Source organism: Gopherus evgoodei, chromosome 3, assembly GCF_007399415.2.
Source record: "Gopherus evgoodei ecotype Sinaloan lineage chromosome 3, rGopEvg1_v1.p, whole genome shotgun sequence".
Taxonomy (NCBI): Eukaryota; Metazoa; Chordata; order Testudines; family Testudinidae; genus Gopherus; species Gopherus evgoodei.
The window spans coordinates 186,134,984-186,700,071 of NC_044324.1; the positions used below are offsets into that span (position 1 = coordinate 186,134,984).

The window sequence follows — 565,088 nt, forward strand, 5'->3', positions numbered from 1 at the left end:
ACAACGATATCTGAATTCACATCTCACACAGTCATCCAGATTTGCATAGCAACAGCCACAGTGAAGTAGATAGACTTCACTCTGCCCTAAGTTTGTCAGCTTTTGTTTACTCTTTTCTGTGGGGATTTTTTGCTTTGCATTTTGTTGCTGTTACAGTATTTTGTCTTCACTCATTGGGGAGTCTTGTGGTCTTCAGATTTGAGAAAAAATAATGAACAAAAAGGATTTTTTTCTTCCACTGTTCCATTTCGCAAACAAAACGGAAGATTTCCCGCTCTCCTGCCCTCCACCAACTACAGAAAGGTCCACAAATGCTCTGTTCACATTGTGAAGCAAATAATCCAGTAAACTCTTATTTTTCTAGATGAATCGTGAATGGCCAGTAGTTTTCTCTCTTCAGGTAACATTTCCAAAATCAGCCCAAGCAGCTTCCAGTAAAAAATGTAAGCTCAGAATAAATGTGTGTGTGTGCGCGTATGTATGTATATAGTATAGAGACAGTTTGATTTTATCTTTCCGCCCGTCATTTGTAATAGTCTTTTCCTTATAGATACTGGCCTTTTTCCATTAGAAATCAGAGTGCTACTTTCCCTCCTTTAGTTTATTGCTGACACTTCAAATTAACATGACCCCTCTAGTTTCCTTTCTTCTTTATGCATCCATGTGAAAATGAGCCCTGCTATGGGAATGTTTTTAAATGGACTGTGGGCCAGCGGAGGGAGCATCCGAGTAGCTGGTAGCGCCTGCATTATTATTTATATTGCAGTAGCACCCAGAGGCCACTGAGAGATGTACTGATTCAGCAAATCATTCAGAGGTCCCAGCCCAAACCTGTCCCTGAGTGTCTCCATCCACTTTCTGGGCTTCACCAACCAGGTGCAGTCCCTATGAGCATGGTTTGCAGCATCCACTGCGGGTGGATTTCCACGTCTTGGGAATCCAATAACCAAGCAGTGAATCCAGCTCTAAAACAGAGATTGCCAAAAACTAATTTGATCCCAGAGAACTCTACCATCAAAGCTACAGGAAGAGTCCAAAGCAGGGACTGCAGCTAGATGGGAGAGTGGTGGTTCTAATGCTGAAGCTAGCAGTTGAAAGCACAGCTCCCGTAAATCAAGCCAAGTCCATTTTAACTGCAATATTTGAAGTTATTTTACTCAGCAGCAGAGGAGCACAGAATGATGCAAAGTAATTCACCTTGCAGCTGAAAATAAATTAAACCAGATACTGCAAAAAAGGCTAATTAACTGTTTCCTGTGTTTTTGGATAGAACTCCACACAAAAAAATGCACAGAGTGCTCAAATTACTTGGAGGGCCTGACAAATAAATGAAACAAAACCCTATAACATTTGGAGCAAAGTCTGAGAGTCTGCCATTAAGCCATCTTCCATGACACAGAAGCTGGTATTGCAGCAAGCACGTGCCACAGTATATGACATTACACACATGGAACTGCCTGCAGTACTGAAGTACAATAGATCAGGAACACTGTCAAGGTTGATAGTCCTAAAATTAGACCTACTCACTTTGCTTTGGTTGGCAGACAAGTGTGTCGCGCTGTCCCTCCTCCTTCCTGGGAGTAACACACTGAAACTGGCAAGAATCTTGTTCTCTTTAAATACCCTCCCGGCTCTGTGAACAAAACAGAGGGACAGTGCAGCTTGCATAGGCATGTCCAGATCTAGTGCATTGTCCAGCTGAATTGGGCTCACCGCACTTCGCAGGCTTCAATTTGAAAAGCTGATGGACATTTCAGGAACAAGACACGTGCGTATTTATCAAGGATATTAAATATATCTCCTTCGACAATGTGCAGTAGGGTGTTTATCTCCACAGTGCCCAACGGGATACACAGCTCATTTTGTGTCATTTACACCAATACAAGCCAGGTGTAAAATGCTACTATTCTGATTTACTAGCATTTTACAGCCACTTTTGCTCTGGTGTAAATGGCTACATAAAGTGCAGGGCAGTGGAGACTCCCTGAAGTAGAATCACTGCACAGGCATAACACAGCTACTTTTTAAATCTCAATGATTTGTAGTTTGGGTTTTGTTGTTTTAAAGAAAAATGCCTAAAGCCTAGCCCTCATAATCGTGTAATAACCTGCACAATTCAGTAAACAAAGGGACTTGATTTAACTTCAAGCTTCGAAGGGGTCATTATAAACAAAGAGTGAGTTACACACAAGAACGTGATTTTCAGTTTCCCTTTAATTGCAGGAGCACAGAAGAACACCAGAAGCTGGGAAAGCTGTATTCATTTAGTGCCTCCCCACTGCTATTACATTCAAACGGCCAAGTGGAGTCTCTTCTTTAAAATGTGTAGGTAAATGTGTGCTTTGGGCTGAGATCTTTTGCTAGTGTTATGGCCCAGAGTGAATTTTGGCAAGGAGTTCTGAATGCTGGCAGGCCCTTAGTTGACGCTTAAATTGGAGATAGCCCCGAAGCAAAAATCAAATACATACAACTCTGAACTTTGGGGTGTTTGAAATCTGCACCTGATCCAAATTTTGCAACTTGAGCCCATTTCATGGTAAATCCATGGAACACAGACATGAGTTCAAGAACCTCTCTCCTCTTTCCTGCTCTGCTGTTGTCCACTATTAAAGATTGATGTTTATGTTTTCTGTATTCTCCAGCTAGGGTGACCAGACAGTAAATGTGAAAGATCAGGACAGGGGGTGGGAGGTAATAGGAGCCTATACAAGAAAAAGACCAAAAAACCAGGACCGTCCCTATAAAATCAGGGTGACCAGATGTCCTATCTCCAACCCTCCCTGAGATGTCTCCAGTTTACAGCCTTTGGGATTCACTGGATTAGCTGAGAAAAAATGTAAGTCTTGAGGGACTCCATGAAGAAAAAGAGCTTGTGAGGATTATTAATAGACAGGTAGGTTTCAGAGTAGCAGCCATGTTAGTCTGTATCCACAAAAAGAAAAAGGAGTACTTGTGGCACCTTAGAGACTAACAAATTTATTTGAGCATAATTTGTAGACAGGTAATCATTTCACATGTACTATCTAGGACACTTCGAGCATGTCAGACTCAATTTTCATTTACATCAAGGCCCTTTTACATACTACTTGTATAGCACTGCTGTATGCTAGTGAAGCGATTCAATATTCCACTCCAGAGACAGCTGCATTTATATGGTAGATGAACTGATATACAATTACCATATGGCCTGATCCTGCAGCATAGGAATAAAGGTACAGGTACTTTTTATATATGGCTCAAGCCTGCAAATTTATAGATGTAAATCGCTCATCGACTTCTACCTAACGAGTCTAGATATGAACACCAAGCTCAGACTCAGTAGAGTTATGGTAGGAGAATTACTTTTTCAAAGAGCTTGTAGAAGACGTTATATTAGTGTCAGATTTTATGAATCATCATGATCTTAATGGTAACTGACAGCCTAATTATTATCCCACACCAGTTAATATCCACTGATTTAATTAGCATTGCTCCTGATTTACAGTGGTGCGTAAACAGAATCAGATGCTCAGTCTATTTTATAGATGAACAAGTATTCAAAATCCTACCAGTCACTTTTTTTTTTTGTTTAAATTCAGTTTGCTGTGGGACTTGCACCATTTTAAGGCAAATTCACTGCCACTGGGAAAGGATAAATCTGCTGGCCTGGCTGTAAATAGAGCCTAAACACCAAGAACCCAGCCAGTTCTTACTGGGAGGATCGCAAAGAAAATGTGATCTCTTTGTCTTTCACGGTATTTGTTTAACTAAACAAAGTTTACAGAGGTTGTAGAGAATTATTTTGCAGGGAATTTGAGCTCAGGAGCTCCTTCATCTCATCAAGACCCTCTCCTCCCCTGAGCACAAGTAGTGCTTATAAAATACCAGAAAGTATCTCTTGAATAACCGGTTTCTGAACATTAGCACATGGAAAATATTTACCAAATGGAAACTGCTTTGTTATAGAAAATTGCTAGTGTCCTTTGTGGTGCCTTACCAACGTATCTGTTCTAAGTGGACTCCACTGTATAACAAGAAATATTGCTTTTGCTAGTATTCGTTGCATGGATCGTAGCTCAATATCCTTCTACTTGTATTTATTTATTTGTGCTGATTTATTTTGGCTTTTTTAAGAGAGGCATGAAGCATGTGTGTTTTAAATACCATACCATGACCCCACTATTAGTTCTTATGTAGTGCAACTAGATCCTTGCATTGTTAACAGTTTAATTTAGTTTCCCCTGGGGAGGATATGCCAGAGGTTCATCCATACCCCTCTCAGAGGCTCAAGAGTCTGTCAGAACATGTATTCACTGTAGCAGAAATCAGGCAGGATCTCTGCCCTGAAGCAGAGCAGCTATAGGGATAATACTGTTTCCCTTATTCTAACAAAAATCCTTGTTCAGTGTTAGAAGAAAGCAACTCTTTCCGCTAGCCATTACCAGTCACAGAAGAAAGGCAGCCCCTGAGTGTGTGCATTTATTCCCCCCCTCCCTCAATGTCTCTTCATTGTCCAAATCTGTCAATATTGCTTCCTGAGTCAAAGAGGTCATTGCAGATGGATATGGTGCTGTTTCTTCCCCCTCTGCCCAAGATATGTATCTTTACAGCTCCCACTCCTGCCACTCCACTGCCCTTGTAAAAAGATACTACAGTATTCTAGAGATGAACTGTTGTCTAGTGGATAGAGTCACAGAATTGCACTCAGGGCTCCTGGCTTTTAGTCCCAGCTGTCACTGACTAGCTGTGTAATCCTGGACAAGTTGCTTCACATCTTTCTGTTCCCCAGCTATCGAATGGGAATAAATTGATAACTTAGCATTCACTCTGCCTAAATAATACAGTACTTCACTAACTGACGGGGGGATGAGGTGAGGTCTAAGACTTGAAAAGCACCTTGAGAATGGAAAAACATTAATATAAATTGCACACAATGGAGTTTTGAACAGTAACAACACTGAAGCGTTTGGAGCTGTTCCATACACACGTGGTCCCAGTTTTGAATTGCATACATGGCCACATGTTGTGCTGCTATTGGAGGCTTGGGACAGTTTAACATGCCCTACTGCCTTCGAGGAGCAGTGGGCGCTGTCTGGAGTTCTTGGCTTGGTGTCCCCATCAGGCTCTCTTCTTTTGACCCTCTGACCGCACTCCTGTCCCTGTTCTTTTATTAGTTGTCCCCCAAAATCAGTGGGGTTCTGAGGTCCTGTAGATCCTCCCCTTAGGCTGGAGGGGGATCTGTTAGCAATGGGCGGGCGGAGTTCCCAGAAGCCCAATAGGTAAAACAAGCTCTCTTGGTCTAACACAGAGCTTCCTGAAGCACCTTGGGTGAGTCTGGGACAAGCCTGTTCCACCTTCCCCAGAAAGCAGGGGAATTCTCTCCCAGACCTTCACTCCAGTAACCAACCATGGCAATGTTAATCTTTGTTTACATTGATAAACAATAAAGCTTAAGTGCTATGAAATGTATGAAGATAGACTCACTTTGTTTGCTGGTCTCTCACTCACAGCTCCTGTGGACTAGATCCATTTGCCCCCGTTAATAGTAAGAGGGTGTGTTAAGACATAAAACATAGCTTGGCAGCTTCCTCAGCCCTCCCCACACACATACCCAACATTTGATCTTAAAGTAAAAAAGGGCAAAAATGTACAGCGGTTAAAACACAAAGACAAGAAATTCATCTGATGGCAGGCAGGCTGGTCTGTCAACCAAGTGACAACGTAAGGCCAAAATTTTCTCTTCCTCTGGTTGCAGAGGCGCACACACAGGTTGATTTTTTAATTGCCCCAGAAATATTGGTGTGTTATCAAGAAGTTGACAGGATACCCTATAGCCAACAATCCTGCATCAGCCCAGTGAAAAGTGGGAAAAAGATGGCCTAATAGCATTAGTTCCCTCTGGCCTCCAATAAAAGTAATAAACATTTACCCAGAATGAAAAGAGGGTATTCTTGGATTTAAGAAAAAAAAAAAAGGAAGGAACAAATACAAAGTCTCCATGAGAGAGGGAGAGAAAACACATGGTGCATGCTACTTATCTACCAGCAGCTGCCAGTTAGGACTAATTCACAGGGAACGGGCGACACTTTTATCTTAAAAGATGCAGTCCATTAAAAACAGTTGCAATGCTACATCTGTCACATAAAGACCTTTTCTCTCTCTAATTTCTATGAATAACTTCCAATATTTATACTACTTCCCATCAAAAAATTAGACAAAAAGAAATGACTATGCTAGGAAAGATTTACGGTTTTGTTAGGTTTTTTGTTTTGTTTTTGTTTTGTTTTAAGTTTAAAAAATGGTTTCTACCAGTCTGGATTTTCACCCAGTGTGGAGAAGGCAAACTGTCCTAGCTGAAACAATTAAACATGGCTTGTTTTAAAATGGGTTCTTAGCACAGTCTGTCTTGTAATTGAGAGAGATCCTAAGCAGGAGACAAAGGAAACCAAGCTCAGTATTTCAATTTTTCCTATATGTAAGCTGCCAAAATGAATTGTCAGTCAGTGGTATAAAATGTACAGAAAGACCTAGCTAGTTGTATGTTTCTGCTAACGCTACAGAAAGAGAGCTTTGCAGTGGGGAGGGGAACTGAGCATTTGCAACACAAAGTGTTATACCTAAATCTTGTGAGTTTGACCTATACAGGGCTGCCACGGAGGGTGGGGGGGGCAAGTGGGGCAATTTTCCCCAGGCCCAGCAGGGGCCCCTACAAGAATATTGCAACTTTTCTTTATGGAAGGGGCCCCCGAAATTGCTCTGCCCCAGGCCCCCTGAATCCTCTGGGCGGCCCTGGACCTATACAGTCCAAAATTTTTCCTCTTCTTTCTGTCCTCTTCCTTTCCATGGATACCATCAACCTCAACCCCAGCAGAAAGATCACAAAGCTATTGTTGAATTGTTTTCATGGGTGGTCAGGACCGAGAGTTTTGTCTACTGGTGAGAGCATCACACTGAGAATTAGTGATTCTGGCTTTTGTTCCCAACTCTGTCACTTACTCATGTTAACTTGGGCAAGTAAACTCTGCGCCTCAGGTTCCCCATTTTCAAAATGGGAATAATAATTATCTTATCCTTACAGTCTTATATGAGTGTTGTGGGACTTAGGGTAAAATTTTCAAAAGCATCTAAATGACTTAGGAACCTACTTCCCATTTTCAGAAGCGCCAGTCACATAGAAGCCCACAGGACCACACAGAAGTTTTTGGGGGCCCAGGGCAAAATCTGCAGCTGAGGCCCCCTCAATCTCTCAAAAAATATTACTGCTGAGAGGAGGCCGGGGGGTAGCCGTGCTGAAGAGTGAACCCACCCCAAACCCCACCCCCCCCAGCAGCAGCTCCTGTCCCACAGAACTGAGCCTGGATCCCCACTCTGGGCATTGCAATACAGTGTGCAGGGCAGCCAGGCCAAACCTGAGCGGCAGATATCATAGGCCAGGGGAGGCTAAGCCTGCCCTAACCCAGACTGTGGCATGCCCTCACTCCACCTCTCCCTTGAAGCCAGCGGCCCGGGGCAGCAGGGCCGGTACTTGGGCCAGTGGTACATGAGTGGAGCCAGAGGGCCAGGGTGGAGTTCCTCAGATGAATAGTGTTTGTAAAGGTCTTTGAGATACACAGATCCTAATCAGTACAGAAGGTCTCTGATAATATTTGTCTGTCGTTTTTAAAAAAAAAGAACGTGGGCCACCCCATGCTGAATATACAGAAATCCAATATAGCATTCCCAAACAGGCCATTGTAAGCAAGAACTAAACTATTCTAATCACAGGCAACAGTAGAAAAAGTAGAACAATAGATTTCATTATCCTTCCAGAAGGAGACTTGCTGCCGTTTATTAAAATACAACTTAAACACCTTTCAAAAACTTTTCATGATCTTGCTGACAAAATAAAAGATGTTCCAGTTAAACACGCAACCAAACAACACACACATTAACTACATTTGATCTGTGCTACCATCATTTTAAACTAACCAAAATCCCTAAGGAGGGAGAAAAAGAACGAATGAACGAAAGAAAGAAATGGCCGAAAAAAAAAACATTAAAGTAGACCAGGCCATTAGAGCATTCTGTTCTTTTAAGGACTTTAAAGAAATCCATTGTCTATTCCACTTGACATTACAGGCTCTTGTTTGCTGCAATAGCTATTCAGTTTCCCCAGTGATTTGTGATCAGGAAAGAATTTAAACAAACAAAAAGTGAGTCTGCAGGAGTCAGGGGGAAATTGAGGGTTAAAAATGCAGAAGACAAAAAACCCCAAACCCCCACATGCACACATAACCCAGAGAGGATTACATCAGTTCTCCTCCCAGTTTTATTTAAAACAGACATGTCAGCAGTTTCAGGTCTGTGATTAGTGGAAAATATGATTGTAGCTTCAATGGAGTGCAACTGCATTTAAAAAAAATTCCTTCTTCAGTGCAGCAGAGCTTGGCTGCTGATGTGGTGGAAGTGGCAGGTTTGTATGAAATCCTAACGCTTTAGTTTACAGGACGGTCCATTAAAAGAAAGTCAGTGTGTGAGCAGCATAGCTATTTTTGCTCTTTGGCACCACTTAGGTACCTACCCACCCTGCTTCAGCAGACAGGATGATGCAAAATCAGTATGGCATAACTGAAATGCCCAGCCAGCTAAAGGATAATTGACTCATTAATCAAACTCTTCTTTTAGAAGCAATTATTTACACTGAAAATATCTCAGCTTTGACTAGAGCAGGGGTTCTCAAACTGGGGGGTCAGGACCTCTCAGGGGGTCGCGAGATTATTACATGGGGGGGGTGGCGAGCTGTCAGCCTCCACCCCAAACCGCACTTTGCATCCAGCATTTATAATGGTGTTAAATATATAAAAAAGTGTTTTTCATTTATAAGGGTTGAGGGGGTTGCACTCAGAGGCTTGCTATTTGAAAGGGGTCACCAGTACAGAAGTTTGAGAACCACTCGACTATAGGAACAAGGGCAGTGTAAAACCTTCATTGCACAACCAAAACTCTACCTGATTTCAGATTTAACTCAAAAACTGAACTAGCTGGGTTTCCTTCAAACTCTTTTTTCAGGCCTGCAAACCCTTCAGCAAAGCCAGAACCAAAACCCTCTCTAGGTAGACGTGACTCTATTGAAGCCCAAGTGTTGCTGGTTCATTTTGGGTTCGATCAAAGTTTGTTGTGAAAAGTCACATGATGTTTATTACATGGCAGATCCTCTGGGTCCTTGATTGGATGAGCCTACCTCACGTGATGCCATGCGGCTAGCCATCCTGCTATTTGTGGTCTGGTCTCCACACAGAAGGGCTGTGTTTAGCTGATCACGGTTTTGCCAACCCCCAGCATTCAAATAGGATGAGTCAGGCTCCCCCAAAAAAAAAAAAAATTCTGAGAGCATCTTAAATATCATGAAATGTTTAAAATAATAAATGTTGGGTTCTTTTGGTTTGTCAGCGGTGCTGACACATTTAGGAGTCACATTTTCCTATTTTTCTCCACAGTCAGGAGGCTAGAAACTTACATTTATTCTCAGGTCATAACCTGATTCCAGGAGCTGAGCTTTAAGAAAAACACCAAACATCACCAGACTTGTGACAATTGTGAGAGTTGGCAACCCAGAATTCTGCTTACAGACACACACACACAACACGTTTTGTAACTCTCTTTGCACTTAGGGCCACAGTCACCACCAATGTGAGTGCTGCTCCACTGAAGTGAATGGGAGTTTCACGCGGTAATGCCAGCAGGCAATCTGGCCCTAAATCATTATGGGCCGAATCTGACTCACTGCTGTGCAAGGTGACAAAGAGTCCTGTGGCACCTTATAGACCAACAGAAGTATTGGAGCATAAGCTTTTGTGGGTGAATTGGGTATTCACCCACAAAAGCTTATGCTCCAGTACTTCTGTTGGTCTGTAAGATGCCACAGGACTATTTGTTGCTTTTTACAGATCCAGGCTAACATGGCTACCCCTCTGATGCTGTGCAAGGAGCTTTGTCCCTTTATGCCCCAGTGCAGGGACCAGCACAGACAAGCCCAGAGGAGGCAGAACCTGACACTCATCTTCCAGCAGATCTCACTGGCATATAACACCCTCCCATAGAAGCACACAAGCTCCTTCTGTTATGGCGCCTCTTCTCACAGCCCCCAAGCGTGGCCTGGGCCCAACGGGCATAGTCTGGCTATAGATGTAAGTATAGAGTGAGGCTGGCAGAGAGTAGTGGAATTGAGGGAAGAGATTTTTATAGAGGATGGATTTGACCTTTGACAAAAATTCCACTAGTATTAGCTCTTTGGGAAAGGGACCGTCTCTTCCTGTATGTTTACTCAGCATCTTGCAGTGGAGCCTTGATCCTCATTGGGGCCTCTGGGCACTACCCTAATACAAATAATATTTCATCTCTCTGGGCAATGGGAATTACTTTATCATCATATTTTATTTTAAAAGCCAGAGGTCCCTCACTATTAGGTGACCCATGAACATACAATAGTAGCAGAGGCCCGGTTATATTGTTCTGCAGCATGTTCGGGGTGGCTACTATTTATGAGTGATCCATAACAACTGAACCAATAATAAACCGGGCCAGGAATAGCAAGGCAACCCCTCGTCCACAAATCTCCAACACATCGGGCACTCAGAGATTACAGGGGCAAGGCCAACACCAAAAATATCTGAACGAAAAAAACCTCAGTAAGTGGCAACATTTTCAATAGACTGGTGTTCAGCTTAGGGATCAGGGACACAGCACTATCTTCCTCACAATCCATCTCCTAACAAAACTGTCCTACCTACAAATACCATCCAGCAGCTGTATTAAAGAGGAATCAGAATTTAAAATCTGTAACTGAGGCGAAGGAGGAATCAGCTGCTGTGGCACTGGCGCAGAGTGGCTACTGCTGGGACTGCAGGTAACACTTTCAGAGCATCTAAGAGATTTAGGAGCCTCAATCTCAGGGTTCAAAGGAGCCTAATTCACTTTTGAAATGGGACTTAGGCTCTAAAATGCTTTTGAAGATTTTACCTTATGTAGCACTGAACCTTGTGGCACTGAAGGGACAGACAAGGGTATGACTCAGGATGGCATAAAACTTCCTGAGACACCCAGGAGAAAATGATTACTGTCCCATAGTGGAAGTCAGCCTTTGTGCCAAATCCCATGTCTACTGAATTAAGAGTTGGTGTTGGAATGTGCAGCCTTCAACTCCAGCAGATGATGTATGTGGACACTAGGGGAACAAGATGACTTTACTGGCCTCACTAAGGCCTGTTGGAGTTGGACATACGTAACCCCTTCCCAAAAGACATTGGGAGGATTAAAGTCAACTAGCTGCCCACTGGCTCCTGCAAGCCATCGGAGGCCTGGGAGTTGCAGGCCACTGGATTCCCCACCCAAGCACACCAGAAAGTAAGAGAGATTTGAGGAGAGTCTCTGCAAGTGGCTATTGGTCAAAACTATACAGATTTCAGCAGCTTCCATTTGCTGTTAGTTTTAGAGATCTGTCACATCCAAAATTCAAAGTGAAACTCAGTGGCAACAGACCAACATGAAATGACTGAATCCTTGATTTGTGCATGGCCTACTGATAAAAACCCTGGATTAGGAGCAAAGAGACTGGGTTCCAATCCCAGTTTTGAAATTGACAGGGGCAAGTCACTAGCTTTTCAAAAGTGAACTCTGATGTTGTGTGTCAGTTTTTCTGTGTTTCTCTTGGACTCAATTCTGATCTCTCAAACACCAGAGTCACTCCTCTGCCTTTTTATTTACACCTGTGTGAGATCAGAATCAGGTTCCTTGGTGGTTTATTTTATTTTTAAAGGAAAGCACCCAAATCTGTGGCTCCCTTTGAATATTTGGACAACCTCTCTGCCTCAGTTTCCCATCTGTACAAACAGGGAGATGATACTTAGCTGTTTCCAAGGATGTTGTGAAACTTAATAAATATTAGTGAAATGTTTTGGGCAGAAGCTACTGTGGAAATTCCAAGTATTTTAAATCCTCTGTGGCCTACTGTACACTTAGGAGTGTCTGAAATTCTCCCACTGTTCCTGTGGCACTGAGGCAGCCCCATTGGTACTAGGGATTGGTGGGAGCATGGAGCATTAGCAGTGATGGGCTTTTTAGCCACTCTGACATCTTACCTTCATCCAAGCACAGTGACAAAACACCAGCACTTCTGGGAGATTTGACTACACTGTCTGTGCCACAAGCATTAGCTATAGTGAGGAAATTGGGGGAGGAAAAAAAAAATCAGAGAACATGTTTGTAAAACAACAAAAATTGGCAGGCAGAAATTAAAATAGGGAAGGGTAGGCCCATAAAGTGCTTTTAAGTTAGACTTTGAAATTGACTAGGTTTCAAGTTGAGGGTATCCCTTTAAATACAACTAGATATAGTCATCGTCAAAACTAGATTCAACAACTGATGGAGCATATAAAACCTCAAGACAAGGGTGTTTTTTTTATGTACAAAAAAAAAAAGGCTTGGTTCTTTCACTACATTCAACACTAAAAGCTTTGATGAACATCAAGGGACAATTATCTGTAAAATAAAGACTTTTGTATATCGCTGGTTCCTCATTCTAAATAGTCTGAGAAGCAGAGGGAAAAAACACAATTCAGGCATCAACGCTGACTTAGCCAAAGGTCTCCATATTACAGATACACCACTGTTATATTTTATATAGCTTTAGGAAGCGTGGCAGTCATTTGACCTACCAAACAGCAAGCACGTTTGATGCAAGACCTAATTGTCACTTATGCTTTGTCACACCATTTAGCATCAATGATAGCCTGAACTCTTCAAGGAACTATGCTAATATCCTGATTTTGCTTTTGTCAGTACCAATGCAATCTACATTGAAACAAAGCTGTCAAAAACGTTTTGATGGTCTCTTTCCTGGACATGTGGTTTGTTCCCTGGTTGTCATGACAGCCTGCATTTTGGCTATAGAGACAACCATTCTGCCCCCCTACCCTAACTCTCAGGGGCCAGGCCTCATTTTAATCTCAGAGACACAATCTGATGCTTGGAGGCACCTCTCTAGGTTGCCAGTTCTGCCATCTTTACTCATGTTAAGTAGTATCTTACTCCACAAGTAGTCATATTAGTTCCAACCCAGAGTTCCTCTGTTCCAGTGCTGATTGCAGGAACACAGGACAAACGTGACTTTAAACCACTATCACATTCACCATATTCTGAAGCAGCTGGAGGCCTGCCTGTCCTCTCTCCAGCGTACATTAGAGCAATCTCAGGGCTGTTTCAGCTTATGCTCCGCTTCCCACAATCCCCTGTGGGTTCTAGGAAGCAGAAAGTGCTGTGACAGTGCACTCTTTCTACCCGTCCATTCTTCCCCAACACACAAGCTCCCTCCCAGCCAACCCCTGACAGGCCCAGGAGCAGAGCTGATATGGGGCCTGTCCCACACCTCTACACCAGTGGAGAAAGCCCCTTCAACAAAGGGTATTTCATAGGGCCCGTTCGCATTGACTCCATTTATTTCAATAGGGCTCCTTGTGGATGATACCACAATTCAATGTGAGTATAGGTGACAGAATCTGGCCTCAAGCATGGGCCTCCCCCTTCATAGATCCATGAATCAACTGACATTCTGCACCAACTATGCTCATAAGAAATGTTTCCTAACTGCTCTTACCCTTTGGCTTGAATTGTGCAAGCTGCAGGGCCAATGTGGTTTCCCAAGAGCTTTTTAAATGGAGCTTAGTCTGGTACTTTAAATGAATCGCTCTCTAAGTGTATTAAATATGAAACACTCCATTTATCCACACAGCCTTCATAGCCTGGGTAGAGGCAGTGAAAGCTTACTCCCATTGTGTCACTCATGTATCCCAAACAGCCAACTCTAAGGGTGAGAATGTAGTTGGGTATCCTCTCGATTTCCTTTCCTGAGCCCTGTTATTTAATGGCAAATGAGGAAGCCAGCCCTAAGTTTAAAGACAATACATTGTTCAACAGGGTTGTAGACAGAATGGTTACTGGTGGCTCAGGTTGAAGTCACCCTGCTTAAATTAAACAAAATAAAGTCACTTCCACAAATGGATTTTTTACATATTCAACAGATGTGATGTTTACACTTAAATTCTAGGCAGTGCTGCTTTATTAGGCTAGGAAGCATGTGTCAGAGTTTAAATGACGTTATACAATCTTCAAACCAAACAAAGCAGTTTTTTTCATTTTCCATAGAAATTGAAAACCTCAGTCATCCATTTATATAGAAATTGGCTGGACAGCTACTTAGCTTTTGAGGGGCTTTTTCCAGAGACCTTTTCCAAAAGGCAGTTACACTGAAATTCTGTCCGATAGTGTCACCAACTCTCACTTTTATCATGTGGCAGATATTTGGTGTTTTTATTAAAGCCCCAGCTCCTGGAGTTGTGTTATTTGAGACTATCAGCTATAAAAATAAAAAAACGCACACATTTACGATCTCCATGATTGCAGAAGAGCTAGAAGACACAAACCCTAAAGGCTCAAAAGCCAGTAGACAACCCAATTAAAAAAAAATTGTCTGAAATCATGAGATTCTTTCAGGCTGTTCTCAGTGGTGGCAGGTGACAGAACAAGGAGCCATGGTCTCAAGTTTCAGTGGGGGAGGTCTAGGTTGGATATCAGGAAACAGTATTTCACTAGGAGGGTGGTGAAGCACTGGAATGGGTTATCTAGGGAGGTGGTAGAATCTCCATCCTTAGAGGTTTTTAAGGCCCAGCTTGACAAAGCCCTGCCTGGGATGATTTAGTTGGTGTTGGCCCTGCTTTGAGCAGGGGGTTGGACTAGATGATCTTCTGAGGTCTCTTCCAACCCTAATCTTTATGATTCTATGTTTCAGCTCTTGGAATTGGCAATACCAAGCACTACCATGGGCTGAGAACAGTTTTGTTCAATCTACATCATAAAGCATGGTTGATACAATATTGCCAAGCCCAAAAGTCACGAGCCAGACCAAAACCAATACAACACAAAAGGCATTTGTAAGTAGTTTATATTGTGATAGTTTGGTGTGTCTTGGTTTTTGAACCCCCCTTGCCCACATCCAGTGAATGTGAATTAATGTTGTCAAACTCCCCCAAGTCGGAGTTTGGTGATTTTTGACCTCACTCTTGCAGGAACTCTTGCTGGCTACATGATGATGCAGAGCCTCCAGCTTCCCCCCAAAGCTCAACATTCCAATTAATTAATTCTGTGCTGTTTCCCTCCTCCTCTCCCTCCCTCCCCACCCTGCCTGTTCCCAGGGCCCCCCTGTAAATTCAGCTCCCTCATCTGCCTTTCTTCACCATTCACATGCACCCTCCCAAGTCTGGGGGTGCTACCAGAGTATCCTCTTCTCCCCTTGCCAGGCTGGGTATTGCAGGGATGAAGGAGCTAAAGAGGGTGCAGAGCTGCTGGACTCTTTCTACGTTCTCCTCCCCTCTTCTCCTTCTGAGAGTGGAGTGTCAGTTCCAAGGGGCAGGAGGAAGGAGAAGAGCTCAATCTGCTTCCTGCAGCAGCCACCATGATTGACTGCTCTTCCTCTGGAGGCAGGGAAGTGGGGAAAGCAGCCTATCAGACGGGGTTTCCTTTCCAGGCAATTCATAGTAGGCTGGAGGTTCTAACGTAATTGCCAGACTGGCTCTAGCCCCAGCCAAAGTCCTGTGACTCACAAAGAAATTGTGGGAGCTGACAGGACTGAAATACAGTCAGGCATCATATAGGTTGGCCTTCCCTGTGTGGATGAGACTAAAGTACACAATATGCAGCCAAGTTAACAATAAGAGGCACATCCAGACCTACAGAACAAACTTTTAAACCTAACCTTCACAAATTTTACTTTAAAATCAGTTTCATTTTTCCTTTTAAATATCCAAGTCAACAAAAAATAAAGCAACTGAATACAACATGCACAAATGCAACTAATTTACAGGCAATAAGTAGTTTGTCTCAGTAACTATTTTTGAAGATTAACATTTAATAGTCACTAGTAAATATAAATGTTCTTGGCAATTTATGTGCTGTGCCCCTGCAGGTGCACCACAGACAGCTGATAGGTAGGTGGGGCAATGATGTCCTTAAGACGCCTTTGAACACTTTCATGGGTGCTGGTACAGCCCCCACATGACTTAGCGCTACCCTTGAAGCTGCTCTAAGTTACAGCAGCCATGTCTGGGCAACCAGGGGGTTGCACTGCAAGCTAGAACTGCCCCCAGTCCTACAACAGAAGGTACTGTGAGACCGATCCTCCCTGCCCTATAACAGGAGCCTGTGTTGAGCTGACTATAGCAGCCCTATGCAGAGCCCACACAGAGGAAATTCTTAACTAGCTCCCTGAGGTGTTTCTAGCCCGTATTCTACTGCACTGGTGTACATGGGCTGTGGAGGGGAAGAATTCCACCAGTTACATGTGCAACGTGAGTGAGTTATTACTATTTGAAGAGTAACCTTTTTCCATTTTCTGGCTCGTACACATTTGCATGTGAGAGCATTTGATCAATCATAATTGAGACTCCATTACTGGAAAGGGCCCTGCTGCCTGTTCCCAGTGAAAACAATTATCAGGAGGTAGCTGTGTTACTCTGGATCCACAAACACAACAAGGAGTTCAGAGGCATCTTAAAAACTTTAAGGTGCCACCAGACCCCTTGTTGGATTAGTGAAGACAATGGAATGTCAAGTGGGTGTGAAGATGAATCCCTTAGCAGGGGCAGGCCATAACTGTGTTTATAGGTAGACACATGTATTCATATATCATCTGTTATATTTGTTATCTCACATCTCATTAGTCAGAGCTGATAGTATCTCTGATTATTAAGGTTATAATCCCATTTTAAGGTCTGGTTTTCAACTGCTTAAAAACTTTAACCATTTGGACTGAAGTTTCTCATACTAGGGGTCTACCTCAGGCTGAAATGTTTTGGAAAGTTTCAGCCAAAATAGTTCAGCTCTTTCAAAGAATGAGGATAAGGAAAAAGGTTTTGACCATTTTAGAAGTTTCTGTCCACCTTTCCTTTGAATAGCTCTAGCAACTATAGACTTTGGACCAAGGACTTTTAATTTGCAGAGTGGTGGCAGCTGTGTCAGGTATGTGAGTTTTGCTGTTCCTGCTAAAGCAGTGGTGGGCCTGTCAGGGTAATCCACTGGTGGCCCATGAGACAGTATTTGCATTACCTGTCCACAGCTCCCAGTGGCTGCGGTTCATCATTCCTGGCCAATAGGAGCTGCGGGAAGTGGTGGCCAGCACATCCCTGCAGCCCGCATTGCTTGCCACAGCTCCCATTGGCTAGGAATGGCAAACTCCAGCCACTGGGAGCTGCTGGTGGCTATGCCTGTGGATGGTCAGTGTAAACACTGTCTCGTGGCCCACCAGTAGATTACCCTGAAGGGCTGCATGCAGCCCGAAGGTTGCCCACTACTGTGGAGAAGTTTACCCAAATTTAGCAAAAAGTTATAAACCTTTAAAAACTGCACTTTGCACATACTCAGGAGACTTAGTTTTTAGCAGCTAAAGGTGTGGGGAGTCAAGAGGTTGGGGGAAAGAGATAAGGAGAGAGATGGGGCCACAGATTGAGTCTTCCTTCCCTGTCCTTTACAGCCTCATCCTTTCCCATTTTGTTTAGTGCCTCTGTAGCAGGATTGACTCACCACTGGTGGGCCCCTCAGGGCTTGGTGTTGCATAACTACTCTTTTCTCTTTAGCAGCCTGTGCTGATAGTTGCTCCACTCTCATGGTGGCCTGCCACACCTCAGGACTTAACCCTCCAGTCAGGTCACATCAAGGTCTCTCCCAGTCTAGAGAAACAAAAATCCAACAAATAATTCCAAGGCCTTGTGTCAGGACCTGGATTCCTTACCGCTAGTCTTTCCTCAGGCCCTTTCCCCAAACCCTTCCTGCAGTCACAACATGCAATACCTCCCACAACTTTACCCCACAGATACAGTTCCTCCCCTTTTGTGAGGGTCAGCCACAGGAGCATACCTGGAAGGCACAGAATTGAAGGATCTCCACTTTCTAGTGCCAAGAGGAAGATAGCAGAGGCCTCCCCTCTCTCCTTGCAGCCCATCAAATTGCAGTCCAAACATAGCTGGGGCTTTACTATGACTGCCTCTTGAACTTCACTACCTCCAGCTTGTTCCTACTCAGGACAACCCTCCTCTAGCCCCAGGTTTCACTGCTTCTAGCTCAGAGGGACCCATATCTAGCCCCAGGCTTCTTTCAGCTTTTAGCTCATCAAAGAAAACTACCTCTCATCCATATCTTCTCCCTCCCTAACCTTCTTTTCCCACTGCCCTCTGTTCCATCCTTTATGAACACCCAGTGCCTTCCCAGCTGGATTGGATCACCAATTATACCAAACAAACATCCCTGCAGATGCCACCCACTGGCCTAATTGGATTCAGGCTCCTGTTAACCCTTTCTCTGCCTGTGAAGGGTACACACCTCATCAAGCCTAAGTAAACCCTTCCCCCACAATTGTGGCACTAATATGACATTTGCAGCCATCACATTGGTCACACTGCTTGTGTGTTCTACCTCTTCCCCCACTGTTGCAAGCTGATTATAGCGTGTCAGGGCAAGGCGCATCCCCATTCTGTATTTGTATGGTATCTGACACAATAGGGCCCCAGTCTCAGTTGACCCTTAAACACTACTCTAATAAACATGATTAATAATAACATAGGATGGAGTGGTGCATTATCAGCCTGAGTTTGGGATAGCCACGTTACTCAATGATATGAAGCTCCCTTTTCTACCTGTGCAGGGTAGCAAGAATGTCAAAGTTCTGATATTTCTACAGATAGAAAAGCTCTCAGTAGCCCAGGACTGAATCTTCTCCAGCCTGGGTTTCAGCCTGGGGTAATCTGGGGAGAAATGTCCACATTTGGGGACAGAGAAGGAGGAAACATTTCTGGAGCAAGTAGATTTTTTTTTCTCCTCAGTGATGGGTCACATAAATGACACTGGTGATAGCACTTACTTTAGCTGCTGTGAAACAGCATGAGATTTTTGCACTGATCTGTAGTGAGAAGAAGATGTTTTTGCTGCAGAAAATAATGGCAACAGGAAGTGAGACCTACCCCTAGGCATGTGGAATGTGACTAATTAATCACCTCATAAAGAGGAAACTACATGTCATTGAAGTATATACACACACGCTTTTGGTGTCATTCTCCTACTTGTCTTGACTCCTATGTTGCTTTAATGTCCTAACCGCTTAATATAGGGAGAATTTTGTCCTATTTCAGAGGGCTCACACAAGGCCTTAAACCCAACTTAAAACTTTGACACTGAGCCTGAGAAGTGTGGGTTCATTCCCTGTGTTTGCTCCATCCTAACCTGCAGCATTTATAGTGCGGATGAGCTACCAGTTCTCTATACAGGTGCACAAGAGGTCCTCATATGCTGCAGTCACTCTGCCAACAGTGCATGAAAAATAGTTGTGTGAGGGACATTGCGAGCTTTGATCATGTGAACTGATTCTCCAAAGTAGACATACAAGCCACCAAGCAAGATCCCACCCATTCAACCCCACTGCTTTCACTTGGGTCGTAGGGAGGGTTGAGGAGGCTGGCATTTGACCCAGTGTATGTCACTCTGGTTTCCATACCACTTGACGTCCCTGTGCCCCTGCTTACACTAGTGCTTCCATGGGTAGAACTGCACCTATGCTAGACCAACACGGGAAAAGCACTACAGTAAACAAGGCCAACATATGCAGGCACCCTATATGGATGCACTACAAGGATGCCTTGCCACTATCCCACTGCAAGCAGCAAGCTAGTCACATATCCAAAGCTAAGAGTACATCCCCACTACCCGCTGGCTCGGCGGATAGCCATCGATCTATCGGGGATCAATTTATCACATCTTGTCTAGACGCAATAAATTGATCCCTGAACATGCTCCCCGTCGACTCTGGAGCTCCACCAGGGCGAGAGGCAGAAGCGGCGTCGACGAGGGAGCTGTGACCATTGATCCCGCGCTGTGAGGACGGGAGGTAAGTCAACCTCAGCTATGCTATTCTCGTAGCTGAAGTTGCGTATCTTACATCGACCCCCCCGTCCCACCCTCCAGTGTAGACCAGGCCTAAGCAGTGTCAGGTCAGGTCAGCATTTGGAGGAGAGATCTAGTAGAAAAATCCACCCTGCTGTGAGATGAGGCTGTGGTGAATCACTACATGGCCCATCCTTCCTCAGCAGGAATGGCCACAAGAGCAGGGCCAGGGACGTTGGATGGGCAGGGCTAGGGCTCTGCGGTGGCACCCAGCACTCTCTCTCTCTCTCTCTCTCAGGTGCTTAACTGTGCTCACGCGCTCAGGATCTAACTGATCGCCATGTGTGGGGTCAGGAAGGAATTTCCCCCATCAGCTTGGCAGTGAGCTTGGGGTTGTTTGCCTTCCTCTTCGCCATGGGTTGCAGGTCATTTACCAGGAATATCTGGCTAAATCTCCCTAAATAATTTCTCTTCCACTACAGGGGCCTCAGGCACTGGTGTCCCTTAGACCCACCTCTTCTCTGCCTGTGGCACATAACAGTCTAGTCTTGTGTAGGTTATACTACTTTGGTCTAATTTTGCTCTTGGGTGGTGGTGGTGGCCTGTGATACATAGGTCAGATTGGGTGAGCACTGTGCAGGCAGCTCCTTCTGCTCTTAATCTATGCCTGTATGCCCTTTCTTTCTAGGTCATTATGGAACCAGCAACTCAGCCGTGGGGGCTGGGGGCACTGTGCTGAGAAGGAGAATTGAAGCTCTTCGGGGCAGGGACTGTCTTTTTGTTCTGTTTGTACAGCACCTAGCACAAAGAGCTTCTCAGTGCTTTGGGAATACAAATAAATAATAACAACATGGTAGTCATGAAAGATCACACAATACTTTCACAAGAACAGGGGCGTTAACCCCACAATCCTGCCCAAATTCCATATATATTCCTTGAGAACTGAGGGAGGAGAAACATAGGTTAGTAAAATAGAAGCCCTGTAGTGGCTCTGCCTAGGTGTTCTGGCAGGGTGGGGTGGGAGAAGGGGAAGGCAAAGCACTGAAAAAAAAAAATCAGTATCCAGATAAAACTCTTTTCTCCTTTGGACTTGCTGCAATCCTTGACACAAGCTGCTTTGTGATGGTGAGAGACTTGGGGCACCCATGGATGGGGACAGCACGTCCGGGTCTTCGGCAGCAGGTCCCTCAGTCCCTCTCGATAGATCACAGCTTCTCCTCCCCTCCTCACTTCACTGCTTAGGGCAGCAAAAAAGCTGGAGCCGGCCCTGGGGAGAAGAGAGGTGAGGAGGCACCAAATGGGACACCAAACAGGAGGAGTCTTCAGGGATTAGCAATCCACTCACTGAGTAAAACTTAGGCCTTTCTGTGACTCAGTTTCCCCATCTATAAACTGGAGACAATGATACCCTCCTCTCTAAGGCACTTTGAGACTCATGGATAAAGCTCCCTCTGTAAATGCAGTATGATCTGTTAGTTAGGAAGTAACACACCTGCTGTTAGAGTCTTTTAGCTCCAGTCTCCTTTTGCCATCAAAGTGCACTTTCATGCAAGCCTCCTCACCTGCCAGGGATTGATATTTACCAGTTTGTTTGTCCTGAGTATGTTTCAAAACCTTCCCTGTCTACCTTCACCATCCCCACAACACCCAAAGCAGCTTGGGACTAATGGTACAGAAATCTATCTTCAATGATTATTTATACAATGGGTGGGTGATGGGGCTTAATACAAATTGATTCCCCTCCCACCCTCCTCATTAAGGATCAGATCCTGTCAGCCTCTCCCTTAGGGCTTGTCTACATGGGGAAATTGACTGACCCAGCTCATAATGAGATAACTATTCCACTATAGCTAGTCTGGTATAACTCCTCTGGGCAATACTCTGAGACATTCTATTCCAGAGTAAAAGTGACTTTGTTCTGGAATAATTTCTCCTTTTTAGAAGTCTCCCAGGGTGACTATCAAATATTAATTATGGAAGCTCTTTGAGGCAGAGTTTGTACAGTACCTTGTATACTGGGGTCCTGGTTCACGACTGGGGTTCCAAGGTGCTATCCAATAATAAATAAATATAAAGTATCCAGTTTTAGCCAGGAGAACCCAGCCTCTGTTAAATGTAGTCTCTGCCCAGTGGGTAGACAACAATACGCAACAGGGGGTGTGCGTCTCACCTGGCTGCACTGGACTGAAATAAAAACAATAAAAGAAAACATTTAAAAAAAATTGTCTTGGGATTTAGTAAACAAACAGTTGATTTTGCATCAAGGAGTTAATGCCAACACAACAGCTGGCCTTCAGAGGGGATTTACTAATATTGCAACTTGTAATTAACATAAGATCATCACTAAAAATTACCAGGCCAATTTGCTGTTAAATAGCTTCCTCCTGGGGACAGGTCCTTGATGGTGAAGGAAATTTTGCATTGTGTTGAGAGAGACAGACAATCTGGGCAAGAGCTGCGCTTCCCCAGGGGAGACCTGATCACCATAAGGGGCTTCCCTCTCGCACACATGCATACAGCAGAACCCATCCTCTCCCAAAGCCTATTCACAAACAGAAATCCTCTCTACTCACTGCCCCTGGAGAGGGAACTGGCCTTTTGTTCCCTTGCAGATTGAAATGCTACAATAAAGCTCAACATGTAAGCCCTTTGAAGGCTCATATTGAGGTCACTGGGGATGAATGGACGTGTATAAGAAGAACTGTGAATCAGTCAGGCTTCCCCCTCCGCCACCCCCCATTACTCTGTGAATGTGTGGAGGGGCTTCTTAAGAAAGAGAAGTACAAAAGAAAACAAGATACACTTCTTGGCCAGATTTTGTCCTCCACCACATGCACGCAGCTTCCTCGGTGTATGTTAGGGCAGAACGTCTCCCATCCAGTGGAATAAAGTGCCCTTGGCCCTTCTGTGGGGGGGGGGGGTGAGTGGCAGAAGCAGTGTATGCCCTGGACAGGGAAGCACACAGATTGCTCCCTCTTAGAGCCCTTGTGGGTGAAAGTTGCCTCAGCAAACACAGGGAGGAAGTAAGGACATCCATCTCTCCCCAGCATCTCTGCACTGGCCTACAGCATGGAACAAGCAGTTCAGGGGAAGTAGGCCACACTAGCTGAAATAATGGGGAAGCATGGGTGCACATCAGGGAGCTGGGCAAGGCACTGCGCCTCCTATAACATGATGCCTTCCATGGTTCTCTCCTCTGTGCTGGCCTGGGCCTTACTTGCTTAGGCTAAAATCCTTCACCTAAGGCACAGCCCCCCAAGTGACTGGGGGACTTTGAGCAGGGTGTGGGGAGGAATCTCCGACCCCTCAGGTAGTGCAGTTGCTCCATAGTTCAGTGGCAGGAAAGCATCTAATACCACCCACAAGACTGGAGGATGTACAGAGGGGCAGATGCTAGTCTACTTCCCCCTCTCCCTCCCACCACCATTTCTCCCACTCTTCTCTTGCATGAGGGAGCACAGAGTGTAACCCCCACAGAGCTCTGTGCCATGCAGGAGCCTTTCCAAATCCTGCCCCTTCCTCTGCATCCACTGCTCATGGGTAAGGCTATGATTTATTTGCGGGTATTTTTAGTAAAAGTCATGGACAGGTCATGGGCAAGAAACAAAAAATCATGGCCCATGATCTATCCATGACACGCTGTACCATAAATACCCCCTATTGAATCTTGGGGGGAGGGGGGCACTGCTGGGAGGAGGACCACAGCACCGGTGGCTGGGGGGGAGCCCCGGGGCCACCTGCTGCTCTGGGTGCCCCAGGACTGCAGCTCAGGTGGTCCCTGGGGCCAGCTGCCTGGGGCCACCAGAGCAGCTGCCAGTGCTGGCCCCAGTGCCGAGGCCGTTCCAGCAGCAGTTAGTGCGGTTGGCTGAGGGGCCGCCTAAGCGACTGGCTGCAGAGAAGCTCCAGGAGCAGCCAGTGTGACTAGCCCCAGGGCCACCTGAGCAGCCGGCCCCTGGGGCAGTCACACTGGCCACTGCAGAAATCACAGAGGTCACAGTTAGTCATGGAATCTGTGACTTCCATGCAGGGCCGGCTCCAGCTTTTTTGCCGCCCCAAGAGGAGAAGAAAAAAAAAAGAAACGGATTGAGCTGCCACCAAAGAGGAGAGGGAGTGAAGGACCCACTGCCGAATTGCAGCCAAAGACTGAAGCAGAGTAACTGAGCTGCCACCAAAGTGCTGCCGAAGACTGAAATGGACCGATTAAGCTGCCGCCGAAGTGCCGGCATAGAGGAAGCAAGGGACTGAAGGACCCGCCACCGAATTACCACCACAGACCCGGACATGCTGCCCCAACAATGGACGGACTGCCACCCCTTTCTATTGCCTGCCCCAGACACCTGATTCCTTCGCTGGTGCCTGGAGCTAGCCCTGCTTCTGCGACCTCCATGACAAAGACCAGAGGGGTAGCCGTGTTAGTCTGGATCTGTAAAAGCAGCAAAGAAACCTGTGGCACCTTATAGACTAACAGACGTTTTGGAGCATGAGCTCTCGGGGGTGAATACCCACTTCCTCAGATGCATGTAATGGGAATTTCCAGGGGCAGGTATATATATGCTAGCAAGCAAGATAGAGATAACGAGGTCAGTTCAATCAGGGAGGATGAGGCCCTGTTCTAGCAGTTGAGGTGTGAAAACCAAGAGAGAAGAAACTGGTTCTGTAATTGGCAAGCCATTCACAGTCTTTGTTCAGTCCTGAGCTGATGGTGTCAAATTTGCAGATGAACTGAAGCTCAGCAGTTTCTCTTTGAACTTTGGTCCTGAAGTTTTTTTGCTGCAGGATGGTCACCTTAAGGTCTGCTATAGTGTGGCCAGGGAGGTTGAAGTGCTCTCCTACAGGTTTTTGTATATTGCCATTCCTAATGTCTGATTTGTGTCCATTTATCCTTTTCCGTAGAGACTGTCCAGTTTGGCCGATGTACATAGCAGAGGGGCATTGCTGGCATATGATGGCGTATATTACATTGGTGGATGTGCAGGTGAATGAACCAGTGATGGTGTGGCTGATCTGGTTAGGTCCTGTGATGGTGTCGCTGGTGTAGATATGTGGGCAGAGTTGGCATCGAGGTTTGTTGCATGGATTGGTTCCTGAGCTAGAGTTATTATGGTGCGGTGTGCAGTTACTGGTGAGAATATGTTTCAGGTTGGCAGGTTGTCTGTGGGCAAGGACTGGCCTGCCACCCAAGGCCTGTGAAAGTGTGAGATCATTGTCCAGGATGGGTTGTAGATCCTTGATGATGCATTGGAGGGGTTTTAGCTGGGGACTGTATGTGATGGCCAGTGGAGTCCTGTTGGTTTCTTTCTTGGGTTTGTCTTGCAGTAGGAGGCTTCTGGGTACATGTCTGGCTCTGTTGATCTGTTTCCTTATTTCCTCGTGCAGGTATTGTAGTTTTGAGAATGCTTGGTAGAGATTTTGTAGGTGTTGGTCTCTGTCTGAGGGGTTAGAGCAGATGTGGTTGTACCTCAGTGCTTGGCTGTAGACAATGGATCGTGTGATGTGTCCGGGATGGAAGCTGGAGGCATGAAGGTAGGCATAGCGGTCGGTAGGTTTTCGATATAGGGTGGTGTTAATGTGACCATCACTTATTTGCACCGTGGTGTCAAGAAAGTGGATCTCCCGTGTAGATTGGTCCAGGCTGAGGTTGATGGTGGGGTGGAAGCTGTTGAAATCATGGTGGAATTTTTCCAGAGTCTCCTTCCCATGGGTCCAGATGATGAAGATGTCATCAATGTAGCGTAGGTAGAGAAGGGGCGTGAGTGGACGAGAGCTGAGGAAGCGTTGTTCCAGGTCGGCCATAAAGATATTGGCATATTGTGGGGCCATGCGGGTGCCCATAGCAGTGCCACTGATCTGGAGATATATATTGTCATCAAATTTGAAATAGTTGTGTGTAAGTATAAAGGCACAGAGCTCAGCAGCCAGTTGTGCTATGGCATCATCAGGGATAGTGTTCCTGACAGCTTGTATTCCATCTATGTGTGGGATGTTTGTGTAGAGAGCCTCTACATCTATGGTGGCTAGGATGGTGTTTTCTGGGAGGTGACCAATGCATTGTAGTTTCCTCAGGAAATCAGTGGTGTCACGGAGATAGCTGGGAGTGCTGGTGGCATAGGGTCTGAGTAGAGAGTCCATATATCCAGACAGTCCTTCAGTGAGAGTGCCAATGCCCGAGATGATGGGGCGTCCAGGATTTCCGGGTTTGTGGATCTTGGGTAGTAGATAGAATAACCCTGGTCGGGGCTCTAGGGGTATGTTGATTTCTTCTGGTGTTAGTGTAAGGAGTGTCCTGAGTAGATGCTGTAGTTTCTTAGTGTATTCCTCAGTGGGATCTGAGGGAAGTGGCTTGTAGAATTTGGTATTTCAAATTTGATGACAATATATATCTCCAGATCAGTGGCAAATAAGTGACGGTCACATTAACACCACCCTATATCGAAAACCTACCGACCGCTATGCCTACCTTCATGCCTCCAGCTTCCATCCCGGACACATCACACGATCCATAGTCTACAGCCAAGCAGTCAGGTACAACCGCATCTGCTCTAACCCCTCAGACAGAGACCAATACCTACAAAATCTCCACCAAGCATTCTCAAAACTACAATACCCGCACGAGGAAATAAGGAAACAGATCAACAGAGCCAGACGTGTACCCAGAAGCCTCCTACTGCAAGACAAACCCAAGAAAGAAACCAACAGGACTCCACTGGCCATCACATACAGTCCCCAGCTAAAACCCCTCCAAAGCATCATCAAGGATCTACAACCCATCCTGGACAATGATCTCACACTTTCACAGGCCTTGGGTGGCAGGCCAGTCCTTGCCCACAGACAACCTGCCAACCTGAAACATATTCTCACCAGTAACTGCACACCGCACCATAATAACTCTAGCTCAGGAACCAATCCATGCAACAAACCTCGATGCCAACTCTGCCCACATATCTACACCAGCGACACCATCACAGGACCTAACCAGATCAGCCACACCATCACTGGTTCATTCACCTGCACATCCACCAATGTAATATACGCCATCATATGCCAGCAATGCCCCTCTGCTATGTACATCGGCCAAACTGGACAGTCTCTACGGAAAAGGATAAATGGACACAAATCAGACATTAGGAATGGCAATATACAAAAACCTGTAGGAGAGCACTTCAACCTCCCTGGCCACACTATAGCAGACCTTAAGGTGACCATCCTGCAGCAAAAAAACTTCAGGACCAGACTTCAAAGAGAAACTGCTGAGCTTCAGTTCATCTGCAAATTTGACACCATCAGCTCAGGACTGAACAAAGACTGTGAATGGCTTGCCAATTACAGAACCAGTTTCTCCTCTCTTGGTTTTCACACCTCAACTGCTAGAACAGGGCCTCATCCTCCCTGATTGAACTGACCTCGTTATCTCTAGCTTGCTTGCTAGCATATATATACCTGCCCCTGGAAATTTCCATTACATGCATCTGAGGAAGTGGATATTCATCCCCGAGAGCTCATGCTCCAAAACGTCTGTTAGTCTATAAGGTGCCACAGGATTCTTTGCTACTTTTACATGACAAAGACGGAGCCCTACTCATGGGGATCTCCACACCGGCAGAGGAGGGGGCAGGATATGTCACTTGAATCTGAATGCTTCAGGGGAGTGCTGGACCCAGAAAGGGTTTTCTTCCCTTTCCAAGTGTTCAAAGTGGGTTGTACTGCTGAGTGACCCTGATATTCACTCTGCCACATTCCATTCAATTTAGTTTTCCAGGCCGCACTGAGCAGCAGCCCTGATCCAACAGCAATTCCGCCCACCAGGAGGAGGGAGTGCACTAAGAGGTCTTCTATCCTGCTGGATTTGGGATGATGCAGGATAAAGGCCTGCTGAGCGGCTACTGACTTCTGTTCCTGCAGGGGGCCATACACATAATGCTCAGGCTTTTCTCCCGCTAAGAGGGCATTAGATGGAGGCAAGAGAATAGGGGAACAGACTGGGCACCATGGAGGTCATGGAGAAACATCCTCAAGTCAGGCTTTCTTACCCAGCCTTGGTAGAGAGAACAGTGTTCTCCCAGGTAGTCTCTGCCTTATTCTTCCTGGAGCAGGTGTTTTAATGGCCCCTCCTTGGAGCACCTGACTTGCTATTAACTCCATTTGCACAGTTCAGTGTAAGGGTCTCTGCACTCTGCCCGCTGTGGGTAATAAATTACCATTAGCAATAAGGGCCTGAGACTGGCTCATTGAACTCAATGAGAAATTTGTCATTTACCTTTATGGGAGCAGGATCAAGCCCTAAATAAGTAATAAGAGTTCTGGTGGTATCCAAAACAATCGTATTTGCTAAGAAAAAGACCATCATTCCAAAGGACTAACTTTTTAAAGCAGTGACAAACAAATGGCTGAGGGTGGGGGTGGGGTTGGCTGACACAGAAAACAAATGAGACACGCTTTTGTATGTGAAGATCTTCAAGATTACAAAGAACAGGCTCTCTTGTGAGATTTCCAATGCTTCCTGCTTCCAAATCAGCAGAAATACCAGGTCACCTGCCTTTCTCATCATATATCCACTTCTGGCCAGACCTAGGAATTGGGGGACCAGACAGCAAGTGTGAAAAATCCAGACAGGGGGTGTGGGGTAATAGGAGCCTATATAAGAAAAAGCCCCAAATATTGGGACTGTCCCTATAAAATCGGGACATCTGGTCACCCTACCCAGGAAGGGCAGTGGCTATAGACAATTAACGATAATGAGAGAGAAATGTTGAGCAAACTCTTCTGAACCTCAAAAAAAGGTTAAATTAAGAATTCCGGGTGAATTTGGGGTTGGTTTGCATTTTATCTAAGCAGGTCCCTCTAATTTTAAGACTTCCTGCAGGTACTCAAAAAAAGCAGTGAACTGAGGAAGTAGATTGCAGAAGTAGGTGAACAGAATGCTGGTTTCCATGTTAAAATAATTAATGTAATAAAGTGGTGGCAAGCACAAGGAGTTAGGCCAAATCTTGCTCTAATTTGCACCATGTGCTAATCTGACTGAAGTTAATGAGGTGCAAAGGGTATAAATCAGGGCAGCATTTACCCAAAATATTTTTGAGTTAAGCCCCAAATGTTGAACTTTAGGGGTAAGCAACGAGCAGTACAGACTCAACATGCAAAAAACCCTCAAACTGATCCCGCTAAACAGTCCTTAACAGGTTGGGCAAACAAGTGATTCTTTTCATCCCATTTCAGAATGTCATGTCCTTGAAACTTACACAAGTCTGGGAAGACGGAATTCACCAGTAAACAAGGTCGTGGGAAACATACATTGCCATAACTTTGCAGGGACACAGCCCTGAATGGGCTCTTTCATTTTTAGCGTGTTTGGTAACTTAGGTTAAAGCGCATGCACTGAGTTATGAAAACTTGATTTTAATACGTAGAATATCTCCTGCACAGAGCAGCTAGATTCTCCCCTTCATGCTGATTCCAATAGTGTCAGAGAAAAAAAATATGCTAGTTACCCTAACTTGAGTAATACTGCTAGGTTCATTGGGAGTTTTCACTCTAATTTGAAACATCCCCATTAATGCTCCCTAAAGTAAACAGAGATATCATCAGAAGTGCAAGATGAGCTGGTATAGTTTGCAATTTTCAGTCTGGCTAAATGCAAATTTGGCAAAAAGCCAAGGGGCTTTGAAAAGTTTGTAGTAGAATAAATGGAATAGTGCCAGCCTAAAGCTGCAAGTGACAAGAAGTGAAAACTGTGTCTCATTTTCCTCTGATGCTGGTGTCACACCATTGTAATTGTTTTGAAGTCAGTGGAGTTACTCCCATTTACACAAAACCTATATAGCACTATAATGAATAATAATACTTGATGTGATCATTTGCATCCCTGACTTTAGAACTTTCCTTAACTTCCAATGTAAGACGCCAATCCTGCACTTGGATCTTTGTGAGCAGAGCCTAGCATCTTCACAGAGTGCTTGTGACTCTGTTCAGGGAAAAGACGGTTACTCACCTTTGTAACTGTTGTTCTTCGAGATGTGTTGCTCACATCCATTCCAGTTAGGTGTGCGCGCCGCGCGTGCACGTTCGTCGGAAACTTTTTACCCTAGCAACTCCAGTGGGCCGGCAGGTCGCCCCCTGGAGTGGCGCCGCCATGGCGCCCAATATATATCCCTGCCGGCCCGCCCGCTCCTCAGTTCCTTCTTGCCGGCTACTCCGACAGTGGGGAAGGAGGGCGGGTGTGGAATGGATGTGAGCAACACATCTCGAAGAACAACAGTTACAAAGGTGAGTAACCGTCTTTTCTTCTTCGAGTGATTGCTCACATCCATTCCAGTTAGGTGACTCCCAAGCCATACCTAGGCGGTGGGGTCGGAGTGAGAAGTCGCGGCACGGAGCACTGCAGTTCCGAAGGCCGCATCCTCCCTTGACTGCTGGACCAGGGCGTAGTGGGAAGCAAAGGTGTGGACCGATGACCAGGTCGCTGCCCGACAGATTTCCTGGATGGGCACACGGGCGAGGAAAGCCAGCGACGACGCCTGCGCCCTGGTAGAATGCGCAGTCACACGGCCCGTAGGGACATGGGCCAAGTCATAACAGGTCCTGATACAGGACGTAACCCAAGAGGATACCCTCTGGGAGGAGATAGGAAGCCCTTTCATACGGTCCGCTACCGCCACGAAAAGCTGGGGGGATTTTCGGAAGGGTTTGGTCCTCTCTATGTAGAACGCGAGAGCCCTACGGACATCCAGCGAGTGGAGCTGCTGCTCCCTGCCCGAAGAGTGAGGTTTCGGGAAAAAAACCGGGAGGAAAATCTCTTGGTTGACGTGGAAGGCTGAGACCACCTTGGGTAGAAAGGCAGGGTGTGGTCTCAGCTGCACCTTGTCTTTGTGGAAGACCGTATATGGGGGGTCTACCACAAGAGCTCGGAGCTCCGACACCCGTCTAGCTGAGGTGATAGCTACTAGAAAGGCAGTCTTCCAAGAGAGGTAAAGCAGGGAGCAAGTAGCTAACGGCTCAAAGGGGGGCCCCATGAGCCGGGACAACACCAGGTTAAGATCCCAGGTTGGAGCAGGGGGACGGACGTTAGGGAATAAACGTTCCAGCCCTTTAAGGAATCTCGACACCGTCAGGTGAGAAAAAACGGAGCGACCGTCCGCACCCGGGTGAAAGGTGGAGATAGCTACTAGGTGGACTCGCAACGACGATAAGGCCAGACCTTGCCCTTTGAGGGACCAAACATAGTCTAAGATTTCGGTTACCGAAACTTCCATAGGGCGGAGATTTCTCTCTACGCACCAAGAGGAGAAGCGTTTCCATTTCGCCGAATATGTGGCTCTTGTGGACGGTTTCCTGCTGCTCAAGAGCACCTCTCTCACAGGCGTGGAGCAGCGCAGCTCGGAACCAGTCAGCCACGCAGGAGCCACGCCGCCAGGTGCAGCGACTGCAGGTCTGGGTGACAGAGGGTCCCGTGGTCCTGGGTAATCAGGTCCGGATGAAGGGGCAGGGGAACTGGGCCGGCTACGGCCAAGTCCAGCAGCATCGTGTACCAGTGTTGCCTGGGCCATGCTGGGGCCACCATGATCACGAGAGCCCTGTCTCTGCGCACCTTCAGGAGGACCTTGTGGACCAGAGGGAACGGGGGAAACGCATAGTACAGGTGGGTCGACCACTGGATGAGGAAGGCATCCGCTATCGACCCCGGCTCCCTGCCCTGAAAGGAGCAGAACGCTTGGCACTTCCTGTTCCCCTTGGACGCGAAGAGGTCCACCCGGGGATAACCCCACCTCCGGAAAATGGAGAGAGCGACGTCCGGGCGAAGGGACCACTCGTGTGACAGGAAGGATCTGCTCAATCGATCCGCCAGCGTGTTCCGTACTCCAGGGAGGAAAGAAGCTCTGAGGTGAATGGAGTGGGCTACGCAAAAGTCCCAGAGTCGTATCGCCTCGAGGCACAGGGAGGAGGACCTGGTGCCGCCCTGCTTGTTGATATAGTACATGGTCGTCGTGTTGTCCGTGAACACGGCGACACAACGATCCTGAAGCTGATGACAGAACGCTTGACAAGCAAGGCGGACCGCTCTCAACTCCCGCATGTTGATGTGTAGCCCCACCTCCTCCTGGGACCACAGGCCCTGTGTCCGCAGGGTCCCTAGGTGGGCACCCCAGCCTAGATCTGAGGCATCCGTTGTCAGGGATACCGAGGGCTGAGAGGGGTGGAAGGGAAGACCCGCACATAATACGGACTGGTCTAGCCACCAGCCGAGAGAATCTAAGACCTTCTGGGGGATTGTGACTAGCATGTCTAACGGTTGCCTTGCCGGCCTGTAATGACTGATAAGCCACAGCTGGAGAGGCCTCATGCGGAGCCGAGCGTAGTCGGTTACAAAGGTGCAAGCCGCCATGTGGCCTAGCAGGGTTAGACATGTCCTCACTGACGTCAATGGGGCTGACCGCAAACGTTGAACGATCGCCACCATGGTCTGGAACCGTTGCAGAGGCAGCGAGGCCCTGCCCACAGTGGCGTCCAGGACGGCCCCGATAAATTCCACCTTCTGAGTGGGCCTCAGGGTGGACTTGTCTGCGTTTATCAAGAGGCCCAGACTTGCAAACATGCCGGTGATCACGCGGACATGGCTGTTGACTTGTTGTTCCGACGTGCCCCGAATCAACCAGTCGTCCAGATAAGGGAACACGTGGACACGGTTGCGCCGAAGATGCGCCACGATAACTGCCATGCACTTTGTAAACACCCTCGGGGCCGTGGACAGGCCAAATGGGAGGACTGCAAATTGATAATGAAGAGCCCCCACAACAAAGCGGAGAAAGCGTCTGTGGCGCGGCCAAATGGCAATGTGGAAATACGCGTCCTGCATGTCGAGGGCGGCATACCAGTCTCCCGGATCCAGGGATGGAATAATGGTCCCCAGGGATACCATGCGGAACTTCAACTTCACGAGGTATTTGTTGAGCTCTCGCAGGTCGAGGATAGGCCTGAGGCCCCCCTTGGCCTTGGGGATCAGAAAGTAGCGGGAATAAAACCCCTTGCCTTTCTCGTTTTCCGGAACCGCCTCTATAGCTCCTTTGCTGAGGAGCGTCTGCACCTCCTGCCGAAGGAATTGCTCGTGAGAGGGGTCCCTGAAGAGGGACGAGGAAGGAGGGCGGGAAGGAGGAAATGAAACAAACTGCAGGCGGTATCCCGTCTGCACCATGCTTAAGACCCAGCGGTCCGATGTTATTTGGGACCACGCCGGGAGGAAAAACGAAAGGCGGTTGGAAAACGGGGGGGAAGGATCCATAGGGGAAACTGTTACTGCGCCCTCGGGCGCACCTTCAAAATGAAGGCTTAGGTCCCGGCGGGGGTTTTGAGGAGCCTTGGTTTTGCCCCCCTTGGTTCCCCGACTGCCTGCGCCTTCCGTTCCTGCCGCGGCGCCTGTAAAGGTCCTGCCGCTGGCGGAACTGGGAAAACGGCCTGCGTTGTTGTTGCTGTTGCTGCGACCTAAAGGGTCTACGCTGCGTCACGGGGGTGTGCATCCCGAGGGACCGCATAATGACCCGGTTGTCTTTCAGACTCTTGAGTCTGGGGTCTGTCTTGTCAGAAAACAGGCCCTGGCCTTCGAAAGGAAGGTCCTGTATAGTATGTTGGAGCTCCGGCGGAAGGCCGGAAACCTGCAGCCAGGAGATGCGACGCATCGTAACTCCTGACGCGAGGGTACGGGCAGCCGAGTCCGCAGCGTCCAAGGAGGCTTGTAAGGCCGTGCGTGCGACCTTCTTGCCTTCGTCCAAGATGGCCGTAAACTCTTGGCGAGCATCCTGTGGCAGCAGCTCCTTAAATTTGTCCACTGCCACCCAGGAATTAAAGGCATATCTGCTCAGCAGGGCCTGCTGGTTGGAGACCCTGAGCTGCAGCGCCCCAGCCGAATACACCTTACGGCCAAGGAGGTCCATCCGCCTGGCTTCTCTGGATTTGGGGGCTGGAGCCTCCTGGCCGTGACGCTCCCTATCGTTCACTGATTGCACCACCAGTGAACCCGGAGTCGGGTGTACATGGAGATATTCGTATCCCCTAGAAGGGGCCATGTACTTCCTCTCGACGCCTTTCGCTGTCGGAGGGATGGAGGCCGGGGACTGCCAGATGGTGTTGGCGTTGGCCTGGATGGTCCGTATAAGGGCAGGGCGACCCTGGTGGGAGCATCAGAAGAGAGGATGGTTACAATTGGATCCTCTATCTCCGAGACCTCCTCTGCCTGCAGACTCAGATTTTGAGCCAATCGCCTGAGGAGGTCTTGGTGCGCCCTGAGATCCAGCGGGGGGGGACTGTTGGAGGAGGTAACCGCCACCGCCTCATCCGGGGAGGAGGATGAGGAGACCCCAGGCACGAGAGTGTCTAACTGAGGGTCTTCCTCAGCCCTCGCCTCTGCCTCAGGAGCCACAGCGGAGTCTTGCTGCTTGGACCCTTCCTCCCCTTCCGGGGAGGGAGGGGGGCGAGACAACGAGGCTTCAGGAGCCCTACGCTCCGCAGTCGCCGGCCTAGCAGGGAGCTGCTGGGGGCCCTGGGCCTGATGGTATGCCCAGGGTGTCCAGAATCCCCACTGTTGAGGGCCTTGGTCCTGCAGCGGCGGATCACCGAACAGCGCCGTCTGCCGGTCGGTGCCCAGCGCATACCCTCTGTCCGTCTGGGAGGATACGGACGGCTGTCTAGAGGGCCATGGAGGGGCCGACCCTGGATGGTAAGGGTCTGCGCGGGCCGGCACGGAGGATCGTCTCGGTGCCGGGGACCGGTGCCGGGAGTCATAACGGTGCCGGGATCTGGATCGGGACCGAGTTCTGTCGCGGTGCCGGGATCCTGATCGGTACCGGGCGCCGCTTCGGTGCCGGGACCTGCCACCGGCTCGGTGCCGGGAGGTCGACCGAGACCTGCCACCGGCTCGGTGCCGGGAGGTCGACCGGTGCGGCGAGTAGCGTCGGGACCTGTTCCTAGAATCGCGGTGCCGGTCTCGGCGACTGGAACCTGACCGCAATCGTCTCGATGTCGACCGGTGCCGCGAGTGCGACCGGTACCGCTGAGGGGAGCGGTGCCGGGACTGCGAGCGGCGGCGGGATCTGGAGCGCCCAAGACGTCGGGACCTGGATCGTGAACGAGATCTTCTGGGCGGTGCCGACATCATGGGCTTGCCTCTGGACACAACCCGCACCGGAGGTACCGGGGGTGGCAGCCGAGTGGGCTCAGTCAGGGCTATGAGGTCCCGAGCCGAGGCGAAGGTCTCCGGTGTGGATGGGACCAGTATCTCAACCCCAGATCTCATGGGGGAGCTCGGCGGTACCGGACTCGACGGACCCGCTGGGCCCGGAGTCGACGGTGCCGGCGGCGCCGCGGCCGATGTCGAGGCCGGGCGCTCTAGCCGGGTCTGCCTGGCCGGAGTATTGGACTTCGACGGCCTTGGTTCTGACTCCGGTGCCGGAGAGGGCCGGTGCCGGGGAGTCTTCTCAGTGCCGGTGCGATCCGGTGCCGGCGCCGAGATCACGGCCTGCGAAGCCGTCGGGTCAAGTGCCGCCTCCATGAGGAGAGTCCGGAGCCTTTGATCCCTCTCCTTCTTTGTCCTTGGCTTAAAAGCCTTACAGATGCGGCACTTGTCAGATCTGTGCGATTCCCCGAGGCACTTCAGGCACGCTTCGTGGGGATCGCTGGTAGGCATGGGCTTCTTGCAGGCCGCACACTGCTTGAATCCCGGCGAAACAGGCATGAGCCTGGCGCCGGGTGCCGGGAAGGGCTAAGCCCCCGGCGAAGAACTACTTAACAACTATTTAACTTAACTATCTACTTAACCAACTAATTAACAACTATAATGGACTAGAGATGAACGATAGATAAACGATAGAGAACTAGGAGAGCTAGGGACATGGAGGACAGCTATGCCGCGCTCCACAGTTCCAACGACCGACACGGCGGTAAGAAGGAACTGAGGAGCGGGCGGGCCGGCAGGGATATATATTGGGCGCCATGGCGGCGCCACTCCAGGGGGCGACCTGCCGGCCCACTGGAGTTGCTAGGGTAAAAAGTTTCCGACGAACGTGCACGCGCGGCGCGCACACCTAACTGGAATGGATGTGAGCAATCACTCGAAGAAGAACTTGTAGGACTGAGGCTTTGGAAAACACCATCTGCATACATTCTGTACATCCTTGCAGTGATTTTGTAAATAAAGAACACATTTAGATTGTAATACATTTCATGCTGCAAAAGGGGCTGACGCTTCTCGTCAGAGAGAGAGACAGAGAGAATGTTAGAGGTGATGAAAAGAAGTGACTGATATCATGGGCTTCAGGACAGCGTGGGCAGGTTCTGTGCTATCTTCCCCAATACACCTCTGGCATGAGCTGCAAAACCCCTTCTATTGACCGGTCCTGAGCCTCTCCTGGGCATAGTATGCTAAACAAGTCAAACTCTGACAGATACTACATGGTGGTTTTGGGATGTGCAGAGATGACCACTTGGGACATAGTTTTGAGACCAGCAAATCGTTTCACTCATGAACTAAGCCAAGTCTGACCTTAAAGTACCTTGAGGTGAAACTAGTTTATTGACCAAATGCAGAAACAAGTCCACTTTCATCACTCTTTGAAGACAGAGAAGAAATATTTCCTCAAAAGTGTTCAGAAGAAGTTGCACATGAAGTTGTTACTGTGTTGTCATCATCATCATGCTGACTGACATGCTACAGGATGCATTTTTACTCTAATCTCCAAACATCAGGATTCCTTAGGTTTACGTTTGCCTCAGTTGTTTTTAATTGGATGGTGGGTTCCATTCCAATTCAGCTGTTAAAGCTGTCAAATGTCTAACTGGAGCCTAAACAGGAAGTAAAGGGATAAAAATGGAGCAACATTTTGGAGCCTTTTCCAGGCTGTATTGGTTAACTTTTCCCAGAATGTCAAGACTGCAGAAGACATTAATAAATTTAGCACCAATATCCTGTCTGAACTGTTTATACTGCTCAGATAAAACCACATTAGGTGGAAAAACATTGATTTCCTTTCAGCATTTCAGACTGCAACAGCAAAAGTTTTGTTTATAAAAAAATCCAAATAGGCAAAAGAGCCCCAATCTGCTCAGTTGTAAATCCTGACTTATTGATAACAACTCTTGCTGTGTGGGGACAGAATGACCTTTTACATGGTGAACATTAAACTAATTCCTGTCGCTGATGATAATACCCCCCAAAATGAATCTTTAATGTTTGACAAATATATCAATATCAGCAAAGTTTCAGGAGTCTTCCTTCTTCCTCCTCCCCTGAAATCAATAGGTTATTCACCTTACTAAATGATTTATTTCTCTATTTATGGGAAGAATTTTTCATGAGATAGCTCAAAGAAACACGTTTTTGTTCCCAAGTCATTTTATATATAAGAGAGCCACTGGAGTTGGGGCAAGAGCAGCTGCCAGGCATCTGGCAGGTTTGTTAGTGTTGGCACACATGCTAGAGATCTGGCAGTTAGCTTTTGCATCTGTTAGTTTCAGAGAGAGCCATAGCTACATCAAAAGCCACTAAGGCATGTCCTGGTTATTTTTCATGGTGTCTGCATTGATCTAACACATTCTAGGTTCACAGCCCAGTTTAAAAAAAAAAAGTGTGAACGAAGAGAGCCACTGCCCTACTTTGGCTGCAGTGGCTGGGTAATAACTAGAAGAAAGCCACTAGCAAACCAGGATGTATATATATTAGATATACCGTATATAATATTCCTCAAGCTCCTGATGGTGCCACTAAAACGAATGTCAAGTCTGCATGTCCACTGTATTTGTAAGGGTCTGTAACCATTTGTTCCAGTCTGTAACTTAGAGACAGAAGGGTGGGGGGGGGGGTAAATGTAACTAATATTTTTTTTTAATTGGCTTTGGACAGAATTAATTTATACAAGTGTTTAATAAAAACATTAACAGTTATTGCTGCTGTTCAGCCTAATATTAAATGATGGCTACCAGTGTTAATTGAATCATAAATAAGAATGTGAATAATAATTTTAGAAATGCAAAACCTGATCCTGCAATGAGCACTAGCATATCTATAGGCCTCACACAAGTCCAGGACTCATTGCAGGACCATGGCTTTAGCCAGTAATATTTAATAATGGCCTTAAACTCCATGAAACATTTATTTTAGTGTTGCGTCAATAGGACCTTAATGCTAAAATGCATGACTGTTGCAAATCTTAGCAACTAGTACCTGTCTGTTTTAGCTATTGGGGATTCTGTGTTTCTTTTAATTGCTCACACAAACACCCTTAGATAAATAGTACTGTTTGTGTGTGCATCACGTACAAATAGAATATTCACCACATCCCCACTGTGTTCATGAGCTAAGGCTGACCAGATGAAAAATTGGTACTTCATAAACTGTTAGGGTTCTCCCAGGCCTCTGTGCACCACCTCTGCCTCAGATAGGCCTCTGTCATAAACGGATATTTAAGAGTTAATGGAACAGAAGGACTTCATATCTCTTTTGCCTGCAAAGGGTTAATAAGATCAGTAAGCCAGGCTGTCATCTGACCAGGGGACCAATCAGGGGACAGAATACTTTCAAATCTTGAGGGAGGGAAGTTTTTGTGTGTGTTGTTAGTTTTTGGTTGTTGTTCTCTCTGGGTTCTCAGAGGAACCAGATGTGCAACCAGGTTTCTCTCCAATCTCTCCGATACAGGCTCTTATAAGTTCAGAATAGTGAGTACTAAGTAGATAAAGCGAGTTAGGCTTATGTTTGTTTTCTTTATTTGCAAATGTGTATTTGGCTGGAAGGAGTTCAAATTTGTATTTTGCTGAAAGGATTTTAATTTGTACTTGTATACTTAGGCTGGGAGGGTATTCCCAGTGTCTATAGCTGAAAGACCCTGTAACATATTCCATCTTAAATTTACAAAGATAATTTTTACTGTTTTTTCCTTCTTTAATTAAAAGCTTTTCTTGTTTAAGAACCTGATTGTTTTTTTATTCTGGTGAGACCCCAGGGGACTGGGTCTGGATTCACCAGGGAATTGGTGGGGAGAAAGGAGGGAAGGGGGAGAGAGAGGTTAATTTCTCTCTGTGTTAGGATTACTTTCTCTCTCAGGGAGAGTCTGGGAGGGGAGAGAGAAGGAGGGGGGAAGGTGAATTTTCCTCTCTGTTTTAAGATTCAAGGAGTTTGAATCACAGTGATCTTCCAGGGTAACCCAGGGAGGGGAAGTCTGGGAGAGACAACAGTGAGGGAAAGGGTTTACTTTCCTTGTGTTAAGATCCAGACGGTCTGGGTCTTGGGGGTCCCCGGGCAAGATTTTGGGGGGACCAGAGTGTACCAGGCACTGGAATTCCTGGTTGGTGGCAGCGCTACAAGTACTAAGCTGGTAATTGAGCTTAGAGAAATTCATGCTGGTACCCCATCTTTTGGACGCTAAGGTTCAGAGTGGGAAATTATATCATGACAGCCTCATATAGGCTTTCTACACAGAGGTGACAGCCAGAAGACCTAGGTATTAGTCTCCACTCTGCCCTCTTCTTCCTGTGTAAATCTAGAGACACATTCAAAAGCGGCCTCTAGTTTGAGTGTTTCTGTTCTAGGGTGTCCTTCTCTAGAGCTTTACGGGCCAATGATTTCCATTAGAGCTGTGATGGGCAGCACCTGTGGAAATCAGGCCCCTGCTGAACAGTTCCAGATCTGTAAAACTGGGGTGTAAGGTGCTTTGATATTCACATATAAAAGGAGCCAAGTTTATTAGGATTGTTATTATAAACAGTAATATATCCTTACCCACCATCCTAAAGATTCTAAAATGCTCACCTTCACCCAGCAATGAAAGGCAGCCATCTCTGATGTTCGAGATGGATTTTAACATCCATTCTGCAGACTCCATGATATTTCACTACATTGTTGTTAATACTATATAACAGTTACTCAACGTTTGAGCTACACCCACAGAAGTCAATAGCATTTTTGCCATTGAGTTCAATGGAAGCAGGGTCAGGCTCTCCATTTTAACAAAGGACACGGAAAATGCTGTTGACTTTGTGGAGGGGAAAGGGAAGAATAATTTCTCCACTTGCAAGTAGATGCTGCATGGCTCCCGCTGAATTCAGTGAAAGATGTATGACCAGTTTTGAACATTTACTACTGAGAGAGTTAAGCCAACATCATCTAAGAAACCCAAGTTAAAGCTGAAACTCACTTGCTCTGTCTGCATTTCAGGGAACTGTATATGACATCTGAAAACCACCTACTATTCAAAGAACTCAACAATACTTAACTCTTGATTTCCTCGATTGGGATAGTTTAAACCAGATTGTTTAATTTTCTTTTCTCAGGATACTGAACGTCCCACCTAGAACCCTGAGGATCTCCCCCATTTTCCCTTCTTCATTACTCACCATCACAAGAGCCTTGTTTTATGGTGACCATCCTCACAGCCATGGGTTACAGCAGAGTGAGGTGTGATGTTTCTCCCCCATTCCAGAGGTTGAGACGGATGTCCCAGCTGTGCTCCTCATCCCTGCCTTTCATCCTGGGGGATCGTTCTCAATAACTTCCCTAACTCAAACCATTCAGGAAGTAATGGATTGTGCTACTAATAAACTGCTAGGCCAGCTATTTATACCAGGGCCTCACAGCTGCAGGGCCTTGTGGTTAAGCTAAGTAAAGGAAGGAGATTTTAACCTTAGAGATACATGGCTAGGATAAGTCTCAGCATCTCAGCTTTCAAAAGTGTGTCTGCAAAATTGAGCACATGCTCCTTTGCATTCATATGCCTCACCATTTAACGAGTAAGCTAGTGCAATTCTATGTGTCAGACAGGTAAATGATTGCCTGTCTAAAAACCTGTACCTAATTTGTGCGCACAGCTGCCCATTGGCACAGGTAAATGTGAGATCTGTCCACCCAAATGGGCACATTTTCAGAGTCCACTGTTGAAAAATTAGCTTTAAGTTATACCAATTTTTAGCAGCCTTTGTGTTTTCAGAGTCATGGCCCATTATACACTACTGTCAGTGGCAAAAACTATTTGGGAAGGGGTTCATTTACATTTTGCCTTTTTTTCTCTGTCCTTTCAGTGGCCTATAGTTAATCAAACCAACACCCCTTCATTCTGTTTCACAAATGGAATAAAGAAATAGACACTGTATATCCTCCCCTCTATTCTCTTGCAAATGGACCAGCAGCAGAATTCAAAAGTAGTGCACAGAGACTGCGAGCAAATTATGCATTTGGCTCATCTCAAAAGCCAAGGACACGCTCAAATGCCAGGTTTTCTTAAAAGCAAACTATCTCAACAGTAAAATGACAGTGACTGAGGGTATCGGGGGTGAGGGGTTTTTTTCTTTTCAAAAATAAAATCTATTCACTTGATTTTTTTAATTAGAAAAACTGACAAATATAAAACCAAAGGGGGGAAAGGAATGAATTTTAAAAAAAAATAATAACAAAGACACATTTATCTGCTAACGGGAAGTGGAAAAGAGCAGCTGTCCTTTAATGATCACCATCCACATGAAATTAATCCAGATCTTTATTACAAATGCAAACCAACAAAAATAAATTAAAACTCAAGTGAGCCTGGGAGCCCAGGTGGGGAAGGAATGAGCAGAGCTCAATTCATTCTCAGCATGTCTGGTCATCTCTGCAATAATAAGTACCTTTGTTTTCTACTATTACAATTATTCCCTCATCACCATTCCTGCAGATGAGATAGGATAGCCACTATCCCCATTCTGAATAATAGACACTTTAGGGCAGGCTGGTAAAGCAATAGCTCTAATTATTCATATGATACATGGAGACAAGTGGTCTGGAAGCTTCATTTTTGAATTAAAACTAATGTAATTTCCATGAAATGTGTGCATGTAGGGAACAATCCTGCAATTATCTAGTCTTTCCTCCTAATAGGCCTTTTCCACCACTGAGACTCATTCCTGTAGTTCTTCCAAGGCAAAACTCCCATTGAGTTCAAGGAGTTGTGCCTGAGAGATGATTGCAGCATCTGGTCCAGATTCTGCCCAGCCCTTTCACAGACAGTCCCTATGCTCAGGGGAGTACAAAGATGGCTTCCTCTCTACTCTCCTGAGAGTCCACAGAGGCCCCACCTTCCTCCAGCCCCCAAAATGAGTTAGGGCATACAGGGAACAGCAGCTCTACCCCATCTGGAAGATGTTCCCTTTGAGTTGCCAGAGAATTCAGGCAGAATGGGATTCCCTTGTGCTGAGTATTATACGCTGGCTAGCATATAAATACTGTATGTATCATATTAATAATATGCATTATCCTCTACATATATGTGTGTGTGTGTATACATATGTATTATTTATTAGTATGCATTAAGCACCAATAACATTAAGCACAAATATTGTAGCAGTGATGCAGCCAAAACTGGCCTATACCATAATCCTGTTCACTCCTTGCATTTACTGAAGTAAGCATTGGGCAACAGCAGATCGGAAACATGTCAAAATCAAGATACATTCATTCCACGTCTTAGTATAAGCTAGGGAGGTACCTTCACAGACCAGCACCTGGAATGTTAGTATCCAAAACAAAGATAAGGAAGGAACAAAACAACAAATTAGGGAACTGCAAGAAACTGATGGGTTGGATTTTACTGACGTGTGAAGAGGTGTAACTTGAGAAATCATCTTAACTAATACCAGCTGAAATGTGTAACTTGGGGAGTGCACATTCTGCATAAGGTAAAGGTAACATAACTGCATGGAATTGCTCGTCGCAGACTGGTGTTGCACAGAACATTTGTCCTGTACCGTATTAATAAACCTGACTGACAGTGCCTATTTGGTCTTTTGAGTGTATTTCATAACAAACTAAAGCGTGGTCAAGCAACTGACTATAGAATTAATCAGCACTGAAGACAGTGAAGCTCTCCATCATCCCATAACCTGGGCTGTGCCCAAGGCCCAATCTAACCCTCTGATTTAATGCTACACAGACACCTGGAGACAAACAAGTTCTCATAGGCTAGAGTGATTCAATCCTGCTTAACAAAGAAGCACAGGTCCTTTTGAATGCCATCCATGCAAGCCCAACACCAAGTTTTATTTTGTATTTTTTATATCTATGGTTTTATTTATTCACCCTGTGGTGAAAGAAGGTTACATGAATAGCTATCATGAAATTACAGACAAGTTGGATGAGACAATATATCTTATTGGACCAACTTCTATTGGTGAGAGAGACAAGCTTTCAAGCTACACCGAGCTCCTCCTCAGATGTGGGAAAGATAGTAAGAGTGTCAAAGCTAAATACAAGATCCAACAGCTAGTTTAGCATAAATAGTTAGCACATATTCAAATAGTCCCTTAGAATATATGCTAACTACTTTTTCCGTGACACTCAGTACCTTTCCCAGAGCTGCAGAAGAGCTCTTGTAGCTTGAAAGCTTGTCTCTCTCAGCAACAGAAGTTGGTCCAATAAGATATATTGGCTCACCCAACTTGTCTTTCTCATATCCTGGGACCAACCTGACTACAACAACACTGCATAGATCTATCATGAAATGACATTTACAAATATAAATCTGTAGCATATTTAAAAAGTACACTTGATATCTCAGTTCAAAATCAGCTGTTATGAGGAAAGGAAAAAAATAATCTATTTTCTGATTCTTGAAAAATTCCAGCACATAAATCCACTTGACCTCAGATACCTCGTTTCCTTGGGAGAAGTGGTAGGTAACTTGTCCCTATGGAAGACAGCCTTTCATTAAATTATTCCACATTCCATGCAGAAAGGTCATCTCTGTGGGCCAGTGATTTTTAATATACACTTTCTTTACAGGGATAATAGAAAAGTTATATATTTCCAAATAGTTTTTGTGAACTTTGTTCCTAAGACAAACTTTGGAATTCAAGCAAATTTCTTTCCAGAAGCTTTAAACTCTAGCACAGAGCCATAGTCTGTGAATGACATTTGGCATTCTTGGCCCACATGTTTTGCACTGGTACAGTGCGCACGCACGCACGCACACACTATAGATTTGTGAAGAAACGAATGGTACATAGACAATATACAGTTCTCTTAAATTATTGTGTATGCTGACAGTATCCATGTTTTCTAGTATTTCGTCCATTCTTATTTGTATTACAGTAGCATCTAGTGACCGTAACCAAAATCAGGGCTCCTTTATGCTAGGCACAAAACACAGAATAAGAGATAGTGCCTGCCCTGATGAACATGCAATCTAAACAGGCAAGGTAGACACAGCGTAGAAGCAAGTATCCCTATTTTACAGATGTGGTGCTGAGGCAGAGAGAGATTAAGGATTTGTCTCCATTTGGGAGATCAATGCCTTCACCTACAATGAAATCCTGTCTCTCTTTAACTCAATGGCAAAATCCTTATTGACTCCAACAGAGCCAGGATTTCACCCCTAAATCCTTAATGTAGACAAAACCTAAGTAATGCACCCAAGGTCCGGCAGTATATCTGTGGTAGCCTTAAGAGCTAAACCCAGATACCTGAATCCCAGTCCAATGTCTGAGCCACAGGCCCATCCTTCCCCTCTGGGGATAATGGATTTGATTAACGTGGATTAAAAGTCCCGTTGGTGGTGCTGCCCAGCTAATACCGTGCTGCACCCTGGAAGCAGCCAGCAGCAGGTCTGGTTCCTAGCCAGGGGGACCATGGGGCTCCACAGGCTGCTCCTGCCCTGAGCACTGGCTCCGCTCTCTCATTGGCCAGTTCCCAGCCAGTGGGCACTGAGGGCGGTGCTTGTGGGTGAAAGCTACACAGAGCCACTTGTGTGCCTCTGCCTATGACCCAGATATGCTGCTGGCTGCTTCCAGCGTGCAGCGCAGTCCACGGTGCCAGGACAGGCAGGAAGCCTGCCTTAGCACCTCCACTGCGCCACTGACTGGGATCTGCCCAAGGTAAGCCTGCGCCCCAACCCCCTGCACCAGCCCTGAGCCCCTCCAAACCTGGAGCCTGCTCCTGCACCCCAAACCCCTGATCCCCAGCCCCACCTCAGAGCCTGCATACTAAGCCCAGAGCCCTGACCCCCTCCTGCACCCGCACCCGAACCCACTGCCCCAGCACAGAGCCCCCTCACACATCCCAAACCCATCATCCCCAGCTCCATAGCATTGCGGGAATCCACAATTTTTTTCAACTAGGTCCCCACAAAAAACGTTTGAAAACCACTGCTCTGTATGTTGGATTTGTGCTATAAAATTTCCATAAGGTGTTTTCAGATTAGGCCAGAAAGTTAGATGATTTCCTGAGAATGGCAAATGAGGGTATGTCTACACTACGGGATTATTCCAATTTTACATAAACCAGTTTTGTAAAACAGATTGTATAAAGTTGAGTGCACGCGGCCACACTAAGCACGTTAATTTGGCGATGTGTGTCCATGTACCGAGGCTAGCGTCGATTTCCGGAGCGTTGCACTGTGGTTAGATATCCTGTAGCTATCCTATAGTTCCCACAGTCTCCCCTGCCCCTTGGAATTCTGGGTTGAGATCCCAGTGCCTGATGGGGAAAAAAGATTGTCGCGAGTGGTTCTGGGTACAGTCTCACCTCTCCCTCCGTGAAAGCAGCAGAAAACCATTTTGCGCCTTTTTTCCTGGGTGAATTGTGCAAACGCCATAGCACAGCAAGCATGGACCCTGCTCAGATCAAGACCGCAATCGTGGACGTTGTAAACACCTAGCGCATTCTCGTGCAGTCTATGCTGAACCAGGACCTGCAAAGCCAGGCAAGGAGGAGGCGGCTACGGCAGAGCAGCGACGAGAGTGATGAGAACATGGACACAGAATTCTCTCAAACCGCGGGCCCCTGCGCTTTGGAGATCCTGCTGGTAATGGGCAGGTTCTAGCCATTGAATGCCGATTTGGGGCCCGGGAAACAAGCACAGACTGGTGGGACCGCATAGTTTTGCAGGTTTGGGACGATTCCCAGTGGCTGTGAAACTTTTGCATCTGTAAGGGCACTTTCATGGAACTTTGTGACTTGCTTTCCCCTGCCCTGAAACGCCATAATACCAAGATGAGAGCAGCCCTCACAGTTGAGAAGCGAGTGGCAATAGTCCTCTGAAAGCTTGCAATGCCAGACAGCTACCAGTCAGTCGGGAATCAATTTGGAGTGGGAAAATCTACTGTGAGGGCTGCTGTGATGCAAGTAGCCAAAGCAATCATTAAGCTGCTGCTACAAAAGGTTGTGCCTCTGGGAAACGTGCAGGTCATAGTGGATGGCTTTGCTGCAATGGGATTCCCTAACTGGGGGGGGGGGCTATAGATGGAACCCATATTCCTATCCTGGCACTGGAACACCAGGGCACCCAGTACATAAACTGCAAAGGGTACTTTTCAATGGTGCTGCAAGCACTGGTGGATCACAAGCAACGTTTCACCAACATCCACGTGGGATGGCCAGGAAGGGTTCATGACGCTCGCGTCTTCAGGAACACTACTCTGTTTAAACAGCTGCAGCAAGGGAATTACTTCCCAGACCAGAAAATAACAGTTGGGGATGTTGAAATGCCTGTGGTTATCCTTGGGGACCCAGCCTACCCCTTGATGCCATGGCTCATGAAGCCATACACAGGCAGCCTGGACAGTAGTCAGGAGCTGTTCAACTACAGGCTGAGCAAATGTAGAATGGTAGTAGAATGTGCATTTGGCCATTTAAAGGCGCGCTGGCGCACATTACTGACTCGCTCAGACCTCAGCCAAACCAATGTCCCCTTTGTTATTGCTGCTTGCTGTGTGCTCCACAATCTGTGTGAGAATAAGGGGGAGACCTTTATGGCAGGGTGGGAGGCTGAGGCAAATCACCTGGCCGCTGATTATGCGCAGCCAGTTACCAGGACAATTGGAAGAGCACACCAGGAAGGGTGCGCATCAGGGAAGCTTTGAAAACAAGTTTCATCACGGGCCAGGGTATGGTGTGACTGTTGTGTTTGTTTCCCCTTGATGAACCCCCTCCTTGATTGACTCATTCCCTGTAAGCAACCCACCATCCCCCTTCAGTTACAGCTTGCTTAAGGAAATAAATATAGTTTAAAAATCATGTGTTCTTTATTAAAAAGTCATTATAAAAAGAGGGAGAGAACTGACAAGGTAGCCCGGGTGTGGTTTGGGAGGAGGATAGGAGGGAAGGAAAAGGCCACTAAAAATATTTCAAAATAATGACAGCCTTTTGGTTGGGCTGTCCACGGGGCTGGAGTGGGCGGGTGCACGAAGCCTTTCCCCATGCGTTCTTACACGTCTGGGTGAGGAAGATGTGGAACGTGGTGAGTGGTGAGGGTGGTTACACAGGGGCTGCACCGGCACTCTGTGACCCTGCTGCTGTTCCTGAAGCTCCACCAGACGTCAGAGGATATCAGTTTGATCACGCAGCAGCCCCAGTGTTGCATCCCACCACCGCATATCTTCCTGCCTACATCTCTGATCTTCCTGGCGCCACCTCTTATCTCGAGCGTCCCTCCTGTCCTCATGTTCACAGGCATCTTTCCTGTAATTTGATACCACGTCCTTCCACTCATTCAGATGAGCTCTTTCATTGCGGGTTACTTCCATGATTTCTGAGAACATTTCATCTCGTGTCTTTTTTTAACTCTGCCTTATCTGAGCTAGCCTTCAGGATGGAGTAGGGAGGCTTGAAAAATTTGCAGCTGCATGAGGGAGGTAAAAAAGGGAGAGAAGTATTTTAAAAGATACATTTTACAGAACAACGGTTATACTCTTTCACAGTGAACAACACTATTCACCTTAGATAGCACATGTGATTTCACTACAAGGTCGCATTTTGCATCTTAATATTGAGTGCTTGCGACTCTGGTGTTAGAGATCTCACAGACGCAGGTCCAAGCAGCAGAATTCAGCTTGCATGCGGCTATGGTAAGCCATTGTCTTTCAGCTTCTGCAGCCTTCATATACACAGTGCCCTCCTTTCCCAAATACCAAGCAAATCCCATTCAGTGCTGCTTCTTTCCTGTTAACATGCAGCAGCAGAAACCACTCCCCCATCCAATTCTCTGGGATGATAGCTTTACCCCTCCCCCGACCGCGTGGCTGGTATCATGGAGGATCACTGCTAAACACTCCCCTTCCCCCTCCCCCCACCGCACGGCTGGTAGCAGGGAAGATCCCTGCTAGCCAAACACGAAAAAGTTCAGTGCCATTCCCCGCCCTCCCCTCCCGCCGCTTGGCTACCTGCAAGGAAGGATTTCTTTTAAGCAACAGGCAAACAGCCCGGTAGGAATGGCCATCTCTGTCCCCTTAATTAAATTCCTGAATTTCAACCAGGTTACCATGAATGATATCACTCTCCTGAGGATAACACAGCGAGATAAAGAACGGAAGTTGCTTGAATGCCAGCAATCACCGGGATCATATGTAGCTAGGCTTTGTCATGAAATGATACCATGGTCAAGTGTCCTACCATGGTGGACGGAATAAGGCTGCCTTGCCCAGAAACCTTCTGCAAAGGCTTTTGGAGTACCTCCAGGAGAGCTTCATGGAGATGTCCCTGGAGGATTTCCACTCCATCCCCAGACATGTTCACAAACTTTTCCAATAACTGTACTGGCCGTGAATGCATCCCAAGTCCTCAGGGAAAATCAATCATTAAAAAACGCTTGCTTTTAAACCATGTTTTATATTTACAAAGGTACACTCACCAGAGGTCGCTTCCATGGCTTCATTGTCTGAGCTACTGGCTTGGGAGGGCTGGGAGGGTAATTCCGTCTGGGTGAGTAAAAGCTCCTGGCTGTTGGGGAGAATGGAGTGCTGTGTGCTCTCTGCAAGCTCGTCCTCCTCTTCCTCCTCCTCCTCATCTTCCCTGTCCACAGAATCCTCAGCCATGGCTGAAATTACCACCTCCACCTTGGAATCCATGGACAGGGGTGGGGTAGTGGTGGTGGACACCCCTAGAATTGCATGCAGCTCAGCATAGAAGCGGCATGTTTTCGGCCCTGCCCCAGACCTTCCGTTTGCTTCTTTGGTTTTCTGGTAGGCTTGTCTGAGCTCCTTAACTTTCACTCTGCACTGCACTGAGTCCCTGGTGTGGCCTTTCTCCATCATAGCCTTGGAAATTTTTTCAAATGTTTTTTCATTTCGTCTTTTGGAACGGAGTTCTATTAGCACAGACTCCTCTCCCCATATAGCGATCAGATCCAGTACCTCCCATGCGGTCCATGCTGGAGTTCTTTTTCGATTCTCAGGAGACTGCATTGTTACCTGTGCTGATGAGCTCTGCGTGGTCACCTGTGCTGATCACAGCTCCACGCTGGCCAAACAGGAAATGAAATTCAAAAGTTCGCGGGGCTTTTCCTGTCTACCTGGCCAGTGCATCCGAGTTCAGATTGCTGTCCAGAGTGGTCACAGTGGTGCACTGTGGGATACCGCCCAGAGGCCAATACCACACTATTGCGGCCACACTAACCCTAATCGATATGGTAATACCGATTTAGTGCTATTCCTCTCATCGGGGAGGATTACAGAAACCGGTTTAAAGAGCCCTTTATATCGATATAAAGGGCCTCATTGTGTGGACAGGTGCAGCATTAAATCGGTTTAACTCTGCTAAAATTAGTATAAACGCGTAGTGTAGACCAGGCCAGATTTGTTTTACCTTGGGTATGAACACTTGTGACAATCTGAAAACCTTTGTCTCCACAAAAGATGCAGAATTACTCTTCAAGTGACATATATCCCAGCTCTGATGCTCTGAGCTGAGCGGATGACTAAATGACCTTGCTCAATAGGATGGAATATGACATTCAGTTAATTAATTGGACTAGAATGGTTGACCCATCAGGGCATGAAAAAACAGGTTGATTCACCGTATGTAACTGGAATTATAACTTCTTACAATTCAATAAAATCACTTGTATTAAAAATATTTGTCCATAGCTACCCAGTTCTCTGCATAGAAAGCTTTAAAAAGATGATTTATATCAGAATTTAGATTCTGAGCAAAAGGGAATGTGACAGGATAGTCTTCCTTTAAGGGCAGTGGTGCCTAGTGGTGAGCCTACCCTGTCACATGACTTGCCCCTTAAAGTTTGAAAGGTGCAGTATATATATGAAGTCCTAGGAGTTACTGACAGAGAAAAGCAGTAACAGGATTAAGTGAGGCTTGGGAGAAAACCTTGTAACTATATCTTTAAAGGCCCAAGACCAAGAGTCTTGCAGAGAGGATGGGGCAAGACTCCCCTCTTACTCAACCAATCGGGGATGTGCTGGGACAAAGGGACCAGTATAATGCTTCCTCCCTCCTCATCACTTAGTAGACAGTAGCAGGAGGAGGCTGGTCAGTTGACCATCCATCCTCTTTTAGGATTAATTAGGAAAGGGGGCCAGCTGAGTGGGCAGCTGGCTACCTAACAACCAAGCTCTGAGAATCAGAGCTGGGCGGCTCCTGTTTAAGAAAAAAAATATGAAGCACAAGCCCAGCTCCAGGAAGGGGGACTGGGAGAATCTTCTGAACTGGGATGAGAGTTGACTGAACTCAAGAGGATGAGAGGCTCAAACCCAGAGAGAGGTGAAAGATGTTTTGGTAGAATTCAGTTGCCTTGGAATTTTGGGGTTCTACTGAGGGACCAGGGAGAAGCCCTGGGATCTGCAACTCTGCAGAAAAAGAGGGTGAGTCTCTGATTTAGCAGGACTTTGCTGCTAGCCCAGGGGCAGCTAAGGCAAAGGGACTCGGAAGAGGACAGCTAGGGGAAGCCAGCTGGGGCCTGACCTGTTACAGCTGGACTTGGCTACCCCAGAAGCAGACTCCGCACTTTTAAGTGAGCTGGCTGAAGGGCTAGGCCCCAGAAAAGACAGAAGGCTCATCACCCCATACCGACCCACAACGGGGTACTGGCTGATGAGTTGCTTCTGTGCCTGTCACAGGGGGGAAAAAATCAAAAATGAAAAATATTTTACTTTGAAATCAGAAAAGCTTTGGGTAGATCCTCAACAATGAGCTCAGGCCTGAAAAATGTTGAGATCAGCCATCAATAACTCTTTTCATAGGATGAGCTCCCTGAGGGTAGAATGATAATACCATGTTGGGTGGTAATCCGTAAGCAGCTGGACACAAATTGGGACTTGCCTCTTGTTTCCAGGCACTGCATATCAAATGTAACCCTATCTTACCCTGCTGTGTTAGCCCTTATTTTATTTCCAGAACTAGCTGCAAAACCCAGAAGACGGCTCCTGTTGTATGTACCCATTTGGTATTGGACTCTGGTTCCCACCACTATCACCACTTCCTCTGCGAGTCAGACCACACATGTCTACAACAACTCAGATGTCAGTGAGAAAGTTGCTCTTTATCCCAATGACAGCCAGTCACTGCAGTGAAGTTGCCACTTGAATCTCCATTTCTGACATCCAGGCTCTGTAGAGAGGTTCCTCTTGCCAGCTGGGTCAGAAGGCTTCTGGCTGTCTTCAGTATCAGTTACAAAAGCCATTCCAGGAATCAAGCAGCCTGCAAGATGTTTCCTAGAATGACTGGACCAGCACAACACCACACATTGACCTTTAAAGGCACATTTAAGTCAGTCTCAGAGCTTAGTCTCCCAAAAGAAGCACAATGGATATTAATCCCTGACTAGGGTCTCTATCACTATGTCTACGCGGCTGCCCTGTGCCAGCTGACTGAGGCTTAGGCTCAGAGATTATTTAATTGTGGTGTAGACATTGGGGTCTCCCTGGAGCCCAAGCTCTGGGACCCTCCCCTCTCAGGGGGTCCTGGACCCCAGGCTCCAATCTGAGCCCATGTGTCCACACCCTTCGCCTGAGCCCTGCAGGCCCAAGTTAGCTGGCACAGGCCTGCGGTGGGTGTTTAATTGCAGCATAGACATACCCAATGTGTTACAATGTTACTAGTAAACAAAATAAATAATAATGATCAAGTCAGACCTGCCAATATATGAGAAACTTCCAAAGAATACCAAGGTGCTCATGGTTCATGAGATAATTCAGTTAATGTGCCTTGAAAGAGGGAAAGAATCCAGCACTTGCCCTTACGCTCCCAGCTATTTTGTGCAATGTTTATAGGATTATGGGCATTGCCACCCCTGCCTGCATCTCTTATCTCAGCAGCCCCAGTGCTCCATCACTAATGCCAGCATCAATGCCCTGCTCATTTGCTTTTTCCATAACAGTCTTTTTATACCTTTTTCCAGGTGACCTCTATGCGAAGAGCCTCCCAGTTACATTACCCTAAAGCCACTACCCTCTCCTCCAAAAGCCTCATTTCTCCTGTGATGCCAATGAGATGACAAGTAAATATTTAATTGCAGCAGTTTCAAAATCCTAGTTATTCCCTCCTATGGGCTTTCCAAGGTAGTCTGTCTACTCTTTGACTTTTCAAATTTAAGCTTTCCAGGGTAGGGAGTAGGGACTCATCATTTTGTACCTTGTGTAAGGCTGACACTTACATGGTTAACCTGGTCTAAGTCATCAAGTGAACCAAGCAAACTTTCTGCTGGGACAGAGACTTTAATTCAACATCAAAACACACTCCAAAGAAACATCAAAGGCTGCTATACAGGAATGTCCAGACACAGTACAAGGAAATATTAAAGGCAGTGATATGGACCTGTCATTTTCATCCCTTAAAGATTTTCCTGCCTATGCACAGACAATGGATGTATCAGTCTTTTGGGTAGGGGTCTAACAAACTCCTCCTAATATAGCATAGCTCATCCCTTCACCCACTCTGAGTGCGATAACATGGCCGCTGTAGTCTTCTCACTCTGCTTTAAATCAGCGTGCATGTGTAAACAATAATGCAAAGTTTACGTGTAAATCCTCAGTGCATTATCACACATGTGCTCTGGTGTTTCATCCATATTTGAACATGTCTTGGAATTTTAAATACCTTTGAATCAAAGTTTGGGTTTTAGACGTTAATTTACATATATTTTGCTGCCCATTTAAAGCCTTACATCAAATACGATTCAATTAATATTAAAATAAGTTTCCACCAGCATTCCACAAAACATGTAGACATTTAAAAATAATGCCAAGGATTCCTACACACCTTCTCTAAACAAAACCTTTTTGATATATAAAGGATAGCAAGTAAAACAAGTACAGTCACATAGTTAACTACTAGGAAAAAAATAAGAGGTTGATCTTTTCCCCCTAGAATCGTGTTTGTGGCTATGGGAGTCTATTCTTTTCTGAAAATATAAGAGTAAAAGGGCAATTTGTTGCTGCTAAAAGAGACATCGTGCCAATGCCACTGTTAGGATAGGAGCAGCAGAAGTACATGTATAGGTTAGAATATTTCTCTCCATGGGTTTGTTTCTTCTTTGCTAATCAGATTTAAACATCCTAGAAAACCCCAGAGCACTAAAGAATTTTTGCAATAACTTGAAAGTGTGACCTTAGCAACAGCCTTGGAAGCAATGGGAGAAGCTCTGGTGAAAAACAGCTGAAAAATTCCTTTCAGACTCCAATCTGATGTCGTGCAGGAAACTTCAGCAGCAGTTTTTCTCCTTGGGAATGTTCTAGTTGCAGTCCCCCTTGTTTGGAGCTAGGTGGTATTGACTGTCACTGACTTTAATGCAACGTAAGTCAGGATAGAATTTGGTGCTCTGGGTTTAGAAAATAACTGAACTACTCATTCTGTTGGACTGTGGAAGAAGGCAGGAGAGGAGTGGGGACTCCGTTCCACATTGGGGTCACTCTTTTTGCATCTTGAAAAATAAAAATATCACAGATTTTTGAAAGACTTAAAGGAAACATACTAAATGATAATTGCAAACATTAGCATTCATTATGAATCAAGTAGAATTTCACTGCCAGTGAAATATCTACATTAATGTGGGCACCCTCTATTTAAATATATCTGCTAACTAAATAAATGAGTTATAACAGGGGTCGGCAATCTTTCAGAAGTGATGTGCCGAGTCTTCATTTATTTATGCTAATTTAAAGTTTCACGTGCCGGTAATACATTTTAACATTTTTAGAAGATCTCTTTCTATAAGTCTATAATATATAACTAAACTATTGTTGTATGTAAAGTAAATAAGGTTTTTAAAATGTTTAAGAAACTTCATTTAAAATTAAATTAAAATGCAGAGCCCCCTGGACTGGTGGTCAGGACCCGGGCAGGGTGAGTGCCACTGAAAATCAGCTCGCATGCCGCCTTCAGCACGCGTGCCATAGGTTGCCTACCCCAAGTCATAAGATATTCTTGGGGACCACAAAAGTGCCTGTTCAGGTTATTCCGACAAAAGGACAGAAAATCTGCGCATGGGGACCCTCCTATTCATCACTCTATCATTGCAAGAGGAAGAGTGAGGCTTTTTCCCCTGTGGAGTGGATGGGAAGTTCAGCATGCAGAATCCACTCATCACAGCTTTCTACTACTTCTACTACATAGCTCTGGTGCAGCTGTGCCCTACAGTTCTCTCTCAGCATAGTTTACACATCATGGATAGGGAGGAAACCCATCTTATTAATGTTGATTTAGGTCTTGTTTACATTGTGGATTTCCCCCAATTTCAGCCATCAGTAGGTAGCCACTGAGGTAGCTGCACCAGTACAAGCCCCTAGCATAAAAGAACTATGAATCTGGGGTAAGCTAATCATGGGAGATACTTGCTTTACCCCTTGTCATGGAATCACAGGGTCTGGTCTGTGCTCTATGTCTCCTGGGTGTGACCCTTACTGGAGGAAGCCAGAAACATGGAAGTGCTCTTCTAGATGTGGCAATTCTCCAAAAAGAGCCATATTTTTGTCATTTAATGTACCCAAACAACCTACACACACCTACATCATATATCATTTGAAAGCTTATTTTATGTACATGTAGGTGAAGTATGATGTGGAACTGTCAGTTGTAGCCATAAGCCTGTAGGTTAGGTGAAACACTGGTACCCCAAGTGAGAAAGTGTCATATCTTGCACAGTTCTAATAATACTGCAAAATGACTATGATGATGGTTTTTACTTTTTAAGTTAATTTCAACAGCTTAATGTGGTGGTTATTGGTCAAAGCTACCAAACAACATGTATTAAAATATTATTAGTTTTGCATGGGCAAGTTCTTTTTTCTTTTAGAAATGATGAAGCTATTTAGCATGTCACAAAAATGGCAAATATCTACGATTCGCAATATACTAACATAAAATGTTTTATATCACATATTGTTAATTGTCAAAGTATCTCACAAGTGATAACAGTCTTCTATATTTTCAGTTGAAATTTGCTGACTAGATCAGTCTCATACTGAAAGTTGTGCACCAGTAGCAGTCGAATGCATGCCAATAGTTTGTACTGCATAGTGGATAGATTTAAATGTAGGTGAATTCCCACTGTAATGTTTCTCCATTTGTAAGTTTTTGTACATTTGATGTAGCATCTAGGCTGCAGGTTTTAATTAGTAATTGTCAATGCATTCAGTACTGTCTTTGAAATATTTTAGAAACTAGCTTTTCAATACAGTGACACTTATGTGCAGGTCCGTATTTGTGTTAGAGATGACAATATACAGCTTCATATTATGAATATGCAAAAGCTATGAGAGAAAGAAATGGCCAAACAAGAAGTGGTGAAGACAAAGTCCAAAAACAAGTCCTTGTCTCTGCATTGGAAGAGGATGCAGACCTTGTTACAGTTCTTACCAACCCTGTCATCAACAATATGAAAACCCATTTGACACCGATTCACATACAGAGGTGTTTATCAACCTATCTACTGTACTGCATGGAACATCAGATGTACAAGAGGCTTTACTGAAAATAGCAGATGCTGATGAAGAACAAATGAAGAGATTTGTGAGAGGCGCATTTGATTCTGAAGGGACATGTAGCTTCTTCAGACCAGTCCAGAAATCTGACATAAAAACTTTTGCTGATATGATGAAGAAGACCTTGCCACTTGTAAAATTCCTCTGTGAATACACAGTTCAAAATGCACCTGAGAATGTAGGAGCACACCCAAGACAAACAAACACTCCTTCTTGCTGGAGGTTTTTCCAATGGTGAAGTAACAAAGTCCATCACCAGCAGAGGTGCTGAAGAAGCCCAAGACTTGTACAGTACTCAGGAGGAAGCAGACACAAGGGATGCTTCTTCTGCATGATGTCTGTGCTTTTGGGTCTCTTGGTGTCAAAGAAACCATAGTAATTAGGTCATCTGATACAGATGTTTTAGTCCTTGCTGTTCGCTACTTTCCAAAAATGGCACACACAGATAACATGTAGATTGAAACATGCACCATTACCAGTACAACTGACAAGTATTGCCTCATACCTGTATGTGTTATTTGTGATGTACTTACTCCTGATTTCTGCAACATACTGCCTGCTGTACATACAGTAACATAAATGTGGCTCTGTGGAAAAATCCGTGTTCAATGTTGTCAAAACAAAGGCAGCTTATGGCTTAAAGGATATTGCCAAATTGGGAGAGTGATGAACGAGCCACAATTTCTGCAGCAAGGAAACTGGTACCAGTGCAATATGACTACAGCGAGAAAGAAAAGGAGACTCACAGAGAACTGAATTGCTTGCTCCTCACTCTAGCCATCAAAAAGGACAAGTTATTGGTCAAACGCCTACCACATAAGGACAGTTTTGAAGAGCATGTCAAAATATCTTCTTGGCAAACAAAGATTTGGATGTCTTCACACACAGATAAACCGTTGCAACATGGAAGGAAAAATATAAATGATGAAAAGACAGTTACCTTTTCTATAAAGGTGTTCTTCAAGATGTTTTGCTCATGTTCATTCAACTTAGGTGTGCGTGACCTAGTAGGCGCAGGCAAACCTTGGCCATGGTCAGGAGAAACATGGAGACTTCCACGATGAGGTCCGTCGGTGCCCTGAATTTCTCCAGCAGCAGGAACTCAGGTTGAGTCGAGCACCGCTCCAATGACCTCTAGCTTCTGTACCGGAACTAACATAGATTTTTTGTCATTCTCCAACAGACAGAGGCGACGGCAGGGGGAGAACACCATCGCGACAGCCCTTCGGACCCGGGACCTGGCTCTGCCCTTGACTAGCCAGTTGTTGAGGTACTGGTAGATCTGGACACCCCAACATCTGAGGTAGGCAGCCACTACCAACATGCACTTAGTATCTGCGGTGCTATCGCTAGGCCAAATGGGAGGACTGCAAACTGATAGTGGTTGGGACCTACCATAAATCAGAGGAAGCGTCTCTGTTCCATGAAGATGGCGATGTGAAAGTACGCACCTTTCAGATCAAGGGTGGCGTACCAGTCTCCCGGATCCAGGGAGGGGGTGATAGAGGCCAGGGAGACCATGCGGAACTTCAGCTTTGCTAGCAAGCTGTTCAGGTCTTGCAAGTCCAGGATAGGTCGTAGACCACTCTTGGCCTTTGGGATTAAAATGTAACAGGAATAGAACCCTTGTTCCTGAACTCTGGAAGAATGATCTCTACCGCACCCGGGGCGGTTCTATTTTTTTTGCTGCCCCAAGCACAGCAGTCAGGTGGCCTTCGGTCTGCTGATAAGATGGTTACTCACCTTTGTAACTGTTGTTCTTTGAGATGTGTTGCTCATATCCATTCCAATTAGGTGTGCGCGTGCCGCGTGCACATTCGTCAGAAGATTTTTACCCTAGCAACACTCAGTGGGTCGGCTGGGTTGCCACCTGGAGTGGCGCCATTATAGCACCGGATATATACCCCTGCTGACCCAACGGCCCTTCAGTTCCTTCTTGCTGGCTATTCCGACAGACGGGAAGGAGGGCGGGTTTGGAATGGATATGAGCAACACATCTTGAAGAACAACAGTTACAAAGGTGAGTAACCGTCTTTTCTTCTTTGAGTGCTTGCTCATATCGATTCCAGTTAGGTGACTCCCAAGCATTACCTAGGCAGTGGGGTCGGAGTGAGATGTTGCAGAATGTAAAACTGCTGAGCCAAATGCTGCATCATCTCTGGACTGTTGCACCAATGCGTAATGTGACGCAAAGGTGTGAATCAATGACCAAATAGCTGCCCGACATATCTCCTGGATGGGAACATGGGCCAGGAAGGCGGCAGATGAAACTTGAGCCCGAGTAGAATGGGCAGTGGGGTGACTAGCTGGAACACGAGCCAAATCATAGCAGGCATGGATGCAAGACGTCATCCAAGATGAAATTCACTGGAAGGAACCGGCAGGCCCTTCATCCGGTCTGCCATTGCTACAAAGAGCTGAGGCAACTTTCAAAAGAATTTTGTTCCTTCGCTATAAAAGGCAAAAGCCCTGCGGATGTCTAGGGAGTGCAGCTGTTGTTCTCGATGTGTGCGGCTTCAGGAAGGAAGATGTCTTGATTAACATGAAAGGCAGACACCACCTTAAGGAGGAAGGCGGGGTGTGGTCGTAGCTGTACCTTGTCCTTATGAAACACGGTATATAGGGGGGCCGCTGTCAGGGCCTGAAGCTCGGATACTCGCCTTGCTGAAGTAATAGCGACAAGGAAGGCCGTCTTCCAGGAGAGGTACAGCAGCGAGCAGGTGGCTAGCGGTTCGAAAGGAGCACTCATAAGCTTGGCTAGAACCAGATTGAGGTCCCAGGTAGGGGTAGGGCATCTAACCTGAGGGTACAAATGTTCCAAGCCCTTGAGGAACCTCAAAACCATGGGGTGAGAGAAGACTGATTGCCCGTTTTCCCCTGGGTGGAAGGTGCAGATGGCTGCCAGATGCACTTCTATGGAAGAGACCGCTAGGCCGTGTTCTTTTAGGGACCAGAGGTAGTCCAGGACAGTAGGAACTGGTACCTGTGTGGGGAAAGTGTTATGTTGAGCGCACCAGCAGGAGAAATGCTTCCACTTGGCCAGATATGTCAACCTAGTGGAAGGCTTCCTACTGCCTAAGAATACCTGTTGGACCAAGACAGAGCAACATAACTCGGACCGGCTTAACCACGCAGCAACCATGTTGTGAGGTGAAGAGACTGTAGGTCTGGATGGTGAAGTCTGCCGAAGTCCTGAGTTACGAGATCCGGCCAGAGTGGTACAGGAATTGGGTCTGCCACTGAGAGGTCGAACAACATGGTGTACCCGTGCTGCCTCGGCCATGCTGGAGCGATCATGATCAGGTGGGTGCTGTCCCTGCGGAGCTTGGGGAGAGTCCTATGGACTAGCAGGAATGGTGGAAAGGTGTAGAGTGGACAGTTCGTCCACGGTATCAGGAATGCTTCTGAGAGGGAGCCAGGGGAGCGCCCCTGGAAGGAGCAGAACTCATGGCATTTCCTGTTCTTGCAAGAGGCGAAGACGTCTATGTGGGGAAAACTCCACTTCCGGAAAACAGAATGGATGACATCCGAACGAATCAACCACTCATGAGACAGGAATGATCTGCTGAGGTGATCCGCCAGAGTGTTCTGAACTCCTGGGAGAAAGGATGCTACCAGATTAACCTAGTGGGCTATGCAAAAGTCCCAGAGCTGAATGGCTTCCTGACAAAGGATGGAGGAGTGTGCTCCACCCTGCTTCTTTATGTAAAACATGGCCATTGTGTTGTCCATGAACACTGATACACAACGGTCTTGGAGATGCTCTCGAAACACCTGGCACGCTAGACAAACTGCCCTCAGCTCCCGCACATTGATATGTAAGGTTAGTTCTTGAGCTGACCAGAGACCTTGAGTGTGGAGGTGGGCACCCCAACCCAGAGATGACATGTCCGTGGTTAGGGCCATCGAAGGTTGTGGTGGGTGGAATAGCATCCCTGCACAAACTAGGGTGGGAGTCAGCCTCCAGGTTAGAGAGCCTAAAACATTCGGGGGAACAGTGAGTATCGAGTCCAGGCTGTCCCAGCCCGGCTGGTATGCTGAGGCAAGCCTGGTTTGAAATGGACGGAGGCATAGCCTGGCATGTTTGGTCACGAAGGTGCAGGCAGCCATGTGACCGAGTAGGCGGAGACAAGCGCGAGCCGATGTTGTTGAGAAGGTTTGGAGGCCTTGAATAATTGTAGCTATCACCTGAAAACGAGGCTGCGGCAGGCAGGGTCTGGCCAGAGTGGAGTCCAGAATCTCCCCGATTAAGTCTATTCTCTGCATGGGTATCAGAGTAGACTTCTCTATGTTGATCATCAGGCCTAGGCTCCTGAAGAGGTCTTTGACAATGTACAGGTGATGTCTCACTTGTGACTCGGAGGTCCCTCGAATGAGCTAATCATTGAGATACGGGTAAACGTGTACCCCACAATGCCGGTGGGAGGCGGCGACTAAGGCCATGCATTTTGTGAATACTCGTGGAGCCGTAGAAAGGCCAAATGGAAGGACAGTGAACTGAAAATGTTGATGGTTGACCACAAAACGGAGGTACTGTCTGTGTGGTGGGTAAATTGCGATGTGGAAATATGAGTCCTTCATACTGAAGGCGGCATACCAGTCTCCGGGATCCAAAGATGGGAAAATGATCCCCAGGAATACCATGCGGAACTTCAACTTTATCATGAATTTGTTGAGTCCTCGCAGGTCTAGGATTGGTCATAGACCTCCCTTTGCCTTGGAGTTTAGGAAGTATCGGGAATAAAACTCCTTGCCCTTCAGGTCTTTTGGTACTTCCTCTATGGCTCCAATGGTTAGGAGCGACTGGACCTCTTATAAGAGGAATTGCTCGTGAGGGGGGTCCCTGAAGAGGGACGAGAAGGGAGAGTGGGAAGGTGGGGTTGAAACAAACTGAAGGTGGTATCCCAACTCCACCATGTGCAGGACCCAACAATCCGAAGTTAGGTGGGACCACACAGGGAGGAAATGGGAGAGGCGGTTGTAAAAGGGAGGAGAAGGATCCAGGAAAATAACTGGTGGGCCGTCCTATCAAAAGTTCTGTTTGGGTCCTGCCGGTGATTTAGGGGGAGCCAGACTGCCTCCATTGATTCCCTTGGCCATGCCTTCTGCTGAAGTCCTGTCATGGCCTAGGCGGGGGGTAAGTATGGTGAGGCTGGGGCTGGAAGGTCCTGCGTTGGGTCACTGGTGTTTGCATCCCCAGCAAGCGCATTATTATGCAATTGCCCTTCAGACTTTGTAATCTGGGATCAGTCTTGTCTGAGAAGAGCCCCTGGCCTTCAAAGGGCAAGTCCTGAATAGTTGGTTGTAATTCAAGAGGAAGGCCTGATACCTGGAGCCAGGTGATACGCCTCATCGTCACTCCTGCTGCCAGACTCCTGGCCACAGAGTCCACTGCGTCAAGAGAAGCTTGGAGGGAGGTTCTCATCATCTTCTTACCCTCCTCAAGCAGGGCCACAAATTCCTGGCGGGACTCCTGAGAAAGAAGCCCCGTAAACTTCCCCAAGGACGTCCACGTGTTATAGTTATACCTACTTAGGAGGGCTTGCTGGTTTGCCACTCTGAGGGTATGTCTACATCTACAATTTTGCAGCGCTGGTTGTTACAGCTGTATTAGTACAGCTGTATAGGGCCAGCGCTGCAGAGTGGCCACACTTACAGCAACCAGCGCTGCAAGTGGTGTTAGATGTGGCCACACTGCAGCGCTGTTGGGCGGCTTCAAGGGGGGTTCGGGGAACGCGAGAGCAAACCGGGGAAGGAGACCAGCTTTGCCGCGGTTTGCTCTCGCATTCCCCAAACCCCCCTGCAAACCACAGGGAAGGAGACCTGCTTGCTCGGGGATTCGGGGAACGCGAGAGCAAACCGCAGGGAAGGAGACCTGCTTGCACGGGGGTTCGGGGAACGCGAGAGCAAACCGGGGAAGGAGACCAGCTTCGCCGCGGTTTGCTCTCGCGTTCCCCGAACCCCCCTGCAAACCGCAGGGAAGGAGACCTGCTTGCTCGGGGATTCGGGGAACGCGAGAGCAAACCACAGGGAAGGAGACCTGCTTGCACGGGGGTTCAGGGAACGCGAGAGAAAACTGCAGGGAAGGAGACCTGCTTGCTCGGGGGTTCGGGGAACGCGAGAGCAAACCGCAGGGAAGGAGACCTGCTTGCTCGGGGGTTCGGGGAACGCGAGAGCAAATCGGGGAAGGAGACCTGCTTGATTACCAGAGGCTTCCTCAGGTATGCTGGGATACCTGCTTATTCCACGGAGGTCAAGAAAAGGGCAGGTAAGTGTCTACACTTGATTACCAGCGCTGGATCACCAGCGCTGGATCCTCTACACCCGAGACAAAACGGGAGTACGGCCAGCGCTGCAAACAGGGAGTTGCAGCGCTGGTGATGCACTGCAGATGTGTACACCTCCTAAGTTGCAGCGCTGTAACCCCCTCACCAGCGCTGCAACTTTGTGATGTAGACAAGCCCTAAGTTGAAGGCCCTCAGCCGAATATATTTGCGGCCTAAGAGGTCCATGCGCCTAGCCTCCTTGGACTTGGGAACAGGAGCTTGCTGGCCATGACGCGCCCTCTCGTTTACCGATTGAACTACTAGGGAGCAAGGAGGTGGGTGTATGCAGAAATACTCGTACCCCTTGGAGGGTACCATGTATTTTCTCTCTACTCCCCTGGCTGCAGGGGGGATCGAGTCTGGGGATTGCCAAATGGTGTCTGCGTTTGCTTGAACAGTGCGGATAAACGGCAGGGCCGCTCTAGTAGGTGTGTTTACAGATAGGATGTCCACTACAGGGTCCTCTATTTCAGGGACCTCCTCCACCTGCAGATTCATATTCTGCGCCACCTGTCTCAAGAGGTCTTGATGTGCCCTTAGGTAATTGGGTGAGGGCCGGAGGAGGATGTTCCTGCCACAGCCTCGTCTGGTGAGGACGAAGAGGAGAGGCCAGGGACAAGAGGGTCCTGTGGGGGCTCCTGTTCTTGAGAAGTGGCGTCAGACTCAGGTGGGACCTGGGTGTCTGCAGGTGGTACTGAAGCCTCATCTGTACCCATGGGGGGAGGGGCGGCTTACAGTTGCCTCTGGTGTCCGGTGTTCTGATGGGGCAGACCGTGGTGCAACTGAGGGAACACTTTGGGCTTGGTGGTACGCCCACGATGTCCAGAAAGACCACTGATGGGGTCCTTGCTCGTGGCTCTGGCTCTCAGGAAACATATGGCTGGGGACATCCGAGTCAAGATCCTGTGGAGAGGAAATGCTACCAGCCTGTGATGACACCGAGGTGTGTCTCGACGGCCAAGGTGGTGCTGATAGACCCTGAGAGGGAGCCATGTCTCGGGTTGGTCTTTCCTGGGACGGCATCGGGGAGTGGTACCGGGAGCTGTAACGGTATCGCGAGGGAGACAGGGACCTATGACCGTAGCGGTGCCGGGAGGTCGACTGGGATCTCGAGTCCCTTCGCCTGGAGCGACTGTGAGACTCGCGGTGCCGTGAATGGTGCCGTGAGTTGGATTGGTACCGTGAGTATCTGGCAGGCGAATGGGATCGGCGGTGTGACCAAGATCGTCGGTGGGACCGAGATCTTAAACTATGCCTCTCGGCAGCTCCCACGGAGGGTGGCCTCAGCAAGGCAGGCTTGCCAATAGATTGGATGACCCACACCAGCGGTGCCAGGGGTTGAGGCAGCGTGGTCTCCGTCATCGCGATCAACTCCCGTGCCGTGGAGAAGGTCTCCGGTGTGGATGGGAGAGCGAGCTCGACCATGGCGTGAGCCGGGGAGCTTTCGGGCACCGGACTCAACGGCCCTTGCGGGACCGGAATCAACGGTGCCACACTCTGCGGTGCCGCACTCCGTGGTGCTGCACTCGGCGGTGCCGCAGCAGATGACGGTGCCAGGTGATCCGTCGTCGACGGGCGCTCCTTCTGTGACTGCGAGTGGTGCCAAAGCAGCTGGAGCACTGTGTTTCTTACTGTGTCGCAGGGATAGGGAGTGGTGCCGAGCAGACGTCGGTGCCGGCGAGGGTCGGTGCCATGGCTCCTTCGCGGTACCAGAGCTGTCCGGAGCCAAAGGAGCGCTCCTCAAAGATGCAGGCTGTTGAGCACTAGGTACCGACGTTGCAGGGCTAAGTGCTGCCTCCATGAGGAGCTGTTCAGTCGGAAGTCCCGCTCCTTCTTCGTCCTCGGTTTAAATGACTTATAGATGTGGCACTTTTCAGGAAGGTGGGATTCCCCTAGGCACTTGAGGCAGCAGTTGTGGGGATCCCCTATTGGCATCGGCTTTTGGCACGTCGAGCATGGTTTGAATCCCAGTGACCTGGGCATGAGCCCGGCACCGGGGTGGAGGAAAGGGGCTAATCCCCGATGCCCCCTCAACTATATACACTAACTATATATACACAACAACTAACATTAACTATAACTGTAAAAACTCAAACTATAAACACAATTAACAGTAAAGAACAACGAGTAAGCTAGGGAAGAGGAGATCAGCAAAGCCGCGCGCCACAGTTCCAATGACCGTCACGGACGGTAAGAAGGAACTGAGGGGCCGTTGGGTCAGCAGGGGTATATATCCGGTGCCATAACGGTGCCACTCCAGGGGGAAACCCAGCCAACCCACCAAGTGTTGCTGGGGTAAAAATCTTCTGACGAACATGCACGCTCGCACACACACCTAATTGGAATCGATATGAGCAAGCACTCGAAGAAGAACGTGGATTCGTCAGCGTTTCTGCGGGTGATCTGCTGGTCCTTCACCTTCGGTGTGCCCGCCGAATTGCCACTGAAGCCACAGGACTGGCAGACCTCCCACAAGCATGCTGGCAAAGGCTACCTGACTGCCACCCTCACAGCAATCCCCAGGCCTCCTCCCATGGCTTGCTGCCCCAGGCACACGCTTACTGCGCTGGTGCCTGGAGCCACCCTTGACCACACCTAGATGCAGTAACCCCTCTACCTCCTGCGTGAGAAGAGTTCCTGAACCCTAATAATCTATGATTCTATGATAAGAGGAAGGGGGAGGAAGGGTGGGAAGGAGGAGTAGAAAGCAAATGAAGGGTGTAACCCGGCGCCACCATACTGAGGACCCATCAGTCCGATATTATAGATGCCCATGCAAGGAGGAAAGGAGAAAGGCGGTTGGCAAGAAAAAGGGATTTATAAACACTTATAGAAAACTATATACAGTATAATACAGGAGATAATTAGTTCATACAAACGAGCGGCTACTAAAACAGCAACAGTTCCAGCATCATCACTGGCAGCAAGGAACTGAGGGTGGGGGGCACCGGTGGTGCCCTATATACCCGGCATGTGTGTGCCACTCCAGGGGGCACAGGAGATGATCCTCTATGGATACTGCTGAGGAAAAAACTTCCAGCACCAGTGCATGTGGCAAGCACACACACACCTAAGTTGAATGGACATGAGCAATCACTTGAAGAAGAACTACTTCCTGTATCCTTCTAGGGACCAATGGCACCTGGGTGTCTACAAGATCTTATTTATGGCTGTACCAGTAAGTGTTGCTGCATAATCAACTGTGTCTGTAGTAAGAACAATCTTCCCTGCACAGAACTGTGTACACAGCAAGACAATGAAGACTGTGGTAACCCATGGACTCTCTCGACAGAGATCATAATGATGAACAGGATGATGATGTTGACTAGAAATGTCACGGTTGCTATTACATTTCAATGACACATGTACAAATTTATTAGATTTTGTTTTATGCTCTAAGGTCACAAAGAAATCCGCATTTCTTTCTTGAAATAATACAGGGAGTCATTAAACTAACAGAAATGAATGACCATATTTCAAAGTGGTCATTTTAATGTGTTGATGGTGTCATTATTTATCCCCATTTATGTAGTAATAGCACCACTAGACAGCTCCACATCATACCTCATCTTAAAGTAGACATAAGAAGCTTTCAAATGATGTATGATATACATGCGTGTAGAGAAGGTATATTAAAATCGACCAAATTGGTGGAGTCTGTCACTCATCTAAAGGTTAAATGCCTATGGAGGAGTGTCCCCCTAAAACTGTTGAAGTGGATATGCTCATAAAGCAACATTATATAGTTAACGTTTATATTGTGCTTTTAATCTGTAGCTCTCAGGGTACATCTATACGGGGATAAAAGCCCAGGTCAGCTGACTCACAGCTAAAAATTGCTGTGTAGACGTTTGGGCCCAGGCTGGAGCCCGAACTCAGGGATCCTCCCCACTTACAGGGTCCTAGAGCCCAGGCTCCAGCCCAAGCCTGAACATTTATGTTGCAATTAAACACACATGCCCCTCGAAACTGAGACCCCCAAACCTGAGTCACCTGACTTGGGCCAGCTGCATGTTTTTAACTGCAGTGTAGACATACCCTCAAAGTACTTTACAAAGGTAGGTGCCCTCATTTAACAGCTGGGGAAAATGAGACACAGAAGAGAGGCAAAGGCTGCATTGTGTCACCCAGTGAATCAGCAGCACTGCTATGGCTGGAACCCTGGTCTCTTGGCTCCCTATCCACTGGACTACTCTGCTAAGAATCGGGATATATTTGGGTGTCCCAAGTGCAACCTCCCATCTTTAATCCAGAGCTGCAGCCCCAAGAAACCATATGCAAAGGACACAACATTCAATGCTCCATCTTGCTAGAGCTTATGTATGCTAGGGCCCCGATAATCTCCTCATACATTAAAAGCCACAGGAAGAAATTTAGCGTAAGGACTCCCTCAGACTTTTCCTCTGATGGGAGTAGGGTTTTTTCCCTCGCTCACCAAAAAGGGTGCAGTGCACACCCCAGGTTGATCCCAGAGAATCCACAGGCCAGGATCATTGATGTATAAGCTCTTTGCATGCACATCCACTCAGGACCACAGGTGGGCTTGTCTGATAGTGTGACATCCACACCTCTATTGGCCCCAAGGGGGATACAAGGAAAAGCTAATACAGTCTGAAGTTATATTATCTTTTCTGGATAGGATCTGCAGGTTAGAAAGGGGATGATGTGCATTTCCCCCATACAGCTCACCACTATGGTCTGCCCAGTCCCTGTCTCATTATTTCACTGAGCGCTACGGCAGAATTGGGTGGGGAGAACGGGAAAGCGCAAGAGACATCAGCGGCTAAGTCCCCATTCTACAGGGAATGATCGAGGATTCCCTCCCCATGCAAATCAGGGGACTCTGTGGCCCAAGGTCTGGTCCTCAGCTTCTTGACAAAGCGCTCACATGGCACAGTGAGACAAAGACTTGTCAGCCCTGAAGCACATCTTTCAAAGAGTGACAGCCTCTAAGCACAGGCAAAGATTCTTAGGAAACTACTGAAACTTCAGAAAGGAAAGGATGACAGACTCAGGGAATTAGCTTTAAAATATTAATTAAGGCCAATTTTCATGCTGATGTACTGCTTTTAATTAGAAGTCTCCCCTGTGTGTGACTCTTTCTCAGGCAGATGCTGCCTAAGGAGTTCAAAGATACCAAGGATACACTTTGGAATTACATCAATGTGTATACATAAAGGTACAGTTAACAGCTAAAAAGGATCAAATATGTTCTAATCATGTCTGAGTGGCACAGGTAAGAAGGGCCATTACACTTGGCACTAAGATCTTAAACATCTCAGAACAGACAAACCTGAAAAGAGTCATAGGTCCACTACAGAGGAGTGCACTAAAATTCAGATTCTTACCCAGGCCTTCCCCACCTGCAAAGCTGCACTGGATATCTCACAAGAGCAGGCTCTCACCAGATTTCCAGGGCCCCTTAATTTCAGCAAGATCAGAAATACTGCTGTGGTGTCCAGAAAGAACCCAGCCATGTTGGCACCCAGAGAACTAAAGCATCCTTTTGGAAAGAGCTAGCCAGACTTCCTCCAACTTCACCAAAGAAGTTAGTCTGAAAGTCTGTGGTCATCTCTCATTTCATGAGACCACTCACCCTCAGTATTGAATACACTGGTTTAATTAGGAAGAATGATATTTCATATTTATCAAATATTACAGTGCCGCCTTCCCTCACCTCCCTCCATAAACTGAGGGAATAATTCCCCACTACACTCCCTATGGGCGAACCCTGCACAACTTAACAGTTGGCTTAAGGTTGAAGTTGGACTTCAGCAATATACAGGCCTTATGTGGGCCCTCTGCATGAAGTGAATTTCACCCTATTTGCCAACTCTAATACTGACATGCACAGCTGCAAAAACAATGTAGAATTCACTTTCCCCTCTCTCTGCACCACCAGGATTCAAACACAAATGCAACAGCCCAAGTGTACTGCTGGTATTATGAAAGATTGACAGTTGAGTAGCAAGAAGAAAACCTTGTCATTAAAGACTCAAAACACTGCAGCAGATTACACACACACACACACACACACACACACACACACACACACACACACACCATTACTATATTCCAGGACCCGCTCCTGAGACATGCTGACCACTCACTGAGAATTAAAGCTACACTAAACATTTCACAGGATCAGGCCCCAAATGAATAGTTTAGTTCTCCTGAACATTCAAACTTGAAAGACAATTATTAATATCATTAACATCTTTCATTTCTTTTGTGAAATACAAGCAGCAATTAAAAAACTTAACCTTTTCTTGCAGTTACTTTTGTTAAACTCTGAAGTGGATTATTTTTGATATTGGACACTCTTTATGGCACCATGGCTGTGGAAGGGGAAGCTGTATATAATGGTCTTTACATTTTCCACTGCCTTTTCCTTTCTTGTGGCCAAACCAATAGTGCTAGTTACATGCTGTGGTTTCCAGCTTCCAGGATGCTCTCTCCCTTTGTTGCTCCAGGCACATTGACACAATCAAGAAATCTTGTGAACTGTCATGTTTTTGTTTTTGTCACATTAGAATTGGCAGACACTCTGCTCTCCTTCTAGTAATTCTGTGGTTATTTCCAACGTGCTTTGTTTTAGGGTACCTATTATTAGGACACTTACTGCTTTCCTTGCTTACAATCTGGATTTGTGTGTGTCCAATCATCAGTTTGATCCCCATGAATTCCACAATATTTAAACACTTGTTCTTTCCAGTTAGTTTTGGGTGCTGTAAGTTAGTAAAACGACATGCAACTACCAGTGGCGGACTAATGATTTTGCCACCCCTAGGCCCTGAAATAACTGCCGTCCCCAGCCCCATATGAAGTTTTTTTAGTTTTTTTACAAATTCTTTTGAACTAAAATTAATCTAAATATCATTAAAATAATTGAACCTTTACAGGTTTTATTATAAATAAAATTACAAGTACAGCCGACCCTCGCTTGAACACGTATCTGTATAGCGTGATTTCACTTGTAGTGCGGGACCGCGCATGGATCCAAAACTGAGAACCACTTAATTTCTTCTTTCTGGTCATATTATTAACGTTTAGGATTCCCACAAGTATGTTTACTAAATGGCGTTGAGCCGTCATTGGTGGTTTCAATACGCACCATGAGTGGTAGAATCGCAGTGTCATTGATACCATGATTACAAAAATGCTGCTATTATAAATTTGCCACCCCTGCAAATTTGCCGTCCTAGGCCGTATCCGCCTAGGCAATAATACACTGCTGGCAACGACAGCATTCCAGGTTATAAAACACTGTCTCTATAAAGCCATTAAAAAAAACAACCAGGCACTCACATCTCCAACAGTGAGAAACTAGAATTTCATATACTGTATTACTTCTTTGACTCATTCGTGAATGGGGACATCCCTGTTTAAGAGCACACTTCCAACACAGGAAAAGGTTTGACATGACTGGATCACCACATGTGGGACACACATTCCTTCTCTTATGGCTAAGGGAAAGACAGAAGATGAATCTACACTTTTGTGAGCATGAGCTTCTCAGGACTGGATTGAGCTAATTTTGGGCCCTCACACTTTGTATGATGGTGAGAACTATGTCAATTTAATAATAATTTATACTGCAGCTACCAAGGAGTCCTAGACAATTTACAATAAAACAGATTAAATAATTGATAGTCATCACAGGGCACAATCCTGGAAACATAAATAACCTACAAGGATAAGAGTTAAAATCAGTATAAAACCACAAGCAAAGTAGATGTGCTGTGCCAAAGGCTTTTGAGAGAAAAACTGTTCCTAACCTGTTTTACCTGAGGCTCTTCTAGGGGTTGTTCTCATAATCCTTCTTGTCACCAAAACTCAGGTCCTGTGGTGCTGACTGCCCAGCCACCGGGAGAAGTTCTCCTTCTAGTGGCTCTCTCGTTTGCAAACTGGGGGCAGAGGAAGTGCTGGCTGTTACATTCCCCCTTGTCTCCAATGACTAGAAAAATATTTTTAATTATCCAACACAGAACTGAGCAGGACCCTCTTCCTGGCTTGGGTATCTTAAAAAGTATGTTACAAAGTACATACAGCAGAGCCATGCTCTTGCAACACGAGAAAAATCCAGAAAAGTTGTGGGCATGGACCCATCTCCCTTCCCCATTGCACACAGCATCTCTTCTCCAAGAGCCCTGGTCTCTCTTAGGGAAAGATATACCTCTGCTGTGGTTCATGCTCTTTGATGGCACATGCACTAGATCCTGCTAAGACCTTTCAGGTTCAAAACATACACTGATAGTTGGAGGTGTAGGGACACCTTAAATACCATGCTCTTATTTACAGCAATGTGAATTTACAGATAATCTGCAACAAACCTCATCCCACCTAACACTTTTATTAACAATGAATCAGTTTTCAAAGATTTGTTACTGCACATTACTTAGCCTAGCGACTGCCAGTCTCCCCCAAACTCACACTGGGGCATCAAGTCATCCCAGCTCCATGGTGCAGAAGCTTTGTATTGCCTCAGTACATTTTGCTTCGATGCTGTGGTATTCCATCTCACTTTTGCAAGTGGTGATATTTACAAGTGGTTTAAATGCTTCCTTTCTAAAATATCTCATTATTACAATAAGGTATGCAACAGTGAATTGTACTCAGTTTTTTTTTTTTAAATTTATTTAGAAGTACAGCAAATTGTAAGGGCTGACATCCACCAACCCCACCAGAAATTGATCTTCTGGGATACTTTCTACTCACCCTAGCAGATTATCCTTCTCAGTGGTCCAGAAAAGATGCAGACATATAAAGCGCAATAGCCCTGCCAATGTGTCCTGGATGGGAAAGTTAGTTTCCTCAGGAATGTCTTTCTTGCCCTCCTTTTGGCCTTCAATTGCAAGAGAAAACTGAGGGGGACTGTTTACTGAGGTGTTGATGTCCTCCTCAATGGGGCTAGAGATCTCCTGTGTATCCTCCCTCTCCCCTAACATCTTCATGTGGTTGTTCATATGTGCAGGAGAAAAAAATGTTTTATTAGTGCAACCTTCTGTTGCCCTCAGTTGCATATACTGATAATATCCACGGTAGTGTAAAGGCTATAGGATTATTAGCCTTCAGATATGCATTCCAATATATATTTTTGCCAGTGGAAATATATCACACGAAATGAGATACCTGTTTGCGGTATTCATTTTTATAATGTGCTTGCAAAATACACAACTGTCATGCAGCACGCTGTTTGAATATTATTAGCCTGTGTGCTATGACTTCTAAATCTATTAAGATACCATTAAAAAAGCTCACTCACAAAAGAAAAAAGCACGAATTTGCTCTCTCTTTAACCACTTTGCTGCTAAACAATTTGTCGGGTAGATGCCTAGAGTGTTTTTTTTTAACGCAGCTGGATTTAGTGATATTTAAAGAGGTAGGCACAGCCAAAAGACATTTGAGAGGTAAGCATAAAGTGAGATAAACTCTGTAGTTTACCATACCAGGACTTGATGTTACATAACACTAGCACAGAAAGCCTCCCCAGCTGGAGTTCAGCACTGATGTCCCTTCAGGGACCAGGAAGTGGCCACCTTGTACCAGCACTGAGGTCCAGGGGCACAGGCTTTTCCAAGTAGCCATCCCTTCCCCAATCTTTCCAGGTGCCTTACCCAGAATGGAGTACAGCCAAACTGAATGCAAAACGTTCAGGTTCAATTTAACAGACTTGAATATAGATTGTTCCATGAGGCTCTCATTTCCCCTCCACCCAACACTATTTCATACACTAGGGAATTCCATTTGTGTGTGCATAAACAATCAGAACACAACACACTAGTGCCAGAGCATGCCTCTTACCATGACAGATATTTGTAGTTTCTGAACAAAGGAAGGCAAAGTGGCTTCATTGGAGAAGCAGCATAATAAACATCTTTGATTTTACAACTGTTTGTAACCATAACAAATGGGATCCATTACATTCCCACACGGAGGATGTGCACATCTTCAGGCAGAGCATACAGCCATTTAAGTTGCTATCCTGAGACATTAGTGAAGTGCAATTAAATGTGAACCTTCTGTATGTTTTCAATAAAAATGCACTTCTAGAATATGACCTACGTTTGCCTTGCAGTGACAAGGGTTTGCTTGGACAGAGCCTATGCACTAAACTAGGAGCTAGAAACTCCTGCATTACAATCCCAGCTCTGATACTGCACGGGGGACCTTTGGCATGTCACTTATTCCCAATTTACATTATGTTACCATCCAGGAATGTTGTGAGGATTAGTGTTTTCAGAACAACAGAAGTGCTAAATATTTCATATTAATACAAGAATTGTGTGACTGATCATCCATTTTCTTCGGTAGACATTCCAGTTGGGTGAGCAGAAGGGAAGCATGTATATGCACCTTGGAGGACCTGTGATATAAGATGAATAGAAGTGGAGAGTCATTCTCTGAGTTAAAAGAACTAACAAAAATTTCAGCATCTGAAAAATGTCCAGAGAATGCATGAAAGCCCAAGGACCCAGCTCTTTCATAGCACAAAAGAAAATTCGACAGCAGGTGTAACGTTAATTAAACGTAGGTTAAAAATACATTAAAAAGCCCAGGTTTTAATTTCACATTTTACTCTTCACTTGGGAATCAAGAAAGGCATTCTGGCAAAGCTGCTGGCAAGTTTTAGGATACTCCAGGGAAACAAGTTAAGAGAATTAGAAACTGGGACAGCAGAAACCTTCATTTAATCTGGGAGTTAACCTCGGTGCATTATGAAATCTGTGGTCAGTGTCTCTTGACCCAGCAGTCTACTGGGCCAACTCCCATTTATTTGCAACTGACCAGTTCAGCAAGAGGCAAAACAGCTTTGTTCCAAGAGTTGAACATAGACAATTTCAGGGCAGAGAGATGTACACACTGAAATCTAAAAGTAAACTAAGATTTCTGGTGAAATTAGGGAGTTGACTATGGACATATGGAAATACCGTACCCTCCCTCCTCCAACAAGAGCAACAAAAAATCAGAAGACTGGTAAAACAACAAATGTTTGGGTACAGTCCCATTTTTTTGCAACCCCCTCTCCATGTTCATTTAGTTGAGGAGCAGGTATAAGGTATAGACCTTTATAAGAGTCCTATTTCAGATTTGATAACGCAGCAAAACTCAAAAGATCCACATACTTCACCCTATTATCCATCCACAGAGGTTTCTGGAGCTTCCAGGTGCCAGTTCTACTCATCATCTTTTATCCAGGGGAGATAGACTATCCAGGTAACTAAAAATTAAGCTACAGACTTTTTTTTATTCATGGAAGAGTTAGAAGTGAGCTGAAATAAAGGACCTTTCTTGCAAACATGTGTAGAAAAACCTTAGGAATCAAAAAGGCCAGTTCCCAGCGCTTTCCTGCCCCGGAGGAAAATGGTTTCTATACCAGCAATCTGGTGAGTAAACTACAATGGATCTTATACTAGATTTTATGCACTGTTGAAGGCCAATCACAATACCAGTTACCAGGCCTCTTACTGTTATAGGCTCCCTTTAATTCTTTATCTTGAACAGTTTTCAGAATTGTGGGTATTTAAGTGAACACAATTGAGAAAAGGCCAAGGTAATAATCCAGTGGTACATGACTTCTGTGTTTAAATTTCAGTGCTTCTAGAGCTACCTCTCTATTTATATTATTAACCAAGGAGGAAAAACTGAGGGTTTAAATTATTCTGTAGTTCCTTCTCAAGTGCTGTAGGACTTAGAAATTATTCAACAAACGCTATCTATCCATCAGCAATACACAATTTATTGGGTAATTTTGCCTGCTTTCCACACAACTGTCTATGGTTAATCTTTACTTTTTCACCCCAAAAGGCTTCCATTACCACATTTATTGTGATCTAGTTTGAGAAGAAAGCTGAGATTACTTGTATTTGCATACTTCAGTCTCAAGAATAAATTTCTCCCTGACTACAGCATTTGTTCAACTGTTTCATGTTACTTCCAGCTAAGTAACCTTTCAAACATTCATAGAAATCAATACAGGCCAGAGATTGAGTTTACATAGCAATTTCTTTTTCTAATAAAGAAATTAATGTTTCCCGGTACATGATCTGGATTTTTAGAAAAATTACACAATTCCAATTGAACAGTCTACCATTTGCAATGTTACCTATCAGAATACATCACTATCTCCCTCTAAACTCTGTATTTCATCTTCTGAAAATATCTTTCCAGAACAGAGCTGTGATCTGGCTATTTTATTGTAGGCAAACTAGAGAAGGATAGTTTAGGGATATGCTAATATTTGACCATTGTTGTCATGTTATGTATTGTTCCTTTACCTTTTACTTGTAAACTTTGGAGCAGGGACTATTCCTATAGTGCACATTGCACTAAAATGATCAGATGTGGTTTACTTTTAGAACAATCTTGCACAATTTTATTTATTTGGGGACAGTAATACACTAGTTGGAAAATACCTTTTATGGCTTGATTTGTAAATTTCATATTTTTGCAAAGCTGTTTTATAGAAGAGTTTTGACAGTCATATTCTTTCCATTTGATTTGAGACTTATTTTTAAATAAATGAGCTCTTTTTAAATAAAAGCACTTTAGAACACACGCTCAAGGTTAGGGTGACTGATTTGCTGCCAATATGGAAATAGAGCTTTAAAAGTGAGTTACAGGAATTTTCCTAACATCAGAACAAAACCATCCCCCTCTCCCCACCAGAGAAAGTCACTACCTTAGCAAACAAACTAGCCATTCTTGTGTAACTGAGTATTGAAAAGTTAAAAAGAGGCATTCCAACACAACATCAGAAAAGCATATAGCTAAGTGTCTTCTTTAGCCTTCCCACTCCGCAACACAGGAAGAAGGAGGGGCTTATATCTCTGCTTATAGTTTTTCCAGTCTCCCACTGTTTAATATTTGTACCTTTAAATATAAAGATTTAAGAGTTCATTCTAACTGCTTGCCCAGTAGACTGTATAATTATACCACTGACTTCAAGGCCACTTCATAACTCCAGAAAAAAATAGTGTTGGGTGAGGTTGGGAAAACGAGTCTACCAAGAAATTTAAATAAATAAAAAGGAGGTGGAGAGAAATGGATAGGCCTCTGTGATCCATTTAGGGCTTCCCATATTTCTTCTTCCTGCCCACCACCTTCGAGGTCTTGCCTTAGACTCCAGCCTCATAGTGAATACAGCTACTCCTGTTGGAACTTGTCAATATGATTCTTTGGTCAGCCAAAGCTGCACTGTTAAACACAGAGTTCCCTACTCACCCTGCAGGGGTTACTCAAGAGCCGCATACAAGCTCACTAAATGAAAATTCTCTTAAAAGTCTTTGGGAGGTGGAATGAAAAGGGAACCTATACAATTTACAATACACAGTGCAAATCATTTAGCTTTAGTAGGTATGTTCAGACGTGGGATAAAGTATGCCTAAACAGGCCCAGCTTGCAAACTGAACTGAAATCTTTTAACTTTGGTTCAATATGAGGTTGTCAGAGCCACAAAATGATTTAAATCCCCCACCGCAGCAATTGTTAAAGAGATTGGAAATTTTATTGGGGAGGGGATAAAAGGAGTTATTTTTTCAAGAACATTAGTGTGGACAAAGAAAATGGGATAGTGGAAGATATGTACAATATGAACTAACCTAAGTTTGCATGCTGTCTCCTACATTTTGGAATATACTGAAGTCTGATTTGTGGTGGAAACTGCAAGCACTTTGCTTAAGTTACAGCATTTCAGCCTTCAGCTGAACTGGGAATGTTATCAGAAAGAAGCTGCTTCACTGTTTAAGCTTGAGTCATGGTATGTTAATAAAGGGCAATGGCTCTGGTTGTTGCATGCCACTGGAATGCATTATTCTGTATTGCACAATCCAGACATGCATCTTGAGTCCGTTTTAGTCTTCTCCTTAAACAGGTAGCACAGATCCATAACCTAAATCAACTAAGGGGAATCCTTAGTACACATAGGCCCTGGGGGTATGCAGAGGTCTCTAAGGGGTATGTTAAATTTATCTAGAGATTAGCCTAGTTTTACAACAGGTTACATAAAAAGAACATACAATTACTTGTTTGCACTGCTCTATATACACTGAAATAAGTACAATACTTATATTCCAATTGATTAATTTTATTATATGGTAAAAATGAGAATAAGTAATTGGTCAGTAATAGAGTGCTATGACACTTTTGTCTGATTTTGTAAACAAGTGGTTTTAAAGTGAGGTGAAACTTGGATTGGTCTTGCATACCCCAGACTCCTGGAAAGTAGTCTGGAAAGGTTGAGAGCCTATTTTAAGATTACATTTAAGTATGGAGAAGAAAAAGTTTGATAGATTTGGGAATCCCATATTGAATACATCATTTTATTAAGTTCATTACCATTTCAAAGACTGTTTCAACTAAAGGATAAAAGCATGCAAGGCTCAGTTCTAAAACTCCATTAAGCACAAGTAATGATAATAGCACTCCCATGTCAGATCACCAAGTCCCAGTAACAAATGAATTTCCCAGAGGAGGCCTGTTTCCTATTAATTCAAAACTACCTGCTAAAACCAAACCAAACCCACCACTGTACTGTCACACAGATTGCATTGGTTTGCCACAATTTACTGCAGGACAACAGGAAATTTCTGAATGGTCTGAGCAGCTTTGTGTTTCATCTAATTCTGAAATAAAAGCCACATAATTTTTGAGTTAACAGTGTAAGAGTCAATTTAAAGGCTAATAAGCAGTTGTGGAGGACATTAAGGGGAACATTAGTGTCTGTCTTTTAATGATTGCTGGGGATTTTTAATAAATAAACAAGAGTGGAAACTAGAGTATTTTGACATGCACTTCTGCAGAGATATAGCAAACTAGTAACTGTTCACCTCAGAGTATCTCTTACAGTGAGAAGGCCCTGCTTTCCCCACAAATACCAATAAATACAGCAATACACTACCCTTTTGCATACATTTTGTGAACTGTTTGCTTGCTTTTTCGGCAGCATTTTCAACACACAAAAATGCTTCAATTAACAGGAGTATAATTGTGTCTAATGTGTAACAGCCACTGCAAATTTTCAGAATTCATATCCCAACCAGGACACTCCAAACTGTACTTCTGTGACTCACAGCAAGATCCTACTTAATGAATAAAAGACTGTATAGTAGATATAAATATGGGCTGATAGAATACAGCCGCTTCAGCTAAGAGATTTAGCAATAAGTCTTCTTAGTTTAGAAAGAACAGTTAGAAGAAAGTGAAAAGTAAAATGAAATACACACTCACACACCTGTAACTATGCAGTTTTAATTTGACTGTTAGTTTAAAAAAAACAAAACAAGATTGCATTAGCTCAAGTAGACATCAGTAAACTAAGAAAAATTAGAAGCCTACTTTCAATATTTGGTAAAAATTTGCTCAAGGACTCCTGTTCCTTGCAGACAAAGTTTCTTCTGGAAAAAAAAATAAATTTTGAGCAAACAAACCAGAGCATAACCTAGAGAAATAGTTTTGCATCATCCTATCTACAGATTATTTTGAATGGTTATATATGTTTCATTTGAAAACAACAAGTCCGTACTAGGTTGATTATACAAACATATGGCACCAGTATTACATTCTACTTTGTATTTATAAAAATATTGTGACAGTTCAGAGATGCCATTATGTTAACATTTATTAGGCTGACAAAAGTATCATGATGTAGCACATATTGCAACAGGTTCCATAAAAAACCTTATTAATAAAATGCCATCTACATTAATGTATAATTTACAAGCCTCTGTATATTAAATTTACCCACAGCAATGCTAGATAGTCTTTAGCCGCTGGGTTTTGGGTGAATTCTGAAGAGTCAGATTAGCATTAAAACCAGTACATTCTGTGTTGGAATGAGGCTACAAGTCTATTCCTTTAAATGAGGAAGAGCATTTGGAACAAAGGCTTTAAAGAGAAAACAAAAAGACACAATTAAAGTTATTACCCAGATTACCATTTCCTACTTGTCCCATACAAACTTTAAAGACTAATGGCATATTAAATAACCTCCATAAACAAGTGTGCCTGATAAAAACAGTTTAACAAGCATTTAATAACTGATTTTCCATTTCAGCTGTTAAGGTACAAAAAGCAAAGGTCTGTTCCCCACCATCCTCCTAAGGAAGCCTGATATACTATATGATTTGCACTAGGTACTTTGGAACCTTCTGGAACATTGTTTATTAGTTTTGGCAGACTACCAATGATTTCTGCAGGAATGGAGCCATTTTGCTGTTCAAACCTGGTTAATCTGTAGCTAGACACATTTCTGATAGGGAAAAGTTAATAAAAAACCACCTTGCAGACATGGCTTTAATTGTTTGATTTTTTTTTTCCAAAAATTTTATTGGGAGAACTACAAAACATTTACAGTACAAAGTTTACAGTCTCACACTCAATTTGTAGTGAACTGACTCCCGAAAATATATTACAACTCAAGTTGACTTATCCTTTAGTTACATTCAAAACATACTTCTGTTAAAGTAGTCCAAATAGAGTACATAGTGCTTGATCTGTACCTATGTACAAACAAAACTAAAAGCTACTGCTCATTCATCCACCGTCCAGGAAAGTTTTGGAAAACTCCTGACTTTCTACACAAGGAAAAAAAATTACAAGTTTTGGAATTTAATTAAACAAGATATGTTCATGTACTGCATAAAGTTTCAGATCCAAAGGTGGCCTCCTTGCTTATAAAAAAAAAAAAAAAAAAGTGGCGAAACTTCTCATGTAGTTAAAACCCATCCCTACATTCAAATTATCTCAAGCATTAAGAAAAATACTTATTTGGTTGAGGAAGATTTAAGGCAAGCATGGACCCTTGAGAAGGCACTGTGAGACATAACACTGGGACCCCCAATTATTGCTACATACTTTGAGACTATATCACAGTGTGATTGGTGGTTAGGCAACAAAAATACTTTTTGGTTAATTTAAACACATTTGAATTAGGTTTGCCACTTTGAAGTCTGATTGCAAAGTAGTTTTGTTGGGGTTTTTTGTTTTGTTTTTTTACATGGACGGGCTACAACCATTTTACATTCTAAAAAACCCACAGAAATTCCTCACACTACTTCCACAGCATAGAGACCGATTTCTATAAAGAAACCATGCAATCTTTTAAATTTACGTAAACAAGGAAAGAAATTAATGAAATAAATATTACATACAATCTCTTAAATTAAGATTTTTACTCATTTACAATAAAATAACCAAGTGAAGTTACAAAAGGCATATATTACTGTGAAAAGAACACACTCCACATTTCGCCGATTAATAATGGCAATCATAATTTAAACATAATAAAAGAATATATATCTATTGCTTTTCATCATACCCGATAAATACAGTATGAACAAATTATCAATGTATACTTTTCACAAGATAATAAATAAGTTAAATAGTTTCATATTGAGTTGTGCAGTGACTCATGCAATCAACTCAAACAGCTAAAAAATTAAAAAAAAAATCAGCAGTTATTCTCCAACAATTACAAACTAGACTCAGTTGAGTGCTTCCAAATAAAACAACAAAAAATTGTTCTAAGCCAAACATCCACTAAGTGGTGGCAATGGAACCAACATTAAACTTTGGAATGGAAGTTTTAGCATTTGTTATAATATATATATATATAGATAGATTATATAAAAAAACCTAGAGGGTTGTTATCAAGGCATATTCTTGGCAGGATGTTGGATTTTTCTTTTAAAGGCTTATAGGTTTAGTACTGGTGTGGGTCTTTATTTGAAATTGGCTTGAAAGACAAACTACTTATTAAATCCTGTCTTTTTTGTATATAAAAATGTGGAGAGGCTTGAAATGCAGAGTTCATGCCCCTCTGGATTGTTTGTTGCTTGCTTTCTGGTGGTGTGGGTTTGTCTTGTTTCCCCCCCTCCCCATCTAATGCTTAAAAAAAAACCACACACAGATGGAATGGCTGCTGCTGGTGCATATTATAACTAGTCTCCAAACAAAACAAAAAAACAAAAACAAAAATCCCCTTCTTCCAAGGTCTCTCTATAAAAATAGGTTTGTTCTGTTCATGTCGCCATTTGCCCTTTTGCAAATTTATGTTTTGTTCATCTCTCGATATAAAAAGTTTTTTCTCTCCTCGCTTTTTAATTTACTTGCTCAGCAATTAAACAAAACCAAACCCAAGAGGATCATCGAAGGACTGTGCGAGCTTGGCTAGTTCTCAAGGCTGCGGTCTCTGCTCCCGGGGTTTATCCTGCCCCCTTCCGCGGGGTTCAGCCCCTCCTCTCCGCTCCCCTCTCTCCGGCCCGGCTCCCCCTAGTCGTCGGAGATGGAGAGGCGGCTGAAGATGGGCAGGCGCCGGCCGGAGTCCAGGCTGGGGGACTCGGAGCCGCTCAGGCTGCCGGAGCTGAGGGAGCCGCTCAGGTAGCTCTCGCGGTCGGAGAGCGAGTCCGGGGGGCTGGGCGGCGCGTCGAAGACGGGGGACTCGGAGAGGCGGCGCAGGGGCTGGAAGCTGAAGGGGGGCGAGGCGGGCGGCGGCGGGCAGCTCCCCCCGGGCGGCGGTGGCTGCTGCTGGCAGCGGTAAAAGGCGGCGGCAGCTACCGCGGCGGCGGCGGCGGCGGGGCTGGCGGCGAAGCTGGGGCTGTGGATGGCGAGCGGCGCGATGAGGCTGCCCAGCTCCTGGCCCGAGAAGGCGAAGGCGTTGTTGGCGCAGGGCGGCGAGAGCAGCTCGTCGCAGTAGGAGGCGGAGGCGGGCGGCGGCGGGGTGCGGGACCCGCCGGGGCTCTCGAGCAGCGCCGCCTCCAGGCGCCCGCCGGGCTGCTGCCCGCAGCCGTGCTGGTGGTGGGCGGAGAAGCCGGAGAAGCTCAGGCTGTGGTGCAGCTTGGGCCGCTCGCCAGCGCCGCGCTGGGGCCCGAACCCGCCGCCGCCCCCCAGCGGCGGGTCCCGGGGGGCGAAGGCGCGCAGGTCACCGGTGCTGCCGGCGGAGTGAGGCGGCGGCGGGGGCGGGTGCGGGTGGTGGTGCGGGGCGGCGGGCGCGGCCGTTCCCCCTCCGGGCGCGGGGCGGCGCTCGTCCGCGTTGTGGATGAAGTGGCAGCGCGGGCCGTAGGGGCAGAAGCCGATGGTGTGGAAGGTGCGGCACAGCTCGGTCTTGTACTTGGGGTGGCGCGTCAGGCTGCGCAGCTCGTGGAAGCCGTGCGCGAACTGGCACTTCTCGCCGTACTTGCAGGCGCCGCTCTCCTCGAAGGGCCGGCACAGCTCCGTCTTGTAGCGCGTGGAGTTGATGGGCGCCCCGCCGCCCCCCTTGCCCGCCTGCTGCTGCTGCAGCTGCTGCATCAGGTGCTGGCTGCGCTCGCCATTCTCGCTGAACGAGCGGTCCCGGAACTTGTTCTCCTTGTTGAGCAGCGCGGTGGGGCTGCTGCTCCCTCCGCCTCCGCCTCCCCCTCCGCCCGTGCCCGTCTCCTTCAGGCTGCCGAACGAGGAAGAGGAGGACGAGGACGACGAGCTGGAGCCCGAGGAGCTGGGGAACTTGGAGCTGTTGGCCAGCGCCTGCAGGTTGCTGGTCGAGTGCCTTCGCAGAAACCCCGGCGCGAAGCTGGAGCTGGGGGAGGTCACGGGGGTCCCCACCGCCTTCTTGTCCAGCATACTGCTCAGGTTGGTCAGGGCTTTTTCACTCTGAAAACAAGAGGGGGAAAGGAGGAGAAAGAGAGTTTGCAAAGTGACTCGGCCGGGCAGCAGTTCTGCAAGTTGCCAGCGCCGCCTGAGACTGCACGGGGGTAAAACGCCCCCTCGCAGCACATCTGCAGGGCGAGCGTGGGACAGCTTAATGTCTCCCCTGCAGCTTGAGAGCTATGCACTGAAACTCACTTCTCAGCAGTGTCTTTAACAAGGTGACACAGCTCTAGCTAAAGCTTCACCTTCACAGCGTAAGCTTAAGGACTTCCATTGCAAGAGTTCGAAGTTTTGGGGGAGATCTAGTACTGACTTCAGCACATTTAAAACTAAAAGCGTTAGAGACTTTAAAGCTCCCCACTGCAACACAACTCGAACTCTTGATAAACTTCCAGTCAACAAATCTATTGAGAACCCCGTGCCCAGAGAACTGCAGATCAGTTTGGGAGGGATGAACAACCAAGAAGGCAAACTGTCACAATTTAAATGTTAACTTGATTACAGAGCAAGTTACATGCAAAATGCAATCCACATGGAAAGCAGCAGCCCTCCCCCAACAACAAAAAAGAGTTAATTCCACTTGTTAAATAGTCACACAAAACTTGGAAAGAAAATATTCAAGTGCTCAGATTTGCTGAGAGCCATTTAAAACGTTCAAAGTGCTTGGCAGACAAAATGCAAACTCTTCCCCTACCTTGCACAAGAAGTCGATGTCGTAGAAGGCAGATAAAAGTGTCGTAGACATTTCGAGATCCTGTAGTGATCGGAAATACAGGAAGGACCGAAAGATCCCGCTTTCCTCGGAGGCTTTGGAAAAGCCACGACTAGATAGGAAAGGGCTGATTACTTGAGATCCGAAATGGTCCAATCACTTTCCGAGCAGGGGTGGGTTAGTGGGTGCCCGGCGAAGGCGGTAACGACTGCTGCAGCGAGCTGACTGCTGGAACTCTGCAAGCCTCTTCTCGGCACATATATAAACGCCGGACAGTGCAAGGGGCGGGACCCAGCCGGGCCCGCCGGGGTCTCCCAGCAACACCGCCCAGTCGTTCTCACCCAGCCCTGCCCCCTGCTCAGCAGCTCCGCTGCTTCTCATTGGGCGCCGCCAATTTCTTTCAGGGGCCTGGAGTGCAGGGAGGTGCTGTGGCGCTGAGCTGCAGAGAAAGCGCGGCGGGCGGGGTAGCCGTCGGCTGTACTGCTAACGTCATGCTCACTCGGGGTTGCGGTGAGCCATTGGCTACACGATTGTACTATACAGTCTTGTGACTCTGCTAGGCATGGGGTTATAGCGCGGAAAGTGTATAGAAAGCATTCTACAAGGCTTGCTCTACAATGCACTGTGAGTAGCAGGCAGTCCACTATACACAGGGTGCACTGTGTATACACTCATATTAGTTAACACTGTGCACATATTAGTTAAAGCTGCTACAGATTAGTGTAGAGAAAACATACAAGGCTTGCTACAGTTTGCACCGTATACATATGTATAGAAAGCATGGTCCTCCTATACATGGCGATTTGCTGTGGAAATGCAGAAGGCACTTATCGAATACACAGTGCATATAGATTTGTTACAAATACAAACTGCATAGAAAGCACTCAAAAGTAAGACTTGTTACAGAACGTACTACCTAGAAACCACGCTGACATGTAGGAGTTATTGACGGAAAAACACTCTGCAGACGAATATAGGAGGCTCTGGTCAGTTGATATTAAACTCCCGATTTTTTTTTTAAATGCCTCGGGAAAATCAGTCTCCCTTTTATTGCAAAAGACATTCACGCTACCATCTCCCTGACTAGGACTTTTCAACCAGCCCATGTCGGAAAGGGCTTTCCTCTCAGTTTAATATTCCTGGCGAGTAGGCTGGGAAGCTCAATAAAAAAGGAAGATGCATCCGAGTACCTCGGAGTGAAACGGGACATCTCTTCCTCCCTCCCCACCGAACGTCAACTTTTGCCACGTAATTGGTTTGAAACAAACTTTGGGTCCTTGCTTCGTGCACCCGCGTAACTAGCGGAGGGTCGCTAGGGTGTGTTACTTTGCAACACAAAGCGCGGGTGGCTAAAGGGATCGGGTTTTGGTGGCGGAGGGGGGAGAGGAGGGAAGAAAGAACCATTTGCCCTCTCGGCGGGCGGCTCCTGCACAGCAAAGGGCCTCTCGGTCCCGCGCCGCCTGCACCATGCGCCCGTCTCCTGGAGCTTTCCAATAAGGCCTAGTAGATCACAGAGACTTGGCAGCCGGTCAAGGTCTTGTGATACGATTAGCAAAGCCAATTTCTTCTCCTTTGACTTGGAGCCCCAACGCCCGTCCCTGGGCAGCAGCAGCGCAGGGCGGGAACGGCGACACAGGCGCTCGCAGCCTGGGCCGCTCGCTCGGTGCCCTTCCCCTGGCGGAGTGCGCGAGGGGGGGGGGCCGCCGCCCGGGGAAGTGCAGCCGAGCTGTGGCTGCAGAGCGGCCCCAGGCTCGAGCGCTGCTGGCTTGTGCACCAGGGAGGAAGGAAGCCAGTGCTAGGGGTGAGTGGCAAGGGACGGAACAGTACCATGCTGCACATCTCGGCCGGGGGAGGGGGGCACACGCACTGTCCGCATGGGTTCCTGGGCTACCCAAGATATACGCGCTCCTCAAGACAAATGAGCAGTGAGCTTGGCGCGGCCGGGAGGGGAAGAGTTAACCCTGGCGGGGCCCCTTGCTTTGCAGCACCCCTCCCCCTCCCAGGTCACAGCTCTTTAAGTTATCCCTTCGCCTGCAGCTCTCGTCTCAGCACCTCCTCCCTCCTAAAGAGCCCTTGTCTGGACGGTAGCTGGGACGGGGGGACGAAGTGGTGGTTAGAAGGAGTGAACGCCCAAAAAGGAAGCCCCCCCCCCCGAGAAACAGCGGATGTTTTTAACCACACTGTACACTGCAGGTAACCCCGCTTGCCCCTCCCCCCCGCAACATTCATAAATCTGGCCTGACTCCGACATCCAGGCTTGTATAAACACGTTCAACAGCACGATTCTGCATTCCCAATACTTGCGTTTGCTAACAGTTGGAACATATGCAAGGGGAAAATGGATGCTGGTGTAAAAGTTTCCCTGCATTTTATGGGTTACAAAAGCAGTGCAGACGTTTGATCCTCTTTCGGTTCTTTCTAAGCTGGGATGTCAAGCCCTGAAAATCCGAGGCTGCAAGTCTGCCCACGTCAGCAGGAAACCTGCACTTTGCAAAGAAATTTACCAAAGGAAAAGCAACTTCAGTGGCGTTTTATTGGGACATTTTGCGCCGGGTCTTCACACCAGTTTTTCGCAAAACGGCTCACGCCTCCATTTGGCTTCCTCCTCAGTGTGACTGTGTCCAGCCCCGCGGAGAAATGCCCTTCTGGGAGCGGCTGCAGTTTAGCAACGTCTCAGCGCAGCAGCACAGTCCCTCCTCCTGCAAAAGGGTGCGATATTTCACCCCATTGCTCAAGCTGTTAAAAGGTCACAGTTGCTAACAGCGTGTTAATAAATTATAAAGAACGAGAAACTCTAACGTGGGCCATTTACGTTTAAAAATAAGATACCCGAGAAGAAATTGGAGCCGAGGGGAAAAAAAGCACCAAATCAAATTCCTTTCTGTACCACAGTCCTTCATGGGACAAATCTCTAACACACCAAATGCACCTTTTAAACTAATCTACTTGGCAGCGCTTTCTAACTCGCGGTTGAGAAGCTGCGTTGCTAAATTGGAGGTGGACGTGACATGCTGACATTTAGTCTCGCGGTGGTTTTATGGTAATATGTCACCCTCTAGTGCCTCAACCCTGCGAAGGCAACCCAGTTAGAAGAGGCAACAATATTCTATTATGTTCACCGGTATCCAAACAAAACTTAAGTTTTCCTTTAATATTTTTCTGCAGTTCTGTGAAAACATTACAGTTGTGAGTGACTTACCACATAATGAGAAATGGGGAAAAATTTAAACTGGGATTAACATTATATATTTCCAATAATGTGTATTTTCTCCTTGCATTTGGTTTCACGCTAATGTGGTTAGTTCAAACGTCCTTCTCCTCCCCCTATTGAAAAACTAAACCGTGTAATAAGATTTGAAAACACCATCTTGGTGGCAGATCCTGCCCCTTAGTTACCAGTCTAAATACATAGATATTGCATGAAGATAATCATGCAAAAAACAGTGTATAATCAGCCTCTGAACAACAAATACATTGACTTAGATCAAATACATCACAGATAAGTACTCTCTACTAGACTTTGCTAATCCTGTTCCGCAGCTGCTGTTTAAGGTTTAAAGGTTTCTGATTTAGTAGTTATACAGTAACCCAAGTCACCAACAATATGTGGTGAAATGTATGCAAGATGATGTAAAATTATTTGCTCTCTATAAACTAAGAGATATTACTTAAAGTTACACGTTTAAAAACATGGATAAGGAAGATTAAGATTTAAAGTAATTTTGTTCACTGATTAACCATGTTCTGGAGGCTTACAAAGTTACTTATGTTCTGTTAATAAATCTTGTGGATATACTATACTGTGCTGTTAAAAGTTGTCTTACTCATTTTGATACCATTCAAACTACCAAGCTCCACACAAGAAGAGCAGCAGTGAAGGGTTTTTGAAATTCAGAGGGATTAATTTCTATTTGTATTATACCATAAAAAGTGAATAGCTACACCAGATGTTAAAAAAAAGTTGGAAAGGTGTGGAAAGTGACAGTTGCTAACTATTAGTGTTGAACAAATGTACTTATGAACAGCTGAGATAAAATGTATGCTATTAATCTAATGAACAAAACAGCTTTTTCATAAAATATATTTATGACGATTAATCTGGATTCTGTTTTTATCTATTAATAAATAGGATAAATTGAATACTGGTGAACTGTCCTTTCATTGTAAACCAAGTTTTCCTTTGCCTCATTGAAATCTCATGTTTCTTTATTATTGTAAGTTATTTACATGAGAAATGCTTAATCATGAAACTGCAGTTACAGAAAATATTTATGATAAAAAGTCACTGAAATAAAAGATAATATTCTGTTTTGGCTTTAATTTCAGCTTAGTGCTTATGCAGTGGAAAACAAATATATCAAACTGCTCTCTTCCACTTTTAACTCAAATAAAAATGTTTAATTGTGACAATCTAATGCATTTTTCAAAATATTTTTCAGAGCCTAGTTTAGCAGCCCATTCTAGTTATAACAGTATTATGAAAAATTAACAATGATACAACTAATACTTGCTAGAGAAATTCATTTTACACTAATTGAACTGGGCTTCAGGTTTACACTGAAGATTAAGCTATATACGTTAATGTGAAACTCAGGACTGTTTCACTAGTTCTTAGAAAATGTTGTATTATAGCGCCACCTACTGGGATACTAAGAATATAACAAAGTGTCTGAAGTACTGAGGTTCAGAAAACCTTGTATTGAAATGAACTATTAATTACTTTTCAGTAAGATTTCCAATTAACATGTACTAAAAGACATGAAGGGTGAAAGTGAAAATAAAGAATTACTGTTTGATCATAACCCCATCACTCCTGCAATGATAATTAGAAAAAAAATCAGTCTAAAGCAAGTTATATCTTTGTTTTGGTTACTGCATGCATGCTACACAGGTTTTAGCTCTTGATTAAATAATGCACTGAGTCTTTTAATTTTTTTTATTTGAACTTGTTATTATCTTGGAACCAAATTCAAGAATTCAGAAAGAGAAATCTACAAAGCACACATACATAAGAGAACTCCAGATCTCCTAAACCAGACAGTAATGTCAAAATAAAATTATTCTGATCACCATCAGAAGGCTGCTATCAGATTTGCTCTATTTTGTAAAGGCCTGATTCTGCTATCTTTACTCACACCTTACTTACAGAGTAAAGCATACTCTAAGTGAGGAAGTATGACCTCATACTTTTATTTTGAACATGGCGGTCTTCATTCTGGAAAGGGCTTCAAACCCAGCCTCTGGTTTGAAGGCAAAACTATTAGCACTCTGATACCTATTTTCTTTGCAGGAGCAATTAGGCAGCACTTACACATCTATTTGCACCTGCAAAAGAAGAAGTCACCTTTAAAAATCAGGCTCCTTTACTTCCCCCTGGTTAAAAATGGAATGAAGTTAAATGAAGTTAAAAACTCTGATTCAGGAATGGGCAAGCAAAGGAAGCCAATATATTTTTTTTAAGAACACTTTTTTAAAAAATCAATATAAAATAGTATCAACTTAATACTCTGAGTAAGTTAAGAATTGCTACATGCTGACAAAAGGAAAAACAAAGTCAAGAATTATGGCATTGGAGTAGAGGAGGAATAGCTTGTGGGATAAAACACACCAGATTTGCAGGTGGTCTGCACCTGGATGAATGGAAAATATTAAGGTTAGCTGCTTTGCGTCCTACAGTAGCTGCAATAAACTATGCTGGTCTGAATGAAATTAGTAAATATTCTCCTACAGCAAGTCTGACAAAGATTCAATGGACTCATGAAAAATGTGTTTTTAGCATGTACTATTAAAAAAATTTACTACAGTCATTAAACAAATATATCCCGTCCCAAACCTAGAGAGAATTCAACTCTTTGTTCACAATGTAGTAAAATTTATACAACCAGCACAGGACAAACTGCCGGTGTTTCATTTTTCAGGATTTTCTTTGTTCTTGCAAGCATCATCATCAAGTTCAAGCAAGGTTAATATCTTAAGGCAAGTTGATATTCTTTCGTTCTGAATGGCTAATCTTGTGAATTCCACAGTTCTGGAAAATTCTGGAGTTGGAGGTAGCTCTTTAAGATGCTGTGTAACAAGCTTCGCTTGATCAGATGCTCTTCTTGCCAATTGAAGGAATTCTCCTTGATCTGGCAAATTTAAGCGAGTGGCTGGTATGAGCAAGAACAGATGTTTACTAAGCTGTCTGACGTTAGTCAGCGTCTCTGCCCAAAAATTCACTTCCCCTTTATTAAACAGGTTGTCATCTTCCATCTCAATGAAAAGAAAAACAAGAAGGATCAGTGGTTTGATGATAAAGGGGAAATAATCAAATATTAAACAACATTAAGGAGAAATAATGCTGATATAAAATATTACCAAAACAGTTTATTTGCTGTTTTATGTGAGGGTAAGAATTCATATACGTATCTTCAATTTATTCAAAGATTTGGAAAGCAAAAAACAAAGTTTCCCAGGGTGCCAATGACATATCTCCAAAAATCAGGTGCTTATGATGTAACTTTTATTTTTGAAATAGTGGAAGTAAAAAAACAGCCTAAATATTAAAATGTGCGTGTTGAGGAGTGCAGAATTAGCTTGCCTTCCACTGTGTCACTGTCTTGTATTATACAGAGACCTCTGTAATCAGTATGGTAATTGGGTATATCATGGAGCTTTTGGACTAGATTAATTAATAAAGGAAAATTACATCTGTCAACAAAACAGTAGTAGAACATCAAAAAGACATACCTAAACCAAATGCTTAAGAAAAGTTTCATAAGACATTTGAACGGTCATTTTATCATATCAGTTGTCAGCCAGTGTTTCAAAGATGTAGCTGTTGCCACTACTACCAGTTTATAGTATTATATTCATATTTCTTGGCCTTTCAAAGGCAAGTTAGCACCTAACATACAATATTAAGTTCTGTAGGCCCAATCCTGCGAAGTCTTGTTTGTGCAAATAGTCCTACCTACCTACTGAAGTCAATGGTTTCAATGAGTGAGGATGATTCATGTGTGCAAGACTTCGGGCTTGTCTACATCAGAAAGTTGCAGCGCTGGTGAGGGAGTTACAGCGCTGCAACTTTGAAGGTGTACACATCTGCAGGGCATCACCAGCGCTGCAACTCCCTGTTTGCAGCGCTGGCCGTACTCCCGTTTTGTCTCGGGTGTAGAGGATCCAGCGCTGGTGATCCAGCGCTGGTAATCCAATGTAAACACTTACCAGCGCTTTTCTTGACCTCCGTGGAAGGAGGAAGCCTCTGGTAATCAAGCTGGTCTCCTTCCCCAGCTTGCTCTCGCGTTCCCGGAACCCCGAGCAAGCAGGTCTCCTTCCCTGCGGTTTGCAGGGGGGTTCGGGAACGCGAGAGCAAACCGGGAAAGGAGACCAGCTTCGCCGCGGTTTGCTCTCCCGTTCCCCGAGCAAGCAGGTCTCCTTCCCTGCGGTTTACAGGGGGTTCGGGAACGCGAGAGCAAACCGCGGCGAAGCTGGTCTCCTTTCCCGGTTTGCTCTCGCGTTCCCGGAACCCGAACAAGCAGGTCTCCTTCCCTGCGGTTTGCAGAGGGGTTCGGGAACGCGAGAGCAAACCGGGAAAGGAGACCAGCTTCGCCGCGGTTTGCTCTCTCGTTCCCCGAGCAAGCAGGTCTCCTTCCCTGCGGTTTGCAGGGGGTTCGGGAACGCGAGAGCAAACCGCGGCGAAGCTGGTCTCCTTTCCCGGTTTGCTCTCGCGTTCCCCGAACCCCGAGCAAGCAGGTCTCCTTCCCTGCGGTTTGCAGAGGGGTTCGGGAACGCGAGAGCAAACCGGGAAAGGAGACCAGCTTCGTCGCGGTTTGCTCTCCCGTTCCCCGAGCAAGCAGGTCTCCTTCCCTGCGGTTTGCAGGGGGTTCGGGAACGCGAGAGCAAACCGCGGCGAAGCTGGTCTCCTTTCCCGGTTTGCTCTCTCGTTCCCGGAACCCCGAACAAGCAGGTCTCCTTCCCTGCGGTTTGCAGGGGGGTTCGGGAACGCGAGAGCAAACCGCGGCGAAGCTGGTCTCCTTTCCCGGTTTGCTCTCTCGTTCCCCGAACCCCGAGCAAGCTGGTCTCCTTCCCTGCGGTTTGCAGAGGGGTTCCGGGAACGCGAGAGCAAACCGCGGCGAAGCTGGTCTCCTTTCCTGGTTTGAAGCCGCCCAACAGCGCTGCAGTGTGGCCACATCTAACACCACTTGCAGCGCTGGTTGCTGTAAGTGTGGCCACTCTGCAGCGCTGGCCCTATACAACTGTACTAATACAGCTGTAACAACCAGCGCTGCAAAATTGTAGATGTAGACATGGCCTTCAGTATTGAGCCCACAGAATATAACAAAATTTGAAAGCTCTGGAAAAACTAGTACAATAGCATGAAGCAAACCAATAGTAGCAGGAGTAATGGGCTTGGACTTCAGACATGCAGAACATCTAAAACAGGTATTAATGTCAATCAGTTGTATAGCTGATCAGCACCTCTGAAAATCAGGCCCTGCATCTTTGAAATGTTGAGTGACAACTGATATGTTAAAATAACCCAGGAAGTCCATTAAACTTTTTTTAAAAAGGGTATGGTTTAGGGTTGACATCAATGGGACTACTTATATGAGAATTGCAGGATCAGGCCCAATTTATTTATTTATTTTAAACAGACTGTTGTCACTGTGAATATTTTTAAAATTTAAGTCTGTTCCATCTCCAGAAATTAAATAGTTATTAGAATTACCAGTGTTGTAGTCTCCAAATCTTTTTTTTGCTCATCCTCTCCCAGCAGCCACTCCAGTAACACTGGGACACCAGCACTGGTTTGATTCCACTGCTGAAGCAGCTCACACAGTATGCCAAATGCTAAATCCAAGGCCATTGATGCATTTACTACACGAAAGGCAAACTCTATGGAGAGAAAACAGGAACATTAATGTAAATTGAGACCAAACATAATTTTACATTAACAGTGGCAATAAGTGAGCTCTCATATGAGTACCAAGGCTGAATTTATAAAAGCAAATTTAGAATGCTAATTTACAGTCACAAGTAGTTAGAACTATATGCTTAGCCAACTGTGAGGGTTGGGCTCTTTTCTTATTTCAGAATAATACATGAAACACCTATGACAATTACATTTAAAAATTACTGTTGTGCAGATAGTAACATTCAGTATTATGACAGGTTTTGGAGTAGCTGCCGTGTTAGTCTGTATCTGCAAAAAGAACAGGAGTACTTGTGGCACCTTAGAGACTAACACATTTCTTTGAGCATAAACTTTCGTGGGCTACAAATATAGACAAAACAACAAAGGTTAAAATAAACCCAAAAGCCAGAAAAATTCAGGCCGTTTACATAAGAGTTCAAGGCACCTTTGGCCAGAATTGGGTTAAACACAGGTCTTGCTAGCAGGATGCAAATATAGTTTCCCTGGACAGTGCAAAAATGGATCAACCACCATGCTATAAACTGTACCCATAAGCTCTTCTCTACACTGCGTTTCTTCCCTAGATTTCCAGCTGGTGCAAATTATGTTTTAATCACTGTGTTTGCTTGCTCTTGATGACTATGGTAAAAATGCCAGCAACCTTCTAGAGCTCTGTTTACAATAGAGTTCCCATTGTTGCTATCAGCAGTAGAGCTCACTAGTGGTAGCAACAGTGGGAAAATATAGGGGGGAAATCCTAGTACAGGCAAACTCTCTGTCTAGAGCATGATGTAAAATGGATTTTACAAGGTTCATCTATATTCACCAGAGAAAAGCTATTCATGCAAAGGGCTTATTTTTAAAGTAATGCTGTTCTCCAAGACACCTTTTTACTAGGACAAAGGAAGGTGGAATGATGTAATCACAGCTACCCAGAAAGTTAGTCACACTTGGAGGCTGGCACTGACTTCCTCTTTCTGAGGATTCATTTCATCTGATGAAGGAAAAGGATTGTTGAGATTAAAAATGAACAAAAATGCAGACAGAAAAAGACTAAACTGGAAGCAACTCCCTCTGAGCTGCAGCGAGGATCTCTATTGTGTATTTTCCACTTACTTTACAGCTGATTTTCAGATATGCAAATTGAACAACAGATCCACAAAGGAGTTTGACATCTGCACTAGGACTTGGCAAACACAAATGCAAAGGAAGGAAAGACCAATGGTCCATCTAGTCCAATATCATGTCTTCCTACAGTGGCTAGTGCCAAATGCTTCAGAGGAGTAAACAGAACAGGGCAATTTATTAAGTGATCCATTCTCCTGTCATCCAGTCCCAGCTTCCAGCAGTCAGAGGTTTAGGGACACCCAGAGCATCAGGTTGTGTCCCTGATCATTTTGGTCAATAGAATTGATGGACCAATCTACCATGTACTTATCCAATTCTCTGTGAAGGGAGAGTACAGTGATATGGGAAGGGGATGAAAGAGAGAACAGCAACTTCTCTGTCTTAAGAGTTTAGAAGAGGGTAAGCAGGAAGACGAGACATGCTGGCTGCTGCTTCCCACAGCTCCCATTGGCTGGGAACAGTGAACCATGGCCACTGGGAGCTGCGGGCGGCTGTGCCTGTGGACAGTCAATGTAAACAAACTGTCTCACGGCCCGTCAGCAGATTACCCTGATTAGGGTGACCAGATGTGCCAATTTTATAGGGAAAGTCCCGATATTTGGTTTGTTTGTTTTTTTATATGGGTTCCTATTACCTCCCACCCCCATCTCGATTTTTCACACTTGCTATCTGGTCACCCTAACCCCAGGACCAGTGCAACCTATTAGGCGACCTAGGCGGTCGCCTAGGGCGCTAGGATTTGGGGGGCGGCATTTTCTTCAGCAGCGACCACGGCAGCCAGATCTTCGGCCACCCCGGTCGCCGCCGGCATTTAGGCGGAAGAAGCTGGGGCAGGGTGGCATGGGGAGACATGCTGCAGGTGGTCAAGGGGGGTGGGGCGGCACGCAGGGGAACTCCCCGCCCCAGCTCACCCCTGCCCCGCCTCTTCCCTGAGCACTCCATGGCTGCCTCACTTCTCCCACCTCCCAGGCTTGCGGCGCCAATCAGCTTAGGCGCCGGAAGCCTGGGAGGTGGGAGAAGTGAAACATTGACAGCGTGCTCGGGGTGGAGGCGGAGCAGGGGTGAGCTGGGGCGCAGGAGGGTGCCTCAGGGCGGAGGGGGGATGGGAAGCTGCCGCAGGGGGAGCACCTCAGGTTGGAGGGGGGGGAGATGGCGCAGGGGGGCACCTCAGGGCAGGGGCTCGGGGACGGGGGAGGGCGCAAGGTGGAAGTTTCGCCTAGGGTGCAAAACATCCTTGCACTGGCCCTACCTAACCCTGATGGGCCATGTGCGGCCCGTGGGCCACAGGTTGCTCATCACTGCCTTACATATTGCAGACCACAAAATCTTGTCCACTCACTCCTTTAATAGACCTATAACCTCTGGTTGAGTTACTGAAGTCCTGAAATCATGATTTAAACTGAAGATTTCAAGTTGCAGAGATTCCATCATCTACTCTAGTTTAAACTTGCAAGTGAGCTGTTCCCCATGATGCAGAGGAAAGTGAAACTCCTCCAGGGTCTCTGCCAATCTGACCCAGGAGAAAATTCCTTCCCAACCCCAAATACAGAGGTCAGTTAGACCTTAAGCATTTTGTCAAGACCCAACTGTTAGAAAGAACCTGGGAAAGAATTCTCTATAGTAACTCAGAGCCCTCCCCATCTAGTGCTCCATCACTGGCCGCTAGGGATATTTGCTACTAGCAGTCGCATATCAGCTGTATACTGTTGTAGGCAGTCTCATCATACCATCCTCTCCATAAACTTATCAATTTTGTCTAATTTCAACCTAAACTTGCTAATGGCCAATTTATATCAATTTGTTCCTGTGGCAACATTGGCATTTAACTTAAATAACTCTTCTCCCCTCCTGGTATTTACCCCTCTGATGTATTTATAGAGAGTAATCATGTCTCCCCCTAGCCTGTGTTTGGTTAGGCTAAACAAGCCAAGCTCACTGAGTATCTTCTCATAAGGCAGCTTTTCCATTCCTCTGGTCATCCTAACAGCCCTTCTCTGCACCTGTTCCAGTTTGAATTCATCTTTCTTAAACATGGGAGACCAGAATGGCACACAGTATTCCAGACGAGATTTCACCAGTGCCTCATATAATGGTACTAACACATTTCTCTATCTTTACTGGATAAACCTCATCTGATGCACCCTAGGATTGTGTTAGCCTTTTTCATTGCTGGCTTATAATCATCCAGTGATCAACTAGTATACTCAGGCCTTTCTCCGTCTTTGTCGCTTCCAACTGAAAAATCTACAGCTTGTAACAAAAATTCTTGTTGTTAGTTCATAAGCATGTGACCTTGCACTTTGCACTATTCAGTTTCATCCCATTTCTATTACTCCGGTTTTCAAGGTTGTCCAGATCTCCTTGTATGATATTCCGGTCCTCCTCTGTATTGGCAATACCTCCCAACTTTGTGTCATCTGCAAATTTTAATTAGCACACTACCATTTTTTGTGCCAAAGTCAGTAATAAAAATCTTGAATAAGATTGGTTCCAAGACCAATCCTTGAGGAACTCCACTAGTAACCTCCCTCCAGCCTGACAATATGATCTGTTGTAATCTCCACTTTAGCCAGTTCCTTCTTACCTTTCAGTTCTCATATTAATCTCCATCTTCTCCAATTTAACTAATAATTTCCCATGTGGAACTGGTGCCACTCCTGCAGGTCTGTGCAGCTCATTGGCGATCACTGCCTTCAGCCTGAGGAACACTGCCTGGAGTCTGGGGACCTATGCTGGGTACTCTGGCAGGCAATCTGACCCACATCTGGGGGCTAGTGGTGCTGTTTGGGCAAGTGCTGACAGGGCGCCCCCTGCGGTGAGGAACAGTGCCACACTGATGGGGAACATTGAAAGGGTCCCAAGGCTGGTTTACCCCTTGAATGGGGCACTTCAGTGGCTGGCATGGGTGGCACTGGCAGGGACAGAATGTCTTTAGTGTCCTGAAAGGCCTCAGGCGTGGATAGCACCGCCAGGTGTCAAGTGCCTCTGCTGCTCCCCAGGGTGGTGGGCAGATCTTTTAGTGGGCCCAACCACTCAGTGGGAGTCAGAGCCTGGCCACCATCTGGAGGGGAAGACCTGCCCCTCACAGGTCTTTGCTCTTCTCCAGTCCTCTCCTTCCCTTTATGGGACACAGGAGATCGCCCCCTCTTGGCCTTTCTTTGCTTTTTAGTCGGTACCAGGGATGCGGATTGGTGCCGGTCTGAGGCCAGTGCCGGTGGTGCACTCCGCACTGAGGCTGCGGTGTTAGGAGCAGCGTTCTATCTGGTCGGCTCTGAGGCCGGCGCCAGGGACAACTCCATAAGGAGCGCTCGGAGACAGGGCCATCCCTAGGCATTTTGGTGCCCTACGCAACCACCCCACAGTTACAGCCCGCTCTGATCTGCTCCCCTGGCTCCCAGCCTTGGGAGGCAGAGGGGAACTGCCCCCCAGCACTCACTGGCGTAGCGGAGCAGGCTGGGGCCAAGTCGCTCTACTTACTGTGCAGTAAGTGCAGGCCCCACCCCTGCAGCAAACCTCAGGGGATTGGGGACGGAGCAGGGCGGGGACTTTGGGGAAGGGGTGGAGTGGGGGTGGGGGCGGGAAGAGGTGGACCAGGAGCAGGGGCCATGGGGAAGAGGCGGAGCAGGGCTGGAGCTGCATGCCGCTGCGCAGGGCACCAGGAAATGTAGTGCCCCAAATTTCCTGGTGCCCAACATAGCTGCTTACTGTGCATATGGGTAGGGACGGCCCTGCTCAGAGACAAATGTCCCACTCCTTTTTGGTCTGCAGTCTGAATCTCTTTCAAATGCGCATTTGACACTCACATGGGTTTCCCCTAAGCACTTCAGACAGCTTCTATGGGGACTGCTGATTGGCATGGATTTCTTGCAACAGTCACAAGGTTTGAAGCGTGGGGACTGGAGCATGCCCCATCCCTATGCTAAGTCCTGTTTGGGACTAACAAACTAACACTAAATCTACACTAAGGGAACTACAAAACGAATGAATTTCTAACAACTATATGCAGAAAGTTCACAACTAGGCACAGTTGAGAAGAGTAAGCTTGCTGATGCAAGGAGACGTTCCAGCACCGTCACTGGGGGTCAGAAGGAACTGAGGGTGGGGGGAGTCAGTGGCGCCCCTTATACGAGTGCATACGCATACCACTCCAGACAGCGCCAGAGCCAGTCCCCTACAGATACTTCTGGCCCTACTGTATGTGGCAAGCACACACACCTATACGGGAATGGATATGAGCAAGCACTTGAAGAACCAAGGTTGTCCCCTACAGCCAGTTCTTCTGTGAGGTCTTCACTACTCACCAATACCAAATCTAAAATGGCATCATCTCGATGACTATTTGGTGAAGAAATCTGTCAGCTATCACATCGAGGAAAATATGGGTCCTACTATTTTTAGTAGCACTTGTCCTCCAATCTCTATCTGGGAAGTTAAAGTCTCCCATAATCACACAATTCCTGGTAGTATTTATTTAATTAAAAACAGTAAAGAAGTCTCTATTCATATCCAAACCAGATCCTGGGGGTCAGTAGCATAGCCCAATCACTGATGTTGATCATTTCTTTTTGGGACTGACTATATGTCCAGCTGCATACATTGAATCAATCCACCCTTTCTTTACTCACTACCCCAAGATAGCATATGTTCTATTACTCTAATTAACTGAACGATTAACATTAATAATTACAGACACTGATGTACAGGAACTAGATTATTGAAGTATTTTTGCTGTTATTTTATCCATCACTCATCTGTATAATTTCTCATATTGAGATCACAGGTATACATAGCAACTTGAAAATCCGGCATGGAGTAGATCAATGACTAAATATGTGTAAAATGCTTTGAAGATGAATAGTACTACATAAGTGCAAAGTAAAAGGACAATAATTGATGTTATATGCATGCATAAAGAGGAAGGATACAACTTTCTTTATAGGTAACTTTAAAAGAATTTACAAAGTTTTCACTGAAGTATTTAATGTTTATAGGCAATAGACAAACATCACTGATTTCAATTAGCCTTATATTATATATTACTTGATCTTGTGTTCATAATTCAGAGTAATGTGAATGTAAAGTCCTAACGAAAGTGATTCAATGACCCAGTATTATAAGCCTCTCACATTGTAAACAATGTTGTTCAGAACCAGTTGTCTGTATCATTTAGATATTGTATACTTATCTAGTCATTCAACTTACTACTACTAACGAAAAATAGAATAGCAGGAACTGAATCTGAAGAGTCAGACTGCAAGAGGCTACTAATGAAGATAACAAACAATGTAAGCATTCCATAAAGGGCAGGATCTATAGGCTCATTCACTACAGAAGTGTTGAAATGATCACTTATCAGTTCTCAAAACTCTAGGACATGTATAAGTTACAACATGCAAAAATGTCAGTCATAAACAAGATTATTATCTCGTTAAATAAAGCCACTTCAGTGGTTGAAATACACAGAATGCTCCGTGCTTTAAACTAGTAGTTACAAGATAAAGCATAAGAATTAATAATACTGCTTAAAATGAAAAATAGAAGACAAAAATAAGGTATTAAATGTTTTTCTATGTTCAGGAAGTAAATTTTCATAAAGAGGGGGGAGGGGGATAAGTACTATAGTGGTTTGAGTTTTCTTTGTTAATCCACCCGAGGAAGAAACAGACCTCCCACATACACATTCATATACCACAAGTCCTTTGATCACGCCAGATGTGAACATTTCTCTTGGTAGCCTATTATGTATCCTCAAAATATACTCTTTTTAAACATTTGTATTATACTAAGAATTGAGGGGAAAAAAATCCAAACATTGAGTACAGTGGAATGAAGTATACATACCAAGAATGATAAAATACAAACAAAATAGAAAAGGCAGGGGACAGACTATGAGAACAAAGATTAAAAACTAGAGTTATGTGTCTATAAACTATTTCCTAACTGGTTTTACACGAGTAATTGTCAAACAATAATTTAGCTTTAGTTTGCAGAATAGTGCAAGTTATAGAAGAAAATTTGTCATTCAATGCAAATATAAATAGAACAAATTGGTTCAATATTTAGAGCTCAGTATAAAAATCCTGTTGGGGCTCACAAACAACAACATTGTGCTATCCAAGAGCAACAACAGGTTTTAGGAGAATGAAATTAAAGGAGGATTTTTAGGTAGATGGGATACAGTAAATCAAGCTGAAATTTAGCAAATTTTACTTTTTGTAAGAAGTGCCATGGGATCTAGATAGGTAGGTAATTACATGGTTATTATGCCATCCTAGTAACTCAGTGTCTCACAAATACCCTGTAAAGTAGGGTAATATTATCATCCTCATTTTACTGAAGCGACGATTGAATTAGTGAAGTTCACAGTGAAACTATGGCAAATCTGGGGACTGAATCCAGATATACTGAGTCTCATTTCAGTACCTTAAACACAACATGATACATGCCTCTCTTTTTAATGTATGACAGGTCAGGTTTTCAGTTTAACATCTCATCCCATAAATGGCAGCTTCAGCAGCACAGTGTCCCTAGTACCATGCTGGTGCATTGATTCACTATTCACACAAAGGAAATCACCAACTACAGACTGACTAGTAACACTTTTTGCAGCACCTCAAGTTTTCTTTGTACCTCTTCTCTATGTACTGAACAGGGCTAACCCTATTCTCATCATATAACCTGAAATCACAACTCAGTGTCGTATTGCTGCAGGTAGACATTTATCTAATATTTTGTGTGTGTACACATCACAAAATATGCAACGTCTTTAAGGGAAAGAAATTCCATTGACCTAGTGGGCTAGGGAAGAGAGTCCGGAAAGCTGGAGCACAGTTCTACAGCCATGCAATGTATACAGAGAACCTGCTTATATGAAGCTCTTTGACGGCTTTTCCAGATGAGGATATATGAAGAGAGATGGCAAATATGCACATTGATAAAATAGAGAAGAAAAATACCCACATTATAGAAAAAGCAGCAGGTAAAAACCCAAGAAGGTCCATAGCCCTGAGCTATTCTTCAGAGTCACTGCTTCAGCCTGACAGTCCTTTTGAAATTCTTTCTTGAGCCATAAGACACACAAAAATATATTTATCACAGAACTGTTTAAAACTCACTCTTCGAACATGAAAGAAAGAAAATCTTCTAGCTCTCACAGCAGCAGATAGATGTCCTAAGTATTAAAAATGTCTACCCTCTACATACCAGACTTGCTTTGAAAAGGTGTTTGTTAGGAAATAATTGCAGACAGCAGAAATTCTAGAGGGGATGAACTTAGGACATTTACCACTTGCCTTTATCACCTTTCACAAAGAAAACTGCACCTCAGTAGTCAGCAGAAAACCAATACTTCCCGAGTGCCGTTTGGCTGCTAAAAGTATTTATTAAAGAGAAACATGGAGAATCTCACAGGTTCTGAAAACAAGTAACACCTATTTTTTTATTCATCTATTTGTTCTAAATTTAGAAGAGAATAAGGATACAGGTTAATATGGTCTGCTTACTGAAATAAAGAAATAGCGGCAATATGAATATGGAGATTAACACAGTTTAAAAGACAAATACAATTAAAATTAAACATATACCTAAGAATTTGGTTATTGTGCTGTTCCATTTAAAGCTGCTCCTTTTTGCTTACTCCCAAATTCTGTGAGTGGGAAACCCTTCTTGCCAAACACAAACCGTGAATTGCATTTAAATTCAAAATTTTAATTAAAAAAATAATTCTGTATCTTGTGCTAAAAGACACCATTTCATTAAAAAGGATACTGTTTATTATATTGGTCATACATGGGGGCCCAACAAAAATATAGGAAACCAAGTTGCTACTTGAATGTTGGTTTATAAAATTAGCGACTAGTTTCCATCCCACAGCTCTGGGACCTTTGTGCTCTTTAGATGGAGCTAAGGGAATGGAAAGGAGACATTCCCCCCCTAGCTGGAAGTAATCCCCAGCAAGGTTTCAGTCAGACAGCTCTGATGACATTTGCAGCCCTCAGCATAGGGGATGTGTTGGAGCATGGATGGGAGTGTCAGGACCATGAGTGGAGCACAATACACTCTGTCAACCTCTGGCAGGTTCCATAGGGACCATATCCAGCCAGCAACCTGAAAGCAGCCCTTATGCTTAACCTTAACCTACTCTATGGCCAGATCTACAGTAGGAGTGCTTTACTGTTTTAAGCATATTGGTACACTGTGCCAGCAAAGTGCTTCTAATGTGGATCCAGCTTATACCGATAAAAGCCCAGGTGTGCCGATATAGCTTATCCCCTCCCCACACTTTTGGCTTCTCCCCGTCACAGCTGCATCCAGTGAAAGGGGCATAGTTGAAGATATGGCTCCAAGAAGAAGGAAAGCAAGTCCCAACTCTTCTGTGTCACCTACAAAAAATTGGTTAGCTAATAAAGCATAGTTTGAGGGGTAGTTATAGTTGAAGTGTTTGCATTTAATTTGTTTTCTTTACATTAAGGAGTATATCATTCTACATCTTGATTATATCCTTCTTTCCCATCCCGGAACACTGCTTGAATTCTTAGAGTGTAAGCTCCTTAGGCCAAGGACTATGTTTTCCTGTGTATATCTGTATACTGAGTTCCTAGAACATTGTGGGTGATGCTGCAAAACAAAAAGTTTAAACCTGAATTACTATCTGTGGTCCCGATCCTGCAAAGATTTAAGGATCTGCTTAGCTTTATACACTGTGAGTAGTTCCCTTGGCCTCAGTGGGATTACTCACAGTGACTAAAGTTAAGCATTTGTTAAAGTCTTTGCAGGGTCAGGGGGTTCATAAGGTCACAAATGATGTAATATTTTTAGAACATTTGTGACTATTAGCAGAAATATGAGAAGTGACAATTGAACCTGGGGACAGGGGCAGTACCTGAAAAGTACCTTTTATTCTTATTTTTTAATTGACTAAATTTCAAGGTGAGGGAGTCCCTTTCGTTTCAGGCTTCCAACAGCTATTTTTAATCCTTTACAACTTTTCTTAAGTGATAGCTATTCCATTTAAGGTCTTGATTTTTAAGAAAAGTACTTTTTAAAAGAAAAGTATGTGAATCAAAACCCTTAATAGGGTACCCTATATTATAAGTGCAAATACAATAAAATACATTTTAGGACAAGTTGATTTTACACCTCGACATAACGCTGTTCTTGGGAACCAAAAAATCTTACCGCATTATAGGTGAAACTGTGTTATATTGAACTTGCTTTGATCCACAAGAGTAAGCAGCCCTGCCCCCCCGGAGCACTGCTTTACTGCGTTATATCCGAATTCGTGTTATATTGGGTGGCGTTATATCGAGGTAGTGGTGTATTTTATATTAACCACCGATTAATTCTAGTTAAAGATTTGTATAAATAGGCATTTCACTTACTGCAAACTGCACAAAACAAACTAGGCTTTTAATACTCTAATTACACATGTAAAGGGTGGTGCTTAATAAATCAATAACTCTGTTTATGAGAACATGGAAAAGAGATCAAGTTAGATACCCAGCACCTGAGGAGGATACCTCAACCTCTTTATATTCAAATTTCCTAACTGTGCACATGAATAAAATAATGGAGGACATGATTTACCTAAGGTTATTAAAGCCTCAAGTTTTTAAGTAATCACTAGAGGTGGGATCGACAAAGGGACCTAAGTGTTGCAATGCTGAGTGTCACGGCACCTCACTTTTAGGCACCTAGAAAAATCACAGGAACAATACAGAGCCACAAAGCTGAGTGGGAAGAGATAGGCTCAAAAGCCAGCACACTAGGAGGGGAGCCATCTAAGCTAGCCAAAGAGTGATGCAGACAGCAGGGGCTGTGCGCTAAGCCCCAGCTTCTCTCTCCAGGATAGGTGCCTAGCCCAGGCTGCATGGAGGTGCCTCTCTCTTTTTCCTCTTTTAGCAATGCACAACCAGGCCCTATCTCTGTTTAGAAATCCACAAACGGGAAACCACCACTTAGGTGTTCAGACGCGTAAAGAGAGGCAGCAGTACACATAATAGAGAGGCTGAAACATAGGCACTTAATGAGTTTAGGTGCCTACTGGGCTTGGCAAGAGTTTTCTGGATCACTGTGGAACAAAACCTGGGACATTGGCACCTCAACCCTAGACTTAGGTGCCTAAGTCTGTGGTTTAGATGCCTAAGTACTTATACAGATCTGGGTTTAACTCCATGAAAGATGTGATTCTGTGCTCTTGACCCAGGCAAAACCCCTATTGCTTATGGGAGGAGAACAGAGTCAGGAACAATGTCTGTTGGTAGACTTTGTCTCTGAAGAAATACATTTTGCACCCAAAGGTACTTTCAAGTCTGTTTAGCGTAGAAGTTAAGGAAAATCTTCTAAAGGAGAACATCACCAATAAACCATATCTTCACCCACGTCAGCTCAACAAATGTATCAGGCAGTAAATTGAGGAAAAATTAAAACTAAAACAATGGAGATGAAAGAGGATGTTTTCTTGGATAGATGAATTCTCCTCAATAAATATTAATTACAACTAAGATCTTTTTACTAAATGTCACTTTACAGGAAACTTTATTTTGCGGAGGCTATGCCACTGCAATACAAAAAAAGAGGGTAAAGGAACTGAGGAGTAGCTAAGGTCTTCTCTACAATTGCAGTGATTTGTGCGCATTGCAGTAAAAGGCTGTGCCAACACCCATTGCTGTGTGCAGCTACACATCATTGTGAAGGGCTCTGGTAGTGTGGAGGCAGCAGGACAAGTCTCTGGCAGCAAGGAGCTGCTGGAGCCTTTCCCCACTGCCCTCCCTTTGCCAGAACCGTTCCCTGCTGTCTCTCTCAGGGCTGGGAAAGGCACCATCAGCGGGGCAGCATGGCACTACACTGTTCGTAGTATAGACATGGAAGGCAATAGCTGGGCTTGCAGAGAGCCTGTGTAGAGTATACACTCTAGGGTTCAGGCTTGTAGGGCGCTCTACTCTATTTGCCTGAGCCACGCCTCACCATCTACACTGCTGTATTTACCTGTGCTAGCGCCTCATGCAGTGCCCATACTTTACATGCCGCCACAAGTTTAGACCCACCCTCAATGTAAAAACTTTTTTCCCTTGGGATCTTCTGGTTCAATAAGTTCACTACCAAGCTTGGAGTAGAGAATGAAGTATTGTGAAAGAGAAAAAATGGCAGAATTCTAGAGCTCTGAAGCAGCCATATATATTGCTGTTTTTTCTTCCTGTGTGCGTTAAATAGCTGCGACTTAAAACAAAATTGTAAAGTGCTTGGTACTGGCCAGTTCCATTGCTGCCAAAACAAAAAATCCCAAATACAAAGACGAGTCATCATCCTGCCTTAGTGTGAAGGAAGCAAATAACTCCTCCCTTTGCCATCCCCATAATATCTTCAGGTATTTACCTGCCTTCAAAAGTAGACGCATTTGGAAATCTCCTTGGAATTAAATATATTTGGTGAAGTGCAAGGGGCAAATAGAGGGAGCTGAAAGGGGAAAAAATCATTCATGCTCCACTCCCTATGCCCTCTTGCTACTTTTCCTTTCCCTCAGCATCCACTGTCTTCTCACTTTTGTCCCTTGATTGCGCCCAAACAGCCATTATGCACCCACTATCCTAGTCTCTGATGTCTACCCTCCTCTACTCTCCCTTGGTTACTTCTGGACCTTTCTCTCTGAAGTTCAGCTTTAAGCCCTATGGAACGAAAGGCTACAATTAAGAAAAGGAAGACATAGGCTATAAAAAAATATTAGGAAAATCTTCCTGTCTGAAACAGCAGTGACTGGTGCACACTGCAGTGAGAGTACTGTTTGTACCACTGAGGCTATTACACTAACAGTCACCATCCACACTGCCACTACAATGGTGGAGACTGAGGTGGTAGAGGGCACACCATGGTGAGACTTGCTGAAGGAAAACTAATCTGAAAACTGTAGATGCAATGCTGGTGCACTGTGAGGAGCATTTCTGAATGTGGGTGAGAGGCTGTTGCATACATACTAGGGGGACCACATGAAGTTGTCTAGCTTCTTTAGTGCAAACAAGACCGTAGACCTTGGAATAGTCTTTGGAAACAGAAGGGGAAGCCTCATTATTTGAATAACATTTACAACATGGGCAGCGTGGCAGCTCAATGAAAGAGACTACACAAGTTTCCTTTCTGCTTCAATACTAGTATAATCAGGAAAAAAAATTTGAATCTTTAAACGTAATAAAGCAGAATACAGGCTTTCCTACAGTGTAATACTATAAGTGTCAAACACCACCAACTTTCAGAAAGTTGTCCATTACCATCATTAAACTCAGAAATGGTATTTATAATTATAGTTGATTTTAATTACATTTCATAGTTTATTAATGTCAAACTTCTTCTCAACATTTTGAATTTTCAGATTCCAGGGCTGAGCAAGTACAGTTGCCTTTTAAATATTCTCCCATATTTTTCAAGAACATCACAAATCACAAACACTGCATAATAGAACAGTACAGCTGATGCGACTAAATGAAGTATTATCAGCAAAAGGTCCTCAGCCAGTCTTTGAAGGATGAGCTGATTTTAATTAATTCCAACTGGTTCACTCTTCCATTGTAATTAATGGAACTGCATTCTGGATAAGTTCCTTTATCCAGATAAGGCCTAGTATTGTGTAATAACTCTATGAAGAACTTGTGTTAAAATGAAATGTGGGAATATGTGTTCTTATGGAATGTAATCCTCAGTGACTGGAAAAATAGTACAACTGGGAGGAAGGAGCAACATAAAGCTCTCAGACAAAAGCACTTCGTTGATTTGAAATAAGTACACCTCTTCCACGCCCCACCCTCTCCACCTTCCAAATAAATGCTGGATAAGGTAATCACAGGTTTCAGTCTGCTAGTACTCTGTCCCTTCCAATTATTCTGCTAAATGTTCTGAAATAGTAACTAAACTTTATTAACTTGGTGTTTTGGTACTTTTGTAAGACATACATATCATTGCTGCATATTTTTATACGTAAATACTGGTGCAACATTTGTACTTCAAGGTTTGTTTGCTATCTTGATCTTTGTTCTTGGTATACACTTACCACTCCTGGTGACAACTGCTAACACAATAAACTATTCATTATTGAACCATGAAATATGGCGTAATTTTGCTTTTTGGCAAATCTTCAATATGTAATTAATGAGATATTTGAACTACCCCAAGAATTCTTAAGTTGCAACATGCTTTGATCTTGATCTGTATTTTTCCCTGAACATTAATTTACATTGTTATGGCTTCTCTTTCCTCTTCAACTGGCTCACTTCTAAAGTATGGGACAATGCAGTTTCAGATTCATTGTGAGCTTTAGTTAAATTGAGCATGTCCGACTAGAGAAGACACTATCTAAATTACTATGCAACATCTGAACCATGAATGTCTGTGACTAACTGAATGCAGACACTTTGAGTACCAAGTACAATGGGAATTTTGGACTTCTGACTCAGTCTTGATGTCTCTTGAGGTGTTTTATAATTTTAATAATGCTAGGGACCATTTTTTTAAATAGAGGTGATTTGCTTTTGCATCTTACACTTGTTTTATTTTCCCCATTTAAAAAAAGGAAGACATTTTACATGAACTGATTATGATGATGTTTTCCTAGAAAATAAAATAAATCTGGTGCAGTAAACATTTAAATCAAATAGTTTCAGGCCTGCCTCAAAATAAAAATATTTTGCCGTACTATGCTGGTCCGTTCCCAAAAACTGCAAAATTTCTTTTCTAAATAGTTATTAGGGTGTAAAAGAGTATTATTTATTTATAGTACAGGCTATTCACTGTGCAAACACATGGTGAAAGCCTGATTAGCTTCCAGTATTCACAGACAAGACAAAGGGTGACAGAGAAGGATGCAAAATACAAGTACAGGAACGGTTGGAAAGCAACATGTTAGTTCTATATTTTTGTATGCATGTGCATACACACACAAAACTTTGTTTAAAACATTATTAAGGTTGCAAAGACAAGCATTCAAAAGTTAGGAAATGCCAGAATTAAGACTGCCCGTGGAACCTTAAATTGGCCCCTCTGTGTACATGCACTATGATGCATTCTTTAATTGTATGGTCACACACTATTTTTTACCCCAAGATTCCTTGTCCTAGACCCATTCTTCTTGCCTACTCAGTCCTTGTCTCCACTCCTGAAGCATCTCATCCCAGTCCCAGTCGACTTGCCCAGCCAGGCCTTGTGTCCCCTCCAGGCTCATTGGCCAAGCCCCAATTTCCCTCACAGCTCAGTACAGATCTCCTTACCAGCCCAGTTCCAATCTCCCCTCCCCCTAACTCCTTGTACCCAGTCTCTTTGCCCAGCCTAGTCCTAGATCTCTTCTCCTGGCTCCTCATCCAATCTCTCTCTTTCTCCCTGCCCACTGCCTCCCAGTCCCAGTCTGCCTGCCTGGTTTCCTCTTCCAAGCTTGGTCTGCTCCCATGTCCTCCTTGGCTCCTTCTCTGAGGGTATGTCTACATCTACAATTTTGCAGCGCTGGTTGTTACAGCTGTATTAGTATAGCTGTATAGGGCCAGCGCTGCAGAGTGGCCACACTTACAGCAACCAGCGCTGCAAGTGGTGTTAGATGTGGCCACACTGCAGCGCTGTTGGGCGGCTTCAAGGGGGGTTCGGGGAACGCGAAAGCAAACCACGGGGAAGGAGATCTGCTTGCAGGGGGATTCGGGGAACACTGGAGCAACCCGGGGAAGGAGACCTGCTTCCCCACGGTTTGCTCTCGCGTTCCCCGAACCCCCCTGCAAGCAGATCTCCTTCCCCGCGGTTTGCTCTCGCGTTCCCCGAACCCCCCTGCAAACCACGGGGAAGGAGACCCGCTTGGGGGGGGGATTCGGAGAACACCGGAGCAAACCGCGGGGAAGGAGACCTGCTTGATTACCAGAGAGGTATCCTCAGGTATGCTGGGATACCTGCTTATTCCACGGAGGTCAAGAAAAGCGCTGGTAAGTGTCTACACTTGATTACCAGCGCTGGATCACCAGCACTGGATCCTCTACACCCGAGACAAAACGGGAGTACAGCCAGTGCTGCAAACAGGGAGTTGCAGCGCTGGTGATGCCCTGCAGATGTGTACACCTCCTAAGTTGCAGCGCTGTAACCCCCTCACCAGTGCTGCAACTTTGTGATGTAGACAAGCCCTTAGTTTATTTTCTCAACACTCAGCACTCGAGCAGCTGAGATCAGCCATTAGAAGGACAATCATTCTGAGCCCCTGGGCTGGAACATGCTCATCACTGTGTGGATGATGCATGCATAATCTGGTCAGCAGTCAGAGCTCTGAGAGGCTGCAGCATGCCCAATGGGGACAGAATCTTCTGAGTTTTAAGCTGAAATCTCTAGCAAGTCTCTTCTGAGTATGTGTGAACTGCAATTTTTCAAATGCTTGAGATTTGGGGTGATTTCAAAAGGCACAACCCCTCAGCCCCGTCAAAAAAATTCATGCTGCAAAGCATGTGGGCACTAGAGCATTTTAAAGAAAAGATCTCAATTTTTTTTTTTAACACTGGCAAAACCATGTATTTTTGCCTAGCCTCATTCTTGGAAATGGGAACCATTTGGCTGAAATTTTCAAAAACATTCAGCATGAGGCAGACTTCCTGCATGGAAAATTTCTGTCCAAATGATTAAAGTTTGGCAAAGTGATAAGCAACTGAGAACAAGATCTTATCATGAGAAGTGTCAGCATGGGGGCCAGTGACCTTCAGAGAATGCAGCAAACATCTATTTTCCTGGGTATTTCTGGAGTGAGTGGGCTGAGGAATTGGGGAAGGTTAGATATGGGAGGTTATTTGTTGCAGGCTGTTTTATTTGAGCAATTTATATTTTGTGATTGAGAATTAGAATTAGATTAGATTATATTTTGTGATTGAGATTAGATTGGAAGTTATATTTTGGAATTTTATCCCTATTTTTGTATCTTTTAATATTCGCAGAAGTGATAACCACTTCTAAGAAACATGAAGAAAAACAAAAAACACAAAAACATCGGCTTTCTGATGAGGTTTACCAGACTGAGCTTTCTCCGCTTCTCAGAGTAGCAATAAAACATGTTTAGTAAACTAAGTATCAATTCAGAGGGCATTTTCTCAGAAATTTTGCAACTCCTGCATGATTTGTTGGGCTTAGGCTGTGTATGCCTTGTTTAACTACATCTGTATGCATGTGTACAGCACAATTTTTAATGCCTTTCAACAGTGTTTATGCTTCTGTTTGTTATGGAAGTTTACTTACTTGTGTCAAAGAGTAAGGATAATTCTGTGATTAAGGCACAGGCCTGGAAATCAGTCAATAAGAACTGCTGGGTGCTCAACACCTGAAAGTCAGGCCACTTATTGAGGTGCGTATGCTATGGATTTAAGAAGCTACCTTTAAACATCTATTTTTTAAATTGTGGCATTAGAGTCTAACAAGTCTGTTTTTGGAATGAGGGAGGGAAGGAGGTTTGGATTAATTTGATTTGTTTGGGTGTGAATTTATAACACTGCAAGTATAAGCCTAAAATATAATTGTGGTATTCAATGCAAAACTGAAATAGGCCTCTGTTGTGTGTCTGCACACGAGAGAGAATGAGAATGTAATTAACATACTAAATGAAAAAAAATGAATGGGGGTTTATTGGTGCTGGTAATAAGATATTGTAAGCCTAACCTCTCCTGTGATCTAGCCAAGTGTTTAAGTTAATTTAGACCTCCACTAAGTATTTCTGTTAACACTTTCATCTTACCATTGGGAATTATTTATAAAAAAAGTTTTCCACTGCCAGCATGACAAGGTGATTATTAACATAGAACAGATCATGCCAAGAGAACAAAATTAAAAACATGCAAAGGTGCCACCGCAGTGGTAGAGTAAGCAACTGCTATAAATAATTCTGGCCCTCAAAACAGTCTCAACATAGTCTTACTCTTTTAAGTATGATAACAATCAAAAGCACTTTACAAAAACTCAAACAACATCTTTAAAGTTAAGATTCTAGTCTTTTCTTGCCAAAGATTTTTTACTTGATTTCCTTATACATGAGAAATCAATTTGCTCAACAAAGTCAATTCTTGACTTTTCCTACAGTGAGAGCTCATTTGGAACTGATTACAGAAAAAAAGAAGTGTAGCTTAACACATTTCAGGGTTTGAAGTAAGAACCCCTTGTGTCCCATGACTGCTTTTAAAAAACGAATGAAAAATAACTAAATTTGGTGGGAAATCTATGGCACAGGAAATTAATAATCCAATAAAAAAATTTTATTCTAGTCTCTGGCCCAGGTGATATTATCTCCGTCATTACTAGTTGATGGCTGTTTGGTAGTCTAGTTCTTAATGGACAAGTATCCACATCCCTCCCTTTCACACATACACAAACATCAGAAATGACATCTTGCTTGCAGTCTCACTAGAGAGACCTAGGATTGAATGGACCTGCAGACTTTACTACCATCTCATTGTGAGTGAAAGGATCTTAAGGAATCACCTCAAGAAGGATGAAATTCACCAAGACCTTGATATAGCACTGTCATTGGGAGCCAAAAAATCTTACCACGTTATAGGTGAAACTGTGTTATATCGAACTTGCTTTGATCCACTGGAGTGCGCAGCCCCCCCCCCCAGAGCACTGCTTTACCGCGTTATATCCAAATTTGTGTTATATCAGGTGGCGTTATATCGAGATAGCGGTGTATATCTCTTCTATGGCTGTGAGATACCAAAGGTGCAGAAATAATTAATAAGAAACTTGTAAAGTTTTGGGGGTTTCCCAGGGTATCATTTGTTCTCACTTAGTATTCTAGCCTGTTTGTAGAACATTTAGAGAGAGAGATACACACAGTGTGTGTACTACTCTTACACGCGTACATTATTTAGTGCAAAACTGGCAAGTAAAGGCTTATTATACATCAAAGTGCATACCCACTTCGTCAGATGCACGTAGTGGAAATTTCCAGGGGCAGGTATATATATGCAAGCAAGCTAAAGATAATGAGGTTAGTTCAGTCAGGGAGGATGAGGCCCTGTTCTAGCAGTTGAGGTGTGAAAACCAAGGGAGGAGAAACTAGTTCTGTAGTTGGCAAGCCATTCACAGTCTTTGTTTAATCCTGAGCTGATGGTGTCAAATTTGCAGATGAACTGAAGCTCAGCAGTTTCTCTTTGAAGTCTAGTCCTGAAGTTTTTTTGTGCAAGATGGCCACCTTAAGGTCTGCTATAGTGTGGCCAGGGAGGTTGAAGTGTTCTCCTACAGGTTTTTGTATATTGCCATTCCTAATATCTGATTTGTGTCCATTTATCCTTTTCCGTAGAGACTGTCCAGTTTGGCCGATGTACATAGCAGAGGGGTATTGCTGGTATATGATGGCGTATATTACATTGGTGGACGTGCAGGTGAATGAACCGGTGATGGTGTGGCTGATCTGGTTAGGTCCTGTGATGGTGTCGCTGGTGTAGATATGTGGGCAGAGTTGGCATCGAGGTTTGTTGCATGGATTGGTTCCTGAGTTAGAGTTACTATGGTGCGGTGTGCAGTTACTGGTGAGAATATGTTTCAGGTTGGCAGGTTGTCTGTGGCGAGGACTGGCCTGCCACCCAAGGCCTGTGAAAGTGTGGGATCATTGTCCAGGATGGGTTGTAGATCCCTGATGATGCGTTAGAGGGGTTTTAGCTGGGGACTGTATGTGATGGCCAGTGGAGTCCTGTTGGTTTCTTTCTTGGGTTTGTCTTGCAGTAGGAGGCTTCTGGGTACACGTCTGGCCAGAAAGCTCATGCTCCAAAATGTCTGTTAGTCTATAAGGTCCCACAGGATTCTTTGCTGCTTTTACAGATCCAGACTAACATGGCTACCCCCCGATACTTGACATCAAAGTGCATAACATTTTAGGATAACTTGACTATGAAAGACAACTGGGCTAGATTCTCCACACTGCTTCATCCACTTTGCAACATTTAGGCAGTGCAGTGTGGGCAGGTTCTGACCCCTTATAAATCTTATGGTAGGGATATAAGTTAGAGTAGATAGAGCTCTGCTCTAATTTCTGTCAGGGCTGGGTGGCACAGGATTAGGGCTTTGTAACCAGCTATGTCCAAGCTCTGCTCTGACACTATGGAGAGTTGATCCCACTATAAACTAAAATGTTCTTTTTACATTATGTAAACTGCTTTATATGCCCTACAATATCCCTATTTGCAATTTTCCTCTCTTCTGGAAAAACGAGTAAACAGTGAGGTTGAAAAGGTTGCATATGATACAAAATGACTCAATATAGTTAAGTCCAAAGCAGACTGCAAAGCGTTACAAAGGGATCTCACAAAACTGGTGACTGGGCAACAAAATGGCAGATGAAATTCAAATGTTGATAGATGCAAAATAATGCATATTGGAAAACATAATCTCAACTATACATTCAAAATGATGGGGTCTAAATTAGCTTTTACCACTCAAGAAAGATCTTGGAGTCACTGTGGATAGTTCTCTGAAAACATCCGCTCAGGCAGACCAAGGCAAGGATTACATACTTCTGAACAAGAGGAAAAAAGAACTGGATTCTTTTGCTTCCTGGCTTCCCAGTAGATGGCACCACAATGATAACTCTCCAGAATGCCTCTTACAGGGAAGGATAAACCAGATGTACATACATTTCCCCTCTATTTTCATTACCATACACTATTCTTCACTGCCTGTTATAAACTGCTCTGTAGTGTTCCAACACACTGCTAAACAGCTGCCACATTTCAGCCAAGTTAGGAGGGAAACGTAGCAACTGTACTGAGGAAGGTGTGGGCTGAAGTGGCCGTGTTTATGGACAGTCCTTTATTTTGTAATTTTTCATTTACGCATATTGCACACGTACTGGAGAAGCTGAGATTATATAGTAACCTGGTATGGTTTGCAAAGAGTTCTTTGATCAATGTAGATGATAAGATCTATATAGAAATAAGACAATTACCACTGGCATTTGCTGTTCCTCTAAGCAGTCAGGAGAAAAAATTAACAGGAAAGAGCAACAAACTAAGATACAATTTCAATCCTTTATCAAAAGCAAAGTGCAACTGAGCAATAAGTCAGAAAGATGTCATTATGAGGACAAAGATTTTTTTTACACTCTACTTCCAAAATGACAAGACAATTACTGTGCATGCGGTCAGAAATCCCTCATTCACAAATTGCACAAGAATGTTCATCTTGACCTCCATGAAGTGGTCGTTCATTAACATTTTACCCAGGCACAGCGATTCTGAACTTCCCGGGCAACTTCCTGTGGATATAGCAGCCTTGCTTTAATCTGGCTTTGTAAATAAAGGTGAGGACCAGATGAGAGGGAGAAAATATCAGGACACATGGTGGGGGGGTTCCGCTGGCGGAGCAAAAAAAACCAAAACCGACCAACAACGACAAGAGTGCTGCCAGCAGAGCCAAAAAAAAAACAAAAAAAGAGGAATATCGGGACTAATTGCATCCCGACCAAAGATTGCGGGACAAACACCTAAGTATCGGGATGGTCCCGATTTTATCGGTATGTCTGGTCACCCTAAGTACTGGCAACAACTGAAAATAAAAACAAAGGTGTGAGCCACAAACTGCATATCTAATTATAAAAAAGGTTTTCTGAGCTAAAAATGTTTAAAGATGCACAAAAGTATTTATTAAATGTTAATCTGGTTCTATCCTCTCCAAACTTATTGAAAACATTTGAACATTGCTCATCAATGAGTTTTAGTCATTGTTCGACTATGGAAACAATCATATTACCACAAAAACAATGAAGAGTCCTTGTGGCACTTTAGAGACTAACAAATTACCACAGAAACCATAATTGGTAAAAGACTGCCAATTATTTACAAGTAATTCTGGATACTCTGAAGAATGGTTTTGATAAAAACAATACAAAATATTTTCTACAGCACATTAACAGCTACAAACAGCATAGCACATCGCCAAAAATATTACTATAAAGACGCAAGATATACTTATTAAGGCTAACTATGAAACAAATGAAAGAAATGGGCCAAATGCCACCACTGAATTTCCCCAGTACATTTACATACTTAATATTTCAGCAGTAGTACCCACTGCTTTCACCTCACAAATCTCTCTTGTTCTTGGTCTCTGTTTAGACACTAGTACACTGGACCAAAAGCCACCTAATTATGCCTTCCAGCCATGTTCAATCTTTCATAATTGCTACCACATGTCACTTCGTCGTCTGGAACAAACTTCTTAAGTGTAGGACTAACATCATCATCAGGTAAGCAAAATCTATTACAAATGTATTCCTTTGAATCTATGATGGGTTAAATCTGTCATCGGTGCTGCAATTTCTCCTTAAATTCCTAGTCTGCTCAAATACATAAATAAAAGCATTTATCATTACCAGCAGAAAAGGAAAATGAGTCATCACCTCAGTTTCACCTCTTCTTACACCTTGCAAATAGTATCCCTATGTATTTTAAAGATATTCACTCTAAACAACAGTCTAAACTTTTTTTTAAAATTGGAACATCCTCCTCATTAACTGCAAACACCATTCTTTTCATTCTTCTGCAAGCACAGGTGACATTAGTTCACCTTTGTGATGTTACTAGTGAACGTTCTTCCCTACTTCCATACTAAATATTTCCAGAATTCCTTACTACTCGTGCCCTCCTCCTTCAACAGGGAAATCTCTTTTCGAAGAGTTATATATATTTTATTCTTTTCAATAACTGTCCCCAAAATAATATTCTATCCTCTTTTGCCCACCTCTTGTCTTTTCTTTTACTACTGCAGTTTCAACAGTGGTGGCCTCTTCAGGTAGAAAAACAGGCTCTCACTTCAGGCCCACTATTCTCTCAGGCTGTGTTTACACTTAAAATGCTACAGCAGTGCAGCATTTTACCTCTCCAACGCGTCATCAGTGATCTACAACCCATCCTGGACAACGATCCCTCATTTTCACAGGCCTTGCGTGGCAGGCCAGTCCTCGCCCACAGACAACCCGCCAACCTGAAGCATATTCTCACCAGTAACTACACACCGCACCATAGTAACTCTAGCTCAGGAACCTATTCATGCAACAAACCTCAATGCCAACTCTGCCCACATATCTACACCAGCGACACCATCACAGGACCTAACCAGATCAGCTACACCATCCCAATGTAATATATGCCATCATATGCCAGCAATGCCCCTCTGCTATGTACGTCGGCCAAACTGGACAGTCTCTACGGAAAAGGATAAATGGACACAAATCAGATATTAGAAATGGCAATATCAAAAACCTGTAGGAGAACATTTCAATCTCCCCAGACACACAATAGCAGATTTAAAGGTAGCCATCCTGCAGCAAAAAAACTTCAGGACCAGACTTCAAAGAGAAACTGCTGAGCTTCAGTTTATCTGCAAATTTGACACCATCAGCTCAGGATTAAACAAAGACTGTGAATGGCTAGCCAACTACAAAAGCAGTTTCTCCTCCCTTGGTGTTCACACCTCAACTACTAGAAGATGGTCTTGTCCTCTCAGATTGAACTAATCTTGTTATCTCTAGCCTGATTCCTGCCTGCATATTTATATCTGCCTCTGGAAATTTCCACTACATGCATCCGACAAAGTGGGTATTCACCCATGAAAGCTCATGCTTCAATGTCTCTGTTACTCTATAAGGTGCCACAGGACTCTTTGCCACTTCAGTGTAGATGCTTGTGATGTTATTGACATGAACTGGGACCATACAGATCATTGTTGCAACCAAGGTCCTGTAGTGACACCAAATCTTTTATAAAGGAGGTGAAATAAGGTGTTTAAGACAAGGTTAAGATTTGCTAGTTATGATTATGCTGTCTATATGTGTGTATCATTTTGTAGTTGAAGTTATGAATACTGGCTCTATACTGTCTGTATTTCAAACTTATGCTATGCTTCGGGGTGACACCTCAGACAAGTTGATGTCAGCTCTGCCTAGCCTGCTTGATGGTCCATTAAGGACCATTAGCTATACAACTGACCCACTGAGAGAAGGCAGACACACCTTGTGACTCAACAAGGTATGCAGGGACACGCCTATGGACAGAACTCTGAAGTTTTTCCATGCCACGTGATGGACAGCTTATCTTGGGGACAAAGAAAGCAGAGACCACATGGCAAGAGAATATAAAAAGCAGCTGAAGCTCCTCCATCTTGTCTTCAATCCTCCTTCATACCTCTGGAGGGACTTTGCTACAAACGAAAGCTCTACACAAAGGCCTGATGACCCATCCCAGCTGTGGACGTACTCCAGAGACTTGATTTGAACTTGCCGTTTAGTCTATCACTGCTACAAGCCTGAACAAAGAACTTTGCTATTACTGTATGTAATTGATTCCATTTAACCAGTTCTAGCTCTCATCTGTATCTTCTTCCTTTTATGAATAAACCTTTAGATTTTAGATTCTAAAGGATTGGCAACAGCATGATTTGTGGGTAAGATCTGATTTGTATATTGACCTGGGTCTGGGGCTTGGTCCTTTGGGATTGGGAGAACGTTTTTTCTTTTACTGGGGCATTGGTTTTCATAACCATTTGTCCCCATAACGAGTGGCACTAGTGGTGATACTGGGAGTGTCTAAGGGAATTGCTTGTGTGACTTATGGTTAGCCAGTGGGGTAAAACCAAAGTTTTCTCTGTTTGGCTGGTTTGGTTTGCCTTGGTGTGCATAGAAACCCCAGCCTTGCACTGTAACTGCCCTGCTTTAAGCAATTTGTCTTGAATTGGCACTCTCAGTTGGGTCTCACCAGAACCAGCATCTTTACAGCTCACTATACTAACAGGAAGATTTTCCCACCACTGTAGGTAATCCACCTCCCTGAAAGGGAGTAGCTAGGTCAGCAGGAGAATTCTTCTGTCAATCTAACCTGACTACATCTGGGGTTAGGGCGTCATAGCTATAATTTAAATTTTTAGGGTAGACCAGTCCTCAATCTGCTGTTGTTTCTCTGCAGGGAATCTCTTTTTTACTACACTCTCAAGCATCACTAAAAATACTCATGCAGGTCTTTGACCCTTATTTGCCCTTATCCTCAACCTGTGTTATCTAAAGTACCCAAGAGAGATTTTAACACCTCAGTGTGTCTCTAAACATGCAAGTCCTGCACCAACATTGAAGAATTGTCTAACAAATTCTGCTGTTGAGTAACTCACTCCTACTTGGCCAGCATTTCCCATCAAATTCACATCACTGGGGGAGTTGCAAGAGACTATGTCTTACTCTGTCACTACAGCATCTATACGGAAAGTAGTGAAGATGAGTTATCTTTGGATGTATGCTTTATTTACTCTGCAACTGTGGTAATGAAAATATTGGGAAGTACTTTGAAATATCTAGATGTATGGTGAAGTATTGATATTTTATAGAGCTACAGCATCTAGATATTATTTTTTATTTCCTCATTTAGGCTGGTTTTTTTGTCCAGTTTAGCTTAAAACAAATTACATGAAGTGATGGTGCCCCCATAACTTCCCTTAGGAGGTAATTGATCTTTGTATTTTCTGGTATTTATAGAATCAGACTATTATATCTCTTATTCTTGCCTCTCTTCTAAGATAACAATCTCTGGCTCCCTCAATGTCCTCATATAAGACATGGAGGCAGGGACATGTTATGTTAGAACAATGGGTCCTCAATTTTGATTGCAGTCTTTAGGTGCTACTGTAATGGTGGGAAATTACAAATAATGCATACTGACATGTGAGCAATGGTATTTTAAAAGGCATAGACAGAACCACTGGAAACATGGTATTTGAAACAGTGGTGGACGAAAAGGTAGTGGTGTTGCAGGGTCAGCTGGAATAACTCTTATCTACTTCACTAACAACTAGAGCTGATTAGATTTCAGGCACTTGTCTTGAAATTCTTCATTGATCAGCAGTAGAGGACAGCTGGGTTGGAAGTTTTGCAATCACACCAGCCACTACTGATTTGCTGACATCACCTGTGGTGGTGGTGATGAATGCCAGGTCCATTGTGTAACACCAACATCACACAGACTCCATTATCTATTATCTCTCTTTGAAGTGATTTACTAGGTCCCTCCAAGGGTGTGTGTGTGTGTGTGTGAAAAACTTCGGCACAGATTTACGTTAGTTAAAGTAAAGTTTTCACAGGGAGGTGAGTGGACATGCACATTTCAGCAGGGTTTTTTCTTTCCTCTTCTCTTTCTATGTTAGTATACTTTCACCTGATTCTCTCTCCACTTTCTCCCATTCCTCACCTCAACTACAAGTTCTAGCACAAACACACGCAGCTACACCTCCCTGACTCCAATCTCTTTTACCATCTCTTTATACTGGTAATACCGATAAAAGTTGCTTCTCCTCTTCCATGTTAAACAGCACTTTGGCAATCCTTACGTCTTGAAGTCACCAGGGCCTGATGAAATACATCCTAGAATTCTTAAGAAGTTGACTGAGGAGATATCTGAGCCATTAGCGATTATCTTCAAAAAGTCATGGAAGATGGGAGAGAGTCCAGAGGACTGAAAAAGGGCAAATATAGTAGTGCAAATCTATCAAAACGGAAATAAGGACAACCCAGAGAATTACAGATCAGTCATCTTAACTTCTGTACTCAGAAAAATCATGGAGCAAATAATTAAGTAATCAATTTGCAAACACCTAGAGGATAATAAGGTGGTAAGTAACAGTCAGCATGGATTGGTCAAGAATAAATTGTGTCAAAACAACCTAATAGCTTTCTTTGACAGGGCAACAAGCCTAGTGGATGGGGGAAGTAGTAGATGTTGTATATCTTGACTTTAGTAAGGCTTTTGATACTATCTTGCATGACCTTCTCATAAACAAACTAGGGAAATACAACTTAGGGTATGTCTTCATTACCAACATTAAAGCACTGCTGTGGTACAAGCCCAGCGCTGTAAAAAAACCCACTCCCACGAGGGGAGTAGCTATCAGCACTGGAATCGCTCTTTAATATCTTTGTCAATGATCTGGATAATGACAGAGAGAATACACGTACAAAGTCTGCAGACAATACCAAGCTGGGAGGGGTTGCAAGTGCTTTGGAGGACAGAATTAAAATTCAAAATAATCTGGACAAACTGGAGCAATAGTCTGAAGAAAATAAGATGAAATTCAACAAGGACAAATTCAAAGTACTCCACTTAGGAAGGAATAATCATTTGCACATGTACAGAATGGGAAATGACTGCCTAGGAAGAAGTACTGCAGAAAGGGATATGGGGTAATAATGAATCACAAGCTAAATATGAATCAACAGTGTAACACTGTTGCAAAAAAAGAAAACATCATTCTGGGATGTATTAGGAGGAGTGTTGTAAGCAAGAAACAAGAAGTAATTCTTCTGCTCTGCTCTGTGCTGATAAGACCTAAACTGGAGTATTGTGTCCAGTTCTGGGCGCCACATTTCAGGAAAGATGTGAACAAGCTGGAGACAGTCCCAAGAAGACCAACAAAAATTATTAAAGGTTTAGAAAACATGACCTATGAGGGAAGATTGAAAAAATTGGGTTTGTTTAGTCTGGAGAAGAGAAGATGGAGAGGGAACATTATAACAGTTTTCAGGTACATAAAAAGTTGTTACAAAGAGGAGGGAGAAAAATGATTCTCCTGAAGCTCTGAGGACAGGAGAAGAAGCAATGGACTTAAATTGCCACAAGGGCAGGTTAGGTTGGACATGAGGAAAAACTTCCTGTCAGGGTGGTTAAGCACTGGAATAAATTGCCCAGGGAGGTTGTGGATTCTCCATCACTGGAGTTTTTTAAGAGCAGGTTAGACAAACACCTGTCAGGGATGGTCTAGATCAGACATGGGCAAACTACGGCCCGCGAGCCACATCAGGGGATGAGGAACAGGGACGGTAGGGAGTGGGAGTCCCGGGGGGGCCTATCAGGAGGGCAGTCAAGGGACAGGGAGTTGGGGGAGGGGAGTTGGATAAGGGGGTGGGATCCTGGGGGGGAAGTTAGGGGTGGGGGATCCCAGGAAGGGGTGGTCAGAGGATGAGGAGCAGAGGACGGTTGGATAGGAGGTGGGAGTCCCAGGGGGGCTGTCATGGGGCAGGGGTGTGGATAGGGGCCGGACCAGTCAGGGGACAGGGAGCAGGGGGGTTGGATAGGGGACAGGGGTGCCGGGAGGGGGCGTTCAGGGGACAAAGAGCAGGGGGGGTTGGAGGAGTTGGGAGTTCTGAGGGGGGCAGTCAGGGGGCGGAAAGTGGGAGGGAGCAGGGGCCAGGCTGTTTGGGGAGGCACAGCCTTCCCTACCCGGCCCTCCATACAGTTGTGCAACCCTGCCCACCCCTGGTCTAGATAATACTAAGTCCTGCCATGAGTGCAGGGCATGTGAAGTATGACCTCTTGAGGTCCCTTCCAGTCCTACGATTCTATGATCCAAACAATGAAATCAGCAACACTGCAGCAGCCCCCCAAAAAATCTCGTTTTCTTCATGCTTGCTTTTAGATCAAGCTGTAGTTTTAGTTTTTAATTTCCATTCCAGCTTCGTTACCTATGAAAACCCAAATTGTTGTATTTTTTAGAGAACAGCGCATTGTGCAACTTTTTGGGGGTAACGAGGAGAGTGAGGGCAGACTAGGAAGGTGATTCACAGGTAGAAAAGTTTTATAAAAACAGTTTGATTCAGTCAAAGAATTGAGATTTCCCACACATACATTTTCTGTGAATCTGCTGAAAATGATTTTCACTCAATTTTTTTCAGTACCACACTTTTTTTATTATATCCCGCACCCCGTTTACATTTTCTAATCACTATATGCAAAGTAAGGGTTACTTAAAGGCTGACAACCTGCAGGCAAACTTTAAGTTTGATGCAATAAAATAGAACTGAGATACTACAAGCCAGAACTAATCACATTACTAAACAAGGCTGATACTGTTACTGATATTTAGGGTGACCATACATCCTGTTTTGGCTGGGACAGTCCCTTTTTTAAGCCCCATCCCAGCCATCCCAACTTCTATAGCAAAACTGGGCATTGTCCCATTTGGTCTTGCCAACTGATCATGAAACTAAAGCGGAGTGAGGATGAATGTGCAGGGCGGGGAGCAGCAACGCCAGCCCCGTGCGGGAGGGAGAGCTCAGGAGAGTGGCTTGGGCCAGGCTGGCCCCATGTGGACAGGCAGCAGGGGGCCTCGGGCTGTCCCCTTGTGAGTGAGCAGCAGTGGGTGGCTTGGGCTACCCGGCCTGCAGGGGTATATGGGGGCCTTGGGCTGTCCCCATGTGGGTGGGCAGCAGGGGGGCTCAGGCCGGCCCCACGCGGGGGGGGGGGGGGGGGAGGAAGGGGGGGTTTGGGCTGGCCCCTGCAGTGTCCTGTTTTTCCTTTAGGAAATTATGGTCACCCTACTGATACTGTATTGAGCACCCTAATGATCTTCAGTGATGCATCCTGGGATAACAGCTTCCAAATCTTCTCTCTAGTACGGTGATTTCTATTCCTCAGTGAGCACTGCCAAGGAAGTGAGTAAGTCTTCAGTGGAACTAAATCAGTATGGCTGGGGGTGCTTCGTTCCTCCAGGCCAGCTCCACAGTGAAGCAACTAGTCTCATTTCCCTCTTACTCTCTCTGAATGTGAGTTTTCTGCTGAGGGCATGAGAGGGGGAAAATAGAGATGGACTGACGGCTTCAGAATAGCCTGATAAAATGTGAATTCAATAGAAAAACAACAAAAAGTCTAACACAGTCAGTAAATTTAACTAATTTGAAATAATTATTTTGCCCTGGGTGAAAGGTAAAACAATGTAGCCAAACCCTACTCGTTACTGAGACACTACAAATGCTGTAGTACTGCAATTGGTTTGACAGGTTTAAGCAAGATACAGCAAGAATGCAGTGACGCATACAAGACATTCACTCACTGAACTGTAAGTCCTGTGTCTGTCTTCATATAAACTTTAGATGAAGTCTTAGGGCTCTGCCCTCTAAGTTAAAACAAAACTTCCTTTACAATTTGGGGGAGTGGAGTGGAGAATTCGTCCTTGGCTTATCCCCTGCCTTTAACAACTACTACGATCAGCCCCTCTGTTAATAAGAGACGCCCTCAGATTTCCCTCAACTCTTATATACTGGCGCCTAGAAATGATAAGCAACACTTACATAGTGCATTACATTTTCAAAGTGCTGCACAAACATTAGCCACAGTGGTTAATCTTCGCCCTGGGGAGTCTATTTTTCTATGGTCTCATGATGAGAGAGAGAAAACAATAGAGAGAGAGAGAGAGAGTGTGTGTGTGCGTGTGTGCTGAAGAACCTCTGTTGGTGCTTCAAAGGTTGGGATATTAGTCATTTGCACCGAGTGACCACTTTTCCTAGATGACACAGAGAGACAGCAGGGAGCAGCACTGAAATCAGGAGAGATGGCTTTGAATTGCCCTGTGTCAAATGAGGACTTCTGGCACATTCATGTTATTTGTTGATACTTTCTTAATGGTAAAATATTGGAATTGTAGATTCAGATTAGGATTAAGAGGTCTACATTTTTGGCCTTCAGAACAAAAATTATTATAGGCCTGGGACAAAATTTTCAAACACAACTACATGACTCAGGAGCCCTGGTCCTGTTTTCAAAAGTGATATAAGCATTTAGGAGCCTAAAAATCCCATTTATTTTCAATGAAACTTAGGCTCCTACATACCTATACTACTTTTGAAAAAGCGATTTACGCTGCTAAATTACATAAGCCCGTCTAAAAAATTTAGCCTCATTTACAGCTCTACCCCCAAGTCTACAACAATGTAACTAAACCAATGTTAAATCAATCTAGTTAATCTGGTTCTAGGTCCTAATGTACGTGCACTTAAACAGGTCTTAAATTTACCAGTATTAGGGCTAATTTATTTCAGGGCAACTATATTAGAGGTTTGCAAACATTTAACCAGGACAATTATAAAATGATTTATTTAAACAGGTGAAATTTTTCTAATCTCAACAAGCCCACAGCCTCACTCAAGACATTTCTTCCTTCGTAAACAAAAGCCAAACTGAAAATGATACAGTAATAGATGCAGCTTTCATTCCAGCCTTGAATTACCTGAACATCTCAGGACATTCAGGAAAATGACCACGAGTAAAGGAAGGAAGGTCCCTGTTCTTTGATTTCAATCATCTTTCTTTTTAAGGAATAAGCTCTGGGATAAGCAATAGGGCTGTGAATGGGTCTAGACAGTACACGGCCATGAGTCATTAATTTAATTAGATTTCAAAGAAACTATTATACATTTACACTGAAAACCATACTTCTTGTGCCCTCCCTCATACTAACAGCAATAAAACAATCTCACAGAAGTTTACACCTCAATGCATGACAAAGCAATAACAAAGTCAGTATACATCCAATAACTTTAGTCATTGACTGGATTTGTAATGGAGAGGTCATTAGTAAGACCTTAACTACCTGACAAGCTTCCATTTTAGGCAAACAAAACAATAATTAATCTTGCTCTTAATTAGACAGTTTGGTTTCCATATGTCATGACTTTCTCAGAAAAATGGCAGCAGCCATCCGCATCTGAATCAATTTTTAGAACAAAATTAAAGCCAGCTTTTCAAAATAAATTAAAATATATATAAAATGAACTTCAGTTTACTGACAGTACTGGAAAGTAACACTAGTCTATAAAAAAGAAATGTGTTTTTTGGTTTAGCACAATCTCTCTCAGAAAAGATGCTCTTCTGTGCACTTTTCCTTCCAATCCACAAGAGGGACAAAAGTTTTATTTACACACCATTGTCATGTTGGTAACTGCTTTATATTATCCTTATTAATTTGTCTCTATTTCTGCCACTGCCATCTAAAAACTAACTCTGATATGCAGCTGCATGGATTAGCCAGCAGATGGAGCTGAGCATTGCAATCATCAAAAACCATGGAGCATAGCAGTGGTTTTCAATCTGTGATCCGTGAACTCCTCAGGCTACGCAGACTATGTCTAAGGGGTCTGCGAAAGGTGACTATGAATATAAAGTTTCAGGTCACAGAAAAGGCATTCCGTTTTTCTGATCAATCAAAAGTATGTGAATATCCCACCTACAGGTAAAACCCGGAAGTGTTGTCATTACCACAGAAGCCCACACCTTAGCACCCTTTCTCATACTGAGTCAAATGCCATGCTGAACACGAGCAACATTCATAGTTGAATTCTGTTTAGTCAGTTTTCAGTCTAAGACTTCTATGGTAGCGGTTTGTGGAGCACAGGCTGAATTTCCATAGGGGTCCGTACCTCCATTTGAAAATTTTCAAAGGTCCGCAAATGAAAAAAGGTTAAAAAACACTAGCGTATTGTACTAAATAATAATGCATTTGTCCTTCAAGGAGGTCATTTAACATATCAAAGAACTGTGTAAGGTTGTAGTTGTTATTGGGCATAAAACCATACTAAAACGTACAGTAAGATCATTTACCTCTGATCTCATTATTCTACAATCATAATGCATAGCCTAAAAGAGGTACATATGGTCTCACACCAGCCCACACTTGCCACACATGTGTGGGGTAACACAGACATCACTAATGTGGTAGAAATCATGGGAAAGTGCACCATAACTGCTATATGCACGTCCCAACCAACCAACCTCATAATTTGCTATTAATACATAGACTCAAATTTCAAATATCTCATCTGGTAGAAGCAGAGTCAAAGTTAAGATTAGCTCTATCTTGATACATGCAATCTAGATGGAGCTACTATAAGGTGAGTGCATAACAGTTGGAAAACTGTTCCCAGAGAGTAGTTATCAGTGGTTCACAGTCAAGCTGGAAGGGCATATTGAGTGGGTTCTTTCAAGGATCAGTTGTAGGTCCAATTCTGTTCAATATCTTCATCAATGATTTGGATAATGACAGAGAGAGTACACTCATAAAGTCTGCAGATGACTCCTGTCATAAACAGATAGCTAAGGTTAATGTCTCTTTCACCTGGAAAGGGTTAACAAACAACATCTGACCAGAGGACCAATCAGGAAACAAGACTTTTTCAAATCTGGGTGGAGGGAAGTTTTGAGTGTGAGTCCTTTGTTCTTGGTCTGTTCTCTTTCTGGGCTCTGAGAGTGACCACAGGAATCTCCAGGCTCTCTAATCTTCTGTCTCCAAGTTGTGAGTACAAAGGTAGAAAGACAATATAGGCTTTTATATTGTTTTTTTGTATTTGCAAATGTGTAGTCTGCTGGAAATAGTTTAAATTGTATTTTTTCTGGATAAGGCTGTTTATCCATTTTCTATAAGCTAAAAGACCCTGTATTGTTGACCATCTAAACTGCAGAGATAAACCTTTTACTTTTTCGTCCTTTTTATTAAAAGTTTTGCTTTTGAAGACCTGTTTTGTTTTTTTCCCCCTTGTTGAGGCTCGAGGGAATTGAGTCTGTACTTAACAGGAATAGAGAAGGGGGGGAAGGGTGGAATCCCTTTGTTTAGATTCACGGAGTTTGAATCTGTATATCTCTCCAGGAGCCCAGGGAGGGAACACCTGGAGGGAGGAGGGGGAAGGGAAATGGCTTATTCTCCTTTGTTGTGAGACTCAAGGAATCTGGGTCTTGGGGTCCCCTGGGAAGGTTTGGGGGGACCAGAGGGTATCAGGCCCTAAAAATTCCTGATTGGTGGCAGCGCTATCAGATCTATGCTGATAATTAAGCTTAGGGGAATTCATGCTAGTACCCATATTTTGGACACTAAGGACCAGATTTGGGAATTATACTTGACAACTCCAAGCTGGGAGGGGTTGCAAGTGCTTTGTAGGATAGGATTAAAATTCAAAATGATTTGGACAAACTGGAGAAATGGTCTGAAGTAAATAGGATGAAATTCAATAAGGACAAATACAATGTACTTCACTTAGGAAGGAACAATCAGTTGCACATGTACAAAATGGGAAATGACTGTCTAGTAAAGAGTGCTGCAGAAAGGGACCTGTAGGGTCATAGTGGATCAGAAGTTATATATGAATCAACAATGTAACACTGTTGCAAAAAAAGCAAACATCATTCTGGGATGTTGCAAGCAAGACACAAGAAGTAATTCTTCTGCTCTACTCCGCGCTGATTAGGCCTCAACTGGAGTATTGTGTCCAGTTCTGGGCGCCACATTTTAGGAAAGATGTGAACAAAATGGAGAAAATCCATAGAAGAGCAACAAAAATGATTAGAGATCCAGAAAAACATGACCTATGTGGGAAGATTGAAAAACTTGGGTTTGTTTAGTCCGGGGAAGAGAAGATGGAGAGCGGACAATATAAAAGTTTTCAAGTACATAAAAAGTTATTACAAGGAGGAGGGAGAAAAAATATTCTTCTTAATCTCTGTAGATAGGAGAAGCAGCAATGGGCTTAAATTGCAACACAGCTGGTTTAGGTTGGACATTAGGAAAAACTTCCTAACTGTAAGGGTGGTAAGCATGGGACTAAATTGCCTAGGGAGGTTGTGGAATCTCCATCATTGGAGATTTTTAAGAGCAGGTTGGACAAATACCTGTCAGGGATGGTCTAGATAATATTTAGTCCTGCCATGAATGCAGGGGACTGGACTAGATGAACTCCTGAGATCCCCTCAAGTCCTACAATTCTATAATTCTGCACAGAGGCACACACGCCCCACTACTGTACGCTTTGGTAGGGAAAAATGGGACCAGTTTGAATCTTATATGAAACTTCAGGAACAGTTATCATGCCACGAATAGCCTCATTGGATACATTACATTAATCAAACATTAAAGCAGAAGCTGTCCTGTTAAAAAGTTCCAGCACTGCCTCTTCAGGGGAGGCTTAAATATGTCCACAAAAAAATTAAACTCAGAGGAGGTTCTTGTGCAAAATGCTGGTACAAGTGATGTTCACAAAAAAAAAAGGTAGGGAGGGTGGTTGGCATGGCCAGCACCAAACACTCATATTTCTGACAATTAGAAAAAATAATAAAGAAGACGGATTTCAGCATGGTGACTTTTGTATAATCATGGCAGATAGGCACTGTATTCTAATAAATGGAAAATCCTGTTGACATTCTTTCCATTTAGGCTTCTATTGGCAAAATCACATCAATTATATGTCTTACAGGATCAGCAAGAAAAGCTAGACATTGCAGCTATATCAATCTCCAGAAGGCAGTATATAATAATACACCGGGTTTTAGGGCTGGAGCAAGGCTTGATGAACTAAACAAAACAGATGTCTCTTTAAACTGAAAATATAAGAAGCCGTAATCACTCACGTTAACTAGTGTTTTTGGAGAAGAAGAAAAATTACAAGGTTTAACAATAAGCTTTAAAAGCTTTCATTGCAGGACCTGCACAGCTTTCATTGCAGGACCTGAAAATCACAAAATGTATGATAACAGAATGCTTGCCACCCATTTTTCATTCTGATCTATACAGAAATTAAACTTTCACGCTCAATTACTTTCATTTCCATTGTAAGATATGATGGCAAAGAAACAGGATTAGTCAAAATAATGTAAGATACCATCCAAGTTCTATGGAATAATATTCAAGCTTAGTTAAAGCTAATAATAGTCTTTGAGCTTTTTTCTGTAAACTAATAAACATAGTACAAATGAGCAAACTGAGGCAGAGAGAACATAAGGGACCTGTGATGATTTGGGGAATCTAAATACAATTTATGAATTCTGGTTGCTATTATAAAGTAATTGCTGTATTATGAAATGTCTCTATATGTGTATCCATCAAGGTCAGGTAGGACCTAGCACATACCCAGCCCTAGGGATAGTGGCGAGTACTTAACTTTAGTGACTGTGCTTTAGTTACCAGACAACAGACATGCTAAGAAGGTTTGCTGGACCTGAGAGAAGATAGTTTCCATTTGTATGCAGGGGAAGCGGAAGAGAAGAGAGTGGAAAGTTAGGAGCAGCAAGACGAAGGGACAGAAGCAACAAAGGAGGAGTTTTAAAAAGAATCACAGAAGGAAGACTCAGACATAGACATAGGAAGCATGGGGCAGAAGAGGAGAAGGGGATGATGGATGGATGGCCCCATATGACTCTGACCCCAGCCCAACAAATGTTTTTGGATTGGTGAGGAAACTTCAGGGAGAAGGTATGTTGAAGCTACAGGAGGAGTCTGAGCAGTCAGCACTGGTCCAGGGGCTGAGCAGGGGGTTGCATGGTCACAGCTTTCAGAAGAAGGTGCCAGACCAAAGATTCACACTCTAAAAATGTGTCCAGAGGCCCTAACACAGCAGCAGGTGGATTCTCTGCAGCTTGAGGTCTTCAAACCACAATCTGAAGACTTCAATAACTCGGACATAGGTTAGGGGTTTGTTATAGAAGTGGACGGGTAGGGTTCTGTGGCCTGCTTTGTGCAGGAGGTCAGACTAGATGATCACATTGGTCTCTTCTGACCCTAAAGTCTATGAGTCTATGAGCAGTGGCTAGGCTCCATTCAGACTCTGTTTGCTTAAAATACCAGAGGTTCAGAAGCTGACAGGTTCAGCACCTGGCTCCCTTTACAGCAATCTGGGAAGTGATCACATGAGGGGGCTCTTCCCAGGGTCCCACCAATGAATCAGTAGCTAAGACAGGAATAGAGCACAGGAGCATTGTTTCCCAGTCCCCTGCCATCTCATGTTAGAATATTTTGGCTGCACTGCCCTGGGGTCTAAGCAGCCTCTTCCATTCCTTATCTCCAGTTATGATTTAATATAAATGGATCAGGATTTCCAAAATTACTGCTTATACCAGAGCCAGTCTGACTCATGACATGAAGAACCATCTCTAAATACTGTAGCAGTCTCTCCTAAAAAAACACATAACTATATCCACATTATACCAAGAAATGTAAAAACTAGAAAAAAAAGGGTGTTAAACCTCCATAATTAACCATTTTCTTCTACAGTATGTGATGTCACACTGTGATAAGAGATGTGAGAGTCACTTTACAATTATCAAGCATTAAAGCACTGTCTTTTGTGCTGAAAAGGGAAATATTTTCTTCTCTCAAATACCCAGTAATGTCCAAGTCAACAGAAAAATTACCAAACTGTACCTGTTTTGTTACAGATATTGCTTTGAGACTGGGCCACCCTTATGACATCAGCAGCTGTATCCCTTACTATCAGCTCTTCACTCTGCAACAGCAGAACTACGCATTTCCACATGGCGAGTGTACTGGAGAGACCTAAACATTTACAAAGAGGCAAGGCATTTAGAATTTTGCTTCTTACAGATAAATCAGAACAGTTACAGAAATATTTATTCTCACATCTAAAAATGACAAAATTTAGTGAAACGCACAAAAAAGGGGGTGAAGGGGAGAAAAGAGGAGGACTTGTGGCAACGTAGTCAAAATGCTGTTTGCTCTGTAATACTGAAGTCTGAACAGCCAGCCTATTTTTCCCACTTTTCTTCTCTTTTATCTCCTGTCATAAACAGATAGTAGGGTTTAATAGAACAGAAGTACTTCATATCTCTTTTGCCTGTAAAGGGTTAACAAAATCAGTGACCCTGGCTGTCACCTGACCAGAGGACCAATCAGGGGACGGGATACTTTCAAATCTTGAGGGAGGGAAGCTTTGTGTGTGCTGTTAGAATTTGGTTACTGTTCACTCTGGGTTCTCAGAGGGACCAGACGTGCAACCAGGTTTCTCTCCAATCTCTCCGATACAGGCTCTTATAAGTTCAGAATAGTGAGTACTAGGTAGATAAAGCGAGTTAGGCTTATGTTTGTTATCTTTATTTGCAAGTGTATATTTGGCTGGAAGGAGTTCAAATTTGTATTTTGCTGAAAGGATTTTAATTTGTACTTGTATACCTAGGCTGGGAGGGTATTCCCAGTGTCTATAGCTGAAAGACCCATTAAAATATTCCATCTTAAATTTACAAAGATAATTTTTACTGTTTTTTTTTTCTTTAATTAAAAGCTTTTCTTGTTTACGAACCTGTTTGTTTTTTTATTCTGGTGAGACCCCAGGGGACTGGGTCTGGATCTACCAGGGAATTGGTGGGGAGAAAGGAGGGAAGGGTGAGAGAGAGGTTAATTTTGTCTCTGTGTTAGGATTACTTTCTCTCTCATGGAGAGTCTGGGAGGGGGAAAGAGAAGGAGGGGGGAAGGTGGATTTTCCTCTCTGTTTTAAGATTCAAGGAGTTTGAATCACAGTTATCTTCCAGGGTAACCCAGGGAGGGGAAGCCTGGGAGAGGCAATGGTGCGGGAAAGGGTTTACTTTCCTTGTGTTAAGATCCAGAGGGTCTAGGTCTTGGGGGTCCCTGGGCAAGGTTTTGTGGGGACCAGAGTGTACCAGGCACTGGAATTCCTGGTAGGTGGCAGCGCTACAAGTATTAAGCTGGTAATTGAGCTTAGAGGAATTCATGCTGGTACTCATCTTTTGGATGCTAAGGTTCAGAGTGGGGAATTATACCATGACATCTCCCCTTAATGGTTGGCTCTGTCTAGTCCTAGGAGTAGGTAGCTGGTGAGAAGAAAGACCATCTTCAGGATCAAACCAATGCCGGGATACTCAGAGTCTTGAGTAACCACTAATGCTCTGACATTTCTGCAGTTCTTGTGAGTGTGGAATTCTTGCTGGGCATCAGAACAGTGCTGTTAATGTGGGTGAGGATCCAGCAGGTCCTTGAAGTAATGACTTTTGGCTGGAGGTTCTATCTGGAGGTGTCTGGGGAACAGCAGTATGTTGGGTTGACGCTAAGTGGCTGTATTAAGAAAGCTTGCTTGATGGTACTGCTCTCTGGTGCACCTCAGCTGAATTTATTGCTCAGGTTGTGAATGTCATTGATGATAAAGAGAATATACTGGGACTTCTCTTGAAAAAGTGACTAACTGCTGACCACACCATATCACAGATTACACTCTGGAGCTTGGGGAGCAACGCAGTGCTTGCTTAGGTTTATTTTTACCACATTGCTATAGGGGAAAGCACTTTCCTGTCAGGTTCTCCCTCAGAGGTTTATGTGATGGAGATTTAGGTGGAGAGTTAAGCCCACGTTATTGCTTGCACGTAGTGGAAGGTTCTTAGGTATTGTGTACCCAGTAGGGTTGCCAACACTCCTTTCGCCAAGAATCTCTCAGAATCAGGCTCTATCTCCCAGAGGCTGCTGAAGTCAAACCAGGAGACTTTAGGCCACTAAAAGTCAGGCAGCGCAGCAGGGCTAAGGCAGGCTCTGGCCCCGCGCCTCTCCCAGAAGTGGCCAGCACTTCCCTGCGGCCACTAGGGGAAGAAGAGGGCTCCATACGCTGCCCCCACCTGAAGCACCAACTCTGCAGCTCCCATTGGCTGGGAACTGTGGCCAATGGGAGGTGAAGGGGTGGTGCCTGCAGGCAGGGGCAGCGTGTGGCACCTCCTGGCCCCTCCCCCAGGGGTCACCAGGACATGCTGGCCATTTCCAGGAGAGTCGTGGGGCCAGAGCAGGCAGGGTGTCTGCCTTAGCCCCACTGGACCGCCAACCGGGAGCCGTCCAAGGTAAGCGCCGCCCAGCCAGAGCCTGCACCCCAACCCCGAGTCCCCTCCCTGTGCCAGCACCCCAAACATCCTCCTACACCCCAACACCTGCCCCAGCCCTGAGCCCCCTCCCACACCCAATCCCCCTCCCAGAGCCTGCAGCCTGCACCCCAACCCTCTGCCCCAGGCTCAGCTGCGAGCCCCCTCCCACACTCTGAACCTCTTGGTCCAGCCCAGAGCCCGCACCCCAAACCTCTGCCCCAGCCTGGTGAAAGTGAGTGAAGGTGGGGGAGAGTGAGCAATGGAGGAAGGAGGGATGGAGTGAGCGGGCCGGGCCTTGGAGAAAGGGCAGGGCCTCGGGGGAAGGGGTGAGGTAGGGTAAGGGTATTTGGGTTTGTGTGATTAGACAGGGAAACTGGCTATCATACTGTAGCATAATAATTATTCTACTATAGCTATTTCAGTATAGCTTCCCTCGCATACACACACTTGGAGACTCTATTTCAGAATAATAACTCCACTTTAATAAATCTAGAATCAAGGCACTTTTATTCTGGAATAGTTTCTACACAAGGGGTGGGAGGCGTTTACACTAGAACAGCTATAGTGGAATAATTATTCTGCTATAACTATGCCAGCCAATTTCTCTGTGTAAACAAGTTCTTACAGTGTTCTCAAAAGAGATGTGGCAAAACTGAAAATGGCCTCTCTGGAAAGGCTTCGTTTCTTGACTCCTCAGGCAACACTAAGCAAAGACAGAGAGGAGAGTCCAGATCATTCCCTTGAGTACTATGATCCTTTTCCCTCTAAGAAACATTTTCTTCTTGTATTTATTTCTCTGATTGGCTGAAGTTGTTTAGCATTAGCTTTTTTAAACTTCTATCTTAAAACATCAGACACTGAACAAATGGATAGTAGAATCAGGTATAAATTGCCAGCCTCTCCTTTACAGAGTTTTCACACAAGCACAGCTCCACAATCTTCAAGAGAGTAGCTCCTGATTTATACCTGTGTAACTGACAGCAGAATCAGGCCTTTTATTTGGTATTATTTTTCCGTGTGATACATTTAGTGTTTGTGAAAGATGCCAGACTGTCAGCTCTCTAGAAAACATGCAGGATGAACAGTCCCTCCTCCTATCTTAACTCAGGCCTTCTTTGGCCCTCTTCTTGGGGAGAAATGCTAGGTCAGACTGCCTACTCTTCAGGCCTTGCCCTCATTGATAAGACGATCAACCAGGGTGCCAATTAATGCCAATTTTGGTTTCAAGTGGGACACATCTGCCAAAAAAGGACTGGAATTACTGACTCATTTCACATTTTGATCACTGCTAACTGTAGCCCAGTTCAGACCAGTGACAGAGATGAAAACTTTAATATTCCAGTACCAGTCATTCAAACACCCCAGTCTCCCTCATTTTATATTAGTGATAAAATCTGTCTTATTACTGGCTCTAACTTTGGTTCCAGGAGTCAAGATTTCCAAATGTGATAATCTCAGGCACAGTACATAAATGCTGCATCTACCTGGTACCAAAGGATTAGCATGGATTTAGCCTAGCTAAATGCTATCAGTATCATTTAACAAACACGTTTCCAAACAAATAGTTTATTGTCTCATTTTTAGCTCATTCGACATCTCAGAAGACAAGATATGTCCATTTTATATATTAAGCAAAAATATCTTAATTTCTATTCTCACTTTCTTTCAAAATTAATTTACCTTGAAAGTCTGTGAGTCAATGCAAAGTTGGCATTACATCAAAGCTAAGCTTTCAAAGGCTCTGTATATGTTATCAAACATATGGAATACATATACTCTTCATATGTTCTTAATGGGTTGAGTAAGTTTGTTTATTATCTGATCAAACCCCACCATCCAGCTTTCACATCATTTTATTATGTTGTATATTATGTTAAAACAATTCAACAGCCAGAGTCTAAAAGTTTCCGGTTAGGCCAAGGGAAGAGATGACATATAACTAGCTAAGGCAGCAAAGAATCCTGTGGCACCTTACAGACTAACAGACGTTTTGGAGCATGAGCTTTCGTGGGTGAATACCCACTTCCTCAGATGCATCGTATTCACCCACGAAAGCTCATGCTCCAAAACGTCTGTTAGTCTATAAGGTGCCACAGGATTCTTTGCTGCTTTTACAGATCCAGACTAACACGGCTACCCTCTGATATATAACTAGCTAGGATACCCACACACTTCATGTTGAGGGTCCAAGCTGATCGTTTGAGAAGGTCAGAGTGGAATTTCTTTCCCTCACGTCCTATGTACATAACTGCACAGATGGCTAGACACATTATGGAAATTTCTCACTTTCATATGAACCACAAGCTACTGATCACTGGTGGAGGCTGCATGCTAGACCCACATTCTGCACCAGTATGGTAACACCTATGAACTTATAGGTAAATTAAGAAGTGAGATAAATAGCAGTGTAAGTAAATTAAATGCTGAGGGGCAGAAGGGTGGAGCTGTACCAGGAAAAACAACTAAAAGAAGGCTTTAAGAAGGTGTACAATAACATAGGGGGCTAGAGGGACAAAGGGAAAAAAACAGGAGTCAAGACACTGCCTGACTCACAGAAGTAGCAATGGGATATAGAGTGTCAACTAAGAATCATGTATTCAAATCCATTTCAGCAGCAAGTGAAAATAGCTACCATCTGAAGATTGCTTTGTGACTAGAGTAAAAGGAGTTGATGGTATAAGTCCAGTTCTAAGGACACCTGTGTTCATAGCACACAAAACTCATTGCCATGACAGTTGACAGCACTGCTGGAAATCTAAGCAGAAAAGCCAAAGAGAGTCTGGGCATGGAGATCAGATTCACCTCTCATCCACCTCACTTTGGTTTGTCTGTGAGAGAAAATTGGCAATGCTACTATTTATGCTGTGTCTGTTTTGTGTATCACTAAAGAATATTGATTTTCAGGACTGTCATTGTGGCACCTTTTTTGTAAACACTAACTTCATTCCCTCCTAACCATTTATTTATTTAAAGAACTTTGAAGCAAAGCCAGACCAATACAATCTTCACTGCATATCCCCGCCATCCTGTTGTAGACACAAGATCAGAGATGATAGCTTTTAGATGACAGACTAATGTGCAATGGATAAACAATATCTATTTTATATATCCTTAACTAGAGATGGGCAAAATTTTTTGGATGAAGAGTTTATTTATAGAAATATGCAGTTTGGGGTCATCCAAAATGATTTTAAAATTCACCAAATATTTTTGTCCCAATTTTTTTTTGGGAGGAGGGGCTATATTCACAAGGGGACTTAGGAGCCATTCACAAAACAGCCTCTGCCTTATAGCATTGTGATTATAGCACTCCCTGGAGACATGGGGGATCCAGGTTCAAGTCTAACAGGGAGTTTTGCAACGGAGTTCTCCAGGTGAAGGAGGAGCAAATACAGCATCTGTGGGGTAAGTGACTGCCTGTAGTGTGTGTGTGTGTGTTTGTGTTTGGGGGTTACTTGCTGTGTGCTGAGCTTGTGTTTGTCACTCTGTTTGTTTGTCTGGTGGTTTGAAGGACCGTGTGCTGTGGCTGGCAGTTGGAGGCCGTGAGCTTCAAAGGAAGGTTTGAAAGCTTGAAGCCTCTAGTAATTAGCTGAGCCTTAATTAGTAGGCGGGGCATAAACTCAGGCCAGGGCTTTATAAAGCTTTATAAAGCCGTGCACAAGCAATCAGGGAGTTTTGCAAGGGAGTTTGGAAGGGGAGTGGGAAGGGGGGGAGGTCCCTTGTTGGTCCTACCTGTTCCCCTGTAGTGCCCTTAAAACCTAAAATCCAAACCATATTCCAAAACTCCTTTCTTTAAACCACCCTTTCATTAACTAGGAGACAATGCAGGCAGAAGCCCAGCAGCAGCGTGGGGGCTATCCAGTTTATTGTGCTGAGTGTAGCATGTATGATTACCTGCCTTGTGGGCGGGTGGCGTATGTGTGCAGTCAGTGCAAGGAGCTCCTGGCCCTCAGAGACCACGTATGGACTTTGGAGGCCAGGGTGGCGGAACTGGAGGAGCTCAGAGAGGTATGTTGATGAGGCTTTCCGGGACACTGCAGAATTGTCTCACCTCCACTCAGACAGCCTCTGTGCTGTTGAGGAGGAAGGCAGGCCCAGTGAAGCAGAGCAGTCAATGGGAGCAGAGGGAAACCTTCCCATAGTTGGGACCCTCCTTCCAGATGGTGCTGGGATTGCCCCGCACTGAGGTTACCTTTCTGGGGGAGGGAACTCCAGTTGCTAGGAAAAGGCAGGTGTTAGTAATGGGAGATTCGATCATTAGAAACGTACATAGCTGGGTTTGTGATGACCGAGAGAGCCGTATGGTGACTTGCCTGCCTGGTGCGAAGGTTGCGGATCTCTCAAGGCATCTAGACAGACTTATGTATAGTGCTGGGGAGGAGCCGGTGGTCGTGGTACGTGTAGGTACCAATGACAAAGGGAAGGGTAGGAGAGATGTCCTGGAAGCCAAATTTAGGCTGCTAGGGAAGAGACTGAAATCCAGGACCTCTATGGTGGCATTCTCAGAAATGCTCGCAGTTCCACGAGCAGGGCCAGGTAGGCAGGAAGAACTTCAGAGTCTCAATGCGTGGATGAGACGATGGTGTAAAGAGGAGGGGTTTACGTTCATTAGGAACTGGGGAAACTTTTGGGATGGGGGGAGCCTATACAGGAGAGATGGGCTCCACCTAAACCAAAGGAACCAGACTGCTGGCACTAAACATTAAAAAGGTTGTAGAGCAGTTTTTAAACTAGGAGATGGGGGAAAGCCGACTGCTGCAGAGGAGTATGTGGATCAGACACAGACTTCTCTTAGGGGAGAGTCTGATGATAGGGAATCTCCAGGTTATAGTCAGGAACAGAGGACAGAGGAGGATAACGTAAGGGTCGGATCAGATGATAAACAGTCACATAAAAAAGAATCTGGCACATCAGAAAAGGGCAGACAAATAAACAGGGACAAGTTTTTAAAGTGCTTGTACACAAATGCTAGAAGTCTAAATAATAAGATGGGTGAACTAGAGTGCCTTGTGATAAAGGAGGATATTGATATAATAGGCATCACAGAAACCTGGTAGACTGAGAGCAATCAATGAGACACAATCATTTCGGGGTACAAAATATATCGGAAGGACAGAACAGGTCGTGCAGGGTGAGGAGTGGCACTATATGTGAAAGAAAATGTAGGTTCAAATGAAGTAAAAATCTTAAGCGAATCCACATGTTCCATAGAATCACTATGGATAGAAATTTCATGCTCTGATAAAAATATAACATTAGGGATCTATTATTTACCACCTGACCAGGACAGTAATAGTCATGATGAAATGCTAAGGGAAATTAGAGAGGCTATCATAATTAAGAACCCAATAATAGTGGGGGATTTCAATTATCCCAAGATTGGACTGGGAACATTTCACTTCAGGACGAAATGCAGAGATAAAATTTCTCAATACTTTAAATGACTGCTTCATGTAGCAGCTGGTACGGGAACCCATAAGGGGAGAGGCAACTCTAGATTTAATTCTGAGTGGAGCGCAGGAGCTGGTCCAAGAGGTAACTACAGCAGGACCGCTTGGAAATAGTGACCATAATACAATAGCATTCAACATCCCTGTGGGGGGAAGAATACCTCAACAGCCCAACGCTGTGGCATTTAATTTCAAAAGAGGGAACTATACAAAAATGAGGCGTTTAGTTAAACAAAAGTTAAAAGGTACAGTGACTAAAGTGAATTCCCTGCAAGTTGCATGGGCCCTTTTTAAAGACATAATAGAGGCCCAACTTCAATGTATACCCCAAATTAAGAAACACAGTAAAAAAACTAAAAAAGAACCACCGTGGCTTAACAACCATGTAAAAGAAGTTTGCAGATGATACTAAACTACTCAAGATAGTTAAGACCAAAGCAGATTGTGAAGAACTTCAAAAAGATCTCACAAAGCTAAGTGATTGGGCAACAAAATGGCAAATGAAATTTAATGTGGATAAATGTAAAGTAATGCACATTGGAAAAAATAACCCCAACTATACATACAATATGATGGGGGCTAATTTAGCTACAACGAGTCAGGAAAAAAATCTTGGACTCATCGTGGACAGTTCTCTGAAGATGTCCACGCAGTGCGCAGAGGCGGTCAAAAAAGCAAACGGGATATTAGGAATCATTAAAAAGGGCATAGAGAATAAGACCGAGAAAATATTATTGCCCTTATATAAATCCATGGTACGCCCACATCTCGAATACTGTGTACAGATGTGGTCTCCTCACCTCAAAAAAGATATTCTAGCACTAGAAAAGGCTCAGAAAAGGGCAACTAAAATGATTAGGGGTTTGGAGAGGGTCCCATATGAGGAAAGATTAAAGAGGCTAGGACTCTTCAGCTTGGAAAAGAGGAGACTAAGGGGGGATATGATAGAAGTATATAAAATCATGAGTGATGTGGAGAAAGTGGATAAGGAAAAGTTATTTACTTATTCCCATAATACAAGAACTAGGGGTCACCAAATGAAATTAATAGGTAGCAGGTTTAAAACAAATAAAAGGAAGTTCTTCTTCACACAGCACACAGTCAACTTGTGGAACTCCTTACCTGAGGAGGTTGCGAAGGGTGGGACTATAACAGTGTTTAAAAGGGAACTGGATAAATTCATGGTGGCTTAGTCCATAAATGGCTATTAGCCAGGAAGGGTAAAGAATGGTGTCCTTAGCCTCTGTTCATCAGAGGATGGAGATGGATGGCAGGAGAGAGATCACTTGATCATTGCCTGTTAGCTTCACTCCCTCTGGGGCACCTGGCATCGGCCACTGTCAGTAGGCAGATACTGGGCTAGATGGACCTTTGGTCTAACCCGGTATGGCAGTTCCTTTGTTCTTAAGTCACTATTCTGCCTGATTTGGAGTAAGGATTTGAACTTGTGTCTTCAATATTGCAGGAGACTACCCTAACCACTGGGCTTTGGGTAAGGCTATGTTTTAGTCACAAGTATTTTTAGTAAAAGTCATGGTTAGGTCATGGGCAGTATACAAAAATTAATGGCCTGTGACTAGTCCATGACTTTTACTAAAAATACCCGTGACTAAAACTAGCAGGGGGGAAGAGGGTGGCATTGCCAATGAGTGCCACGGGTACTAATGGAGGGTGCGGGCAGTGGCGTGCGAACCGGGACCCCCACTGGTGCTGGGGGAGGGGGTTGACGGGGCTGGCAGGCTCCCTACTTGGCTCCGCCCCTCCCCAGCAGCAGCAGAGTTTGGGTGTGAGAGGGGGTAAGGGCATGGGACAGGGTGAGGTGGGCTCTGGGCGGCGCTTACCTGGGGGGCTCCCTGGAAGCAGCGACATCCCCCTCGCTCAGCTGCTAGGCGGAGGTGTGGCCAAGCAGCTCTGCGTGTTGCCTCCACCCAGACCACAGCTTTGCAGCTCCCATTGGCTGGGAACCACAGCCAATGGAAGCTGAGTGGAAGTGCCTGTAGGCAGAGGCAGTGAGCAGAGCTGCCTGGCCACACCTCCGCCTGGCAGCTGAATGAGGGGGATGCTGCCGCTTCTGGGGAGCACCCCAGATAAGTGCCACCCAGAGTCCGCCTCACCCCATCCCATTCCCCAAACACCTAACCTCTCCCACACCCAAACTCTGCTGCAGGGGGTGGGGGTGGTGGCCCAAGACTGCCCCAGCAGTGGCCAGTGCACCTGGCAAAGGGGCTGCCTGAGCTGTCCCTGAGCCATGCGCACCAGCCGCTGCAGCAGTCACAGAGGTCATGGAATCCATGACTTGCGTGACAAACTCGCAGCCTTAGCTATGGGATATTGTGGGGTGGATCTCTCTCAATCTCTCCCATTGAAGCTGTTCCACTTTCCATGCTAAATATTCAGGGACTGGAGCAAGGGCTGGAACCTGGATGTCCCCTCTCCCTGGTAAACACCCTAATCAACATTCTAGAGAGTCATTCTCACTCTCTTCTCTCTTTCTACATGGTAACAACAATATTTTATAGGAGGAACCAAATATGTGGCAAAAGCAAAAATATTTTCAGTGATGTTCATGCATTAATTTGTGGGCTCAAAACTTTTCCAGCTACTTTAATACAACCAGATAAATAAAGTAGCAAAGGAATGGCTGACATTGCAGGCTTCTCCATGCTCACAGATTCCTAAAGTGAAATCCTGAGCCAATGAAGTCAATGGAAATCTTACCATTGACTTCAGTGGAGCCAGAACTCCACCCACAGATTTTGAGGTCAAAAGGGATTTCCTGATTAACACAGACCATAGAACTTCATCTAGTAATTCTTGCTTTGAATGCAATAACCTGTGTTTGAACTAGAGCACATTTTAAAAAAAGACATTCAATCCTGATATCAAAATTTCAAGTAATGGAAAATTCACATCTCTTTGTAAGGTGTACCAGTGGTTAACTAAATTTTCACAGTTTCAACTTTCAACCATTGCATCTTGTTATGTCTTTTTCTGCTACACTAAAGAGCCCTCTAGTAAATTATTGTTCCACATTAATTCAGTAAGATGAAACATGCCATCAGCTGTTCCAATATTGAAAGGGTCAATTTAAAGTGCATGATACCCTTTTAAGTCTTTCAAAATAACTGACTGATACGATTAAAACACATTCAATATATAAAATATCATGTACTGTTGAGTTTCATTTATTCCAGTCTTTAAAGTGTTCCATGAGAATATTGGTGCTTAATCCTAGAAATTTACTCACCAAGGATAAGTTTCTGATTGGTCAGGAAAAGTGGTGTAATATTTATGAGGACTTCTGCAGCTGCCAATCGTATAGCTGTTTGTTCCTCATCTCCACAACAAGAAGTTACTAACTGAATCCACTGTCTCATTTCAGATTCCATAACCTGAAAGCACAGAAATGCATGTGAGTATTCTACAGTACAATTTAGAGCAGATTCTGGATCACACTAAACTACGAACCGTTACATTAACTTTTTTCTAAAGCAGCAGCCAAAGTCCTCCCTGCCAACAATGAGCCATAGAATGCAAATCAAATAAAAAGAACTACTTAAATAGGTGCAAATCACTCATCATGCTTTAGTAATGAATATAAAATACTCCATATATAGGTAACAGTTTTAAGACTCCATGATTTACACTGATTATCATAGCAATTCTTGTCAGCATTGCTATAGGTTAGGTTGTGCCAACAGTTCCACTATAAACTTATTTTTTCAAGGTTCATCATACATTTTATTGTAACAATATATTCCATATTTAAACTTGGCAAACAATGTATCTCCTGTGAAGTGAGGTTTACACAGTTATTTTATATTTCAAAATCTGAAAAATGTACATTCTGCCATTTTTTAAGATAAGAGGATGCAAAAAAAAGAGTAGCAATTGTTTCAATTCTACTTTTTTTTTTTTAAATGAGATACTGCAGGCCATTATCACACAGTATAGACTACTTCTGCTGGGTATTCTGGTGAATTTTTGAAAAGTTTTCCATTTAGAAAAGCAATTACTGCACATGGAACATTTTTACAATGAAATACGTTCAATAAGTTTTAAAAATAACCCAAAATCTATATCTATCTATTTATCTGTACATGTATTTACACGCATGGACATCTGACAGACATTAATATCTCCAGTAACATTGTTCTTTATATACAGTATTAATGGATTTGCAAATTACCAATTCAAAATGGAAGTAAATCTTCAGGGTTAATAATGTGTATTTGTATAGTCTACAGTTTACAAATTTATAATATTTATAAGGGCAGATAACATTATGAGGACTTATTACCCCTCTCTAGTATTTTAAACACTAATCTTAAAAGGCAATTAAATCTGTATCTCTGTACATAGCTTCACCTGCTGTTCCTACAATGTGACTCAAGGTTTTAGTATACAGCAGGTGATACTGCATATGCTGGGGATGGAAAGGGCAGCAGTCAAAGCTTTGCATTTCCTTTTTTCCCTACGTCTGAGTCTCAATATTCATTTCCCAGAAATACAATACACTTGAGCTACGTGGATTATTACTGGATTCATATTATGGATATGCATGTTAATTATTTTTTTCTCTCCAAGGCAGAGTGACTATCAATGAGGACAATAAATTGACCTTAAAAGGTGAAATCAGAAGTCAGATGCACATTGAATCCATTAGCACTTAAAAGATGTGTTTTATATACTCAAATTCAACTTACTGAGAGACTGAAATATTAAAATGATGCTGATATGGCTTCCAGTTCATAATGTGGCAGTGTGTACAGAGGGAGAGACACACTAACATAACAAAGAACAACTAACACTACAGGTACAATTAAACCAAAAGGGTGTTAAAGGGATTTCTCTCCAAGAAAAACCATTCAAGCCTTCTATCACAATAAAACAAAATAACAAAACATTAAAAAGCAATATGCTTGGGATTGAGAAACAAATCTCTTTACCTCTTGGCAATTCTGTACAAGATGGGTGACCAACTTTGAGGCTAATTTGAGAGCAATACTTTGAATTTTAATGCTGTAAAAATAAGTTAAAGAACACATCATAAAAATACAGTACATTTTACCATCGCCTCACATCTAAAAACACTTGGTAATCACCACTGGCAGCAAATATTAAAATACCTTCTCACTTGCCTAACACATTATACACCGTTAGCTGCAGCCAGATTGAAACCCAACACAATCTAATCTGTTATGAATGTTCAGCACCTGAACACACATCCAGATGAGAAATAACATTTGTTTTTTTTGGTTTAGTCATGAGGATTTGTGTTTCATGAATATAAACCTCCCTGTATCATGACACGTCAGGTATTCGTCATGTTCAAATAGGGTTTTTAAAGGTTAGATTACAAACTGAGCACACAATGGTCTTTACAATTCTCAGTTTTTGCTGCATTTAAAGTTTATATGCAAATGGACATAAACTGTTCTTTTAACTTCCCTAGAATCAATTTTCTTCCTATTTAGCCACTTCCTTTAGAGTATACATAACACACACATATGCAGATCCCAAGTCAACATACAAAGACAGTAGTATTCTTTCATGCTCTTTCTAGTGATAAATGAAGCACAGACCTTTAAAGTTTTGTCTACGTCAACAGTTTTCTTCAAGAGTCCTATCATTGCTCTTCCACCATTTCTAGCGCTGGTGGAAGTGCTGATGTAGTTCAACTGCGTGAATTTTACCCACTAAGTCCTCTAATATGGTTAGATGGCACCATAGTTGAAATGCTGGCAGTGAGTCTTGACAATTGCTTTCACTATTGATTGCATTGGTAGAGTTGCCACAGTGAGAGTAGAATGATGGAAATTTAAGGGGAAAAAAGTTAGTGTAGGCATAAATGGAGGTTACTTACCTGTAACTGGGAGTTCTGTGAGATATGTAGTCCCCATCTGTATTCCACATGTGGCTTCACATGTCCGCCATGCACCCAAGTCCGGAAGTTCTAATAAGAAGTGTCCATTGGCCTGCACATGCACAGTAGATCTCCTTGTCCCAACCAAGGGCACAAGAGGCAGTGTGGGCCGATGCCTCTCCGATTCCTCTTCTGACCAAGAATCCAATAGGATCCAAAGGAGAAGGGATGGAGGGCAGATAGGGGAATACTGATAGGGACCACACATCTCAAAGAACTTCCAGTTACAAGTAAGTAACCTCCATTTCTTCTTCAAGTGCTGGTCCCTATGTGTATTCCACATGTGGGTGACTGACAAGCAGTGCTCAGACTGGAGTAAGAGGTGGGGGGAAGTTGGCAGCAAAGATGTTTGCAGTACTGCAGTTCCCACTGCTGAATCCTGGAGCACCATCCACATGTTCGCAAGACATTATACGCCAGTTCAGGCCTCTGCTGTGGATATTGCTTGACCTCATGATCTTTCTTCTATGGCAAGAAAAAGTCTTGGTGATTTTCTTATAGGTTTAGTCCTTTGCAGATAGAATGCCAGGGCACGTCGGAGATTGAGGAAAAGAAGTTTCTTCTCTTTAGCAAAAGTGTGGAGTTTTCGATAAGGGATAGATAATTGGATATTCTAGTTGACATGGAATTCAGAAATAACCTTGGAGAGGAACCTAGGATGGAGATGAAGGGATACCTTTTCCCTGTGAAAAAACATCTATAAAGAGTCTGCCATGAGAGCTCCCAATTCACTCATCCCTCCTTGCTGAAGTGATAGCAACTAAAAATTGTTGTATTATGCAGTGTGTTGTGGACGTCAGTCCCAAGATAATAGAGAGACAAGATGGGTGAGGTAATATCTTTTATTGGATCAACTGATGTTGGTGAGAGAGAAAAGCTTCTGAGCCACACAGCGCTCTTCTTCAGGTCTGGGAAAGGTACTCACAGCATCTGACCTATTAGTACTCATCCTCAAAGAAAACTTGCACAACTCTTTCAAAAGACAAACTTGGGAGACTCATAGACTCATAGACTCTAGGACTGGAAGGGACCTCGAGAGGTCATCGAGTCCAGTCCCCTGCCCTCATGGCAGGACCAAATACTGTCTAGACCATCCCTGATAGACATTTATCTAACCTACTCTTAAATATCTCCAGCGATGGAGATTCCACAACTTCCCTAGGCAATCTATTCCAGTGTTTAACTACCCTGACAGTTAGGAACTTTTTCCTAATGTCCAACCTAAATCTCCCTTGCTGCAGTTTAAGTCCATTGCTTCTTGTTCTACCATTGGAGGCCAAGGTGAACAAGTTTTCTCCCTCCTCCTGATGACACCCTTTTAGATACCTGAAAACTGCTGTCAGGTCCCCTCTCAGTCTTCTCTTTTCCAAACTAAACAAATCCAATTCCTTCAGCCTTCCTTCATAGGTCATGTTCTCAAGACCTTTAATCATTCTTGTTGCTCTTCTCTGGACCCTCTCCAATTTCTCCACATCTTTCTTGAAATGCGGTGCCCAGAACTGGACACAATACTCCAGTTGAGGCCTAACCAGCGCAGAGTAAAGCGGAAGAATGACTTCTCGTGTCTTGTTTACAACACACCTGTTAATGCATCCCAGAATCATGTTTGCTTTTTTTGCAACAGTATCACACTGTTCACTCATATTAAGCTTGTGGTCCACTATGACCCCTAGATCTCTTTCTGCCATACTCCTTCCTAGACAGTCTCTTCCCATTCTGTATGTATGAAACTGATTGTTCCTTCCTAAGTGGAGCACTTTGCATTTATCTTTATTGAACTTCATCCTGTTTACCTCAGACCATTTCTCCAATTTGTCCAGATCATTTTGAATTTTGACCCTGTCCTCCAGAGCAGTTGCAATCCCTCCCAGTTTGGTATCGTCCGCAAACTTAATAAGCGTACTTTCTATGCCAACATCTAAATCGTTGATGAAGATATTGAACAGAACCGGTCCCAGAACAGACCCCTGCGGAACCCCACTTGTTATACCTTTCCAGCAGGATTGGGAGCCATTAACAACTACTCTCTGAGTACGGTTATCCAGCCAGTTATGCACCCACCTTATAGTAGCCCCATCTAAATTGTACTTTCCTAGCTTATCTATAAGAATATCATGCGAAACTGTATCAAATGCCTTACTAAAGTCTAGGTATATCACATCCACCGCTTCTCCCTTATCCACAAGGCTCGTTATCCTATCAAAGAACGCTATCAGATTAGTTTGACATGATTTGTTCTTTACAAATCCATGCTGGCTATTCCCTATCACCTTACCACCTTCCAAGTGTTTGCAGATGATTTCTTTGATTACCTGCTCCATTATCTTCCCTGGCACAGAAGTTAAACTAACTGGTCTGTAGTTTCCTGGGTTGTTTTTATTTCCCTTTTTATAGATGGGCACTATATTTGCCCCCTTCCAGTCTTCTGGAATCTCCCCCGTCTCCCATGATTTCCCAAAGATAATAGCTAGAGGCTCAGATACCTCCTCTATTAACTCCTTGAGTATTCTAGGATGCATTTCATCAGGCCCTGGTGACTTGCAGGCATCTAACTTTTCTAAGTGATTTTTTACTTGCTCTTTCCTTATTTTCTCTTCTAAACCTACCCTCTTCCCTCTTACATTCCCTCTTACATACCCTCTTACATTCATTACTCTGCTAGACACTAAACATCATGAATTGAACAGAGACATTGGATTTTTGGCTTATTACAACAATCTTTAACCCACTAACTCACTCTTTTTGTCCAAGGGCTGTAGGGTGTTAATGGGTCACTCTACCTTGAATGTTCCCTTATAATATGTGCTAAGTGCTTCTGCTAAACAATCTGTTCCACATTACATTTTGCTGTGATGCTGAGAGTAGCTTTCCCAGACCTGAAAAAGAGCTCTGTGTGGCTCAAAAGCTTGTCCCTCTCACCAACAGAAGTTAGTCTAATAAAAGATATTACCTCACCCACCTTGTCTCTCTAGCAACTAAAAATGAAACTTTCATGGCCAGGTGAGACATGAAGCAAGTCACCAAGGGTTCAAACAGTGGTCTAGTGAGTGCTGACAGGACAAGATTGAAGTCCCATTGAAATATAGGTTTGACCACTGGTGGAATGGTCCTGATTAGGCCCCTCATGAATCTTACTGTAGCTGGGTGGTGAAAACAGAAAGTCTTCTGGTGCTAATTGCTGCAAGAATGACTTGCAGCTCACTAATGGAAAGGCCTGAGTTTTTAGAAACAGGAGATAACCTAAAACAACTGGAGTACGTGCAGTGCCTGGAGAAGGTTGATTATGTTGCATCCAGGTAGAAAAATGTCTCCATTTAGCTAGGTAGCAGGTCCCAGTTGAATATTTCCTACTTTGTGTAACGATAGCCTGATTAGGTGCCGAACAGGAGCGTTCTATTTCTGATGACAACAGGCTATGAGATGGCGGGAGTCCAGACTGGGATGTCTGATTCTGCCCCCACTTCTGAGTTAGGAGGTCCAGAAAGCAGCAGATTCTACTTGGGGGGAGGAGAATCTGATATTTTCAAGAGTTCTGGGCACCAAAGCTGCTTGGGCCAATTGGGAGCAAGGCAAATGACTCTGGCCCTGTCATACCAGATCTTTCTCAGGACCTTTGGTAATAGGAGAAAGGGAGGAAAGGCATAGTTGAGATTGTTTGTCCATGACAAAGCGTCACCCTGGGAGTTGTGACCCACAGCTCCTCAGGAGCAGTACGAGGGAAGCTTTCTGTTCATTTGGGATGCAAAGAAATCTCATTGAGATGTAGCCCACTGAATATTTCATTCACGACAGAGTCATGAATCTCTCACTTGTGGTCTGCAGAAAAGTGCCTGCTCACGTTATCTGCTTAAGAGTACTGAGCACCTGGGAGGAATGTGGCTACGATAGTGATGCCGTTTTTGATTCACCAGTTCCAAAGCCGAACTGCTTCCAGGCAAAGGGGAAGAGATTTTGCTCATTAGTTTATGCGAAAGATTGTGGTGATGTTGTCTGACAACACTTGGATATGGAGTGAACGTATATGTGGGGGAAAGGCTCTGCAAGCCAGGCAGACTGCCCTCAGTTCTACTATGCTGATGTGCAGTCTGGCCTCCCATGGGTACCTATACCTTGCGCAGTGTGATTGTTCAGGTGAGCACCTCAACCCAGAAGGGAAACATCTGTTACGATGGTGGCAGTGGCAGTGTTGAAGGGAATGCCCATTCTCACGCTCCCCAGGTTTGGCCATCACATGAAGGAGGTGATGACTCTGGCATGAACAGTCATACTAGAGTTGATGTGATCTTTGTCTAATGCGTAGATCAACTGAAATCAGGCATGTAGACATCGTAGATGAAGCCTGATGAATAGCATCACATAAGTGCATGAGGCCATATGGCAAAAAGCGAGGGCCACAATCTGACTGTAGTCCTTGGTCTAATCTGTGCTATCAAGCTGCTCATTAACTGAAACCATTCTGTGGGAAGGAAAACTCTTACAGAAACAAACAGAGACCAGTGTTACTCCAATGAAGTTTATCATCTGTGCGGGTGATAAAACGGACTTTTCTTTGTTTACGCAGATGCCCAGAGCTGCTAGAAGAGTAGAAACTTTGTAGACCTACCAAGAGCCAATCGTTCAGACATGGGAAAACTGTAACTCTGATGTCTCATAATGGGCTCCCACCAAAGAGAAAACCTTTGTAAATACACTGGCTGCTGTTGCTAGCCAAATGGAAGGACTCTGAATAAGACATGTTCTTGGCCCACCATAAACTGCAGGAACCTTCTGTGGGAGGGATAAATGACTGCATGAAAGCATGGATCCTTCATGTTGAGTGCCGCAAACCACATCCTCTCCTGTGAGGAGGGGGATTATCGATGCTGACATAACCATCCTGAATTTCAGCTTTCAAATAAACACGTTTAGTTGATGAAGGTCCAGAATGGGTCTCCATCCTCTGTCTTTTTGGGACATTAGGAAATACGGGGAATAGAACTCTCTCCCTTATATTGAGGTGAGATATGTTCTATTGCCCCTCATTGTAGGAGGAAGTTCATCTCTTGGTAAAGAGTCACCTAGAGAGAGTGGTTCCTGAAGGGGGACCAGGAAAGGGTTTTGTGAGAGCAGAAGGAGAGGAACTCAATGGAGTATTCTTGATGGATAATTTCCAAGAGTCAACTGTCGTGACAAGGAGATCTACTGCGCATGTGCAGGCTAATGGATACTGCTTGTTAGAATATCCGGACTCTGGTGCATGGCACCCATGGAATACACATATGGACCTGCACTCGAAGAAGAACCTAGTCAGGTTCTTCAACAGTTTCATTCAACAGTGGTAGCCATGCAACCTTGGTTTCAGGACATGTATTTAATTTAAGAGCTTTCTGCTTCAATTTCTCTATTTAAACTTTGACAACTTTTAAGCAATCTGCATATCCTGTAGCAAGCTAACAGGATCAGTATAATGAAAATATATAAACAGATGTGAAAAAAATTACAATTCTAAGAAGATATTATGAAATGACAGAGAGAAACAAATAATTACAGTGTTCGCCATTAAAAAGCTAGACTATTCAAGTAATTATTACACAGTGGTATCTGAGTTACCGGTTAACATGCCTATTCCTCTCTCAAGTCCTTTCTGAAACACTGCCTCTAAGAGTCCTAAAGGCTCTTGACTTTGAGACACATTTGCCCCACCCAAATTGGGTAATGTGCCAAAGACAATGCAGCTCAGCTGAATCCCCCATATCTAGACCATACAGTGCATCATGAAAGCATCTTACACGTTCTCAGAAGCTAACGAAAGGAAGAGAGCATCACAGTTTGTACCTACTCGTATGCCTTGTACCTACTCAACTGAAGGTGTGTATTTAAGTAGACCTCTACCCCGATATAACACAGTCCTCGGGAGCCAAAAAATCTTACAGCACTATAGGTGAAACCGTGTTATATCAAACTTGCTTTGATCTGCCAGAGTGCGCAGCGCAGCCCCCCCAGAGCACCGCCTTACTGCGTTATGTCCAAATTCCTGTTATATCGGGTTGCGTTATATCAGGGTAGAGGTGTATAAGAGATTCCAGTTCATTCAGAAAACATCTGAAAGTAGTATCTGCCTGATGGCCAGAATTTACCATTATAACTATACAGATAGATACATAAAACCAGGTGACCAATGTGAAAACACAGCAATAAAACTGAATGCCTTTGGGTTAATCCTTCTCTCTTTTAAAATTTCTTGAAGGCCTATTTTAGGTAATACAGTCATGAGCAATCCTGTCAATTCTTGCAATTCCAGTAAAAATCTTAAATCACCAGTATAGTTTCTTACAAACAATACTGTTGTAAACTACAGAATTTGATAGTCTCTAGGCAGATCCACAGATGTGAAACCGTAGAATAGAACCTTTTTAATCTACACAAATGAGTGAGAGACCCAGTGTGAATCAGAGTGCATTTAGGAGAAGTAATTGTACGTGACATGGTGTTCACTGATTACTATTTGGGAAGTGTCATATGATATACAGTGGCCTCACTACCTGACAGCTGCAGCATCTTGTTAATTCCCAATTGATTATTATTCACTCATTTATTGAATGTTCGCTTCCTGGTCTGGGACCGCTTTAGATAATTCAGAGCCAGATACACTTATTCAAAAATACAGCACACATGCTCCCTATCTCTCTGTAATAACCACTCACTTCTGTGAAACACCAATTTTGTAAACAGAAAGAAAATCTTTTTTTAATTTTATTTGTAGGTTTGGGGTTTACTGAAGTACTGAATTATTTCCTTCCACATTAAATATTTCTTCAATTCTGAAGAGACTTATTTAAAACTGCAAACAATGTATATTTTAATAGATTGGTAAAATGCAAAGATGGAGACTATACCTGTCAGAGGCACTTATGATATTCATAGCCCAGTTTAAGAACTCTTTTGGATTCATTTTTATAGAATCTTGTGTCCTTGGAAGCACGTTTCTGAGATCCATACAATGAAGAATTTCTAGGACCTGCATGTAGAATCCACAAACAAAATACTGGTAAGTAAAAAAACAGTGACGCCAGCTGTATATTTTTTTCTGTTTTATCAGCAACGAATTTATCACAATTATATTTTAGATGTATCAATCTATATCTAGTAACTGGGTGATGGGCTTCAAAACAATATTGTAGTTTATGTAAAAGATTCACTTCTAACAAATTGTTGACTTAATGTACAGGCACCAAACCACGGTGAAAAAATGCACGTTTCCCAGCAGGACTAGAAAAGTGATAAGGATATAAATATTAGACAGCGGAAGTTTTACTTTTAAGCAAGAAAATGGACTTCCAACTCTCTATTACCAAATCAAAGTAAAATTCCTCAGTAATATTAACAGAAAGAGACCCATGTTATACTGAATATAATACAAAAGAGTCATGCTCAAAAATACAGCAGGAGCACTTTTTGAAAAGAATTAGACACATTTACTGAAAACATTTCAAATCTTGAGAAAAATGAATGGCTCCTACCTTACAAAAACATTCTGGATGCTTTTCTTTCATAGCCATCCTAAGAAGAATCACCTCCAAATCAGAAAGTAAGGACAATGGACCCATCTTTTCCTCTGTAGCCTGCTTAGAATTTACCTGCTTCCACCACAGCAGCACTGCTTCCAACATTGGCAGACGCACTTCGTGAAAGTCAGATTGAAGCAAGTGCACTACCATTGAAGAAGAATTCATCATTTGCTCTGCAACAGGTGAACTACTGTTTGAGAAGTCAGGATCAGCAGCCACTGAGAGCACAGAGATTACAAGTTTGGTGATACTTTGAAGATACTGTGTGAATCCTGGTATCGCAGAGAAGTAGTAGATACCTGTCATCAGCTCAGAAGCTGAGATAACCTTACTTATTTCCTCCCAAAAGCCAAATAACTCTATTCCTGAAATAGAATGTCAATAAATAAATAAATAAAAATATAAATTGATATTATACGTGTATTCTTGACAACTAAAGGATTCTATGTAATTAAAAACCCTGAGGTTTGAAAAAATGGCCATCACATAAATGCAGATGCTAAAGTGAAAATGTTATTTTCCTTCTTTGCTTTGAAGTGATCTGATTTATAAAATTACTGTTACAGATGCCTTGTTATATGTATTTATGTTTTAAGACTAATAATTCAAAAAATAAAAGAAACATTTTTATAAACTGTCATAATATAGTATTAAACTCTCTCAACTGTACAGTATAAACCAATCATATAAATGAGAAAAAGTTTCAAGTTCAAGCGTTTTGGTTCCAAAACTGAAAAAGACCTCATATTTAGAGAGTCGGTGTCTCCAGATTGCTTCAGAGCTGTCCTCAACGGTATTTTAGACATGCAAAATTCCACTTGCCCCCTTGCTCAAGTAAGTAATAATTTTTGTCAGGGATATATAGTATGGTTCATGGTACAACAGGGTGAGCAGATTTTACACCTAGTCAGTAAGCTTTCATTATAACTTTGCAAGGCTGTAGGGACATCATAAGCTTATGGAGTAATTGCCCATAGATTTTGAGGGGAATTATTCTGACACCTCAGAAATGCAAGGCCAAACATCTACCGGGCTTACACTGCATGTTGCAGGAGGATAATGCCATTCCGGTATCTCTCTTCTTTTTCTACACATACCAGACACTTTTTCTGTATTTGGATGATTTCCGGCTTCCCTGTGTATGGTGGGAGACTGGATAATTTGGATCTATTCTTCATGTTTCAAATAATGTATTGGAAACCTTAAAACAGGAACTGCAGGCCCAGTTGGTAATATCTTTGCATATTTGCTTTGCCTTAGGATACCAACAATGCTCCATATTCTCTCCAAAATCATTCTCCACAAAAAGAAATACCTCTTATCTCAATATAGTGAAAATATTCTTGTTTTTATACCTTGGCATGAAGAAATTTTTCCAGTCTTTCATGGAAATATTTATTTTTCTGCTTAATTCTTTTTTTTGGCCAAACTCAAAACTTTTAACTAAACTCATAAACACATTAATTACCAAAGTAAATGTCTGTCTCTGTTATTAAAATACCAAACAAACAAAAACATTCTGCATAGTCCGAGTGATCAGCTGCTGCAAGAGGGAACAGGAACCACCCATGGCTGACTAAGCAGTGATGTTTGCAAGCAGCAAAGGGAGTTTTGTTGAGTCCTCCTTAACCCGGACGGTGGCAGATGCAACAAGGAGCCTCAAGAATGAAGGAGGAAGTACAAACAAGGTGCAAATGAGGTGACCCTCAGTACTTGACTGGGATGAGAAGGAACTGCCCCTCTCCCATAAGATATAAACATGGTTCCCATCATTGTAATATCTGAATACCTCAGAATCTTTTAATGTATTTACTATATATGGGGAAAACAGATACTACTTCACCCAAGGACATCTGATTTCTAAATGAAAAACACAAATTCTATAAAATATCTTGGGGAGGCTCCATGAAGTCATGGATATATTAACATCTCCCACAGCAATGCTGGTAGGTATTTTCCTCTCACTTGTGATCTACTCATATCTAGCCAGTCAGGAAGTGAAGAATCCTTTATTCATTTGAAATTGCAGAGGGAAATAAGGATGGCAGAATGGAATTACCAGAGCTAGTCAACATGATTAGAACTGGTTAGGACCCTGGATTTACAACTGAAATGAAACACATCAGCTCCAGCAGCACACTATCCCCTACCATCACTGCATCAGTATCAACTTGGAAGGAAGAATAGCACCTGCTGAATCACCAGTAGCACTTCCTGAAGCATTCAGGTGTTCCTTGGATAGCTCCCATTCAAGTCATTTTCAAGTCACTTCCTGCTTTGTTTATAAGATCATACAGATTTAAAGCTCAGGATTAAAGCTCAAGGTGGTGTGGCAATAAAGACAGAAAGAATGATTACAGTTTGAATACTGAGAGCTCAAAAATAGTACACTTTTACTCCACCCTGACCTATGAGGCCTTCCAAAACTGCCCTAGTCACACTGCTCTTCTGCCTATGCCTTAGTCCAATCTTGCCTATGGGTGTATCCAAACCTCAATGAGAGTGACCAACGCCTGAGGACTCCAGTGAAACCCAGCAGAGCCTGCGTGATGGTATTTTGAACATCAGCATTGTCTACCGTTAGGTGGAGCTTGGCTTGTGAGTAGATTTTAGGAGTACCTTTTTTGAATTAATTCAAACTCTGTCTTCTTGATTTGAGTATCACTGCGTGTCTCACTGAAAGATGCAGTGGACTCTAAGCATGCTTCAGACTTACGTGTTCTTACTGGTTTTATTCCTTACACAAAAGATATAGGGGAACAGGAGCTCAGAGAACAGTAACATCATTGTCTATCTATATCTACAGTTACTGAGGCACAGACAAGGCTAGAACTCCAGAGATTTATTCTTCCCCTTTGGAATCAGTCTAGGGATTGAATATTTCCATGGATGACCCATTGTCTGCTGTGTTGGACCATTAGAAATATCACAAGTCCCCTAGTTACACCAAGCCCCAGAGTCTTGACAATAGATGCAAGTATTCTGGGTAGAGAAGCAAACTCAGGGAAGATGTTCAAGGACCAAAAATCTACGCAGCATAAATTCCTTGGAAGAGATAAATGACATAATCTAATTGGGACAAATTATGCTATTTGCATACATCATCCATCAAGGATGGGAAACAAATTCAAGTCTAAATGTAGAAACAACTCAGACACTTTCCTGGGCAGACCGTCCCCTTGCCTCCCCCACCTGGAACATAGTAAGGGATCTCTGAGATGGGAGACTGGCTAATTAGCCAATCGTTTAACAACTTAGTAGTCACAGATATTCCAGTCTATATCATAGCTGGGAATGGATGCCCTACCTCACTCCTGGTCAACTATGCCTTTCCTTCACCACCACTGCTGAGAGTAGAAGGAAAGAGGAATGTGGAACTGCCCTCAGTTTTAGCAGGTCCAAACATGGTGCTCTCCTTAGTCAGTTCTGAAACACTACCACAGGAGGGTTCCCACAGCCACAACAGCAGCAAAGAGTATCTTGGTGGTAGTTGCACCCAAAAGTGGCAAGACTGGGGCTAGCTACCTGGTCTACTCTGAATGTGGATGCAGGACCTGGTGGCTTCTCTTCTCTCTACTGAAGGCCGGCTGCAGGCTCAGGCAGCCCTCATGGTATTGCTTATGTGATGGTCACATTTTCAAGTTTTTCTTTACAACCATAAGGACAACAAACATTTTTTATAAATGAAAGCTTAGATCCTAACATCACATGACCCGGGGCCCTAGTCACACTGCTCTTCTGCCTATGCCTTAGTCCAGTCTTGCCTATGGGTGTATCCAAACCTCAATGAGAGTGACCAACGCCTGAGGACTCCAGTGAAACCCAGCAGAGCTTGCATGATGATATTTTGAACATCAGCACTGTCTACTGTTAGGTGGAGCTTGGCTTGTGAGTAGATTTTAGAAGTACCTTTTTTGAATTAATTCAAACTCTGTTTATAACTAAAATAAGAGAACATTTTAGTTCCACTAGTCCTATCTAAAAGCCTATGGTGATGTCTTCACTGTACAGTAAACTCAAATTTTATATGCTTGAGTTAACTCCTCTTGAGTTAGCCTACCTCGAATGAGAGCAGCCACACTGTAAAATACCACTCCAGAGGTACAGTGATTGGATCAGCAGCTGATAAATTGTGCTAACATGAGCTGTAACCTGTACCCCCTGCACCACCACACGAGTTCAGAATGTATATATATTGATGGAACTCAAGTTAGAGGCAAGACTCGAGTTATAACTCATGTTAACTCTGCAGTGAAGACAAGCCTTATGCACGTTGAAATTAATGTTTAAAACTTAGCGTATTGTACTTTAATACAGATACTTTTGTTGCTCTATCTAGTCTCCTGTCTGATTTTTTTCACCTTTTGGAAGAAGCTGTCTATCTACTCCCAAACAATAATCTCCTATGATAACTTCATGTTCAAAGTTCACACACACAAAATGTGACCAGGCCCCCTCGGAGGCCCAGAGAGGCCTGGGCCACTTCCAGCTTTTGAGGTCCTAGCCATAATAAAAATAAAAAATGACGACACATGATCTTATCTTGTGCCATCAGAACTGATATCTTTTTATTAATCTTTATGAACATTTTAACTCTTTAATATGACAAAATCTATATCAGTTAACAAAAAAATGTCTTTTACCAAATCACATCTCTTATTCGCTTAAATTTGCATCTCTAAACTGAGAGAGTGTGTCACATTTTGGTCTGATAGGGATGCACATAAAAACAAGTAGTGAAATTTATCAAATGCCAAAAAATTAACCAATGTCTAAATTTGAGGCCCCCTTTGAGCTTGAGGCCCAGGCCAAATGGCCCTCCTGGCCCCCCCTCTGATTGACCCTGAATGTGACTTCTCTGTTCAACAACCAGAAGTGTTTCCACTTACTCTCACCTATCCCCTGGGGGGTGGAGAGCTATTTTCTACCCTTCTCCACTCCTACCTCCTAACTAGACAAAGGATAGGCACCTGCACTCTTACATTTTCTCTCCATGTTCGCCCCAGAATCCTCTCCTCCACCTTCTCCAATATTAACTGGTCTCCCACATATCCTTTCAGAGTCTCCAATCCATCACATTCTCCCTCTTATGCCACATTCCCCTGCAGCCCCCTCAAGTCTTCTCATTGCCCCCCCCAATTCCCTGCAACTGCCCTGAGTCTGTCTCCTATCCCCACTTCTCTGAGCCCACTCAGTCTGCCTCCTGCCCCCTCACTTTCCATTGCACCCTCCTCAGTCTGCCTCCTGTTCCAACACATATTTCCTTGTACTCTTCCCTTGTTCTGCCTCTTGCTTTTTACACACTCGTGATTCCTCACAGTTCCCCGTCCAATTCCCTAACACTACCCTGACTAGCATTCTCCTGTCCTCTGACCCTCACATGGTGACTAAGATGTCACCACTGTCCCTCATGGCAGCTGGTGTCAGCCCTATTTGCAGCAGTGGGAGATGGCAATCATTTTTGCTGGGAGCAGCCTTTCGTTCATTTGCAAAGGTGAGATAGACATGGTGGCCACCTTGTTGGAAGGCGACATGTGGCTTCAGTCATGTTGACAATAATGAGGGATGCTGGCCATTTTGGATGAGGGAAAAACTTCATAAGATTGAAGGCAGAAATCAGCAATTCACAAGAATCTTTATTAAAAAATCTGAATATTGTGAGACTTGTGATAAAACTGCAAGAGCTGGCATCAATAGTGCCCCCCTTTCTGATGCTTTGTCCCTCAGTTCTCTATGTGTAAAATGGGACTAAATATTTCCTTTCCTCATTAGGCTGTTTAGTAATGTTTGTGAGGTGCAATGATTAATGATGATGAGGCCCATGAATACCTAATTAGGCAAGTAGCCAGGTGAGACAGATTTTTCAAATTCTATGTGTATGCAGGGAAAAATCATCTTTTTGCCTAGAATACCAATCTTTTCCAGGACAAGGAGCTAACTTTATTAAACCAGAATATTGGGTAATCCAACCAAATTTCATGTTGATTTGCCTAACTGAAAGTCAGTGGGAGTAAAGTATCTAAAAGTCTGCACATTCTAAAAACATGTTTTAAATCTTTAGTCAAAAGAATGGCATTGACCATGTACCACATTAAATGCATCCGCACCCACAGTTTAGATAATTTATGACATAATGAACAGATGAAAATTGTTTTCAATTTGTCCAGATGGAATTTGTTAAATTTAACCTAATTAGACCAAATAATCAAAGCAGGCATTTGTAAGCCGCTAGTGGTCCCTCTCCCTCCACCCCCCGTTATAATTGTTTGGTCACATTTCTTAGAGATTTAGGTAAAGAAAGTTAAAATCTCATTAAAATAACTGACCTTATACTTATTCTTGTCACATTAATTATTCAAGTTGTAAGGAGTATAAAGTACTTTTAACTATTTTTCCTGGATTTTACCATTATTAATTTTTAAGTTAGCCTTTGGGAAAGCTTACTTTACTTAGCGTTTAGCTTCCTTTTAAGAGCAAGTTGTGTAAAATGAAAACAATCACATTCTCAGCCTTAGAATTATATATAATATCTACAAGTTTATCATTGAGACAAACTGTTTTGGAGATTCCAGCTTCATATTCACAAACTAGTTACTGTAAAATGTTTGGAGTTTTGATAATATATGGAAGCTAAAAAACGTTTATTACATTTGGCAGAAACTCAGGACAAGTACTATGCGTTCTAATTAGCAAAGAAAACCACAAATATATTTGACAAAGATAACACCACTGTAAAATATTTGTTCTAAGGATAGCATGGCCATGTGGCGTAAAACAAAAATAAAATGCCAGACAAATTTACTGATTGCGTTTTTTGTGTCTCACACATTCCAGATGCACTATGTTCTTGCAGTTGTACCTACTGACAAATATGAGCCCTTAAAGATACCTAAAAATAAGACAGATCTGTCCATTTTATTAGCTTATTTACTGCAGTGCATCATGGGACTGAGAATGCTAATTGGATACCAATCTGCACAATGCTTGTGAAACCTACAACACTTGATATAAGGAATAAAATGCTAAAAGTTGGCATGCAAGTCAGAATAGTTTTTCAATTTCAATAAAATGACTTTACCCGGATTACTGACCTGCTACGTTTTGGCATCAAAAGGAGTTGTCAACATAGGGTACAATTGTCAAAACACTCAGCATTAGTCTAACTTTACTCCCATTGACATTAATAAAAGCAGAGTTAGGCAAATGCTCGGAACTTCTGAAAATCCCACTCTTAAACTGTCAAAAATCTAAATATGGACATGAAATTCTAATGGCTTCATTCCATTAGGTTCACACCTTTGAGATCATACTCATGGTTTTCTCTCTCCTACTGAAGCAACAGTATTTTTGAAAAAAGTATATAATGCTACAGTACTTCTGAAGTCAAAAGGAGTTGCCTATGCATATCTGAGGACAGAACTGGGCCCAAAGAGGCTGGCAGTATATGCATAGTAGAAAAAAGTGTCTATTAAGGACTTATACATAGATTTTTCTTTCATCTTTTCTCTGGTAGCTTTGACTGGTTTCCTTTTCTTCTTTATTTATATATTCTTATTTGATTTATGGGAGAACAGTATGTTAAATAAACAAATATCTGCTTTTGCACACTACTTCTGTGCAAACTCTGCCATTTACTATTAGAGCTCATACTATAATTTTATATATATATTTGCTTTTTATGAATTGACAAGAGCTATTGGACTGTAGCAAGGGTAAATCACTGAATGGCACAAAAAAAGGAACATCTGTCTGAGGAGGAAAGGTTGTGTCTTGGAGGGTTTCCCACCTGTTATAGGAAGGATGTATGCGGTGTTGTAGCCATGTCGTAGCCTTGGGCTCCTGCCTTAAAAGGCTGAAAACAGCTCAGGGAGAGGGCCGTGGCAGGGAAGGAAAAGTGGGGATGATTGGGGAAAGCAGCCTCAGCTGGGGGCCATGCCCCAATCAGGCCGAGGCCGGCTTAATGAGGGCCCAGCTGGCCCTTATAAGAAGGCTGGGCCAGAAGCCAGAGACAGACTCTCTGTAGCTTTGAGAGGGAGGGACCTGGCTGCATGGAGCTGACAGAAGGTACCTGGAGTGTGGCAGGGCTGGGGGAAGGGCACAGGAGCTGGGGAGCTCCAGCCTGGAAACCCCGCAGGCTGCGGCCTAGTGGAAGGCCAATTAGGTACTGGGGTTGCAAGGGGCAGCCTACAGGTAGGTAGGGGCTTTTACACTGCAGTCTGCCCCAGTGAGCGGGGGCTAGATGGTGACCGGCAGTAGCCCACGACTGAGGCAAGGTGGGTATAGAGGGTTGCGGGTTCCCCGGGTGGGGAGACCCTGAGACTGAAGGAGCATTGCCAGGGGGCAGCACCCCAAAGACAAGGGACACCGGGTCCTGGGAGCGGCAGTGGGACACTGGCCTACAGAGGGAGCTCTGGAGGCTGGAAACGCTAATTCCCTGAGACGACTAGCAGGAGGCGCTGCAGTGGTGAGTCGCACACCATGACAGCTACTAACCAGATGGAGTTACCTGCCACTAAGGAATTAGAGAGCAGCAGCCCGGAACCCAGATGAGTGTGCTCTTTAGAGAAATCTGATAATAAAAAATATTGCACCTAAACAGATGGATAGTTCATCCAGTCTTGTACACTGTTTCTGGCAAAGGCCAATGCTGAATGTAATTGTGCAATAGTACAACATGAGCAGGAGTTCTTCTTGACTTCAGCTGGTGTTTTTTAGAATTTTCAAAAATAACTAGAAATACAAACCTGGCCCGATGTACATCCTGTAGCAAACTGGACCTAAATTTTGTGGCAAGGTCCCTGGGTTCTGTTGCATTCCATGGAAATTCTGCAGCAGGTTCAGATAAATAATATTTTTTCCCACTCTTACTTGTCAGTCAATTCTTCTATTAAGCCATAAAACGCAGCTCTACGTTGAACAGTGTAGTTGTGAAACTAGACCTATTCAACAGACCCTTTTATTGCCTGCATTCAGACTCTCGCTTGCCTCAGGGACACAAGACTCTACTACATTTTATTCCATTTAGAACTTGGAAGTCCACTCTCCCATTACTGTACTAGCTCTATGCTTTGGGATATTATTGAAAATACAAGTAATAATACCATGCAAAACAAGTAGAGTTAATGCAACATTAAAGTTGACAATCAAGCATTTAAAATTCAGGAAATGCTGACTGGAGTCAGGTCCTCACTTAAAAGTTTGCCAGCACAGCTATGTCAGTTAGGACTGCAAAAAAATCATTCCCCAATCAACAAACCTACACCAGCAAAAGCCAGTGTAGATGAAGTTATGCCAGCAAGACAGTCCTTTTGCCAAGATGGCCTATTATGTTTGGTAAACTTCTATTAGGAAACTTCTGTTAGGAAAGTCAGTATAGTTTACCACTACAGCTAATGAGTCTCAATGGCAATGAAAAAAATCAAGCAATGTCAAGATCGCACGTATCAGACAAACTTCTTATAAGGTGCGTAGTGAAACGACCACTTTCTTTTCTGCCTCCCTCCTTCAACTCCTATCAGCTTCCTCTTTACTTTCCACTACCTTTTACTAATAAGCTACCTGACTCTCAGAATTTCCTATCACCAATAATTCCCTGACTCCCCATCTCCCTAATCTCCTATGTTGTCCACTGCAGTGCTGTTCTTTTTGGAGGGAGAGTAATTGGCTATTCTCCAGCAGGATACACCTGTTACAAGTTACAAATTTCAAAGTTCCCAGGCTTTCCCAAGTCGGAGGAGCTCCAGAATGCATAATCCTCCCTCATTAAATTGGAAAAACCCTGGAACATGTCAGATTTGAAGACTGTGGCCAACACAGTCCATTGGATGTTTAACATAGACATAATGGTTTAAAGGTATGCAATACTATAAATGTGTTAGGTATTATTATGACCACTGAAGATAGGAACCAGCTCAGCAAAGAAGCTAAACCAGATGAAACCTTAAAATGGATTTCAACAAAGGCAGAAGAGGTCTTTTTGGAGCTACAGAGAAAGTGCTATATATCTGAATGATATAAAAAGTTTGGATTTGAACCAGTTTTCACTTTGTTTCAACTGTAGTTATAACCTATAAAAGCGAAAGGTAAAACATTTCTTGAAAATTTTCATTATCTTTGGGTCATGTGGTGTCTCAGGAGTCTTAGTGCTGAGATCCAAAAGCACACCAGAAGCTAGCGCTAAGCATCAAAACTTTGCATACTGCTTGAAGAGCATAAGGTCTTTCATACTAGGAAACAAATGAACAGTGGCCAGATGTCCTTTAAGAAGCTGATTACTGTATGATATTTGTTGTTACACATTCCAAACAAGTTTTTTGTGTACACAAACAGTACAGATTAAACTGTGCAAACTTATGATGCAAGTCTCTAATTTTAATAAAGGTTTCTGAGGAAGTGCATTCTGCAACACTCATGACCAAAGCAGTAAGGCAGAATATCTAGCCTTTTTAAGATGATAAATACTTCTGGACCTTATCTCAACATATATTTTTTGGGTTATAATCAATTTTTAGTTGAGCAAGATAGCTTTAGTTTCCACCACTGCTGCCTCTCCTCCCTTTCCTGCATCTTAAATTGCTTTGAATTTGTGTAGCAAATTCCACATGGTCTAAACTGGACTTTAACAGAGAGGTTTTATTTATTGAAGAGAACAAATCATTGACAGAAAGTAAATGTAAAATAGGAAAAGACTAGGCATGGTTGTACTCTGAAAATGTCTTTGTAATTGTAACCCCTTTGACAGGCACAATCAATTAGAAGTGGTCTGATTTTAACCAGTTGCAGACTCATTACACTGCATTCCAGTTTGTGTTGATGAAAATCAGTTTCAGTCTGTGGCCTGGAACTCATATACAGCACTTCCTGGGGCCTCTTATATAAACACACTAAGAAACAGTTTTATTTGGACTTGTCCATCCCCCTTTTATTTTACTGAAACAACTTTACAAATCAAGAATAAAATAGAACAGTTGTGGCCTATAACCAGAAACACACTCATTGGAGCAAGATGTTTAAACTATGAAGAATGTAAAACTTCAAATTGCAATGACTGCTTACAGTATTTCAGTATAAGACTTGAGACAACACTGCTTAGGCTACAGATTCTCTTTAATATACTATTAGAACACTTCTAGTTGTATATAACATAACAGAGTGCTCTTTCAGTCAATAAAAGCTACTTTATTTGAATGCATTTTCATAAAATATGTACTGTAGTAATGTAGTATTTTGAAATTATCATATGTGAACACAAATTTTAATGACTTTCCCAGTGGAGTACATATGAACAAAGATAAATAGGTATATACAATATCAGTTTGTTTAGGATCAAATATTTTCCCACAGCACAAAGCCCAAGTTTCAGGAGCTGCGAATAGGGAATGGAATCCTCTAACCCCCAGACATGGAGTGGAGACACTACCATTAGTACAGCCACAGCAATGCAAGAGAGTCTGTAATGAATCTGCTCCTCAAAAGAGGAGGGTTGGAAGGGAACAGATGAATTGACAGATGTGGACAGGTCAACAAAGACCTCTGATCTATGTGCAGCAGTTGTCAAAAAGCAGATAAGATATTAGGATGCATAAGGGATGAGATGGAAATTGATAAAAAATATGACAATGCCATTATACAAAACAATGAGATACCCTCACCTGGAATATTGTATATAATTTTGATCACTCAGTTTTAAAAAGGATTAGTGCAGAATTACAAGGGACTCAGAAGCAGGCAACAAGAATGATTAGGGGCTTGGAAAAATTCTCATATGAAGAGAGATTGAAAAGACTCGGATTGTTCACCTTAGAAAGAACTCAAATAGGAGGAAACATGATAAAAATATAGAAAATAGTGAATGGTCTTGAAGGCAGGTTTTGAATGTTTTGAGCATATCAGTATTCCAAGGACAGGACATTTAGACAGATAACAAGAAAATCTGGAGTTACAATAGTAAACATATTTTTAAATGTATTTTTAAAAAATGAGACTTTTGGAAGAGATATAAAACCTCATGTTTCAGGGCACAAGTCAAACTCTAATTATTGTGGATAGGAAGAAATTTTCCCTGGGGGCAGATTATATTAAAACTACTTTCTGCAACATTTCTGGTACCTTCGTTTGATGCATCAGATACTGGCCACTGTTTGTGACCGGATACCAGATTAGATGCAGCACTGGTCTGATCCAGGATGGGAATTTCAATGTTCCTATATAGGATCTACGTAATCGTGGAGCCACTAAGCCTGCAGCCCCATGGCACGGTGCAGGAGCAACCTCTTCATTGCACAGGATATATGAACCCTTTGCATTGGCCTCTGCCTCCTAACCTCCTCCCATGAAGTATGCCCCTTTGGGGGCTATTTTCTACAACCCCACTGCTATTACTTCAGATATTTCAGCTTGGTTAAGACCACATTCCCCACAGTTTCTCTTTTCGCTTGATCCTTCAGTAGAAGCATACATTTGGATTCAGCATCAGGCTATGCTGGATTTAATGTTGCCCAGAACTTGTGGGTCCCTGTTGGTGGAAAGCTCATTGGAGGGAGGGGGATATGAAGCAGTACCAGATAATTGCTGCTCTTGCTCTGCCTGGGTGCTTGAGCTTTCCAGTTCTGCCCCAAAACTTGAGTGGTGCTAGCCAAGTAGTCTGACTGGCAGCACGCCTAGGTAAGTTAAATCTATTCTTGCCTTGCAGAAACCCCTCAGCAAGAAAATATGTGAAACAAGTGAAATGTATTTGTTTTAATTCTGAGAGTGTCTCCCTCCAGAAGAGACCCTCTTTTAAAAAAAGGATTTGTCTCAATCAATTAAATGCAGCATTAAAATTAAACTACAAAACACTTATGTTATGGGTTTGAATTAAACCAACAAAACTGTCCTTAACTCACCTTTCTGTACCAGTGGCTAAGGACAGGATAATAATAAAGCACCATGTGAAGAACTGTTCAATATGTAGACACAGTAAGCTAATTATAGCTGCACAGAATTTATCCTTCCTCCAGTCACACTCCAGAGGCCTGGCCTTCTAATCGTGTTTCACTTTACTTCATCATTTATTGTGTTTTGTATGACCATATGTAATAAACAGATAGCTAAGGGTTAATGTTCTTTTACCTGTAAAGGGTTAACAAAGGGAACCAAACACCTGACCAGAGGACCAATCAGGAAACAAGACTTTTTCAAATCTGGGTGGAGGGAAGTTTTGGGTGTAAGTTCTTTGTTCTTTGTCTTGGTTTGGTGACCCTCTCGGCTCTGAGAGTGATCTTTCTATCTCCAGGCTTTCTAATCTTCTGTTTCCAAGTTGTAAGTACAAGGATAGTAAGACAATAGGTTTATATTGGGGGTTGGGTTTTTTTGTATTTACATGTGTGTAGTTGCTGGAATGTGTTAAATTGTATTCTTTTTGGATAAGGCTGTTTATTCATTTTTTCCTTTAAGCAATTGACCCTGTATATTGTTACCTTGATACAGAGACCATTTTATGTCCTTTTTCTTTCTTTTTATATAAAGCTTTCTTTTTAAGACCTGTTTAAGGGGTTTTCACTGGTTAAGGCTAAGAAACGAAGGGAGGGGGAAAATCTCTTTGTGTTAGATTTACTAAGCCTGACTTTGCATACCCTCTGGGTGAGGGGGAAGAGAGATTAGATCTCTCGGTACTTGTGTTTCAAGGACTTGAAGCAGGGAGTATCCTAGGGTCCCCAGGGTGGGGAAATCTGGGAGGAGGTAAAGAGGGGGAAGGGAAATGGTTTATTCCCCTTTGTTGTGAGACTCAAGGAATCTGGGTCTTGGGGTCCCCTGGGAAGGTTTGGGGGGACCAGAGGGTATCAGGCCCTAAAATTCCTGATTGGTGGCAGCGATATCAGATCCAAGCTGGTAATTAAGTTTGGAGGTTGCATGCTAGTTTCTCATGTTCTGAACTCTAAGGTTCAGATCTGAGTAGGACAGTTATGACACCATAAATAACATGCTAAGCAACAGTTTAATGCCTTTAATAGTTTTGATTGGTCCTTCATCCAAGAACTTCTCATTGACGATGTAAACAATCAAACTGCTGAATCTTTGGAGGTGTGACTTTCAGTAAAACTTCTCACCCTACTGCAGAAATGATCCCTATGAAGTTTTCCATACTCCCATGGAACTTACCCATTTTTTGGATTGGAGACACTATTCCATCTTTGAAATTTTGCATCAATAAAACAGAACTACTTAGAAAGCTTGAGCTACGTAGGGGATCAGAGTTTGACGTTTAAGCTTTTGATTAGAAGGAACATGAATGCTGAAAAGGCAGCACCTTTAACCCATGGCACGAAGGAACCCTCCTTCTCTTTAGCAGCCCCTGCCAGTACTGGTTTTCACAGATACCAATGGGTCATGAGTTTCTCCTCATCTGGACCCCTACACAAAGTGTCCAGATTTTTAAAAGTGCTCAGCACCAGCTGCTCCCACTGGTTTAACTAGTGCATCTATTCCCCCTAACCCTCACCCAGGATTAATACAGCACTGAAATTTCCTGCAGCAGATTTAGAAGTTGTATATAACAGTTGACTTGCCTTTTCTTCTAGATTTCCCAAGATAATCACTCAGCACAACAAGGACATCAAGATATGCAGCTCTGGTCACCAAACAAGGATTCTGCCTAGAAAAACAAATTGATGACAGAAAGTAAATTCCTTATAAAATTCCCACTCTGCTCAGACACTGAAATTGTAACACAGAATCATAGAGCCAGAAGGGACCCTTGAGAAGTCATCAAGTCCAGCCCCCTGTGTTGTGGCAGGACTAAGGCCTGGGGGGGGGGAAATCGATCCAATTTACGCAACTTCAGCTATGTGAATAACGTAGCTGAAGTCAATGTACTTAGATCGACTTACTATGGTGTTTTCACCGCAGTGAGTCGACTGCTGCTGCTCCCCTGTCGACTCTGCCTGTGACTCTCGCCAAGCTGGAGAACAGGAGTCGGGAGAGTGCTCGAGGATCAATTTATCACATCTAAACTAGATGTGATAAATCGATTCCTGCTGGATCGATAGCTGTCCGCGGATCTGTCCGGTAGTGAAGACATTCCCCAAGTAAACCTAGATCCCTGACAGATGTCTGTCCAACCTGTTTAAAAATCTTCCAATGACGGGGATTCCACAATCTCCCTTGGAAGCTTATTCCAAAGCTTAGCCATCCTTATAATTGGAAATTTTTTTCTAATATCTAACATAAATTTCCCTTGCCGCAGGTTAAGCCTTCATTCAAACATTCAGTGGACATGCAGAACAACTGATCACAGTCCTCTTTAATAACATCCCTTAACATATTTGAAAACTATTAGCAGGGCCCCCCTACAGTCTTCTTTTATCAAGGCTAAACATGCCCAATTTTTCTTAACCTTTCCTCACAGATCAGGTTTTCCACACCTTTCATAATTTTTGTTGATCTCCTCTGGACTCTGGAATTTGTCCACATCTTTCCTAAAATGTAGCTTGCAGAATTGTACACTCCTAGTAATACACTTCAGAATGATAACTTTTTTCACAGCTGCATCACATTTTTGACTCGTATTCAATTTGTGATGTACTATAACTCCCAGATCTTTCTCAGCAGTACTGCCACTTACCCTTTATTACCCATTTTGTAGGTGTGCATCTGATTTTAAATTCCTAAGTGAAGTGCTTTGCACTTGTCCTTACTGAATTTCATCTTGTTGAATTCAGACCAATTCTCCAATTTCTCAAGGTCTTTTTGAATTCTAATCCTGTCCTCCAAAGTGCTTGCAAACCTTCCTATCTTCATGTTGTCTGCAAATGCTATAAGCATACTCTTCACTCCATTATCAAAGTCATTACTGAAAATATTGACTGACACCTGCAAGACCCTACTAGATATGCGCTACTAGTTTGACACCAAACTACTGAGAACTACTCTTTGAGGGGGAGGGATAGCTCAGTGGTTTGAACGTTGGCCTACTAAACCCAGGGTTGTAAATTCAGTCCTTGAGGGGGTCAGTTAGGAAGCTAGGGCAAAAATCAGTACTTGGTCCTGCTAGTGAAGGCAGAGGGCTGGACTCAATGACCTTTCAAGGTCTCTTCCAGTTTTAGGAGATAGTTATATCCCCAATTTTTTTTGGGGGGGGTATGGTCCTTCTACAAGTTGTGAACCCACCTTATAGTAATTTCATCTAGACTGTATTTCCCTAGTTTGCTTATGAGAATGTCTCGTGGGAACGTCTCAAAAGCCTAGCTAAAAGCAAGATTACATCACATCTACTGCATCCCCCATCCACTAGGCCAGTAACCCTGTCAAAGAAGGAAACTAAGTTGATTTGACATGATTTGTTCTTGACAAATCCATTATGTCTATTACTTATAACCCTCAAGTGCTTACAAACAGATTGTTTAATAATTTGTTCCAGTATCTTCCCAGGTATCAAAGTTAGGCTGACACTGGTTTATAATTTCCCAGGTCCTCTTTGTTCTCCTTTCTAAATACAGGTACTATGTCTGCCCTTCTCCAGTCTTCTACGACCTCACCTGTCCTCCAGATGTTCTCAAAGATAATTGCTAAGGGTTCTGAAATTGCTTCAGCTAATTTCTTAAGTACCCTAGTGAAGACTGAGGTGTTTTGTTTCAGCCTTCTGGATGTCATTAGTTATTAATTTTCCTTCTCTGGTTAAGTAGAGGACTTACACTTCTCTTCATCTTTCTCTTCTTTCTCATGTATTTAAAGAACCTTCTCTTACTGACTTTTATGTCCTTTGCTAGGTATAACTCATTTTGTACCTCAGCCTTCCAAATTTTGTCCCTACATGCTGTTGCTACTTCTTTTGAACTCCTCCTTAGCAAATTGTCCATGTATCCATTTTTCGTAGGATTCCTTTTTGATTTTCAGGTCATTAAAGAGCTCCCAATGAAGCCATACTGGCATCTTACTATTCTTCCTGTCTTTCCTTTGCATCATGACAGTTTTCAGTTGTTACTGTATTACTGTAAACATAAAGAAACTAGCTGAGTCAAAAACTGGAACATCTTCAATTTATTGTCTAATTAGTACAGATCTATTGTTTGTACTAGACCGCATAGGCAAAAGAATAGGCCAATGACCCACAGATTTACATTCTGACTGAGTGACAGCTCTTCTAATGGAATTAAAAATGTCTCCCTCCACTCTTTGTCGCTTTTTACAGATCCAGACTAACACAGCTACCCCTCTGATACTCCTCCCATTATGTTCCCATCAGCAATAAAAGACAGTTACTCACCTTTGTAACTGTTGTTCTTCGAGATGTGTTGCTCATATCCATTCCAATTAGGTGTGTGCGCCGCGTGCACGTTCGTCGGAGACTTTTTACCCTAGCAACACTCGGTGGGCCGGCAGGTCGCCCCCTGGAGTGGCTCCGGTATGGCGCCTGATATATACCCCTGCCGGCCCATCCGCTCCTCAGTTCCTTCTTGTCGGCTACTCCGACAGTGGGGAAGGAGGGCGGGTGTGGAATGGATATGAGCAACACATCTCGAAGAACAACAGTTACAAGGGTGAGTAAACGTCTTTTCTCCTTTGAGTGCTTGCTCATATCCATTCCAATTAGGTGATTCCCAAGCCTTATTTAGGCGGTGGGGTCGGAGCGAGACGTTGCGGAATGTAAGACCGCTGAGCCGAAGGCGGTATTGTCTCTAGACTGTTGGACCAATGTGTAGTGTGATGCAAACGTATGGATGGAAGACCAGGTGGCCGCGCGGCAGATGTCCTGTATGGGAACATGGGCCAAGAACGCGGCAGATGAGGCTTGAGCCCGAGTAGAGTGGGCAGTGAGATGGCCCGCCTGAGCATGAGCCAAGTCATAGCAAGGCCGAATACACGATGTAACCCAAGATGCAATACGCTGAGAGGAGATTGCCATGCCCTTCATACGTTCCGCCACCGCCACGAATAGCTGAGGTGAGCGCCGGAAGGGCTTGGTCCTCTCGATGTAGAAGGCGAGAGCCCTTCGGACATCCAAAGTATGGAGCTGTTGCTCTCGTCGCGATGAATGCAGCTTTGGACAAAAGACTGGCAGGAAGATGTCCTGGTTAACGTGAAAGGCGGAGGCAACCTTAGGGAGGAATGCCGAGTGTGGTCGCAGCTGTACCTTGTCCTTATGGAACACAGTATATGGAGGATCCACAGTCAATGCACAAAGCTCTGAGACTCGTCTAGCCGAGGTGACAGCGACTAGGAAAGCTGTTTCCCAGGACAGGTGCAGCAGCGAGCATGTGGCCAAAGGCTCGAAAGGGGGCCCCATGAGCCTGGTTAAGACGAGGTCCAGGTCCCAGGTAGGGGTAGGCCGTTTGACCTGTGGGTATAGACGCTCCAAGCCCTTGAGGAATCTGGAAACTACAGGGTGGGAAAAAACGGAACTGCCAGCTTCCCCCGGATGGAAGGATATAGCCGCAAGATGTACTCACAGAGAGGAGATCGCCAACCCCTGCTGTTTGAGAGACCACACGTAGTCCAGAATAGCGGGGACTAATGCGGAATGTGGAGAATGGCCGTGCTGGTTACACCAGTGGCAGAAGCGCTTCCATTTTGCGAGGTATGTCGAGCGCGTGGAGGGCTTCCTGCGCCTGTACTGCGGCGTAACAGCGCAACTCTGACTGGTTTAACCAGACAGGAGCCATGCAGTCAGATGAAGGGACTGCAGGTCCGGATGGTGCATCCTGCCGAAGTCTTGTCCGGCCAGAGTGGCAGGGGAATTGGGTCTGCCAGGGACAGGTCGAGCAGCATGGTGTACCAGTGCTGCCTCGGCCAAGCCGGAGCGATCAGGATAAGGCGGGCTCTGTCCCTTCGGAGCTTGAGCAGGACTCGGTGGACGAGAGGGAATGGTGGAAAGGCGTAACAGAGGCGGCCCATCCACGGAATCAGGAACACATCCGACAGGGAGCCCGGAGAGCGACCCTGTAGGGAGCAGAACACCTGGCATTTCCTGTTCATTCTGGATGCAAACAAGTCTATGTAGGGAAAGCCCCATCTCTGGAAAATCGAATGGAGAATGTCCGGACGGATGGACCATTCGTGTGATAGGAAGGACCTGCTCAGGTGATCTGCAAGGGTGTTCCGTACCCCCGGGAGAAAGGAGACCGCTAGATGTATGGAGTGGGCTATGCAGAAGTCCCACAGCCGTATCGCTTCCTGACACAGAGGGGAGGACCGGGTCCCGCCCTGCTTGTTTATGTAATACATGGCCGTTGTGTTGTCCGTGAACACCACAACACAACGGCCGTGTAGATGGCGCTGAAACGCTTGGCATGCCAGCCAACCCGCTCTTAGCTCTCACACATTGATGTGGAGCGTTAGCTCCCAGGGTGACCAAAGGCCTTGGGTGCGCAGAAGCCCTAGGTGGGCGCCCCAGCCCAGCGAGGACGTGTCCATTGTTAGGGACATGGAGGGCTGGGGAGGATGAAACGGCAGGCCCGCACACACTCGGGATGACGTCTTCCACCAGTCAAGGGAGCCTAGAACATCCAGCAGAATTGTCAGGATTATGTCTATGGCGTCCCTGCCCGGCCGATAGATCGAAGCGACCCAGGTTTGCAGAGGGCGCATTTGCAGTCTGGCATGCCTTGTGATGAAAGTGCATGCAGCCAGGTGCCCCAGGAGAGCAAGGCAAGTACGAGCAGAAGTGGTTGGAAAGCTCTGAAGACTTTCGACAAGGGAGACTATGGCTTGGAACCGGTGCAGGGGCAAACTGGCTGTTGCAAGGTTGGAGTCCAGCATTGCCCCGATAAATTCTATCCTCTGTGTAGGCACCAGGGTGGACTTGTCCAAATTGATGATCAAGCCTAGACGCACAAACAGGTCCCTGATGATGGCGACATGGCTGATCACTTGTGCCTCCGAACTCCCTCGGATAAGCCAGTCGTCGAGGTAAGGGAAGACGTGTATTCGACGATGGCGCAGGGAAAGCAGCGACGACCGCCATACACTTCGTGAAGACCCGAGGGGCCGAGGAAAGACCAAAGGGAAGAACAGTAAACTGGCAGTGACCCTGATTTACCACAAAGCGCAGATACCTCCTGTGCGGGGGATAAATTGCAATGTGGAAATATGCGTTCTTCATGTTGAGAGCGGCGTACCAATCTCCGGGATCAAGGGAAGGAATGATGGTTCCTAGGGATACCATGCGGAACTTGAACTTTTTGATGAATTTGTTCAGTCCTCGCAGGTCCAGGATGGGCTGGAGGCCCCCTTTTGTCTTGGGGATTAAGAAATATCGGGAATAAAACCCCTTGCCCCTTAACTCCTCCGGTACCTCCTCTATAGCTCCGATCGAGAGGAGCTTGAGAACCTCCTGAAGGATGAGTTGCTCGTGAGAGGGGTCCCTGAAGAGGGACGGGGGGGGGGGGAGAAATAAACTGAAGACGGTATCCAAGCTCCACCGTACGTAGGACCCAACGATCTGAGGTCAGCTGGGACCACGCCAGAAGGAACGGGGAAAGGCGGTTGTAAAAGTGAAGAGGATCCAGGGAGGGAATTGGTACACTGCTCTCGGGCACACCCTCAAAGGTTTGCTTTGGGTCCCGGTGGTTATTTGGTGGGACCGGAACTGTTGCCCCCTTGAGGTCCAGACTGACGTCTGCGGGTAGTACGGCCTCGTCGTCGGGCAAGATCCTGTCTTGGCCGAGGCGGGGGGTAAGGGCGCTGAGGTTGGGAGCGGAAGGACCAGCTCTGAGTCTGGGGTGTGTGCATTCCCAGCGAATGCATAATAACCCGGTTGTCCTTAGACTCTGTAGTCTGGGGTCTGTCTTTTGCGAGAATAGACCTTGTCCATCAAATGGCGAGTCTTGAATGGTGTATTGTAGCTCAGGCGGTAGGCCGGACACTTGCAACCAAGATATGCGGCTGCAGAGTCGGCGGCATCTAAAGAGGCCTGTAGTGAGGTTCTCGCGACCCTCTTCCCTTCCTCTAGGAGAGCTGTAAACTCCTGACGGGAGTCCTGGGGAACCAACTCAGTAAACTTGCCGACAGCTTCCCAGGTGTTATAACTGTAGCGGCTTAAGAGGGCCTGTTGATTTGCCACACGGAGCTGAAGGCCTCCAGCAGAGTAGATTTTCCAGCCCAGCAAATCCATGCGCTGGGCCTCCCTAGATTTTGGCACGGGGGCTTGTTGGCCGTGGCACTCCCGTTCGTTGACGGACTGTACCACCAATGAGCAGGGGGTGGGGTTCACTTAGAGGTACTCATACCCCTTGGATGGCACCATGTATTTTCGTTCTACTCCCCTGGCTGTGGGTGGATGGAAGCCAGGGACTGCCAGATGGTGTCTGCTCTGGCTTGGATCGATTTGATGAAGGGGAGGGCCACCCTGGTCAGTGTTTCTGCCGATGATATGCTAACCACCAGATCCTCCACCTCAGGAACTTCCTCTACGTGAAGATTTATATTCTGGGCAACATGCTGCAGAAGATCCTGATGTGCTCGGAGATCAATTGGCGGGGGCCCCGATGATGATCTGCCCGCTACCGCCTCATCTGGGGAAGAGGAGGATGATAACCCAGGGATGAGTGGGTCTTGGACTGACGCCTCGTCCTGGGGGACCTCTGTCTCCGGAACATCATGCTGCTCAGGTGCATGTGCAGAGTCTTCCTCCGCACAAGCGGGGGGAGGTCTGCTAACTGTGGCCTCTGGTGCACGGTGCTCTGAGTGGCCAGAGCGTGCTGGGCCCGTTGGCTCGCCCTGGGCTTGGTGATAGGCCCAAGGTGTCCAAAAAGACCACTGAGGTGATCCATGGTCCGGGTGGGCCTGCGCATCTGAACCCCCGTAGGAGGAGCTGTCCGTGTGTGAGGAGGTGGACGGGTGACGCGATGGCCACGGAGAAGCTGGAGTTGATTGGGCCAAGTCTCTGCGCCCATAGAGCTCATCTCTGTGCGGTACTGGCAAACGGTACAGGGAACTGTGGCGGTATCGGGAGTGGGACCGAGACCTGCTACCAGCGCGGTGCCGGGAGGTCGACCGGTGCCTTATATCATCGTGCTGGGGTCGGCTGCGATAAGTACGTCGGTGCCACGATCTGGACCGGTGCTGAGAGTACCATGGCGACTGGGATATCAGGCGGTGCCACGAGTACGACCAGTTCAGTGGAGAACGGTATCGGGACTGCGAGTGGCGCCAGGATCGGGAGCGATGTCGAGGCCGAGAGTGATCGCGGGATCTGGATCGGGACCGACGGTGTTCAGTGGTGCCTGGTGAACGTGGTCGCACCATGGTGGGCCTGCCCAGTGACTGAATAACCTGCACCGGCGGTGCCGGGGGTTGGGGCAATTCGGGCTCTGTTAGAGCGATTAGGTCCTGCGCCACGGAGAAGGTCTCCGGCGTGGAGGGTGCGACGAGCTCAACCACAGCGCATGCTGGGGAGCTGGTATGCACCGGACTCAACGGCTCCTGTGAAGCTGGAATCGACGGTGTGGAGACAAGCGGTGCTGCGGCAGTTGACGGTGCCGGGCGATCCGTTTTGGAGATACGCTCCAACTGTGGTGTAGCTGTAGGTGCCGCTGGAGTCTTGTGCTTCTTGCTCCTCGGGGAAAGGGAGCGGTGCTGGCTGGAGGGTTGGGCCGGTGAAGGGTGGGGACGATGAGCCTTTATCGGTGCCAGGCGGTCCGGTGCAGAAAAGGCACTTGGTGCTGGTGCCGGAGTCGGTGCCGAGGATGGAGGAGTTAAAGCTGCCTCCATCAAAAGTTGTTTCAGGCGAATGTCCCGCTCTCTCTTTGTCCGGGGCTTGAACGCCTTGCAGATTCGGCACTTGTCCGCAAGGTGGGATTCGCCTAGGCACTTTAAACAGGAGTTGTGCGGATCTCCTGTTGGCATCAGCCGATGACAGGTCGCGCAAGGCTTGAAACGCGGTGAACCGGGCATGGGCCCCAGTACTGGGGGAGGAGAAGGGGCGAGCCCCGATCCTCTTTAACTATATACACTATACTATACAAATGAGCGAATCGCTAAGGAGGTGGAGAACAGCTAAACCGTGCTCTACTGTTCCAACGACCGACACGGGCGGTAAGAAGGAACTGAGGAGCGGATGGGCCAGCAGGGGTATATATCAGGTGCCATACCGGCGCCACTCCAGGGGGCGACCTGCCGGCCCACCGAGTGTTGCTAGGGTAAAAAGTCTCCGACGAACGTGCACGCAGTGCGCACACACCTAATTGGAATGGATATGAGCAAGCACTGGAAGAAGAAATTCTTATTACACATTTCTATATTATTTTAAAGTCGCTTATTTGGGAGAGTCAGATCACATAAGTGTCTCATTACTATGTCAATTGACAAATCTACTTATTTTGTTATTGTTATTTAATTAACTAAAAGAACAAAAACAAGAGTCTAGATTTTCTCTTCCCTGTCCCCCCAAAATCTTTTCCCTTTGAGTACATCAAGGGCAGCCTCTATCACAAATTAACTGCTACGTCTTTTGTTAGGCACAGCTACATTTCTGCTTTGGTTTAGAACATGTTATAATGAGTTTCTGAATTCAGAGTCTCTGTTTTGTGCACCCAAAATTTAATTTTGGGGGTTTCAGTTGTATAGCATCAGTCAACTGTAAACCACTTTCTGCTACACTTGATCAAACCACAAGTAATTAAAATCACCTGGACAATATGAAAGTTAATTCAGGCATATTTCTTTATTTTTCTCTGTATCACTATCACTGTAGGTTTCAGCCAGAATACCCTTTGCTAGGGCATAACTTATAGAATGAAAGAAACCCAGTAAAATACAAACATAAATGGACATTGTAGGAGAGACAAAAAACTGATCTCCCCTATGAAAACTGGCTCCCAGCTAGGGGTTCCTACCCTGCACAGGGCTCCAGCTGTTAGTCCTGGCCAGGGATGAGACTTCCTCTTTCCCTGCAGGAGCCACCCCCAGGGTGGGTCAGACCCATTTCCGAGAACCTCAGGAAGCTGCAATGGCTCTAGTTGTTACACTCCCCACCTCTCCTACATGGAGGCTGCAGCTCCAGCTGTCGCCCCCTGTACGGGGAAGCTGTGGCTCCAGGTGTCATCTCTTCACTTGGGTGGGAGACTGCCAGGAAAACCAGACATATGGTAACCCACCCTAACATACACTGTGACCCTCACTTCTGCGCTGCTGCTGGCAATGGCGCTGGGTTTAAAGCTGGGCGCCTGGCCAGAATCCTTCCTCTCTGGCTGCCCAGCTCTAAAGACAGAAGGGTGGCAATTCCACCACCCTCCTACAATAGCCTTGTGACCCCCACACTCTGACAGCCTTTTGGGTCGGGAACCCCTGGTTACAACACTGTGAAAATTCAGATGTAAACATCTGAAAATGTGAAACTGACTAATTTTAAAATCTCCTGGCTGTGAAATTGACCAAAATGGCCTGTGAATTTGGTAGGGCCTTACTAATACTCAGTGTTCAATATTTCATTTTAATTTTAGTTTCTGAAGTTTGTTTTGCACGCTTAATTTTAAGCTTTAAATTCACTCAAGGATTTAATTACAGTATATTTCAAGAAACAGTTTCAACTTTACAACTTCTTTAAAATTCTGGAAAAAAACACTGGAACATTTTTGCAAGTTTACAGAGAATATACACAACCATGACATGAAAATGAAAAATTTGCTTTAGGACAAAAGTTTTGCAGCTGTATTGGACTACAGAAGAGGCAGTTCGTCATGGCAATGGAAAACCCAGCTGTTGTAACACACCCCTGGAGAGGAAAACTTGGTTATAAACATATATAACCTAATACACATTTACCTTTCTGGCCTGTAACTTTTCCATGCTACATATATTATTCCTATGCAGTGACATAAGATATTATACATTTTTCAAAACTGTCAGCCAAATAAAAGAAGGAAAAATTCCTAGTCCTTTTTTTTTCTAGTAGAGCCAATGCGAATATTCAGGGGCTATTTTCCCCTTAAATTAATCTTCCCAGTCCAATAAAAAAGAGATATAAAGCCTCTTCTAAATGACTAGTAAGAGATGCAACAAGAAGTATGTGGTTGTCACCCTCTGTTCTATATTCCACTTGTATCATCATTATTGCAATAAACTCAAGCCTCTACCAGTTGAAGGACTCGAGTCTCAACATGTTTCGAAATCTGGGTCAGCTCTGAAAAGCCTGATATTTAAAAATAAAGATAGGTCCCAACTTCGGACTGTCATAGCTTAAGAACTGCAGCTTTGAAAATCAAGATACATTTCCTGCCTGTGGTAAGAATATCACGTGTTCCTCTTTAGTATGGATGTATGAATAGATAGATAGATAGATAGATAGATAGATAGAAAAATTGAGGTTTTGTTGACCCAAAAGTATTTGCAAATTTAACATGAAGTTGACAAATAATTTCAGCCCCACTTCCCTCCCCCCAAAGTAAGAAAAACAGTGGCAGTGACGACCTCCCTTCTAACTTTTAGTCCAGTGGTTAGGGCACCTGCCTGGAATGAAGAAGACCTGGAGTTCAATTCCACCCTCTACCTGACATGAAAATGGGATTTGAACTTAAGTCCCATACAGTGCACAAGAATGCCCTAGCCACTGGGCTCTAGGATACTCTACACCACATCTCTTCCCCGCACTCAAGCTATTTGGCTGTGTATAGATAATTAAATAGGGGATTTTGAATGGTCTCCCATCTCCAAGTTGAGTACCCAAACCACAAGGCTATAGAGTCAATCTCACACTCTCTCTCTCGCGCCCACTGACTCTTCTGCAATGACTGATACCCAAGTTCAAATTCCTTCTCTCACATCAGGCAGAGGAGGAATTGAACCTGGGTCTCCCACATCCCAGGTGAGTGCTCTGTCCACTGGGAGGCACTGACAGCATCCCTTTTTGTTAGAGGCATAATGATATTTTATTATAATTAGCTTTCTTTAAGAAAATAAACCCACAGAATGGAAAGACAGGTTTGAAATGGCCACATAAAACCCAAATGCTTTTAGTAACTACGTTTTAATTTTGGACACAACTCACCTAAAGAGAGTCCCAAACATGTTACACTTTATCAGATCATAAGTGATCCAAACACCGTAAATGCTGTGTTGTTCTATTCAGACATTCATTGGCAAGTCAATACAATGCTTTAAAGGCTCCTTCAGAAGATGCAGCAGTGTAAAGCCAGTATGATTTTCCAAGCTATATATTTATGAGTAGGTTTTACAATTTGTAATACAAGTACAGTCCATGTATACAAACTCATGAATAATTATACATATTTCACAACATGGATATTTTATCCAGGTGAGCCAGAAAAGTGAAATAGTTCAGAGAAACCAAAACACACTGCAGTGTTATAGTGCAAAGATCTGCCCCCAGCAAAGATGTATATCATTAAGAACAATGCCCAGAGGAAGCTATTATCATTTCAGTATGGCTATGCCTATTTTTAAAAGTTGTAAAAAAAATAGCTTCTACACACAGGGACTAAGCAAAGTCCAAATATTTACACAGTCAAGTTTCAGTTCTTGGCATTGTGTCAGTGTTCTCAATTTTCACACACTAGTTTGGCAGAAACTAGAAGCCTTTCAGAGACAGCATGCTCAATGCATGGGGAAAGAAAATGACTCAACAGTGAGCATCCAGAACACATTAAGAAACAAAGTGATGGGCTCAAAAGAAGTCCCATCCAGTTATCTGGAGAGAAGAGGACAATGGCTGGGAGACAGTTGAATTAAAATGGGGTGGATGGTGGGCATACAGAGTTCCAGCAGGACCACAGAAAATCTCATGGGAATTAAAACTGCTCTCAGACTCCCACTTTTTATACAATGTTTTGACTCAAAGCAAATGTTCAGTTTCTATTCTATGTCTCGGAAAGATATGACTGACATAACCTTTACGGAAAAAGTGAGAACAGCACCACAGCATCATAGAAGCTTGTGGGTACGGTATGTCTTTTGATTTAGAAATGGTGCATTATTAGCTTAGGGTTAGCCAAATGTTTGGTGTTGGCTTGTTTCAGTGCTTTGCACATGTGAGAAAAATTTCTAGCAATATATGCCAGTTGGACACAGCAATTCCACTATTGCTCTGGCTGTCACAAAACTCTCAGTGTTGAACTCAATGCTGAAACTGACTTTATATAACAGCACCCAATAGCTGGATGGCCTATCTTGAAATATTTCAGTTATGCGCAGCTTGTATAATTTAAAATCATGTCTCTCACAGATTTCTACAGAAACTGTGCTCTTACATTTTATTTTATTTTATTTTATTATTAATATAAAAATGTTTCACACCCTTTCCACTACAAAGGTAGTTAACTAAATATAATGGTGCTCTGGTAAATAAGCTTAGCAGAAATCTTGTCTCCAGCCAAATATCCTAGCAGTAGCTAGAATGTGAGTTTAAGCATTCAAAACAGCACTCCTTATTTTTGTCCACAGACAAATGGCCAAAATGTAGGTCACCTTCCTCTCCACCTGTATACACATCTACCCCGATATAACGCTGTCCTCAGGAGCCAAAAAATCTTACGGCATTATAGGTGAAACTGTGTTATATCAAACTTGCTTTGATCTGCTGGAGTACGCAGTCCCACTCCCCCGGAGCGGTACTTTACCGCGTTATATCCAAATTCGTGTTATATCGGGTCACGTTATATTGTGGTAGAGATGTATTTATGAAAAAAAAATACATTATGCATCCAGTTCAGATGACTAATCAAATCAAAATATGAAGAAAATAGGATGTTCATAAAAAATTACACAGGACTTTTATATCTGAGGGAGGAAAAATGTGGTTTCCTAAAAGTTCCATGTTGTGCCTTTGTGTCACTTCCTGCTTCTCCTAGGCAGAAGCAGTGCCAGGGTTTTTGGGGCCCTATGCGGGGGTCCTTCCGCGCTCCCGGTCTTCGGGGCACTTCGGCGGCAGGAAGAAGAGAAAAGAGACAGTGCCATAAACTGTTCCCACTGGCTCACCATGTAATTTCATAGATTTGGGGGCTTAGGATGACTGGAAGGAATGAAACAGGAAGTGTGAAGAAATAGTGAGGTTTGTATGAGGCCCTCAGCTGCATTATTTCATTCTGAAAGCACTAGCAACCTCAACTTTGACATTGTTTTCTGGCTGTGAAAGTGTTTACTGATGAATGAAATCTCATCTTTATAAGTGGAATTGAATTCTAGATCAGAGACTTGAAAGAAAAATCACAGACATCACCCTCCATACCGAACACAAACATCCACTAATGCTGGGTTAGACTTCAAATAAGACTTAACGGACTGGCCAATTTTATATCATTAAGGTTGAATAAATCACTGTAGTCTGAGACTTGGTGGTAGTTACATTTTTAATTCTTGTGTGTGAACATAAAATTAGGAAGAGTTGAAGTCACTGGCAAAAATAGGAACCTTTCATGAGTTCTTAGAATCCAGGGGAAAAAATTAAGAGAAAATGTTAATAAAACTAAATATTCCCTTTATCTTTATGTGCTCACATTCAGATTTCAATGAACAGGTCCAAAGTCAGCAGTTATATAGTAATATAATCATTGGGATAACAATAAGTGATTTGTTTAAAGCAAGAAACTGATTGGTATGTGAAGCAGGAAATGTATCCTTCACAAGATATGCCCCCCTTTGCGAATGTAAATCTGAATTGCCAGGTTTAGAATCTTAATGTGCAACTACATTTTGATCCAGCTGGCTTTGGAATGCATAATAATGTTGGAACCCCTTTGATTTTTGTTCTACCTTTACCTCCCCTAAGCAGTAGTGATTGTAGACCAGGTTTATACAAGATGAAATTAATCTTAGTCTCTCTCAGTTTGGAGCTCTGCAAATATTTTTTTAAACAGAGTTTGCTTCACCTTTTATAGTAAAGTCATGCTCAATATAAGGCAGTCATTGGCTGGCTTATTCTGGACTTCAAAAGCTGACACTAAATGAATAGGAATTTATTGGAAGAAACTAGCAGTATTTAGTCAACCACATTACATGTTCACTGGACCAGGTGCGTAATTGTATCAATAGTACCTGGCTTCATTACTGAAACTAGACATCTGTTGTATTACTACTTTATTTCTTTTTTTAAAGAAGATATGAATGAGTTAAAAGCCAGGTCATCCTCTTTGTTGTTTCTTTTGGAAGAGAGTAAAGAAATGGAAAACTCAATCCTTTGGCCTCATTTCTGTCAGAACAAGGAGGAAGGATTTGAACCAACGCATAATCTCTTCTCCACCTGTAATCTCCTCCACACAAAACTCAGCAGAAAAAAACCCTTAAATCCAATCTATACTCATTTGGGAAATGCAACCCTAGGTAGTATTCATCGCCATCCACACCATAGGGCTTTCCCTTCTCAAGCTATTAACGCTGAGACTATTTATGTAGCATCTCTATCAGTACTATCTTTTGTGGTCTCCACTCCTGATCTCCAATGAAACAATTCAAAGGAACTCTGCAAGAGGATATTCATGCAGTTTCCTGGTCATCATCCAGGAGTCCCTGTAAAAAAGTATAAACTCACCTTATATTAACAAATGTTTTCATTTCATATGTAAATAATGCACATAAGGGTTCCTGCATATAAAGATGAAAATGGTATGTATTCATTTATAATACATTAGTTTTGAACTTTTTTTCTCTCACTGAAATTATATATTTTCAAAATCAGCAATTTGCTTTACACTTGCTATTTTTGCTCACTGCGAAGTAACTGTTTAATAATTAGCAGAACAGGAACTATAACAGTACATTAATTCTGATATTTGCTAAATATCTAATTTAGTTAAAATTGAGTAAAAGTATTTTTTCTAATCAAACTCAGAGGACAAATATTTTGGCAATTTCATACACGAGTAGGTGGCCAATATCTATAAATAAAACAGCTGTGTGCATAAAATTTAAACTCAGCTTTCATGAGACTGTAAGTTTACTTGTAGATCTCAGTGATATTTTAAAAACTGGATAAAAGGTTTCAAATTGCTTTATAGGGTTTTGGAGGCTTGATTCTTATGGGTCAAATTACATATTAACTTAAAAAATGGAACCACTGGTGCCAAGATGGGCACAAAACCATTCTGAATAGCCATCTAATGTTATTATTGTAAACTCTGTGCTCCTTTCTGTTTCTTCATTGTTTGCTACTTTCACTTGTTACTTCTTGAGATCTGTTTCCAGAAATGAGAAGCCTTCAAAAATAAAACTATAAATTCCTCTAAGAAATCTTCTTTCTCCTCTTAAAGTGCAATAGGGTGATCAGATAGCAAGAATGAAAAATCGGGACAGAGTGTGTGTGGGGAGGGGGATGTAAATAGGCACCTATATAAGAAAAATCCCCAAATATCGGGACTGTCCCTATAAAATCAGGACATCTGGTCACCCTAAAGTGCAATCAGACATCCAATTTCCTCTTGAGGAGGGATAAATGTTTAAGGCAAAGATATTTTCCTTTTACTGAGTCCCTGGTATATGTTATTGATAATAGGATCAGTTAGGCTGGCCACAGGGACTCCTAGTGACCTACTCATCTTATATTAATTTCTCTCTGTTCCTGTGTGAACAACTGGTAGTTGATTAGAACTTCTTCAGTGCTGGCAAGGACAAAGGCCTTGAAACATTTTAGACAATCACCTCTCAATAGGTCAGATCAACAACCAAAGCTTATAAGAAGGCTGGAACATCTGTTCCTCAAGTCTTAGAGTGTGTTCTACAACATTTGTTTCTATCTCAGAAGAAAAAAACGAAGTGGCCTTATGAGGATGAGGAGACGTGCAGAGTGGCCGCCACCTGCCAATCCTCACATTCTTTAACTAGACACTACAAAATAGATGTGGCTTCTTCAGAGGCTGTGTTTGATTTCTGGGTTCTTCAAATTGCCATTTGCCATTACCTTTTCTCCTCCCTCCTTTCTGTTCCTTATCCCACCCCAACACAGACTCAGATGGGTAGCTGCTACTTCCCAACAGTCTGTGTATGAGAATAGACAATCTGAATTAACCACAAAGGTCGGCTCATAACAGGAGAATCCTCTGCTCTGGGTTTATTCCCACCCATGTTAATTGGGGGAGGTTAACGGTTTTCTATGTTAACTGTTTACAATGCGTTTGAACTCTGGAAGTTGCTGGTTGGAGGACTATGACACAGTTTCCAGGCTTATATAGGCAACCTCTATCCAGCAGCTGCTCTTATTGCATTAGTCATAGAATCACAGAATATCAGGGCTGGAAGGGACCTCAGGAGGTCATCTAGTCCAACCCCTTGCTCAAAGCAGGACCAATTCTCAACTAAATCAGTCAACTAAATCAGTCTGGTTAACCCCAACAATTGCTCTCAGACCAGAGTATTATTCTGTTACGAGAACACATGGCTATGGTAAATTTGCATAGTCTATTCCTATGCATATGCGAAATGCACAACACAAGTTTGTGCATTCTAAAGTAATAACTAACTACACAGGGTGTAAACACAGATTTGTTCCCAATATAATTCATTCAGACAGAGGCATAGAGTTTAATTCATTGTTCCTGCTTTATTCCCCTACCCTCAGTTTTAAAAGCTGACTAAGGAATTTGGCTTCTGAATGAAGTGAATATAAAACAGTGGCCAAAATTTTGCAGCCTACATAGAATTATTTTCCCTTTCCCCCCCGCATACTCTGTCAAATTAGCCCAAGATACACTTGAGTGGCTTCGGGAAGGGGAACCAGGTCTAGTTAGTCTCACACAGGCCTTTCTGAGAGGGGCGATACATAAATGCCTAGTGCAGAATTAGAATAATAATTAATCTTATGTCTCATTTGACCCAAGTCAGATTTTCATTTCTGCATTGATTCACTGAACTACCTAGTCCTCTCCTCAACCTTTAATAAAGAAGTAATTGTTACTGGAATTTTAAATATTTTTGGGAGTTGGAGAGATGTCCAAAATTCCTGGCACGAACACTTCCTACCTGCTTACACTTTAAGATAGCCTCGTAGAAAAACTGCACATACATTCTGCACAACAGAAATGTGTGTGAAAGACACTTTAAATTCCACTTTAAATTCAGTCAGGTTATAGAAGATAATTTGGTCTGCTGTAATCTCATTTAATCCCCAGCCCTTATTGATTTTTTAACCTATTTTCTCCCTCCTCCCGTCCCTTAAATGATAAACAAAATGGTTGTTATTCTAACAGTCTGGCTAAGATCCTGGATGCCACTGGCAAAACCTTTGTAAAAAATCCTGCATTACTTAACTTAGACAACCCTGCTGAACCAATCAGAGTTTTGCCTGTGGACTAAGTTGTGACCTAGTTCCAAGTATAGCTGCACTGGCACAGTTAAGTGACAAATTTGTTCTGTGCAAGTAAGGCACAATTTGACCTTTAAAAGGGTTGCTTTTGTTATTCTACGCATTTTAAGAGATACTCCAGCTCCTGCCTATAATATATTTGGATATTTTTTCTCCCTGAAGACTGGCATTAGGTCGCTAACAAAAAGATACATTTTATGCAGGAAAAGCAGATTTTAAAAAAATGGTAGAAATTTCAGGGAACTTTATTATTCTGAAATTAAAGATTATGGGGATGTGGCAGATTGGCAGCTGCTCTGTAATTTATGAATGGTTTTCTGCATGACTATGTTGATTTAACTCAATAGGTGTCTGTCTGGAAAACCAGGCAGGAAAGAAAAGAATAGCTTAAGATAAGCCACCTCTCAGCAAACACTTGAGAACTGTTAAGAGATAATGCCAGAACTAAAGCTCTCATGATTTTGCCTCCCCTCCAGCTAACCAGAAAAAGTATTTTGGACCAGGCCAGGAAAGGCCCATGAATACAGAAGAACAGAAGAACTGTTTGCCAGAAACTGGAAATGGACAACAGGGGATGGATCATTTGATGATTACCTGTTCTATTGATTCCCTTTGAAGCACCTGGCATTGGCCACTATCGAAAGACAGGATACTGGGCTAGATGGACGTTTGGTCTGACCCAATGTATGGCTGTACTTATGTTCTCTGGGAGGATTAAAAGGGATCCTCTTTCTAGGGCATATTTTTTGGGAGGAAACTAGTGTGAGACACATGGACCTGCTGCGAGCATCTGACGAAGTTAGGCCTACCTAGGTTATCATCAGGGGAAGATAAGTCCTTAGGCAAGACAGAGACGCATATAGACTAGTAGTTGTTTTTAAATCCTTTTTTTCTCTAATGCTCTGTTCCTACTGCTAAAATAAACAATACTTTGGTTTAAGAAGGCTGTCTGGTCACTATATTTACTACTGGGCACAAACTTGCAAAGCAAACAACTGCAGGTGCCCAAACTTGGTCAGACATACAGGGTAAGAATGAAGGATACACAGGGTACTGTAGCATAGGGCTGAGTCTAAAAGTGGGAGAACCACAGGATTCCATCCAGAAGAGGTAAAGGCACAAAGCCTGATACTTGAGATGGCGCACTCAGAGAGTCCAGAAAGGTGACAGAGGCTCCCTGTAACCATTACAGCGGACACTCCACATACCATACATTAGATTTGGCTTCAATTGTCAGTTGGCTTTTCACTTTTAAGAACAGAGCCAGTAAAAATTTGCAAATATTTCTGGCAAATTTTGGCAAGATTTTTACCCTCAAATGTTGAAAATATTTTAATAAAGTCTTAGATTTTAAGGCAAAAAGGGGCCATTAAATCACTTCACCTGACTTCGTGTATACCACAGAATTATATCCAATTACTCCTCTATTGAGTCCAGTAACTTGTTCGAGTAAAACATAGGCTGTGGAACAGGTGAGTCTTGCCCACATGCTCAGGGTTTAGCTGATTGCCATATTTGGGGTCGGGAAGCAATTTTCCTCCGGGGCAGATTGGCAGAGGCCCTGGAGGTTTTTCGCCTTCCCCTGCAGCATGGGGGCATGGGTCACTTGCTGGTGGATTCTCTGCAGCTTGAGGTCTTCAAACCACAATTTGAAGACTTCAATAACTCAGGCATAGGTTAGGGGTTTGTTATAAAAGTGGATGGGTAGGGTTCTGTGGCCTGCTTTGTGCAGGGGGTCGGACTAGATGATCACATTGGTCCCTTCTGACCCTAGAATCTATGAATCTATGAATTTCCTTGATACAGTCAATCTTATCATGAGCTTGGATATGGGAAAGAAATTGCATTGATGTCATTAGCTGACAATAAAATATTCCTGATGATCCTTTTACAGCTGTCAAAGCATAAGGAGGTTAAGTTGATGAATCTGCACAATCTAACAGAGTTGGCTACAGCCATTCTTGTGTTGCTCTGTTCTTATCATCCTGTCCAGAAACATCCACAAGTAGGGAGTGTGGCAGTTACTAAACATGCTCAGCAGTAGTTATGGAAGCTGTACAGAAAGTTTCCATTAAGGGCAAGCAGTCTTGCAGACCCCACACATATTCACTATCTAACAGTTGAGCCAATCAAAATGTTGGGAAGGGAAGCTTAAAGGCAGCCCTGTGGACTCAGCTTCTGATTGATGCAGGCCAAGAGATGGGCCTGCTCTGAGGGCTGAGTCCCAGTACCTGTACCACCTTGGATACAGATGAGTGTTACTCCAGCTGTACTTACTAGAGAAGTCCTCAGACGAATGTATGATCTGTTGCAATATATTTTATGGACTTACAGGGAGAGTGGGGAGTGGAACATTTGCTACTCCTAGAGGATAAGCCATTTACATTTGGCTATTAGCTAACTGCTAACAGTATATAAGAAACACCAGTCGATTTACTACCTAATAGCTTTGTTTAAAAGTTATTCATAAGCAGTCCAGACACTGTTCACAATTTTCTTGTATATTAAATGTTTGTTTAACAAAATTGAGTGGTACTCTTTCCCTGAAGCTGACTGGGAGATTTTATCAATATTACATACAGTGTTTTGAATACAATAGCCCTGAATGTTTAATGCTTTCTGCAAAGAGAGAACTCTGACTTCTGCTTCAGCAAGAGTTAAACTGAGGTGCAGGAAAGGGAGATGTTACAAAGCTGTACTTAATTTAGACAGTAGTTGGTACACAAATAGCAATTAAGCAGGGACTGCCACTTGGTATATTTACACAGGCAAACTAGAACTGTATTCTAACTGTGCTAGGCACTACAAAGTTCACCAACAAGGTAGCTTTTTAAATAGTAAAGACAGGACTTAACAGTGCAACTCACATTGGTTAAGCATGGTGTGTATCTTTCAAAAATGTTCAGCATGACAAAGACAATGGAGATTTCCATAATTTAGAGAAACAGAGGCTTTTCAATTTGCTGTATACTAAAAATTAAATTAAAAAAGGAAAGTTGCTTACCCTTTGTAACTGAAATTCTTTGAGATGTGTGGTCCCTATCTGTATTCCACTGTGGGCGAGCATACACTCCATGCACTTGAGACTGAAGAATTTTGTTAAGTAGCATCTGTTGGTCTGCACCTGTACCTTTCATCTTCTAATGTTCTATGCCAACAGTATAAGGCATGGTGCAGATGGACATGTCTCCAGTTCCTCCTCTTACCACAAATCAGAGATGATCCAAAGCAGAGAGACAGCTAGAATACAGATAGAGACCACACACTTTAAAGAACTTCAGTTACAAAGGGTAACTTTTCTTTCTTCTTTGAGTGCTGGTCCCTTTGTGTATTCCACATTCCATTGTGACAAATGAATGGGGAGGAGGCTCCCTTTTATGAACATCCAGCCAGTTAATAGCTGTTCTCTACTTGCTTTACCTGTAAAGGGTTAAAAAAGCCCATCAGTAAAAGGAAGGGCATGGGCACCTGACCACCCAACGGGAAGGCTAAAACTTTTTAAAATTGGGAAAAAACTTTCCCTTTGTCTGTCTGTCTGTTGTTCTCTGGAGAGAGGGGACAGAGCAAAAACAGAGCTGAAGCTATGCTGTAAAAAGCTGTGAACTAGGTATGAAAATCACCAGATCATACCTAAAAACTACTCAATTTGAAACCCCAGATATGTAAGTAGATCAGGAAATGTCTAGAAAGTCGCGATTAGGTTTATCTCTTTTATTTCTGTAAGGCTTGTGGACTCCTCTGTGCTAACCCCCACATGCTTTCGTTTTGCTTGTAAACATTAAGCTGGACCTCAAGAAAACCATTCTTGATGCTTGATTATTATATTTGCTCTTTCTAAATCTAGCAATAGCCTAAGTTTCTAAGTTGTTTTTAATAAAATTTACCTTTTTTAAGAACAGGATTGGGTTTTTGTGTCCTAACAGGTTTATGCATAGGTTGTTTTATTAGCTTGTGGGGGGGCCGGGCGGGGCGGAATGGCTTGAGGGTACCCCACAAGGAGGAATTCCCAAGTGCGCCTTCCTGGGTTAAAAGGGTTTTTTTTTTTGCACTTGGGTGGTGGCAGCATCTACCCATCCAAGGTCAGAGAGAAGCTGTAACCTTGGGAGTTTAATACAAGGTTAGAGTGGCTACTATTAATTTTTAGAATCCTTGCCGGCTCCCACCTTCTGCACTTGAAATGCCAGAGTGGGGAATCAGCCTTGACAGAGATTGACCAGGAATATTTAGAGAGGAGGAGGGCGTGAAGATGCAGGTAGTATGGCTGCTTATAGAACCACTTTCCCAAAGGATGCATCAGCAGAGGAAGCTTAGACCAAGGTGTAATGTCTCAAAAAGGCATGGATGGAACTTCATGTTCCTGTCTTCTAAATACCAAGCAGAGGTACTTCCTGAAGTGATGCTACTGATGCTGTCTGTGCTGTTCTATGGTGAACCTGTACTCCATGTGGCAGGGAAGGTACGCTAGCTCATAGCAAAGCTGGATACTTCCAGAGCTCTACTGCGAGATCCTCTGGGAGGAAACAGCTTATCCTCGAGTTTATTCCACTATAGCAACAAACAGCTTAGGTGACTTTCTGATCTGTTTTGTTCTCTATGGGTTAATTTCACATCAAAGGAATGAAATCTCTTCTCTTTGCTAGAGGTGTGGGGCTTCAGGAAGAGCACAGGCAAGTGGACAGTCTGGTTTATGTGAAATTCAGAAACTACTTTGGGTGAATTGCAAGCATAGTCACAGTGAGACTTTGTCTTTATGAAATATTGCAGAAGAGTCTGCCATTAGGGACTCCAGTTCACCTACCCATCTGGCCAAGGTGATGGCAACGATAAAGCCAAACTTCATAGACAGATGAAGCATTGAACAGGTAGCTAGGGGTTCAAAAGGTGGCTTGGCAAATGCTGAAAGGTCCCATTCAGGGACTGGTCTTATTACCTGTCAGAAAGTTCTACTTAAGCCCTTTAAGAACCTAGAGGTGATTGTATGTGAAAATACAAAATAGCCCTGAAGCAATCTCAGAATCATTAGCAATTATTTTCAAGAAATGGAGGACAGGTGAAGTCCCAGAGAACTGGAGAAGGGTAAATATAGCACTTGTCTTTAAAAAGGGAAACAAAGGGGACTCGGGAATTACAGATCAGTCAGACTAGCTTCGATACCTGGAAAGATACTGGAACAAATTTTTAAACAATTAATTTGTAAGCCCCTATAGGATAATAGGGTTATAAAGAATGGCCAGCATGGATTTGTCAAGAACAGATTATGCCAAATCAACCTTATTAAATTATTTGATAGAGTTCCTGGCCTAAAGGGTGGAGGGAAGCTGTAGATGTGATATATCTGGATTTTAGTAAGGCTTTTTACACAGTCCCACAGGACATTCTCAGAGCCAGCTCTAGGTTTTTTGCTGCCCCAAGCAAAAAAAATGTTGGCTGCCCCCCATCCCAGCCCTGGGTTCCCCGCCGTGCTGCCCGAGCCCTGGGTTCTCCCCGTCCCATCTACACCCCCTGCCGTCCCAGCGCTGGGCTTCCCCCTTTCCCCCTCCATCAGTGCCCTCCCCCCACCCCCCTGCCACCCCAGCCCTGGGCTCTCCCCCCCCACACCTGCAACCTCCTTCCACCGCAGCCCAGGGTCACTGGTAACTCGCTCCTGGGGCAGATCATTCAGCAGGAATTTTGGACATGCACAAAACACAAACAGGATTGGTTCCCATATGGTTACAAAGCTGCATTAAAGTGGAACAATTTTCAGCTTGTGTGATTGGAGGATATCTGGAAGCATATTATAAGACTGTCCTCCATAAATGAGGAAAAGTTGAGGTGCCTTTATTATTCTTTTGTTCCACTCTTTCTTTCTATGGGGAATTTGCCAATGCAATATCATTGTCTCCCTTTTAAACAAACAAACAAACAAACAAACAAAAAAAGCAATGGCTGTTGAAAATAGCAATTCCAGTCCTGAGAAGCATTTCTTGCTCAATTTTATCCTACAAAAATTTTTCTACAGCAAGTTACAGTGGATCTGTATATTTGATTTGGGAGAAATGAAATAACAGCTGCCCAAACTGAGCCTGAGCACTCCTGAATTTTGAGGTGTTCAAATCTGGAAGGCAGCTGCTGGGTGTGTGTGTGGTGTGTGTCTGTGGGGGCGGGGGGCTGTGGGCCCCTGGACATTCTCATAACCAAACTAGGGAAATCACGGTCTAGATAAATTTACTATATGGTGAGTGGCACAACTGGTTGAAAGACCATATTCGAAGAGTAGTTATCAATGGTTCACTGTCAAAGTGGTAGGGTGTCTCTAGTGGGGTCGCACAGGGGTCAGTCCTGGGTCCAGTACCATTCAAAACTTTTATTAATGACATAGATAATGGAGTGGAGAGTATGCTTTTAAAATTTGCAGATTACACTAAAATGTAAGAATTTGCAAGCACTTTGGAGGACAGGATTAGAATTCGAAAGGACCTTGACAAGTTGTTGAATTCAGACCAATTCTCCAAGATGAAATTCAATAAAGCAGTGGTCTCCAACCTTTTCACACCCAAGATCACTTTTTGAGGAAGGAAACAGATCCTGGGTAGGGGTTTCATATTTAGCGATGATGCTGTTCACCACTGACCTGTGTATTCTCACTTGTGGTTGGTGGCAAAGTATCTGCTGAGTCTGTCCGCTAGTGAATTTTGGGTTCCTGGGAGCTACATTGTTGATAGGGCATTGGGTTTTTGATATACCAGTTCCACAGACTGGACACTTCTTTACACAGAGGAATGGACCTCACTCCTCCCTATTTATGCAGAATATGGCTGTCACTGTCTGACATTATGAGAACATGGTGAGATTGGATTAACAGTAAAAATACCCTGCAAGATTCTTGACCTGCTGCTCTGAATGCCAGGAGATTTACATGCATTCTGGTTTCCCAGGGTGTCGAAGTGTCCTGTGAGACTCTCCATCCTAATAAAGAGGCTTCTGATTATTGTACGAGGGATAGAAAAGGATTGCCCATGCATACATGTGAAGGCTCTTTCCACCAAATCAGAGAAACCCTTATCTTGATTGGGATTTTCAATACAGTGTTCATGCTGTGTTTGCTCAGTATATGTACTGTTCAAAGCCAAGCCTGCAAGCAATGGAGGTGCAATCTGGATGTAACTACATGAAGCCACATGATCCAGTAGAGTAAGGCAAATAGAGAGTGATATGTGAAGGTTGTGCATAACCCAAAATCTGTCTATAGGGAGATAAGCCCTTGCTCGGAGTCTAAGGTCGCTTCTATGAAATCTAGTCTGTGTTGATGTCAGGATAGACTTTTGCACGTTCACAGAGATTCCCAGGGATGCTGGGAGATGGAGCACTGACAAGGTCAATGCAATGACTTCTGGACAAGTGCTGCCTATAAGAAGACAGTCATCTACATACAGGATGATGGAAGAACTGCCCGTCTGCATAGTGCTGCTACCATGGAAAACACTTTTATGAAGACTCTGGGTGCAGCTGCTAGGCCGAATCGGAGTACCCTGTATTGATAGTTGTCAGGATCGTCCACAAATCTGAGAAATCTTTCATGGAAAGGGTGAATATCCATATGAAAGTATTTGAAATAAAACCCATTCCTTGATGTTGAAGTACCACCTGCTCTGTTGCTCCCCACTAGAGGATGGATTTTACCTCCTGAAAGAGGATCTCATGAGAATGATCCCTGAAAAGCTTCAGGGAAGGGTGATCTGGTGGGGAGAGAAATTCAGTGCTATAGCCAGAATGGATGATATCCAGCATGCACTTGTCCATTGTTGCTGCTCTCCTGTAGTGGGAAAATTGTATCAAGCATCCACCAAAGCAGATCTCAGAATCGGGTGGAGATGGCATCAACACTGGTCTGCAGATTCTCATAGACTCATAGATTCATAGACTCTAGGACTGGAAGGGACCTCGAGAGGTCATCGAGTCCAGTCCCCTGCCCTCATGGCAGGACCAAATACTGTCTAGACTATCCCTAATAGACATTTATCTAACCTACTCTTAAATATCTCCAGAGATGGAGATTCCACAATCTCCCTAGGCAATTTATTCCAGTGTTTAACTACCCTGACAGTTAGGAACTTTTTCCTAATGTCCAACCTAAATCTCCCTTGCTGCAGTTAAAGCCCATTGCTTCTTGTTCTATCATTGGAGGCTAAAGTGAACAAGTTTCCTCCCTCCTCCTGATGACACCCTTTTAGATACCTGAAAACTGCTATCAGGTCCCCTCTCAGTCTTCTCTTTTCCAAACTAAACAAACCCAATTCCTTCAGCCTTCCTTCATAGGTCATGTTCTCAAGACCTTTAATCATTCTTGTTGCTCTTCTCTGGACCCTCTCCAATTTCTCCACATCTTTCTTGAAATGCGGTGCCCAGAACTGGACACAATACTCCAGTTGAGGCCTAACCAGCGCAGAGTAAAGCGGAAGAATGACTTCTCGTGTCTTGTTTACAACACACCTGTTAATGCATCCCAGAATCACGTTTGCTTTTTTTGCAACAGTATCACACTGTTGACTCATATTAAGCTTGTGGTCTACTATGACCCCTAGATCTCTTTCTGCCATACTCTTTCCTAGACAGTCTCTTCCCATTCTGTATGTGTGAAACTGATTGTTCCTTCCTAGGTGGAGCACTTTGCATTTATCTTTATTAAACTTCATCCTGTTTGTCTCAGACCATTTCTCCAATTTGTCCAGATCATTTTGAATTTTGACCCTGTCCTCCAAAGCAGTTGCAATCCCTCCCAGTTTGGTATCGTCCGCAAACTTAATAAGTGTACTTTCTATGCCAACATCTAAATCGTTGATGAAGATATTGAACAGAACCGGTCCCAAAACAGACCCCTGCGGAACCCCACTTGTTATACCTTTCCAGCAGGATTGGGAACCATTAATAACTACTCTCTGAGTACGGTTATCCAGCCAGTTATGCACCCACCTTATAGTAGCCCCATCTAATTTGTACTTTCCTAGTTTATCTATAAGAATATCATGCGAGACTGTATCAAATGCCTTACTAAAGTCTAGGTATATCACATCCACCGCTTCTCCCTTATCCACAAGGCTCGTTATCCTATCAAAGAACGCTATCAGATTAGTTTGACACGATTTGTTCTTTACAAATCCATGCTGGCTATTCCCTGTCACCTTACCACCTTCCAAGTGTTTGCAGATTATTTCTTTGATTACCTGCTCCATTATCTTTCCTGGCACAGAAGTTAAACTAACTGGTCTGTAGTTTCCTGGGTTGTTTTTATTTCCCTTTTTATAGATGGGCACTATATTTGCCCCCTTCCAGTCTTCTGGAATCTCCCCCGTCTCCCATGATTTCCCAAAGATAATAGCTAGAGGCTCAGATACCTCTTCTATTAACTCCTTGAGTATTCTAAGATGCATTTCATCAGGCCCTGGTGACTTGCAGGCATCTAATTTTTCTAAGTGATTTTTTACTTGCTCTTTTCATATTTTCTCTTCTAAACCTACCCTCTTCCCGTAAGCATTCACTATACTAGACATTCCTTCAGACTTCTCAGTGAAGACTGAAACAAAGAAGTCATTAAGCATCTCTGCCATTTCCAAGTCTCCCGTTACTGTTTCCCCCTCCTCATTGAGCAGTGGGCCTACCCTGTCCTTAGTCTTCCTCTTGCTTCTAATGTATTGATAAAAAGTCTTCTTGTTTCCCTTTATTCCCATAGCTAGTTTGAGTTCATTTTGTGCCTTTGCTTTTCTAATCTTGCCTCTGCATTCCTGTGTTATTTGCCTATATTCATCCTTCGTGATCTGACCTAGTTTCCATTTTTTATATGACGCCTTTTTATTTTGTAGGTCACGCAAGATCTCAAGGGTAAGCCAAGGTGGTCTTTTGCCACATTTTCTATCTTTCCTAACCATCGGAATAACTTGCTTTTGGATCCCCAGGATCTTGTCAAAAATATTTTTTGGTTGGGGCGAGACGCTGGGTAAAGGCCTAAGCTTGTAAGACAGTTTATATTATTTCCTCTTCGGGGATGACGTACATATTCCGAGGGAACAAAGGTTTGCCTGGAGTCTTTTAATGAATGCAAAGATTCATCTGTCTTCACAAGAACATAAGAACGGCCATACTGGGTCAGACCAAAGGTCCATCTAGCCCTATATCATGTCTTCTGACAGTAATCAATGCCAGGTGCTCCAGAGGGAACGAACAGAACAGGTAACCATCAAATGATCCATCCCGTTGCCCATTCCGAGCTTCTGGCAAAACAGAGGCTAGGGACACCATCCCTGCCCAATAGCCATTGATGGACCTATCCTCCATGAATTTATCTAGTTCTTTTTTTTCAAACCCTGTTATAGTCTTCTCAGTACCCAGATTGCTTTCATCAAAAGGCAGGTCTTGTCCAGTGTTCTACACCTTCCCTGTGAACACCAAGAGTGTAGCCAAGATTTCCAATGCATCACTATAGCAGTCACCATAGATCTCGATGCAATATCTGCAGCATCCACAGAAGCTTGTAATGAGGTTGTTGCCATCATCAATAAGAGCTTGAAATTGAGCCCTATCTTTCTGGTGTAACTTGTCTTTGAAGTCAAGGAACTTACTTAAAATAGTTCAAAAAACTTATTTGGCCAGGAGGCCTGGTAGTTAGAAATTGAAAATTGGAGGCCTCTGGAATTAAATACCTTTCTTCCCGTAAGATCCGAAAGCCTGGCTTGCCTATCTATAGGGGTGACCCTTTGATGCTGTTGCCTGGACCTTTCCGTGGCTGCTTGTATTACAAAAAAGATCTAGGCAGAGTGGGAGAACAAGAACTCAATTCCCTCAGCTCAAGTGAAGTACTGCTTTTCTTCTCTCTTGGGGGTTCAGGCACAGGTAGGTAACATATGCCATAAAGGTCTTACTGATTCCAGTAGGGCCTCATTCACTGAGAGTGCTACTCAGCTGGATCCAGTAGGCTGTAGGATATCCAGAAGCTTGTGTTGTGAGTCCTCGACCTCCTCTAAGAGGATCTGAAATTCTGCTATTCTATGAAGCAGCTCTTTGAATTGTCTGTGGTCATCCAGAGGAGATGGAGAGGCTGGAGGAACCACCTCATTAGGCAAGGAAGATGATATATCTGTCAGTATTGGTGGTATTGGCTGATCCTGATCATTGTCCTCCTCTTCAATAGGTTCAGGAAAGTCTGATTGGCCTCTTGGAGGGGAAGCATGGTAAGACTTCCTATTGGATAGCACAGACTCCCATTGGATAGCACAGTCCATTCCTATTAGATAGCACAGTCCCATTGCCCCCAGTTAGGTCACCATGAGGGGTCAAACATAGATTGTGGTAGATTCCAAGGCATTGGGTACCCTCAGTCCCCACAAGGGGGTCCTCACTTGGGCAGATAAGACTTGTATCAGGAGACTCTTGATCAGTGGTTCTCAAACTTTTGTACTGGTGACCCCTTTCACATAGCAAACCTCTGAGTGTAACCCCTCCCTTATAAATTAAAAACACTTTTTAATATATTTAACATCATTATAATGCTGGAGGCAAAGCAGGTTTTAGGGTGGAGGCTGACAGCTCACGACCCCTCCTATATAATAATCTCGCGACCCCCTGAGGGGTCCCGATCCCCAGTTTGAGAACCCTTGCTCTTGATCCTCTGTCTGGGTTGAACTCTTGATGGAGGGTAAGACAGTTCCACCAGTACATCCGACTCCCTTGATGAGGAGGAGGTCGTACTGGTACCGAGAAGCTGTGGCTAGTGGATGGGATGGAAGATGGGCTTCTCCCTGAGTCCAAGACGTCTACTGGTATTGGAATTTCCCTGGTGAGGATCAGTCCCAGCAACTGAGGAGACTGTGAATCCAGGAGGATGAAGTATCCAGAGGGTACTCTGGAGTGGTGTAAGATACTGGAGACTTTGAAGGATGCTTCTCGTTGCCTTGCCTCAGTATAAAGAGACTCTTGGTAATCGGTAGTTCCATATGGGGCTGTGATAGCACCACTTGTGAAGGAGTCTCCAACTGTATGGTCTTTGTGGGTACAGATGATTCATGGTCCGTTGTCTACTGGTGCTTTGTCTAAGATGGTACCATGGTTTGTGCTGATGACGGTGTGGGGATGGTACTGAAGGAGACTTGCTTTTATGTGCCTTCTGATCATGACCACTAGGCTTAGCGGACATAAGTCTTTGTGTCCTGAGTGCAAAGACTTGCCCAACCTAGACAGGGCTGGGGAGGGACTCCTTCTCTTAGTGATCTAGGAGGGGATCTGCTTTTATGCTTAATCTTGTGAGAAGACCCAGACAAATAAATGTTTCTTCATTCTAGCCATTCCCACTCTTGAGTCAAGACAGTGATTTAGGAGGTGCAATTCTTGATGGCTCAGGCCAATGTACGCTGTGGGGTGCCGTGGCTACCTGGCTCGGATCTGACTGAAGCCTCATGGCATGTTCCATCAGGTGCTTCCAAAATGTGCTTCTTGTGCCTGCCACATTTGTCTGAGGAAAGAGCGACAGATACTGCGCGTAGCAGAGAAATGAGCTTCTCTGAGGTAATAGAGGCAGCACAGATGGTCATTGCTGAGCACAAAAGTAGAGGGCAAGAGACACAGTTTTTGAAGCCCAGAAGCCTGGGCATTATCTAAGTCCTGTGATGGGGGAATTAGTTTGATCCCCATCCCAGAGAATCCTCCAACTGCTAGCTAAACTTGTAAAACTACTACTAACACTAACTATATATAAAACATTGTAATATTTATGTTGAAGAGGTCATTTTGGACAATGGAGATTCTGATTCAGGCCATGCAGCAGTAAGAAGGAACTGGAGCGGCATCAGTCCACTCTGCCCTGTATACTTTCATCCTGGAGCACAAGGAGAGCAACAGCACAGGTGTGGACCAATGGTCCCTCTAATTTTTTAAGTCCGTGTGAGGAATGAACTTTGTTATGTGCACCAATATGGAGGTGATGTGTGGTGAAGGTAGGGCCGAGGGGTTTGGAGTGTGGGAGGGGCCTCAGGGCTGGGGCAAAGGGTTGGAGTGCAGGCAGGGGTAAGGGCTCTGGCTGGGGGTGTGGGCTCTGGGGTGGGGACAGGGATGAGGGGAGTGGGGTGCAGGAGGGGACTCAGGGCTAGACTAGAGGGTAGGGGACTGGGGGATGAGGGCTCTGGCTGGGGGTGTGGGCTCTGGGGTGGGGCTGGGGATGAGGGGTTCAGGGTGTGGGAGGGGGCTCAAGGCTAGAGCAGAGGATTAGGTGCAGGGAGTGAGGGCTCCAGCTAAGAGTGAAGGCTCTGGGGTGGGGCCAGGGATGAGGGGTTTGGGATGAAGGTAGCCCTGGGGCTGTGGTGGAGAGAGAACTCCCTCCAGCCCTCTCTTGCTGCAGCAGCTCAGGGCTGGGTGAGAGGCACCTCTCCCTGGCCACAGCAGCTCTACCTCTCCCTCTCCCTGGCAGCTCGAGCAGGACTGGGCTGGGCTGGACCAGCTGAGGGACCCCTCTCCCCAGCAGCTCTGGTGGGGCTGGGCTGGGCCGCAGGAGGGGCTCCTCTCCTCTGCAGCTCTGGCAGGGCTGGGCCGGGGGAGGGGCGCCTCTCCCTGCCTGAGCAGCAAAGAATCCTATGGCACCTTATAGACTAACAGACGTTTTGGAGCATGAGCTTTCGTGGGTGAATACCCACTTCCTCACATGCATCTGAGGAAGTGGGTTTTCACTCACGAAAGCTCATGCTGCAATATATCTGTTAGTCTATAAGGTGCCACAGGATTCTTTGCTGCTTTTATAGATCCAGACTAACACGGCTACCCTCTGATACTTGTCTCCCTGCCTGCACAGCCCTTGACAGCTTGCTGCGCAGCTTACAGGGAACTTAGGTGTGGACCAATGAACACGACTTTAAGAATTCTCTGCTCTCAGGTGCATGGAGCCCATTTATACCCACAGTAGAGTACATACAAGGACCAAAACTTGGAAGAAATTTTTGCCCTCCTGATTGAGAAAGACAACCTTCATATTGTAAACTTCTGTCTTGTGGAGACATGAAAGACTGAAACAAAGCAGCAAAAGAGGTGTGAACCTCCTCCAGTGCTCATGATAAGGTGTTAACAATGAGGTGTTAATTATTAATTTTTAAACTTGAACACTAATGCTGTTAACCATGTAACAAGATGTTCACCTATTCAGCAAACACTACGGTCAACAGACTGACATATATATTAACAGCAATGCATTCGGAAATATCAAGTGTCACTGGCTAGATGAAATGTGCAGGCAACACAAACATGTAATTTTTGTTTGGTGCCTGGAAACTCAATATCAGCACACAAACACAACACATCAAGTGACGGTGTACAGATGTAGCTATTTACTGCCACGGTGGAACCTTCTTGGAGCAATTGCTAACAAGGTCCCTTTGCACGATATTCCCCATACATGAAAGCTGTTAACATTGCATGAGAGAATGTTGTTTCCCCAATATGAAAATTCTTCAGTGTGTTGGTTGCAGTTTGTGTGCCATTACCAGTATTTTGCTGCTGCTATCATACATTTTTTTTTCCTGGAAACACCATGGAACCTACTAGTGCTTCAGGAAAAGCTGCAAAAACTCTTCTTATTGTGACGCCACTGAGAGCTTACTGAGTTTTCAGTTCTCTCTTTTTTCAGTTAGATTTTTTTTTTTTATTAGAGATGTAGTGTTTTGAGTTGTCTTTGATGAATTGGACCAGATGGTGGGGTAGGTGTGTTTTGTCATGGCCTTGTTCTCTGTCAGGGCCAAAATTCTGTTGTATGTTTTTCATTCTCTTCAGGAGATGAATATGCAGTTCCCTTTGCTGACTTATAAAAATTCATGGAGGTCAAATTCATCCCAGGTGAAAATCCATTTACTTTTATACAGTTAACATCAGAGATTAATTTGGCACATAAATTTGATATGCTGCAAAATAATATTCTTATATATGCTGAGTACAAGAGAGGAGCTATGCCTAAGAACATAGTTATTGTACAGATTTTGTGCCTGCTGTGAATTTTGCACTATTGGATGAAACATTCTGGACAAGAAAGTTATACATGTATATTTTAATATGCGCTAGGTGTCTCAGACATAAAAGGGAAGAGCTTTTATTGCAGAAGCAGGAAAATGAAATGAGACAAAGGCAAATAAGTGGGGAGAGGTCAAAGTCGTACAGGACTTATAAAAATAATAAGGATCATGATCTTGATGCAGTGTAGGAGGGAGGGGCAACAGAGGATTTTGAAGAGGGGGATTACTTGGTCAGACAATGGCCAAGGAAGAAGATTTTAGCTAGGAACTGATACACTACTTTGTAGTGTGATGTGATGTACTGATGTGTAAGCAAAATTGAACATATACCATAGATGTTTACAAGAACTAAAAGACACTTAATTCTCCTCCTTTAAGAAGAACTAAGAAAACTAACTAAAGACACTTGGAGACTCTGCATCGCATAGCAAATTTCGGCAGTGAACATTTCACAAATCTTCCAACAGCAATATTCTGCCTTGCCAAAGGCCACAAGTGAAACAAGACAGATATTTCCATGGCTTCTATTTTACAAATTACCAGCTCCACATTGTACTTATAACTTTCTATATTTACAAAGTAGAAGGCACCGACTGCCCATAAGCTTAGCTCTTCAACAAGATTTTCACATTTTTGTTCTTTTCAAATATTCTGTGTTTCCGACACTAGGAGATATATAATGTTAATAAATGTTAAAGTAAAATAATATTTTGCTGTTTGTAGCATTTAAGAGAAAGGCATAACATAGCCTTTTTGAGAAAAAGAAAAAACTGCTGCAATGAACGAAGTGTAAGCTACAAGAACAAAATGGAAGAAAACTTTAAAAAAGATCATCTTAACAAATATTTTAAAAATAGGAAAGATAGAAAATAAGCATCAAATTCACTCAACCTGAAAAATAAAACCCCCTACTTTTAATATTTGTCCAAAAAGGGTAGTGATAAATATTTAGCTGTTTGAAAAGTATCATTTTTTAAAAAAAGCAAATAGAGGGAAAGACTAGAGGCCACAGCTTAAATGAGGTGAAATATCAGTGCCTTTCCTCCCTTGATGCCTTAGCAGCAAAGACCACAAAGAAAAAACTCCCACTAGGTTTGTTTTAATGATAGGCTGAAAATTTCAACTAAAAAGCCAAAAGTTTTCTGAGACACACTGGAAAAAAAATCAGCTTACTAGGGGAAATGAGGGGGGAAAGTCTGTTCCCTAAAGACATGCCTTTGCCCGAAAAAATAAAATTACAGTGCTACAGTATTTATGTAATAATGTCTCAGTCTCTTTTATGCTAATAAATTAAGTGTTTAGAAAAATAATACTGCTGTCTGCAGCCCCAAAAAGAAAAAAAAGGGACAGTCCTTCTGACAGCTAAGTATATCTGGAGCAGGAATTAGCTCATGCATCTAAGTGTTGTTGCTAGGTAATAGCACACTTTGGCCTCATAATTTTGAGACTCACACTTGTCATCCGGAATCATAAGAGTATGAGGCTCTCAAGAAGAACTGCTCCAGAGCACAGTATATTTTAACTCAAGTTACTAGGAACCATGCAGAAATGACAAATTAATTTTAATCAAATCAGAATGTGAAACTAGTGGCGATGATACAAGACTAAAGAATTTTTAAATTTATTTCACCATGATTTTTAGCTTTATTACCCATTGCAAATAAGTACCGGTTGCCACTAAAGATCAAGGTTGCCAAGCGTCACCACACTGTGGTATCTGAGATATTTACAGGTTTTTTTATACTTAGAATTAAAAAAAAAACAAACAGGTAATTCTTTGCTGTAGTCTGCTTCTCTCCCTTTCTAGGACATATATATGGGACTAGAGTTGTGCAGAGAAAGGTAATTCTGTTTCACGGAGGATTTCGATATTTTGAGATGACTTTTGTGCCAATTTTTTTGCTTAACTCTTCACTAAAAGGTTAATTGTGACCATAATTAATATTAACAAAAAGAGGGAAAGATCTGAGGGCAAAATAGGGAAAGAACAGCTTAAACAATATTTAGATAAATTACATGTATTTAAGTCTGCAGAACCTGATGAAATTCACCTTAGAGTACTTAAGGAACTAACCAAAGCAATAATGTCCAGAGCCGCAAACCTGTCAAATTTACAAATTGTTTCAAGTTGACCAAAACTGCATTACTGGTGAAAAAGCAAAACATTTTGCCCAGCTCTAATCATATGATATTACTGGAAACATTTGCAAAGAGCCTGTTACTGTTATTTTTAAATACTTGGGAGGTGCTGCAGTACTATGGTGACAGGGACCATATAAAGAACACAGATTAGATAGATTAATAGAGAGAAAAAGAGCCAGATCCTCACTAATTTACTGCAATGGAATGACACTTATTTTCCCCATCTGGCCAATTCTGTATGGCGTATTTATTCTCTGGAACTACCCTATATATGCTAATTGAAACCGAGTCAGCCATTAACAAGAATCCATATGCCTATTTGTTTTTCCATTTTCATCTTGCAGTAGTAACAATGACCTTGGTGCAGGACATTTCTTGGGGACTAATAAATAGCTATTGGGAGCTGCGCAGTCTGGTAATGCTAGGGCACCCAATTAAGCCTCAGGAAATGTCCTGAGAGGGAAAGGGGGTTACAGTAACAAGTTACTTGAGATGTCTGGACCCTATTGGTATTCCACTGTTGGTGCACCTGCAACTAGAAGGTTTTATACTAGCAGTGTCAATTGGTACTGGCCACTGATTTCCCAGTACTCAGTTTTGAACCACTTAATCCACTCCCTGCACTAGTGGCCAGTCTGGTAAATTTCCAGCACCGGCGGATTCTTTACTATTTGCTGGTATGCGTGGTCATTCCTAATATTTTTGCTAAAATCCCAAACTAAAATCTGTTGAGATTAACCACAGTCTGGCTGTGCTCCCGTGAGCATGAAGCAAGGCACTTTGCAAAAGACTGCTTTTGGTTGATGTCCACTGCAAGTGCATAATATTCTCCCAAGGTGTGTTCACAGCTCAGTGGTCAGAACGAAGTAGAAGAGTTAAATGCTGAATGCTGCACTACAAGAGGAATGTTGCTTCTGTTTCCCTGGAATTGATTGGTGATTCTTGGGAGAGAGAGGACAAAGGAACTTGACCCATGGGATTGCGGGATAATTCTGGCAGATGTCAGAGGGTTGAGAGGGGTTACATTTACACAGCAAAGTGATAGAGCTTGAGCCCTGGGCCTCAACTTGACTTGGATTCAAATCCTCCACTCTCACAAGGTTCTAGGACCCCGAGTCCAAGCCTGACAGATGTGTGTGTAGATGGAAGCAGGGTTGGGGTTCAACCCTGAATCTGAGCCCAGACTTATGCTGCAGTGTAGACACACCCAAAGAAACCTTATCCTTATGGAAGATTGTGTAGTGGGGAGTCCATCATAAGAGCTCTGAGCTCATCAACTCTCCTCCCGGAGATGATCACAGTGAGGAAGACCACTTTTATAGACAGATGAAGAAGGTAGAAGGAGGACAAGATATTCGCATCAGTTTCAGTACCAGACGAAAGCTTCTGATAAAAGTTTCAGAACCCTTAAAGTCATACTGTCAGTGAAGACGGAACAGTTCACCACCAGAGAATGGAAGGTGTTGATCGCTGCTAAATCCACATGCAGAGAGCTCAGAGATAGGCCCAACTTCTCTGGGGAAAGGCCGTAGTCCAAGCTGGTAGGGAACTCAGTCCTCTGGAGGTATCTCATGATGCTAGCACCAGACATACAATCTCTTCTACTTAGCTGCATAATGTTTTCTCACTGAGATTTTCCTACTATTATTGAGGATGGCTTTTAACCTTCCCTGAACATAACCTTTCTAAACTCATCATCCACTCAAATACCAGGCTGTTAGATGGAGAGATGCTGAGTTGGGATGGCTGGTCTTGCCTTTTTCCTTAGTCGGCAGATTCAGAAACAGCTGGATTTAGATGCATTGACATGCCACCAACCAAAATTGTTTCAGCCGTCAGGGTGCCACTAGGATTACTGATGGGTTGTTCTACTTGACTTTCCTCAGGGCTGAAGGTAAGAGAGATATGGGTGGGACGGCATATCTTAATGGCTCTCATCACTGAACTAGGGATGTATCCTCTTCAGAAATTGTGACCCTAAACTATTTAGGAACAGTAGGCTGGGCATTTCATGTTCATCTGGAAGATGAAGAGGACCCACAATGGGAATCCCCACTCCCAGAAGAGGTTCTGTGCTACTGAGTCAACGCAGTTCCCATTAGTGTTCCCTATGAAAATGCCTGCTGAGTCCGTCTGCCAAAGTGTTCAGTATTAGCAGGAGGGCACTGCTGACAGGGTTATCTGGTATTAGATATACCAGTTCCAGAGTTTGACTTTCCCATGTGAAAGCAGTGGACTCCACTCCTCCCTGTTTATGTAGTAAACTATGATCATATTACCTGACATGAGCCCAGGGCCCAGATGAAAGGAAGGAATTTTTTGCAGGCTTCGTCTACTGCTTGCAGTTTGAGATGATGTGCAGCTTGGATTCTTGTTGGGACCACAAATTTTGAGCCATATGATCATCCACATGTGCTCCCCACTCCAGTAGGGGGCCAACAAAAGTCACCATCTTTGCAGGTGAGAGGGTAAAAATGAAGGGAACGCCAATGCACACAGCTTCTTTGCTTTCCCAGTAGGTGAATGTCAGGCACTGAAGGGAGCAGACTTTTTTTGTCCAGGTTCCCTGCTCAGATTGCAGACTGTCCATAACAATGTCTGAAAGTGGACTATGTGGAGCCTTGCTAAAGAGTCATGTAGGTGAAGGCAGCTATGGGGCCTAGGACATCTTGTGGGATTTAACTATTGCCAGAGCCAGGAGATGAAATCCCTCCTCATGCGGAATCTGTCCACAGATAAGTATGTTTTCACTGAAATTTAGTCCAGAGTTGCTCTGATAAAGTCTGTAATTGGTGCTGGAACTGAAGTGGACTTTTCTGTTTACTTGAAGTCCTAAGGCAGTCCTTAACTGGAATCAGGTGTCCCTTATTGTCCTGAGGTAACCCCTTCTCTGCTAGTAGGAAAGAGCGACTTTAACATTCTGGGGCTAATATATCTGCCTTCTAGCACCCTCTTGCAGCCATCCAGCCTGGCTTTGTCAAAGGGTGCACACAGATTCAACAGTTTTTCACGAAACAGATTGTTGACCTTGACGAGGAGGTTCTCCACAGTAGCCTGAACTACTTTGGGAAACCCAAAGGGGTGAAATAATGAAGCCCATCTCATGATAACCACAGTCATGGAGCGGGAAACCATGTCTGCAGTATTAACTGAAGATTGGAGGGATGACCTGGCTATCAGTTTATCCTCATCAACGATGCCCTGAAATTGCTGTCTTAGTTCCTATGGAAGTTTGTTGGTGAACTCACACAATTTGTTGTAGTTAATAAAGTAATATTTAGGCATCAATGCAGGATAATTCACAATGTGAAACTGAAGGTTGGAGGAGAAGAAAAACTTTCTTCTGAAGAGGTCTAATTTTTTTAGCATTCTTGTTGGAGGGAACAGACCTAGATTGGTGGTCTGATTCATTCAGTGATGGCCTGAACCACCAGGAAGTTTGAGGCAGGGTGTAAAAACAAGTATTCCACTCCCTTAGACAGTACAAAGTAATTTTTATCTGTTCTCTTAGCAGTGGGGTCACTGGTGGCTGGGGTATATCAGACTATCTTGATCGGTTCCAGTATAGCTTTGTTGACTGACCCATGCTTGGGCCTGCAGCCAGGAAGATGTCCAGAAATTTTTGAGTGCAGTCCTGAACTTCCTCCAAGGGAATCTGGAGTGATTTTGCAATTCTCCCCAGGGAGTCCTAAAATTGTCTGTAGTCATTGGATGGCAATGGTGAAGACGGTGCTACCACGTTGTTTGGAGATGAGGATGAGCATGCCACAGGGTGACTGAGTGGGCCCAGCTGTTCACGTTGATTTTCCTCCTCAGAACACTCCCCAGGGGGTTGACGCTATTCTGTACAAGGTGACCTTAGTCTGAATTCCTGCTCAGATCCTTTGAAGTTGAGAAGTTAGATGTAAGGATCCCAAGAACCCCAATAGGCCCTGTGAGTGAGATTGTAAGGGTAAGGAAATGGTGTCCAAGGAGAGGATACCACAGCTCCCAAACCCGGTAATGTGGCCTGCAGGAGTGCAAGGGTGCCTACCAGTCTCTGGAACCTCTGTCAGAGCTAATATTGCATCTCAAAGCACACGGAGGAACCACTGTCTCAGTCTCTAGCCCAGTGGGCCTCCACCTTTCCAGACTACCGTACCCATTTCAGGACTCTGATTTGTCTCGCATACCACAACTTTCACCTCACTTAAAAATTACTTGCTTACAAAAATACAAAAGCATCACAACACACTATTACTGACAAATTGCTTACTTTCTCATTTTGTCTGTATTAAATTTTAGTCTGTACTGACTACGCTAGTGCTTTTTTTGTAGCCTGTTGTAAACCTAGGCAAATATCTAGATGAGTTCATGTAAGGAAGCTGTATGGAAGACCTCTGAGTATCCCTAGTTGAGAACCACTGTTCTAGCTCACCAGAGGAATACAAATCTTCAGATTCCACTGTGGAACTGTTGGTACCATACACTATGTAATGCCTTTGCTGGCAGATAAGACTGGCATACAGTGGGTATCTCCCTAAGGTAACTCCAGTTCTGAGAGTATCAGTGATTCCAGGTCAGAATACAGAGCCAGTTCCTCAAGAATAGTACACCCAGGTCTAAGACTTGGGGAGCGGGGTCTGACTCTTCATGGAGCCAACTATACTGACTTAGGTCCAGCAGTGCATGTTGATACTATTGAGCTCTTCTTCCCACTCTGGTGTGGTACCGTCAGTGCACCAGGTGATTGCTTCCTTCTCTCTCATGGCTAGTACCTTTGGAGTGCTCTTGGACCTCAATACCAGCAATTCGGATCATTGCTCCCCACAACCTCCTGACACACCTGTACAGAGTCTCATTAGTATACAGGAGGCAGTCCTTTGCTAAAAGTCTTGGGAGGAGATTTTTTCCGCTTTTTATGAGGGCATTTGTTCTTACCCTCTTCCTGTTGCCTGCTAGAATTCTTAGGCCTGGTCTCTAATGGTCCATAGCTAGGCAGCATCTGGCCAGGAGAGGCACCTTCAGCCAGTGTACAACATCACACAAGCCACGGTCTGACTGAGGCCTCATCAACTATTCCATCAGGTGTCTTTGGACCCAGAATTCACAGGATTTTTGGGTTCAACATGGAAAATAACAGCAACTAATGGGATTCTCCAAGGTAGGGTTGCTAACATTGTATTTAAAAACACAGGACAGACCTGAGATGTCCCCAATCTTGACTTGAACTTCTGGGGACAAGACACTTTCCCCTCATCCCCAAGTTTTCTAGAGTTTCTCTCTGATCAGCTCTGGATGTTGCAGAGAATCCAGGGCCCCAAGTGTTGGGCCAGCAGCTGCTGCAACTCCTGTTCAGGTTCTGCATGGACACCAGGAGCCAAGGTGGAGGTTGCAGTTGCTAGTCTTTGCCTGCTGCCGTGCTGCTTACCCTGCTGAGCATGTTGCCAGAGACTCTCAGAGAAGGGACACTACACCTGGGAGTGCTGAACCCCCTGCCAGACAGAGCCCCTTCTGACCCTGGCCCTTCAGTGCAGTTACAGGACACACAGCCCTGCTCACTTCCTCTGCCAGACAGAGCCTGTGCAGAGAAAGTAGATGGGGCTGTGCTCAAGGGCTGGAGTTAGCAGGGGGCCCTGTTCAGCAGGGGGCCAGTACTCATGGGCGCATATTCCACTCCCCTCCTGACACTGTTTTTCCTGCACAACACTGAAGGGCCAGGGTTGGGGGAATGAGTGGAAAGATGCAGCTATGGGTACTGGCCCCCTGCTATTTCAATATGGGATAAAAGGCATCCTGTACTGACTTAGTACGGGACAAACGATTTTCTGTTTAAATAAGGGACATCCTTCTAATACAGGACTGTTGGTAACCCTATTCCAAGGTGACCAACATGAGTCGGGAGTGAGGGGGTGTCACTCACTGGGAAGACACACCAGACTTGCACCTCGGGATCTAGTTTCAGCTATACTAAGAACTCCAAATGGTGGAAAGGTAATGAAGGGAGAAACACCCTGGTTCCCAGAGCACTATCTAAGCACTAAAACTAACTATCTAAAAGGTAAAACTATTTACAGAAAAACCTGACTGGAAGCAGGTCTGTTAGCAAAGCTGCTGACACCAAGGATTCCATCTCAGACCACAAGCAGTAGAGAGGAACTGGAGAGGTAGTCATTCTGGGCCTCTTCTTATGCCTTCTGTTCTGAGCACAACGGGGCACAGGCACGAACCAACAGGCACTGCTAGTGTAAAATCTTTCAGTCTCAAGTTCTCGGAGCACATGCTCACTTCCAGTGGAATACCACTTGGAGACAACCACTTGAGGAAGAAAAGTCTCCATTTTAGTGAAATCATTCCCTTTTCTTTTTAGGTTTAATACATGTACAAATAAATTGTGTTATCAAATGTTTCACAGATATTTTCTTTACTTCAGTTAGGTAAAAACAAATTTCACCCTGTTCATGGTGTCCTTTAAATAAAAAAAAAACCACAGATCAAGAGAGAATGAGCAAATAAATTATGGACAAAAACTTGTTTTGAAAAGTTTTAAACCAACACTGTATGATTTAACATAGTTTTCCAGAACTCTATATTCAAAATACACAGAAAAACATTATTCGTTTAAAAAAATACATATAAAGTTATCCCACTCTTATTCCTCCGGTCAAGTCTAAATAATCAGAGCTCTATTAATTTAAAAAAAAATCCAGGTTATATTAACACTGTAATTTACAATGTATGAATCAAGAAAGGAGTCTAGAGCAGATACAAAAAGGAAAACAGCCTAATGACGCAGGCTTACATTAATGCATATGGTCATTTTATGCGAGAGTGGCTTTTTATGTACAAGTGAAATAGAGGAAATATTGCAGTTTGGTCACACATCCAGATTAGGAAGCTGGATTTCTTAGTCTCAATGCTGCAGAGAATTCCTCTATCCGAAACCTACAAATATATTTTCTCCTGAAAGTCAGGAGACTAGCATATTTATTAATGTTATTCATTTACAAAATGGGCCCATTTCAAAGAGTCTATAGGAGCATCTAAACTGATTAAAAATACTATGCATATATAATTAAGATATATGCAAGGCCCATCTCTTCTGTCAGGGTAGGGTACGCTCTTGGTTTATTTTATGCAGGTATCTTTCTACTGACTTTGGTCAACATGATGTGTGTACAATTTATTAATATTTCACATGTGCTCAGAGAAACATTGTAATAACATGCTATTTTCTTTTTTGCTTTATGGTGGCATATTGGCCACCTCAACATTCTTCTACTGCAAACCTGAAGAAAGATGTCCAGAATTATCCTGTGTTGCTGATGTTTGGGTGGACACAGGTTGCAAAAGATCAAGCATTTGCATGCTGTGATACATTTTCTACATTCTTTGGTGAGAATGATCAGAGAAAATAAGAAAAGTATGGCCATGCTACTGACCATATTGTACATATTACTGTGACTTTATCATAATAGCCATGTTCATCCTTTCTTAAAAACTTTCTTGTTCTTTTTCTCCTGGTATAATCTAAATACAAGGATTGTTCACCCAATATTTGAGATGACTGTTTACATTTGGATTTCTGAAAAAAAACCCAGTCATGTGTGTGAGAAAAGCACATTAACGTTATTTTTCCTTTATTTTTTGGGGGGGATGGGAAAGGCCAAAAGAATAAATACTTTTTATGAATATAACTCAAATTTCTGAATATTTCTGCAGCACTTATGTCAACAGCCTTTCAAAAACAAACACACAGAAACAGCCCCCTCCAACCCTTCAGTGTATTTATTAGTAGTCTTTGATAACTTCTTGCATATATGGTCTTTGAACATACCTCTTGGCCAGCCACACTTTGGCTTTTATACAAGTGATGATGTCAACTAGCCCCTGCTGAAGGTCTGAATTAACCCGGTGTTTAGATTCCAAGTAGGACCCCAGCAAGTGAAAAACCTAAATCCAAAAAGAAAAAAAGTTGCAGACTGCTGTAAAAATATTTTTTGACTCCTCAGCTCCTAGCTTTCACCCTTCTTCAAAATAACCCAGTGGAAGAAAACCGCCACTAGCAAAATGACCCTCTACTATTCATGCAGAAAAGTGTGTTAGTTTTGGATAATGGCAAGTTACATCCTCAATCTACTTTTCTATTACATGCTCTTTTCACAATACAAAATAAAAAGATAATTATCCCATAATAACCTTATAACTAATGAAATATAGAAAACAACCTAATAACTGATTTCAAGAGCAAAACAATTTAAACATATTTCTTGACACCAGCAGTTTTGCATCTACTCAAAATGAGTCTATCAATCTAGAGGTGGCAGCAAATCCATGCATGCTTATTCTACAAATGGAAATTACTTAGAACTAGTTCCTCCTAATGAGACTTCTATCTTTTCATCAACCTAATCAGAACAAGAACAATCACTTTTTAAATTGTTTTAACCCTTTAAAATTAATGAAATAGTATGTGTACTAATGACATCTGTGTTAAACATTCCAGCTTTTATTTGAATCAATAGGTCATACATAAAAACTGTGTAAAAAATTGGTTTCATTTTTGGGAGTAATTATTCTAATTAACTGGTTATTATACTATCAACTGCATGTTTGTTTTACTTGGATTATAAAAAAGAGATAGACCCCAGTCCTGAAATGAGATGTGCACAGAGGAATCCCTAGAGCCAAAATGCCTCCTAATATCTCATTGCAAGTTCTGGGCCCAATGTTGCAACATTGTTCTGCCTATTAATAGACTTGTTCATAATATTAAAATCATAGAATATTAGGGTTGGAAGGGACCTTTGAAGTCATCTAGTCCAACTCCTGGCTCAGAGCAGGACCAATCCCCAGACAGATTTTTGTCCCAGATCCTTAAGTGGCCCCCTTAAGGATTGAACTCACAACTCTGGGTTTAGCAGGCCAATGCTCAAACCACTGAGCTAACCCTTCCCTTCAATGATACTTTTTACTGTATTTCTTTTCTTAGAATGTCAGCTGCTGTACTGATGTTATTACAGGAGGGACAAGTGTTGCATATTAACACCTGAGATAGTCCCAAACTATCCTTCCTGAAGCCCTCAAAACTTGGACCCTGACTACAGCTGCTGAAGTAAAAAAAAACAAATAAACAAATAAAAACCGCTGCCCTAATTCTCTATATTTATTGCAGGGCTCTCCTACCTACAGAAAAGCAGACCTGCAATGCCATCTTCCCCACTACCACTTCTAGGGAGTTACATACCAACAAACTACAAAAGCTTTCCATGCTGTCACCACTAACTTAATATTTATTGATTAAAAGCCACTGTAAAGTGATACAGTTTTGGAACACACAATAAGGCCATGTCTACACTTACCGGGGATTGATTACAGAGCACTCTCTGGTCGACTCCAGTACTCCACTGGAACAAGAGGAGTTAGGTAAGTCAATGGGAGAGTGTCTCCTGTCGACGCAGCATGGTGCAGACACCGCTATGTAACTTAGATCATCTTACCCTGGTAGTATAGACAAGGCCTAAGTTATAAACTGTGTAAACTTCAGTTTACAATTATTTTCCAACAATCAAATCTTCTAAATATCCTTCATTTTAAAAAAATCAACATAGCTCAAATGGCAACTTGATGACGAGTGTATAAACTCAGGCCTGGTCTACACTACGCGTTTAAACCGATTTAAGCAACGTTAAACCGATTTAACGCTGTACCTGTCCACACAACAAGGCCCTTTATATCGATATAAAGGACTCTTTAAACCGGTTTCTGTACTCCTCCCCGACGAGAGGAGTAGCGCTGAAATTGGTATTACCATATCGGATTAGGGTTAGCGTGGCCACAAATCGACAGTATTGGCCTCCAGGCGGTATCCCACAGTGCACCATTGTGACTGCTCTGGACAGCAATCCGAACTCAGATGCACTGGCCAGGTAAACAGGAAAAGCCCCACGAACTTTTGAATTTCATTTCCTGTTTGCCCAGCGTGGAGCTCTGATCAGTACGGGTCGCGATGCAGTCCCAAATCCAAAAAGAGTTCCAGCATAGGCCGTACGGGAGATACTGGATCTGATCGCTGTATGGGGAGACAAATTTGTTCTATCAAAGCTCCGCTACAGAAGATGAAATGCCAAAGCATTTGAAAAAATCTCCACGCTATGATAGACAGAGGCCACAGCACAGTGCTGTGTGACAAGCATAACGGAAAGCCAAAGAATCAAATGGACGCTCATGGAGGGAGAGAGGGAGGGGGTACTGTCCCCGCAGTCTCCGAAAAGCATTTGCATTCTTGGCTGTGCTCCCAATGCCTGTAGGGTCAACCACATTGTCTGGGATGTTTCAGGGTATATGTCGTCAATTTACACCCCCTCCTCCCCGTGAAAGAAAAGAGAAAAAAATCGTTTCTTGACTTTTTTATATGTCACCCTATGTCTACTGCATGCTGCTGGTAGACGCGGTGCTGCGGCAATGAATAGCAGCATCCTCTCCCCTGCCCTCCCCGGTGGCAGATGGTACAATATGACTGCTATCCATCATCATCATCAGCCCGTGAGTGCTCCTGGCTGGCCTCAGGTGAGTAAAAATAGGAATGACTCCTGGTCATTTCCAGTAGATGGTACAGAACGGCTGGTAACCATCCTCATCATAGCAACTGGGGGCTGAGTCCCATCAGCACCCCCCTTTCAAGTCTAAAGAAAAGATTCTGTACTGCCTGGACTACTACAGCAGCGGGATGCTGGACTCCTCTCCCCCTCACCGTTTAATGTCCTGTCTGGACTATCATAGCAGCTGGAGGCTGCCTCCCCCTCATTTTATCTCACTAGAAAGTCAGTGTTTCTTATTCCTGCATTCTTTATTACTTCATCACACAAATGGGGACACTGCGACGGTAGCCCAGAAAGGTTGGGGGAAAGGGGAATCAACGGGTGGGGTTGTTGCAGGGGCACCCTCCGTGAATGGCATGCAGCTCATCATTTCTGCGGGATCTGACACGGAGCGGTTCTCTGATACACTGGTTCTCTAGTACACTTGCCCCATATTCTAGGCAGGACTGACTCTATTTTTAGATAAACCATAAAGGAGGAATTGACTCGGGGAGTCATTCCCAGTTTTGTCTTTGCACCCCCGGCCGACCTCAGCTAAGGCCAGCCAGGAGCACCCATGACAGCAGCAGACAGTACAGAACGACTGATAACCGTTACCTCATCGCCAATTTACAATGGCACAGCAGACGGTACAGAACGACTGGTAACCATCTCTACTACCTTGCAATGGCAAATGAATGCTGCTGTGTAGCACTGCAGTACCGCCTCTGTCAGCAGCATCCAGTACACATACAGTGACAGTGACAAAAGGCAAAACAGGCTCCATGGTTGCCATGCTATGGCGTCTGCCAGGGCAATCCAGGGAAAAAGGGTGTGAAATGATTGTCTGCCGTTGCTTTCACGGAGGAAGGAATGAGTGACGACATTTACCCAGAATCACCCGCAACACTGTTTTTGCACCATCATGCATTGGGATCTCAACCCAGAATTCCAATGGGCGAGGGAGACTGCGGGAACTATGGGACAGCTACCAGATAGCTACCCACAGTGCAACGCTCCGGAAATCGAATCTAGCCTCGGTACATGGATGCACACAGCCGAATTAATGTGCTTAGTGTGGCCATGTGCACTTGACTTTATACAATGTGTTCTACAAAACCGGTTTATGGAAAATCAGAATAATCCCGTAGTGGAGACATACCCTCAGTGCCACATTTGCTCAGCTTAATCAGGGAAAAACAAACAAACATGTTTTTGTAACTCTGGGTAAGTTTCAGCCTTGCTTGTGAAAGTAAAGCTGCCTTCTTTCAATTGTGCCACCTATGCTGCATTGTCATTATATAAAATCTCTGGCTAGATCATTCTGAAATCAGGAGTTGCAATTTCCTCAGCAACAACTAGAGACCCAACTAGAGACCCAACAAACGTGGAATGATTTATAACTAAGAGAACCAAGGAACAAAAAGCCACACAAACCAAAACAAAAATTCTCTGTTTTGTTTTTTGAAAAGATAGCAAGTGGATCCCTAGTTAACTGACTAAACAATATAAAAATCATAAAAGAAGTATAAACATGAGTTAGTTTTTTGGGGGCAAAGGATTTATTTCTTCCATTATGATAAACGAACACATCTGTTTGAGCATAAAACCTTGGTGAAAACTACTTTAGGATCTGAAACTGGCTTTTGATGAGTCTAAGGGCTTGGCTACACTACAGAGTTGCAGCGCTGGTGAGGGGGTTACAGCACTGCAACTTAGGATGTGGCCACACTTGCAAAGCACGGCCAGTGCTGCAACTCCCTGGTTGCAGCGCTGGCTGTACACCCGGTCGAGCCTCGAGCGTAGGGGATCCAGCGCTGGTGATCCAGCGCTGGTCAGCAAGTGTGGACACCCACCAGCGCTTTTATTGACCTCCGTGGTATAAGGAGGTATCCCAGCATACCTTAGAAGCCTCTCTGGTAATCATGCACACTCCACTGCCCTGGGCTCAGCTGACCCCTCCTTTAAATGCCCCGGGAATTTTAAAAATCCCCTTCCTGTTTGCTCAGCCAGGTGTGGAGTGCAATCAATCATTCAATCAATCAGCGACCATGCCTCCACGCCCCAAACGAGCCCCAGCATGGAACAATTCAGAGCTGCAGGACCTCATTAGTGTTTGGGGAGAGGAGGCTGTGCAAGCACAGCTGCGCTCCAGAAGGAGAAATTATGATACCTATGGGCATGATACCTATGGGCAGATGTCCTTGCTGAGAAGGGGCCATGAACGGGATGCGTTGCAGTGCAGGGTCAAAATAAAAGAGCTGAGGAGTGCTTACTGCAAAGCCCGTGAGGGAAATCGCCGCTCAGGAGCTGCCCCCACAACCTGCCGTTTTTACAAGGAGCTGGATACCATACTTGGGTGTGACCCCACTGCCAATCCGAGGACCACGATGGAGAGTTCAGAGCAGGGAGAAGTGGGGGAGGCTGTAGAGGAAGCCGACAGTGAGGCTACTGGCGTGGAGGGAGACACCCCGGAGTCCCAGGAGGCATACAGCCAGGAGCTCTTCTCAAGCCAGGAGGAGGCTAGCCAGTCGCAGCAGCAGGAAGTTGCTGGTGAGGAAGAAACTGAGGAGCGTGCTCGGGGTAAGCAGATTTTTATGTTTTGGGAGAGGAGGGTTTGGGTTATGGCTGCCTGCATGCATGCCCAAACGTGGAATAGCCCATTGATTTGCTCTATCACGTCTCTGTAATCTGCTTCGGTAATCTCTTGAAAAGTTGCAGCCAGAGCGTGGGCAATTTGCTTTCTCAAGTTTATCAGGAAAGCCACCGTGGTCCTTGTCCCGGTCAGGATAACTCGTCCGATCCACTGTGCAGCGAGGGGTGGGGGGACCATGGCTGCACACAGGCAAGCTGCATAGGGGCCAGGGCGGAATCCACATTGCTGTAGAAGACCCTCCCCCTCTTCCCAGGTAACACGCAGCAGTGATATATCTGGCAGTAGGAAACCCTGTTGAGAATTTAGGGATACTTGAGTGCAGGGCGCCAGGTTCGCGGTCCCCCTCCCAGCCCTGCAGTGCGCTCCAGTCTCCCCCCACTTCCCAGCACGTAGCTAGCCCCGCGGTGCCCTCCGGTCTCCCCTCCCCCTTCCCAGCAGGCATCCAGTCCCGCGGTGCGCTCCGGTCTTCCCCCACCCCCCTCCCAGCAGGGATCCAGCCCCGCGGTGCGCTCCGGTGTTCCCCCACCCCCCTCCCAGCAGGGATCCAGCCCCGCGGTGCGCTCCGGTGTTCCCCCACTCCCCTCCCAGCAGGCATCCAGCCCCGCGGTGCGCTCCGGTCTCCCCTCCCCCTTCCCAGCAGGGATCCAGCCCCGTGGTGCGCTCCGGTGTTCCCCCACCCCACCAGCAGGCAGCCAGCACAGCTGTGCGTTTCCCCCCCTTCACCAGCAGGCTGGCATTAACGCGGAACACCCCCCCCCCGCCAGCAGCTCGCCACCTTCCTGTTCACTACTGTCCCCTGTGCAGGACACCAGCTACCTCCTGTACCCAGTGCAGATAAACCCCAGTGACCCATCGGTCAGTTCCCCCTCCCAGGTGCACTCGGGGCAGAAACACTCACCCCATTGCTCGCCATGACTTAGCTTCCCTGGCCTCTCTGTGTTATGTGAGGTATGTGGGAAGGATGCTACAAAAAGTCTAAAAACTCCTTCACTGTGTGATAATAAACAATGTAGCCTCTGTGTATTACATGGTTCTATCTTTGTTTTTTCTAGTGACCTTGACTAATGCAGCCGGATAACCGGCCTCACGTCGCTTGCAGAACTTGAGAAGAAATCCCAGAAAATCAAAAGAAGAATTGATCAAAGCAGTTATGAATCACTACAACAGAGAAAGTAGGAAGACACAGGAATGGAGAGAGAAAATGTATGAATGGAGAGAGAAAATGTATGACTGGAAGCAAACAGAAAGCAGGAGAAAGGAACTGGCTATCAAAAAAACCTCAAAGCAGATGATAAGCCTCCTGGCTCGCCAAACTGAGTCTTTCGAGTCTCTCGTAGCCATGCAGGCAGATATGTACCGTGGTAACCCACAGCCCTCCCAAAGCTCTCTTTCTTGTTCCCCAGTATTTGCACAAAACACCTTTCTCCAGCAGCCAGTTTCTTATTACCCCCAGCTGCCCCCAACACCTGTACGATCACCTACCAGCCCTGATAATTATAATTCTTACCCTGTGCACTCCACCCCCATTACCCTGCAGCATAGTAATCCTGAAGTGCAGCAGACATTGAACAGTAATCCAAACAGGACATATTCAAACCTCTGAATGTACAGTCCACCACCCTAACCCCCCTGGCCTTTTATGTACTGTATTTTGAATAAAGGATTTTATGGCTTTTACAATACGTTTTATTATTGCAGGAAGTGGTAAATATTGTACCCCAAGGTAGAACAAAGCACAGCAAAGGCACCAAACATTACTGTTGGCTCTCAGCATCAAATTGCTCCCTTAAAGCATTCCTAATCCTTGAAGCCCTTTCCTGGGCCTCCCTAGTAGCCCTGCTCTCTGGCTGTGCAAATTCATCCTCTAGGCGTCGAACCTCGGAGGTCCATTCCTCACTGAATCTTTCACCCTTCCCTTCACAAATATTATGGAGGGTACAGCACGCGGATATGACAGCGGAGATGCTGCTTTCCCCCAAATCTAGCTTCCCATAAAGACACCTCCAGCGAGCTTTCAAACGGCCAAAAGCACACTCCACAGTCATTCTGCACCGGCTCAGTCTGTAGTTGAACCGGTCCTTGCTCCTGTCAAGCTCCCCTGTATACGGTTTCATGAGCCATGGCATTAAGGGGTAAGTGGGGTCTCCAAGGATCACAGTGGCCATTTCGACGTCCCCTACTGTGATCTTGCGGTCTGGGAAAAAAGTCCCGGCCCTCAGCCTCCTGAACAGGGAACTGTTCCGAAAGATGCGTGCATCGTGCACCTTTGCAGGCCATCCTGAGTAAATATCAGTAAAACGCCCACGGTGATCCACAAGTGCTTGCAGAACCACGGAGAAATACCTCTTGCGATTAACGTATTCTGATGCCAGGTGGGGTGGTGACAGAATAGGAATATGCGTCCCATCTATTGCCCCTCCACAGTTAGGGAAACCCATTTCTGCAAAGCCATCTACAATGTCCTGCACGTTCCCAAGAGTCACAGTTCTTCTTAGCAGGGTGCAATTAATGGCTGTGCAAACTTGCATCAGCACCATTCCAACGGTCGACTTTCCCACTCCAAACTGGTTCGCCACCGATCGGTAGCTGTCTGGAGTTGCCAGCTTCCAGATTGCAATAGCCACCCGCTTCTCCACTGGCAGGGCAGCTCTCAATCTCGTGTCCCTGCGCTGCAGGGTAGGGGCGAGCTCAGCACACAGTGACATGAAAGTGGCTTTTCTCATCCTAAAGTTCTGCAGCCATTGCTCATCATCCCAGGCTTGCAGGACGATGTGATCCCACCACTGAGTGCTGGTTTCCCGAGCCCAAAGGCGCCGTTCCACGGTACTGAGCACGTCTGTTACTGCCACAAGCAATTGAGTGTCTTCAGCGTCAGGCGTTTCAATATCATCGTCTGACTCCTCACTGTCACTTTGTAGCTGAAGGAATAGCTCCACTGCCATGCGTGATGTGCTGGCAACATTCATCAGCAAGGTCCTCAGCAGCTCAGGCTCCATTTATAACAAAAATCTCAGAAACTGCGCTGCAGAATCACAATGCTGCCAAACTGCTCGGAATGTGTAGCAAAGCACCACGGGGCATTGGAACAGGAAGCGGAAAGACCCGCACACTTCCTTCCCCTTCCCACAAGCCACAGCGCCAAAATGGGATGAGGTGCTCTGTGGGATAGCTGCCCACAATGCACCACTCCCAACAGCGCTGCAAGTGCTGTGAATGTGGCCACACTGCAGTGCTGGTAGCTGTCAGTGTGGCCACACTGCAGCGCTGGGCCTACACAGCTGTACGAACACAGCTGTAACTACCAGCACTGCAAAACTGTAAGTGTAGCCATACCCTAAAACATTCAGTGAAAACTGTTGAGAGTTTAATTCCTCAAGACAAGTAAAAGTATTTTTAATTAGAAATTAAATATACATAGATGATCTTGTAGTGAGAAAAGATATTATCTTAGCTATAAAATGTTGGTCATGGAATGTACATGAGAAATTATCAACCAGAAGAGGATTTATGAAATGCAAAAATCATACTATATAATATTGTCACTGCAACAAACTGTATACATATCTGGAATAAGCAAAAAGGCTTGTGTAATCAACATCCTGAATTGTAATAAGATAATGACAATTCATGAATGGACATTCAGACATTTTCCATAAAGTAAGCAATAAACATTGCATCCAGTTTCTATATAATGTTATATCAATACAGCTGTAAAACTTTAGTTTCAGAAAATAAGTCACACATGCACGAAATCATCAAAATGTTTCATATTATAACAAATATTGATAAAGAATATTGTCACTCGTTATATATCCAGAAAACATAGGAGGAATAGATCACATGTTAATTGTAGAATTTAAATGAAAAATATTATCTGTCCAATATGTTTTCAGTTCCATATTCTAAACCAGACCACACTTTCTCCCTAGGAAGGATGAAAACGTACCATTGAGTCTGTTTCATTCTGGTATTTATTCCTTCAGATAAAATAAACGAACACATCTGAGCTCAGGAATATTCTGAAAATTGTTTCGGAGACTGAAGTATTATATCAACAACCAAGGGGTATGAACATGGAGGCTACGATCAGAGCAATATTTTCTGATAATGTTCAGAGCTGAATGATCCATGCAGCCACAAGAGGCATTTTAAGGACATTCTTTGAAAAATTCAAAGAGCTTTTTGCCCACTTTTTCCCTAAAGCTCCTAACAGCCGTTTAAGACACCAAATTAAAAAGTAAAAACTTGCCTCCATTTTAAACAACAACATAATCCATCACGAAATAGCATTTATTTTTATAGAAGTGTATCAACTCAAATATTCCTAATCAAAGAAGTCATCTCTTCCATTCTGGGATTCACTGCCTTTTGGGCATATGCTGTCATACCAAATTTTGGATTTCATAAGAAAACAAACAAAAAATAAACATATTTGAACAATGATGCAAAGTGGGAACTCCATTTAAATATATAGATTTTATATACATACTTTTTTTCTTAAATACAAAGTTACAAAACAGCAGCGAGTAAGAAAAGTTGGTACCAGGAGTGATGTTGAAGAGGAGATAAAGTCAACTGGCCTGTAGGTGTGGGAGTTTAGTGCTGAAGGTAGAGGGCACTGACTGCACAAGTAGGGAAACTGGCACCAATTGCATGCTTGGGGGATCTGTCCAGCCCCATAATGCTCAGATGTACTACAAAAAACCACAAGACTAGCATTGGGAGTGTTTCCTTCACAAACTCCTGTGACCTAAGTCTTTATGTCAATAACCCTGTGATTAAATTCCTACCATTCCCTATCTTATAGACTCATAGACTCATAGACTCCAGGACTGGAAGGGACGTCGAGAGGTCATCGAGTCCAGTCCCCTGCCCTCATGGCAGGACCAAATATTGTCTAGACCATCCCTAATAGACATTTATCTAACCTACTCTTAAATATCTCCAGAGATGGAGATTCCACAACTTCCCTAGGCAATCTATTCCAGTGTTTAACTACCTATCTTCTTGATAGGTGGATGAACTTACAACAATTAGGGTGACCAGATTTCCAAATTACACATGGTGCAGGGGATAAACCTGCAGGGGATGGGAGGTTAGGGAGTTTTGTCCAGGAATGTGGTTTTGGCAGTTGCAGCAGGAAGTATATGAAGCCAGTCCTTCCCTCTCTCTTGTCCTTTTTCCATGCCACTCAGTAAGTTAGATTCTGCTTGGGTGGTAGGTCTGGCTTGGGGACTTTTGCAGAGGGGCTCACTGGCTTGGTGGAAAGGGGTGGGCAAAGTGGCAACCTATAATAGCCCTTGTGGAAACATGATCCTTGAGGTGTCAGCTTGTAGAGATATTAAAGAAGGTACTAACAGTGATTCCCCTAAGTGACAGAGGGCCCCCCATAATTTGTCCCTCACACTTTAAAAATTCAAGTTTCACCAAGTACAAAAATCGTTTAGTTCTTCTGTTAAAACTTGTAAGCAACTGTCTGTAAAAACCATGGATTGTATCTGTCCTGTGAAAGATATTCTATTACTATGTAAAACTTACAAACAAGTTAATTGACTTTGTTCTTGAAGTGAACACTATGCTACAACCCCTGCTGTGAGCCTTAAGCTGTAATTGATACAATGTAAACAAACGTTAAGTGACTTTCACTTCACTGTAACAGCAACGGCTCCTAGGAACAGACCCCCACCCTCTGTGATTAAAGGGCCAGGAGTCTCAAATGAATTAGCACACACTCTGAAAGAGGTGGAGACAGTAAATTAAAATATGGTTAAGATATGGAATGTACGTTGATGAATGCTTGATGTACATGAATGGTTAGGGAGGTGCCAGCCTAGAAAGGGAGTATCCATCAGCTGGATAACCATATGGCTGGATAACCGTACTCAGAGAGTAGTTATTAATGGTTCCCAATCCTGCTGGAAACAAATAAGTGGGGTTCTGCAGGAGTTTGTTTTGGGACTGGCTCTGTTCAATATCTTCATCAACGACTTAGATATTGGCATAGAAAGTACGCTTATTAAGTTTGCAGATGATACCAAACTGGGAGGGATTGCAACTGCTTTCGAGGACAGGGTCATAATTCAAAATGATCTGGACAAATTGGAGAAATGGTCTGAGACAAACAGGATGAAGTTTAATAAAGACAAATGCAAAGTGCTCCACTTAGGAAGAAAAAATCAGTTTCACACATACAAAATGGGAAGAGACTATCTAGTAAGGAGTATGGCAGAAAGGGATGTAGGGGCTATAGTGGACCACAAGCTAAATATGAGTCAACAGTGTGATGCAGTTTCAAAAAAGGCAAATGTAATTCTGGGATGCATTAACAGGTGTGTTGTGAGCAAGACATGAGAAGTCATTCTTCCGCTCTACTCTGCGCTGGTTAGGCCTCAACTGGAGTATTGTGTTCAGTTCTGGGCACCGCATTTCAGGAAAGATGTGGAGAAATTGGAGAGGGTCCAGAGAAGGGCAACAAGAATGATTACAGGTCTTGAGAACATGACCTACGAAGGAAGGCTGAAAGAACTGGGTTTGTTTAGTTTGGAAAAGAGATGACTGAGAGGGGACATGATAGCAGTTTTCAGGTATCTAAAAGGATATCATCAGGAGGAGGGAGAAAACTTGTTCACCTTAGCCTCTAAGGATAGGACAAGAAGTAATGGGCTTAAACTGCAGCAAGGGAGGTTTAGGTTAGACATTAGGAAAAAGTTCCTGTCAGGGTGGTTAAACACTGGAATAAATTGCCTAGGGAGGTTGTAGAATCTCTATCTCTGGAGCTATTTAAGAGTAGGTTAGATAAATGTCTATCAGGGATGGTCTAGACAGTATTTGGTCCTGCCATCAGGGCAGGGGACTGGACTCGATGACCTCTCGAGGTCCCTTCCAGTCCTAGAATCTATGAATCTATGAATCAGTCGAAGAATGTGTCAAGTGGACCACCAGACAACCCCCGGAGGGTAAACTGGGATCCACCCGAACACCTGGAAGGATGAGAAACACAAACTTTGGACAGTGTGGAGCCACCAGGAATGTGCCATCTTTTGATTGAGTCAGCAACAGCAGGATGAAACAGCTCCCATAGACTAACATAGGAATTAATTCCTATAAGAATGGACTCCAAAGACTGAGGACTTTGAGTCTCTGGTTCTGCTGCCAACCTCCAGGAGCATCAGGTGCATCTGACTCAGACTCGGCTCCATTCCCATGACCAAGATACCTGGCCAGTAACTTGGCATGAGCAACTTCTAGGCTGGTAACTATAACACCTGTACAGAACTTGAATGAATGATTGTGTGAATGAATATATGTGTGTGTGTGTGTGTGTGTGTGTGTGTGTGTGTGTGTGTGTGTGTGTGTGTAAGGAATAAGTAGTTAAACAATGTTGTTTACTTTTACCTTTTGCTTTATTATTATATTTACAATAAATGTGGCATCTTTGCCTTACCCCTCTTAATAAGATCCTGCTGGTTTTTATTCTATTGGTATAACAAGTGCGATGGGGCAAGGCCAGATGGCTATAGTAAAGTACTGAGAAACAGGTATGTTAGCCCCAGGCTAAACAAATCCCTAGTACCCTGGTAACCAAATGGCAGTTGCTCCAGGTTAATCAAGACAGCTGGGGCCAATTAAGATCTTTCTAGAAGGCAGTGGAGATAGCTACTTTTATTAGAACTGCAGCCAATCAAGGCAGGCTAATCAGGGCACCTGGGTTTAAAAAGGACCTCACTCCAGTTAGGCAGAGAGGAGACAGAGGAGAAGGAGCGTGTGTGAGGAGCTGGGAGCAAGAGGGCAAGGAGCTGAGAGTGAGAGAGTGTGCTGCTGGAGGATTGAGGAGGACAAGCATTATCAGACACCAGGAGGAAGGCCCTGTGGTGAGGATAAAGAACGTGTTTGGAGGAGGCCATGGGGATGTAGACCAGGGAGTTGTAGCTGTCATGCAGCTGTTACAGGAGGCACTATAGACAGCTGCGATCCACAGGGCCCTGGGTAGGAGAGTAGAGGGCGGGCCCAGGCTCCCCCCCAAACCTCCCAACTCCTGATCAGACACAGGAGGAGCTGACCCAGACTGTGGGTTCCACAAGAGGCGAAGATCATTGAGGTGAGCAAATCCGCCAATAAGCGCAGGACCCACCAAGGTAGAGGAGGAACTTTGCCATACAAGCTTTCTGCCAAATTCACCAACTGCACTGGGTGACAGCTCCTTCAGTTGGTTGGGCGAAGGCAGTTCACAAATAAAGAAAGAAAACAAAGAAAACAGGTACAAAATGTGCTTTTAAAAAGAATACTCCCAAAACCAGGGTCCCAGTCAAAGGGCTTGTCCACATGAACATTTAGTTCCCTGCAAGCTGGGGTGTGTCTGTATGGACACTGTTAACGAGCACTAACAGTTCCTCGGCATGCTTTGATCTCTTGTTTGAAAGCGGAGAAGATCAAAGCACACTGAAGAACCGTTAATGCTGATCAGCTGAATTCACAGACACTTTGGCTACATCTAAGTGCTACAGTGGCACAGCTGCACCAATGCAGCTGCACCTATGCAGCTGCACTGCTGTAGTGCTTCTGGTGAAGACACTTCAAGCTGATAGGAGAGAGTTCTCCCATTGGATTAATTACTCCACTTCGATGAGAGGCGATAGCTATGTCAGCGGGAGAAGCTCTCCCACTGACATAGCACTGTCTACACCAGCACTTAGGTTGGTATAACTTACATCGCTCACAGGTTTGGATTATTCACAGCTCTGAGTGACATAAGTAAATTCTAGTGGAGACAAGGTCTTAGACTGTGTCTGCACTTACAGCAGTTAGGATTGCCAACTTTCTAATCGCACAACTTTCTAATCGCTGGGGCAGGGGCTTGGTGTGTGGGAGGGGGTATGGGCTCAGTGGTGGGCCAGAAATGAGAGGCTCAGGGTGCAGAAGGGGGCTCTGGGCTAATCCAGGTTGGGGTAGGGCCAGGGATGAGGAGTTTGGGGTCCAGGCTGGGGGGTGGAGCCGAGGGATTCAAAGTGTGGGAGAGGGCTCTGGGCAGAGGCAGGTGATTTGGGTGCAGAGGGAGCGCGGGCTCCGGGAGGGAGTTTGGGTACAAGATGTGCACACCTGTGTGTCCAGAAAACATGTACTTGTGTATGCAAAATGGGTATTTTTATCTGCTAGTGTCTACAGGTGCCTATTTGCATGTACAAATACTTGCGTTTCACACAAATAGTTCTGAAAACGTTGCCATTCATTGTTATGTTAATATTTTTCCCAAACAAATATCAACTGAGAATTAAACATCCAGTTATTTGTATTCTCTCTGTGCTGCCTCTAATACTGTGTTAGGTTTCCCAAACCACAAATAGCAGCCACCTGGCACTATCCACTACATTATAAATCCCACTATCCTGTCATTCACACACACAGGCTTTCATCATGTGTTATGGAGTGAAGAATGGAAACCTGATTAGGTCACAGAATTTGAGACCTGATAATCAAAAAGTCCAATGCATATCTTCACAAATGCTGAATTTTCTTCCTTTATAACTTTTCTGTATACATTGCTTACACATCACCAAGACTAATCCTTTGAATGAGAAGACTATACTGACCTATGCTTCCTTTAAGAGATCCATTATGCCACTACTGAATTACCGACAGACGTCACTGTTGAGTAACACAAGGCTCTATCTTTTGTGGTCTCAAAGAATGATAGACCAAATCAATTTTTCCTGCATTTCTTCCGGCCCACCAAGCTACCGCCACAATAATGAAACATTAAATATAAAGGAAAACAAAAAACATTCATGTACTTTGATTCATAAGAGCTACAAAGGTCTGAGACATTTGCTTTTTAAAGGTCTTTTTTCCTGCTGCAGGAAATTGATTTTTTGCAGTAGAAATCCAGATCTTGTTTATGCTGTTTTTCCTGGAAGGCAGAAGAACCAGTAGGACTAGGACAGAGAAAGTACCAAGACACTGGTACTTGAAATTTAAGAAGTGAATTAATTCTTATTCGGGCTATTTAAAGTTTTGTTTCTGTTGATGCCCATTTAACTCAAGCACGTGACCAACACTCAAAGGAAAAGTTTTCTTTTTGAAAGATTCATCAAGGCTGAGAAAGCTCTTGCCCCCATTTTCTGACTCTATGAGGAGACTGCCAACACGAAACACAGAAAGCAAGATTTCATAAGTGATATTCCCAATATATAGCCAACAAACCATAATCGGAATTTTTAAAAAACTTTGCTCAAAAACCCAAACGAATGAATCTCATTTAAACTTTATTTCAGGGGTAGGCAACCTATGGCATGTGTGCCATAGGCAGCACGTGAGCTGATTTTCAGTGGCACTCACACTGCCTGGGTCCTGGCCACTGGTCTGAGGGGCTCTGCATTTTAATTTAATTTTAAATGAAGCTTCTTAAACATTTAATAAACCTTATTTACATACAACAATAGTTTAGTTATATATTATAGACTTATAGAAAGAGACCTTCTAAAAATGTTAAAATGTATTACTGGCATGCGAAACCTTAAATTACAGTGAATAAACAAAGACTTGGCCCAGCACTTCTGAAAGGTTGCCAACCCCTGCCTTATCTATACATCACTGAAAAATTAAAAAGTACACAAACCCAATTCTTTACCTTTATATATCAGCTTTAAGAACATATTATGCTAACCTTCATATCTTTAAAAAGCTGAATGGATTCATCATTGGATTATACTTGTTTTAAGTTACATCAGTATAAAACAGACAAAAAACCTGATGAGTGTTGATGGATTTGTTTAATAAAATGTTAGCCACTTTTTGATCCCAAGATATATTTGTTGTGTTGCTGCATTGGTAGGTTAGTCAATTCTCAACACACAGTACTGCAAATGTAACGTAATTCTCTAGCAGCTGCAAAGTTAAATTATTGTGTCACATTATCTCTTTTTGAAAAAGAAACAAATTTACATTTTGTAATGCCAGTGTTAATCTTACAGAAGAAATTGTGGTTTTCAGATCTTTACAATAAATTTTGTGGTTTAACTGCAGGCATGAATGCTGAGAGAGCATGTTTTTGTTTAAAGAAAAAAAGGATGTTGATGATATTCTCCGTCTTTAACACGTAGCCACACACAAAGTCCCTTTTTAACGCATAATTTTTCAACAACACTTTTGCAAGTGATATAGTTATACATTTTTCAGTGAAATAGCAAGGTTAGACTTCTCTCCCCTCAAGCGGACCTAAAGCAATAAAAATTTCTGCTTGCATGCCCTTAGCTGTATTTGTATGAATTAAGTATTCAGTATAAATATTCACATTCCTAACTCTAAGGCTGAAACAATACTCTGACTGTTCTGCTCAGTGACTCTTGAAAAAAAGCAAACTGACATCACCCTATACTGTACATTCTCGGCATAGATCATTTATTTAACTCATGAAAAAATACAGATGTTTCACCAGCTGAAATAAAACACTGTGTAAATACCAAGCTTGGAAAAATGTGGCGCTGACTAAACTGTGGGGGTTGAAGCAACAAGAAGAGGAAAAAAAGGTGTTTGCAAAATGGCAGCAGTAAAACGACTGCACTTCGCCAAAGATGACAGAGTTGGAATGGGTCAGTCTCAATCTGTTGCCTGAAAATAAGAAAACAAATTCAGTTCTGTGAATGCACCACTCAAACAGAGAGATTTGGATTTTTATCTGGTAAAATACTACATTTTACCATACAGTAAATCTCACTGTGTTTAAGTTTCTCTCAAAAAAGCTTTATTTTGATCATTCTATCAGAATGGGAAAGTGGAAATTGGCAAAATGGCACAACAGCAAAAGTTGCCTTCTCTTAGAATGGATAAATACATTCAGGTTTACAATGAAAACAAAAATTATCTGCTTTGCTCCAGACAAAAACTGGAATTAAGAAAACTCTCCTTTCCAATAAAATGGAAGGAAGTCAGAAACAAAACAAATATACCCATTACAAGAATAATGGGGTAAAAAGTTAAAAAGGAATTTAGGAACAAACAGGCTACTGCAAGCAACAGAAGCAATTATTATTATTTAACATACATAACATGGCAGCACTGAACAACTCAAACCCCAGGTAAGCGACCCCTGGATCCAGCATCCTGCACCTCCTCCCCCGCCCAAACTCTCTCCCAGAGCTTGCGCACCACACTCCCTCCCACAATCCAACCCCCTGTTGACATTGTGCCAACCGGACTATAAACTGGAATTTCAATGAAGATCAGAAATGCTGGTTTATAGAGTTTTCGGGTTGGTGAAGTGCTGGATAAAACAACTTTTATTGTATATCTGTTTTAAAAACTTACTATGATCTGGTCATCTTCTGCTCTCACAGGGCCTGATTTTCCACTGGCCTAACCCTTGTGCAGCTGTTTCTTCTTTTCCAAAAAAGGTGTAAAAACACTATCAAATCAGAATTTTCCATTCATATGTATTACTGGTAGCATTTTACAACCAGAGTGCACAAGTACAAACGACTACAAAAAGTGCAAGAGAATGGAGAATTGGGACCATAATTTCTTAGGAATATACTGTTTAATCAAATCATTGTTCTACTCATCTGTACCCAGCCTCTCATGTATGGTCAATATACATCCTGCCATGAGGGTGAAAAAAACCTGTAATGCACCTGCAAAATTATACAGTGTTATAATGAAGACAGTGGAAATTTACTTTGGGATATCTCAGGGATCCATTTACACCCTGAAAGATGACTGAGGATGAGTTCTCCTGTAATTTTTTTTTTGAGGGGGAAATTAAACATTTTTATTCATGTTCTTATTTAAATATCAAAACACTGGAGAAATGAAGAACACTAAAATGTTTAAGTATGGCAAAAGAATAGAAAAGAATAGCTTGGGTGGGAAGAAGAGATGGGGCAAGGGCTCAAGGTACCAAGCAAAAAGGCCCCGTCCTCTTAATCATTATATTGTACAGTGCATAGCTACATATATTAATGTCCTCAGAAGTTTAACTAGTCCTGGTGAAGTACACGTCTTGACCTCCAGAGCTAATAAGCTCCATGCATACCCTGAAAGTCCTTCCTTTTGCCATGTTAGGTTCACCACTTTTTCTGGTTAAGAACAAGAATGGCCATACCAAGTCAGACCAAAGGTCCATCTAGCCCAGTATCCTGTCTTCTAACAGTGGCCAACGCCAGGTGCTTCAGAGGGAGTGAACAGAACAGGTAATCATCAAGGGATCCATCCCCTCTCATCCATTCCCAGCTTCTGGCAAACAGAGGCCATGGACACCAGACCTGCCCATCCATTTTAAGACGTTACAATTATTTTTCGGACACACACTGATCATAATACTCAATAAATTTATGTACTTATATATTATGACTGGTTGTATGCAATCTAATATCCCCAATACTGATAATTTTGTTTGTCTGTTAAATCAAGAGCACATCCCTCCTGAATATGTTGCATCAAGTTAATGCCTAGTTTAAGCAGGCAAATGTCACCAAAGCCTATGGAATTGCCCCCATGTACACTCGGTCTGAATTTGGACCATTAAGTGATTAGCAGCAGTGTAACATTTTATGATTAGATATTACTATGTGAGGAGCATGCATACATACCAACAGGATGATTTATATCAACAAAAATTAAACTAGTGTTTTTGGCATGAGCGTGAAACCTTTCACACAAAAGAGTTGTAGTTTAAATCACACAGCCAGTTATTAAGAACATTTGAGAAAAAGTTATAAAACTATGGTAATGGATCATTCACGTTTGAGAAAACTGCACAAAAGGTGCCTTTCTCCAAAGCCTATAACTTTGTAATGATGGCTTTATGACTAAGATATTTATTCACAATTTTTTAATCCTCATAGTGCAAACTGTGCTTAGATTTTCCTCTTTCAAATTTCTCTTTCTGTTCCCAAATGAATCAGTGGAGGTCTCCAAAGTTATAACTTAAGTGTTCCTACTGGAAATTCTACACTTCCTGCCTCTCGAAGAATTATCTTGATAAAATTATTTCATTCTTTTTATTTAAGGCAGATGGGAATTAACATACTTAAGATTTATTTGCATTTTGTTCATAGTTTCAACTTGATTTAATCTGTGTTTTATAACTTAAATTATGCAAATTTACTTTGTTTATTAATACATGAAACACTGGAGTTTTAATTATTTCTCTTTCAAATATCACTGTTGTAATAAATAAGATTTTGCTGGATAAAAAGAAAAGGAATAACTGACAAATTACAAGAAAACATGCCCCATTCATTGAGTTAAAAAGCTGGACAAAATATGGAATCCTAAATGTAATCAAGTAGTGGATAAAAATATAAAAACTAGTAACTTCTTTAAGTGAGCCAGCAAAACACAGCAACGAGTTTGAAAATGATGAACCTGCCACACGCAATAACAAAACCTTCTCAAATAATGCATACACTTTTCCCTTAAATTATGGAGGCACATAGTGGTGTCTTCATAATTGGTATGTTCTGAAAACAGGCTTACAGTAAAGCATAAATTCCTTCTCTTTTCTAAAAGGAGGTGGCCAACTGGTGCGAAATTTGACATGGGGTTAGTTTTAAGCCTCTTGAATTTTTATATACCGGTAGTTTCTGTTTGGTTTCCCTTCATATGTTTTTAATAGGAAGAGTTTAAATTTGGGCTCTGGCTGAAATATTTCCTTGGTCCTGCTGCCACTACTACTGTTGGGGTGTAGGAATAGTCTAGTAAAAGTAAGTATGTGTCCAGAAGTGCTATCCCAGGAGCAAGATATATTTCTTTTGCTTCCAGCTAGTGTCACTACCCCATATTCATTTTCTGGCACTGTCCTAATTCAACTTACTTTTTTTTTGTCTGTGCAATAGGCTTTTTTGTTTGCATGATATTGGTGACTTCTCTCTTAAATACATTGTTTATCTGTCTATATAAAACTAGATCTGGTCTTATGGATAGCTTTTTAGTGTTTCAAAAAGTTGGGATTTAGGATAATTTTTAGCCATTCACATTACAATGGAAACTTTATGCGTTGTGCACACAAACCAGATTGGTTATAATTGATGAGGGGAGGGGGAAAAGAGGACATAGAACCCAGACCTATTTGATGAGAGTTGCAAGGTCAGATGCATGAAAGCTTGACTGATAGATGAGCACACGGCCTGGTGCACACAAGCCAGACAGATAAATGGGGCTGTGTATATGTAAACCTGATCAACGAATAGGGCACATACAGCCTTGTCAGAAGCTACACTTTGTTGTAGGATATAGATTGACAGTAGAGATGTGTTTGTGTGGAGTTGCTCACAGATAAAATATTCTCTGTCAACAGCTGCACTAGTACGCCCTACAGATCTACCTCCTTGCCTTGTTATAGCCTCCACCCCTCAAAAGAATCTCATTAAAAAGAGAACTTAAAATCCCTAGAAGTGAATATATAAGAAGCTTCTTTTGGAAGCAGTTAGGATGCTACACACAGAACCACAAGGAAATGAAGTGCTGAGCCTCCTCTACTCCACCCCCAGGCCAATACCATCACCGCAATCAACGTACACCAGAGATTATGCACCACAGTCTTAACTCTGCAACCCTTAAGGATACTAGCCTTTCATCATCCTTTTTAAAAACCGGTTACCTACCTTTCCATAACTGTTGTTCTTCGAGATGTGTTGCTGAAGTCCATTCTACGTTAGGTGTGTGTGCACTGTGTGCCCTGTCACTGGAGATTTTTCCCCTCAGTGTTATCCATCTGTCTGGCTTTAGCGCCCTCTGTTGCTGCACGCTCATGCACCGGCCCCACACTCTCTCAATTCCTTCTTGCCAGTTAACACCAACAGAGGGGCAGGAAGGTGGGTCATGGAACGGACACAAGAAAAACATCTTGAAGAATAGTTTCGGAAAGGTTAGTAACTGTATTTTCTTCTTCAATTGCTTGCTCATGTCATTCCATTTTAGGTGACTCCCAAGCAGTACCTGAGGAGGTGAGTTCGGAGTTCATGGACATGTGGATTGCAACACTGCTCTATTAAACTTGGCATCATCCCAAGCCTGCTGGGTGCTGGTGTAGTGTGAGGAGAAAGTATGTACCAATGACTAGGTTTCTGCTCTGCAGATGTCTTGGATCGGGACCTGGGTCAGAAACACCACCAATGAGGCCTAGGCTCTCATCAAATGGGCAGTCTAGATAGCAGGAGGTGGGATGCCCACCTGCTCATAGCAGAAAGTGATCCAGGATGAAATTCTCTGGGCTGAAACCAGTAGATCTTTCATCCTATCCACAACTGCCACAAAGAACTGTGTGGATTTACAGACTGGCTTGGTTCTCTCAATATAGAAGGCCAGGGTGCATCTAACATTCAGCATATGGAGCTGCCACTCCTTCATATTCTTGTGTGTGTGGGGGGGGAAATCAGGTAGGAAAATAGCCTGATTATGATGAACTGCGTGACTATCTTTGGAAGGAGCAGTGGGTGGGGGTGCAGTTGAACCTTGTCCTTAAAGAACACTGTATATGGGGAATCTGACGTAAGGGCCCTGATTTCTGAGATCCTCCTGGCTGAGGTAATTGCTACTACAAAGGAAACTCTCTTCCAGGAGAGATACAACGGAGGGCACGATGCCAGAGGCTCGAAGGGAGAGCCTGGGAGTTTTGACAGGACCAGGTTTAGATCCCAAGGTGCTATAGGTTCGCAAATTTGAGTGTAAAGTCTCTCTAACTCTTTGAGGAAGCAAATGGACATTTCATGTGAGAAGAGCGACCTACTATCCACCAGAAGGTAGAAGGCTGAGATTGCCACTAGATGCATCTTGATCAATGAAATGGCTAGATTCTGATGTTTCAGGTGGAGCGGCATTCCAGCTCCAGGTGGAGGGGTGACTGAGTTGGTCAGGTGCCTCTCTGGGAAGGCCACACAGAGAAACGCTTCCACTTGGTCAGGTAAGTCGCTCTAGTAGACGGTTTCCAACTACTTAGTAAGACTTGGTGGACTTGTTCTGAACAGGCCTGCTCCATTGGATTCAACCCTGGAGCTTCCTTACAGGCAGGTGCCAGGCCCTGAGGTACAGGTGGAGCAAACAGCCATGATCTTGCGAGATCAGGTCCTGGAGGGGTGGGAGTGGCAGTAAGCAGATGCAGCAGCATGCTGAACCGGTGCTGTCATGGCCACACAGGGGCTATAAGGATAACCCTTGCTTTGTCTCACTTGACTTTCAGCAATACCTTGTGCACCAGAAGAATGGGAGGAAATGCATAGAACAGGAGCTCTGTCCACAGAAATAGGAAGGCATCTGAGAGAGATCCTGGGCTGTGACCTCATAGCAAGCAAAACTGCGGAGATTTCCTCTTCTGCTTGGTTGCGAACAGGCCTATGTGGGGAAACTCCCACCTCTGGAAGATGGATTTGGTCATTTCTGGGTGAAGAGATTGTGGTGAGAAGAGAAAGACGTGCTGAGGTAATCCGCCAGAGCGTTCTGGCCTCCTGGAAGGTGGGATGGTGGATGGAGTGTTTCACACAGAAGTTCCACAAGCACATGGTCTCCTGACACAGGGTAGACAAGGGCACTCCTCCCTGTCTGCTGATGTAAAACATGTTGTCCATGAGGACACTTACAACTTTGCCCATGATCTGGGATAGGAATACCAGGCATACTAAGTGGACCTCTCTGTGCGCTCTGACATTTATGTGCAAGGAGAGTTCTTCCTGGGACCACAGACCCTGAGTCCTGAGGTTCTCGAGGTGAGCATCCCAACCTAGATTGGAGACATCAGAAATTAGGGGTACTGAACATTGGGGGGTGACAAAGAGATTGCCCACACCATTGATAAAGGATCCTTCCACCAGTCAAGGGAAGCAAGGACCAGGGCAGGAACTATAAGCACCGAATCCAAGTGGTGATGGTTCAGAGTACACTGAGGCCAGCCAGGCTTGAAGGGGCCTGAGATGTAGTCTTGCATGCTGTACCACATATGTACAGCAGCCATGTGACCAAAAAGTTTGAGGCAAAAATGGGCTGTTGTAACTGGGTAGGCCTTGACCTTGGATATCGGAGCCGACATTGCCTGGAATTGAGACTCTGGGAGAAAGGTTCTGTCCTGGGTAGAATCAAGCACTGCCCTGATAAACTCTATCCTCTGGATAGGGATGAGAGCTGACTTTTGCTCGTTCATCAATAGGCCCAAGGCCCGAAAGGCAGCTTGGATCAGGTTGATGCTGGCTTTCACCTGCGTCTCGGACCAGCCCTTGATCAGCCAGTTGTTGAAATAAGGGTAGACATGAATGCCTCACCTTCTGAGGAAGGCCACCACCACAGCCAGGCATTTTATGAAAACCTGAGGGGCTGCCAAAAGGCCAAAGGGAAGGACAGTGAACTGGTAGTGAGTCTGGTTTACTATAAACCTGAGGAACCTTCTGTGGCCCCGGAAGATGGAGATGTGGAAATGGGCATCCTTGAAGTCGAAGGTGATGTACCAGCCCCTAGATCCAGCATGTGGATAAAGGAGATCTGGAAGTCCAAGAGGAACTTCAGTTTCGTGAGATAACTGTTGAAGCAACTGAGGTCTAGGATAGGTTGAAGACCCCCTTTGGCCTTCAGGATTAGGAAATAATGGGAGTAAAATCCTTTCCCTCTCACGTTCTCAGGCACCTCCTCCATACCCTCTACCCAAAGGAGGGTTTGCACCTTCTGGACTGGAGGTTGCTCATGAGAAGGGTTCCTGAAGAGGGACAGGGGGTAAGAGGGAGGGGTGAAAGAAAACTGAAGATGTAACCTTCCTCCACCGTACTCAGCACCCAATAGTCCGAGGTGATGAGGGACCATGCTGGGATGAAGTAAGAGAGTTGGTCTGAAAACAAAAGTAGGGCAAGAGCTGGCATAGGAACTGATATAACACCCGAGGGCACCCGTTCAAAAGTTCTGCTTGGGGTCTCCTGGGTAGCTGTGTGAACCGGGAAGCGAGGATGAGATGGAGAGCCGTGGTTGCATATGCCTGTAACCCTCGCTTTGTTCCTTAAACAGGTTGTGGTGAGGCAGAGCCAAAGAGCCAGTCAGCTCTTGAGGTCTGAAATGCTTCCTTGAAGGTGCCAAGGAGTAGAGGTCCAAGATTCGGAGGGTAGCCCTAGAATCTTTCAGACCATAAAGTTTTGAGTCCGTCTGCTCAGAGAAGAGGAAGGTTCCCTCAAAGGGAAGATCTTGGATGGATTGCTGCCCTGAGGATTGGAGCCAGGAGCACCTCCCCATGACCATGGCAAAAAGTCATCATTCTGTCTGCTGCATGCTCCCGTTGGTGCCAGTAGTTGGTCCATTGGGGCCTGTGGTACCAGGACAGTCATCAGGTCCCTGGCTCCTGCAAAGGCCTCCAGGATAGAAGGCATGATTATCCCATTGGCCCCACGATGTTATTCCCCCAAGTGCCAGTGGCCAGTCCTGCATCAGACTTAATGGCACCTGCAAACAGGGTGGAGTCAATGGTACTGCTTGTGAAGCGGGGGTAGAGGAGTGACCAGATGCAGGTCATATTCTGCTGCCCTCCCCTTGCTTGTCCTTTCACGGTTCTGGGGAGCGTTCCCTCTAGGACTGTTGTTTCTTTCTTGGTACCAGAGAAGGGAAATGATGCCGAGAAACCCATGTTACCAGAGGACTGCTCCACACCGAAGCCAAGGTGCTCAGTGCCAACTTCAACCTGCTTGGCTTCAATGCCAGTCTAAGTGCAGATTCCATTAGGACAGCCCTCAGTCTGGCCTCCCTAACCTTTTTTGTACAAGGCTTGAATTGACGGCAAATTTGGCAATGCTTTTGATATGTGGGCTTCCCCCAGACACTTCAGAGAGCTGTGGTGTGGGTCACTTACCAGCGTGGGCTTGCCACAGGAGGAGCAGGGTTTGAAGCCCAGAACTGGGGCATGCCCCTCTAAGCTAAAAGAGAGGGTCTAACGATATACACCACTACTATAACACACTATGAACACTAATACTAGAAAATAAAACAGAAGGTAACTAAAGAATAACAGAACCACTGGTAGAACACCTTGTCCAAACAAGACTGTGACTGTCACAGGTGGTAAGAAGGTACTTGGAGACTGTGGGGCTGGCCAGGGTGCACGAGTGTGTGGTAGCAGAGGGTGCTACAGGCAGCCTAATGGATACCACTGAGGGAAAAAGTCTCCAGCAGCGGTGCACGGGGTGCACACACCTAATGTGGAATGGACATGAGAAAGCACTCGAAAAAGAACCACCATTATAAACACAGTCCTTTACCTAACTACCCTCTCACAACACAACCAACCACTACACAAAACGTTGACAATTACTAGTGGTGGGGAAGTGACAATCAGGTAAAAGGGTACGTGCAAAAGTGCTCTTCTGTGAGTGAGTTATACGTATCTCTCTTGCTGCCAACTAGTGTCATATCCCATATGCGTTTGCTGGCACTATCCTAAGTTCACTTTTGTGTCTCTGTGTTATTAATGATGAGCTCTACATTTAGGGCCCAATTCTGCTCCCACTGAAGTTAAAAGGAATTCTGACATTCACTTTAACAGGAGCAGAAACAGGCCCTTAGACACCTCACACCCCTTGTGCCCACATTTTTTATGTCATATTTAAGTAACAACCATGTTCCAGAGACCACAGGCTATGTCCAAATAGGTTCCTGCATGCACAGATTTGTTCTAAACTGGGAGGTTTAGAATGAGGACAGATGTTAAAGGCAGGCTTCATGGAAGAGATAAACTATCCCACTGAAACAGGAGAGTTGAAGGGCAATGAGCAAGGTCAGTTACATAAGGGTATTTTGTCTAATCTGCATTTCCAAAGGTGAAGAGAGCTCACAAGTACCCACTACTTAATGAACCAGTAATTTTGTTGGTTTTGAAAAGAGCAACTTGTCCATTAACATAGTCTAAAAGTATTGTGATAGAAGTTGCAGTAATGATCAAAAGCCCATACTCCAATACTTCACCTCGTTTCCACCCAGCCAGTGCCAAAAGAGGTAACATTGCAGCTGAAAATGAACAGGTTTAAAAAAAGTGTCATTCAACTGAAGGAAAAAAAAATACTACAGCACATATGTGAACTAAGAACTAATCGTTTAAATTATACAAATGTTTATCCTTATTATGGAAACCTAATAAATTCACAGTTCCAAACACATATAGTACATCTTATCCAGAGCTATAAAATAAGTTCCAGTTCCTCACCTACTGATTTCATTTTATTTAAGATGCAAAGCAACAAGAGTGTCTCAGGTCTACAGACTGCAACACCACAAACATCTGTTCAAAGGGCTAGTCAATAGTCTGCAGCACACATTGTTGAAATGTAAATAGTTACTCCATCTTCTCCTCATGGTGTTATCTCTTGCTTATGCCCATGTAAATCTAAATTTTTTTCCCTTCTATTATTTTTCCCTCTATAAATCATGTAGGTCTAACCACCTGCCAAAGATTCCCTTTGTGTGGGAATCAGCTCCACTGTCCCACTTGTGCTTATTCCCTAGAATTTGCTACCTTTAATGGACACAGTTGTTCTTGTTTAACCTCATGTTGTTATCTACACATTTATTTTGTTCTAATTCCAAAACTGGTACCCATACTCTATAAAATCTGCTTGATCCTGGTATAAGACTATCTGTCAGTTTTTCCATTACAATGATTTGCCATACATGTTTCTCCATATTCATAGATTCTAAGGCCAGAAGGGACTATTTAGTCTGACCTCCTGTATAACACAGAGGCCATAGAAGTTTCCCAAAATAAATTCCTGGAGCTGATCTTTTAGAAAAACATCCAGTCTTGATTTAAAAGTGGCCAGCAATGGAGAATCCATCACGACCCTTGGTAAAGTGTTCCAATAGTTAATTACTCTCACCATTTAAAATGTATGCCTTATTTCCAGTTTGAATTTGTTAAACATTCTCTGCTAGACTGAAGAGCCCATTATTAAATATTTCTTCCCTGTGTAGGTACTTATAGACTGAGATCAAGTCACCCCTTAGCTTTCTCTTACTTAAGCCAAACAGATTGAGCTCCTTGAATCTATACTGTAAGGCACGTTTTCTAATACCTTAATCATTCTTGTGGCTCTTCTCAGAACTTTCTCCAATTTATCGACAGAATTCTTGAACTGTGGGCACCAGTACTGGACACAGTATTCCAGGAGTGGTCGCACCAGTGCCAAATACAGAGGTAAAACAACCTCTCCATTGCTACTCAAGAGTCCCCTGATTATGCATTCCAGGGTCGCATTAGCTATTTTAGCCACAATGTCACACTGGAAGCTAATGTTCAGCTGAATATCCATTCCGCCCCAAAATCTTTTTCATAGTCACTGCTACCCAAGATAGACTCCCCCATTCAGTAAGTATGGCCTACATTCTTTGTTCCTAGAGGCATGCATTTATATTTAGCTCTATCAAAATGTATATTGTTTGCTTGTTCCTAGTTTATCAAGTGACCCAATCATCCTGAATCAGTGACCTGTCCTTTCCATTATTTACCACTTCTCCATTTTTTGTGTCATCTGCCAACTTTATCAGAGATGATTTTATGTTTTCTTCCAGGTCATGATAATAAATGTTAAATAGTGTAGGCCCAAGAACCAATTCATGTTGGACCCCTCTGAAAACAGATCTGCTCAAGGACTATTCCCCATTTACAGTTACATTTCAGCCCTTACACAAAAACAAACTCTCATACGTGTAGTTGCTAGTAGTAATGGTGTTCTCAAAGGGTCTTCCTCTGGCTATATTAATAGCTCTTCTAGGCAAGCTGAAAACCATGGCATCTTTTTTCACTTCTGCCAAATTGTATTTATGGTACCAGGAAAAATGTTACAAAAACTGACCATTCTATAGTTTCATTAATGCATTTTCTTAATGCAGATAATACCCACAAGAATTTTACAGTGTCAAATTACTGGCCTCTTCAGACAGGAATGTGCAATATTCAACAATGTTCTCCATTTCAACAAAGTAAAAACGCTATAAGCATATCTGTTTAACATGTAAGGAAATGTAAAGAACAATGCAAAAAGCATGAATGCAACATTAACATTGTGCAGGTCACTGCTACAAAGTCAGTGTATACTCAGGACTACCAAAGCAAAAAGTTAAGACTGAACATGCAATATTAATTCACAATTACTTAACTTGGAAAGAATCCCAGTCATGCATCATGAAGGTGCCCTAGGAATGAACCAACACTAGGCACTGTACAATCACAGAACAAAAAATGATGGCCCCTGCCCTCCAAAAAACTTACACTTAGATCCCTTATAAATATGCATTACAATACATGACTATATTCAGCCCTGGAAGCCAACATAATCCTGGAAATAGGGCAACTTAGGCTAGAAAGGGTTGCGTTGGCATAAAGTACCCAGAACTCTCTTTCTAAAGTGGACACTACAGGTTGGGAAGAGGCTGTAGCTTATCAGCCTATTCCCATGAAGTCTCTGCTGGTGGGGTTCCTATGGAATCACAAGTTTAAAATACCTCTAGTGGAGGGTGGCAGTGCAAACACTGCATGCTTCCCCAGAAATGAATAACTCTGGGGGAAAAGTGTCCCCACAAACTCTTCCTGTGCAAATAGTGGGGCATCAAGCCCAGCCTTTAATCATGTGCTCACATACAATTTTTCAACCACAATCTTTTTAAAACAACCTTAATAAAAGATATTAGAAGCTAAAGACTGTATCTAACACAAGTGCGTCGGGGTAGAGTTAACATTACATTCAACGTTTTGCATTCCTTGACCTTTGAATGCTTAACTGTGCAAAGTTAAAGGTTATATTAATGTGTTTTTTTAACATAACTTACTAGAACTTTTTAAAGGGGGGGGGAAGGAAAACAGAAAGGTTCATAATTAATGCCAAACCCAAGGTGTACTTACCAATATCACTAGCAGACTGCACACTCAGATCAAGGGAGCTGCATGTGCTTCTGCTAGTTCTGAATTTAGCTTGCAGATTTAGCAGGTACAAGTTGGTGGTAGAAATGTATGTGTGTTTTGCAATGTGGAGGCAGTTATGCCTAGTGAATAGAGCAACAGGGGGAGACCTGGGTTCCAGTCCCAGCTCAGCCACTGGCCTGCTGTGTAGCCTGGGATAAGCTACTTTAACCTCCTTTGTGCTTCAGTTTTCCCATCTGTAAAATGGGATAGAGATACAATCATCTTTGTAAAGCACTTTGATATGTACAGTGAAAAGCACTATAAGAGCCAGGAATTATTATTTGTTTTTATTATTGCACTATATATTATTTATATTTCTGTAATATCTACAAGCCCCAATCACGGACCAGGATCCCAAAGAACAACAACAAAATATAGTATAATAATAAATGCATAGCCTTACAAAAGCTTAAGGCAAAGTAAGCACCTGACAATCCCTGATTACCACACCTCCATCCACATTCTTGTCCCTCCAAATTATATTATCTGGAAATTTTTGTACTGTAAACCCATACAAGGCCTTAAATCTTAAGCAGGTTAAACAGATACAAGGATAACCCTTGTTTCTTTAGTTGATACATAGTGAAAAAAACTATATATGCACATACACGTGGGTCTGTGTATATTATTTATTATTTGTATTACAGTAGCTCCTAGAGGCCCCAACTAAAACTGAGTCCCCATTATGCTAGACTCTATACAAAGAAACAGAAAAATCTCCTGCCCCTAAGCATTTATAATCTAAAAAAGAAAAAACAGACAAAGGGTGATAGAAAGGAAGTATTACAACTGGGGAATTGAGGCATAGAGAGATTAAGTGATTTGCCAAAGGTCACAGAGGAAGTCTGTGGCAGAGTAAGGATTTCAACTCAGATTTTTCAAGTCCCAGTTCAATGCCTTGCTCCACATACATATCTAACTGCAAAACACGCTACGTTTTAGTCTATTATATTTTTAAGTGAGTATCTTGCTTACTACTGAAAAAAGGTGGGAAAAATCTATTTTAGTAAAATGGATAAAAATATAAAATGCACCACAAGAAACACTTGGTGAAAACATCAAGTCAGTATTTCCTCAGTATTAATAACATATAAAAAAGTTTTAGACAATAGACTTTCCTGTCTGTTTCCCCTGGCACTGTGTACCTTTCAAAATTACAAAAACATGTTAATAGAAACAGAGATAATCCCTAATGAAATTTAAACCGTAGCAAATAAATGAATCACATTATAATAGCCATTGCTGAAACTCAGCAGATTTTCACCCTACGCATACAGACAAGGCTATTTATAAATGTTACTTCCCATCAGGCTCAGCATGATGTCAGCTTACAATAACAAGTTAATGTTAATGTTTTCCAGTAATTTTCGCAGTGCCATTTAACTGCAAGTGCCCAAGCCAAGGTAAACTTAAGGGCAATACGAGGGCTAACTGCATAATCAAAGAACAGGCTTAATGAATATGGCATTTATGCTTTGAAGTGAACACCAAGAAGTACAACTGCAATATATTATGCCGCTTTTCAGTCCCCACACTTCAATTTAGCTAACTATTTAAACACATCTGCCCAAAGCAGCTAAAACGTATTCTCACCACAAATCTCATCATCTAATGCATTTTTTCAGATAAAGGATCAGCCTATACAGATCATACTAGTTTGAAACTCTAAACGGTCAAGCATTCCTCTGCACTCTGAATTACATTGGAACTTTAAGTTGTAATAAATGAAATGTAAATAAAGTTCAATTTCATAAATGACTCTGTTTGTCTATCATCTAAGGATTTTACGCAGCTGCCATTACCATAATAGATGGCAGCTCTATAAAAGAGAGCTGGATAAATTCATTAATGGCATTAGCCAGGATGGGTAAGGAATGGTGTCCCTAGCCTCTGTTTGTCAGAGGGTGGAGATGGATGGCAGGAGAGAGATCACTTGATCATTGCCTGTTAGGTCCACTCCCTCTGGGGCACCTGGCACTGGCCACTGGGCTAGACGGACCTTTGGTCTGACCCGGTATGGCCATTCTTATGTTCTCCTTCCACGTAAATTCAATAGCAGTAGAGAAGTCTCTAGTGAACTTCATGGAGTCTTTGGAATGTGTCCTTTGGGGGGAGTTAAATCTGTGTTTTGGATAAGGTTTTTGTTTTTAATTTTTAAAGTTTTAATTAATTGCTCCACACTATGCCATGTAGGTGAGCTAGCAATACCTCATGGCTCACTATGTCAAAGTATGTGTGCATGGAGATCTTGCCTTAAGGAGGTAATTTAGTAGGGCCACTAGAGCTGTCTCTGCTATATCATGGCCTGAATCTTAGTTGGAGCCTGGTGGTAACTATTTGATTGGAGCCATGTTGTTGAAGCCTGGTGGTAACTATTTTTTCAATTTAGAAGGCTTACTGCACCTTACCTGCTTTTTAGAAGCTATAAAACTTACTAAAGTAACAAATGTACATCATGAATAGGGCCCTACCAAATTCATGGCCGTGAAAAATGCGTCACAGACCGTGAAATCTGGTCTCACCCATGAAATTTGGTCTTTTGTGTACTTTTCCCTATACTATAAGGTAAAAGTATAAAAAAGTACACAGCATTTCTCAAACTGGGGGTTGTGACCCAAAAGAGGGCCGCAAGGCTATTATAGGGGAGTGACAGTATTGCTACCCTTATTTCTTTGCTGCTCCTGACGCCAGCGCTGCTTTCAGAGCGAGGCACCCAGCCAGAAGCCACTGCTCTCCGGCTGCCCGGCTCTGAAGGCAGTGCAGAAGTAAGCGTGGCTTTGCTACCTTTTGGGATAAAAATACAAACAAGCTGAAAGAATGGATTGCTATATATAAGAGAAACAGAAATGCAATAAAATGGCCCACCATTTCTCTCTGAAGCATTAAGTCGAGAAGGGAGAATTGACAGTATCTTTCTTCTCAGGAGGAAGTAACAGCAATGAGTTGATTCAGAAGTTATTGGTCCGTCAAACTTTAACTCAGGAGGCACTGCATAGCTTTTGATAAACTGTATGTACAGTAGTTAACCAATAGCAATTTCATGGTCTCAAGAAAGCTTCCCAGTTTTTTTCCAAATCTAGTTAACTTATCATCAGTGCACTGTCAGTTTTGTTAGCTCTGCAATTCTTTAAGCATGAATCAACCAGCTGCAAACAGAGCCTCCATCTGTTTCTATTTTAAGATGATAAAGATCTCCTAGCAAGCTGAAGTTAAAGAAAAAAGCAGTCTAAATCTTTGTTACACAGGCTAAGGGTCAAACCTCTCAATATAGCACTAACTGGACACATTATGACTTTCACTTCAAGATCTGATGATAGACAGAGTCCCAACAGTTAACAGTGTTACAGCATGTCTAGAAACTATGCAATAATAGATCCCTCCTTTGTTTACAATACAACATAGACCATGCAAGAATAAAAGAAATTTATTATAGAATTCTTAGGTATGTGAGCTACACATTGCTAGACCAGTAGACTAATTTGCGCCACTATACAATTGGATTCCTAGATTACAAGACCTGACGTCCTAGAATAATCTGATTTTCTTTTTGCCCATAAAGAAGAGCTTTTTAAAGAAATCACTGGCTCATTTTAATTAGATAATTAAACTGGGGAACTGGGAAGACAGGTGGGACGGCTGACTTGAGAATGGGTCAGAATTTGAGCTGACCATGCCTACTATAGGCATATACATTGGAAAGATATGGAAAAGTAGTTATTGATAGCCAACGGGATTTATAGTAGCAAAGGCCAGTGCAAAGTGAGATGATAGAAAGTACACTTCAGTATAACGACTTGAGAAGGCATCCTGCTAACTTAGTAACAGCAATATCCTGGGCTAATAAATCTCTAGGAGGAGATGGTTTGTTACGACAAATGAACATGGAACAGCCCCAACTTTTTAGCACAGTACCAAAACATCTAATATTTCAAAATATTTTGAGGTATAATTAGAAGTGCTGCTCCTTGTGTCATATGGGTTAAAGAAGAAATTGAAATTAATATGTTTATCAATGTATCACAAATATCATCCAAAAATGTGTTTTTTTCCGCAAGAGTATCCAAACAGCACATACCTTAAATCTACTTGATGGCCAGCAAAAATGCACTATAGTCTCTACTTTCAGAATTTTAAAACCCTCATATTGAAGTGATAGAGGGCAAAGTAGGGATATGAAACATTTCTCAGTGCATCTGATGGATACCTTGTGGATCTATATGCTTCTCCTAATGCCATGCATTATCCACTGATGAACGGTAAAACATTTGTTTGGAGAGGAGAATAGGATTATGCTTTAAATTACTCAACTGTAACTCTGAAAACCATAGAAAGCTAATTTTGCACAGATCAGTTGAACAACTTCAAGATTTTGTGTTCTAACAGTTTTAAGAGCTAAGACAATACAAAGTGCTAGTTTAGCCTATGCTTGCCAAACGGAGTTGTTAAAACAGAAAGAGCATGCTGCTGCTATAACACTACACTGTGCATGCCTAATGAGGTTTAAAGCACTGGCAAAAATAACTACAGTCTTGAGTGTATTACACCATAATTTTGCAATATCTGCTCACTCTAGATTAGTGTTATGAAATGCAATGTTTTTAATTAAATATTTTAAACCAATTAAATTATTAAACAAAATTAATCACCTATCAGGTTTGGTTTTTTTTCAAATTACTGAATCAGTTTTTCATTATGAAGTAAAAACAGAGAGCAAATATAGTGGACATATCTAAGTGTACATCTACACTTATGGCAGCATCTAGAGTACAGACACTGCATGCCAACCTAACACAGATATAAATAGCAGTGTAGATGGAGAGGCACTGAATGCGCTTCATCCTTGAACCCTAGGGTATATGCCCTATACTCCCAAGCAGTGCATCCCATGCCTGCCCTGCTAATTTCTCTGCAGTGAAAGACTCTGGCAGAGAGGAGAGGTTCTGGTAAGGTGAAGGCAGCAGAGAAAGACTGCGGCAGCTCCCTGCTGCCAGAGCCTTTCCATGCTGCCTCCCCACTGTCAGAGCCTTTCACTGTCGTATGTATCTACACAACACAGTGAGCATGTACACAGCCTGTCTTTCACTGAACCACGTAGCTACACATACCCTACATGCAGCCACAAGGATAGAAAAGGCCTTAAATGAAACATCCCCTACTTATTCTGTCATTAATTATTTTTTTATTAGATTTACTGATTTGATATATGAATAACTCATGTCATCACAGACACCCTAAAGTACTGTCAGCTCAACAATTCCCCTACAGACTCCTCCAAAGGTAATTCAAAAGCTTTCTAAAATAGGGAACCCCTTGTTTTCATGTTACATGGCTCAAGATAAACTCATCTTCTAAACCAGCCCCATACTGCTACACAGTTAAACAATCTGGACTTTGCCCTTCTTAGAACTGTGTATATAAAACACAGTATGATAAGTAATATATTATTAGAAACAGTGTTCTGATTAAAAACAACGAGGAGTCCTTGTGGCACCTTAGAGACTAACAAATTTATTTGGATATAAGCTTTCATGGGCTATAACCCACTTCATCAGATGCATGTTTTTGCTCATATAGACTCACACAGCTACCCCTCTGAAACCAGCGTACTGACTGAGATTTTATGCCATCACGTAGGATATCATTATACAGAGAAGTTTCCAATGAAAAAATGTGTTGCTCTGTTAAAAAATGCTGGTGAACTTTTCTTTGAGAGACTCTAATACCCCCCATGCTTTGGAGCTTGGGTTTGAAATTTGTGTTAAGGATGTGCCTTTTGCTGTTCATGTGAAAAATCCACCAATACTTAGCTAAGTTACAAGTCACTGAAAAAAATCGCAGTTCATACATGATCAGGAAAGACTTCTTAAAACATTTGCAGCTCAAAACTCAGAAGATTCTGTCCACACAGAGCATGCTCCAGCTCAGGTTTGCAGGGAGCTGAACAAGACTTTCCATGAAATTCTAACTTTTGGCAGCTATAGGCCATGCCCATGTCCAGGCACTGGAACTAAGATCAGGGAGACTGCCTCTCCTGTACTCTCATTGATCCCCCTGCTGGGCCCAGGCAGCATGGAGAATTAATCTGCCTGGTTCAAAAGTAGAGAGGACAAGAGGTGGACCGATGGGTGGGGGAAACACACGAGACTGGGACGAGACTGAAACTCTCAGAGTGGTCAGGACACTGGAGAAAAGATTTTGCAAGGTGTCTGTTATTTTTCCATAAATCTGTACTTCTCTTGTGTTTTGTCTATAAGTAATGTGTTAGTGGTTTAGAAATTCGTTTGCAAAGTGTGTGTCCCCCTTGCTTTAACAGTAACGTAGTCTCGAAAGGGTGAGATGGTAATCCAGAGGGCCCTCAACTTTCATATACTATTTTTAATTATATGATCACATCCTATTTTTTCCACAGGACCCTATGTCATTTAGTAGAGAGAATGGACCAATTCTAGGCATAAATCAGTGTTATGTACTGAAGGAAACTATTGACTGTAGGACCTTTGCTTCATTCGTTGAAGAAGATGGAAGATGTGTAGTGAATGAATTAGGGGACTGCAAGCTGACAAAGGATAGGCTCACGTTTAAGGCAGTTGAATGCTGCTCTGAAAAACTGAGCGAGCATGCATTTGCTACTGGAGACAATTCGGAAGGTAGCACAAGTTTCAGAGCCTAAGCAGTTGGACTGCAAAGTACCATATCCCCCAAAAGGGGGTTACATATAGGATCTGCACCCCAAGAGTGTGCCCAAAAGCCAATAGCTTGAGACAATCACTGGACTCTGGTCAGACCCAGCCAAGAGCATATGGAAGACAGGGTTTGGAACTATGTCTGCAGCCTGATGAGTGTCCACATGAGGGAGCTCAGCCAGCGCTGTAACTGTTGCTCATTAAGTGAGCACCATCCATCCTGCACTGAATAAGGCAGATGTCCTGCGGAAAAAATAGTATGTGATCACATAATTAAAGACCATATCATTATGCATGCACACAAGGCAGAAAAGAACTACAATTGTACAGGCAACCTCAATATTGGTATTTCCTAACTTTTGACAGCTTGACTTTGCAGCCTTAATAATATTGTTTAACATAGTGTTTTTATGTGCAATATACATAAAGTTCAAACTTTCCGACATTTTCAGGCTACTGAATAATCTAAAATGACATCTGCAGAATAAAAATGAGAAATACTTTAAAATGATTTCTTTTATCAGCTATTTATATCAACCATCATTCCCTGGAATCAGAATCAGAAAGCATCTTTCTCTTAAAAAACCTGAACTACCATCAATGAAGTCTCTCCTTGTTCGAGGGAGAAAGCGATTTTGTTTCAGTCAGACATTGTTTGATGTAACTATACCAATACACACATACAGTGTGCTTCTTCTCTTTTCTTATTATATAGGTTGTATTAGTAAGGGGGGAAAGCACATATATGGTAATCTTGTTTTATAATTAACGTGTTTTAAACCACTGTATTTACTCAAATATCTAGGCAACTGAATGTGAGCTGTTTCCATGTCTGACAATAGCTCTTTTGGTCTTGAATACTGATCACTACCAGATGAAAAACAAAATACACAGCTTCATTTTGTTGTTCAAAAATCATTCTGACTCAAAGGAAGAGCATACTCTCCAGCTGATATCTTTTTATGGTACACAACGTAACGATTACATAGGTTTAGCACACCTTGGTTGGGGTGAATGCAAGACTGTCTTTATTTCCTGTTTACACTGATTCTTACTGCCCTGCTCTATGTCCCCTAGTGGTTACCCGAAACATTCACAACACCACCACACACACTAGCTCAAATGTTAAAATTCAGAGAAGCAAGAAGATAGAAGCCATCTGGGATGCATATAGTGATGTTAGCTTTGTATAAAAGTGACTGTTGATCTCTTTTCATTTTATTAATCTAGTTACGTATACTGCATTGTTTCACAAATAAAGAGAACAGATAAAAAGGGGAAAAATTGCTGAATATTTTTAACTGGGTGGTAATGATATAACAGATATTCAATTTGCTGTACAGCTGTTTCTTAGAGGGTTTTTTTTTTTTAATTTAGGCCTCATAATTTATAACTCTGCCACCTTGACAGATTTTTCTTTGAAGATTATCAAATCAAATCTCTAACATTATGAAATGCAATGAATACATACATTTAGACAGTGCAACCATCACGTTTAAATTAAACTTCAGTCCTATGTTGATGCATTCTGTAAATATACAGCTGCAAATGGACCATAACAATTATTTATTTTTCCCTCTCAAATAAATTTCTGCATGAAAAAAACCCTTTTCAATACCTAAAGCACTATTTACTAACTTGAAGGGAGAACATTCTTATATAGTCAGAGAAAGTAAACAACAAATGGATATCTGAAATTTTGTTTTAGTAAAACTTTAACCAAAACACCCCTTAACCTCTAGACAGTCTATAACTAGAAACTGTTTAGAAGTTATAGTCTGGGAAGGGGAAAAATTAAATGTGCAAAGAAACCATAGATATTATTTAAATCAACGTCAATGGGACTACAGGTGCTAAATCTTTGAAAGTCAGGTCATAAGTCAACAGGAATCAATGAAAACTGAATTCTTATGTGAATTCTGATGATGATACTGAGTGGTAGGGCAATTTTGAAATAGAGGAAGGCACTTTAAAGGACAAATATAATCATTTGTAAGATTTCCTGATGAGTCTCATCCTTTTACTCAACCCTTTCTGAAACAAAAGTAGACATACAGATATCGATTCTTCTACACTTCTACCTATATATGGAGAAAAATGCTTACACCATTTTTTAGGAAAATTTTACTAACACGATTATTTAAATTCTTTGCCATAATTTGGCCCCACCAATATTTCCCAGAGAATTTAAAGCCAAAGGATCATTATGATCATCTGATCTGCCACCCTCCTGCATAATTCTGGCCCTTATATTTCCATTAGTAACTCCTGCATTGTGCCTAATGCCTGGGTTTACTACATCAACATCTGGTCTCAGATGCAAGGGAACATCAAAAACATTATGAAAACAGAAAGGAAACCCCCTAATGAAAACAACAATGTTCTGGGGTAGCAAGTGACATCAAGGAAACAGGGACAACAGGACAGAGTGGGAGGACTGAGGGCATTCTGCACAGTGTAGAGACAGGGGAAAACCTCTGACAGCAGAATTCATGGGGGGTGTTTGGCAAACAGTAGATACTGTGGGAAGAAGGAAAGACAACAGGGGAGGCTTGGGGAACATCATGCCTTCAGATTCGCCTCTAGCTATGGGGGCAAGAAAGAGGTATGTTAGGGATATCTCTAACCTCCATCCCCTATCACCCTCTCAGTTTGCTCCCCACCAACAGAGGGGTAGGAAAGTTTGCAGATGAATCAGAACTACTCCAGACAGGTAAGTCTAAAGCAGACTAAGAAGAATTACAACAAAGACTGGAAACAAAGTGGCAGATGGAATTCAATGCTGATAAATGCAAAGTAATGCACAATAGCAGAGGTATGCGCAGGGATTTAAATGTGACTACTGGGGGGGGGCATGACTTTAAATACCATCCCCTCACCCAATGCCCTCAATGCCCCACTGCCTCCCCCACTCTCCCAGGCTCCAAACACTTATTGGAGGGTGTGGGCAAGGAAGGGGTGGGACTAAGCAGGCTTCCCAGGCTCCCCCTCGCAGAATTCTGCTCTGGGTGCCATCTAGTGGGGCTCAGCGAGAGCGCTAGTTGCAGTGCCCTTCCCGGGCACATCTCCATCTGCACTCAGCCTGACTTCCACTCTGAGAGGAAGGGGTGAGGAGGGGCTTGGGGGAGGGGCCGGTGCGGAAGCTGCAGATGATGGAGGAGATGATTATTGGGGGAGCTCCTCTGCCACCCACCGCCCTCTCCCTGCGCAAGAGATCTTGGCATCATCGTGGACATTTCTATTAAAACATCTGTTCAATATGCAGAGGCAGTCAAAAAAGTGAACAGAATGCTAGGAACCATTAGGAAAGGGACAGATAATAAGACAGAAAATAGCACTGCCACTGTATAAACCATAGCAAGCCCACACCTGAAATACTGCATGCAGTTCTGGTTGCCACATCACAAATTCATATATACGTTAGAATTGGAAAAAGTACAGGGAAAGGCAACAAAAATGATTAAGGATATGGAACAGTTTCCATGTGAGGAGAGATTAAAGAGAATGGGACAGTTTCACTTGGAAAAGAGAAGGGGGGATATGATAGAGGTCTATAAAATCATGTCTGGTGTGGAGAAAGTGAATAAGGAAGTGTTATTTATCCCTTCACATAACACATAACTCAGGGTCACCTGAAATTAATAGGCAGCAGGTTTAAAACAAATATAAGAAAGTATTTCTTCAGACAGCATAAAGTCAACCTGTAGAACTCATTGCCAGGAGATGTCATGCCCAAAACTACAAGTGGGTTTAGAAAAGAATTAGATAACTTCATGGAGGATAGGTCCAGAATGGCTATTAGCCAAGAAGGTCAGGGATGCAACCCCATGTTCCCAGAGGTTCCTAAACCTTTGACTGCCAGAAGCTGGGACTGGACAACAGGACATGGATTACTCAATAAATTGCCATGTTCTGATCATTCCCTGTGAAGACTCTGGTAATGGCCACTGTTAGAAGACAGAATACTGGGCTAGATGGACCACTGATCTGACCCAGTATGGCCATTCTTATGTTCTTAGTGCCATCTACCACATTTCAGACATGCCCTGTTTCAGAGGATGCAAGCTGCTCTGCAGAGAATTGAGTCCAATGAGAAACCTGAAGCTCATGTTTCTACTGACCCACTGGACCTACTAAAGACTCCAAACAGAGTTGGGGTCCCACTGTGCTAGAACAGAACAGAAGATAGTCCCTGCCCAAAAAGCTTACAATAAAAAACAACACAAACAGATATAAACAAATACAAACAAAAAAGCAACTTGCCAAAAGTACAGTACAACTTGTTTCTAGCTTCCTCCTCAACCTAATCAAACTTCTTCCCCCGCTAGTTTTTCCTTCTATATGACAAACCTGTTCCACAACCAACTTCCCTGCATCCAGCTGTCAAACTTCTACAAAGTCCTTGCTCAGCCTGAATGTCCCCCCCTCCTCACTCGCTCCATTTAGGAAAACCATCAACCTTATTTGGGACAGAAAAATAAAACAAAAGAACCACCAAATGTGTTTTAAGGGTTGCTCTCAGCCCACTCTCACACTCCACTTAGTCTGATAGATTTTTATAAGTAAAAAAAGTAAAAAACACTTTATTCAGAGTCAATAATCAAACAGCTGCATCCCACCTGCTCCCAGCAAATCCTTATACAATTGTTGCTACTTTAGAAATGCAGATATATAAAATAATTAAACAATCAATACAACACAGAAAGAAAGGACAGGGACAGCCAAAAGGCTAGCACGCGAAAGGACTGTGACTTGTATCACATAAAAAGACAGTGAGACTAGCAGTAAGGTGACCACAAAGCTGTTGGTTCAGGGAAGAAAAGAGGTATTAAATTAATTCTACTGGTTTCTTATTAAAAAGACTTTCCCTCCCTAGTCAAGTATCCTTTTATTTCATTCTGTTTTGTTCACTTGGCTCCATTTTATTACTTGTTGTTCCTTTTCTCCAATCTTGCTTATAATCTTCATTCTAGTGTTTGAGATTCTTAAATTTGGCCTTTGCTGTATTTAAACGTATCCTTTGACAATTAATTTACCCACTTTTTTGTATCTATTTGCCTCTCATCATTCTCTTCTCTCATCCATCACTTAGATGCTGGTTCTCCAACTCCTTGTCTCAAGTAACATTATGTTCTGTTTTTTCAAATAGAGTGAGAAAGTCCCCAGAGACCAAACATTGAGACGTTTCTTTGTTTTCTGAATGTAGTATGAATTTTAAAAGATGCTGGATATAATAAAAAGCTGTTTATATCAACCATCATTCCCTGGAATCAGAATCAGAAAGCATCTCTCTCTTAAAAACCTGAATTACTAACTAATTAAAAAAAAAGCCCTCATTGTTCATAAATATTTTTCCTGACTGTGACACTTAAACTACCAATCCATGATGTGTTATAAAGACATATATCTAGGATGTGTATCCAGGATTATCTTTCTTTTGGCTATGAACCTATTAAAGACATAGTTTTCAGATCAAAAGGAAGAAAAATACCTATATGTGGGTGGGATAGAAAACATGTTTTCATAGATGAAAAATGAACTCTGTAGGTTGTGAGATTAAATCCACCATACCACCTAGTAGGATATATCTTCAATACACTTTACAAGTTTCAACTTTTTCCTTCCCAAATGTAAAAACATCCTTCGTCTGTGACAGAATGATAGTGCTGCTTTTCTGACTAATCATGGAGGGACACTTAAAAACGATTCATAATATAAAACAGGTGCAAGAAATATGTACTTTAATGCATAACTGAACTCTTAAAAATAAGAGAAAAATTTAAGATTTCACTCAAGTTCAACCTAATCTTCAGGGAACCCAAATCAGCCAGGACTAAATCAAATTAACTGGCCAAAGCTCAAAATAGTTTCACGTTTGTAAAGATCTAAACGGAAAAAGAAGTACCTTGTGCCAACATAGTTTGCTTCTAATACCCACATTATTTAAGATTTTACAAATATTAGAATTTCCTTTTCATTAAACTATTAAGAGTTTACCATTGTGCTAACAATGGTGTTAATATAAATAATTAATACATTTAGCCACATTAATTTAAATAAAACTTTAGATGTTGAAAAACATAGCCTATTTCTTTATAAAATAGCTCCTGCTTTAAAGATAATTTACAAAAGGGCAAAGAGTCCTGTGGCACCTTATAGACTAACAGACGTTTTGGAGCATGAGCTGACGAAGTGCGTATTCATCCACGAAAGCTCATGCTCCAAAACGTCTGTTAGTCTATAAGGTGCCACAGGACTCTTTGCTGCTTTTACAGATCCAGACTAACACGGCTACCCCTCTGATACTTTATAAAAGGGCAACAGTATTGTTTGTTACATCCATGGTATATAAGTTAAAACTGTCTTTTAGGCCCTGAACCATCACAAAACGAATATTTTGCCACCTGCAAATTCACTGACTGTTTCAAATAAATCAGTACATTATATGAGGAGCAGCAGGGACTGCTATATTTAAGGTATTCAGCAATTCTTAACAGCATTCAGAGTAAAAATGGGTTACATAACACATCCACACAGTTAAAAAAAAAAATACAGAAAAGTGTACCATGAGCAAGACTCAACAGGATCATTTTTCTTGTGCATCTTGCAGTGTAGAAAAATATAGTGAATCTGGAGTTGGCACATGAATAAAGTTACTGAGCTGCCTGTTTGCACTCATGCAGTTACATTAATGCCCCAATCTTGCAAACACGTACATGCCCCCAATTGTTCTGCTACTTAACTTCAATGTGACAACTTGTAGTAGTAAAGTTAAGCAAATTATGTAACACCTTGTAGATAAGTGTACTACCCTGTGTTCCACTTTTTAAAAACTGTTTTATATAAAGGAACACAGTAAACTGTTATATAAAACTTACTACAGATAAAGGGCTGCTCTATACTGAAGCTGTACTTCGACCAGCGTTACGCTACATCAGTTACGTAACTGAAGTCGACGTAACTTAGGTGGACTTACAGTGGTGTCTACACTGCGCTGTGTTGAGGGGAGACTCTCTTCCACCAGCTTACCTTCCGCCTGTCGGGGAGGTGGACTACAAATGGCGATGGGAGAGTGCTCTGCCATCAACTTAGCTTTTCTTCACCAGACCCGCTAAATCGATATCGCTGCATCAATCACAGCACAGTCGATTTAGCTGTAAGTATAGATGAGCCCTAAATGTAACAAAATAATGGAAAATAGACTGGCAGATATAGGTCATCTAAGTCTGCAGCTGAGTTAATTTTGTAATTAGTTGTCTCATCCCAATTGACAAATCTCAGTCTGAAATGCATCTCAAGAAAGTAGTTCAGGGGTAGTCTATTTTTTGTAAAGGTCCAAATTTCTGGATCAAGAAAATATTCCAGAGAAAATAAAAAAACAATAAGAAGTTAATAAAAAGATTTTGGGGTCTGTTCAACGTTAAGATAAGTTCCTGTCTGCATCCTAAAAGACTTGCCCATACCGGTATTGCCCTGGCCTCTTCCTTTGTCAGTCAGTGTTAAAGGCATTCTGAACTATATGCATTTCCTCACCTTTTGGGGGCGAAGCCAGACTTTCAGGCACCTGCTCCCCTACTTGGTGTAAACTTTGCTTGTACCAATCAGAAATGAACACACACAGTTTTTGGGCCCCGTCCCCTATGACACTTCTATGATGTCATAGTGGGTATTTTAGGCTGGTCTGCCATGTGCAGGCAGAAGACGAGAAAGAAAAAGGAATCCTGTGTACCTTGTGCACACCCGTAACCGAGCCTGATCACCTCGAAGCCTCTCTCAGCTCACGTGTTTTAAGCAGAGTTTCTACGTTTGCCGGTCGTTTTGAGTTGGTTTGTATTTGTAAGTATTGGTTATTACTAAATGCTGCATCCATGTTTATAAATATTGTTTACTGCATCTTTGTTTATAAATATTGTTTGATAGTAAATACTTTAGCCATTGTATGTTTTAAGTTCCATTAACCCTATTAGCTAATCATACGCTGCTCCCCTACCCCTTGTAACTATCCCCAATAAAACTTTTAATTAATTAATTTTAGTTGTGTGCATGCCTGCAGTTTGCATCGTGACCCATACCCTCCTTGCATCCCTTACCTATACAGTCTATTGCCACGTGCAGCCTGGTAAATAACAGGTCTGCAATTTTCTTTCGCCCCTAAAAGTACATTGCAATCTACAATTTTTTGTAAAGGTCCAAATTTCTGGATCAAGAAAATATTCCAGAGAAAATAAAAAAACAATAAGAAGTCAATAAAAAGATTTTGGGGTCTGTTCAAAAGCATCTGGCAATCCAGATTTGGCTTGCAGTCCGCCTATTGACTACCCCTGATATAGTACACTAAATCAGGCCCCAAGTCAGTAGGTAAGGTCACTGAATTCAATTATAGTTTTTCATTAATTTCAGTAGGCTCTGAATCAGGCCCTAAATTATTGTAATAAATGTAGAGAAGAATTTAATTATATAAAAAGTCTTTATACAAAAATATTCTGGAACACTGTGCCAATGAAAATCTATTGCTAATATACAATAAAGAACAATTTTTACAAGTACAAGGTTTAAAATTTTTCTTTCATATTTTTAGCACTTGTAGAAAATTTTTGAAAAGTTCTGCATTTTTAAGACATTTTTAAATTCTGTAATTGTCATCTATTTTGTCCAGTTTAAATATTATTTCATATTACTTGAAAAACTATGTGTGTGTATATGGACTATATCTTCAGGTTTTTTTAAATAAAATGAATAACAATTTTAATTCCTGTTTGGTGTATGCGCACAGCCAATATATCATTGGGAGAAATATCTTGTTCTGATGTATATTCATATTTGTGTATACATAAATATGAAGGCATTTTCATAGAATCATAAAACTGGAAGGGGCCTCGAGAGGTCATCTAGTTCAGTCCCCTGCATTCATAGCAGGACTAAGTATTATCTAGACCATCCCTGACAGGTGTTTGTCCAACCTGCTCTTAAAAATCACCAGTGATGGAGATTCCACAATCTCCCTAGGCAACTTATTCCAGTGCTTAACCACTCTGACAGTTAGGAAGTTTTTCCTAATGTCCAACCTAAACCGCCCTTGCTGCAATTTAAACCCATTGCTTCTTGTCCTATCCTCAGAGATTAAGAAGAACATTTTTTCTTCCTCCTCCTTATAACAACCTTTTATGTACTTGAAAACTATTATCATGTCCTCCCTCAGTCTTCTCTTTCCCAGACTAAACAAACCCAATTTTTTCAATCTTCCCTCATGGGTCATGTTTTCTAGACCTTTAATCATTTTTGTTAATATGAATCTATTGTTTATATGAATCCATTTAAGTCACTTTGGAAACAGCAGGGTTGCAAACTCTCATCATTTTATCATGTTTCACAATACTTGGTGCTTTTTGTGAGTTGTTTTTTAAGCCCCAGCTTCTGAAGACAAGTGACTACATGAGAATGTTAGCTTTTATTTGAAGACTTTAGCCTTCATGGTTGCAGAGAAAAGGTTAAAATATGCCTCAAAAAGGAGACAAACAAAAGATCCCAACTTTTTTTTTTAAAAATCTCATTATGTTAGTGGCCTGACTCATGAATTCTGAACATATGTGGTTGGCAATGGGTTGGGTCAATTAATGATTGCCTGTTCTGTTCATTCCCTCTGGGACACCTGGCATTGGCTGCTGTTGGAAGACAGGATACTGGGCTAGGATGGACCTTTGGTCTGACCCAGTAAGGCCATTCTTATGCTCTTGCACAATACTGAAGCAGAAAGCTCTTTCTGAAAATTATCAAGTAGACCAAGACTGTCTTCACTGCTTAAAGAGGTGGTTTTTGGTTTTTTTACAATAAGATAAAGGCAAAAGAGTTCTCACTATAAAATCCTAAGGGAGACAAATTCCCTGCTGTGTTTACCATGAGGTACTTAGGCGAGACCAGTACTACACCTGCTGATAATTGACCTCCCCATATTTACCTTACAGTAAAACTACAATGCCTTGTCTCCACTTGAATTTTACAACAGGATAACTAATGCATGTTAGTTATCCTGTTGTAAAAACACACCTTTTTTTTAAAGCAGTGAAGAAAAAGCCTAAGACAGAGCTCTTCTACATATCCCCAGTTAATAGCTCACCTATTTAGGCTAAATAAGGAACTGAACACACTAGAAGAGGCTAGATCAAATGACCTAAGAGAGTTGTAAAATCAGCCTATAATTTTGTTTCATCCTGAGAAATTGTGATGTGACTCAAGAAGTCAGAGTGTAAATATATGGGAGAGCTATTGATTAATTAAAGTAAGGGCTTCTTCAAAGTACTGTCTGGTCTAGATATGAAATCTCTAGCTGTTGGCACCATGTGAGTTGTTTAAAAAAAAAAACCTAGGAGTTGGAAAGATAATTTTTTGGCAAATTTTCCACCATTTTCCATCTCTTCACCCAAGGTGTCAGCTTACATTTTGCCAATTTTGCTATGGGTATATTTGTGTAGTACAATGAAAAGTTACTTAGTGCATGGCCTTTGTCTGCTCACATACTTATAAAGCACTATCTACATCTATGACAATATATAGATAGTGAATTAGAATTTACAGCATGAAGAAATAAGACAGCTGCTTCGTTACTGTTACTTATGTTTAGGTGCATGTTTTTTCACTTGACACTAATATTTCTTTTCTCTTTGTTCTGATCTTAAAAGTAAAGCTTATCTTGGACACTAAAAACTGAGCCCTGAAGAAGAGCAGCTGCAAGGAAGTTTCAATTGAAAACATTTAATGATAGTAGCTTTTCTTCTTTGATCTCCAGGTAATAACATGCTCTCACTATATTAGGTTTTATAAGTTTAACTATGAACTGCTATGCTTAAATGCTACTGCCAAGCCAAACAAAGTAATTCACAAACGACATTTCTAAACCACTGCATCAAGCCATCCCATACTAAATATTAAAGTATCATGGACCATAATGCTCATTACATGGAGTATTTTCATAAACATGAGACCTAAACCTGTAAGATGCTGAGCATTTCCTGCAAGGCACTGAGCTCTGAGCTCCTGACCCACTGAAGTAAAAAATGAGTTTACGAACCACTTCAATGACACAGTATCAAGCCTTGAGTGCCCTCGTCTCCCTTTGGGCCCAATTCTCAGACCACATGCACTAGGCTTACACAACAGGAACTCTACTGACTTCATCAGAGCTACACCGTTAACACCTGTGAACAGAGGCAGATTGCGGTTTTGTGGGGCCCTGGGCCAAGCAAGTGGGGGTCCTTTCCCACCCCTTACACTTGCAGTCCCTCCTGCCCCCTCTCCCTCCTGGCACTCCTGCAGGAGCGCAGAGCAGGTGGAGTAGGGCAAGCCCCCACATCCCGACCTCGTTCCCTGGGAGGAGCACTGGGTGGGCAGACAGAGTGGGGCAAGCCCCTGCGCCATGATCCCACTACCAGGCAGGAGCACCGGCTGAGGGCGCAGAGTGGGTCAGGGCATGGGGGCACCCATTTTTCCAGGGCCCCTGGGCACGGGCCCCATTGACCCATTGGCTAATCCATGACTGCCTGTGAGAGAAGCATACGGGCTACTGATTTCAGTAGCAACAATCACATTCTTTTCAAAGCATTTATAACACGAGCTAAAAGGAATAGGTTGAACTAGTGAAGACTACGTATTACAAGAAAGAAGAAAAGCTTTCCTTCACCAGATTATTCCTATGAAATAGTGAGTTAACTACTTATAACTATTATCAGATTTTGTATTTCAATGGAAGATCATTTAGGAATGTAAAAATCTTATTAATTTTTGGGCAAAACTAGAAAAATTACTACAACTTCTTAAATGTAATGGCTTGTTCTGCTTATGCTTAAGGTAAGTAACATTCAAGAATGATATTTAAATTTTCAGCCCTATGCAGTTTTAATTCGAGACTAAGTCACTCAATATTTATACACAGCTGCTTGAATGGAATAAACATCTAAATAAAATAGAAAAATTAAATAAAACTAAATACTTAGCACATTTATTGCAACTTTCAGCCAGTGGTCTCAAAGTGCCTGCTCGTGAACTCCAGGAGGAATTGTTTCTCAGGTGATATAAAAAAATATCCTGCAGCTCCCCAGTGCACAGAGGGAGTGTGCACACACCACCACCCATTTGGATAATGAACTTGCTTTCCTTTGTGTACCATGTCAGCTGTAGACAGTGGAGTGGGGGGAAGCAAGGAGCCCTACCTCAACCTCTCTCTCTCTCTTTAGGCTAACTTGTTTCCCAGAGGTGCTATGGGGAATGCAAGCACTCCCTCCAGAGTGTAAGGAATATTGCTGTGACTGGCCCTTGTGAAAGGGATGCAATGAAGATGAAGTGGGAGTAGGGCTCATTGTACTTTTCCCATATCTTTCCATGGCACCCACCCACTTGATTCTAATTGTTAATCCTCGCAAGACCTCTGTGAGATAGATAAGTATTATTATTTACACTTTACAGATTGGCAAACTGAGGCACAGAGAAGTTAACTGAAACCACACTGCCTCTTTTAATAATCTTCATTCATTTGATATTGTAAAGAGAAAAAATATAATCAGTTTTATAGAATAAAAGGCATAGGCCCAATCCTGCTTTCACTGAAGTCAATGGGAGGTGTATGTGGCTCATAAAATAGAAGATGATGACATGGTTATGTTTAGATTTTTCTGGCTGAAGAAATAAACCTATTCTCTGCTACTGTAGGTTTGATTCAAAATACTACATCATCTGCTACACAATTAGTTATAGCACTTCAATAAAATGTTCTTAAAAAGAACATTTTGTGTAGGCTGTGTGTGTTCTCATTAGTCAAGCTTTTTCCAAGAATGAGCAAGATGGTTCTAGATACTAATAAACAGAGATTGATGACTGACCACTTCTATCTGTATCTCACACCCTGTTACTCCACTGCACTGATATGATGGGATTCCAGTCCTACATATGTAGCACAGCTTTTGAAGTCAAGTAACCCCCACATTACTGATACAGGTTTCATAAAATGAAAAGAACAAAAGGTCTGTTTTGCTCAGAAAAGCAAGCTGAAAGTTCATATGCTCATCACTTTTTCAAAATCATTATTTATAATCTCATAGGGCTAGCCGTGTTAGTCTGTATCAGTAAAAATCTCTAAAGTTCCACAAGGACTCCTCACTGTTTTTATTTATAATCTATTAATAGATTAATTAAAATTGGTGTCAATAGAGACATTTTTGGAACAAATTGATAAATTAAACAGAAATAAGTTACCAGGACTGGATGGTATTCACCCAAGAGTTCTGAAGGAATTCAAATATGAAACTGCAGAACTATTAATTGTGGTATATAATCTATCATTTAAATCAGCCTCTGTACCAGATGACTACAGAATAGCTAATGTAATGCTGATTTTTAAAAAAGTTCTAGCAGCAATTCTGGCAACTACAGGCTGAGAAGCCAAACTTCAGTACTAGGCAAATTGGTTGAAACTATGAAGAACAAAATTATCAAACACAGAGATGAACACAATATGTTGGGGAAGAGTCAACACAGCTTTTGTAAAGGGAAATCATGCCACAAAAATCTACTAGAATTCTTTGAGGGCATCAATCAGCATGTGGAGAAGGGTGAGCCCAGTGAATACAGAGTAACTGCACTTTCAGAAAGCATTTGACAAGGTCCACACAAAAGACTACTAAAAAAATTGAACAGCCATAGGATAAGAGGGAAGGTCCTCTCATGGATCAGAAACTGGTTAATAGCCAGGAAACAAAGGGCAGGAATAAATGGTTTGTTTTCACAACAGAAAGAGGCAAGCAGCAATGTCTGTAAAGGATTTGTACTGGGAGATGCGCTGTTCAACATATTCATAAATGATCTGGAAAAGGGTGCGATCAGTGAGGTGGCTTTGTCTGTAGACGATACAAAACCACTCAAGATATATAAGCCCAAACCTAACTGCAAAAAGTTACAAAAGGATCTCTCAAAACTGGATGACTGGGCAATAAAATGGAAGATGAAACACAATGTTGGTAAGTGTAAACTAATGCACAATGGAAAACGTAATAACTGTATGTATAAAATGATGGTGTATAAATTAGCTGGATAGTCATGGATAGTTCTCTGAAAACATCCATTCAATGAGCAGCAGCAGTCAAAAAAGGCTAACAGAATTTTAGGAACCATTAGAAAAGATATAGATAATAAGACAGAAAATATCATAATGCCACTGTATAAATCCATTGTAAGCCCACACTATGAACACTGCATGCAGTTCTGGTTGCTCCATGACAAATAGTTATAATAGAATCGGAAAAAGTACAGGGAAGGACAACAAAAATTATCAGGGGTATGGACATGATGAGAGATTAAAAAGACAGGGACTGTTCATCTTAGAAAAATAGATGATTAAGGTAGGATATGATAGAAGTCTATGAATGGTGTAAACAAAATGAATACGAAGGTATTATTTATTCCTTCACCGAACACAAGAACCAGGAGTTACCCAATTAAATTAATAGGAGTCAGGAGTAAAACTAAATTAAACAGTACTTCTTCACTCAACATAGAGTCAACCAGAGGACGTTGTGAAGGCCAAAGATATAACTAGGTAAAAAAAAGAATTCAGTAACTTCATGGAGGATAGGTCCCTCAATGGCTATTAGCAACCCCATGCTCAGAGTGTCCCTAAATCTCCAACTGTCAGAAGCTGGGACTGTACAACAGTGAAAGGATCACTTGATAATTGCCCTATTCAGTTAATTCCCTCTAAAGCATCTGCTACTGGCCTGTCAGAAGACAGGATACTGGGTTAGATGGACCATTAGTTTGACCCAATATTGCCAATACAGAGATCATGTAATTAAGCACATTTTAACTAGGGCTGTCGATTAACCGCAGTTAACACATCTGATTAACTCAAAAAGTTAATCACAATTAAAAAACTTATTAACAATTAATTGCAGTTTTAATTGCACCGTTAATAGAATACCAGTTGAAATGTATTAAATATTTTGGATGTTTTTCTACATTTTCATATACATTGTATTCTGTATTGTAACTGAAATAAAAGTGTATATTATTTTTTATTACAAATATTTGCACTGTAAACTTGATAAAAGAAATAATATTTTGCAATTCACCTCATATAGTACTGTAGTGCAATCTCTTTGTTGTGAAAGTGCAACTTACATAACTGCACTCAAAAACAAAGCAATCTAAAACTTCAGAGCCTACAAGTCCACTCAGTCCTACTTCTTGTGCAGTCAAGCGCTGAGACAAATAAGTTTGTTTACGTGTACAGGATATAATACTGCCCTCTTCTTATTTACAATATCATCGGAAAGTGAGAACAGGTATTTGCATAGGACTTTTGTAGCTGGCATTGCAAAGTATTTACGTGCCAGATATGCTAAACAATCATATTGCCCTTCATGCTTCGGCCACCATTCCAGAGGACGTGCTTCCATGCTGATGCTGCTTGTTAAAAAAATAATGCGTTAATTAAATTTGTGACTGAACTCCTTGGGGGAGAATTGTATGTCCTCTGCTCTGTTTTACCCACATTCTGCCATATATTTCATGTTATAGCTGTCTCAGATGATGACCCAGCATATGTTCATTTTAAGAACACTTTCACTGTAAATTTCACAAAATGCAAAGAAGGTACCAATGTGAGATTTCTAACTGACCCAAGGATTAAGAATCTGAAGTGCCTTCCAAAATCTGAGAGGAACGAGGTATGGCGCATGCTCTATTTGCTTAGCTCGTTACAAATCTCATGTGTAACAACTGCATTTACTGTGATAACAGATAAGTGGACTGGACTTGTAAATTAGAAGCAGTGTGGCTAATACACACATTGTGCTCAGTTAAACTGGGCATCGAGATATCAAAGTTACACTGCATGATTTTTATATACCATGCCCCTACCCCCACACCCGCACAAACAAACTCCAGTTTTAAGAGGGACAGGTAGCCTCAACAAACAGAAACTAATTTGAAGAGAATTTATTCTATACCCCCTGATCATTTTTAGTACAAAATTCTCATCTTGCCAAAAAGACAATAGGGAACAAACAAGGAGAGGGAAACATTCCACAGAATTTAGTTCAAATATATAAAGAGATTTCACTTCATCTCTTCTGCATATAAGCATTTTTACTACTTGCAACCAGTGACAGATTGGCCACACTGTAGACTGAATGTCCTACTTGTCCACACAATGAGTATGGGGCATAGGCAGTGGTAATGTGTCTCAACTGTTTCCTGGAGGGATCCCATGTCTAGGTGAGAGAGAGAGTATAATTCAGCCTCCATATCCATCCAGTCTTTGGCCTTTCTGCTCAGAATGCCAACAAGGATGTCAATAAGAACTAGTGGTGGTGGTTTTGTGATGTGTTAACTGAGATTGCATTGCTATGGGCTGAATTTAAAGAATGAACAGACAATGTCAAATCTTGAAGAAAATGAGAAGAAAACTGCATTGTCTGTAAGAAGTGGGAGGGGTAAAGCTCAGAAAAATTAAAATGCAGTAAGAAAACCCTACTGGTGAGCAATAGGGAGTTAGCAACGAACTGGACTTGGAGGAATGGGTTCTGTGCCAGCAAACAAAATGCACAGCTGATATAAACTGGGAGCCAACATGCAGACAAGTCTACCTTTTACAATGTTTGAGCTCCAGGATAGGAAAACTCTTTTAGAAGGAAAATATCCATTGAAGAAACTCTAGGAGAAAGACTGAAAGAAATCATGAAAGCACTCAAGTCTACTAGTTGTTTTCAGAGAAGTGTTCCAAGAAATTCCCAACTTGTCACAAGCAGTTAAGAGAAATAATTAACAACACATTTCAACCAGAAGAGCCACAAATGAGCTAGATGGAGGTATCAGGATGGCATAATATGTTCTTGAGTGCAGTTCCAGGACAGTATGACATAAGGTTGGGGCATATGATCAGATGAAGTGGATGTTAGCGTAAAGAGTGGAAGGGGAGTCTTGAGAGGCACAACCCAGACACAATAAAGATCCAGTGGTCAAAAGCATAAGAGAAGGAAAAAGTGGAGACTGCCAGCAATCATCCCAGACATGCCTCGAGAGGGACTGCGAGGAATAGTGACACACAACTCTCTCCATGCCCCATTCTCTTCCCAACCAGACATCTCCTGCCAAAATGGCAGATAACACACAGAGGTATTCCATAAACAGTACAAGAAAAATGATGCAACATTTGCTCAAAGCTACCTCTTCCAATTACATCTTGCTGATATCAACTGGTTTTCTGCTGTCCTCATGCCTACAAAAGGAGGATGTGATCTGGTTCTGAATATTTTTGGAAGTTATACTCAATTTTCAAAACTAGTCAGAAGAGCTTTTCAAAAATGCAACTCTAATTTTCATTTAAAATCATTACTTACCCTCCTTTTTTATGGCTCTACATATATAGATAAGGGCTAAATATCTTTCCACCTGAGAATAGCTAAACCAGGATTTCAGCAATTAAAATGAAACCTGTCTCCTTATCCTTTTCAATTACCATCAGTGGTGGTTTTATTCAGCATATAATTAGAGGAACCATAATTGAATGTGTCTTTTTTCTTTATTTATGTTATGTATAGTGCTATCATTATAGTGCATGAAGCCATATATTCTGGGCTTTTTTTTGTTTCATTTCATTATTTAAAGGGGGAAAACATATACTCACTTTAAAGGGACAATGTCAGATTGTTTCACAAACTTATATATTTTGTAAATATATTTTTAAAAGGGGAAGGGGAAATTTTACAAAGCCCAATAAAACAGATTTTTCATGAATTTTTAATTTTTAAAAACAGTTTTGTTTTGAGGTAAATATTCCTCTCTTGCAGCATATATAACCTAACCACTGCAGCCCAGTGGCCCTGCTCCTGTAAGTGAAAATAATAAGATAGTACTAGGAACAAAAGTAAAACCTTTCCAAAGTGAGTGAAATGCAAAAAAAGTAAACATAACAGCATGACAAAAAGTTAAGATTTATAAAGATTTATAAACACTTGCAGTTTTAATTATTTTTTTGTCAAGGTCCCAATTTCTCGATCAGGGTATAGTCATGTTTTTAAAAAAACAACAACAATAATGATAATAAATAAGGAAATAAAAAGATTTTGGGGTCCATTCAAAAGTGTCTGGTGGTCCAGATTTGGCCTACAGTCCGCTTATTGTCTACCCCTGATGTAAACCGTACTGGAGAGAGAAACTTTTCTTTTTAAATTATTTTTCATTTTCAAAATTAAATAGAATTAAATAGCACTATTTTGACAAATTCCTATTCATTATGACTGTGTAGTACTTAGACCAGTGTAAGTTATTTCCTTTCCCCCACCTCATATTAATGTACCTTATGTTATCTTTTCTGCTAGAGAATAATAGCTTCTCAAGAAGGTGACTTGGAAATTTCTACAAAATGATGATATTCCCTGCAATAATTTAAGTGCCATGGAGAACATTTATTGGATACATTTGTGTACCCAGGACACTTTGGAGTTGGACCTCACAGATATATGGTGAGGACAAAACCCTGATAAGTACCCTCATAAGTACTTTTCTTTTTATGCACAAAATGGTCAACATGAATCTTGTTTTACATTGGAAAATAGCTTTATAGTCAAGAGTTTTAAGAGAGGAACTATTTTTGCCCCTTAACAGGACCTAGCATTGCTGTAGACTCAATTATTAAAAGCCCCAGGCTAACAATGACCAAACTTGGCTTAAGCTGACTGAAGCAGTTCACAAGCAATGTGAAATAAGTTGGTGGTCTCAGTCCGCAGATGTCAAAATCACAAAGACAATCATTAGAAATGAAACCCTTTTTAGCAGCCTCCACATGAAGACTGAATTACCCTCTCAGCTTCCCAAAAATAGTTCTGCTAGATTACTAAAGAAAGAACACTGGTGTTACAGTCAGGCTAATTTTGTAATGTCACTACCTGGGATATGCCTATTTTACAGATAAACAAAAGACTTCATTCTTTAGATCCCACTGTCTGGCTCCTTTCACAAGCACTGAATTCTCTTCTATAAAATAAAATAAAGCAGGAGGGAAGATAGGTTTGCCAGCAGATTCTCATTTCAGGGTCTAAAAATAGTGAGGGAATTATTGGAGACCTACAACTAACTTTATGTAAATTAATGATAAACCAGAAACTATATTGGATATATGATGGGGCACAGGTACAGCTGAAGATAATAGCTGTATAGGGAGTCTCCTCCATTTCCCCTGTCCTAAAATTGCTGACCATACAGGAAATTTTAGAGAAAAGAACACTCTGGAAAAGACATAAGAGAACTCACAACAGGAAGGTGTGCCAAGATACATTGAGAGCCATGGGCAGTTGCAGGCTAACAGAAGTGAACATGCACAATAAGGTATTGTCAGATGAATTCTCAAAAAGGCAATAAAGCAGCTAAATTACTAGCATGACAAATTTAAAAGTAAGCACAAAACACAATTGATTACCCTAAATTAAAGGAACAGCAGGTGAGTTAATTTATTATTCCAAATTGATCGCGGGCTGTTTCCTAGAATTTGATCACCAGGTACAGAATATGAAGCTTATCACAGCTGGGTTCAGAATTAAGAAGCACATAAAAAAGACTTAATTGCTCCATTTAAAAGTGAACAATACAAATTGTTTGGAAGAAGAAAAAGATTTAGAGAACATACAAGGGGACAAGCAAAGCTACTGTCCATAATGTCATACTATAAAGCACTTTAAAATACCCATCCCCAAATATGACAAGTCTACATTAACACTCCTGTACAAATAGAGTTGGCCTGCCGCTCTGTACCCTATCAATATATCCTTCAGTCAGAAGAAATTAGAGGATATCATATGCTATGATTAAAATTTGCAAGCGATGTTAGCACTCATGGTTCAGGATATAAAGCAACTACTACTATCATATGATAAACCTCACATGTAAATGTCAGCAGATTACTAAGTATTCCCACTCAAAGTTGATGAAATCATTTAATATCATTTTGTCTTTAGTGTGAAAAAGGTGTCTGTTTGCATCAAATGGACTTCCTTCTGGAAATCCTGCATAAATGCAATTTGTAAAAGAATTATAAAGTGGGTAGATACTACCATTTTACAAGAAACAGCATAATTCTGAGTGAAAATGTGAAAGAAAATGCATTACTGTCGAAAAGAATGCACTGAAGGTGTCCTTTACTATTTCATTTTTGCCACAGCTATCTTGAACTGATAGCTCATTCCTTCAGAGACAATCACCATATCAAACACAAGAAAGCATGCAGTACTGATACTTGCATATCCCAAGAAGTTTCTTCAATAACACAGATAAAAAGTTTTATCTTTGTCACAGCTACATATTCTAAAAAGGGACATGATAACCTGAAAGCCATGTCTGCATAAAAGTTTTTTTTAAATCTACTATAGTTATAAGATTACTATATTACTAATATTACTATTATCAAAACATTAGAGGAACAATGTTTCTCTAATTTTTAAGTTTCTTTACTTTGTGCATTTAATAGCACTTTTGCGTACAGTCAGTTTTACTGTTTCCCAGTCATGTTAGGCAGTTAGTTTTTCTTGTGCTAAGAAGACCCTTTAAAATGTTTACAGAAGAGCAAAAACACAAACAAAAAACAAACAACAACAATTTTGAAGGGAATTTTCATAAAGAATTTCAGGATATACTATTGAAAAGGATACTGTATGAAAAACAACATTTTGTGAGTTAATTTGAAGCTAGTAATGTCTCTTTACAGTCCTATGTCCTAATAGTTCAAAAAACAAAATTAAAAAGAGGATCAAGAGCACATTTCTAGAAACAAAATGGAAATACAGATGTTAATAAACCCTTAGACATCATTATTTCTGCCTGGGAGGTTTTCTCTCTGCGTTTTTGGGCTCAGAGAATTTTTTGGAATAATATTGTTTCACAAATTTATAAATTTAATTCAAGTATCTATATCTCATATTCTTTACCTACACCTTTTCATTATTTTCAGTTTTGCTTTTCAATTATGGATTCAATTAAATATTTATTTAAAGGTTATTTATGCATTTCTACATATGGGGCCAAATTCTGATGTTTCTTAATTGGTAATGTAAGTTACATAAGTCAGTGTGTAAGAGGAAGTGGGTGTAGAATACATGCCAAAAGGACAAGGTGAGGTTGTGGCAAGAGGGGCAACCAAAAGGATCATGAAAAATGTGTCAGATAAGTAAGGAGGATCAATAGACAGAATATGGGAGTGGGAGACTGTGACCTGCCTCAGAGTTGGTGTGTGGCCTTGGGCAAGTCACTTAACCTCTCTGAACATATATGTTCACATCTGTAAAATGGGAATAATATTTTCCCATTTCTTAAAAGCATTCAGAGATTCAAAGATGAAAAACGCTATATTAGTGTCATTGCTGTCGTACACCATCTTGCACCCTTCTTGTAGACTGCTGTTTCCTACAGCTCTGTCTTTCTGCTCTTTTTGCATGTATATTAAATCAACTTACACTAAGTTACCGAACTGTTATTTATATCAACATTTATATCATCTATGAATTTGGCTTCCTCTATTTATCATCTTAGACAACTGATTTGTAAAGTTCTTTCATATGCTGCTTAATAAGTGCTTCTCTACTCACCACGAACTATGATTACATCGTATTACACAAAAGGAGAACTTACTTGTAGAAGCATTCCATGAACAGAATTCTGTCGTATACATGGATTGGTGCACTCTGGAAGCCCAGCAAGCAGAGACTGTACTGTATGTGGTATCTGGCTTATCATAACAAATGGAACAAGGGCTCGACCTGCCATCTCACGTGAACGATACACAGGAGAGTGGCCACATCTAGAAAAGGGAGAAACAAGTTTGTCATCCACATACAGTGAATGCACTGCTATTACTTAACAAGTAACAGTTACACATTTATTCCAAATATGATTATTTTAATGTATTCTGAAATAAAAATGCAAAATAAATGACTAAACACACTGAAAACTAAACATGTTCCTTACAAAACATACTTTTATATTATTTCCTCTAGCTACTGATACAGGTGGCTGGAATTACACTCTATCTAAATATATCCACACTAAAGTCTATTCTTCAAAAATTTCCTTGTCTTCTTTAAGACAAAAATATAATGGGACCATAGACCCAGCTGTTTAGTAGCAGCCATCTATGTTGCCCATTGATGTTACTAATGACAAACAGTAACTACAAATTTGAACATGCTAATTTATTAATTTAACTAAAATTTATGATTCTCAATATGCCTAATACACATTTTATATGAACAAGATATACAGATACAAGGTAAACTATCAATAGGACACATGCTCCTAAAACAAATGCATAAAAAGGCCTTGATTAGTACACAGACACACACACTTAGGCCTGGCCTACACTACAAAGTTAGGTCGATATAAGCCACACAAGGTCAATTCAATAACGTACATGTCTACATTGCCAAGTCCCTTCCACCGACCTAAGTGGCCTGTAAAGTCTTCTGTACTCCATCTCCGCGAGAGGCACAGAGCTTGATTCGACATCCATGGGTTGACAAGGGGACAGCGTAGACACCATGTTGTGCAATTTGAATGAATTGACCTCAGCGAGGTGTCCCACAGTGCTTCGCTGCGACCGCTCTGGAGAGCAATTTCAACTCCACTGCACGTCAGCCAGGTACACAGAAAACAGCCGCTCCACTGTTCAAGCACAGGGAACTTTTGAATTTTCATTTCCTGTTTAATCAGTGTGGAGAGCTCACCAGCACAACTCATCATGGATAAGACTACGATTATGTCACAAAGGTCATGGAATCTGTGACTTCTATTGACCTCCATGACATTGTCTCCCCTGGGGCTGGAGCTCCCAGCAGGACCCACCCTCGCAGTGCCCAGCCCCCATCTTGGTGGGGGGACCTCATAGCTACCCAGTCGCGGCAGGGGGCTGGCAGACCCTGCAGCTGCCCAGCCACGGCATGGGGACTCCCTGCAGCTGCCCAAACGCAAAGGAGCGAGGGGGACTCCCTGCAGCTGCCCAGATGCAGCAGGTGGACCTCGCAGCAACCCATTCCCACGGGCTGGGGGACCCTTGAGCTCCCACACACGGCAGCAGTGGGGGACCCGGGAGCAGTGGGAGCTTAACCCGCTCACCCTTTTGTCCGGGATATTTTTAGCGAAAGTCAGGGAATTTTTGTTTATTTCCCGTGACCTGTCCTTTTACTAAAAGTATCCGTGAGAAAAAAATTGCCTTAATCCTGGAGACTCAATGCCGCAAACGTGCTCCAGCATGGAGTGCACAGGAGGTGGTGGATCATATCGTTGTGTGGGGATAAGAGTCTGTGCAGGCAGCAGAAGGAACACTGACATCTACGCCAAGATCACGCAGGGTATGAGGGAGAAGGGCTACACCAGGGGACACGCAACAGTGCAGCGTGAAAATAAAGGAGCTTCAGCAAGCATACCAGAAGACAAGGGAGGCGAACAGTTGTTCTGATTCTGCCCCACAGACATGTCACTTTTACGAGGAGCTGCATGAGATTCTCGGCGGGGACCCCACCACTACCACAAAACACTCCGTGGATACCTCCCAGGAGCCCCGGGTGACTCTGAACAACAATGCGGACATTGTTGATAAGGAAGAGGAGGAAGAGAATCTGAGGCTGGCAAGCAGAGAATCCACTCTCCCTGACAGCCAGAAACTGTTTTAAACCCTGGAACCCATCTGTTCACAGGACCAGTTGGTGGCAGAGTGTACACATTTGGTGAGTACACATTTCCAGTCCAACAGTAGGAGTTACATAAGAACTGTTTCTGTGCATGGGGATGGCCTGGGAATCCTCCATGGAGATCTCTAGGAAGCATTCATAGAGGTACTCCGCAATCCTTTGCAGAAAGTTTCTGGGAAGGGCTGTCTTATTTGGTCCACCACGGTAGGACACTTTCCTGCCCCATTCCAGTATTAACTCTGCCAGCATCTTTGCAGCACACAGCACTGCAGCATAAAGACCAGGTCTGTACCCAGACACTTGCAGTATCTGCTCCTTTGCTGGATCTGTTACCCTTAGGAGAGTGATATTGCATAGGGTCACCTAGGGGAAATGAGGGAAGTTTTCAATACTAGCCCTTAAACCACAAACAATTCAACAAGTAATCTGCCCCATTTGGTGAAATCTGGGTCACACAACCACACTTTCCCAAACGTGCTGTGGTTGTGGTTGAAAGGGATCACCGAGTATTGCAAGCAGCATTGGAAAAAAAATCGGGGGAGAGGTTGGCAGCTTCCTGTTTGTCTCCCTTCCCCTCATACTTTTATAAAAAACAAACTATTTAGGGGGCTTTATGCTGGTGCCTGTCCTCAAGCACTACCCAGGTTGCAAGGGGAAAGGTGGCTTTTCTCAATTTCCAACGTGTGATCCCAAGGCTGTCTTCACAAAAGCAGTAGCACAAGACCTCTTGCCCATGCCTTGTGGCCATACTCACCATGGCTGAAGCAGGAAACCGACTCTTGCAATAGCCAGCGGTTTTGATTACGTTGTGACTTGCAATGAAGTATATTGAGGGTTTGTTTGTTTTTTATAAAAAATAATTAACCCTGCACCAGAAACAATGTATGCACTGTCAATGCTACCCTGGTGCTTTGCAATCCTTGCAGCTGAAACCTTTTCCGTCAGTGCATCCTCCACACCGGGACTGAGGCTTTCCCATATTAGAAAGTGGAAAAAGACGACTCGGGAGGACATGTTCACTGAGTTAATGTGCATGTCCGAGAGTGACAAGATGGAGCTCTGAGCATGGAGGATCACACTGTCTGAGAACCTGGACATAGACAAGGAGGACAGGAGATCACGCAGGGAACAAAAGCGTGCCATGCAAGAAGAGATGCTGTGGATTATGAAGGAGCAAACAGACCTGTTGAGGAAGAAGAAAAACAGCTGGATGCTAGAGAGTCCCTCTGCAGCCTATGCAGAACCTGCTGCCATCAACACCCAGTTCTACATCCTCCCCCCTAACCGTCTTATGAGGCAGGGATGGGGGTGGGAGGAGTTCGGAATTCCTTGCACTCAACACCAGCAGAGGGTACAAGGACCAGAAGATGCCCATTCCCCCACCTTTGATTGTTATTGCAGTGCATCTCTAAACAAGCTTTCCATGTTTCTCTCACCACAGTGTTATCAGTGCTTTTGCCTCAGGTTATCTTACTTTTCTTTACTGTCTCTGTGTGTTTGTGTGCATAATAAAAGTGAATGGATTTAGGAGAAAAGGGTCTTTATCCATTCAACACACATGGTTGTTGGGGATAGAGTTTACAGGGGAGAAAATGCAATGGAGGGGACAGTTTGGTAAGGAACAACACAGACAGGTGTCACATTACTCTGACTCATTGCTGAAAATGGTTTTCAAAGCCTCACAGAGACACAGCAGCCCTCGATGTGCTCTTCTTATTGCCCTGGTGTCTGGTTGCTCAAAATTGGCTGCTAGACAATCGACCTCAACTCCTGCACTCCAGAGGAAACTTTTCTCCCTTCGTTTCACAGATATTATAGAACACACAGCAGGCAGCAATAACAATGGGGCTATTGCTTTCACTGAGGTCTAACCTAGTAAGCAAACAATGATAGTGATCTTTTAAATGTTCAAGGGCACATTCCACCACCATTCTGCACTTGCTCCACCTCTGGTTGAACGGGTCCTTACTGCTGTCCAGCTGCCGGCGTACAGCTTCGTAAGTCATGGGAGCAAGGGATAGGCTGGGTCTCCCAGGATCACGATTGGCATTTCAACATCACCAATGGTTATTCTGTAGTCCGGAAAGAAATTCCCTGCTTCCAGTTTTCTGAACAGACCTGTGCTCCTAAAGATGCATGCATCATGCATCTTTCTCGACCATCCAACGCTGATGTTGGTGAAATGGCCCCTGTGATCCACCAGCATGCACACCACCACTGAGATGTACCCCTTTTGGTTTATGTACTCTTTGGCAAGGTGGTCTGGTGCCAAGATAGGATAGGCTTTCCGTCTATCACCCCACTACAGTTAGGGAACCCCATCATGGCAAAACCATCCACTATGTCTTGCACATTGCCCAGAGTCACTATCCTTCTTAGCAGAAGTCTGTTAAAGGCCCTGCAAACTTCGATCACAACAGATCCCACAGTAGATTTACCCACTCCAAATTGATGCCCCACTGACCGGTAGCAGTCTGACGTTACAAGCTTCCACAGAATTATTGCCACTCACTTCTCCAGTCAGAGCAGCTCTGATTTTAGTATTGCTGCGCTTCAGGGCTGGGGAAAGTTTTTTACACAGTTCCTGGAAAGTGGCCTTACACATTCGAAAGTTCTGCAGTCACTGCTCATCATCCCACAGCTGCATAACGATGTGATCCCACCAGTCAGTGCTTGTTTCCCAAGCCCAGAAATGGCACTCAACCACGTAAAGGTGATGCATGACTTTCGCCAGCAACTGCAAATTCCTCCGCTCTGTCTTCCAGAAGGGCTGCTTGCATGGCATCACATTGTTCTGTGTGTATCAGCGGTGTAAATACTGCAGGATAAGGTGAAAGGTGTTTGTAATGATCACAACAGTGTACAGCTGAGCGGGATCCATGCTATGGTGTCCACACGGATAACCCAGGCTTACCAAAAAAAAAAAAAAAGGGGGGGGCACAAAAAAGTCTTGGTTTGTTTGCCATTGATTTCAGGGAGGAAGGGAGGGAGAGAGGTAATTGTATCATGGGAGGCTAACGCCATGTTCCCATAACCATGCTTGCCAAAGTTATGGTCCCATAAGACATTACAAGCCCAACCCAAAACTCCACTCAGCTAGATCCACTGTGGGATGGCTACCCACAGTACAGTGCTGTGTGTGTCGATGCAAGCCCTGCTAATGAGGATGCCGCCATGTTCACATTGCCGCCACAAGTGCAGTGTGAACATGCAAGATCGACTTGCTTAAATCTGAGGCTCAATGTCGATTTACATGATGTTGATTTAACTTTGTAGTGTAGACATTGCCTTAGTTAACAGCATAATGCATCCGACAATTTAGCCATTTTAGACCATATTATACCTTGAAAATACAAGCGTGCATTGGAGAAGTGCAGAGCAGCTATACTGCCGTAGTAGCTGCAACTCTCCCTCCTGGAGCTCAGTTACAACCTCTGGAGGGTGCAGCATGCTCCCCTCTCCTCATCCCCACCTCTTCCACATTTCCTTTAGGTGACTTGCATGACAGAGGTTCTAAGAGAGGATAGTCTTTGTGCTCCAGGGAAATGCAAGGAGTGTGACAATAGGTGTCCTATACACAAGTATGTGAAAAGAACTGTGGGTCAGTCCTAGTCATAGTCTAACCCTTTCTGCATATTGTATTTTTGGCCACATATAGTAAAACCTTTAACCCTGCACTGGCAAGTGTAAGAAAATATTTGGTTTAGTGCTAATAAGAACTTATGTTTTTTAAAGGAGAATGCTTCAGTTCTACTAGATAATAACCTCAGCACAGCAGAAAGTGATTTGTCTACAACTGTTCCTGTATTCGTGCTATACCATGTTTTATGTTAGCAGAGGGAATCTTGTATATAAATGTTTCTTTTCAGCTACCAATAACTCTGACATGGTTACAGATGTTTAGTTTCTAATTAGCAGTAACTGTATACTAAAGAATGTCCCTCATTCTGTTCATGACCTTTTATAAATGATGATTTCCCAAAGGAATCTGGTCTCTGTTCAGGAGAAAGAATGGAAAATGGGGAAAGAGCCAGAGTCTGCTGCAGCCAGATACCCTGTGCAAAGTTATTTTCCAAAACCATATGATTCAGAGGGTGTGGGGGTTCTCTCCCTCCCCAAATGTAATGCAATTAAATACAATGGAATGGAATTCTATATTTTTTTCCTAGTAACATAATCAAGTATAGATTTCCAGGCAATTTTTAAGTAACCTCACTTTAAACTATGTCCTATGCTTCTATTTAAAACAATTTGCAATAAGCACTATTAAAAAAAATTGTACAATTTTTCCATATGACAATTATTGCCAGACAATTATTGCATTGTTAAGGTAATGCAAGAAGCAACCACAGTATGTTATTGTTGAGAATAAAAAAATCATGTTAAGGATAAAATTTCCCAAGTGCCTAAATTCAGGTGCCTAAACTCAGGAGCCTAAATTCCATTTTCAAAAATGATTTAGGTACTTCAGAGCTTAAGTCTCATTTAAAGTTAACACAGGTGCTTTGGAAAATTATACCCTCTATCCAATACTGCAAACAATTAGGCACACAAGTAACCCTATTGAGAGTAGCCCTGTTGGATTAGGCGCTTACACAGGTCCTCTCTCCTATTTTCTCTGAAATGTCAGCTGCAGAAAACCTATATAACTATTTTTCACTAGTTGAAAATAAAAACAGATAATTATTAATTGATAGAAGTATTTTCTGTCATTTTCTCAATAACATTTCACTACCTGCTGAACAAAATGTAAAACTTTACATGTACAAGAATTATATATCTGTAAATACTTATTCTAGTTGGATATATTTATAAATTTACTATTAACACAAGCAGATATTACAACATTATGGTCCCAATCCTCCTCTCCCTGTGAAGTACAGTGAGAGCTGGCAAAATCATTACTTCCCAACCGAGCCCTACACACAAAAAAAACCCACTTAACTAAATGACCATTATTAATCGAATGGAAAGAATGGTGACAAAAAAACTATTTAAAATGGACCACATCTATAATATATTTGTATCAGATATTTGCTGGATAAAAGCTGGGACTTCTGCTACAAAAAGCTGCTTATACACTGTTTATTCTACACATTTTCCAAATGTATAAAACTACTTTTAAACAACCAATAATATAACTTAATTATTTTAAAAGGTCACAATCTTGGCTTCAATATGCAACCTGAGATGCCAGTGGGTTCCATTTGAGCTAGAGGAAAATGGATCCTCATCACCCTCCAAGCCATTGAGTGGAAGCTGCTCCACAATTGCTAAGGCTGTAGTAGCTCCACCTGTAGCCGTGCCCCTGTTGTGAAGGGCATTGACTAGAGGATCTGTGAAACAGCAGATTCTCTGCCCCAGCCAGCTCATCTACTAAACACTGCTGCTTGGGGTTTCACTTTCCAGAGCTGGACTACAAAGTATGCTGTAGATGTAGACCAACACTGCCTAGATAGTTTCCAAAATTCTTCCACAGTGGTTGTGGGGAACCTCTGCAGTTGACGGGAGAGAAGAAATGCAGACTTTGGTTCCAGTAAAATATATGCTGGAATGCCTGAATAGTTTGACAGTGATTAACTCCTAAATGTACCAACTTGTCATTTTTTAGGGCCAGATTCTGCCACACAAACTCACATTGAGTAGTACTTTACTCCACAGGTAGCCCCATTTATTTCAATGGAGCTACTCAAGGAATGAAATTATTGCCTCCTTGAAGCAAATGGCAAAACTTCCATTGACTTCAGTGGGGCCAGGATTTTAATCAGCATACGTACACTCGTACAAATGTCATCGAACTCCCAAGACCAAATACTATTATTCAGAAAGGAAGAAAATTAACAAAATCCAGCACTTCTACCTTATTAACAACAAGCTGATAATAAAGTCAATCTCATATTTTGTGACAACCAACTATTTATCTACTATTGCTGAGGCAAAATATGAACTACAACTGCTAACTAATCCTTTGTAAATAGGTTTCTGTTACAAAGCAGGTTTTGGAAAAAAGGAGATATTTACTTAATATAACCCAGAAATTCTATATCCTCATGTATTTGCCTACACAGGTTTATTTTTTTAAATATGGCTCTTAGTTCAGTACTTATTTTTCCCCTTATGCTGTCTACAAAAGAAAATCAGTATGAAAACAGAGATTTAAAATGTACATTATTGTACATAAAGGGTGAAATTGTAACATTACAATCTGCCCTGAGACCTGGGCAGTGCACACCACAATGTCTCAGATAAAACCAATAGTAAAAGGTTTGTTAGCCATATAAGTAAAAAGAAAACAGGGAAAGAAGTGTAACCGCTAGGCACTGAGAATAGAGTAGAGACTAAAGATAATCTAGGCCTTACCCAATACCTAAACAAACACTTTGCTTCAATTTTTAATAAGCGTAATGAGGAGTCTAGGAGTAGTGGAAGGGTGGCTAATGGAAATGAGGATATAGAAGTAGAAATTACCACATTCGAGGTGAAACTCAAACTCAAACGGTTTAATGAGAGCAGATAGGAGGACCTGCATAATCTCCATTCAAGAATATTAAAGGAACTGGCACATGAAATTGCAAGCCCAAGAACAAGGATTTTTAATGAATCCATAAACTCGGGGTCATACCATATCACTGGAGAATTGCTAATACAGTAGCTATTTTCAAGAAAGGGGGGGAAAGTGATCCAGGAAACTAAAGGCCCATTTGTTTAAAAGATCTTGGAACACTTTTGAAAGGGGAAGTCGTTAAGAACATAGAGGTAAACAGTAATTGAGATAAAATACAACAAAAAGGTAGATCAGGCCAGACCAATCTGATCTCTTTGAGAAGATAAGTGATTTTTTAGACAAAGGAAATGGTAGATCTAATCTATCCGGATCTCAGTAAGGCATTTGATAAAGTTCCACATGGGAAATTATTAGTTAAACTGGAGAAGATGGGGATTAATATGAGAATCAAAAGGTGGGCAAGGAATTGATTAAATGGGAGACTACAACAGGTGATATTGAAAGGTGAACTGTCAGGCAGGAGGAATTGGTCTCGGGACCAATCTTATTCAACATTTTAATTAATGGCCTTGGGACAAAAACTGGGAGTGTGTTAATAAAATCTGCAGATGACACAAAGTTGGAAGGTATTGCCAACATGGAGAAGGACCGGAATATCATACAAGAAGATCTGGGTGACCTTGAAAACTGCAGTAATAGAAATGGGATGGAATTTAATAGTGCAAAGTGCAAAGTCATGCACTTAGGGACTAACAAAAAGAATTTTTGCCTCAAGCAGGGGATACATCAGTTGGAAGCAACAAGGGAAGAGAAAGACCTGAGTGTACTGGTTGATCACAGGATGACTATGAGCCATCAATGTGATGTGGCTGTGAAAAAGGCTAATGCAAACCTAGGATGCATTAGGTGAGGTATTTCCAATAGAGGTATGGAAGTGATAGTATCATTATATAAAGCACTGGTGAGAGCTCATACTGCGTGCAATTCTGGACTCCCATTTTAAGAAAGATGAAGTCAAACTGGAAGGTCTACTAGGATGGAAGACCATTCTACAGAGGAATGGAAAACCTATCTTATGAGAGGAGACTTAAGGAGCTTGGTTTGTTTAGCCTAACCAAATGAAGGCTAAGGGGAGATAGCATTGTTCTCTATAAATACCTCAGAGTGATAAAGACCAGGAAGGGAGAGGAGTTATTTAAGTTAAGCGCCAATGTTGGCACAAGAATAAATAGATATAAACTGGCCATCAGCAAGTTTAGGCTTGCCATTAGACAAAGGTTTCTAATCATCAGAGGAGAGATGTGCTGGAATGGCTGTCCAAGGGGAGCAGCTGGGGCAAAACACTTAACTGCTTTCAAGACTGAGCTTGGTAAGTTTATGGAGGGGATGGTATGGCAAGTTTGCCTATAATGGAATGTGGCCCATTTGCAACAGCGAGTAACAAATATCTCCAGCGGCCAGTGATGGGACACTAGATGGGGAGGGCTCTTGAGTTACTACAGAGGATTCTTTCCCAGGTGTCTAGCAGGTGGGCCTTGCTGACTTGCTCCGGGGTCTAATTGATCACCATATTTAGGGTCAGAAAGGAATTTGTCCCCAGGTCAGATTGGCAGAGACCCTGGGAGTTTTTTGCTTTCCTCTGAAGCATGGGTCACTTGCTGGTTTAAATGAGAATAAATGGTGGCTTCTTTGTCACATGAAGTCTTTAAATCATGATTTGAGGAGCTAAGTAACTCATTCAGAGGTCATGGGTCTTTTACAGGAGCGGGTGGGTGAGGTTTTGTGGCCTGCAATGTACAGGAGGTCAGGCATAGTGGTCTGGAATGGAAATCTACTACTAGATCTGGCCTTCCCTGATTCCCCTAAATCTGTTGATGCCATTTACAATGACTTGAAGACCCACTTGGAAAGGCTCAATTTTTGGACTTAGATAATCAAAATTTTAAAAATGAAGGATAGTGCATAACAAAAAGCACTTTGTTTACCTTGACACATGTAAACTATGATAACATCTAACAGCATATTAGTAAATATATGGTAATATACATATTCGAAAAAGTACTGAAATCTTTATAATATGAAACCTCCGGAGAGCACTATATTAAATTCTTACTGAGAAACAGAATAAAGTCAGAGAGTTCGGTTACAAATTATTTGCTTTTCAGAGAAGTAAAATCAGTACTAAGAAGATTCTTCTTTATAGTAAAGAACTTCTCTTATATTTGTTCCCTTTCCTAGGAACTACTTTTTCTGGCATAGGAATGCATAGAAAAATGTTTATTTTTTCAAAATATACTATTGGTAATGAGCCAAAAGCGCTCTCTCTCTCTCGTTTTTAAACACAATAATATATCACAACATGGTGACCATTAGTAACCTGTCAATGAACTTAACTGCCTGAAGGCACCTGATATATACATCTCAGGTGTTTTCAAGGTACTTGGCTTCATGCCTTAACTACATGAGAGGTTTACAAATGAACTCCATAATGCATACCCTCAGAGTTTATTCCTTAACCAATAGGGCTACCTTAGACTTAGAGAATGTGAGATTTTGATGGCTATTGTCTCAGCCATCACCTGTTATCAGCAACTTAACTCAAAAGAGTTTTATTATCAGAAAATGGGAGGAGGAATGAGCTCAAACACAAGAGTCAGGCAGATGTAAACAACTCATAAAATTCCAGCTTTGAGTGGCAAGTCTTGCTTTCTTGTTATAACAGTCACAAAGGAGACCCTCATAATATCTGACTCTGGAGCACCTGTCTATACAAATACTTCTTCCTCTTGGCAATTTACAATGAACATGGGAAATGATCTGACCAGTCAAATTAGAAAATCTCTAAAGACAAAAATGACAGTAGCAATTATTTTAACTCTATTTGCATCTGCAGTGAAACCTAGTACTTTAAGTTTAAAAATAAATAAAGAACGTATACAGTTCATTAGCAATGAAGCTGGATTTAACAAACAGGATTTCATTTTAATCTCTGTTTGATCTTTCTGCTCAATTCATCTGGGGGATTTTCTTCCTGACATTGTATAAACAAAGAAAAATATACAAGTAGCAGCTGGAAAATCTTTTTGGCTTGCTCCCATGAGCTTTATTAGTCAAATAAGCTTCCTCACTGTGTGCTAAGTATTAAACCTTTGTATTGGAGGGTAAACTTAAAAACAGTGGCACTCTTGACTATTCAAAAAAAAAAAAAATCCATGGTACAGATACTGAAGGTTTCCCTGAAACCCTGGCAACACGATGGAGGTAAACCAGAAAGTTGTAGACACCAATGGAGAAAGTGCTGCAAACTTTTCTCTCTGGTGGATAGATATTTTCTTGTCTTTCCCTGTCCTGCATTCATTTCCACAGAGGCAGCACTAAACCTGACAATGTTTAAGGGACAAATTAAAGATGGGCACTTTTGAAAATATCACAAACTAAGTGACTAAGGAGGAAAACTCAACAGGACACATGCTCTTAAATTACTTACGTGGTTTGGAAAAAAAAACCTACCAGCTCAAAGTGATTCAACAGAGCTAAATATAAACTCGAACTTTTTGAAGAACACTTCCAATATTAACAGTAGGTGGTTGCAGAATTATATAACAAAGTAATAGTGAGAACAGGAAACTACACAGGGGTTGATGAGAGGCATTCTACTGAAGGCTAAATGGCATATTTTTCATTTTGAATACTTTCTTCTTCATACAGAGTATACTGTAATACATGCAACAACATTTTCATATGAACAATGGATAACTAATACTGTTTTCCCTGAACAATTAGAATTTGACTAATGTGCTTTCATGCTTTTTAGTAGGTTATCTGTGGTCATTAGGCTCTAGGTTATGCTAGTTTAGAGTTCCTGTGAATATACCAGTTACTAGGTTGTGAGGATGGCGGGAGGCTGTTTCTTAAGTATTACTTGGACAGCTGCATGTTAGGAGCCTTTGTGGAAGGAAATGTTGACAATGTGTGTTGGTAGATGGCTTGAGTAGTCCCTCTGTTGTCCTTCACCAGCCAGGAAGGGCACAATCTACACAGCAGGTAGTAACTCAAATGTTCTTCAGTATATTACAGACTGCTGCTTGTGCAAATTGACCAATCTCCATAAAGGAGCAGTCTGAGCTGTTTATTTTGTGATTGCTTACCTCATCCTGGGTCCCATATAGACCATTCTGTACACATGTGATCTTCTCTGAGAAGAAAGCTGATTACTCTTCAGAATAGTCTATGTGTTGGATTCAGGCAGTCATTCTGACAAAACGAGTAACAAATCAAAAATAGTTCACGTGCTGTGACTTTGCAGTCCTTTGGCTGAGAAAGGGGAGGGGGCGGAAAAAATCTCTTTGCTTCTTCCAAGGACTTGGTTCGGGACTGAGGGAATTCATCACGTTGTAAATGAGTTGCTTCACCACACTGTGTGGTATTCAGAGATTTCAATGTATTCAGCAGAATACAAACGTTTTTGAGATTTTAAAAATTAATCTTGGCCCTTCTAACTGCTGAGAAGGCCCTGAGAATGTAAAACAATGCACTATTGTGTTGTGAAACCTAAAATCAGAGGCCCGGTCCTCAGTAAAATTTGGGCCATGTTAAGGAACCATTTTTCAAGAGTCAATTATGAAAACAATGCATTGCCAACTGAAACCAACCATTCTGAACAGGACACAGTTACTGAATTATGGTATTTTTAAGATCTGAAATTCTGTTCTGTTCTTTATCGATTCACAGACTGCACTTATCACTGGAGTTTGAGTACCTTCCACTAATACATTAAGTGAAGTGGCTGAAACCTATCACAGGCTGCTTGGTTCTTTCATCTTCTTCATGGGCCAGAAGTGTGAGCAGTGGAGTGTTTTGGGAGGAGTGTGGGTATTTGCTTTAGATTTGAAAAATACTTAATCTGTGTCGAGGATCTGATATTCTTTATGGACACATTTATAAAGAGTCATAGGGAAAGTGTGAAATCATGCCTCAGTCCAATTATAAAACTGCTAACAAACATGCTGATATAGCCATCCTCATTTTATTATACCTCAAAATACTAATCAACTGGAAAGTTTGCAAAATCCTCAAATAATACACTACTCCGTTTCTACCTATGGAGAATCTCAATTCTGTATCCATCCACTGAAAGTAAATGTTAGTCCTAGACACAATTATCAAAATAAGTACCTCATGTGCAAACTAGTACTGTTCATCTACATACATCAAGAACTATTGAATGTAACACATTTACCTCAAACAGTTCGTGATCAAGAACAAAAAGTCAATAAATCTGAACAGACTCCAGCAAGTTTAATTATGGATTCAACATATTTACACTGCACTGGCCAACCTTAGAAATATTCAGATCCTGAACAAACCAGCTAAAACTGGCAAGATTTAATCCATAAATTGTATCAGCAGCTTGTGCTAAGCATGAAAAGGTTATATACTCCCAAGCACACTTCAAAGCATTCAGTTAATTACCTTAATGGTAAAAATGACAGGACATTAATTGAGAAGAAAAGTAAGAGTACTTCAAATATATTTTTATAAAAGAATTTAAGGTGTTCCCTATATGCATGGTTTCCTTTACTTCCATTTATAACTAACTGTTCCTTTTCTGCAGTACTCACCTTCACCAATTCTCAGATTACTAAATTAACCATAAAACAAACATTTTAAAAACACTTTTCTCACTATTTGCACATTAGCTATGCCACAGAAATACAAAGGAACAGAATTAACTTGAAAAATCATGTTTCCACATGAAATTTTTGTACCTGTTATTGTTATAATTTCAGAAACTGCAGACCAAGAAAGATTAGCAGGAAAAATCCCCTCTATTTTCAGTTTATTTCCGGTGTCTGACAGTACTTTGAGTATAATCAATTTCACTATTTGGTTAGTAGGAAGTTAGTGAACTAGAATAGTGGTACCACATTCGCATACACTGGTCTGGAGTAACCTGAAATGTACTACTTTCACCAAAAATGAAATAGGATGTTTGGAACCGAATAACAAGAAACATGCACTTGAGCAAAACAAGGAGGGACACCACTGTGTTGATCTCAAATTCAACCCAAGTCCTTTTTTTACCCTAGTGGGAGCAGGAAAAAGCCCTCTAATAATTTTTTTTATAAAACAGGCTTTTTAAAAACACAAAACAAAAATCTGTTCATGCTATTTAAAGCACACGCTATCAGAATCAATTTGTTATTTTGATGAGAAAAGTTTTTTAAACATTTTAAAAAATAATTAAAAAGTTAATAGTGTCCTTTTAGTGTTGATGCTACATTTATCACTAAGTCATATCAAATACAGCATGACAGCAGAAAAAAGGGAACTCTGAGGGCTAATACAAATAATAAATAATAAATAATAAAATAAAATAATAAAAATAATAGAAGTAATATTATACCCTGACCCTATACAGATATGGAGGAGTGCACTCCAAATCATGCTTATTAGCATGCAGCTCAGGAAACAATGGAGGTTGCATGTGAGATGTTCCTAGGAGAAAGTTGAGGAGTGGGAACAAAGGAGTTTAGATGGAGCCTGGTGACACAGGGGAAGGTTGAATGCTGCAGCCCATAAATGGGAATCCAAGTTATACTAAAAGCCCAACCATCTAAACATAGCTGATGTACAAATAGTTCCCCCTGTGTACATGTACACACAACACTACTTAAACCTAAACCGAGGAACAACAGGTCACGCACAAGCTTCATCTGTTTGTGACTAAAGTAAAATTAAGCTGGGATGAAGAGCTGTGACTACCAAATAAGAGTAACATGTTTAATAACGGCTTTAGCCACTAAGCACATATCCAATCCTTTCATAAAAATGCCTAATGCAATAATACGAACTACCATGTATTTCCTGCTTACCACTTGCTAGTAATCTGGATAAATAAAAGAATTTAAAAATGGTGTATCTTACATTAAGAATAAATCATCATTTTCATATATATACAGAACAAAAAATACATTTCCTCTCCCCCTCACTCAGCAGTATAAAGATTACCCGGTCACAGCAGACAAGTATTTCCATCATTTTTTATGCTCACCATACACTTCTGTCTTGGATCCATTTCCCACTCCTAGAGTACCCTTTGTTCTTTTGATTAACTGATGAACAGTTCCCTTATAAAAATATCTAATCCAGCACTTCTACTGCTAACCAATACAACAGTAGCATAGCCAACTTTGCCAATTAAAACGAACATTGAACTTTAGTCTTTGGGTCAGTCACTTGCCAGCCTTACCCAAAGTTAACCAAAGAGTTACCTTGGTTTTTGAATAATTGTTCAGGAACCCAAAAGTTATTTTTATGTTCTGTTCAATTTGCAGTGGATTAAGTTCTTATTAGAAAAAAATTAGTCGTGTTAAAATTCAGCTACCAGCCCAACTAAACTGCACTGTCTGTTCAGCATGAAAGAGCTCCTGCAAAAATGACATTCACAAAAATGAAGTAAAAGCTTCTAGTTATCTTCCTTTTCAAATCAGATCAAATGATTTTGTTCCAGGCTCTATCCACAGATCCTCAATATAATTCATTTTTAAGTTGCTAAATTATCCCTTGTAAGACATAATATTTGAATCAAATTTTGAAGGTAGCAATGCTATGCAGTTAGGTCTAAAAAGAATAGTAAGCTGACTATAGAAATATTTGTATGGTGCATACCTACTATTAAATATTCCTCTGATTTCCATACTAAATCAATGAAATAATATTTTTCCTAAAGGGGATATTATCAAACCTTTGAGATCTTCAACTTGACCTACTCTGCATTTGTCATTTGACCCAATATAAAAGCAATGACCCTTAGAATCTAAATAATTATTTGCATTTTTGCTTTACAAATGCATAGGTTTATAGAAATTAAGAGAAATGGTAATATACCTGGTAATGGTAATATATACAATCTGGGCAGCAGTTAAATGCCATACCCACACAGCCAACACTATGCAGAATAGCATTATCTCAGGATTTAATCCCACCGGGAAAGAGGGGATTCTTTGCTGAATGAAGGCACTATATTGTTTCCTCCTCCCTTGGGATGCCTGAGAACTGGTTCTTCTCTGTCTCTTGTAAAGCCTGAATCTCCATTTTCCTCTATAACTTCAGAGAGTATTTTTAGCATTTCAAACAAGTGAAAGCTAATATATGTGATTCTATTTACACCACGTTACATCTTTCCCATGCCAATGTTGGCACACAGGGTGAAAACCAGTCTCTTCCATTTCTCTGTCATTTGCTGCTGCTTCCTTTTGCTCTGTGGTGTTGAAATAGTCTATTCTATCCTCCTTGCTAAGCGTCCTTCTTACAGTTTTTAATGACATGGCAGTCCGTGTTTTGGCATCCAGAGTACATGCCCCACAGATGTCCAGCGCTTCCTTCTGCTTCTGGTAGAAATGAGCTGCTGGTTGATAATTTATTAGATCTCTTCACTGGTGACAGAGGCTTTCCGATGCCCAGAACCTTTCATAGGCATTTATTTTTGTGGTACATCCACACTAGTAAGTATTCCTCTTAGATTCCTCATTGATATTGGAGAAAATCAATGAGAAAATATCTTTCCTTAAGTGGATAAATAACTAGAAGGCATCTAGTTTACTGTCCAACATTTCAGTAAATCTCCAGCTCTTGAGCTGCAGGTTAGCATTGAGATTACACTAGAACTGAAAATTCTCAGTTTTGTTTTGGTGCTGTATATCTGATTTCCACATGTTGTAGAGTTTTGTAAATGCTGTGGATGTCTTTCCTATTCTTGATGTCACTTTCCTTCTTAAGGTCTCCCATTGACTTATATGGTGCTGCCTGTGTAGGTGAACTGTTATATTTTCTTGATATTTTTGTCTTCTAATATGATATTACTACTTTACATCTGGATTTCAAGAATGTGTGTTTTAGAATAACTAATTTTGAACACTGATAGGGCTCCTATGTTTGCCACATTGTGTGTCTTTCTTTGTAGCTTTTTGGGGTGTTGTTCATAGCACAATATCAGCAGCAAAGCCTAGATCTTCTAGGCATTTGCCATCCACCCATGCTAGACTGGAATCTGTGTTAATAATACATGTGTTCATTATCCAACCTATGGCAATTCCAAACAATCGTGGAAATAAAATGCTGCCTTCTGTCATGCCAGTGTCCACATTGAACCACTCTGCTGTCTGGTTGTTCACCCTTACAGAGCACTTCACATCTCTGTATGTGGCCTTGATGTTGATGAATTTCACTGGAATTCTGTAGGACTGAAGAATATTCCACAATATACACCTGTAAAGGCTGTCATATGACTTTTGAAAGTCAGTGATTCTATACAGAATTCAGAGTAGCAGCCATGTTCGCCTGTATCTGCAAAAAGAACAGGAGTACTTGTGGCACAAGTACTCCTGTTCTTATTGGGGAAGCAAGTTGCTGGTTTCTTGAGGCACAAGATATACAGAGTCTGATCCAAAGTTTCATAGTCAATGGGGGTTCTCCCCATTGACTTCAATCGGCTTTGGATCAGGCCCATAAAAATGTGGGTACAGTGCTGAGGAGAGAGGGGACTAATGCTGAAGCAAATTATACACAATCTTGAATTAGGACTGTAGGAGCCCTTGTTATTTGTGTATGGCTATTAAAAAAGTAGGGCAATGAGATTCATTTTCAGTTTACTGTCTATGTGCAAGTATTTCAGTCCTACAGTGGTTTCCTTTACCTCCCTAACAATGGCTACAACCTGCTTGGCACACAATCTCTTTGATTTTATATAAGAGAGACTTGTCCTGCATTTCTTGTATCCACAAATAATATGCTAGGGTCACAAAATATTTTTTGCTGTGATCAAATGTATTATGCAACAATTTAGCAAATAATTCTTTTCTCTTCTGTCTTCTCAGAGACTCAATTTTTACTTCATTTATGAAGAAAAACATATCTTCATAAATGATCACAGTTGTGAAACCAACCTAGAGTAAACAGGGGTGAATATTAATTATACTTTAAATGATTTAAAGGGCTCCATATAGAATTTTATAGAAAAAAAATCTGAAAATCTACCGCATAGAACTAATGTATCCAAAGGGAGAAAAATTAAGTCTCAATTTTTTTACCTTCAGCTGCTCATTGCTAGGATTCATATGTATTATAATTGGTCTGAGTGCATTTTGTCTTTAATCTGAAATTAGTTGAGGAACATGCAGTATTTACTTTCCATTTTTGTCAATTTTCTTCTTAACAAAGAATAAAGAAAAGTTGGGACTCGATGTCTCAACAGTAGTAACAATTTATTGTAGCTTACATACTTTACAACTAATACATCAATTTAGTCAAATAAAAAAGGGGCCAAAGGTCAGAGCCAAAGGTAGAAACAGATTAGGTGGAATATAAATGTTTTTCCGCAGTTCTAAGGCATGAATATATCCTTGAATTTATGTTAAAAGATTTTTTAAGGGACTGGGTTTGGGTTTTTTAATAGTTGTATAAGTTTCTAGTCTCTGTATCTGTAGTTAATAGTTTACTCTTCCAACACAGAACAGCTAGAAAAGCATCGATGAATAAGATAAAACATTAGGCAATATTCTTCTCATAAGCACTTAAAATCAGTTCTACTGTAGTATACATTAGTAGTACAGGAAGCACGTAGACATAGGCTTTGTCTATTTGTGAAATAGGTCAACAAGTTATACTAAAAGCCCAAGTCTCTCCCACCTGCACCACTCAAACTTAAGGGAACCTAGGAAGAAAGTAAACAAGTTTCATATTCCATAGAAGTATTTTGCCTTCAAATTTAGATTTATTACATCATCTGTTGGGATTCTCTATTTCAGTTCAATCTTTTTGTTGCTTTTGCTATCAAGAAATCCCCAGCAATATCTCAGTGACAACCATAACTTCAAGTAGATTTATTTAGCAATTTGTTGAAGTCAAATGGGTTAATTGTAGATTCATCCACCTTTTCTTAGTATTTGGCTGATACTCTCCAGAGAAAAAAAAATTCTGCCAACTTCAGTTTGTGTAAATGGAAATGTGGAGAAAATAAAAGAACACTTGTTATTCAAAACTGCATTTTAATTTTGATAATCTGTAAAAACAAATTACTATCATGTTTCACAAAGGCAGAACCATGGGAAGAACTACACAACAACACTTATTACCGTACCAATTAGTTAGCAAAACCCACAACAAAGACTGTAGTCAAACACAATTTTCTGCAGTAATGTCTGTAACCTTTTATTTATTTTTAAAATAACTATATAGGTTAAACAATAACTTAAATCTTATTCCTTTGCAAAGATTTTAAGTGCTTGAACTGATTGCAGCTGAGGACATGCCAAGACTGATTTTCTTACTTTAACTTACCATTAGAATCATGGCAAATAGGTCAGCAGCAAGAGGGGTTAAATTCTTCCAAAACTTTTCCCCCTTCCACCCATCCAACTACAATAGTTCAAGAGTATCTACCGCAGCATTTATACAGATTCTTCTCAGAAGCTCAGATTTTTTTTTGCTTTTTATAATAATTAAACTTTTAATATATCACTATTGGTTTTAGTCTTGTGATTAATGAATTATTTTGTTACAATATGTGTTAACTTCTTATGCTAAACAATTTGTTCCACCTTGTATTTAGCTGTGCCACTCCGAGTTCTTTTGCCACACCTGAGGAAGAGCTCTATATAGCTCCAGTTATCAAACAGAAATTGATCCAGTAAAAGATATTACCCTCACCCACTTTCTCTCTCTTTTACTTTGTTATAGTCATTTGCATTGCATGCTTTGTTTCCCTTCTATTTTTCTGCCCTTTCCTGTGTATACTATTGTGAAGGAAGGTTATGTCACTAAATGTCTCTGGTCCAGCAAAGCACTTAATCAAATGCTAACTTTAAGTGTATGAGGAGACTCACTAATTTCACTGGACTACTCCTGTGCTTAAAATTAAGCTTGTCCTTGAGTGCTTTGCTGGATTGGGACTTAACTGTGTAAACTAAATAGCAAGTTACAACATCTAAGAGGAAAACCTATATTCAAGATTAAAGCAAATATTTCCAGAAGATTTTAATTTATCCTACATTTCCAATAAGCATTTCTCCTATTGCACTGACATTTAGTATATATTTCTCTGAACAGTCAGAAAATCATGCCCACTTTTGATGAGCAGTGCAAGCATCTCTCCCATACACCATCAACAGAAAGTAAGCATCTCACTGACTGCTCAACCACTGCCACTGTGCAAATCACCTGAAAAGCACAGTTCCGTTTTTATGTTTATTGTATGGAGAGCTGTTAAAATTTCTTAAAGAAATAAGCCTGGATGTCAGAGAAAGCCGATACGCAGAAATGGACATGCCAACAGCTGCCACTAGCTTCCAAAAATTGTATTTTCAGATACATTTGAGAGTTATGTGTAGATCTGATCACTTGTTCAAACACTGGCTACTATACTCAAAAGCTAATACTTAAGAGTAGCAGATTTTTACTCGCCTTTTTTGATCGTCTTAGTGTACTTGTCACTTTGTTTCATCTCAAATGAACTCTCATCCTAGGCCCGTCAAAAGAAATATTTATACTATTGTCTACAAAGGTTTTGCATCAAACAAAAATACATATAAATGTGCTCTCACAATAAGGATTTAGCATAGAAAAACATAATACAAATGTAAAAAATCCACATTTTACGACAGGATATACATGATTTTTATATTATGTATCTACATCTATATATTTTTCTCTGTACTTACATCAGGTTATAGGTTCTGAAAGCCCAAATTGCACTCAAGAGGATAGTTGCTGTTTCAGTAAAATGACAAATGGGCCCAACGAGCTTCCTTAGCAAAAACTGAATATTTCTAATATTTTTGCATCATTCACATTCCAAATACTAAAAATAATTCCAGCCAACTACAACTTAAACCAACTATATGGACCAGCTAACAAAAGAAACAAACAAAAATGGAGGATGTATACCTTTTAACACAGAGACTTAGGGGCAGACTTTAAATTAACAACAGTAACTCACAACAGTTGTATTAATGTAAAACTGGCTTCAACAAGTGTATTTCCCTTCATATCACACTGAACATTTATCCCAACAGAAATTTCTGTTGGTTGTTGATAAAAATCTCTATCTCACAGCACTGGCAGTTGCAATCAGGCAGGTTTTTGGCATCAAGTTTCCTGTTGGTGCTAAAATGCTAAAATACAGCAAAATGAAAAAAGCTGCAAGGTACGGAGAGCCACACTGTTACGCAGCTCTGTAGCAATCTATACTGGCCACTTCTCAAAGGGATACTAGGGTTTGGAGGTGAGAAAGTCAGCTAAATACTGTACCAGTCAAATACAGGATGAAATAGTTAAGTCAACATAAGCAACTGCACATAAGGAAGAAAACAAAGTCATAGAATCTACTTTTTTTTTTAAAACATAGTAATAAATAAGGAATATTTTTCAATTACAATATCTAAGACACCAAAAATGTTTGCAGAAATATTTTCCCTAAATAAAGTTTACTAACGAAGTTTTCAATAAAATTATAGAATCTCAAAAAATGTACTGTAGATATCTCAGGACAGGACAAGATCTGCACTAGTTTACTTTTCTCTTTGTGAGATTATGTAGCTTCCTCCTTTTAATGTAGCTGTTGAGTTCAAAAGGAAACTGAGTACTTAGCATATCTGAAAATCAAGCCAATTCTATTTGGTACCTAAAAACAAATTTAGGATTCTAACTTTAGGCACCTAAATATGAAAATTTTGACCGTGTACTTTATAGCCTTACAAACACTTTTCATTTTACATTTTGAGTTTGTTGCTCTGTTACTCATTGTGGGCCCAGACCCAGTCCCTATGGAGTGAATGAGAGTTTTGCCACTAACTTTAATGGTAGCAGTATCAGGCACTTACTGAAAAACAATTTACCATAAGTTACTGATGTGAGTGATAATGCTATCTAAGCAATACAAGCTGGCTATGGAGGTTAAGTTTCTCTAAATACAAAGAAAAAAAATTAACCACTTGCTAGTAAAGATTCATTATAATTTCCTTTTAAAAATAATGAAGAGTGTTTATGAAAAGTAACAAAAATTAATATTTAGAGAGCCATAGGGTTCCTTTAGATAAATAAGAGCCATGGAACTCTCATTTTCACAGGTGATCTGAATTAAAAAGTCCATGTGAGTTATGGATGCTCAAAACTTCTGAAAACTGGACTCCTCCAACAAGTTTACAATTCAAGTGCTCAATCCTGCAAATCCTTACTCACACATTCATACAACCAAGCTTAGATGTAACAAAATAAGTGGTTTACAACAATGGGTTCCAGGGATGGTAACACAACGGTTACAATGAGATTATAGGCTTTGTATGGGCAACCTGGAGGCTCCATGGTTTTTAAAAGTAATTGAATTTATTGTTCAGAAGTGATAGCTGTTAATTATCATTGTGATAGCTTTCCCCTGTATGGAATTGAGGTGAACAGAGTGATGAAGACAGGAGAGAAGATAGAGGGAATTTGGGAAGGTGAGTGGTGGGGATAGACGAAAGAAAAAGCCTGGGGAAGGATAGAGAAATACAGGTGATATAGTGAGACAAAGCAGTTACATTGGAATGGCAGCTGTGAGTTAGTGAAGTGAAAAACAAGTGGAGAGACAAATCAGTTAACTGCAAGTCAGCACAATTAGTACAGTTAGAACATCACTTAGCACAAGAGAGCTGGTCCATGGCTGGGCTCCTAGGTGCTACAATCATAATTATGGCATACATACTTAATATACTTATAATGTTTAAAAAAAATCTGTGTTTTGGGAACAAATTGATTACATATCTTTATGGTGAAAGTTATTCAACATCAGAAAAAATATTTTACTCATCAGAAAGCCCATTAAGAGGAAATTCATTCTATCTACAAACCATCAACAAGGCACAAGTGAAGGTGATTCTATTTAAACTTTAAGTAAACATCAGTCAAGGTAAGCTTTGACTTGTCCTAGCCCATAAACAATTACATTCAGTATTAACTATAATACATTACTATTCATGCTAGTATTTCTACCAGAACTAGAACAAATACGTATTTCAAAACACAAGACAATATTTCAGTAATACCGTCATGTTGCTTAAAATAGTTTATCAAATATTGGCTCAGACACACACAAGGCTAATTAATCTCTGAACAGCTTTTGATAGGACTCTTGGGAGTGAACCTCCTTTTAGACTGTTAACTGGAAAGAACCAGATCTCCTGTATCAAGCTTGTAGTTCACTCCTAAATTAATCATGTTCAATATACCTACTAAATACTCTGTGCTAGTCTAATTTAGTTTAAAAACAGCTTGCTATTTCCTGCTTACAGTCTATTTTTTGGATAAGTCCAGTACAGTTTTGGATAAGTCCAGTTAATTTCTGGAATATTAAATTATGTAAGTATACTGCAGCTGTAGCTCAAACTACATAGCATACATCTATATTACAGGGTTTTGTTTTGGTTTTTCAAAAACCTGAGTTAACTGAGGCCACAAACCTGCAACAAATGTTTGTGGAGTATCCAGACTAATAGGGTGCAATCCTGATAGTTAATCTGTGTCAACTGGAAATTAGTTATTTCAAGTTGGAAAGAGTAACCTCTAGCAGCCATACCCTTAATGTGAAAGAGCCCATCTCTCACACACAATTCATAATGTGCAAGTAATCAAGCTTTAGTGGAGGGGCTCTACCCTCATCCTCCAGGTAGGCTGCAGACTGCAATGTAGGCCCTGTGCAGTCACTTATCCTGAAGACCCGTAGCACCCTTTTAGTAAAGGTTCTGATTCACATATGCATAGATCTTGGAGCTATTTTCCCTGGCCCACCTACAAGTACTTCTTTATTTAGGTTTATACCATACCTAAGACTTTTCTGACTCAGTCTTCCTCCTCCTGTGCTGGCTTGCAGCTTCCCATCCTGGTTCCCAGTCCCTGTCTCCTTGTCCCACCACTCCAATAACTATCGGTCCCTGTTTTTCTTGCTTTCTCCTGCACCCTTCCAGTGCCATATGCCTCCTGTCTCACATGCATCTCCATCACACACACCCCCAGCTCTTTGTCACAAACTACTACTTCTCCCCATCCCCAGACTAGCATTCCTCTCCTCTATATTCGAGTCAGGCACCCTCTTCCTTTACACTTTCTCCAAGCTTACTATACTTTATGTTCGAAATCAAAATGTAGTAGAGCAATACTTGGACAAAGGTAAAGCAAAAACAAGGACTAGCTGTTCTCTGAATTACACCACAGTTTCAAAAATAAAACGGCATGTCTGATTTTCTTTGATGGGGTTTTCCAACCCTTTAAGCTGTTATAATATGTACTTTAATAGAAAGATCCAATCACAGATTTCACATGATGTAGCAATGGTGATATTTTAAAAATATTAAATTCTTAGCAAGATTTCTGTATTTCTAATGAAGCTTTCTCCACAGAATGTATTTCCTTTCATGATTTATATTACTCATGATTCTGCTTTGAAACCTGCCCTTAAGAGTAGAGGGCTAGAGTCTCACCACCTTTCCACAGGAACACTGATTTATTCCCACAGAGAATTCAGGCAACAATATTAAGCATTTTATGAATAACGTTGTGTTGAGGAGGGCATGGTTACAAGCATCATTCAAATCTGGATCACTTTAACATCTAAGAATTTTTTTTTGAAGTGTTTTCATTTTATAGTTAAAATGTCACCTCCAGATTACCTCCCTCATTAATCAAAAACATTCTGAACATTCCATCAAGCTAAAAAGTAATCAGTACGTCAGACATATCTAGCTCTAAAACAACTTCTTTCAAATATCTTAAAAAGTGAGATGATAAGTTGTGAATCAATGTGTTCTCTTCCAAATAAAACATCTGGAGGAAAAAAACAAGTACTTTTAATAGAAATGTAGATAGGCAATCAAATTTCCTAGTTTAGCAGGGAGTAGAAAGTATATGTATTGCAGGGAGACCGAGATTTGTCCTTGCAGCATTTAATCCTACTCCTATTGTGCAATTCATTTCAGCACGGTCAGAGCGACCTTAACTCTACTCCCACTAGATGGAAAATTCCACTTTAGCTAACTGAAACTGTTCCAAAGCCTAATTAGAAATCTTCCAAGCAAGTACAGTATTGTTAAGGGAGCTGCTTGCTTTCTTGCAAACACACTAAGTACTCAGCTCATTCTCTCAGATCAATAAACGAATGCTACTTTATTGTGTGTAGGGATAAAGATCAGCTACGTTATACTGTTCATTCACCCCCTCTGTCTTTCGCTGCATATATATTATCTATCCTCTATAAAATGTGATGTTAGAGCTCTACGGAACTTGAAATCATATAAAATCATATAAAACTATATGATGTATAAAATGTAGCAATTACATTTTATAATTGTATTGGATTGCCAAGTAATTATATACACACACATTCATCTATAGATATATATCTATATATATCAGAGGGGTAGCCGTGTTAGTCTGGATCTGTAAAAGCAGAAAAGAATCCTGTGGCACCTTATAGACTAACAGACGTTTTGGAGCATGAGCTTTCGTGGGTGAATACCCACTTCCTCAGATGCATGTAGTGGAAATTTCCAGGGGCAGGTATATATATGCTAGCAAGCAAGCATATATATACCTGCCCTTGGAAATTTCCACTACATGCATCTGAGGAAGTGGGTATTCACTCACGAAAGCTCATGCTCCAAAACGTCTGTTAGTCTATAAGGTGCCACAGGATTCTTTGCTATCTATATATAGATATATACAGATGAATATATCTACATGGGGAGATTCAAAGGATGACTAACGTATGCTGGTTTAGTATATTGTTGATTAACATCCTTTGTTACTATACTTTCTCTTTGATCCTCACTTAGAATTACTTCACAACAATCTTCACCTGCAATCTTAAAAGGAATCAGAAATATTCAGAAAAGAGGTACTTTTACTTTGGCTCATTTGCCCTTATGCAAGGGGAAAATTTAAAGGAAGGAATTAAAGTATCCTTCCCTAGGTGATTCACCTCTGTAAATCACAGATAAAGCACACAGAGGTTGAAATGAACTAATTATCAATGCATTCACAGAAGTGTTTATGTACATTAAAAAAAACAAATTATATAATGATACGCAAGCAAGAATGTCAGGTTGAACACAATGTGATTTTTTTAAAAGACTACAGTGTTTTCAGTATAGCTCCAGACAACTGTAAAAAGTCAGCAATTTGCTAAGTATCAGACAGGAAATTTACATCTCAAAGCCTGATGAAACTTGCTTTCTGAAAGATGTAACTATTTTTTTCCAGCCTTAGACCAATTTGTTAAAAGTGCAACTAATTTACTGCCCATGTTCAACAGAAAGAAAATCTTAAAAACAAATATCTTTGCTCTCCTCACTACTAGTATTACAGACATCCTTGTAGTCGATAGGAGTTAAGGAAGGCAAGTCCCTGGTGATATAGATCTCTTAATGTCTTGAGTTTTTTATTCAAATATATTTTATTTGTTCCATAATATCCCTGTGAAAAGGCTTAATGCTGACAGGTCCAAAAAATGTTCACAGCAGTTGTTAAGGAGGACAGCAATGCTGAAGCTTTATGTTCCTTACATTCTCACTAAGAGTAGCCAATCAGAATGCAGATTGAACATGAAAAACAGAATAAGTAAGCTGAAAAAATAGCATAAATGTATGTTTGACAGGCACTCTTTTCTACTCTAGACCATATATAAAACTCCAGTGAAGTAGCATATGGTATGAAGGCAGAATATAGCTTAAATGACCTAACTAATAAATGTCCCTCTAGATGGATCTATAGATAAATGTTTGAGATTCAGGAATGGCAGAAACATTTTAGATAAACTTCTGTTATTTCAGTTCTTGTTTTTAGAAACAGTATACCAGTATATGGTAAATTGAGTTTATTCCTACAAACACTGAGCAATGCTGTGGTATACAAGACCCTATGCTTTAATGTCATATCTGCTGAAAGAAAAACAGGCAGAGCTACTATTGTTTTCCACTGTAAATAGCAGCTTAAATAACGATCACAAGACTTGGGGTAGAAACATGTTTAACTTCTTTTACTGCTCTAATAGATTTAATAATGAAATTTCCAAGCTTAAGGAATAATATTTTGGACTGTAAAATCTATTTTCCCGTAACTGGTAGGGCATTTAAGCTGTACTTAAGAACTATTCTAATTTCTTTCCCAACCTCCAGTCCTGTTTTCTTTCACCATGTTACCCAAGAGCAAAAAAAGTATTTGAAAACCATAATTCTCTCTCCACACGGAAGCAATTAATTTTTTTTAGCATTATGTTTCCCACACCATGCACACTGGATTAAATATACAACTCCCATATTTTTTTTAATGGGAAATGAACATCTAAATCCATTCCACAGGAGCTGAAACCATTTTTCTTAAAGATCAGCAGCATAAGATTTACCCTCCCGATCACAGCATAGTCAATCAATTTCATCCAGTCTCTGGTAGGGACCATACCATACATCATGCTTCAGATGAAAGTTTAAAAAAAAAAAAACCACAATGCAGCTAACCAATTAATTGTGCAATACTGTACATGAGGGGAAGTGTCTCTGATCCCTGCAGTGACTGGCATGAGATTTGTTTACCCTAGTCTTTTTCTTAACCCAGTGAAAATAAAATAGGTATTAATATGTAATCAAGAACTTTGATCTAATATAGTATTAGAGTAACAAAGACCAGGTGTGTGAGATAACAGCTTTTATAGGACCAACTTCTGCTGGTGAAAGATAAGCTTGTGAGCTACACAGAGTTCTTTTCCAGCAGTATAGCTCACAAGCTTGTCTTTTTCACCAACAGAAGTTAGTCCAATAAAAGATATTGCCTCATACACCTTGTCTCTCTAATATCCTGTGTCACAACATGGCTACAAAAACACTGCCAACAACTATTAAAGTAACAGTTTTTTCCATGAGTTATTTCAACTAAATGGTAACTACCACATTTACAAAGCATTTTGAAATATGCTGAAAAGTATATTAAAAAACTATGATTCTCCACCAGAGAATGTTTTCTAGTAAGCGTAGAAAATTCTTTTGAAATATGCACCTCACCTCATAATAAAAGGAACAAACGGTGCCATGCTGAGAGCTGAATAAGTGCCATCCATTGGAGAAGGATACAGCTTGCCCAGGATCAAAAGCAAAAGAAACAAACTTGGATGGAGCTTCAACTCACCAGTTTCACTAAATGAAAAATTTTAAGAGGTATCTCGTTAAAGACATTATCCTGAACCATATCTGCTAACATCAATAATTGGTCCTGGTATATCAGTAAATATTGCAAAGTAGAGATTTAAGTAAATTACACATCCTTCTACTATTCCTCTTTAAAAAACACTTTCAACCTTTAAATATAGCGCCCTACACATGATAGGAGTTATTTCATTTCAAATGCATGCACGAGACACCCAGATAGCTCAGTGAATCAATCAAATCCCTTTTTATATATACCAACTTTAGGAAAATAAGATGAAGTACAAAAAAGAAACAGAAGAGGCTGGCAAAAGAGTTGGTGCATTACATTACATACATATTGTCTAACTTGACTTAAAAAACTGAACAGGTAACACTTCCCAATGAATTGGGAAATTGAGAAAGTTTGATCAATACAATATGAAAGCATGAGAACAAAATAAGCCTATCTTCAGATAGGCAGGACAACTAGCATGTGTCCTGCAGGTTTTACTTTGGAATGCTGGTGTCTGTATAGCCCAAATTAAAAACTAAAGACAACTATAAAGCATATTTTGATATTAAATCCAACAGGCAAAACAACTAACATGCCAAGCTATTACATGGAAAAGATCAGTTAAGATTGTTTAGTGGAAAGGCTTTAAGGCAGGTGTAATCGGTTTTTATACCAATTTAACCATATTAATGTAGAAATCGATACAACTAAATTGGTGCAATCAACTAGTATAGATGCAGTTATAATGATATAATGTGCTCATATGGGCATAGTTTATTTCAATACATTTAAGGATTTACGAATGTAAAAACCAGAAGATTTGTGGGCGTTGGGAACATGGCAGATAGAGGTGTGTATATAAGAGCAGAGGGAGAGGAAAGCAGGAGCTGAGGCAAAGGGGAGTCGATAGGCTCTGGAGGGTGGCAAGCAAGAACCATGGCCATAGGAGTAGAATACATTCCCCTCCAGAATATGGAACTGAACCTAGGAGTACTGAGTCTCTACATTTTTCTGCTGTCAGCAAATAGCTTTTAAACCCACTGGCAAACTGTGTGTCAGACCTTCTAGTGGCTGACTCTCATAAAATGTTAATAGCCTACAAATGCTACAAGTTACTCTGTTAGTTCAAATGATAGAGGCCTGTGGTACAGATCTGAAGGTCTGAATCTAGCTCGTGATCCAAGCTGAGGTCAATATTGTTCCACATGACAGAAATTCTGTTTCTTCAGGTTTTTTTAATTAGGAAATTACATGCAAAAACACATTAAAAAACATTATTAATGTTCCAAATTCAAATACTTAAAAATTAGGAAATGCCAGAACTAACATTGCACATGCAAACTTAATTTGTCTGCGTATGCACTATGATTAGGTTTGGAAGAATTCAAGTGCTTTTTTGTTTTTAGCATTTTTTCCTCTTTTTCAGCTGTGTCTCATGACAATAAAAGTTGAGATTCAAAAAGTTAAACCTTTATCCTCACTAAAACATATATTGTCAACATTGTGTGTCAAAATATACAAAGTAAATATCCTTAAATCAAAATCTAGCAAATTCCCAAGCAGAATTGTTCTGACTGTACATTTTGATCACTACTGTTTGAAATTTTTTTCATCAGTTTGTGTGTTCATGGTGAAACTGATGTTTATTGATATTTACCAGTAAAAATAATCCTTCCAAGCCTAATATTACAGTCTTTAATTACATGATCACATACTATTTTTTCTGAGGACCAATGCCTCACTCTGCACAGGAAGGGTTGTGTAATGAAGAGCATTGCTGTCTGTAGGAACCCTGCCCCACCTGTTAAAGAAGGTTGAAGGTGTGTAGTGAACAAAGCAAGGTATTGTACAAAGGATGTTCTCATAATCAAGGCAGCTAAATGCTGCCCTGAAGAACTGGATTCTATCCCTATGTGTGCCACAGAGTTCTCAAGTGATGTTAGGCAAATCACCGAAACCAAAATATTCACAGTTGGGCACTAACTGTGTGCTTCTCATTTTTGGGTGCCGATCATGACACACCCATAGCCACATTTGCAGAATTGCTGAACACTTGAGGCTGCAACTGAAGTTCACCAGAGCAGTGCAGTAATGATGGTTCTTCGAGATGCGTCCCCCTATTGGTGCTTCACTTTAGGTGTGTGTACTTCCCTGCGCTGCCGATCAGAGAATTTCAATAGCAGTTCATTCCACCCATGGACATACACAACTCTCTGCTATCCATCAGGCTAGCCAGCGTGCACAGGCATTTCTTCCTCAGTTCCTTCTCTGGCACCTCCCTGTTGGTTGGTCAGGTTGTCAGTCATGACTAAGGCTAAGATTTTGTTAGGGATTTTTTAGTAAAAGTCATGGACAGGTCACAGGCAATAACGAAAAATTCACAGAAGCCGGTGACCTGTCCCTGACTTTTACTAAAAGTATCCATGACAAAACGAGGCGCCTGGGCAGCTGCGGGCAGGCTGGGAGCTCCAGGTGCTCCTACCATCCATGGGGGCTCAGAGCTCCAGGGTCCGCCTCCGCTGGTGGCTCTGAGCTGCAGGGGTCCCCCCTGCCACCCACAGCGGCCCAGAGCTCTAAGGGTCATGGCTGCTGTCCACGGAGGCAAAGAGCTCCGGGGGTTACCCCGCTGCCCATAGTGGATGGGAACGGTGGGGTCCCTCATGCAGCCCACGGTGGCCAGGAGCCGCAGGGAGTCCACCTGCTGCTCCTGCTGCCTGGGGCCACAGGGTTACCCCACAGCTCCCTGCCTCCACAGGCAGCAGGGGACCCTGCAGCTCCCAGCAGGCAGTGGCTGAAGTTATTGAGGTCTAAATCGCAGCCTTAGTCATGATCTATCTTTGTGTGTCCTTGATCAGCAGGAGGAAGTGAGCTCACGCACTTCTGACCACTCTGAGTTTGAACAGGTTGATATGGAGGCATGTTTCTGCTACAGACCATTTGTCCTCTATTGTGCCACCACTGAGATGCGCTCCCCAGCCTATGAGTGATGCATTGGTGGTCAGGAGATGGAATGAGGAAGACTAAGCAACCGGGATTCCTGCACAGATGTTTACTGGGTCCTTCCACCAGTCTAAGGATTGCTTGACCCTGGTGGGCATCGATAGAAGCTTGCCTGTGTTGTCTCTGTTCATCCTGTAAACTGAACCGAACCATGCTTGGAGGCATCTCGTGTAGTTGCATGAGCACTTACCTATGTGCCCAAGGCCATGTGCCCCAGAAGCTGAAGGCAATATCTGGCCGAGATTTGGGGACTGGATTGTGCTCTCTCTATCAACAAGGAGAGACTGAGTAATCTGTGATGTGGAAGGAGTGCCCTTGCCTGAATGGAGTTGAAGTCGACTCCTATGAATTCTAGTGTTTGAACCAGTGTTAAGGTCGATTTTTGTTCTTTGATCTGTAGGCCCATATTCAGAAACAGGTCCTGTGTGGTCTGAGTGACTCACTGGGCCTCTGTGTGGGACTGTGCCCTGAGAAGGCAATCATCCAGGCAGGGATAAATCATTATGCTCTGAGAATGTAAGTGGGCCGCTACTACCGAGAGGACCTTGGTCAAACACCCTCAGGGACGATGAGAGGCAGAAAGGGAGTACTCAGTACTGGTCCTGGCCCAGCATGAATCTGAGGGCACATCTGTGACTTGGTACGATAGAAATGTGGAAGTATGAGTCTTGAAGGTCGAAGGCCGAGAACCAATATTGTTCTTCCAATGCTGGGATGATCATTGATAGGGTGACCATCTTGAATTTCTGCACTTTGACATATCTGTTGAGTGCTCTGAGATCCAGTATGGGTCTCCAACCTCCCTTTTTCTTTTATATCTGGAAGCAATGAGAGTAGAAGCCTTTCCCTCTGAGATGTAAGAGCAAATTTTCTATAGCTCCTGTGCTAGAAGATGGTTTGCCTCTTGACATAGCAGACTCTTGTGAGAAGGGTCCCTGAAGAGGGATGGGGAAGGGTGTTTGGGTGGGGGAAGAGAGGAGAAGTGGATGGAATATCCATTCCCAGGTGCTGCATAATGGGGTACAGTGGTCTCCGAAAGGAGGAATGGGGCTTCCCAGCAGAAGGTAGTGAGGAGAGTGTTCTACAGGCGCCTCAACCAACCCATCAAAACTACCATTTCAAGGTTGAAGGCTGAGACAAAGTTGGTTGTGGTTCCAATTGCTTTTGCTTGGGGAAACTTGATTTCTTTCTCTGTGGCTCATAAGATCTCTGTGACAAGTACTGAAGCATGTATTGTGATGACAGGGACTTGAGCAGCAGCTGAAGACTGTATTTTCTCTTGTAGGCTGGCATGTATATCCCTAGGGAACGAAGGTTTGCCCAAGAATCCTTCAACATGTGACGAGACCCATTTGTCTTTTTGGAAAATAGCTTCATTCCCTCAAAGGGCAGGTCATTTACCACGGTCTGGACATCTTTAGGGAAGCTGGACAACTGCAGCCACAAAGCCCTTCTCATAAGCAGGGTCATGGAAACTGAACATGCCAACATATCTGAAGTGTCCAATGCAGACGGGAGAGACATTTTCACCATCAGTGAATTAACACCCTCGTTAATTATGGCCATAAATTGGTCTTTGTGGGAGTCCAGGAACTGATCAATAAATAGTTTCACATAGTTTTGGTAGTCACATTTGGCCAGCAAGGCCTGGTAATTAGCCATCTGGAACTGAAGAATGGATAATGAATACGCCTTTCTGCCAAACAGGTCCAAGTGGTTCCCATCTCAGTTATACAGGGTGGATTTAAACTGGTATTGGTGGCCCCCTAGAATTAACTGCATCCCCAATAATGGAATTTGCAGGTGGGTGCGAAAATAAAAATTCCATGCCCTTCGCTGGCACATAATACCTTTTGTCAGTCCATTAGCATGCTGGCGGGACGGACACAAGGGTCTGCCATATAACTCTAGCAGGATCCAGGAACACCTCATTAACTGGAAGGAGCACTCTGGTAGAGGTGAAAGAGTGTTGAATATTCACTAGTGTGTGGGGAGCCTCAGTCACTTCATGCAGTTGTATTTGCGGGACTTATGCTACCCTCTGAGCTAAATCCTGGAATGGTTAAAATAATCTGCCATGGATGGTGGAGGGGGCATCACCGTCTCATCAGGTGAGGATGATGAGAGATGAGCTTGAGGGGTGCCTTCTCTTTCTGCCTCAGCTTCAACTTCCTCTCTCAGTTGCTCAGGAGGTTCCAAACCCTTTCCACAGCTGAAGAAGAGTGTCTCCTTGCCTGCTGGTATGCCACACTAAGAGCCTGGGAGGCTTGTTGCCTCTGGGCCTGCCAGGAGTCCCAATACGGCCATTGAGGGTAGGGGTCTGGAGGCTGGTACCATGGAGGTTGAGAGTCAGGCGGGCAGTATGCCTGGCGTCCATGATGACACTGGGACCAGTATGGTGGGTAGGATGAGTGGTAGGAACCCTCACAATCTGACTCTGATGAAGAGAAAGGTGGTGCATGGCATGGAGAGGTCATTGAATCCAATGCTCTGGGAGAATTTGGCACCGGAGCCCTGGCACTTAGTAGGGGTGAGTCCGGTGCATCAGACATTCAGAGATCTGCCGGTGCAGACAATATCAGTGCCAGTGGTTGTCAGTGCTGAGAAACTTGTACCGGAGTCAGAGACATGGATCTAGTCATATGGTCCATTAGTGCCATGTGCACCGGGGTCAGTGCCGATGCCGATGCCCACATCGATGTTCCCTGGGGCAGATCTTCCACGCTTTTCATGCCCATGTGATACCAGTACTTCTTGTGCCCAAAGACCTAATGGGTATGGGCACTTGACTTGTTCTGCCGGCTCGGTACCGTTTCTGCCCTTGGTACCACCTCTAGATAGCACTGGGGCCGTTGGTACCAATGATACCAATGGAGCCAGAGATTGCTTCCGCCTTGATTGCGGCTCACTATGGGGACTCACAGACCTTCTCTTAGTGGTCTATAGTGAGTGGCTCATCTCCTTGGGATCACTTGCCTTCAGTGGAGAAGGTTGTGGCAATAGCTCTCACCAGCAGTCTGGAGGCTGAAGGGTAGACTATGAGCAGGCGTTCAAGCTTTAACTCTCTGTCCTTCCTGGACCTGGGTTTTAACTGCTGGCACCAATCACATTTTTGTGGACTGTGTTTTTCCCTCAGGCAGCAAATGCACTGCAAATGTCCATCTGTCACTGGGATGAATTCTTTGCAGGAGAGCCAGGCATACCCTTGTCTGGGGGGGCCATCCCATCCAGAGTTGGCAGGAGGCAAACCCTTTCTTCTTTTTCTTTTATTTATTTTTATTTTTTTGGCATGGCCAACTGAAAACAAACAAGGTACTAAAAGAAAAAGGCTTCAAGGGAAGCTAAAATTTACAAAACTATAGGGAGTTAACGATCCGTGAACGAATAGCTCTTAGTACTAGCAAGGGCAGTTGAAAAGAAACTGAGGAGGAAATCCATATATGCTGGCTAGCCTCTTGGCAGGTGGGGAGCTGCATGTGTGCAGGCGGAATGGAATGTTATTGAAATTTTCCAATCAGCAGCGTAGGGATGCACACGCACCTTCAGAGGAGCACCTATAGAGACAATACTCAAAGAAGAATTGTGCTATAAAAATGTTCAGTACTCTGAAAAATCAAGCCCAAAGTGTTTCAAGTGTTTCCCCCTTCTAGGAAAATAGGGAAAATAATACCACCTAATCTAACAGGGGTGTTGGAAAAATAAATTAGTTAAAGTTTCTGAGGCACTCAGATACTGTGGTGAGAGAACCACAGAAATGCCTGTGAAGAAACAAACAATTTTGTATTCAGAGCAGGGTTTGAATAGTGTACGTCAAATAAGGCCTGAGTGAATGAGGAAAAAAAGGCCTGTGGAAAAAAATAGTACATGATTGTGGAATTAAAGACATAAATAATAAAGAATACATTTCAGGTAGTGGGAGTGGAGCCGAGGGATTCGGAGTGTGGGAGGGGGCTCAGGGCTGGGGCAGAGGGGTGCAGACTCTGGCTGGGGGTGTGGGCTCTGGAGTGGAAATGGGGATGAGGGGCTCAGGGCTGGGGCAGAGGGTTGGGGTGCAAGAGTGTGAGGGCTCTGTCTGGGGATTTGGGCTCTGGGGTGGGACCCGGATGAGGGGCTCAGGGCTGGGGCAGAGGGTTGGGTGCAGGGGTGTGAGGGCTCCTGCTGGGAGTGCAGGCTCTAGGGTGGGGCCGGAGGTGAGGGGTTTGGGGTGCAGCAGGGTGCTCTTGGGCTACTGCAGGGAGGGTACTCCCCCCAGCGCTCTAACTCCCTGCAGCATCAGGGGTGGGCGGTGAGGCACCTCTCCCCGCCGCAGGAGCAGGATAGGTGCCCCTACTCCAGCCCCAGCAGGTCAGGGCCAGAGCTAGGTCCGGGCCAGGGCTAGGTCCGAGCTGTGGGAGGTGTGCCCCAGCTGTGCCTGGGGCCGGGTTGGGCCACGTCTGGGGCCAGGCCGAGCCACCTCAACCTCAGCAGAGTTGGGGCTGGTGGAGGGGTTCCCCAGCTGCTACAGGTCCCCGAGCAGGTTCCCTGCACACCTGCACATCACTAAATAGGCTGCTGCACGGCCTCGCAGCTTAGATCATAATACATATTCACAAGGAAGCTGAATTAAAATTGCACAAGCAACATTAATCGGGCATTTCCTAACTTTTGAGTGCTTCACCTTGCAATCTTAACATTCTTTATCTTAGTTTTTGGGGGCATAATATAAAGTGTTATTTGAATATGAGCATACTGTAATGGTGATAACAAACAAGAGTATGTAAGGCAAATTTGTTAAAACATTTAAGCACTGCGGACTGTTTTTAGCATACCACAACAAAGAATATCTAGCTGTCAGAAATCACCCTCATTAGAGGATAAAACTGCCTTAACTAGAGAATATGATTTTAATTTTCAGTGGAGCAATGTCAACAGTGATAAACAGTTACAGACTAAAACAAATAGTGCTTTCTTCAACTTCCTTAAAACTCAGCGTATTTCAAAGTGTTCTAAAATAACCACTTATAGCACTAAGGAATACGCTGTTGGATTTAGCCCAACTTTAGGCTTCTGCTTCTGACGATATTGGCCTGCAGCTTGTTTATCCAGTGCCTACTTCAGTGGATTCCTGATCTTGTTTGGCATCTCTGAGTGCTACTGCAATACAAATAATAACTATATATGAATTTCAGTAGGACGCAAAGCCAATCCAGATCAGGTGTCCAATGAAATAGGCACTGGATAAACAAGCTGCAGGCCAACATTTTCAAAAGTAGAATCCTAAAGCTGGGCTAAAATCCATGTTTAGACTTCAGTGGGATTTGTCCTCGTAAGTCACTTAGGTGCTTTTGAAAATCCCATCCTTAGTTGCCTAAATATGAATATGGAGTCCAACTTTAGGCATCTATTTTTAAATATTATTGTTCAACCACACCAGAAGAAATACAGGAGGCAATGGATGTAGTTTAATGAGGCTACAACTTTATTCACTTAAATTATCTGAGAGAACCTAGCAACAACTGTACAGTGCAGAAAGGAGAGGAATTGGCTCCCCGCAGTTCCAGAAATAGGAGCCCCAAACCCTCAGCTCCGTTCAAGGGGAATAGGAAAAGGAAGAGGTTTGGCTCCCCAATGTCTTAGATGTAGGAATCCCACACACCTCTTAAGGGATGCTTTCCGTCAAACAATGCCCACAGCAGGTCATGAGGGAACTCAATCCTTTTGCCAAGTTGACAGTTGGATGGGTAGGTGCAGCCAACCAATCCTACTAAAGAGGGCATCTCCAAGGATGCATGGGGTATAAATACCATCCCTCACTCTTCCAGTCAGCAGGAAGGATAATGCAGTGACATGCTCTTGAACTGGCCCCCATCTGCTTCTAGCCCTGCCTGATCATCCTTCTAAACTTCTCCCCTTCTAATACACTACTCTTCTACAACAGTGTCCCTTGAACAGCCACTGAGAGAGAGAAAGGGACAAAGTCTTACTAACAATACATCAATAGAACAGTACCTCTAACTCACTTCCACTCACCCACAGTGGATAAAAATCAATGATTTCTTTATTTAAAAAAAAAAATCAAAAAATCGGATTTTGTAGATTTTTTTGAGGAAAAAACTTATCTAAAGATAGTTTTAATTAAGACACTTTATAGCTCAAAGATACCTCATCATGGAATAGGGATTATAAATTCTAATTACATAGTATGAGACAATATATTCATGTAATGTTTAAGAAATGTTTTGTAAATGAGTTCCAATAGTTCATGGATTAGGGACCCAATCTTAGAGGGTTCCAGGGGATTCTGTATAGATTATTTAGGTTAATCTTTCTATCTACACAATGGGACTCAGTGCTCAGTCTAGAAGATACCATCAGAGATGTTTAGTTTTGCAGTTCTCAAACTATGGATTTGTGACTCCAGAGAGAACATGCTTGTTAACAGCAAAAATGTTGTTTTTATACAAATAAATAGTATACAGAGGTGAGAAATAACAGACCTCAACTCTATTGTCCCTCTGAAAATTTGTGTACACAGAGTCAATCCCTTACCTCTCTCTAAAAGTACAAAGTTTCAAAAAGTTCAATGAATAGAAGATTGTTGGGGGCAGAATAGATCTGGACAAGAAGAAGAAGTCTGGAGATAAACGTGAGAAAGGAGAGACAGGCAGTAGAAACAAAAGTGAAACTGTTTCAGCGGCATATTCCAGAAGTTTTGAGGTTTTGCTGAGTGTAGCCTTCATTGATTTGAGATCTACCATACCATTCTCTCACTAGAAGGGAAAACCTATAATGGCAGCAGGCCATAAAAGAGACCCAGTTTGGGAATATTTTAATTAAGTTCCTCTACCTGTGGGTAAGGTGGACATGTGTGCAAAATGCAAACAGTGCAACAAAGAAATGCAAGGCCTGATTACCCGAATGAAACAACACCATGAGAAGTGTTCCTTTCAGGAGGAAGCTGCATTGAAGATAATGACAGGAACATGTCTGAACATGCAGGATCTTCAGGTTGGTAAACTTTTTTATTTCATACTTCTTTCTTAAGGACTGCCTGTCTTCCTTCTCGACTATTCTTGAATGCTCATGTTTGAGCAAAAAATATAGTAGTTACTCTATGGTACTATCATTTTAGATGCAATTGTGATAAAAAATAAATAGATGAAATAAGCAGATCTTCCTTTTACAATTTCACCTTTAAAGTAGTACTGACTGCCAGTGAATGCAACGAGTAATACTAAATGAGCAGTATGGTCATAATAATTATATAACTGCATTGACTTATTTTGCTTAGGAGAATCCATCCTCAAGATACAGGATTCTGAAGACTATCTACCTTCAAGATCACCATCATTTTCTATAGTTTCAGAGTTATTTGCCAATGATAGTGTTTCAGTCACATCCTGTATGTCACACAGCCACAGTATATCACCTGTAGCAAAAAGAAAAAAAAACTCCATCATCCAGAAACAACCATAGATAAATTTGAGATGAGAACCAACAGATTACAAAAAGAGGTAATTCATGAAAAAATTGCCTTTATGCAACAAACTCCTTTCCATATGATTGAGAACCCACACTTCATTAACATGGTTCAGTCATTAAGACCAGGATACAGTCCACACAACAGAGCAGATGTTGCAGGCAAATTGCTGAATGAAGTGTATGAAAGAAAAATTGAGCAGTGTGCAAAAGGTCTAGAGGGTGAAATTCTTAACCTGAGTCTTGATGGGTGGAGCAATGTCCTCAATGATCCAGTTGTTTGTGCTTGTGTGACAACAGAAGAAGGGAATGCCTTCCTTACAGAAACAATTGGTACATCAGGAAATGTACACACAGCAGAATACTTACAAGAAGAAGCAGTAAATGCTATAACAAACTATGAAGAAAAATTCAAAAGTCTAGTATGCAGGTTGGTCACAGGCAATACTGCAAATGTATCCAAGATGAGAAGAAATTTAGGAGAGAGTTAAGACAGTCCCAAGCTAATAACGTACAGTTGCAGTGCCCACTTGATGCACCTCCTAGCCAAAGACTTCAGTGTTCCAGAAATAAAGGCTAATGTTGAAATTGCAAAATTCCGTAACAACCACTTTGCAGCAGCTGCTCTTAAAAAAGTGGGAGGAACCAAGCTAACTCTCCCTCAAGACACGTGATGGAACTCAGTAGTGGACTGTTTTGAGCATTATATCAAGAACTGGCCTAATCTGATGATAGTTTGCAAACAAAATCGTGAAAAAAATAGATGGCACTGTCACAGCCAAAGTTCTCAACATTGGGCTTCAGAGAAATGCTGAACACATGCTGAGTACCCTGAAGCCTATTTCTGTAGCCTTGAACAAAATGCAGGGAAACAGCTGTTTTATTGCTGACACTGTTGAAATTTGAAGAAATAGAGTGAGAGCTTAAAAAGAGAAATATGCAATGAAAAAGTTAAATTACAAGCATTAAAAAAATGAAAGGGACAAGCACTATCTCCAGCTCATTTTCTTGCAAATATTCTCAATACTCGGTACCTGGGTCAAACCTTAACTGCTGAAGAAGAGGAGTTGGATATGACATGGACATCCAGCAATCATCCCTCCATAATGCCAACTATAATAAACTTAAGCGTGAAGCATTCAAGAAATATATGTTTGCTGATGAAGTTTTAAAGAAATCACACCAGTGAACTGGTGGAAGTCACTTAAGCACTTGGATTCAGAGACTGTTGAAGTGCTAATCTCACTTTTAACAGTTGTAGCTTCTTCAGCCAGTGTAGAAAGAATATTTTCTTCCTTTAGACTAATTAATTCCAAACTGAGAAATCGTTTGGGACCTGAAAAAGCAGGAAAGCTTGTTTTTCTTTTCAACATTATGAACAAATGGGAAAATGAAGGTGAAGATGACTTAGTTAGCTGCAGAAGCCAATATTTTAAGTTTCTCATGTTGACCTGGCTAACATAGTCGATTTAATTTTTGTTTTGGTTTTTTTTTAATATTTCATTTAACTATTTTAGTTAAAAACAATTTTAACAAAAACTTAAAAAACTTGAATGTTTAACTAAATTAAAAAATTCATATGCTTGTTTTGTTAAAATATTATGCTTGTTGTTGAAGAAAAAATCCAGAATACTTAATATTGTTGTTTTAGTTAAATAAAACAAATTTAAATGTCTGTCTGGTGATGTTCTCCTCCTAATACAGCATGGCAAGAAAATCCTCCAAATATTAGTGATTAACCTGTTGAATCTGAGATAGTTCACCTCCCAATGACTTCATAAATATCTGCTTCAATTACCTTTGGTAAATGAAAACCAAACAAGCATTCATTTTCTGATATAACTGTAAAACTAATATGAAAAAGTTTTAAAATAGATCACTTTAAAATGTATAGTGTGTTCCTTCTAAAAATGAAACCTACATCTATCTCTGAATTGTGAAGAATATGTATTAAGGTTATAACAACCAACAAGAATGCATTTTTATGTAGAAATCCATGGTTAATTCGAGCCTTCCTGACTAGTGATTTAAATTTGATTTAAATCAAATCCACCTTGCCCTCACCCTTAAATTGCACTGTATTCAGTAGAATTCCACATGCTTATCTTCTTACCTGTCCATAGTCCTGGCTACAACTTCCAGTTGCTGGAGAAGGAAAGGATAAAGAGTTGGAAACCGAGAGAAAAACTCCCTCCCTGTCATTCTACAAAAGGGACAAAAAAGAACAATAGTTAGTGTTCTGTAACAACCTGTTCTTCTCAAAATATTCAATTAGCCAACAAGTGTTCATTTTTTTTATTAATATCTGAGTGTAACCCAAAGTAGTAGCTCACAACATGGTTATAAGACATGGTTGTAAAAATGCCCAAGCCCACTTCAACCCTGACTATAACAGAGTTTCTACCATATGCTATTACTAAGGCTAAGATTTTGTCACAGATATTTTTAGTAAAAGTCACGGACAGGTGACAGGCAATAATGAAAAATTCATGGAAGTCCATGACCCGCCCCTGACTTTTACTAAAAATATCTATGATAAAATGTGAAAGCAGCAAAGAATCCTGTGGCATCTTATAGACTAACAGACGTATTGGAGCATGAGCTTTCATGGGTGAATACCCACTTCGTCAGATGCATGCATTCAACACAAAAGCTCATGCTCCGATATGTCTGTTACTCTATAAGGTGCCACAGGACTCTTTGCTGCTTTTACAGATCCAGACTAACGTGGCTACCCCTCTGATACTATGATAAAATGAGAAGCCTGGGCAACTGCGGGCAGGCTGGGAGCTCCAGGAGCCCCCACCACCCGTGGGAGCTCAGAGCTCCAGGGTCCCCCTCTGCTGGCAGTTCCAAGCTGTAAAGGTCCCCCCCTCCACCTCCTGTGGTGACCGGGAGCTCCAGGAGTCCCTCTGCCACCCGCAGAGGCAGAGACCTGGGGATTAACATTGCCACCTGCAGTGGACAGGAGCAGTGGGGGTCCCCCACAGCTCCCTGTCTCCACAGGCGACACAAGACCATGGCCCAACATCTAAACAAGTACTTTGCCTCAGTTTTCAATAAGACTAGTGAGGAATCTAGCGATAATGGAGGGATGATAAACGGGAATGTGGATATGGAAGTGGATATTACCGCAACTGAGGTAGAGGCCGTACTTGAACAGCTCAATGGGACGAAGTCGGAGGGCCCGGACAATCTCCATCCGAGGATATTAAAGGAACTGGCGCGTGAAATTGCGAGCCCGTTAGCGAGAATTTTTAAGCAATCGATAAACTCGGGGGTTGTGCCGTATGACTGGAGGATTGCTAATGTAGTTCCTATTTTTAAGAAAGGGAATAAAAGTGATCCGGGTAATTATAGGCCTGTTAGCTTGACGTCTGTAGTATGTAAGGTCTTGGAAAAAGTTTTAAGGGAGAGAGTAGTTAAGGACATAGAGGTCAATGGTAATTGGGACGAATTGCAACACGGATTTACTAAAGGTAGATCGTGTCAAACCAATCTGATCTCCTTCTTTGAGAAGGTGACGGATTACTTAGATAAAGGAAATGCAGTAGATATAATTTACCTAGATTTCAGTAAGGCGTTCGACACGGTTCCGCATGGGGAACTGTTAGTTAAATTGGAAAAGATGGGGATGAATATGAAAGTTGTAAGGTGGATAAGGAACTGGTTAAAGGGGAGACTCCAGCGGGTCGTATTGAAAGGTGAACTGTCAGGCTGGAAGGAGGTCACTAGTGGAGTCCCTCAAGGATCGGTTTTGGGACCGATCTTATTTAACCTTTTTATTACTGACCTTGGCACAAAGAGCGGGAATGTGCTAATAAAGTTTGCGGATGACACGAAGCTCGGGGGTATTGCTAACACGGAGAAGGACAGGGATACTATTCAGGAAGATCTGAACCACCTTGTAAACTGGAGTAATAGAAATAGGATGAAATACAATAGTGAAAAGTGCAAGGTCATGCACTTAGGAATTAATAATAAGAATTTTGGATATACGTTGGGGGCGCATCAGTTGGAAGCGACAGAGGAGGAGAAGAACCTTGGGGTACTGGTTGATAGCACGATGACTATGAGTCGCCAATGTGATACGGCTGTTAAAAAAGCAAATGCGATTTTGGGATGCATCAGGCGGGGTATTTCCTGCAAGGATAAAGAGGTGTTAGTACCGTTATATAAGGCGTTGGTGAGACCCCATCTGGAATACTGTGTGCAGTTCTGGTGTCCCATGTTCAAAAAGGATGAATTCAAACTGGAACAGGTTCAGAGATGGGCTACAAGGATGATCCGAGCAATGGAAAAACTGCCTTATGAAAGGAGACTCAAAGAGCTTGGCTTGTTTAGCCTGGCCAAAAGAAGGCTGCGGGGGGATATGCTTGCTCTATATAAATATATCAGGGGGGTTAACGTTAGGGAGGGAGAGGAATTATTTAAGTTTAGTACTAATGTAGGCACGAGGACGAATGGGTATAAATTGGATATTAGGAAGTTTAGACTTGAAATTAGACGAAGGTTTCTAACCATTAGGGGAGTGAAGTTCTGGAACAGCCTTCCGAGGGAAGTAGTAGGGGCAAAAGACTTTTCTGGCTTTAAGACAAAGCTTGATAAGTATATGGAGGGGATGTTATGATAGGATCGTTAATTTGGGCAATTGTTCTCGGATTACCACCAGATAGGTCTGCTCAATGGTCTGCGGGGAGATGTTGGATGGGATGGGAACTGAGTTACTGCAGAGAATTCCTTCTTGGGTGCTGGCTGGTGGGTCTTGCCCACATGCTCAGGGTTTAGCTGATCGCCATATTTGGGGTCGGGAAGGAATTTTCCTCCAGGGCGGATTGGCAGGGGCCCTGGAGGTTTTTCGCCTTCCCCTGCAGCGTGGGGCATGGGTCGCTTGCTGGTGGATTCTCTGCAGCTTGAGGTCTTCAAACCAATTTTGAGGATTTCAATAACTCGGTCCTGGGTTAGGGGTTGTTATAAAATTGGATGGGTGGGGTTCTGTGGCCTGCCTTGTGCACAAGGTCAGACTAGATGATCATATTGGTCCCTTCTGACCTATGAGTCTATGAGACCCTGCTGTTCCCTGTGAGTGCTGGCTGAAGTCACGGAGGTCTTTGGAAGTCACAGAATCTGTGACTTCCATGACTAAATCGCTTTTATCAGTGAAACTGAAAGCTGCACCATTGGACCATGGTGGTAAATTTCAAATCCCATTTTTGCCAGTGTATTTGCAGCCTCATATGCCTACATAAAAGACGGTTACTCACCTTTGTAACTGTTGTTCTTCGAGATGTGTTGCTCATATCCATTCCAGTTAGGTGTGCGCGCGCCGCGTGCACGTTCGTCGGAGAAACTTTTACCCTAGCAACCCAGGCGGGTCGGCTGGGCGCCCCCTGGAGTGGCGCCGCTATGGCACCCAATATATATCCCAGCCGACCCGGCCACCCTTCAGTTCCTTCTTGCCGGCTACTCCGACAGTGGGGAAGGAGGGTGAGTTTGGAATGGATATGAGCAACACATCTCGAAGAACAACAGTTACAAAGGTGAGTAACTGTCTTTTCTTCTTCGAGTGATTGCTCATATCCATTCCAGTTAGGTGATTCCCAAGCCTTACCTAGGCGGTGGGGTCGGAGTGAGATGTGGCGGTATTTAGAACTGCTACGCCAAAGGCCGCATCATCTCTTGATTGTCTGACTAGCGCATAGTGTGCGGTGAATGTGTGGACCGATGACCAGGTCGCTGCACGGAATATCTCCTGGATAGGCACGTGCGCCAGGAAGGCTGCCGACGATGCCTGAGCTCTCATGGAATGTGCCGTGAGGTGGCCAGAGGGGACACGAGCTAGGTCATAGCATGCACGAATGCATGCAGTCACCCAGGAGGAGATCCTCTGAGAGGAGATTGGTTGACCCCTCATCCGTTCTGCGACCGCCACAAACAGCTGAGGGGACTTCCGGAATGGCTTTGTTCGCTCAACGTAGAAGGTGAGCGCTCTGCGTACATCTAAGGAGTGTAGCTGCTGTTCTCTCCGAGAAGAGTGGGGCTTCAGGAAGAAGACCGGGAGGAAGATGTCCTGGTTGGTATGGAAGGCAGACACAACCTTAGAGAGGAACGCCGGGTGGGGTCACAGGTGTACTTTGTCTAGGTGGTCCCTGCCCGGGCGGAATACGGAATGAAGCCACGTTTGGAAGGGCCTCATTCGGAGCCTGGCATACTTCGTCACGTAAGTGCATGCAGCCATATGCTCTAGTAGTGCGAGGCAGGTGTGAGCCGAGGTGATTGGGGAGGCCTGCAAGCTCCGTATGATCAAGACGATAGTCTGGAAGCGGGGCTGAGGTAAGTACGCCCTGGCCTGAGTAGAGTCCAGGGTTGCGCCTATGAAGTCCAACCTCTGTGTGGGGACCAGGCTGGATTTCTCGGCATTGAGAAGCAGGCCTAGCTGGGAAAAGAGGTCCGTAACCACCTCGACATGTCGCTGCACCTGTGACTGGGAGGACCCCTTTAGGAGCCAGTCGTCGAGGTACGGGAACACGTGGATTTCCCGCCGACGGAGGTGGGCGGCCACAACGGCCATGCACTTGGTGAACACCCTCGGGGCTGTGGAGAGGCCGAAGGGTAGGACTGCGAACTGGAGGTGCTGATGTCTGACCATGAATCGAAGGTACTTCCTGTGCGGTGGAAAGATGGTGATATGGAAGTACGCATCCTTCATGTCGAGGGCGGCATACCAGTCTCCAGGATCCAGGGATGGGATAATGGTTCCCAGGGAGATCATGTAGAACTTCAACTTGAGCATCCATTTGTTGAGGCCCCGCAGGTCTAGGATGGGTCTGAGACCTCCCTTGGACTTGGGGATCAGAAAATATCGGGAGTAGAATCCCTTGCCTCTCTCGCCTAGAGGTACCTCCTCTATAGCTCCTGTTGCGAGGAGAGAACGAACCTCCTGCAGAAGGGTTTGCTCGTGAGAGGGGTCCCTGAAGAGGGACCGGGAAGGGGGGCGGGAAGGGGGTGAGGAAGCAAATTGCAGGTGGTATCCTTGCTTCACTGTGCGCAGCACCCAACAGTCTGAAGTTAACCGGGACCACGCCGGGAAGAAGTGGGAGAGGCAGTTGGAGAAAGTAGGGGAAGGATCCTGTCTTGCGTCTGGTATGCCGTCCCCGGGTGCACCTTCAAAAGCCGGACTTGGAGCCCGGTGGTGCCTTGGAGGGCCCTTGGTTTTGGCCTCCCTGGGAGCCGCGTCGAGGGAGGCCTGGAAAGAGGTCCTGGCCACCTTCTTACCCTCCTCCAGGAACGCATTAAACTCCGGGCGGGAGTCCTGGGGTAGAAGCTCGGATAACTTACCCACCTCCGCCCAGATATTATAGTTATAACGGCCCAGTAGGGCCTGTTGGTTGGCCACACGGAGTTGCAAGGCTCCAGCTGAATACACCTTGTGCCCCATGAGGTCCATTCGTCTAGCTTCCTTGGCCTTGGGGGCCGGAGCCTGTTGGCCGTGCCGTTCCCTGTCGTTGACAGACTGGACAACTAGGTAGGAAGGAGGAGGGTGAACATATAGGTACTCGTACCCCCGAGAGGGTACCATGTACTTCCTCTCCACTCCCTTAGCTGTTGGCGGGATGGAGGCTGGTGACTGCCACAGGTTATCGGCGGTAGACTGGATTGTCTTTATGAATGGGAGGGCTACCCGGCTAGGTGCATCGGCAGAGAGGATGCTCACTACCGGGTGCTCAACCTCTGGGACCTCCTCTACAGGTAGGTTGATATTAAGGGCCACTCTACGGAGGAGGTCCTGGTGGGCCCTGAGGTCTATCGGTGGGGGTCCTGACGCTGAAGACCCAGCCACAGCCTCATCTGGCGAGGAGGAGGAGAAGGATACTCCAGGGATGAGGGCATCCTGTGCGGTCTCCTGCTCCTGGACTGGTTCCTGCTCGAGTTGACCCAGGGAGTCTGGTGGCAGCTGTTTATCCGACTCAACCACGGGGGGCGGGAAACAGTGGCCTCTGGCACCCGATGTTCTGAGGCGGTAGAATGTGTCCGGGGCACATATGCCCAGGGTGTCCAAAAACCCCACTGTTGGGCACCCGCATCCTGCGGGCGGGGGTCCTGGAACACTCCCAGCGGTACTTCGGGATCCTGGTCCCGTTCGTAATAGCTACCCTCCTGGGAGGATGCCGACGTGCCTCTAGACGGCCAAGGTGGAGCGGCGAAAGTTGGCACCGAGGTACCGACAGACCTTACACCTCTGGGTTGTGGTGACCGGTGTCTGTATTGGTGACGGTGTTGAGAGCAAGACCGGGACCTGCGACCGGTTCGGTGCCGGGAGGTCGACTGAGATCTCGAGTCCCTCTGTCTCGATCTGCGGTGCCGTGAGCTGCAGCGGTACCGTGAGTACCGGGTTGACGCCTGAGACGTCGACCGGCGCCAGGAGCCTGACCGGTGCCGGGAGTGTGAGCGGTACCGAGGTGATCGGTGCCGGGAGCCCGAATGGTGCCGAGGTGATCGGTGCCGGGAGCCTGACCGGTGCCGAGACCGAGATTGACGTCGAGAGCATGAGCGATGCCTCTATGCAGAACGTCCGCGGGACCGCGATCTGGAGCGGTGCTGGTCTGCTACACTGACCGAAGCTGGTCTGGTCAGGGTCGGTTTGCCCATGGAGTGCAGTACCCGCACCGGCGGTGCCGGGGGTAAGGGCAGCGTTGCCTCTGTGATCGCGATCAGATCCCTCGCTGCGGCAAATGTCTCCGGAGTAGAAGGCGAAGCAGGCTCTACCACGGTGTGCACCGGGGAGCCGCCAGGTGCCGGACTCGACGGCCCTCATGGAGTCGGGGTCAACGGTACCGGCTTAGGCGGTGCCACGGCAGGTATCGGTGGCGGGCGGTCCGTCTTTGGCGCAGGCTCTAACTGCGAGGCAGTTGATGTCGGGATGATCTGCGCCTTCGCCGCCTTCGGCCTCGGGGAGAAGGAGTGGCTCGGAGTCGGTTTCGGTGCCGGTGGAGGCCGGTGCCGTGAGTCCTTGGTGGCAACGCTCGGCTTGCTTACCGGCTGACTTGTGCTCAGTGCCGAGGGCGGAGGTGTCAGGGCCACTTCCATAAGGAGCTGTCTTAATCTAATGTCTCACTCCTTCTTGGTTCTCAGCTTGAAAGACTTGCAGATCGAGCACTTAGCCGATAAGTGCAACTCCCCGAGGCACTTCAAGCAGGAGTCATGCGGGTCTCCAACTGGCATGAGCTTGTGACAAGCCGAGCACTGCTTGAAACCCGATGAGCCGGGCATGAGCTCCGGCTCCCGGTGCAGGGAAAGGAGGGGGGGTCCCCGATCCCCTCAAACTACAACTAATAACTACACTAATAACACTAGTTAACTTACTGACTAATAATTATATATATATATATATGTACAACAATAAACTATAACTACTATATACAACGATAGCTAAATAAGCTGCTAGGGAGTGTGGAGGTCAGCGAAGCTGCGCTCCACAGTTCCAACGACCGACAAGGGCGGTAAGAAGGAACTGAAGGGTGGCCGGGTCGGCTGGGATATATATTGGGCGCCATAGCGGCGCCACTCCAGGGGGCGCCCAGCCGACCCGCCTGGGTTGCTAGGGTAAAAGTTTCTCTGACGAACGTGCACGCGGCGCGTGCACACCTAACTGGAAAAGATATGAGCAATCACTCGAAGAAGAACAACATGATTCAAAACAGATTTCCGGCACATAACAAATTAAACAAAATACAGTTTATGCCAATGATCAACAAAGCTCAACCAATGACCAGACTTAAAGCAGCAAAGTTAAAGTTTTGTCGCTGAATAAAATCAAACTAAACGTAAACTTTAACACAGCCTTTTAAACCATGTTATAAACACAGGCACTGTCCACCCTGGCCAGGAAACTGTGTTAGCATCTCTGTAGCAAAACCTGTATTTCATATCTCATAGTAGGAAAGAGCATAATTAGAATATACATTAGACAGATTAAAAGAGGTTCTGAATTTTTTTAAACAATTAACCACTAGAAGAAAAAAGCAGAATTGTAAAACATGTTTCTACCACATGATCTACTAAAAAAAAGAAAAGCATGAACAAACGTTAGCAAAGCTTCGCTGAAAAGATTCATGCTAGCCTCTATGAAATCACAGGGAGGAATTGCAAAAATGAATTCTTAGTGAAAATAACCATTAGTGAAAAAAAACCATCATGCAAGGAATAAAATCACCACATGGCAAACATCAGCAAAGCCTTATCCAGCACCCAGCTAACAAAACATGCCTTAGCCACAGGCCATAGAGTAAACACAGCAAAAATGATCCCTAGATGGAAACAAACTTTCAAACGCAAAGGTTCAGGAAAATTTCAGTAGGCACATAAAAAGTATACCAAAATCCCAAACTATCTATAACTATAGGGATATGCAGAAGATTTGCCACAGAATTTTGCTCCAAAGATTTCATTATTTTTTTTTAATTGAGCTTCTAGCCTTTATGGTTGTGAAGAAAATCTTCTCCATGTGAATCAAGTGTAAACTGAAGTAATGATGGTAATTCAAATGTCAACATTAACTATTTCACTAATTATTTTAGCAGAAACATCCAATTAATTGCTTAACCCACAATCTCAAACTGCTTCCCAGTTGTCAAAAGCACCAAATGTCCTCTTACCAAGCTGTCAAAACCATTACATATTTTCTATACAAACTGTGCAGGACACTGACATTTTACAACACACTGGCCTTGCAAAACAAATAATATTTAACATAAAATTAAACACACAAGGGACATATTACTGATGACATCATTCTTTTTCCTTTCTTAAATCAATAAAACTTTATCTACTATGAAGATACCATGTAGAATCTCTAAACTACTACAGTGTGATATGCCCAGAATCCAGCTGCTCTAGCTACAGTATTTGGGTCAAACTTGCTGTGAAATATATAGTCCTTGGGCATAAGCTTAAAAGGTGATTTGGTATAAATAATGAACTAATACTCTCTTCTTATAGATTCATAACAAGCACGCACTCCCTAAACCAAAGAAATGTTAATATCTATAAACACAAACTAAAAAAAAAAAAACAGTAGGAAAAAGTAGTCTAGGACTAAAGAATAGAGAAGTTGGATTAAACTCCAGTCAGCCCACATAAATTTAAATCTGTAGAGAAATCCCCCACCCCATTTTAACAGAATCTAAACCAGTGGTTCTCAAACTTTTATGCTGGTGTCCCTCTGAGTGAGACCCCCGCTTATAAATTAAAAATACCTTTAAAATATATTCAGCACTATTCTAAATGCTGGAAGTGAAGTGGGGTGGGGAATGGAGGCTGATGGCTCACGACCCCCCATGTAATAACCATGTGACCCCCTGAGGGGTCATGACAGCCAGTTTGAGAACCTCTGATCTAATCTATCACACTGTAGATGTACATCAATACAAATTCAGAGACTTTGGATTCCTTGCAGAGGAGATAAACACATTACAGAATCCATTTTAGAATATTTATGGCAAATTTGACATATTGAAACAAAAATGTCAACGAGAGGTCTTAATATCAAATCTACTGCTATTTTTCCCCCTTTGCCCCTCAAATAAAAATTTCTCTCTGAAATCTGACTTCTTGGAAACACAAGATGATTGTGAAGTATTATTTCCAGCCATGCATTACACTGTCTGGAATTATCAGAAACTGGAGATATGGCTAGAAAGCCAAGTAAAATCAAATTGAAACCACTGTAACCAGTTCCTGGAGGCTTGTTTACATTATAGCAGTACTGTAAGAGTTTTTACACTGTATTGCATTTTCATTTTAATATACCAAATTCAGGCACCACGTAATAATAGACAGAATTCCCAAGCAGATGTTACCAAGACAGCCATGCGTCTAATGTGTGAAAAATTCTATTTACTCTCAAAAATAAAAAATCATTTTTCTCTTAGAAAAAGTGGAAATTTTCGAAGAGAGGGCAATATGGTTACTGTTATCAAGGGTTAACCCCTGAAACATCTAATGTGAAACACCTTCAGATGTAGTATCTACATTCTTTCTATTAAAACTACTAAATGTCCTCTCTAGATTTCTGATGACTGCATAAAAAGAATGACATGTACCTTCTTCATATCCAGAAGGATTTATAACCATATAAAAATAGTTTGCAAATGTGTCTGCGGAGGACAGGAGTCTTGAAAATACTTGAGTGAAACAGAGAGTTTTTGGTGAACGAGGGGCATAAATATTAAAAGTTTTGCTGTGGTTTTTGTTTGTTTTTGTTTGTTTTTAAGAACATTTGCATTTTTTTTCTAAAAGAAGTAGGAGTCCTGGGGCTCTAAAAATGTAGCATCACCCAATAGTGACAGGCACTATCAAGATAACTGCCTCTATTTTAGGTACCCACAAGAACTGTCTTGATTTTACCTGCAGCTCTCATTCACCTCAATGGGCATTTTGGGTGCTGAGCTCCTCTAAAGAAAAAATTACAAGCAGCTAGTTAAGTCAAGAGCTTGTTCATGTCACGATAGGCCCATTTTAACATACAAAATAATTCAGTGACCAAATATGAAATCAAAATTAAGTACTAAGAGTGAAAGTTCCCAGAACATTAAATTTAAAGTGCTCAATATACAGTGTATGTAAATTTTATGCAGTTTCTTGATATTCAGATGATAAAAAAAATCAAAAGGTAATTGCCACTAAATTGGGCAAGTTACATAACCAGTCTCTCAGTTTGCTGTCCGGATCTTGTATGAGGGGAGGAAAGGATCTATTCAAAACCTACTTGCTACTTGTCAGGTATTTGCAGAAAACATGTCTAAAGTCAGTGAGAGGAAGTGCTTACTCCTGCCTCTAAGGGTATATTTTCACTACAGCTGGAGATGTAATTTCCACTTCTGGCAGATATACCTGAGCTAATTTGGATATAGAAACATAGCTGCAGCAGCAGGGGTGGCGGGGGGGGGGGGGCGCTAGCTGCCTGAGGGTATGTCTACACTATGAAATTCGGTCAAATTTATAGAAGACAATTTTTTAGAAATCGATTTTATATAGTCGATTGTGTGTGTCCCCACTTAAGATAATTAAGATAATTAACTCAGCAGAGTGCATCCACAGTACCAAGGCTAGCACTGACTTCCGGAGCGTTGCACTGTGTTAACTATCCCACAGTTCCCGCAGTCTCTGCCACCCATTGGAATTCTGGGTTGAGACCCAATGCCTGATGGGGCAAAAACATTGTTGCGGGTGGTTCTGGGTACATGTCGTCAGGCCCTCCCTCCTTCTCTCCTTCCATGAAAGCAATGGCAGACAATCGTTTCACGCCTTTCTTCCTGGGTTACCCATGCAGACGCCATACCACGGCAAGCATGGAGCCCCCTCAGCTCACTGTCACCATATGTCTCCTGGGTGCTGGCAGACATGGTATTGCATTGCTACACAGCAGCAGCTCATTGCCTTTTGGCAGCAGACGATGCATTACAATTGGTAGCCATTGTAGTCGTCTCCTGGGCGCTCTTTTAGCGGACCTCAGTGAGGTCGGTTAGGGGTGCCTGGGCAGATATGGGAGTGACTTCAGGTCATTCTCTTTTTAAGTTTCATCTCCTGGAGATTCAGTCCTGTCTGCAGTCGTACTTCACCGTCTTCTGGTGAGCAGCCAGGAGATCACGATGGCTAGCAATCGTACTGCACCGTCTTCTGGCAAGCAGCCAGGATATGACGATGGCTAGCAATCGTACTGCACCGTCTGCTAAGATATATAAGAGAGATGGAGTGGATCAAAACAAGAAAGACACCACATTTGTTTTGTATTCATTTGCTCCCCACTCCCTCCCTCAGTGAAATCAACGGCCGACAATCATTTCGGTGAGGTCTCTCGGGGACACCTTGAAAAGTTTAATGGAGATTCAGTCCTGCCTGGAATAGTGGGGGGAGGGATAGCTAATTGTTTTGAGCATTGGCCTGCTACACCCAGGGTTTTGAGTTCAATCCTTGAGGGGGCCATTCTGTGTGATAGTTGCGTGTGCTTCTCCTTGATGCAAACCCACACCTCTTGTTGATTTTAATTCCCTGTAAGCCATGTCCTTAGTCGACTCTCCCTCAGCACTGCTGCAGGTCCCTGTTATAGCCTCTGTCCTTCATGCGCTTGGAGATTTTTTCAAATGTTTGGGCATTTTGTCTTTTGGAACAGAGTTCTGATAGCACGGATTCATCTCCCTATACAGCAATCAGATCCCATACCTCCTGTTCAGTCCATGCTGGAGCTCTTTTGCGATTCTGGGACTCCATCATGGTAACCTCCGCTGATCAGATCTGCACTCACCTGTAGATTGCCATGCTAGCCAAACGGGAGATGAGATTCAAAAGTTTGCAGGCCTTTTCCTGTCTACCTGGCCAGTGCATCTGAGTTGAGAGGGCTACGCAGAGCAGTCACAATGGAACACTCTGGGATAGCTCCCGGAGGCCAATACTGCCGAATTGTGACCACACTACCCCAAATTCGACTCGGCAAGGTCGATTTCAGCGCTAATCCCCTCGTTGAGATTTTAAGAGCCCTTTAAGTCGAAAAATGGCTTCATCGTGTGGACGGGTGCAGAGTTAAATCGACATAATGCTGCTAAATTCAACCTAAACTCGTAGAGTAGACCAGGCCTGAGAATGTGCCTAGTGTTTCAGATGGGATTGTACTCTGATGACTAAATCCTCCTGCTGCTCATGCCACCATGGCAATACTTCTAGTTTTAGCAAACTTGCTCGAGAGGTAGCACAGGTATGGCTACCCAAGTGGAAATTACACCTCCAGCTCCAGTGCAAACACACCCTAAGACTAGATGCTAAGCAACAACTTTGGCTGCCTCCCATTCCAGTGCATAAAGGAAATAACATAGTACAGCACACTAGTGGAGATGTTGAACAAAAGGGAATTGTACAAAGATGAGGCTGTGCAAGTAGAAGACAGAGTTACTTACTTACTGGAGGTTCTTCGAGATGTGTGGTTCTTATCTGGATTCCAAATGTGGGTGCACATGCGTGCCATGCACTGGAGCCAGAACTGATCATAGTAGTGTCCGTTGACCAACACATGTGCTGTGCATCGACTGTGTGGCGCATCAGAGGCTTTAAGATGCCACACAGTTGGGTTGATGCCACTCAAGTTCCCTCTTATCAAGCAGTTGCAGAGACCAGAGCAGAGGTGATGGAGGGCAGGATTGGAATCTAGATAGGGACCACGCATCTCAAAGAACCTCCAGTTACAGTAAGTAATCTTCTCTTCTTCTTTGAGTGATGGTCCCTATGTGGATTCCAAACATGGGAGAGTAACAAGCTGTACTCAAGTGTGGTAGCAGGTGCAAGGGCTCTCCAGGAGTCACCGTCTAGAGGATAGGGCGTCTGAGACCTGCATCCACTGCCGCAGCAGGGGCATAGTGTGTGGTAAAGGTATGGATGAAGGACCAAATGGCTGCCCGGCAAATGTCTTGCCACGGGGTGCCTGCAAGGAAAGCTGATGTGGAGGCATGAACCCATGGGGGAGAACACCAGAGAGAGCGTAACAGTCCTCAGTGCAGTGGGAGATCCAGTGGAAGAGACATTGTGAGGCAAGAGCGCGTCCTCGACAGGGGTCAGCAATGGCAAGGAAGAGATGAGGGAAGATGCGAAAGTCACATGTACACTGGAGGTAAAAGGTAGCACTCGGCAGACATTGAGGGAGTGCAGCAGTGCTCCCTGGAGGAGGCATACAGTTTAGGGCAGAGGTTCTCAGACTTCATTGCACCGCCACCCCCTTCTGACAACAAAAATTACTTCACAGCCCTAGGAGCGGGGACCAAAGCTTGAGCCCGCCTATGCCCCACTGCCCCAGGTGGGGGGGGTGGGGTAAAGCCTGAGCCCCACCACTCTAGGCAGGGGGGGCAAAGCTGAAATTCCAGGGCTTCAGCCCCAGGCAGAGGGCCTGCAACCTGAGCCTGGATGCCCAGGGCTGAAGCTCTTGGGCTTCGGCTTCAGCATTGGGCAGTGGGGCTTGGGCTTCAGCCTCAGACTCCAGCAAGTCTAAGCCAGCCATGGTGACCCCATTCAAAAGGGGTCACAACCCACTTTGGGGTCCCTACCCACAGTTTGAGAACCATTGGGTTAGAAGGTGGGTAAGTGTATGCACTGGTTGAGGTTGGAACAGGGAGACCACTTTGGGAAGGAATTTGGGGTGAAGGAGTAGGGAGACCTGGTCATGGAGGAAGATGGTAAAGGGTAGTTCTGTCATCATTTGTGCCAGTTCACTGACCAAGAAAATCACCTTCATAGAGAGGTGAGCAAGACAGCAAGTTTCCAGGGGTTTAAAGGATGGCCTAGTGAGGAAGGAGAGGACAAGGCTGAGGTCCCTGGAGGGGATAAGCTTCCGCACCGAGGGAAAAGTGTTGAGGAGACCATGGAGGAAGCGGGCGGTAGTCAGGTGAGTGAAAACAGGGAACGTGTCTACAGTGGGAAGGGAGACACTGAGCGGCACGAGATGGATACAAACAGAGGAATGTGGGAGGCCCGAGCGACAGAGATGAGAAGGTAATCCAGGACAATAGGAATGGAGTCATCTTGGTGACTAATTTGCCCTCGTCCATGAGGTGTTGAAAGCCCTGCTGCTTTCCGGGGGTAAGAAGGCATGGAAATCCAGGAACTTGGATAGGAAAAAGTTGTATTTTGCCAGAATGTCCTGATAACTGGCAATGAGGAACTGGAGGCCTGTGGAAGAGTAGACCTTACGCCCAATTAAATCAAGCTTTTTTGCCACCCGCCCCAGGGAGGTGGAGCAAAGATGTTGCTGGTGGGCAGGTTCCAAGGCTGCCTGAACCACCAAGGAATTACGTGGCAGGTAGGAGAACAAGAAGTCCGTACCCTGGTCTGGCACAAAGTATCTGCACTCGGCCTGGTTTAGGATGGGGCACAGGAGCCGGAGTGTGCCAAACCGCTTGTGCCGGTTGGAGGATAGCATCATGTATGAGCAACGCAATACTGGAAGGTGCAGAGGGCTGAAGAATGTCCAGGAACTGATCATGGAGGTCCTGGACATCTTCCACAGAGAAGCTGAGAGCAGCCACCATGCAGCAGAGAAGTTCCTGATACTGGGCTTAGTCATCAAGAGGTGAGAGAGAAGGTGTAGGCCTGAGACCTGATAAGCACCCCTCTCAATGTTAAACCAGCCTTGGGTGAAACTCAGGGAATTCACCACTAAAATTGAAAAAAAAAATGTTCTGCTGCTGATAAAGCACCCCCACCTCAGGAATGTCCTTAACAAGAGCTATAACCACCAAGACTGTAAAGATGCTGGGAAATTAGGGACGATACAGAAAGAGACTCAACAAATGGTAAGACAAACTGTGGCCAGCGATTTATGCTGACCATCTGCACAAATAGAGAAGGTCACAATTAAGTGACAATTTGGGCATGAAAGATAAAATGTAAAGAACTTGTGCAGGAAGGAGGACACAGATGCCAACGTGTAACTAGTTACATTTTTTGTTATTTAGGAGTGTAGGATAATGTGACAGGTTTAGTAAATGTGAAGGAGGGAGCTAGTTTTACCTATATAATGTAAATGAAAAACAATGTTCTTTGGGAACCATTTCCAGACTGCAGTTCAACATCAAGCTGCTAGAACTCTGATCCCTCTGCACAACTGTGACGCAGAGGCACTGCCGAGAACCTCCATATGAATGAATCCTGACTGGCCATCAGGTGAAATTTGTCTGTATATTGGGAGTGATGAGCATAAGAGGTTTGCTTGGTATATGTATTCTCTGTGTGTTGCGAATAAATAGATATTTAGAGCACAATTGTGTAAGGCTCTTTCACTGGGAAAAGGTTCCGAAGACCCATAGACCCCTGAGCCCCAAGGGAAAGGGCAGGTACTTAAATTGACCAGGTTTCTTCCTGAGCCCCGTGGGTAAGGACAGGTGACTTACATTATGAGCTCTAAAAAGGGAAAGGGTGGAGATGCCTAAATTGATTGGGCTACACCTTGAGCCCTTGGTAGGGTATAGGTGGGGTGCCCTAAATTGACCAGGTCACATCTTGAGCCCTCATAGAGTATAGGTGGGGTGTCTTAAATTGAGCTGGTAACAAAGGAGGGAAGAGCACCTTATTCAGCGATAAAGAAATGCCAGTAGGGACCGAGGGAGCCAACAGTGCTGGTGTAACAGAGGGCATCAGGAGAGCGGAAGCATCATAGGGATCCTCATAGACGGAGGGTGGATCGATGGGAGGTGGGTATGGGCAGTGGTGCAAGCATTACAGGAGTCCGTGGCACCGATACGTGTCACAGGCTGACCAGTAGAGCCAAGCACAGAGTCACCAGCCTTTGGCAGTCCTCATAGATAGGCAAGCTAGGGATCGTCCATCGGGCCATGGGTTGGAGAATAGGGCTGGCTGCCGGGGTCCAGGCTGTAGGAATGAGCTGGAGAGAAGGCTGAGTCCTGTTCGGAGGATCCGACTCTGAAGACAGATCTGGCAGAGGTGGGACGACGCAGGGCGGTTCATGAGCAGGAGAGGTTCCACAGACGGAGACGGAGGGACAACTAGCAGTCCAGAAAGCTGAGGAGAGTCAGCAAACAACAGAAGCTGTTCGATCGTCAGTGTCGGGGGGACAAATGTCCTGGTGTGCACAAGCCAGTCCTGGCAGCATGGACTGTGCTGGAGGTGATGGTGGCGGGATGGGCACAGTGGCTGAAGGCAGTGCTGGGAGACCGTTATGCTTTGATTTACGCTCCAAACAAAGTTTCTTCAGAGTAGGTGCTTCAGAGCGGGAGTCAACATGTGACTTCTCATCTGACCTGGTGCAGCTCAGGGAGGTAACGCTGCATTTGGTGCTGTCAGGTGCTGAGCGGGAAGGGCCAGGAGAAATGCCTGCCACTGGTGTTGGTCAGCAAGCTAATGGATCTGCCGGTGCCGGATCCAAAGGTGCACGTGACCGCATTGCTTCTTCCATGAGGAACTTATGGAGGTGAAGCTCCTGAGCTTCCGAAGTCTGGGACAGAAATGATCAGCAAATGAAGCAGCAGGTGGCTATATGGACCCCGCCCAAGGAGTAGAGGCAACATTGGTGCTCATCGATCACAGAGGAGTGAGGGCATGAAGCATAGTACTTAAACCCAGCTCGCCTGGGCATAGTCCTTGGGCTGGGGAAGAATCCCACAAAGGGAGGGAAAGTCCTATTGGTAACAACTATCTGAACAGATAACTAACTACAACTAGAGAAGAACAAACTATGTACAAGGGGAAAAAAGGGTGAAAAACGCAGTACTTGTCGTAGCTCGAAGCACCAAGGAACAGGGGTTCCGACTCTGGCCATGTGGCAGTATGTTGGAACTGGAGCAGCATCAACCCGCACTGCCTCTTAAAGCCTCGGACACACCACACAATCGACACATGACACGTGTGGGTCAGCAGACACTACTATGAATACTTCCGGTACATAGTGCACATGCGCAACCGCATTTGCAATCCACATAGGGACCATCTCTCGAAGAATGACTGTGACCTACAAACTGTGGAAAGTTCAAGGGAGAAGAAAAGAAAATGGACCAACATTAGGGCAACAGAATGAACATACAGGAAAGCAGGTAAAGAGAAGGTAATATGGGGTATGGAGATTTTTGGTTTGTTGATTTTCTAACAGTGATGATGATTTGGATTTTCATCACTAGATGTGTGTGTGCACTGTCAGGCATCTCAGGCACACAGAGAAATTTTTGTGCAGTGGTTAAGAATACTGTATTACCTTTACACTTTGCATAAAGACAATGATTGACATTTTCAAAGCAACGCAAGGCATTTAGTCACACATTTTCCATTAATTTTAATGCAAGACAAATGGCTAAAGACCCAGCACTGCTTTGAGAATCTCAACCAATAATTAAGAAGAAAAAAAAAAAAGATTTAGCTCTCCCCGTTTTAATGATATAAATAGATACATGCACACGCAGTCACTACAACAATTCTCAAAAATCCAACTACATTTGTTTAAAAAAAAAGAGGAATATACAAAGAATGATGGATACAAAGACTATGAGGATGACTAACTGATGGAACAAACAGTTGCTGATAGTGTTCAGATGCAGATTTTGGCTTTGTAACTACCTTTAATTAAATCCTTTAAACTGACATTTCATAGGTTGCAGGATTTTATACCACACCAAAAATGTTGTTTACAAAAAAATTAACTGAGAAGAGCCCAAAGACATTGCTACATTTTTTCCACGTTGACCTTAAGTTCTTTATTGTTGCTTCAGACTTTCCCCTGCTCATATAGCTCAACCATGCCCTCTATCATTTCAGTTTCCTTTTCTTCTGCATGTAGATACAGAACATTTTAAAAGGGTAATATTTCAACCAGGATTAGCAAGGTCTAAACAATAAGAAATAGTGCTGAGTTATTTAATAAAACAGGAATTATTTTAATGAGAACAAAAGAGTTATCAGTAGAATAATAATGATTATAGTATACAATAAAAGCTGTTTTATCCGGCATGTTGGAGGAATGGGAAGCGCCAGTAAGTCAAAAATGCCAGTTAACTAAGAGGGATGGAGTTTGGGTGCAAGAGGAGGTGCAGGGCTGGGGGTTGGGCCGCAAGGCATAGGCTCTGGGAGGGAGTTTGGGTGTAGGAGGGGGCTCAGGGCAGCAGGTTGGTGCGTTACCAGTGCTCGGGGTGGGATGGGAACAATGCGCAGAGACGCCTGAAGCACCTCCACCTAGGAGCACCTGGGACAGACTGCCACTTGTGGGGGAGCTGCCCAAGGTAAGCACCCCCCAGATCCAGCACCCTGTAACTCTTCCTGTGCCCCAAACCGCTGCCTCAAGCCCCCTCCTGCACCCAGACTCCCTCCCAGAGCCTGCGCCCTGCAGCCCCTCCCGCGCCCCAGCCCCCCACCAGCTCCGTGCCAACCGAATTGTAAACCAGAATTTCAATGAAGATCAGAAATGCCAGTTTCTAGAGCTTTCCAGTTGGGGAAGTGCCAGATAAAACAGCTTTTTCTCTACTATCAATTTTCTTCTGCTGCTGTAAATCACATGTAAGAATTTTTAGCATCATTTTGACCATCATGTCAAAGAAGTTAATACAGAAAAGTAAACTGAAGCACATTTCTTCCCCTGTAATTGCTTCATTTATATAATACCATTAAATGTTCAGGACACTTAAGTATATAAATAAAATAGAAGAGTAGGTCTCTGTCCTACAGAGCTTACTGTTTAACAATGACAAAAAATTAAACACAGTTCACCAGTTCTCTATATATGACAGTTGGTGGTCTAGAGCACAATCCTTCCTTTCTAGTACCCTTTCAGTGAATGGTGGCACCTCATTTAGGCTAATTTACACCAACGTATTGATGGATTCTGGGAACAATTCATTTCAGCTCTCGTCAGAAGAAAGATTTACCAGGATCCAGAGATGTTATGGGAGGAAAAAGAGTACAATTTGTTTGAGTTGTGGGAGTAAATCAGGCACAGTTTCCCCTTCTACTTACGTTTCCCCCTAAAGAAAAGTGCTAACAAAATACACCACCACCACAACTCTTAACTGAAGAATTCTGCCCTTTGTTCTAACTTTAGATCACATTGAACCTGCCACTCATAATCGTTTCATCTGTCTCCTTTATCTGAACTTACTCTTTCCAACCTTTTCCGTCTGTGTGGATCTGCGCCACAGTTCATTAAACACAAGGACAAGGTTTATGATGCTAGCTAGAAAACTGTTCTAGTAAAATGTAGTGAGTTCTTATGAAGCAGAAGTTACTTTGAAGGCAAAGAGTGGAAATGTACATGTAGTGTTATAACTTCCTTCCTTCAATGTACTATTACAGCTAAAATTCATAACTGAAGGCAGATGTAGATCTATAAAACCCTGCAAGATAAACTTCTAGAAAAGTCTATTTTAAACCAGCTAGAGAGCAATTTGCTATGTGGATGACTAAACTTTCTTTTAAAAAAGGAGGAATGAGAAAAGTAGTTTGCTTCTCCCCCACAAAGCTAACATAAAGAGCTTTTATTGTACTTTTTATGGTCACTAACTTCTCTATGTATTTGTACTTGATTTTATGGCTTTATTTGTTTCCTAATAGAATCTTCACAGCAAGAGAATGGCCTCATTTTTATTAATCTCCTTCCCCTTCCTCTGATAAGATTGTTCAATATTACTGTACTTTCTCAAAATAGATTAAACATTTTATAATGTAATAGACTTAAAACTCTATCTATAGATAGATAGATAGATTCCAGTTTTCTACTAGACAATAGCATTACCACAGGTCAGCTGGTTCCCCTCCACCATCTGTTTCATCCTACTTCTCTCATGAGTGCCTCTAGGCCAACATGATATCTCAAGAGTTATTCCTTTCATGTATTTATCAATTCTGATTAAGTGCTGTGACCTCATGTGCAGGTCAAGACTTGTATTTGTACATTTAGATGTCTTTGTAAATAGGTGTTGTATTACTGTATTTGTATGATATCTGTGGATTTAAAATTGCTTAACAGATATGTTTATAAAAAAATAAACTAAAGAGTTTGAATCCTGCGGTACTGGTTGCTAAATGCTGCTGCAGTAAATACTTAGAACATTGGTGGATCGGTTTAATTCGTACGTACAGCAATGACATTGTGTGTACATCTCAGTTTACCATGACATATGTCACAGATTATCTCCTTCTATAATATCTCTGATTTCATATTTTTCAGAAAAATTAAAGGCTCCATAGCCTTGTATCCTGCTTTAATAACTGATGCTATAAAGTACATTTGTGAATCATCTGTTCATATTGAGAGTCTAGAGTAAAAAGAAAACATAGCAAAAGAGGTTTAAAGACAATTGACCTTCTGGGGCTATCAAGGCTGCTCTAATATTCATTTTAAATCATGAATACCAACAAGAAGAATCCTGGACTGCTGATAGGCACTCACAAATACCAAAATTGGGATGGAGATAAAGGATGTAACAAAAGTAGGGGGAAAAGGAAAAGAGACAAATATAAAGGAATATATAAAGGTAAAAAGCAAGAGACATTTAGAGGGGCTTTTATTAGAGGGCATAGTTTTCATGAGTTCTTGGAGGCCTCTTTTTAATATTTTCCTGCCAAGAATAACATCTACTCTTTTTGTGGCAATGACTATACTGAAATTAATGGACCCTAAAGAGTTATCTAGCATATCACAGAGGAAAGATAAAACAGAGAGACTGGGACCCAAATGCAGCCCTGGCCTCAGCAGACACAATTCCCGCAGAAAGCATTTTAAGCCAATGCTGAATTTGGGCCTGAAAATATAAATAGCCATATGAAAGGGACACAAGTTTTCAAATTTAGTTTGATATACTTGCCTCTTTTGCTTTTAGCAAATTATGAAAGCAAGCAAACAAAATACACACACACACTTAGTGGACTGAATATTCCACTATTTCAATATTCAAATTGTTGTTGTTGTTTACTGGTTTACTTTTGGTTCTTCATTCTCTCCCAAATCTCTCACCAGGTAGGTCTTCCTAAACCCCAAATACACAACTTTTTCTACGCTATGTAGACTCATAGACATCAGTAAAACAGATGGAGTAGATCACCCATCTCCATCCCAATACAGAAACAAGCCTTAACCACGTATTTGTGAAATGATGGTGAACATGGTATGTTCTGATCTGTACTTACATTTAAATCTTGTGCACCTCTACTGGTGCTGAACCTGTTGTTGACATGCTTGTCGGCAACATGTAATTTTTATTCTATATACCAGGCCACAGATCGAGTGCAAACCTCAATATTCATATTATCCAGTAGGTCACTAGCCAAATTTATCCTACTTGTAACCAGTCTGGAATGCACACAAGGTTTGGGGTGGATGAAACCTCTAAGAAGTTCCAGACATAGTAATCACCCTTAAAATTGTTTCAGTTGCCTGAGACAACTAAATAACATGAGACATCAGTCTGTGCAGTGTTTCCTAAACTAATTAATAGGAAGCTTAAGTAATGTCAGCATAATGTTATCTAATTGCAAAGGTAAAATTGGAATGGTTTTAAGGACAGCTACTATAGTTTTGCAAGATAAAACTAAGACACAGAATGACAAAGGGGCTTCAGAATGAACAGCCACTGAAATTACTTCACACCTATTTGGAACAAATCCAACCTCTTGCTCTAGGTTATTGAGACCCCTCTCGCAGCAGTACCAGTAATGTTCCACTGCGCAGGGGGCTGGGTAGGTTTTGGTGATCCCCATGGAGGGCATGTGCACCCCTACGTCTGCAAGGCCGACCTCTAACAGGCTCTTTGTGACCCATAGCACATCAGAGATCAGAGGGCTGACGGATCTGTGATAACAAGGGTTGGCAATGAGTTCAGCACCAGTTCAAGCACATATGGTTTAACTGCAAGAGTGCACTAGGACAAACTGTGTTCAGCAACATTTCAGAAACCACTGTTAATGCATGCCTGGAAAAAGTATTAACCACAGCTTTCTGAACTAGTACAAAGCATAGTTTGTCCTGCTCTACGTTTGCAGTTAAAATGTGTGCAGCTGATTGAGCTAGTGCAAAACCCAATGCTAACCCTACTGTATGCAATGGCTCAGTTTATCAGGTGCAAGTGGCTCAAAGGCATAACTAGCTGTTGAAACTCAGTTAATAACACTTGTGACATGTGGGTAAGAATCACAATAGAGCAAAGTGATTGACCAAGCCAAACTTCAATAATATAGCAGATATGGTCAAGGACATGAGTATACACTTCTGACTCAGCTTTATGTTTTTTCTCCAGCGCATCCCAACTATGATAATGCCATAATTCTCCTGCTTACAAAAACGTTTCCAGACCACAGCTATTATCAATACCAAAATGGTCTGAAATGTCAACTCAAGCTTCTGCCTCTATAAATTAGTTTATTCTAAGGTTTCTTTTTTTTAATAGTTTCCCAGATAAGGACTTCCTTAGTGTTCAAATGCTGTAAAGTGCTGCAATCACATGACCTACCTACTTATTAGGTTTTCTTAACAGTTCTCTCTCCTTAGCGTCCCATCATTCTAGAGGTCATGCGTCTACGCTGATGACGAGTTCAGCTTAATAACAATCCAAAGCAGTGCGGACTAACGCACGTTCACTTTCATCATCTAAGTCAGATGCCACCAACAGTAGGTTGATTTTTTTTTTTAGTGGTTTGGGTTCTCTAGTTTCTGCATCGGAGTGTTGCTGTTTTAAGACTTCTGAAAGCATGCTCCACACCTTGTCCCTCTCAGATTTCAAAAGGCACTTTGTATTCTGTGTGGTAACTGAAATCAATATATTTGAAAATGTAGAAAAACATTCAAAATATTTATAATAAATTTCAATTCGTATTCTATTATTGTTTTACAGTGTGATTAAAACTGCAATTAATCATGATCAATTTTTTTAATCAAGTGAATTTGTTTTGAATTAATCACTTTGAGTTAAATGTGATTAATTGACAGCACTACAAAACCAAATAGCATAAACTCAGGAAATTCAGAGTTAAGATTAACCTTAAAAGAAATCCAAACACATGAAGAAGTATGGAAATGCAGTTAGGGCAACCTTACAACCTGAACTCTGCCCTAAAGTGACATACTGCAATAACCACATGATTGTGATTAAGGCATGACAGAGTTTGTGGTCCCTAATTAGAAAAGATTATTTCATATACACATTTTTTAATATTTTTTCCTCTGACTACAGGGCAGAGTTAAGAATGTGTCATAAAATTCATCATGGGGAGTGCTATTATTCTTGGAGGCATTTGAATTAAACATATTTGTGTGTCAGATTCTGCCACCCATTTCTCAAGTTGACTCTGCAAACGGTCCCAGTGCAGTTTAAAAAAAATCACTGCTTATACTGCTTTTGAGATTTACATTGAATATTATGGCTAAACCACTTTTACAGTTTTCTTCCTTCAGAAATTATTCTCTGAATCAGTATGTTACTTTTTGTAGAGTAGTTAGTTATCAGTTAAATACATTGTTTATTAATAAATTGAAATGTTTCTTTTAAGGGTAGGTTAGAAGACAGATGGTTTGTATGGGGTTTTCTTAGTTGTATTCCACACAACATAAAAAATGTTGCTATTTCTTTAATCCCTTCAGGCTGGGAGCTGCATTTTCATGGCACAACATTCATCACCCGCTAAGGATTCAAGAAAAATCTGGGCCCAGGAAGCTAAAAAAAAAGCAGAGTTCAGTCAAAATAAATGCTACAGCTTGAAATGACAGTACTAAAAACATCCATTTTCAAAAAGAACTCTAGTTATTTCCTGCTGTATTTGGAGGCCCCATCAGATACTAGAGCTTAGTAATCAATAGACTCCAGCTAAGAAAGATGATTTTTCTAGTTGGAATTTACTAACTTTTCCTAAAAACAATCAGTGTAGTCTTTATTTCAGTACGAAGCAATCTTCTTGGCATGAATTTATGTTACTCTTTAAAATGCCAATCAGCTGTCAAACAAAAATTGCCATTTGAAATTATTACAGCTAATGCAGGCAAGAGCGTGCACTTATGAGAGAGAAAGACTGACCAGACCAGGCAGCCCAGCCAGCTACATATTTATTTGGATGGCAGACTGGAAACATCAGCATTCTAAGAGTTAGAAATTTAAGTAGATAGCAATGCACATTGGACAGTTCCAGACAGCAATGGAGATGAAATAATATTTTTATGAGTTTTTCTCTAGATAATCTTGGTCTACAACAATCAGTACATTCTTCTGTTAGAGCTAGCCATAGGATGCCATTTCAGTTACTTTTAATACTGTCTCTAGAGAGCTCATGGTATTAGCTCTCAAGGTTGAAAACTGCTACATGCTTAAAGAGAATGTTAGTACTAAAACAACAAGACATCCTGACCACATAACTGACCTTTTTAGGGAAAAAAAAGGAAAAAGTAATCAACAATATTGTGCATATCCTTGTTATTAATTAAAATAAATGTTATAATGTACTAGCTAATAAAAAGCTCTGTGTAATTAATTATACAAGGATGTAAAAGGATTATCTCATCTTTGTCATTCTCAGATTTATTACAGTAAGTAATTTAATTCTAGGACACCTCTTCAGTTAGAGCAATGGGTGCCAGTCTTTTTATTACAGCATCATGTAGTTAGCAACTTAGATTTATTTACTACATTGGCAGAAGGGGGAATTTTTGAAGAAGGATGGAAGAATCACTATGCATCAGTGGAATTTATAGCTTTAGTAAATGTTAGGTTTGTTTTCTAAGGAATTATAACAACATACTTAAATTCCAGAACAGTAAGCAAAATAGCTTAAGTTCACTGACTTGAGAAAACATTCTTTTATACTGCATAGTTCTAAAATAAATACTTAAAAGAAATAGAGACCAAGCCATTATATCTTAATTTTCATTTTCCTTAAGATAGAAGTGCTAGAATAAACATTCTTACTAGTTTACACTGCCTGTGTTTTATGAGGTTAATAACTGAACTGTCAATCAAGGCCTATATAAATACAGTAGTTGAATACTTTCTGCTTTAGAAGCACTTTTATTTATAAAAATGGGTAGCCAAGATTTCCAAAGGACTACATGGTCTGTTTACTTTGATCTGTTTTATGTACAAGTCTCTTTATACCTGTTGGTTTGCTATTTATGGTACCTTTGTGTAATTAGGTATGGGAAGAACACCTGTGCACGGCAAACACTTTAGGAAAATGGCAATTGAGAGGAATAGAGTATTATGTAACAAGCAGCTTACCAAAATAACTTTTTTAAAGAATCTTTCTCAAGGCAACTTTGTTGGTATGATGGCAAGAGATCTTAAAATATGATGGCCAGAATAAAGGAGAGGAGTGTTACTTAAATCTGAGTTAACAAACAGACCCAATATCAATATTCACATATAATACAAAATCAAACAATTATGTCAGAATTAGGAGAAATTAAAACGTTCCATCACTAGACATAAGATGGAAAAACTAAAGATATGTCCACACAGCAACTGGACACCTGCAGATGGCCCATGCCAGCTAACTGAGGCTTGTGGGGCTCGGGCTGAGGGGCTGTTTCAGTGCCATGTAGACTTCTGGGTTCGGGCTCCAGTTCAAGCCCAGAAGTCTACATGGCACTGAAACAGCCCTGCAGTCTGAGTCCTGCGAAGCCCAAGTCAGCTGTCATGGGCCAGCCTTGGGTGTCTAGTTACTGTGTAGACATACCGTAAGTTACCTGCTCATATGGTTAGATTTTTCAGAGGTTTTTGCTTCGTTTGATCTATTTCAGGAATGTAAGAAGGGAGAATCAAAAATCCAATTAAGTTTTGCTTTTTCCTTATTTAAAACATATGAACAGTTCGAGGAAGCTCTTTACACATCTCATGCTAGTGCACATATTGTTATCACTTCTCATTTGAGATAGCATTTTATTTGAGTTTGTATATGGAACCCATCACAGTCGTAAAATGAGGAACCACCATCCATCTCAAAACGGAGTATATGGCTCTGATTCAAGACAGTAGTTCAGCATGTGCTTAAGTCTCTTCCTATTCAGGAAAGCACTTAAAACAAGTGCAGAACTTCAAGCATGTGTCTAAGTCCCATTGACTGGACTGGGAGATAAGGGTGTATTAAAAGCTTTTCTGAATTTGGGTCTACATACAGAGCACTTCGTCTACCAGGACTATTGTTTGTAGGTTTCAGACATTAAAGATAGTGCTAAATTTATAATCAGATAGGTTAGAGATCCTAAATATATACGTTAGATTAAAAACTAAATTAAAAAAACATTATTAAGGTTACAAGGTCAAGAACTCAAAAGTTGGGAAATATGATTATGTAACCTTAATTCAGTCCTGTCTTGTGTGCATGCATTAAGATTTAGTCTTTAATTATGCGATCATACCTAATTTTTTCTACAGAACCTCCTGCCTGGTTCTGTGCACAGGATGGATAGCTACTATGGGTTGGGATATTAAAATTTCAGGCAGAATACAGAATACTAAAATATATAAAGATGAAAGGATGTAATATATTATCCCCTTGAATCTACAAATATCAATGGAGTTGTTTTAGCTGTGCATTGAAAAAAGACTGTATCATACAGTACCAAGTCTCAAAATCTAACTCCCCAAATCAATGGTGTACCCTCACCTGGAATACTGTGGTCAGTTCTGCTAATACTAGCTCAAAAAGGATATATTAGTAATAGAGAGGATACAGAGATGAGTGACAAGTGTGGTTAAAAGAATGGAACTATTTCCACATAAATAGAAAGAAAAAAGACTGACTGACTATTTGCAGAGGAGGGGAAATTATAAAGGTATACAAAACAATGAACAGCATAGAGACACTCAGGCACTCCTGTTAACCCTTTCATACCACAAGGACACACTTAATTAAAAGCTGCAATTTTTTAAACTGATAGAAGAATGAAAGGAAATCTTTTTACACAATGCACAATCAAGTTGTGGATTCATTTCCACAACGTATCATTGAGAAAAGCGCTTAGGAGGAATCATAAAAGGATTAACATTTATACAGACAAGGAGAACATCCAATAGTTGGCCACTTTGGGTTGTTACACCTTCCTCTGTAGCATCTGGAACTGGCTACTATCAGAGACAGGACACTGGACTAAAAGGATGACAGGGATAATATAATATGATAGCGCCTCTGATCCTAATTCAACCAGGGTCTAAAATCTTCTCTCTGTAAATTAGTAGTATACTTGATATTACCCATAAGCAAGCAAAAACTACTTTTGTCACAATCTTCATAAGTTCAATTAAACTTAGTATAGAACCTCGCAATCCAATGGGACCCCACTACAAGAGTCGAGTTCGGGTCAGGTGGCTTGAAAATAACCCAACACTCTGTTTCAGGTGATCTCTGATCACCTCCTCCCATCCAGGGGTGCAGCACCTCACCAACTGCATTCCTCACTGCTGCCAGCCACTGCCTGTGCTGCATGCTGTGCAGTGTGTTGACGTGTCATAGCACCTCTCACTGCAGACAGATGGCAGGGCATGAAGAGAAGGTGGCCAGAAATGGAGCGCGGGCATGGGAGGAGAAAGCCCCCACTAGGGTGAGCCCCAAGGATGAGGTGGCAGTGGCAATACTGACAAGTTTGAGGAGTGGCTGTGAGGCAGAAGGGAAACAGCAATTCTTCGGATGCACGGGCTGCGATGGAGAACAGAGCATGGAAGAAATTAACCTCAGCAGCTCCGGGGGAAAAAACAGTAAAGAAAATAGAGTCCAGACCAGCCGCTAGACCCTTGCAACCCAACCCAAATCTCAGGTGACCCAACTACAAGTGTTGGGTTTGGGTCAGGTATGAAAAAAAAACCTGACAGGTTCAGATTAGCTGTGGTCTAGTCAGGGTCAGGTTGAGCTTTACTATTAGACCCAAGCAGAGCTCTACTTTAACAGTGTTTACGTACAGAAAGAGAACCATCCTCCATCTGCCATCCATCAGCCACCTTAAAACTTTAACAGAGAATACACTATATACTTTTTCTGTAAGCCAAATAAGACTACCCTAAAATGGTTTTATGGTTTTAGATTACATTCATTATTTCAACATTCAAATTCTTTTAGCTTTAGGAAGTATGGAAAACAGAGTACATGGGGTTTCTCTCTTTTCAATTTGCCTCCTATTGTACAAAATTTTTATAAAACTTATCTTTAGTCTAAGTTAACAGCAGTTATGTTATCACTCATATTACTAGAAAAACACAGTAGGGTACGAAGCCTGTATTCTCTTACAATTGTTAAACAAGTATTTTGGACTGGTAATCAATATAAACCGTAACAGCAGCGTGTCTGTTGCAAACATTGGTTTGAACACTTAAGCTCAGAAATGTCTCATGAAGACCCGCAAGTCTGCTAAATCCGTCAATATACTAAAAGACAGAGCATGGACTAATATTTAATCAAAATAATATGGGCTACTGTACTAAAAAAAACAGCTTGACAGTGTTTACTTCATCAAATCTTAGAAAGATTACTTGGCAAGATACCTCTGACCACACACTCTAATCTTAGCTATATTCTTACTACAATTCCTGTGGTTTTTAGAAATCTATGGGTTTAAATAACTGTTAATGGACGAAAAATTTACAAATGATCTTTGAAACCTATTAACGACAGATGTAATTAAATTTTAACCAGCAAGGCTAGATCTAGCTACCATGTTCACTTTTCTAATTCATGTTGTATATGTTCTAAGGTACCATTCATGAGTGGAACATTTTAAACATACGCAAGTAATCTATTTAAAATGCATACTTATATCTCTAAAAGACTTCATTTTGCTACATGATTTAAAAACATTCATCAATCTATTTTACTATCAGTTGCTATCAATCCATTTAAAGTCTTTACCAAAAAAGCCTCTAAACATTTTCTATGCAATATATGGTATATGATGTCACTGTGTAATAGCAAGCAATAAGACCTTTTGGCTTCAATAGCTATCTATCTTAGGTATTTACCTGACCCCCATTATCACAGCTTGTGAGCATCTCACTCTCTTAATGTACTTATCCTCACAAAGGTCCAGTTAAGTAGGGAAGTGCTATTAGAGGAACTCTCACATAGGGAGACTAAGGGCTAGTCTACACTAGGGGCGGGGGATCGATCATACGTGTAGCTGAAGTTGAAGCATCTTAGTTCAACTTACCTGGCCGTCCTCACGGTGGCAAGTTCACCTGACGAGGTAGAGCATGGGCATCGATTCGGGGATCGATTTATCGTGTTCTAGACGAGACATAATAAATCGATCCCCAATAGATCGATTACTACCCGTCGATCTGGGTAGTGGCCTAAGGGTATATCTACAAAGCAGCTGAGAGTTGTGATTCCCAGCCTGGGCAGACACACATGCACTAGCTCTGCTGCCTAGAATAGCAGTGTCACCACAATATCTTGGGTAAGCCCAATTGCCTAGGTAAGATTGTATTCAGGCAGGCAGCCAGAGCTGCTGCCTGTACCACTGTAGCCACACTGCTATTTTTAACACACTAGCTCCATGCTGGGAATCATACCTGCCAGCTGCTGCGCAAACACAAATTGACTTGCCCAAGGTCACACAGGAAGTCTCTGGCAAGGCAGGTAACTGAACCCACATCGCCTGAATTCCAGGCTAGTTCACTAACCACTGGACCATCCTCACCCTGTCTATAGCTGGGGGGACAGAACTGGAAAGAGAAACAAAGAATACAGAGAAAAAGCAGCATTGCCAGAAAGTAACAATGGGGAAAGAATCATATTGGCAGCAGCTGAAACTCCAAGCAGTAAGGGAAAAACTGAGTTATAAAAGGTCACTAGAGAAAAGCCTCACAATGACAGCTGGTCTCCAGGAAAAGTGCCCCCTCTCCAAAGGAGCAAGGGAGGCTGAGTACTAATGATCTGACTCTTCATGACATTTGCCGTAACCTGAATGCACAGCACTTTTGATCTTTAAGTTTCCCTTCCAGATTCTGGAAAGGGAGATTTGCCCAGCGTTTTCAAACCAATACAAGTTTCCAGGGCACAGCCACTTGAGCACTTCCTACCATCACTGCTTATGACTTGATGCAAATGTCTAAGAAATAGGGATGTCAAGCCTGATCAAATATCCCTGATAAAATGTGGGCTTTGGGCAGTGGATAAAAACTACATATCTTAACCACTGTTTAAATAGTATGCGAAAAGTATAAACCTGCAACTATCATGTACTGTCTGTATTTATGAGAGATATTTTACTTATTGTAGTTTTCAAAAGAATATCAGTTTAATTTGAGAAAAAAATGTTATGAAATAGCCAAGAGCTTGGATTAGAGTATTTCCCAAACACTATGACCAATGTGACTGAAATTTACAATAAACAGCAGATGGCCCATGACAACACAAATTTCGACCTCACGGCAGTGTGACTATTTACAAGAATGAAATATTCTTGAATGTTGTCTACAACATATTTGGTAAAAAAAAAAAAAAGCTTGCTTTCTTTCAGTATCAGATATACATGTTTTTCTCACCCAACAGTGTTTCCTGAAGAAACATATTTATAATACTCTCACTAAGATAAATGTATTCAAAGTTGGCCATGTGTGTTAATGCAATAAAATCCTGTATTTGATTTGAGATATTTGTCTTTGAGCCGCACTGAGTATCTTACATGACCACTTAATATTGTTTTAAAACCTACGCACTTGTGCAAAATACCAAGGCTCATAAACACTTATTTGAAATTTCTGTATTTTAAAAAGTGAATTTGATTTCCTTATGGCTCATTTGTGGTGCATACTTTTTGCCTTTCTTGTTGATCAAATACAGGATACCTATATAGTTCTTTGGTACATAGCAGTGTTTTATGGTCAGATGCTCCTAACAGTTGCTAATTATCTAAATATTTGTTCCATATAACATGTATCTGTGTGAAATTAAAAGCCATTTCACACGGTAATGTCATGGCCAAGCCTCAATTCAGAAAATTAAGCATATACTTAACGTTTAACACATGCTTAAGTGCTTTCTTGAATACAGATGCTTTCCTGAAGCGGGCTCTAAGTGCGTAAGAGTTACTTCTCCTTCCAAGCTCTGTTTAATGAATAATATATTAGATGTTCTAACCTAAAAAAGTTACTAGATCACAGTATCACTTAGAACTTGTTTACCCTTTTACTCAGAAAACAGACTTTTCTTCAGGAAATCCTTTTCATCTCTGTGGGAAGTTCAGGGAGATTCCTTATTCTCCCCCTAGTCTGCAGCCTCGAGGGACATCTTCTTCCTTCAGAGAGTTTGGCAGAACTCTCTTTAGAGCCCATTAACACCTCAATTGCCAATCAGAGAGAACGATCACTCTTTACGCACAAATCCACGTCCCAGGGCTAAGGGGCACTGCTACAAAGAAAGTTCAGGCTTGGCTACACTTGAAACTTCAAAGTGCCTGCCACAGTAGCGCTCTGAAGTGCAAGTGTGGTCGCAGCGCCAGGGCTTGGGAGAGAGCTCTCCCAGCGCTGCACGTACTCCACCCTCCTCATGTGGGTTTAGCTTGCAGCGCTGGAGCCGCGCTCCCAGCGCTGCGGCACTGTTTACACTGGCGTTTTACAGTGCTGTATCTTGCAGGGCTCAGGGGGTTGGGTTTTTTTAACACCTCTGAGTGCGAAAGTTGCAGCGCTGTAAAGCGCCAGTGTAGCCAAGGCCTCAGACTGTTCCAACCCGGGGAAAGAAAGGGCATGTCTACATTACAGGCAACAGGAATCCGTGGGCCCCTTAAACATGAACAGATTATTTGGGCATAAGCTTTCGTGGGTAAAAAACCCACTTCTTCAGATGCATGGAGTGAAATTACGGATACTGGCATTATATACCAACACATGAAGAGAAGGGAGTTAGCTTATGCCCAAATAAATGTTAGTCTTTAAGGTGCCACCAGACTCCTTGCTGTTTTTGTGGATACAGACTAACACGGCTACCCCTATACATTACAGGCACTATATCAGCACAACTATACCACTGCAGCATGATAGAAGGGGTTTTTCCATCTCTGTAACATATACACCCCCTCAACAGGTGATAGCTAGGTCAATGGAGGAACTCTTCCATCAATGTAGCTGCGTCTACAATGGGAGTTAGGTTGACCTAACAACATTGCACAAAGTGTGAAATTTTTCACAGCCCTGAATGATGTAGCTAGGTCAACCTGAATTTTAGATGCAGGCTAGGCCTAAAGCAGCGGCCACAAATTTACACTTTTAAAAACAAATAAATGGCAATGTTTAAATGAGGAAAAGGACCTAACTCAGCACTCTCTGAAGTAAGGGACAATCTGCCCAACGATTTCCATGGGTACTGGATATGGACCAAAGAATGGATGTTTCTCAGGTCTTTGAAATAGATATATGCTAGAATTTAGGTGAAAATGTCGCATCCTTTATATGTTTCTCATTTGAGCAGGAAGAAGAAACCACTTAGACGACGGGACTTTAATTCAAATTTCGTTGTTAATTTTATTTGCTCAATCTGACTGCAGTAATTAAGTTATTCTGACTTTCATGCAAAGATCTGCATTCAATTTCACAATGTGTATTGCACTATATTTTTAGAATCTCTTTACTTCAAGCCATCCTCTTGTTTCACAGAATGAAATCTTGATCCTAAACAACACAAGAGCAAACATTTGCTTAATGTAAATTGGTGATCTGTAGCAATACTAAAAAGGGATGCACACTTCCACCTTTTCATGTTCTCTGTATGGTATAAATATCTCCTTCTGTGTGTTCCATTCTATGCATCCAAAGAGTGAGCTGTAGCTCACGAAAGCTCATGCTGAAATACATTTGTTAGTCTCTAATTTGCCACAAGTACTCCTGTTCTTTTTAAAAGGAAAAAAAGGAATTCATACTTATGCAGAAATTAATAACAAAAATGCACATTCTGCCAAGTGCTTGAAAATTTGTGGAATCAGCAAATTTGAACTGTATTTTGATTGTATAAGGGAAAACCTTGGTCATTTAATTAATTGTGAAGAGCAAACCTCTTGCCTGTCTTGTGTGGGTCCATGGTGTAAGGGTTGAATGCAGGAAGTCTTTCCCGCATGAGGGGAGGATGCTGCCTAGTAGTTCTTTGAGACTGCGTGAGCAGTCAAACCAACACATCCAGCAGTGCTCCATGGCTCCAACAAGGAGTGGTTAGCTAGCCTTAGTGCACAGCCAGTCTTCTCACACACTGCACACTACCCTGCCGTACACAACCTGGGTAACTTACAAACTTTCCACTCTGCTTCAGAAACTCCTCTGCCATCCTCCACCATTACAGCACTTCATTCTCATGTCGCTCAAAGTTTGCCCAAATCTGTCACTCAAATTTTGTCCCAAATCTACTTACTTCCCAAATGTGCTAATGTTTACAGACATATATTCCCAATTCAAATATATGAAAAAAAATTATTTAAGGCTTCATTTTAGTTAACAGAATTTTTATTTGATTTTACTCAATATTATAGCTCAAGTTAAATTATTTAGAATTTAAACCATAGTTATTCCAGATCCCCAAAACCACTTTCCCTAAAGCACATCAGAAGTGTTTGAATTTTGATATTCATTTCTTTCTTAACATAAGAAGCAGCTAGAGAAGATTTCCTTTCCTCACAACTCTGGAAGGAGAAACTGTACAACTTCAAACTGTACAACTCCCGCCCCTTCTTACACCATCGTAAACATTATTAGCAAGAATGATCCAAGTCTCCTGAAAAAGCCATATTCTACTTTTTCAACCATTAATTTTTCAGGTCAATGTCCTTTCTTTATTTACGCTAATACAAATAAACCCTGGTGTGCATGCTGTCCAATACACATATTATCATTCAGCATGTTTATTAGGGTAGTGCCTAAGGACCAACCAAGAACAGGGTCCCATTTTACCAGATATTGTATAAACAGAGTAGAACTCTCCCTGCCCTGATGAGCCTACAAGCTAAAGAGAAAAGCCAGACAAAGGATGAGGGTATGGGTAGAACACAAGCAGAGCAAACAATGGGATGGCATCAAATGTCACATTTGTTCCTCAATTTTTTCTCAGGGAGGGAAGGAGGAGAGGTGAGTTTAATTAGGTGGGCAAAAGCTAAATAGAAAGAAAATAAAAGGAAAAGGGCGCTAAGGGAAGGGAGTAAGGGAGACAGAAGTGGAGAAGGGGGCAGATGTGGAAGAGAGATGGTCAGGAATTTTTCAACTCAGTTTGGCTGTTTGTGTGTTTGTAAAATGTCTAAACAGAACTTTTTTCACAGATGAAATTTTTGGTCGAGAGAGAGAGAGAGAGAGACCAACTAACCAACCCAGAATAGTCACTAGCTCAAAGGTTAGGGTACCCCCTGGGAGTGGGTAAACCCAGATTCAAGTCCCTGGTCTTCCTGATACAGATAGGAGAACAAGTAGTAATACTGCAATAAAACTGCAGTACACAAGGCCCTGTCTCAGATTTGACAGTGAGAAGGTCAGGTAATTTTGAATAAACTCCTATACTAAACTTGTAACAGAAGCAAAGTGAAAATAAGCTAATATTATTTCAATGTTACCTAAATAACCTGACATTCTTGTTCCAGGTTAAATTTCTAAAAGATTCAACACAAATATTATTTCTGCAAATGCATTTCTGATGTATTTTAGTGTGCATACTGTAACATACCCAACACAAGATTATTTTGTCAGTGGGATTTTTTAACAAAGGGTTTTTTAGTTTATTAAATTGGCATAGTTATCCAGCAACAATGCAGCATCATTGAGTTATCACTATAAATTCCATTGGAGTTACCAAAAATTAAGAGCATTTCCTGGTAACTATACAGTTCTCTTGCTTTACTACTGTGTGTACTGTGATCATAGGTCACTAAATCCGTACTTAGGCCCCTAAAGAAGTGGCCCAATTTTCAGAAGTACTAAACACACACAGTTTCCAATTAAGAAATGGGACTTCAGATGCTCAGTACATCTGAAAAACAGGCTAATTTTAATTTAGTGCCTAACTCATGGCATTGAAATGTTAAAGTTTTAGATGACAAACTGCCAAAAATTTAAACTAAACATTATTAGGCTTTAATATAAAGCTTTTGTTCCAATAAAACAGTAAACATACTGCAAAATATATGGAAAGACAGAAGAATTGCATGTGTCACCCTACTGTAATTGTGTAATTGCAGTTATATAGTGAATATTGTATGATAAGATATGCAACAACAGCGACACCTAGTGGCGTTTATAATTACAAAAATGATGCAATTGCTGAAGAATAATAGTTTTAAATATTAAGTGAAATTAGTTTCATTCATTACTGTATATGACAAACATTAGAAATAAGATAGCAAAACAAACCATTTTCCTATAAACTAATTGCCATGAAGTTGAAACCGAGTCAACTTTAAGGAAAAAAAAGTTGAAAGCAGTTTCAGGTCACACACACCTTCTTTTTTCATGGTTTTACACTCATTTTCCTCTTCTATTAAAAAGATTTTTTCTGTCTCGCCCTGTTTGTGTGAGATTAGCTCACTGACTATACAAGGGAAAGAACGGTTACTCACCTTCTTGTAACTGTTGTTCTTCGAGATGTGTTGTTCATGTCCATTCCAGTCAGGTGTGTGCACATGCACAGTAGCCAGAAGATTTTTCCCTCAGCAGCAGCCATGGGGTCGGCCTGGATGCCCCCTGGAGTCGTGCCTTCATAGTGCCCAATATAGTGCCCTGCCGACCCGCCACCCCCTCAGTTCCTTCTTGCCGGCTACTCCGACAGAGGGGAAGGAGGATGGGTATTGGAATGGACATGCACCAGGAACACTGTTGACTAAGCCTGCACCCTGGTGGAATGCGCAGCAATCAGGGGTGTAGGAACCCCCGCCAGGTTGTAGCACTCGCGGATGCAGGATGCGATCCATGACGAAATACATTTGATGACACAGGCAGACCTTTCATTCTGTCCCCCACTGCCACGAATAACTGGACCAATTTTCTGAACGGCTTCATTATCTCGATGTAAAAGGCTAGGGCCCTGCAGACATTCAGAGAGTGGAGTCTCTGCTCCCTGCAACTGGAATGAGGCTTAGGCTAGAACATCAGGAGAAAGATGTCTTGGTTGATGTGAAACTGTGACATCATCTTCGGAGGAAACCAGGGTGAGGCCTGAGCTGCACTTGTCTTTATAGACACAGTATATGGGGGATATCAGGTTAGGGCCCTGAGTTCAGACACCTTCATGGCCAAGGTTATCCTCACCAGGAACGTCACCTTGTAAGAGAGAAAGAGGAGGGAGCACGTTGCCAAGGGCTCAAAGAGTGGTCCCATTAGTCTAGAAGGACCAGATTGAGGTCCCAGACTAGGACAGGCTGACTGACATGAGGATATAGCCTGCCGCCCTTTTAAAAACCGGCTGACCATAGGGGTAGCAAACTTCGAGCAGCCCTCCTCACCTGGGTGAAAGGCCAAGATGGCAGCTACGTGAACCCTTATCAATGACAGCGAAAGCCCCTGCTGCTTCAGATGGAGGAGGTACCCCAGAATAAGTGACACTGGGGCCAGCATCAGGGACGAATGGCACTGCGCTGACCAGATTGAAAGTCTCTTCCACTCGGCAAGGTAGGTGGCTCTCCTAGAGAGTTCTACAGCCGAGGGCCTGTCTAACCTGTTCTGAACAGGAAAACTCCATTGGGTTCAACCATGGATCTTCCACACTGTGAGGTGAAGAGACACGAGGTTTGGATTTTGAAGATGACCGTGATCTTGCGTCAGAAAGTCTGGGAAGAGCAGCAAGGCAACTGGAGCTTCCACGGACATGTGTACCAGTGCTGTCGGGACCATGCTGGAGTTATCAATATAACCTGAGCTCATTCCCTCCAGATATTGAGGATCACCTTGTGAATGAGTGGTATGGGTGAAAAGGTGTATAGGAGACAACCTCCCCAGAGGAGGAGGAATGCACCTGCTCTGGAGCTCTGATTCTGGAAGGAGCAGAACTGCTGGCACTTCCTGTTGTGTCGCATGGTGAACAGATCTATCTGGGGAAAGCCCCACCTCTGGAAGACTGAAATCACAACGTCGGGGTGAAGGGACCACTCGTGGCCATGAAATGACCTGCTGAGGAGGTCTGCCAGCTCATTCTGTACCCCGGGGAGGTACGACACTTGCAGGTATATTGAATGTTCTCCACAGAAGTCCCACAGCACATGGGCTTCCTGGCACAGGGGAGAGGAGTGTGCACCTGTTTTCTGATATAGAACATTGCGGAGGTGTTAACCGTCATGACTGATACACATTGCCCCGTTAAATATGCCCAGAAGGCCTGCCACACCAAGAGTACCGCTCTCAGCTCTCTGACGTTGATGTGGAGAGTCAGATCTGCCTGAGACCAAAAGACCTTGAGTCCTGTGGTCTCCTAGATGTGCTCCCCAGCCCACATCTGATGCATCTGTCACTAGAGACAAGGACAGCTGATGACTGGTGAAGGGGACCGCTGAGTATACCTCCTGAGCGTCACGCCACCACAGAAGGGAGTCAAGGACTGGGCGAGATAAGGTCACTATACTGTCCAGGCTGTCTCTGGCCAGGCAGTATACTGATGTCAGCCACAACTGAAGAGGTTGCAGTCTGAGCCTGGCATGCTGCACCACATAGGTACAAGCCGCCACGTGTCCCAGAAGCTTCAGGCAGTTTCTTGCTGTGGTGGTGGGAAACTGAGGCCTTGAATGGTCAGGGCCCGAAACCTTGCTTGCGGTAGATATGCCCTGGCCTGATCGAGTCCTATTCTACTCCTATAAATTCTATCCTCTGAACGGGGGACAGAGTGGACTTTGCTTCATTTAAAAGGAGACCCAGGTTGATGAAGGTGGCTCTGATAAACTTGACTGAGCCTCCACTTGCGTCTTGGAGGGGCCCTTGATCAGTCAATCATCGAGGTAAAGAAACACCTGAACCTGGTGCCTGCACAGAAACACAGCGACGGCTGCGATGCACTTGGTGAAAACCCAAGGTGCTGCTGACAGGCTGAACAGGAGGACTGTGAAATGGTAGCGGGTGTTCACCACAAACCTGAGGTACTTCCTGTGGGGCTGAGTGACCGCGATATGAAAGTATGCATCCTTCAAGTTGAGGGTGGCATACCAGTCTGCTGGATCCAATAAGGGAATGATGGAGGCCAGAAAGACCATGAGGAACTTGAGTTTTTTGTAGAGTTGACATGGCCACCCCTTGCATCTCAAAGCCCTGGCCCAACTGTGGTGCCACTGATGGCTGGTCTCTGGGTCTAGGTATTGGGGATCGACTGCTTTCGACCCTCTTCTTCTTCTGCACCGGTGACTGGGACCAGTGCCAAAGGCTGGAGTGTCCTTGAGACACTCCATGACAGTGCCGAGGCTCTTTGAGCACGTCTTTTTTTTGGTACCTGGTACCTCAAAGAGGGTGCCGGCATGCTCCACACCGAAGATGATGTGCTAGTGGTAGGATCCCCAGTACCAGGGTCCGACTGTGGTCGAAGAGCTGCCTCCATGAGGAGGATTTTAAGCCTCTGCTCTCTCTCTTTCAGGGTTCTGGTTGGAATTCCAGACAGATTTTAAAGCTGTCTTTTTGGTGACTTTCACCCAGAGGTGGGGGGGGAGGGTCACTCTTTGGCATGCGCTTCACGCAGTCCTTGCAGGTCTTGAAACCTGTAGATCGCAGCATGCCCCAGGGACAGCAAGGAAGGAACGGGAACAACCCCTGCAACAGAACTTACGACTACTTAACTAGGTAACAAACTATACTAACTGACTAAACAAGAATACAACAAGAGTCGAGCTGCTAAGCCACTTGCTGAAGCAAGAGCCAGGGAAGTTCCAGCTACCATCACTGGTGGTAAGAAGGAACAGAGGGGGTGGCGGGTCGGCAGGGCACTATATTGGGTGCCATGAAGGTGCAACTCCAGGGGGCCTCCAGGCCAACCCTATGGCTGCTACTAAAGGAAACATCTTCCAGCTACTGTGTACGTGCGTGCGTGCACGATTAGAATTAACATGAACAAGCACTCAAAGAAGAAACAATAAAACTGACTACACCCAAAGTCCTGTTCAATGTACAAAGTACACAATCTGAAAAGACAGAGAAAAATATTTTCTACTCCGATCTTTCAGATATAGTAATCACTAGGTGTTACTTTAACAGTGAACAAAGAAGTTTCAGAAAGAAGTACAATTTAATGTGACAGCATCCATTTAACATATATATTTAAAAAACCCTATATTAAAAGAACACTGAGGTTGCAGCATCAAGCACTCAAAAGTAGGGATATGACAGAATTAAGGTTGCCTGTTCAAGCTACCTCCAATAGATACCGACATGCAACTTCATGAAAGCTGCACTCTGTTGCAAAACATGAACAGACCTCAGACACTCTTGTAACAACAGATCAGCACATCTGTCACATACTGACTCCATACATCTGAGGAGTTAGGCTGCCTTAATACTGCTGAGGTCACAGTTAAAATTTTGCATTAGAATACGAGTATGAAGAAGCTGAGGTTCATATTGCCTTTTGGTATCAGTCAGATGAGGAAGTGAAAGCCTTATGGAGCACTGAAGTGTTATCGACAGCATTGTAGGCATTGCATGGATAGGGTCTATACTGATGTAGTCTTAACTGTCACTAAATAAAGTTCTTTATATTTATTTCCTAGTCTTTTACACAGGGTTTGTACCTCAATGGATAGGTTCACACCATTAGGTATGGGAGAAGGGGAAAATGACAAAGTAACTGAATATGAAACACCTATAGTTTTTTGTGCCCTATAATTTACAAATACGAAATAAGTGTGTATGGCACGATGATCTCTTTGTGTGAATTAAATAAACCACTTGTTTTTAATAAAGAAAATTTGTCCCCATCTTTCATAAAGTGTGGTGCTCAGAATGAGTATTCCAGCTGAGGCCTCACTAGTGCAAAGTAGAAAAGGACAATTGCCTCCCATGTCTTACACAAAACCCAGAATAGTATTAGCCTTTTTGCAACTGCATCACATTGTTGACTCATACTCAATTTGGGATGCACTATAACTCTCAAATTCTCTTCAGTAGTACTACCACATAACCCGTTATTCCCTCTTTTGTAATAGTGCATTTGATTTTTCCTTCCTAGGTGAAAATTTGCACTTGTCTTTACTGAATTTCATCTTATTGAATGCAGACAAATTCTCCAATTTGTTACGGTCCTTTGAATTCTAATCCTGTCCTCCAAAGTGCTTGCAACCTCTCCCAGCTTCGTGTCATCTATAAATTTTATAAGCATACTGTCCACTCTACTATCCATGTCATTAATGAAAGTACTGAATAGTACCAGACCCAGGACTGACCCCATGGGACCCCCATTAGAGACATCCTCTCAGTTTGATAGCATACCATTGATAACTGCTCTGAGAACAGTCTTTCAACCAGATGTGCACTCACCTTACAGTAATTTCATTTAGATAGTATTTCCCTAGTTTGTTTATGAGAATATCCCATGCGACTGCATCAAAAGCCTAACTAAAAATCAAGATCTCTCACACCTACTGCTTCCCTCCCTAATCCATTAGGCCAGTAACCATGTTTCCACTTTTTGCAGGACTTCTTTTTGATTTTCATGTCACTAAAGAGCTCCTGATGGAGCCATATTGGCCTGTTAATAGTCTTCTTATCTTTTCTTCACATCAGAATAATTTGCAGTTATGCCTTTAATATTCTCTCCTCGAGAAACTGCCAGCTCTTCCAAACTCCTCGAACTTTAGATTTTCTTCCTGCGGGACCTTACCTATCAGTTCTCAGAGTCTGTTAAGTGTCTGTTTTTTTGAAGTCCACTGTCATTCTGTTGCTCACTCTTTCCCTTCCTTAGGATCATAATGATTTCATGATCACTTTCACCCACATTGCCTTCCACCTTCAGATTCAGTACCAATTCCTCTCTCCTGCACATCTAAAATGTCAGTCCCTCAATTACATCCTCCACTTTCTGAAACAAAAAGCTGTCCCCAATACAGTTCAAGAACTTATGGGAAATTTTGGGTTTGGTCGTATTACTTTTGCAACAGGTGTCTGGGTATTTAAAGTCTCCCATTACTGCCAGGTCTTGTGTCTTGGATATTGCTGTTATTTGTTCTAGAAATGCCTCATCCACCTCCTCTTCCTGATTTGGTGGTCAATAGTAGACCTCCAACAATGACATCACCCTTCCCTTTTTAACTCCTTTTATATTTAACCAGAGACTTTCAACTGGTCTGCATCTCTCCTCTTTCCAGAAAATAGAACAAGCATATATATAGTCTATGCCTATATATACCTCCTCTCTTTTTATCTTGTCTGCCCTTCCTGAACAAACTATATCCCTCAGACCTAAATTCCAATCATGAGACCTATCCCATAAAGTCTCTGTGATGCCAATTAAGTCACAGTCGGCAGAGGCGAGATTTGAACAAATGATCTCCTTTCCCAGCTGTATTTGGGAGTTGCCCCCTCCTTCACTCTCCAACATGAATACAATCATAGTAACTAATTTGGGAGTATGGTACTGCTCTTATTTTTGGGTAGTAATTATGATGTTTCATCTATTTGTCAAGGAATTCCTGCAATTACAGAGCAGCAAGAAGTGTCAACAACAGCAATATATCTGTCTGTCATCAGCAAATATTTCAGAACTCTCTATCAGCCACCATATTGACTGCCACTAGAGCCAGAACATTCACAGTTAATTATATTATACACAAAAATAAAATTGTTTCCTAAGACCAGCAAGATGAGTCACTGTATAGTAAAAATAGCAGACATTTAAAAAATAATAAATTGCAGTTCTCTGGGAGTCCTAATGCTCTGAAAATCATGGACCAGTTACTCAACTTCTGGAGGATCATTTTGGGGTCTGATCCCAAGATGTGATGACCATCGTAATTCCCATTGAAGTGTTTGGGAACTGTAGATGCTCAGCATCTTTCAGGATCAGGCCCTTTCTGTAAAATTACACTTTAAATTAAAATTAATGTTCACTGCGTTAGGGGAGATATTTTTGACTCAAGAGCTTAATCTTGGCAACATAGTTTAAATGAATTGAGATGTTTTTGTAACATTATTCTTCAGATAAATCCATAAAAGCATGCAACATTTTCAAATTATTCTTGGCTGAGTCAATGCTTTGCAAAAGTAAAGATGGAGCTTACCTATTTTTTTTGGAATTTTCATCCTTCCCTCTTTTAACTCCAAAAATTCTTGTAATCAGGGTACTAAATAGAAGAGTGGAGGAATTTCTCACCTAATGTATAAAGAAACATGGAATAGATATTAAGCAGCTTTCAAACCACACTGTAAACTGGATTTCAAATTTAGATGTAATTTAATTTAGAACTTTTTACAACAGCAACAGAATATTTTGCATGCTAGACTAGACAAACAGTCCCTAATCTAGCATCCCTCTTAGTGGCACAGGAAGATGAAAGTAGTTTGCTATACAATATTTAACATCAGAGGGGTAGCCTTGTTAATCTGGATCTGTAAAAAGCAATAAAGAGCCCTGCGGCACCTTATAGACTAACAGACGTATTGGAGCATAAGCTTTCATGAGTGAATACCCACTTCATCAGACACACGCAACATTGGTGGACGTGCAGGTGAATGAACTTCCATCAATGTTATATATGCCATCATGTGCCAGCAATGCCCCTCTGCTATGTACATCGGCCAAAGTGGATTACTCCCTACGTAAAAGGATAAATGGACACAAGTCAGATATTAGGAATGGCAATATACAAAAATCTGTAGGAGAACACTTCAACCTCCCTGGCCACACAATAGCAGATTGAAAGGAGAAGTAAGGGCGATAAGTGACCAAGGGGATCGAGCTGCACAGTGAGCCTGTTTTTGACTCCACTGCAGTCCTGCCAGTCCCACCAGTTGAGCACTGGGTGAGCAAAAAAACTTCAGGACCAGACTTCAAAGAGAAACTGCTGAGCTTCAGTTCATTTGCAAATTTCACACCATCAGCTCAGGATTAAACAAAGACTGTGAATGGCTAGCTAACTACAAAAGCAGTTTCTCCTCCCATGGTTTTCACACCTCAACTGCTAGAACAGGGCCGCATACTCCCTGACTGAACTAACCTCGTTATCTCTAGACTGATTCTTGACTGCATATTTATACCTGTCTCTGGAAATTTCCATTACATGCGTCTGACAAAGTGGGTATTCACCCACAAAAGCTTATGCTCCAATACATCTGTTAGTCTATATAAGGTGCCACAGGACTCTTTGTTAATATTTAACATGTGAGTGGAACAGACAAATAGTTTAACGAATTTCAGTGCCCTAAAATAGTTTAATGGAGGAGATTGTGTGGCTTAATGGTTAAAAGATCAGAGCTGGGAAGCAAGCAATCTGGTATCCATCCCTGACTCTGCCACAAACCTCCTGTGTAACCTTGGGTAAATCACTAACCTCTGCCCCATTTCCCAATCTTTAAAATAAGGAAAAGAACATCTACCAGTGGCTCCAACTTCTTTAGCCCAGGGACCATCTCACAAACATCTCCAGAAAGTATGAACTCTCACTCCACAACATGCATATTCTTCAGTTTTGCTAGTGTCACTGTAGGGGCCTAGACTATAGTGTTTTTGTTTTGTTTTTTTCTGGAATGGATTTTCAATGGTTGGCACCAGACAAAAGATACATGCTAATATAGCAGGCAATTGGAGAGTCTAGTAGTAGGTAAATTCTAATTTCTTTGTCTTTGCACAGGAATTTTCTCTTCAGCACTTTCTGGGTTCTTCTGCCTTCCCCTCTGCAGTGCAATGCCTGCTCCCTGTTTTAGGAGCCATATGCTTAGCCTCATAAGTTCTGCTTTTTCCCAGTCCTCCCTGAAAAGAGGTCATTGTCTGCCTCATGGAACAGATAGAGATCAGTAGCAATATAAAACTATATTCCATTCTGTAATGAGCATAGCTATGGAAGCACAGAAATGATGGTACTGCAGACTCAGGAGTTTTAACTTACATCTGAATTTTCTGATTTTCTTACATTTTTCTACTTTCTCCTATTTAGTTTCCCCAACATACACTTATATCTAAATTTTAACAAACTGCTTTTTATGTAGTACAAAAAGTGTAAGAACATTTACCAAGGTATTTACAATGCACCATGGTATCTAAACAACAAAAAACAATTTTATGTTAATTAGCCAAAAGCTATATGTGTGTTTTCTGTAATATTTAATTTAAGAGTTTCTCAGATAAATATTACCAAGACCCTAAGAAGTACCCCTTCTCAGTCACATTATCTAAAAAGGAATATTGACTCTATTTATCATGGGATTAAGAATAGATCTTTTCATGTCTAAGGATGGTGAGTAGCTTCCCATTGCAAAGTGCAACATTGATGATACCTGTCAATAATAGTACCAGAGTTGATGGCCAGGACAGAAATAGCGGATCTCAGGGAACTGAAGGCAAGTGAAACACTCAGCAGAAATCAAATCAAATTCAACTAGCACATCATAGTTCAATGGGAATCACAGCTTTCATAAATCACAAAACACTGAGACCATGGTCCAGAGCTCATCTCCCTTACCTGCAAAGAACATCATAAATTCATCATCATCAATCAGATGAAAGTACTATTAAGAAAGTGAGGCTTTCCGGAATAATCAGTCTGGGAACTACTGCAAAGTCCAGACATATACTTGGGCAACATTAAGGGCAAGGAACAAACGTAAGCCCAGATTTCCAGTAGTTTAAAGCATTTATTTTTAGCCATGGCAGGTCATGAGATATTGGACTTTAAAAATAACATACTGATAACCATCTTACACTGAGACCCAATCCAATGATTAGGAAAAAAAAACAAACTTGACTCTTACTAACATGACGCACTGACTCACTATTTATCAGCCAACCAGATGTTTTTTTAATTGTAAAATAATTTACTTTTGTCACTCTTGAAATTAGAAAGAAGTACACTCTACATTACATCAAACCAACACAAAAAATACATTGATATAACAATACTGAGACCCAAATTGCAGCTTTCCTGTCATTTTTCTCCAGTATCGTGCCAAGATACATCACATTCTGTAATACGTATGAACGTTCAGTTAATAAAAACTCCATCAGCTGTGGTACAATTATTGACAAACATTACAAACGCTTTGGTTAGCACCATCACATGCTTCTCCAAACTAATACAATGTATTAAGGATTAACTTACTGCCCAGACATGTGAAACCTAGAACTGCTGCTTGTATTCCATCTGCTATGTAAGGTATGATGTTTTCACCAAAGCGGGTATCCCTAAACAAGGCCCTCAGGATATTTAAAGCATGAACCTGGGGGAAAAAAAATCATAATTTGTTTTGTAACATATGCTACTTTGTTGGAAAAGTCCTCAAATTACATACTTCAACCATAGCCATGGAGATGAACAAATCAACCCATTTACTCATTTATGCCACTTAATTTCCACTTTAAATTCCAATCAACCTATCACTATTAACAATTAAAGCAATACAATGGCACTGTGCAAAGTGCTTTGAAAAGCATAGTCACAGTGAAAAAAAAAGTGAATAAATGATTCACTTTTCTAGCTACCACCACATTCATGAAACATTGAGATTCTTGGATGAAAGAAACTGAAGGATATAAATGTATTTATATTTTTTAACAGCAGCAAACATATGAAGAAATCAGTGTCAAATTCTTTACTACAACTAGTAAAACCGGAATGCTTAGCAATCTATCCTGGACAAATAAATCCTGAACCTTCTGTATTACAAGTAAAATCAAGCCATAAAAGTTGCACTTTTTCTCTTCAATTACAATGAGACAATTTTCAAAATTTCTCAGGATTATCTGACATCAAACCTTGTAAGTAAAGTCAATTCGATCATCCGTTTCTGAGCTTCAGGTACTTATACTTAAATTTGTCAACCGAGATTGGGGGGAGGGGGAGAAAATAGATACTTTTTGATTCAGGTCTGGTCTATACTACCAAGATAGGCAGCTTACATCGATCTAATTGTGCGTGTGTCTACAGTCAAATTTGTTTCCCACAGCTATAAGCGCCTCGTTACACCAACATAGTAACACCGTCTCCCCGAGCGGCGTAGAGTCATTGTTGATGTATTTCAGTTACTACAGTGCAAATGTAGACACTGAGGTACATATGTTGACCCTAACTGTCCTCCACAATGCCTCAGACTGACCACTCTGGTCAGGCATTGTGAACTTCACTGCCAAACCAGAAGCCCCCCCTCCACACACACACCCACTCAAAGCCCCAAGAATTTTTGAAATTCCTTTTCCTTATTTCCTGGCTTGGCAAGCACACATAGCAGCTCTCCATTGTTGTGTGCAACTTCCCAGCTGACCACGTCAGCTACATGCTCCAGACACACTCCTGCCTGGTGCAAACAGGAGATATTGGACCTCCTGGGTGTGTGGGGAGAAGAGCTCAGCTCTGAAGCAGCCACAGAAACGTTGATAACTACAGATTGCTCAGCAAAGACTCAACCACCACTACCCACAGCATCGTTGATACCTCTGAGGAGGCTGAGTGACAGACCCCTGCCAGGAACAGCAAGGAGAAGTATGGGGGACAGGTGACCAAGTGGATCGAGCTGCACAGTGAGCCTGTTTTTGACTCCACTGCAGTCCTGCCAGTCCCACCGGTCGAGCACAGGTGAGCCCAATGCAGGAGAAGGAACCTTGGGCATGCAATCTCAATAACAGAGATGGCGCTCCCAAAGTAGCAGGACACATGTTTTGACTCTTCATTAATTTAATTTACTCATGCTAGAAGAGGTAGTGGTAACAACCAAGACCACTTGAGCTGCTAGCTGCTTTATATTCGCCTATAGAGTGAGGCAGGGGGAGAAAATTGGAGCTTTTTGAGAGATCTTAATGAAACTTTCATGGAGATACTCTGCAATCCTCTCCTAAAGGTTTCTAGGGAGGACTGCCCTATTTCTTCCTCCATGGTAGAATGCTTTTCCATGCCACTCAGCGATAACTTTGGCAGGCATCATTGCAGTACAAGCAGCAGCATATGGGCCCAGGCAGCTTAAAGACACCAGAAGCAGCTGTGCTCTCTCTCTGCCTTTGTTATCCTCAGGAGTGAGATAAAAGCTAAAATGGAAAATGGTGGACAAAAAGTGCCAGTATTCAGTGCCATTGCCCTATACTACTAGAATCATGCAACACCAACCCCTAGCAGGCCACATTCACTGTGGCTGGTGCTATGACTGACACCATGCACAAGCAATCCCAAGAAGAAATGACAATGCTGTACTTAAAATTTTGGGGGGGGAAAAATGAGTGAGTTCAGCACCTCAAGTTTCGCTTTCCATAGTGAATACACTTACAATGGTGCCTCTGTGCATTTTATCTCCAGCTGCTGCCACTGCAGCCTTCAGGGTCTCCCCCTCCACACTCACGGAATGCCTGAGCCAGATAAGGAGGAAGAACACTTGAGATGATATGTTCAATGAGATCCTGCAAGCCAGTGCTGTATCAGACCACGAACATGGGGGTCTGGTGGATGAACATTGCAGATACCATGGACAAGGAAAGAATGGAGAGGACAAAGGCCCAGGAGTCCCAACAGGAAAAGGAGAGGGAGATGCACCAGGACATAATGGGGCTTCTCAGGCAGACTCTGCAGCAGACTCAGGTAGACCTGGCAGGTTCAACAAATCCAGGTTCACATTCCTCTGAAACCCACTGAGAACTCAACATTGGGACCTCCCTAAACCTTCCCCCTCTCCCCAACATTCCAAATGGCATCAAAGGTTGCTACACTACCCCTACCACTACACCCTGGGGAACATTAAAGACAGTCACATCTTCACATACACTGACCTGTGAAAGCCACAGTTGGAGTATGTGTCACACAAATCATTCACAAACAACATTAATGGGTGCAATCACAATGTTATGCTCCTACAGCATTCACCATACAATTCCTACCAGGCCACAAAAGAGCAGGGCCACACAGACCACACTACAACACCATCACATACTACTCTGGCTCACTGTTAAAATGGTCTTTCAAAGCCTCCCTGAACCACATAGCTCTGCATTGCACTCTTCTAGCCCTTGCACCAGTCTGTTCAAACTCAGCAGACAGCCTCCCCACCTACATCCTCTCCACCCTTGAGGGAACTTTGCGCCCTTTGCTTCTGTGACGTTATTGATATAAACTGGGACCATAAAGAACATGGTTTGCAACCACGGTCCTGTAGTGGCACCAAATCTTATGTAAAGGGGGTCAAATAAGGTATCTAAGACCAGGTTATGGGTTGCTGGTTATGATTATGCTGTCTGTATGTCTGTATCTTTTTGTAGTTGAAGTTATGAGTATTGGATCTATACTGTTTGTATTTCAAACTTGTGCTGTGTTTCTGAGAAACATTCCAGACAAGTCGATGTTAGCTCTGCCTAGCCTGCTTCATGGCCCATTAAGGACCATCAGCTACACAACTGACCCATGGAGAGAAGGCAGATACGCCTTGTAACTCAGCAAAGTATGCAGGGACTTGCCCATGTGACTCTAGACGCCATTTTGCTGTAAACTTTCCACAGTAAGAACAAAGAGATTCTTAAACCTGGAAAAGCCTATATAAGGCTGATGCCTCATCTCCATCTGGTCTTCAATCCTGCTTCTTACCTCTGGAGGAACTTTGCTAAAAACGGAAGCTCTGCATAAAGGACTGATGACCCATCCCAGCGGGGGATGTTCTCCAGAGACTTGATTTAAACCTGCAGTTTATTCCATCACTGCTACAAGCCTGAACTAAGAACTTTGCCATTACTGTATGTAATTGATTCCATTTAACCATTTCTAGCTCTCATCTCTACCTTTTTCCCTTTATGAATAAACCTTTAGATTTTAGATTCTAGAGGATTGGCAACAGCGTGATTTGTGGGTAAGATCTGATGTGTATATTGACCTGGGTCTGGGGCTTGATTCTTTGGGATCGAGAGAACCGTTTTCTTTTATTGGGGTATTGGTTTTCATAACCATTCATCCTCAGGACGAGTGGCACTCGTGGTGATACTGGGAGACTGGAGTGTCTAAGGAAATTGCTTGTATGACTTGTGGTTAACCAGTGGGGTGAAACCAAAGTCCTTTTTGTCTGGCTGGTTTGGTTTGCCTCAGAGGTGGAAAAACCCCAGCCTAGGGCTGTAACTGCCCTGTTTGAGCAATTGGTCCTTTCAGCTGGGTCCCGCCAGAACCGCATCGTCACAGCTTCACAGATATTATTCAGGACACAGCAGTCAGCTATACACAATTGGGATATTTTTCTTATCAAGGTCCAATCTCATGAGTAAACAATGCCAGCAATCTTTCAAATGACCAAAAACACATTCAACTGTTATTCTGCACCTGCTGAGCTGGTAATTGAACTGTTCCCTTGGTGCTGTTGAGATGGCTGGCACATGGTTTCATGAGCCAGGGAGCAAGCAGTAGGCTGGATAGCCTAGGATCAATATTGACATTCCAACATCCCCAATGCTAATCCTCCAGTCAGGAGAGAAAGTTCTTGAAGATACGAGCATCATGCACCTTCGCTGACCAGTCTATACTGCTGTTAGCGAAGCATCCCCAGTGATCCACCAACGGTTGCATAATCATAGAAAAGTAGCCCATTCTGTCAATATACTCTGTGGCAAGGTGATTTGGTGCTAAAATAGGGACATATGTGCTGTCTATCACTCTACCACAGTTCGGAAACCCAACTGCTGCAAATGAATCCACTATGTCCTGCACATTGCTGAGTCATAGTTCTGCAAAGCAAGAGGTGATTAATGGCCCTGCACACTTGCATCACAATGGCCCCCATGGGGGACTTCAAATTTATTCCCAGCTGACTGTAGCAATCTGGCATTACAAGTTTCCACAGTGCGATCACTAATTGCTTCTCCACTGTCCTTGCAGCTCTCATTTTGGCATCACTGTGCTAGAGGGCTCAGGCACGCTTAGCGCACAGGTCCAGGAATGTGGCCGTGCGCATCCAAAAGTTCTGCAGTTACTGCTTGTGATCCCATGCTTGCATAACGATGGAATCCCACTGGTTAGGGCTTGTTTCTCAGGCCCAGAAGCGCCACTCCACCATCTGCAGCTGTTCCATGAACACCACCAAAATCCTTGAATTGGTTCTCACTATGTCCCACAGAAATCAGTCCTCCAAGGAATGACCATGCCTCTCACTCATTTGGTTCTTCTTATGCTTCTGCAAATACCCCAGGATTGTGCACCCTGTGTTTGCCAAAACTCATGACAATAGTACAGAGGCATACAGCCACCATGCTTCTCTCAGAGATGTTAGACAATGAGGAAGGCTACGTGGGTTTGTGGGATTTTGAAAAAAAGCGAGAAAATTACAGGATATAGATAACAACATTATGGGATAGAGACAGATGCATACTGGGAAATTCACCTCATGCGCCCAGTCATCTCTGCACGATTCATTTTCACCCCATCATGCAATGCCAAAACGTCCCAAAAGACAACATGCTGAATGATGGAGAGTTGCATGGTTGGATAGCGACCCGTGGTGCACTGCTCTCTGCACTGACACAAGCACTCCTGGTGAGTATGCATACCACCAACACAAGGAGCCAAGTATGCATGCACACAAGCAATGTACTAATTGTGGCAGCTATATGCCAAAGTACCTTGAGTCAACATAAATTTATAATGTAGACATGGCCTCAAAAATTAGCCAAAACACACAAAAACCCAATCTGGAACAGGTGTTTATGAAAAACTTGCCAATTTTAAGCTAAGATTAATACATGGGCTATCTCACCAGACACTGTATTCTTCTTGTACTTCCCTACACATACTGGGCTAGATCTTCAGCTGATGGTAATCACTGAAGCTGACTTTGATGGAGCTACATAATTTTGCACTAGCTAACAAGCTGGCATAGTAACTAAATACTACAAACTCTAGCTAACTACAAACCATGCTCAGCGATCAAGTTTTTAAAGTACTGCTACAGTAATGTTGAAAAATAAAGATGTTCGACGTTAAATTGGACAGTTTTAAGATTTACAAATATAAGTTGTTGATCACATATTTAAGCATGAAGAGCAGCTGAGTATATACAAGAGTCATTTTTCAGTGTGTGTTCTCATTACTGTTCTATGCTATGTATGGAACACAAACTATTTGTTTATTTACTCCAAATGGAACGTTGCTTAATACTAAAATTTACTCATCATTTGTTCAGAAATATTACAGGGCAACAATCTGATTATGTAAACTCTAATAAAAAGGAATTAGTATACTTTCACCACATGAAGAGGTCAATACACCAAATGAGTCAATACAGAATGTTCAGGATTTTTGTTCAGAACATCTCATTCACTTGCATGAAGAATCCAATAACTCCACAACCTCTGAATGCTTCAAGACCCGAACCTTTAGCATGTTTGTAGATCAAAAAAATGAATTACATCTACTTTTAAAAAACACAATGACTGGTTGACAAAGGACTGTTCTGGGAACTTTATTTCCTAATATCATGATGTGTTTTACTTCTCACCTGAGGGATTATGTTGAGTGATTCATTCACAGGTACAGCCAAAGATACTAACTCATTCATTGTCATTTTCAGCAAGTTTGTTTTATTCTTTGGTTCCGAAGCCAACAAAGCCTAAGGGAAGGTAAAAAGTCGTAAGTAACTAGTTATTTCTAGTTATCTACTAACAACAGTACTGCCCAATTACCATCTCTCTCCATATATAAGATATTAAAGCAGAGCATCTTGAGCACCATAGGGAAACTTGCACAATAGTTTCGATTTTAATCCTGTTTTTCTTTGATTGGTTTGAAAAAAATATATAGTTTTGATATGACATGGGGTTGGTTGGAAAACAATACCATTCTGCAAAAACATTACAGTTTTTGAAAACTGTTTCATTCTAACGTGGAATGAAAATGAGACCTTTTTGAAATTTTTCATGAAAAAAGTTTCAAAAAAGGTCTCATTTTCAGTCACTCACCCTCATAAATCAAAAAAAACAAACAACAATAAAAACAGAACCAAAAAAGTCAGAAAAGTCATCAGTTAAGATTATAATAGCAACATTAACCATCAGGCCATACAGTCAGCGTCTCCTGCTGGAGCTGTTCCACTTTGTATAAATAATTAAGTATTAATTGGCCAGAGATTTGCATAGAATGTAGGAAACCCATGTTCAACTCACTGCTCTGATCCCCACCATCCTACATGAGTACCCTATCCACCAAGCTACTTGCAATTCTATGGTGGGGTGCCCTGGCTGGTCAGTCTCTCAGTCTTAGTCTCCCCTCACCCCTAGGCTCCAACCCCCACATCCCAATTTCCTGGATCTCAGAAACCTCCCCCAATGAATTTTCTGTCAAAATGGAATTTTTCAACAGAAAAAAGTTTGGTTGAAAATTTTTCAACCAGCTCTGGATACAATCATTTGAGTGTGTACTAAAGAATATTTCTTCAATCATACTGAGGTGCATTTAAGCAAATGTGTGCATGCCATTAGTTTTCTTGATCCAAAGTGCTTACAACCACTGTAAGACTGGCAAAGAATATGAATTCAGCAAGCCAGACAGTTGCATTAAGTGTATGTAGTTTGTAAGCTCCAGCTAGACACATGCACACAAATGCTCTGCCACAACTAATAAGTTACATGGAAGAAATAAATCATGACATTAAAGTTGAGTCATTTTTTCTTTTTAGATATGCTTAATATATTTCTCTTTCTACCATAAAAGGGCTGCCAAGAGGATTCAGGAAGCCTGGGGCAAAGCAGGGAGCTGCGGCACTTGTACTCACCCATGGGCGGTCCAAGTCTTTGGCGGCATTTTGGCGGTGGGGGGCCCTTCAGTAGCTCCACGTCTTTAGCAGCACTGAAGGAACCCCCCGCCACCGAAATGCCGCAGAAGACCCGGGTTGCCGCCAGGCCAGGGTTCACGGGGCCCCTGCGGGGCCCAGGGCAAATTGCCCGACTCGCCCCCCCGGGCAGCCCTGTACTATAAAATTCATACTGTAAAACAGAGCATGTGTAATGTAGATGAATTAACACTGCTTATATTATCTTAACTGTTGCATTTCCGGAATTTTGTATTTTAACACTGTAACCTTTATCCACAGGGCATTGTTAACAGTTCTATATGCACCCATAACTCTCACTTTGGATGTTCACCTGGTGTATTTTATCTATTCAAAATAATGGTGGAGACTAAGGAGAATGCAGCTATTTCATACGTAGATAAAAGGAGGAAACACTGTGTTAGTATAATTACTAGGGCTGTTGATTAATTTGGAGTTAATTGCAGTTAACTCATGCAACTAACTCCAAAAAATAATAGCAATTTAAAAAATTAATTGTGATTAATCACAGTTTTAAATGCACTGTTAAACAGAATATCAATTTAAATGTATTAAATAGTTTGGATGATTTTCAAATATATGGATTTCAATTACAGCACAGAATACAAAGTGTACAGTGCTCACTTTATATTATTTTTATTACAAATATTTGCACTGTAAAAATGATAAAATAAATAGTATTTTTCAATTAATCTCATACAAGAACCACAGTGCAATCATTTTCTGTGAAAGCACAACTTACAAATGTACTTTTTTTGTTACATATCTGCACTCAAAAACAAAACAATGTAAAACTTCAGAACCTACAAGTCCACTCAGTCCTACTTTTTGTTCAGCCAATCACTAAGACAAATAAGTTTGTTTACATTTACGAGAGATAATGCTGCCTACTTCTTATTTACAATGTCACCTGAAAGAGAGAATAGATGTTTGCATGGCACTCTTGTAGCCAGTACTGCAAGGTATTTATGTGCCAGATATGCCAACCATTCATATGCCCCTTTATGCTTTGGCCACCGTTCCAGGGGACATGCTTCCATGCTGATGACAATCATTTAAAAAAAAAGTGATAATTAAATTTGTGACTGAATTCCTTGGGGAGAAGTATATGTTTCCTGCTCTGTGTTTCACCCATATTCTGCCATATGTTTCACATTATAGCAGTCTCGGATGATGACCCAGCACATGTTGTTTTTTTAAGAATACTTTCACTGCAGATTTGACAAAATAGAAGGACTAATGTGAGATTGCTACAGATAGCTACAGAACTAGACCCAAGATTTAAGAATCTGAAGTGCCGTCCAAAATTTCAGAGGGACAGGGTGGGGAGCATGCTTTCAGAAGCCTTAAAGGAGCAACACTCTGATGCGGAAACTACAGAACCTGAATGGTCAAAAAAGAAAATCAACATTCTGCCGGTGGCATCTGACTCAGAGGATGAAAATGAATATGGGTTGGTCTGCATTGCGTTGGATCGTTGTGAAGCAGAACCCAGCATCAGCATGGACACATCTCCTCTGGAATGGTGGTTGAAGCATAAAGGGACATATGAATCCTTAGCGCATCTAGCACACAAATATCTTGTGACACCAGCTACAACAGTGCCATGGGAATGCCTGTTCTCACTTTCACGTGACACTGTAAACAAGAAGCGAGCAGCATTATCTCCTGCAAATATAAACAGACTTGTTCATCTGAGCGATTGGCTGAACAAGAAATAGGACTGAGTAGACTTGTAGGCTCTGAAGTTTTACATTGCTTTATTTTTCTAATGCGGTTATTTTTTGCATATAACTCTACATTTGTAAGTTCATCTTTCATGATAAAGAGATTGCACTACAGTACTTGTATTAAGTGAATTGAAAAATACGATTTCTTTTCTTTTTACAGTGCAAAGATTTTAATAAAAACAAATATAAAGTGAGCACTGTACACTTTGTATTCTTTATTGTAACTGAAATCAATATATTTGAAAATGTGGAAAACATCCACAATATTTATATAAATGTTATTCTATTATTACATCACAATTAATCACGCAATTAATCATGATACTTTTTTTAATCACGATTAATATTTTAATCGCTTGACAGCCCTAATAATTACTATGACAATCAAAATGGACAATAAAATGTGTACTGCTGTAACATCCTCATTTTAAAAACAATTAACTAAACATTATTTTGTTACAAACTAGTACTAAAGTGCACGGTTTCTATAAATGAAAGTAGTCACTAATTCTACTAACTCTTTGAGCACAATCCTTTCAACCTGTGGAGCACACTTCAGACACCATAAAAATACTTGCCGGAGACACTTCACTGAAACATCAAGTCCAGAGCACAACATGTGCACCCTGATTTTAGAAGAGGACCATGTGTCCAAAGGTCACTGAACTGGTTAAATTTTAGTTTAACTATATATTTATTACAAGAACAATAAAATAATCAAAATGCTTATGAATGCAGGTGCTCAGAAGTGATGCAATATTAAGGAAGGAGGCAGGAGAGAGGGATACCAGATAATCAAATAAATAAATAAATAAATAAATAAAAATCACACAGCAAGACCAGATTACATTCAGGGGGAAAAGAATCAATGTCTTTAACTCTGTTTTTTAGAGAAGAACCTCATATAGAATCCATTTCAATAACCAATATTTAGGCATTTAATATCATCTCACATTGCAAAAAATAAATGTGAAAGCAAAACCTCTGAGCTATTCAGCCAATGGAAGCATTGATGAGTACAGAAATTGGGAGCATGCACAAAAACAGTATCTGGCACTTTTAACAGTGTCTTTGAGGGAAAACATGCAGCATGGAGAGAAGAAGAGGAAGTATGGAGGGAGTATGGAGATAAAATGGAGGGGAATATGTGGGAGACTAACATTCAGCAGAACATAAGGAGGCTAAAAATGTAATGCTACGATAACCAATAGTACAAAAATGAAATAAAGCCCCTTTCCCACTACTTCCTCTTATCCTTCCAAAAAGAATTGCTCTCTGCAGTTTAAAGATTTATTTTAGGTAGCAATATTTTTAATCTGAAAGAGTAATTTAAAAAATGCATGTAACCTTACAGAACATCTTATAAAAGCATTAAAACACAACAGAGCAAGTTTACTGAGCCAGTAAAACATGTCTCAGGAGACTGATGGCAAAAGGCCACACTGAGTCTTGCATTTATGACCAACAAAACAAGATCTTTTATGTATTAATGCTATCTTTTTAGGATACTTTATAATACATACTACAATCTATAGTTTGGATTATTTAAATGCAACAGTCCGTTTCAGGATTCATTAATTTTACTGAGAATCACAAGTGTGCTTGGAGTTATTCATCAAAGAAAAACAAATGGAAAACCAGTAAGAAAATTGTACATATTTTATCTTTGTTTTATCCGTCTCATTTCTTCTACCAAATGGTTTCAGTTCAATTCCAAAGCTAGTTCCAAATCTCCATTTATAGGTATTTAATTGTCAGGATGTGAATTTAGTACTCCCTCCGGGATTGACAAAGCAGCACCTTCCAGACTAGTTTATCCAAACGGGTATGGTACGGACAGTGGCAGTGTAAACTTCCCCCAATGTATGTCAACCTCGGCCTACAAAGACCAGTTTTAGATAAAAAAAAGGATAATGTTATCCTCATTTAGTGCTTATCCATCTTGTTTACAGATGCCAGTTCATAACCTGGCTTCTCAGAATGCTATTAATGGTGCCAATTAGTGCTAACTGTGCTAAGTTTTGTGATATGGATGGGAACACTTTTCCCCAGCAATAGGGCTGAAGCCACCAAATTAATTTCATGTATACCACTTGCAAATATCAGAGGGTAAGAATTTTTTATCTTTATCAATCAGAGCTGGATTTGAAAAAAAAAGCTTAAAAAGAGAAAGAGCTTACAAACAATTCCCAACACCACCCAGTCTCTCTCAAATATTCTTTTTATACAGAAAATCTGCATTGATAGTAAAGGATTTTCTCAATCATAAATCAGTTACCATCACTGCACAATCTGTAATATTTTACAAAAAGAAAAGAGAAAGAGAAAGGGAAAGGAAGAAAACAAAAGAAAAGGACAAGAAAAAGTAAAAACATTTTCACTCCTGTCTCCGAACTTCAACAATGTTGAATTTTTGGCTTTCGAAGAGGGATAGAATTGCTCAACCATATTTATTTGAAACAAAAAAATCCAGTCATCATAAAATGTATAGTGTAAATTACAAACATAAGAATGAAGGTTCTTGACTCATATTCCCAATTACAAATAAATCTATCAAATACAGAAGAATTTCCATTTGTTACAGTATTAGTGTCACTAAAATGGAGTTCAGCTCCATAATGGAGCACTCAGATGAAAACAGGCATATTCTTCACAATGCAATATCCACATTTTTATTTATCAAATAAAATAAGCAGCTATATTTACAATCTCTGAACTATTACACATTTGACAGATACCACACTGAAACCACAAATCTCATGTGTTCTTATCCTCCAGAAACACCAGTCAATAGATCCACATCTCACGGCCAATTATACTCCCATTTTGTAATCCAAATTGCATGAATGTAAACTGGGACAAAATGTGGACTCCTGCCCGCATCTATCTTCACAAAGTATCTAGAAGGGGCATAATTTGACCCAAAATGGGTGAAATCGGTAAACTCTCGTCAATCTCACAATGTACTAACTGATACTCCTCAGGGATTTATATGCCTCACAATGATGTGGCAATAAAATAAATGCAGTCATATGAAGTTACAGGTGCAACATTAGTAGGTACCTGTATGTAGAATGGAATTCCAGCACTGCGTCTAGTTGCACATAGTTTAGAAGAAGGATCACAAGATTTAATTTCTTCTAAAACGTTGTACAACCATTGCTGTGGCAATGTACGTAGACTCTCGTTAGTACATCTACAGAGACACAAATAAGCATGCATAAGTATTTAGGATAAACAAGTTCAAAACAAAATTAAAAGATAATAAACTGTGCCGTATTGCTGTTGCAGAGAGTGCTATTTACCTTTATTAACTAAGACCATTTTTTCTTAATGTGTAGGATTGATTTGACTTGACCAAAGTTGGGAGAAATATACAACCCATTTTGAAAAATGGGATTACTCATATGCCTTACATATTTGGGGATACCAAGCACGGGAGTTGTATCCAGGCAAACAAAAACAAAATTAGAGACACTGAAATAGATCTGGTATTAAATGCCTGGTATGCTGTATTAAATGGTAACTACAGTATTTTAATATCTTGAAGAGATTAGCATTTTAAGCCACAGAACACTTTTTGCAGGGAAGAAATAGAGGTGCTGCACAGAAGTAGATGCCACCAGAGGGATCACATCTGACTCAGCAAGTTTCCTCAGGGAATGCTATGAGGATCAAAGACTGGATCAGGAGCTCCCACCAGCATTTCAAAGGGTGCAGTATGCAGCTGTCTGTTCTGGCTCAAGTCCATGGCCATGCCATCTCCCACTTTGAGGTGGCTAACCCTACTAGCATCTCTACCTAGCACAGCTCCTGCACATTCTCCTATCAGGAATGTAGCCAACCCTTGTGCAAAGTCATGAGGTGGAAGGGAACGACGTTTTCCCCACGTCTTCACCCTGTAACCTATACAGATGTGTGGGGAAGGGAGCAGGAGAGAAGGGGCAGGGAGAATGTGGGTGCAAGTGTGTTTCACTTACCCATGGATTTTTCCATATCTCAAAAACTGGACATAAAGTTTCATCTAGAAAACACTAGGTGAGCTGGTTCCTAGCTACTTAAGAGACCAACTTTCTCCTAACAGCTGGGAACAGCCGGGATGCTTCTGTTAACAGTCACCAGATTTGAACTTTAGGCAGCCCCTAGTCCAAGGGTTCTCGCAACAAACTTTTTGGTGGCCTCAGACTGTGGCCACCAACTCCTCCTGGTGGTCACACTTCCACTTTTTCCTAAATTATTTATTTTTCCTAAAGTTAATAAAGTAATATGCACATATATACATCCAAATCACTGTAATTTATTTATGTAATGTTTTCGGGGGGTTATTTATGTAATGTTTTCATGCACAGTTATCTCTATTCTTTACCAGACGTAACAGAGTAGAAATGCAAATAAGGTGCTTTGCAGGTTTTGTCTTTTTTATTAGTGTTTCTTCTGCTTTTTTGGTAAAAGTGGTTGTCTGTATAACAATTCTGAAGTAAATTTAAAAATGCTTTTACATAATAGAAATCCAATAATAATGAAAACATATCTGGATGGCTTGGGTCTGGGGAGGTGAGGAGAAGGGAGGCACGGCTGTGGCTGGCCCAGGGCTCCTCCAGGCAGGTGGGGGACTCAAGGTTTTGTCCAGCCCAGAACTCCTCTGGACAAGGGGGTGGGATGCTCTGGGAAGGTGTGGGGGGGTGAGTCTCAGGGCTTCGGCCAGCCCAGGGCTCCTCCAGCCATGGGAGGGGTGCTCGGGGCTTCTCTGGGCGGGGGGCTTGTGGCTCCAGGTGCAGGAGGTCTCACGGATCCAGCTGCCAGGGGTGGGAGCACAGGCAGAAGGGGTGCAGTCGGGGGCTAGCCTCACCAAAGGGGGGCTCTACCAGCTGCCCATCTGCCCACCTCTCATCTCCTCAGCCCCTACTCACCTGCTGTCTCTCTCCTCACTCCCTCACTGCTGCTCGACTCCTCACTCCCCTGCCACTGACACCTCCCTACCCACTGCGAGAATTCCCGCTCATTGGGTGGCTCACCGCTCACCTCCTCACTTCCCTGCCCGCAGCCAGACCCCCCTACTCAAGGCTCACTGCTTGCCTCCTTACTCCCCCCGCCAGGGCCCCCTGCCACTCACCTTGCCGCTCGCCTCCTTCCCCCTGCCCACTGCTAGCCTTCTCACCCCCTCATCTTGCTCCTTAAGCATTGTGTCCTCCACCTGTATCTCCAGAGAGGCAACACATGCAGGAGTAACAGGGAGGAAGCGGAGGGGCTGATGCTGCCCAGGAAACTGCCATGGCCGCAGGGAAACCCCCTGGTGGCTGCATGTTGCCACAGTAGCCACATTTGAGAAACAGTGTCCTAGTCAGAGTGTTCTTAATGGAGGCTACTGCCCTCTGGAACTTTACTTCTCTAATCTATTCATCACAGCCTGATTTTACTGACTTTCAGAGTGTTACGTAAGGCCCGTGTGTGTACTCATCCCTCTGCCTGAGGCAGGCCATTTATGAAGGAGTCTAATGTTTAAAGGAATTGGTTAGGTAAGTAGCTGGTTTGTCTTCATTATAGTGCCTTTGTGCAATATGAAATCACCTTGGGGACTGGATGTAGACTGAAGGTGGCACTATCTGGCTAATGCTGATTTTAACTATAGCTTAGTCATACACAACGCACCTGAAAGTTTATTAAATGAGTGTATGTTCAGTACAAATGAATTAAATAAAATGCTTCTGCAAACCTGAGCAGCAGTATTGCAAAGCTTTTATAATGCTAGGTCTCTTAAAAGAGTTTAAAATAAAATACATTCAAATAATTCTAAATGTAAAACACACACAAAAAAAACATGCAGCTAGTGAAGACAGCAAAAAACAAGGGTACAATTCATAACCAGTACTCTGACTTATTTGTCAAGTGTCTAAACTGCACTCTTGCCACGAAGTATTTTTCCTCTGCAGTTATACAATCTGGCATTCCCTATAAAACACTCTCACAGGGCAAACAGCCCTAAAAATAAATACTTCATCAAAATTACAGGAACAGCCTCAAGGAAAGGACTTTTGGGCAGGAGCAGAACTTCAAGCCTACTTCAGTCCCAGGCACTGCCCAAAGTTCAACAAATAATAATTTAGTCGGCCAGAATAAAACCCACTCCTTAACCATTATATAGCCGTTCCAAATGTAGCTTTCACAGTTAAAATTAGTTTTTCCATTAATGCCATTTTATATCATTATTAAAAGCACTAAAACATTTGCCTTGACACAGCCTGTAACCATAACTGATCATCATTTTTAATACAACTGCAATTATATTAACCCTGTAGGATTTGCTGCTGCCAAAACACAAGTCCTAATTATTCTCTCATTTTAGTAGCTGGGTGGCCTCCTGTTAGCCCCATTTGACTAGCTGGGTGGTTGAAATAAGAATCTAAAGTTAAGAGAGAAGACAGGAAATGGGGGCGGGGGGAAGGAAGAAAGTTAAGGCTGAAGAGAGCCTTCCACTTTTATTTTATTTCTTTCCCATCCCCAACATCATATTTCCTCAGTTTAAGTGTTAAAAATACATCAAATTTCTACCGCCACTGCTGTCCCCTGTTCCATTTCCAACTCGCTAGGTTCTTATCGACCCCATCACTGTAGTATCTGACTACCACCTAAATATTTAAAAACACAATCTGTCAGTCTTATTCCCTCCCTACCCAGCAAAAAGGAAAAGGAAAAGAAAAGAACCAGCATGCCACGTAGTTAAGCAACAGTCACAGTAGGTCCTCTACCTTTTGTAAGGGCCAGTTAAAGGAAGGACTCCTGGATACCCAATCCCTCCCTAGGACTGGGCACCAGCATGGTTTCCCTACATTGCTTCTCTTCCTCTCTCCCCTTTTCACAGCTCCATTTCAAGTAGGTAGTGCACCTCTAAACTACCATCCTACCTACCAACAAGGCCTAACTTACTATAATCTATTAAATAAAAAAATATTAAACAGTGCATGCTTGTCACCAATGCTTTAAAGAAAGTCAAACCACTCTTCTGAGAGAAGTCATTGGCTAACAACATGGAATCAGTTTATTGAAGTGTTAAACCATCTTTTGACTGCAGTAGCTTTTTCTGCTCATACAAGGAATATATTCTCTTCATTTCAGTTTATTCAACTATTTCAGTTCAATGACTAATTCATTCAAAGTTGTGAAGCCAATTTGGAGACGAAAATGCAAGAAAGCTTGCTTTCCTCTTCCATCTATAAATAAAAACTAAGTGTAAGGATGAGCTCCACTGGTTCTAAAATTTGAACGTGGTCACCTGAAACAATTAGTTCAATTCGCTAACTACTTATTAAAGAAGGAAAGTATAACTCAATTTTAAATGAAACATGTTTAGATTAATACTTTTCTTATGTATCCAGCACATTTAAAGGCACGTTTTATTTAACTAATACAAAATTTAAATGCTGCTTAACATTGGACATTTGTCATTGAATGCCAGTTCCCATCCAAATAGTGTGTGACACATCACAAGAATAAATAAATAAATACATCATTTTGTAAACGCATCAGTCACCATTTTCTAACATGTTAAAAAATGTAAAAATTAAGAATCTGAATAAATGTACGGTAAGCTGCATAACTGCTAAAAACATGTATAGCAAAAATTAATACCTAATTTAGTGTAAAAACTATATTTAGTTGCAAATCAATATGTTTTATTGGTTACCAACCAATTAGAATCACCTTTACTTCAGGAAAGTAACTAAAAATACAAATGCAAAACAAGATTAAAATCAGTGCTTTAAGTCACTTTGATTTAAATTGGTGATTTTCAAACTGGGGTACTCAAACCTGTAGGGGTACATGAGTTCTCATCAGGGGGTACACGAAAAATCCTGTAATGGCAGAGAATGCATTTTATTTAGTAAGACTTGGCAATCTGATCATAGATATATTATCATCTTGTCTCAGATGGGGTAGGCAGTAGATTATATTATTTGGAAAGGGATATGCAGCCTAAGATGTTTGAAAACCACTAACTTAAATCAATCCCCTCTGTTCCTCTCAAATGAATGAAGCCCTATAAATGTAACTGTGGGAGGACATTCCATTATGTTCTGAAACATTAATCTTTCCATTAATGAAAAGAGAGGGTTACAGAGCTCTCGGTATATTGAACGGTAACTGTATAACATACAACAGGCAGATTTTGGACTGAGTGAAGTGAGAAGAGAAAGGCAGAAATTCAGTAGCCTAAGTAACAACCTGGTGACAATGAACATGCTATTTCAACAAAGAAACCCGCACAGGAAGTGGACAGAGATACCTGATGGGCAAAGAAAGAAAGAGCCAGATATCCAGAATGAACATAAAGAAGTCATGAAGAAGAAACTTCTTATCTCTGGTGAAGAAGAAACGAATGCTGAAGAGACACAGAACACTATTAAAAAATAGGGGGAGGGGAATTACAAGAACTGCTGAACAAGTGTTGTGCTACAGGGCCAAAACGAAGAAACCGAGGTGGATAACAGATAAAGTGCTGCCGCTGAGTGACAAGCATAGCAAGCTGAAAAGAACAAGGAGGAGAGCGGAAGTCTAAGAGCAAAGTACAAGTCTGACCAGACAGATAAAACAGAAAACAAGAAAATAACCAGATAAGCAAACAACATGAAGGAGAATGTGAGAAGAGAAATGTGACATGGGTTGTACCACAAAGTCAGAGAAATTAATGGAATAAAAAATCTGAAAAGGTCAGCAGCGAAAGGCAAACATGGACAAATAACTGACGGCAAACAAGTAAAGACTAAACAATGGAAAAAATATTTTGAAGAACTGTGCAATGTGCAGAACACAGTAGATGAAATACTTCTGGACAAGCTTCCCAGCAGAAACAAGGGAGAACAGAGGCCAGAATTCTTAGAAGAAATAATAAAGATCTTGACAGAAGTCTGAAAAAAAAGACACCAGGAACTGACAACATAACTGCAGAACTGCTGCAGGCAGGCGAGGACACACAGCAAAAGGTAATAGATCAGCTCTTCAAGATTTACAAAAGATAGCAACTGCCAAGCGAATGGGGGAAAGTGGTAATAGTACCAATCCATATAAAAATGCGGTAAGAGCAAGTGCAAGAGCTACCGAGTAATCAGCTTATTGAGTGTACTAGGAAAACCAATCACCAAGACGTTGCAGAGAGAACCAGAGGTATGTGGGAGCAGCACTTGCAGAGGAACAGGCTGGATTTTGACTAAGGCTGTCAATTAATCGCAATTAACTCACACAATTTAAATCTCAAAAAATTAATCATGATTTAAAACAAACAATAGCGATTAATCACAGTTTTAAAATCGCACTGTTAAACAATAAAATACTGAAATTTATTAAATATTTGGATGTTTTTCTACATTTTCAAATAAATATATAGATTTCAATTACAACATAGCATGCAAAGTGTACAGTGCTCCTCTTTTATTATTTTTATTACAAATATTTGGACTGTAAAAATTATAAAAAATAGTAATTTTCAGTTCACCTCATACAAGTACTGTAATGCAATCTCTTTATCGTTCAAGTGCAATTCACAAATGTAGATTTGTTTTTGTTACATAACTGCACTCAAAAACAAAACAATGTAAAACTTCAGAGCCTACAAGTCCACTCAATCCTACTTCTTCAGCCTATTGCTAAGACAAAGAAGTTTTTTTACATTTACGGGAGATAATGCTGCCTGCTTCTTATTTACAATGTCATCTGAAAGTGAGAACAGGCATTCCCATGTCACTTTAGTAGCTGGCATTGCAAGGTATTTACGTGTCACATAAGCTAAACATTCATATGCCCTTTAATGCTTCAGCCACCATTCCAGAGGACATGCTTCCATGCTGATCATGCTTGTTAACAAATTAATGCATTAATTAAATTTGCGACTGAACTTTGAGGAGGAAAATTGTATGTCTCCTGCTTTGTGGTTTTACCCACATTCTGCCATATATTTCGTGTTATAGCAGTCTTGGATGACGACCCACTACGTTGTTTGTTTTACGAACACTTTCACTGGAGATCTGACAAAAGCAAAGAAGGTACCAATGTGAAATTTCTAAGTTAGCTACAGCACTTGACCCAAAGTTTAAAAATCTGAGGTGTCTTCAAAATCTGAAAGGGACGGGGTGTGGAGCATGCTTTCAGAGTCTTAAAAGAGCACATTCTGATGTGTAACTACAGAACCTGAACCATCAAAACAGAAATCAACCTTCTGCTGGTGGTATCTGACTTTGAGGATGAAAATGAACATACCATCGGTCTGCACGCTTTGGCTCATTATCAAACAGAACCCATATCCGCATGGAAGCATATCCTCTGGAATGGTGGTTGAAGCCTAAAGGGACATATGAATCTTTAGCACATCTGGCATTGTAAATATCTTGCGACACCAGCTACAACAGTGCCATGTGAACGCCTGTTCTCACTTTCAAGTGACATTGTAAACAAGAAGCGAGCAGCATTGTCTCCTGCAAATATAACAGACTTGTTAGTCTGAAGACTGGCTGAACAAGAAATAGGACTGAGTAGACTTGTAGGTTCTAAAGTTTTATATTGTTTTATTTTTGAATGCAATTTTTTGTACATAGTTCTACATTTGTAAGCTCATTTTCATGATAAAGAGATTGCACTACAGTATTGTATTAGCTGAACTGAAAAATTACTATTTCTTTTGTTATCATTTTTACAGTCCAAATATTTGTAAACAAAAAGAATATAAAGAGAGCATGTACACTTGTATTCTGTGTGTAATTGAACTCAATATATTTGAAAATGTAGAAAACACCCAAAATTTAAATAAATGGTATTCTATTGTTAACAAGGCAATTAATTCTGATTCATTTTTTTTAATGCTTGTCACCTAATTTTGATCAGGATGAAGCACAGTAGTATCAGTTATTTGTAATAAGGACAGATACTGGAAAGTACACCGAACACAATCAAACCTATTACAACTGTATAGGCATCAAATAAATTTTGATAGCATTGAGCAGAACAAAAGCTGATCAAGCTGATAGAAAGCATCCACAGCAAGTTGATGAGTGCAGTGACAGTGACATAAAGCTGACTGAATGGTTCAGAATGACTGTAGGAGTGAGACAAGGATGCATGCTTTCATCAGATTTGTTTAATTGGTACTGGAAGCAGTCATGACTGTAGCCCTGAGAGATGAAATTGGAGGAGAGTCATTATATGGTGGACTGTGCATAACCTCTGATTAGCAGCCATACTGACCTCCAGCATTGACCAAGGGGATTACAGAGAATAACTGACAAGGTAGACTGAGGAAGCAGAAATTCAGATTAACAAGAGACAGGGCACAAGTGGCAGTATGAGCCAAATTTTCACGGACTTCAGTATGGCCTCCTACTGGGAGTACCATTTTGAGGAGCCATAGCCTGGAGAATATCCAATAATGCCTGGATTGTAAAAGGATGTGAAGCGCTTATACATTTTCATCAACTCCAGCATTGGCAGAGTAAAGGTGAGAGTTAACGGGACACACTGGGACATTGCTGAAAGAGTGCCAGACACAAAATTAAGGACAGGTTCCTGTTCTAAAATATTGACAGTTTTATGTATGAGAGAAGATCTTCTGACCCCTGTTCAACAGATGGCCCCATCTCCCGTGGACCCCTCCCCAATTATTCCCACTAATGATCTTCAGGCATTCATTAATGTTTTCATGCAGTGTTGGGGTACACTGGCAGAGCTGTGGAACACAATGGCTGTGGTAGGGTTGGAGATCACTGGTAGCTCTTGGGCTTCTCGAGGATGCACTGCAGAGCTGTCAGACCCAGGGTGTTTGAATTTTCGCTAGCAGAGCTGTGGGGACGCAGGAAGGTTGGGGTACATTGGCAGAGCTATTTTGTTGAATGCCATGCCTCCCTGACCTGAGGGGAGCCAGAGAGGTTGGGTGTGCTATCATCCAACCCAATTTATGCCCCTCTTCATAACCATCCTCCCTTTGCTATAGTCCAAACCCACTACCCATAACTCCTATCGAACAGTCACATGACTATTTTTCCCCCCAACAATACTTTGATTACTGCTCACCACCCCCCACAGTGAAATTTTATATATATATATATATATATATATATATATCTATATATACACACCCATGGAGATATACCTATCTCATAGAACTGGAAGGGACCCCTAAAAGGTCATTGAGTCTCAGCCCCCCTGCCTTCACTAGTAAGACCAAGTACTTATCTTTTGCCCCAGATTTCTGCAGGTAGCCCCCTCATAATTGAACTCACACACTGGGTTTAGCAGGCAGTGCTCAAACCACTGAGCTATTCTCCCCTCATGCCTTACAAATGTAGAAAACCTTCAGTCACTCAGTTCAAAACTCCTTTTGTTTCAGGTGAGGTCATGTGATTACTTTATCCTTAGATGTTAACTGAAGAATGAGTTCACAACCATCAATCTATGATTCAGCCAGTTATTAGTACCTCCTAGTTTAACAGTGCCACAAGGCATTAGAAAATAATGTGAAACTAAAAAGATGCATACTCGACATCCCTAATTAATCGCTTTTTTGTTTCATCCCATCGCCTACCCTTTGCCCACTGTCATCTATTTAGAGCAGGGGTGGGCAAACTTTTTGGCCTGAGGACCACAACTGGGTATGGAAATTGTATGGTGAGCCATGAATGCTCATGAAATTGGGTTGGGGTGCAGGAGGAGGTGAGGGCTCTGGCTGGGGCTGCAGGCTCTAGGGTTGGGACAGAAATGAGCAGTTTCAGGGTGCAGGAGAGGGATCAGGGCTGGCGAAGAGGGTTGGATGTGGGAGGGGGTCAGGGGTGCAGACTCCGGGCAGCGCTTACCTCACGCAGCTCTTGGAAGCAACAGTATGTCCCCACTCCGGCTCCTATGCAGAGGAACAGCTAGGCGGCTCTGCACACTGCCCCCGTCTGCAGGCACGCCCCAGCAGCTCCCATTAGCTGCATTTCTCAGCCAATGGGAACTGTGGGAGTGGTGCTTAGGGCGTGGGCAACACGCGAAGCCCCATGGATATCCCTAAATGTAGGAGCCGGAGGGGGGGACATGCTGTTGCTTCCGGAAGTCTCGGCACACACACTTGGAGTGGCCCCCAACCCCGTTCCCCAGCTGGAGCACAGGAATAAGGCAAGCCCCAGATCCCACTCCCCAGCAGGAGCTCAAGGGCTGGATTAAACAGGCTGGAGGGCCAGATGTGGCCTCCAGGCTGTAGTCTGCCCACCCTGATTTAGAGCATAGTTTATTAAAAACATATATATTCTGGAGCATAGTCTGTGTCTTTTTACCTTTCAAATTCACCTAACAAAAGTCTTGACATTATAAAAATAATATCACATGGCAAATTCCCCTGAATTTGATAGGAGCGGGGAAGACCTTAAAAAAGAAAAGTGGCAATCAAATTTGCAAATTCCCCCTTATATTCAACACACAAGATATCCTCTCAATACAGATCTACTATTTGTATTTATGTCGTTGTTTGATTGTTTATTCTGAACTCTCTTTATATCTGAAGAAATTTCAAATCATTATAATTAAAATTCAAACAAATGCTGACTCTGTTTAACATTTCAGAGAGATAAGGTGGGGTGAGGTCATATCTTTTATTGGACCAACATCCACCTTGTCTCTCTAATATCCTGGGACTGACATGACTACAACACGGCATTAGCATTTCAATTCTAAGGACAGTAATTTGATTTCACTGTTAGCTTCATTTGAAGCAGAATTAAAGTTACAAATTTAGATAAGATAGAGAAGGAGTTTGATTACTCCAGAGATTTGCAAAAGAGGACATTAGAAGTAATTAATTAATTTCAGTTAAAAAAGAAAGGTTGTTCCAGGCCCAATATTTCATTCTGCAGACTTATAAGGACTTGGATGTAATAGTAAATATTGATATTAAACCTATGGGAATAGATATAAGTAGCAGCTGTTACCCAACAGAAAGCAGAATAATTCTTTGTATTCCAACCTGGCATATGGTAAGAAACATCAAGTACAAATGTGCAGGCCTATTCCCATCCAGATGGGATTCACTTAGCTGATGGGATAATATAGATGAGATGTTGTTTAAGGAAGTTGTCTAGCTGGATGGGAGCCCACCACAACATGTACTAGTTGTCCATGATCGTGAATAATCACAGGGACACCTTTAGACAGACCAAGGAGATTGTCTGATGTGTCAGAGGCCTCCCTGTACCTTAGCCATAATAATCTTCAAAAGAGAATTCCATAAAAGATTGGTTTCCTGCACAGAAGCCAAAGTGCCCCAGAAGTCTCAGGGTCCCACAGTGATAGTCTCTTATCTTGTTTTACAGGTATCTACATTGAATCTGGATTTAGTTCTTCCACAGACTCAACTATCTGACATATTGTTTTCTCTATATATCAAATTTGGTTACCTTTAAATCACCCGTTTTGTATCTCAAAGGCGGCTAATGATGCCAATTTTCTTATAAGCAGAAAAAACTAACCACATTACTATAAGTAGGTTGACACTCTTCATGCTGTTGAAAAACTTGAGTTTCAACCGTCTTAGCAGGTCCCATGAGCTGCTACCTCAGCATCCAGTGGCTGAGCCTACACTAGTCTCCTTTCTGAAAAAATTCCCCCCGACACAGCTAAAATTGGTACAGCTCTAATACAAAAGGTTATATAAGAAAGTAAATAGCAGCTCGTTTCGTGAATCTGCATAATAATCAGACCCTTTGCCTGAAATCAAGGGAAGAAATCCTGACTCCAGTGAAGTCAATGGCAAAACTCCCTTTCACTTCAAGAGGGACAGGTTTTAATACAGTAAGTATACACAAAATGTTTAGGCTTTTGTCAGCTTTGCTGCTCAGAAAAGCATAGTCATTAAGGGATATTTTGCATTTTGGTTTGTCTCATTAAAACTCAATATTGTCACTACTGACCCCCGTCCCTAGGTCTCAAAGCAGCATTGCAAGCACTTTACTATTATGTGAAATTATTCTCTAAGCACATAAAGGAAAATCCACCCCTACCTGGACACAGAGGCAGTTCAGCTGGTTTCATTCTCATAGGAAAGAATAAAAATAAAATTACAGGGAAAAATCATTTTCAGGTAATTTTCCAAAAGTCAGAATACACAGTTTATCCAATGAAAATTAACAAGAATTTCAAGGAAAATATAAAGGTGCTTGCTGAATATAGCAAGTTTACCACTAATTCTCAGATTTAAAAAACTGCAGGATCCATGGGATTCAGTCCAATTTTCCCATGTGCTCCTATTAATTTTTCAGTAGGTAGCACTACAGAAATTAAGAAAAGAGTGAGTTGTTTGTTTTATTTTTCTTTTAAGAACTAGCCATTTAACTCTTACCATTCCAACTCGAGTGCCTGGATACAACTAAAATAAAACAGTCCAAACAGTCATATATCATGCAACTAATTCCAAACAGTGTACACCGGTGGCTATATAAATCCTCATTGAAATCAATCGAGCTCTACAAAGGTGCAAGGCATTGTTTGCACAGTCCAGTTGCAGAATCAAGGCCATAGTTTGTAAAACTGTTACACGCTTTATTTAAAATAAGGAATATGTAGGTTTTACCTGGAGAGTATTTCAGTGAGCATCACAAAGCCAGTGTAAGCTAATTCAAAGGCCCCTCTATGCCTGGACTGCAAAAGATGATGTTTAAAGTAGTCTCCTATATCTTTAACCTAGAAAAAAATTAAAAATGCAAGTCCTGATTTGACATTTATTTACGTATTTATGTACATTTATCTACACAAAATACTTTGAGACTGATATTTCAAACAACTGTTCCCCAACGGTGTCCATACCACCTTATGCCTCTATACCTCTCATTTGAGACACAGCAATATTTCCTCAGGTTAAAAGGTCACAGATAGTTATCAATAAAGCAAGGAAAATACAAAACTAAAACCAAGTGGTGAAAGGCATTTTACTTTAAACATAAGAAAACTAGCATAAAACATGCTAGACTCAATTCTTGTACTCAACAGTGCAGTGTCATTAACTGCAAAACAAATTATAGAAGACTATAGTGACCTATGTGAGTCACTGATTTCCTGAGCTACAAACAAGATTCTCTTATGCTGTTTTACTCAGGATGTTAGCAAAGGGCAGAGACAAATGTACGCGGAAGAACATGAATGGAAATAAATATTTGAAGGGTATTTGAGAAGAGAAAAAGATTCCTATTATATTTTAAGTAGCTGGCCCCTTACATCTCAAAACATGTTACTTCTTAAATTGAGTAGCTTTGTTCACAGCAAAAAAAAAAACAGATTGCCAAATGAAAAGTTCTGTATTTAGTAAGAAAATATACTTTCTTTTTTACAATCTGTGGTCATTAGAAACCTTTTAGAAGCTTGAAAAATAGTCTACACTGTCCATTTAACTGCTTAGTATAACAAGAACTACACTTAAAATGTGAGATACACTAAAATGTTGTCTTCAGAGAATAAATGCCACTGACATCATGTCCTATAATTCTATTAATAAATCAAGTGTGTAAGCATCAGTACATCTTCAGAATGCCAGGATTTTATTCTGCAAAAAACAGAAAATTTTGTCAATACTACCTACTATTCTCAGTGAGTTTCCATGATGACTGTTTACTAAAGTCACACAAAAAGCAGATAACTGAATCATGAGACAAATCTAAGATGATTATACATTTTTAATGCCGATACACAAAAGTTCAACCTGACAAACTCAGAAACAAAATCATGCCCACTCATTTTGAGTGATAACTAAAAGTAACGCAGTTTATAAACTGCAGAGGATACCATTACAAAACTTAAGCCAGGTGCATATAGTTTTCCACTTCTACTGCTTCATAATGCATTTTATCCAAATTCTGGTCAAGTAAAAGCTGGCACCAAACAGAAGACATTTTCCCTTTTACAGTCAAAGGAAATCTAAATATTTTTTCATCATGTATTATGAAATCCATATATTAAGATACAGGAAGAAAAGGATATCAATACTTGCAGATATTTAAGCTAAACTCTCTCCTGGAGTGCATTTTAATCCAATATCATCTTAGTACACATATAAGATTTTAGCTTTCTAAGCAGAGGCAGATGTAAACCTCTCCCCTTCTGAAATGTTTTTCACAAACACAGCATTGGCAATCCCAAGTGTTGAAAAGTCATAAATCAAGATATTTTAAAAATACATTTGGAGTTCTTTTCCTCTGCCTCTAGCTTTTCAAGCTTTAGGATTCACATTTTCAAGATTTTCTCTATAACCATGAGGACTTGAAATTTGACTGCATGTTCTAGGATTTTAATACCAAACAGTCAGAGACTCATGAAAAGACTGCAAGAGTTGCAACACTGCTATCTAGATACAGATACTGACATTTTTTATATTTTATATATAAACACACCTATACTTACTAGCAGGCATAGTCTTTACTACTGAGCAGAATCTCACTGAAGTCACTAGTCCAGTAGTAAGAGAATGCAAAAGTGAAGCCTTTGTATTTCAGTTTCATATGTGAATGGTAAACACCAATGAGCACAAAGACAAAAATTACCTTTTTTGGCCAAGTGATGGCAATTTTATGAACCCTGAAGATATGTCCCAAAAGCAACCAGTTCTGGTAGCTGAGAAAAGGAGGATTAAGACCACAGCCACTCCAGGCCGTCAGCCTCCTCACTTTTTGATTCTTAAAATCAAAGCATCCTGACACTTCCTAAACCTACAAGGACCACTTCATTCCCAGCCCTGACCAAAGCCATAGCTCCAAGGACTGCCACAGTATGAAGCAGCCACTGGGCTTTGTATGAATGCCATATGAATCTAACGTCTTACTCAAATGAAGCTGGGCTAATAATGAATTAGAAGAAAAAGAGCATTATCCCTGCCAGCTGCAGAGAATGGATCAATCAAGAGCGGCATCTCCCTGACACTGCCCCTTTATAGACAGACACTCAGTTAGCCAGCTCTTGAAAAAGAACTCCTGAAAAAAAGCACTGGGAATTAGCCAGTGGCAGATGCTCTGACACAGGAGAGCCACGACTGGCTGCCAATATCCATTGCTCACCCAAAGGTATGACTCCCATATGACCTATGGTCTGGCTGTGAAAGTCCAACCCTCTTCATACAGAAACTGAAAAGCTAAGCAACTGAAGTGCTGAGCACTTTTAGTGCTTACATCAAAGCACCACTTTCCAAGTTCAAATCCTGACATGGGTGAGAGAAGAATCTGATCTCATCATAGTTTGCCACTGCTATTTCTCCACATCACAAAACCAAGCAGATGATTTTGCACAATTAGCAGTCTAAACTCAAGAAAGGCCCAGGACTGGAAAAAAAGGAATATTACAGGTCAAAACTGAAAAGGATTGGTAGTGCTATACAAGGTGGTTTGCCCTTTAGGTGCTTGTCTTACTCACCTGGCTTAGAGCAATGCTATTAAATTTGCTTTCATAAGTTTTCAAATAGACTTCCATTTAAATGGAGTGAACTTGGTATCAAATAATATAACTTACCGGAAATGGATATCAAGATCCATTTAACACAAACAGCATCTTCCATGAAAACAAGTGAAATGGTATATTTGTATTCTATATTGTTGAAAGATGCATATTTTCTTAAATATGAAGAGAGCTTTTTAATTCCACAACTAACATGTAGGAAATAAATACAGTTTATCTAATAAAGTAAGAAGCAGCGGAAGTTCAATATGGGGGCAGACAGGGCAAGGAAACTTCCTCTTCTCTTTATATCATGGTGCAGGGCCAGCCACACCAGACTGGAAAGAGTAGGTATCATTGCTCCAGGTTAGTGTGACTGCAGAAACATTAACCATCCCTGCTCCACATGTGCCAGCAGCATTGGGCCCAATGTGGGGAGAAGTGTATGCACCCTTTCCAAGCGCAATGGAGCTACTATTACAGCACACGTTGCCCCAGTGCACCAGGGAGAACGCTGAGTGAGAATTCCTCATTGGGATGTCTATTGCATCACGTATCTGATCCAAAACCTATAAAAGTCAGCAGGAATATTTTCATTTACTTTGGACCAGTGATGCCACAATCTGGTGCTGCCACATAAAAAGGAGCTTACAGTTATGTTTTCTTCTGTTTATATAGATTATGTAAATAAGTCAAACATTATTACACTAAAAATGCACACAAACAGAATATCCACTAAAGGATTTCAATGGTTTGATGTTTTCATGAAGACTATCTATTAATTAGGATAATACAAGTTCTGAAGTTAAAATTCCTAAATACTACTATGGCAGTATACAACTTTATTAATTATTTTTAGACTAAAGAAACAGTTTCATTTTTCTAGCTACAAGACACAATTTTATTTACTACATATAGTCCAGGGGTCGGCAACCGTTTAGAAGTGGTGTGCCGAGTCTTCATTTATTCACTCTAATTTAAAGTTTCATATGCCAGTAATACATTTTAATGTTTTTTAAGAAGGTCTCTTTCTATAAGTTTATAATATATAACTAAACTATTGCTGTATGTAAAGTAAATAAGGTTTTTAAAATGTTTAAGAAGTTTCATTTAAAATTAAATTAAAATGCAGAGCCCCCTGGACCGGTAGCCAGGACCCGGGCAGTGTGAGTGCCAATGAAAATCAGCTCTCGCGGCACCTTCGGCACGCATGCCATAGATTGCGTACCCCTGCTCTAAGGGGTTGGAAAACTGTGGCTCATGAGCCACATGCAGCTCTTTTACAGTTAAAGTTGTGGCTCACAGAGCCCCCCACACCTCCTCCCCTATTCTCCACCTCCCAGACTAGGGGGTGTGGGGTGTGTGGAAAGCTCAGGGCTTCTGCCCTGTGGTGGGGGTAGGGACTTCTGTCCAGCAGGGAGAGGAGTCTCGGGGCTTCAGCCCTGCATGCTGTAGGTTGCCTATCCCTGATATAGTCAACCAGTCTACATGTATTTTCCTGCTAATCCTAGGTAAATGAAGATACCACTATTCAACCACTTGACTGAAAAGTCAGTTTATTACTCTTTAAAAACGTAGACATTTTGGTTTATATATGGCATGAAAGCAGAGCCAGCTATGAAAATCAGAGTTATGTGTCTAAATACCCTGACAGACACTAATGAAGCAAGCACTAATTGCTGCTGCATTTCCAAGTGACGATGGAGGTGCCAGCTCCAGAGCTGACTAACTCGAAGACACCAATTCCTGTTTGACTTGGAACAGGTTAAAAAATATAACAGTAGAGACATATTGCTGTTCTCTCATCTAAACTCCAGAGCTTTGCAACAGTACAAGCACAGCTGCTAACCAGATGCAAACATATGAGCTGGAGACAATATGTGAATAAAAAAAATTCGCATTATTTCCAAGGCACTGCACATGAGACAGCATAATAAATCAGATCATCAGCATACTATACTGTTATTTATTCTGTTCTAGAATGTGGTAACACCTTAAGAAAAACGAAATATTTATTTTCAGTTGAAAAAGATTAAACATGAAGTATATGCTAAATATTTCAGTTTTCCATGTTGGCAACTGGTTTTGTTGAAACCATATGGAAAGGAAAAAGATCATCAATTAAAAACAGAAATCTAATAAATTCAAAATATTCCCAAATAAAATACTTGTGGTAACCTAATTTCTAGTAAACACAGAACTCAACCCTCTTAAACATTCCCAGGCAGTGTGCTAGCTTTTGTGGTCTTTCAATTTAAAAACGGTGGGGTGGGAGGTGGGGGGACAGTTGAAAGAGGGACCAACCCACAAAATGTCTATAATTTTAATCAACCATATTATGCAGAACATGATACTCAGAAACAATCAACATAATTCTCCCCCCAAAATTACTGAGTATGAAGTTCAAGAAAAGAACATTTTCAACTTAAGTCTGAACTTCCATGTTTCAAAATGGAAGCAAAGACATTCCAGTGAGTCTTTAATCCACTAAAATAGAGTAAAAGTCATATTTCCAAATTAATATGTGCAACACCATCCCACACTGGACAGAATGTTAATGGCTGCAGCGTATACCTGGTAAAGGCCATAACACTACTGAACAAGATTGACTATCTCATGAGTTCGTTAGCAGAATATTAATTCCAGCAACTATGCACAATTTAATAACTTGTTACTATTTTTTCCTCGCCTCTTACTCTTACAGTTTTGATTATTTTTGCATGTCAGTTTATTGAAAAATAAACAATGTAAAATAAAGAACAAGATAATGAATGCAATTTTTCCATATTTCCCCCCAAAAAAATTTTTAGAAACCCCTTCCAGAAATGCAAGATTTTATAGCAGAAAGTACTTTCATACCTGTTCTACTGCTATTAACCCATCAGAGGATTCAGACACAGTCTGTAAAGGGAGAAGTTTACACAGCATCCCTAAAAGCAAGGATATCTCCTTCATACTTCTCCAGCAACATACTAGTACCATCTGAGCTGTTACATCACATGTTTGCCCTTCTTTACCTTAAAAATAAAATAAAGTATGTGCAATATCATATAACTCAGTTAAATAAATTTTAATAGAAATTTGTTTCATCATTAGTGCTCCTAACTTTAATCTTCTTACAAAAATCATTTTAATATGAACAACATTTTCCATTCTTGAGATTCCTGTACTACATTGTTGTGCTTGGCATACAATTTGACCAAAAAAAAAATCAGTGTGATATTTTAAAGGTAGATAATCTTTGTTTTGGTCAATGAAGCCATTCTATTGACAATAAAACCACACATAAAACTACAACTTCGGGATGAAAAGTAAACATAGGTTTTACTTTGTTTTGGAATTAAGCTTCAATACCAGTCAGAAATTTATAATTCACCACATCTTATTTGTTTTTAACCTGGACTCAAAGTTTTATGAGACCTTTTGGAACTATAAATGTTTATAACTCAATGGCCCCATCTAGTGTTCATCACATAAACTACAATAAAAAGGGAGTCCAAAGCACTATTTACAGTACTGTTTCCATGAAATAAAAAACACATCCCATCCATAACTACTTTAAACTTATGAAAATAAATGAGTCCAGACATTTGGAAGTTTTAGATTTTTAACTTTTAAAACTGTATAAAATACAAGTTTTTTATAGTTCTAGGTATTATTATGTATCACTACGAACAAAGACTTAAAAAAAAGTATGAAAACAAGTTTACAATTCATCCAGCCCCAGTGGATTAGTTACACAACATCCTCTATTATTTTAATAATGGAATCTTCAAAGCAGAGGCTCTTTATTGTGTCAGTTCAAGATTTGGGCTTTATTGCATTAATAAATTCCCTACCGGCCTTGTGTACACTGCACAGGGAAACTATACTAGGATCAAAGCAAAAACTGTGTTTAAACCTAGCTTGATATAAAGGTGTTAAAGATTATCTGGCCAGTGTAGACAAGGCAATAGATACTAGGCCAACAGCAAACGACTCATCTTCTCTTCCAAAAGACAGATTAACCACAATCTTCTGGAAATACAGTGAATTAACCTTTAAAAGTATGTCTATAAACAAACTAGCTTCTGACATATTTATTGTTAGAAGTGAAATGCTATACATACCAAATAACTTCTAACTTGGATCATCCACAGAAAATTGCTTGTTCTGTGGAAAAAATCCTGATTTAATTTTAAAAAGCAGCTTCTGAATTACCTCTAATTTCTGTGCAAACATTTTCAACCGGCTCGTCGTCAGTCAGTTTTGCAAAGTCTACTCTGTGGTGTTCTTTCAATATTTTTGCTTGAGTGAAATAATCATTTGTATCTCGTGGCTGTATCTCATGCAGGATCATCTGCAACCGACCTGCAGTTTCTAAGTTATAAATAAGGGAATATTTAAGCTAATAATTCATCATTTTGACATTTGTCATTCACAACACCCTCCCCCTATACACACACACAGAGACCTTTTTTAGGAACATTACTAGAAAACAGTTGGTTAGTAATAAAAAGCAAATACCTCCCTAATAATCAATTCTGCCTTTGTTAAGAAAAGTCTTCCTTCCACTCACTTTGTCATATTTATGCTTCAAACGAATGCTTTCTAATAGAGTGTGAGAAAATAGATCCTTCATCCAAGTTAGCTAATGATTTAAGATTCTGATATTTTAAAATAAAACACCTCAAAGGAAAAAGTCTTTACATATCCAAGAACTTTTAAAACAAAAGAAGTTACTGTTCATTGTTATTTTACAATATCTGACATGTATAACTAAATTCAACTTAAACAAAAATTGCATACAGGTAGTGCTGCTCACAATACTCAAAAAAGCAATGCATAATCTGTAATGAAAGAGGTGCGAGGGCTCAAGTAATAATGTATGAGAGCTCAAGCAATTTTTTTTACATTAATAACTAATGCAACAAGCCCAGAGTTGCCGGGGCTATGAATTGCCATTCCTACAAGTATCGGAGCTCAGCCCTGGCACAAATTAAGAACTGCAAAAAAGTAACCTGGTTGATGACAACAGGAGTACTTCACATACATAAATTCAGCAAGACTTGGCCTAGACTTTACAGTCTATATTGCTTAGAGTTCCCTACCAGGGGCAGTATTAGTTTTGTGGGGCCATGTGCAAAGGCAGATGCTAACTCAAAGCCTCCACCAATAGCTTTGTATATCTGGCAGGGGTGTGCGACTGCTGGCATCTGGGGAATGGATTTATGTCCTAACTCAGCCTGCCTTAAAGTGGTAAAAAACTTATTGCCTTCACTTGTCTCTGTGGGACTCAGGAGGCTGGTAGCTGATGGGGAAGATGAATCAGGATGCTGGCCACTAGGGTTAGGGGCTAAGGACAAGGGGAGCTCAAAATGGGTAGGCTGCAGGTACGTACTGAAAGAGTTTGACAGAGTAGTCTAGTAGGACCAGTCCCAATACATACCATGTCTTCCTGGATGGATTTTATATGCTAATGTATGGTTTTTTTAAAGTACTCTGTCAATTATAAATATATTACAGACCTTTGATTAAAAACTGTTTGTAGCCATTCATAACTTTGGACTTAAAAGCATTCAAATTATGTTAAATAAAACACTAGCAACCTCAACTATTGCTAAAATGGATTTCATTTACCTGAATCATTATCCATTGGAATAAGGCCCTCTGGTGATGAACTCTGGACAATAGGAGATACTACAGACGAAAGTCTGTATGACATTAAAATAAGCTTTGTAACCATCTGCCTCCATTCAGTCATCAAGGTCAAGTTACTTTAAGAAAATAAAAACAAGGAATTATATATTCAAAATGTCAATAAATAATTGAAATAAAAATAACATCTGCACTTTATTATACAATTAATTTTAAATAAGATGTTCCATAAATCAAAATTGTGAAGTCAGATCCTACTAAAAAAAAACCCCTAAACAGTAAAGAATCCAGGCATTAGGGCAGGGATTCTCAAACTGGGGGTCGGGACCCTTCAGGAGGTCATGAGGTTATTACACAGGTGGTCACGAGCTGTGAGCCCCCACCCCAGACCCCACTTTGCCTCCAGCATTTATAATGGTGTTAAATATATTAAAAAGTGTTTTTAATTTATTGGGGGGAGGGGTGTCACACTCAGAGGCTTGCTATGTGAAAGGGGTCACCAGTACAAAAGTTTGAGAACCACTGCATTAGGACTATACACTGCTGATCTTATTGTGAATTAGATGGTATTCTTTAATGTTCTTGTGAAAGGCTGAGTCAACTTCACTACTGATTTATCACTATGCATAGCAGTATGTTTTACTTACTTTAAAGGTAACTGCTGCAAAGCTCCAGTTATACAATGTACTCTCCCGTACATTGGGAACGAAGCTGCTGCTTGCAGCAGAGACTTTTCAGCTTGGAATATTTCTCGCTCAAGGTTTGATAACAAATATTTGATTACTAGAATAAAAAGCATCATACAGAAAAAGAAAATAATTTTAAATACATATACAGATTAAGCTTGCCAGCAAGACAATTAATGTAAAATGCACAGTAATTGTTCTCTTTAAACTTGTCACTGTCCTTCAAGTTCTTCCCCTGACACATTATCCACATTTTTCATTCACTCAGTGTCCAACAATAAGCTATCAATTTGCAATCTTAGCGTAAGCTGACTATTTTTTGTAAAGACTAATGATCAAACACTATCTTCAGACACAATCACACAGCTCACATTGAAGTAAATGGAAATAACATACACATATTAGCAGGCAGAATTTGGTCTTAAAGAAGGGTTAGTTAAATAACAACCACTTTGGCAGAACATTCAAACTTGGATACTTCCAATTAGCCACATAAATCCTTATTCCGGCACCTAAGTAAGATAAGTGATTTTCAGTCATACTTAGCCCCTTAAGCGCCTTTCCCATCCTTACTACAACATTTATATTGAGGTGATGCTGAAAGACAACCACCAGATTGGGCCCAAAATACTGCACTGGAGAACATCATCACCCCTCTCCATACTCGAGGACAGGGGTAGGAAACCTATGGCACACGTGCCGAAGCGGCACGCAAGCTGATTTTCAGTGGAACTCACACTGCCCAAGTCCTGGCCACTGGTCCGGGGGGGCTCTGCATTTTAATTTAATTTTAAATGAAGCTTCTTAAACGTTTTAAAAACCTTATTTACTTTACATACAACAATCGTTTAGTTATATGTTATAGACTTATAGAAAGAGACCTTCTAAAAACATTAAAATGAATTACTGGCACACGAAACCTTAGAGTGAATAAATGAAGACTCGGCACATCACTTCTGAAAGGTTGCCAACCCCTGCTCTAGGACAAAGGTATCTATGTAGAGGCCCTGTCTACACTGCTAAGTTTTGTTGCCAAAAACTGCCTTTTGTTGCCAAAATCTGCCTTTTGGCGACAAAACAGCAAGAGCGTACAGACTGCAATGGGACTTTTGTCACACAAAACGCCCGGTTTTGGCAACAAAATGCTTCCACACCACAAGACACTTTTGTCTTTTCCCCTTCCTTTATTGTTAACAAATAGCCAGTGTAGACACTGCTGATTGTTTTGTCAACAGAACTGGCTTTAGCCAGTATCCCACAATGCCTGCCCTGATTGCTCTGCTCAGTGTTTTGATCTCTGCTGCTTTGCAGACATGTGCCCCTCCCCTTTCAAAATTCCAGGAAGTATCTATGTGCTGCTCCGTTTGAGGCACAAACAGAGAGCAAATCACTGGAATGCTCCTGTTCTGCAATGCACTAGGAATACAGCACCAAACAGACCAGTGCTGCAGGGGGAGAGGGACAGACTTCTGTGCTGCTTTGCCATTCCTCAGCACAGAGAGCTCACAGAGCTACTTATGATGCTGCTCTCGGCAGCTCAGGGGGCTGTGGGAGAACTCAGAGTGAATCCTAAGATGCGCTGTGATCAGCTCTTCCTTCCCACAGCACTGCATTGTGGGATACATACCCACAGTGCACTGCTCACCGTCGGTGATGGTGTCCCCAATGTGGACATGATCTGTCGACAGAGGGAGCGAGTGTGAATACCCTTTTGCAATTTTTGTTATGCCCGCTTTTGGGTGTCAACATAACTTTTGTCAACAAAACGTGGTAGTGTAGACAAGCCCTAAATCACAGGTGTCAAAAATACTTTAAAAGACTGAGGTACTCAGATACTTCAGTATCTAAGACAGACAGATGGATAGCGTTTGTGGCTGGATCCAGCCTATAGGATGCATTTGTGGGGCTCACACAACATATGTAGGCTGATTGTGCAAAATCTAAGCTTTTGTTTAAAAAGATTTCTAGCCCTCATAGCTGCAATGAAAACCTTCCAAATGTGAATGGAATGTACCCAACACAGTGATGTGTGTCTGAGGTTGCAGATCACTTGAAACAGTGATTCAAAGGCGTGAACTCCCTTGCCTAATTACTCTTGGGTTGGGGGCTGTTAACTCTAAAGCCTAAAGGCATTTTAAATGTAAATATTATTTTATTGCTTATTTTAGCAGTGGAATGCTGAAGAGGTTAAGACTTAAGCTGACACAGGTCATGGGCAGGCAATTACGAGTTGCTGCAGAAAAGAAAACAAAGGAAAAACAGCGGAAGAGACCATGAAAAGAAAAAGACAAAAATGGCAGAAATAGCCATGAAGCCTAAAAGTGAGCAAATTTTCACTCTGAGCAATGCAGAGCAATGGTAAAGCGTAAATAAATAAAAGCTTATTTACTGCATAAAGGATATACTCTACCATTGATATCTGTGTAAACTGCTCATTGATATCAGTGTGGAATACGGTGTGGATGGAGAGAGAAGTGCGGTCCGAAGTTTTAACTCAAGGCCATATGTAAATAGACAAATCAGCCCTCTGCAGAGAATGAGTCTAACACCCTTGCCTCTATAAGAAGAATGGTAAGAAAAATTCCAAGGCACAGAGCAAGAAAAAGATCAGGCCCTTGCTTTGTACCTGTCTTTTATAGTTACAGGGGCAACCACAGGCCATTAGTATTCAGCAGGAGTTGCTGGTGCTTGCCACCACTGAAAAAATTCAGGGCGTCTTACTACAGGAGTCAAACACTTACTTAAGGGTGGCTTTTGGACATGCCAGTTTAAAAATCTGGCCTGAGACTATAGGCGATTCTACAGAATTTATGACTTCCCAATCTTAGTACTTTCTTTTTTTCTTTTTTTTTTTAAGCAAGAAACATGCCTTCTACAAATTAAAAATAAATAAATAAAGACTATGAGGGACCAAGAGCAGTTTGTTAACAAGAAACCCAAGATTTCAGTATGAATAAGGCATAGGCATTGGAGAATTATAGGCCTACATCTAGTGCAGAGAGGGCTGAGGCCAGTTTTCTGTCCTACAGTACACATGGCTGGGGTACGGGCTAGGACAGTGTTACCATCACTGAGTTGACCTGCAAGGACTATCAGCTTTCAAACTGTTCTATTTATACGAGTGTATGCTTAAATCTAACCTAATTTCATAAAGTTTAGTAATTTATTCTTTCCGGAATGCCCATAATAGCTAGCAAGAAAATAAGATGAGGCTTCATAAACAAACAAATCCATTCCTCAGAACTAACCAGCTAAAGTGTTCTTTTCCATGGTGCTTGCAGACATATCCTCATCTATCTGAAATGTATCTGCAACCTGTTGATTTTGTAAGCAGACATTCAGTAGCCCTTTATGATGTATTAAAAATTCAGCAATATGAGGCAGTAACACAGTCCATAGGGTTTGGTACTTATGCTAAGATCCATGGCTTGCCTGAAATAAGAGATGTAGATTTGCAAGATCCTGAAATAAAAAAATACAGGTTCAGTCATTTTCAATACACAGTTTTTCTTCAGTTTGCATATCAACAGCGTTAATTATTTTAATTCAACCCTTTGGGTCTGATTTTCAGTGACTTCACTGGAGTGCATGTTCTCACAGGTATCTCTTTTGTATACCAACTACTACGTATGTCAGACAGGGATTTGCATAAGCACACTTTCTAACATTCAACAATGCATACCTACAGATCTATTCGAAATAATAAGACTCTTCATATACAAAGCAGTGCTCAGACACTTCAAAACATTATGAAACAAAACATGTTCTTCTGTATTTTAACTGGTAACAGACTGCTTTACACCGGAAAGCTCCTATGCAGATTATTATAAAAGAGCACAGCATATACTGTGCAGACACACATAAAAAACAATCAAAAACAAAGAGCAGCTGCCACTGATTTGTTTATACATTCAAATCAAGCTTTTTCAGTGGTAATAAATGGCAAGAATTAAAGAAACCCAGAATCAGATTAATCAGGGGACAATTTCCAGACAATAGAGGCAACAGCTCGAAAAATAAATTTAAAACCAGCCACAAAGAACCAGTGTAAGGGAGAGCAGACCAAGAGCTGAATGTTCTAAGGTACAACAATAGGTGAGTCAAATGCCTCAGCAATACCCTTCAAAAAGAAGGCATAGCAGGCACAAATAGTCAATACTTTTCACTCTTTTAGTGCCTTCCTTCCTGGGATTCCTTACCTAGTGATGGGCAATAGCATATACTGTGTTCACTTCATCCCACCACTAAAGGACAACACCTCTAAGGGTGAAGGCAGAAGCAGCTTAACAACCACATAGCAAACACTAGTATTTAAAAGCAGAAAGTATTTTTTTTCAACTGATATTAATGGAAGAATTAGATACTCAGCATATAACCACCCAACTTGGAACTTTGGCTAGAACACTCAGGACACTAACCCTATTCTATCAGAGCATGCCACAGGATCTTCAATGACCAGAAGTGGTTTGTTCCTCGGGTTTTACGCCTCTTCAGGAAGACAGCCCCTCAACAACAGTGCCTCAAATATACTGGAGATTGAAACTGGTACCTATTAAGCCATCCATATCACTAATACTTTCTAAGTAGTGACCTGTCCTGCCCCCTCCTTACTTTAGACATATGATACAATCACAGTAACAAGGTCATGCAGCCACAAGTCATTTCTCAAGATTCCTTTCCTTCCCCACTAAATTTTGCTCCTATTCTCCCAACCAATAAGGCAAAAAAGGATATCAGATCAAAAACATTTTCTTCAATGTGCTACTATGAAAATGCCATTATATTCTGATCTTCTCCATTTGAGTGTGGTCTGTGTTCTTGATAAACAATTAAAAACATGAAGTAGGATTTTTAGGGAATCCGTATCTTTAAATACTAACATCGTGTCATACCTGTAATATCTAACCTATCATATAGTTTCATAAGAAGTTCAAATGCTAAAACTTTTACTTCCTCGAAAGTGCTGGCAAAACACTGGATTAACATTTGAACACGAGTAGGATCAATCTCTTGAGCCAACCGAAAGATTGCTTGCGTCTGACCTGTTCAAAGAAACCGATGTCATTATGCTTTGTTATTATCAAACAACAAGAATTTGTATTCTACTTTTACTTAATGGAACTACTGCAAACCTTAAAGGCTTGTCTACATAATGGGATAATGCATACTATGGGAGTTTGATTTCTAACACACTAATTTGTTGAGCATTAATTGATCTATATAGACCCTGCTGGTGTGCACTCAATGTTCCCTAGTTAAACGTTTGATGTGAGCCAGCAGGATCTGTGATGTTGCACTCTATATGATTTTATGAAAGTAAGCTATAAGCGTGAACATAATGTAACTAAAATATGCTTCACGCAAAAGGTCTCTTGTAATGTATCATTACAAAGTTTACAATCTACTGAGTGTGGTCATCCTATTTGTATAAATATATCACTCTTGTATCAGAAACTAGAAATACGAAATACAACTCGGATGGCCTATTGTAATTATGCAAACTGTGGGCCATTAATGGGGGTCTGAAATCTTGATAGCTCCCATTAACCAGGACAATTGACTGCAGATGGCTGGTTTTACTTGTAAGTCTTTCCGTACACATGTATGCTGGCAAGTGGGTAATGAAGTCTGACAGTGACATGTGATCACGTCACCTGAACTGGAATCCATCTTTAACCTGGTGCTTTTCCATTAAGGAGGAGGGGGTGGGAACCCAGAGAGGAGGAAGGGATCCCTGCCTTATGCAAAGATGATATACATGGTTGGAACAGAACAAGGGGGGCAGCCATTATGCAGAAATACCCCTGGCTACCACCTGAGCTGAAACAAGGGCTGGTGACCGGGGTAGAAGGACTTGGCCCAGGACTAGGAAGGCATCTCAGTCTGTGAAAGTAGTCTTGGCACATCAGTGGCAGCCCCAAGTGGGTTTCTGTGATCCAACCCGTCACAGGATCTACATTAGTGTGCTTTAGAAATCATCATAGTGTGCACCTACCCACAATGAAAACAAGTTCTAAGACTGTGGCCATGGCTACAACTCACACTTTACAGCAACTGTTCGCGCTCAGGGGTGTGAAAAAAACACCCCTCTGAGCGCTGCAAGGATACAGCGCTGTAAAGCGTCAGTGTAATCAGCGCTGCATGCTACACCCATAAGGGATGTGGTTTACATGCAGCACTGGGAGAGCTCTCTCCCAGCGCTGCCGCTCTGACTACACTCACACTTCAAAGCGCTGCCGCGGCAGCGCTCCCGCAGTGCTGCCAGGGCAGCGCTTTGAAATTCCAAATGTAGCCATACCCTGTGTTAAGACTAAACAGAGTAATGCATTATTTCAATATACAGAGTTTTCCTATCACTGCCTACAAATCAGTATGTGTTGTTTAAAAAAATATATTTGTAATATAGAAAGCAAGCCCCAGAGAATACAAAAGGTACTTACCACATTACAAAAAAAACTAATATTCTCAAAGCTCACAGTTGCCAACTCTCACCAAGTTAGCTTTCCTTAAAGCTCTAGCCATGTTATTAGGCGAGAAACTGAGATTTCAATTAAAAAAAAAATTCTAGCTGTTATGGCTTTGGAGAGAAGACTGAAAACGTGACCAGACTGAGCTCTAAAAGCTCAAAACCCAGAAGAATTAAAAATATTTTTTCTTAAAAAAAAACTAAAAACAAGATTTTTGGGGCTGACTACCCATGACTGACTACTTGACATTAACAGGAATGAAGCAACAGACTCAAAAGCGCATACTGTTTTGAAAAGCACACTTCTACATATAAGATCACTTAGCTAAATTTTTAATATAGTCCACTCTAAAAACATTGTCTAGTTTCTGAATTCATTAGTCATTCTACTCTGTTGCTCAAATACTTAGCTTTTTCTATATAATTTTTACAAACCATTTTATTTTTAAGTTGGTCATACAACGTAAACACAGAATTTACTTATTATAAACACTTCAAAACAGGATCCTATTATGAATACTTTGGAATGATCGAATAGTCTTGATACTGAAAGAAATAATGTCTCAATATTTTATCAGCACCAGAACATGAGCAATCACCTAATTAAAAAAACATTCCCCATTTTAGTGTGCAGTACTCAGAGAACCCAGTATCATCTGAGTCTTTACAAATCTAACAGTTTTTATGGTCTTGTTATTTTAAATGCAGCATGTTCAATTCCCCATCGTTTCTGAAAACTGCATTTATCATCCTTTAATTTACACTTATTCCAAAATCAGAATTTTCTTATTTTATTGACACCTTCATTTTATTTAAAGAAGCAACAATATAGCAAACTGCAGCTGAAGTGTCAATTTTGCAAAACTAACACAGAAATTGAGTACCCAGTTAACCAGGGCACTGTTGTAAGCAAGCCCATTTTTTAACTCTACCGTTGCCCCACTATGAAAGTCAAACACCTCACCTTCTGGAGCAGAAAATATTTCTGCTATTGATCCCAGAATAGTTAATGAAGAAAACCTGGTTGGATGGGATGAGCCAGGAAACAGAGCTTCAAAAAGTTTGTCACATATAGATGACATGAAATCCTGAAGATTACAAAAGGCATGTGCTGAGTACAGTTTGCACATAATTTTATGCACATTAACAAAAATGTAGTGAGAAATCAGATACAAGATGACACCCATATAGTTATGTACCCCAACACAGCGGGCAAAAAATTAGAGCTGAGAGGGAAGAAAGAAAGGAAGACAGAAAGGAAGACAGACAAAAAGGGTAGCGCTTTCAAAAAGTGTTTTTGCCCCAAACCAGGAAAAGATTTCATAAAAAATTCCATTGTGGAAAAACCAAACTGAAATTTTTTGGTTTCTCAACTGCTCAGCCTCGAAGGCTCTTCTCAATTTCACTTTAGAAAGTGAAATTGAGAAGAGCCCTCCAGGCAGGCAGCTGGATATCCTTTATTTTCATTTTCCTGACTGTGTTATGTGGATTAGTAGTTAATGCTTTTCAAGTGCTATAAAATGCTAAGTATTATTAATTATTATTATTATTATACTTCTTGCAAAAAGCTCCTATACTCACTTTATACTGCTGTAAAGTTGCAAAATGATCCCATTTAGCTGATTCTTTAATTAACTCTTGTTTGGTTTTATTTTGCTCCAGTTTATAAAGTACCTGGGAACTTTCTTGTATTCTGCAGAACAACTTTTAAAACACAAACAAAATGTAGTTGATCAGACACACACTGAAGTATGACTAATAGGAGATTTAAACAAAAACATTTGGGCATAGGTTTCAGGTTTAGTTGCTTATAGTTTCAAAAAGCGTACAAGTTCATGCACCACGTAACAATCACACTACTGACATGATTCCTTGATCCTCCCCTCTCCACTCTGATCTGCCCCCTTCTCCTGCTAGCACAAATCTAGATTACACATCCACTTCCTCCATCCCTGCCACCATTCCTAACCTCACGCCCATTCCCCTCCTTCTCTTCTCTTGCTGTCTCTGGAATGCCCACTCTGTAAAAAGTTCACAGCCACTTCTTTATATCTCATTCCCTTCAGCACCTGCATCCTTACAACTCTCTCTTTCTTCTCCCACATCATATACACAGAAGTTTCGTATTTCCTGTCCTCCTCTGCCTTTCTACTTGCTCCAGAGACCTCATCCAACCCATCTCCTGATTGCTCTCAAGTCCACTCTTATCCCTTACCTTACTCTTCTCCTTTACTTGTCACCTCTCTGGTTCTTTCTTTCCCTGACAATACTAGCAAGTTTTAGTCTCTCCCACCTTCAACCCCACTTGCCTCTCCAACTACCAATCCATCTCCCTTTCAACACTGAACTCACTGAACATGCAGTCTACAATCATCATCTGGATTCCTCTTCTCCAATTCCATGCTAGACCCACTCCAATTCAGCTTTGGCCCCTTGCACTCCTTTGACGCTGCCCTTGCCAAATTCTCTATTATCCTCTTCCTTGCCAAAGCTCAGAACCAGCACTCTGTCCTCATCCTCCTTGACCTGTCAGCCAACTTCAACATGGTCAACCATGCTCTTTTCAAAATCTTGTCTTCTCTTGAATTTCATGACTCTGTCCTTTCCTGTTTCTCCTCTTACTTCTCTACTCATTCCTCCAGCACACCTTTCAGAGGATGCTCCTTCATCCCCTCTCCAGTTTTCTAAGTGGGTTCCACCGGGCTTTGTCCTTGAACCCCATCTCTTCTCCCTCAACAGCTTATTTCCAAGTAGTCTCATCTGCAAACACAAATTAAACTATCTTCCCTATGCTGACAACTCACAGATTAATTTTTCTATTTTAGACCAGTCTTCTCTGCCCAAACTAAAATCTCAGCCTGTCTCTGACATCTCTCCATGGATGTCTAGCTATCAGCTTAAACTGAACATGACAAAAACAGTGCTCTTAATCTTTGCCCTGAAGCCTATCTCTCTCCTTCATGCCCAATTTTCTCAGCCATTGTGCACATCACTACCAATGTGCTGGTCATTCAGTCTGTAACCTGGGTGTCATCTGCAATGCAGTTCTTTCTCCAGCTCTTCACATCGTTATGTCTACATCTTGCAGATTATTTCGGCATAATCTCTCTCAGTTTTAGCTTTTTCTATCCATGCACTCAGATAAAACTCTCCTTCACCTCATGTCTCAATTACCACAACATCCCTTGACAAATGAGCAGAGCAAGACTGCATATATATTCAGAATACTGCTACAAAGATCATTCTCCTAGTCCATTGCTTTGACCACATCACCCTTCTTTGAATCCTTCCACTGGTGCCCCTACCCTATCTTGAGGAAAAGCTGCTTTTCTTCAGTTCCTTCACAGCCTAACCTCACTCTATCTACTTCTCAGTCACTAATACAAATGTCAATTTCCGTCTCTAATTGGATAATGATATCAGCCTCCATCATCCACTTGTTAAATTTCCAAACAAGCACCTTTAGTGGTTTCTCCCATGCTGCCTCTCATGCTTGAGAGGAGCTCTCCATAAACATCTTCAAATATACCACATTATCCTCCTCAAAACTCTTCATCAAGTTTTTTGTAGGCATCATGGTACCAAAGTAAGACTGATAATGCACCGATACCACTGACTAAAATGTTGACAAATACCGTCTCATTGTTTTCTTGTACTCTCCGGACTCCCTATTACCTTGTATTTATATTGCAAGCTCTTACGGGCAGGGATTATCTTTTTGTTCTGGATTTGTATAGCACCTAGCACAATGGGCCCTGATCCACAACTAGAACTTTTAAGCATTACTATAAAATAGTCTCCATTTTATAACATGCTAAGAGACTTGGTTTTAAACAGCGTAAAAATAATAAATACATGGGCCTTACTACATATTGTTTATTCTTGACAATTTACCTTTTTTAGTAGGGAACAAATCTGCTGCCTCACTGCAGGAGACTGGCTGTTTAAATTGTATGTAATAAAAAACTGAATTAGCTGCATCTCCTCCATAGTCAAGATTTCTGTGCTCCGATGAGTTTCACAAAGCAAACCTAAAGCATCAACGCGAACCTACAAAACATTTCAAAGTGAACTATAGACTTTTTTTGTTTTTACCTGGAATAAATACTTGAGACAGAAAGTTTGTATAATGATACTGAAATAAAACATTGTAAGGCCAACCAAGTCTTCACACTTTAAAGCACAAAAATAACTTTCTTCATCTACCTGATTATGCTGATGAACTAAACCTTGTTTTACACATCCAATTGATAGTAGATCATCCCTCATGATCTCTCTAAACTGTAAATGTCCATGAGCTCTAGCTGTTCTCAGGCATGCCATCAAGGCTCCAAGAGCACCTCTTGTATTGCAAGAACCTAAAGAAAGAATTAATAACTTCTGTTTTATTAATATATTACGCGTTGGAATGTCAATACTCTATTTCAGGCATCCCCCAACTTTCTAGTCTATGGGTGACATCCTAAGGGAAGGATCTTCTCCTGGATCCAGTCAAGTCCCCCATTCCTTATTCCAAGTACCACCAGAAACGGCTCGGAGAGCCAACAGCAGCAGTTCACAAAACCACTCTGAGAACCACCACCAAACCATGTAGCTACAACAGCACCATTAACCTTTTAGTCACAGCCCGTTGTAACAACTATATTTTATTAAAAGTGAACTACAAAGCTTACTGATTTGTTTCCTCTATACTTGTTGTGTGCAAGTGTTTATAAGAAATATGGACAAAATATACAGAAATACTGTAGAAACTCTCATGCATTTTATAACTAAAAACTGATAAATAAGGAAACTATTAGGCAGGCTTAATTTAAAAAAAAATACAAGTAAAGCTAGAGTGACATTTTGACTTTATGGTTAGGGTGTAAACATATAACTTAAAGTGGAGAAGCTCTTATACATGCACTCAGCCCATCACTGTAAATTCCTCTCAGCTATGCTGAGAGTAATTAAGGAAAGTTTGGAATTTCTCACCCTGCCTCTCCCACTTATTACTTCTAAGACAAAAACAAATCAGAAATCATCTCTCTACAATTGCTGCAGCTTATCTAAACATCTGAACTATAAATATTAAGTTTATTTTCTTACCAATATTAGCATCAGCTGAAGCCTGAAGAATTTTAATCATGTAGCTCAGACTGTCAGGGCTACATTTCAGCAGTTTTGGTAAATAGTAATCTATTACATAAGTAGTTTGGTCAGGATTTCCTTCACACAATATTAAAAGAAGAGGAGATACCCATGTGTCATGCCAGTGGTTAATCCAGATGTTTTTTTGAAAGGCAGATATTAGGTGACTCTTGTGATTTATAAACATGGTTTCCAAAAGATCACTTGCATAAGGTGCAAGAGACTGATCACCCATTACATCCAAGATTTGCGCTGGGATTGTTCTGTCCACTGTTAAAATATTTTCAACACCCACACACTCCACCAGACAGCCAAGTGAAGCATATTTCCCTTTAACGTGCCATTCTAAACTCAGTAAGCTCTCTGTCAACATTGAAAAGAAAGGGTCTGATTTTACAACAGATCCTTTAAGCGTGGCTTGGTGTATCCGCAGGATATTCTTGAATATCAACTTGGCCTGGTGTCTAACAGCATCCAAAGGATGTTCCCAATGCGTATACACATATTCCAGCAGTTTCCCAGTTGTGTTGGAGTTTCCATTAAGACTGCTCTTTAGATTTTGGGAGCTTGATTCAAGGACATCCAATGCTGAATTAGTCCAAATAGCTAAGATTCTAGATAAGGATACCGCCATATTGGATTCTTTTAATCTTTAAAAGAAGAAAGAAAGAAAGAAATCTGCAGTATTCCCATTTGTTATTATCCACTCAGTATTACTTATGAAATATTGCTTTACATTTTTAAAGCACTAAAAACATTAATTTATAATATCCTCCTCCACCTTCCCCTTAGGCAAGTAAGGAAACAGTGACCACACATTGTAGGTGGGAAAACTGAGGTTGAGAAGCTAAGTGACAAGTCAGACTGAGTCAGTGGCAGGATCAAAACTCAAATTCCAGTGTTTCTCAACCTTCTTGATACCAGGGACTTGTTTGCTGCCTTCCTAAATTGTGTCAGGGAGATCTCAGGGACCAGTGCTGGTCCACGCACCAGTTGTTGAGAAAACACTGCATAAACCACCCTGTCTTCTTTACCATGGATTATTATCACTGCTAGAATTCCGACAATAGTCTTGACAAATACACCTCTACCCCGATATAATGCGACCCGATATAACACGAATTTGGATACAACTCGGCAAAGCAGTGGCTCCGGGAGTGGGGGGGGGGGGGGCGGGGAGGGAGGAGAGAGACGGGGAGTGGGGGAGAGGGAAATCTGCGCAGATCAGCAGATCAAAGCAAGTTCAATATAACTCGGTTTTCACCTATAACATGATAAGATTTTTTGGCTCCCGAGGACAGTGTTACATAGGGTAGATGTGTAGTCTTAATTTAAAATTTAAAAAATAGTACTAACTGGCTATTTGGACTAAGCCCATAAAGGACTGAGTATTTGTTGATATCTGAACAGCTTTACAATTTTTCACAATACTTACTTTAATTCTACTTTAAAAATAAAAGGATAAATGTTTCTTTGTTACAAGAAAATTAAAAATTAAACAGTATAGTAATGACGTAATGTAAAAAACAGTAACCATCTCTTTGGCTCTTATGGTAGAGAGGATGGAGCTGGATATGGGATATATTTTAATCTATATTTTAATAGGATGACAATTTTAAAAGGTCATCAAGTACTCAAAGCTTGTATCCACATAATTCATGCCACATTTTAAGAGTTCCACTCCTTTTATTCTGTAAGAAAAACAAGAATCTTTTGCAGAAAAGATGAAATCTAGCAAATAAGAGTCACATTATTACATAAGGACTGAGTCTGCCACACTTTCTCCACGCAGAGTAATCCCTTACTCCAACACTAGTCCTACCGAAATCAAAAGAAAAATTATGTATTCTGCATTTAGGAAACCGTGGAAAACTGCAATTACATCTAGGCCAGAGACAGGCAAACTACAGCAGCCCGCAGGACTGTCCTGCCCGCCCGGAAGCCCCCGGCCCCTCCCCTGCCAATCCTCCCACCCCCTGCAGCCCTCAGCTCACCGTGCTGGCTGCGCAGTGTCATAGCTGGCTTTGGTCAGGCAGCACAGCTCAGGGATGAAAACGGGTGCCATAGCACAGCCTCCCACACAATAGGGGGACCCCGGGCCCAGCACTCACACAGCTCAGGACTAGGGCAAACCCCTCATGGGGGAAGGGGCGTGCACTGCAGGGGCAGGGGAGCAGGCAGGCAGTGTGGGTGGCGGGAGCATGGAGAATGCAGCCAGAGGACTCAGGAGGAGCACCGGGCAGCCGCACAGCCGGCCGGAGAGAACGGCACTTTGAGGGGAAACCGCCGCGTCTCTCTGGCTGCATGGTTGCCCCTGCTCCTCCTGAGGTCCTCCGCCCATGTTCGCAGGGCCACCTTCCAAAAGGACAGGGGGGGGGATGGGAGGGAGTCCAAGGGGGGGCGGTTAGGGGCAGGGGGTCCTTGGAGGGGGGGCTGGATGGGGTGGGGTCCCAGGGGGCAGTCAGGGGCACGGGGTCCAGGAGGGGGCAATCAGGGCACAAGGAGCGGGAGGGTTAGATGGGTCAGAGATTCTGAGGAGGGGCAGCCAGGGGGCAGGAAGTGGGAGGGGGTGGATGGGTGGAGGCAGGCTGTTTGGGGAGGCAACAGCCTTCCCTACCTGGCCTTCCATACCATTTCACAACCCCGATGTGGCACTCAGCCAAAAAGTTTGCCGACCCGATCTAGGCATGAAATATACAAATATTTTTATTTATTTTAGAATGATATAATCAGGATTACTTAGAATAGGTATTAAAGGTGGCGAAAACTTGGACAAGAGTAATTAAATTTCCAACTTCAGAAAAGGACATGAACTGCAGGCCATTATTAGTAGGCACGGTTTCAACAACAGAAATGAACATGTAAGAGGTCAGAAAAATAGTTAATAAAACAGGCATAAAAAACAGACCTACCGTGAAGCCAAAGATAACAAAACCAAGCAATATCTAAGAGTAATTTCTCTCTCCATTTTCACTCATACTGCCATTCTTCCACTCTAACATGGCCAGCGCTCCATGACAAAGGGAGAGGAGGACTGAATCAGAGAGCTCTTCAGTACAGAGGCACTCACAGCTGCTCACAAACCACTCTGGTACACTAGCACATTTCACTGAGCGGAGGAGCAAGTCACTGACCTGCAAAAGCAAAATCAATGAATGCCAATCTTATTGATTAATTACAAATAAAACATTAAAGTACCTAGTAATTGGTAGTAGTAAATATATATAGCTTCAGTTTAAGAGAAGAAGCATACTTACCAAACAAGGTAACTTTTCAAACAGGCTCAAAACATAGTCTTAGTAAAGAGAATGACAGCCAATCCTGAGGTAGTCTGAACAGTAGGCAAGAGACCTTCTTTATGATGGAGGGGGGGGAGAAAACAAACAAAAAAAACATTCTTCATTGTACAATGCTTGCTCTATTTGATAGAAATTATTAGAACTGTAAATATGCTATTTTATTTTTCAACAGAACATACAATTATTTACATAGCCTGCATCACCGCAGTATCTGAGTTCCTTGTAAGTATTAATGAACTTATATTGAAAATACTCACGTGAAGTAGGAAAATATTATCCCCACAGTATATATGGGGGGAAAATAGCCATTAAGCAACTTGCCCAAAGTCACAAAGGAAGTCTGGCAGAATCTGCTATGCTCATGTTATATTTTTGAACCCAGTTATACTTTTGGCCTACACAACATTCCTTGGCAATGAGTTCCACAGGTTGACCATGTGTTGTGTGAAGAAGTACTCTCTTTTGTTTTAAAATTGAGGCCTATTAATTTCACTCAGTAACCCCTTCTTGTGTTACACGAAGGAGTAAATAACACTTCCTTATTCACTTTCTCACACCATTCACAATTTTATAGACCTCTATCATATCCCCTCTTAGTCGACTCTTTTTGAGACTGAAAAATCCTAGTCTTTTTAATCTCTCCTCATATGGAAGCTGTTCCATACCCTTTATCATTTCTGTTTTCATTCACTATATCTTTTCCAACTCCAATATATGATTTTTGAGATGGGGTGACCAGAACTACACACAGTGTTCAAGGTTTGGGTGTACCAAGTATTTACACAGTGGCATTATGATATTTTCTGTCGTATTAGCTATCCTTTTTCTAATGGGTTCTAACATTGTGTTAGCTTTTTTGACTGCCACTGCACATTGAGCAGATGTTTTCAGAGAACTATCCACAATAACTACAAGATCTCTTTCTTGATTGGTAAAAGCTAATTTAGATCCCATCATTTTATATGCATAATTGCAATTATGTTTTTCAATGTGCACTACTTTGCATTTATCAACACTGGGCAACAAAATGACAGATGAAATTCAATCACTTAGTTTTGTGAGATCTCTTTGTAACTCTTCTCAGTCTGCTTTGGATTTAACTAACTTGCATAATTCTGTATCGTCTGCAAATTTTGCCACCTGTTTACCCTTCTTCCATATCACTTATTGAATACGTTGAACAGCACTGGTCCCACTGCAGATCCTTGGGGGACACCACTATTTACCTCTCTCCACTTTCAGAACTGACCGTTTACTCCTACCCTCTGTTTCCTGTCTTTTAATCAGTTATGGATCCATGAGAGAACCTTCCCTCCTATCCCACGAAAGCTTACTTTGTTTAAGAGCCTTTAGTGAGGGACCTTCTCAAAGGTTTCCTGAAAATCCAAGTACATTATATCCACTGGATCACCCTTGTTCTCAAGTTTGTTGAAAGAAAGAATCAAAGAATTCTCTCAGAGAATTCTAATAGATTGGGGAGACATGATTTCCCTTTACAAAAGCCATGTTGATGCTTCCCCAACAAATTGTGTTCATCTATGTGTTCAATAATTCTATTCTTTACTATAGTTTCAACCAATTTCTGGATACTGAAATTAGGCTTACTAGCCTGTAATTGCCAGGATCACCTAGGGAGACTTTTTTAAAAATGGTTTCACATTAGCCACCCTCCAGGCATCTGGCACAGAACCTGAACTAAATGATAGGTTACCTACCACAATTAGTAGTTCTGCGACATTGGTATCTGTGCTTCTGATAGCACAACCCTGTACTTATTTGGTACAAATTTTTTGCACACATAAAAGTTTGGCAATGCTCACCGAAACCTATTTGTTAAAGTTTGAAAGATAACAGAAATGCCACTCACTCATCAAAAATATTTATTCACTATAATTGAATAATTATTCACTTTTCTCCCTCTGTACATTCTGCTCATTCTAAATTGATGATAGCAGTATGATTGGGAATTTAGTAAGCTACCAGAATCAGTACAATGCTCAGTGGCTTAGACTGATGGAGGACAAGTCCAAAAGACAAGTTTTTCCAACAAAGAAATATTTCAGTTTCTTACTAAGAACAAACTTTATAATATTTAAAAACTGCTGATACTTACCATTCATTAAAAAGTTTGTGAAGCTCTTCAGTAAACCACACATACTTTGCCAAACAAGAGAACCAGGTTTCCTCCAAAGACTTCCCTGAAAATTTTCTTGTACTTTCTGTAGTAGCATCATTGAAACTTTAATGGCCATCAATAAATCATGCATCAGTCGAGTTTCAACAATACTATTTCCACTAAGCTTTCTGAAAAGGAAAAAAAACAAACAAAGTCAACTCAAATTTGTATTTCCCCCATGCAAATATTTTGCCAAAGTTACAGAAAAGGAAGTTTTTTTTACTTTGTTCTATCCACTGAGTATATTATAAAAATAAAACAGGAAAGCTATGTCCAAGGCATTTTCACTTTAAAAAAAAAACAAAACAACTCATTGCAAGCTGATTAAACAAATGCATAACTTTGTGGACAAATCTCGTCAGTCTTCACATTGTTACAATCAATAATATTAATCATGAAACAGCCACAAACATGTTGTGATCATTTTTTAACAAACCTGGAACAAGGAAAGTCAAGTGGAATACTAAAAACTTAACACGGAAAAGATTTTATTCAGTCCTTGCTATACAAGCTAAGGTCCCATTCTCATTAATATGAAGAAAAGAATGGAACATAAAATAGTGATGCACTGTCCCAGGTTTCCAAAGAAACCCTTCATTATGATGGAACTTGGGTTTCACCTTTTCAGTATTACATGAGTAAGTTAACAGGACAAACTCCTCTCTACTCTTTCAGTATCTTTTCCTCTTCTATTATTAATTATGAAAATATAGCATTCAGAGGTCTATTAGACGGGCCTCCTACCAACCTCCCCATTTAGGTGTGTACACAATAGCATGCAATGGAGTCTAGGGTATTCTCAGTTCCAGAGTGCTACTGGTTATAAGAGACATACACCACTACATGCACAATTCAACTGTAAATGCACAAAGCACATACAAGGCCCACCTTTGTCGGCTGAATTCCAATTTCAGTATAGGTGTAACAGAGAAGGGAGTTGACACAGTGCTTAATCCCTTTCACTGTCTTTAGGAAAGCAAGATCCTCCAACCCAAAGTGCAACTCTTAAACAACTTATTGGGCTGAATCTACCAGATGCAAGGTTATAGAGAAATCAGCAGCTTCAATGGTAGTCTGTGTTTAAAATGGACAAATTCTATTACAGGGGTAGGCAACCTATGGCACGGGTACCAAAGGCAGCACGCAAGGTGATTTTTAGTGGCACTCACACTGCCCGGGTCCTGGCCACTGGTCCGGGGGGCTCTGCATTTTAATTTAGTTTTAAATGAAACTTCTTAAACATTTTTAAAACCTTATTTATTTTTCATACAACATAATTCAGTTCTAATTATAGACTTATAGAAAGAGACCTTCTAAAAATGTTAAAATGTATTACTGGCACACAAAACCTTAATCAGAGTGAATAAATGACGAGTCGGCACAACCACTTCTGAAAGGCTTGCCGACCCCTGTTTTATTACGTCCTTTTTAGGTTCCTGGGTAAATTCCAATGACAACCACTTCACTAAACAGTTAATCACATGGGTAATGGAAGACCACATTATAGTTTTGTTCATGAACTACACAGTTCAGATCCAATTTTGTAATGAAGGAAGTACCCACAACTTATAGGTCTCCCTTAAGATTAGCAGCTACAACACAGTCCACTCTCTATGCCTCTTATGCTGACACATCCTGGTTTTCATCCCGCCTTCCTCTACATTCCAGCATGCACCAGGATGGGATACGAAACTCCCTATCCCTTTTTTTTTTTAATAGCATAGTACTGCACATATCAACTTTATCACTATGGCATTTACATCATTAATGGATTTATTGTCACCAGAATGAATATTCATAGTCAACTGTATCTTCCACAAAGAGTGGATCTGAAATAGCTAAATACATTCAACATTTAATTTCACTTGCCTGTTTTCCTCCTGTATTTCAAGGACAGACTTCTGCAGAAACTGAAGAACTATTAAAAATAAATTATAGTAAGAAATTATTTAGTTTAAAAACAGACTGAGCTGCAAATATGAATTGATCCCATATGTGTGCGTGCAGGGTTCGTGCAAGGACAGAAAAATTATTTGCCAAATGGAAGCAACATTACAACAGTACATATTAATCAAGTTTGAACTTCAGTATAGTCTCATAGGAGTAGTATTCAAAGGAAGTGGAAAAAATCCATTACAAAAATTGTACAATTCCCCTGGGCTGTGCAACCTTAAGTTACGCTGAGAAAGTCGATAAAGAGATGGTTCCAAAATAAGGACTGGCAGCTTGCTGGAGGAAAAGAACTCACACACACACACAAGCTTTGCTCATGCAGCTTTGCAACAGCCTGGGGCAGGAGTGGCCAACCTGAGCCTGAGAAAGAGCCAGAATTTACCAATGTGCACTGCCAAAGAGCCACAGTAAGACATCAGCAGCTCCCCATAAGCTCCCCCCAACCCCTAGTGTCTCCCACCCACCAGCAGCACTGTCCATCAGCACCTAACCCTCCATTCCTGCCCCTCTTGCCCACCACTATCAGCTGTTTTGTGATGTGCAGAAGACTCAGGGTGGGGGAAGGAGGAGGAGCAAGCGCATGGCAGATGCAGGGGAAGGGGCAGGGGCCTCGGAGGAAGGAGTGGAGTGGGGCCAGTGCCTGAGGCAGAGCCAGGGGTTGAGCAGTGAGCACCCTGTAGCACATTGGAAAGTTGGCCCCTATAGCTCCAGCTCCAGCCCCGGAGTTGGTGCCTATACAAGGAGCCACATATTAACCTCTGAAGAGCCGCATATGGCTCCAGAGCCACAGGTTGGCCACCCCTGGCCTGGGATCTTTGAATTTTGTCTGAACAAAGACCTAATTTTCCAATATATCAAGTTGCCATTAACCTATGGTCTAGAAACGGACTCTAATAAATGATACAGTAATTAACTATGCTCTTGGTAGATCAAATTATTCATCGCTGCCAGCTCCTGGTTCTTTCTCTTTGGTCAGCAGAGGCTGGTAACGGTTCACAGATATCACACCCAACCTCAGGTTGGGGAAGTGTGAGAGAGAATGCCTCATGTCACTCAATACCAACTCCTTCTCTGAAAAGGTTCCACTGAGATCTGTTCATTCAGAACAGCAATAAATGCAACTAAGGGAATTGAAGATGAAAGATAAAAAGTCCTGGAAAAACAGACGAATCTACCAAGTTCCAGTTACAATGGAGAAGAATATCTTCATGCAATTTTTTCCATTTTCTAGCATGCCTACTAAGAAGAGCTGTTCAAAAATTATTTATATTGTCTTCACATTTAGTTTTGTTGAATGGGAGTTTCATAAAGGAGTAAGAGTGGGGCTTATGCATATTTAAAATGTCATGCCTGCCTTAAGCTAATCTCAAGAAAACATAAGCAAACAAAAAGGTTACATTTATTGTATCTGTTATAGAAATAGCATGACCTTACCTTCTTTGAATAAATTGTTAATACTTGCTTTGCCTATGGGGGGGAAAAATATGTATGTTAATAAGTATGTGTTAGAAGCAATCATTTACTTTACAATCATCTCAATCAGACCAAGACCACTATAAACAATACCAAGTTCCAAATCACAACTGAATAAGTTAAAAATATGAAAGATAATATTGCATATGATCATACCTAGGCTAAAGTTTTCCATACAGGAAGCAAGATTGTCCATTACTTTTCGGTACAAGCATAAGTCTGTAGTTTTTAGTTCTTCTTTAAGACAACGAACAAAACTGTGCACTGCTTCAGTCATAAGTTGTTCAGGAAGGCCATTTAGTGAACTACAATAGAAAGAGAACAATCAATTATTTCAAGCAGATATTAAAAAGCATCCACAATATCAAAGTTGCCAAACTGGTGAAAAACTTGGACCTCAGTGCTGCAACTGGATCCGTGTAAGCCTGTATTGAGCACCCATGACGTGAATGGGGTTTTGTGTAGGTGCAAGGACGTACCCATGCAGATCTGATTACAGGACCAGAGTTCAAGGCATTTTACAACATTGAAAAAAATAAACATAAATGAATGCAAGTATAAAGGTATTTGGTAGAAACAAGTCTCAGATACATTACTCTAAGACACGAGACATTTTTAATTACAGCCAGAAGTACGAAGTTTGTTTTTAAAAAATTAGCTTCTCCCAAGCCACTGCTAGTCCTGAGGGAATTTGGTACCAAAAAATAAAATTTGCAGAATTTTTAATTTGTCAATAAATAAATGTGGCTCCAGCATGGTAGTGGGGAACACAGGCCCCTGGCAGCATTGGAGTGGGAGATCACTCTGACGCCCCCACCTTCCCCGGTACAGGGACTCGGCAGTGGGGCTCCACCTGACCCTAATACACTGCTAGGGCTGGGCCTGCCCCAGAAACTCCCCAGGGCCCTGCCCTCCTGCACCAGGTATGTGTGGGCAGTCTCAGTCCAGCAGGATCAAAGTGTGGAGGGGCTTAGTGTGGGGGGATCCAGTTGTGGAGTGAGTGTGGAGTGAGAGGTTTCTGTGTTGGGCAATCTGGATGTGGGCAGCTCAGTGGGAGATCTCCATGCACAGAGGTTCATTGGGGGTTCTGGGTGCAGGGACAATGGGACTCTGCAGGGGATCCAGGTGAAGATGGGTGGGGCTCAGTGGGGGGGCTCCGGCTGCTGGAGAAGTGGGGCTTGATGGGGTGGGGGTCCAGGTGTAGTTCCCTGGGGATCAGTGGAGGGGTCTGGGTGTGAGGGGCTCAGAGGGGTCCAGGTATAGAGGGGTAGGGCTTGTCAGGGTGAGAGTTTAATGGGCCTGCTTAACAGGTGAGCCCCAGCTGCTGCTGAGCAAATACCGCATGCCAGGCTCCCGCTTCCCCCTGCAATTGCCCTGTCCTCTTTTCTTCTCCATCCCTCTCCCCTCACTCCCACATTCCCCTCCCTCTGACGTTCCACCCCCATTTTCAGCAGGGAAGCACAGGAATTCTGCTGTTGGGGGGTGCATTTTCTAAGGGTGAACAGCCACACAAAATCTCCCCAGAAGTACTCTGGGCTAACTGCTTCTTCATCTTTTCCATCACTCATCTTTTCATTTTCTCCCATGCTGCCCCTTTGACTTTCAGCAGCTTCCCTTGCCTCATCTCTTCTAATCTCGTAACATGCCCCCCCTCCCCCCCCCAAAAAAAAAGAGAGAATTCTCAGACAAACATTTATCACATGAAATTCTCCAGGGATTATCACTGCAAGATTTAGACTGCTTCAATACCTCATGCTTGTCATCCAATGTATCATCTGTTAAAGTAGACTGCCATTCTTAGGGCAAGGAGCTACTTATGTATATGACACCAAGCCCTCACTCACACTCCAAATACAACCAACATTATTTCAGCATTTAATTGTCCCCTAAATCAGTAGATTGTAAGAGTTACTTTTCATACATAAGGAGGGAAAGCATAGAAGATGGGACAGTATTTTTGGTGCAAGCTATTTGGATAACTCATAGGAAATCAAACTAGTCAGGATTTCTCCCCCAAACATTTTATTTAGTGTATAGACTGAACACTAAGCAAATTTACTTCTCAGACTTTGAAATGAACAAGGAAACAATAGTATCCACAGTATTAATCTTAAAAGTGTATTTACATTAGATTAAATGAGATTATAGTAAAAGCGTATTTAGAGTCTGGTCCTGTAGTCATTACTCAGGGAAAAATCCTGACTGGAATAAATAGCAATTTCCCCTGATTAAAGGCTGCAGGATCAGACCTTTTATCACATTTCCACAGTTTAACTGCAAGACTCTTCAGTGAGATAACACATTGATAATGAGGGAATTCAAAGAACAAAGAACATTAGAACGGCCATACTGGGTTAGACGAAGGTCCATTCAGCCCATTATCCTGTCCTGCCAATGCCAGCTGCCCCAGAGGGAATGAACAGAACAGGTAATCATCAAATGATCCACTCCCTGTTGCTCATTCCTGCTGGAGAAAAATACAGAGATATCCCCCTATATACCCATTCTTTACCTATAACAGAATTCTACATTGTGTCAAATTAATAAATTTGACATCATCAAATAAGCTCTTTTAGAGCACTGGGCATTTCTTTTGACATTTAGTCCTCAGAGCCATAAAACAAACCTCAGTGCAAAACAGAAGAGCTATTAACTTTGGGCTAAGGGAAAGGGACTTTGATCCACCACCTCTTTCTTGGAAAAAGGGAAATGAAAGAGAAGGAGCAATGAATATGCAGCACCTAACTATGCTTTTCTGAAACATCCATAACTATGAAGTGCTTCAGCAAAGGGGCTTCCATGTGGTCTTTTCTTTCTGCATTTTGAGAACAGACAACAGGGAGGTAGACCTAAGGCCCTTCTCCTGTTCACTTATGTTGCGAATATCTTATTAGAAGTAAATGCTGCTTAAGCAGTATTTATTTGTACTGGGTCCTCTCTACCACTGTTACTGCAATGCTACATGGGGATTTAATTTACTGAAGCACCAGGAAATCAGCCCTCCACTCAGATATCTCTGCATCCAAATCACTAGGGATTCCCATCCTTACAGCTCCCCTAGGATTCAAGTTGGGATGCTACATCTCCTGCCCAATCTTCTTTCCTGCTTCCCACCCGAGAAGACGACTTCTTGGATTCTCCACCAGGTCAAACTCATGGAGGATCCTGACTTCCCTGTCCTTTTCCCATGGGATGGAACAATCGAACCTTTCATCTGTCCCCACATAATGCATTTGGACTGCTCATCGCAATAACTTATTTATTGAGTGCCATTCATCCTATTTCTGGTTTTTCTTTGCTGTTATATTGTTCGGGGGGAGGAGGCATGTAAAAAAGGTAAAGAGAGTCCAGCTCCCAATACAGATTTTAAAAAAGTTAAAATATTTGGGGACTCAAAGTATTTCTCAGGTAAATTTTGAAAGCAAAGAAGACAGCAAGATTAATCTTGGCTTTACATTTAATGTCCAAAACAAAAACAAATGAAACCAGCAAACTCTTAAACCACAACATAGAAATAAATAAAAAGAGCTAACAATGGCCTAGAAAAGGTAGCAAATACCACTGGAGCAGAAGTGATGATGGTGAGACACCACCAGAAGAGGGTGCAATAACTAACAGAGCTGATCCCCAGGACATCCAGCAGGGGGCACTGCAGTGGTGAGTCCCAGCACCTTACATGCTGGAATCCAGGATACTGTACTAAACACAAATGTATTTAATATCTGCCAGCCTTTCTACTTCACCTCTGACTGGACAATAGTTGATTGTTCTGCAATTTGATTTTTTTATATTAATTTTGTTTAATTGCACAAGGTTTCATTAGAATATAGAGCTATTAGATTTAGCCCTTCACCCCTTTTCTAACTCAGAATTCAAATTAAACACACAGCATAATATTTTGTTTCTATGACAATGACCTATTTAACTTTATTAATTTAAACCTATTAAAATATTTTATTTAATATGACACATTCTAATTTAATTTTGAAAGTAGAGCATATATGCATGTCAGCTTTTCCACTATGAACCCTTATTTATTGGGGTTTATAATAGCCAAAAAAATTCCTTCCTATCTTAAATCTGGCACATAGTTCCTCACAACGGAAAAGAGTGGTTTTTAAAGCAACATGAACCAAATGACTTTCAGTGATATGCTTTTGTAGAAAACAAAAAGTTCGTTCTTTTTTAAATTAAAATCTATTTGTTGCTGTATCCAAACCAAAAAAGTCATTTTAAAATGACATTTGGAAAGCATTTAATGAATTATATACACACAAAGGGTAAAACTAGTCCTAAATTCTTTAATCTGAACTACTGCTTTTGGATATAGCCACTATATTAAAGGAATTACCGTATATACTCATTCATAAGCCAAATGTAAAATAGTGAGGCATCAAAGAGCGGGGATCAGCTTATAAATGGGTCTACACCAAAATGTGATGATTTTAAATTCTATGGAATCATTGAATTGAATAACTAATACCTTGTCATTTTGTTTACCTGGAGTATCTGCAGACATGGAGCCCCTTGTCTCCCTGTGGCCGCGATTCACCATTCCCAGCCAATGGGAGCTGCGGGAAGTGGCTCCCGTTGGTTAGGAATGGCAAACCGTGGACACTGGGAGCCAAGGGCTCCATGCCTCTGAACTCCAGGAAAACAAAACGTCCAGGCCGCTAGAGGCTTACCCTAATGGGCAAGGAGCCAAAGTTTGCCAATCCCTGAAATACAGGGTCAGCTTATGAAAGGTCATATCGTTTTTGCTCTTTTTACCTAACCATCTTGGGGGGTCGGCTTATAAACAAACACACTAAATTACCTTGGATTCCTTTTTTAATAGTATTTACTTAACTTTCCTTAACGTTTTAAAAATTACTCCAAACCAAGACTCTGCAGTATTTGTTCATTCTCCTAGGACAGTATGAATAAAATCCGGGGTGGATTAAAACTAAGTAGAGCCTGGATATGGCTATATCAACATTTAACAGGCCTCTAAAAAACAGTGAGGTGCCTCTGTGTAAGTTCTTCCCCAACCTCCCACACCACCTACCCCAGAACTCCTTGAGATTTCAACCCCCCAGCAGACTTCTACTCCCCATGACTCCTTGGGATTCTTGTTTCCTTCTATCCCTTCAGTAGAACCAAAAATGAAATCCTGATTCCAATTAAGTCAATAGGTGTTTTGGCAGGATTTCACCCATGGTTTTTCCACTAAGTCACTCCTGCACCAATTCCAAATCTCAAGCATCATATCTTAATCTACAGATCACCAGCAATAATGAGACCCAACCTACCCTATATAAGGACCGAAGGATCAGGTCCACACAGCTACAGAATTAGGATCAGATGCTGCACAAAAATGTGTGGAGTTGAATTTCTGTGCTTGCATGACCCTAGGTCCTCCATCACACATTTCATCACAAAATCAAAGCCTCAGGCTCTAATTCTGCAACTAGGTGCAGGCACACAAGTTCCCATGCCACACAGGCTCCCAATGACTTCAAGTCAATGGAGTTTTGTGCAGCTACAAGAGGGGCACCAGCACAGAATACATTGCACAACTGACGCTTTATATTCTATGCTAGAGCACAGATAATTTCTTACTGCTTATGTTTTGGAGTGTATGAAATTAAAACACTTAAATACAGGATCCCAAACCACAAACATATTAAAGGTGTAAAATTAATGAAAACCATGCAACAGCACCTCTACAATACCGAAGCATAAGCATGTGACACCATAGCCGCTAACATAACAAAATTCTTTGTACCCAGATGGAACACAAACACAAAGATTCATCTTTGACTGTGGAAATAAGTTTTATTTTCTACTCAAATGTCATTTTGAAGTTATATTTTAATACAGTTTATAGTACCCACATGTATGTTGCTTCTTTATGTTTCACATTCTACCATTTCTACTCATGGAGTATTCCTTCAGACCATAAATCAAATAATTTATCTACTCAAATAAATCATATTTATCAACCAACATAAATCTATCATTTCTACAGAAGCCAGCTAATTTTAAGGCAGAAAGGACAACCCATATCCTTATTACAATAATAATGAACGTCAGTACTGGAACTATAATACAATAAAGTACTTGAAAGTTAAGTGAAATATTCTGTGGCAGCAGATGTTCCTACTTAGCTAAAATTCTACTATTTCTGAAAAACAAAAAAGGGTTTTTATTTACTATCCAATTAATTACCTTGCCAACACCTTTTTCAAGGGATTCTTTGCGCCCAGTGAAAAATACATCACTCCAATAATATCCAAACAGCATTTAATCATGGGGCTACATGCAGAGTTTCTATCCATCTTCTTCAATAATGTCACAATCTGTGAACAACAAATTAAAAACCATACAGAGTTTAAACTTTTATGTACTCATACACAAAAGAAATGAAATTCTCCTTTACCTAAAATTTAAAAGAATTTACTTCACAAGTTTCTTTTTCTGCCATCAAATTTCAACTGTCAGAATAAAGGTTCAAAATTTTTTCCTGTTCTGTAATTTTTTCTGCTGGCAGACACCTCGCAGTGTCTGATTTCAGAGGCACTGAGCACCTCCAGCTCCCACTGAAGTCTATGAGCATTTCTGAAAAATCAGACTAAACTTTTATAACATATGGAGAAATACTGACTGCTCTTTTAAATTGGTTCTAATAATGTTTAAAATGTACAAGACAAGTGTACATTAAAAATAGCTCTTGCTATCTGGTGCCTAGAAAATTCTCAGGTATCATGATAAATTAGCAGTTACAATTTACCATTAATTAATATTAGCAAAGATTTACCTGTTTCATAGAGTAGATTTGATGGATACCATCAGACAGCTGTACACAGTGCAACAGCAGAGAAGCCAGATTTTGGTCTTCAGCATCTGCAAATGCTACATTTTATTTGGGAAAAAAAGCTCTCTTTAATTGGGAACCACATAATAAATAGTAAATTGATTTTCTGAACCAGTAAACAATTCATAATTATATCATATTTGTAACATATCACTATTGTCTTATCCTTCCCCCTACACTTAATCTGTCGCTTTCTCAAGCCTTTCATTATCATAACCATACTTAGCACTTATAAGAATATATTACATGTTGAATACATTGTATTGACCTTAACCTTTGGCCTAGTTCTTCACAGAGCAAAAACGACTGCACTTATATGAAAATAGTAGATAAACATTAAAGCCAGAATCAGCCTATTATTCTGCAAAATAATCTGTGGATAGAAGAATGTACTCTTACATGTACTTTTACCGAACATAAGGAGGTGATCCTGAAAACACACTCACACATGCACAAATTTCATATTCATGTAAGTTTTTTAAGAAAATGAACAACCATACCGAAAAAGGGAAAATCCATGCTAAATGGGAAGTTCAGCTAGATAAAACCCAACGCAAAGAAAAAAAGCAAAAGGAAACAGAAAAGCCTGTTCAGACCTCATTTTTAAAAAGTCACTTGGAGTGACTCAGAAAAGGGCCAACTGCAGAGCTTCTAAGATTAGAGTATGTAGGCATCAACCCTGCAAAAGGGAATTGCATAGACCACAGCACTTGGCCTCTTCTCTGTGCTGGGTCAGGGACACAGTGCCAAATACAGGAGAAAACATTCATCTCGGACTAATTCTGGTGGGCTGCTGGTTCCCAGTGTCCCTATGGCCAACAGCATGTCATGTCCTACACAAGAGTTTTGGAGACGACAAGAAGCAGCAGCCCAGGACTTGTAATGAATGATAAAATTTTTGGAAGTGATATTAAACCACATGCTTTAGGGCACAAGCCACTAACAAGGCAGTCATTTGAACTCTGGCTGGAGACCTACACTGCAATTTTACAGCCTCACAGCCTGAGCCCTGCGAGCCCCAGTCAGCTGACACAGGTCAGCTGCGAATGTTGAACTACACTATAGACATACCCTAAGATCAGGATGGAATTTATTGTCAGAAGCAGATCATCCCATATTTGATTAATGTGGTGTTTTTAACCTTCCTTAGAAGCATCTGCTTTTGGCCACTACTGCAGAAAAGATATTAGACTACATGGACCTCAGATCCATGTGTTAATTCCTATGTTCCTAATTGTAAGATACAAAGTCAAAATTCTCAATAATATAAACATATTTGTCTTTATTACTAATTCCTTTTACAAAGACTACTGAAAAGTTGTATCACACTTGATCACCAAACATACAACATTCTAAAAGTATCTGAACTAAAAGTATCAAACTGTGCTTGGAAAATCCAAGAATCATGAGAAATACATGAATGCCTTATTTTGCAGTTATTTAAAGTCTCTTATGTGTTTTTCTACTTAGGAACCCTCTGCATCTTTATCATAGTCCTAAAAGGGCCATTCATACTTTAAAGTATCTATTCATACCTATGAGTAACAGCCAAGATATATATATTTTTTTTAAATAGAGATATCTTATCTCCTAGAACTGGTAGGGACCTTGAAAAAGTCATCAAGACCAGCCCCCTGCCTTCACTAGCAGGACCAAGTACTGATTTTGCCCCAGATACCTATGTGACCCACTCAAGGACTGAACTTACAGCCCTGGGTTTAGCAGGCCAATGCTCAAACCACTGAGCTATCCCTCCTCCCTCAGAAGGAGGATGGACTAGGACTCCATTGAAGCCAGTCAAGCTAAAAATCCTTTTCTTTTCTTTAATTATTCTTAGGGACAAAGCATTTAAAAAAATAAAAAACATCAATTTTAGTAGGTATTCAGGTAATTCTACAAACAGACAAATTACACAAATTAATTTAGGGAAAAAATAATACTTACATCGAAGTGTTTCAAGCTCTTGGCACTCAAGAACGAATGCATCAACTTGAATTTCTTTCTTCTTCTTCAAAACCATTTTTGTATGATTAAAATGTAACCTATTTTTTAAAAAAGTTTTAAACTTTAGGACCTGCTGAAAATACTGTTTCAAAGCATAATTAATTCACAGACAGTTTCATTTTTAGCTATTAACACTGATCTTCATATTTTCCCTAAAATACTTTGTTCCATTCCATTTTAACTTCCACAATCTTTTTACAGGAAATGTGGTAAATTCACTGCTGTTTCATTTTGTCACTTTTAAGCACTTCAAGTTTTTCATCTAAAATTCACTGAGGATTCATGACACAAAATAGAAGACAAAAAACCACAGCACAGGCCATGTCTATACTACCACTTAGGTCAGCAAAACTTATGTCGCTCAAAGATATGAAAAAACACCCCCCCCGAGCAACGTAAGTTTTGCCCAGATAAGTGATACTAAGCTCCTCCCGCCGACATAGCTACCGTCACTCGTTGCAAGTGGTTTAATTATGTTGACAGGAGAACTCTCTCCCAACAGGATAGAGCGGCTACACGAGAGATCTTACAGTGGCGCAGCTGCATTAGTACAGCTGTGCCGCTGTAAGATCTCTAGTGTAGATATAGCCATGGTCTCAAAACCAGTGGATGAAAGATAGGCACTCTATAGCAATTTATACTGCACTCATCACCATGGTACCTGAGAACTGTAAGCCCTTGGAGGGCAGTTGGGCCATGTAATAGTGGCAGAAAACAATGATTAAAAATTGTTGGGAGAACAAGAATTAAAGAGTTAAATTTGAGCTGGCCAAGGTCCTATCTCACTTAATGCTTAAGGCCAGCCTGACCTGTATAAATGGGATATTGAATCCATCAGGCAAGGTCTTTTAGAGATCTACTAGTGTAGAGATGTCTGGGTTTCTAATAAAGAGGGTTAAATAACAAATAAGGGACTTTTCACCAGTACTAAAAAGATGTTTTAAAAACCAATTACATGTTATCTGATGCAAAACTTTAAGAATTGGGATGTGCATGTGATTGTAAATGGGGCCCAGAGTCTTTCAGTTCGAGGTTAACAATTCAAAGTTTAGTTTAGGTTGATAATGACCAGAAAGCATCACCATCCAAAGGTTGCTTGATAGTTTATGTGAAATGAGATGGTAGTTTCAGCGTAGCTCATGGTGAACAGTCACTCACTTCACAAGAACTACCAGACTTTAACCCCCAAAACGATTATAACATGTAAGCAAACAAAACTGGTGAGTAACTTCTCTTGCCGCCAGAGTTACAACCACATCCACAAAGGGACTTAGGTGCCTAAATCTCAGATTTAAGAACTACTATGATCAACAAAATCCTCACTCACTTGGTTTCTGCCTAATCCTGTAGGTGCATAAAGTCACTTGACATCTATGTTTTCACTGTAAAAATCCCCTATGTGCCTAAGCAGCTGCCTTTGGGCATTCTACAGCTGCTTCAGGCAGGCATCTGGAAGCCTATCACATGCCTAAGCCCCAGCATGAGCCTCAACTCTGGGAAAGAAAAAAGGGAGGCTGCCACCTCCTTCTCTGTCTAATCTTTAGCCTATTGGTTAGGGTACCTATCTGGCATGAGAGAGACCCCAGTTCAATTCCCCCTTTGAATAGGGATTTTCTAGCTCTCAGATGATTGCTTCAGCCACTGAACTAAGGAATATTCTGATGTGGGTGTCTCACTCTACTTTAATTAAATCCTTAAATATTAATTGGGGCACAGAGAGTGAGAATCACTCTACAGTCCAGTGGCTAGAGCATTCACCTGCAAAGCGGGAGACCCCTGTTCAAAATTTTTCTTCTCATTAGCTAGATAATCTATCACATCCCAGTTGAGTACCCTAGCCACCAAACTAAGTTTTATAAAGGAGGCTTCTTCTTCCCCCACCTAGTTGTTTTGTGTTGAGTGAGAATGGCACCTGGCTAACAAGAAACAGCTTAGCCACCTGCCTCCAGGACAACCTGAGAAGGGAAGGGCAGCCAGCACATCCCTCACCCCATGCCAGTTCCCCCATTGGCCTGGAGCAGCGAACCCAGCCAGTGAGAGCCATGATAGGCCAAATCTGAAGACACGGCCATTAAACAAAACAGCCTGGCCCGCCAGGGACTTTCCCTGAACAAACGGCAGACCGGCTTTGAGAACCACTGCCCTCTGCAATGAACAGGGAGAGAGAAGCACTTTAGCATGTGATCCACAAAAGCCAGCATGCATGGTGTGGAGCTGCCTAAGCGAGCCAATGGGAGATGCCTACAAGTGAGGCATGTGCTAAGTGCCATCCCTCTCACAGAGATTGTCCTGAGTCCAGGCTGCAGGAAGGTGTCTATCTTTGCTGGAGTCACTCAGTTTAGGCACCTAAGACATTTCTTGTGGGAATGACTTAGGTACCTGCCTCACTACACAAAAAAATGGCCAGAGGAGGAGGAAGTGATGGGACAAGAGAGAATGGAAATAACAAGAATAATGCTATTATCTAGTGATTAGGGAACCAATTTGGGAGGTAGGGGACCCGCTTCAAACCTCTTGCTCCAATCACTCATCATTTATCCACAGTGGAACAGCTTCAAAAGGAGACACTGAGAGAGCCTCATATCAAAATATCTCATAGCTCAATGCTTAAAACACTCTCCTGAGGGATAGGAGACCCCTGTTCAAATCCTTGCTCCCTTTCTGGAAGAGGGGAGAATTGAACCTGGGTCTTCTACAACCCAAGCAAGTGCTCTATCCACCAGACTAAATATTACAAGGTAGGTGGCCCCACCAGCACCTCCAACCAGATTCGGAATAGGACCTGATTCAGTAGGCATGTTTGAAGGCCACCTACTGGATCAGGCCCTACATGCAACTTAGGTGGCTGAATGTCTATCTTCCCATTTTCTGAATCACTCTGGGATTAGATGGGAAACAGACATCCAGATGCCGGCAGCAGAGGGCACAGCCCAGGCTCTAAAACTTAGGTGTCTCAGGGATTTTTACAGTGCAAAGCTGGTTCACAGTGAGTTTTGGCACCTACAGGGTTATGCAGCAGCCATTTAGGACTGCACTAGTGCCATACACAGGGACTTAGATGCCTAACTCTGGACTTTAGGCACCTAAGTTGTTTTGTGGATTGCACCCTTAGGCAATCTGAGCTGAGAGAAAGGTTATCAGTAAAACTGCAAGACTTACTGTTTGTAAAACACTATGAGAACTACTGATGAAAAATGCCATAAGTGCTTTGTATTATTTAAAACAAAAAAAACAAAAAAAACCAACTGTTTCCTTTCAAAGTTAGGTTTTCTGTATCCCATTTACTTTTCAGCTGTTAGCTGGCCAGATGTAAGTCCCAGGTTGTACCAGTTTCCATTCTCCAGTAGATCAGCGACCACTTTAATACTTTATCTACACCAGGAATTTCAGACTCCATCATTCACCACTAGTGCAATTCCAGGTGATCACCATGGTTAGATGACACAGTGGCAAAAGTGCCTTGGTGTCCACAGCCTATACTATTGATGCCACCAGCAGAAAACTATACTATCCTACTTATCATATCATAATCACTGCCAGTGCGGACTACTAAACTAGATACAACCTCTTATGGTACCCTAGCAGTTTTTGAGGTGAATAATTTGTGGAGAAAGAAAACATGACTTGGGACAGGAAGAGTCTCCTCCCAGAGAAGAGACTGATTTTATTTATATTAAATGCATAATATTAGTGCAAATCTATGCAAGTGAAAGAGAAAAAGATCATGATTGGAGGACTTAAGTAACTCAGCCAGAGGTTATGGGTCTATTACAGGAGTGGATGGGTGACGTTCTGTGGCCCACAAAGTGCAGGAGGTCAGACTTGTTTATCATGAATGGTCCCTTCTGACCTTAAAGTCTATGAGAGCCCAAACCTACTTTTAGGAAGTAACTTTAGGACTGTAATATTTATTTTAAAAAAATTATTAAAGCTAATGTTTAAAATCAGTTTTACACAAGTTAAGTACTGTACATCTGAGGTCAGGCTTGAGTTATGAGAGGTACTACACGTTCACAGCACCTTTCATTTAAGCATCTTGAAATTACCTACAATACCAATTTTAGAGATGAGGAAACTGAAACACATAGTGGAGAGCTAAATTTTCATTTGGCCTCAAGATGTACTCTGACATGCATACTCACCTAGTTGTGCCCAAAGGTGAGATTATTTCTTACGCAGTCAAATGCCTCAGAGACCATATAGATAAAGATCTGGCCCTAAGCCAGTGGTCCCCAATGCGGTGCCCATGGGTGCCATGGCCCCCATTGGGGCATTTATGCGTGCCCACCTAGTGCCCAGCAGGGCAGAGAAGCCATGGCCTCGCACCTGCCGGGGACCGAGAACTCCGGGGCCCACAGGCTGTGGGGACCAGTGCTCTCTGTTCCTGGCAGGTGCACGGCTGCAGCTTCTCTCCGGCTTCTCCGGGGCTGCAGGCAGCGGGCGCCGGCGTTCTCTGTCCCTGGAAAGCACAGGGCCGCAGCTTAAGCTAGAGAGAAGCTGCGGCCCCGTGCCTTCCGGGGGGGGACAGAGAACTCCGGGGCTGCAGGCGCCAGTGTTCTCTGTCCCCAACAGGTACGAGGCCCGCCTAGTGCCCAGCAGGGGACAGAAACCGGGGCCTCGCGCCTGCTGGGGACAGAGTACCCCGGGGCTCTAGGCTGCGGGCACTGGTGTTCTCTGTCCCCAGCACGCACCGGAGCGCAGCTTCTCTCTGGCTTCGGAGCCAGAGAGAAGCCGGGGCCGCACCTCTACCAGGGACAAAGAACTCCGAGGCTGCAGGCGCCGGTGTTCTCGGTTCCTGTTAGGTGTGGGGCTGTGGCTTAAGCCAGAGAGAAGCCTCAGCCCAGGACCGGCACTAGGGTTTTGAGCGCCCTAGGCGGACGGCAATTTCGCCACCCCGCGCGCTGGTCCCGTGGCTCCGGTGGAGCTGCCGCAGTGGTATCTGCGGGAGGTCCACCGGAGCTGCGCGAGCAGCCAACTGTCCGCAGGCACAACTGCGGCAGCCCCACGGGAGCTGCCTGCCACCCCCTCCGGACACCCTCGACCGCCGACTGCCGCAGCGGCGCCCTGACCCAGGGTCAGTGCACCTCCGTGGCAGCCGGCAGCCCAGGGTTTCCCTGGGCCAGGGGACCCCCACCCCTAGGCTGCCGGCTGCCAGGCCGGCGCCCTGACCCAGGGGACCCCCTGGGCTGCCGGCTGCCGCGGAGGCGCCCTGACCCAGGGGACCCCCTGGGCTGCCGGCTGCCGCGGAGGCGCCCTGACCCAGGGGACCCCCTGGGCTGCCGGCTGCCGCGGAGGCGCCCTGACCCAGGGGACCCCCTGGGCTGCCGGCTGCCGCGGCGGCGCCCTGACCCAGGGGACCCCCTGGGATGCCGGCTGCCACGGCGGCGCCCTGACCCAGGGGACCCCCTGGGATGCCAGACTCCCTCTCTGTTCCAGCAGCAGCAGATGCTCAACCATTTAAAAAAAAATTGGGAGGCGCTTTTTGGCGCCCTCAAATCTCAGCACCCTAGGCAACTGCCTAGTCCGCCTAAATGGTTGCACCGGCCTTGCCTCAGCCCCACGCCTGCTGGGGACAGAGAACTCTGGGGCTGCAGGTTTCATTCTATATTAAAGTAAGAATAATGAACATATTTGGACCAGCAGTTCAACAATGTTTTACTTTTTTAAAATAAATAAGATGAAAACTGTTTATGATATTTATTTTGTAAAAACTCCTTAATTTTTCTTACAGGTAGATAAAAAAGAGCAAATTCACATTGTAAGGTGAAAGAGTAAATTGCCGAATAATTTAATTAATATCTTTTACATGTAAAATTACCCTTTTATCTTATGGATTCATATATTATGTAACATTAAACATGATGTTTTTCATATTATTTAACATACAAACACAAAATAAACCTTGAAAAATTGTTGGCGCCCACCACACTCTTCTGAAAACATGAATGTGCTACTGGCCACAAAAAAGTTGGGGACCACTCCCCTAAGCAAACAGGTCAAGATAAATAAATGACAACATGGAAGAGGACCCAGGAATCTAGTAGTCTAGTCCTTTGCTCTTCACTTACAAGGTACAGCTTCCAGTCACGCTGAAGGCAAGGGCATGAAATGCAAGAGCACCAGGGAATTAACACTCCTTCTTCCCATCACCAGAAAAACTGGGCAGGACTTGTGCCCCCAACCCCACTCACTGTGGCATTTACCCCCCTTCTCCACATCACTAGGGAAAGGGGCTGGACCTGTGACCCCCACACCCCTTGGGGCATTTACCCCCCTTCTCCACATCACTAGGGAAAGGAGCTGGACCTGTGACTCCCATCCTCTGGGGCATTTACCCTCCTTCTCCCCAAAACCAAAGAAAGGGGCTAGACTTGTGACTCCACATCCCTGGGGCATTTATCCCCCCATCACCAGAGAAAGGGACAGGACCTGCGCCTCCCACCCCCCTGGCGCATTTACCCCCATCACCTGCGCCCCCCAGCACGTGGGGTTTCACTGAGAAGCTCCCGCTTACCCGAGGGGGACACTGGCTCTGCACCCAGCCTCTGCTGCCGCCTTCTGGCCACCCACCCACACTGCCTCCGCCCCCCGGCGGGGCTCGATCATGTTCCGGCCGGGCCACGTGTTGTCTCTGCTGAGGAAGGGGCGGGAGCTCCCGGCCCGGAGCGGGAGAGGGCGGGGCCGGGACGCGGAACCAAACCGCGGCAGCTGTGAGTGACGCATGCTGGCCCTCCGGCTGTCGGTACAGGGACTGACTGACAGATCCCGCTCGCCAATTACAACACACACACTGCTCCCTGGCCTCCAGGAGAGGCGGGGCTTGGAGCCCTTCCGTTAGCAGGATGAGCTCTGAAGCTAAGCGGTGCTGCTAAGGGACACTACGTGGGTGGGAGAACTGTCAATGAAGTGTGCTGAGGGCTTGTCTATGCAGGAAACTTGTGGTGCACTTACCCCCATGGTATCTGAGACCCGTATGCCCTTGGAGGGCAGTTGCCCCTTTGCCAGCTAGATCTTTAGACTAAAAGTTCCTCAGTCTCAAAATCAGTGGATGAAAGCTAGGAAGAATATAGAAGGGTAAGTGCCTGAGCAGCACTTAGCTTGTGACTGTTCAGGAAGCAGAATAAGCTATATCTGTAAAACTATATTGGGTTAACAAAAAAAAAATCACCCTAAATAGTTACATAGCTTTTCTAGTATGGCCCACGGCTTAGTGGGGTCAATGGTATGGCGTGCCATGCAGTGGTGGTACTGCGCACTGCTATAGGCAGATGGTGTCATTTTTAGAGTTTGATATAAAAATCCATTCCTGGTTGCTGCAGTAGTAAAAATTGGCTCTGAATTTCATTCACAGAATCCAGGCATCAGACACTTGGGCCCATGACTTGGAACAGCTCTGTTAGAATTTCACCTCCTGGTCTCTGTCTTCCCAGGATCCACTAGGCAGCGGAAGATATTGGTTTGTTCCAAAACCTAGGTTTCATTTGAAAATCCTCCATGTGACATTTCCATTAAAATTACTTGTATTATTTTTCCATACAAGTTGAGGTTTTCCAATTGCAATGTGAGTGTAAATTCAGTTGGTGCAATTTAGGCAGCCAGTTTTGAATATTTGACCCTTCTGTAATATCACTGCAATTGCAATCAGCACTGACACACATTAGAGCAATCGCTCTCTACCTTTCCAGACTACTGTACCCCTTTCAGGAGTCTGATTTGTGTTGCATACCCCCAAATTTCACCTCACTTAAAAATTACTTGCTTACAAAATCAGACATAAAAATACAAAAGTGCCACAGTATGCTGTTATTAAAACATTGCTTAGTTTCTCATTTCTCGTAGAATTATAAATCAATTGGAATATAAATATTGTACTTACATTTCAATGTATAGTATATAGAGCCGTATAAACAAGTCACTGTATGAAATTTTAGTTTGTATTGACTTCACTAGTGTTTTTTATGTATCCTATTGTAAAACTAGGCAAATATCTGGATGAGTTAATGTACCCCCTGGAAGACCTCTGCATATCCCCAGGGGTACGCATACTCTTGGTAGAGCACCCTCTTTAGACTGAACGGGCTACTAAGAACATGCTCTCTGTAGGGTCTTCACTATGCATGATGACTAAACTATGTTTTATACTGATGCTTTTAAGTATTGTTAGAGTACTCACAACAATGGATTGGTACTTAAATAGAAATCATATAAGTTAGAATGTTATCTCTTTCTCCAGGCCAAATTCCATTGTGGGTAGTTCTGAAGCCTACTGTAACTGAACCACACTCCTGAATTTCAATTGGATATGGCACTCATCACTTCCGACTTTAGGTTGTCATGTAGCATTGCTGTATGCAACAGTTACTTAGGTTTTGCCTCAAAGGTGATTGCATTTCACTACAATGAAGTGATCCCCATCAGTAGAAAATCATTGCTCAGCACTTTTTGCCAGATAGATCCTTAGACTGAAAGTTCCTCATATTGGGTTTTCAGTCTGTTTTGTATATTGTGAAGTGCCATATAAAAATACAGTAGCACTTTGTCTGAAAACTGCCCTCCAATTGCACAAGTTTACTTTATGCCTGACCCACAAAATTGGAGGTGTTCACCACCAAACAAATAGCACTCTGCTTGTCATCTTGTCACCTGAACACCTCTTTATAAAACTGTAAAACTAATAAAACAAAATGAAAGTTGATTCTGCTTTAGCTAGCTAAGTAGAAGCTACTTTGCTGTGCAAACATTCCCTATTAAAGCGTCAAATGGGATGGATTTTGTTAAATTGCAACTCCTGTACATTGTGTCTTGCACCGTTTCCCACACCCACACAGTAACTGGGACCCAATAACACTTAACAGAACATCAAATGAGGATGATCTTTCCTCTTTCCAGTCAATGATTTACAGCGGATGAGGGTCCTTTCTCCAAACAGATATAAGCAGCCTTATGTTTGCTGCAGTCCTTACACAGGTGAAATTCTCATTGAAAACTGCATCATTGACACTTGACATTGGACACTGTCAATGTGAAGGACTATGGAGTAATATAAAATAATTCCTGTTTTCTGGAGCCCTCATAAAAATAACATCCCAGTGAGGAAAACTAATTATATTTGAACTCTGTGTCAAAGTCATTGGTTTATCTGTTCTTATCACCTACCAGTAATTTTCTCTAGGGGCCTAATTCTAAGTCCAGTGAAGTCAATGGTAGTCTTTCCCTAGACTTCAACAAACTTTGGATTAAGCTCTAAAACTGAAGTTTAATTTCTATAGAGTCTTCTGATCTCTAACAGATTGGCCTGAGGGAAAAATAATATTTTTCTCCTGTTGTAATTTATCTATACGTTCATCTCTGGGAGATTGACACAATCACCTTGGTACCTTATGCTCTATGTCGCAGTTTTCTCTCTTCCAAAATGAGACTCTTCTGTCTCCAGCTTCTAAGGCTTTTTGTATGTTACAGAATTTTGTCAGCAAAATGTACCTTCTTTGGCAGCAAAACAGTGGAGGTGTACACACTGCAATGGCACTTTTGGTGACAAAACACTTCAGTTTTGGCAACAAAATAAAATCACCTCTACAAGAGAGGGTTTTTTGCAGCAACGTTTTAGCAACAAAGTGCCAGTGTAAACACCATGCTTAGTTCTGTCACTGTAAATGGTCTCCAGGAGATGTTCCGCAATGCCCATCCTGACCTCTGTGGTCAGCAGTTCAAACTTCTCTGCTCTGCAGCCCAGTAAACAACCACCACCACCCCTTTAAAGGCTTGTGAATTTTTGAAATTCCATTTCTTGTTTGCTCAGCATGGAGAACTCACATCACATCTTCCTAGCTGACCATGGTGGCTCCAATGGCAAGCGGTCTCCAACTTGGACCAATGCAGAGCTGTTGGATCTGCTTAGTATTTGGGGAGAGAAGGCTGTTGAGTTCCAGCCACGCTCCAGCTGTAGAAATTTTGATACCTACGGGCAGATTTCTTGTGGCTTATCTGAAAATGGGTACGATCGGGACGCAGTGCAGTGCAGAGCAAAGATAAAGGAGCTGAGGAAAGCATACCAGAAGGCAAGGGAGGCAAACTGTCGCTCTGATGCTGCACCGAAGGCCTGCTGATTCTATAAGAAGTCTATCCTCAGTGGTAACTCGACCTCCACCACCAAGAGCTCCGTGGACACTTTGTCAGAGCTAGAGGCAGCAGAAAGTGAACCTAACCCAGAGGAGGAAGTTGTGGACGAGCAGATGGAGTTAGAGGATGATGTGGAGCACATGATGGGGTTAGCAGGTGAGCCAGCCAATCAAGAACTGTTCTCCACTCTGGAGTAGTCTAGCTAGTCCAGTGAGCAAGAAGCAGGAGAGGTAAATGGTTTGGGGGGAAGGAGGGGTTGAATTGATGGTGCTTGGTTACATGACGTCCATTTGCTTTCATTTGCTTTGAGTACTGCAGAAGTGGGTCAAGGGATAGAAATGTAGAAGGCTAGCTGTTTCTGTGTGCTGCACATTTCCCTATGCAGCTAAGCAGTACAGCAGAATTGTATGTTGATGCACACCGAGATCTTATAGGAATCCTTCAGAGAGATCTCTAGGAAAAACTTTACTGGCGGTCCTCGGCAATCCTCTGCCAGAGGTTCCTTGGCAGAGCTGCTTTGTTCCTTCCCTCATCGAATTAAACTTTCCTATACCACTCTGCAATCACTTATGCAGGGACCAAAGTGGCACACAGGCAAGCAGCATATGGACCAGGTCGGAAGCCACAAGTGTGCAGCAAATGTAGCCTTGCTTCCTTGGTTACCCTCAGGAGTGAGAGATCTGCTTCAATGACCCCATCTATGGAAAAGGGTTGGACAATTTACAATATTGTCCCTAGTTGCCTGCACCATGACCCTTTCCATAAACACCATTGCTGTTTACCCCAGAATGCCCCACCCATCGCACCTCAGGCTAAACTCACCGTGTCTAGGGTGTTTGTCAAGATGTGTGCTTGCCAAGGGACAGTGAGAAAGTGCTCGGTATGTTATAAGAGGTGTGCTGAACTGTAATGATTCAATGCTGTGCATGAACTAATAACCATGCTTCTGTGTATTGTTTCTTGTGCTTCTACAGATGTGGCCGTCAGGGGAACCCCCTACACACTGGCGGAGCGCCTCCATCAGATTAGAAAGCATCCAAGGTGGAAGAAGCAGAATATGTTCTGGGAGGTCTTGCAATACTCTGATGCAGAAAAAGGGAACACAAGGGGTGGAGAGAAATTAAAAGGCAGAACAGAAGAGAAAATCAGGACTTTGTTAAGAATGCCACTGAGTGGATGATAAAAAGTAACGAAGGAGCAAACAGAGATGCTTAAGTCACTCACAACGCTGCAGTTAGAACAGATATGTGCCTACCATTCCCTGCAGCACATTCAGAACTGTTTTTCATACCCCTCCCCCAACTCCATCCACACATTCCATTATGCTTTCCAGAACTTCTCGGTTTCCCATTCAACTCCACCACCTCTGACAATTTTCAAAATGATAGCTGGACCTACACACATGGATGATGTGTGCCCTTCCCTGGTCCCTTCTTTTCCCACCAAGCATTTGTGTGTGTGATTGTTTAATAAAAACAAAGAATCTGAAAGATAAGTGATCTTTATTTGTGTTCTACAAATTGTGATATCAGGTGGCAGCAAGACATACACCAGGCAGTTTAATCAGTTGCTTACTGAGATCCTAGACTACAAGTGTTTCCTAACAAAGCTTGATTTAATGAAGTATTGCAGTTTGCAGCATAGAAATATACATTCTTGGTTCTCATTCTCAAATTGTTGCCTCAAAGCTTCCCTGAGTCAAATTGTCCTCCACTGTGCCCCTCAATAGCATGGGTATCAGGCTGCTCAAAATCAGCTTCCAGGCAGTGTGCCTCAGCAATCCACCCCGAGCAAACCTTTCACCCTTAGCTTCACAAATATTATGCAAAGTACAACAGGCAGCTATGACCAAGGGAATATTATCCTCATTGAGGTCTAACCTGCCATAAAGGCATCATCAGCATGCGTCTAATCTGTCAAACACACATTCCATGCTCCTTCTGCACCTACTCAGCCTATTGTTAAAGCGCTCCTTATTGCTATCCAGGTTTCCCTTGTAACGCTTCATGAGCCATGGGAATAAGGGATAGACTCATAGACTCATAGACTCTAGGACTGGAAGGGACCTCGAGAGGTCATCGAGTCCAGTCCCCTGCCCTCATGGCAGGACCAAATACTGTCTAAACCATCCCTAATAGACATTTATCTAACCTACTCTTAAATATCTCCAGCGATGGAGATTCTACAACTTCCCTAGGCAATCTATTCCAGTGTTTAACTACCCTGACAGTTAGGAACTTTTTCCTAATGTCCAACCTAAATCTCCCTTGCTGCAGTTTAAGCCCATTGCTTCTTGTTCTATCATTGGAGGCTAAGGTGAACAAGTTTTCTCCCTCCTCCTGATGACACCCTTTTAGATACCTGAAAACTGATATCAGGTCCCCTCTCAGTCTTCTCTTTTCCAAACTAAATAAACCCAATTCCTTCAGCCTTCCTTCATAGGTCATGTTCTCAAGACCTTTAATCATTCTTGTTGCTCTTCTCTGGACCCTCTCCAATTTCTCCACATCTTTCTTGAAATGCGGTGCCCAGAACTGGACACAATACTCCAGTTGAGGCCTAACCAGCGCAGAGTAAAGCGGAAGAATGACTTCTCGTGTCTTGTTTACAACACACCTGTTAATGCATCCCAGAATCATGTTTGCTTTTTTTGCAACAGTATCACACTGTTCACTCATATTAAGCTTGTGGTCCACTATGACCCCTAGATCTCTTTCTGCCATACTCCTTCCTAGACAGTCTCTTCCCATTCTGTATGTGTGAAACTGATTGTTCCTTCCTAAGTGGAGCACTTTGCATTTATCTTTATTGAACTTCATCCTGTTTACCTCAGACCATTTCTCCAATTTGTCCAGATCATTTTGAATTTTGACCCTGTCCTCCAGAGCAGTTGCAATCCCTCCCAGTTTGGTATCGTCCGCAAACTTAATAAGCGTACTTTCTATGCCAACATCTAAATCGTTGATGAAGATATTGAACAGAACCGGTCCCAAAACAGACCCCTGCGGAACCCCACTTGTTATACCTTTCCAGCAGGATTGGGAGCCATTAACAACTACTCTCTGAGTACGGTTATCCAGCCAGTTATGCACCCACCTTATAGTAGCCCCATCTAAATTGTACTTTCCTAGCTTATCTATAAGAATATCATGCGAAACTGTATCAAATGCCTTACTAAAGTCTAGGTATATCACATCCACCGCTTCTCCCTTATCCACAAGGCTCGTTATCCTATCAAAGAACGCTATCAGATTAGTTTGACACGATTTGTTCTTTACAAATCCATGCTGGCTATTCCCTATCACCTTACCACCTTCCAAGTGTTTGCAGATGATTTCTTTGATTACCTGCTCCATTATCTTCCCTGGCACAGAAGTTAAACTAACTGGTCTGTAGTTTCCTGGGTTGTTTTTATTTCCCTTTTTATAGATGGGCACTATATTTGCCCCCTTCCAGTCTTCTGGAATCTCCCCCGTCTCCCATGATTTCCCAAAGATAATAGCTAGAGGCTCAGATACCTTCTCTATTAACTCCTTGAGTATTCTAGGATGCATTTCATCAGGCCCTGGTGACTTGCAGGCATCTAACTTTTCTAAGTGCTTTTTTACTTGCTCTTTCCTTATTTTCTCTTCTAAACCTACCCTCTTCCCGTAAGCATTCACTATACTAGACATTCCTTCAGACTTCTCAGTGAAGACCGAAACAAAGAAGTCATTAAGCATCTCTGCCATTTCCGAGTCTCCCGTTACTGTTACCCCCTCCTCATTGAGCAGTGGGCCTACCCTGTCCTTAGTCTTCCTCTTGCTTCTAATGTATTGATAAAAAGTCTTCTTGTTTCCCTTTATTCCCATAGCTAGTTTGAGTTCATTTTGTGCCTTTGCTTTTCTAATCTTGCCTCTGCATTCCTGCGTTATTTGCCTATATTCATCCTTCGTGATCTGACCTAGTTTCCATTTTTTATATGCCGCCTTTTTATTTTGTAGGTCACGCAAGATCTCAAGGGTAAGCCAAGGTGGTCTTTTGCCACATTTTCTATCTTTCCTAACCATCGGAATAACTTGCTTCTGGGCCCTTAATAGCGTCCCTTTGAAAAACTGCCAACTTTCCTCAGTTGTTTTTCCCCTCAGTTTTAATTCCCATGGGACCTTGCCTATCAGCTCTCTGAGCTTACCAAAATCCGCCTTCCTGAAATCCATTGTCTCTATTCTGCTGTACTCCTTTCTACCCTTCCTTAGGATTGCAAATTCTATGATTTCATGATCACTTTCACCCAAGCTTCCTTCTACTTTTAAATTCTCAACAAGTTCCTCCCTGTTGGTTAAAATCAAGTCTAGAACAGCTTCCCCCCTAGTAGCTTTATCAATTTTCTGAAATAAAAAGTTGTCTGCAATGCAGTCCAGGAACTTATTGGATAGTCTGTGCCCCGCGGTGTTATTTTCCCAACATATATCTGGATAGTTGAAGTCCCCCAGGACTATCCAGCATATCTGGATATGCTGGGTCTCCCAGGATCACTAAGGGCATTTCACCATCCCCCTCTGGAAGTCACCCTTGCACAGTGGTGGGCTACCTGCAGCCCGTGGGAGCTGTGGGCGGCCATGCAAATGTAAACAAATGGTTCAGAGGCGTGCCACTGGCTTGCCCACTACTGCCGTTGCAGCTTTCTGTACAGGCCAGTGTTCCTGAAAATATGTGAACATGCACCTTCCAGGACAATCCAGCATTTATGTCAGTGAAATGCCCACTGTGATACACAAGTGCCTGCAACACTATGGAGAAGTATCCCTCTCTATTGATGTACTCCACTGCAAGGTGATCTGGTGCCAAAATTGAGATATACGTGCCATCTACTGCCCCTCTGCAAAGTCATCCACTATTTCACGCACAGGGCCGGTGCAAGGATGTTTCGTGCCCTAGGCAAAACTTCCACCTTGCGGCCTACCCCCCCCCCACCCCCACTCTGAGGCACCCCCGCAGCAGCTCCTCCCATCTGCCCTGAGGCAACCCCCTTGCGGCAGCTCCCCACCCTCCGCCCCAAGGCACTCCCTCCACCCCAGCTCACCCCTGCTCCACCTCCTCCCCTGAGCACATCATCGCTGCTTCACTTCTCCCGCCTCCCAGGCTTGCACTGCCAATCAGCTTAGGCGCCGCAAGCCTGGGAGGCGGGAGAAGTGAAGCGGCAATGGCGTGCTCAGGGAGGAGGTGGGGCAGGAGTGAGCTGGGGCGGGGATTTCCTCTGCGTGCCGCCCCTCCTTACTTGCTGCAGGTGGCCCTCCCCGCACTTCCCTGCCCCAGCTTCCTCTGCCTAAATGCCGGTGGTGGCCAAAGATCCGGACGCTACGGTCGCTGCCGAAGAAAATGGCGCCTCCCAAAACCTAGTGCCCTAGGCACTGCCTAGGTCGCCTAAATGGTTGCACCGGCCCTGTTCACACACATTGTCAATCGCAATTAATGGCCCTTCACACTTGCATTAAGGCAGCCCCAACAGTCGACTTCCCAATTCCAAACTGATTCATGACCAACCAGTAGCAGTCGGGAGTTGCCAGCTTCCATACTGCAATCGTCATGTGCTTCTCCACCGCAGAGGGGAGCTCTCATTTTGGTGTCCTGGTGCCACAGTGCTGGGGTAAGCTCTGCACACAGTTCCAGGAAGGTGGGTTTGCACATCTGAAAGTTCTGCAGCCACTGTTTGTCATCCCAGACCTGCATAACAATGTGATCCTACTACTCAATGCTAGTTTCCCAAGACCAAAAGTCACAATCCATCATGTACAGCTGCTCCGTGAATACGAAAAGTAATTGTATGTTATTCCTATCCCTGTCGCACAGCAGTTCAGGCAAGTCTAAATCCTGTTTAGTTAGGAACTTTAAGATTAACTCCACTGCCATCCATGATGTGTTAATGACACTTAACAGAGCAGTAGAGAGCAGCGTGGGATCCATCCTTTCACATAGATTTAGTAGGCAGACAGCAAACAAGGGCCATTGAAAAATGCTCTGAACTGCAGTCGGACGCTTATGGAATACTGGAATAGAAAACAATGCATCATGGAACGTTGAGCCCACACCCATTATGCACTGTGATCCTCTCCACCAACCCACAAGTCCTGGTAGCACAAGATGGTGAATAACACTGTTGGATAGCTATCCATAGTGCACTGCTATCACTGTTGTTGCTAGAGCACCAAGTGTGGATGCACTCTACCAACAGAGAGACCATAGTGTGAACATGCAATAGAGATGTTATTATAGCTCTTTTTGGTCATCAAAATAACTTTTGTCAACAAAACTCTGTACTGTAGACGAGGCCTAATATAGCCCTCCAACCCCAGTCATATAGTTTGTCCTCTCCCCGGATAAACATAGAATCCAGCAAAAGAAATCAGCTTTCACTTCTTCAGTCATAGATTCATAGATTCCAAGGCCGGAAGGGACTGTTGTGATCATGTAGTTTGATCTCCTGTATAACACAGGTCATAGAACTTCTCCAGAATAATTACTAGTGCAATGCTCAGTTCAATTCCTGCACATCCTTTTGGCTCTCCTCAAGGATTCCCCAATCATTCTCATATTAGGGCTTCTCATCTCTCTTCCACTAGGCTCCCCAAGTACCTTGCTATCAGAACTCCAGCAATAGATTTCTTGGCTCTTCTAGAGTCTCCTTTCTGACCTATTGTTAACCTGAACAAGTGATGCCTATATCTGTTTGCATGAAGAGGATTTTCTGGTTTTGGTGCTAGTTTAGGAGAGATGAGGTAAATTCATAATTAAATGCCAAAAGTCTCATGGAAATTGATTATTTAAAACAATACATAATTTCACCACTCTGTGGCACCATGCAATAGAAAAAATCTTTGCACCTTTGAAGAGACACTAAAAACCTTGAGACTGTATTTTTTTATATGCAGAAAAAACTTTACTAATAATTGACATTTCTATAGACCCTTTCATCCAATGGTCTCAAAGCACCTGAGGAATATTTAAAACTATTTCTATAAAACCCTAATTTCATCCATCACTGAAATACAGGTTGTAGGCTTTAAACAGAACAGAATGTGACAAGTCAGGACAGTAACTAGAGCTGGTCAAGAAAAAAAATTTTCCACAAAAACTTTTAAATTGAAACAATTGTCAAAATGTTGATGAATTTGCAAAATTTTCCATTTAGTTGAAAAGCCATTTTCCATCAAGAAAAGTTTGACAGAAGATTTTCATAGACTCATAGGACTGGAAGGGACCTCGAGAAGTCATCTAGTTCAGTCCCCTGCACTCATGGCAGGACTAAGTATTATCTTCCAGACCATCCCTGAAAGATGTTTATCTAACCTGCTCTTAAAAATTTCCAGTGATGAAGATTCCACATCCTATGCAATTTATTCTAGTGCTTAACCACCTTAACAGTTAGGTATATTTTCCTAATGTCCAACCTAAATCTCCCTTGCTGCAATTTAAACCCATTGCTTCTTGTCCTACCCTCAGAGGTTAAAAAGAACATTTTTTCTCCTTCCTCCGTTAACAACTCATTATGGGGAGGGATAGCCCAGTGGTTTGAACAGTAGCCTGCTAAACCCAGAGTTGTGAGTTCAGTCCTTGAGGGGGCCACCTGGGGATCTATGGCAAAATCAGTACTTGGTCCTGCTAGAAGAAGAAATGCTATAATGTGTGACTTGTTTACAAATAGGAAGTTAAGACAAAATGTTTGCCTCTTTACATCATAAGCCAAACAACAAATATTTCCTACATAACAGTCCATGTGAAAACATACATGAGACAAAGTTTACATATTTCAGCCAAGTCACAAAACTAATCAGCTATTCTATACATATCCAGATAGAGAGATTTCAGCTTACTATCTACCTGAAATCTATTCACAACTCCTTCCCTGATAATTTGGGAATTAGGGGGCTACTGTCAGCATATGACTCATTAGCATCTGCTAAATCACCTGTCTCCATTACTAGAGTGCAAAGGTTGTTAGCTGTTTGGACAGATTTTTAACTCTTTTCCTGCTAGAATCCATGTGGTGTCCTTTCAATTAATCACAGCATGTCTTACCATATACCCCCATGTATTATGATATTGTAGAGAAAATGAAGATAAATTATGTCAATTTCCTCCCTTCATATTTATCATTTTGTAATAACATATGTATATTGTAATATTTAAAAAAATATTTTATAATTATAAAAATGTTTTTAAAACATAATTCAAATAGAAATACTCTGCATTATTTCAATTGGTTTTACTGGTAAAATGGCATAATACTCAATTTAAATAGTTCAGTGAAAAGTGCTTTAAAAATGCAATTAAATAGATCATTATATTCTATAGTAAACTGCTGTTCACACTATTTGATATTGATACAAAGCATGGTCTGGAGTATAGCCTCTTATAAGCAGATGGAGCAAAATTTTCTTAACAGTGGAACAGGCAATCTGAAACCAGTCAGATTTCTTCACTGTGATCAAGAGCTATGTGCTCAGATAATACAGTCCTGGCACTTTACAAGCACTTAAGAAAGCTACAGGTAACCAGAAGACAACTTACTCAGCCATGGACTGGTCTGCCTATTTAATGAGAAAAAAAACTCCTAAAAGTCAAGTTTTATGTCATGAAAGTCAAAACCCCTTCCCTGGTGATTGCACACAATTCCAACCCCTGAGTTTATATTTGGAAAATTCTACTTTTTTTGCTGAATCATGTTAACCTCACTGCCACCCTCATTTCTGAGGTGCTCATAAACTTCAGAATCAGGAGGATGTGTTTCAGTTATTCTTAGGGAAAACAGAGAGAGACTGAGAAAAATCCATATAATGTAGAAAAAATATAAAACAAAATTGGAGTGAAGGATGAAGAAAAAAGAAATAAACAAAAAATAAAGGAAAAACGTAGGAACCACCACACTGGATCACATCAATAGTTCATCTTGTCCAGTATCCTGTCTCCAGCAAAGGCCAGCAACGGCTGCTTCACAGGAAGATGAAAGGCTCACAGTAGACAGATGTGGGATAATCTTCCTCGTCTCTCACCAGTTAAGGTCTCATCATAATTCCTAATAATTAAATATTGGTTTAACCCCTAAAGCATGAGATTTTATAGTCCTTCCAAAACTTTTTTAGCATTAACTATTATAACTCTGGACATTTTTGTTATCCATATAAATGTCCAGTATCTCCTTAGAATCTTGCTAAATTCTTAGTCTCAGTGGCAATAAGTTCCACAATCCAACTACATGTTGTATATTGAAAAATCATTTCATTTCATTAGCTGTAATTAACCACCTTTTAATTTAATTGAATATCCCCTTGCTCTTGTGTTATGAGAAAGGAAGGACAGATGTTCTCAATCTACCTTCTCTGTACTGTTCATTACTTTACATATTTTTATCATGTCCTCTTTTATTTATCTAAGATAAACAATCCCAGTCTTTTCAATCTCTCTTTATAGGAATTCTTTCATGCCTTTAATCATTCTCAGTACCCTTCCCTGAACTCTCTCTATATCTGTAATATCCTTTTTGAGATGAGGTAATCAGTTCTGCAAACAATATTCTCTGAGGATGAATCATTTATTTATATTGGTAAATTATTCTGAAAAGGTACAAGTGTAATCATATGAATACACAATATCTATTCATATGTTCATTGTATTGTATCTGTATATCAATAGATGGATTTATGTGACATTTTATTGCATCTTCTTATATTTAAAACCTTCATAGGAATAACAGATGAGATATAAAACTGATGTTCTTGCTACTTATGGATCCATGAAACTTTTTGCATGAGTAGAGATTTCATGTCCATTACTCTGGCCAAACTGGAACTCGGGTAATTATGTTCTGGCCTACTTGAAATTCACCCTGCATTTTCAGCACAGAGATAGCAACATCATTCTTGTATATAGTTGATATATTAATGTGTTAACTTTATAATATGATTTAGGATCCCTTAGAATGAAAGTTACAATAGAAATGCAGGTTATTATACAATTCACTTCCAAAAGTTTCGAATACAATGAATTATATTTTGTTAGTTCTTTTTGCACCAATTATACTCTACAACTGTTTCACTAATTAAATTAATTTCAGTACTACAAATTATATTATGATCTTCTCCTCAACCTAGCATTCTGGCTAATGCTCAGACTTAAGAGGAGCAGAGGAGAAGCAATCCTGTTGTATTTTTAAAATATTTTTATTAGGGTTTTTTGGACAGGAAAACTGTCCTGCAAGATTCCAAAGTTATACTATGGAAAGCTAATACAATAAATGCAACTACGTCAAAGTGAGGAGAAATTAAATAGAGAAAATATTGAATGTTCATTTCTGTAACGTGTATTGTAAGTGATATGCCTTTTGTGACCTGCTCTCCAGCTCACACTTGGGCCTTACTCCTATGAAGTAAACCATGTGGACAGGCCCTTGTGGAGTCAATGGGTCTTCTTTTTGGTGTCCTGGGTCTCAGCCTGTAGCATCACAGGGTACTACCCATTTCGATCAATGTATTAAATTATTCCTTCAAATATTTGGAAAAGTGTAAAGCACGGAATTTATTACAGGATACAAATGACTGAAGTGAAAGAACCAGGACTTGATAGCAACAGTAGGAAACTCCCAAATTGAAAAGCATTAATGAAAGATTTCTAAATAGTGTATTTATTACCCTCTTGTGTCCTGATCCTGTAGAAACTTACATGCATATTTAACTGTGAATAGTTCCACCGATGTCTGTGCAGGACTGGTGGGAAAGGGGGAAAACCAGTTAGAGCTCTTGAAGCAACAAAACAAGATATATCATTATCAGAGCTGGTGCAAGGATATTTTGCACCCTAGGCAAAACTTCCACCTTGCACCCCCTAGTCCCCTCCCCCTGGAGCATCGCTTATTATAAACTTTCAAAATTGAATACTGCATAATGTGGCACTGTTCATTAGAATTAATACACGTTCAGCTTATGGGGAAGGGTGAACTATCTGCCAAGCTCTTAAGAGAAACTGAACCATAGGACATTTTGTGAGAACTAAAATCTTCCCAGTATATCATGTCCAGAGGCAAAGCCCAGCTAGCTGCTGTTCTCCAAGAAATAATAGCAATAATGACCTTTACATAAAATATTTATCCAGAATAAAAGTTGGAGAACACTCTTATCATGCAATATGTATAAGTAAAGTGTATAACCTGAACAGCACGCTGAACATTTAGAGAGTTAATACCCATTCAGATGGAATTGACAATTTGTTCCAAGTATACTGTCCCTTTACCAGACATTGAAGACTAGCAGGAATAGCAATCACAATAGCATCTGAGTACTTTTAACATAAAATCAGAGCTGGCATCCCTCTGCCAAGCAACGCCCAAGCCAGGGCCTAGCCGGAGCAGAGGCGGCCAAGCAGCTGCCTGAGAAACAGCGCAGCCCACTTTTTGGCGCCCCCAAATCTTGGCGCCCTAGGCGGACGCCTAGTTTGCCTAGTGGTTACATTGGCCCTGACCATTATACAAATTTCTATACAAAGGTTTTCCTGTTAGAGGTCTGGAGTCCTCTGCCTTCACTCAGAGAACGATCCTTTGGTTAAAAAGTCAATTATTCCAGGGGGAGCTAATAGTAACATCTGTAGTTAAGATTATTTTACACTGTCTGGCTGTACCTAGCAGGCTCCATCCCAAGGCTGCATGGTTGAGCAGGACCTCTAACACAGGGTCCCAGTACCCTGATGTGGGCACCCTGGGTTGGCACTGAGACAGGGATCCCACCACCCTGACAGGGGCATCCCTAGCAGGCACCAGAAAAAGGGTCCCTCTGCCCCGACAGGCACTGAGACAGGGATCCCTGCTCCCCAGTGGAGCATGGTGGAGCGTACTATTGACACAAGGAGGCCCTTAGGGGATACCTGATGGGGGTGCCTCTGGTGGGCACCAACACAGGAGTCCCTGCACACCTATGGGGGCACCATTGGTGGGCACAGACATGGGGTCCCCATGTCCTGACAGGGCCAGCTCTGTCGGGCACCGACACAGGGTCCCCTCACCTCAACAGGGGTGCCCCAGCAGGCACCGACGTGGGCACCAACACAAGGATCCCAATGCATCAATGGGGGTGCCCTAGTAGACAACACCACAGAGATCCCCATGCCCCAACAGGCACCAAGATAGGGAGTCCCGTGCCCCAACGGGCACTGACACAGAGATCCCCATGCCTCAGCTTGCACCAACACAAGGGTTCCCATGCCCCAGCGGGCACTGACACAAAGATCCCCAAGCCTCAATGGGCACTAACACAGAGTCCCATGCCCCAACAGGCACTGACACAGGGGTTACTCTGCCCCAACGGGCACCGACACAGAGATCCCCCTGCCTCAACAGGCACCGACACAGAGAGTCCCTTCCCCCAATGGGCACCGACACAGGGGTTCCCCAACCCAACGGGCACCAACACGAGGGTTCCCATGCCTCAAAGGGCACCGACACAGAGAGTCTCTTCCCCCAATGGGCACCAACACTGGGGTTCCCCTGACCCAATGAGCACCAATACAGGGGTTCCCCTGACCCAACAGGCACCGACACAGAGATCCCCATGCCTCAATGGGCACCAACACAGAGTCCCTTCCCTCAATGGGCACCGACACAGGGGTTCCCCTGACCCAGCCGGCACCGACACAGGGATCCCCATGCCTCAATGGGCACCGACACAGAGAGTACCTTCCCCTAATGGGCATCAACACTGGGGTTCCCCTGCCCCAACGGGCACCGACACAGAGTCCCTTCCCCCAATGGGCACCAATACAGGGGTTCCCCTGACCCAACGGGCACCGACACGGAGATCCCCATGCCTCAACGGGCACTGACACAAAGAGTCCCATGCCTCAACAGGCACCGACACAGACTCCCTTCCCCTAATGGGCAACAACACTGGGGTTCCCCTGCCCCAGTGGGCACTGACACAGGGGATCCCCTGCCCCAACGGGCACCGACACAGATAGTCCCTTCCCCCAATGGGCACCAATACAGGGGTTCCAGTGACCCAACGGGCACCGACACAGGGGTTTCCCTGCCCCAACAGGCAAGGACACAGAGATCCCCATGCCTCAATGGGAACCAACACAGAGAGTCCCTTCCCCCAACGGGCACCAACACTGGGGTTCCCCTGACCCAACGGGCACCAACACTGGGGTTCCCATGACTCAATGGGCACCGACACAGAAAGTCCCTTCCCCCAACGGGCATCGACACAGGGGTTCCCCTGGCCCAACAGGCAAGGACACAGAGATCCCCATGCCTCAATGGACACCGACACAGAAAGTCCCTTCCCCCAACGGGCATCGACACAGGGGTTCCCCTGACCCAATAGGCACCGACACAGGGGTTGCCCTGACCCAACGGGCACCGACACAGGGGTTCCCCTGCCGGAACCAGGTGCTCCTGGTGTGCCCCGACGGGGAACCCTGCCGGCCTCGGCCAAAGGGAGCCGTCCCACGCCCCGTAGCCCCTCGCTCTGGCTGGGAGGGAGCCGCAGGAACTGGGACCTTCCCTCCCAGCTGTGCCCCGAAGCTGCCTCCCCTCTTCGCAGGCACAAGAGGGGGCGGGCGGCCCCGCCCGCCGGCCTGCGGCCGGGCAGCCTCTGGCTCCTCAGTGGCCAGCGCGGCTGCCGCTCAGGCCCCTCGCTGCCCGCCGCGGGGATCGTGGGACAGGCGCGGGGGAGGCGGTTAGAGGCGCGGCGGCTTCGACCCTAACGGAGCCCGGAGCTGCGAGACAAGAGACGGGACCCGGCGCGGGACCGGCCTCCTGCTCGGCAGCCCGCCGGAGCCCTGCCAGGTTTGACGAGACTTCGTTCCCCTTCTCCTCCCTCAGGGGCCGGGTCCTGGGCTGCCTCCCCGTGCGGGCGGGACCGCTCCCCCTCCAGCCTGGCCACTCAGCAGCGGAGCTCCCGCAGCCCCTGCGCCCGCTCCCTGCGGGGCTGGCCCCCTGCGGGGAGCCTCGTCCGGCCTCAGGCAGCGGCAAAGCAGGCTGGCTTGGCGGCCAGGGGACATCGCATGACATCAGATTGTGATGTCATAGCATTAGGATCAGGACATCATAAACCCGGGTGGCCAACCTGAGCCTGGGAAGGAGCCAGTATTTACCAATGTACATTGCCACAGAAACACATCAGCAGCTCCCCCACCCTGTTCCTGGACAGTGCCTCCCCCCTCCTCCACCGGCAGCCCTGCTGGTCTCCCCCTGAGCATTCCTCCCTGCACCTCCCAATCAGCTGTTTTGTGGTGTCCAGGAGGCCTTGAGGGGAGGAGTGAGGGCAAAGCAGGTTCAGGGCAGGGCCTGTGGCAGAGCCAAGGGGTTGAGCAGTGAGCACTCCCTGGCACATTAGAAAGTTGGCTCCTATAGCTCCAACCCCACAGTTGGTGCCTATACAAGGAACCGCATATTAACTTCTGAAGAGCCACAGGTTGGCCACCACTGTCATACTGTGTCAGAGGTCCCTCACTTTGGGTCATGATATCATTGCCTTGTGATAATGAGGTCATCCACTGGGGTAACATACTGATGCACCAAAGCAGCTTTGTGTGTCTATACAACACCTGCCCAAAGTGGGAGTGACAACACTGAGACCTGCATGGTGATACAGTAGCTTACTGCATGTCTGTCATTTACTAAAGCTTCTCTCTGCCATATGCCCTCTTCCAAGAAGAATCCCCCACACTTAACACTCAAGAAATATATGTATGGATTGACACCACCAACTTGCAAATCCCATTAGTGAGTGCAAAGCTTGTTCCTACTGTAATAAGCAATTACACTTAAAAATTTTATAAGTTAAAAGTTAGTGAAAATAGTTTTGTTTTATGCATTTACGTATTTGACAGTGCTGTGTGTACAATGGGTTGTGGCTGTAGAATCAGTTAGGCCCTGATCCTGCAATGAACTCTTATGTTCGCAGACCTCTGTACTCCCACAAATTCTCCATTGCAGCTAGTGGAGCTCTTTAGGGGTTCACATATGTAGTGCTTATTGCAGGATTGCGGCATAGTTGATTTCTACCCTCATGACCATACCCTTATAAAAATTTACAAGAGAAGAGAAAAACCCTTTATAAATCAATTTTTGAAGGAATTTTTAAAAATTCAGGACATCTCTCTATCATAACCTGGAATTACACAAAAGGAGTCAATAAAAAAAACCACCACCAAAGTTAACAGTGTTTCTTCATGGCTCAGGACAGTGATCTGATGACAAGCTCAAAAATGTCTTTCTTGGAGCCCTTCCAGGCAGGGGCCATCTCTCCATTCATCCTTTCTACGCAACATCACTTTTACAGCTGCAGCATTGAAAATCCTTCAAATTTGAGGTCCCTCAGATTAGGCACATATGGTCCACATATCACCGAACCCTAATATCTCAACAGGATTATATCTTTTGGAGCTGGGAGAAAATCCTCCACAAACTGTTTTGAAAACTGCACAATCCTGGTAAAACAGGAAGACCTATCCAACTTTCTCCAGCCACCCACACTGAGGCTTATACAAATTGTTAACCTAAAACCAGTCTTGTATTAAAAAGACAATGAAAAACATCATAAAGTTGGTGATATAAAAATCAAAACTTTGTTTAAATAAGGAAAGGAAAACTATCTCCATTTTTTTGGCTCCTTGAAGTGTGTGGAGAAAAACTTACCAAGAAACTTTTTTTAAAAAGTTTTTAATCATCCCAGGCTTGTCAAACTTGTTTCAATTAATGTCTGATGCTATAATTATAATTTACAATTTTAATGGGTGTTTGTTAGTTTACAAAAGATCTTAGATTAAAAAAAAAAAGGAGACAGTGAGGAGGGAGAGAAAAGGAAACTTACGTAGGAAACTCAGGTAAAGCCAAGAGATGAACTCATTTTTTCCCCTCCCTTGAGGAATCAAACAAGAAACAGGAAGTCATTGATTCAAAGTAAGATCATTCACTCCACAATTGTAAACAGTTTATTTTGTGCTAGTAAATATTTCCAGAACCCTTTATGCGTTTTGGAAAATAGGAAGTAACTTTCATGGGGTGCTTGTTACTGATCATTTATTTTCACTCCTTATATCAGTGATATTTAGACAGTAACTGGATGTTAATTAGCTTGTACACTGAGAAGTTCCACTTAGCTTAAACACTGTTCATTAATATATACCGATGTACTGAATGTTATGTTTGTGCAACATCCAAATAGCCTTAACTCTACCCTGCAGTGGTACCCTTAGAGAGAAGCAAAAATTCCATGACAACCATCAGAGGGATAGCCGTGTTAGCTAGTGTCATTCATCTGATGAAGTGGGTATTCACCCACAAAAGCTTATGGTCCAATATGTCTGTTAGTCTATAAGGTGCCACAGGACTCTTTGTCACTTTTTCCATGACAACCATAACTATATACATTTTCATATTCCCAGTAACCGCAAGCACTGTTAACCAACATTGGCTGATCTGACTCCATCCTTTGTGGCCATACTTGGTCACAACTATAAAAATTCCTAACTGGACAAATAGCACTAAGAAAGTCTTCAATCCCTATATTGTCCCCTCAGATTTGTGCATGGATGGGACTCTCCTTGCATGGATTTGCTTCTTCCCATGCCAAGTTTGCAGATTAGTTGCCTGTGTGGCACCGTCTTCTTGCTTCTGCATAAGGGGTGAGAGTGGACACTTGAGGAGCTAGTGACAGTTGTGGGCAGGCTGTGAAAGAATGAACATCATGTCGTTTGAAGCTCTGCAGAGATTCCTGCAAAGAGATAATACAGCATAAGTTTGGGTCCCTAGTAGCATGCCTCCTGAAGGTATGCTCCTCAGCACCAGAAAGGGTAATGGGGTCAGAGAAAGTGCCTTTCAAAGATTTATCAGGTAGGGTGAGGAATGAAGAAATTAGAAACCTGGAAGGTTTACAGTCTAAGACCCTAGTTCTGCAAACACTTATGTATATGCTTAGCTCTACTCATGTTGGTAGTCAGATTGAAGTCAATAGAACAATTTGTGTGCTTAAAGTTAAGAACATGCATGAATGTTTATAGGATTGAAGTCTAAGGCCCTGATTCAGGAAAGCATTCCTATTAAAATTATTCATATGCTTAAGTCCCATTGACTTCAGTGGGGAATTAGGTACATGTGTAAGTGTTTTCCTGTACAGAGATGGACTTTGTTTTGAGGCCTAAAAGACAGACACTTGAAGGATTGGGAATGGGGATGTAACATGAAAGCAAATTAATATGGTAAAGAAGTGACACAGCCTTTGATAATCACATTTGGTTGTTGGCTGTTTTTGTTTCTTCCTTTCTTCTAATGTTTTAAGTAAGGTAGAGGTCGGAGAGGAATAGGGAAGTTAGTAAGTGCAAAGGAGTAAGTAAAAGCAAGGTAGTGGGAAAAGGAAGAGGCACAATCAGTTTACCTACCTAGCCATGATCAGCAAATGGTTTTGTAGGCATCACAGCAGAGGTGAATTTTAAATAGGAATCTGAAGTAAAGGGCAGTGGCTTTACAGATTTTATGAAATAGGAAAAAGCATGAAGGTATCTGAGTATTAGCCAAAGTTGCCAATGTGAACTAGTTCAAACAAGATCCATAAGTAACACAGAACAATTAAGTTCAATATCTACTTGAATTAACTGCCCAAAAACTTGGTTACCACGGAGTTATGGTTGTTCAGGGGTGTTATGTTGTTTTTCCAGCATCTGGAGAGTGGCTAAACTTTATCCTCTGAAAGCCAAGCAAAGACAAGTTAAGGTAACGCAAATTTAAACTTCTGAAAACCAGAAGTTTAAGTTTAGCCACACTCCATATGTTGGAAGGGCATGTCTTAGCACTAGGCACTTTGACTCTATTAATTATGGTTCTGGACAGTTAATTTCACTGGAGCCCGTCTCATGGGGACAGGAGAAGGTCCAGCATTCATGCAATTTTCAGACTATACAGAGGAAAACCCCCTTAAATTGGCTGCCTTCCCTACTTTTCTGCCTCCTGGAGAACAGCTAATGCTGGCTGTTTCAGGAGGCAGGCAGAACTCGTCCCCCCCCCCCCCCGGCGCCTTCTCCTCAAGAGCAAGTTTTGGATAGGGAGAGGAGGACATGGAGAAGGCAGTATATTTTCACAAGGGAGATGGGGAGAGGAGGTAGCAGAAAGAACCCCAAATCTTTGGGCTCCTTCCCCCCCACCTCTCTTGTGAAAGACAGGTCAAGTTCTTCTCTGCTCATCCCTCTTCCTTTCTAATGCTGCACATCCAGGCCTATGACAGGAGAAAGGAGAACCTTCTTAGACCTGCCCTCCCACCAGGCATGGGAATGGGTGAAGAACCTCTACACCTCCACAAGGAGGAAAGGTGTTCTGGGAGCATGGAGCAGATGTGAGGCTGCAGACAATGGGACTGCAGAGTTGTGTGGCTAGGTGGGTGAACTGGGTTGGATCAGAGAACTGGGAGGGCACAAAATTAACTGATTTGGGATTGAGGGTACAGGGTCAATGTTGAGGCTGGGGCACAAAATTTATTGATGTAGGGGTGCAGTGGCCAAAACTTACTTACTGTAGACTGGCAACATTAATTGTCAGACACATTGGGGCTCATTGTGACAGAGGTGCTCTACTCACCATTGAACAGCACCTCCTTCAGGCAAATCAGGGGATTAGCTCACCCAGTTTAGTACCCCTTTCCAACAGTCACACAGCCCATCATCCCACTCACTCACTCCTTCCCTTTCTTCCACCATTTGCCAGTCTCCTCCTGCTCAAGGAATTGCAGTGTAGCTACTTCACAACTCATCCCTCCTGCCAGGTCAAACCATGGTTTCCCCTTTTGGGGGGAGTGGGGGAGAGATAAATACTTGCCAAGCATCTCTGGGCAAGTATTATTCAGCAATCCTCATTCCTGCTGCTCTGACCCTGTCACTCCTGCTGTGAGGGGCATGAACTAGCAGACTGCCTGAGTCACAACATCACTTGGCAGTGGTTAGTAGAGGAACCCAGGCCCAGCTTCTACTCAGAGTTCCAGTCCAGGGCCTTTTACCAAGCAGCCAGGGTCTGCAGTTTCCCTCACCTTACTGCTCTCAGCCCTGGACTTCTTCCTATATTGCTTTAATAGAATCATAGGGTTGGAAGGGACCTCAGGAGGTCATCTAGTCCAACCCCCTGCTCAAAACAGGACCTAATCCCCAACTAAATCATTCCTCCAGGGCTTTGTCAAGTCTGACCTTAAAGACCTTGAAGGAAGGAGATTGCAACCCTTCCCCCCCCCAACCCGGTAACTCATTCCAGTGCTTCACCACCCTCCTAATGAAAAAGTTTTTCCTAATATCCAGCCTAAACCTCCTTTCACTCTTCCTACTCAAATGCTTCTCTGTCCTAAGGTCTACTAGCCCAGGTGCCAACTGTGTGATTTGCCGGGGGAAGCGCCACTCCTGCTCCATCCTAGGTTCTGCCCCCATTCCACCCCTTCCCCCAAGCTAAGAAACAGCAGCATGACAGGGAAGGGAGAATATAGAACCCCTTTCTCACTGCTGGAGGCAACCTGGGGAAGGAGTGGAGTTCTGGTTCTTTCCATTGTTCAGTGAACAGTGGAGGGAAGGGAAGCTCTGGATCCCACTCCCTCAGCCTGATGGAGTAGCCATGGGGAGGAAGTGTTGGGAGATGGTGTATTTATAGGGGCAGGGACTAGAGCACCACTTTAGTCAGTGTCAGCTTTAGAATAGGACTCTCTATTAGGGATATTTGTGTTTAAAAAACAAAACAAAAACAAACCACCCACCACTAACATTTTAACGTTCATTAAAAAAAAAATGTATCTCAGAAGCTCCTTGCTCAACTGATTTCAAATTTGGACCACTAAGCCTACCTCAGCTTTCATGAGGCACAGCAACTTCCAAGAAATTACCTGTAAGCATTTGGATTTTATAGGACTTTGACAGCTGTGTGTTTTTTTTCCTTAAACCAGTAAGCTAGCTTCCACTTTAACTATTTTGGTGCTACTACCCCCTATGAGGAGTTTTCCTACCCCCTATGAGGAGTTTAACCCTAACAAAGGGTTAGTTCTCTGCAAATTTTGTGTGTGTATGAAATAGTGTATAGTAGCTAGAGGTTAAGACAGTTGGTGTTTCCCCATTCATCAACAGAAAATGTTTTACAGCTCTGTAATAATTTAGAAAATAATTACAAGTAAACTTCAGTGTGAAACATCCCTTTACTTTAAATGCCCGGGTAGGCCGTCATATTTTCCCCTGTTTTTATAGAACAGCCATGTACGAAAGTTTTAGGTGTCCCCTAAGATTTCTGTAAAATCAAGGTTAATATGTATACAAAAAATAGGCCCAGACGTATTAAAGGCAATCTAATTTTTTTTCCCCAGCATAATTATGGCAGATTTTTCAGAGTCAGAAGGAGCTGGAAATTGGAAAGAAAGATGTGTAACTCTGGAGTCACAGCTGATGAAATTTCGTCTCCAAGCAAGCAAAATCAGAGAACTGTTAGCAGAGAAGGTAGGTCTTATTATATTAAATAATTTATATAGACAGTTTTATTTGATAATGGGGGATAAGACTAGTCTTGCTTCAGGCTAACTCACTTTTGCTCTTTCTATGACAAACTTTTTTAAACACAAATCTAAAGAATTTTTAATACCACTGAAGATGTAAAAATTTTGCACATCTAAATTCCCATAAATGTTCATTTGAAAATCACCCCATACAGTGGCAATCTAGCAAAGATTCTGCTGTAGAGGAAAAATATATGTACCAACATTGTAATAACTGACACTTCTAAGTATACAGCTGTCATAAACAGATAGCTAAGGGTTAACGTCTCTTTCACCTGGAAATAAGTATCTGAAGCACCTGACCAGAGGACCAATCAGGAAAGAGGATTTTTTCAACTCTGGGTGGAGGGAAGTTTGTGTGTGGGTCCCTCTCAGCTATGAGAAGGATTTTTCTATTTCCTGCTTTCTAATCTTCTGTTTCCAAGTTGTGAGTACAAAGTTGGTTTGTTGTTTTGTATTTACATGTCTATAGTTGCTGGAGTGCTTTGAATTGTATTCTTTTTGAATAAGGCTGTTTATTCAATATTCTTTTAAGCAAATGACCCTATATTTGTCACCTTAATACAGAGAGACCATTTATATGTATTTTTCTTTCTTTTTATATAAAGCTTTCTTTTAAGACCTGTTGGAGTTTTTCTTTAGTGGGGAACTCCAGGGAATTGAGTCTGCAGTTCACCAGGGAATTGGTGTGAGGAAGAAGTCAGGGGGAAATCTGTGTGTGTTAGATTTACTAGCCTGACTTTGCATTCCCTCTGGGTAAAGAGGGAAGTACTTCTGTTTTCCAGGCTGGAAACGGGGGAGGGTGGAATCCCTCTGCTTAGATTCACGGAAGTTGCTTCTGTGTATCTCTCCAGGAACACCTGGAGGGGGGAAGGGGAAAGGTTTATTTCCCTTTGTTGTGAGACTCAAGGGATTTGGGTCTTTGGTCCCCCCAAAAACCTTCCCTGGGGACCCCGAGTGCCCCAAAACACTCTAATTTTTTGGGTGGTGGCAGCTTTACCAGGTCCAAGCTGGTAACTAAGCTTGGAGGTTTTCATGCTAACCCCCATATTTTGGACGCTAAGGTCCAAATCTGGGACTAAGTTATGACAATAGCGTCTGCTCCAAAGCCCACTGAAGACAGTGGAAAAGTTTCCCCACTTATCTCACTGCACCAATGCAGCATTTTAAGTGTAGACCTCTCTATGCCACTGAGTATAAGCACAACCTTGGAAATTTCTAATTCATGCAGAAACCAGGATCCAGAAACAGCAGGAGATGGTGGGGGCTTTTTTTATTAGGAAAATTATAAAGGAGTATAACATTAAAGAGAAACCTCCTTCAGAGGAAAGTAAAAATAGAACAATTCCTTCCCTCCATTGTAACCAGTATTTTATCCTAGGTTTGCCTGCTGTTTTATTTATAAGTAGAGAATGTCTGATTCAAATGACTTTCCCTGTATTAGAGGCCATTCAGGCTTACACTTATATGTGGTGTAACAAGTTTTATACAGAAAAGTACATTTTCACCATATTACATTAACTACTAGTGGTTTACAATATACAGTGCAAATGGGAAAAGTAATAAGCAGGTATGTATTTCAGGTTGCTATATCCCGTAGAAGAAAAATTGAAACCAAGCACTCAGTCCATGAGAAATACACTACTTTTTCCTTGTACTAGAAATACCATGCAGATCTATACCATGTCAAAAATTAGTAGTCTGTGGCTCTAGGAACATATAGTCATAGAATGCAAATAATGTGGATGGTCTCTGTGCGTCTGCATTCTAATTCTTTATCCAAAAATTGTGTGATATTGCACCAGATTGGAGGCACATATTAATACAGAGGGCCAGATTCACTGGTACGCTGTGACTACGTTGCGCTGCTCTAATGATGCAAAATAATTGTAAGCCTGGCTGGCTAGCTCAGATTTATGTCTGATTTACAGTGTCATTGTAGTTCAATAAAAGCAGCAAAGAATCCTGTGGCACCTTATAGACTAACAGACGTTTTGAAGCATGAGCTTTCGTGGGTGAATACCCACTTAGTCAGATGCAACGACGAAGTGGGTTTTCACCCACGAAAGCTCATGCTTCAAAACGTCTGTTAGTCTATAAGTTGCCACAGGATTCTTTGCTGCTTTTACAGATCCAGACTAACATGGCTGCCCCTCTGATATTGTAGTTCAATGTAGTTAAAATATACTGCTGAATAGAATTGACCAGACAACAACAATTCCATTTAATGGCAACTTCAAGGTTTCTCGTTAGACTGATAACTTTAAAAAGTTTTTGCAGAAATGGAACTGTGGGTAGTTAGGGTACTGGCTGAGATGTGGTAGATACAGGTTCATCTTGCTGCTCTGCCTGATTCAAAACACAGTTTTTCCATCCCACAACACTTCAGAACTGTCACAGCAGGGACTTGAACCTGTCTCTTCCACATCTCAGGCCAGTACCCTAACCACATAGCAGTAAAGTAACTTTCAATATTCACCCCACACCCCAAAAAACCTTCCCGATGAAAGTTTTGTGGAAACCAGTACATCTCTCGGAAAAAGTATTCTCTTTGACAAAACAGCATGCTTTGTGAAATAAAATTGTTCTTACCAGCTCTACTGCTGAATTGGATCCAGAGTAGATTTTTGTAGGTTTAACAATAAGATAGAAATAATAATTTATAGGGAGGAGTCAAAAGTGTAAAAAGAAATATAGCCATTGGCTTGCACTGTTTTTCTAAAGTTTCCATTTTTATGTAATTGACAAAGTTAAAAGCAAATGGAATTTGACAGTACCATCACTCTTCTCTATCCCCTCCACCCCCCGTTGTTGAGTAGTGGCCAAAACAAGACTCCTGTTTAACATCATACAGTGCATGTCTTTTTGTAATAAAAATTTTGGAATGGAAATTATTTCTTACATTTTGTATTAAATGTGTGTGACCGGAATCCCAGGGAAGCCAGCTGAGGTCAGTTAGGGTGCACTGCAAAGAATGGGCAGGCAATCCCCAAAGCTGGTGTATAGTCCAATACTTAGATTTACTAAGTCAGCACAAAACAGCTTTTGTTATACCTCACTGGTTACTCAGAAGTCAACAATGCAGTTCCCTTAAAATAACCCAGCCTCAGCCCTCCACCTAGTCAACCAAGTTAGATATGATAGGATTAATGAAAATCTTAGTGATACAAAAAAGGTTCTACCAATCTCAAAGAATTGGACACATTACCTCCCAGGTTAATGAATATTCCAGATCTTACCCAAATACACACTTAAGTCTTATTAACTAAACTAAAATTTATTTAAAAAGAAAAGGGAGAGTATGGTTATAAGATCAGTATGCATAGACATGAGTTCAATTCTTGAGGTTCAGATTCATAGCAGAGTTGATGAGCTTTGTAGTTGTAAAGAGATCTTTCAGAAATAGTTCATAGGTTATAGTCCAATGTTTATATTTCAGGGCCGTCCAGTCAGAACTGGGATCTCAGTCTTTGTGGCTTAGGCTTCCCCTGCATGAAACCTCAAGCAGATCTGAGATGAGAGGATCAGACCCAAGGGTCTTTTATACAATTCCAGGCCTTCTTTGTCCTTAAGCCAACAATAGTCCTTAGGCCAACAGTTAGGGCGACTTTGAAGTAGGTCGGTTTCCCAAATATCACTGGCAATTAGCTACATTAATTAATATAAGGCAATTGCTTGTTTTTCCATCATTTTCAGATGATTCGCTATACATTTTAAAGAGAGATGAATACAGCAGATGTCCTATGTTTACAGTTCATTTAAATGTAAAGAAGTTCTTTTGATCTCTGAATTAACAGAATACAGACTGTTTGATTACATTGTTGACCTCCACCAATATATATGTAAATCACAAAAACACAAGCATTATCTCCCCATATGTTTTTAAGGGTTGAATTGGAGTAATTTATTCTGCAGGATGCTTAACCTGGTCATGCGTCACAATATAGCTTAGCTAGTCCTGTTTTCGTAGGACACAAATCCAAATAAAATGAAGCCCATATAGAATCATTGCAATTTTTAAATGCTTCCCTAAGCCATAAGACTCACCACCTTGCACAAAGATATGCCACAGTAAATCAGTTTTTGTTGGAATTTGCATGCACAGGGTCAAATTTTGCCCCGTTCTCCATGCAAGAGGACCTACCTGGAACCATCACTGGGGGGAGGGATAGCTCAGTGGTTTGAGCATTGGCCTGCTAAACCCAGGGCTGTGAGTTCAATCCTTGAGGGGGCTATTTAGGGATTTGGGGATTGGTCCTGCTTTGAGCAGGGGGTTGGACTAGATGATCTCTTGAGGTCCCTTCCAACCCTAATAATCTATGATTCTATGATCATGTTTCCAATGCACACATTGGCCAGGCCAAGAAGAGGCAGTGAAGTGGAAGGGAAGAGCTACATACCCTCTTTCCCCACAGAGTAATGGCCCTTTCCATAACAGTGCATCAGAGTTAAGGTGGCAGCACGACTAGTGAGTCCACAACTATGCAGCTCAAAGGCCAAACTTCTCCATGAACACATGTAGTGGCTGTTGTCCCTGTGGCATGAAGACAGTTCAAGCAAATTGTAGCTGAGGGTCAGATGGCTACTACCAGGGGTGAAAGTAACTTAAAGGACTTACCAATATACTGGAGTCCTGAGCAGAGAACGGGGCCTCAACCAGAATGGGGCAGGGCCTTTAAATTCCCAGGCCCTTTAAATCAAAATTTAAAGGGCCTGGGGCTCTGGGTGCAGTAGCAGTGTCTGGGAGCCCCGGGTCCTTTAAATCACCGCTGGAGCCCCATGGTAGCAATAGCTGCTCGGGCAGTGATTTAAAGAGCCCGGGGGTTCCAGCCACCACTACCGCAGCAGTGTCCCAGGCCCTTTAAATCGCTGCCAGAGCCCTGGGGCTCCCAGCTGCCACCGCTACTCTGGGGCTTCAGCCGTGGGACTCTGGCAGCAATTTAAAGGGCCCAGGCTTTGGCCACTGCTGAGAGCCCGGGCCCTTTAAATTGCTCATCTGGGGAAGCTGCCCCCTGCTGTTACGGTCGGCTGTACCGGACCATACCAGCTTACTTTTCACCTCTGGCTACTACTGACATAGTGGATCAAAGGTCCTTGGTGGGTTGGGTCCTCCCCTCCATATCTGCCCTGAGGGGCCACTTCCTTGGCTCTGTAATGGCCACCAGTCTCACCTGGAATATTTGCTTGACTCCCTCTCTGGCTTTTTTGTTGGCTCCACCTTCTGGCATAATCACATAAGAGTTGACTCCATTCCCCCGGGTACTGGAGGTCCAACTTAAAGTTCACAATGTCCAAACTTATAGTTCTCCTGCCACTCTTAGGTTCAACTGAAATCTGCTGTTTCCTGGCCCTTACAGAGATTGTCTTCAGTCACTTAATCCCCAGCAAGATTCTCTTACTGCTTCCCTTTGTGAAGGACTCCAGCAGTTTACCTCTGAGGATCTTCCTGTTCCTTGTAGGCTCTAGCTCATGGCTTCCACCACAGGAGCCTACTCTGCTCCCTGTTGGTGACTCAGCCTGACTTCCTGAGGCTCTTCCCAGCTAGGAACTACCCTTATTTTTCTCCCTAGGGTTTTTCTCTGTGTACTGCGCTCCCAGCTCTATATAAATAGTGCTCTCCCTGCTTCACCTTGGCTAGGGTGGGTGGTCAGTCTTTCTAATTAAGCCCCATGACTCCCAGCTGGGGTTATTAATTAACCTTTATGTTGGACATAGCTTAAAGGTGAGCTGAGGGATAGCTGCTAAATCACAAGCAAGGCTGAATCCATGTGCTTCAAAAGGATAGCTAACCTGTGACACCCATTTTATATTAATACTCTTATGTGGTAGAACAATTCCTACACAGTGTGTTTTAAAATATTTTATATAATTCTGTGTTCTTATGGTAGCCTGTTGTAAGATTAACATTCCTGAGCATGTGAGAAAACTTAAATGTGTTTTTTTGTTTCATTGCTAAATTATTCTGAGGTGTATTTTTGATTTTCTTTCACATTTATATTGAATGAGCTCAGTCTCTAGTTGAGCTTCATTACATATAGTTATACAGGTTACAAGGTGCTATTTTGCCTTGCTATTCCAGCTGATGTTTTCCTTCTGTATTTTTTATCAAGCTATATAATTCACCATAGTTTATTTTCCTAGAACATTAGCTTTCTAACATCAAAATGAAGAAGTGTAGTTCTTTTTGCATTAGGCATTGTGGGTGAAAGACATTTAGACTTTTTATGTTAACATTTAAACTCACAGCAACTTAACATTACTCTGTAACACTATTGTGATCAAACAAATTTCACCCTAGTAGTTATTATTCCAAACAATGTTGGAAGTTTGGATGACTAGAAAATTATTATTGCTATTAGAAAGCAATATAATTGAAAACTCTTAACAGTTGCCTGATCTTTCAATTTTTATGCATGGAAAACTCTCATGGAATAGGTCCTGCAGAACATGACATGAGTGGGAAAGCTGAGCAGTTCCACAATATACTACCCTTTGAAACTTCACTCAGTAAAAAAATTGAACCTTTCATGTCATCCCACCAACCCCAGTAGAGGTCATAGAGAGCTCAATAAAACTTTGTGATATGAGTGTTACTCTAAAAAGATCAGCATGGATCTGTGTCCATTACTAGAAAGGAAGCATCAGCCAAAGAGACTAATGCAGCCTCTGTACCATTCTGCTCTGAAAGCTATACTAAAAGGCAACAGAAAACTGGATGACTACACAGGCAGAACTTCTAACTCAGATGGAACATCTAGTGTCCATCTGATCTGTAAGTGTTCCTTCCAGCCATAGAGGGTTGCTGAGGTGCCTACTCTGGAACCAAAGGCTTTCACTGCTTTGCCTCTGGGATGCAGCTGAAGAACTAGCAGCTGGGAAGAGAAAGTGGCATCCTCAAGCTGGGTAGGGACATAAAAGGGATCTAATATTGTTCATAGCCCTCCCCCCACCCCGACACTCTCCAGCTGCTCCCTCAGATGCCTTCTAGCATCTACCTTTCCCACCTGCAGCTGCTACGTTATGTGCAGCAGCCACTGCTTGCAGTATTGGCAACACCATGTGTTCAGAAATAACAACTCAGCCCCTAAAGTAACTGAGGTGAAAAAAAGAGAGAAAAATACATTGTGGGTTTGATGGGATCACTGGGGTGCAACCTGGACTGTGAGACCGCCGAGCCCTCTAAATGCACCAACCTGGGCTGCCTCTCACGCTGTGATGCTGATGTCGAGCTACAAGCCTCTGACAGGCACCACAGTTACACAGCCATCCACAGGCAGGGACACACCCAACTGAATTATGTGTGTGATCTCCCAACCACTCATGAGCCATCAGTAGAGAGGCTCCAGGCAGTTCCCCACAGATCCCCAGTCTTGTACCCCAGAAATACTGTCTTGCACTAGTCAGAAATCTGACCTGTGTAAGTTCATTACTTAGTTTGCCACTTCTTCATAGGAAAGTGGACATTCACCAGCCTTTGTAATCTTAGCTGAGATTTCCTAAGTATGCCTACCAAAACACAGTTTTAGGTAAAAAATAAAACAGATTTATTAACTACAGAAAGACAGCTTTTAAGTGATTATAAGTAGCAGGCATAGAGATCAAAGTTGGTTATCTGAGAAATAAAATAGAAATGCAGTCTAAATTCTAACTTTAACAGACTAAGCAATTTTTCAGCCAAGAAATATCTCCTCTTAACAGATGGTACAAGCAGGTTACAGTTCCTCAATTCATGGACAAGGTCACTTTCCAGCCTGGGAACAAACTTTCCCAGTTCAAAGTCTTTTTCTTGCAGACATCTTCCAGGTGTTGAGATTGGGGGTGTAGGGTAGGGGAAAGAGGCCAAGTGATGATGTCACTGTCTCTCTTTTATACTTTCTTCCAGCTGCAGTAACATATATAGCAATACTTTATAACTTCACATACAATGATAGTACATACAATCCAACAGGATATTATTGTTCAACAGATCAAGACTTACAAAATGATACCTCACAAAGCATACTTTGTTCAAAACATATAATTGTATCACAGTGGTGAATATGAGGGTTCCAGGGTGCCATTTTGAAGTACAGTATGTTCTTTCTTGAGCTTTTAGGGTTCATGTTTTCACGGTTTCCTCTACAGTCATGAAGGCTAGAAATTTGCTTTAATTAAAAAAAGTAATTGCATGATTCTAGGAGCCGAGGCTTTAAGAAAAAACACAGAATATTGCAAGAATTGTGATAAAATTGGCAACACTGTAATGGAGCAAGGAGCGTGGGAGGGAATGGGGCATAGGCAGTCTGGCCTAGCAGTTATAGCTGGGCCCACTTGGTATGGTAGTTGCAAAGTAGGAGTTTAAGGGATAGCAGGAGCCAGGTTCCACAAGCAAGAGTCAGGATCAGAGTCAGGCAAAGCCTGGCCTCGCACCAAGCCAAAGTGGTGTTGTCCAAACAACTTCCTGTGCCAACCCCTGGGGTTAAATAAGGCACTTGACCAATCAAAGGGCCACAGGGTTCTGCTGCTCTGGGTTTCTTGGGTGGTACGTCTTGGAGCATCTACTCCCTATAATGCTCCCTGGGGGTACTGCTGCATCAGCTCATAGTGGCCCTGTGGGATTATCAGCTATCCTGGGCTCTGAAAACCTGGGTTCTAGTCCATGGACCCTTACAGGGTGAGGAGAAAATCAGTAATTCCTTCATCTCTGGGACAAATGCTATGTGGAATTGCAAAAACCTTGGCATAGTTAAGCACATTATAGCAGTGTTATGTTGACCTTACCAGCCTTAGCCTTAGCTAAATTAACAAAATAAAAATGTTTTAGTGAGGTGCTAACAGGCAAAATCCTATATGGCAAAGATGACTTCCTGAGCATGGGCCTGACAGGTGTTCAGCTGAGGGAAGCTGCTGTACTTCCCTCCTGTACTGGATCATTAATGAGTTCAGTGAAAAATGTCCTATTCCACTGTTCTACTTCTTGCCTTTTTTTTTTTTAAATATATATAAGTGTTCTACTTGTGAGCTGGAGTTCCCCCTGCACATTTAGCAAGTCCATGAGAGAGAGAGTGGCAAAAAGTCAACAAGAGAAGACACCATGTTTGTCATCTGCAGACTTGGCCTGATTTTGATATTTTGATGTAATTCAAAAAACAGTATTTGGGGTTTTTTTTTTGTCTCTGTTTGTTAACTAGTGATCCAGTAACCTATTCTTTGCTTGTTTGTTTTTTAAATTAAAAACAACAATATGCCAAAAAAACTCTATATTTTAAGGGTAAATTAAATGTTTAGTTTAAAATTAACCTAGATGTATATCTATTCTTTTACACTGAATTACTACTACATTTATTCAAATTTGAAATGCAAATATTTGGTGGATTTTGTAAAACCAGCAAATATCTGCCTGAACTTTCATGATATGTGAGTTTGAGAGCTTTCATATTTTAATTTTAGAGAACTATAAAAGTGTGACTACTACACCTTTTTATTTTTTAGGGCGCTTGGAAGACACAAAAGGTGTTTTGAGGGGGCAAAGGAATACGCAATATTTTCAGCAGAGTCAATCATTCATTCATTGTTTTTATTGGTTTGAGGGGTTTGTTTGTTTTGTTTTTTCATTTTGTCAAGTAATAAAGAGAGCATATTTTTATAACTCCAACATGCAAAGAAAGAGACCTTGTTGGATTTTTAAGCAGAAGCTGCTGCTGTAAATGGGAGAGGTCTTTATAGGAATTTGAGGAATGGTGTAAAAAGTATCTCTAGTATGCCAAATTTAGGCTGTCTGAGGAGACTGAGCTTGAAGAAGAAGTGTTTATTTTATTACTGTTTTAGTCTTCTGAATGTGAAGTTTTAAAAAAATCCTTTCTGTAAACAACTGCAGTATTTTACTGTAAGTTAGGCAGTAGCTGGCATTTAATGCCAAGAGGAAAATCCATCCCCCGTCCCCAAATACCCATTTTTTTCATCTACTACTCAAATGATATAAAACATAATGTGTTCATTGTTTCTATCACTAACAGTGTTTTAGCAAAAAGAACTGCATAACTCTTAAAAACTTTCTAGGCTGCCTTGAGCAGCCTACTTTGTATTTCTTTCAGTCATATCCTATAAGGACTGATTATGGAACTGGTCCAAGTCTTGCATTATGGCCCAAGCAATAAAACTCAAAGTTGACATGAATGTTTCTGGGTTTGTTTTCTTGAGTGGTCTGAATCATTATTTCATATTCGGAATGATTTTGAACAAAATATTGTGATCAGCATGCTAAAGATACAGGATTACTTTTATAGACATGCTGATTTGTTTGCTTTAAGTTTTATTTAACCTTTCACTTTTGATGTTCTTTTTTGGTACACGTCTTCAGCAAGCAAGTGATATTGTACATGAAAAATGCATATTACTTCGGATACAGGTTGTGAAAATTAAAGGCGACAGCTTTCTAAAGTGGAGAATATGTTTTGAATGCATTCCACAAAATGTTCCTGATATTTGTTCTTATATAACAATAGCTAAGTCCACTTTTTCTGCATTGCTGACATATTTTTAAATGTCTGCATGGTTTGTCATTTGATATTTGAAAAATAAAGTAGGCATAATTAGGCATGTGTCATTTGTGGCATGACAATTTTCACATGGTCATCTTTGTCAAAAATCAAGGCTATATAGTATGTACATCTTGAGCAGGGTTTGTTTGCCAATGGAATGTTTGCAGAAAGCATGATGAATATTTGTATTTCTTCTAGTGGGTTGTAATGAATAAGTGTAAAAGGGAGAAAAATATAATTGTATCAAAATTAAATAGAGATGGTTCTGCTTCAGTATTTGTTGATTTGCTTTTTAGAGAGCTTATTGTCATAGGAAATAATCAAAGATGTAGGACTGGAAGGGACCTCTATAGGTCATCTAGTCCAGCCCTTGGCACTGAGTCAGGATCATGTATTACCTAGACCATCTCTGCTGACAGGTGTTTGTCTAACCTGTTCTTAAAAAATCTCCAATGACAGAAATTCCACAACCTCCTTAAGTAATTTGTTCCAGTGGTTACCATTAGAATGTTTTTCCTAATGTCTAACTTAAATCTCCCGGGCTGCAGTTTAAACCCATTACTTCTTGTCCTGTCCTCAATGAGTAAGGAGAACAATTTATCTCGTTCCTCTTTATAACCATCTATCGCGGGGCAATCACACCCCATACCCCTTTGGAGTGGGATAAGAGCATTGTAGTTCAGCAGTTAGTCTCCCCTGACTACCCTCAGCCTCAGGGCCTATGGGCCAAAGTCAATGGATCTGCCCTCCCCTCAGGGCAGTATAGCCCAAGATGGCCACCTTTTTCTTCAGGGCAGTATGGTCTAATGGCCAGAGTCAATATGGTTGCCCCTCCTCTCTGGGCTGTGCAGCCTAGTGGCCTGTTGTGGAGGTTAGCCACCACCCAGAGGTAGGTGGTGGACAGGGTAGGGGTACTCAGGCCCTCCCTACTTTACCGGGTCCCATCCCAGGGCCCTGTCAGTGGTGAGTGTCTTTGCCACTGAGTCAGAGGGGATCTGGCTGAAATACAGTGACATAAGGCCCAGTTCTGTAACTGGTCCACTGTCTAGTTCCCCTGGACCACTTTCTACCATATCTTCCAATGCAGTGGCCTGGCATCTCCAGGTTTCTTGGCCTGTGCTGTTCCTCGCAGCTCTGACCTCACTTGGGTATCTGCAGATATCTGGGTATCCACCTGGGTTTCAGCACCTCTGGCTTCCGCAGTCTGTGGCTTCAGCAGTTCCCAGGTTGGAGCCTGCAACATGCATCCTCCCTCTTCGGCAGCGAGCCCAGACTGAGCTGATCAGCTCTCTTTTATACTGGTGCTCTGGTTGGAGCATACCCGGCAAGGGTGAGGGTGCTTGGCTTCCTCTGCCCAGAGTGCAGAGTTAACCCCTTCCTGTCCAGTGCGGGGCAAGCACACCCTGTCACACAACCTTTTACGTACTTAGACTGTTATTGTGTCCCCTCTCAGTCTTCTCTTCTCTGGATTAAACAAACCCAATTTTTTCAACCTTTTCTCATAGGTCTTGTTTTCTAGACCATTTATCATTTTTGTTGTTCTTCTCTGGACTTTCTTCAATTTGTCTATTTCGTTCTTGAAATGTGTTGTCCAGAACTGGACATAGTGCTCCAGCTGAGGTCTTATCAGTGCTGAGTAGAGTAGAAGAATTATTTCTTGTCTTTCTTACAACACTGTTGCTAATACATCCCAGCACAATGTTAGGTTTTATTGCAACAGTGTTACATTGTTGACTCATATTCTCACACCCCAGATCCTTTTCTGCAGTACTGTTTCCAAGGCAGGCATTTTCCATTTTGTATTTGTGTAACTGATTTATTTCTTCCTATGTGTAGTATTTTGCATTTGTCCTTATTGAATTTCATCCTATTTAATTCAGACCATTTCTCCAGTTTGTTAAGATCATTTTGAATTCTAATCCTGTTCTCCAAAATACTTGCAACCCCTCCCAGCTTGGTATCATCTGAAAACTTTATAAGTGTGCTGTCTATGCTACTAAAACGAACTCAGACAAAGGCTAGAAGTAAACTTAATAGTATTCGATACTTCCCGTTTTTTGAGGCGAAAGAGGGTGGGAGGTATGGTAAGGGAGAGCAGACAAGTAAAAACCATAGTAGCATTAACATAAGAGAACAGAAAACAAGAGGCAACAAATTAGTTGTTCTTGGAGGAGTCAGATGGTGGAATGGAGTTGAACCAGGAGGAAAATGTAGGCTTTGACCTTACAAGGAAATAATGGGAATACTTAAAAGCCGTAAAAGTATATTGTCATTGCTAGGGTAGGTAGAGGGGCTTTAGAAATCCAGCAGGCCAGTAGAAAAGCAGGTGGTGGGGGTTCCTGGTGGTAGGCAGATCCACTGGAACTCAGTATCCTCAGGCTGGAGTGCTGTCATAACCTAGTCTCAGATTTGGACCTTAGCGTCCAAAATATGGGGGTTAACATGAAAACCTCCAAGCTTAGTTACCAGCTTGGACCTGGTAAAGCTGCCACCACCAAAAAATTAGAGTGTTTTGGGGCACTCTGGTCCCCCCAAAAACCTTCCCTGGGGACCCCAAGACCCAAATCCCTTGAGTCTCACAACAAAGGGAAATAAACCTTTTCCCTTACCCCCCTCCAGGTGTTCCTGGAGAGATATACAGAAGCAAGCTTTGTGAATCTAAACAGGGGGATTCCACCCTCTCTATTTCCAGTCCTGGAAACAGAAGTACTTCCCTCTTCACCCAGAGGGTATGCAAAGTCAGGCTAGTAAATCTAACACACACAGATTTCCCCCTGACTTCTTCCTCCCACCAATTCCCTGGTGAGCACAGACTCAATTCCCTGGAGTTCCCCACTAAAGAAAAACTCCAACAGGTCTTAAAATAAAGCTTTATGTAAAAAGAAAGAAAAAATACATAAAAATGGTCTCTCTGTATTAAGGTGACAAATACAGGGTCAATTACTTAAAAGAAATATGAATAAACAGCCTTATTCAAAAAGAATACAATTCAAAGCACTCTAGCAACTACACCATGTAAATACAAAAGAAAAACAATAACCCCTATAGTTTTATGATCTCTGTACTCACAACTTGGAAACAGAAGATTAGAAAGCAGGAAACAGAAATCCTCTCATAGCCGAGAGAGAGACAGGCAGAAGACAAAAGACTCAGACACAAACTTCCCTCCACCCAGATTTGAAAAAGTCTGGTTTCCTGATTGGTCCTCTGGTCAGGTGTTTCAGGTTACTTCTTTCCAGGTGTAAGAGACATTAACCCTTAGCTATCTGTTTATGACAAGTGCCTGGTTCGTTCGAAGCGTGAGAGCATGAGTAGGCCCTGCACCCCTACCCAATCGAAGCAGGGAGCTTTATGGAGGTGGTAGCAGGACCAACTGTGAATTAGATTTTTAAAACAGCAAATCTGTAACTTATCTAATATTTATGAAGCTCAAGATCCTTTCTCTCTTCCTTTTTTTGCCCCTCAGTGGCTTTGGCCATTCACTTCTTACAAATTTGGCTTTTCTCACCACTTCATTGATGTATATTTTCAAGCTTTTAATTTTTTTCCAAATAGCTGGAAACTATATGAATAAGTTCAGTAAGCTATTGTATAAGTATATTCAAGGTCTTGTTTCCTGAGATACTCTTTTATTTTTTGCTCTCCTGAATGTGTCCTATAAAATGTTTAGAGAGACAAGGTGGATGAGGTAATATCTTTTATTGGACCAACTTCTGGTGGTGAAAGAGACAAACTTTTGATCAAACACAGAGCTCTTCTCTGGGTGAGCCCAACAAAAGTTGTTCCAGTAAAAGATATCACCTCATTCACCTTGTCTCTCTAATATCCTGCGACCAACATGGGTAAAACAACACGGAAAACTATAAACTGTTTGTCAGTTTGTAAATAAGTTCAGGCTTTAGGCAGCCAGTACTTTCCCCAGCCATGGCCTAAGCCCACAAACATTCAGCTAACAGTATTCCTAACACTCAGCCATTCTCTCTCAAAACTGTGGCACAGGCAGAAGTTCTATCATCTTCCTGGAGACCCACTCCCTGGCTCCGAATAGTTTCCTAACATATTTGGCTTCAGTTTGGGCCTTTTACCAGGTCCACCACAATTCAGCAAGTCAAACCAACCATAATATCCAGTTAATGTACAATATTAGAAAATCACTAGTTAACTAAATCTTGATCACAGAGCAGGCCACATACTTGACCTTAAAGTTTCTTGCGTAACTATATGTGGTAACCGAAATCTCTCTTTTAACCTGCACAGCTTTTTGTAAGAAATGAGACAAAAACACTTTACAATCTGCTTAAGAGAACATTTTTGCTCTTGAGGTTTTGGCATCTATTTTAAATCAGATCTATTTATTGAAGGATTACTTTAAAAACAGGAAATGGTATGTGATTATTTTTTCCTTTCTATCCTAATATCTTTACTAGCAAGGTAAGCTTGAACTGGAAAAAGAGAGAGAGAGAGAGAGCATTCATAAAGACTCACAAACTATAGGAAAGTCCTGTGACTGAACTTGATAAAAGCATAGGCTAATTATTCAGCCAACGTTATGGGCTGTACTGTTGACCTTCAGTACATTGCCTCTGCAAGTCCAACAGCTGAACCTAACTTACATAGTCTACATGGGTATTGGCAGCCGTCTGAGGCTGTTTGCTTTGTAGGAGCTCCCTCCCCTTCAGCGAAAATCCAGGCAATTAAAGTTGCTTTTCAGAAGCCTGTTTCATGTCTCTAATACAGTGATTTTCAAGCTGTGATCTGTGGGCCCCTGGGTGTCCGCAGATTATGTCTAAGGGGTCCAAGAAAGGTTGTTGTTACCACAGAACAGTGGCTTTCAGCCTGCATTCCACAGACCCCTGGACAGGGAGGCAAAGACTATGTCTGAGATTTCCAAAGGGGTCCACATCTCCATTCAAAAGTTTTCAGGGGTCTGCAAATGAAAAAAGGCTGAAAACCACAGCTCTAATACATATTTCCAGAAAGGAGTAACTTTGATATAACATGCTTGTCTAAAATACAACAGATATGTTTTTATATAAACCTTTTGTTTTTTCCACCTGCATTTTTTCACAGTTTTAACTACCCTTCAGCACTTAGCAAATATTTCAAGCTCAAATAATTGCTTATTAAAAGGTACATTTAAAGGACTAGGAAGAAATTGCCTAAAATAAACCACAGTGGTATAACTGCTGGCATTCATTATGTTTTGAAGATAACTCTGAGATATTGCCACCCCCTCATATCAATGGGGAAAAACATGATTGAACCTGTGCAGTGCTAGACAGCCCTGGGTGGGAGTGAGGAGAAAGGGAAGCACAAGGTGGTGAGTGCCAGAATGGGCCCATCCAAAGCTTCTCTAGCTCCCATTGGCCAGCCAGAGGGAGATGGGAACTGATTAGCTCCTTGCCTTAATTTAGACTGTTTCCCGGGTCTTTTGGAGCCTCTCATTCTCTTTAGGTGCCCCACTCTCCCTCTCTGTAGTTGTAGTGCAGAAGCTGCATTTTATTATAACATACTGTGGGTCTGACTAGTCTCCTGTTTTAGTGGTCAGGAAGGAATTTTTCCTGTTGGGGTCAAATTGGGAGGAGCCTGGTGGGTTTTTTTGCCTTCCTCACCGCATCATGGAGGCATAATAGGTAACAGAGGAGTAGGAGTTAAACATTATTAATAACTGTAAGAATGTTTTAATTCATTGCAACTTGTGGCCTGTGTCAAGTGTGGATAAAAGGTCAGCACCAGAAGTAAAGAGACCTGAGATTTTGCTCGTGTGTGGGAGAGGAGTAATCATGAAATCTTGCAGACTGAGGTCCTCCATGCAGAGGGGTGAGTGAGAGGATTCAGAAGAACGAACTGAATCTTTGGGTAGGTGTGACGAACTGGGAAAGTTCTTAATGTTTTCTCTGAATATTGTGTTGGTGCCTCAGTGTCCCCATGGCAGTTCTTAAGTATCTGGCAGAGCAAAGGGCCAGTGCACCTAAATGCCTGACACTCTGTCTCTTAGCAACTGATGGCCTGGGCCCCTCCTCTGCAAAGGTGCCAGCTGAAGGTGTTGGAGACAAAGGGATCAGGTGACCTCCTGGCCCGGGAAAGGGGCTGAGGAGGGGCTGGGAGGGGGTGTTAGTCTGGAGCTGGCTGGGGTCAAGGGTGGAGGGCAGACCTGGGGGTCTGGCTCACTGCCCCCCAGAATGGACCCAGCCGAGGGGTCCGGTTCGCTGTATCTACAAGCTCTGTTTTAGACCCTGTTCGTGTCATCGAATAAACCTCTGTTTTACTGGCTGGCTAAGAGTCACATCTGACTGCAAAGTGGGGGTGCAGGACCTGGTGGCTTCCCCAGGACCCCACTGAGGCGGGCTCACTGTGGGAAGCGCATGGAAGGGCAGAGGATGCTGAATGCTCCAAGGAGAGACCCAGGAGGTGAAGACGTGTGAGCTTCTTGCCCTGAACAAGTCTGCTCCAAGGGACAGGAGCTCCCCAAAGTCCTGACTGGCTTTGTGGGGAGCAGTTCCAGAACATCGCCCGGTGACTCCGTGACAGTAGGCTGAATAGAAACTAACCTTAATTATGGGTTATGTGGTGGGAGCCACATTAGACCCACTTAAATGGCTGGTATGTGAGATGGTGATGAGGTGGATAGCATCCCTTGCCAGTGTAAAGTGAATAAAGTTGCTGCCTGGTGTTTAAATCCATCCCTGTGTCATCTTCTTTCATCTCCCTGTCCTGATCAAGTAGAAGACTCATTGCATATAGTTCACGTGAACTAGCTAAAGAGTGAAGTTAAAAGCAGTTGTGGTTCATAATGGGGAAGCCATTTTTGCTCAGCTGGAGGACCAATGCAATGAGTTTTTGTGGATGGGGGTGTTGCTTGGATAGTTATTAAATCAAGATTATAGAATTATTAGTCATAGCTGTATATTAATACAGTGTGCTATGGTAATGCCTTAAGGCCCCATTTGAGATTAAGCCCCCATTGTTGTGAGCACTATACAAACACTGAAAAGAGATAATCCCTACTCTGAACATTTACAATCTAGAGACAAACAGATAATGGTCGGAGGATGTAATGGGCTAAGGTAGCAAATTAATGTGATGAAGTATGGGCACAGCTTTGTTAGTTGCATGCTGTGACACTAGTAAACCAGATGCCAGCTCTTGCCAAGTCTGTAGGCATCACACAGACAAATTCATCACACAGGAAACCAGATCAGCTCACCTGTATGTTGTTGTGGTTGAAGACAGGTGTTTGACTTGTAAGAATGTGTTTAGTATTTAGACTCTATAAAATGTTTGTAAGCTGCTGCATGCATTAATCTTACTTGTAATGCCTGTATTTCAGGCTACAAGGTAAAATATAAGTTTGTCTTATAATTGTAAAAGTGCCTGCTCTGAAATTGTGAACTCGGACAGGAAGAGTGTGTCCCCCATCCAGGAGGATTATCAAAATTTAGTGGGCCATTGTAGGACAAAAGCTTTGTTGGTTGCTCCATTTACCATGGAGAATTACGTGCAGAAGACCTCTTCCCATCAATTTGAATGCTGGAAGGGGAAATAAAGATAGCTGACATGAAGATTTTTCATCTCTTTGCTCTTTGGACTCTTACAAGGGCTGGCTTAAGAAACAAAAAAGCAGAGATCCCCAGGTCAACCTGGGTTAAGCCCTGAGAAGACATTCAGTTCTGACAGATAACCGCATCTCTCTCACCTTTTGGAACCATAGACTGAACTCATTTCTGCATGTGTGTTGCATGTTTTAACCTGTAAATCACTGTCATTTCTTTTTCCTAGTTAATAAATCCTTAATTAGTTTGCTATAGTATTGGATTGTCTTGTCAACATGGCATTGTCTCTGGTGTGAGATTTAAGGTACAAATTGATATCAGGTGAGTGACTGGTCCTTGGGACTGGAAGCAACCTGAATATTTTGTGATTTTTGGTGTAAGTGACCCTTTATCATTAAGTCCAGCTTGCCTGGGTGGCGAGATAGACTGGTAAGCCCAAGGGGACTGTCTTGAATCCATGCTAAGACTATTATAGTGCTTCAGGAGTTCACATTTGTTACTGGATTGGTGAAATCTAATTATAGAACATACCACCAGTTTGGGGTGTCTGCCCTGCTTTTGACAGTCTGCCCTGAGGTAGGCACTCATGGTCTTAAACCATTCCAGACAGCATGACACATGCATTGTAAAAGCAGCAAAGAATCCTGTGGTACTTTATAGACTAACAGACGTTTTGGAGCATGAGCTTTCGTGGGTGAATACATGCATTGTAAGATTTTCTATTAATTGAGTTTAGAGGTAGGGAGAAAAGGAGTGGGAAATGAAAAGGGATAGCTTGTTACCTTTCTAGCCATAATCAGCAAGCTGGTTTTTGCAGGCATCATGCAACAAGTGAGTCCTAAGGAGGGATTTGAAGGAGGATAAGTTAGTGGCCCTTTGGATTTTATCAGGGATTTCATAAAGGCCAGCGTGAGAGAAAATATAGAAGCAGTTAAGGAAGACACTCACTGGTGAGTGCTAAAAGCAGGAAATGCTCGTGGAGTGAATGGAAGCATGATGGCCGTCTTTGGTTTTGTAGCTGAAGCCAGTAATTTAGATTCTTGCAGTAACAGGACATGTTTGCTAATCACCTTTGTTTCCAGGAGAAGGATGTGTGAGAGTGGTCATGGATTGCACAGCTGTAGCTAGGGCAGAATCTGGAGACAGTAGTGTTGCACTAGTGTTACAGATAGCATAATCAGGGCCGCCCAGAGGATTCAGGGGGCCTGGGGCAAAGCAATTTTAGGGGCACCTTCCATAAAAAAAAATTGCAGTACTATACAATACTATATTCTCGTGGGGGCCCCCACGGGGCCCGGCTCAAATTGCCCCACTTGCTCCCCCCCGCCCCAAGGGTGGCCCTGGGAAAGATGAAACCTTCTGCATCTCGGCACAAACCTAGTTTTGAGAAAACTTCTTTACAACGTATCACTGGTTCTCAGCATCAGCTAGTGCTAAAAGGCACTAAAGCTCATTAAAAGGGTTGGACAATATTTTCGGTCAAAACTTTTTATGGATCGAAAACTAGGGTTTTTTAAAAAGCAGAAAAAATCACAGACAATGTCTGCTTTCCTTCAAAATTCATTGTGGTTTTTTTAATTGAAAAGATGAAATTAGTCTGCCAAAACCTGAATATGGTTTGGGATTTCAGAAGTGTGTGGCCAAATATTTGCTGCTTTCTGTGTTTGATTGTTTAAAGAAACAATAAAAAAATTCTGCTTAAAAAAAATCCAAAACTTTTGGGCCACCTCAGTTTGTGACCAAACGCCTGAGCCCATCTAGTCAGAGATTTGTCCAGGTTTCTCATACTCTGCTGGCTTCCTTGACTCATATCTGTCTCCATAACTTTGGGTTCATTTAAGTCAGAACATAAAAACAGCCATACTAGGTCAGACCAGAGGTCCATCCAGCCCAGTATCCTGTCTACCGACAATGGCCAATGCCAAGTGCCCCAGAGGGAGTAAACCTAACAGGTAATGATCAAATGATCTCTCTCCTGCCTTCCATCTCCACCCTCTGACAAACAGAGGCTAGGGACACCATTCTTTACCCATCCTGGCTAATAGCCATTAATGGACTTAACCTCCATGCATTTATCTGTTTCCTAGAGACTGACTCCAGGGTGTCCCTCACAAACTGAAGATGGTTACTGTGGGTTTGTCTTTAATATAGCTTATGTACATACTCTACGAACTGAGCATTTGAGCTTGTTCCAGAATCTGGGATGAGCCTATGTTGTGAAAACTGAAATGCTCAAAATAGCACATGCATGTGAATGGACACAGGATGCTAAAATTAAATGTACCCGGGGTTCTCAAACTGGGGCTCAGGACCCCTCAGGGGGTCATGAGGTTATTACTGGGGGGTCACGAGCTGTCATCCTCCACCTCAAACCCCACTTTGCCTCCAGCATTTATAATAGTGTTAAATATATAAAAAAGTGTTTTTAATTTATAAAGGGGGGGGATCACACTCAGAGGTTTGCTGTGTGAAAGGGGTCACCAGTATAAAAGTTTGAGAACCACTGAATTAATCCCTCTGCAGCCTCAGGGAATGGAGGGGAGGGGGGTCTCCCTTGGTAGGGTTGGGAAGGATATTGTTCTTCTCATGTGATCCCTCCCCCAGTGGCTAATTTTAAATGAAGCTACCCTCCCCTGACATGAATCTTCCTATGGCACTGAAATTAAATATAGACTATAATTTGGCATTTGAGAAGTGAAAGGGATGGTAGCCCTAATGGAAAAGCTAACAGCTTGGTTCTTCTGCAAGCCTCAAACTGCTGAATGAGCTTTAGGGTAGGGAAGGCTGTGCCTCCCAAACAGCCTGGCCCTGCCCCCCATCCAACCCCCACCCACTTCCTGCCCCCCGACTGCCTGCCCCCCCTCAGAATCACTGACCCATCCTGCTCCTTGTCCCCTCACCGTCCCCCAGAGATGCCACCCCCAACCACCACCCTGGGACCCCACTCTTGCTCCCTGTCCCCTGACTGCCCCGACCTCTATCCACCCTCGCCCCACTGAGTCCTGACAGACCCCCAGAATGCCTGCGATCCAACCCCCTTGTTCCCTGTCCCCTGACCACCACCCCCAGAACCTCTGCCCCCTCCCTGTGCTCTGACTGTCCCTGGGACTTCCTGCCCCTTAGCTACCCCCCCCCGGCCCTGTCCCTTACCCCCAGCTCTCCCTTCACCCAGAGCTTCAGTGTATCCAGGAGCTTCCCTCAACAGCTGCAGCATGACTCTGGGAGGGCCCCGAGCCCTGCCCTGCTCAGAACCGCATGGTAAGGGGGCGGGGCTGCGAGCTCCAGGCTGAGCTCAGCTCCCTCCGCTCGGCCTGGATCTCACAGCCCTGCCCCCTTACCACACAACTCTGAGCGGGGAGTAGCTCAGGGGCCCTGCCAGAGCCACGCTGAAGCTGTCCGGGATGCTGCTGGATGGACTGAAGCTTCGGCAGAGGGGCAGAGACAGGGTTGGGTGGGGCCAGAGAGGGAGCCTCAGCCATTCTCGTGGGAGACCCTGTGGACCCCGGGGCCTGGGGAAGATTGCCCCACTTGGCCCCTCCGCTCCCCCCTCCCATGCGGCCCTTGGCATAACATGGCCTGCAGAATTTTTGTTAGCAGTGATGACAGGGGTGTGGGGAGAGGAGCTTTATTTTCAAGTCAGCTGAATTTGCATGTTTGGCTGTTAGAAAGCATTTTTTTTTTACCTTTAAACTGAGCAAATTTGATCTGGAGAGACAGGAGGGGCAGCAGGAGAGCCTCTAGTAGTTAGCACAGCAACTGCATTGTATCTGCTGGGCCTGTGTAGTTATCTTAGGTACTTATATGGCCCTCATTACAGTTATGTGCTCAGAGTCACAGTCCTTAATGTATTTATCATCTCAGCTCCCTTGTGACAAAGGGAAGTACTATTATTCTCATTTTACAGATGGGGAACTGAGGCACAGAGAAACTAAGTGACTTGTCCAAGGTCACACAGGAAGTTTGTGGTAGAGTAGGAAACATCATCTTGGCTATATCCTCTCCTCCTGTCACAAACAGAGTTTGCTGTGAGTTGGTGTTGCCCAGGGCCGCTCGGGGGGGGGGGCGCAAGTGGGGCAATTTGCCCTGGCGCGGGGCCCCCACAAGAGTTTTTCAAGGCCCCTGGAGCAGGGTCCTTCACTCGCTCCGGGGGCACTGGAAAACTCTCGTGGGGCCCGGGCCCCCAGAGCTTCTTCCGCTCCTGGTCTTTGACGGGTGGGGGGGGGTCCTTCTGCCCTGGGGCGGAAGGACCCCCCGCTGCCGAATTACCACCAAAGCGGGACCCGCCACTGAAGTGCTGGGTCTTCGGTGGTAATTCGGCAGCAGGGGGCCCCCGCCATGGGTCTTTGGGGCACTTCGGTGGCAGGTCCCGGAGCGGAAGGGCCCCCCGCTGCCGAATTACCGCCGAAGCGGGGGCCCCCTGTCACTGAAACCCCAGGCCCCCTGAATCCTCTGGGCAGCCCTGGTGTTGGCAGGGCCACCCAGAGCAGTTGATCTTGAAGTTAGCACCAAAATAAGAGACGGGGCAATTCAGACTTCTCAGAACTATTATTTCAGGCTGTTTGCAGACTATATATATATATGTGTGTGTGTGTGTATATATATATATATATATATATATATATATATATAACAGCAGACTATATATCTCCTGCATTAGTTAAACTGCTTTCAAGTGTTTCTTTGCAACCATGATAACTAGAAACTTACTTTTTTTCTTTTTTAAATTTGAGCTTTGATTAATTAATTATCAGTCTCCTGGAACTGGGTCTCTACACGTGGGCCTATATTGCCTACATCAAGTATCAGAGGGGTAGCCGTGTTAGTCTGGATCTGTAAAAGCAGCAAAGAATCCTGTGGCACCTTATAGACTAACAGACGTTTTGGAGCATGAGCTTTCGTGGGTGAATACCCACTTCCTCAGATGCATAAGGTGCCACAGGATTCTTTGCTGCTATTGCCTACATCATAATCCGACCCAGAACATAGAATTTAATTTCAAGAATTTCACCTAGGATATGATGATCAGTAGAATTCAACTTTGTTATGCAGCAGGAAAAAGGAGAAGAAAGCTGTCATGGTACAGTTCCCCACTCTGAACCTTAACGTCCAAAAGATGGGGTACCAGCATGAATTCCTCTAAGCTCAATTACCAGCTAGTACTTGTAGCTCTGCCACCAACCAGGAATTCCAGTGCCTGGTACACTCTGGTCCCCCCAAAACCTTGCCCGGGGACCCCCAAGACCCAGTCCCTTTGGATCTTAACACAAGGAAAGTAAACCCTTTCCTTCACCGTTGCCTCTCCCAGGCTTCCACTCCCTGGGTTACCCTGGAAGATCACTGTGATTCAAACTACTTGAATCTTAAAACAGAGAGGAAAATCCACCTTCCTCCCTCCTTCTCTCTCCCCCGCCCAGACTCACCCTGAGAGAGAAAGTAATCCTAACACAGAGTGAAAATAACCTTTCTCTCCCCCTTCCCTCCTTTCTCCCCACCAATTCCCTGGTGGATCCAGACCCTGTCCCCTGGGGTCTCACCAGAATAAAAAAAAATCAGGTTCTTAACAAGAAAAGCTTTTAATTAAAGAAAGAAAACAGTAAAAATTATCTTTGTAAATTTAAGATGGAATAGATACAGGGTCTTTCAGCTATAGACATTGAGAATACCCTCCCAGCCTAAGTATACAAGTACAAATAAAAATCCTTTCAGCCAAATACACATTTGAACTCCTTCCAGCCAAATACACATTTGCAAATAAAGAAAACAAACATAAGCTTAACTCGCTTTATCTACCTAGTACTCGCTATTCTGAACTTATAAGAGCCTGTATCGGAGAGATTGGAGAGAAACCTGGTTGCACGTCTGGTCCCTCTGAGCCCCCAGAGTGAACAACAACCAAAAACTAACAGCACACACAAAAACTTCCCTCCTTCAAGATTTGAAAGTATCCTGTCACCTGATTGGTCCTCTGGTCAGGTGACAGCCTGGCTCACTGATCTTGTTAACCCTTTCCAGGCAAAAGAGACATGAAGTACTTCTGTTCAATTAACTCTTACTTATCTGTTTATGACAAAAGATCACCACTTTTTGGTCTCTCTTGCTATCCTGAGGATCCTTCAAGATCTCGTTAATGCATTAAGCTTTTTTCTATGAGAGATTATTCAGCAAGGAACTCTGCAGCATGAACATTAAATATTTTTAAAGTTCTGGATTTATTCCAAGGGAAAGCTTTTGTGCTAAAATGTTTAACTTGGGATCTCAGTTTCTTTACAGGAGTATATTTCATTTTGTGAATATAGATAAATATTATTATTGTCCCTTAGTTTTTATGGGACAAGAGAGGGTTCCCACACCAATAAAATGCAACATTCCATGGGCAAGATAAACCTTTTTAATTAATGTACCATCTCTGCAATTACCTAAAAATGATCTAGTAAAGAGAAAAGTGCCTGCAAAGAAATGTATATGCTAACTTCCCCTTTACAAATTTATTTTACTTTGAAATGTTTATTAATAACAGAGTGATGTAGAACCATGCCATCTGTGATTGTTTATATAGCTTACTTTGTTGGTTAGTTAATGTTTTAATTCTGGCTATAGTTTGTAGAGATTTTACATGGCTTTATGGGAAGTGTGTGATATGTAGAAGAGAAATTGGTTAATAGGGAAGTAACGATGGAATCATATTGGAAAATTTGACGGTATGTATGTAGTCCACTTTATAGAATAATGTGTTTGATATTTCTGAGGATCATTTAAGTGTTCTCTTAGGCTTAGTCACCAGAAGAGGGCGGGGGTTTTTTGTACAGAACTTCGCAACAGGAACCTAACTTGCCTTGCATTTCCGATTACATACATTCCTTCTGTCAGCCCTGAAAGATACTCCTTGTAGGCTAAATATATTAGGAACAAAAAAAAAATCCTAACCATAGTATTGGTCCATTACCAGATGGAAATGGTACAATTATCAATAATGCAGGAAAGGCAGAAGTGTTCAATAAATATTTTTGTTCTGTATTTGGGGGAAAACAGATTATGTAGTCACATATGATAATACTCTTTCCATTCCACCAGTATCTCAGGAATATGGTGTCATAAACAGATAGCTAAGGGTTAATGTCTCTTTCACCTGAAGCACCTGACCAGAGGACCAATCAGGAAACCAGATTTTTTCAACTTTGGGTGGAGGGAATTTTGTGTCTGAGGTCTTTGTTTTCTGTCTGCCTGCTTTCTCTGAGCTTTGGAGAAGTAGTTTCTGCTTTCTACTCTTCTGTTTCTAAGTGTAAGGACAAAGAGATCAGATAGTAAGTTATATGGTTTCTTTTCTTTGGTATTTGCATGAATATAAGTGCTGGAGTGCTTTGATTTGTATTCTTTTTGAATAAGGCTGTTTATTCAATATTCTTTTAAGCAATTGACCCTGTATTTTGTCACCTTAATACAGAGAGACCATTTGTATGTATTTTCTTTCTTTTTATATAAAGCTTTCTTTTTGAGACCTGTTGGAGTTTTCTTTTCTGGGAAATTTCAGGGAAATTGAGTCTGTACTCACCAGGGAATTGGTGGGAGGAAGAAATCAGGGGGAGATCTGTGTGTGTTGGATTTGCTAGCCTGATTTTGCATTCCCTCTGGGTGAAGAGGAAAGTGCTTTTGTTTCCAGGACTGGAAACGGAAAGGGGGAGTCACTCTGTTTGGATTCACAGAGCTTGTGTCTGTGTATCTCTCCAGGAGCACCTGGAGGGGGGAAGGGAAAAAGGATTATTTCCCTTTGTTGTGAGACTCAAGGAATTTGGGTCTTGGGGTCCCCAGGGAAGGTTTTTCAGGGGGACCAGAGTGCCCCAAAACACTCTAATTTTTTGGGTGGTGGCAGCAAGTACCAGGTCCAAGCTGGTAACTAAGCTTGGAGGTTTTCATGCTAACCCCCATATTTTGGACGCTAAGGTCCAAATCTGGGACTAAAGTTATGACATATGGTAAACAGTAGCTACTAAAGTTAAGCATTTTTAAGTCAGCTGGTCTGAATAGCTTGCATCCAAAAGTTTTAAAAGAGTTGGCTGAGGAGCTTGTTGGACCATTAACGGTGAGGTTCAATAAGTCTTGGAACACTGAGAAAGTCCCAGAAGACTGGAAGAAAGCTAATGTTGTGCCATTTTCAAATGGTAAACTGGATGACCTGGGGAATTAGAGGCCTGTCAGTCTGACATTAATTCCAAGCAAGATAATGGAGCGGCTGATGCAGGACTCAATTAATAAAGAATTTAAGGAATGTAATATAATTAATGCCAATCAACGCAGGTTTATGGAAAATGAATCTTGTCAAACTAACTTTTCGTTTTTAATGAGATGACAAGTTTGGATGATAAAGGTAATAATGCTAATGTAATATAACTTTTGTAAGGCATTTGATTTGGTACTGCACAAAATTTTGATTAGAAATCTAGAACAGTATAATATTAATATGACACACATTAAGTGGATTAAAAGCTGGCTAACTGATAGCTCTTAATATAATTGTAGGCAGGGAATCATCATCTAGTGGATATGTTACTGGTGGGAGGTTTGCAGGGGATCAGTTCTTGGCCCTACACTATTTAACAATGTTATCGATGAGTTGGGAGAAAACAAAATAATCCATGATAAAGTTTGCAGATGACACGGGAATTGGAGAATGGTAAATAATGAAGAGGACAGGTCACTGACACAGCGCAATCAGGATTGCTTGGCAAACTGGACACAAGCAAACAATATGTGTTTTAACATGGCTAAATGTAAATGTATACATCTAGGAGCAAAGAATGTAAGCCATACTTAAGGATGGGAAACTCTATTGTGGGAAGCAGTATATCTGAAAAAGATTTGGGGGTCATGATGGACAGTGACCTGAACATGAGTTCCCAGTGAGACACTGTGGCCAAAAGAGCTAATGCGATCCCAGGATGCATCAACATCAAATACAATACCTCTGTATTTGGCACTGGTGTGACCACTGTTGGAATACTCTGTTCAGTTCTGGTATTCACCATTCAAGAATGATGTTAATAAAACAGAGAGGGTTCAGAGAAGAGCCATGAGAATAACCAAAGGAGTAGAATACATTCCTTATAGTGATAGACTCAAGGAGCTCAATCTATTTTGCTTAACAAAGAGAAGGTTAAGAGGTGTATTTTTGTAGTTTGTAAGTACTTCATGTGGAACAAATATTTGATAATAGGCTCTTCAGTCTAGCAAAGACCTATATAAAATAATCCAGTAACTGAAAGTTGAAGCTGGACAAATTCAGATGGGATGTAAGGTTTACGTTTTTAACAGTGAGGATAATTAACCATTGGAACAATTTACGTAGGGTCATGGTGGATTCTCCATCACTGGGAATTTTTAAATCAAGATGGGATGTTTATTCTAAATTATATGCTCTCTAGGAATTAGTATTGGGAAATTCTATGACCGGTGTTATACCAAAGGTCAGACTAGAAGGTCTATGAATGCTTAATAAAAAGGGGAGGAAAGGAGGTTTATATTGTGCATGGATAACATCATATTTTTAAAAGAGTGTTGATGTAACAAGATTCTTGAGTGGTTAGTTTAAAATGTCTTTTATACTAATAAAGGACCTTTTCAGCCTCCCAACGAAAGAGAGGGAGTAGATTATGGTTTGTTTGCTCTTTTATAGTGTATTTTTAAAAATACTCAAAGGTTGTTGTTGTTTTTGTTTTAATATAGTAAAAATGGTTAAAAAGTCTCAGAAATGGTAAATTCTTGTTGGATTTAGAGAAGTGAATTGGGTATTCTCGGCCCTCAGTTGAAGAGGTAGAGGTGCTGCATATTTAGTAAATAAATCTTTTTCCCCCAAAACTGAAGTAGAGGTTTCAAGTTAAGTAACTGTTAAAAAATGAGGGAGACAGGGGTTTATCAGAACTGCCTTTTATTTTTTAATTTGACTTCATTAGGAAGTTCTGTTTAAAAACTAGCAGCATGCTTTGGATCTCGGGGAATTCTAAACTGTCTGAGTAAAAATGATATCCTCCTCAATTAGGAACATTTCTCTTGCTTGGTGCTTTTGATATCCTAAGCTTACTAGTTCTCCATTTGTCTACTGAGTTTTCCAGGAAAAGCAGAGTAGACAAGACTTGAATTTCAAATGTAGAAAAGCAAGCAGAAAACCCTGTGAAAAATAGAAAAAAAGAAAAAAAATTCTTAGGCTTTCTTTATATATCATAAAGAAGCAAAAAAAAAAAAAAAAAAGATTTAGTCCAGAGCATGGGTGAGGATCTCTCTTACTTTTTGGACAAGCAGTATTGTGGCTTGGAGCAGATTGTTTGTGTGAACTTTGAATTTTTACGTTTGTATTGTACCTATTATATTACTATTATTGCAATTGTTATATAATGCTTCAAGTTTGGGATAGATACTCTAAAATAAACCTAAATCAATAAACCCCGAAGGAAAAAAAAATCCAGATTTGTTGAGGAAATAGTATCTGGCCCTTAACTATTGAAGCATTAGCCAGTTCCATGTAATAGAACAACTACTAAAGTTTGGTCACTATGGTATATTATTCAGAAAGTACAGAATATATTGTTATATTATTTCACAGAAGCCAAACATACATTTGGGAGTCTTCAGAAAGTTTCCAAATTACAAGAACAAAGTGTAGTTGCTGCCAGAAAGCTGGCTGACTTATCCATATTTTGAGCTCATGCAAAACTACTTAACATATTTTCTTCAGTCAGCTCTACAAAAAGCAAATATTAAACACAGTATCACATTCTTAACCCTTTCAGCGCTATTTTGCTCGGTAAATTTGTCAGGTCATTTCCCTCAGATTGTTGTTTTTAGTTTAAGAACACCTAAAGCTTTTATTCAAGTAATGTTATTCATGTCACTAACTTCTGTGTAGGTATTTATAGTCCTCTAGCCAGCACTGCATAGTGTTACAGATGCTTGGAAACAGCATGGAGATGTGGGAATAATTCCTGTTTTTCGTGGTATTGTACAAAACTCAAAGTGCTGTGCAGAAGAGCAGTGCTATTGTCTAGTTGTTAGCCAATATCTAATAATGGTACCATGATGCAAAGGAGGCTGTGTTTTGTTTTCAGGGCTTGAGGCCTTTTGTTTTCTGAGAAGTTGAGTGGGAGTTTCTTCAGGAAATAAATTTGAACCTGAAAAGCTCAGTATGACTTAGGAGGTTTGCAGCTTAGACTATATGCAATGTGTTTGTTCTAGTCTGTCAGCTTCCTAGACAGGAATGGTGGTAAGCCAAAGGCTGGCTAAGTGATCAGACAGCTCAGCTTGTTGCAAAATGTTGGCTCCTTCTTCCCTAGCTGTAGCTATCCTATGAAGGAAGAGGACGTAGAAGATCTGTTATGTTGATTTGATATGTTCCTGCCAACTTCCAAATGGAGGACACAAACTCAAGCCAGGATACAAAAATAGTAAAACAGGAAGCTCAAAATTATGTGGGATTAGTTTGATCACAAACATTTCTTGTGACATCACATGAATTTGGATTTGTGATAGGAATAATTTACAAAAGGATAAAGTGAGATCATCAGGGCCAGCTCCAGCTTTTTTACCACCCCAAATAGCGAAGCAAAATTAAACAAAATAAAGCTGATCAGCGGCACTTTGGCGGGAGCTCAATCGTGCCGCTTCATTCTTCGGCGGCAGGTCCTTCGCTCCCTGCCTCCCGCCCCTTTCCATTGGCCAGCTCAAGCACCTGCTTCCTTCGCTGCTGCCTGGAGTAAGCCCTGGAGATCATGCCAGGTTTGTGTGGCATGGATGTCATTTAATGAGGTGTTTCCCTTGTAATGAAGGACAGTTAAGATGCATGATTGGGACTGGCAAGCAAAAATTCCAAGTTTTATTTCTATATATAAATTAGTAGGTATGTGTGTCAGTCTTTTTGGGTGGTTCTTTCTGGTAAAAATTAGTTTAAAGCTCAAATTAGAACCTCTACTTATGGTATATCTATTAGTGGTTCACAAAACACTGATACTGGCATTCCACCTGTGTTTACAAGTTATTTGGACTGTTTGCCATTCATCTACAGTAAAGCCACATTATGAATACTTAAAAGATTTTTTCTATCATACTACCATAGAATGTTAATTAGATGTTTATTCCATGTTTATTACTATGCAATGTAATGTGTGTCATCACTGTAAGTTTAGTGTAGTGCATGATATTTGCTATCAATATTCTCAAACATACAATTTAATCCTTGCTACAAATTTACTAAAATAGCAAATGTTAAACAGCCCTATTAAAGCAAGCTTTGTAACCTAATTTCATACTTCAATAGACAATCTAAAACTACAACTCTGAAAAGTAATTTTAGGATACTAAATTATAAAACTTAAAACCCAGTGATAAAAAACTCAAGATTAATGACAAACAGGGTTTTGGTTTTGGTTTTAATTACACAGACAAAAAGGAACACAATTTGTTCCAAATGGGTATTTAACTCCTCACCTCTGTCTAAACATTTAGTGCATGAATAGAACTACCATTTCTTTAATCCTGTTCCTTCAAAAGAGCCTATGGGGGAGCACAGTTTTGGTTATTTGCACTGTACTATGTTTATAATCCTTGATTCAAATTACATGCTATTGTGTGAAGTTTAGGTTTCCATATTATTAAAGTGGAGAGATATTAAGAGGTTAATGACAGCTTTTCTTAGTTAGTACAAACTTTCTCTTCTCTCATTTCCCTGCCTTTTGATTGACAGCAAGTGACAACTGTGTGTTCTTGTCTGGGTGTGTCATAAACAGATAGCTAAGGGTTAATGTTTCTTTCACCTATAAAAGGGTTAACAAACAGTAACCTGAAACACCTGACCAGAGGACCAATCAGGAAACAAGACTTTTTCCAATCTGGGTGGAGGGAAGTTTGGGGTGTGTGTTCTTTGTTCTTTGTCTTGGTTCGGTGACCCTCTCGGCTCTGAGAGTGATTTTTCTATCTCCAGGCTTTCTAATCTTCTGTTTCCAAGTTGTAAGTACAAGGATAGTAAGACAATAAGTTTATATTGGTTTTTTTTGTATTTACATGTGTGTAGTTGCTGGAATGTTTTAAATTGTATTCTTTTTGGATAAGGCTGTTTATTCATTTTTTTCCTTTAAGCAATTGAGCCTGTATATTGTCACCGTAATACAGAGACTATATTTAATGTCTTTTTCTTTCTTTTTATATAAAGCTTTCTTTTTAAGATCTGTTGGAGTTTTTCTTTAGTGGGGACTCCAGGGAATTGAGTCTGCAGCTCACCAGGGAACTGGTGGGAGGAAGAAGTCAGGGGGAAAATCTCTTTGTGTTAGATTTACTAAGCCTGACTTTGCATACCCTCTGGGTGAGGCGGAAGAGAGATTAGATCTCTCGGTACTTGTGTTTCCAGGACTGGAAGCAGAGAATCTCCTAGGGTCGTCCAGGGAGGGGAGCCTGGGAGGAAGTAACAAGGAAACAAGGGGAGGGGATTATTTCCCTTTGTTGTAAGACTCAAGGCACCTGAGTCTGGGGGTCCCCCAGGGAAGGTTTTGGGGAGACCACAGTGAGCTAGGCACTGTATAATTCCTAGCTGGTGGCAGCGATACCAGGTCCAAGCTGGTAACTATGCTTGTAGGTTTTAATGCTAACACCCATATTTTGGACGCTAAGGTCCAGATCTGGGAAGAAATGTTATGACATGGTGTGCAGCGTTGTGGGAAAGACAGAATCCAGAAACCAGTAGGAATATTATATTTTTCTTTTCTCTGCTAGGTGCTTTTGAGCAGAGAGGGTTTGGTTTTAAAAGGAACCAGAGAGAAATTTTTTTTTCTGTTCTTTCCTGGCAGTAGCTTGCATATTAAGCAAGGAACTATTAAGGGTCTCTAGTTAAACATAGTACTCCCATTGAGAGTCAAGTACCCAGCACAACACACATGCAAATAAAGTGGTTTTTCTGGTTTACTTTACATTTAAAAGATTAGCTAGAGGGAAAAAAAAGGCACTGTTGCTAGGCAAACCCCAGGAGACAACAGAGCCAGCAGTTCAGACAATAAACACCGGAGGATACCGCAACACAAGAAAACAGGAACCAGAATGTCACAAAAACCAGAAGCAGTACAGCTGGAAGCAATGGAAAAACAGATAGAACTACTAAGAACACAAATGGCCAGAGATGAGGCAACTCACAAACAAGAGATGGAAAGGCTACAAAAACAAGAAGAAGCCAACAATGCAGCCCACCAACGAGAGCTGGAAAAACAGAGGGAGGCCCACCAACAGGCCATGGCATTAGAACAGGCTAAGCAACAGAACACAGCCAATCCTAACAACCCTTCACCAATACTTGTTCCATGTTCCACAGCACAGGAAATTTCCCACCTACAAGGCAGGTGATGACACCGAGGCCTTCTTGGAAAATTTTGAAAGAACCTGTCTTGGGTACAGCATCTCTGAAGACCAGTACATGGTAGAATTGAGGCCACAGCTCAGTGGACCTTTAGCAGAGGTGGCGGCTGAAATGCCAAAGGACCGAATGAACGATAATAAACTGTTTCAAAACAAGGCCAGATTAAGAATGGGGATAATCCCGGATCATGCCCGTCGGCATTTCAGAACCCAAAAGTGGAAACCAGATGTGTCATTTCCCAAACATGCCTACTACGTTGGAAAGAATTATGAGGCCTGGATATCAGGAACCAATGTTAAATCCATAGACGAACTGCACCTTCTCATACAAATGTAACAGTTCTTGGATGGTGTTCCTGAGGACATAACACGGTACATACAAGATGGAAAACCCAAAAATCTCACCGAGGCGGGGGAGATTGGAGCCAGATGGATGGAAGTGGCAGAAAGCAAGAAAGCTACTGTCAAGGGGAACGAATACCCCAGAGGGCACACCGACCATAAACCCTACAACCGAGGGCAGCCAAAGACCCCACCTACAACCCAAGGAAAGCCATGGACACCCTATTCTTCCACCTCACCAGTCTCCAGTAACTCATCTCGACCCAGTGACCAGTCAGCTGGAAGATGCTTTAAGTGTAATGAACTGGGATATATAAAGGCCAAATGCCCAAAGAACCCCAACCGAGTGCAGTTCATTACACTACCATCACACCAAAGATCCCCAGGCCCAGATGCCTCTCAAATACCCTTGGAGTGAAGGGAAATTTTGAGAGTGGGCGGAAAGAAGGTTACTGCGTGGAGAGACGCGGGGGCACAAGTGTCAGCTATCCACCAATCCTTTGTAGACCTCAAATTCATCAAACCAAAGGCCCAAGTGACAATTTACCCCTTCATGTCACAAGCTGTAGACTTGCCTACAGCTGAATTACCTGTCCAGTACAAAGGCTAGTCAGGAATGTGAACTTTTGCAGTCTATGACAATTATTTCATCCCCATGCTACTGGGGGAAGACTTGGCCAACCAGGTAAAGCGGGCCAAGAGAGTGGGAATGGTTACATGCAGCCAAACCAGGAAAGTTTCCAGACCCATTCCTGTTCCTGAGCCGTCCACAGACGCCCCGTCTGTGTTACCAGAGACCCAGACAAAGGTAGTGGACCCGGATTCCATGCCAATCACTGAAACAGCCACAGCACCTCCAGTCCCAGGCCCGGAACTGGAACAGCAACCAGCGCCATGCACCGATGAGCTATTGGAGAAGTTGGGACGTGCCCAGTTCATCTCTACAATAGACTTAACCAAGGCGTACTGGCAAGTACCGCTAAACGAACCTGCCAAGGAAAGGTCAGCATTCATCACCCATGCGGAGGTGTATGAATTTAATGTCCTTCCTTTCGGGCTTCGAAATGCACCCGCCACCTTCCAGAGGCTGGTAGATGGTCTACTAGCAGGACTGGGAGAATATGCAGTTGCCTACCTCGATGATGTGGCAATTTTTTCTGACTCCTGGCCCGAACACCTGGAAAAGGTCTTTGAGTGCATCAGGCAGGCCGGACTAACTGTTAAGGCCAAGAAATGTCAAATAGGCCAAAACAGAGTAACTTACCTGGGATACCAGGTGGGTTGAGGAACCATAAACCCCCTACAGGCCAAGGTGGATGCTATCCAAAAGTGGCCTGTCCCAAAGTCAAAGAAACAGGTCCAATCCTTCTTAGGCTTGGCCGGGTATTACAAGTGATTTATACCACACTACAGCCAAATCACTGCCCCACTGACCGACCTGACCAAAAGGACCCAGCCGAATGCAGTTAAGTGGACTGATGAGTGTCAAAAGGCCTTTACCCAACTTAAGGCAACGCTCATGTCTGACCCTGTGCTCAGGGCCCCGGACTTTGACAAGCCATTCCTAGTAACCACGGATGCATCTGAGCGTGGTATAGGAGCAGTTCTCATGCAGGAAGCAACGGATCACAACTTCCATCCTGTCGTGTTTCTCAGCAAGAAACTGTTTGAGAGGGAAAGTCACTGGTCAGTCAGTGAAAAAGAATGCTATGCCATTGTGTACGCCCTGGAAAAGCTACGCCCATATGTTTGGGGACGGCGGTTCCAGCTACAAACTGACCATGCTGCGCTAAAGTGGCTTCATACTGCCAAGGGGAACAACAAGAAACTTCTTCGTTGGAGTTTAGCTCTCCAAGATTTTGATTTTGAAATTCAGCACATTTCAGGAGCTTCTAACAAAGTAGCAGATGCACTCTCTCGTGAAAGTTTCCCAGAATCCAGTAGTTAAAAAGTGTTCTTAAAATGTAAAAGCCTGTTAGTTATATACTTACTGGTATATGTAAAGGTGCATGTGTTGTATTAATCTGTTTATTTTAAAGTTCTAGGAAGAAATCGCCGCCAGTGAGGTTCCCCACTGTCTGCAATTTGGGGGGGCGTGTCATAAACAGATAGCTAAGGGTTAATGTTTCTTTCACCTATAAAAGGGTTAACAAACAGTAACCTGAAACACTTGACCAGAGGACCAATCAGGAAACAAGACTTTTTCCAGTCTGGGTGGAGGGAAGTTTGGGGTGTGTGTTCTTTGTTCTTTGTCTTGGTTCGGTGACCCTCTCGGCTCTGAGAGTGATTTTTCTATCTCCAGGCTTTCTAATCTTCTGTTTCCAAGTTGTAAGTACAAGGATAGTAAGACAATAAGTTTATATTGGTTTTTTTTTGTATTTACATGTGTGTAGTTGCTGGAATGTTTTAAATTGTATTCTTTTTGGATAAGGCTGTTTATTCATTTTTTTCCTTTAAGCAATTGAGCCTGTATATTGTCACCGTAATACAGAGACTATATTTAATGTCTATTTCTTTCTTTTTATATAAAGCTTTCTTTTTAAGGTCTGTTGGAGTTTTTCTTTAGTGGGGACTCCAGGGAATTGAGTCTGCAGCTCACCAGGGAACTGGTGGGAGGAAGAAGTCAGGGGGAAAATCTCTTTGTGTTAGATTTACTAAGCCTGACTTTGCATACCCTCTGGGTGAGGGGGAAGAGAGATTAGATCTCTCGGTACTTGTGTTTCCAGGACTGGAAGCAGGGAATCTCCTAGGGTCGTCCAGGGAGGGGAGCCTGGGAGGAAGTAACAAGGAAACAAGGGGAGGAGGTTATTTCCCTTTGTTGTAAGACTCAAGGCATCTGAGTCTGGGGGTCTCCCAGGGAAGGTTTTGGGGAGACCACAGTGAGCTAGGCACTGTATAATTCCTAGCTGGTGGCAGCGATACCAGGTCCAAGTTGGTAACTGTGCTTGTAGGTTTTAATGCTAACACCCATATTTTGGACGCTAAGGTCCAGATCTGGGAAGAAATGTTATGACAGGGTGAGGTATTGAAACTATACAAAACTGTTACTGGTAATATGGATTGACATCTGAAAAAGCCAAGAATCTGGAAAATGAGAGAAGTAGAGTACAAGCAAGACACAGTAATATTGTAGGATGGAATAACCCTTCTTCAAATATTTAGCGCTTGTATACGAGTCTTTTCCAGTCATAATTCTGAGGTTGGGTATTATCCTCATAAATATTTGACCATGACCTATGATTAGGAACAGTGGTCTATGTGATCAATGCGTGACCTTTAGTCCATGTCCACATGTGGCTCACATCTGTCCAAGTGACAACTGGTGTGGAATAATAGTTTAATATTTCTGCAGATGCAAGCTCCTGTAACCATGCTGAAAAGTATTTGTCTTCCCAGGTACTCTCTAGCCTGTTTTTATAAATTGGTTCTCACAGAAAAAATTCCTATATCAGGAAAACAATGCTAGAAGGATTCTAGCAAAAATAATATTTCAGCACAGTTAGTAGTAGACTTTTCTCTGCAGTACCTGACTACTATCTTGTAGTAGGTCACAGATTTTTTTGGTGTCCATTTTGCTCTCTCGGTCAGATGGTGTTTGAATGTTGCATGGATGCTTGAATGTTGCGTCTAGTACAGTCCTTCCGGAGGACTGAGTGTTCAACTTTACTAGGAACTAGGGACTTGATTCTGCACTGTACGAAGTGCCTTCAAGTCTTATTAATGTCAATAGGAGCTAAGAAAGCTCAGCACTTTGCAGGGTTGGGCCTCAAGAACAGAAAAGAGCTAAGGGTCTAAGGGTAACTATCAAAACCATTTCTACTACATGGTAGCAGGGAAGAGCCATTATGGTACAGAAGTTAGCCACAAGGGTCTATTATAAAGATAATTTTTACTGAATTTCCCTACTTTAGTAGAACCTCAATAATATTTTGATATCATCCTCATGTATTGATTATTTCCTCAGTCGCAAATGCAACTTGTCCTAACTTTTACTTGTTTTATTTTTTTAGGTCATATTAGTTTTTTTGTTCTAAATAGGATATGAAATTATCTTCCATTATGGAGCTTTTGGTGGCAGCTTATAAAAGGAGTGCTCATTTTATGACACGCTGTTTTATATGTATATACAGATGCAACAACTTGAAAGACAAGTTATTGATGCAGATCGTCAAGCAGAGAGAGCTTTTCAGCAGGTACATTTAAATTGAAGAAGTACAGTATGCCTGATAGCTATTGTTGGATGATGTATTCGAGCAATGTTAGCAAAGGAGACTCAGAAATATTGCTATATTCCTTAGCTAGTATTGAGAAGGAGAGGATAATATCTTTTAAAATGTCCCACTGTAGATGTTTCCTAATAGATATTGTAACATCTTGGTTTGCCACCCAGTTATGGGTCTGTCTTAACATATAGTCAAATTTGCCAAAACAAATATTAAGTGCATGTCTTGAATCTTTTTGTTTGTACAGTATTTTTCTTCTGTATCTTTTTCTAGCTTTTGATAAGTGATGCAAATGTAAAACTAACAAAAGGTAGAGAAAACAGTCCTGACAGTAGCAAAGCCATAAAAACATAAAATTAACATATTTGTGCCTTAGAGCCATATTCTGAAGTAAAAGTACCATCACTAAATAGGAGAATTCTCCAACGTTGAGCCCTCTTTTAAAGTTTTGGTTGTCCATGGGATTAAGTAGTCCACACATACTAAATTTAGGTTGTCTTTGCTGTCCCAAAATGAAGATGTTTTAGTGACTAAAGCCAGTGTCCCTGATGGATACCCAAACGATGCCATATAAGAATGTGCATCAAAAATTAAATGAAATCATTGGTAATATAAAGTGTAAAAGCATAAAAAATCACATCATATGGAATGCATGCATTCATTGTTGCAGTAATTCAAATACACGCATAGATCTCCTCAAACAAAATAGTAGGAGTCTGAGCTGCAAGGTGAGGCCACTTCCTGTGAGCTTTGCCGAGACCATCAGCTTCCATTGAACTTAGTGGGAGTTGAGGGTATTCCATTGCATTGCAAGACCAAGCCCTTGGTTTACACAGAAGCTGTATGTTCTCAGCTTCAATTTGTTATACTCTACTAATGAATCTCCCAATTTGCTTTACTGATAAAAAAAAATCAGTTTAAAAGCACACAGGAATTGTTAATTGGGAGCAGCATAAACCACTGTTTCCTGGCCTTTGCTAGTCTGTCTGTACATATATTTTAGTGATTCATCCATAGCGAGTGCTCTCTTTTCTCTTTAACAGTGCTGAAAGGATTTATGGTTTCAATTTCTTTGGTGAAAAGGGTCTGTTGCCCAAGTTCAGCTCTTCTCTCACATGCTAGAATTTGAATTATGTTTATATGAGCAGTGGGAAGAGCATTTCAAGGCTGAACACAGAGATCTGCTGAAAGTGGGCATGTTCTGCAGTTGGGTTTGTAAATTGTTTCTCTTTGTTTATAAATTAGTATAAACACTAAACATCTGACTCAGGAATGTTTTCTGTGGAGCAAAGATTGGTCACGTTCTATGCTCTGTAGTCAAGCCTTAAAAGGCTATATATACCACAATTATTTCTTTCCCATGTTGATATTTGCGTGAATTTAGCATTAATATTTTATGATAGAGAAGCACCCAAAGGCCTTAATCAAAAATGTGGCCACATTATGCCAGGTGTTTACAGACTCAGAGGAAGACAGTCTCTACGCCTAAAAGAGCATATAATCCAAGGACCGTTTAAGTAATAACCCTGAAAATTAGACAAAAATCCTGGCCATGGTCTCTGGCCTCAGTTCAAGAAAGCATCTCTGTTTATATGTAACTCTAAGTGCATGGTTAGTGCTGTCTTGATTTGGAATGGATTTAAACATGTTCTGAGTGTTTTCTCATTCAGGATCTTGGTGACTTGGAGAAGAATGCATTCATTGACTATGAGCAAGATCTTTATAAGAGTCATAATTTTAATAAAATAATACTAATTATTTTCATGTGTGCTGTGTGTAAGCAAGAGTTTCAAAAGACTTAGCAGACCTTTATTTATTAAGCCTCATAACAGTCAGATGAGGGAGGTAAGTGTTCCCAAGATAGTCATCATATTTGTCCCCTTTTACTATATCTAGTAGTTTTATTTGTTATGGAATCAGAAGTTAGAACTGATGTTAACAAAACCTCTAAGTGTTAGCAGTGCCCTTGCAGTACTATTGGCTAAAGATAAAGTATGATCTACAAAATGCTGTCATCTTTGATCTATTTTAGCACTTGGCAGCTCAGGGTTGAGCCTTTAATGTATGGTAAATTTTATTATGACTTTTATGATTAAATGATTAAAGTTTACTTAGGGTGTTGTATTTCATCTGCTGAACAGGTGCAGATTATGGAAGAGAAATTAAAAGCAGCTAATGTTCAGACTAGCGAATCGGAGACCAGGTTGTATAAGAGGTGTCAAGATCTGGAAACTCTGGTACAGGAGAAAGATGACATTATACAAAACTTGGAGCAACAACTTGAAGAACAGGTTAGGAATAATTCGGTGACCAAAAGGCATGTTATTCATAGATTCCTAATTGTGTATATAAAAAAATAAAGAATGATATAAGAGAGATAAGTTTAAAACTCTTTCTCATTATCTGATTATTGATAAATGGCCTGATGCTATAAAGGTAATACATCACATGTTAAATTACGAGTCCGGACTGAGGAACAAACTCAACTGGCTTTTCCTGCAGGAGGTGGGGCTGAGACGGAATTGTCTACTGGAAGATTTTTTTTTTCTCAGTTGTTGTGGTGGGTCAGAGGAATGAGATTCTCAAATTGAGATGAGGTTTCCTTTGTAAGAACATTTGATTGAGTAAGTAGGATGTAGTCTGGAGAGACATTTTTCTTCTTCCTCCTCCTCCAGGTCTCCCTTTGAGACAGATTTTCACTTTATCTAGTAGGACAGCAGCCCATGTGAAAAATCCCATGAAGGATTTGTTCAAAGAATTTACCAACTCTTGTATGCTAGTGGCAAAGAGACTGAGATGAAACAGCTAGAAGTAATCTACAGAATTTGCATTATAAGATGCTCCCTAGATGGGATGGTATACACATTGGAAAATATATTTTGTTTTACTATTTCAGAAGCAAATCAGAATACAAGAGGCAAAAATCATAGAAGAAAAAGCAGCTAAAATAAAAGAATGGGTGGCAGTCAAGCTCCATGAGGTATGAGACATCTCCTATGATATTTACCGTACAGTGAATACACAGTGTAACAGGCCAGAGTTTCTGTGTCATACAGGGAGAGAAATCTCAGTGAAAAATGTCTACCATTTTCCTGTGGTGCTATATTTATTAGGCCTAAAAGGAAAAAACTCTCAAAATTTCCTGTCTCAATGGAGGCATGAGAGAAAAGGGGATTCGATTAGGCTAGCATGGGAGATGACTACTCCTGGGCTTCTTAGGGACACGTCCTGTGCCTCCCTGTCCCTCTTCCCCCTTCAGTTGCACAATGTGCTCCTGTGAGCAGTGCATGTGGGTGTTGGGTGGCTTTGGGGTGGCACTATCTCAGCTTAGAACTCAGTATTCCTTAGTTTAGAGGACACAAGGGGGACTCACTGTCTCTCCTTGTCTCTCACTTGGGCTAATAAAAGGCCCTCTGGGGTCACAGGCTGCCATTTTTGGCACCCAGCATTTGCTCCTACTCTCATGTTTAATGCATTTTGAATTGCCATTAAAAATAAAAAGCCAATCTAGCATAAAGTGAAATATTGTAGTACCTAATATGTGAATTATTATATACTGACATTTCTGTATACACATAAAGCTAGTTAAATAGCTGTATACTTAAAGTACAAAAGTGGGAAGAATGTTTATCATAGAAAACACATTATTCTGAATGAACAAATCCATAATATTAGGCCTCAATTAAGATTAGCCCTGCTACTGCTCTTATTTAGCTCAAAAGGAAATGGCAAGAAAATTGTGTCTTCCTTCACAATGTAATGACTTGAAAAATTGTTTCACTAATGGAGGAGCTTAAATTTATATCCTTTCAGTTAGAGGTAGAAAATCAGAACCTTCGCTTGATCAACCAAAACCAAAATGAAGAGATGAGAACAATGCAGTCTAAACTGCAAGGTAAATAGCACATGTCCTTTGAAATTTGCTCTAAGTTTTATATAGTAATGCTTGGGAGTAAATCCTGCTCACTTTATGCATCTGAGTCGTCTCATGGAATACTTTGATTTCAATGGGAATTTGTCCCATGGACCCTTTGACTTTAGACTTTACTGGGACTACATGTGAATGAGTAAGGCAAGAAGTATTTGTCATTTGTTTCTGAATGTATGAATATTTTCTTAACTTAAATAAGTTTGCAAATAATCTGATTGGGTTGGATTGTTTCATATCCTCCCTTTGACTTGTTTAATTGTATGATTTGTAGACTTTGAAATATTAAAGGATAGGTGGATATCATTGTGGAACTGGCCCACCAGTCTGTGTCATGGTGAGGATCAGAGTTCTGATCAGCTTCTTTTTTTTAACTGCAGCTGCACACATTGAGTTGTCTACAGTGACACCCAGGTCCCTTTCCTGAGTTGATACAATTAACTAAGAATCCTGTAAGATCTCTGAGTATTTAATTTTTTCCTCCAATGTGCATTACTTTGCATTTGTCAACACTGAATTTTATTTGCCATCATGTTGCCAGTTCACCTACCTTTTTTAAGTCTCACCAAGCTTCCTCAGAGTCCTCCCTGGACTTAATTAACCTAAGTAACTTTGTCATGTGCAAATGTTGCTAGTTTACAACTCAACCCCCTTTCCAGATGATTAATTAATATATTAGATAACTCATGACCTAGCATGGAACCTAGAGGCATGCAGCTGTTAACCTTTTGCCATGATGAAAACTGACTGTTTATTCCAGCCCTTAATTTTCTGTCTCTTAACTAGTTTTGGATCCATGACAATACTTTGCCTTTCAACCACTGACTACTTAGCTTCTTTAATAGTGTCTTGTGAAGGACATTGTAAAAGGCCCTTAGAAAGTCTAAATAAATTATGTTAGCTGGTTCTCCTTTATCCACTACTTTACTGACATCCTCAGATCTCTAAGACAGGAGTGGGGAACCTTTTCTCTATCAGGGGCCACTGACCCACAGAAAAAAATTAGTCGCTGGCCACACAGCCCTGGTGGGGGTCATAGAGATTCGAGGCTTCCTCCACAGCGGAATGAGCTGATGCTCGTGGCTCCAGCCCCATGTGGAGGCGCGGAGGCTTGGGGCTTCCCCTAGGCTCCAGGGTGGGGCCAGAAATAAGTGATTCAGGGTGCAGGAGGGGACTCAGGGCTGGGGATTGAGTGTGAGAGAAGGGTCCAGGCTCTGGGAGGGAGTTGGGTGTGGGAGGGAGCTCAGGGCTGAGGCAGGGGGTTGGGGTACGAGAGAGGATGCGGGGTGCAGGTTCTGGGAGGATGTTTGTGTGCGGGAGGGGGTTCTGACCTGGGGCAGGAGATTTGGGGTGCAGACTCTGGCCAGGCAGCGCTTACCTCAGGCGGCTCCTGGTCACCGGCACAGCGGGGCTACAGCAAGCTCTCTGCCTGCCAGGGCTCCACACTACTCCCGGAAGCGGCCTCCATGTCCAGCCTCTAGGCAGAGGGGCCAGGGGGCTCTCCACAGTATGCGTAGCCCACGCCCACAGGTGCCACCCCTGCAGCTCCCATTGGCTGTGGTTCCCGGCCAATGGGAGCTGCTGAGCTGGCGCTGGGTGCGGGGGCAGTTTGCAGAGCTTCCTTGATTGCCTCTCGCCTAGGGGCCGCAGGTACATGCCAGTCACTTCCGGGAGCTGCATGGAGATGACTGAACTTTTAACAGCCTGGCCTCCCCAGCTTCCCCCTGCAGCAGGGCAAGCCAGTGCTCACAGCTCCAGCCCTGCGGGGGGGGGGGGGGGGCGGCGCCGAGGCTTTGGGCTTCTGTCCCCCGGCATGGAGACTTACCGCAGGCCAAATGAAATGAAGCAGCCGGCCGGATCCGACCTCTGGGCCGTAGGTTCCCCACCCCTGCTCTAAGAGATCAGTGAGACAATTTCTCTTTGCAGAAGCCATTCTGGTTATATCCTGTCATATCAATGATCATTATCTTTCAGATGTTTTATTCTATTTTTAATTATAGTTTGAACCCATTTGCCAGGAAATAATGTAAGGCTTTGTCATAAACAGATAAGTAAGAGTTAATAGAACAGAAGTACTTCATATCTCTTTTGCCTGTAAAGGGTTAACAAGATCAGTGAGCCTGGCTGTCACCTGACCAGAGGACCAATCAGGGGACAGGATACTTTCAAATCTTGAGGGAGAGAAGTTTTTGTGTGTGCTGTTAGTGTTTGGTGGTTGTTCTTTCTGGATTCTGAGAGGGACCAGACGTGCAACCAGGTCTCTCTCCAATCTCCCTGATACAGGTTCTTATTGTTTCAAAATAGTAAGTACTAGGTAGATCAGCCGAGTTAGGCTTATGTTTGTTTTCTTTATTTGCAAATGTGTATTTGGCCGGAAGGAGTTGAAATTTGTATTTTGCTGAAAGGATTTTAATTTGTATTTGTATTAGGCTGGGAGGGTATTCCCAGTGTCTATAGCTGAAAGACCCTGTAACATATTCCATCTTAAATTTACACAGATAATTTTTACTGTTTTTTTCTTTCTTTAATTAAAAGCTTTTCTTGTTAAGAACCTGATTGTTTTTTTATACTGGTGAGACCCCAGGGGACTGGGTCTGGATCCACCAGGGAATTGGTGGGGAGAAAGGAGGGAAGGGGGAGAGAAAAGTTAATTTTCTCTCTGTGTTAGGATTACTTTCTCTCTCAGGGAGAGTCTGGGAGGGGGAGAGAGAAGGAAGGGGAAGGTGGATTGTCCTCTCTGTTTTGAAATTCAAGGAGTTTGAATCACAGTAATCTTCCAGGGTAACCCAGGGAGGGGAAGCCTGGGAGAGGCAACGGTGAGGGAAAGGGTTTACTTTCCTTGTGTTAAGTTCCAGAGGGACTGGGTCTTGGGGGTCCCCGGGCAAGGTATTGAGGCGGTGGACCGGAGTGTACCAGGTACTGGAATTCCTGGTTGGTGGCAGCACTACAAATACTAAGCTGGTAATTGAGCTTAGAGGAATTCATGCTGGTACTCCATCTTTTGGACGCTAAGGTTCAGAGTGGGGAATTATACTATGACAGGCTTACTGGTCTGTATTTTCCGAGATCACCCATAGAGCTTTTTAAAATATTCCAGTTTTCTAGTAGAGTAGTTGTTTTTAAATAAGTGCACATTTTTGCTAGCAGTTCAACCATGTCATACTTCAGCTCCTTCAGTACTCATAGATGTAAACCATTCAGGCCTGGCAATTTATTTTTTTTAAATGATCAGTTTGTTCCAGGACCTCTTCTAACATCTCATTGTCTGATAGTATTTTGTCTTTATTACCAGAAAAGAGCACGTCTGGAGTAGGTGTCATCTTCTGTGGTAAAAACAAAGGAAACCATGTAGCTTCTTCATAATGTCCTTGTGTTCCTTAATTGTGCTCTTGATCCCTTGGTGATCAGGAAGATCCACTATGTGTATTTCCTAAATTACTAGTATTTTGGCTATATATTGTACCATAGGGCATCTAATCCAGTTCTACCTTTTTATCCAGCCATTTTGGGAGGACTCTATCACAAAGATCTTGACAGTTCTCTCTTTTTACTCCTCTTTTCGTGTTTAGAGCAGGAGTTACCACTTTTTTTTTTAAAGCTATCAGTCTATAGTTTTTTCTCACAAAGAGTTTCCTGGCTATGATTAGTGAACATTTTCCTTTTCTAGAAGAGAGTTACCCCACTTATTTTTAGAAAGTGTCATTCAGTTGAGCCTAAGCTTTACTTTAGACCTATCCTTCTCAATTATCCCTTGAAAATCGGAAGAAATAGGGAACCCATATAAATCCTTGCATGTTTAAAGTTGGTCTGCATTTATCATGTTTGGGTGTATACTGGATTGATATGTAGGCTGAACTGCAAACATAATACCCAAGTTTATTCTGCTATTACTTTAGTGTCACTATCTTTTTTACTCTTTCTCTCTCAGAATACATCTTTCTGTTGTAATTTTTTAAAAAGAAATTGTTTTTCTCCCCTCTTCACTTTCTAGAAGAAGAATCATATTTCTTTAGTAAGTGGAAATTTAGTTTCCAAGTTTGGTATGGAGAGGATTTCAAGAAGGTTTTTATTTCTAATATTAAAATATTTAGTTTTATTACAGTTTTTAAAAATTATAATATACTTAAGACTGTGTAAGAGTAAAACCTATCAGCATATGCTGTCAAGACCTGTTAACACTAAATTTATGAATTACTACACTTGCAGAAATTATGGGGAAGAAATGTGTCCCTTCAACACATAAACCTGGGGAAGGCCAGCGACTAAGCAGTTTGACTTTTGGATGCTTTTTGAACAGAGCAAGAAGTCCTCAGCAAGCTATTAAATTTGATGAAATAAGCAAATCATCACGTAAAGAATCAAAATTAAGCGATGGTAATAACATATTTGGTATTTATCCCTGATCTAATTTTATTCTGGAAGAAATTAATAGAAAATTAAAATTGCTTTAAACATAGCTATGTTCAAGAATAGCCTTCTTCAAAATAGGACAAAAGGACTTAAGAAAGGACACGCTGTAGCCTTTGTTTCACACTCATCTCTCTCGCAAGACAGTCTGTATTATTAGAAATCTTCTGATGTAGAGTTAGTATATTTCTTAAATATTTTGCTGTTAGCGTATGCTGATGGATCACTGCTGTATCCGTTAGAAGAGGAGGTTGCTTTTGGGCCTTGGATTAGATTATCCCAATTTATTCTATAGTGTTCATTAATTTCAATAATATCAGAAAACAGGATGCAGCCCTATAGTGCAAAAGAGGTTGTAAAATTAACTGTAATGAGGAGATATACCCAGAGCTGTTAGTTGACAAGAAAAAATAATGAAATCCATCTAAATATATGTTCAATCTGTTTTTAAATTGTTACATATTACTTGAATTAAGACTTCAATTTCAGCCTAAGCTCTTAATTAACATACTCTAGATAGGGAGAGCATCTAACAGTATTAAGACTGCTGTGGCAGACTTTTATGACTTTGCAGAATTTCACAAGTCTCTGGGCTTTGCACAGGTGCAGGGCTCCATCCTTTTGGTTTCAGCTGCAAGATTGGGGTCTAACTTCAAAAGATTTCTTTTTAAAGTTCATGAAGGAATGAGCTAAATTAAATATTCACTCCATGTTTTTGCATTCACTTTTTCCATTTGTTTCTATATGTTAGTGCTGCTGTCCTAATATCTGTTTTAAACCCAAGCTCAGCAAGATAAACTCAGTATATTGTAATTAAAATGGGTAAGAATGGCTTGCCTTCAGTACTAGTGCAAAGAAGCAGTAGCATAAGACACCCCCTTCCCTGTGCCTGTGCACTTTACCACCATTTTATGCAACTGCACCATCTTGAATCCATTCTGCACCCTCTCCCCACCGCAATGTGCCCAGTGGTATAGTTATGTCAACACATTGGGGTGAGTACACTGTGACAGATATAGACACAGTGCAGTTTATTTCCTCTTTGTAGCATCAGGGAGACTGTGGGTATGTCTACACTACGGGATTATTCCAATTTTACAGAAACCGATTTTTGGAAACAGAAAGTCGAGGGCACGCAGCCACATTAAGCACATTAATTTGGCTGCGTACATCCATGCACCGAGGCTAGCGTTGACTTCCAGAGCGTTGCACTGTGGGTAGCTATCCCATAGTTCCCGCAGTCTCCTCCACCCGTTGGAATTCTGGGTTGAGATCCCAGTGCCTGATGGGGCCAAAAATTTGTCGCTTGTGGTTATGGGTAAATGTCATCAGTCAATCCTCCCTCCGTGAAAGCAACGGCAGAAAATCATTTTGCTCCCTTTTCTCTGGATTGCCCGGGCAGACGCCATAGCACAGCAACCATGGAGCCCATTCAGCCTTTTTTCACTGTGATCATATGTCTACTGGATGCTGCTAACAGACGCGATACTACAGTGCTAGACAGCAGCATCCCCTTGCTTTTGCAAGTTGACAAAGATGGTTACCAATCATAATGTACTGTCTGCTGCTGTCATGGGTGCTCCTGGCTGGCCTCACTGAGGTAGGTCGGGGACACATGGACAAAAATGAGAATGACTCCCCAGGTCATTCTCTTCTTTAAGTTTTGTCTAATAGAAAGTCAGTCCTGCCTAGAATATCAGGCAAGCCTACTAAAGAACCAGAGAGGCAAATGGTTGCTCTGGGTCAGAGCCCCAGATATCCCGCAGAAATGATGAGCTGCATGCCATTCTAGGGGGTGCCCCTGCAAGAACCCCACCCGTTGCTTCCCTCCTTGCCTACCCCTCCTGGGCTACCGTGGCAGTTATCCCCCCATTTGTGTGATGAAGTAATAGAGAATGCACGAATAAGAAACAACACTGACTTTATTGCCTCTGCAAGCAGAGCTCAAAGGGGGGAGAGAAGGGCGGTTGGCTTACAGCAAAGTAGAGTGAACCACCATTCTGCACTTACTCAGCCTATAGCTGAAAATGGGAATCTGTGACAAGCACCAGGATAGAAGCACAAGCAGGACTGAATTTCCATTTGTGTGTGGGCCTTTGGTTGACACTGGTAAAATACAAAATGTCCCAGGATATGTATGTTGGGGGACAGTTCTAAACAGCAGCTTAATTTTTTTATTTGCAGCAAAATGTAGACGTCTAAGTATCTGATTGTGAGCCCTGATAGCAAGGGGTAGGCACAACTGCACGGTTCTGCTGACTGGGGAGAGCAGCCTGAGGCAGAAGCCTCCAGCTGCCATGATATTCCAGGCAGGACTGAATCTCCATTAGACAAAAGTTAAAGAAGAGAATGACCTGGAGTAATTCCCATTTTTGCCCGAGGCCAGCCAGGAGCACTCACGAGACAACGATGATGGATACCAGTCCTACTGTACTGTCTGCTGTCCACAAGGCAAGGGAAGGGAAGGGAAGGAAATGGTGCTGTGTAGTGCTGCAGCACCACATCTGCCAGCAGCATCCAGTAGACATACGGTGATATTGAAAAAAGGCAAGAAACAATTTTTTTCCCTTTGCTTTCATGGGGGCGGGAGGGAGCTGATGACATATACCCTGAACCACCCGCAACAATGTTTTTGACCCTTCAGGCTTTGGGAGCTCAGCCAAGAATTCAAATGGTTTTCAGAGAGTGCAGGGACTGTGGGATAGCTACAGTCATCAGTCGCCCCTCCCTCTGTGAGTGTCCATTTGATTCTTTGGCTTTCTGGTTCGCTTGTCTCAGCTCCTTAACTTTCACGCAGCACTGTGTTGAGTCCCTGTTGTGGCCTCTGTCCATCATGGCCTTGGAGATTTTTTCAAACGTTTTGGCATTTCGTCTGTTGGAACGGAGTTCTGATAGAACAGATTCATCTCCCCATACAGAGATCAGATTCAGTATCTCCCGTACGGTCCATGCTGGAGCTCTTTTTTGATTCTGGGACTGCATGATCACCTGTGCTGATCATCTTTCCACGCTGAGCAAACAGGAAATGAAATTCAAAAGTTCACAGGGCTTTTCTTGTCTACCTGGCCAGTGCATCCGAGTTCAGATTGCTGTCCAGAGCGGTCACAGTGGTGCACTATGGGATAGCTCCTGGAGGCCAATACCGTCGAATTGCGGCCACACTAACCCTAATTCGAAATGGCAATACCAATTTCAGCGCTACTCCCGTTGTCGGGGAGGAGTACAGATATCGATATTAAGAGCCCTTTATATTGAAAGAAAGGGCTTTGTTGTGTGGACGGGTGCAGGGTTAATTCGGTTTAATGCTGCTAAATTCGAGATAAACTCGTAGTGTAGACCAGGCCTGTGACTCCCTGAGAAAACAGGATGGTTACTCCTGCTTCTTATTCCCCATTTGAAGTCTTAAAACATTGCTTGTGACATCAAATTTACTTTATAGCTGCTATTTGTCCTGTTCCAAATAGGAAATGAGCATTTGGGACAGATAATATTCATATAGACCCTGTCGTTCGAGGATCCTAAAGTGCATTACAAAAGTGGATATGTATCTCATTTTTACAGAGGAAGAAACTGAAGGACAAAGATTTAAGTGGCAGGGTCAGAAACAGAATCTATTCCCCAGAGTCCAAGTATCCTGTTCTAACCACTAGACAACAGTGCTATACACTAATTCTAAATTATCATGTTTTAATGTAATAACAAAAATGGGGGAAAGAGTTACAGACAATACAAGCAGAGTTATATCTGAACAGAATGTCTTTTCCTAAATATTTTCCTTAAGACACCAGTGGGTCTTAAGTGTTCAGCCCTGGGAGTGAAACAGTGGCATGCAGAAGGGATTTCTAACTAAAACAAAGTTCAGAATATTTTGATTCTTATTGTAATCTTCACACTTCTTCTTTCCTACGTTTTGAAAAGCTTTATAATCTTTAAGATTTATTAATGTGGGTAAGTATCAGAGGGTAGCCGTGTTAGTCTGGATCTGTAAAAGCAGCAAAGAATCCTGTGGCACCTTATAGACTAACAGACGTTTTGGAGCATGAGCTTTCGTGGGTGAATACCCACTTCCTCAGATGCATGTGGTGAATACCCACTTCCTCAGATGACATGCATCTGAGGAAGTGGGTATTCACCCACGAAAGCTCATGCTCCAAAACGTCTGTTAGTCTATAAGGTGCCACAGGATTCTTTGCTGCTTTTAATGTGGGTAAGTGCATGTGTCCTCTTCAGCATAAAAATTCTTGCATATCTGGTTTCTTTTAAAGTTTGGCAGATCTTGCTCTCCCTTCTTGTTACATTCATCATTATTATTCTTAGTTTTTTGAATAGAATGGTTTCTGTTACAGTTCCTTGGTAAATGCCATTTCTACTTTCTTTCAAGTATATGTTCATAACTATCCCTATTGACATTCCAGAATATGTGTAAGTTTCAGAGTAGCAGCCATGTTAGTCTGTATCCGCAAAAAGAACAGGAGTACTTGTGGCACCTTGGAGACTAACTAATTTATTTCAGCATAAGCTTTCGTGTGCTGTTGTCATCATGAATAAGTTGGAATATGAATAAGAGGCTACTAGGCAGCTCTCTAACTCCACATTCTACAGGCCATTATCCTCTGATCCCACTGATGATTACCAAAAGAAACTACACCATCTGCTCAAGAAAATCCCTGAAAAAGCACAGGAACAGATCTGTACAGACACATGTCTAGAACCCTAAGCAGGGGTATTCTATTTGCTACCCAAGATCCATAAACCTGGAAATCCTGGACGCCCCATCATCTCAAGCATTGGCACCCTAACAGCAGGATTGTCTGGCTTTTTGGACTCCCTCCTCAGGCCTTATGCTACCAGCTCTCCCAGCTATCTTTGAGACACCACTGACTTCCTGAGGAAACTACAGTCCATTGGTGATCTTCCAGAAAACACCATCCTGGCCACTATGAATGTAGAAGCCCTCTACACCAACATTCCACACAAAGATGGACTACAAGCCATCAGGAATAGTATCCCCAATAATATCATGGCAAACCTTGTGGCTGAACTTTGTGACTTTTTCCTCACCCACAACTATTTCACATTTGGGGACAATATATACCTTCAAGTCAGTGGGCACTGCTATGGGTACCCGCATGGCCCTACAGTATGCCAACATTTTTATGGCTGACTTCAAACAACGCTTCCTTAACTCTCGTCCCCTAATGCTCCTACTCTACTTGCGCTACATTGATGATGTCTTCATCATCTGGACCCATGGAAAAGTAGCCCTCGAAGAATTCCACCATGATTTTAACAATTTCCATCCCACCATCAACCTCAGCCTAGACCAATCCACACAAGCGGTCCATTTCCTAGACACTACTGTGCTAATAACCGATGGTCACATAAACACCATCCTACTGACCGCTATACTTACCTACATGCCTCCAGCTTCCATCCAGGACACACCACACGATCCATTGTCTACAGCCAAGCTCTAAGATACAACCGTATTTCCTCCAATCCCTCAGACAGAGATAAACACCTACAAGATCTCTGTCAAGCATTCTTAAAACTACAGTACCCACCTGCTGAAGTGAAAAAACAGATTGACAGAGCCAGAAGGGTACCCAGAAGTCACTTACTACAGGAGAGGCCCAGCAAAGAAAATAACAGAACGCCACTAGCCATCACCTTCAGCCCCCAACTAAAACCTCTCCAGTGCATCATCAAAGATCTACAACCTATCCTGAAAGATGATCCCTCACTCTCACAGATCTTGGGAGAGAGACCAGTCCTTGCTTACAGACAGCCCCCCAACCTGAAGCAAATACTCACCAGCAACCGCACACCATACAACCTAAACACTAACCCAAGAACCTATCCTTGCAACAAAGCCAGATGCCAACTCTGTTCACATATCTATTCAAGTGACACCATCATAGGACCTCATCACATCAGCCACGCCATCAGGGGTTCGTTCACCTGCACATCTACAAACGTGATATATGCTCTCATGTGCCAGCAATGCCCCTCTGCCATATACATTGGCCAAACTGGACAGTCTCTATGCAAAAGAATAAATGGACACAAATCTGACATCAGGAATCATAACATTCAAAAAACAGTGGGAGAACACTTCAACCTCTCTAACCACTCAGTGACAGACTTGAAGATGACAATTTTACAACAAAAAAACTTCAAAAACAGACTCCAAAGAGCGACTGCTGAACTTGAATTAATATGCAAATTAGATACAATTAACTTTGGTTTGAACAGAGACTGGGAATGGTTGGGCCATTACACTAATTTAATCTATTTCCCCATGTTAAGTATCCTCACACCTTCTGTGGGTCATCTTAATTATCACTTCGAAAGTTTTTTTTTCTCCTGTTGTTGATAGCTCATCTCAGTGGACTGGCCTCTTACAGTTGGTATGCGTACTTCCACCTTTTCATGTTCTCTGTATGTATAAATATCTTCTTGCTGTATGTTCCCGTCTATGCATCCAATGAAGTGGGCTGTAGCCCACAAAAGCTTATGCTCAAATAAATTTGTTAGTCTCTAAGGTGCCACAAGTACTCCTGTTCTTTTTGCAGAATATGTGTAGTATTTTCCTTCAGGTTTATTTTTACAACATACACCAAAAATTAAATGAACTTAACTTTAACTACATTAAACTTGCAGTTCTGATTATAAATGGCTTTAACAGCTAACTTTATTAAAAGTAATTTTGTCAAATTCATGTATTTCTTTTCTAGAGAAAAAAAACCAGCAAACATCTCTTGCTGCTCTTGCACATGACAGCAATAAAGGTCAGAGGTCATTACAACAAAGCTCCTGTGGATCAGAACAAAATAAAAATGCAATAACAAGCTATTCATCAAAAGATATAGATAGTAGTATATCAAAGAACTCCTGCATTACAGGAAGTGACTGGAGCTCAGATGAGGATGAAGGAGGTAATAAAAGACCAAAATCCAGGCATGCATCTATCCTTTCAAGTCAGACATCTGAAGAAAGCACAAGATACAGCAGAATTGGGAGCGAAATGTATTTAACAGCATCTGACGATAGTAGTTCTCTATTTGAAGAGGAGAATTTTGTGGTTCAGAGATCCGAGCACAAAAAGCTATATTCCTGGCAGCAAGGATCTCAGTGGAAAAATCAGAACAATCTACTTGGAAAGAGCAGTTCTGAGGCCTTGGGTAGAAAAGACCAAGATAGCTCTTCAGATGAACTGAATAAGAAATTTCTGTCTCAGAGATTAGATTATTCATCCTCATCCAGTGAAGCAAATACCCCAAGTCCAATTTTAACGCCTGCTCTAATACCTAAGCATCCAGTCATGACATCTTCAACAGATTCTCAGTGTGCAACACAATCAAATTCTCAATCAAATATGCCAACTCCAAAGTTGCGGACTCCCAATGTTTTTAGTATAAGTGTAGCATTGGCAAAAAAGCACTTAAGCCAACCCCAGCTGAGTTCTGACAGAATGTTTGATGGAAATAGAAATGCTATAAGCATGATACGGCCCTTGAGACCTCAGGAAACAGACATCGACCTGCTAGATGGGGAAAATACTGACATTTTAGAGAAAATGGAGATTGATTATGATGGAGCATTTACCTATGACTCTTTTGAGGCACAGAGTGCAGAAAACCAGGAGTCCAGTGATATAACAAGGAAGGCAATTAGCAACAAACCCCCTACTCCTCCTCTGCATCGATTCCCCTCCTGGGTAAATAGAATTAAATATTTTTTACTGATTTAAATTAACTCATTTTGTTGCTCTTATTACACTTTTCTCTCCTATACCTTTCTCATTCCCTGTGTCTATGGTGGGAATATGATTTGTTGGCTTAATAACAACTGAGATTATCAAATCCTCAGGAGCAAGTTGAATTTAAACACCTATTCTAGGATCTTGTATTTTTTCTTTTGCAGAAGAATATGGAGTAAATCATATCAGTGAAATATTTAAATTGCATACATTCAACATCCCTTCTCCTGTTCATGGGCTAATGAGCTCTTTGTTTTGAAAATATCATATAAAAATGAATAACCATATTTTTGTATGTAGACCAGTGGTCTCCAAAGTGGGGTGCGCAAGAGGATCCTTCGGAGTGGGCGGCAGGAGGAGCACCACCGGAGCAGTGCTGCTTTCCCCCCCCCCTTCCTCGGCAGTTCGGCCGGGAGTCTGAGTGGCTTTTTTTTTTATTTTCTCACTTCCACAGTTTGGCTGGTAGCAGGGGGTGCGTGCTCAAAATTTTTTTACTGATGGGATGCGCAATCAAAAAAGTTTGGAGACCACTGATGTAGAGAACATCACAGTTGTTGAAAAAGTCATATCTAATTTTCATGTGTTCATTTGTGCACACACAGTTAGATAATGATTCTAACCACTGACTTTTTTTTATGATCATAGTACTAGGAGTCCTGGTTCCAAGTCCTTTGCTCTAAAAATTAAGCAATACAATCCAGGCCAATAATTTGTGAATTAAAGAATTGTAAATCTAGATTGGCACAAAAGACAGTATTTAAAGAAGTTGTTAGTCCCATTAGTTGTTCAGAGAAATGTCTTAATCTGTAGTAGTAGTAATTCACTGATTACAGAAGAATTTTACACGTCCAGTGAGATATTAAGAAAATGGTTTTAAAATGTAATAGAATTAATATTACATCATGACACAAGCGGTCATACTTTAATACTTTGATTTAAGTCCTCTACTTACAATTACTTAGTTGTGAGCTAGCTCCTTCCAGGCTGAGAATGTAAAGTCTTCTCTTGCCAATGATTTACTTTGTTATGCCCACCTAGTGCAGAATCTGAAACCATAGAGTAATACGAGTACCTGGCCTGTTGGTGCTGTGGGGTTAGGTCAGAAATGAACTATACTTTAATGTTACTTTAACAGTTTGTGCATGTGAAGTTTTTCATTAGGAGTTTTTGCTACCGTAGTTTGAAAAGCTTTTGGTGAAAAGCTACTTCCATAGCCTCCCTTTGTAGATAACATCTAGTCTTCTAGCATAGACTGTCCTCTCCCTGTTACTCTTTGAGGAACTGATTTTAGTATTAAAAACAAAGAACTGTACACAGGCAAGAGTTGTATGGGAAAAGGTTGAAAGAAACCACTGGTCTGGTGAGTGGTGTAGACAATGTCACATTTCAGCCACCACTGATAACTGCTGTATCACATATTTGTAGCAGTGTGAGGGCAAAGGGAAGGTTTGAGGAAGAAATACCTTTCATTTCCTAATATCTACAGTAAAACATTTCTGCTTTTATGTTAGGAAAGCAGAATTTATGCTGTAGCCAAGTCAGGTTTACGAATGTCTGAAGCTTTCAACATGGACTCTTTTAACAAAAGTAAGTGGGTCTTTGTACCAACAGCCAAAATCCTCTGCTTACTGTAATTTATAAGGGACCAGTTGTCCCAGGCACCTCTAAAATATGCCTCTGAAGATTTCTTTGGATTTTTTCTTTAAGATATGGTAAAACAGATTTAACCTTTTCATTATTTCTATCACCTATTCTTGAATACTTGCCTCTTAAATACAAATTCATTATAGTCTTAATTCCCTATAACTTTCTTTGGAATTCTTGGTGAAGATTATGTAACCAGACATCAAAAGAGAGAGACTGTACTTACATTACAAAAAGACTAGTGGTCCTGATTATGATTTTCTCATATCCCATTACTTCAGTATAATTTAGGAGTAACTGTAGTAAAGACAATAAATCTACAGTGGTGTGACATCAGAATCCAACCAAATGTTTCAAATAATTTTGGAGGGTAATTTTAAAGAATTGTGTTTTATACTGTGTATTTCAGGTGCTGCTTCTATAGCTTCGTATACCATATCTGCACTATACACTTCTTTGATATACAAGAACATGACCACTCCAGTCTACACAACTCTGAAAGGGGTAACCTTATTGTTGTTTAAAAGAAAACTGTGTGAAAAGCCATACTGTTAGGCTCCACATTCAAGAACTTGGCATTTTATGCTTGATGGCACTTTGCCAAATTTGTCATAAGATCATGTTTAGAGACCATAAAAACCCCAGAAGTAATGGAAATGTCAAATGTCCAGAAAATAAATTGTTGTTGCTTATAAATTGTTGCAAGCCTGTGTCAATTTTTGTTGTGGCCCGTACTGGTTTTCCCAGGGCTTGTTAATTATTGAAAGAGCTGCATTGTGTGCAAAGCTGTAATTACAAGTTTAGATCTAGAAGGGTCTTTGTGTCAATGCCAAAGCTATTTGTTTTTAGAAGCTTGCAGAATCTAATCAGAACATTATTTGTTTCCTGGCAGCCTCTTGTAATTTGAAGAGATGTATGTTTTTAAACAGAAATGATGTAATAGATAGGTCTTGGGGGTTTCAGCTGAATATTACTTATGTGCCAAATCCTGGGGCTCAAGAAAGAACTGCAGTACAATCTAAATGCAGTGGAACCGGTAGAGTTCCAGTGCTGTGCAGAGGTAATGCAGATGCTAAGAGCCCATAAAGGCCATCCCTATTCTCTATATGCTGTGGAGCTCTGCTGCATGAGAGCTTTATCTTATGTAGCTTGCACAGAAATTTGGGGTGTGGCAGGGCAGAGCTATGTGACTGGTGGATCTGATGTAAATGGGAGCCACCAGCCAAACCCACCCCTTCCATGAAAAGCTGGAGTAGGATCTGTGGAGTGGCTCCGCTGGCATTTTATAACCTGGGATAAAGAGGGCTGATTGCTACAGATTGTTGCTACTGCTTGCTCCCTGCACAAAGCCCATTACTTGCCAGTGTACCTATTGAATGTACAAGATCATGTCATACTGAGCCAAATAATTGTAATTGAGCAGAATACCCTTTCCTGATGAAACTGAACACCTGGTCGAAAAGGGAACCTCCCCTACCCAGCCTGGTGAAAATGAGCAAGTGAGCGTGGGGGAGAGCAAGCGATGGAGGGAAGGGGGATGGAGTGAGCGGGGTGGGGCCTCAGAGAAGAGGCGAGGCAAAGGTGTTTGGTTTTGTTCGGTCAGAAAGTTGGCAACCCTAGCAGATACACATGCTGCAAAAGCATTAATGAGTTTCTGTATTCTGTCAAGGAGTGACCCCACACATATCCTGCCGTGCAAATGATTCCTGCCAAGAACAGGAGTCATCTGTACATGCATGTTTAATGTTGGATCAGTGGCTGCCTCACTTTTAGCCCTGCCTCAGAACATTCCCCCAGTGTTAATTTCATTGAGGGCCTATGGAGAAGCCTCACCATAGTTTTGAGTTAGCCAACCTCCACCTCAGTCTGCCAGAACACAGGTTCTCCAAAAGGCAGTCGTGCACACCTTCAACCAGAACTTGGACCATAGGTGGCTGCTGAAACATGCCCTCTGAGTTTTATTTGTAAAGTGAAATATACTCATCCTCATACTTATGTTTTCTTGTTGGTGCATCGGAGAGAGAGTTTGGTGGGTACTGGGGCACAAGGTAAACTTTAGGTATTTTTAAGCTGCTTAATTTTGGGGGGGAGGGGTTGTTTTGTTTTACATCTCCTGTGGTAGTTAGCCTAGTAAGATTTCTTGTCAACAATGCTAGTGCTAATAATTTTAGTATTTATACTACCCTTTATTATGGGTGATGTATATCCTTGGTGTTAAGGGTTTGATTTGGTTTTGTTTTAATTATAATAATAATTGGAGATATACCACCCTCCTAGAACTGGAAGGGACCTCTGGAGTCCAGCCACCTCCCTTCACTAGCAGAATCAAGTACTGATTTTTACCCCAGATCCCTAAGTGGCCCCCTCAAGGATTGAACTTACAACCCTAGGTTTAGCAGGCCAAGGCTCAAACCACTGAGCTATCCGTCCTGCCTGCCATGCAATTAAATCTTTAGCATGGTAGGCATCTATAGTGCCTGTTGCAGCAGTAAGCTGTTTTAAAAGCCAATAAAATAAATACATCCATAAAGTAATATATTTTGCATAAAATTTCAAAGAATGTGTGTTAATTTCTGTAGAAAGCAACTCAGATAAGCAACAGCCCGTTCTTAGATGACTCTTCAGGATCAGAGGAAGAAGACAGCTCCCGATCCAGCTCACGGACCTCAGAATCAGACTCTCGAAGTAGAAGTGGCCCAGGTAGCCCCAGGGCCATGAAACGAGGTGGGCAGAAACCATAAAAACAAATATTTTGAGAGGCTTAATATGATTTTGGAGCACGTGCAATGTTTATTCTTTATATCAATGGGTTTCTCCTTTTTAAAATATGGATGCCTTGAACATGGATGTAGCTCGTTTGTTTTATGTTTCACATATCAAAGCTGAAGCCAAAGCAAACTGACAGGAGAATGGGTAGCTTTCCTTTTTATGATTACCAATACTATATGTATTTCTAAGGCATTACTGTAGTATCTTCTTGTCATTTGAGGGGAAAGATGATTTTGTGATTAAAGCACAAGGTGTGGTTTCAGGGGATCTGGGTTCTGTTCCCTGCCCCATCATGGATTTTCTGTGACCTTTGACTGTAACTAGATGGAATAACTCAGCAGAAAAATATAGTGAGAGTCAGCAAAATATTTTTCTTAAGTTTATAACACAAAAGTAATAATTTAACCTAATCAGACAGCAAAGGAATTCAGTTCAGTTCTGTGATCTCAGAGTGTGAAGCCTACCTTCTTAAAGGCATTCTCCATCCTCTCTGCCTCTAAAACAGTCAGTTTTACAGTGCGTCCCCTGAGACCTGTGCAAAGAGAGGAAGAGGCTGACCTGAAGTTAGTCCCTGGCACACAAGTGTCTATTACCCTCCATTTGTTTGTGTTTTCCCCATATGCAAAAAGGGAGTAGCACTTCCCTACCTCACAGGTGAAGTGAGGCTTCATTTTCTGTTGGTAAATTGCTTTGAGATCCTCTGATAGTATAATGTTACAGATATCAAAATATTATTGTTATTTACTGAGGTCTGGTCTACACTACAGGGGAAAATCAATCTCAGATACACAACTTCAGCTATGTGAATAACGTAGCTGAAGTCAAAGTATCTAAGATCGAATTACTCACCGTCCTCACGGCGCGGGATCCATGTCTGTGGCTCCCCATGTCGACTCCGCAACTCCGTTTGGGTTGGTGGAGTTCCGGAATCGATATAAGCGAGTTCGGGGATCGATTGCTACCCGCTGATACGGCAGGTAGTGAAGATGTAGCCTAACTCTGATTGGACAATGTCAGTGGCTAACTAACTAGAGTTTCACTTATGTCACACGCAGGCACATGTAGTCAATGGATTAACAGAATTTGAGTGCCAACCACAGGCCCCCGTTAAGTTTCCACAATAATGGTCTGCTTTGCAAAGAATGTATACAACATTCTTGCTTTCTAGAATTGTCCTTAACCTAATTCTTTCTCCTCAATTTGGTTTGGTTGGTTCTGATAGGGTGAAACAGAACATAACTGTTAAAGTGCTCCCATTCTGGCAAGTATTGAAGCCCTCCCTGTTTCTCTCATACCAAATTTCTCTGCCATGCCCACTGCCCTTTAAGATATCTAAGGGCTTACTTGCACTGATGTAGCTACACCTATGTAGCTACACCTATGCTATGCCAGTGCAAATCCATGCTGTAGTTGGATTGCACTAGTGTAAAAGGGCTTAAGTCTTTCTCTCACTTCCCTGCCAGATTTATCTTTGCTGATAGCTAAGCTGATACCTACCGAAGCTTTGGGCCTGAATTGCTTCTCACGCTAGTTTCTACACCAATCTAACTTAGTTGAATTAATTAGAATCACTGCGGATTTACAATATTGTAGGCAGTAGTGGAATCTGACCCATTGTTTCATGCTGTTTCTCTGGAGACTCAAGAAGATAGCCCTGCATTGTTTCACATTCAGAAGTCTTTCTTCACAGCCTTGAGCATGTGTTCTTATTTATAATGCATAATTTGAAGATTGGGAGATGCACAGGTGAAAACTAAGGGTATACTGGCCTATAGTATCGTAATTACTGATATTTTAGGAGGAAAGAGCCCAGCTTGACTCTCAAAACCCAGATGAATTTGCTGGTCTGGAAGTTACAAAAACAATATTTTTATTTGTAAAATCAGCCAATATATGGAATTAATCAAACAAAATAAACAGAATGCTACAGTGCAAATGTTATACAGTAACTCTTCAGAGTCGAACAGTAGTTTTAAGTAAATCTTTTGAAAAGGAAACTTTCACATTTGAAAATGAGTGGTTTTTTCCATTTTGATGAATAAGCAAAGAGTTTGTTTTAGTATTAGTGAATCATTCAGAGGAAAAATTGGATGTGGTTTTTCATAGAAGCAGGTGGACATGGGCTAAAACTTTTTTTAATTCTGAAACTGGATTTGAATACACAGTTTTTTTGGCAGGGAAAAAATTGCACAGGCTCTTATTCATAACTGACTCAGTATAAAAATTCCCCACATTCATTGCAAGTCAAAGAAAATAAGAGTGGCAGGGAAAGGCAGCCTAGACAGCCCATCTACAATCTAACCACATGACAAGCCTTTGGGCAATTCATCTACCATACAGGCAACTTACCTGAGAGGACCAGATGATAAAGAAAAAAAAGTAGTAAAGAAAAATCATATATAGTTTAGCACAGAAGTCGGCAACCTTTCAGAAGTGGTGTGTCGAGTCTTCATTTATTCACTCTAATTTAAGATTTCGCATGCCAGTAATACATTTTAACATTTTTAGAAGGTCTCTTTCTGTAAGTCTATAATATATAACTAAACTATTGTTGTGTATAGAATAAATAAGGTTTTTTAAATGTTTAAGAAGCTTCATTTAAAATTAAATTAAAATGGAGAGCCTGCTGGACCAATGGCCAGGACCCGTGTGTGTGAGTACCACTGAAAATCAGCTTGCGTGCCATAGGTTCCCTACCCCTGGTTTAGCATGAAGAGCCTACACTTGATCACCAAAAAATAGACAGAGATGTAATATGATGTACAGAAATGCTAGTGATCTACTGCAGAACTCTTAAGTGTGGTGATTGAACAGAACTAATTAAATCTGATGGCATTTAAAATATTATTTTTATATATATAATATAATCTTTTAAATGCCATATATATTTATAAACAAGTGTTTTAAACAGGAGATTCCAAATATTTTCCTTCATTCACAGGTCATTAAGTAGCCCCATTTGATTGTAAGGAATATGGGCTTCAGTGTGTTTTGGGTAGAAAATTAATATTTGATCTATGGCTGTTGAAATTATGGGCAAGTGTAGTCAATTGGAGGTTTTATGGAATCACTGAATTATTTTCCTTGGAATTTTGTTCCTTTGAGAGTAAGATTCTCCTAATATCTTGCTCTTAGATGAAGCAGTGATAACTGGATATGGCAGTGTTATATTTTTGTTTCTTTCTGGAGTGTTTGCACACCTATTTGGAATAATTTTAGTTTTAATTCATAACTAACAGCCTGTTCATATTGTGGATCCCCATTTCATGGTTTAATTCAATTTGATTGTTGAAGTGCTGAGGATCACTCTCTTATGCACATTGTCAGAGAGAGATGGAATTAGAGAACACTGTTTTTGAAGATTAGAGAGTGAGAAAGAGACATTGTCACATACATGAACCTGATTTATGGAAGTGAAGAAATTAATGTTGGGCTCCTGGGAGCCTTAGGGCTGCTCTAACTTGTACTCTGGCTGGTATGGCTCCCTGGGTACTCTCCACGCTGAGAATAGCTAAAGTGTGGAGTGCCCTGGCTTCCCCCTAATGCTGGGGGTGTAGAGATGGAAGGATAATGTTTTTGCAGCAATTCTACATAATTTGGGAATCCACTTATGCTGTAAGGTTTTCTTAGGAGTTTCTATGACATTCTAAGGACCTTTACATTGCTGCACAGAGGAACCAAGAATCGATCCCTGTAAATTTCAGTGGCTGCAGATTTCACTTGAAAGTCAATAAGCCTTCCAAAGTTGATGACTTACAATGGTCTGTTTAAATAATTATTTTCCAGTAGGTGAAAACTATAGACCATATGAAGAATTTTAATTTGTCCCAATATACCTTCTCCTTTGAGTTCCGATAATAAGTTGACATTTAAGAATATTTTACAATCAGTAAATATTAAATTGCTTTTAATCATATTCTTGAACATGACATTTTTCACATTGCTCCTTGCATTCGTTATGTTTATGTGCCTGAAGCATTTCCAAATTCCTAAATAAACACTTTGATATTATTTTTAAGGAATTTACTTGCGCTGCTTGATATTCTCATCAAAAATATTTAATTCCCTCTGGAATGCTATTAATATTTTAGTTTGTCAACAACTCCCAGCTCAGCTGTTCCCTCCATACCATGCCCAATTTCTCATGTCTAAAATATGATGACAAAGAAATAGATACATGGCATCTTTTTTCCTTTTTCGCTCAGGTGTGTCTTTGTCTTCTATGACCTCAGAAAGCGACTATGCTGTTCCCCCTGATGCCTACTCAACAGATATAGACTATTCAGAGCCAGAGCAGAAACTCCCTAAAACCTGTTCCTCATCTAGTGATAATGGAAAAAATGTGAGTACCAAAGTTATGCAAAGAATAATAGCATTTCTTTCTTCTACAATGTTAACAAAGCCCAGTACTAAGTTTGCTTGGCACACAGTGTGATGATTACAAGTAGCAATGTGTTCAGATTCATTAAATGACCCATATGCTGACTGTAACAAATCAGACACTTGAGGTGACCTATTGTGTGTGAAATATCTAAACACAGCATAGGAGAACCATGTTGGGTGTACAGAGGGGTGGCCTCAGTAGCAGCAACAGCAGAGACCCCACTAGAGAGTTAGGGGTGGGGAGAATTACATATCACCCTGTACACAGTACAGAAGATGTCCATGGATGGGGTGTCTGCAACTTCCTCATATAAGATGTAGGGGACAGTGAGCATATCAGATGTGTGGTCAGTGGGTCCGCAGGCTGCACAGTTCACAGAATCCAAACCCACAGTGTGGAGTAACAGGCTGCATCTGTATTCCTCACTATGGCTTGTATTAATGATGGTGGCCTGGGTATCCAAGCCGCTTGGCTGAGTGGGGATGAGGACCATATCACTCAATTACTGACAGAGAGCAAAACCTTGAGCTTTATTTTGCTGGAGTTTGCACTGAAGGTGCTTAGCTCTTATTATGTGACTTGGAGCAAATCTCTGTACCCCTGTCTTACTGTAAAATAGGGAAAATACTTTTTTTTATCTCACATGCATGAATCTTAATGCATGTAAAAACTGGATCTTTCTGCTATAAAAAGGCAAAGTATTGTAATAATTATTATTTACCATGCATGCATTTTTTCTTTGGCAAAATACCTTGTTATAATATATTACATAATTTATTTTTTATTTTAAATAATCAGGAGCCATTGGAAAAATCTGGATATTTGTTAAAAATGGGTGGCAAAGTAAAAACCTGGAAACGACGATGGTTTGTGCTCAAAGGCGGTGAGTTATTGTACTACAAATCTCCGGTGAGTATGAATAACATGTTTACTGTTTAGTTCCCGATTCCTCTAAATGACTGTAAAATTGCCAGATGAAAAAATACATTTCTTCATTTGAATACATTAAATTAAACATTTCATAATAAAGCACCCAGTCCCACAAACTGTTGAGCACCCTCAACTTTTATCTTATGGGATTTGAGGGCACTCTATCTGCTAGGTCAGTGGTGAGAGGGAGTGAGGGCTAAGGCTGGGGGTGCGGGTTCTGGTGTGGGGCCAGAAATGAGGAGTTCAGGGTGTAGGAGGAGGCTCCAGGTTGGGGTACGGGTGGGGAGGGCTCAGGGGTGGAGCTAGGGATGGCAGGCTTGGGATGCAGGAGGGGGCTCCAGGCTGGGACCGAGGGATTTGGATGGTGGAAGGGGAATCAGGGCTGGGGCAATGGGTTGGGGTACTGGAGGGGTGTGAGGGCTCTGGGAGTGTGGGCTCTGGGGGGGAGCGGGGATGAGGAATTTGGGGTGCAGGAGGGTGCTGTGGGCTGGGACCAATGGGTTCAGAGAGTGGGAGGGGGATCAGGGTTTTGGGGCTCCGGAAGGGTGAGGGCTCTGGCGTGGGGCTGAGGATGACAGGCTTGGGGTACAAGAGGGGGCTCTGAGCTGGGATCAAGGGGTTCAGAGGGTGGGAGAAAGATCAGGGCCGTGGCAGGGGATTGGATAGTAGGGGGAGGGCTCAGGGGTGCAGGCTCTGGGCAGTGCTTACCGCAAGTAGCTCCCAGAAGCATGTCCCCCTCCGGCTCCGAGGTGCAGTGGGAGCTGAGGGCTGGATTAAATGGTCCGACGAGTCGGATGTGGCCTGCAGGCTGTAGTTTGTCTGCCCCATGCTGGATGCTTCCAGTAATCAAGTCTTAAATGTGTTATACCAGTATTTTATTACTGATGAATAATCCTTTTTTTCATGTTCTTTCACACAGAGTGATGTAATTCGAAAGCCACAAGGTCAAATTGAGTTAAGCATATCCAGCCACATTGTAAGGGGTGATGGAAAACAAACGGTTCAGGTGCTTCCTTGTCTCATTGTATTTTTAGAGGGGTCCTCTCTTTTCACCCCAAAAATGACCCTTCCTCCAAATGTGTCTCCTTTTGGAGGCAGTCAGTACCCTCCATCTGAGGGGGGAGGGATTGTTTCAGTCATAGAAACTGGAGATAGAAAAGACTATAGCAGTGGTCCCTAACCTTTTCGTCTGGCGGGTGCCAGATGAAGGACTGTAGCAGTGGTCGAGCATCCGCCAAAATGCTGCTGAATTTCGGCGGCATTTTGGGGGCGGCACCTCTCGATGACATCGCTTGTCGGCGGCAAGCGGCGTCATTGAGAGGCGTCGCTGCCGAAATGCTGCCAAATTTTGGTGACATTTTGGCGGATGCTCAACTGCCGGCCAGGAGCCCGCGGGCACCGCATTGGGGACCCCTGCTCTATAGGGTTATCTTTTTCACATTCTTGTGAAGGTAGGATTGTTACCTGTAACATTAATCCAGATGGGATGGCTTTGTGCTCAAGCACTCTGAAATCGCAGATTAACATGCCACCAATTGTGATTCCAATTTAGGTAAAATGAATTCCATGTAATTTACTACAGGGGGATCTCTCAAATGAGATGTCATTGACTATGGGGCCACCTGCTCTGCACGGCCATTAAGCAGTTCTACTCTGAAAAGTGACAGTAAAAATGTTGCGAATATTTTGTATTTGTAAATAAATGTATTGTTTAAATAAGTTGAAATCTATAATATTCCTAGAACTGAAGGCATCTTTTCTGTCACTGTTCAGTTGATCACAGAAAAACGAACATACTACCTGACTGCAGATTCTCCCAACATCTTAGAAGAGTGGATCAAAGTACTGCAGAATGTTCTTAAAGTGCAGGCTGCTAGTCCACTTTTCTTACAGCCTGATGTGAAGCCAGCCATGAAAGGATTGCTGACCAAGGTAGGGACACTTATTTCCCTGACAAAGTATTTTTATTCTGTTTTTATTTTTAAAAATGTTTCTGCTTAATATCTCTAAGTGAAAAAAGGCAACAAGAACTGTATAAAACATGTGTAGTAAACTAATTTTAGTAACCAGTCCTTCTATTGACGTCAATGGCAAAACACCAATTGGCTTCAGCAGGAGCAGAATTGGATCTTTAACAGGGACTTCTTTATACAGTAGTATCTAAGTTGGCTGCAGTATTTGGCATTGGCCCTTGTGTGATTTTGCAAAAGTGCTGTTTGAGGGGCACCCAAAATTAAAGTCCAAAAGTACATGTACTATAAATATTTAGCATAAGAGACTCAAGATCCCGGTCGACCTCCCGGCAGCGGGCCGGTCGCAGGTCCCGGTCTCGCTCTCGGTACCGCTATGAGTACCGGCACCGGTCCCCACGATCAAGAGGTGCAAGATCGGTCGGGACTTTGGCTCCAGGTTTTGCTGCTCCACCTTGGCCGTCCAGACACACGTCCGCATCCTCCCAGGCGGACAGTTACTACGACTGGGACCAGGATACAGAGATACCAGTGGGGGTGTTCCAAGACTCTCAGCTGCAGTACATGGGACCTCAGCAGTGGTCCTTCTGGACACCCTGGGCATACCACCAAGCCCAGGGTGCTCCTCTGGTCCAGACCGGCTCTGCTGCCTCTGAACATCGGGCACCAGAGGCCACCATTTCTCGCCCCCCCCCCCCCCGCGGTTGAGTCGGAAGAGCATGTCACACATCCTCCGGACTCCCCAGGACATCTGGAGCAGGAACCGTCCCAGGAGCAGCAGGCCGTCCAAGACCCCCTCATTCCAGGGGTATCTTCCTCTTCCTCACTGGATGAGGCTGTGGCAGGGACCTCATCATCAGGGCCCCCACCAATAGACCTCAGGGGCCATCAGGACCTCCTGCGCAGAGTGGCCCTCAACATCAAGCTCCCAGTGGAGGAGGTCCCGGAAGTCGAGGACCCCGTGGTGAGCATCCTCACCGCTGATGCTCCCACTCGAGTCGCGCTGCCGTTCATTAAGACCATCCAGGCCACTGCTGACACCCTCTGGCAGTCTCCAGCCTACATTCCACCGACGGCAAAGGGAGTTGAGAGAAAGTACATGGTCCCCTCTCGGGGGTACGAGTACTCGTACGTCCATCCTCCTCCCTCCTCCTTAGTTGTCCAGTTGGTCAACGAAAGGGAACGACATGGCCAGCAGGCACCGGCCCCGAAGTCCAAAGAGGCCAGACGAATGGATCTCCTGGGTTGGAAGGTGTACTCAGCGGGGGCCCTACAGCTCCGTGTGGCCAACCAACAGGCTCTATTGAGCCACTATAACTATAACACTTGAGCTGAAGTGGGTAGGTTCTCCGAACTGCTACCCCCGGACTCACGCCAGGAGTTCAATGCGTTCCTGGAGGAGGGCAAGAAAGTGGCCAGGACCTCTCTCCAGGCCTCCCTGGACGCGGCCGACTCAGCAGCCAGAATCTTGGCCTCGGGGATTACCATGAGGCGCATTTCCTGGCTCCAGGTCTCTAACCTGCCTCTGAAACTGCAGTGCACCATCCAGGACTTACCCTTTGACGGCAAGGGTTTGTTCTCGGACAAGACCGATCCTAGGCTGCAGAGCCTGAAGGATAACGGAGTCATCATGCGCTCGCTGGGGATGCATACCCCCGTAACCCAGCATAGACCCTTCAGGCCCCAAACTCACCGCCCGTATTTTCCACCTCGCCAGAGGCAGGACCACAATAGAAGGCGCGGGTGGGGAGGCCGTAGACGCCAGTCTGGTTCCCAAGGAGGCCAAAACCAGGGACCCTCTAAGGCACCACCGGGCCCCAAGGCCAACTTTTGAAGGTGCGCCCGGCCTCAGAACAGGATCCTCTCCCTCACTTCTCCAACCGCCTCTCCCACTTCCTTCCGGCGTGGTCCCAATTAACATCAGACCTTTGGGTTCTGCGCAGTGAAGCAGGGATACCACCTCCAATTTGCTTCATCACCACCCTCCTGCCCCCCTTCCCGGTCCCTCTTCAGTGACCCCTCTCACAAGCAAGCCCTCCTACAGGAGGTCCAATCTCTCCTCGCTACAGGGGCTATAGAGGAGGTACCTCTAGACGAGAGAGGAAAGGGGTTTTATTCCCGATATTTTCTGATCCCCAAGTCCAAGGGAGGCCTCAGACCTATCCTAGACCTGCGCCTACTCAACAAATGGATGCTCAAGCTGAAGTTCCGCATGATCTCCCTGGGAACGATTATCCCCTCACTGGATCCTGGAGACTGGTATGCTGTCCTTGACATGAAGGATGCATACTTCCATATTGCCATCTTTCCACCGCACAGGAAGTACCTTCGCTTTATGGCCAACCACCAGCACTTCCAATTCACAGTCCTCCCCTTCGGCCTCTCCACGGCCCCTAGAGTGTTTACGAAGTGCATGGCCGTCGTTGCCGCCCACCTCCGCCGGCAACAGGTTCATGTGTTCCCGTATCTGGACGACTGGCTCCTCAAGGGGTCCTCTCAGTCTCAGGTACGGCAGCACATCAATGTAGTTACGGACCTATTTTCCCGGTTGGGACTACTCCTCAACACCGAGAAGTCCACCCTGGTCCCCACGCAGAGGCTGGACTTTATAGGGGCAACGCTGGACTCCACTCAAGCCAGGGCCTACTTGCCTCAGCCCCGCTTCCAAGCGATCGTATCGATCATACGAAGCTTACAGGCTTCCCGGTCACCTCAGCTCGCACCTGTCTCAGACTCCTGGAGCATATGGCCGCATGTACTTATGTGACAAAGTATGCCAGGCTCCGCATGAGACCCTTCCAAACGTGGCTCCATTCGGTCTTCCGCCCGGGCAGGGACCCTATAGACGTCCTGGTGACAGTTCCCCCCAGCCCCCTCCGCTCTCTCGATTGGTGGCTAACTCCATCCCTGGTATGCGCAGAGATGCCTTTCCATCCACAGCCACCATCGATGACCTTAACGACGGATGCGTCATCCCTCGGTTGGGGGGCCCACCTAGGTCACCTGCGTACCCAGGGCCTTTGGTCGTCCCGGGAGCTGACACTCCATATAAACGTCCGTGAGTTGAGGGCAGTGCGCCTGGCCTGCCAGGCATTTCAACAACATCTGCGCGGCCATTGTGTTTCGGTGTTCACGGACAACACAACGGCCATGTACTACATCAACAAGCGAGGAGGGACCCACTCGTCTCCCCTGTGTCAGAAGGCCATTCGACTCTGGGACTTCTGTATAGCCCAGTCGATAGATCTAGTGGCGTCCTTCCTTCCGGGGGTCTGGAACGCTTTGGCGGATCGGCTCAGCCGGTCCTTTCTATGTCATGAGTGGTCAATAAGACCGGACGTCATCCATTCACTCTTCCAGAGGTGGGGATTTCCCCGCATAGACCTGTTCGCCTCCCGCTCGAACAGGAAGTGCCAGGAGTTCTGCTCTTTTCAGGGTCTCTCCCCGGGGTTGATCACGGACGCATTCCTCCTGTCGTGGAGGCACCACCTGTTGTATGCCTTCGCTCCGTTTCCCCTGGTTCACAAGGTCCTGTTGAAGCTCCGCAGGGACAAAGTGCATCTGATCCTGATCGCACCTGCGTGGCCCAGACAGCACTGGTTTACCACCCTGCTAGATCTGTCTGTAGACACCCCAGTTCCCCTCCCTCTCCTCCCAGACCTGATCACACAAGACCACAGCAGGCTTCGTCACCCAGACCTGCGAGCCCTCCACCTCACGGCGTGGCTCCAGCATGGCTAAACGCGGCAGAGTTGAGCTGTTCAGCATGTTCTCCTCAGCAGCAGGAAGCCTTCCACCTGCTTCACGTACTTGGCAAAGTGGAAACGCTTCTCTTGCTGGTTCGGAACTCAGGGCGTTACTCCTTCGGATGCCTTGATCCCCATGGTCCTAGACTACCTCTGGTACCTTAAGCAGCAGGGCCTAGCGACATCCTCTCTGAAGGTGCACTTAGCAGCCATATCTGCTTTCCGGCCAGGCGAGGGCGGCCACTCCGTGTTCTCCCATCCCTTGGTCTCTCGGTTCATTAAGGGCCTAGAGCGTCTCTATCCTCCCGTACGTCGGCCTGCCCCTACCTGGGATCTTAACTTGGTCCTAACCAGGCTCATGCTCCCGCCATTTGAGCCGCTAGCGACTTGCTCGCTCCTGTAACTATCGTGGAAAACAGTGTTCCTGGTGGCCATTACATCGGCCAGGCGGGTCTCCAAACTAAGAGCTCTCACGGTGGACCCCCCATACACTGTTTTCCATAAAGACAAGGTACAGCTGCGCCCTCATTCGGCATTCCTCCCTAAGGTTGTGTCTGCCTTCCACACCAACCAGGACATCTTCCTCCCAGTCTTCTTTCCAAAACCCCACTCTTCTCGGCGGGAGCAGCAGCTACACTGCTTAGATGTACGCAGGGCAGTCGCCTTCTACATTGAGCGTACGAAGCCATTCCAAAAGTCTCCCCAACTGTTTGTGGTGGTCGCGGAACGAATGAAAGGCCTGCCAGTCTCTTCCCAGAGGATCTCCTCCTGGGTGACTGCTTGCATTCGCACATGCTATGACCTAGCTCATGTCCCTTCGGGCCACCTTACAGCGCACTCTACTAGAGCTCAAGCATCATCAACTGCCTTCCTGGCACGCGTGCCCATCCAGGAGATATGCCGCGCAGCGACCTGGTCATTGGTCCACACTTTCACCTCGCACTACGCGCTGGTCCTGCAATCTAGAAATGATGCAGCATTTGGCGCAGTGGTTCTGCATACCGCCACATCTCACTCCGACCCCTCCGCCTAGGTAAGGCTTGGGAATCACCTAACTGGAATGCATATGAGCAATCACTCGAAGAAGAAAAGACGGTTACTCACGTTTGTAACTGTTGTTCTTCGAGATGTGTTGCTCATATCCATTCCAAACCCACCCTCCTTCCCCACTGTCGGAGTAGCCGGCAAGAAGGAACTGAAGGGTGGCCGGGTTGGACGGGGTATATATTAGGCGCCATAGCGGCGCCACTCCAGGGGGCACCCAGCCAACCCGCCGAGTGTTGCTAGGGTAAAAGTTTCTCTGACAAATGTGCATGCGGCGCGCACACACCTAACTGGAATGGATATGAGCAACACATCTCGAAGAACAACAGTTACAAAGGTGAGTAACCGTCTTTTACTGCTAGATACTGTTCTAAAATATTTTTCCCCATTCAAAAAACTAGTGATGCCAATTCATAAGTGGGGAACTTCATTTCAACTCCCACAACTGTTGTGTTATAACCAGACTTCTAGAGTGCTAGGTGCACTCTCTTAGCACTACCTTGTGCTAATTTGCTCAATGGATATGGGGGGAGCAGGCAACAATGCACTTTACTCTCAGTTACCCCACTCCATTCACCAGCCAATTTTCATCTCTTCAAAGGACTGATGTTAATCAAAGTTAGCTTGGGAGGGAATCTAATTTGGTGATTAGAGCAGAGAAGTGGGGGGTAAGGACTCTCAGCTTCTACTCCTGACTGCTGCTGACCTGTTGTGTGACGTAACTTAACCTCTCTATGCCTTTGCTTTTACTCCTCTGTAAATTGGGGATGTTAAGACTTATCTTCCTCATATGGCTTTTGATACTTAATTTTCATTAAGTGCTTGGAAATTCTTGGATGTAAAGCACTATTAGAGTTCTAATTATCATTAGTTGTAGTAGTTTGTGACTGTCCCCTCCAATTTTCATTTCCTCAGCTTTTTCTGTCTAGGACCTGATCCAAAGCCAATGAAAAGACTTCTGCTGTTTTGAATGGGCTTTGGCTCAGGCCTATTATGCTTTAATTCTAACACCTGTAGTACAGAAGGTCATGCAGCTTCAAATTTGTATATTTATATTAATGTTTTACAGGAATTTTTTATTTCAACCATCAGAGTTCTGAGAGGTTGAAATATATGAATCTAAGCTTCACTGGTTGGGCCCATCTCATAAAAAAGTATTACATTAAAAATAATTTATTCTTAACTGTAATTTCAGGTGAAACATGGATATTCCAAAAGAGTGTGGTGTACTCTGGTTGGAAAAACTCTTTACTATTTCCGTAGTCAAGAAGATAAGGTATGTCGTTCTAATGGTCTTTCTATGACTTGTTTGCTCAGGACTCTCAGGTGAATGAAAGACAGACATTGGGGTGGATTTTTAATCAAGAGCCTGCAACTTTATTAACTAACATTGGTTATGAGTAGTATATGCCTATCCATTTCACGCCAGGCATTTAACTGAGCCTAGTGCAGGTTACAGGCTCCTACCATATAACAAATAACTGAGGGTAGACTCTTCAGCCTGCCCCCCTGGGCTCAGCTCACTTCTAAGTCCTCTCACCTTTCACCCCTGAGGGGATTTCAGGGTACTAAAAGGGGGAACTTTGGTCTACAAAGACTTCAGGTCTCCTCTTCTCTTTACAGGTCCACCAGCACAAATCTTCAGTCTCATTGATCTCTGGAGCTGGCCCTTTTAGCCTTTTTCTGCCCTGTACGTCAGCCTCATGTTGCAACAAACTGAACCTTCCTATATTATGCCTTAATATACAGACATCCAGGTCCTCTTCTTTACCCCACTTGTGCCTTCACAGTGCTTCAAGGAAAGTGAAAAACCCACTGGACCACTGCCAGTTTGCCTAATGGGGAGACAATCCTTCCTGATTCCAAGATGCTGTGGATTTGACTGACTGTCTGTTTTTTGGGAGCACAGTTCACTGTCTACAACTAAAGGGAGGGCAGGTCACCTATTGAGTTCCCGGGGGAGGGGTGGGCAGCTGAAGAGGCAAAGGACTCAGGATGACTGGGGAAAAGTTTTGGTTGTTGGGTGGGGGAGTGCAGGGGCCAGTCAGCTCCCCCTCTCCCCTATACAGCCAGTGGGATGCAAGAAGCTGAGGAAGAGGTAGGGGCCAGCCCCTCTATCTATGGCCACATACTTTATTCCGTTCCCCTGTTCTGAAAGTGATGCATCCATTTTTCTGATCCAACCAGTATTGCACCTCATCACCTGTTGAGATGGGGGAGCATTTCTCAGAAATATGCCCTGCCCCCGTTCTGGGACAGTACATTCTCCCTCTGGCCTGACCAATCGTCTCCATTGCTGAGATGGAGAATGGGGATTTTGGTGATATCTGAGCAATCCTATTGTTAACCCCTGAGTTTTAGTATATTTTATTTCACTCACTTCAAACCTAGTTAAAATTAAACTCAACAGCCAGTTGACTGTCTATTTACTCCATTAAACCATTAAAATAAAAATAGCAGAGGCAGCACAGAGAACCTCCATTGTTACTTCCAGGCTTGATAGTGATTTCACTGGGCTTTAGATCCGGCATATTGTTTTCTCCATCTTCCTTCCCTTTTCTTCTTCTCCCTGTTGTTGCCTCCTACTGTTTGTTCTTAATTTAGGGCCAGATCCTAGCAACACTAAGGCATATGAGTAACTTTGCAGTGTGAGTAATGTCACTGAAGGCAAGTGGAAAATTTGAACTAGTAAAATAGTGCTTATTTATGATACTGTGCATTGTAACAAGTAGTAATAAGCCATACTTCAGGATTTTTGTTTATTTAATATTGCTCTTTGAAAGTATACCAGTTCTGTAATGTTCCAAAATCCAGTAACTCTTTCATTTCAGAATATTAACTTCTAACTCATTTTACAGAGAAGCTGCTAAGTAAAAAGTATGTTTACATTTTTAATGTAAATGTTGACTGAGATTTGATGACACATTGGTTTTCACATCAATTGTAGTAAGAAATCTGTATGTTTAAAGTACAAGAATTTTCAAGTTCTTATCTTTGAAAATTATTCCTTGAGCACAGGCCCTTTAGAAATATTTAGGCAATTAGCTGGCTCATTATAAATAGTTGTCTAAAATTTGGATAAGTTTACTGCAGTTTTTTAAACCAAAATGAACAATTATTTTATTAGATGGTAATGTGGAGGAAGTGCAGCTTTTACAAGCAGAATGTGCTTTTGTAAAACTGCATATGCAGTATTTTTAAACTGATTTCTTTTTCAATATTCGAGGAGTTGCTAACTGAAAACATAAGTTTTTATTACAATGGAATGTGTGTATAGAAATAAAGAGCCTGTGAGGCATCCGGTAATGTAAACTGCTGTATATGTTACATTAATGGAGTCCATTTGGTTAAAAGGATTCAAAATAACATTATTATTTTGAAAACCATGTGCTGAACAATGGAGAAGAATTACACTAATTGAAATCATCTGTCAACCCAGCTTCTTGTAATCCTAATTTAGGTTTAATAAAAATACTATTTAGCACAAGTACGTCATAAAAATGGTTTCTTGTAACTGAGATGGCATCTCTGAACCTTAGGATTCAACAGCCCCTTTCACAGAATTCGGCCTGTTCATAAAGCAAGAAATTAAGAAGCACTACGGGAAAGGAAGCCAGCACGTGTATCTTTGACCCATGTCCATTCTGTTAGTGAAGAACCAAGAAACCTGCATCCTTCACTAACAGCCAATGCCTTCTTCAACCGGGGCAGCTTACCACCCATGTTAAAACACTCATTTTCCAATCAGTATCTAAGAAGACAATTCTTGATGCAACCAAACTTTCCAGCTATATCCTAGTATCTAATCTCCAATTTCTTAAAAAGATTATTGAGAAGATGGCAAAGAGTCAGCATCAACTACACCTGATCTCTGGTGATATTTAAAAAACATTCCCACCCAATAATGTGCTATAAATATGGTGCTAATTGCTCTTGTGCACAACCTGCTCTTGGTCATGGATAAATATACCTTCTCTTTTTGCTGGATCTCTCCATAGTGTTGGACACCATAGACCACGAAGTTGTGCTGGCTTATCTCAGATTCTTAGCTGGTGTATGTGGCAGCACACTGAAATGGTTCCTATCCTTTTTCTCAGACTAAGCTCAGAGTAATGGGAAGATGCTCCTCAGACACCAAATCCCTAATCTATGAAAGTTCCTCACCCATCATATTCAATATAGGGTCATAAGACACCACAGCCTTGATAAACAGCAGTACACGAATGATACCCAGATCATCTTCACCTTCTCATCAAACAGCGCTATCTCTTAGCTATCCCACTATCTCCAGGAGATCAGCATCACAATAACAGGCATCCAGCTGATGCTAACTCTTGGCAAGACAAAAGTAAGGAAAGGGAGATCTTTCAAGAACCTAGCCAGCATTATATTATTATCATCCTCTGTACAGGGCATAAGCCCACCTGATAGTTGTGAAAATGGTATGTAGTATTTGTGTCCTTCAGGATTCCTCATTGATAGTGGATGCTCACATAGTTACACCTATGAAAAACTGCTTCTTCCACCTACAGCTGACTGAGAGACTAGATCCATCTTGACAGAGGAGGACTTGGTCATAGTCATATATGCATTTGTAACCTCCCGTCTTAAATACTGCAATCCACTATACCTGAGACTTAAACCGGAGACATGAAAAGGATCCAATAGCAGCAGTAGTGATGCTCCAGTTGCCACAGTGACACCCCATCAAATACTAGGTTAAGGCTATGTTTACACCACATTTTATGTTGACAGAATTTATGTTGCTTAAGCTGTGAAAAAACCACCCCCCTAAGTGACATAAGTTACACCACATAAAAGCCGGTGTGGAAAGCACTACGTCGGTGGGAGAGCTTTTGCTGCTTGCGGAGGTGGTTTTATTATGCCGATGGGAGAGAGCTTTCCCATCAACACAAGAGCATCTTCACCAGATGTGCTGCAACAACACAGCTGCATCAGTGCAACTGCACCAGTGCAGCACTGTGCATCTAGACATGCCATAAGTTTAAATTCAACATCCTGGTCTTGAGTTTGAGAATCCTCAAATGGATTGGGCCTGGGATATCTCAAGGGTTGCATCGTCTCCCACAATCAAGACCTATTGTGTCAGATAGTTGCACATTCCATATGCAACTATCAAGAACAATATATCTTGTAGAAATAAAAAGCAGAGGTTAGTATGAAACTGAAGTCTTCTCACTCTTAGGACTGTGCTTTAATGACAAGACCATGCTTTCTCTCTTCCAGGATTGTAAACTGGGAGGGTGGTTTACCTTACAGTTCTTAGTAACATTAAAAGAATAGACTTTTATGGACTTTCCTAATGTCAAACATTCAGAACATGTTGATGCTAGTTTTATCAGTTTCTCTTCATTTGTAGATCAAGAACTGTAAAACTGAGTTATCCAAGATGACTATTTCTTATATTTACTTATAGTTTCCTCTGGGTCAAATCAAGCTTTGGGAGGCAAAAGTTGAAGAAGTTGACAGGTCGTGTGATTCAGATGAAGATTATGAGGCCAGTGGTCGCAGTCTATTATCAACACATTATACCATTGTTATCCATCCTAAAGAGCAAGGACCTACCTATCTTCTTATAGGATCCAAACATGAGAAGGTAGTAAATGTACCCTATCTCTTAAGTTTCAATAAGATAGCTATAACTATGGTATTGTGATATGAACATTTTCTATAGTGAGTAAGATATGGAAAGTCAGAGACAAGAGACTTTTCTGCTAGACAATCTAGAAAGTGGTCTGATGTAACAGACAAATGATCACACTTTTACAAATACTTATCAGAGTTTGAGTGATCACTATAGTTAACTGACCCCATTTAAGGTATCTGGAAAATATCAGTGGATTTTCCCGTGGGGACTCCTATCCAGTTTACTGCCCATTTGCTGCAGTAATGTTAATTAGTGTGCACTAAGGGGAAGACTAACAGGAATAATATGAGAGAGGTTATTTCTGAACATTATAAAATAAAATATTTGACAGTATGGTAGACCTTGTTTTGATTCCTGATCTTATTCCTCAAGTGGAAAGGGCAATAATTAATACAAAGACATCATATTCGCCTCTTAGAAAGGAGAGGAGGGAATACTTTGCATCTCTCAGTGATCTCTGACTCAGTTCTGCTCTCCTTGGCTAAAATGAATGGTGGTTGTAATATAAGACCTTGATTAGGGATAGGGAAATAAAACAAGGGGAAATCCTTGTGCCTTCACAGGAAGGTATAGCACTACTCTGAGGTGGGGGAAAAGCTTTCTTATAAGATGACTCAGTGATTTAGTGAGCTAGTGCACTATAATTCAGCTTTCAGTCATTTAAATTCTGTCTTAGCTACATGTGAAAAAAATTAGGTGTGTGCTCTCTTCCTAGTCTCTACTGAACATTCATCACATCTGGCTTGAGTGCACTTTCTGCTCAAAAGACACCTATATGTAGACTAGAAAGCTTGCTTCAAGTCAGGATTAAGATGTTTTGGCTAAGCTTTCATGAGAACCTTTGTGCATGAAGCCACTGATACTGTTCATGAGTGCCAAATTCATCTGTAGAATTTTTCAAAATGAATATTTTTGAAGTTCCTTGTTTTGGAAAATTTCAATAAAAACGTAATATTTTAAACTCTCAAAAATCTGCTTGGAATGATGATTGGGTTCTGTTTGTTTTTGTCTTGTAGGACACTTGGCTTTATCACTTGACAGTGGCTGCTGGGAGCACCAATGTAAATGTTGGATCAGAATTTGAACAGCTTGTTTGCAAACTGTTAAATGTGGAAGGGGAGCGCAGTAAGTTTATTTCTCTTTCCATATAATCTTAATACTTATCTGATCAACTATAATCCAAGTGTATTTGTCCCAAATTTGTCACTCTTTTTTGTACATATCAAAAGTTTAGTTATAATTGTAGGCAGAGTTTCCAGTGCTTTTAATGTTTGTGTTTTGATATAGTCAGTTTGTTAATTCAGAACATTCAGTAAATGTTTAGTCATTTAGATTTCAGTAGAAAAGATCTTAGACATTAACAGATGGTCAAAACACTTTATTCACAGAGAAACAAGAGCTCCATAGTAGGCTTTTTTTTACCTTTTGTCTTCCAAATTTTAATATGAATGTACTTTAAAGTTCTTGACATTTCTGTAATGTGCTACTGATGGGGTTATATTTATTGGATGATCATGAGTTAGGACACTGCTATCTAGCTGACTAGTAGAGATGGTTGGTTTAGACTACCTGTGCTGCCTGCAGGGTCAAAGGGCTCCAAATCTTTCAGAGATCTCTTGACTCAGTAAGAAGTGCTACTTGTTGTTTATGCAGGGTTTAAACACACAAGGCCTTGGAAATACAAACCAGGGCTACAACTCTGTAGATGATTTAGTACTAGCACCCTTTTTCTCGGAAGTGGTGGAGATAATGGGAAGGCAATGCCACTGCAGCAGCCTTTAGGTGAATGTGTGGCACATTTTCAAGCCAATAGGTATAACTGAAAGTGGCACCACCAATGATCTATCCTTCCCCTCCCCTCCACCAGTGCTCAAAACCTGACTCCAGTACTGCCAGTCAGAATTACATGACATAAACACTATGGTTCACTGAAGACATTAAAGTTTTATTCTTGACACAGACAATAGCATGATAATTCTGCTAAACAGAAGTGCAGTGGGGCAAACTTGCATCCTACAAAGATAGGACTATTCCAGCCCTTGAACATCATACCAACAGTACCCATTCCATCCTCATGTTGCTTGCCATGGTGCTTGTAGGTTTTATCCGTGTTTCCCTTATGAGACTTAAAATAAATATGAGGCTTTTCTGAGGCATTGTATAGGGAGAAAGGGAAGCACAGGAGATCTGGATTCTATTCCTGGCTCTGCCACTGTTCAGCTGGGTGACCTTGGGCCAGTCACTTCCCCGCGCGGTGCTTCTGCTTCCCCATTTCTAAAATGGCAATAATGATACTGACCTCCTTTGTAAAGTGCTTTGATATCTACTGATTGAAAGTGCCATAAAAGAAGTAGGTGTTATTAAACAAAGAACTGTTGAGTCACTTCTCTTCTTGCCAACAAGCAAGCACTTTGAGTACTCAGGGCAGAAATATCACCTTGCCAAAATAAACATGCTCCTGCACTAGACTACGGTAGACATAGATTTTGGAGAAATGGCCATTTGCCCCAACATGGTGCTGCTGCAGCAGGATCAGGCATGAGCAAGTTACACAATAATCTCCCATGAAGAGTCAAAAATGAGCTGAAGCTTTATTATATGTGTCTGTCTGCCCAAATTCAGAAATACATCTTGTTCTTTATGGCAAAAACATTGTTGTACTTGGAAATGGAAACTGAGTTTTTAATTTATTTAAATATCTCTAGCTCAGCTGTAAACACTCAGTCTCTAAAGCAGCAGTGGGCAACCTATGGCCTGCAGGCAGCAAGTGGCCTCTCAGGGTAATCCACTGGCAGGCCACGAGACAGTTTGTTTACATTGACCATCTGCAGGCACAGCTGCCCACAGCTCCCAGTGACTGTGGTTCACCATTCCCGGCCAATGGGAGCTGCAGGAAATGGCGTGAGTTGGCCACGAGGAGCTGCAGGTGGCCATGCCGGCAGACAGTCAACGTAAACAATCTGTCTCGTGGCCTGCCAGCAGATTACCCCGTTCATTAGTCTGCATGCAGCCCATGGGCCGCAGGTTGCCCACCACTGCTTTAAAGTCTGCAGAAGAATGTTCTTAGCTGGGGCATCTGCTGTTACAAACTCTGAGACTGATCTGCAGACCTTATCCTTGTGAGTAGTTCCATTTAAATCAATGGGACTATTTATAAGAATAAGGATTACTTCATTTGAGTTAGCGTTTGCAGGATCAGGCCCTAAACTTGCTGATATTAGACAATATGAGCGAGAATGTATGTTGAGTGTCTACACTTAACTAGTTAAAGCCTAAAAAAATAGCTTTTAGCAGAATCTTATTAAGCAATAGGAAAACGTGTGTGCTGCCCTTAAGGCAATCAACAAGGAAAGTGGTGATGTTCTGTCTGAGTCCTCTACAGTATATCAGCACTGTTCTCTTATCCATAGTATGTCACAGTAGCATAGCTTGCTACAGTTTTTCATTTATTTAGTTGCTAGCATATCCTGAGTGTAAGTCACTTCCCACACATATGGTAAGAAGAGGCATGAGTTCTTGTGTCCTATTAGTCCAGGCAAGTTAAATCACATTCCTTAGTGGCTAGATTCTGGTGTTCAGAACTATACTGGCAGTTGGTCTTGTTGAACCTCTTGAACCAGAAATACGACTTCTGAAACTTTTCTAAGCAGACTTTTGTGGTATAGACGTCTCTAAAATAAAAGAACTTATCATTGGGATATGAACTGTGGAAACAATGAGCCAATTGAACAGGAGTTGTACCAGACTTGCCTATCTTGATTGTACTGTTTTGATTAGAGACGCACACAATGGAGCATACCACTTCAAACAGTGATCTCAAACTAATGAGATTTGAGGTAGTTCAATACTTGAATGGGAGATTTCTGCGGAGAAGCTCAACCTCTGCAGGAAATAGTTTGATGCATTGAATGGTGATATTGTTCCCCATACCTGTCATAATTTGAAAGCCATAAACATGGCTACCTGGGAAAATAAATAGGGAAGGCCCTTTCAACTCAACTGTAATACATTGCAGTAGGTGTTCGGAGGGTCAGAATGGAAACCAAATACATATTTTGCTGAAAAAGTAGTGATGATTATTCAGTCATAAAGACAGATGAGTTTGTTTTCCTACTGAGTCAGTATCTAGCATGGTGTTAGGGAGTACTGTGCTAGTGGAAGCAATGTTTTTCCAGGTGAGATACAACACCTAGGTCCGATGACACCCACAGTTATTAAAAATACCAGGACTTTTCCCCCCCAAGATCTGTTCCAAGATGGGTAATTCAATTCTGCCTACTTAAGTTTCCCTGAAATTTGAAACAAATGAGAGACTCTTCTTTTACTATTAAAAGTGTTCCTATGCATTTTTATGTGTTGCTGTGATTCACACAGAAATGGCTGCACTTTATTGGTGGCCAAAATGATTCCTGTATGTAAAGTCAGTTACTAAGAGTTTATAACATATGTTGGGTTCCTTCTGGATGAAAGATGTTATATAAAGTCATTATCTTAAATGATTCCTTGCAAGCAGTGACCATGTATTATCTGTTCAGCCTCTCAAATTTGGAGACACCCGACTCTTTGTCACAGCAAAGAAGGAATTGCTTCCCCTCTTACAACACTGCCATCAGAGGCCCTGCAAACCGAAGCAATAAAATTATTTAAGGTAAAATCCTGGTAAATGGTTGTGTTTTTTTCTGTGTGAGAGAGATACTTTTTTGCTCACTAAAGATGTTCTCTTAACAGACCTGCATGTGAGTCTGACTCACCAGCTAGCACCTCCCCTTTTGGCTCTGTGTGGTGTAGCAGGCTGTCCTCCACTGACAGCTGTGATGTTAGGATTCTTGGAACTTGGCCCTCCAGCCAGATCACATATAATGCAACCTCTACGGTTGCAAACTCTTCAGGATTGTCCTGAAGTCTCCTGGAGACTTTAAAGATTAATCTTTAATTAAAGATTATGTCGTGATGAAACATCCAGGAATACATCGAACCAAAATTGGCAACCCTAGCCACCCCTTCTGGTGTGAGCCAAGAATTCAACAAAGAATAGTCCATTAACCTCATATTCAGTCCAACTCCAGAATCAGTAGTCCTTATTTCAGGTGTTGGGGTTTCAACAGTGCTTACTCTTTGCCAGGGGGTTTTTACTCCACTATCCTCATGGGTCCAGTAGGGGAACCTAAGCCTTCCCACTTCACTGGGTTCCAGTCCAGGGACCCTTTAATAAGCAGTGAAGGCTGCCTACACAGTTTCCTTGATCCCTCACTGGACTAGTTCTTACCTTACCTTCTGAGGCCTTTCCCATAGACATTTCCCAGACTCACAGAGTATCAGCATCTCTCTCTTTAAGCTTCTTCCACAGTCTCATGGCAGAGCTTCTTAGCACTTTCTGCCACCCAGCTGGTTCTGCAGCTTTCTCTACTCTCCTGGCAGACAGCCTTGGCTCCCTACAGACTCTTTCACCAGCATGGAGAATCCTGGGTAGACTCAGTTTTCTAGCTTTCCCTCACCACTGCTTTGGGCTGCCTGTTGCATGCCCACCTACCTTCCTTCTGGGAGGTGCTGTCTGCCAGCAGTCCAAACTCAGCAGATTCACTCCAGCCAGGCTTCTCCAGGGTTGACACCTACTGCAGGTGTAGCAGGGTGGAGTTTGTTGAGCCCACAAACTCTCATTAACCCCTTCTGGTCCACTGTGGGGTTGGTACACCCCATCACAGCCTGGAAAGAAAAGCTATGTCTTTATCTTCAGAACACATAAGGCACGGACAGTGCTAGCTGAGCCTCTCCACAGAGCCTCACCCCCCTAATCTGAAGAGAACAACTCTAGAATTTAGAGAGCAGTTCAGTCTCCAGGCCTGTTTAATTTATGACCTTTCTGCCGAGATTATCAGTAAAATTGCCAGCTAGCACCCAGGAGGATAGTGGATTTTTGGCCTGAGACTAAAATAATCAAATTCATGGGTTAGGAAACATCCATCAGATAGACAGCTGGTTGAAATTTTCTGAAATTTGTTTTTTTCAAGTAAATTTTAAACAAACAACAACTACAAAAAGTAATTTAAAATGTTATGGCTTTTTTCATGTTTCTCAACCAGCTCTAGAGATTGAAGACATTTTACAAATTGTAATGGGAAAAAATGCAAAAAAACAAATAAACCCCAAACCATCATTTCTGCACATTTTTTCTTAATTTTTGAACTAACTCTAATCATATGGTAACAATTGTCATTCATTATGGACCTTGGCTGAATTCAAACTGATGACTTAGGAGGGAAAGTTTCTATTGTCCTTTTTCTTTTATAAATAAAAAAAAATTATCAAGACTTTCATATACATATGTCTAAGCTGAGCCTGTGTTTTCCTTCTTGAGTTTAGTGAACAAGTGAAAAGTATGTGTGTCTTAATAATAATATATAGTAAAACAAAATGTATGTGAAGACTACAGAGTAAGAGTCTTCAAAATATTTAGACCTAAAAAAATTATATCATATTATTAATAATAGTCAGAGGTAAAAGAGCCAGTATGCCGTGCCGGACCAGATCGGCTTCCCCAGGTTGGCAATTTAAAGGGCCTGGGGCTCCCTGCAGTGGCTGGAGCCCCGGATCCTTCAAATTGCCTCCCAAGCCCGGCTGCCGGAGCCCTGGGGTAGTGCCAGCAGGGCTCTGGCGGTGATTTAAAGGGCATGGGGCTCCGCTGCGGTAGCAGCGGCCGGAGTCCCGGGCCCTTTAGATTGCCCCAGGGCTTCCAGCCGCCTCTGCAGCTGGTAGCTCTGGAGGTGATTTAAAGAGCCCGGGTATTTAAAGGCCCCACCTCTTCCCATTGAGGCCATGCCTCTTCTGGTTGAGGCCACGCCCCAGCTCAGGACTCCGGCGTACCGGTAAGTCCTTTCAGTTACTTTCACCCCTGAGAATAGTACAAAGAGTACACAGCAACTGCCCTTCTGCAAAGATGCAGCTCTGACAAATGAATTCAAGAGATACGTCTTGATCCTGTTGCGTGCAGGTAGACCCCAGTGTTTGAGCACAGGTGGTTGCAGAACAGAGTCCTTGGGTGAAAGCCCAGCCCCACTGAAGTCAATGGCAAAACTCCCCTGTATTTCACTCTTCAGGTTAGATAGGTAAAAATGTGTTTTTCGCAGCTGAAGATTGCTATAGACTATATGCTAATGATTGTTACAGAGAAAAAGTACTTTTCTGCCATTTCTTTGCACACTGAGGGATATATTAAGAGTTAGAAAGCCTTTTCTCCATGGACCTTATCCATAAATTCTGCCAAGACCAAGTTCCTTCCAGTAAAAGCTGTCTTGAGAAGTCATATGGAATAGTTTTTGGCTAGATGTTGAAAGGAATTTTATACATTCCATCTGTTCAGTCCCTGGCACTGGCATATCCAGCTTGTTTGTTTGAAATGTCAGGAGAGTCTTAAAGAAAAATGTCCATTTTATTTTGCTCATCCCAACAGCATGAAAGTTGAAAAGGGAATGAACTTTCCTCAGCACAAATAAACACATGTATTTGAAAAATGACATTCTGAATTACATTTAGCAAATCTGAACGTCTATCACAGGAAGTAGTTATTTTGCTAGAAAGGGATGACTTATGTGACATTGTCATTATAAAGAACTCAGTGTTTGCGATTCTAAATTAATTCCCAACTTGACTGAGAACTAATGTATCAATCAAAAAAAGACATTTGGGTTCAATTTCAGTTATTCTGCTGCTAATCAAAATTAGTCAAATATATCTAAATATCTCAAGATAGAAGGAATCTAATCTGCTGATAGTTTGTTTCCCTTCTATATTGGTTATTAAAATAATTCCTTAAAGATTAATATTTAAAATGTGTAAGTGGATTTAGTGATCATGTAACCAAGGGACTAAATATGTAGACCAACTGGAACCCACCTTTCTGGGGCAGGTGTTATGCAAACTTTCTTGGACAATATTGCCATTGCTTTATGGAAGCTCCTAGCTATTCCAGAAGTGGAATTTGCTTGAGCAGAGACTACCAGTAGTGCAAAATATTATGCTGCTTTTGTGATGTGAACAAGTGGAGACAGAATGTGACCATCAAACTCATGGGACTTGAGCCCAGATTTTAACTTAGGACTCCTGAGCTAAAGAACTATTGCACGGACCCATTATGCCACCTAATAGCTCCCCTCTTTGTTTCCTTTCCCCTTCCCACATTGAAAACTTTCCCAATGTAGGAAGAATACAACTCAAGAAACAAAAAATCCTAATGTTCTGGTCAATTTGTAGTTTATTGAATGAGGCCTTTAAAGTTTGTTGCTCTTGTTTCAGCAGCCTTGCCATGGCAGGCAACACTGCAACTGCTCACAGGACGGACCAGCAATGATTGTGTTGTGCCCAATTTTTGTTTTTATATCGACTGCCTTTACAGTAGTAGAAGATTGATTCTGAGCTTGCCCTTTTGGGTTTCAAAGTCCTGAACAATGTATATAGGCCCTGGTTTTATTCAGAATCTTCTGAAAACTTGCCTGACATCACCTCATCATGTCTCAGTAGGTGATTGTGTTTTTGCTGTCATAGCTCCTAGTGAGTAGAATTCACTCCCTGCAGAAATCTGCCTCATTTTATCCCTCCCCACTTTTAAAAAAGCATTTGAAAATAGACTGTTCAGAGGTATTTTTATCTTAAATCTGGTCATGTAGAGAAGAACCCCACTCCTTTCCTCATACTTTTCAAGGGATAGCATCTTTGTTTTTTAAATTTTAATTAATGTAATGCATGATGATTTAAATATTATTGAATTTTGGTTGTGAAGCACCTCTGTGAAGGGGTTAGATGGAGGTTGATATATAAACTTACATATTATTATTTTACATCCAGACCTGCCAGTTGTTTATAAATGCTGCAGTTGACTCTCCTGCCATTGATTACCATGTATCTTTGGCCCAGAGTGCTTTGCAGATCTGCCTCACACATCCAGAGCTTCAAAATGAGATCTGCTGCCAGCTCATTAAGCAGACAAGACGACGACATCCACAGAACCAGGCAGGACCAATACAGGTACGAATAACTTCTGTTAATGGAATGTCCTTCACATGAGCAATGAAGGGCTTTGACGGACCATTGAGTACAGCAAAGAAATTTGCATGCTTTGGTAAAATTTACATCTTTGTGCTGTGCTTTATTGTAAATCAGAAGAATAAGTGTAAATAACATCCTCATCTCTTTTAAGTGCTGAACACAAATGCAAGTGGGTTTAAAGTTTAACATAAGGTGTAACACATAGACCCCTGTGGTTCTCCTCTCAGCTGCTGCATGCTTCCTTGAGAGCCTGTTTTTCTTCCTGAGTTAATTCCAGATTCAGCCCCTAACTCACACAGCACATTTGTCTTTAGAATGTGCTTGGGGGGGTGGGAGGTGGCAATTCATTCCCCATATTTGGCTATGCAGTTTAATATGCTTGTTTTCAAGACAAGTATCTTCTTTCCAGTGCCTGGCCTTACAGCCTCCCACGCAATCTTGTACACATACTGCATACCAAATAATGTCTATGCAGCACCTAATTGTGTTTCTTCACTCTGTTTTATTACCAGAACTATATTTTTCTTCAAATTTGTAAGTAGGAAAAAAATTAAACTGAGAGAGGAAAAAGGAATTATAGTCTAAGTGGTATATACAGATATGGATTAGTAGTCCATGTGAGTAGCGGTACACAGACAGCTAGGAAAGAAGCAGGAGAATTTAATAAGGAAACAGTTCATTAATATGTTGACTTCATGTGTTTGTATTCAGTACCTGAGTTCATATTTTTGAAAATTATTAAGTTGACACATACTGCAGTTGATGGTTTTAATTTAACCTTTCTCTTTTTTGACACTCTTATACCATTCATTGATAGGGCCTTTCTTTGTAGGTGAAAAAAACATTATAATCTCCCATAATGGTTTTAAAAGTACATTAAAGTGTTTTCATAAAATAAAAATGATGAGATGAGGGAATGTTTTGAGGTCCCAGATCATTACAGGAAGATACGTTTTTTTCTCTCACTTTCATTTCACTACCCCTCCCAAGTAAAAGTCTGATCCATCTCCCATTGAAGTCCATTAATTTTTCCATTAACTTAATGGAAGTTGCATGGTGCAGTAAATGGTCTTTGAGAAGGAAACTCTTCAAATGCTTAGAGGGATAAAATAATAACAATCCCACCTAACCTGCAGGCAAGATGTGAAGCTGCCACTTATTTCATCCTCAGAATCTGTCCTGGGCCAGAGGAGTGTGGATAGGAGACTAGCATCAGCAAATGAAATCTGGGGGGGAAATGTATTAAAGGTAGATCTATAGTGGAGGTTTCCTGACATTTTCCATTCTAAGTCCCTGTTTTCAGTTGTTTATAACTTGGCCATCTTTAACCTGAAATTTTCCGCATGAGGTGTTTGCCTCAGGCTGATTTAGTGTGGTAAATATTCAGTAAAAATGTTAGCTGTTTCTCAGAATGAGGTCAAGGACAAATATGTTGTTTTACCCAAGTTAAAAAATGTGTGCAATGCTTTGTTGAGATGCTCTAGTGCTGGCACACTTTGGAGCAGGGACTTGAAATGTATTTGGTTGCCTTGTTGTTGGGGCTGTGCCCTTTTCCGCAAATCTGGTTAAATTACGAGCCTCTAAAATTTTCTTTGCATATGCTCAGTAGAGACTTGTTAGAGTTTGGCAGCTAAATTCTCTGAGGATTCCATCTGTAGTGGGCATGCAAAGGAGCTGAACATGACTTGCAGTTGCTCCTTCCGCCACCCATGGATAGCTTGATGCCATGCACAGGACCTGAGAGTAAGGAGGCCGTTTTCCTTTCATTCTCAGTGCAATTGTAATTCGGCCCCCTTGTGTGTATGCATATATGCAGTCTTTAATCACATAGTCACAAACTATTTTTTCCACAGTACTCAAGCCTTATTCAGTGCACAGTATGACTTGTGATCTGGGAATGAATCAGGATGTGTAGTGAATGAGACTGTTGTCTGAAGGATCCCTGCTTCATTTGTTGCAGATGTTGGAGGCTGCATAGTGAATGAGGGAGGGGTCTGCAGCAAGAGATGGAATGTTTTTGTGGTTTAGGGAATTGAATGCCACCTTAAATGGATTTAATTCCTATTTGATGCAGGTCATGTTATTTAAACCAAATTTTTCATTAACTATGTAGTCCTTCATTTCTGGGTGCCCCACTTGAGACACCTCTGGTCTGCAGAAGTACTGGACACTCATAACTGCCCATGGAGTCAGTGAAAGCTGAACAAATAAAATGCTACAGTCTCTGAAAAAAAAAGTCAGATTATAGACATCTCAAAGTGGGCACCAAAATTATTTTACACTTTAAACATTAATGTCTCTGTGCATTAGTTCCCCATATGTAAAATAAGGATAATAAGGTCACCTTACCTCACAAGGGTGTTGAGAAAATAAATGCATTAATATTTGTAAATCAGTGCTGAAGTGATGAGCTCCATAAAAAAGCCCATGAGGAAATTAATAATTCTGTATTCAGAGTAGGTTTGAATAGCATGCAATAAATAAATCTTGGGTCTACACATTGAACAATGAGGATTAAAAAAAAAGTCAAATAGCTGCTCATTCAGTGAGCATTGTTGAGCCTGTGCACTGAATGAGGTAGGGGTCCTGTGGCGGAAAAAGGGATGTAATTAAAGACTATCTGTAATGCATACTTACAGGGGAACTGAATTAAGGTGGTACAGGCAACCTTGATTCAGGTATTCCCCAACATTTGAGTGAGTGACTTTGCAACCTTAGTTTTCTTTTAGAACAGTATTTTGTATATAATTTTATCTAAACTGAACTAAAAAAAGTTGCAGGAAGGGGGAAACATGGAAATAGAGATAAAGACATCTTGGGCTTCCAATGAGGTAATATCCCAATTCATTTCAGCTTTTTACCTGTAGTTTTGAGCTTTTCCTGCCAATATACAATTGTCTGTCATTTTATTTGGCATCTTGCACAATGAACTGCACTGTTGACCAGTGATCACAGCAAGAAATTATTTTACTTTGTAAGATGCCCAAAATAGTGTTGTTGTTTTTTACTTTCTTCCAGGGTTTGCAGCTGTTAGCTCTCTGTGTTGGACTATTCCTTCCTCAGCATCCATTCCTTTGGCTCCTCAAACTTCACTTAAAGAAGAATGCCGATTCCAGGTGTGCCTATGTATTACTAGCTGTATAAGTCCCACTAATGGAACTTCTAGGATACATTTTAAAATCAACTTTATGACATATTTGTGGACAAATGCTACAAAAGTACAATTTGTACACACAACTTGTGTGCATCACTTGGAAAATTTGTCCTTTGTTTTGAAAATTGCACTACAGTATTCTGAACACACAATGTGAAAGCATGAAAAGCACAATATAGCTGTTACCCAAAGTGTTCTGAGGCAAATTCATTCCTGACAAAACTATTCATTTCAATGGATTAACACCCTTTATATTCTTACCTTTGATGGAAAATCTGTTGGAAACATTGCAAGGAAACCTCAGAGTTCTCCTTCCATTTGGATCTTTCAGTGGGTTTACTCACAGCTTAGCACATAGTGAAGCAGTTCATGAACCATGCCCTGTTTCTCTTTTTGTCACAGAACTGAATTTGGGAAATATGCAATTTACTGTCAGCGATGTGTTGAGAGAACCCAGCAGAATGGGGACCGAGAAGGAAGGCCATCAAGGATGGAAATCCTTTCAACCCTTCTAAGAAATCCCTACCACCACTCATTGCCATTCAGTATTCCAGTTCATTTCCTGAATGGTATATACCAGGTAGGGCTCATAAGCATGATATTTAACTTGCCCAATCTGATTTTATTAGCACACTTGTGAAGTGGTTATGTGTCATAGCCAAGATGAAGGAGGGAGAACTATGGGATTAAAGTAAATATGGCTTGAATTTCTCCTGGCTGGTGGTTAGCAATGGAATGGGCAAAGTAATTGTCAGATTTAATCAGTGTTTCAGGAAAAGAAAAAGTTTTGAGCAAAACATCTTTAAAACTTGATTATTGCCTAAGTAGTATCCACTTCATTTTTCTTGTTTAACCAATCAACCACATGAATGGAGCAGTCTGGAGAAGAGAGCAAGGTGTTAGAGGTATTCCCTCCAACTGAGCACCTTGGAAGTCAGGTAGCTTATTGAAGGTCATGAGGCACATGTGTAACTCTGATCATCACTAACAGAGGATACCTGCATTTATTAGAGGCAGAATATGCTCCATAGTCTTTTGGGGCCAATCAAGACCCCATTAAAGTCTGAGGGAACCTTTCTATTGACTTCATTCAGAACTGCATCAGCCCTTTGTGCCTATATGTTCCTAATGATTAGAGCTGGTCAGAATTTTCTGTCAATAAATCTTTTGACAGAAAATAGCTTTTCAATTAAATCAAATAAAAGAAGATACATTTTCTTTAAAAAATTTTTAGTTTTGGCAACTGAAGAAAAAACTTCATGTCATGAATAACTCTTGTTCCAGAGTAGCCTCTCATGCTCTACAGGCAAAACACACACAGCAAAGACCTCTGACCCTCCAGCCAGGCTCCCTCTCGTTCAGGGGTGGGCAAACTTTTTGGCCCAAGGGCCACATCTGGGTATGGAAATTGTATTGTGGGCCATGAATGCTCATGAAACTGGGAGTTGGGGAGGGGGAGGAGGGAGGACTCCAGCTGGGGGGTGCGGGCTCTGGAGTGGGGTCAGAATTGAGGAGTTCAGGGAGCGGGAGGGGGCTCTGGGCTGGGTAGGGGGTTGGAGTGCGAGGGGGAGGGCGAGGGCTAGGGATGAGGGGTTGGGGGTGCAAGAGGGTGCTCCAGGCTGGGACTGAGGGGTTCGGAGGGTGGGAGGGAGATCAGGGCTGGAGTAAGGGCTTGGGGTGGAGGAGGGGGTCAGGGTGCAGGCTCCGGACGGTGCTTACCTTGAGCAGCTCCCAGAAGCAGTGGCATGTTCACCCTACAGGTCCTACATGGTGGTGTGGCCAGGCAGCTCTTCGCACTGTCTGTCCACAGGCACCGCCCCTGGAGCTTCCATTGGCCGTGGTTCCCAGCCAATGGGAGCTACAGGGGTGGCTCTTGGGGCACGGGCAGCATTCAGAGCCTCTTGGCTGCCTCTACACATAGGAGCTGGAGGGAGGACATGCCACTGCTTCTTGGAGCCGCATGGAGCAGGGAAAGCCCCCAACCCGCTTGGAGCTCGAGAGCTGGATTAAAATATCTGGAGGGTCAGATGTGGCCCCTGGACTGTAGTTTGCCCACCCCTGCTCTAGTGGCTAGACACTTTTAGGGTTATAGTGTCTTTAAAGGCTTTCACAATACCAGCAAACCATGAGCTATTCCTTCAGTAACCAGATATCTGGAGTCTGAATTATCTTTTCTTCCCATAAGCTTTCTCTTAGTCCTGCCTCTTCTTTCAGGGCCCATCAATTTAGTCTGGGCCTTCTTCCAAGGCCCAGCTTTCCTTTCAGCCTGCCCTTCTTTCAGGATCTAATGCCCTACGTATTTCCTTCTCCTACAGCCCATCTTTCTCTTCTAAATTCCCACAGACTACCATTTGCCTACCTTCTCCCCTCTTTTAAACCACAGCATTTCCTATTTCTAATAGTTCTCTCCTCCTGCACAACACCCTCCACAGGTGACAGTCATCAATTTCATCAATCTTTTCAGCTGATCCTCATGTTTCAGTTATCATCATTAATTCCTTAGTAGCCACAGACCAGGCTAACTCCTTTCCATCTCCTTACAGGGGCTGTCATAACATTTTTCCCAGATCTGGACCTTAGCGTCCAAAATATGGGTGTTGGCATGAAAACCTCCAAGCTTAGTTACCAGCTTGGACCTGGTAAAGCTGCCACCAGCCAGGAATCTATACAGTGCCTGGCGCACCGTGGTCTCCCCAAAACCTTCACTGGGGGACCCCCAGACTTAGATTCCTTGAGTCTCACAACAAAGAGGAATAAACCATTTCCCTTCCCCCCTCCGGGTGTTCCCTCCCTGGGTTCCTGGAGAGAGATACAGAAGCAAGCTCCGTGAATCTAAACAGAGGGACTCCACCTTCCCTGTTTCCAGTCCTGGAAATTCCTCCCTCACCCAGAGGTTATGCAAAGTCAGGTTAATAAATCTAACACAAAGAGATTTTCCCCCCTGACTTCTTCCTCCCACCAATTCCCTGGTGAGCTGCAGACTCAATTCCCTGGAGTCCCCACTAAAGAAAAAACTCCAACAAGTCTTAAAAAGAAGGCTTTATATAAAAAAGAAAGAAAAGGACATAAAAATGGTCTCTCTGTATTTAAGGTGACAAATACAGGGTCAATTGCTTAAAAGAAAAATGAATAAACAGCCTTATTCAAAAAGAATACAATTTAAAACATTCCAGCAACTACACACATGTAAATACAAAAGAAAACAATATAAACCTTATTGCCTTACTATTTTTGTACTTACAACTTGGAAACAGAAGATTAGAAAGCTGGAGATAGAAAAATCACTCTCATAGCCAAGAGAGTCAGACCCAAGACAAAGAACAAAGAACTCACACCCAAAATTTCCCTCCACCCAGATTTGAAAAATCCTGTTTTCTGATTGGTCCTCTGGTCAGGTGTTTTAGGTCACTGTTTGTTAACCCTTTTATAGGTGAAAGAGACATTAACCCTTAGCTATCTGTTTATGACAGGGGCCATGTCACCCTATGACACAGTAGAACTCCCATTAACTTCAGTATAGGGTCAGTATTGGATCTAGTATCCCTTCTGTGAATTATGGCATGTAAATAATTGTAAAATTATGTAGTTATGTACTGAATATCATTTTTATTTCCTGATATAAAGAAAAACTCTGCTTTCAAAACATTTTTATAAACTTTAAAAAAGTATTCAATATATAGCCAACAAAAATATATATATGTACTTGGATCTCCATAAAGTTATCACCTTAAAGTTTCAAAGAGAAATGCTTGAGATCAAAAAGAATGTAACCATCCATGATGTTTATATATTGGTTTGAAAAGACATGCTCCCAAGTGATATGAAATAAAACCAATAAAGAGTCTTAAATATCACTATAATTGGTTAGTTAGTTGGGCTCAGATCCCCATAGGTATTTAGGCTCCTAGTTTCCATTGCAGTCAGTGGGACTCCATGATCCAATATTTCTAAGACATTTTGTTACTAATAAAAGTGGTGTGGTTTCTTTTGTGTGTAGAGCCTGGTAGATACTCCTGTCCTTTAGCACAAACATAAAGTTGAGGGAAGTGTCAGAGACAAGTATCTGAATAGAGACAATTAGCCACATATTACTAAAATTCTTTAGTACCAAAGACAGAACAGGAAACTTGATAAATATTTACACCAGTAGACATGGGAGGTAGAAAATATTCTTTGGACAATTACTATATATACTATATATCACTGCTCCTGAAATACATTTTATATGTTTTTTTTCAGACATACAGTATAATCTAATCAAGGCTCCTGTTAAATTGTATGTCATGCAAGGTTGTTATCTATAATCTTACCTTCTGAGCCACCCTGTCATAATTTTTTTGTTATAGTATTTCTAATAATATTTTTCCTCACTGAGGAACATATCAAATTTCCTTTTTAAATCAAACATTTAGATTAATTCAAATCTATAGCTTAGTAAATTTAAAAAAAAACTGTAAATGCATTTATCTAGAGATTAAGCTTGAGCTAGAAAACAAAAAAAGGAAAATAATATATTTGTTTAATAACAGTCTGAGATGCTATGTATAATAGTCTTTGATTTGGTAAACAAAATGCAATGACTTGTAACAGGTAAGCAAAGTTTTTGACATAAAATTTGCTTAGTAGGGCAGAATAAAGACCACCAAACTGTCTTCTTTTTTTCCAGAATTTACAAGTTTAAATCCTGGCTAAATTTTTGTCTAATCCGTAGTGGAATGTATCAAGTTGTAATGACAATGAGCTATCCAAGGAGGATAGAACAGGGCACTCTCTTTCCATGTATGTTCTAGAAAGTGTCTTGTCCTTTTTAAAAATCTTACATTTAATATTTCTGAGAGTTTTTGTAACTAAAGTGTTTCATTTTCTTCTGTTCAGGTTGTTGGATTTGATGCCTCCACCACGGTGGAAGAATTTCTGAACACCCTTAACCAAGACACAGGAATGAGAAAACCAGTGCAGTCAGGATTTGCATTATTTACTGATGATCCTTCTGGCAAGGATATAGAGCACTGTCTTCAAGGAAACATTAAAGTAAACAAAACTCTTTAATGAGCTGCACATATTAAACAACAAAAATATCTTAATTTTACAGAGGCCTTTTCAAACAAACAATGTAAGGGAAAATTATTTCCTTATTAAATGCTTTTTGCTTTTCTTCATTTGACATACATCAAAGGAAAGATGAAAACAAACTCTAATTTTTAACTCTGAAATTCATTCAGTGGAATACATTTAAAAGCAGTGCCTGGCAGACTAGAATGGGTCAGGGAATTGATGATGGGATAAGGAACTTTTCACCTCTAGGACACCAGTTTACATGAGGACTGTTATTAGTGGCTAAAAGTTATTACAGTCCAATGCTCATTCTGTGGCTTTAGTTGGTGTTCTCAGTCCAACTCCTGTGGCTGAACAACAAAGATCTCAATACTCAGTAATCCTGAAGAGCTCTCAGAGCTGGAGAAGTGAAGTAGACTGGAATAGAAGTCTCCAGATGAGGGCTGTGACACGAAAATTGAACTACTAGATCTTGTACTTTGCAAGTCCTGTGGCTAGAAGACTTCAGAGTCCAATGCTGGCAACCTGGTTCCTGTCATAACATCAGATTTACTATACACTTAAAGAACAGGAGTACTTGTGGAACCTTAGAGACTAACAAATTTATTTCAGCATGAGCTTTCGTGAGCTACAGCTCACTTCTTCGGACGCATAGAATGGAGCACACAGACAGGAGATATTTATACATACAGAGAACATGAAAAGGTGGAAGTATGCATACCAACAGGATGATTGATTGATTAGACTCTTCCTGTTGGTCTGCATACTTCCACCTTTCATGTTCTCTGTATGTATAAATATCTCCTGTCTGTGTGTTCCATTCTGTGCATCTGAAGAAGTGAGCTGTAGCTCACGAAAGCTCATGCTGAAATAAATTTGTTAGTTTCTAAGGTGCCACAAGTACTCCTGTTCCTTTTGCGGATACAGACTAACATGGCTGCTACTCTGAAACTATACACCTTAGAAATATAAACCCAGCTCCTAAAATAACAAAATACAAACAGCTCTTCTAATATGTTGCTCAAGTGAGGAATGTATTGGAAGATCAAGGAAAGTGGCTGACAGAGATCTGGAAGGAATGTCAGAGGGTTTTCTATCCAATACAAGGAGGTAAAGGTTTAGGTTCAGTTCAGTAGATTGGCAGTGCTCCGTGTAATGTTATTTGTGTGGATTCTGAAGGGATGTAGTTATCCCCACAACTCAGGATTAAGGTATTTGCAGCAAGGGTTGGGAAGACACAACATAATTGACGGTTTACTACGTTACATCGTTGTTCTCGCAAAGCATATAGTGGGGCTGGGACTGGTGTTGAAGCAGCTCCTTCAGCCCTGGGGAGTAAGGAATGCTGGGTAATACCATCAGGCAGGCCTGTTACACCCTTCTGCAGTGTTCAGAGAAGTATTAACTGGCTTCAGGGGGCTCTGCCCTTATGGCTGGAAGAAAAGTGGTCATGATGCAACCGGAGATAAATAGTGCCATGGAGGATTCCTCTTTCCTACCAAAAAAAAAAAACAAAAAACCACCCAAAACCAAAACAAAAAATCATGACATGGAAGGTAAAAAAAAAAAAAAAATCAATTAAACAATTTACTTATTCTCGTATTCTGTTTTCTATTAACGTGAGATTTTGGATTCTGTTAACATTTTTGCTGAGTCTTTCCAAGGGAGTCAATAAATAGTTTCTTCCCATCTAATCTGAATGGACTAGGGTGCTGTCATTGCAACACACTCTTCCTTTGATCTGGGAACAAGGGACCAAGCGAGTCTCCAATTTGCACAAAACACTGGTTAGAAACGGAACCATCCACAGCATGCAGTATAGTTGTTTAATTATCCTCTTTATAAAAGTCATTCGTTTTGAATAATTACGTATGTGGTGGCTCCTGCTAAATTATATACCTTTCCTTTCTGTATAAACATTTTATGGCCAGATTCCAAAACCAAGGTCTGTCTGGTAGGATAAGCGAATAACAACAACAAAATCTGACTGTTAAATCCTCAGCTAAAAAGTGCCTGTACAGGTACTTTTCACAAGTTTAAAAATTAAAGCTATGTGATTTTTCTAAGTTACAATAATTGAAATTCTTTCATAATAAACAGATGGTTTCCTTCAAAGATGCTGTTTTGGCAAGAAACTACAGAACTGATAGTTCCACATATTCATTTTCCTTTTAGATCTGTGACATTATTTCTAAATGGGAGCAGGCCTCCAAAGAACAGTATCCTGGGAAATGTGAAGGAACAAGAACTGTGCGTCTTACATATAAAAACAGGTATATAATACTGAGCATAATTCCACTACTGTGTCCTAGGAATTTTCTTTAATTTATATAGTGTTTATTATCTGGAAACATATTAGCTGAATCAAAGTTTACTCCAAAATGTTAAGAGAGAAAGAGAATGCAACCTTTGTTAAATAATTTAACTTCACTAGTATCAATATTTTGGAAACCTTCATATAAACCTTAGATGTTTGTTTTTCTTAAACTTAGCAGGTTGGGAAGTACAGAGTAAGCTAGTCAAGCAAATCCTGGTTTGTTTTCCTTAGTCAATCTTCTGGTTCATTGGACACCCCATCCCATGACCCTGCTTAGAGGCTGTGGCCCTTCCCACATCCTCCACGAGGCCATCTTTCCCTTAATGAACCCTCCTTCCAAGCATCTTACACCTGGTAAGATCCCATTTGTTGAGGTTGAGCTGATCTGCTTGTCTTTTGTGTGGGTTCCACCTGCACAGGTATAGAATAAGGCTCTAGGAGCATGCAGATCCAATGTGCATGGACTTTTAAACATATATCATGAATCTAACAAGAAGAGAGCAAGAGAAGGCTACCAATTAAAGGGATCTCTAAAAATAGAAGTAATGGGATACATCTGTAGGAGAAGGATGAGATAATAGTGAGTCGAACATTATTTGCATAATAAGCAACTGTCACAGGTTGATGTTTCATAGTTCAGTAGTAAAAAGGTCAGCACACAATAGTTTCCATCAAAAGTTGATTTCTCTTACCCTGTTTAGCTTGGAAAACTGTAATGTCCAATTGTATCTACAATCCACATCCAATAAAATGGAACTGATTATGTTATGTACTGGTATTTAATTTTTTAATCTGTAGGTGAAGCTTATGAGATTGAGGAGCACTTGTCTTGACTACAACACCCCTTTTGCTCAGTCCTTGGTCTCTCCTGAGCATCAGTTGCTAATTGTGCCAAACTTTACTGGAACTTGAGTTTTGGATACATGGGGACTAGGCTGACACTACCAAATTAAAAACTCTAGATCTACAGAGGTGAAAAACCACTATACTAATTTGCACTATTATGTACTTGAAAGGTCTATGATTCCTCAAGTGTTAAGTGGTGTTGAATTTCATGAAAGCAAAATACAAATCAATGCTTAATTGTGAAATCATTAAACTTTATTCATTTAGATTCAATGAGGTGCAGATCTTTTGGTGGGTATTTATATCTTTAATTATTTTCAAACTGGCATTTAAATTCTATTCATGTTTAAACTTTTTAGTCTGATTTCTTATCATTCACTTAAAAATAAGATATATGTGTACAATGATACATTTTTTTTAAAAAATGTAAAACTAAGGGCATGTGTTAAGTAATCAGTTTGAACAGCAGTGTAGCTAGCCTTCAAATTTCATTATAAAATTCCAGATTTTACTCCTTTGCTGTCCCTGTTCTATGGAAAAGAGTGAAGGGCTTAACTGGAGCAAAAATTTTAAAATGACAAGATACTGAAGGGTCACTTTTCCCCACCTTTTGGAAGTAGTGAATGTATAGCTAGTAAAATGGTTTAGAGTGACAATTCTAGAGGCTGATTTTCTCCATTCATCCACAGACTTAGTACAGTGGCAGTAAACGCTTCCAAGTGCTGCCCTTCCTCTGTGCCTCAACTCTGCTCTGGACAGGTTACCTTCAGAGTTGAAGCGTTAATAAGTCTCTGTGCACATTCATTCTTTGTCCTAACTGCTGAGGCTACCATTTGTGATAGAAACACCTATCCATTAGGAACTGGATTGATATCACCAACTCATTTCACATGAGTCAATGTAAGTCATCAGATGGTAACAATTTATGGTCAGAGCTGACTTCAAACTAGTGGCCCAGAGGTGCAAGGTCATAGGTCTCATTACTAATCCCCAGGGTCCATCTAATACCCCTATTTTCATTTTTAAATAACTTTTCTTTCTTCTGTTGTAGGCTTTATTTCTCAGGTCAAGTTCGTGGGGAGACAGATAGGGAAAAGCTGTTGTTAATGTATCAGACAAATGATCAGATAGTAAACGGACTTTTTCCTGTCAACAAAGAACTGGCACTGGAAATGGCAGCTCTTTTAGCTCAGGTAATCTATGGGTTTATGGTAACAGTCCATTTGTACATTAACGGGCCACTGCTGACCACCTTCTGCTCCTACTGACCTCAGTGTTAAGGTGGGAGGTTCACAGCACCTTGAATGATCTTGCCCTAATTAATTAAACATAGCATAGCCATTTGCTTTTGTTACAGAGAGTCTTGAACAGGTCTCCCCATTCACTCTGCCATGAATAACTTCTGAAAATTATATATACCATAATAATACAGCCTACAGATGTTTCAGTAGATATATTTCTGTATAAGATTTATTTTCATAAAGAAGAAAAACATAGAGATCATGACATAAAGAAAGTTTGAGAATTACCCGTATATACTCGTTCATAAGCCAAATATTTTTGGTAAAAAAGTGACACATGAAAGAGCGGGGGTCGGCTTATAAATGGGACTACACCAAAATTTGATGATTTTAAACTCATCGAATCGAATATCTAATACATTGTCATTTTGTTTACCTGGAGTGTCTGCAGACATGGAGCCACTTGGCTCCTTGTGACTGCGGTTCTAGGGTGACCAGATGTCCCGATTTTATAGGGACAGTCATGATATTCGGGGCTTTTTCTTATATGGGCACCTATTACCCCTCATATTCTGTCCCGATTTTTCATACCCGCTGTCTGGTCACCTTATGCAGTTCACCGTTCCCAGCCAATGGGAGCGGCAAACCGTGGACATTGGGAGCTGAGGAGCTCCATGCCTGTGAACGCTCCAGGTTAACAAAAAGCCCAGGCCTGCTAGCAGCTTACCCTAACGGACCAGGACCCAAAGTTTGCCAACCCCTGAAATATAGGGTCGGCTTATGAAAGGGTCATACAGTTTTTGCTATTTTTACCTAACCATCTGGGGGGGGCAGCTTATAAACCAACAGGCCAATGAACGAGTATATACGGTACTTTATGGATTGGCTTAATTAGAGCTTGTCAGTTTACACCAGCTGAAGATTTGTCCCTGTATATGAAATACTGTGAAATGCACAAAAACTCTATACAATATGTTTTGCACTTTTGTAATTTAAACTTGATTTGTGCTAACTAATTTTGCCTGGTGAATTTAATGTAATTAGAAGTGAAATATAATTTATGCTATTTTTACATCAGTGAAAATATACTTAATGAAAAAAAAATTTAAGTTTTACAGTATGCTAATCAAGAAGACAATGCATAAAAGGTACAGTAACTCCTCACTTAATGTCGTCCCGGTTAACCTTGTTTCATTGTTACGTTGCTGAGCAATTAGGGAACATGCTCGTTTAAAGTTGTGCAATGCTTCACTATTACATTGTTTGGCTGCCTGCTTTCTCCACAGCTGGCAGCCTCCATACTCCTCTCCCCCTCCCCAGCGCCTCCCACTGGCAGGCAGACCACCCGCCGGCCTTCCTCCACCTCCTGCCCATGGCAATCAGCTGGCTTGCGGCATTTAGGAGGCAGGAGAGAGGAGGAGGAGCGAGCACTCGGCATGCAATCTCCCCCTCCGTCCCCTGCCTCCCGCCCGCAGCAGTCAGCTGGCTTGTGGCATTTAGAAGGCAGGAGGGAGAAGCGAGGACTTGGCATGCAGGCTCCTCCTGCCTCCCAAATGCGGCAAACCACCTGATTGCCCCAGGCAGGAGGCGGGGAGGGGAGCCTGTGCGCCAAGTCCTTGCTCCTTCCCCCTCCCTCCTGCCTCCTAAATGTCGCAAGCCAGCTGATTGCCCCAGGCAGGAGGGACGGGAGAGGAGCGAGGACTCAGCATGGCTCCCCACTCCTTCCCCTGCCTCTTGCCAGTGGCAATCAGCTGGCTTGCTGCATTCAGAAGGGGCGGAGAGGGGGAGAGATGGGAGGACGCAGCCTGCGAAGTAAAGGGGGTGGGGGAGAAGAGGTGAGTCAGGGTTTGGGGGAAGGGGTGGAGCAGATGGGCCGAGGGTTGAGCCCCCTTCCCCTGGCAAAGTCAGTGCCTGTGCTTGTAAGAACAGCAAGAGTAGCAGCCGGACAATCCATCCTCTTCCACTCTCTGACTCCACCACCTCAACTAAGCTTCATACTCAGCAGTGATGATTGTAGTATTAAATTGTTTCTTTAAAATTGTTTAAAACCTATACCTGTATTAAATTGCTTGTTTAAAATAGTTTAAAATGTAGATAATGCCTTTTGTCTGACAAAAAAAAAAATTCCCTGAAACCTAACCCCACCCCCCCATTTACTTTAATTCTTATGGAGAAATTGGATTCACTTAACATCGTTTCACTTAGTTGCATTTTTCAGGACCATAACTACAACATTAAGTGAGGAGTTACTGTATTTAATTTCTAAAATGACTCTGTACAAACAAAGATCTTCTCTTTCCTGGCCTTTCTATTAGGTGGAGATTGGGGACTTCGAAAGACCTTTCTCAACTCCAGCAGGGCAAGTTACTTCTCCCTCCAAGTCCAGTCAGACATTGAAACATGTAGTGGAGAGATTTTACCCAAAGAGGTATAGGCATGGTTGTTCAGAAGAACAGTTAAGGTAAGAGGGGGAAAATATTATGATAGGCAAGCTGTGACCATTTTTACTTTGAGGGTTCTGTTATGTTTAGGGATGAAGTAAGGCTTTTGGATGATTTAGATATATATTTATGAGAAATTTTTGTCTAGAGCTATATATGAAACTTAAATTCTTTTTACCAAATGGGTTAGGGAGAACCCATTTCCTCTAAATCTTTGTTACACAAACATACAATAGGATTATTAATCATGTATTTTAGCAAAATGCTCTTAATTCTCAGAATACACAAATTACTTAGGATCCTATAACCTTTACTCACATAGGACCTGATTCTGACACTCTTACTCACTTGGAATATTATTTTACTCAGAAAATAATCCCATTGAAATGAATAAGTCTATTAAGGTATTACTAAAGTTGAGTAAGGGTGCCACAGTCTGGTCCTCGAGGAGACCTTACTCAAGCAGGCAGACTCATTGAACTCAACCAAACTATTTATATGAGTAAACGTTGCAGGATTTGTATCTGTTCTAGTCAAACATTGGGTATTTCATAATTTAAGATATTTTGAACAAAAATATTCTTCTAATTTCTGCTAATGTTATAGCAACTGTTTTCCCATGGCTCATGGCAAACAGAGCTACAGGAAAAGAAAAAGATTTGAAAAACAGGAAAATGTTATTGTAAAACAAAAATATAGCTGGGGTACTGAAGAGTAGGATATAGTACCTGAAAATACTTACATTTGTTGGTAAAAAGTTTCTATATTTCATGTTGCGGATTGTCAGGGGGTTCGGTAGTATAGCCCAGTGGCGACAGTCGGCAGCTGTGTCGTCCAGCAGCAAGAGTCTGCAGGTCCAGCTGTAGGGGAACCTAGGCCGCTCCCTGCTCCACTGGGTTCCAATCCAGGGCCCTGCGACCAGCAGGTTGGGTATGCAGCCTGAAGGTGGACACCACCAAGCCTGCTCCCTGGGTTACTTCCTACTCTTACCCCTCCAAAGTCACCAGAGGCTCTGCTTATTCACTCACAAAGGGGCAGGGTTCTCCCTGCCTGTGTTCCAGAGTTTGTTTTACTCCAGTCCCAGCCCATCATACCGAGTCTCCATGGGGCATTAGGCAGTTCAGCAGTGGGATCTGGTCCAGGCTGTGTGGAGCTCCTGTGGCCTCTCTGCAGAAGCTAAAAGCAGATAACTGTTCCCCTTCCTCTGTCCACCCTGATGACTAGGAGTGCTCCCTTTTGAGCTCTGCCTCCATTTTGAGTATGCCCAGCTAGTGCAGCTGGATGGGGCCTTGTGGGACTAGTTGCTTGTTAACCCTTGTCTCTTCAGTGTGGAACTTATACATCTCATCTCACAGATGTCCTTTCAATTCTGCTTTCACATGTGGGTACCTATAGATGTATATCAGAAGCTGAGCTGTACTTTTTCACCCTGTGATGCTAGAACTTTTTATTTAAAAGGGGGATGGGGACCATCCTAGATAATTTAAATTTAATCATGGTGTTCCAGAAACAGGAAGATAGCTAAGGTTTGCTGTATGCAAATGATATTAATAACTAGTTTACACAGTTTTCTACACAGCTTATCTGATAGATATGACAGAATATAGCACATAAATCAAATACTCATTTTAACAAAATCAGAAAGTTTTTTATTGGGTTTTTACTAGTTCTTTTTTAACAACAAAATCCAAAAGTACATTCTCACTATGTGTTCCATTTCAAACAGACAGCTTCGTCAGCGATTATCAACTAGATGGATGGCTCTCCGGGGGCGCAGTGCTGCAGATTGTGTGCGCATTTATCTCACAGTAGCCAGAAAGTGGTCATTCTTTGGTGCTAAAATGTTTGTGGCAAAAGTAAGGAACTTTACCAGTTTTGGGTTTTTGGGGTGGTGGTTTAAGTTTGAATGTAGTATACAGGAGAAAAACAAATTAAGTTGAAAGTGGGTTGGAAGTGTTTCTGTTGCTTGAATCTCTGTTAATAGAATCATAGAAGATTAGGGTTGGAAGAGACTTCAGGAGGTCATCTAGTCCAACCCCCTGCTCAAAGCAGGACCAACCCCAACTAAATCATCCCAGCCAGGGCTTTGTCAAGCCAGGCCTTAAAAACTCTAAGGATGGAGATTCCACCACCTCCCTAGGCAACCCATTCCAGTGCTTCACCACCCTCCTAGTGAAATAGGTTTTCCTAATATCCAACCTAGACCTCCCCACTGCAACTTGAGACCATTCCTGCTGCTTCTGTCATATGCCACCACTCAGAACAGCCAAGCTCCATCCTCTTTGGAACCCCCCTTCAGGGCTGGTTTTAGGCCAATTCCACCAATTCCCCGGAATCAGGCCATGCGCTTAAGAGGGCCCTGCGCCCAGTGAGAATCTCTTCCCTGGCTAGAGGGGCCTTTTTAATTTTTACTCACCTGGCGGCTCTCCGGGTCTTCGGCGGCCCTTCGGCGGTGGGTCCTTTAGTGCTGCTGAAGATCTGGAGCGAGTGAAGGACCCGCCGCCGAAGAGTCACCCGGTGAGTACAAGCCCTATGTGTTTACATGGTTTTTTTTTGTCTTCCCTGCTGGGGCCCCGTCGAAACTGTTCGAATTGGGCCCCGCACTTCCTAAAGCCGGCCTTGCCCCCCTGCAGGTAGTTGAAGGCTACAATCAAATCCCCCCTCACTCTTCTCTTCTGCAGACTAAACAAGCACAGTTCCCTCAGCCTCTCCTCATAAGTCACATGCCCCAGCCCCCTAATCATTTTTCATTGCCCTCCGCTGGACTCTCTCCGATTTGTCCACATCCTTTCTGTAGTGGGGGCCCCAAAACTGGATGCAGTACTCCAGATGTGGCCTCACTAGTGCCAAATAGAGGGGAATAATCACTTTCCTCGATCTGCTGGAAATGTTCCTACTAGTGCAGCCCAATATGCCATTAGCCTTCTTGGCAACAAGGGCACACTGCTGACTGATATCCAGCTTCTTGTCCACTTTAATCCCTAGGTCCTTTTTTGCAGAACTGCTGCTTAGCCAGTCAGTCCCCAGCCTGTAACAGTGCATGGAATTCTTCCATCCTAAGTGGAGGACTCTGCACTTGTCCTTGTTGAACCTCCTCAGATTTCTTCTGGCCCAATCCTCCAATTTGTCTAGGTCACTCTGAACACTATTCCTATCTTCCAGCATATCTATCTCTCCCCCCAGCTTAGCGTCATCTGCGAACTTGCTGAGGGTGCAAACCATCCCATCATCCAGATCATTAATGAAGATGTTAAACAAAACCAGCCCCAGGACTGATCCCTGGGGCACTCCACTTGATACCGGCTGCCAACTAGACATTGAGCCGTTGATCACTAACTGTTGAGCCTGATGATCTAGCCAGCTTCCTATCCACCTTATAGTTCATTCATTGAGTCCAGGCTTCTTTAACTTACTGGCAGAAATGCTGTGGGAGACCGTATCAAAGCTTTGCTACCGCCTTCCCCATATCCACAGAGCCAGTTATCTCATCATAGAAGGCAATCAGGTTGGTCAGGAATGACTTTCCCTTGGTGAATCCATGTTGACTGTTCCTGATCACCTTCCTCTCCTCCAAAGGCTTCAAAATGGATTCCTTGAGGACCTGCTCCATGATTTTTCCAGGCACTGAGGTGAGGCTGTAGTATCCAGATTTTCCTTCTTCCCTTTCTTAAAGATGAGCACCATATTTGCCTTTTTCCAATTGTCTGGGACCTCCCCCGATCACCACGAGTTTTCAAAGGTAATGGCCAATGGCTCTGCGATCACATCAGCCAACTCCCTCAGCACCCTCAGATGCATTAGATTCGGCCTCATAGACTTGTGCTTTTCTAAATAGTCCTTACCCTGTTCTTTCACCACTGAGGGCTGCTCACCTCCTCCCCATACTATGCTGTCCAATGCAGCAGTCTGGGAGCTGACCTTGTCTGTGAAGACCGAGGCAAAAAAAGCATTGAGTACTTCAGCTTTTTCCACATCATCTGTCACTAGGTTGCCTCCCCCATTCAGAAAGGGTCCCACACTTTCCCTGACCTTCTTGTTGCTAACATACCTGTAGAAACCCTTCATGTTCCCTTCACATCCCTTGCTAGCTGCAACTCCAATTGTGCTTTGGCCTTCCTGATTACACCACTGCGTGCTCAAGCCATATTTTTATACTCTTCCCTAGTTATCTGTCCAAGTTTCCACTTCTTGTAAGCTTCCTTTTTTGTGTTTAAGCTCACTGAAGATTTCTCTGTTAAGGAAACTGGTTTCCTGCCATATTTGCTATTCTTTCTGCCCATCTGGATGGTTTGTTCCTGCGCCCTTGATAAAGCCAGATCTCCTGGACTCCTTTCCCCGTCATATTAGCCTCCCAGGGGATCCTGCCCACTAGTTCCATGAGGGAGTCAAGGTCTGCTTTTCTGAAGTCCAGGGTCTGTATTCTGCTGCTCTCCTTTCTTCCTTTTGTCAGTATCCTGAACTTGACCATCTCATGGTCACTTTTATCCAGGTTGCCATCCACTTCTACTTCCCCTACCAATTCTTCCTGTTTGTAAGCAACAGGTCAAGAGGAGCACGGCCCCTAGTTGGTTCCTCCAGCACTTGCACCAGGAAGTTGTCCCCAACACTCTCCAAAAACTTCCTGGATTGTCTGTGCACTGCTGTATTGCTCTCCCAGCAGATGTCAGGGTGATTGAAGTCCCCCATGAGAACCAGGGCCTGTGATCTGGAAACTTCTCTTAGTTGTCTGAAGAAAGCCTCATCCTCCCATTCTGGTGGTCTATAGCAGATGCCCACCACGATGTCACTCTTGTTGCTCTCTCCTCTAAACTTAATCCAAAGACTCTCAACAGGTTTTCTCCAGTTTCATACTGGAGCTCTGAGTAATCATACTTCTCTCTTATATACAGTGCAACTCCTCCACCTTTTCTCCCCCGCCTGTTCTTCTTGAACAGTTTATACCCATACATGACAGTGCTCCAGTCATGTGAGTTACCCCACCAAGTCTCTGTTATTCCAATCACATCATAGTTCCTTGATTGTGCCAGGACTTCCAATTCTTCCTGCTTGTTTCCAAGGATTTTTGCATTCATGTACAGGAACCTAAGATAACTAGCCAATTGCCCTAGTTTCTCATTGTGAATCAGAAGGCCTCCCCTGCTGCACCTTCCACCTTGTGTTTCCTCTTGGTATCCCACTTCCCCAGTTACCTCAGGGCTTAGGTCTCCATCCCCCGGTGAACCTAGTTTAAAGCCCTCCTCACTAGGTTAGCCAGCCTGCCTGCGAAGATGCTCTTCCCTCTCTCTGTTAGGTGGATCCCATCTCTTCTTAGCAATCCTTCTTCCTGGAACAACATCCCATTGTCGAAGAATCGAAAGCCCTCTCTCCGACACCACCTGTGCAACCATGCAGTTATCTCCACAATTTGATGGTACCTACCTGGGCCTTCAACAGGGAGGATGGAGGAGAACATGACTTGCACCTCAAACTCCTTTATCCTTCTTCCCAGAGCCACATAGTCCACAGTGACCTGTAGATCATTCTTGGCAGTATCATTGGTGCCCACGTGGAGAAGTAGGAAGGGATAGCAGTCTGAGGGCTTGATCAGTCTCAGCAGACACACCGTCACATCCTGAATTCTCGCTCCAGGCAAGCAGCACACTTAGAGTTTCCTGGTCTGGATGGCAGATGGATGATTCTGTCCCTCTTAGGAGGGAATCCCTGACCCCACCACCCATCTCCTCCTCTTGGGAGTGGTGGTCATGGAACCTGCATCCTTAGGACAGTGCATCCCATGCCTTCCGGTTGATGGGGTCTCCTAATCCCTTCTCTCAGATGATTCTTCCAAACCATTCTCTGCCGTTGTACCTGTACAGAGACCCTGAAAATGGTTTCTTACCACTATCTGCATTGGGGGTACATGGGTTCTCCTCTTTCTTCTTCTGGAGGTCACATGCTGCCAATTTTCTTCCCCGTTCTGCACTGCCCTCTGATTCTTCAGCATGCTGTGCCTGCAGTACCAAACACTGACTTCCCTCTAATCAACCACTCAAGGCCCATCTTGAACACAGCACTCCCAGTTCACACTTTTCAAACAAATGGTTACTGCTTGGACTAAGTAATACACTGATGAATTTTAATAATCTTAATAATAAGTTAATCCTAATAATTTCTAGCCCATGTCTCCCCTGCATTCTAATATCACTCCACACAGAATCCTCTCACTATCTTTTTCCTTGTTTTGAAGCAGTCTTTTTAAATTAATACTTTTTGGGTCTGATTCAACTTCTGTTAAAGACTTAAATGGGAGTTGGGTTTTTGTCCTTAGAAGCATTAATATATATATATTTCAAGCAGATTCTCCCTTGCTGACATCTAAATCACTGTTAAACATCCCACAACTTTGTTACTAAAGAAGACAGTATTGATTGAGATGTGAATAATAAAGAAATTGAGCCTGAAGTTCTGCAGCAATAAATACCCTAAAAATCAATAACCTCAATAAATGTTCATGTCATGCTTCACCCTTGCACACACAAATCACAACACAGGTCTGGTAAATAAACTGATGTAACTTTTGTTTTTTATTTCCCTTCAAATAATCCTAAAATATATACCCTAACTTCTTTGCAGCACTTCTGCTCCCTTATATTTTGGGGTGATATCTGACAAATATTACAATGTCTGAGTCTTTTAATTAAGTTTCTATTTAAAGCTAACCCCATTTATAATGTGTAATGGAATGCTGTTTCTCTTTTTGTAGCCTTTAACAACATCCACACTTGAGAGTTCCTACATATGGCTTGTTGTACATGAAGATGGCATAAGCATTCTAGAATACAGCTTTCTGGTAAAAGAAAAAAACAGTTTTAGTTTAAATTTAAATATATTTTAATAGCGAATATATTGGCCAAATTCATTATTGATGTATTGCCACTGAATTAAATGAAATTACACCAGGGCTGAAATTGGTCCCGTATATTTAGATGCGTAGTCTTAAAGCGTACGTTTGTTACTATAAAATGTTTTAAAGTTACTGCCATGGTTATATTAGTACTGATGGTGGAAGTACCTCATGATTACTTTGCTGGGTATTTGTCATCTTTCTCAGGGAAACATTTTATATATCAAACTACTAAATTAAATGATAAAAGGAAATTCATAGATAAGATTCCTACAATAACCTGAACTCTTCCTACTTGAGGCTTTCATTTAAATGATCACTCATAAGACAATATGCACTAATGGAAAATGATATATAAATGCATTTACAGTTACATAATATGATTATTCCCATTGTATTTGTTGAATAGTATGTCATATTGCCCTGCGTTGTTTAGTCATGTAGTTAAAGACTTAATTCTTTTCTCTCTTACAGTGGTGTAAAGCAGTAGTAACTCCACTGAAATCAATGTAGTGGCACTAGTGTTTTCTTGTGTACCTGAGAGGCTTCCTGTTTTAATTCAAATTTCCAAAGGGGTAGAATTAAATGTTGCTATCAGAATGTTAACACTGCATTTCCCTGATTAATTAAAATCTCTAACATAACATAAATATAGACTTTTTCTCTAAACCTGCCTTTGTATTTAAAGATAGGTATAGAGCGGCAGTTCTCAAACTGTGGGTCAGGACCCCAAAGGGGATCACGACCCCCTCTGAATGAGGTCGCCAGGGTTGGCTTAGACTTCCTGAGGCCTGGGGCTGAATTCCAAGCCCAGCTGCCCAAGGCTGAAGCCAAAGTCTGAGGGCTTCAGCCCGGGGCATCAGGGCTTAGGCTGCAGGCCCCCTGCAGGGCACTGGGGCTTGGGCGGGCTCAGGCTTCCGTCCTCTCCCGGGGTTGTGAACTAATTTGTTGTCAGAAGGGGGTCGTGGTTCAATGAAATTTGCAAACTCCTGGTATAGAGGAATTAGACAAATGTAATAAATATTAAAGGATGAAAAGAGGAGGGAAAAGTGCAATCAAGCAGATTGAGAGAAAATAGAGGCTGCAGCATGACGTTCCATCAACACCCTTCTCACTCCTTGAAGGTCTTCAGTTTAAGTTCTGATCCAGCTCAGTCTTTCTTAACATATAACTATGTTTCTCAGCCTATAAGGTTGGCCTCTGTCAGGTCATAGGCAATCAGGCCTAGGGGTCAGAGTGAGACTAGGGAGTCAGGCCTACTGATTGGATTTTGAACTCCAAAGCCAAGAGTCGAGACAGAGTCAAAGTCAGGAATCAGAGCCAATAGTCGGGACCGAAGTCACAGTCTGAATCCCAGAGCCAAGGGTTGAGGTGGAGTCAAGAGTCAGAGCTGAGGGTCGGAGCTGGACTACCAGGAGGCAGGAGCAAGGCTGGTTCTTCTTTGAGGAATGTCCCTGTGGGTGCTCCACTTTATGTGTGTCCATGCGCCCTGCTCTTGCAATCGGAGATTTGTAGTAGCAGTGCCTGGTTTGATCGCGCATGCACCATTGCTTCTTGTGCCCCCTCAGGAGGTTACATGGTGCTGCATGATCAAGCATTCCTCAGTTCCTTCTCTATCTCTATTGGCTTGAGTCTATGCACTTAGCAGCGCCTCTTACTTTTTTTTAGTATAAGATACCTTTATAGGTAAGACTTAGGTTAGCAATTAGGAAGTTATTTATTCTCACCCTTCCTACTTATCTTATTTTAGAAAAAAAAATTCTATCCTTATCTCCCTTATTAGGACAATAAGTTTCAGTTTTCTATAGTTTTACTGTTCCCCTCTCTCATTCTGGGACAGAAGACTCTCTGTCATGCCCAGCTCTCTGGGATTCAAATGCTGTCTGAGGTGCAGACTGTCAATCCCTATTTCTGACAGACATGCACGGTATATCCTGCTGTCTCAGTGAGACATACCTCAGAAGTGCTTGCCTTACTATAATCTAAAGGCCAGAACAGGGAAAGCAAGGGATCTATAACTTATGCTACTTATGATGGAAAAATCTCTGCAACCAGCCTCAGATCCCAAGTCAGGGACTCCCTTTGCCATTGGCAGCCTCTGATAAAGATTCTGCCACAATAGCCCCTACTAAAGAGCCTTTTCCCAGGAAGGCTACAAAAAAGCAGGCTCAGACTTCACCTCCATGGGAATCAGCTAAGAAAAAGCACTCCCCTACCTCCGAGACCACATCGGTACCGATGGCGCCGGGTACGTCAGACTCCAAGACACCAGGACCATCCAGTACTGCGAGTACCCAGAGAGAAAAAAACCCTAAGCAGGCAAGCTCTGCCAGAGGCTCAAAGGGCAAAGTAAAACCCTCTGCCTCGGTACTGATGGAGCTGAAGAGACACTTGGCGCAAAGCAGTGCAGTGGCACCACCTGCGGTACCTACTCTGCATAGCACAAGACCCTTGGCACCGATGGCTACAATTCACATATCAGTGCCACCAGCAACACTGACATAAGTACCTCGTATTGCAGCAATATTCATAAGACACACAGACCTACTGGTCTCTTCAATACCAGAATCCCCGCTCCTTGGTACCAATGGCACTCCAAGTTGATTGGTACCAAGCCACCTGACCATTCCACCTAGGTCTGCTCCCCCTCTCTCCAGTGTTGATGGTGAGGAGGATGAAGGGGAAATATATGCACCTCATCACTCCTCACCCATAGCAGAATTGTCCCACCAAACAGGACACCACTCATCTTCAGAGGCAACTAGCTGGTACGGATACCCATGGGTGCCGCCTTCTATGCCATTCCCATCAGACTGGCGCTACTGGGACCCCTGGGCAGCATACAGGGCACTATATTACAAGCCCACCAAGATTGCAAACGCTCCTTTCTCCATCACCCATACTAGGACCCTCAGAAACCGAGGAGGAGATGAATGAGGAAACTGATGAAACTTCAGACTAGGAAGCCTTACCACTGATGAACCTGTCATCTTCATCACTGGACAAAACTATAATGCCTCCATCCCCCACCACAAAGGATGACTTTAAGCAATTCCACGAGCTCTGCAAAAGGGTGGCAGAGTCCCTGGATATATCCTTAGAGGAGGTACCTTAATGACAGCTTAAATTACTGGATGTGTTTCAAACATCTACCTTGGAAAAGATAACATCATTAATCAGTAATGCTGTCATGGAGCCTGCCAAAAACTGTCTGGCAGACCTCAGCAATAGCATCTCCATCATGGAAAAGATCTGAAAAAATACTATGTACCAACTAAAGGAATGGAGTTCTTGTTTACACACCCCACACCAAACTCTTTAATGGTGGGAGCAGTAAATGAGAGGGGAAGGCAAAACCATATCAGAACAGCCCCTTATGACAAAGAATGGAAGAGGCTAGACCTCTTCAGTCGCAGGGCATACTCATCTGCAACATTGGAGTTTCGAATAGCTAATTATGAAGCCCTGCTATCAAAATACACATACAATATTTTCGAAAATGTCAGAATTTTTTGTTTTCTGGCAAGCTATCAATAAGGAGCAATTCAAGGCCAACATTACTGAAGGTCATCTCATTGCCAGGACAGCACTGCAGGCCTCACTTGACTCCACAGATATAGCAGCAGGCTCCATTGCAACACCGGTGGTCATGAGCCAGGCATCATGGTTCCCTCTCTTGGAGTTCCTGAGAGAGGTGCAGGTAAAGGTCAAGGACCTGCCCTTTGAAGACCCAAAACTATTTGCAGCCAAAACAGATGAGTCCCTTCGTATCCTGAAAGATTCAAGGGCAACGCTAAAATCCCTGGATAGTTATACACCAGCAAATAAGAAACAGGGCAGGTATCATATGCAGAGATTCAGGTCACCACCATACACACAGCCACACAGGAAAAGACAGACCAGATGACGACAAATCCTGATCCAACCTTAAACATTTATGGGTTGAGAGGGTTCTGTGTGGGTCAATCTGGGTGTGGGCAGTTCAGCGGGGGATCTGGGTGTGGGGGAGATCTGGATGCACAGGGGCTTGATGTGGGTTCTGGGTCAATGGTAATGGAACTCTACAAGGGGGTCGAGCTGAAGGTGGATGGGGCTTAGTGTGGAGGAGTATCTAGGTGTGGTGGGGATAGAGCTTGGCCAGAAGGTCTGGGTGTGGAGGGCTCAGTGGGGGGTCCAGATGCTGGAGGAATGGGACTTGTCTGGGGAGGTTCTGGGTGTGGGGGGGAGGTGACGCTTGGCGGGAGGGTCTGGGTTATGAGGGGGTCTGGATGCATGGTGGTTGGGCAGATGGGGGAGCAGCTCCCTGTACAGGGATCCCTCCCCCCCTGCAGCTGAGGAACGATGGCTGCAGGAAGTGGGTAGCGGGGCGGTGTTTGCAGAGCTTCCTACATCTGGGGGAGAAATCTGGAAGTGGGTCTGACGTGGTCCTGGATGCCGTGCAGGGGAAGAGGAAGTTCCATCCTCCCCAGCCCAACCGGGACGAGCAGCTGAGCCTGGCACAGGGAAGGAGCCACAAGCTGGGTCTTCCCAGTCCTGCTCCCTGCCCCACAGTGATTTACCTCTCTGCCAGCTGCCCTGGGCACTCGAAACATACTGCTGGAAAGGGTCATATGACTGCTCTTGCGGCTTCCCTTTGCTTCCCCATCAGAAAGTCATTCTTCTGCAGAGAACAAAGAAATCTACAGGAGACAAATTCTGCGTATGTGCAGTGGTGCAGAATTCCCCCATGAGTAGCATTTCCTCCAACCCCACTCCTAACCAGGTCATACACAAGATCAGGAGGGACAAATCAGAAGTCATCCTAATAGCACCTACATGGCCCAGGCAAACATGCTTCCCTTACCTATTAAAGATAATGGCATGCCCACCTTGAAATCTTCCTCTAGTACCTCATCTCTTCTCCCAAGATATGGACACATCCACCAACCCAACCTCAAGGCATGGTTACTCCATGGCTGAGAGAAAATTAAACAACCTGCTCAGAGGAAGTAAAAGACCTCTTATTGAACAGCCATAGGTAAAGTACAAGAAAGACATATACTCATAAATGGAAAGGGTTCAGCATCTGGTGCCAGAGCAAACAAATCATACCAACATCCTCTCCTTTACCAAAAGTATTAGATTATATATTAGAACTAAAAAACTGTGACTCTCCACAATCTCTGTCAAGATGCACCTTGCAGCTATCACGGCTTTCCACAATAAGGTTGATGGGGTCACCATATTTGCCCATCCAACAACCAAACGCTACCTCAAGGGCGTTAAGAACACTTACCCTGAAATACGGACTGCAGCTCCTATGTGAGACCTCAGCCTGGTCTTACATGGACTTACAGAAACGCTGTTTCAACCTCTGGCCAAGTGTTCATTACTCCATCTATCTATGAAGATGGCTTTCCTCATTGCCATTAGGTCTGCTAGACGTGTGGGAGAACTAGGTGCCCTAATAGCACACCCTCCGTATGCAACTTTCTTTAAAAGATAGTCACCCTAAGACCACACCCCAAGTTCTTACTGCAAGTTGCCTCCCCTTTTCATTTAAACCAACTTACCTGCATTTTTTCCAAAACCACATGCAGACAAAAGAGAGGCATCACTCCACACCTTGGACGTCTGAAGAGCATTAGCCTTCTACATTGCAAGAACAAAAACCTTTAGAAAATCACTGAAACTATTAATCTCTATATCAGAATGATCAAAAGGGGAAGCCATCATCTCAAAACAGAGACTATCCAAATGGATATCAGGATGCATCCACTTTTGTTATCAAAAACGTCAGTTACAAGCCCCATCGGGGGCCTGCAGACACTCTACCAGAGCACTTTCAACATCCATAGCCCTCAATAATGTCCATTATGGACATTTGCAGAGCAGCAACTTAAGCATCTGCTCACACATTCACAAAGCACTATGCTATAGAGCAGGGGTAATCAATTATTTTTTGTTAAGGTCCAAATTTCTTGGCCAAAGATATTGTCAAGGTCCAGTCTCCGGAGAAAATAATAATAAAAAAAACCTAACAATAATACTAATAAGTAAATGAAAAGATTTCAGGGTCTGTTCTAAAGCATCTGGCAGGCCGGATTTGGCTCATGGTCTGCCTATTGACTACATCTGCTGTAGAGCAACAGTTATAATTAGACATTCTGTTTAGGCTCATGGTCAATCACAAACACAACTCCAAGGCCCTTCCCTTCCACTGAGGGGCACTGCTTGACAGTCACCTAAAAACCACAGGGACACTCCTCAAAGAAGAGAAGGTTACTCACCCCATGCAGTAACTGAGGTTCTTTGAGATGGTTGTCCCTATGGGTGCTTCACTACCCTCTCTCCTCCCCTCTGCTTTGGAGTTTCATGCTAGATTCTCTGTGGTAGAGAAGGAACTGAGGCACACGAGACAGCAATAGCACATGCGTGACACAACCAGGCACTGCTACTACAAATTTCCGATTGCAAGCGCAGGGCACATGGACACACCTAAAGTGGAGCACCCACAGGGACAACCATCTTGAAGAACCTCAGTTACTTCACAAGGTGAATAACCTTCTGAGGCAGGAGTGAGGCTGGAACAGGATGTGAACAGAACCTGTCCTGCACCCAGCCTTGGGCTGGAGCTGTGGAGGACAGAGCAGGAGCAGGGCTTGGAGAGACAAGAACAGAGAGACAGTCTGTGGGTGTGGGTATTGAGCAGCCAGTGAGCTAGTGCTGCTAGATTTCAGAACCACTCTTCAGGCTTCCTCAGCCAATCGGGCAGGATGGTCCATCAGGCAGCCTGGCTGGCTGAGTAGAGTGTTAAGAGCACTGAGCAGGTGCAGCTGAGAGCAGTCTCACTGGAGGTTCTGACCTCTTCCTGGAAAATGAAGGCAAACCTAACACAAAATGTAATGGGGAAAAAGTTAGGGTAATCCTGTCTTTTACAATTTGGATGAGGTCTTTTTGCAAGTTGAAAAACAAGGGCAAAAAGGAGTTTGGTACCCAGGAGATTAAAATAATTACTGTACAGATATTTTCTCATTATAATTTAAAATGTGCATATCTGTATTAAAACACTATCCATATTGATTGATATCATATTAGGTATGAATCAGCACAACAAATGGCAGTGACTCAAAAGCTACATGTCCAGAGTTGTGTGTTGAATAATACAGGCCAAAAATTCAAAGTGTGCTGCTTCTCTCCATGCAGAAGGTTTTGTGCACTATTAGTACTGTGAACAAACCACCAATTTTATCCCCATTTGTGAGCACAAATGGTTTTGCCAATGTGAATTGTATCACTTGTACACACAAAGATTATATTGAAATCCTTTTTGAAACTTTGGGCCCTGAGATTCAACTTCTTTAGAGCCTGATCCAATTCCAGTGGGACTCTTAACATTGACTTCTGTGGGAGTCAGATTGTGCCTTTCATTTATAATGTAAGTTGTGTATCTGAGTCCAAACTCAAAAATTGTAACCATTAAACTAAATATATATTATATTAATTAGAAACAGGGCCACCCCGGAAGCAGAAGTCTTTCACAATGAAGGCCTGAGGGAAACAGGCACATAATTTGCAATTAGTTTCAAAATTCTACAAAAGGGGCCGAAAACTGTGTTTTGAAATCAGATGAGTAATTATGTTTGAAGAAGTATTCACTGTAGTCTTTTTCCCTGTATTTTTCTGTATACATGAAACTGTTTTTTCCTTTCTTTCGTTAAAGCGATTAATAGTTACATATGTACACAAAAGTCTGATGACCTTTGGAGGCTACCAAGATGACTTTATGCTGGTAGTTAACAATGCTCAGTCAAAAGACAAGCCAAACGAAAAACTCCTATTTGGAATGGCAAAACCAAAGGTTGGTACACTAGCTGAAATCATTTCCAGTGTTTGTTGCCTCTTTGTACTTAAGTACCCTTGTGTATATGCACAAGGTGCAATACTTGCTGTTCAGAACATTCTCCAGTTATTAGCTTTTGCATAATGAATTTAAAGGGGGAAGCAATTAAAAACATAAAAGTCAGTTTTCTTGTTTTAATGACCCTTCCCCCAGAGTTCCAGACTTTACAAACAAGGACAGTTAGGGAGATAAAAGACAGGAAGTATATACAGTGCCTAAAAATCAGTATAGCTGCAATTTAAAAAAAATGTTTGGATCCCCGTTAAAGCAATGTCTGTATTTTATCATGGCCTTCCATCTATACACTTCTCCAGAATTCTAGGACTAAGAAACTCTTTTGCTAATATTAGTCTAAACCCTCTCTCACGGCTAATATTGCCTACCAGCCTGAACAAAACAAATAAAAGCAGAATTTCAGCTATAACTAAGGAGTGAAACTCTAGTTTCTATAAGCCAGAACAACCTACCAATAGGATCATAGTTTCCTGCATATAACTTCAGTTAAAAATTGTGTCTCTTCATAGAAATATGCACACGTGTATGTCAAACAGTTCAAGAAATAGTGATTTTCTATCAAATCATCCCTTTAAAGGGGAATTTTTTGGCAGTTCCATGGAGAAGGCATGGTGCACAGCATCCCAGATCTTTGGGGGGAAAACATCACAGCCACCTGGGCGTCAGCCCATCTGGACTGCTTCTTTAACACTTGTGCAGGAGACATACAACACTGTATAGGAAAAGTTAGGCTGCATGTAGTAAAATTATTACCTAAGAGACATGTATTGGTCTGTAGAATTTTCTCCTAAAGAAGTGGTGGAAACTGAGTTGCTTGAATCATTTAAAATTGTGCAGGACAAAACGCTCCATGTACTTACTCTAGGGAGTAATCCTGCATTGGTAGAGAGATAGGCAAGATAACCATAACCCTAACAGGTATTTTTCCCATCTATGATTTCTTTGATAAAATATAAGAATTTATATAAAAATATAATATCAGTCGCTCATTAAATCTTACCTATTTCTTTAGAGTCAAAACACAAGTTATATTTTTCCAGATACAGATTATAGTGTGTTTCGTGTTACAGATTCTTGAGATCACTCTACTGATTGCTAGCTATATTAACCACTTCCATCAGCAAAAGGGGGCTGCTCATCATCTCTCTGCTCCAGCACTACTCTCCCCTCAAACAGGACAGAAAACCAAGGAAATGGGGAGTCAGCCGCTTCTTTCGAACAGCAGACCAACCAAAGGTCCTACTTTGTTATGAAAGGAACAGATATCTGTGAAAATATATACTTTTGGTATGCTTCCTACATTGACTGAACATCTTTGGATGTGCCAGATATACATCATATGCTAGTTTGCAATACAAGCCAAGAAAGATGGACTGCTTTCCATCCATTTTAGTTAAAGAGGCCCCTGTTAAAACTCTGCAAACAAATTGCAGGTGGGGCGATTATCCTATCAGATGAAGCTCACCCCATTTCTGAACATGGGTTCAAAAATACTTCCAAGTAGGATTCTTTTCTGGGTGGGGAGTTGACCTTTGAAGTGATTTCAGTAAGTGTCAGGGATTTTAAAGACCATTTCCCCAGGGAGGACTGTGTCTTCACCTCTCCAACCTTGTTTTTCAAATTATGCAAGTTGCATAACCTTGGTTATGAGAAAGCATTTTTGTTTAAATGGGAAAACAGACACATGTACTTTCCACTCTCTCACGCCTTCTTATCTGCAATACAAGCACCCTGGGACACAGTCTAAAGGGGACGTTTTTATGAAAGCCCTTTTAAAAAAGTACTGGCAGCACATCATTGATCATACATCTTATAATTTATTATAAATGTATTCTCTTATACAACAGTTTACTTGTGTGATCCGCAGCAATGGGCTGGTAGTTTCTACACACTTCTTTTTGATTTTCTAAATCTAAATTGGGCATATGTTGTAGAAAACATAGTGGATATTTAAAAAAAAACAAGAGTGGATAGTCTTAGTTTGGCCTGCTAGTTTTTTCCCTTCTTTAAATAACATAGTTGAGAAATGAGTGAGTTAGAATTCAAACCACAAGCACAATATAAAAAGCATTTACATGAATAGGTACATGTAAACTTGGAGAAAGACTTCATAAAATGTGTGATGTGTATACTGTACAGTAGTATTGCATAGTATTTTGTAAATATAAGCCTAATACAATAAAGTGTTCTACTTGTCATTGTTTTAGCATTTTTCATATTTAATCCATGCCTTTCACACCATAATATTAGTATGAGGGTCTCTTACCCACTAGAAAAACCTCTGAGATACAATTCAAACAAGTAATTGACCTTGTAGATATATTTCTTAATTTCTGTTTGCCACTAATGTTAGTTATCAAGGACATTTATCACTTAAACATGAGTTTTATCCCTCATGGTTTATTCTAGAACCTGGAGTAATGTTAAAATGCTGAATTTGTAACCTCTGAAGATTAATAATCTCAGTTTATGGTATAATTTTAAAAAAGTATGGAATCCATCTCATGGTGCTTGCCTCTTACATAAGGCAGAGTTTATATTCCTGAAGGACTGAGACCAGATTATAAAGGACATAATTTGCATTCTTCTATTTTTAAAAACTGGAGAAAGAGATTGAAAGCTGAATTCATAGCATGGATGCTACAAAGCACTTAACAAGACACCTAATTCTTCTGAACACCTTCTAAATCCTGCTAAATCCCCTGATCTCCATGACTTCTACCACATTTTGTTAATGGTGCTGAAAGTTAAAGCTCTGACCTGAAAACTATAAACTAAGAATAACTAGCTGAGTCATTACACAGGCAAAGCTCCCATTGACATTAAGTAAAAAGTGCAGGATCAGCCCCCTACAGCCCAATCCTACAAGGAAACACATTCTTAATTATATGCATGTGAATAGTCTCATTGAGGTCAATGGGCCACACATACCATAAGTATTTTTAGGATCAGTGTCTTACTAATGTATGTCAAGGAATTCCTCTCATCTTGTTAGTGATATTATGCAAGAAGAAATTTTTTTTATTTTGAAGAGATGATAGAACTAATTAAAAAAAAATTCAGAGCTCTATTCTAACCACAAAACATGGCTGTACGTGTGCAAACCACTTCAGCCTTCTGTCTCAAATCATTCTCTTTGCAGCCTGCTGGCAGGCCCTTTGAAACAGATCAACAACTGTTGCTTTATTCCACCAGTGGAAACAAAGTATTTGTCACAAGCCTTTCTGCTGGAATGCGTTACGTTTTCTGCTATGGGTTCCTAACATTTGCCAAATTTCAGAAACATATAATAATGTGGGTATCACAACAGCATTGTATAACATTATCTTGGTTCTCCTTTTTTCTCCAGATATTTCCCAGTCTCAAAAAGGCTCCATTTATCTTCTCAGTTCTTGCTTTCACCTCTTTATGGGGTTGGCCATTGGAACTAATTGTACTTCCAAGATGCACAAAAACTCATTAACCATGCCATATTCTTCACTGTTGATCACTTAGACACTATCATTACCGACTTGTTTTTTGATGACTTTCATTTTCTTTTGGCTTATTCTTAATCCTACTTTGGTGGCCTCACATTTGATGTTGATAGTAGTCTTTTATGGAGTATCATCTTCTATGTCAAATGGAGCAATGTCATCTGCAAAGTTGAGATCTTCAAGTTTTCCTCTTCTCCATAAAATTCCTGTATCTTCCCTTGATTTTACTTTTCATACCACATAATCCATCACAGTGCGGAAGAGGAGAAGTGTTAAGATGCATCCCTGCCACACTCCAGTGACCATATCAAACCTGTTGGTCTCTCCACTTTGTCCTTACACAGCATTTTGAACTTCATACAGATTCTTAGTCAGTATGTCTTAGTACATCTGAAGAACAGTGTTATAATATTTCTCTTCTTCTCTGTCTTCTGAAAGACCACTCTTAAAATCTATATTGTTTAATATTTGACTTTCTCTGCAACCAGTAATTTACCTATTTATCATTGTACGGGGTAGCTACTACCACAGTTTCCCTCTGCTTGGTTAGGCGAGTTTAGCCCACCAGCTAAACTTAAAAAATGACACTCCTTTCAGGGTGTAATGGTTCTCAGGGTAACAAGACTCTGAGTCACCTTGTTACCCCTTGTCATAAACAGATAGTTAAGGGTTAATGTCTCTTTTACCTGTAAAGGGTTAACAAACAGGGAACCAAACAGCTGACCAGGGGACCAATCAGGAGACAAGATACTTTCAAATCTCGGTGGAGGGAAGCCTTTGTTTGTGTTTTTGGGGTTTGGCTTTGTTCTCTCTGGGTCCTGGAAGGGACTAGACGTGCAACCAAGTTTCTTGCCAATCTCTCTGCTACAGTCTCCTATATATTCAGAATAGTGAGTATTAAGGAACAGGCGATTATAGTCTTTTTAATTGGTTTTCTTTATTTGCAAATGTGTATCTGGCTGGTAGAGTTTTAATGTGTATTTGGCTGAAAGTATTTTAAATTGTATTTCTGCTGGAGGAGGTTTTTTCTCCAGTTTCTATAAGCTGACAGACCCTGTAACTTTTACCATCTAAATTACAGAGATAACTTTTACCTTTTTCTTTCTTTTTTTTTATTAAAAGTTTTTTGTTTTTAAGACCTGTTTGATTTTTTCCCCTTGTTAAGGCTCAAGAGAATTGAGTCTGTACTTAACAGGGAAGGGAAAGGGAGGGGTAAAGGGGAATCTCTTTGTTTTAAATTCACGGAGCTTGAATCTGTATTGCCTCTGGGTGAGGGAGAAAGGGCGGGGGGGAAGGGACATTCCTCTCTGTTTTAAGATTCAAGGAGTTTGAATCACGGTAATCTTCCAGGGTAACCCAGGGAGGGAAATCCTAGGCGAGGCAACGGTGAGGAAAGGGGTTTACTTTCCTTGTGTTAAGATCCAGGGGGTCTGGGTCTTGGAGGTCCCCAGGGAAGGTTTTGGGGGGACCAGAGTGTATCAGGCACTGGAATTCCTGATTGGTGGCAGCTTATCAGATCTAAGCAGGTAATTAAGCTTAGAGGAATTCATGCTGGTACCCCAACTTTTGGACTCTAAGGTTCAGATTGGGGAAAGATACTATGACATAGTTACAAAGGTGGGATAAGAATCCAAAAGCCAGTGAGTTAAAAGCAAAAGCTAGTAGGATTATTATTTTTCTTCTTTCCCTCTGCTAGCTGTTTGTAAGCAGGGGAGAGGGTTTAAAACTACAGCCAGAGAATTTTTTTTTCTTTTCTCCTTTCTGGTTGTGCAGAGAGATTGCCTAAGGCAAGGCCATTAAGTTTAACAAGGGTCTTTTGTTAAACAATAGGACTCCAGCTGTGAGTCAGCTACACCAGCAGAACACATTTGCATATCAAAGGGTTTCTTTTGTTTTAATTTAAACGTGAA

The 565,088-nt window shown here is 42.4% G+C and overlaps 3 protein-coding genes and 1 long non-coding RNA gene across 6 annotated transcripts; 2 read left to right on the forward strand and 2 right to left on the reverse strand.

The window, feature by feature from the left end:
• Positions 1-78,258: 78,258 nt before the first annotated feature.
• Positions 78,259-82,951, reverse strand: ZFP36L2 (ZFP36 ring finger protein like 2). The gene is made up of 2 exons (XM_030557655.1): positions 82,279-82,951; positions 78,259-81,587 (listed from the first exon to the last, which is right to left on the reverse strand). Exons 1-2 carry the CDS (start codon positions 82,327-82,329, stop codon positions 80,232-80,234), a joined length of 1,407 nt encoding a protein of 468 aa, XP_030413515.1. The 5' UTR covers positions 82,330-82,951; the 3' UTR covers positions 78,259-80,231.
• A 138-nt stretch (positions 82,952-83,089) lies between these two features.
• Positions 83,090-86,393, forward strand: LOC115649085. Its single transcript, XR_003999752.1, has 2 exons — positions 83,090-84,097; positions 84,334-86,393. It is a non-coding gene; the product is annotated as an uncharacterized LOC115649085 (long non-coding RNA).
• A 302-nt stretch (positions 86,394-86,695) lies between these two features.
• On the reverse strand, positions 86,696-421,577 carry THADA (THADA armadillo repeat containing). The gene is given in 43 exon segments (XM_030557656.1): positions 86,696-88,548; positions 91,007-91,173; positions 128,285-128,416; positions 139,432-139,576; positions 141,134-141,206; positions 148,986-149,107; positions 149,610-150,022; positions 164,204-164,289; positions 206,854-206,969; positions 264,501-264,669; positions 293,141-293,272; positions 305,848-305,937; positions 348,376-348,467; positions 351,210-351,226; positions 351,418-351,526; positions 357,752-357,862; positions 363,874-364,006; positions 376,388-376,497; positions 382,090-382,247; positions 383,431-383,589; positions 384,850-384,986; positions 385,515-385,650; positions 388,802-388,926; positions 388,928-388,947; positions 388,949-389,015; positions 390,460-390,595; positions 392,984-393,107; positions 393,601-393,723; positions 395,914-396,069; positions 396,226-396,377; positions 397,108-397,799; positions 400,062-400,105; positions 400,107-400,283; positions 400,407-400,433; positions 400,436-400,503; positions 402,562-402,752; positions 404,494-404,542; positions 406,012-406,044; positions 406,207-406,355; positions 412,261-412,391; positions 412,850-412,944; positions 414,851-414,948; positions 421,425-421,577. Coding segments are annotated over 43 exon segments (5,901 nt in total). The 5' UTR covers positions 421,517-421,577; the 3' UTR covers positions 86,696-88,203.
• Positions 421,578-438,751: 17,174 nt separating this feature from the next.
• PLEKHH2 (pleckstrin homology, MyTH4 and FERM domain containing H2) lies at positions 438,752-561,900 on the forward strand. 3 transcript variants are annotated; one of them, XM_030557657.1, is made up of 30 exons: positions 438,752-438,839; positions 445,375-445,504; positions 482,485-482,547; positions 484,719-484,868; positions 485,474-485,557; positions 486,391-486,472; positions 490,712-490,879; positions 497,650-498,632; positions 500,186-500,261; positions 500,728-500,822; positions 502,898-503,042; positions 507,293-507,429; positions 508,270-508,380; positions 509,321-509,407; positions 510,175-510,333; positions 516,357-516,437; positions 520,599-520,778; positions 521,846-521,954; positions 525,365-525,477; positions 529,668-529,847; positions 532,887-532,984; positions 533,425-533,602; positions 537,898-538,053; positions 540,253-540,350; positions 542,292-542,433; positions 544,797-544,942; positions 546,649-546,778; positions 551,665-551,751; positions 559,508-559,645; positions 560,773-561,900. In XM_030557657.1, exons 2-30 carry the CDS (start codon positions 445,382-445,384, stop codon positions 560,953-560,955), a joined length of 4,482 nt encoding a protein of 1,493 aa, XP_030413517.1. In that variant the 5' UTR covers positions 438,752-438,839; positions 445,375-445,381; the 3' UTR covers positions 560,956-561,900. The 3 variants fall into 3 exon arrangements, with proteins under 3 accessions (XP_030413517.1, XP_030413518.1, XP_030413520.1); XM_030557658.1 differs by having other exon boundaries at positions 529,737-529,847; XM_030557660.1 differs by lacking the exons at positions 438,752-438,839; positions 445,375-445,504 and adding an exon at positions 477,395-477,398.
• Positions 561,901-565,088: the final 3,188 nt, after the last annotated feature.

What these genes read in the sequence shown, in the direction of transcription:
- ZFP36L2 (XM_030557655.1), bottom strand. Translation starts at nt 82,329, where the DNA reads ATGTCTACGACACTTTTATCTGCCTTCTACGACATCGACTTCTTGTGC. An exon ending in ACATCGACTTCTTGTGCAAG is followed by an intron (nt 81,588 to 82,278) that starts GTAGGGGAAGAG and finishes TCTTGTTTTCAG; the next exon opens with AGTGAAAAAGCCCTGACCAA.
- PLEKHH2 (XM_030557657.1), top strand. Translation starts at nt 445,382, where the DNA reads ATGGCAGATTTTTCAGAGTCAGAAGGAGCTGGAAATTGGAAAGAAAGA. An exon ending in AATGCAGTCTAAACTGCAAG is followed by an intron (nt 486,473 to 490,711) that starts GTAAATAGCACA and finishes CTACACTTGCAG; the next exon opens with AAATTATGGGGAAGAAATGT. An exon ending in TCCGTAGTCAAGAAGATAAG is followed by an intron (nt 516,438 to 520,598) that starts GTATGTCGTTCT and finishes ATTTACTTATAG; the next exon opens with TTTCCTCTGGGTCAAATCAA.